General features: G+C 47.8%; 1 protein-coding gene across 1 annotated transcript; it reads right to left on the minus strand.

Annotated features, from left to right (window-relative positions):
* Positions 1-9,685: 9,685 nt before the first annotated feature.
* On the minus strand, positions 9,686-455,043 carry SLC40A1 (solute carrier family 40 member 1). Its single transcript, XM_068244931.1, has 8 exons — positions 454,697-455,043; positions 454,534-454,601; positions 222,017-222,176; positions 163,067-163,182; positions 103,769-103,895; positions 71,122-71,364; positions 67,863-68,498; positions 9,686-11,366 (listed from the first exon to the last, which is right to left on the minus strand). The coding sequence occupies exons 1-8, from the start codon at positions 454,740-454,742 to the stop codon at positions 11,047-11,049; spliced, it is 1,716 nt and encodes a 571-aa protein (XP_068101032.1). The 5' UTR covers positions 454,743-455,043; the 3' UTR covers positions 9,686-11,046.
* Positions 455,044-576,716: the final 121,673 nt, after the last annotated feature.

Consider the following 576,716-nt stretch of genomic DNA (forward strand, 5'->3'; position numbering starts at 1 on the left):
GAGTGTTTGGTGCAACAGTAATGACTTTGAGTAAACCACCTGATGAGCAGGTGGTTCTTGGCAGTATGGGCAATACTGCTCTTTAGAGAGGCACGAGAACCTTCCAGCAGCCTGAGACCTTCTAAGGGGTGGAGTCTCAGGCTGAAGATAGGAAGGGCCAGTGAGTGAGTGACACCTGAATGTGGATGTCACTAGCTGATCTGGAGACTATCTCCTAAAGGGGAGAGATAGCTCTCGAGGTCGGGCAAGCCAGGTCGGCAACACACGGACAGACAAAGTCCAAAGACAAGAAGCTGATTCGGTATCCAAGACAGGCAGGGTTGGCAACAGATAATCAGATATGCGTGGTACCGAATCAGAGAGCGGAGGGATAGTCAGGAAAGCAATAGGTCATAACAGATATCAAACAATTCCTAGTCTTGGGTGTGAGGCCTGTGGTCTCTACACCATGGAACTAGTCTGATGTATAACAGAATGATAACACAAGTTCCCTAATCTTGGGTGTGAGGTCCGTGGTCTCTACACCCTGGAACTAGTCTGAAGTATAACAGAATGATAACACAAGTTCCCTACTCTTGGGTGTGAGGTCCGTGGTCTCGATACCCTGGAACTAGTCTGAATAATAACACAAGTAATGTGGCTCAGTGTGAATTCCCAGGTCCTCCTGGTTCAAGCACACTGTTGGATCTGACTAAGGTCTGAGTGCTTCCACGTAGTGTTTGCAACGGCAGACAACTTGTGACTGGCCAGCAGTAACTATATATAGAGCAGAGCTCTCTGGCGCCACCCCTAAGTGATAGACCAATAGTTACTTGCTCTGAGGTCAGCTGACCAGCCTGGTCAGCTGATCCCCCCTTGGCCGTCATAAAAGTTCTGCCTCTCAGCGCGCGCGCGCGTATTCCTGAATCTGTGTGAACGAACATGCTGCTGCGTGCAACCTGCCGCACTGGACACAGAACCAGCCGCCTTGCTATCAGTACACGCGGCGGCCTTTCCGCGTTCACTCATAGTACCAGACGCATGCTCCTGCGTGCAAACCGCCGCGCTGGACGCGGAATCAGCCGCCTTGCTATCAGCACACGCGGCGGCTTTTCCGCATTTCCTTACAATTTGTTTGTATTTCAGTTTCAGGAGTTTTGGCAATATGGAATCGAAAAAGCTGAGGTGCTGGCAGCAGAGACAAAGACAGACATGTCAGTCGGATAAGCGAAAGTTTCCAGAGGCCAATCCTGGTTTGGAGAACAGCGAGATTTCCGAGATCAGAAAGAGACTAAAAAAACTGACTGAGCAAAGCATAATGCAAATTGCTAATGTTTTTCTTTCCCAAGGAGGTGCTCTCATAATGAAGAGTACCGTGCTGATGGTGATCCTAGGTTGCCATTTCGTCCTAGGAGACCGAGGAGAGGACATTTTCATGAACAATAAGGGGTTAATGAGCAGAGAAAAAGGTACTGATCCTTTTGCACTTCCCTCTGATTGGCCCGACTGGACCGAACAGGGAAGGAGGAAAAGATCACTGCCCCCATCCTGTGGAACTCTCTCCCACTGCCCCATCCTGTGGAACTCTCTCCCACTGCCCATCAGGCTCGCTACCACCTTCAAAAAAGCACTCAAAACTCACTTTTTCAAGGAGGCCTACATCAACTCAACACTGCCCTAATCCTTCTGCCAATAACTTCTTGCTGCACCCCCTCCTTTCATGTAACCAACCCCTACCTCTAGATTGTAAGCCTTTGGCAGGGCCCTCTCCCCTTGTGTATCATACTTGACTGTGTGCACTCTACCCAGAATTTGGAACTTGTAATTTTTACCACTACCACTCCAGTTTATGATCTGGCATTGTACTACTATCTGCATCGTGTTGTGTATCTTATTGCTATTACCTGTATTGTTGTATCTATTGTCTATTACCTGTTTTGTTCTGTCACCCCTGTTATCATTGTCTGTAATCCTATTTATTGTACAGCGCTGCGTAATATGTTGGTGCTATATAAATCTAATAAATAATAATAATAATAATAATAATCACTCTTGCCAGGTGGAAACAAATTTCACGGCACAATGTTGGTGAAAGGTATCAAGGGTCAAGTGTGCTGGAAGTGTGATGTGAACGCCAGCTTAAATCTGCTCTGGAATGTCACACTCCCAGAACCAACGCACCGATCCAAAGTCTTGTTAAAAGCTACATTGCAGTACAACGGGTACATGCAAAAGGTGGTGTGTGTTGTTCAGGATTACATTGTCTTGGTTCTCTGGAGTGAGATGGTTCTAGATTGGAAAGGAACCAGCAGTAAGCTTCACTTCTACTCCAGGAGAGAAGCAGGGAACAATATCACACTCTAGAGCAACCAACAGAGGGTGTCTCTGAGACAACTATACGCACGTAAAGGGTGAAAGCAGAAGGGTTTCGGTTCTTGGAACGAGAAGTAAAAATCGAGATCCAGCCACATTTTCAGGTGACAAAGAGGGTGGGGAGAGCGATTCCAAGGAAGGGAGAGTCAACACAGGTAACACCATCCTCACTACACGGGTCACAATAAGAGACAATTCCACACAATCCATATTTAGCCACTTATCCTCATTCTATATGGGTAAGTGAGGGGGTACTCTTAATTGAAAGATTACAGAGAGTACATTCTTCCCGACCTAAAGTACGCATTTTGCCTCAGGACATAAGGGGGGCAAAGGTCCAATCAGGACAGTTGGGAACATCTTTTGTCACTGAGATGCTAATCAATTTCCCAGAAGAAAGAGTACCAACAGTATTCTTCTGGGGAGGGCCACAAGGGTTAGCATGGGACGTGAGTTTAATGGATCAGGGGACTTTTTGGAGTAGAGAGGTAGAATCCTGGGATACATCAGGTAGCACTCCGGGGACTCTCTATGATGGAAGGGTGATGGGACTAAAATGAGGGAGTTTAAAAATAGCGCCCTTACTCCAGGAGGATGAAGGACCATGGACATACGGTTTTTGCATCCCACAGTCCCTAGAGTTTAAAGGTCCAAATAGATCTTGCATAATGAGAAGGGGAACCGTGAGAGTAAAAGTGGGGGTTCCCACGACTCCTAAAGTTCAGGTAGTCACCCTGCCAGTGACTACCATCATGTGATACACATCAAGTTGTAAAAAGTGGCCCTTTTCAGTTAAATCAATTGAGGGCGACTCCGGTTATCATGGAGGCCCAGCTTCAAGTGATGACTTGGCAGATTAACTTAGAAGAGTGGGTAATATCTAATATCTACCCTAACTGCAGCACTCATGCTGCCACCCTGGTACAGGCTTTTATGTTATGAGCACATTCCACAGTGTAGTCAGAAGAAGGTCCCGGGATTTAGCAGATACAATCTTGGGAGGCATAGGCGCTGGAATAGGGGTAGGAGTACAGTGTAGACATACAGTAGAAGGTATGACAGAGGTCATTCAACAATTAGGCACATTGGGATGGTACCCAACATCATCTGCACTTGGTTTTGGAACAGTTAACGCACAACACATATAAAGTTCAGGGGTACACTCAAAGGCACATTAAAATAATTCTTCAGAATCAGAATCAGAATCACTTTATTTTCGCCAAGTACAGCAGGAGCTGTAATCGGAATTATTTGTGGTGCACATGGCATAGACAGAGTGTGAGACAGGCATACACGTGGCATATACAGAGTGTGGGACAGACGCACAACTCGTACAATAGAAATGCAATAATCAGTTTGTATCTCGTATTGGCCATTTCACTGCTGAGTAACTGGTAATAAGGTGCAGGTAGTGGCCAAGTCCATTTTGGGTATCAGTCAGTCAGTCAGTCAAGGCGGGCATCGGCGGACACCGGTTGACCGACTCGGCTGGAGCACGCTTGTGTGCGGGCCAGACAGGGGGAGGTTGGAGTTCAGTAGCCGAACAGCTTGGGGGAAGAAGTTGTTCCTCCGCCTGGTGGCTTTGGATGGTATAGTCCTGTAGCGACGGCCCAGCGGGAGGAGCTTGAAGTAGTGGCTCCCTGGGTGAGAGGGGTCGCGGGAAATCATGGTGGCCCTCTTCCTCATCCTAGCGGAGTAGAGGAGATCAAGAGGTGGAAGGGGAGATCCAATGATCTTCTCCGCATCCATTATGACTCTCTGTAGTTTGCGTTTGTCGCTGGCCGATGCACCGGCGTACCAGACAATGACTGAGGAGCAGAGGATGGATTCTATGGTGGCGGTATAGAAGCTGGTCAGCAGCTCCCTAGGCATGCCAAATCTCTTCAGTTGGCGCAGGAAGAACAGCCTCTGCTGGGATTTCTTCTGAATTCTGGTGGTGTTTTGTCCCCATTTCAGGTTGTTTGTGAGAGTCGTGCCGAGGAACCGAACAGATGTCACCATAGAGACTTCTGTACCCCCAATGAGGACTGGAGGGAGGGGAGGGTGGTTTCTCCTGAAATCAACGACTAGTTCCACAGTCTTTGCTGCATTGAGGACTAGGTTGTTGTCTTTGCACCAGTCACATATTCTCTCGACTTCGCTGCGGTACTCTTGCTCCCCATTGCTTCCAATTAGACCGATGATAGTGGTGTCGTCTGCAAATTTGATGACTCGCACAGAGTCAGCGGATGAGATGCAGATATTGGTATAGAGGGATAACAGTAGAGGTGACAGAACACAGCCTTGTGGAGCCCCTGTATTGGTGGTTCGAACGCTGGAGTGGTGGTTGCCGACCTTCACGTGTTGCGTTCTGTTTGTCAGGAAGTCTTTGATTCATGTTCAGAGAGTAGGGTCGACTCCGAGCTGTGTCAGATTGGTGATCAGGATGTCTGGGCAGATCGTGTTGAATGCTGAGCTAAAGTCTAGGAACAGGACCCTAGCATAGGAGGCAGGGCTGTCTAGGTGCTCAGTGATGTATGCCACGCTGGCATTGATGGCGTCCTCCACGGATCTGTTGGCCCTACATGCGAATTGAAGCGGGTCTAAAAGGGCGTCCGTGGACCTCTTCAGGTGGGCAAGGACCAGCCGCTCGAGGAGCTTCATGATGTTAGAGGTTAGGGCCACTGGTCGGAAATTATTGTGCTCGGTACTGCCTGTTTTTTTAGGTATTGGTACGATTGTAGACCTCTTAAAACAGGAGGGGACTGTGCCATCCGATAGTGACTGCTTGAATAGGGAGGTGAGCACTGGGGCTAGCTGATCAGCACAGGATCGGAGGCAGATAGACGACACACCGTCCGGGCCAGAGGATTTCCTGGGGTTGAGCTTGCGGAGGTGCCGGAGTACCTCTGATTCCAGAACAGTGACAGGAGCCAGGGCGACGGGTTCAATCGAGGAGGGGGACGCCACAGTCGATGCTGTTTGGCCCCCGGACTGGTTGGAATGTTGCTCGAATCTGCAGTAGAACTTGTTGAGCTCCTCCGCCAGTCGAGGGCTTGGGGTTGCCGTTTGGGGTACTGGTTTAAAGTTCGTGGCTGCTCTCAGGCCCTTCCATACCTCCCGTGTGTTGGTTGACTGAAGGGAAAGCCCCAGCTTTTCAGCGTAGGCCCTCTTTGCAGAACGCAGTTCTTTTTTCAAGGCGTGCCTGGCCTCTTTGAAGTCCTCTGAGGAGCCAGACCTGTGCGCTTCCTCTTTGCGTTTGTTATTGGGATAGACTCTGAAGGTCTTGGATGGGATACACGCTTCTTCGCAGAAGCTAATGTAGGAGGTGATATTCTCAGCCCATTCATCAAGGGTGGGTGCCTCCAGAGTCATCCAGTCGGTGGTTTCAAAGCAAGCTTGGAGCTCCAGTTTGGCTTCTGCAGTCCATTTTTTGGTGGTTCTGACGATGGGCTTTGAGGTCTCCAGGAGCCTCCTATAGGTGGGGATCAGGTGTATAGTGTTGTGGTCGGAGTTCCCCAGGGGGGCTCCTTGGGTGGCCTTGTAAGAATTCTTATGGACCGTGTAGCAGTGGTCCAGGGTGTTATAGTTCCTGGTGGGGCAGGTGATGTGCTGCTTGTAGCGTGGAATCTCGTGCCGAAGGTTCGCCTTGTTGAAGTCGCCCAAGATGATGAACAGGGCCTCCGGGAGGGCAGATTCCCACCGCGAGATACCGTCACTAAGTATATGCAGGGCGGTCCTGGGGCATGCATCGGGAGGAATGTAGACCCCAACGAGGACCACAGAAGAGAACTCCCTCAGGGAGTACCGGGGCCTGCAGTTTATGGCGAGGAACTCAACATCAGGGGTGCAGGCCTTGTGGAGAGTGGTGGTGTCGGAGCACCAGGAGGTGTTTATGTAGAGGCAGATACCACCCCCTCGCGTTTTCCCTGAGAGGGCAGCATCTCGGTCTGCTCTAAGGAGGTTGTAGCCCGGGACATGTAGAGAGTTGTCGGGGATGCGGTCACCCAGCCAGGTCTCGGTGAAACAGAGTACGGGGGTGTTCTTCCTATCGAGTAGGAGGAGCAACTCGTCCAGTTTGTTGGGGAGTGAGCAGACATTTGCAAGTAGGATGGCAGGGACAGGAGAGCGGAGACCCTTCCTTTTGAGTCGGACCTGGGCCCCCGCCCCCCTACCTCTATGGCGGCGTTTGTTTGGTGCTCGCTTGGTGGTGAGGTATTAAATGTGTGTGGTGACGGCATTCCACAGGGGAGAGCCCGGTGTGGGCTGTCCGTTCTGCGCCCATGGCACAGCTACCACGGTGCAGTGTGCGTCCAAGGTAGATGGAGTGTAACAGGCAGCACAGAAAGAGTAAGGGGCAGGCACAACACAGATGTGGTGAAGGTGGAGTGGGGCCGGCAACACAGCACAGGCTGGCCTAGATAGTTGTTATGGGGCAGGCAGCCCGTCTCGGTCTTCAGAAGATGATTGCACATGCTAAGGGTACTGCATGGGAAACAACTCGGTCTGCATAGACAGTCATGATAACAGCAGATTTTAAGATAACGGCTCAAGCCTTATCAGAAGGTAAAACTCCTTTACAACTGAGACTTGACAAGGAGAAATTTATCGATTTACCTGGGGAAGGATCTTTTGTATGGAAGCACTGAGATGTCTGGGTAAACAGGTGGAAAGGGTGCGACAATTTTTATGCACCGCTACTTCCTTAGTTGCTACCAATGGATAAACCCAGGTAGTTTCAGGTATCACTGGGGACACCTGTTTCATCCACACGTCTTACACTATGACCTGAGAGGTCAACATTTTTTGATGCTAGACGGAGAGGTGAAAAAAGTAGATTTGTGGTCATGCTGGCAATTCTCAGAGAACTACCTGTGTTGGCCGGGGCAAGTCAGATTTAGGCCCAGTGCACACCGAGCGGTTTTTGGAGCAATCCGCCGGCCGCATCCGCCTGGAAAAATGCTTGGCTAATGTATTGCAATGGGATGGTGCACACCGGCGGTTTGAGGTTTTTGCCAAGCCGCAAATGCGCCTTCTGCTGCGCGTTTGCAGTTTGCTAAAAAACCTCAAACCGCCGGTGTGCACCACACATTGAAATACAATAGCCAAGCGTTTTCACTGGCTGATGCGGCTGGTGGATCGCATACAAAATCCGCTTGGTGTGCACCCGGCCAAATATCTGCTCTCTGCTCCCAAAACCGCTAGCGTTTTGACGATCTGCTAGCGGTTTTGGTGTGCACTGGGCCTTAGTGAGGAAACATGCTGGCTCAATAACACAGAATGCACAGCTGCCATTCAAAAGATCCATCCTAAAGCCAAACCAATATCTCCAGTGGCTGAAGGAAAAGTTTGTTTTTTAAACATGACACATTCATGGTACATTTTCATAATTGTTCCGACAAGGTGATCTTCCAAGGGGAACTTATTGTGTGAGCGGAGATCCCATATGGATCCAGTAGTCAAGGTTTGACTACATGATTCCTCAAATCGTTAAGAGAACTCTAAAGTTCAAAGCTCCCCAGGAAGTGCCTAACCTGAGAGATAAAACGCCATGGGACAAATGGGTACAGGTTTTGACACAAGACCACAATTTGTTACAATGGTTAAACAAACAGAACACTAAACCATGATCAAGGGGATCTTAAAGAGGTTGAGCACATATATAATCAGGTGAGTTCCAGTCTGACCTGGTGGAGAAGGTTTCTGGCGATGTTCCAGGGACACTCGAACTGGGCCTCTGCAGTGCAAAATTTCTTTCTACACCCACTGGTCGTAATGATGGGGATGACAATCATAGGCATCATTACGCAGGTGAGTTTGTGTGTGAAAATACGCAAACAAATCAACATGGTTAAGAGATTGGTGTCAGATAAACAATCTCATAAGCCAATATTTCCAAGCTAAGCGATATACAAGGTTAGGTGTCTAGCTTTCAGCGGTGCCTATGAGGATGGAGCTGAATGGCGTTCTTTTAGAAGACACCTGGCACTGCTCCGTTGCTTAATAGACAAACAAGTTTCACTTTTCCATGAACATGCAAGTTTGTAAGGGATACGCATGTGACGCAAATGTAGAAAGTTTGGTCAATAGGGACCTATAAGTAGGGCATCCCTAGAGAGTCTGGTTAAAAGGAGGCCAAGAGGTCTTGCTCTCTCTCCCAGGAATAACCACCTAGAGCAGAGAAAGTGTGTGAGCATAAGCATCGAAAAGTGAAACATAAAGAAAAGAATCATGGGTACTGTCTGAACCAGAAGAAGGGATCTGCAGCCTTTTTGGGAGGGCTGTTAGAATTTAAGTATTGTATGCTTGAATTCGTAGGCCTCAGTTACTTTAACTGAGTTTAGTTAAAAGACTTGATTTGCAGAATCTCCCTTTAAAGAGAATCTGTACTCTAAAATTCTTACAATGAAAAGCATACCATTCTATTCATTATGTTCTCCTGGGCCCCTCTGTGCGGTTTCTGCCACTCCCTGCTGCAATCCGGGCTTGTAATTGCCAATTTTAGGCAGTGTTTACAAACAAAAGACATGGCTGTTACCAGAATGTGATAGGCTCAGAGGAGCTCAGTCTGTGACTCACACAGAGCCTGCAGGGGGTGTGGAGAGGGTGTGTATAGCTTCTATCCTATCACAAGCAGAGCTGCACATTCCAGCCTGAGTGCCTGAGCCCGACAAAGCTGTCAGAGGAAAGAAGATTAGATTATATAACAGAGATAATACAGCCACTGTGCAACTAGGAAAGGCTGCAGTAAGACACACCACATTAGAACAGGTATAGGAACTTATAGGATAGGAGAAATAAGGCTGAAAATTTTGTTACAGAGTCTCTTTAAGGAAGATTTCTAGGATCACTGCAGAACAGCGCTTATACAAGGCCAGAGGGTTTATCTGTCCACTGATGTGCAGACAGAGAGGCAGTCTTTTCGGTAAACATCGAGCGTTTTCATATTTTCTAAAGGTAAACAAAAGCGAAGTTCATTAAACAAATGTCCTTCTTAGATTAAGAGACAGGTCACTGGAACATGGAATTTTCCAGTGCATGCACAGTAAAGACTGTGCTTGTCATGATATCACGGGTTCTTATCAGCCAATAGCAGGCGATGAGTTATTGATCCATCCCTGCTCAGATGAGGTCACATTTAACTCTTTAGAAGTCAGTATAAGAGCCAACGTGGGCTCCCGAGGGGGCTACTTCTTTATTCACTCCTTTTCCTACTTTCATTCTACATGATCTTTATGCTGTATACAGGTCCTTCTAAAAAAATTAGCATATTGTGATAAAGTTCATTATTTTCTGTAATGTACTGATAAACATTAGACTTTCATATATTTTAGATTCATTACACACAACTGAAGTAGTTCAAGCCTTTTATTGTTTTAATATTGATGATTTTGGCATACAGCTCATGAAAATCCAAAATTCCTATCTCAAAAAATTAGCATATTTCATCCGACCAATAAAAGAAAAGTGTTTTTAAAACAAAAAAAGTCAACCTTCAAATAATTATGTTCAGTTATGCACTCAATACTTGGTTGGGAATCCTTTTGCAGAAATGACTGCAAAAGGATTCCCGAGCATGTGTGACTGTGACTGACTCTCAGGTCTCAACACAGACAGCAGGACTCAGACAGCACAGAGCACTGCACAGCCAGGCTCTTGAAAAAACTCTTGTATGATAGGACCTAGAAGCTGGACAGTAGGGGTGCCCCAGGTCATCTCAGTGGATTGGTTTTGTCACGATGACTGTGATGTACGTAACTTCACGATATCATTACTTAGTTATCCAGATAAAAATATAACATATGTCTCAAAACAATTACTTGCAATTAAAACTGAGCCCTACAAGGAAAAGTTCACTCTGATGGTACATTGGAGGCATATATCCTCTGTGAGGAGCATTGAAGGCGTACAGACACAGCGGAGCCACTCATTCACATTGGAGGCACCATCCCTACGGCTAAAGTGCAACATAACGGGGGCTCTATGAACGGATGTCAATGAGGAACATCTTCCAAATGCCATTGACCAGTCTAACAGTGGTCCATCTGAATGGGTGAGTGCGGTCCTAGAGGGGACCAACTATCCTTCATCTATCTATTAATGTGGAGCGCTATCTATACAGAACAACTTGCAGAAGGGATTTGCTATATCCTATAAAGAAGCGCATACATAGAGACTTTCTCATTTGAACTTTTTATCGGAACTTTTATGTGAACCTCTATTTTAACTTTGGTTTATAAATATTGCAGCGCTATTTGAGAGATATATATATCCTCATACTACATGGAAGTGGTAAAATTGGTCAGGGATTGGCCAATCATAATTGAAAGTGTGTACCAGGATTTAGATGTCATACGTGGTGGCTAGTTTATGATGACAAGTGGAAAAAGTGAAAATAGTGAAAATATCATAGAGACAATATCACATGAATAATATGGTATTTTTTATTTTTATGTTGATATTGACACTGAGTATTAGATATTAGGTATCAGAAAGTGAAATTATATACGAATTCTAACCAGAAATCCTAATTTTAAAATACAGAATCATGTTTTCACAATTTTTTTTCTGAAAAAATATTAATACTTTATACTATGCTAAAATCGGTGTATTTTTTCTATAGCTTTGAATTCCACAACTGATTACAAGATTTATGTTTGATCAAAATAACAGGTGTCAATTTTTCAAACTTCAATATTTGAAAGTGAAACCTACTCAAACAACAGAGGATTCATTTTGCTGCTGATCACCTGGATCAGTTTTTGGTTTAGCAGATCCACAGAAAAACACCTGTCTTCCTAAATTATTGTAGGCAAATCGAAAATACATCATGTGGCCCATAGCAACAAATGAAACTGAAATTATGACAAGTAAGCCAAAAGCCTCTGGATTCGGTCCTAGGATGACCATAATGAAGTGCAGAAGGTCAAGTAGATAATTCATTGAATTTTGGACACCATTTATAACTCCTCTTTCAGATTCTATGACATTTTCTTGAAGAAGCTGTGTAACGGTCAGATCAAATGCCCAAAGTCCTGAAATAAGAAAAGCATATTGTAAGTAATATTTTGTGTAAAATACATCCTAAAAGGTTATGTTGCTTCTGTTGATCTGTTTTGGGGCAAAAGTAGCTCTGGTCATGAAGAGTACTGTACATACAGTGGTTTGCAAAATTATTCGGCCCCCTTGAAGTTTTCCACATTTTGTCATATTACTGCCACAAACATGAATCAATTTTATTGGAATTCCAGGTGAAAGACCAATACAAAGTGGTGTACACGTGAGAAGTGGAACTGAAAATCATACATAATTCCAAACATTTAAAAAAAATAAATGACTGCAAAGTGGGGTGTGCGTAATTATTCAGCCCCCTGAGTCAATACTTTGTAGAACCACATTTTGCTGCAATTACAGCTGTCAGTCTTTTAGGGTATGTCTCTACCAGCTTTGCACATTTAGAGACTGAAATCCTTGCCCATTCTTCTTTGCAAAACAGCTCCAGCTCAGTCAGATTAGATGGACAGCGTTTGTGAACTGCAGTTTTTAGATCTTGCCACGGATTCTCGATTGGATTTGGATCTGGACTTTGACTGGGCCATTCTAACACATGGATATGTTTTATTTTAAACCATTCCATTGTTGCCCTGGCTTTATGTTTATGGTCATTGTCCTGCTGGAAGGTGAACCTCCGCCCCAGTCTCAAGTCTTTTGCAGACTCCAAGTGGTTTTCTTCCAAGATTGCCCTGTATTTGGCTCCATCCATCTTCCCATCAACTCTGACCAGCTTCCCTGTCCCTGCTGAAGAGAAGCACCCCCAGAGCATGATGCTGCCACCACCATATTTGACAGTGGGGATGGTGTGTTTACAGTTGTGCCCTACTCCTTCCATTTCTGAACAACACATCGATTGAACAACGCTCTGTGGGATGTTCAAGGCTTTGTAAATCTTTTTGTGGCCTAAGCCTGCTTTAAATTTCTCAATAACTTTATCCCAGACCTGTCTGGGGTGTTCTTCGGACTTCATGGTGTTGTTGCTCCCAATATTCTCTTAGACAACCTCTGAGGCCGTCACAGAGCAGCTGTATTTCTACTGACATTAGATTACACACAGGTGCACTCTATTTAGTCATTAGCACTCATCATTCAATGTCTCACCTTTTCACTCTGGCCTACTACCCCACACAAGTGCTCTAAGCCCACAGCTGAACTCTGGTCCCCTACCGTTTGTGTCCTTACCTCTCCCTCTAGATTGTAAGCCTTTGGGCAGGGTCCTCCTCCTTTTGTGTCCTACCTGATCATGTACCTCCATTACTGTCTGTAAACCCATGCTATGCATCTGAGTGAACCTAACTTGCCTAATCTCCATGCTCCATCCAGTGACTGACTAAGCATTACCTGGTACTCATACTGTGCCATGTGATCTGGTTTTCTTGTATTCCTGTATTGTCATATTGCTGTATGTCACCCCTAAATATTGTCTGTAACCTAAATTAATGTTTAGCGCTGCGTAATATGTTGGCGCTTTATAAATACAATAAATAATAATAATAATAATATGAGCAACTGACTGCACTCAGACCAAAGGGGGCTGAATAATTATGCACACCCCACTTTGCAGTTATTTATTTGTAAAAAATGTTTGGAATCATGTATGATTTTCGTTCCACTTCTCACCTGTACACCACTTTGGCTATCATTCAAAAAGCATTCCCGCATGCGGAAATGCTTAAAACTGTTGACTTTACCGACCACTTAGCAAAATGTTTATTCATAAAGGCTGTTTCCGCATGAAAAGCTGACATTCTGGAGCAGAGCGATAAATTACCGCCTTATGCGCTGATTATGTTCACAAATGTCACCATAAATCAATTCATAAAGATTACAGCAAACGGTGTCGGCACTGAGATTACCGCTCCCTTTGAAGTAGCGCAGCAGCTGCAGAGAGAGAAGAGCAGACAAGGCATTCCGGAATACCAAGGCTGTGGTTTTTTTTTAACCCCTTGGGTACCTGTTTTCAGATATATTTCACATTAGAAAGCCTGGCATGTGTAACATTTTTTTGAAGTTCTTCTAAGCAGCCAATTAAATAGATTGTTTAGAAAGTCCAATAGACAGATGCAGCGCAGATTCAGTGCAAACAGAGGCAGTTTTTATAAAATGCACATGTAAAAGGATGCTGGGGCTGCCTCTTCTATAGTAAGCTGTTTCTGGAGGAGAAAATGTATCAACTCGGCAGCTTCTCATGTTCAGGGACGGATATAGGGGAGGGCAAGCGGGTACCTTGCCCCAGGCGCAGTTCGTTGAATTCTTAGAAAGGCGGCAAAATGAATGGCAGTTTAGGCGCCAAAACCTGACCTTTAGGCGCCAAAACCTGACCTTGCCCCAGGCGCAACTTGGTCTTGATCCGTCCCTGCTCATGTTACACAAACATACCGCCAGCCTACCGCCTGCCTAGTCAGGGGAAAATACGGAACTTGTATCGCAACTGTAAACATTTCTATGAATTAGCAAACAGAAGTCTAAATTGAATGAGGTATTTTCTCGCACAGATTTTTTTTAACGTACTGCTTTTATGAATGATAGCCTTTGTATTGGTCTTTCACGTGGAATTCCAATAAAATTGATTCATGTGTGTGGCAGTAATATGACAAAATGTGGAAAACTTCAAGGGGGCCGAATACTTTTGCAAACCACTGTATGGTCTTGGAGCGTCAGAGTCGACTAAATAACTCTGAGCACCTCCTCCTTTGTTCTATCAGGGTGGCCCTATGCCAAGGCTTATATCTATTCATCAAAACCAACCAGGATAAAAAGTAAAATCAAAACGTAAACATTTGGTACCTTTCTGTCCTGCACCCTCACATATCCCAGTTGATTCAGGGGAAGGCAAAAAAAAAAACCCTACAAGGCTTAAGCCAATCAATCTTTAGGCCCTGATCACAGTGGTCTGCATGTCAGCTCACTGCTAATACAATTCTACGGGCCTGTTCACAGTACTGAGTTGTAACTAATCGCTGACTTACTAAAACACTGCATGCAGGTTTTGTATTAAAGTCTATGTCCACTCTCCATTGCATTTCACACTCCGTATAACACATGCATTATGACCACTGTGATCCTAGCCTTAAAGAGAAACTGTAACCAAGAATTGAACTTCACCCAATCAGTAGCTGATACCCCCTTTCCCATGACAAATCTTTTCCTTTTCACAAACGGATCAACAGGGGGCTCTGTATGGGGATATTGTGGTGAAACCCCTCCCACAGTGTGATGTCAGGACCATGGTCCTGACAGTTTCCGGTCTGTGAAAATTGCATTGTGGGAAATAACAGCTATTTACAGCTGTATCCAACTGCCCAAAAAAATCAAGCTGCATCTCCAGCACCTGCCACCTTTTCACCAAGTGAAAAATGCCAGAATGTAAATCAGGGAGAGGAAATATTCACAGTGGGCAAACACTGACTAAATCATTTAAATATAATTATTGTAAAAATGAAGCATTTGTATTACATTATTTTCACTTGAGTTCCTCTTAAAGGGGAAAAAAATATTTCCTGACTCCAGGTGGTCAGATAAACTCTGCTTATCAACTCTGCTGGGCATAACCTAGTAATTATAGTGGTGGATGTCCTTCAATGCAAGGAAAACATCCAAGCCTCATTTAACTGCAGATATAGAATTTGTCATAACTATTTTCTGTGGGAAAATATTCCATATTTTAGTAAAATGTATTTCCACCATTCACTCTCCAAATAATTGAAACATACTTTATTTCATTTTTTAGAAATCACCTAGCTATTACTCTGCCTTACTCGTCACAGAGGGGCTCTCAACCACAAAAGGGTTCTTCTGAAAAATGACCCAGGAGCATAAAAATCAGTATACCTGGAACTTCTAGATCGAGAAAAACAAACTATTCCAGTACTGCCTCTATTCCAATGTTCTGTTCAAGCCACAGTTCAAGTAAATTACAATTAATTCCATCGGACTTGAGCCCAATTAGTCCCAAAAGGAAAAAACTTCCTTCCCGACTCCAGATGGCAATGGCTAATTATAGCCATGGATGTCTTTCAATGCAAGGAAATCATCTAAGCCCCCTTTATATGCTGATATATATGCTGATATAGAATTTGCCATAACTACTTCCTGTGGGAATGCATTCCACATTAATCACTCTAACTGTAAAGAACCCTTTTCTAAATATATGGCTAAAACATTTTTTTCCTCCATGCGCAGATCATGTCTTCTAGTCCTTTGTAAATGCCTAGGGACAAAAGCTCATCTGCCAAGTTTTTAAATTGCCCTCTGATGTATTTATATATGTTAATTAGATAAGATACCTGTGGTCTCTGAGGAAGCGGCAGTTGCCGTGAAAAGGCTGTAAGGCCTGTATCTCTCTCTTGTAACCCTGCTCGAATGCCTGTATGCCTATATGACTGCCATTAAATCCCTATGTGCATGAGTTGGTGCTCCGACTGTTCTTCTTATCCCACTGATTGATTGCTGATTTACGTGAGCACATTCATCATAGGAGCAGCCTTATAGTGACCGTCCTCAGTAAGCCTTTGGTGCCCACCTACAACTTCTTGATCCATGTTAATTAGATCCCCTCTAAGGCCTCTTTTCTCTAGACTAAATAAACCCAGTTTATCTAACCTTTCTTGGTAAGTGAGACCTTCCATCCCTCGTATCAATTTTGTTGCTTGTGTCTGCACCTGCTCTAAAACTGCAATATCTTTCCTGTAATGTGGTGCCCAGAACTGAATTCCATATTCCAGAGACTAGAGAGTTAAACAGGGGATATTAATATTATGCTAGCATCTCAAATTTTTATTTCCCTTTTTAATGCATCCCAAAATTTTATTAGCTTTAGCTGCAGCGGCTTGGCATTGAATACGATTATTTAACTTGTTGTCGATGAGTACTCCTAAGTCCTTCTCCAAGTTTGATGTCACCATATGTATCCCGCTTATTTTGTATGGTGTTAGATCAATGGTATGACCAAAATGCATGACTTTCAACATTGAATTTCATATGCCATTTATGTGCCCATATAGCCATCCTATCCAGATCCTGTTGCAATATGTCACCAGTTGATGATTCTGCACAATATTGTATCATCTGCAAAAAATAGCAACATTGCTTTCTACTGTATCTACTAGAATCATTAATAAATAAATTGAAGAGCACTGGACCCAGTCCCACCCCTGTGGGACACCCCTGCTAGTAGTCACCCATTTTAAATGTGATCCATTGACCACAACTCTTTGTTTTCTGTCATTTAACCAGTTCCTTATCCAGAGCCGGATTATGCGAGCGTGAAAAGGTGAGTCTTGAGAGCTTGTTTGAAGGTATTAAAGGTGGGGGCGAGTCTGACGACTGGTGTGTCCCCCATGATGTGGTGGAATGAGAGATTTGCATGATGGATGTACAGATTATAACTGCAAAAACCTTTTTGTCCCTAGGCCTTCTCAAAGAATTAGAAGACATGATCTGCGCATGGAGGAAAACCGTTTTAGCCATTTATTTAGGAAAGGGTTCTTTACAGTAAGAGTGGTTAAGATGTGGAATGCAGTAGTTATGGCAAATTCTATACCTGCATTTAAAGGGGGCTTAGATGCTTTCCTTGCGTTGAAAGACATCCAGGCTACAATTACTAGGTAATGCCCAGGGATTTTATCTGATTGCCATCTGGAGTTGGGAAGGATTTTTTTCTCTTTTGGGGCTAATTGTACCATGCCTTGTAAGGACTTTCGCCTTCCTCTGCATCAACAGGGATATGTGAGGGAGCAGGCTGGTGTTTTACTTTGTTCTCTGGTTGAACTCGATGGACGTATGTCTTTTTTCAACCCAAATAACTATGTAACTATGTAACTATGAATAGAGGACACTGTCAGAAAAGTAGCAAGCAAATTTTTCACATAGATCCTTTGAGGGATTTATAGTAGGATTTTGACAGGATGGGTTACAGAGGCTATCAACTGTGCAGAATAATTGGGCTGGCCTGTTTGCGGCTTCACATTTTGGTAGCTTCCCAGGTGAGAGACAAGGATGTGTTTATCTTTTGAATTCTGAGATTTTCGCCATTTTCTTTCTAGTCTCCTTTCTTTAGGTCCTTTAGTGAGCTATCAAACCACAGTGCGTGGTGAAGTGGTGTAGACCGTTTAATGCGAACTGGAGCAAGGGTGTCAAAAGCAGATGACACAGCATGGTTGTACATCAGGACCATGGAGTCTGGGTCTGCGCAATGATTGGTTACTCCGTCGAAGTTGAGGATATTCTGAATGTGCTGGGGTGAGACATCTTTCAAATAGCGGTATTTTATGAGTTTTATCGATGGTGCTGTCAGAGAGAAGTGGATGGTGTGGTGGTCTGACCATACCACTGGGTTTATTTCCGTGTGTGATATTAAAAGTCCGGAATGGAATATAAGATCTAGTCTGTGCCCTTTCTTGTGGGTGGGGAAGTTGACAGCCTGAGAGAAACCCAGTTCACTCATTGGGCCATATGCAATTCACTTTTTCACCTGAGTTTTCTCCTAGGTGATATTTTTAAACTTGTCAATAGAATGCATTTTAAGCCTCCAGAAGGCAAGAATATGCTCAAAATAATTTTAATAGTACTTTTTCACCAACTTTTTGGTACTTTTTTAGGTGAAAAGTGCTGCAAAGTTATTTAAAATCAAAGATGAAAAATTATCTCCTGGGAGAAAACTCAGGTGAAAAAGAGAATTGCATATGGCCTTTTGTGAGAAGTAGTTCACTTCCTAGGTGTGAGTCATGATCATCCACCCATGCATTCAAATCTCCCAGGATGATCCACCTAGGGTGTTCCACTGTTAGGCAGGATAAGAGTTCAGAGATTTCCTTAAGGTAGGCTGAGCCATTACCTGGGGGGGGGGGGGGGGGGGGGTGGGGGGAATATGAGCAATATGTTGATGTTTTTCTCAGCTGAGAGTTGGGCCACCAAGCATTCATAGGATTCAGTGGGGCCTATGGCCAGGGACCTTATGTTCAAAGAGGATCTGAAGCATATGGCAACCCCTCCTCCCTGAAAAATTAACCGGTACAGCCACTTCAAGAGTGGGGCCTGCATGTTTCCCAAGCCAGGTCTCCATCATAAAGGTCACACCAGAGAGCTCTATTAGGTCATGTATAGTTGCTGTTTGATTATTTATTGATCTGGCATTGTAAAGTGTGGCTGTGATTGAGCTTTCCTGGGGACAGCTATGTTGTTTAGACTTCATTGTCAAAGCTGTTAACCTTTGCCTGGTGTTGCTTCCCTGGTGTTGTTTGTTTTTAGACCCACTGCCTCTCCGCCCCCTCCTGCTTTTCTTGAGTATCCCAAAGGATTTTAAGAGGAGAGCTAGTAAGGTGTTCATTTGTATTGTTTCTTGGGAGGGCAGGCAGAGAAAAGAGCCTTTGATGAGTATTTGTACAACATTATGTTGGCCTGTATAACCTGCTACCCACTTTCAAATGGTCCAGAGAGTCAACAACAAAGTATAAGGAGGCTCTCAACAGACCAGAGGTAACACAGCTGCTTCTAGACCATCAAACTTATTCCTATAACCCTAACCAACTAGGGGTGCAACAAGCAGCAAAGGACCTTAAATCAAATATTACACACCATTGCAGAAATGGCAAAAATAAGAAGGACCATCCAAAAGAGACCATCAAAGAAAAACACAAATAAATGGTTTGACAGTGATTACAGGTCATTAACCTGCTGAGCGGTCTGGACGAGCTCAGCTCGTCCAACACCGCCAGAGGCTGCCGCTCAGGCCCTGCTGGGCCGATTTTAATGAGATAAAAAGCAGCACACGCAGCCGGCACTTTGCCAGCAGCGTGTGCTGCCTGATCGCCGCTGCAGCGCGGCGTTCCGCCGCGTGCAGCGGCGAAAGAGGGTCCCCCCAGCCGCCCGAGCCCAGCGTAGCCGGAACAAACAGTTCCGGCCAGCGCTAAGGGCTGGATCGGAGGCGGCTGACGTCAGGACGTCGGCTGACGTCCATGACGTCACTCCGCTCGTCGCCATGGCGACGAGGTAAGCGAAACACGGAAGGCCGCTTATTGCGGCCTTCCGTGTTACTTCTGGCCGCCGGAGGCGATCGGAAGAACGCCTCCGGAGCGCCCTCTAGTGGGCTTTCATGCAGCCAACTTTCAGTTGGCTGCATGAAATAGTTTTTTTTTTATTTAAAAAAACCCCTCCCGCAGCCACCCTGGCGATTTAATCAGAACGCCAGGGTGGTTAAGAAACAACTTACGTGCAATATCAAACAAAAAACACAGGTATCCAAATGACTTAGAATTGAGAGCGGCGCATGATACCACCCAACGCCAATATAAGGTGACCCTTAAAAAGAAAAAACAAAACCACATCGAAAGTCGACTCCAACGGTTTGAAGAATCTCTGCAAGACAACTCCTTTTGGGAGACCTGGAAACAAATTGGCAAAAAACCCAAACAAAATAATCAGCACATCCAAAATGGCCAAGCCAATACTTCAAAGACCTATACAGAACAAACACAAATAATCAACAAATTAAAGAACATGAAGCTGAAAGTTTTTCAAAACCCACTCGATACACCTTTCACATTGGAGGAAATAAAAGAGAAGATAAAACTCATGCAAGGCAAAAAAGCTAGCGGCACAGACGGAATCCTATCAGAAATGATCATATCTGTCTCCCCAGAAATCCATGCAGCAATATGGAAACTATTCAATCTGGCCCTGCACTCTGGTCACTTTCCTGAAGTCTGGAATGAAGGACTCATAACTCCTATTTACAAGTGTGAAGATCGCTATGACCCACCCAACTACAGAGGCATCTGTGTGAGCAGCACACTGGGAAAACTGTTCAACAGCATCCTGAATAAGAGACTCCTCACTTTTCTCACCCAGCAAAATGTGCTCAGTAAAAGTCAAGCAGGATTTGTACCGAACCATCACACCACAGACCACATCTACACCCTGCACACCCTTATCAAGCACCATGTACACAGACGAAGGAAGGGAAAAATATTTGCCTGCTTTGTGGACTTTAAAAAGGCTTTTGACTCATTGTGGCACCCAGGTTTGTTCCTGAGACTCCTAGAGAGTGGAATAGGAGGGAGAACATACAATGTCATCAAGAGCTCATACACTGAGAACAAGTGCAGTGTGAAAGTGAATGGGAAAAGAACACCTTTCTTCCCCCAGGGTCAGGGGGTAAGACAGGGCTGCAGCCTGAGTCCAACACTTTTCAACATATATATCAATAAATTGGCCTCTGCCCTAGAGGCCTCACCAGCACCAGGACTCGCACTACATGACACAACAGTGAAGTTCTAACTGTATGCAGATGACCTCCTATTGCTGTCGCCAACTGAAGAAGGTCTACAAGACAGCCTGAAAATCCTGGAGAAATTTAGCACAACATGGGCACTTCCCATTAATCTAAAGAAAACCAAAACCATGGTGTTCCAGAGGAAAAACAAGTCAGCCCAGAGCCCATCCTTTATACTCAATGACTGTGAAATCAGCAGAACTGATAAATACGGGTAGTCCTCGGTTAACGAACGAGATAGGGACTGTCGGCTCGTTCTTTACCTGAATCCATCCTTACGTCGGGACTACCTGATCTGCTGACATTTTTAATCAGAGTTGGCACAGCGGAAGGTAAATAGAGGACATCTCACCTGTTCCATGGCTGTAGAAGGACCCAGCGTGCTGCCTGGAAGCTGCGCGGCCCAGCCTCTCGCTCCATCCACTGTCCTCCCGGCGGCTTCACATGCAACGCATAATGACGGAATCAGGAGAAGCTCCCTAGTGGCGGCGCCTGCTAATGCGTCATTATGCGATGCATGTGAAGCTGCATGGAGGACAGTGGACGGCGCGAGAGGACAGGCCGCGCAGCTTCCAGGCAGCACACTGGGACCTTCTACAGCCATGGAACAGGTGAGATGTCCTCTATTTACCTTCCGCTGCGCCAACTCTGCATTAAAAATAGCAGCAGAACAGGTAGTCCCCGGCGGCGTGACGTTATCACGGCGGGACCGCGGGCGTTCGTATCGGCAGGTTGTTCATAAGTCGGGCGTTTGTAAACCGGGGACTACCTGTATACCTACCTTGGTCTGGAAATCAGGAAACCTTAAAGGGGCACTACAGCGAAAAACTGTAACATTTAAAATATGTGCAAACATTCTGGTTGAACTTGATGGACGTATGTCTTTTTTCAACCAAAATAACTATGTAACTATGTAACATATACAAATAAGAAGTACATTTTTTCCAGAGTAAAATGAGCCATAAATTACTTTTCTCCTATAATGCTGTCACTTACAGTAGGCAGTAGAAATCTGACAGAAGTGACAGGTTTTAGACGAGTCCATCTCTTCATAGGGGATTCTCAGCAAGGCTTTTATTCTTTATAAAGATATTCCCGAAAAAGGATTTAAAGAGTAACTGTCAGGCAAAAACAAGTAATTTTTATCTATGTTCCCCTGTGTTAAACAGTGTGGAAGGAAGACAAATATCAATACTGAAGTAAAAAAACTCTCTTACTTTATTGTGGGCTGAATAGCAGCCTTCCTTATCTCCAGGCTGTTTAGGAGGCCGCTTCAGACTGAAAAGGCTGCAGTCAGCCTGCAAAGTAGTATGGGAAGGTCTTACTTCCTCTCTACTGCCCTCCCTGCACCACCCCTTCATTTCCCTATCCAGCCCTGCTCAGCCTCATTGGCACCCCCCCCCCCCCCGCGAGTGACACCCGCGATCGGCAGCCCCCCCCCCCCCCCGCGAGTGACACCAGCAATCGTCGGCACTCCACCCTAACGAAACCCGACCCCCCCCCACGGGTGACAACTGCGAACGTCGGCGCACACCACCCATCCCCCCTCCCCGGAGAGTGACACCCGCACGAAGCCACCCCGCCACCCCCCCCCCCCCCCCCGCGAGTGACATCCGCTATCGTCGGGAGCCCACTCCCCACCACGAGTGACACCCGACCGACATCGCGATCGTGCGCAAACCGACCAACATCGCAATCGCCCGCAAGACGACCGACTTCGCAATCGCAAGCAAAACGACCGACATTCCAATCGCAAGCAAAACGACCGACATTCCAATCGCAAGCAAAACGTCCGGCAACGCAAGCAAAACGCCCGACATCGCAATCGCAAGCAAAACGACTGACTTTGCAATCGCAAGCAAAACGACTGACTTTTCAATCGCAAACAAAACGTCCAACATTGCAATCGCAAGCAAAACGACCAACATAGCAAGCAAAACGACCAACATCGCAATCACTCGCAAAACGACTGACATCGCAAGCAAAACGACTGACATCGCAATCGCAAGCAAAACGACTGACTTCGCAATCGCTCGCAAAACAACTGACTTCGCAATCGCTCGCAACGACCGACATCGCAAGCAAAACGACTGACATCGCAATCGCAAGCAAAACGACCAACATCGCAATCGCTCGCAAAACGACTGACATCGCAAGCAAAACGACTGACATCGCAATCGCAAGCAAAACGACTGACTTCGCAATCGCTCGCAAAACGACCGATATCGCAAGCAACACGACTGACATCGCAATCGCAAGCAAAACGACCGACATCGCAATCGCCCGCAAAACGACCGACATCGCAAGCAAAACGACCGACATCGCAATCGCAAGCAAAACGACCGACATCGCAATCGCAAGCAAAACAACCGACATCGCAATTGTAAGCAAAACGACTGACTTCGCAATCGCCCGCAAAACGACCGACATCGCAAGCAAAACGACCAACATCGCAATCGCAAGCAAAACGACTGACTTTTCAATCGCAAACAAAACGACCAACATTGCAATCGCAAGCAAAACGACCGACATCGCATGCAAAACGACCGACATCGCAATCGCTCGCAAAACGACTGACATCACAAGCAAAACGACTGACATCGCAATCGCAAGCAAAACGACCAACATCGCAATCGCAAGCAAAATGACCGACATCGCAATCGCAAGCAAAACGACCGACATCGCAATCGTAAGCAAAACGACTGACTTCGCAATCGCCCGCAAAACTACTGACATCGCAAGCAAAACGACCGATATCACGATCGCAAGCAAAGCGACCAACATTGCAATCGCCCGCAAAACGACTGACATCGCAATCGGCCGCAAAACGACCGACATCGCAATTGCAAGCAAAACGACCGACATCGCAAGCAAAACGACCGACATCGCAATTGCAAGCAAAACGACCGACATCGCAATCGCCCGCAAAATGACCGACATCGCAACCGCCCGCAAATAGAATGACATCGCAATCATCCGCAACCCCCCGTGACTGACAACGCAATCGCTCGCACAGGTCCCCCCACCCCAACTGACAGCGAGATCGCACGCAACCCAGACATGATCGCTCCCCGCTGAGTGCCTAATACACACAATGCGTTTTCCCGCTCGATCCGCGGGTCGATTAGATTATTTCCAACATGCTCGATTCGGATTTCGATCGTTCCTGCCGTCGATTTGGCATAATTAACATGTTGGAAATAATCGAATCAATCCCGATTGACCCGCGGATCGAGTGGGAAAACGCATCTTGTGTACCGAGCATAAGACCAGAGACTGGTAGGAGTGTCTGAGGGCTGGGACTTGGGAGGGCTAATGTATAATTAATCAGGAAGCAGGGTAAGGGTGGATATGACATCATAATTGGCTTCAGACAAGACAGACAAATATGGAACCTGCCATGAGCTGTCAGGAGCATCATTCTCTGCATATAGTAAATACAAATTCTGTGAAATCCAAACGTGGACAGTGAAATGCATATGTAATGTAAGTACAGCCAGTATTTAGCTACTGATATATGTGTTTTTTGTCTCTGAGACCCTATACCTAACAGCTCCTCTTTAAACAATGATGCTGGCCAGCTTCCCTGCTCCCTACACAGTTTTTTGGCAGTTGGACAGAGCAACTGCCATTCACTAAGTACTTTTGAAAATAAATATATCCCTGAAAATCCCCTATAAAGAGATGGACTAATCCAAAACCTGTCACTTCAGTCAGATTTCTACTACCTACTTTAAGTGAAAGCAACATAGGAGAAAAGTAATTTATGGCTCATTTTACTCTGGAAAAAATGTACTTCTTATTTGTATATGTTTGCACATATTTAAAATTTTACAGTTTTTCACTGTAGTGCCCCTTTAAGTTAGCCATGGAGGCCCTAAAAGCCAAAGCATGCCGAATGTTCTATGCCATCAGGAAAGAGCTGTACCACCTCAAACCACCAGTAAAGGTCTGGCTGAAAATATTTGACAGTGTCATCACCCCAATCCTACTGTATGGAAGTGAAGTATGGGGCCCCACCACCTACCCGCACCAATCAAAATGGGATTCCAGCCCAACAGAAATATTCCACCTGGCGTTCTGCAAACACCTTCTCCATGTCCATCGGAGTACCTCAAACAATGCCTGCCGAGCTGAGCTTCCCATTACTGCTTGAGATACAGAAGAGAGTGTTGTCCTTCTGGGCCCACCTACAGAGCAGCAGCCCTGATTCACCCCACTACAAAGCCATGCTGCACAATGAAGACCAAGAAAAGCCATGTGCACTGAAAGTAGTGGTCAGCTCTACTGTGTACTCCCTCCAACCCCTTACCCACAGGTCATAACAAAAATCCAGATAAAACACACCACAGCCAAGAGCAAAGAGGACTATGTGGAAAAATGGAGAAGTGAAATAAAACAGTCACAAAAGCTAACCATATACCAGTGTCTACAAAGAGAATATAAAATGGCCCCATACCTGGAAAAGCTCCAAAACTCTCAAGAGAGGAAAATCCTGAGTGTCTACAGATTGAGTGCTCACAACCTCGAAATAGAGTCTGGAAGACACAGACAGACGTACAAACCCAGGGAGGAGAGACTATGCCAACACTGTGAGCAGAAGACCCTTGTGGATGAAAGCCACTTCCTGCTGCACTGCCCCAAACATACTGCAACCATGGACACTTACTTTAAGAAATTGTTGGAACTATTCCCAGATTTTCTCACATTAGAAGATAAGAGAAAAACATATATCCTACTGGGAAAAGAGGAATCCACAGTGACAATCGCTGCGCACTATGTCACAGCATGCCACAGACTGAGAGGAGCATAACGGAACTGTAAACCTAAAAATGTCCACAGACTGTTTAGCCATTGTCCCCCTTACCCCACCCCCCTTCCATGTCACCCTTTCCCCTTGCTTTAGCAATACCTGTAATGAATCTTGGTCATGCCAATAAAGCTATCATTGATTTGATTTGAAATTAGAGACAATAGACTTGTTTAGATAGCTATTACTTTTGGAATCATGCTGAGATCAAAGAGGATCTGTGCAAAATGATTTCTTCCTACACAGAGTTGGATCATAGATTTATTTTAAGTAAAGTTCCTTGTTTTGGAGTTAGTTGATGAATGATAAAATATATATGGAAAATAGTCACTTGGTGCAAATGCCTTGGATAATGGATAAAGGATTACTCACAGGGTGGAGCAAGGGCAATCACAAAGAGGTTGAAGGTCTTTTTTTCAGGTCAGCTATTAGAAGGCTTGGTGTGTGGTCAGCAATGGTAGGCTTCATGGAAGTTTTCAATCCAGTTTAAATCTCTGCCATCCGAAGTAATCCGATCAGCGGCATTTCACAGGGGGGCATGGTGCATCGGGTGACTGACAGCTAGGGGGGTGTTGCAATGACCCCCCACAGCAGCAGAGCAGGAGGGGGAAGCAGCGCTAGAAGGAGGGGCAGTGGGGGCAGCGGCAGGGAGGGGGGCCAGAACCCCCCCTCCCTCACCTGGGACCCCTCCTTCTGCCTCTCTTCCCCTCCATTGATTACCGGCAAGTGCAGGCTCGGTGGGGAGGCATGCAGAGAATTACTCATCTCATTTCCACGTTCCAAGCGCTAGAGCGCAGCGTCCTGTCATCACAGGTCTCCGTCTTCAATGCCGCCCACTGTGCTTCCTGATTAGCGGAAGCACAGTGTGGGGCATTGAAGGCGGAGATCTGTAACGACGTGACGCTTCCAGCGCTTGGAACGCGGAAGTGAGGTGAGTAATTCTCTGCACGCCTCCCGCCGAGCCTACATTTGCCTGTAATCTATGGAGGGGGAGAGAGGCAGAAGGAGGTGTCCCAGGTGAGGGAGGGGGATTCTGCCCCCACTGCCCTTCCTTCTAGCGCTGCTTCCCCCTCCTGGGGCATCTATACAGTGGGGGCAACTGTACTAGCTATACTGGGGGCAACTAAACTAGCTATACTGGGGACATTTAAACTAAGTTTACTGGGGGCAAATATACTAGCTATACTGGGGCAACTATACCAACTTCACTGGGGGCAGCTATACTGGGGGCAACTGTACTAGCTATGCTGGGGCAACTGCACTAGCTATACTGCGGGCAACTAAACTAAGTTTACTGGGGGCAACCATACTAGCTATACTGGGGGCAACTATACTGACTTCACTAGGGGCAACTATACTAGCTATACTGGGGGCAACTATTCTAACTTCACTGGGGGCAACTATTATAACTTCACTGGGGGCAACTAGCTTCACTGGGGGCAACTATACTAGCTTCCCTGGGGGCAGCTATACTGGGGGCAACTGTACCAGCTATACTGGGGGCTACTGTACCAGCTATACTGGGAGCAACTGTACGAGCTATACTGGGAGCAACTGTACGAGCTATACTGGGGGCAACTGTACGAGCTATACTGGGGGCAAATGTACTAGCTATACTAGGGGCAACTAAACTAAGTTTACTGGGGGCAACTATACTAACTATGCTGGGGCAACTATTTTAGTGGCGGTGCCAGGGGGTTCTTTGGGTGCTGCAGCACCCCCTAAAATTCTCCAAGCACCCTTAAAGCACTCCCCAGCGTGAACTGACTTTCTGCGTCTAATAGACGCCGTGTCAGTTCACTGACAGCAGCAGCCCGCAGCTCCGACAGCGGCAGAGCAGGGCTACAGCAAAATGGCATCTGAAGCCCTGCTCTGGAGACTTTGAGTCTGCAGTGCAGGGCTTCGGGCGCCATTTTCCCGTAGCCCTGCTCTCAGCGTGGGAGTTTCAGTTGCTGGCTGGCTGGCTGCAGAGGATCGTGGGAGCTGTGCGCTGGACAGTGGCCGGGACAAGAGGTCTGCTGCTGCTTCAGGTGCATAGATGTTTTTTTTTATTCATATTAGCAGGTGTATCGACTGTTCTGGCCAGGTCTGCTACATGATTAAAGTGTTTTCTGGCCAGGTTGGCCACATGATTGCATGTATTTTCTGGTAAATCTTCCATGATTGCATGTATTTTCTGGTCAGGTCTGCCACATGATTGCATGTATTTTCTGGTCAAATCTTCCACATGATTGCATGTATTTTCTGGTCAAATCTTCCACATGATTGCATGTATTTTCTGGTCAAATCTTCTACTGTATCGACTGTTCTGACCAGGTCCGCTACATGACTGAAGTGTTTTCTGGCCAGGTCGGCCACATGATTGCAGGTATTTTCTGGTCAGGTCTGCCACATGATTGCATGTATTTTCTGGTCAAATCTTCCACATGATTGCATGTATTTTCTGGTCAAATCTTCCACATGATTGCATGTATTTTCTGGTCAAATCTTCCACATGAGTGCATGTATTTTCAGGTCAAATCTGCCGATATGATTGCATGTATTTTCTGGCCAGGTCTGCTACATGATTGCATGTATTTTCTGGTCAAATCTGCCGACATGATTGCATGTATTTTCTGGCCAGGTCTGCTACATGATTGAAGTGTTTTCTGGCCAGGTCTGCCACATGATTGCATGTATTTTCTGGTCAAATCTTCCACATGATTGCATGTATTTTCTGGTTAAATCTTCCACATGATTGCATGTATTTTCTGTTCAAATCTGCTGACATGATTGCATGTATTTTCTGGTCAAATCTGCCGACATGATTGCAGGTATTTTCTGGTCAAATCTGCCGACATGATTGCAGGTATTTTCTGGTCAAATCTGCCGACATGATTGCAGGTATTTTCTGGTCAAATCTGCCGACATGATTGCAGGTATTTTCTGGTCAAATCTGCTACATGATTGCATGCATTTTCTGGTCAAATCTGCCAACATGATTGCATGTATTTTCTGGGCAAATCTGCCGACATGATTGCACGTATTTTCTGGGCAAATCTGCCGACATGATTGCATGTATTTTCTGGGCAAATCTGCCGACATGATTGCATGTATTTTCTGGGCAAATCTGCCGACATGATTTCATGTATTTTCTGGGCAAATCTGCCGACATGATTGCATGTATTTTCTGGGCAAATCTGCCGACATGATTGCACGTATTTTCTGGGCATATCTGCCGACATGATTGCACATATTTTCTGGGCAAATCTGCCGACACGATTGCACGTATTTTCTGGGCAAATCTTCCGACATGATTGCATGTATTTTCTGGACAAATCTGCCGACATGATTGCACATATTTTCTGGGCAAATCTGCCGACATGATTGCATGTATTTTCTGGGCAAATCTGCCGACATGATTGCATGTATTTTCTGGGCAAATCTGCCGACATGATTTCATGTATTTTTTGGGCAAATCTGCCGACTTGATTGCATGTATTTTCTGGGCAAATCTGCCGACATGATTGCATGTATTTTCTGGGGAAATCTGCCGACATGATTGCACATATTTTCTGGGCATATCTGCCGACATGATTGCACATATTTTCTGGGCAAATCTGCCGACACGATTGCACGTATTTTCTGGGCAAATCTTCCGACATGATTGCATGTATTTTCTGGGCAAATCTGCCGACACGATTGCACGTATTTTCTGGGCAGATCTGCAACACGATTGCACGTATTTTCTGGGCAAATCTGCCGACACGATCGCACGTCTTTTCTGGGCAAATCTGCCGACATGATTGAACTATTTTCTGGTCAACTCTGCCATATGATTGCACGTATTTTCTAGTCAAATCTGCCGACATGATTGAATGTGTTTTTTGGTCAAATATGCCGACATGATTGAACATGTTTTCTGGTCAAATATGCCGACATGATTGAACGTAATTTCTGGGCAAATCTGCTCACATTACGTGTATTTTCTTGAGAAAACCTGCACAATTATGTGAATTTTCTGGGGAAAGGGTCACCAAAACTTGGGCCCACTGTCTTTGCGTTGCACTTTTAAAGGGAACCCGAGGTGAGAATAATATTGAGGCTGCCATATTTATCTCCTTTTAAGCAATACCAGTTGCCTGGCTGCCGTGCTGGTCCTCTGCCTCTAATTCTTTCAACCATAGACCCTGAACAAGCATGCAGCAGGTCAGGGGTTTCTGACAATATTGTCAGAACTGACAAGATTAGCTGCATGCTTGTTTCTGATGTAATTCAGTTCACTACTGCAGCCAAATAGATCAGCAGGGCTGTGTCAAGATCGGTGTCAGCACGCAGAGAGAATCTGATTATTGGCGATCTGCAGTATCACCAAGAATGCAGATATATACCCGATTATTGATGATCTGCAGTATCACCGATAATCCGATAAATTGCTAACCTCTGGACACCAGCAAAAGAACACAATAAAGACAGTAATAAATCAGATAGTGTGGAAATGTCCACCACACGGTAATTCCTCAGAGGTGTGATTACCTCTGAATGGGAACCCCGTGAGTGAGATCCTCTAACCAGGCTGAGTGAGGAATCTCGACCCCCAGCAGTAATCGTCTGCTTGGGGCAGGCGTCTCGGAGAGGCAAGCCTCAGAGATAACCCTCCAGTGGGAGACGTTCCACTGAAGGGAGAAAGGTCAGACAGGCAAGGGTTCGGTAACAGAGATGTCGGCGGCAGTACAGGAGCGGAAGGCAGAAGAGTAATCGTTAAACAGGCAGAGGTCGGCAACAAGAATCAGATAGGCAAAGGTACAAGATCAGCAAGAGATAGAGTAGTCAGGGATAGCAAAAGGTCAAAACACAGATCAAAATACAACAATATTCCTAAGCTAAGGTGTGAAATCCTTAGTATCAACACCAGGGAACTGCACTAAGGTCTGAGCGCTAACACAGCATGTGTATTCACGACAGCAGACAACTTGCTACTGACAAGCAAGTCTCATATGTAGCCGCCCCAGAGCCCCAGCCAATCCACAGCCTCACTGGAGTCAGCTGACTGGCCTGGTCAGCTGACTCCCCTCCTTAAAGAATAAAGTTCTTGTCTCCTCGCGCGCGTCAAGCGGAGACTATTGGCCAGCGAGAGGGACCCCACATGGAGTGAGCGTACGGCGGAGTCCGTCGGACATGCGGACCCCGCCGGGCATGCGGACTCCGCCGTCCGCATTGCCCCACTCGGAGATGCGCCACATGAAGGAGGCTGAGAAGCGGAGCCCGCTGTCACGTGCGTGCTGGCAGCGGGTCCGCCAGCCCTTACAGTACCCCCCCCCTTGAGGAGTGGACTCCGGACACCTCCCACCCGGTTTCTCTGGATGTGACTGATGGAACCTCTTCCTTAATTTCTCAGCATGCATGCGATTCTCTGGTACCCAAGATCTGTCCTCGACCCCATACCCTTTCCAATGGACCAGATACTGTACGGAATTCTGTACCAGCTGGGAATCCAAAATTTTCCCAACCTCGTACTCTGTCTGGCCCTCCACCATCACTGGGGGCAGGGATGGATCTAGGGGGGGGGGGCAAGCGGGTATCTTGCCCCAGGCGCAGTTTGTTGAACTCTTAAAAAGGCGGCAAAATGAATGGCAGTTTAGGCGCCAAAACCTGACCTTTAGGCGCCAAAACCTGACCTTGCCCCAGGCGCAACTTGGAACGATCTCCCACCTCTCATGCTGGCCGGGAGATCAATCACATATGAGACTTCATTGATCTTTTTAGCCACCGGATAAGGCCCTATGAACTTGGGCCCCAATTTGGTGGACGGTTGTCTGAGTGCCAAATGTCTTGTTGACACCCACACCATGTCTCCAGGAGAAAAGTGCCATTCAACAGACCGTCTCTTTTAATTCTGGAAGGTTACTCCCAAATTCTCCTTTACTTGTCCCCAAAGTTTCTTTAAGACCCTCTGCCACTCTTCCAGGGCTGGGAAGGGAGAGGAGCACACCGGCAATGGGGAAAATTTAGGAGACCTTCCTGACACAACCTGAAAAGGGGACAAGCCCGTTGAAGCGCTTCTCAGGTTGTTGTGTGCAAATTCAGCAAAGGGCAGGAATTTAACCCAATCTGTTTGTGCATCTGCCACATAGCACCTCAGAAACTGTTCCAGTGCCTGATTCACCCTCTCGGTCTGCCCGTTGGTTTGTGGGTGATACCCAGACGAGAAGGACAGGTTCATACCCAAATTATGGCAAAAAGCCCTCCAAAACTTTGATACAAATTGGACTCCTCTATCCGATACCACATCACCCAGAATCCCATGTAATAGGAAGATGTGCTGTATGAAGAGGTCGGCTAAGTCTTGAGCTGATGGGAATCCTTTAAGAGGAACAAAGTGGGCCATCTTGCTGAACCTGTCCACAATCACCTATATCACAGTCATACCTTCTGACTTGGGAAGCTCGCCAATGAAGTCCGTGGACAGGTGGGTCCATGGTTCATTTGGAACTGGCAAGGGTTGTAAGGTACCGACTGGAGCCTGGCGAGACGGTTTACTCCTGGCACACACCACACACTCTCTGACGAATTCCCTGCAATCCGAGGCCAATGAAGGCCACCAAACACACCTTGTGAGTAGATCTAGAGTGTGGGTGACCCCTGGGTGACCTGTGTTCTTATGGGCATGGAATAACTGCATGACTTGCAAACGGAATGGGAGTGGAACAAAGAGGACCCCTTCCGGTTTCCCTTCTGGGGTATCTAGCTGGTGAGGTGCCAGTGTGACCGCCCAGTCCTCCCAGGTCTCAGTGGCTGCCAGCACCAATGCTCTCGGGGAGTGCGGGCTGAGCTGTCTCTGGTTCAAAACATATGGAGAGAGCGTCTGCCTTAATGTTCTTGGAACCTGGAGTGTACGTGATAACAAATCTAAAACGCGAGAAAAATAGGGACCAGCGGGCCTGATGAGGAGTGAGCCTCTTAGCCCCTTCAATGTACTCCAGGTTCTTATGGTCAGTGTATACAGTAATTGTGTGTTCTGCACCTTCCAGCCAATGGCGCCATTCCTGGAAGGCTAACTTGATGGCCAACAGTTCCCTGTTGCCCACATCGTAGTTCCTCTCAGCAGAAGAGAACCTGCGTGAGAAATAGGCACAAGGATGTGTCTTGCCCTGCAGACCCGAGCGCTGAGACAGCACAGCCCCCACCCCGATCTCTGAGGCATCTACCTCTACTATGAAGGGAAGAGCGATGTTGACATGTCTCAGTATGGGTGCCGAGCAAAACAGTTTCTTCAGGGTATTGAATGCGGCCTGGGCTTCTGATGACCACTGGTAAGGGTCAGCCCCTTTCTTGGTTAGATTAGTCAGAGGGGCTACTACCGAAGAGAATCCCTTAATAAATCTCCGGTAGTAATTAGCAAAACCAAGGAATCTCTGCAGTGCCTTCAAGCCCACCGGTTGCGGCCACTCTAGAACAGCCGAAACCTTTTCTGGGTCCATCGAGAGCCCTGACGTTGAGATGATGTATCCCAGGAAAGGAATTCGAGTGACCTCAAAGAGGCATTTCTCTAGTTTTGCATACAGTAGGTTTTGTCTCAACCTCTTCAACACGTATTTGACATGTTTGCGATGTTCCACGAGGTTTGGGGAGAAAATCAATCTGTCATCGAGATATACCACGACAAACCTCCCCAACACCTCCCTGAAAACCTCGTTAATCAAGTCTTGGAAGACGGCCGGGGCGTTACACAACCCGAAGGGCAAAACTAGATACTCGTAATGCCTGTCGGGTGTATTGAAGGCCGTCTTCCACTCGTCACCAGCCCTAATGCGCACCAGGTTGTATGCCCCACGTAGATCCAATTTTGAAAAAATAGTGGCATTGGTAATCTGGCTAAAGAGATCGTCTATCAGAGGTAATGGATAACGATTCTGTATGGTGATCTTTTTTAGACTTCGGTAGTCAATACAGGGTCTAAGACCACCATCTTTCTTTTTAACAAAAAAAAACCCCGCCCCGGCCGGTGACCGAGAAGGGCGGATGAACCCCAAAAAATGGGCGTGGCAATGACCGGATAAGGGCGGAGCTAACTGTAATTTAAAGTGATCCCGGGGTGAGAGTGATATGGAGGCTGCCATATTTATTTCCTTTTAAACAATACTAGTTGCCTGGCGGCTCTGCTGATCTATTTGGCTGCAGTAATAAACTGAATTACACCAGCAACAAGCATGCAGCTTAATCTTCTCAGTTCTGACAATATTGTCAGAAACCCCTGACCTGCTGCATGCTTGTTCAGGGTCTATGGTTGAAAGAATAAGAGGCAGAGGACCAGCACGGCAACCAGGCAACTGGTATTGCTTAAAAGGAGAGAAATATGGCAGCCTCAATATTATTCTCACCTCAGGTTCCCTTGAAAAGTGCAACGCAAAGACAGTGGGCCCAAGTTTTGGTGACCCTTTCCCCAGAAAATTCACATAATTGTGCAGGTTTTCTCAAGAAAATAGACATAATGTGAGCAGATTTGCCCAGAAAATACATTCAATCATGTCGGCAGATATGCCCAGAAAATACGTGCAATGATGTCGGCAGATATGCCCAGAAAATACATGCAATGATGTCGGCAGATATGCCCAGAAAATACGTGCAATCATGTCGGCAGATATGCCCAGAAAATACGTGCAATCATGTCGGCAGATATGCCCAGAAAATACGTGCAATCATGTCGGCAGATATGCCCAGAAGATACGTGCAATCATGTCGGCAGATATGCCCAGAAAATACGTGCAATGATGTCGGCAGATATGCCCAGAAAATACGTGCAATGATGTCGGCAGATATGACCAGAAAATACGTGCAATGATGTCGGCATATATGCCCAGAAAATACGTGCAATCATGTCGGCAGATATGCCCAGAAAATACGTGCAATCATGTCGGCAGATATGCCCAGAAAATACATGCAATCATGTCGGCAGATATGCCCAGAAAATACGTGCAATCATGTCGGCAGATATGCCCAGAAAATACGTGCAATCAAGTCGGCAGATATGCCCAGAAAATACGTGCAATCATACGTGCGATGACGGGTACATGAACTTAGCAGCAGTTAATTCAGCAGTTGACATCAACAGGGAACTTTGAGTAAAGCCCTGTCTCCTAATAAAAAATGATGCGCTATTTACTATACATATAGAAGATATTAGATAGTGAGCTCCTCTGAGCACAGTCAGTGTCGTGACTATGTACTCTGTAAAACGCTGCAGAAGATGTCAGAGCTATATAAATACATAATAATATGATAAGACATTCAACTATGACTATGGTAGGAGTAGTGTGAGCTCCTCTAAAGGACAGTGAGCGACATAACGATGTACTCTGTAAAGTGCTGCAGGTGGGTGGGTGGGCTAAACGATTACCTGGTGGGGAGGGTGGGTGAGCTAAAAGATTATCTGGTCGGGAGGGTAGGTGGGTGTGTGGGCTAATAAAATTACCTGTGAGGGTGGGTGGGCTAAAATATTACCTGTGAGGGTGGGTGGGCTAAAAGATAACCTGTGATGCAAAAGATTACCCATGAGGGTGGGTGGGCTAAAAGATTACCAGTGAGGGTGGGCTGAAAGATTACCTGGGTCTGGGTGGGTGGGCTGTAGGGTTACCAGGGTCTGGGTGGGTGGACTGTAGGATTATCTGGGTGGGTGGGCTGTAGGATTATCTGAATGGGTGGGTGGGCTGTAGGATTACCTGGGTCTGGGTGGGTGGGCTGTAGGATTACCTGGATCTGGGTGGGTGGGCTGTAGGATTACCTGGATCTGGGTGGGCTGTAGGATTACCTGGGTCTGGGTGGGTGGGCTGTAGGATTATCTGGGTGGGTGGGCTGTAGGATTACCTGGGTCTGGGTGCGTGGGTGGGCTGGAGGAATACCTGGGTCTGGGTGGGTGGGTGGGCTGTAGGAATACCTGGGTCAGGGTGGGTGGGTGGGCTGTGGGATTACCTGGGTCTGGGTGGGCTGTAGGATTACCTGGGGGAGCTGTAGTTTTACCTGGGGGTGAACTGTAGGATTACCAGGGGGGGGGTTTGTAGAATTACCTGGGGGGGCCTGTAGGATTACCTGGGGGGGAGCTGTAGGATTACCTGGGGGTGGGTGGGTGGGCTATAGGATTACCTGGGTCTGGGTGGGCTGTAGGATTACCTGGGGGGGCTGTAGAATTACCTGGGGGTGGGCTGTAGGATTACCGGGGGGGGCTGTAGAATTACCTGGGGGGCGGGCTGTAGGATTACCTGGGGGGCGGGCTGTAGAATTACCTGGGGGGCGGGCTGTAGAATTACCTGGGGGGCCTGTAGGATTACCTGGGGAGGGGAAGCTGTAGGATTACCTGGGGGTGGGCTGTAGGATTACCTGGGGGGGGGGGCTGTAGGATTACCTGGGGGGCGGGCTGTAGGATTACCTGGGGGTGGGCTGTAGGATTACCTGGGGGGGGGGTGCTGTAGGATTACCTGGGGGGGGGCCTGTAGGATTACCTGGGGGGGGAAGCTGTAGGATTACCTGGGGGGCGGGCTGTAGGATTACCTGGGGGGCGGGCTGTAGAATTACCTGGGGGGTGGGCTGGTCGGTCTGGGAGGGTGAAAGATAAGATTACCTGGTCAGGCGGGTGGGTGGACTATTTGCTCAGGCTGGGAGGAGGGCCCGATCACTCCCTCACCTCGGCGGGCCCCCCTCCTGTTATGCGCGGCGCCGAGCGGGAGATACAGCTATTAGTCTCCGGGCTGCAGCAGACACTAGAGCTCCAGCCGCCTGGTCCACTCCTGTCTCCTCCTCAGCAATACCGCTCTGCACTACTTCCTGATTCAGTGCGTGCAGAGCGGTATTGCTGAGGAGGAGACAGGAGTGGACAGGCGGCTGGAGCTCTAGTGTCTGCTGCAGCCCGGAGACTAATAGCTGTATCTCCCGCTCGGCGCCGCGCATAACGGGGGGGGGGGCCCGCTGAGGTGAGGGAATGATAAACGTCGGGCCCCCCGGGGATGAAAAAACTTAAAAAAAAAAACAAACGCGTGCAATGCCTAATGGGCCCCTCAAAAATGGAGCTTGAGGGGCCCCTGTGCGCTTGCACGGCCTGCACGGCCGTATGTCCGCCACTGGTACATGACAACCTTGGGGTCTGAGAGAGAGGTGATCTACACTGTAGAGGAGAGTCATCTACTGCGGTGACGACTATCTGTCGGTCTAAAGGTTGTAAGGGAACCCCCAGTCCCCTCACAAAATCATAATCAATAAAATTGGTTGCGGACCCCGAGTCCACAAAAGCTTCAGTACAAGCTGTGGAATTCCCCCAGGAAATGGAACACGGGAGAAGTAACCGATCATTCTGATTTAGATGTAAGCTCTGTGCGTCTAGGGTATTACCTCTAACTACACCTAGACAGCAGCGTTTCGCGATTTCCTGGGGCAATTCTGAGCAATATGACCCTGCTCTGCACAATATAGACAAAGGTTCTCTGCCCTTCTACGCTCTTTCTCGGCTCGAGTCAACCGAGAATGTCCGATTTGCATCGGTTCGTCGGTAGAAGGAGCTGGCGATGAGGACGCATGAGAAAAAACTCTCACTGCATTCCTGCCTCTCGATTGGTCCGCCCGTATCGCCAAAGAAATGGCGTCGTCCACGGACTTGGGCTCTGGGTGTCCCAACATTAATTCAGAGACTGAGTCTGATAAGCCTGACAGAAAACAGTCTAACAAGGCGTAAGATCCCCACCTAGATGACACAGCCCACTTTCTGAACTCTGCCGCGTAAACCTCAACCGTGTCTCGACCCTGACTGAGAGTCCTGAGCTTCCTCTCGGCAGTGATTGAAGCATCTGAATCATCATAAATTATAGCCATTGATTTGAAAAATTCCTCAACTGACGTGAGGGCTGTATGTTCGGGTGGAAGACCATATGCCCAGGTTTGCGAATCTCCGGACAATAAGGTCTTAATAAAAGTCACCCTTTGCTGCTCAGAACCTGACTGGGTGAGTCGTAACTCAAAATAAGATAACACCCGGTTACGAAAATTCTGGAAGTCAGATCTTTGCCCTGAAAACTTTTTGGGCACTTACATGCGGAGATCTGTGACCGGAGGGGATTGCACTGTGGCCACAGTCGTCTGCAAGACCCTTACAGACCCAGCCAACTGGTTGATCTGAGTCTGTTGTGTATTAACCACCTCGATGAGGTTATTAAGCGAGGTGGTTAGAGTCTCGATCTGACTGCGTAGTGCTTCCATACCAAGGGTCTGCTGTTCTGTCAAGATCGATGTCAGCACGCAGAGAGAATCTGATTATTGGCGATCTGCAGTATCACCAAGAATGCAGATATATACCCGATTATGGATGATCTGCAGTATCACCGATAATCCGATAAATTGCTAACCTCTGGACACCAGCAAAAGAACACAATAAAGACAGTAATAAATCAGACAGTGTGGAAATGCCCACCACATGGTAATTCCTCAGAGGTGTGGTTACCTCTGAATGGGAACCCCGTGAGTGAGATCCTCTAACCAGGCTGAGTGAGGAATCTCGACCCCCAGCAGTAATCGTCTGCTTGGGGCAGGCGTCTCGGAGAGGCAAGCCTCAGAGATAACCCTCCAGTGGGAGACGTTCCACTGAAGGGAGAAAGGTCAGACAGGCAAGGGTTCGGTAACAGAGATGTCGGCGGCAGTACAGGAGCGGAAGGCAGAAGAGTAATCGTTAAACAGGCAGAGGTCGGCAACAAGAATCAGATAGGCAAAGGTACAAGATCAGCAAGAGATAGAGTAGTCAGGGATAGCAAAAGGTCAAAACACAGATCAAAATACAACAATATTCCTAAGCTAAGGTGTGAAATCCTTAGTATCAACACCAGGGAACTGCACTAAGGTCTGAGCGCTAACACAGCATGTGTATTCACGACAGCAGACAACTTGCTACTGACAAGCAAGTCTCATATGTAGCCAGAGGGCTCCCCAGCACCGCCCCAGAGCCCCAGCCAATCCACAGCCTCACTGGAGTCAGCTGACTGGCCTGGTCAGCTGATTCCCCTCCTTAAAGAATAAAGTTCTTGTCTCCTCTCACGCGCGCGTGTCAATCGGAGACTATTGGCCGGCGAGGGGGACTCCACATAGAGTGAGCGTACGGCAGACCCCGCCGGGCATGCGGACCCCGCCGGGCATGCGGACTCCGCCATCCACATTGCCCCGCTCGGAGATGCGGAACATGGAGGAGGCTGAGAAGCGGAGCCTGCTGCCACGTGCGTGCTGGCAGCGGGTCCGCCAGCCCTTACTGGCTGCCTATTGTTTAAAATGAAATAAATATGGCAGCCTCCATATCACTCTCATCCCGGGTTCACTTTAAATTACAGTTAGCTCCGCCCTCATCCAGCCATGGTCACGCCCATTCTTCGCCACGTCGCACTTTGCGCACCACAGGTTATAGCCGCACCCATTTTTTGTTAGCTACCTATACTGAGGCCAACTTTTGGGGGGGGGGGGGGTGGGTTGAGCCTACACCTGGCCTACACAGTCACTTTTTTTATGGCGGGGGGGGGGGGGGGGGGGGTGTGAATCCGATTGTTCTGGTTGGTTGTAGTTGTAGCCTTAGTTGTGGTGGGTGGGATTCCTCTGTATTTTGGGTCCAGTTTCAGCACAAGTAAGTTTTAAGATGTAGAAATCTGAGACAAGGTCCTCCACTTTGAAACATCAATCTGGATTATATCCTTGCCAGCTTGAGGACAATCCATCTTGTTTGGACTTTAATGCTGAGTCCCCTTACTCCTAAATCAAGGACTTAGCCATTTCTTTTCCAAGCGGACATTTTCACCTGACTTAAGTATTTGTTTATTTTCTTCCCTTTTTATTTTTTACACTTGGTTATAATTGTCTATAATTGTTGATTTTAATGATTTTCTGTATATATTAATCATATATATTGCATTTATTAAAAACGACTCTAAAGTCATTTATTGATTTCTCAGCTAAACCTACTATTCAGTCACATAGAACGAATCCTAGCTTTCTAAAGATTCGCTACCAAGAAGTGTTGTTATTAGCCAGAATAGCCTGTTAACCGATTTTATCCCCAGGTCTTAGAGTCCGTCAGTGGGCTTCTCTGTACCATTTAAACAGAGATGGTGGCAGCCTAATATTTTGGTTATATAATTCACATGCCTCCTTCTAGTCTGTCTTTCTCTATGTTTTCCTAATGTCACTTGCAAGAGTTCTAGAAGCCTGTGTGTCCCTTTAGTGCTTTAGTGATCAGCTGTCAGCTCCATAATCATCGCCGGCCCAGCGGCTTCTGCATGTGTGCGACCTCACTCCCGTGTCAAGTTTACTGTGCATGCGCAAACAAAATGCTCCCAGCAACAGAAGTGTGATTGTCAGAGGCACTTGTCCATGCAGAAGTTGCTAACCTGCCGGGTCGGCGATCATTATAGAGTGGATAGCTGATTATTGAGGCACAGCGAAACTGCGACGATGGATGCACAGTCTTTTAGGTACTGGAAGAACCCCCAGGTAAGCAAAGTTTTAATGATCACCTCGGATATCTTTTAAGGGTTAAGAAAGCCTAGAAAAACGAGTGTCAGGAGGAGAGCTGACCACAGGTCACAGCTGGTCTGAAGGATATCTGCATACCACAAGGTTCCATGGGCGTAACAATAGGGGATGCAGCCCATGCGCCCGCGGGGGGGCCTGGTCCCACCCCCCCTGGGGCCCGCTCGTGGCCGTTTTAGGGGGCTGGAGGGGTTGCACCATGAGGGGAAAGCTATGGCCACACTCGGCGGGGAGGGGGGATTGCCCCCCCCCCCTCCCTCACCTCGGGCTTTCCCCTCGCCAGCTTCTAGCTATACAAGTGCAGCAAGCGAAGCGGCGGGCAGTGGCAGGCTAACATACCTTCCGTGCGTTCCAGCGCGGACACTTCTCGCTCTAGTGACTGATGCGACTTCCTGTATAAAACAGTAAGTCGCGTCAGTCACTAGAGCGAGAAGCGTCCGGACGCACGTAAGATATGTTTGCCCGCCGCTGCCCGCCGCTCCGCTTGCTGCACTTGTATAGCTAGAAGCTGGAGGGGAGCACAGAGCGGAAAGCCCGAGGTGAGGGAGGGGGGGACCTTCCCCCCTCCCCGCCGAGTGTGGCCATAGCTTTCCCCTCATGGTGCGACCCCTCCAGCCCTCCAAAACAGCCACAAGCGGGCCCTGGGAGGAGGGGGGCCCACTCACAATTTCTGCAGGGGGGCCCGGGGGCTCTTAGTTACGCGCCTGCAATGTTCCCTTCCCTGTGTGATTCCTGACTCCCAGCAGCCAGGAGTCCCCACCTCCTGCACTTACTGTCTCACTCACGCTGCCTTGTTCCAATCACTGCTTCTTTTTTATCTGCTGGCTGGGGGGACACACACACACACACACACACACACACACACACACACACACACACACACACACACACACACACACACACACACACACACACACACACACACACACACACACACACACACACACACACACACACACACACACACACACACACACACACACACACACACACACACACACACACACACACACACACACACACACACACACACACACACACACACACACGTTGCTGGAGGGATTGTTTGGGGGCAGAGTGAGCCGATTGCTTAATGTAATATTATACTGTCGCTCAGTGACAAGCCTGCTGTGCTGAGCTTGCCCACTTCCTTTGCTCTGATGCAGCCCATGCGCCCGCGGGGGGGCCTGGTCCCACCCCCCCTGGGGCCCGCTCGTGGCCGTTTTAGGGGGCTGGAGGGGTTGCACCATGAGGGGAAAGCTATGGCCACACTCGGCGGGGAGGGGGGATTGCCCCCCCCCCCCCTCCCTCACCTCGGGCTTTCCCCTCGCCAGCTTCTAGCTATACAAGTGCAGCAAGCGAAGCGGCGGGCAGTGGCAGGCTAACATACCTTCCGTGCGTTCCAGCGCGGACACTTCTCGCTCTAGTGACTGATGCGACTTCCTGTATAAAACAGTAAGTCGCGTCAGTCACTAGAGCGAGAAGCGTCCGGACGCACGTAAGATATGTTTGCCCGCCGCTGCCCGCCGCTCCGCTTGCTGCACTTGTATAGCTAGAAGCTGGAGGGGAGCACAGAGCGGAAAGCCCGAGGTGAGGGAGGGGGGGACCTTCCCCCCTCCCCGCCGAGTGTGGCCATAGCTTTCCCCTCATGGTGCGACCCCTCCAGCCCTCCAAAACAGCCACAAGCGGGCCCTGGGAGGAGGGGGGCCCACTCACAATTTCTGCAGGGGGGCCCGGGGGCTCTTAGTTACGCGCCTGCAATGTTCCCTTCCCTGTGTGATTCCTGACTCCCAGCAGCCAGGAGTCCCCACCTCCTGCACTTACTGTCTCACTCACGCTGCCTTGTTCCAATCACTGCTTCTTTTTTATCTGCTGGCTGGGGACACACACACACACACACACACACACACACACACACACACACACACACACACACACACACACACACACACACACACACACACACACACACACACACACACACACACACACACACACACACACACACACACACACACACACACACACACACACACACACACACACACACACACACACACACACACACACACACACACACACACACACACACACACACACGTTGCTGGAGGGATTGTTTGGGGGCAGAGTGAGCCGATTGCTTAATGTAATATTATACTGTCGCTCAGTGACAAGCCTGCTGTGCTGAGCTTGCCCACTTCCTTTGCTCTGCTTCAGAGCAAAGTGCAGAGCTCTTGGGGACAAATCACCTCCCCTGCTGTTTCTCACACCAGCTGGATGTGGGACAGTGGGAGAGCAATAACATAAATGAGGAGGATGAACCACCATGGTGTCCTGGACAGACTCGCACTCTCCTGCAAGCTGCTGTTGCACGTGTAAGTGTAGGGGCGGGTTCGTTCCCCTGCCTCTCTCCTCTCTGGGCAGATGTATCAGTTCTTATGAGCGACAAGCGCCGCCCACAACATGGCATATTCTAGGCACCCACAAAGCATATCTGTGGCACGTGCCACAGATATAACAGCCCAACGACTCTCCTGCTTCAAATTAGAGGTCAACCAATTAAAGGGAATCTGTATCCCCCCAAAAATCATGAAAATAAACATATCACGTTGTTGGGGGACATCTCCTTGTCCCCTCTGTGCTATTTTCGCCACTCCCCGCCGCTATTCTGCCCATAAAAAAACACTTTTAGAAAGTGTTTTGTAAACAAAGAAAATGACCGCCAAAATCTGAATTACGTCGGGCAGAGCGTGTGCCCGCTTCCAGTTAGTGTGCACGAGAGCCATGCACGAGAGGAGTGCAAGTCTGAGCATGCGCTGTAGGTCCTTTCGAAGCTTATCAGCTTATCAGCGCCTCAGAGCCGGTGTAATGTCTGATTGCGCTGCCCGGAAGCTCCCTTCCAAACTGAGTAGCAAGCATGCTCAGTGTGAAGTGAATTATGCTGCTGGGGGTAAAATAATAAATATCTCCGCTTCCACACATCATACACTCACCAAATTTTCAGGTTAGGGAGGGGACCCCCCCGAACGACCTCTGTGCTAAATTGCAGCCCCCGAGCCCCGCTGGTTCAGGAGATAGATTAGAGAAACCTATCTCGGGAACCAGTGGGTCTCGGGGGCTGCAATTTGGCATAGATGTAGTTCAGAGGGTCCCCTTCCTACCCTGAAAATTTGGGGAGTGTAGGATGTGAAGAAGCAGAGAAATGTAGTATTTTACCATCAGCAGCATAATTAAATAGGAACTGTGGCCGCACAGTCTCCTACTGCGCATGCGGGGCAGCGCAAATCCACAGGCAGCGTAATCAGACACAACACCGGCTGCAATACACAGAGCATTCATTCTGTATGCAGCACAAGTATTGCAGCCGGACCAAATGTGACACGCAGCTCCCTCCTCTGCCAGCCCACACAGACAGCCTCACAGAGCAGCTAAATCTGAGAGCACAGAGGCTGTCTGTGATACATAAACAGAGAACACGGAGCTGAAGGGGGCGTGCATAATTTGTCCCCATTACAACAGAGGCAGCCCCTTCCTCCCCAACACTTGACAAAGTAATTTAGATTCAATAGATTTAAAGATATTACAGAGACGGTGAAACTTGAAAAGGCTGCAGTAATCCAGAAAACATTAGAACAGCAATAGGAATTTATAGGATAGGAGAAATAAGGTTGAAAATTTTGTTAGAGTCTCTTTAAGGTGTTTATTTAGGTGACTAGGAGTATCTTGCATATCATAATAGATCGTTATTCTCGTTTTTGATATATGGCTTTTAAAAAAAATGTATACAGTAGTGTTGGGCGAACACCTAGATGTTCAGGTTCGCGAACGTTCGCCGAACATCGCCGTGATGTTCGGGTGTTCGCACCGAACTCCGAACATAATGGAAGTCAATGGGGACCCAAACTTTCGTGCTTTGTAAAGCTTCCTTACGTGCTACATACCCCAAATATTTGAAAAAGAGCTTATAGTTTTTGAGAAAATTGATTGTAAAGTTTCAAAGGAAAAACTGTCTTTTAAATGTGGAAAATGTCATGTTTCTTTGCACAGGTAACATGCTTTTTGTCACCATGCAGTCATAAATGTAATACAGAGAAGAGGTTCCAGGAAAAGGGACCGGTAACGCTAACCCAGCACCAGCAGCAGCACACGTGATGGAACAGGAAGAGGAGGCGCAGGAGGAGAAGGCCACGCTTTGAGACACAACAACCCAGGCCTTGCATGAGGACAAGAAGCGTGCGGATAGCATGCTTTGTACCGCCATGCAGTCATAAATGTAATAAAGATAAGAGGTTCCATAAACAGGGACCGGAAACGCTAACCCAGCAGCAGCACACGTGATGTAACAGGAGGAGGCGCAGGAGGAGAAGGCCACGCTTTGAGACACAACAACCCAGGCCTTGCATGAGGACAAGAAGCGTGCGAATAGCATGCTTTTTACCGCCATGCAGTCATAAATGTAATAAAGATGAGAGGTTCCCTAATCAGGGACCAGCAACGCTAACCCAGCAGCAGCAGACGTGATGGAACAGGAGGAGGCGCAGGAGGAGAAGGCCACGCTTTGAGACACAACAACCCAGGCCTTGCATGAGGACAAGAAGCGTGCGGATAGCATGCTTTGTACCGCCATGCAGTCATAAATGTAATAAAGATAAGAGGTTCCATAAACAGGGACCGGAAACGCTAACCCAGCAGCAGCACACGTGATGTAACAGGAGGAGGCGCAGGAGGAGAAGGCCACGCTTTGAGACACAACAACCCAGGCCTTGCATGAGGACAAGAAGCGTGCGAATAGCATGCTTTTTACCGCCATGCAGTCATAAATGTAATAAAGATGAGAGGTTCCCTAATCAGGGACCAGCAACGCTAACCCAGCAGCAGCAGACGTGATGGAACAGGAGGAGGCGCAGGAGGAGAAGGCCACGCTTTGAGACACAACAACCCAGGCCTTGCATGAGGACAAGAAGCGTGCGGATAGCTTGCTTTTTACTGCCATGCAGTCATAAATGTAATACAGATGAGAGGTTCCATAAACAGGGACCGGCAACGCTAACCCAGCAGCAGCAGCAGCACACGTGATGGAAAAGGAGGAGGCGCAGGAGGAGAGGGCCACGCTTTGAGACACAACAACCCAGGCCTTGCATGAGGACAAGAAGCGTGCGGATAGCATGCTTTGTACCGCCATGCAGTCATAAATGTAATAAAGATAAGAGGTTCCATAAACAGGGACCGGAAACGCTAACCCAGCAGCAGCACACGTGATGTAACAGGAGGAGGCACAGGAGGAGAAGGCCACGCTTTGAGACACAACAACCCAGGCCTTGCATGAGGACAAGAAGCGTGCGAATAGCATGCTTTTTACCGCCATGCAGTCATAAATGTAATAAAGATGAGAGGTTCCATAAACAGGGACCGTCAACGCTAACCCAGCAGCAGCAGACATGATGGAACAGGAGGAGGCGCAGGAGGAGAAGGCCACGCTTTGAGACACAACAACCCAGGCCTTGCAGGAGGACAAGAAGCGTGCGGATAGCATGCTTTGTACCGCCATGCAGTCATAAATGTTATAAAGATAAGAGGTTCAATAAACAGGGACCGGGCGGCAACGCTAACCCAGCAGCAGCAGACGTGATGGAACAGGAGGAGGCGCAGGAGGAGAAGGCCACGCTTTGAGACACAACAACCCAGGCCTTGCATGAGGACAAAAAGCGTGCGGATATAGCAATGCTTTTTGCCGCCATGCAGTCATAAATGTAATAAAGATGAGAGGTTCAATAAACAGGGACCGGCAACGCTAACCCATCACAGATGGTCATTGTTCATGTTACTTGGTTGGGGTCCGGGAGTGCTGCATAGTCGTTTCCAATCCAGGATTGATTCATTTTAATTTGAGTCAGACGGTCTGCATTTTCTGTGGAGAGGCGGATACGCCGATCTGTGACGATGCCTCCGGCAGCACTGAAACAGCGTTCCGACATAACGCTGGCTGCCGGGCAAGCCAGCACCTCTATTGCGTACATTGCCACTTCGTGCCAGGTGTCTAGCTTCGATACCCAATAGTTGAAGGGTGCAGATGGATTGTTCAACACAGCTACGCCATCTGACATGTAGTCCTTGACCATCTTCTCCAGGTGATCGGTGTTGGAGGTGGATCTGCACGCTTGCTGTTCTGTGGGCTGCTGCTGCATGGATGTCAGAAAATTTTCCCACTCCAAGGACACTGCCGATACCATTCCCTTTTGGGCACTAGCTGCGGCTTGTGTTGTTTGCTGCCCTCCTGGTCGTCCTGGGTTTGCGGAAGTCAGTCTGTCGGCGTACAACTGGCTAGAGGAGGGGGAGGACGTCAATCTCCTCTCTAAAGTCTCCACAAGGGCCTGCTGGTATTCTTCCATTTTGACCTGTCTGACTCTTTCTTCAAGCAGTTTTGGAACATTGTGTTTGTACCGTGGATCCAGAAGTGTATAAACCCAGTAATTGGTGTTGTCCAGAATGCGCACAATGCGTGGGTCGCGTTCAATGCAGTCTAGCATGAATTGAGCCATGTGTGCCAGAGTCCTGCCAGAATCCTCATCATCCTCTTGTGAGCGTTGTGATAGTTGTTGTGATGCATCATAGTCGTCACCTTCTTCCTGGTCTGCTTCTGCTGACCATTCGCGCTGAATTGTGGAAGTCCAACGTGCACCGCTCTGGCCCTCGTCAGTGGTGGCAGGAAATTCCTGCTCCAACTCCAGCTGTTCCTTCTCCTCTTCTTCGTCATAGCTGCTGGGGCCAGCGTTTCCTGAGGCGGATGGCCTGATGTTGGTACCATCACGCTGATCGTTTTCTCCTTCAGATTCCCCCAGTTGCATCATGACAGCTGTTTCCTTGATTTTCAACATTGACCTCTTCAGTAAACACAGCAGTGGTATGGTAATGCTGACTGAAGAGTTGTCACTGCTCACAAGCAACGTGGACTGCTCAAAATTTTGGAGGACTTGGCAGAGGTCCAACATGTTGGCCCAATCGGATCCACAGAAGCTTGGCAGCTGTCCGGATGCGCCTCGGTACTGCGCCGTCATGTACTGGACCACTGCACTCTTCTGCTCGCAAAAGCGGGCTAGCATGTGCAGCGTAGAATTCCAGCGCGTAGGGACATCACACAGCAAGCGATGGTGGGGGAGATTGAAGCGCTCCTGCATCTTGGCGAGTGCCCCCGAAGCAGTACTGGAATTTCTACAATGTTTGGCCACTCGTCGCACCTTCAACAGAAGATCGGCCACGCCTGGGTATGTCCTCAGGAACTGCTGAACTACTAGGTTCATCACGTGCGCCAGGCAAGGGATGTGTGTCAGCTTAGCCAACCATAAAGCGCGAATGAGATTACTCCCATTATCACACACAACCATGCCTGGTTTCAGGTCCAGCGGTGCCAGCCCCAAATCCGTCTGTTACTTTATTCCCCTCCAAATTTCCTCCCCTGTGTGCTGCTTATCCCCAAGGCAGATCAGCTTCAGCAACGCTTGCTGACGCATGCCAACAGCTGTGCTGCACTGCTTCCACGATCCTACTGCTGCTGGGTTAGCGTTTCCGGATGAGGTACAGCTTTGAGATGCGTTGGAGGAGAAGGAGTCAGAGAGGTAGGTGCTGCTGTTGTTATCCAGTGGGAGGGACGGCGGTGCAGCTGTTTGCGGCGTGGGCAACACCCGCGCCGTAGCAGGTGAGGAATCGCTGCCAGGCTCCACAAGGTTCACCCAGTGCGCGGTAAGGGAGATGTATCGACCCTGGCCGAACGCACTCGTCCCAGTGTCAGTGGTGAGGTGAACCTTGCAGGCAACGGCATTTTTCAAGCTTCGGGTTATTTTGCTGACCACGTGCTCATGCAACTCAGGCACTGCAGAGCGCGCAAAGTGGTAGCGGCTGGGAACCACGTAACGTGGGATGGCCACTGACATCATGCCCTTGAAGCTGTTTGTCTCCACCACTCGATATGGCAGCATTTCGCAGGCCAGAAGCTTGGCTATGCTGGCTGTTACTGCCACGGCCCGGGGGTCATTTGCTGGCAATTTCCTCTTGCGATCAAACATCTCCGAGACAGACAACTGAATCGTAGGGCTGCACACTGAAGGGCTGTTGGTTGTTGTGTTTGATGAACACTGGGAGACCTCAAGAGCACTACTCCGGAAAGTGACAGTGTCAGCGTCTGATGTTTGTGAATGTTGTGAACCACGCAATGGCTGGGCTACTGCTGCTGCTGAGGCGGGTCTGGTGGTGAGTCTGGTGACCCCAAGGGAGGCAGTGTTGCTGGTACCCTGTCCTGCCGCGTTTGCCCACAGAGTGGGATGTTTGGATAGCATGTGGCGGCTCATGCTGGTGGTGGAGAGGTTGTTAATACTTTTCCCCCTGCTCAGGCGGGTCTTGCACACCTTGCAAATCACCATAGTACCATCCTCAGTGCAGTCTTCAAAGAAAGCCCAGACTTTGGAGCACCTGCCTTGCTGGCGATTTCTGTTTGCGCCTCTTTTGCCTCTCACTTGAACTTCCACGCTTGTGGTGCCTGAAATTGCGCGCCGCCTACTTTGTGGCACAAGGCGAACTCGTGCAGCAGTGGGTTCTTCAACAGACTCATCTGTGCTGCTGCTACGACGGCAATGTTCTCGTTCACAAACAAAATCTGGGTCTATGTCCACATTGTCCATACCCTCCTCTTCCATCTCCTCAAACTCGTCATATGTCATTGTGGGGGGCCGCCGCCGTGGAGTAGAGCTCCCCAGAACAACCTCTGCGCAGCTCACTCCAACGTCGTCTTCCAGATCTTGTCGGCCGACCTCCTGCAATTGCAACCCCTCCTGCCCAACTTGCTCTGGGATTTGGGATTCAAAGTCCTCGGACTCGCCTTGCATTTCAGTGCGCGGTGCATTTCCCACAGTTAATGGTTGTGAATCCGGGCACAACATTTCTGGCTGTTCCTCCATTGACCTTTGAAAGGTGGAAGTTTGTTGGGCTGGGAATAGCTCCTGCGAATACCCCATTGTGTCCTGAGGTAATTCATCGGACTGGTTATCTGGCAGTTGTGTGCGTGGTGTCGCTGCCGGTTGTGTCAGCTTTGTGCCCACTGGCTCCTTGTAACTGGCTGAGGACTCGGACCTCGTGCGTGATGTGCTGGTGCTGCTTAACCCACTGCTGGACGCTTGAGAGGTCATCCAAGTAATTATCTGGTCCTGTTCTTTTGGATTTGTGAGGGTTGTTGTCCTGGACAACATGGGCGGTATTGAGTGGGTTTTCTTGGGTGCTCCCCTGTGGCCTGTACGTGAACCGTCAGGGGAAACACCTCTTCCCTTGCCCCTCCCTCTTTCACCGGATTTCTTCCTCATTTCACTTATCCTTAAAGTACACGCTGACTGGCAGCAGTACAGTGGCAGTACAGAAATGCTATACAGTGGTGGGTGAGCGGTGTACCACTATTCCCAGCAGCGACACAGAGCACAATGCTATACAGTGGTGGGTGAGCGGTGTACCACTATTCCCAGCAGCGACACAGAGCACAATGCTATACAGTGGCGGGTGAGCGGTGTACTACTGTTCCCAGCAGACACAGAGTGGCAGTAAACACAATGCTATATAGTGTGCTGGGTGAGCGGTGTACACAGAGTGGCAGTAAACACAATGCTATATAGTGTGGCTGAGCGAGCGGTGTACTACTGTTCCCAGCAGACACAGAGTGGCAGTAAACACAATGCTATATAGTGTGGCTGAGCGAGGTACACAGAGTGGCAGTAAACACAATGCTATATAGTGTGGCTGAGCGAGTGGTGTACTACTATTCCCAGCAGACACAAAGTGGCAGTAAACACAATGCTATATAGTGTGGCTGAGCGAGCGGTGTACTACTATTCCCAGCAGACACAGAGTGACAGTAAACAGAATGCTATATAGTGTGGCTGAGCGAGCGGTGTAGTACTGTTCCCAGCAGACACAGAGTGGCAGTAAACACAATGCTATATAGTGTGGCTGAGCGAGCGGTGTAGTACTGTTCCCAGCAGACACAGAGTGGCAGTAAACACAATGCTATATAGTGTGGCTGAGCGAGGTACACAGAGTGGCAGTAAACACAATGCTATATAGTGTGGCTGAGCGAGCGGTGTACTACTATTCCCAGCAGACACAGAGTGGCAGTAAACAGAATGCTATATAGTGTGGCTGAGCGAGGTACACAGAGTGGCAGTAAACACAATGCTATATAGTGTGGCTGAGCGAGCGGTGTACTACTATTCCCAGCAGACACAGAGTGGCAGTAAACCGAATGCTATATAGTGTGGCTGAGCGAGGTACACAGAGTGGCAGTAAGCACAATGCTATATAGTGTGGCTGAGCGAGCGGTGTACTACTATTCCCAGCAGCGACACAATGACTGGGGGGACCCTGGCTAGTGTGGCTGGAGCGCGAACTACCCTGCCTGCCTACCCAAAGCTAAACCCACAGACAAATGGCGGAGATATGACGTGGTTCGGCCAATCAGAGCGCGTTCGGGTCCGAACCACGTGACCCGTTCGGCCAATCACAGCGCTAGCCGAACGTTCGGAGAACGTTCGGCCATGCGCTCTTAGTTCGGCCATGTGGCCGAACGGTTTGGCCGAACACCATCAAGTGTTCGGCCAAACTCGAACATCACCCGAACAGGGTGATGTTCTGCAGAACCCGAACAGTGGCGAACACTGTTCGCCCAACACTAGTATACAATGGCACAGCTGTAAATATGTATTGAATTCTGAGTTTTGTAGATGGAATTACTCTTTGATGTCCTCCTGAATGGTTTTTACCCCTGATGAGTCCATAATTTGCCGTATATTTAATATGCCTGCTGTTGTCCAAATCTTGACATTATTATTTTATCTACTATAAACGGAATACACAGTAGTGGTATTTCCAGAACTTTTGTATGCCATGTGGCGTATTTTTAACTACCTCAGCCTGCGGGTTATTTTCACCTAATGGACGAGAGAAACGGTCACAGTTCAGCACTCCTCCCATTCATTCCCCAATAACTTTATCACTACTTATCACACCTACATTATCTAGATCAAATAAGGCTTGGGGGCACATTTTTTTTGTTATGTAATTTTCTATGCATTTTACAGGGAAAGATAAACAAGAAAAAATAAACTATTTCTCCATTTCCATACTTTTAAAATAAACAATGTTACCGTAGATAAAACCCAAACATTTTATTTGTCCCTAGTACAATGTATGGGGATAATATATTATTTTGAAATAATTGTAAAGTCTCATTGTACCCTAGCAATACAGGGAGTGGAGAATTATTAGGCAAATGAGTATTTTGACCACATCATCCTCTTTATGCATGTTGTCTTACTCCAAGCTGTATAGGCTCGAAAGCCTACTACCAATTAAGCATATTAGGTGATGTGCATCTCTGTAATGAGAAGGGGTGTGGTCTAATGATATCAACACCCTATATCAGGTGTGCATAATTATTAGGCAACTTCTTTTCCTTTGGCAAAATGGGTCAAAAGAAGGACTTGACAGGCTCAGAAAAGTCAAAAATAGTGAGATATCTTGCAGAGGGATGCAGCATTCTTAAAATTGCAAAGCTTCTGAAGCGTGATCATCGAACAATCAAGCGTTTCATTCAAAATAGTCAACAGGGTCGCAAGAAGCGTGTGGAAAAACCAAGGCGCAAAATAACTGCCCATGAACTGAGAAAAGTCAAGCGTGCAGCTGCCAAGATGCCACTTGCCACCAGTTTGGCCATATTTCAGAGCTGCAACATTACTGGAGTGCCCAAAAGCACAAGGTGTGCAATACTCAGAGATATGGCCAAGGTAAGAAAGGCTGAAAGACGACCACCACTGAACAAGACACACAAGCTGAAACGTCAAGACTGGGCCAAGAAATATCTCAAGACTGATTTTTCTAAGGTTTTATGGGCTGATGAAATGAGAGTGAGTCTTGATGGGCCAGATGGATGGGCCCGTGGCTGGATTGGTAAAGGGCAGAGAGCCAGCAAGGTGGAGGTGGAGTACTGGTTTGGGCTGGTATCATCAAAGATGAGCTTGTGGGGCCTTTTCGGGTTGAGGATGGAGTCAAGCTCAACTCCCAGTCCTACTGCCAGTTTCTGGAAGACACCTTCTTCAAGCAGTGGTACAGGAAGAAGTCTGCATCCTTCAAGAAAAACATGATTTTCATGCAGGACAATGCTCCATCACACGCATCCAAGTACTCCACAGCATGGCTGGCAAGATAGGGTATAAAAGAAGAAAAACTAATGACATGGCCTCCTTGTTCACCTGATCTGAACCCCATTGAGAACCTGTGGTCCATCATAAAATGTGAGATTTACAAGGAGGGAAAACAGTACACCTCTCTGAACAGTGTCTGGGAGGCTGTGGTTGCTGCTGCACACAATGTTGATGGTGAACAGATCAAAACACTGACAGAATCCAGGGATGGCAGGCGTTTGAGTGTCCTTGCAAAGAAAGTTGGCTATATTGGTCACTGATTTGTTTTTGTTTTGTTTTTGAATGTCAGAAATGTATATTTGTGAATGTTGAGATGTTATATTGGTTTCACTGGTAAAAATAAATAATTGAAAAGAGTATATATTTGTTTTTTGTTAAGTTGCCTAATAATTATGCACAGTAATAGTCACCTGCACACACAGATATCCCCCTAAAATAGCTAAAACTAAAAACAAACTAAAAACTACTTTCAAAAATATTCAGCTTTGATATTAATGAGTTTTTTGGGTTCATTGAGAACATGGTTGTTGTTCAATAATAAAATTATTCCTCAAATATACAACTTGCCTAATAATTCTGCACTCCCTGTAATTGCAAGCCCTTATTTGCAAAAACAAGCATAATATACCCTTATGGCATACATATCTAAAAAGAGTCCCTAAGTCCCTAATTTATGTATTTTATTTTAAATTATGTTACTTTGTTTATTTTCATATATTCTGAACCAAAATGAAAAGCTTGTAAAAAGAAGTTTATTGCTTTTGATTCAGTTTGTCACAGTTTGTCACCAAATAGAATTCACAAGACATAGGCCTCAACACTAAAATACCCTAAAATCTATTGTACAACTTATCATGGTTAAAATAATACCACGTATCTCTCAGTTGATGGCTAGTTGGGAATCTAGCAGGCCATTAACTCCGAAAAGTGTAACTGGCTTTGTGCAGGCCAATTTTCTCCACAAAGTATTTTAGCACTATTCCTTGTTTGCATAGTCCCCGAAGAGACGGGACATCAGATAAAGGTCACAAATGTCACCATTATGGAAAGCTAACAACCAGGGCTATTCAAAAGTGGGTTTTTGTAAGCTACCGACTGTAGTTTTACTGAAACTTTCCCCAGTTTGTTCATAATTTTGAAAATTACTTTTTTTGAATGGATGAATTGAGTTTGTCCCTACCTATTGGACAGGGGTCCAAGATAAAAGACACATCAAAATGTATTATACAGTTCTTTATGATTACAATGAGGTCACATATAAGTCATTTGATGACAAACTGGACACACAACAATCCATTATTCTCAAGGTGTGCTTTTTTGCAGGCCATTTATTTTATTTTATTGCACTAATTGCTGTTAATGCACTAATTCCATTCTTTGTTTGCAAAACCCCAGAAAAGCCAGGACATCTGCCACAAAAGTCTCCGTTATGGAAAGCTAACAACCAGGGCTATTTAAAAATGGGTGTATTGTAAACTACCGCCTCTTCTAGGTTTGCTGAAACTAGGGCAGGGAGAAGGTCCACCACCAACAGAGGCTGAGATGCCCAAGTGCACCCCCCCCCCTTCCTTCCTGTGCCATAGCCGAACAGTATCTATATGATAAAGCAGCAGCAGCATGAACATACATGACTCTTCAACAACAGTGCCTACTCACTGTTTTAAAGTATGGCCACAGGCACCAGTTGAGTCCTGACTACCTCTGGCAGAGCAGCAGACGCTGAGAGGGATGTTCAAGAGAACGTCCAAACATAGGCTAAGCTGATGCTGGCTCTCTCTACACACATGTCCGGCTGCTGGAGAGAGCTGTGCTGCCTGGCAACAGGGTTGTCAACCTAATTTTTGATTTTTTTATGGACAAAAGGCCCAAATAATATGGACACTCAAAATTTTGGACGGATGGGGCGTAGTCATCAGCACACTTTTATGGAGAGAGTTGGGTGGGGCTAAACTGTGGACGTGGTTAAATTTTTAAAGAGAACCCGAGATGGGTTTTAAGAAAGCTATTAGTAAGACAAGGGTGCCCTCTTTCCCCCATCATCTTTGTTAATAATGGAGACACTAGCTTAGAAAATCAAATTAAACCCCCTTGTCAATGGAGTTAGAATAGGCAACACCCATCACATTATAAACCTATTCGCAGATGATGTCGCATTGATCCTGACCGACCCTCTAAAACAAGGGTCCCCAAACGTTTTGGGTCGAGGGCCGGATCAACATACTTCAGAATGCTGGGGGGCCGGAATGTACATAGAAGTTTTTGCGGGCCAGACAGTGATGCATACTAAGGTGACAACCTTCAGTCCAATTGGACAACAGTGTCACCTGATGTGGAATTTGATTGGAAACCAGTGAATTACTGCTTTCTGGCTTCATTCTATATGCAGACCACCAATATTTAAATCAATAATGCCTGAAAGGCAAAAAGGTACTGCGCTCCACAGCACTTAAAAAGTCTATAGCACCAATATCACCAGCATCTGTCGGGGATCCGCAGACTTTACTTGAGTACACACACTTCAATTACAATCCAGTCCAGATAAAAAAGTTGCGATCACAATCCTGATCTCCCAACGTGAGTATAGGATTTCCCTGTAAAGAATCGAAATATAGTGCAGTATTGCTTTTCAGGAACCACCCAGTGATTCACTTCACACGATTGTGTAAGAGATAACCTCCACCCAGATACAGAGGGAACACGGGGGGACACTTTTTCACCCCCTTCGTGAGTGAGTCTCACTCACCAAATAGTTTCTTGTATTCCAGCATAACAGCCCTCCAACCTGGGCAGCAACAGTTAAAACCTTCAAAGTATAAAAAGCGGGACTCGCATAGCGTAAAAACCTTTTACATTTATTGCTAAAACACTGCATAAAATATGCATACCAGATTCCAGTTTCACAAGCGCTTGTCTATGTGTGCCAGCAACGCCGCGGTCGGATCTCCGCTGCACGCCACAGTCCCCGCTTGGATTACTTCCTCCTTCCGTCCCGCGGGACTCCTTAGCTCCGCCCTACGCGTTTCGTCATACGACTCATCAGGGGCATGGAGTCACGCTCGTATGGGACGCTATTTGAATGCCTAAATGTGCCCACCCACCTTATTTCTCCCATCCCCTTGTTACCTCCCCCTCTCATGCATATGCATGCATCCCGCCCCTACCATACGGCCTGCAACGGGATCCCCGCTTAGTGCAAACACACACAAATCACCATTCTGTACATCCCACAGATAACCCACCCGCCGTCCACACCATGCCTTTCCATTACATCTTACCTCTAAATACATAATACATCTCCCCCCTCTTATACTCCATCCCGTGTATAAATCATTATTATACATTACTTGATTGTTATAACCCCCAACCTTAGTGCATTGCTTTAATCAATACCAATACCAATTCCAATTGGACAACAGTGTCACCTGATGTGGAATTTGATTGGAAACCAGCGAATTACTGCTTTCTGGCTTCATTCTATATGCAGACCACCAATATTTAAAGATGTAGCTGACTGCATCTATAATACATTTTGTGTGTGTGTGTGTGTGGGGGGGGGGGTGGTGGTAAAAAAGCCTCAGGGGGCCACATTCGGCCCGCGGGCCTTAGTTTGAGGACCACTGCTCTAAACTCTTTGATCCATGTGATGAAAGACTTGACTTCATTCTCAGAGGCCTCGTATTACAAGCTAAACCAACATAAGTTGGTAATACTAGGCCTTAATATCGCCCCATTTCAAAAAATTGAAATCTCTAACAAATTTAATTTCCCTTGGGCTGACTCTGAGGTTTCCTATTTGGGTATCAAGTTGACAGCCAAAGCGGAGAAATTATTCGCTAGCAATTATGTTCCCCTGCTTGATACTATTAGAAAAGATTGTTCTGAAATGTCTAAGGTCTGGTTAAGCTGGTCTGGGTGTATAGCAACATTCAAAATGTTTATATTGCCAAAGATTTTATATATACTAAGAACTGTTAATATTCCTTTCCTTTGCGTAAATCTTTTCTAGAGGATATAAAGAAATGTATCAATAATTTTATTTGGAAAGGGAAAAAAATACGCATTCCATATAAGGTCATGACACTTTCTAGAAAGATAGGAGGAATGGGTCTACCCTCCTTAGAAGCCTATTATTATGCCGCATCTCTAGACTTAGCTAAACAATGGTGGAATGTCTCCACTCACAAACCTTGGGTCAAATTAGAACAATATCACCTGCAATTTAATTTAAGAGATATCCTTACTGGTGTTCTCTTAGGAGCCAAAATCGCTCCTTCCACGTTCCCGACTATACAATCCATACTTTTAGCATGGGAACGCCTGATCAAATACCTGCCAAACACAAAAGACACCCATACTCTCGTTATTCCCATATCAGCTCTAAAACTTTTCACCCCGCCCTCACCTCAACCTCCTACCCTGGTACAAAGCAAACTTGACGTCGCCCCGAGCTTTTCTGTTCTTCAATTACTTTTTTACAGACTTAACCTCTTTATGTGAAATAGCGGAATTTAATTTAGCTTTTATCAGTTACAGAGAAAGTAGGTATCTGAACAGTATTCGGGAATCTGAGGATGTCAGGGGCAGACATTCAGGATCTATCTGTAGTAATCCCACCATAGAGTTTAGTATAATAATTGAAGAAGAGTGTGACAATATGGAAAGGATCAAAAGATATGTTACCCTGCTGGTCTCTAACCGGGAACAGCCTATTCTGCACCAGAAAGCAGAATCAAGTTTTCGTGCAAGCAGAGTATCAGGCTTATTAAAGTTATCATAACATTTCTGATTAGTAAGCCAAAGAGAACACTCAGCTCTTTTAACCCCCTTGCCGGTCTAATTCCCGCCGGCAAGGGGGCAGCGCAGCACTTTATTTATTTATTTATTTTTAATCATGTAGCGAGCCCAGGGCTCGCTACATGATAGCCGCTGAGCAGCGGCAGCTCTACAGCCACTCTGATCGACTTCGGCGATCAGAGTAAGCAGGAAATCCCGTTCAGAACGGGATTTCCTGCTGGGCTTCCCCGGTCGCCATGGCAACGGGGCGGGATGACGTCACCGACGTCATGGACGTCGGGGCGTCAGAGGGAATCCCGATCCACCCCTCAGCGCTGCCTGGCCCTAATTGGCCAGGCTGCACAAGGGGTCTTTGGGGGGGGGGGGGCGGCGCGACGCGGCAGATAGTGGCGGATCGGCGGCGAGCGGCGGCGATCGGATGTTACAAGCAGCTAGCAAAGTGCTAGCTGCATGTAATAAAAAAAAATTGTGAAAATCGGCCCAGCGGGGCCTGAGAAATCCTCCCGCGCAGGTTACCCCGAGCTGAGCTCGGGATAACCGGCAAGGAGGTTAAACATCAAAGACCTCAATTCCTGATGCAAATTCGAAAGCTGGTGCAGAGAGAATGGGTCCTCTGGAGTTGCATGTGTCATTTCAAGCTCCTTAATCTGCTGCTGGAGGTCTCTAACTCAAGCAATATGCATTTTCTTCCTTTGTGCTGAAATCTTAATTAGGATGCCCCTATTCATAGCCTTCAAGGCTTCCTATCTAATATTACATGAGGTGTCTTCCACAGAGTTAGTAGTAAGGTAGTGATCAATAGTTTCCCAAACCCTCGCCTGGATTCCAGGATCCCTCATCAGGGACTCATTAAGTCTCCATTTAAACTGAGTAGAAGAACCCTGAGCAGAAAGTGTTGCCTGGACTGAAGCATGATCAGACCATGATATCTCAGATAACTCAACACTTTTTACTCCATCCAGGACAGTAGCATCCATGAAAATGAAATCAATCCTTGAATAGGACTTAAAGAGACACTGAAGCGAAAAAAAATATATGATATAATGAATTGGTTGTGTACTATGAATAATTACTAGAAGATTAGCATCAAAGAAAATATTCTCATATTTTTATTTTCAGGTATATAGTGATTTTTCTAACATTGCATCATTCTCTAATATGTGCAGATTACACAACACTCAGCATTCAAAATGATTCTTTCAGAGCAGTCTGTGAACTAATGACCTCTCCTCTGGCAGAGAAAAAGTAAATAGTTAACTAACAGTTGAGATAATAAAAGTCAGAAAACAGCCCTCTCCACGACTTTGAAAGTCGTAGAGATTAATGGCTTTTTTGCATAGAGATAACAACTGGAGTTTCTTAACTCTTCTTGTACTAGAAACAATTAGACTGATGTATCTGATCTTAATGTTTTATTTCTTAGCTGCACTACACATACAAATCATAATATCATAATTTTTTTTTCGCTTCAGTGTCTCTTTAAAAGGAGTGTCCCCTCTCCTCAAGATGCAAAAACCCTCAAAGAGTCACATACGTTACTTTCCGTGAGGAAAGACAAAACCGCTCTATCAGGGTGTCTAATTTGCCCCGGGCTGCAAATGTTTGCAAATGAATGCATTCCCATGCGTAGTCCCCTACACTGTGCAGAAGTACCCAGGTAATCGTAGGTGTCCTAACTCTGTCCCTGTGTAGACATGCAAACATTAATTGCATCAAACCTATCTAGGGATTAGGAGCACATATCCTGACGTCCTCTCCTGGGACAGATAGCGCATCATACCAATCACACAAGGGAGCTAACGTAATGTATCCATGTGCACCATGCACATACACCAGCATAAGGTGCGTGCATGCTGACAAAAAACACAGACAGGAAGGATGGAGTACAGTGGATTAAAACTCTGGCCACCAAGGGTCACTAAAAAGAATAAAAAACACATATATCCAGGCACATCTCCTCTAGTAAAGGTATTTTAATAAGTTAAGGAAAGCCAATGATACAAGTTGCACAAACTGAGAAATGTATCCGAGACCCGACCTCTTGTGGTTAATATAGGCAGAATCAGCAGGAAGATCAAGGAAGGTATAAAAAGCCATCCATCCAGTAGATCCCAACATAGTTGTAACATGCAGCATCAAAAAGCTTCCCTGTCAATCAATAGGAAACAATATAGTCTTTGAAGAAATCAGAAGCATGGGGGAAGGCAAAATGATCAAAAGACATTGAGAACAGGCCATAAAGAGGCCCACCATAAGGGCAAAAAAAAGCACATTCTGGTGAGTATGGGTCATGGGGGGGGGGGGTTCTCCCTCTCTGGAGCTTTCCGGGCCAGTCTGGGGATGTCCTGTTGGTCAAAGACTTGTTATTTGAAGATTTCCCAGGGCCCACCTTGGTCTACGTGACACGTGGTGGTGAAAGACGTGACTGTGAGGTAGAAGGAAGGGCATGCTGATCCTTGCCATTCTCCAGATCCACCCTAGTAAGAATATCGGGGCTCATGTGGGAGCCATACACAACCAACTGTTTTCCATTAAACAGTATTATCAGTTTGAATTGAAGGGGAACTACATATAATATCAATACCAGATATTATGTTTCACAAGCAACGCCATGAGGGGTTTCAGGGTAATAGGTGATAAATCTGGAAAAAGCATCAGATTATCCTCTCTGAAAGAGATGTCAGGCATGTTCCTAACATCCGATAAGATTTCTTCTTTTGTGCTGTAATAATGAAAGCGGAAAATGACATCCCTAGGATGCTCATTGTCACAAGGTTTAGGATTGAGCGCCCTATGTGCCCTATCCATCCTGAGCTCTGTAGCAGGAAGGTCAGGCAGAAAGGTGGAAAAGTCCAGATGGGGAACCAGATCTGTTACTGATTCGGGGATACCCCGCACCCGCAGGTACTCCTCCTATTCCTGTTCTCTTGCTCTGTATGTCAGTTCTAATTTATGCAAAATTCTGCTCTGTGTGCAAAAAGCTTTCACCTCATTTAGACCCTCCTCAAGATCATGTATGCGGTCCCCCAATAAAGATATCTCTGACCTGATCTCCTGGACTGCTGCTGAGTTGGTGGTTTTCACCAGCTTCTCCATATCCTGAAACAACCATTTCAAATCATCTTTGGTAGCAGTGGTGCTTTCTCCAGAGTCTGAGCGGCGTCATCACCATTTTGGGCCCTGTTGTTCTGGTGTGGGGAGTGGAAAGCTCCGGAATTCCCAGGCCTGTGTCCACACCCATCTTTGGGCCCATCGTGAACAAGCGGAGAAGGTCCAATGCCACCGGAAAGTCACTCGGGGAGGTTGGCGGGGAGAAAATGAGCTTTAGAGGCCGATTGGAGCCAGCGCTGCTCCTCCATGCATCTGGTCAGCAGCACGTCCAGGCTCCACCCCATTTTAGAATTATTTTACTACAAAGTTTTTCAAGCATTTTAAATGTCTAGCCTCCTGTGCAATCCCCATACGTACCACTGTATCACTTCACGCAAGAAGCATTTGATGACGTCCAAATAAAAGTGGCATGACTTCATCCAGAGACTTTGGGCCTGATTCACAAAGCGGTGATAACTCAGTTATCACACCTAAAAGACTTTAGGCGTGATAACCTTTGCACCGCTGAGTTAGCACCGCTTTGTGCTCTTTATCGCGCGCAAAGTCCCAAACGCAATCGCGCAATTCCACGCGCAGAGCCCATAGGGTTTAATGGGCGCATCGCGCGCACTGCACCGTGTGCCACGCGATTGCGGTATTTCGCGCGAGTTTCATTTTATCATGCCTAAACTGAGTTTAGGCATGATAAAGGGCTTTTCACAGGCATGCAAACACTTTGCACCGCTTTGTGAATCAGGCCCCTTGAGAGGTTGCTAATTGAAAATACCAGATAGGTATGAAATAACCTGATGCAGCCATTGAAGAGAACCCAAGGTGGGTTTTAAGAATGCTTTTAGGACACAGAGGCTGGTTCTGCATAGAATGACCAGCCTCTGTTACCATAATGTGTCCCCCGCCCAGCCGCGCTCTGCTGTCTCCCAGAAAAAAACACTGTGCTAGCGACATGCAGCTTGTCGCTAGCTGGCTGTTTACATCCAGGCTGTCATTTATTGCCACTCCGCCGCCTCCTCTATAGCGTAGTTCCCCGCCTTTGTCCGTTCCCTCCAGTCAGCTTACGGAGGCGGGGAGGGAAGGGACGCAGGCGGGGAGCGGCGCTATAGAGGAGGCAGGGGCATGGTGGTAAATGACAGCCTGGATGTAAACAGCCGGCTTGTGACAGGCTGCATGTCTCTAGCATGGCAGTTTTTATTCTGGGGGACAGCAAAGCGCAGGGGGTTCCTAGGGGGGCACAGTATAGTAACAGAGGCTGGTCATTGTATGCAGAACCAGCCTCTGTGTCCTAATTTGTAAAGCAGTAACACAGAGGCGCCAAGTAGAGTAAAATCGATTAAAAACGGTTTAAAAGGGGGAAGTTGGTGGCGATTTCCAGATTACATGCTATATATCAAAATTGAATGCAAGGGATCCCCAATCCACCTAACTTCTTGGGAATAATGGTAATCTGTTTTGCCATTCTAGGCTTTTTCCTGGTCCATAAATATGATTTCAATGTTTTATTCCATGTCCAAGAAGAAATGGTATGTGCATTGTCCTAAAGATACAGTATATGTAATTTTAGAGAGAATGAACATTTTAAATGTTGCGAGTCTTCCAGCCCAAGATAATTTGTGGGTTTTCATGTCTTGTAGCTCAAACTGTATTTAACCTCCCTGGCGGTAAGCCCGAGCTGAGCTCGGGCTATGCCGCGCAGGGGGAGATCTCAGCCCCTGGTGGGGCGATTTTTATTCTGTAAATTGCTGTGCGCGCAGCCAGCACTTTGCTAGCCGCGCGCACAGCTTGATCGTCGCCGCTCTGCGGCGATCGGCCGCACGCAGCGGCGAAAGAGGGCCCCCCCTCGCCAGAGCCCTGCGCTGCCCGGACCAATGAGTTCCGGGCAGCGCTATGGGCTGGATCGGAGGTGTCTGACGTCAGGACGTCGGCTGACGTCCATGACGTCATCCCGATCGTCGCCATGGCGACAGGAGAAGCCAAACAGGGGAACGCGTTGTATACGCGTTCCCCTGTTTGCTATAGATGCCGGCGACGATCGCACTAGAGGGACACATGCGCCCTCTAGTGGTGTTTCATGTAGCTACCACTCTGGTAGCTTTACATGAAACAAACAAAAAAAAATTAAAAAAAAAAAGTTTTTTTGCCAATTTGGCAAAAAAAAATTAACCGCCAGGGAGGTTAACAGGGGGAGGTAATTTAGCTTACTGGTAGGTGATCAGAGGCGCCAGCAGAATAAAATTAATAGAAAATTGTTAAGAATTGCCGGGAGGGAAAGTGGTGGACTTCCCCTCAATAATTAGACACCAAGGTCTGTCATCGAATCAAACAAATACATTTATTCAATAGTACCCCAAAATTTGCAACGCGTTTCGTGGGAGCAGACCCACTTCTTCAGGCAATAAAACGGGGACAACAAACACTGTAAACAAAGGACAGAGGGTATTGCTATAAGATTGCCGCAAATAACAAACATACAAAAGGAAAAAAATCACAAAACGATGATATAGCAATGATCATATATCAAAAATCAGGATAATGGTAATGTAACAAAAGTAGGGACTAAATCCATAGGTGGCACATGAGCTAAGTGGAGTATCCAGACGTATACATAGGGGTATCAACATATGTACAGACAGTAAAAGTTGATGAAATTATAATAACAACAATAAGTATAAAAGATAGGGACAATAACTATACATACTAAGTTCATACGTTTGCTAGATCAAAAGCCATAACAATGTAAAACAGGATGGTAATATATCAATAAAAGAACAAAAATCAAAGTTGGCAATTAAATTTGTACAGAAGATAAAAAGGATGAAAAAATAGGGATAATAATTATGTGTTAAATACTTAAAGAGACTCCGTAACAAAAATTGCATCCTGTTTTTTATCATCCTACAAGTTCCAAAAGCTATTCTAAGGGCTGGAACCCACAGGAGCGCTTTTGGCAGCGTTTTGGCAGCACTGCGATACGCTAGCAGTTTGCCAAAACGCTGGGCTAATGTTAATGGATGGGGCAACTTCCACAGGAGCGTTTGCGTTTCCCAGAAACGCAAACGCAGGACCTGCAGCATTTTGGGAGCGTTAGCGCTTCAATGTAAAGTATTGAAACGCTAGCAGAAACGCTCAGCAAAACCTAAACTGAGCGGTTTTGCTAGCGTTTTGCGGTTAAGCACACTGTAACAAAATGAAAAATAATTCACAGGACCAATCAGGATAAAAACGCAAAACGCAAAACGCTAGGCACCCGCTGGGGAAAAAAATACAATGTTGCAAAACACGACCAAAAACGCGCATGAATCCGCTTGCAAACCGCTCAGACAAAACGCTAGCGGTTGCGTTTTGCGTTTGCGGTTTTCAGTGGGTTCCAGGCCTAATGTGTTCTGGCTTACTGCAGCACTTTGTACTATCACAGTCTCTGTAATAAATCAACTTATCTCTCACTTGTCAGACTTGTCAGCCTGTGTCTGGAAGGCTGCCAAGTTCTTCAGTGTTGTGGTTCTGTGATGCATCTCCCCCCTCCTGGCCCCTCTCTACACACTGCTGTGTGTTATTTAGATTAGAGCAGCTTCTCTCTTCTCTCTTATCTTTTACAAGCTGGATAAATCGTCCTCTGAGCTGGCTGGGCTTTCACATACTGAGGAATTACAGACAAGGGCAAAGCTGTTTGCAGGAAGAAAAGAGCAGCCTGAAACTTCAGTGCATGAGAGATGCAGGGGGAAAGAAACACACAAATGATCTCTTGAGATTCAAAAGGAATGCTGTATACAGCCTGCTTGTGTATGGATGTATTTTCTATGTGTGGACATACTGTACATCAACCTACTTCCTGTTTTGGTGGCCATTTTGTTTGTTTATAAACAAACTTTTTAAAACTGTTTTTAACCACTTTAAATGCGGCGGGGAGTGGCGAAATTGTGACAGAGGGTAATAGGAGATGTCCCCTAACGCACTGGTATGTTTACTTTTGTGTGATTTGAACAATACAGATTCTCTTTAAGGGATTAAAAAAAAATTATATATATAAATATATATATAAAAAAGTGTATATTGCTGAAGGAGTGTCCCAATATAGGGTGGAGACATGTGAAGGTCATGATTGACCCTATTTTTCCGTCCTTAAGACATGAAGGGACGGGGAAAAAAAAAAAAAATTGTATTGTAAATTCGTGATCTATTTGATCTCTTGTCCATGCCGACTTCAGTACGTGGGTAGAACCACACAATTAGCACGTAGCAGAATAGGACAGCACAAAAGAAATATTATCAAGAATTTTCCACTGCACAGTGTTTCACGCCACTTCAGCACCCACCACGACAGCAACCCATCACTATTCAATATCACACTGATTGACTCAGTGGATCCAAGCAAGCAAAATGCATTCGAGCACCTCAAAAAACGAGAAATGTTTTGGATTCAAACATTAAAAACTTTAGTTCCGGAGGGCCTCAATGAAATTTTAGAAAAAATACATTAATTATACATTCTGACAGTTTTTCTTTTATCTTAGTCACTCTCTTTTAATGGCTATTTTGTTTTACTATTTTATACCTTACAATCTGTTATTATTTATGTATCGTGTATTTTAACATGGATCTGTTTAACGCATTTTTACGTTTTATTTTCAATTGTCCCTGTCTTTTTTATCTCCTATTGTCCCTGTCTTTTGCATTTATTTGTTGCAGATATATATATGTATATATTTTGGATAACTTGCCACTGGTATTGCATATCAGGATGTTGCATATCATGCACTTTTAGAAATTGTCCCTGTTTTTTTTTATCTCCAATTGTCCCTGTTTTTTGCATTTCTTTGTTATGGGGGGAGGGGAAGGGAGAAGGAGAAAGGATAGAAGGGAAAAAGGAGGGGGGGGAAGGGAGGGGATAAGAAAGAGGGAAGGGGAGAAGAGTAAAAGAGGGGAAACTGTCCAGATAAGTTTTGCTTTTTTTTTTTTTTTTTTTCCCCTCCCTACGCCCATGACAGTACGCATCACTGATGACACTTTCCCACCAAAAAGTGCAGCCCAATCAGACTCAGCGGCTCCCTGCAGTCTGATTCGCTAGATCAATATCACCATGACCATCCACACCTCCCTCCCACATCAAATGAGCCTTCCCATTGGCTAGATGACATTCTGCTTTCACATTTAAACCAGCCAGCATCCTCAGACCAGTACAGAGGTGCTAAATTCACTGCACATTGATTGCTGGTAAGTGTGCATCTGTTATTTATGCTGTTTATGCCCTTTTTTTTGCCTATTTTTAATCCCCCTTTTTTTGCCCCAATATGTTCACCTAAACATGTCACTAATTAATATGACTCTAGCACCATGTAACCGCTGTCCCTGGTGGTGTTATTATTATTTTTATCTTTCCCCATGTGTTCATACTTTCCTGTATCCTTTACTCCTATAGCCTTGTCTTTAATGGTGGTATCTCTAATGCAAAACCTTATACCCCATGGCCATCTCTTACTAGCAAAACCACGGGTTCTTTGACACTAAGCACATACCTAGTCTCTTTTTTTTTTTCTTTTCTTCCTGTCCCTTCATGTCTTAAGGACGGAAAAATAGGGTCAATCATGACCTTCACATGTCTCCACCCTATATTGGGACACTCCTTCAGCAATATACACTTTTTTATATATATATTTATATATATAAATTTTTTTTAATGTCTTAAGTATTTAACACATAATTATTATCCCTATTTTTTCATCCTTTTTATCTTCTGTACAAATTCAATTGCCAACTTTGATTTTTGTTCTTTTATTGATATATTACCATCCTGTTTTACATTGTTATGGCTTTTGATCTAGCAAACGTATGAACTTAGTATGTATAGTTATTGTCCCTATCTTTTATACTTATTGTTGTTATTATAATTTCATCAACTTTTACTGTCTGTACATATGTTGATACCCCTATGTATACGTCTGGATACTCCACTTAGCTCATGTGCCACCTATGGATTTAGTCCCTACTTTTGTTACATTACCATTATCCTGATTTTTGATATATGATCATTGCTATATCATCGTTTTGTGATTTTTTTTCCTTTTGTATGTTTGTTATTTGCGGCAATCTTATAGCAATACCCTCTGTCCTTTGTTTACAGTGTTTGTTGTCCCCGTTTTATTGCCTGAAGAAGTGGGTCTGCTCCCACGAAACGCGTTGCAGATTTTGGGGTACTATTGAATAAATGTATTTGTTTGATTCGTTGACAGACCTTGGTGTCTAATTATTGAGGGGAAGTCCACCACTTTCCCTCCCGGCAATTCTTAACAATTTTATATTAATTTTATTCTGCTGGCGCCTCTGATCACCTACCAGTATACTTGAGTCCACCCCAGGTGGAGGGGTGACCCTACCCCATTTTTTCTGATCTACAGAGAGCGACTTCTTAATCCTGAGTGAGGACAGGTCTAATCTCCTCACCTGCCTATACACAGTGGTTGCCTGAGCGGTAACCCATGTTTGTGAGTTTAACCATCTCACCTATTCATTTCCCTTCGTATCTCTGACATACTACACCATATTGGGCTCTCGATTTCTCTCTTTTTTACAGGTAATTTAGCTTGTTTCATTTATTTGCTTTATCAGATAGCTTTATACCTGAATATTGTACCAATTACCGAAGTGAAGGCAAACTGTTTCTGAATCAGACTTTTAGTGTAATTGGATACAGGGCAGGTTCTAGACTTTTTGCTGCCTGAGGCAAACTTGTGAGGATGCGCCCCTCCCTTCTGCTGTGCAAGTCAAATTAAACACTGCTGCTCTCCTGCATCCTCCCTCCTCACTCACTATCAGACTCCTCACACAGCACAACAAGCTGCTTTCCCCCAGACTCCTTACACAGTGCAACAAAACTGCTTTTCCCCAATGATGACCTCTTCACCTCGCTTACTCTCCTCTTGCTTCTCCTCCTACTCTGACTGCATGCTGTAAGTGTAAACACAGTACAAACATGCTGCCCCTGCAATCTCTGTGCCTGATGCAAATGTTTAACCTTGCTTCGTGAGAGAACCGGCCCTTAGATATGGTAGACCCCAGTATAAATGACTTGGATTGGGTGATCTTGTAGTAAGAAAAATAGTAAAAAAAAGTGATAGCTCTTTAAATGCTGAAGTGATCCTATTGGATTGGTAAAAGCTAGGAAGGTGTCATTTGCAAATACCCAATTTTAAGGACCCTGCCTTGGTTGCTTAATTTTTTATGGAGTTTTGGTGGGTGATGGTAAAACAGACTATGGGGTAGTAGGGTTATTTTGTCTGCATTTGCCATTTGACATTGCAGAGGTCATTGCAGGCAGAAGATAAACATGTAGAAAATGAGGCTCTAGTAGAGTTTCACTGGAGGTGGCATGAACAAAAAAAGTGCTACTAGATTATATTATGTGGGGTGAAAGGCATATCATTTCTGACTGTGAAGATATGCATTCACAGTCATGGGTTTTAGAGACCATCAATTTTGTAAGGAAGCCCAGATAAGGACCTCTGCAAGGATCTAAAGCCTTGTGTTTGGTTTTTTGCCAGTAAAGCGTCTTCCCATGCACACCATTATGTTATGAATTGCTTTACAAGTAAAACGCTAGGTTTTCCTATAGATTTTTTTGTTTGTGTTTTTGCAAACTGATTCATTCATCAGTATTCAGTAATAGCCAGTTACTGAGCCCAGAGATGTGATACTTCTAATTACATTTATAATTCAAAACGTTAAAAAAAAATAGATTTCAGCTTACCAACTCTGGCTGCGATGACTCCAGCAAACAGTAGACTGACTGAAACCAATGGTATAGGAAAATCATCAGGTTCATTGATGGTTGAGTTATACGGTAGATTCGGCATATCAGTTGTAACATAATCACGAGAAGCTCCACTTGAAGGAACTGTAGGGAACACTTTTTTTTCCATATCTTCAAATGGAGAAACAGTGAGGTCTAATGGACTTCCAGGCATAAATACTGATATTACACAAAGAACAAGGCTGCTTAGCTGCACCATTCCTGACACAAATCCAGTACGAATTAGACCACACTGTTCTCTAAGCCAAGTAAATGCTACAGTTCCCATAATTCCAGATAAAGCAGATGCGCCCATGAGAATGCTGAGAACAGAGCCACTTAATCCCTGTGTATAAGCATAACCAGTAGTGATACAGTCAAATCCAAGTACCGTCATGTAGAGGAAAGCAAGACCCATGCCAGCCCAAAATACAGACTGGTTGTAGTATGCAATCCACCCATCTCTGAAGGTGCGGAATGGCTCTCGAATTTTGTCAGTGCAGCTACACTCTTTAGGAGTTTCAGAAGACGGAACAGTTTTTTCTTTCACAAGGCAATCATGTTCAGCCAATTTGTCACTGTTTGTACTTATATCTAGAAGTAGAAAACAAATGAAACATTATATCAATACAAAAAATACTTATAAAATTAAAACAAGCCAACATGAGACAAAATATTCAAACTAAGATACAAGTCAAGGTCCCACACATCAAGATTCCTTGCCATTTATATGGGCCCTGACCCTTATACAATATGTATGGGGGCAAGGATAGCGTTGCTATAAAGTGACCTGACAGCACAGGTAAAAGTCAATAGCACGTTCTCAGGAAGTTTCAGCTAAAAAAATCATGCTCCTCCAGTATGTACAGTATAAGCTGTTATTCTGTGTCTGTTTACTATCAATACAGACACAGAATAACAGCTTATACTGTACATACTGGAGGAGCAGAGATAAGCACACACTTCTGCTAGATTACTATCAGTACAGACACAGAGTCATAGCTTATAATGTTCATACTGCGGGAACAGAGATAAGCACACACTGCAGCTAGTGTACTATCAGTACAGGCACAGAGTAACAGCTTATCCTGGGCATACTGGGGGCAGCAGAGATCAGCACACACTGCATCCACTGACACAGAGTAACAGCTTATCATGGGCATACTGGAGTCAGCAGAGATCAGCACACATTGCAGCCACTGGCACAGAGCAACAGCTTATGCTGGGCATACTAGAGGCAGCAAAGATCGGCACAGTTGCAATTACTTGCTGCTGCTGGCATAGTCCTCTGTGGCTGGCCGCTGTGTGGGGAGTGGAGCGCTGGAGAGAGAGGCTGCCTGGGATTCGGAAGAGAGGTTTCATCTGCAGGTAAGTGAATGTTTTTTTTTTCTTTTACAGGTGCACCGGCCCGGCCACCCACCGCTGCTGCCCACCTACCCCCCACTGCTGCCCACCTACCCACCACTGCTACCCACCTACGCACCACTGCTGCCCACCTACCCACCACTGCTGCCCACCTACCCACCAGGCTACCCAGCAGGCTGCCCACCTACCCACCACTGCTGCCCCCCTACCCACCAGGCTACCCACCTACCCACCACTGCTGCCCACCTACCCACCACTGCTGCCCACCTACCCACCAGGCTTCCCACCTACCCACCAGACTACCCAGCAGGCTGCCCACCTACCCACCACTGCTGCCCCCCTACCCACCACTGCTACCCAGCAGGCTGCCCACCTACCCACTAGGCAATCAGGCTGCTCACCCTTCACTACCTACCCACCAGGCTATCAGCTTGACAACACTCAAATCTGCTTCCGACATTGTGTATTTTGTGGTCAGATTAACTACCGATATTGTGTATTTTGTGGTCAGATCTGCTACCGACATTGTGTATTTTGTGGTCAGTTTAACTACCGATATTGTGTATTTTGTGGTGAAATCTGGTGCTGACATTGTGTATGTTCTGGTCAAATGTGCCGCAAGATTGAATGATTTTTTTCTGGTCAAATCTGCCGACATGATTGAATGTATTTTCTTGTGAAATCTGCTCACGTAACGTGTAATGTCTGGTGAAATTTTCTCGCATTACGTGTATTTTATGTTGAAAGCTTCTGACATTTTGTGTATTTTCTGGAGAAAAGCTGCGCAATGATGTGAATTTTCTGGAGGAAGGTTGACTAAAACTTGGGTGCACTTTTAAATTAGTTCCGCCCCATCCGGTCAGGTGGAGTACCGTGGGTGGGGGTGTCTTTCAATACCTAGCACCGGGTGTCAAATGCCCTAGCTACGCCACTGATGAGGCTGTTAATTAGCCAGGCTTCTCCAAAAGCCTTGATAGCCTGGTGAATGGAAGTCCCACCCGCTCACTTCTATTCACTCCAGGGCCCCTTTTACCGGCTTTTCAAAAAGCCAAATGCAGTGAAATAACACTTCTTCACTGCCAAAATGCTTGCCCTGGAGCTTAATATACAGCACAGACCAAACGTTTGGACACACCTTCTCATTCAAAGAGTTTTCTTTATTTTCATGACTATGAACATTGTAGATTCACACTGAACGCACCCAAACTATGAAGTAACACCAAAAAGTGTGAAACAACTGAAAATGTCATATTCTAGGTTCTTCAAAGTAGCCACCTTTTGAAAATAAAGAAAACTCTTTGAATGAGAAGGTGTGTCCAAACTTTTGGTCTGTACTGTATATAAGAGAGAAATCTGGGAGAAATATAAACACCTTCCACCTCCAACCCAGCATTTCTCTCACAATACACACACACACACACACACACACGCACGCACGCACGCACGCACACGCACACACGCACACACGCACACACGCACACACGCACACACGCACACACGCACACACACACACACACACACACACACACACACATACTAGATCTATTATTGTGTGTGTGGTGGAAGAGTGAGTCCCTTCCATCACAAGGGTGAATGATGTTGATGGAGATGGATAGGGGACTAGTGTTGGGGGCAGCAGTCAGGCTTTCCTACCCTCGGTCTATTTTTGATTCAAGCAGGATTCTTGATTTTACAATATATGACAGTAGGTTTATATTGGAATCTATATAAAAATGATTGAAAATTATCTATAAAAATAATGTGATGTACCTTTGCTGTATGGCTCAAGTACTGAGAAAATTTAGGTTAGCAGTAGGAAAAAACATGTTTAGAACATTTTGATGGGAAATACCTTTTATGATCCGTTCTTTCAGTTCTTGATCTTTATCTTTTCTGCTAACTTTGATAGCCAAGGCTGGTGTCTTCTGGTAGACCTTGAACAGAAGAAGGTATTCTACACACATTGACATCAAGTTCCATGCAGCAATGAATCCACAGCCAATTACAGGAGAACCAAAGGTCATAATTTGTCCAACAGCCATAGGAGCCAATATATTCGTTAGCTGGTCAATTCGTCTCACTGTTGCATTCATATCTGGTATTAAACATAACACATTGAAAATGAATTCATAGGGAGTCATGGGAAACTGCTACCTACAATCAAAGCATATTGTAAAAAATTACACAAACATATAGCATTCATACAGATATAATTCCTGGGTAATTTAAAATTACTCAGGTTAATGATGCCATTATAAGGTGAAAGAAAAGGCAAACTATGTTACATAGTTACATAGTTATTTTGGTTGAAAAAAGACATACGTCCATCGAGTTCAACCAGTACAAATGTTTCTGTATAGTTTTTAAACATTATGGTCAATTCACATGAAGATGAATCGCCAATGGCCAACTGGAGTACACAATGCTGTGTCCACTCCAATGGTGCAACAGGCTTCTGTGGGAAACACATACGCTGTCCGGAATTGTTGCGCAGGTTGGATTTTTGTGTTGCCATTATCGATTGATAAGGGTGAATGGATCGTATTAATAACATAGGATCCTTTAGGCTCAACACACACTATACAATCTTGTTCGTTCAACCTTACCACTCAAAAAGGATTGTTTTGAAAGGCTCTTATACTACATCAAAGTATTTGAAATTTGTTGGCCCTTTTACTACATACACTTGGTAAATATGTAAAACCAAGATTGTATCGTGCATGTTGAGCCTTAGGGCCATTTCACACTATGGTGTTGTGGTAAAGTTGCATTAAGCGATGCAACGTGGTGCAACAGTACTCCAATAGCTGCAATCTCGCCCTGAAGTCAACAGTGCATTACTGCATGACCTGTGCCCCGGGTCAGTGAAAAATGGCGCCAGGCACCGCTGTTAAAAAATGGCGCCCCATAGAGGAAGTCTATTGAACGATATTTATCGTTTTATTATGTTAAAAAATGGCGCCGACCTTGTGAACGTAATTTATCATTTTAAAACCTGTTTTTTTTTGTCCTGCCTGAACGATATTTATCGTTTTAAGCCCTGCTTTGCTGCCGTTTGGAAAATGTCTGCCCGCCGACTTTAACGTTTAATAGCAAAGCCCCCTTAAAAGCTAGAAACACCACATTTTTAAGTTATGTTAAGAAGAAAATTGGGAACAAGAGGAAATTTTTTTTTTCAAAAAGACCTTATAGTTTTTGAGAAAATTGATTTTAAAGTTCTGTTTCTGACCGTGGGATAATTAAACGCCCACCAACTTTAGCGGTTAATAGCAAAGCCCCCTTAAAAGCCCCTTAAAAGTCACTATACTACCTACGCTGGGCACTATACTAGCTATACTGGGGCACGTTACTAGCTATACTGGACACTATACTGGCTATACTGGGGCACGTTACTAGCTATACTGGGCACTATACTAGCTATGCTGGGGCACGTTACTAGCTATATGGGACACGTTACTAGCTATACTGGGCACTATACTAGCTATACTGGGGCACGTTACTAGCTATACTGGGCACTATACTAGCTATACTGGGGCACGTTACTAGCTATACTGGGCACTATACTATCTATACTGGGGCACGTTACTAGCTATACTGGGCACGTTACTAGCTATACTGGGCACGTTACTAGCTATACTGGGGCACTATACTAGCTATGCTGGGCACTATACTAGCTATACTGGGGCACGTTACTAGCTATACTGGGCACTATACTAGCTATACTGGGGCACGTTACTAGCTATACTGGGCACTATACTAGCTATACTGGGGCACGTTACTAGATATACTGGGCACTATACTAGCTATACTGGGGCACGTTACTAGCTATACTGGGCACTATACTAGCTATACTGGGCACCATACTAGCTATACTGGGGCGCTACCTACCCATACTGGGCACTATACTAGCTATACTGGGGCACTACCTACCCATACTGGACACTATACTAGCTATACTGGGGCACTACCTACCCATACTGGGCACTATACTAGCTATACTGGGCACTATACTAGCTATACTGGGGCATTACCTACCCATACTGGGCATGATACTAGCTATACTGGGGCACTACCTACCCATACTGGGCACTTTACTAGCTATACTGGGGCACTACCTACCCATATTGGGCACTATACTAGCTATACTGGGCACTTTACTAGCTATACTGAGGCACCACCTACCCATACTGGGCACTATACTAGCTATACCGGGACACACTGGGGGGATCACACGGACAGCATTTCCTACCCCCGGCTTATATGAGGGTCAATAATTTTTTCCTAGATAGATAGATACTTAGAGGAATGGAAAAGTACTGTATTACTCCAGGTCCAGAAATCCGAACCCCACAATCCGTGAAAAGTTGAGTGACATAGGAACTTTCTAGAAAGAAAGGGTTGTTTGACCTCTGTACTCGACAGTGGGAGCAATCTTGGCAATACTGATGTAAAGTATAGACAATGTATGTTAGTTGGTGCTGCTCCTTTAAAAGCCACTCTGGGTGGTAATACAGGAGTAATACAGGTTTGAAGTAACACTGTATGAATACTCCCGCCACAACCCTCATATTTGATACCTGGGTATTTCTAACGTTGCATTGAATGTGGATATACATTCTATTTCTTGATGGGACCTATGGGTACCGAGAGACCGGGCAAAACAGGTATTGTGCCAATATCTCTCTTTGCAAGGTGAACTGCCTCCTGTTCCAATTATACAAGGCTGGACTTATGTGCTTGTTTCATTGCCACTCCAGGCTACACAGGGGGTTAAAACACAGCGACCCACTCAGGTCCTTGTCCACTGTTGCACGCAGGGGGGGTTACCGATGCCCTGAATTCCCCCCCCCTGGCTGCTCTCCCCGCACATCGCCTAACTCTGCACCAGCCGTAAGTGTAAGTGTAATGCAGAAAGGGGGTGACATCACTCCTCCCTCCCTCTCCATCAAGTACCCCCTCTTGAGTCCCCTTGCAGAGAACGCGCAGCGGGCGTTTAGTTTACTGGTCTGTGTGCTCCGGCTATCTTCATTCTATTTTCTGTTCCCCATGACGCGAAACAGGAAATAGAATGAAGAAGCCGTCCAGAGCGCAGAAACAGATAATCTAAACGCCCGCTGCGCGTTCTCTACAAGGGGACTCGGGAAGGGGGAACTGATGGAGAGGGAGGGTGATGTGATGTCACCCCTCTCCCTGCATTACACTTCGACGGCTGGTGCCGCAATCTTCTTGCTTTCTCCCAACTGGCACCCTTCAGTCCACCCCTACAGAGTGGCACCCTCCTTCCTTCTCTCCCCCAGAGTGGCACCCTTCACCCCACCCAATGTGAGGAGTAATGGCTGAGAGAAACTCCACTCTTGCACAAGCAAGCAGCAGGCACCTGGAGGTAAGTTTGTGAGCTGGTCAGCTCACAAACTTTTGTACAGCAGAAGGAAATGGCAGCGCTTCCAAACAGACGCTGCACCTGAATTGACTACCTGCACAGGTATGCAGAGCTCAAATAACGGGCAGGTTACACACCTTGCATTCAAAACAGGTACAGTAAAGGGGGGCGTTAGCTTCAGCATAAGTTGTGCACAAATTATCCCTAATAGACTCTCCAACGGCGGTGACGTGCCCCATAGGAGAGAAACTAACCACTAATCTAGCAGTGAAACATATAAAAAAGTGAAGCATGTTCAAACAATGAAAATTGTCCAAAAAAAAAAAGGTTAAAACCTCAAACTAATGTAACAGTGAAACATATTCAACAGTGAAACATATCCAACAGTGAGCCCTAGCTAGTCTAAAATTAAAATCATAATCCTTACCTGGTGCAGCTAGCCATAAATGGTATACACATTTGTTCAGAAGACAGCAAGCAATGGGCAGCGCGCACAGGCTGCAAGTGAAGTGAAAGCTCCAGAGATATGCCCAGCCCCTTGGGGCTAAATACACACCTTGAATACAAATCAGATGCAAATTATGTGCTAACACTAATCTAAATTCTAAAATTTGAATGCAAGCTGACACCCCTGGAGGCAGCTAGCCTGAAGTATACTTAAGTTTTGTACAGCAGAAGGAAATGGCAGCGCTTCCAAACAGACGCTGCACCTGAATTGACTACCTGCACAGACTACCTGCACAGAGCTTTCACTTCACTTGCAGCCTGTGCGCGCTGCCCATTGCTTGCTGTCTTCTGAACAAATGTGTATACCATTTATGGCTAGCTGCACCAGGTAAGGATTATGATTTTAATTTTAGACTAGCTAGGGCTCACTGTTGGATATGTTTCACTGTTGAATATGTTTCACTGTTACATTAGTTTGAGGTTTTAACCTTTTTTTTTTTTTGGACAATTTTCATTGTTTGAACATGCTTCACTTTTTTATATGTTTCACTGCTAGATTAGTGGTTAGTTTCTCTCCTATGGGGCACGTCACCGCCGTTGGAGAGTCTATTAGGGATAATTTGTGCACAACTTATGCTGAAGCTAACGCCCCCCTTTACTGTACCTGTTTTGAATGCAAGGTGTGTAACCTGCCCGTTATTTGAGCTCTGCATACCTGTGCAGGTAGTCAATTCAGGTGCAGCGTCTGTTTGGAAGCGCTGCCATTTCCTTCTGCTGTACAAAACTTAAGTATACTTCAGGCTAGCTGCCTCCAGGGGTGTCAGCTTGCATTCAAATTTTAGAATTTAGATTAGTGTTAGCACATAATTTGCATCTGATTTGTATTCAAGGTGTGTATTTAGCCCCAAGGGGCTGGGCATATCTCTGGAGCTTTCACTTAACTTGCAGCCTGTGCGCGCTGCCCATTGCTTGCTGTCTAGCTCACAAACTTACCTCCAGGTGCCTGCTGCTTGCGCAAGACACGCAGAGTGGAGTTTCTCTCAGCCATTACTCCTCACACAAACAGCCAGCTCCTGGCTCCAAGAGCTCCTGCAGCCTGTGGCTTACAAGTGTAAAGCATACAGAGCTGCGTGGAGTAATCTAGGCACAAACTTGATCCCTCCTGCACATCCAAGACACCTCTGTGCAGACACTCCTATGCATAAATGCGGCTGCCTATAGCGGTAGGTAGCATTTGCAAGGAGTGGAAATACATCTGATACAGGACTGAAGTTCAGTGGCCGGAGGAGCATATGTGCCAGTACATCTTGTGGAGGAGAAATGATAAAAGACCGAGAGCCCAATATAGTGTAGTATGCAATGGCAGGATATGGGAAGTATAACAAATAAAAATATTATACTCACAAACCAGGGTTGCCTCGGAAGCAACCACTGTCAAAGCAGGTGGGGAGAACAAGCCTGTCCCCACTCAGGAATAAAACGTCGCTCTCCGCAGGATAGAGGAAACAGTAGGGTAAAACACCCTTCCACCAAGGGTGGACTTCTGGATACGTGATTGGTGTACAGAGGCGCCGATAGTATAAAAGTGGCTAAAACATTAAAAAGGTTTAGGTTGCGGTGGTGGACCAGCTAACCACAAACGGACGACAAGGCTGTCGAGTATCAACATATATAAAATTTATTCCAAAGCTCCCATTAAAATTCGCAACGCGTTTCACGGGCAGCAGCCCGCTTCTTCAGGCAATGAGGGTCAGGAGCAACAACACAGCGTGACGTCTGGAAGACTGCTTGGCACCTCTGTGTCACAGAGGTGCCAAGCAGTCTTCCAGACGTCACGCTGTGTTGTTGCTCCTGACCCTCATTGCCTGAAGAAGCGGGCTGCTGCCCGTGAAACGCGTTGCGAATTTTAATGGGAGCTTTGGAATAAATTTTATATATGTTGATACTCGACAGCCTTGTCGTCCGTTTGTGGTTAGCTGGTCCACCACCGCAACCTAAACCTTTTTAATGTTTTAGCCACTTTTATACTATCGGCGCCTCTGTACACCAATCACGTATCTTGTGGAGGAGGATCGCTGGAAAGACCTGGTCCCCGGTTCTGAGTGGGACAAAAGCTCTTCAGCCGACCAACCCATATGGGTTAATCGGCAAGAATCTCAGGTGAGATTATTCCATGGTTGGCTAACCAGTTTTCTCAAATTGTCTATTGCGTGCGCTCTCTTGGAGAGACCTGCCCCCTCCCAAAACTGCAGACACCATTCTTCACAAAACCCTGTTTTTATGATTAAAGGCTAAATTTATGGCATTTCACAGCAGGGGTGCTGGTTATTTTCCCCCTTTGATGCTGACTACAAGCTGAGCTAATCAGCTGGGCAGAAAAATGGATTTGGCAAGAAATGACCAGGGACTGGTTGCTGAAAGGACACTTCACTTGAAATATGCGTGCTGTGAAATCTGCGCATGAGGATTGCAAAAAGCATTTGCAACTTGGGAAGGCGTCACAGAGGGGATCAGGGGGCACATTTAGCTACTATACTGGGGAGGGAAGTAGGATTAGGGGGCACATCTAACTATACTATACTATACTATACTGGGGAGGGGACTGGGATTTAGGGGCCTATTTAGCTACTATGGGGGTAGGGGGGAATCAGGGGGCACATCTACCTACTTTACTGGGGAGGAAGGGTGGATCGGGGACACATCTTGCTACTATACTGGGTAGCCAGGAAGGGGTGGGTGTGTGGTCACGGGGCACATCTTGCTACTTTGCTGGGGATGGCGCACATCTAGCTACTGTACTGTACTGGGGAGGGAGAAAAGAGGGGGGGGGGGGGGTCAGGGGGCACATCTTGCTACTTTTCTGGGGAGGGAATAAGGGGAGGAGGAATCAGGGGCACGTCTTGCTACTTTACTAGGGAGGGACAAATGAGGGTGGGAGGGGCTACATCTTGCTACTATACTGGTGAGGGAGCACATCTTGCTACTATACTGGGGAGTGAATTGCAGTATTAGCTGTAATAATGCTATGCCTCTACTGATAATAAAATAGATCCTAATTGTTGCTATCAATTTGTGCTAATTGCTGCTATATATATTATGTTCAGTGATCAGTATAGGCGGTTACTCTGTGCCTGTCTATATACTGACAGAAAACTAGCTGCAGTGTGTGCTGATCTCTGCTACTCCCAGTACTTACAGTATAAGCTGTTACTTTGTGCCTGTACCGATAGTAAACTAGCTGCAGTGTGTACTTAGCTCTGCTTCCCCCAGTATGCACTGATACTCTATGCCTGTACTGATAGTAAAATAGCTGAAATGTGTGCTAATCTCTGCTATCTCCATTATGTACAGTATAAGCTGTTACTCTGTTCCTATGCTGGTAGTAAACTAGCTTAACGGTACCACTTCACATTAAATCCAGTATTGTCCTCAAAGAAAAATTAAAGGCAGGCGGCTTACGAGAGACAGGAAGTGCACTAGAGGCTAGGAACATGAGGGATGCCGGCAGGACCCTGGTCAGCCTGGGAGACCAAGTGGGGGAGAGGCTGCGGATAAATAAGACCAAACTCATTGCGCTACTGTAAGTGCAACTATGAATAAAATATTAATGGTTTTAAATTGAGTTGCGCGATGAGGATTTTAAGTTTTTCTTGGAGGACAATACAGGATTTAACTTAAAGTGATTAAAGTGATTTAACGTAAAGTTCATATATGATGACATCTGCTGATGTGGAGTATAAGTGGTGGGTCAGGTTTCCAGGATGTTCCCTCCACGCGGGTGGGTCCTCCTGGGCCTGTGGATTTGAGGAAGGACAGGAGCCTGATGGTCATTTTTATTGAAAAATATATATATACAAATATACAATACAATACAATAAAATAATGTTATTCGTGATCTAACGATCACAAAAAACAAAGCATACATAATTAATTTATACATTGTATATCCATACATAAGTATTGTGAACAATACTATTTACATAAAGAAACTATATGTTATACAGAATTCAAGTTTATCATCAGAGAAAAAAAAGAAACTTGCTCTCTAATCAACCAAATCCAAAAAATATATATATACAGTATATATCTGAGCAGAAGAATACTCATTCAAACCACATTCACAACCAGACAGGACAACAGAAACCATAAATCCATCACCCTAAACCCAACAAAGTGACTATCACCCGGAACAAAAAACTACTCATTCTGCCATCTATACAGGAGGGGTACCACAGAGACTGAAAATATCAAAATCATCACAAGACACACAATAACACCCATAAGTTAGCTGGAGGGATACTCCTCTGCGGCCAATCATTAAAAAATAAGATATGTAAAAAGAATCAAAATCTGAAAAGGGTGATGAGAAACAGGAAGCTCACCCAAGAGAGACGCAGATAGGCTAAGGAACCCTGATGTTCTGCCATGCAAGAACCCAAGCACCTCTGCCCAATCTACGCCTCTCCAAGTCCCGGATCCTAGACACCTCACTCAGAATATTGCCTACCACCACCTGGACAGGAATGGTTTTATGCCTGAGCGATTCCTGACACCGTGCTAACCAAGTGTGCTGCCTAACAACTAAGCTAACTAAGTATAAGGTGCATAAGTCAAAACCCTGGCGATGTCTGAATGCTCCATATGCCCACTCTGCGTAACTTAGCCGCTCCAGAAAGGCAATTCCTAGACTCCCACCCACCTGTTTATACACTTCAATGTTAAAAGGACAATGAAGTAGAAAGTGGTCCATGGATTCCTCAACACCTCCACACTCCTCACGAGGAAATCCACGTGCATCCACCTTCAGACACTTAACATTACCTTTAACGTAGAGCTTGCCATGAAAAGAGAGCCAAGCAATATCCCACAATTTATTTGGAATCCGAGATGAATTAAGAAGCCGCAAACCCACCTCCAATTTCACGCTTGGGCAATCTCTTAAGTACATTGGATCATGAAAGTATGAGTCTACCACCCGGTTCGTAAGGACAAGCCTCTCGACCGATTTGATATCTTCCACAGTCAATCCCCACTGCCTTAATTTTTTCAAGCACATAACAACATAGGCCGGAAGGTAGTCATGACGTGACGTCAGTCTTTTCACTGAACCACCACTTTCACAACTCTCAAGGTAAGTTCCAAACCAGGTCCGGAAGATGCCTACCCAGTCTGGCGTATTCTCTGCAAGCATGTTACCAAGATTGTGTTTAATAAAAAGCAGAGAAAAGAAAATGATTGGGTTGACCATGTCTAAGCCACCCTCCTGCCTGGCCCTGTAGGTGATGCTTCTACGCATTATGTTCATTCTATTTCCCTAGAGCATCTGGAAAAACAGATTGCAAATCCTCACATACAGAGACTGCGGCAAAATTGCAACGTAACTGACATATAAGAGAATTGGAACCAGATGACTCTTGATCAGGTCTACCCTTTCCCTGAAGGTCAATTTCCAACCTTTCCAGTGTGCCACTTTGGTGCGGACATCAGTCAGCCCACAAACCCAATTTTGATGGCCATAATCACCAGGTCCAAATTCGATTCCAAGAATCTTAATTTTTGGCTGAGGCACGGGGAAGGAGCCAGGAAGTGAAAAGTTCTCTCCATCATTCCCCATCCAGAAAATTTCACACTTGTCTGGATTGACTTGTGAGCCTGATGCTTTCGAGTACCTGGCAATCTCAGAGACTACCACCTCCGCTTCCTCTGCCCTAGAGATCACCACAGTGACATCATCAGCATAGGCCACAACCCTGAGGGGTGAGACATCAGGAATGCCCACAGGAACTCCACTGAGCGCACTGCTCTGCAACCTTCTGACAAAAGGGTCGATCGCAAATACGTACAGGAGGGAGCTCAATGGACAACCCTGATGCACACCAGAACTTACTTCAAAAGGTTCACCAACCCAGCCATTGATGAGTATGAAACTCTCTGCCCCTTTGTACAAAGTACGAAGCCAATCGACAAAACCTCCCTGCAGGTCGTACACACAAAGTAATCTCCACAAGTACTTATGGTTGACCCGATCAAAAGCTTTAGACTGATCCAGTGCCAGCAAATACTTTCCCCAACCCTCAGCCCTGCAACGTTCCAGGACTTCCCGGACAGCTAAGAGTGCTGAGAAGGTACCTTTCCCTGAAATCGAGCAGTGCTGGTGGCGTCACTTGGGATAATCGCCTTAGTGATCACTGTATTGTGTGTAGAATAATGTTTTAAATACAGTAAGGGATAAAATATATTACAATTTACATTACGTACTGATCGCTTTGTTTCGTGAATAATAATGTTTTACAAACAGTAAGGGATAAAATTTAAAATAATGTTTCATTGAAATAAGAAACGTAAATCATCACAAGCAGTTATAAAACATGAAAAATCTTCGGGCGCCGTTGGAAAACGTTATTATTCTCGGGCGCCCTTTTTTCCTGTTCGGCGCCCAGTAAACGATAATTATTATGGGAGTCAAATGCGCCCGATTTGTCCACTAGCCTCCTGCGCCCTTTGTTACTGTTACTAGTGTTGGGCGAACAGTGTTCGCCACTGTTCGGGTTCTGCAGAACATCACCCTGTTCGGGTGATGTTCGAGTTCGGCCGAACACCTGACGGTGCTCGGCCAAACCGTTCGGCCACATGGCCGAACTAAGAGCGCATGGCCGAACGTTCCCCGAACGTTCGGCTAGCGCTGTGATTGGCCGAACGGGTCACGTGGTTCGGGCCCGAACGCGCTCTGATTGGCCGAACGGTCACGTGGTTCGGGTAAATAAATACCCGAACCACGTCATATCTCCGCCATTTCTCTGTGGGTTTAGCTTTGGGTAGGCAGGCAGGGTAGTTTGCTCACCAGCCACGCTAGCCAGGGTCCCCCCCAGTCATTGTGTGTCGCTGCTGGGAACAGTAGTACACCGCTCGCTCAGCCACACTATATATAGCATTGTTTACTGCCACTGTGTACCTCGCTCAGCCACGCTATATATAGCATTGTGTTTTCTGACACTCTGTGTACACGGCTTAGCCTGACTAATATAGCATTGTGTGTACTGCCACTGTGCACCTCGCTCAGCCACGCTATATATAGCATTGTGTTTTCTGACACTCTGTGTACACGGCTTAGCCTGACTAATATAGCATTGTGTGTACTGCCACTGTGCACCTTGCTCAGCCACGCTATATATAGCATTGTGTTTTCTGACACTCTGTGTACACGGCTTAGCCTGACTAATATAGCATTGTGTGTACTGCCACTGTGCACCTCGCTCAGCCACGCTATATATAGCATTGTGTTTTCTGACACTCTGTGTACACGGCTTAGCCTGACTAATATAGCATTGTGTGTACTGCCACTGTGCACCTCGCTCAGCCACGCTATATATAGCATTGTGTTTTCTGACACTCTGTGTACACGGCTTAGCCTGACTAATATAGCATTGTGTGTACTGCCACTGTGCACCTCGCTCAGCCACGCTATATATAGCATTGTGTTTTCTGACACTCTGTGTACACGGCTTAGCCTGGCTATATAGCATTGTGTGTACTGCCACTGTGCACCTCGCTCAGCCACGCTATATATAGCATTGTGTTTACTGCCACTCTGTGTACACCGCTCAGCCAGACTATATACCGTTGTTTACTGACACTCTGTGTACACCGCTCAGCCAGACTATATACCATTGTTTACTGACACTCTGTGTACACGGCTCAGCCTGACTATAAAGCATTGTGTGTACTGCCACTGTGCACCAGCCACGCTATATATAGCATTGTGTTTTCTGACACTCTGTGTACACGGCTTAGCCTGACTATATAGCATTGTGTGTACTGCCACTGTGCACCTCGCTCAGCCACGCTATATATAGCATTGTGTTTACTGCCACTCTGTGTACACCGCTCAGCCAGACTATATACCGTTGTTTACTGACACTCTGTGTACACCGCTCAGCCAGACTATATACCATTGTTTACTGACACTCTGTGTACACGGCTCAGCCTGACTATATAGCATTGTGTGTACTGCCACTGTGCACCTCGCTCAGCCACGCTATATATAGCATTGTGTTTTCTGACACTCTGTGTACACGGCTTAGCCTGACTATATAGCATTGTGTGTACTGCCACTGTGCACCTCGCTCAGCCACGCTATATATAGCATTGTGTTTACTGCCACTCTGTGTTCACCGCTCAGCCAGACTATATACCATTGTTTATTGACACTCTGTGTACACGGCTCAGCCTGACTATATAGCATTGTGTGTACTGCCACTCTGTGTACACGGCTCAGCCAGACTATATATCATTGTGTGTACTGCCACTCTGTGTACACCGCTCAGCCAGACTATATAGCATTGTGTGTACTGCCACTCTGTGTACACCGCTCAGCCAGACTATATAGCATTGTGTGTACTGCCACTCTGTGTACACCGCTCAGCCAGACTATATAGCATTGTGTGTACTGCCACTCTGTGTACACCGCTCAGCCAGACTATATACCATTGTTTACTGACACTCTGTGTACACGGCTCAGCCTGACTATATAGCATTGTGTGTACTGCCACTGTGCACCTCGCTCAGCCACGCTATATATAGCATTGTGTTTTCTGACACTCTGTGTACACGGCTTAGCCAGACTATATAGCATTGTGTGTACTGCCACTGTGTACCTCGCTCAGCCACGCTATATATAGCATTGTTTACTGACACTCTGTGTACACGGCTCAGCCAGACTATATAGCATTGTGTGTACTGCCACTCTGTGTACACCGCTCAGCCAGACTTTATAGCATTGTGTGTACTGCCACTCTGTGTACACCGCTCAGCCAGACTATATAGCATTGTGTTTACTTCCACTCTGTGTCTGCTGGGCCTGGGAACAGTAGTACACCGCTCACCTGCCACTGTATAGCATTGTGCTCTGTGTCGCTGCTGGGAATAGTGGTACACCGCTCACCCGCCACTGTATAGCATTGTGCTCTGTGTCGCTGCTGGGAATAGTGGTACTGTATAGCATTTCTGTACTGCCACTGTACTGCTGCCAGTCAGCGTGTACTGTAAGGATAAGTGAAATGAGGAAGAAATCCGGTGAAAGAGGAAGGGGCAAGGGAAGAGGTGTTTCCCCTGACGGTTCACGTACAGGCCACAGGGGAGCACCCAAGAAAACCCACTCAATACTGCCCATGTTGTCCAGGACAACAACCCTCACAGATCCAAAAGAACAGGACCAGATAATTACTTGGATGACCTCTCAAGCGTCCAGCAGTGGGTTAAGCAGCACCAGCACATCACGCACGAGGTCCGAGTCCTCAGCCAGTTACAAGGAGCCAGTGGGCACAAAGCTGACACAACCGGCAGTGACACCACGCACACAACTGCCAGATAACCAGTCCGATGAATTACCTCAGGACACAATGGGGTATTCGCAGGAGCTATTCCCAGCCCAACAAACTTCCACCTTTCAAAGGTCAATGGAGGAACAGCCAGAAATGTTGTGCCCGGATTCACAACCATTAACTGTGGGAAATGCACCGCGCACTGAAATACAAGGCGAGTCCGAGGAGGACTCGGAAACCCAAATCCCAGAGCAAGTTGGGCAGGAGGGGTTGCAATTGCAGGAGGTCGGCCGACAAGATCTGGAAGACGACGTTGGAGTGAGCTGCGCAGAGGTTGTTCTGGGGAGCTCTACTCCACGGCGGCGGCCCCCCACAATGACATATGACGAGTTTGAGGAGATGGAAGAGGAGGGTATGGACAATGTGGACAGAGACCCAGATTTTGTTTGTGAACGAGAACATCGCCGTCGTAGCAGCAGCACAGATGAGTCTGTTGAAGAACCCACTGCTGCACGAGTTCGCCTTGTGCCACAAGGTAGGCGGCGCGCAATTTCAGGCACCACAAGCGTGGAAGTTCAAGTGAGAGGCAAAAGAGGAGCAAACAGAAATCGCCAGCAAGGAGGCAGGTGCTCCAAAGTCTGGGCTTTCTTTGAAGACTGCACTGAGGATGTTACCATGGCGATTTGCAAGGTGTGCAAGACTCGCCTGAGCAGGGGGAAAAGTATTAACAACCTCTCCACCACCAGCATGAGCCGCCACATGCTATCCAAACATCCCACTCTGTGGGCAAACGCGGCAGGACAGGGTACCAGCAACACTGCCTCCCTTGGGTTCACCAGACTCACCACCAGACCCGCCTCAGCAGCAGCAGTAGCCCAGCCATTGCGTGGTTCACAACATTCACAAACATCAGACGACGCTGACACTGTCACTTTCCGGAGTAGTACTCTTGAGGTCTCCCAGTGTTCATCAAACACAACAACCAACAACCCTTCCGTGTGCAGCGCTACGGTTCAGTTGTCTGTGTCGGAGATGTTTGAGCGCAAGAGGAAATTGCCAGCAAATGACCCCCGGGCCGTGGCAGTAACAGCCAGCATAGCCAAGCTTCTGGCCTGCGAAATGCTGCCATATCGAGTGGTGGAGACAAACAGCTTCAAGGGCATGATGTCAGTGGCCATCCCACGTTACGTGGTTCCCAGCCGCTACCACTTTGCGTGCTCTGCAGTGCCTGAGTTGCATGAGCACGTGGTCAGCAAAATAACCCGAAGCTTGAAGAATGCCGTTGCCTGCAAGGTTCACCTCACCACTGACACTTGGACGAGTGCGTTCGGACAGGGTCGATACATCTCCCTTACCGCACACTGGGTGAACCTTGTGGAGCCTGGCAGCGATTCCTCACCTGCTACGGCGCGGGTGTTGCCCACGCCGCAAACAGCTGCACCGCCGTCCCTCCCACTGGATAACAACAGCAGCACCTACCTCTCTGACTCCTTCTCCTCCAACGCATCTCAAAGCTGTACCTCATCCGGAAACGCTAACCCAGCAGCAGTAGGATCGTGGAAGCAGTGCAGCACAGCTGTTGGCATGCGTCAGCAAGCGTTGCTGAAGCTGATCTGCCTTGGGGATAAGCAGCACACAGGGGAGGAAATTTGGAAGGGAATAAAGGAACAGACGGATTTGTGGCTGGCACCGCTGGACTTGAAACCGGGCATGGTTGTGTGTGATAATGGGAGTAATCTCATTTGCGCTTTAAGGTTGGCTAAGCTGACACACATCCCTTGCCTGGCGCACGTGATGAACCTAGTAGTTCAGCGGTTCCTGAGGACATACCCAGGCGTGGCCGATCTTCTGTTGAAGGTGCGTCGAGTGGCCAAACGTTGTAGAAATTCCAGTACTGCTTCGGGGGCACTCGCCAAGATGCAGGAGCGCTTCAATCTCCCCCACCATCGCTTGCTGTGTGATGTCCCTACGCGCTGGAATTCTACGCTGCACATGCTAGCACGCTTTTGTGAGCAGAAGAGTGCAGTGGTCCAGTACATGACGGCGCAGTACCGAGGCGCATCCGGACAGCTGCCAAGCTTCTGTGGATCCGATTGGGCCAACATGTTGGACCTCTGCCAAGTCCTCCAAAATTTTGAGCAATCCACGTTGCTTGTGAGCAGTGACAACTCTTCAGTCAGCATTACCATACCACTGCTGTGTTTACTGAAGAGGTCAATGTTGAAAATCAAGGAAACAGCTGTCATGATGCAACTGGGGGAATCTGAAGGAGAAAACGATCAGCGTGATGGTACCAACATCAGGCCATCCGCCTCAGGGAATGCTGGCCCCAGCAGCTATGACGAAGAAGAGGAGGAGGAACAGCTGGAGTTGGAGCAGGAATTTCATGCCACCACTGACGAGGGCCAGAGCGGTGCATGTTGGACTTCCACAATTCAGCGCGAATGGTCAGCAGAAGCAGACCAGGAGGAAGGTGACGACTATGATGCATCACAACAACTATCACAACGCTCACAAGAGGATGATGAGGATTCTGGTAGGACTCTTGCACACATGGCTCAATTCATGCTAGACTGCATTGAACGCGACCCACGCATTGTGCGCATTCTGGACAACACCAATTACTAGGTTTATACCCTTCTGGATCCACGGTACAAACACAATGTTCCAAAACTGCTTGAAGAAAGAGTCAGACAGGTCAAAATGGAAGAATACCAGCAGGCCCTTGTGGAGACTTTAGAGAGGAGATTGACATCCTCCCCCTCCTCTAGCCAGTTGTACGCCGACAGACTGACTTCCGCAAACCCAGGACGACCAGGAGGGCAGCAAACAACGCAAGCCGCAGCTAGTGCCCAAAAGGGAATGGTATCAGCAGTGTCCTTGGAGTGGGAAAATTTTCTGACACCCATGCAGCAGCAGCCCACTGAACAGGAAGCGTGCAGATCCACCTCCAACACCGATCGCCTGGAGAAGATGGTCAAGGACTACATGTCAGATGACGTAGCTGTGTCGAACAATCCATCTGCACCCTTCAACTATTGGGTATCGAAGCTAGACACCTGGCACGAACTGGCAATGTACGCAATAGAGGTGCTGGCTTGCCCGGCAGCCAGCGTTATGTCGGAACGCTGTTTCAGTGCTGCCGGAGGCATCGTCACAGATCGGCGTATCCGCCTCTCCACAGAAAATGCAGACCGTCTGACTCAAATTAAAATGAATCAATCCTGGATTGGAAACGACTACGCAACACTCCAGGACCCCAACCAAGTAACATGACCAATGAACATCTGGGATGGTGTAGCGTTTCCGGTCCCTGTTTATTGAACCTCTCATCTGTATTACATTTATGACTGCATGGTGGCAAAAAGCATTGCTGCTATATCCGCACGCTTTTTGTCCTCATGCAAGGCCTGGGTTGTTGTGTCTCAAAAAGCATGGCCTTCTCCTCCTGCGCCTGCTCCTGTTCCATCACGTGTGCTGCTGCTGCTGCTGGGTTAGCGTTGCCGGTCCCTGTTTATTGAACCACTTATCTTTGTTACATTTATGACTGCATGGCGGTACAAAGCATGCTATCCGCACGCTTCTTGTCCTCATGCAAGGCCTGGGTTGTTGTGTCTCACAAAGCGTGGCCTTCTCCTCCTGCGCCTCCTCCTGTTCCATCACGTCTGCTGCTGCTGGGTTAGCGTTGCCGCGTGGTCCCTGTTTATTGAACCACTTATCTTTATTACATTTATGACTGCATGGCGGTACAAAGCATGCTATCCGCACGCTTCTTGTCCTCATGCAAGGCCTGGGTTGTTGTGTCTCACAAAGCGTGGCCTTCTCCTCCTGCGCCTCCTCCTGTTCCATCACGTCTGCTGCTGCTGGGTTAGCGTGGCCGCGTGGTCCCTGTTTATTGAACCACTTATCTTTATTACATTTATGACTGCATGGCGGTACAAAGCATGCTATCCGCACGCTTCTTGTCCTCATGCAAGGCCTGGGTTGTTGTGTCTCACAAAGCGTGGCCTTCTCCTCCTGCGCCTCCTCCTGTTCCATCACGTCTGCTGCTGCTGGGTTAGTGTTGCCGCGTGGTCCCTGTTTATTGAACCACTTATCTTTATTACATTTATTACTGCATGGCGGTACAAAGCATGCTATCCGCACGCTTCTTGTCCTCATGCAAGGCCTGGGTTGTTGTGTCTCACAAAGCGTGGCCTTCTCCTCCTGCGCCACCCTCCTCCTGTTCCATCACGTGTGCTGCTGCTGGGTTAGCGTTACCGGTCCCTTTCCCTGGAACCTCTTATATGTATTACATTTATGACTGCATGCCGACAAAAAGCATGTTACCTGTGCAAAGAAAACAGACATTTCCCGCATTTAAAAGACAGTTTTCCCTTTGAAACTTTAAAATTGATTTTCTCAAAAACTATAACCTCTTTTTGCTAAAATTTTTTTCCTCTTGTACCCACTCCCAAGGTGCACATACCCTGTAAATTTGGGGTATGTAGCATGTAAGGAGGCTTTACAAAGCACAAAAGTTCGGGTCCCCATTGACTTCCATTATGTTCGGAGTTCGGGTCGAACACCCGAACATCGCGGCCATGTTCGGCCTGTTCGGCCCGAACCCGAACATCTAGATGTTCGCCCAACACTAACTGTTACCTGTGTCCATACCCTCCTCGGAGGGCATATCTATTTGCTCATCATCATCACTAAGAACAGTGAATCTGTTAGATAAATGAATACCCTGTCTTTTAACTGCGGTTTCATATTGTTTTTGTAAACGTCTTTCCTTTAAAGTTTTTGGTTTGTGTTTTCTAACAGTCTTAAGTCTGTTTTCTAAATATGCCAGTTCATCTGGTGGTACATCTTCCCATTCAACAGACAACAAAGGCTCCCTTTCTGTCAAGGGAGGAACATCCAATTTTTCAGGAGATGACATTGGCTCAGGGGGATCTGACAAAGAATCGGGGATGGAAGGTTCATCAGGAGGAACAGAAGGGAGAACAGGAGGGGGAGGGTTAACAGGAGGGGAAGGGTTAACAGGAGGGGGAGGTAAGGGAGGGGTAACTGGGGAAACAGTTGGAGAGGGGGAATTTTTGGGATGTTGCCCAAGTTTTGGGGTTGATTGGGGCAATGGCCCCTTACCATCTCTATAATACGAAGTAAGTTATTTTAGTTTAGTTTTTCTTTCCTTGGGACCCATTTGAGACCCAGGATGAGGAACAACAGGGGTCTTTCTTTTTGGGTCTTCAGTTTCAGACAACTTTTGGGAGAGAGTGCCGGCTCCCTTAATCACATTCCCAGCACGACTTCTTCCCCTGGCTCTCTTCACCATATGCCATGGTTCTTCAGAGGCCTCACTGGCGGGAGCCATTTCAGAGGGGGGTTAACACAGGGTTCAGACACAGGGTTTGACACATCAGGAGAGATGACAGGGGAAACAGACTTTTTAGAGGTTTGCACAATAGGAAGGTTAAGGGCATATGACTGTACTCCCCCCTCCTCCATCTTTGCCAGTAAGGCCTCCTTCACCGCGGCCAGTAAGTTTTCCCAGGAGTTTGGGCATACACTGTATGGATGGCCAAAGCTGTGGCACAAGTTGCACTTAATATTTTTGCAATCGTTTGCGTCATGCCCAAACTCCTGGCAAAGACCACACTGGGGTTGCTTACAGCAATAGCTGAAGTGTCCCCTCCCCCCACAACGGTTACAGACCCTGGGCTGACCCGGGTAAAAAACTGCAATCTTATCTCTCCCAATCAAGGCGGATCTGGGTACATGAGAATAAACTCCATTTTTATACCTCATCTTAATTGAAATCTCGTAGCCGCCCCACCAGATACCCAGGTCATCCAGGATCTTCTGGGGACGGGACACCACATCCACATAATAAGAGAGCCAGAGGATCACATCCTGTACTGGGATGGACTCATTGTATACTACGACGGTAGCCCTCCTCTCCAGGGGTTGCCGAGATACATTAGATGCAACAAAATTCTTCCACTCTAATCTTTTCTTATCTTTTTCCTCCATAAAAAACTCTTGCCCCCCTGGAGTCAGAAAGCTAACATCGTAGTATTCAGGGGGATCACCAGGAGCAATAATCGCATATATGTCCTGGGCCTTTACACCCGTGTCAAGGAGAAGGCGAATGAAGTCCTGCTTTCCCGGTATACGGGATTGACCAATCCATTTTAAACGAACCACGTTTCTCCTCCCCCCGCACACGGGTGCATCCCCCCTTGTTCCAAGGGAGCAGGCACTCTTCTACCGCCAGTAAAGTTACCCTCTTTCCTACCGTTTGCCCCTGGGCATATGAGGTTGATTTGTTGACCCGTGACTAGGTCGAAACAGCAGGCACCGCCACCTCCCCCCCCCTCCCTCACGATGGAGGTCAAACCCGGGGCAGAAGAGGAAGCTGTCTGTCTTACAGAAGGATGACATTCCCCTACACCTTTAACAATTTCCATAAGGATCTCGTTACCTTTGATATCGTAACAAAAAAGTACTTCATTTCTAATCAGAAATCTAAAGGCAGTTGTTTTAAAATCCAACTGGATGCCCATGCTTGAGTCACCCAGTCCTATTGAAGTAATCCTACTTAGGTCAATGTCTTCCGGTAAAGGTAAGAAATCAATAGTTTTGCATGTTTTTGCATCCAATATATACAACACCTTTAATTCAAACACATATCGCCTATCACCGGCTATGAAATCACTGATTACTTTTTCATATACAAAATCAGTATTTTTTACAACACATTGGGGTGAGACTGTTTGACCAGACAAAACCGGGACCCCAGGAGGAGGATCTAATTCCCCCGGCAATCCCCCCACAGATATTAAAGCATCTTTATTATTAGCAGCAGAGCCAGGGACCAGCGCCGACCCTGAACGACCACTGCTTCCACTTCGCCAAAAATGGTGTCTATCTTTTTAACAGTAGTCGTGGCCAAATCTGCCCCCCGGCTCGTACCAAACATTTCAACACAATCAGTATTTGGAGGCTGTAAATCACCCATAGGATTATCATTAACCATACTATCAGTGGGCTTACCATTAGTAAGAGTCCCATTCACACTTGTGGCTGTGGGTTGCTTAGAAACTTCCACAGCTTCAGAAAAATGCTTACCATTTGTCCCAGTCTCAGCATCAGGGGGAACCACAGTGCTATTGTCCCCAACATTACTTGAATTCCTGTGGCCTACAGCAAGTTCCACCGCTCATCCTCTGCTGCCAGACACACAGGACTCCTTTCTCTGTGCTTTTACAGCGCTACTGCCTGTTCCAGCAGCTTCCCCACTGCTAGGTCCAGCAGCTGCCATCGCGGGGAACCTGCTGACGTCACTTCCGGTTCGGGTGACTTCACTTCCGGTTTGGGTGACGTCCCTTCCGGTTCGCGCCGGCCGCTTCTCAGCCAGTCTAGGCCCTGCATTCTCGTCAGTACACAGGCGTGGAGTGCAGGGCTGGCTGCGGTGGCCATGTTTTTTCCGGACAGTAAGTTTTAGCTTAGTTTTTCTCCTCTTTGCTGCTCTAGGCAGCGATTTCCGCAGGTTTGCCTCTATTTTCTTTTCCACCAGGTCAGCATCACTGGCAGAATCCTGATTCCCAGGGGGCACAGAAGGCACATCAGGGAGGGAAGGTCCATCACTCCCAGCAGGCAAACCAGGCTGACTGCCCACTTCCACCACATCAGCGCTGGCAGGTTCCTGGCACACAGGGGTTGCAGGGGGCACATCAGCAAACACAGGCACTTTGCTCTCCACCACACCAGCACTCTTGGCAGCCTCAGGTACAGGCTTCATAACTTCCGTATGGACAGTGTCAGCGGGTTCCTGAGTAGGGGACACATTAGACACATCACTCCTCACACCGACCGCCATGTTAGACTGTATCTCTGTAGCTTTATCAGCACAGCCTTCCTCTCCAGCAACAGCCACACTCTCGTCTGCAGGTTCTCTGAGCACAGCCGGATCAACAATACCCTCCACACCCTCCAGGGTCACTTCCATCTCTTCTACCTGCCCACACACGGTCTCACTGGGATTACCCTCCACCCTTTCTGCGGGACTTAAGGTTGGGAGTTTTCGGAATGCCTCAGCTCTCAGGTCAGGTGCAGGGGTTGCTCTCTCCAAGGTCTGTTTTGTGGCTTGCTGGCAAAACCGTGCGGCGTTCCGATAGGTCTCTCTGAAGGGTCCACCCTTCTCCTCCAGCTCTGCCACCACTTTTTGCTGTTTAATCACTTTTTCTTGCAGTTCTGCCGTCACCGGGTCTGTTTGGAGGAACTCGGGTCTCCATCTCACTCCAAACCTGCTGATTCTTTCTTTCAACTGCATTTCTAGTTGATCACACAAATGTGAATGGTAACACATTGCTTTGTTCCAGGCAACCACGTCCGCTACAATGTTCCTGGAAGCTGCCTCTCGAACAGACCCCCTTCCCCTAGGTATGACATGTCAGGGGGGGGCATGAGCCGGCTGCTCCATTGCTGGAAGCAGCCGGCTAGTGTAGGGAGGGCCCCTGCAGGCCAAGGCCTGAGCTGGGACCTCAGGAGTCTCTTAAGCCCAAAACCAAGCACAGTACTGGGCTAGGTATAAGCCAGTTATGCTGCTCTCTGGATCTCAAAGGAGCTCCAAAACACACAACCTCTCCCCAACCTGCCCAGCTGCTATTGATGTGTGTGATGCCGGGGAGGTAGGAGACGCATTTCAGCGCCAATGGAGCCTGATGGTGCAGTATCGTTAGTATAGGACAAATTTATTTTAATGCGAGATTATACTCACAGGATTAGGTTGCAAAGTTGCAACCACCTTATGCGCATGCAGGGAACAACCGTCTCTGCTCGGTATCCCGGATCCAACTGGAACTGGGCGGTTGCTCTCTCCACTCCGCACACTCCACTTTGCAGTTATTTATTTGTAAAAAATGTTTGGAATCATGTATGATTTTCGTTACACTTCTCACGTGTACACCACTTTGTATTGGTCTTTCATGTGGAATTCCAATAAAATTGATTCATATTTGTGGTAGTAATGTGACAAAATGTGGAAAACTTCAAGGGGGCCGAATACTTTTGCAAGCCACTGTAAGTGTAGACTTATATACTTATATATAAACTTATATACCAATAAAGAACTTATTTTTAAAATAAACTTCTAGATAGAGGTAAGCTGCCTCTTATGTATATTTTACATAGATAAGACCAACCAAAGCCGCTACTACAATTCTAGGGCGCCTCCCTGACACCATTTACCAGTGATGTGGAGTATGATTGTTAGGCAAGGGAAGCCTGAAAATGTCCCGCATGCGCAAATGGCCATTGTAAATTGGAGAGTCGCTTTCAACTGTGTGCTTGTGAAAATGACAAACTTTTTGTGCCACGCTGGTCAAAATCTTTGTGCAAATTTTCAAAGGAACAATTCCTCCTAGAGACTATAGCGCACCATTAGTGCTTATGTGGATCATTGTTATCTATGTACAATTGTTATCTATGTACAGTTGACATCTGACTCCACTGTATACAAATTTGTTACGCTCGCCCTGTATATATGGGTATAGCGATCTGCAGTTTGTAGTAGATGGTGGCGCTATTGCTTTCATAACTTCAACAGTTATCGGTACTGTATATGTAGCCATCCTGCCAGCATGGCTATTGAGTTCCTGAACAAAATAGCCTCTGTTTATAAACATATTGCCTCGACTTGTGGTTCTATGAATATTCAGCCCTGAAACAGTTAACTGCTAAATACTTTGCTTTGTTTGCAGTTTTCCTCCCACATGAAGGTGAGATATTCCTGTCATCAATAGCAGAGCAGTTTTTATGCTGTGGAGCTTTGTAGCCAATGAGAGAAAGATAGAAAATCCAACATCGTGATTGAAATCCGTGATTGTACAGTGATCACAGTTGTCAATCACGGATTCAGCCAGTGTTAAGCGAAATCTACCCGTGATCACGGCGCCAAATCCGTGACTGGGGGAAAGGAAGTCACTGGCCAATAAGAGGCCCTCAGAGTAGGCCCTAGCAACCAATCACAGGAGGGGAGGCTCTCTTACGGAGCTTCATCCTTGCTAATAGACTGTGGCACTGAGAACATCTCCAGGCCATATTGTTGCAAAGCAAGAGCATTTTTGTAAAAAAAAAAAACAGTGTTTGTTAACTCATTTGATTGCACTCTCACTGTATTTGATACTTGTATTTAGCTAGGCAGCCAGTGATTTAGTCATTGTAGTCGTCGTGTGACAGACAGCGTACAGACTACAGAAAAATGCATTATTATGCTTAGTCACCTATACTCCGCAGAAGTACCCAGGTAAACATAGGTGTCCTAACTCTCTGGCCCTGTAACATGCATAGTGCAGACATGCAAACACATTCATTGCATCAAACCTATCAATGGATTAGGAGCACACATCCTGACGTCCTCTCCTGGGACAGACAGTGCATCTTACCAATCGCACAAGGGAGCTAACGTTATGTGTCCATGTGCACCATGCACATACACCAGCATAAGCTGTGTGCATGCTGACAAATACATACAGGGGAAGGAGGGAGTGCACTGAATTAGACCCTAGCCACAGGGGTCAGTAACAAGAAAAAAATACATATATCCAGGCACATCGCCTCTAGTTAGGACATTAAATAAGTTATTAAGGAAAGGGAGGTGCTGAAGGGGGTGTGGCTAGAAAACAGCAAAAATCTATTAACCCTTTGCACTCTCGCATGCAAATGTTCAAACAAATGCATTCACAGATTCACTCATCCAGGCACAACTGTTATCCCTACAGCTAAGTTAAAAGCCGGGGTTTTCGTTCACAGAAGAATGCATTCTTATGCTTAGTCACCTATACTGCGCAGAAGTACCCAGGTAAACATAGGTGTCCTAACTCTGGCCCTGTAACATGCATAGTGCAGACATGCAAACACATTCATTGCATCAAACCTATCAATGGATTAGGAGCACACATCCTGACGTCCTCTCCTTCCCCTGTATGTGTTTGTCATCATGCACACAGCTTATGCTGGTGTATGTGCATGGTGCACATGGACACATAACGTTAGCTCCCTTGTGCGATTGGTAAGATGCACTGTCTGTTTCAGTGTACAGACTATTGAGTGCTGTGCAGCTAAGTGCAGGGCTGCAGGCAGGCATTCACTGATGTTAGTGCTCTATTACTGTATTTGATACTTGTATATTTAGCTAGCCAGCCAGCGAATTAACTTAAGTTAGTTGTAGTCACTCAGTGTAGTCAGTGTCAGTGACATTACAATACAATACAATAACATTTCTATAGCGCTTTTATCCCATAGGACTCAAAGCTTTGTACTGTGCCAGCATGCAGTTACTTTGCTGTATGTAGTGCAGGCAGGCAGATGTTCACTGATTTTAGTGCTCTATTACTACTGTATTTGATACTTGTATATTTAGCTAACCAGCCAGTAAGTGATCAACTGAAGTTACTTGTAGTCGCTCAGTGAAGTCAGTGAAATTGTACTGTGCCAGCGTGCAGGCCACCACGCGTTCACTTATTTTACTGCTGTATTACTGTATTGAGTATTTGCGCCGTCTGCACATATTTTTTTTCTTGTCTGTCTGTTAAAAAAAAAAAAAAAAAATCAAGAATTAAACCCCCTGTTATATTCTGTCTGTCCCCACACACATATTATTGACAGTAAAAAGCAGCACAGTTTCCATCTTCAAATACTGTGCATAGAGAATGTCTGCCAGGGGCCGTGGCAGGAGAGGAAGTGCCATTGCCACTGCCGCGTCCGGGACTGGTCCACCACCAGGGAGAGGACACTCAGCTGTAGGGGATGCAGCAGAGAGGCGTCCAGCAGCAGCACAGAGGAAGCAGGGATAGGTCCAGCAGTGGGCATGGAACACAGGCAGCTGCTTTAGCTGGCACCGCCATCATCAGCACCACCACCACGCAAACCTCAATCAGAGGGAGAGCTGCCACATCCACTTTGCACCATAGGGGGGGTGTATATGTCCCCAATATGGATCTTTTTCCATGTGTCCACTGTCCACCCTGGATGCAAGCTATGCAGTGTGTAACTCCTGCAAAAAAACCTTGATCCGTGGGCGCAATGCGGCCAAGATAGGTACCTCATCCCTCCAGAGACTCCTGAAGAGCTATTACCAGAAGTATTTTGCAGAGTTTAAGAGGCTGAAGGACCAGGAAGGGGGTGGTCAGAGCAGGAGACCCACCGTGCAGCATTCAGGAGCAGTAGCAGCAGCAACAGCAGCAGAATCATCCCTCCCTCATGATTGTCAAGCCGCCGCAGCAGGACCAAAACGCACTTCTCCCTCTAGTGCGCCCTCGGCAGCTCATGCCGCAGACATTGAGGCTGGTGAGGCCAGCCAGTTCTCATTGACGTCCTCTGCTCCCTTCAGTGCTCCCTCCTCAGCTTCCCCTGCAGGACATCGGCAGACCCTGCTAAGTGACAGCTTTCAAGGTTTGACCAAGCCTCTGCCTCCTGGCCACAGACGCATCTGGAAGCTGAACGGCTTGCTGGCCTGGGCCATGTTTTCACAGTTATTTCCGTACAACCTGGTGCTGGAGGGGAGCGATGTGTGCGTGTTGCTCCAGTTTGGGATCCCAGAGAGGCGGATCCCCAGCCACCACTACTTTACAAGGACCGCGATCCCAGCTCTGCACAAGTTTGTGGTGGCAAACGTGGCCCATTCGCTTGACCACACCATGGGCGAGCTGGTCCATATCACCATGGACTCGTGGAGCAGCCGATTTGGGACAGACCGCTACCTGTCAATTATCGCACATTGGGTGACAGTGGTGGAAGGGGGTGAGAACACAGCAGCAGCAGCTGGCATGGCAGCAGGCCAGCTGGTGGTGCCACCACGTGGGATCAGGGGGGATGCAGCAGGCTCCTCTGATCCCATTCCCTCCACACTCCGCAAGCAAGCCCACCTCAGCAGCACAAAGCCTCGCCACTGCAAAGCGCTGCTGAAAATGGTCAGCCTGGGGAAGGAGAAACTGACGGCCGCCCACATCCTGCCCGCCCTCAGGAAGCAGAAGCAGAGGTCAGAGGCCTCAAAGTCTGTTACGTGGCATCCAATAATGGGTCCAACCAGGTGGCTGCACTGCACAGGGAACAGCTCGAACACATCCCCTGCTTGGCCCATGTCCTCAATTTGGTGGTGCAGCGCTTCTTGCGCACCTTCCCGGAGATGGACCAACTGCTGGAAGCTGCGCGGGAGCTGGTGTGCAATTTCTGCTGCTCCGCCACGGCCCCTGCAACCCTGGCCCACCCGCAGCAGCTCGAGGGCCTGCCATCACACCGCCTGATCATAGATGTCCCAACTTGCTGTAATTCAACCAATGCGATTTTGGAGCGGCTGTGCCAGCACAAGACAGCTCTTAAAAGGTACATCTGTGAGGTGAAAATCTACGGCTTCACCAACCTGCAGCTGATCTCCACAGCTGAGTGGATACACATGCAGCAAGTGTGACTGGTCTTGGCTCCCTTTCTGCAAGGAACCAAGATGGTGAGTAAGGAGCAGGCATCCATCTGTGAGTGGGTGCCCCTGGTTTGCCTGCTGGACAGGGCGATGTGTGATCTGATGGCCAAGGGGGAGGCAGCCCTGACCAAGCTGGATCAGGAGCAGTTGGCAGCACAGTTCACCTCACAGGAGGAGGACGACGACTTTCAGATAGTGGAGGAGGAGTTAGAGGTCCCTAACCTGGATGCTGAGGGGGAGCAGCAGAGTGCCGCTGCCATTGTGCGGGGGTGGCGGTTTCAGGAGGACATGGTGCAGGGAGACGAGGACAGGCATGTCCTCTCGGGCGACGATGATGAAGATGTGTGCCAATGCCTGCCTCTTCCCCATGGCTGCACACATGTTGCACTGTCTTCGCAGGGACCCCCGGGTGATCCAGATGCATGAAAGGGAGGACATCTGGATCACCTTAATCCTGGACCCACGTTTGAAGAGGAAGCTGGGACAGTTTATGTCGCCATCCACCACCAAGCACCGTACAAGGGAGTTGCAGGGGGCCCTTGTGCGCAGACTACAGGAAGCATTCCCCCAGCCTTACACTCCCGCTGTTGCTGTTCTACCAACTCAGCAGCAGGTGCCTGCGGCCATCAGCAGCCACAGCAGCAGCATCCGGCACCCCGGAGACCTGCCGAGCCTAACAAAGAGCCTGTATGCAGTGGAGCTGCCCAGACCAGAGGTGCCAGCCACAGCATCCTCCTCCAACCAGCACCAGCGACTGACTAGCATGGTGTCTGACTACATGGGGTCATTCAGCGGCTTTGACACCGACAGCCCCGTGGACCCCTTGGATTCAAGAGGCTGGAGATCTGGAGGGAGCTTGCCCAGTATGCCCTGGAAGTCCTGTCCTGCCCCCCTTCCAGTGACTTCTCCGAGAGATGCTTCAGTGCGACCGGTGGCATGGTCACCGAGAAGCGCACTCAGCTGTCCGAGGACACTGTGGACAAACTCACCTTCCTCAAAATTAACCAGGCTTGGGTGGAAGGTGAGTTCCTTGCCCCTGGGAATTTGAATAATGCCTGACTTTTCAATGCAAGTTACAACCTACTCTTAAAGTGAATGGGTACCACTTTAAAAATAAAAAAAGTCAGATACTCACCTAAGGAGAGGGAAGGCTCGGTCCTAATGAGCCTTCCCTCTCCTCTCCCGGTGCCCGGTCCCGCGCAGGATCCCCCGTAGCAGTATTCGACCAGTTCGGTCAAATACTGCCACTTCCGCCGCCAAAGGGAGGTTTCGGAAGCCTTCGGGAGCCCGAGTGCTCTCGAAGACGGGCCCTCCATACTACGCATGCGCGAATGCCCTCTATGACGCATTCGCGCGTGCGTAGTATGGAGCGGCCCGTCTTCGGAAGCCCGAGTGCTCCCGAAGACCTCTGAAGTCCCTGCGGCGGCAGACGCGAACGGGGGAGCCAGCGCAGCACCGAGGGCACCGGGAGAGGAGAGGGAAAGCTCATTAGGACCGAGCCTTCACTCTCCTTAGGTGAGTATCTGACTTTTTTATTTTTAAAGTAGTACCCATTGGCTTTAATTGGCCTGGTTTATTTAATTTTTTGCTGTGGTGCTACCCTCTTGTCCCATGGCCTCATATGCTGCTGCTGCTGACATACGCTGCTCCTCCTGCTGCAGCATTTCCCTCCTGCAGTCCGTGTTCCCCCCGCCAGGGTCCACAGATTCTGTAATGTTTGGGTGGCGTTTTTATGCTGTGGTACCAATAGTGAGGTGTCATAGTCTTCTGTGCTGCTGCTGAGTGCTGCTTAGTCCTCCTCCACCTACTGCCGTTGATGTTGTATTTACTAAAGTCTGTGTACCCACGACAGGGTCCACGGATGTTTACATTTTTGGACTGATTTATCATGCTGTGGTGCCACAGTCTTCTGTACTCCAGCATGCGTACGTACAAAAAGGGCGCCTGGACAAAAAGGGCGCGGGGTGTAAACTCTAAATAATAATTAATCATTAATAGGGTTTATAAATATAGTGTGCTATATTTCGTTTACAAATAATGTTTAACAAAATTATAAATCATTAAATAATGTTTATGAAATCGGAAATTGTGAAAACGTTAATCTTCCCTGTTTCAAAAGTTAAACTTATAATTACGTTTATAAAAAAACCAATAATAGATGTTTAATTGTTATAATTGTATATTATTGTGAATAACCGTCATTTATGGTTTGTTCTTATAATAAAATCTGAAAATATTGTTTATAAAGATGATATAAATATAACTACGTTCGTAATAAGTGTTGTAATACATTAGTAATTATTACTAAAATTTTACTAAAACTATACCTAAGCCTACTCTTACACAGAACCCTACCTGTACCTATCCCTAACCCCTAGACTCCCCTGTTGGTGCCTAAACCTAAGACCCCCCTGTTGGTGCCTAAACCTAAGACCCCCCTGTTGGTGCCTAAACCTAAGACCCCCCTGTTGGTGCCTAAACCTAAGACCCCCCTGTTGGTGCCTAAACCTAAGACCCCCCTGTTGGTGCCTAAACCTAAGACCCCCCTGTTGGTGCCTAAACCTAAGACCCCCCTGTTGGTGCCTAAACCTAAGACCCCCCTGTTGGTGCCTAAACCTAAGACCCCCCTGTTGGTGCCTAAACCTAAGACCCCCCCTGTTGGTGCCTAAGTAACCCTCCCTGTACCTACCCCTAACCCCTAGACCCCCCTGTTGGTGCCTAAACCTAAGACCCCCCTGTTGGTGCCTAAACCTAAGACCCCCCTGTTAATGCCTAAACCTAAGACCCCCCTGTTGGTGCCTAAACCTAAGACCCCCCTGTTGGTGCCTAAACCTAAGACCCCCCCTGTTGTTGCCTAAGTACCCCTCCCTGTACCTACCCCTAACCCCTAGACCCCCCTATTGGTGCCTAAACCTAAGACCCCCCTGTTGGTGCCTAAACCTAAGACCCCCCTTTATTATGTGGATAATAATGTTTTACTAATTGTGGATTCAAAAAATATTTTGCAATTTACGTTACGTACTGATTGCTTTATTTTGTGAATAATAATGTTTTACAAACAGTAAGGGATAAAACTTTAAATAATGTTTTAATTATTTAAATAAGATAAATATGTTTAGTATTTTCATAAACGTTATTCGGCACGGGTGCATTTTATAAACGTAAATCACCACAAGTTCAGTTATAAATCATTAAACATCGCTGGGCGCCGTTTGTAAACTTTATTTAGCTCCTGGCGCGTTTATAAACTTTATTTAGCTCCGGCGCCCTTTTTTCCTACTCGGCGCCCATTAAACGCTATTTATTATGGGAGTGAATGGCGGCGCCCTTTTTGTCCACTAGCGGCATGCGCCCTTTTTTCCCAGCTCCCTCCAGCATAGTACTGCTTAGTCCTCCTGCTGCTGCCTCTGATGTTGTATTTGAGAGCAGTCTGTATACCCACCGACAGGGTCCACGGGTGCTTACATTTTACGGGCTGATTTATCATGCTGTGGTGCAACCAGTAAGGTGCCACAGTCTTCTTTGCTGCCGCAGAGTGCTGCTTAGTCCTCCTCCTGCTGCTGCCTCTGATGTCGTATTTGACAGCAGTCTGTGTACCCACTGACAGGGTCCACGGATTCTTACATTTTTGGGCTGATTTATCATGCTGTGGTGCAACCAGTCTTCTGTGCTGCCACAGAGTGCTGCTTAGTCCTCCTGCTGCTGCCTATGATGTTGTATTGCTGCAAAAAAACCAAAAACCTCTCTGGGTGTTTTTGTGGTGTTGTCCACTCATCCTCCTCCAGTGATACCACCGCCAGGTGCCATTGGGACTCATCACCTGCCTGCATGGTTGTAGTTTGCTAGGGACTCTGCTTGGGGACTCTGTGATTGCTTAAATGTATTTCCATGTTTAAAACCAATTATTACCAATTAATAGCCACATTTAAAGTGTTAATTTCACTTTACAATCGATTTTTCAAAAACAAAATTCTTTTTGATTTTTTTTCTTAAGTTGTAGCCACTTCTCACCTTTATAGGTGATTGTATTGTTGATTGTAGCATATATGGGGGCTTTGCTATTAACGTTCATGTCAAATCTGTGATCACGGCTTTTACTGACAATCACAGCATTCATATACCTGTATATCTATCTATCTATCTATCTATCTATCTATCTATCTATCTATCTATCTATCTATCTATCTATCTAATAATCCAGCTTGTGTCATATTCCTGCTGCTGCTCTCTTGAGTGAAGCCTTCCACTTTAGCCTTGTGGACTACGAATACGGTTTTATATAAGAGTTCCAACTGCCGGCCCTGTTGCTTAAACTAACACTGGCTAATGTTCAGGGAAATTAGTTTAAATGTTTATCTGAATTCAGAAAACTGAAGGAGGCCAAGGCTCAAATTGGGCTTTAGCGCCGTTGGCGGAGGAGGTTTATCTGAATTTAAATCACATTTGTGATTTAAAGTGCACTTAATAATTTACTGTAATTTGGGGATTTTACATCTCTGGAGTATCTGGTGCTTCATTGGGCCACAACTCTTCCAGAGGCTTTATATATGTAATATATATAGCGGGTGTGTGACACACACACACACACACACACACACACACACACACACACACACACACACACACACACACACACACACAGACACACACAGACACACACAGACACACACAGACACACACAGACACACACAGACACACAGACACACACACAGACACACACACACACACAGACACACACACACACAGACACACACACACACAGACACACACACAGACACACAGTATATATATAGTATTGGTGAAGTCAGACTATTTGTATTGAGGTGATAAAAATCAATCAACAAGTGTCACTTTTGTACACAATGTAATTAGGCTATCTTAACTGGATGTATTTTTAGTATTTGATTACTGACTTTTAGTAGGATCCTAAAATAGATCTAGAGCTAAGCGTAGTGTGGTAGTTGGCAACTACATGTAATACTAGGCTATAGTTAAAGAGAACTTGAACTGAAAATAAAAAAAGTCAAAATACCCATACAAGGGTCATACTTACCTCCTGTGTAGTCTACTCCTCAATCTTTTTCTTTTCTCCTGCGTTCCGTTTGTCCACTGTGATAAATGGAATTCTCTGTCCTCCATTTTAAGAATGGCCATTACCCCAACCGACAGCTGCTGATATATAACTGACAGCAACTGGTATATTTCAGTTCTGACAAAATATTGTCAGAACTGGAAGGGATCACGGTAAGAAGAAAATGGTGAGATTCTGAGAGGAACTGATGGTGAGGTTAGTATGTAATATTGATTTGCAGGTACATCATGTGTTCATTTTAAATAATTTTACTCGCTTCAGGTTCCCTTTAAGTTTAAAAGCAAAATTCATAAAAAACTTGACTGTTCATGTTTCATTCAGTGGGCTTGATTCACAAAGCGGTGCTAACTGTTAGCACGCTTGTGAAAAGCCCCTCTTCACCCCTAAAGTCAGTTTGGGCATGATAAATAGCACTCGCGTGCAAAGTCCCACGTGCAAAACATTGCGCGCACAGCGTGGTGCACGCGAAAGTTGCATCGCGGTACGATGAAAACGGCGCACCCAATGCGCATATAAGGTCGCATTGGGTGCAACCTTAACATCGCATGGTGTGACATTAAGGTCGCACCCAATGCGACCTTATAGGCGCATCGGGTGCGCCGACTTTGCATGCGATCTGATTTACAAAACGGTGCTAACCTAGCTAACCTAGTTAGCACCCTAGTTATCAAGCCCAAAGTCTTTAGGCGTGCTAACTGGGTTATCACCACTTTGTGAATCAAGCCCAGTATGCTTTACAACACTGTATGACAGAATATGGTAGGGTATCAAGATTAATAGGTAGAAGGATCTTACTTGCAAGTTTGCTCCTATCATCTCCAGCAACAACAACGATCCAATCTCTCTGAATTGTGATGGCCATAGCTGTGCTAGCCAGATTGGCTATATTCGCAATTGTGATAACAAGAATGTAGCACAATGTCTATACAAAAAAACAAAAACAAGTTTATGCAACAATAAGGACATAAAATCATATTAGACTACGTGTAAAAATATCCTCCTAACAATTTCCAAAGTGTAACAAACATAGAAGAGGCAGCTGCGGTAAACAGCGCTACCACTGCAGCTGCCTCTATCTCCCTGCCTAGCGATCTATCCACGTCTAGCACACCAAGGACGGGTCTGTCAGCCGCACATAGGGTCGCATTGTTGCGCGCGCGCGCACAGGACCTTTATGCGGGGAGGAGGCGCGTTAGTTGACCGGCCGGTCGGCTGACGTCAGAGGAGACGCGCGCCGCTCCTCATTGGCTAATGGGAGTGGAGGGCCTGAGGGGTCTCCTCTGCTTCTTAAGCCTTGCTGAATCACTCGCAACTTGTCTGCTGTTGCGAATACTTCGTGTTAGTGCTCAGACCTTTTGATAGCTTAACCAGTTAGCATTGAAAGACTGTATATTATCTGTGTATGACTACTTTTACGCTCTGTGATTCTGTACTTCTGCCCATCTGATATTGCTGCCGACCTCTGCCTGTTTAATCTTCTTGTCTTTGCCTTCTGATTTTGTACTGTATCTGTCTGTCTGTTGCCAACTCGATTAGTCTGACCACTCTACTCTCCCCAGAGGGCCCTTGACTCTGGTGAGGGGCTCTGTACTGTTAGTACCCACCAGCTCCTCTGGTGAGGTATAGCTAAACCTAGCAGTACTACTGTGCACCAATACACCACTGTGCATTAAAGCTATCACGTGTCTGTTAACTATACTTGCATTATTGGTGATTCTGCAGATCACTATATAATCAGGTATAGTATCTGCATTATTGGTGATACTGCAGATCACCACATAATCAGAAATCTGTTATTTGCTGACACCAATCGTTACAAGCAAATTAGGTGGTCTAAAACATCTAACAAGGCATTCATAAACCTTAGGCCTGGTTTACTCAAGGTGCCCATACAATATTTGAATTGTGGCATTGATATCCCGAAGATTTGATTATAATGATCAAACTGAGAGAGACTAATGCCCAAACGTGTCCATCTAATCGTTGTTTGGATCAATTTTCACCCAACTCGATGGAAACAATCAATCTGGCAAGATCTCGCTTTAACCTCTTGAGGACTGCAGGGCTAAACCCCCCTAGTGACCAGGCAATTTTTAGTTTAAAAGGCCACTGCAGCTTTAAGGCCAAGCTGCAGGGCCGCACAACATAGCACACGAGTTATTCCCCCCCCCCCTTTTCTCCCCACCAACAGAGCTCTCTGTTGGTGGGGTCTGATCGCTCCCCCCATGTTTATTTTTTTTTTAATAAATATTTGTGTTGCCGCTTTTTTTTAAAAAAAACCCTCTTCCTTTAAATCCCTTCCCTCCCTCGCTCCCTCCCTCCCCACAGCCGGCCAATTACGGCGATCGGCTGTCATAGGCTTCTGCCTATGAGAGCCGATCGCTCTCTTGTCCCCCAGGGGGACAGCCGTGTCACACGGCTGTCCCCAGTGCAGCACTGCTGCTGATCGCAGCGCTGCACAGAGTAAATAGCAATAGCAATAGCCGCTCGGAGACTGTAGGCGGGGCGGAGCTCCGCCCCCCAAGCAGGAGATGCGCGCGCAGCCTGCGTGCGATCTCCTGCAAAACAGAGCCCCAGGACTTTACGCCAATTGGCGTTAGGCGGTCCTGGGGCTGCCGCCGCGGCCGCGCCTACTGGCGTGACGCGTTCGGCAAGAGGTTAAAGGGCTCAGTCGGGTGCGCAGCTGCAGCAATGTTTAACTTTCCAGTGATCTCCAGACGGTCTCCCTCCATGTGTAATATTTACCCAGAGGCGGGACAAGGTCCTCCAGCACCCAAGGCTGAGACACCAAAGTGCGCCCTTCCATCCCTGCCACCCCAGCCGTCACACACTGATTGCTATTAGACTAAGAGGTGCCACAGAGCCCACAACCTCCCCAACACCTTAATATCTAGTTATCTGGCTTGCAGTCACTGCTATGTATCCCCTTTTCTTATTTCTTTCTGCTTCAAACACAATTAGGAATGACAGCTGAATGAATTGTGCGCCCCCTCCTACACTGCGCCCTGAGGCTGGAGCCTCTCTAGCCTATGCCTCGGCCCGGCCCTGTATTTACCCCCTAGGCCTGTGGTGAATGTTGCAGTGTAGTTAACCATTTTAAGACAAGCAGGCGTATTAAAACGTCCTGCTGTAGCCACTTAATGGCTACAGGACATTTTTATAAGTTAAGCAACGCAGCTGCCGCTGAATGGGTGCACATAAGAAAAGTAAAAAAACAAACAAACACACATTTAACATAGACAAAATACACCTTTATTTCCAAATAATATATTGTCACCAACTCACCATACTTTGTAATAGGAACATAATTCAAATCTTGTAATAACCAGGATAAATAGGCAGATAAAATGTGTGGGTTTTATGTACAGTTGCAGTGTCTATATTAAAACTATACGGGATGAAATTGTAGAAATAGTGTATCTTTTTTCCCCCTGTTTTTTCCCTTTAAAATCCATAGAAAATAAAGTAATTACTGAAAACAAATATCAACCCCAAAAAGCCAGGTATGTAAGTGGCTGACTCAGTCCTGACTCACACAGGAAGTGACTACAGTGTGACCCTCACTGATAAGAAATTCCAACTATAAAACACTTTCCTAGCAGAAAATGGCTTCTGAGAGCAAGAAAGAGATAAAAAGGGAGATTTCTTATCAATGAGGGTCACACTGTAGTCACTTCCTGTCTGAGTCAGGACTGAGTCAGCCACTTACATACCTGATATTTAACTCTTTCAGACAGAGAAAGAAAAAAAAGAACTCAGCATAGTTATTTGTGTGCTAGGCACTGTACATACACATGTCTATCTCATCATGTCATATGTTACTTCGGATATCCTTTAAAAGCTATTACTCCATGTGTGTACTGATATTACAGTAACCTGTTTATTGCTATCTGCTGGTGGGGGGAGGACTGAGTTTACTTATTACTTCTATCTTCATTACGTACAGTATAAGCTGTTACTCTGTGCCTATGATGTGAGTAAGCTAGCTGCAGCATTTGCTGATCTCTGCTCTACTCACACAGTACATTATAAGTTGTTACTCTGTGCTTGTATTGATCGTAAACTAGCTGCACTGTGTGCTTATATCTACTACCTTAATTGTGTGCCTTAAAAGCCATTACTCCATGCCTCTATTGATATTACAAGCAGCTTAAGACAGCCATACACTGGTCGATTGCCACCAGATCGACCAACAGATAGATCCCTCTGTGATTGAATCTGATCAGAAAGGGATCTAATGGCTGCCCATACACTGCACACAGATTTTGAATTGATTTCAGCATGAAATAGATTCACAATCTGTGGAGCTGCCGCTGCAGCCTGCCTCTCCACCCTTGCTCACCTCGACAGCAGCAATACATTACCTGTTTTGCCTACGCGAGTCCCCAGGTCCGTGCTGACATTTTCTCCGGCTGACCTTCTTCATCTTCACTTGCAGATTTGATCACAGTGATCAAATCTGCTGTCTGTCAGTGGGAAATCGAGTAAATGTATGGGCACCTTTATTTACTGCTATCTGTTGGTGGGGGGAGGGCCGAGGCTACTTATTTTTGTCTGAGGGTAGCTGGGGAGAGAAAGGCAACCCAGTGGCGTAGTGTCAGAGGCACTAGAAGGGGATGGGGAACAGTTTGTTAATGATTACTACTATTCACCAAGCTTCCCACCAGCCACATACTGCACTCTGAGTCTAACCCCCACAGAGTAGACTCAAGAGAGCAGTGGAATATTGACCTGCTCCAGAGCTGCATCAGATCTCCTCTTCCTCCTAGCAGTCCCTCGCTTTATGCTGCATACCCGGCTCCCAATCAAGTGACATGCATCGTGACTCCCGACTTGAGCCTGCGTAGTAGAGTGGACTGGTAAATATATTGCCCAGCGCTGTTCGGGGGCTGCCAGCGCTGGATCCAGGAGGCAGAAGAGAACGGGGAATCCTCAATAGGATCCAGAGGCTTCCCCATCACAAAGTACCGCAACTACCACCCCCCACCACCACGACCTCCACCGAGGGGAACTTTTTTCCTTACAGGATCTCTTTAAAAAAAAAAATAATCACAATCATTCTGGTTCCGAAAAAGACAGGGATGACAGATCTCAACTACAGGCGTATTACCCTTACTCTCACCATTATGAAGATCTTTGACAGACTGGTTCTCACCCATCTAACATGCTCCACTGATGCCCTCCTGGACCCACTGCAATTTGCATACAGGGCAAACAGGTCCAGAAGACGCCATCAATATTACATCACGGAACACCTATGCCAGGATCCTCTTCCTAGACTTCAGTTCTGCCTTTAATACCATTTGCCAGAACATTGAGATTTAGCATACTTGTAGATGGTGCAAGGACAACCAGTTTGTACTTTATCGAAGCCAGGGTGTTAAGCGTTCGGTTCCACAACGATCTGAGGTGAAGAGAGAACACCACCAAAGCCCAGAAGAAGGCTCAGCAAAGGTTGTTCTTTCTGAGACAACTGAGGAAGTTTGGAATGCTGCGGGAACTGCTGACCAGCTTCTACAGTGAAACCATCAAATCTATCCTCTGCTCCTCCATTGTCGTCTGGTACCCCAGCACAATCGCAAGTGACAGACTAAAACTTCAAGGAGTAATCAATGCTGCAGAGAGGCTCATCAGGTCACCCCCATCCCCACCAAAACTTTCAGGCACATGAACACCTTCTTCCTCAAAGTTGTCCTTCTCCTGATCCCGAGCCCCTGCAAAATCCCCTAGAACCCCATAACCGGTACATCTATGTACCCTTTATGAATGAATATGCCCAAATGTCTGTCCTTAACATCTGCTGATTGTACTATTACCAATGCCGTGTATACCAAAAATAATTCATTGCAAAAGCTGTCATGCTTGGCAAATAAAGCCGATTCTGATATAGGTATACTGCATTAGTATGAATTAGAAAATACAGGAATAGGTATCAACTCTGAAATGTTGCATCACCTATTTATAATATACATATCCTTCGACTGGAGAAAATTATTAACTCAAACTTCCTGTTTGATTGTATGATTTACTCCAATCGCAGGATAAGTGAGAGCCTGGAGCGGAGCTTGCGACTGCGTAGGGCACGGCATGATAAGGTAGCCGTTGCCCCGGCAGTATTGGGTTAATCTGGTGGGCGGGGGGCGGAGTTTAGGCGCGCGGCAAGAAGGGGTGCTTGGGTAAGGAGAAGGGGGCGGGTCATTCAGCTTCCGTGAGTGCTCAGGGAAAGAAGCTGGAAGCTGAGCGCCCGCACCCCGGAATGGACACCTTAGAGGAGCTAGTGGCACGGATCAGGTCGGAGGCTGCATCTCGCGGCCCGGCCTGGGTCCAACTGCAGCTGTCGGCGATGGGAGCCAGTATGACGGGGGAGGCTGGGGAGCCAGGTGCAGCTGCGGCGACCAGCGCTCAGACCCCGCACGTGGAGGAGAGAAGGACGTCCCGCCCACCGGACCGGCTCAGCCCTGAGCCTCCAGGTAGAGCCCAGCGCCGAGCGGGGAGCCCCAACCGAGACCCTCCGCCTCCCCCTGCTAAGAAGGCGTCAGATGGGACGCGGGGGGCTGCCGAGAGGAACCCTGAACGCCGTCAGGACTTACCAGGAGAAGGGCCGTCGGGCGGGGCAGCCAGCAGTGACGCAGCGGCCAGAAGACAGGAGGCCATCAGCCCCCGCACAGCGCGGCAGACAAAAAGGGCCCAGCGGAAGGACAACCACCCTGCGGGCGCCGCGCCACACACCGCGACGGCCCGGTCGGGTCACAGTGGGAGTAGCGGCTCCACCAGGAAGAGCAAGTCTGGAGGCCGGGCAGCTGTGCCCAAGAAGAAAACCAGGTCCCAGCAAGGAGTGAGGAGGCAACAGCCGGAGCAGCGGCCCAGTGGCCAGGCGGCCAGGGGCAGCTCCGCTTCCGAAGCTGAGTCAGCGGTCGAGGAGGAGGTCGTCGCCAGTGGATCCGGAGTGACGGCTGGCAGGGACTTGCGTCCGGAGCAGCCAGGTGAGGCCAATATAGCTGCTGTTAAGGCTTTAGCCACATTGTTGTTGGGTATGTGCGGGGTAGCCCCTGGGGGAGCGGGAGGCACTGGGGTGGCGGGGTCTCTGCAGCCAGGGCAGGGGCAGGTGGTACCAGATGGAGGTACAGGAGTCTTAAGTGTTGTGGGGGGAGCAGTAGTGGCACCGGGGTCTGCTTGGGCACCCGGGTCGGGGGGTGTGGGGGCTGGGTCGGCAAGTGTCCTGAGCCCGCCGGCATCTCAAGTAGATGTTGCGTCTCAAGCCAGGGTCCCGCTAGCGCAAGGGGTGGTTCAGGTGGCGCCGCCGGCGGCTATGGGTTTAGTGGGGGTACAAGCGGAGACTGTGGTGCGGCAGGAGGGGTCCTCTAGCGAGGTGGCACGTTCAGACGGGGCGGGACAGGTGCGTTTAGCAGACGCGGCTTTTGCAGAGCTATATGTGTGTTTTAACGGTCTCCTGGGTTTCCACCTAAAGCAGGAAGTTAAAGAAAGGATATGGAGAGGGGAGTATGTGGAGATATTTTCATTACTTCCCCTTGAGAAGTTTAACCTCGATAAAGGTAAGCCGGACGAGAAGAAGAGGGAGGAGGAACGGCGGTACAGATTGATTCCGCGCACTTTCCAGAATTGGTTCCAGGTGTTCTCAATTCTGGCGAGCGTGATCGGGGAAAGGCAGCCTGAGCATTGCTCGGCGCTCTTCGGTTACATGGATTCCATAGGGGAGGCTCATCGGTCCTATGGGGGTAACGCATGGTTGCGTTACGATGAGCAGTTTAGGCAAGAGAAAGCAGTTCGCCCTGCGGTGCGCTGGGACCACAAAGATATAACTCTTTGGATGCGTCTCATGATTCCAGCCAGAGGTCCTCAATCCTTTCAGGCAACGGCCAGCGGATCATCTGCAGGTGGTCAGCTGGCCACCAAAGGAAAGGGCGTGTGTTGGCAGTATAACGACGGTTCCTGTCGTTTTGGCCAATCATGCCGGTTCAAGCACGAGTGCTCCAATTGCGGGGGCTCGCACACGGCCGCAAGATGTTACAAACTCAAGAGAGGCAAGCATGCAGATGCTGGGCATAAAAGGGATGACGCCAGTAAGGGTGGCAGAGATGGTGGGGTTTCTAAGCAGGTTTCCTAATCAAGAAATAGCTGAATTTTTACGTTTGGGTTTTGAAGAGGGTTTTGTTATTCCAAGCAGCTGCTCGTTGCAGTGCAGCCCTCCGTTTAAGAATTTAAAATCCGCAAACGAGCGTCCGGAAGTTGTGGACAAGAAGATAGCTAAGGAGGTGGAGGCGGGGCGGTTAGCGGGCCCCTTTCAGACCTGTCCCTTAGTTGGTCTGGTGGTGTCCCCCCTCGGGGTGGTGCCAAAGAAAGAGCCCGGGTCATTTCGCTTGATTCACCATCTGTCTTTCCCACGGGGCGCTTCCGTGAATGATGGCCTGTCAAGTGATGACGCGTCGGTTGTCTATACCTCTTTTGACACAGCAGTTAGTTGGGTAAGACGGTTAGGGCAGGGTGCGTGTTTGGCGAAAACCGACATTGAGTCGGCTTTTCGTCTGTTGCCAGTTCACCCGTCCAGCTTCCGGTTGCTCGGGTGTTTTTGGAAAGGTAAGTATTTCGTGGATAGATGCTTGCCCATGGGTTGTTCGGTGTCGTGTGCGTTTTTTGAGAAGTTTAGCGGGTTTTTGGAATGGGCGGTAAAGGACGTGTCGGGCGTGCAGTCAGTCATCCATTATCTGGATGATTTTCTGTTTATGGGTCCGGCGGATTCGCCGGACTGTGCATATGCCTTGGCAACCATGAAGCATGTTTGCAACCGTTTGGGGGTCCCGCTGGCAGAAGAAAAAACGGAGGGGCCTGCTACGGTATTGAAATTCCTGGGCATCACCATCGATACGGTATCTATGGAATGTAGGTTACCGCAAGATAAGGTGGATGATTTGAAAGGGGCCATTGCGTTGGCAGTTCAGAGTAAGAAAATGACTTTGAGGGAGGTCCAGTCATTGGTGGGAAAACTGAACTTCGCATGCAGAATCATGCCCATGGGGCGTATATTTTGCAGGCGCCTGTCATTGGCGACGGCAGGGGTCGTGGTCCCACATCACAGGATTCGGATGACGGCGGATCTTCGGGCGGATCTCCGGGTTTGGCTGACATTCCTTGAGGAGTTCAACTGCAGGGCGGTTTGGATGCAGGATACGGTAAGTAATGCCGATTTGGAGTTATTTACCGACGCGTCGGGGTCCCAAGGCTTTGGGGTTTTCCTGGGGGGGCAATGGTGTGCGGCCCCCTGGGATGTGTCATGGATTGAGGCTGGTTTCACTACTAACTTGGTGTTACTTGAATTATTCCCCATAGTGGTGGCGCTGCGAATATGGGGAGGGCAGCTGGCGAACAAGCGAGTTAGGATCCATTGCGATAACATGGGGGTGGTTTCAGTGATCAATAATTGCTCGGCGTCATCCCCTCCGGTCATATGTCTGCTACGGCAGTTGGTGTTAGAGTGTTTGCGCCTTAACACATACGTGTTTGCAGTTCATGTGCCTGGGGTTGACAATGTGATTGCTGATGCGCTTTCTCGCTTTCAGTGGGACAGGCGGCTCCCGCGGCGGAAGAACGTGGGGTTCCTTGCCCATCCGCGGTGTGGAAGATTCCCTTCGGGCCGTGTCTGGAATGATCGGGAGATCGTTGTCCGAGCCATCAGCGGCAGCATACACGGCGGTCTGGAACGCGTGGGATGCTTTGATGAGTCAAGCTGGGGGTTGTGAGTCAGACGACGACAGACTGTGCTTATTACTGTATTTTTTGGGTAGGAACTTTGTGGATGGGGTGTCAGTGTCTGCGGTAGCAAAGAAAATGGCGGCGATGGCCTTTTGGTTTAAGGCCAGGGGTCTGCCAGACGCGACCAAAGATTTTAGGGTCCGGCAGGCGTTGAGGGGTTATAAAAAAGGGGCGGTAACAAGGGATTCTAGGCGCCCGGTTACGTATCAGTTGCTTGAACGTTTGTTGAGGGTGCTGCCGGACCTGTGTGTGTCACCCTACGAGAATGTCCTATTCTCTACGGCGTTTGTTTTGGCCTTTTTCGGGGCATTTAGAATAGGTGAGTTGGTGAGCCGCAGCAAGCTGGGAGCGGGAGGCATTCTCGCGCAGCACGTAACAGTGCGCAGCGATTCAGTAGTGATCCATCTGCAGCGATCTAAAACGGACCAGTCAGGCAAGGGGCGGGATATTACACTATTCCCTATTGGAGGACCTATGTGCCCGTATGGCAAGGTCATGGATTTCCAGGCGATTCGCCCCGGCCAGGCACCGGTGTTTTTATCTCATCAGGATGGGATTCCTTTGTCCCGTTTCCAATTCGTGTCGGTGTTCCGAAAATGTTTGGGATCCTTAGGGCTCCCTCAGCAGGAGTTTGCCTCCCACTCGTTCAGAATTGGGGCGGCTACCGAGGCGGCACGTTGGGGTTTAGGTGAGGAAGTCATCAAGAGGATTGGTCGGTGGGACTCCATGCGTTACAGGTCGTACGTTAGGCCCCATTTGGTATAGGTTAGGGGTGTTTGGAGTGTATCAGTTGTTGTTAGTTTGTTTTTTCTTGTTGCAGATGCTCCAGCCATCGTATGGATTGTGGGGCACTCCTATGTTAGTAGGGGCGCAAGGAGAGCGGATGTTCGGCCGGAGGGCCGACAGCTGGGCTTTCCGAGAGCCCAGGTACGTATTCATTGGAGGGGCTTTCCAGGTATGGTGTGGCCTAGTCTTTTGCCGGAATTGCATAGTATGGCCAGATTGGACAGGGCCCCAGATGTTTTGGTGCTTCATTTAGGGGGCAATGATCTTGCCTCAAAATCCACCAGGATAATCATCAAGGAAATCAAATTTGATTTCCTCAGAATACGTGCTCTTTTTCCAACTACGGTCATAGTATGGTCGGACGTAGTTGCCCGTGAATATTGGAGGCTGGCCATCTCCGTGCGCAAGGTGAACAAAGCCAGGATAAAGCTTAACAAGGAGGTGGCAAGATATTTTGTGAGAAATGGGGGGTTGGCCATTAGGCACGTGGAGCTCGAGGAGGACATTGGGCTGTTTCTCAGGAGGGATGGGGTACACCTCACAGATATTGGGATGGATCTCTGGGCCTTGGGGTTAGAGGACGGGATTCAGAGAGCTTTGAGGTTGGGGGCCTCAAGGGCATAAGGTTTCATGCCCTTTCGTGGTGGAGGGGGATAAGGGGGCTCCGGAGGTAGGTTATTGGATTTGTCGCGGGGCAAATCCGGTTTGATGAGATCCTCGACAGGAGGAGAGTAATTTTATGGGGCATGCAGCTGTCCTCGAGCCGAGATGCGCGGCTGTGGGCCGGTTACAAGGCTGCATGTCACTCAAGTGTGAAAACAAAATTTGTTCCAGTGGGTACCTCCGGGCCCCTGTCCCCAGCTCTCTGTTAGGAATTTTACGGGTATGATGGTTGTGTTGTTTTTGCAATTTTGGGTTATTGTTAATTTGGTTAAATAAAGATGGGCTGCTTTGGCCTAAATTAATCCAATGCCATGGTAGTCCGTGTTTCATTTATTAGGTCATGTAAGTGGGGGTCTTTAAAGAAAGGGTTTGAGGGGTAGATAGGTTTACCTTTATCAAGTGAGAGCCTGGAGCGGAGCTTGCGACTGCGTAGGGCACGGCATGATAAGGTAGCCGTTGCCCCGGCAGTATTGGGTTAATCTGGTGGGCGGGGGGCGGAGTTTAGGCGCGCGGCAAGAAGGGGTGCTTGGGTAAGGAGAAGGGGGCGGGTCATTCAGCTTCCGTGAGTGCTCAGGGAAAGAAGCTCCCTCCCTCCCTCCCCTGTTTTGTATGGTTAGGTGGGGTTTTTTTGGTTTAAAGGGGGGGGGGTTAAGGGACGTTTATTAGTCATTGCAGCCGGAGGGGAATAAGGGGGCTCCGGAGGTAGGTTATTGGATTTGTCGCGGGGCAAATCCGGTTTGATGAGATCCTCGACAGGAGGAGAGTAATTTTATGGGGCATGCAGCTGTCCTCGAGCCGAGATGCGCGGCTGTGGGCCGGTTACAAGGCTGCATGTCACTCAAGTGTGAAAACAAAATTTGTTCCAGTGGGTACCTCCGGGCCCCTGTCCCCAGCTCTCTGTTAGGAATTTTACGGGTATGATGGTTGTGTTGTTTTTGCAATTTTGGGTTATTGTTAATTTGGTTAAATAAAGATGGGCTGCTTTGGCCTAAATTAATCCAATGCCATGGTAGTCCGTGTTTCATTTATTAGGTCATGTAAGTGGGGGTCTTTAAAGAAAGGGTTTGAGGGGTAGATAGGTTTACCTTTATCATGCATTTTATAAATAAATGATGTAACATCCCAGGCTTAGCATTGAAGGCTCGATGCATTTTGTGAATAAGCTTTCACTTAATCAGGGAGAACAAACAATCTTATATACACAATCTATCTTACACATCAGTTTTAGTCCATCAGCAACACTCTAGAAATGATGCATGTAGCCTCCAGCCATGTGTGCTCCATACAGAGGTCTGTAAGCAGTGCCATTTCTATTGGCGGGCTAGACGGGTGACTACCCGAGGCACAAGGGGGAGGGGGGAGAAGCAGGGCCAGGAAGAAGAGCAAAGACTCACCTGCGCATTCCTCCTCCCTCCACAGACGCAGATATATAAATACTGATGCCACACTTGCAGGCTGCTTCGAGATCCACTGCCTGCAAGTGCAGCTAGAGCCTACACTGTCCCAGTGTTTGACAGCACAGTGGAGAGAGAAACAGCTTGTGATCAGCCGCCTGAACCTACCCCGCCCCAACAGAGCAGAGAGAGGAGCAGGCAAGAGTTCTAAAATGCTAGGGAACTGGAGGAAATCGGGTCATCCACCTCTACACCACTAACCAGCAGGGACTGCAGGGCAGGGCAGTTTTTAGGCTAAATTGCTCCCATGGCAAGAGTGTAAAAATTGTGCCCCCTCATGGGCCTGATAATGTTATTTACAATGCAATATTTAGCCCCTCCTAGTATAAGTAGCCAGATATAGGTGCCTCCAGGGCCCGATTTGTACTTTTTACCGCCCAAGGCCCATTACCTCCAGCCGCCCCATGACAACAGCGTGGTTAGGATAGGGTTATAGGCCATAGAAAAGGGGGGAGGTTAGAAATACTAATAGATTAGGTTATATTAGGTTTAGGTACTTACAAAAAAAAAAGTGCTTAGGAAAGATTCAAAGCTAGGCCTTTTAGCAATTTAGGTTGAGGTTAGGAATTTGAGAATAGCATTATGGGAAAAGGATTAAAATTAAGTATCAGGTTAGAGTGAAGCTGGCTGGAGTGGAGGCAAGGAAGCGGGGATAAAATATGGATCACGTTGGAATATGAGAGTGTGAATATGAAAGATGTATTGTCATGGGATAAAACAAGAATCAGCCAAGCAGCAAAGAAAACAGACCACCCATTTATTACCCCCGCGCTGAAAGCAATTCTGGATTATATTAAATATGATATTGTAGACCCCCCACCTCTAATGTTAATCGAAAACAACTCAGAATTTGCTCCAGCAAGGGAACTAGGATGGCTAAAAAAGAATAATTTAGAGGAAGACACGAGAATAGTTAATTTAGTGCAAGGAAGAAGGCCTGCCACTGAGTTTGGAAAATCACAAATACAAAGTTTCCTTGGAAGACAAAAATTAAAAGGGGGAGGGATAAGAGACCAATTGAATAAATTGGAAAAACTCTTCATAGAAAAAACGGTCCCACGGAAGATGCTGTCTCGGCTATATGACCATCTGGGAGCAAAGGAGATTGAACGAAATACTATCTGGTACCGTGAAAAATGGGAAAAGGAGTGGGGAGAAAAATTAGATGATACGGAGTGGGAGAAGATCACTGCATATATTTGGTTACCGAAGAATACCAGCATTCAGTTAGTACAATTTAAAATAGTGACTCAATGGTATTTAACGCTGGAGAAACTCTTTCAAAGAAAATTAAAAGAAAATAATCACTGTTGGAAATGTGACGCAGGGATGGGGAACCTATCTCATATGCTATGGCAATGCCCAACAATACGACCTTTTTGGTCAGAAATACAGACATTTATAGGAAAATATGTCCTCCCAGATGGTGATATAAATAAGATAGCAGCTATCTTCGGATTGTGCCAAAAAGGGGGAAACAAGACAGCGGATTTGTTATTTTATATCCTCTCATTGGCAGCCAAAACCATTATAATAAAGAATTGGAAATCCACTGACAAACCCTCAATAAAAGAATGGGTGAACCTATCATCTTATTTGCTACAGATAGAATCAGGGGAGGAAGGAGAGATGGAAGACGAGTCACAGAGAAACTTTCAAAGGGCCAGAAAGTTGTGGGAGGAAGCAAGAGGGAGAGAGGTAGAGGCGGAGGGGACGAGAGAGGATGAGAGATGACGAGAGAGAGGAAGAATGGAGATTAGGGATCAGCAAAGTGGGGAGGAAGGGGAAGGTGTAGAGCCCTGGGAGTGGTTGATGACTTGGTCACCAGTGGGGAATAGGGCATGGAAACAGTCAAAATTGACAGACCGGATATAAGTTAAAATGGGTGGAGAAAGGAAGAGAGAGAATGATTAGAGAGGATGGGTATGGATGTAATTTAAGGAAGAGGAATGCGTATGTTTAGAAGACTGAATGGAACTCGGTGTACATAAACTTAAAAGTTAAAAGGTGAAACATGAATCTGGTGAGAGGGGCTTAGGCCCCGTTCACACTTGCGGTTGTCAGCCAAACGGACCGGATGGCCTGACCGGATCCGGACCGGGTCAGGTTGCATCAGGTGTTCATCCGGATGCGATCCGGATCCGTTTGGCAAAAGTATCGTAAAAAAAAAATGTTGGGGTCTGGGAGGTCAGCAGAAGGGGGACCTGTGGAATCAGGCCCTCTGCTGTTTAGCACTCACCTCCACCTCCAACATGCTGCCAACATCTCCAGCTCGTGCTGCTCCACTTCAAAATGCTTGCCCATGTGTCCCCGATCCAATATCGCCGCAACAATCCTCATAGGAAGTGGGGTAGAACATCCGGATTTTTTGCCAGTGTGTTGTGCGCTCTCCGGTTCTCATTGGTTTCCATTGGCCGGATGGTGCAGTCCGGCTCCGCCCCGGATACGGCTGCCGGAGGAGCCGGACCCAAAAATAGCGCATGTTGGAACGGACACCGGAGTCCGGATCCGGTCCGGCTCCGGTCCGGACGAAACGGACGCATGTGAACCGTGGCATAGACTTACATTGCTATGCCGTGCGTCCGTTTCGTCCGGCCAGCATGCGGTGCGGCTCCGGCGCGGCTATTCCGGATAGCCACCGCTAATGTGAACCGGGCCTAACTAGGCCACTGGCTGCTTTCTATTTTTCACTTATTTCTACTCTCACTTTTCGGTGTGACTCTTCATGGCTAAGTAGATATACATATCTATCTACATATAGATCTACATATTTAAAAAATAATGAATTGTCAAACGATGATGCAAAATAAAACCCAACATAAGAGAGCTCCGGTGAAGCGCAGCTAACTGAGTTGGGCATTGTACAAATTTGTACGCTGAGTTTGAAAAAAATTAGAAAAAAAATTTAAACAAAAAAAAAACAGAAAAAAGCTAGGCCTTTTAGCAATTTAGGTTGAGGTTAGGAATTTGAGAATAGCATTATGGGAAAAGGATTAAAATTAAGTATCAGAGTGAAGCTGGCCATACAATTATAGATTTCTACCCAATGTTCCAAAGCGATCGGCTCCTTCGGCTGAAAGGAATCAGTTTAGAAGGAATTGATTCCTACCACACACAGCACATTCATTTTTAATAGATTCCAGCGGGTTATCTATTGAAAACTGATCGAACCCCAACGCTGCACTGTTTGATATAATGCAATGCTATGGCCTATCAATCATCTGCCACTCCTGCTCCACCCCCAATCGACCCAGGCGTCCTGTTTGATTGATACTTTAGATCTATTTCTGGTCAAATTCAATCAAATATAAAGGAATTGATTTCCATTTGATTTGATCAGAGTGAACAAATCTGCAGGGAATCAAATTAGAAATTCAATGTGTGTGTATGGGGACCACTATCGTGAAAAAAGTAGGCAGTTACAATCTGACAGGTTTTGGGCCAGTCCATCTCCTCGTGGGGGATTCTCAGGGTTTCTTTGTTTTCAACAGCATTTCCTGAACAGCAGTTTAACTGCCAGAATAGTAAGATACCAGCCAGCCTCCCTACTTTCTTGCACACTATTTTGTCAGTTAGACTTTGCAACTGCTGTTCAGGAAATGCTGCTGAAAACAAAGAAAACCATGAGAATCGCCCATGAGGAGATGGACTGGCCCAAAACCTGTCGGTTCAGTCAGATATTAACTGCCTAGTTTTTTCACGATAGTAGTCCTTTAAAGTGCTGCAGAAGATGTTAGCACTATATAAATACATAATAATAATAATAATAATAATAATAATAATAATATAGGACATTAGACTATGACTATGGTAGGATTAGAGTGTGAGCTCCTCTGAGGACAGTCAGTGACATGACTATGTACTCTGTAATGTGCTGCAGAGGATGTCAGTGCTATATAAATACATAATAATAATATGGTAGGACATTAGACTATGACTATGGTAGAATTAGATTGTGAGCTCCTCTAAGGACAGTCAGTGACATGACTATGTACTCTGTAAAGTGCTGCAGGAGATGTCAGTGCTGTATAGATACATAATAATAATAATAATATGGTAGGACATTAGACTATAACTATGGTAGGGAATAGAGTGTGAGCTCCTCTGGGGACAGTCAGTGACATGACTTTGTACTCTGTAGAGTGCTACGGAAGATGTCAGTGCTATATAAATACATAATAATAATAATAATAATAATAATATGGTAGGACATTAGACTATGACAGGATTAGAGTGTGATCTCCTCTGAGGGCAGTCAGTGACATGACTATGTATTCTGTAAAGTGCTGCAGATGTCAGAGCTATATAAATACATAATAATAATATGGTAGGACATTAGACTATGACTATGGTAGGATTAGAGTGTGAGCTCCTCTGGGGACAGTCAGTGACACGACTATGTACTCTGTAATGTGCTGCAGAAGATGTCAGAGCTATATAAATACATAATAATAATATGGAAGGACATTGCACTATGACTATGGCAGGATTAGATTGTGAGCTCCTCTGAGGACAGTCAGTGACATGACTATGTACTCTGTAATGTGCTGCAGGAGATGTCAGAGTTATATAAATACATAATAATATGGTAGGACATTAGACTATGACTATGGTAGGATTAGAGTGTGATCTCCTCTGAGGACAGTCAGTGACATGACTATGTATTCTGTAAAGTGCTGCAGATGTCAGAGCTATATAAATACATAATAATAATATGGTAGGACATTAGGCTATGACTATGGTAGGATTAGATTGTGAGCTCCTCTGAGGACAGTCAGTGACATGACTATGTGCTCTGTAAAGTGCTGCAGAAGATGTTAGCACTATATAAATACATAATAATAATAATAATAATAATAATGTAGGACATTAGACTATGGTAGGATTAGATGCATGCCACTCCCCCGCCTGTCACGTCACTCACGTGCTGCTTTGGTGTCCCCCTACCCCCCTGCATGACAACAGAATGCCTTGTCAGTTACACAGCTGACCCGCATCTGTACAGTCCAGCCCAGCGATGTCGCCCAAGGGGATTGGGTCTTGATTCCGGACAGGTGACATCAGTCACAGGTGTATACGCACCTTAACAAGAACCCATAAGTACTAAAAGCAGTGCAAACTAATCAGGCTGCATCAATTAGATAAAAACAAGTGTAATAAGTTTGTAGTCCATTTTAAAAACTGCTTTTATCCATATAAAGTAGCTGTAGGGAGAAAGTGCCGATGCTGAAACATAGATATAATTAGGTTGATTCATGATATGCTAATGTGCTAAGCCGCATGGGTTACACCGGTGAGCGCACGCTATCAGCGTAGCGAGTGCTCTTGGCTATGCGTGCTCCTTTAAAGTACAGTGCGATGGTATGCAGCACGACCGTCATACTTTACTAGTGCGGCCGCTGCATAAATGTAGCAGCAGCCATGCTAGTAAAGTATCACGGTCATGCTACATACCATCGCACTGTACTTCAAAGAAGCACGCATAGCCAAGAGCACTCGGTACGCTGATAGCATGCGCTCACCGGTGTAACCCATGCGGCTTAGCACATTAGCATTTCATGAATCAACCTCAATATCTTTTAAAAATCAGAGTGAACCAGTGATCTCAGAAGACTAAAGGCCCATACACACGTCGGATTTCCGCGAACGACGGGTCGATTGAACGTCCCGTCGTTCCCCCGCTAAATCCGGCGTGTGTACAGGCTGTCGTTCGCTTGATAAGGGTGAGTTTGAGTGATCAGCCCGGCGGATCGCTCAAACTCGTCCTTATCAAGCGAACAGCCTGTACACACGCCGGATTTAGCTGGCGAACGACGGAACGACGGGACGTTCAAACGACCCGTCGTTCGCGGAAATCCGACGTGTGTATGGGCCTTAAAAGTGCAATAACAAAAAGAACAAGTGGGGATAGCTGTGCTAGGGCAAATGGCTGTGGGGGGAGGAGAAGGGAAACAATTCTACCTGATGAAAATGATGAAAGGAATGACAGGGCAGCATGGAGAGAAGAGATGAAGCCAGGTTACAGGACAGAGGGGACCACCAGGCAGCCCTGTTTTAGTAGCTTCAGGAGTCAGACTCCTGGGAAAGAAGGAGGGGGAGGGGAGAGAGAGGGATCCCAGCTGGTCACTCATTCCCCAGGATCAGGCAGGCACATCGTGATTGATTCTAGTCTAGTGTCCTGCAGACACTTCTACTCCCTCCCTTCCCTCTCACAGCGCTGCCACCATGCACAGATACCTTTGCTGTGCTGAGAGTAGCCGCCCGTCTTCTTCTTGAATCTGAATCTCGCGGCTTGGCTTCTCTGCTCAGCCCCTCCTCCCTCAGTGTCAGAGTGGAGAGGAAAGGAGGGGAGGGGCGCTTTCCTCCGTGCAGTTCGTAGCAGAGACAGGGGACAGCTGATCTGCTGCCTTGTGTACAGTGTGCGACAGCCGCCCCAGCTCTCCTGTCGGCAGGTTTCCACCCTAGGAACCGGCCTAGGTGGCCTGTGCAGAAATCCGGCCCTGGGTGCCTCAGTATAGGCTAGCAGGGTATATTTGCCCAAGTATAGGTTAGCCAGCCACATGTGCCCAAGTATAGGTTCTCAGCTACAGTTGACCCAGTGTAGGTTAGCCAGGTATAGGTCCCCCCCCCCCTGCAGGCTGGGGGATTACAAAGAGGGGGGAGCAGCGGCACAATGGGACTCAGCTGTGGGGAGGGGGAGCCAACTCCTCCCTCCCTTTCTTTGGGTCCCCTTCCGTGCTCCCCCCGCCAATGAAGAATTGTATGGCAGCCGTGGCAGAGTGTTAGCAAAAACGTACCTTCCGGGCTCCAGGCGATGATCACTTGTTGCCAAGCTGCTCTGTAGAGATGGCCCGAATGGCTCGCCGGCGAACGGTCCCGGCGAATTTCGGCAAACTTTATGGCGGTTCGATTCGCCTCCTATACTACATCATTAGGGTCAACTTTAACACTCTACATCACAGTCAGCAGGCACAGGGTAGCCAATCAGGCAACACTCCCTCCTGGCAGTGGTGCTCACCGCCAGGTCGTGATCACGCTTACGCGTGGATTCATGACCATTTTGACGCATTCCGCCTCGGACACGAAAATCCGTGAATAGATTTTCAACCACGAAAATCTACTTCGGCTTCGCGTGAATGCGGACAGAAATCCGCATTCACGCTCGTGAAACCCGGTGCTGAAGTCGTGGTTTGCGGAAATGCGTCAAACTATGCGGAAGTGACACATTGCAGGCCAATCAGAGTGCCCTAGCCAGGCCCTAGCAACCAATCACAGGAGGGGAGCTATGCCCTCCCCTCCCCTCCTGAATATAAAGCGGCGGCCATGATGGAAAAGCTCTGTCCTTGCTAGACTGTGGTGCTGAGAGGATTATCTCCAGGCCATTGTTGTTTGAGCAAGTGCATTTATTGTGTTAAAAACAAAGCGTTTTTTTTTTTGCTAACACTGCTCTTATACTGTACACAGTTAGCTAGTCAGTGAGTGATTGCTGTAATTAGTTGTAGTCAGTGTAGTGTAGTGGGAGTGTGGGAGTCTAGTGATTATTTAACTGTGTGTAGTGCTGTGCAGGCAGGTTCAGTGCTGCAGTGTAGTGGGAGTGGGGATTATCTGTGTGTAGAGTGCAGGCAGGCAGGTTAGTGCAGCTGCAGTGTTCACTTGTATATTCCAGAGGCACAGACTAACCAGCAAGCTCATGGTGACCCAGAACTCATTGGGGTGTGTAAGGGACTACAATGGTCCTAAAAGCCCCCTTACTAAGATGTTAAGAAAAACAAAAGTTTGCTTTCCTAAAACAGAAAGAATTTGCGATAATTCAGGTTAGAGTGAGCTCGAGATGTCTCCCAGGCACCACTGCTGAATATATGCAAATTAACCATTGTACCCTTAGAAGCTAAACACACCTCCAGAACCGCTGGAATGCAATGATGTGTTAGCTTGTTAATGTGCACAGAGCCATAATAATCCAACATGCATACAGGCTGTTTCGGATTGTTTGATCCTCATCAGTGCATGGCATGGATCAATTTGGCTCTATGGAGTATGGCTTGTAAATCCGAGAGGCACAGACTAACCAGCAAGCTCATGGTGACCCAGAACTCATTGGGGTGTGTAAGGGACTACAATGGTCCTAAAAGCCCCCTTACTAAGATGTTAGGACCATTGTAGTCCCTTACACACCCCAATGAGTTCTGGGTCACCATGAGCTTGCTGGTTAGTCTGTGCCTCTCAGATTTACAAGCCCTACTCCATAGAGCCAAATTAATCCATGCCATGCACTGATGAGGATCAAACAATCCGAAACAGCCTGTATGCATGTTGGATTATTATGGCTCTGTACACATTAACAAGCTGACACATCATTGCATTCCAGCGGTTCTGGAGGTGTGTTTAGCTTCTAAGGGTACAATGGTTAATTTGCATATATTCAGCAGTGGTGCCTGGGAGACATCTCGAGCTCACTCTAACCTGAATTATCGCAAATTCTTTCTGTTTTAGGAAAGCAAACTTTTGTTTTTGTATATTCCAGTGACAGTTATACACTTGTACTATTTGCAGGCAGCCAGTCACACCGCCCGCGCCGCCACTCTCTGCCAGCGCTGTTCATTCATTCTGTCAGTGACCTTGTGCCGTGCCCAGTGCCCACTGCTCGCTCGCTGGCATATGAGCATCTCATTACACAGTGTGACATCCTTGTGTGCCCACTGCATCCTTCAGTGACCTAGTTGTATATCCAGTGCCCACTGCTGTGCCCACTGCATCCTTCAGTGACCTTGTACTGTGGCCACTGCATCCTTCAGTGACCTAGTTGTATATCCAGTGCCCACTGCTGTGCCCACTGCATCCTTCAGTGACCTTGTACTGTGCCCACTGCATCCTTCAGTGACCTTGTACTGTGGCCACTGCATCCTTCAGTGACCTAGTTGTATATCCAGTGCCCACTGCTGTGCCCACTGCATCCTTCAGTGACCTTGTACTGTGGCCACTGCATCCTTCAGTGACCTAGTTGTATATCCAGTGCCCACTGCTGTGCCCACTGCATCCTTCAGTGACCTTGTACTGTGCCCACTGCATCCTTCAGTGACCTTGTACTGTGCCCACTGCATCCAGTGATTCATTACTAGCAACATGTCTGGCAGGGTTTCGCGGGGTGAGAGGAAAGGGAGTTCAATTGCCTCTTCTGGGACTGCTCCACGTCCAGGGAGAGGACACCCAGCTGTACGTGGTCGTGATGCAGCAGAAAAGGGGGCAGCAAAGCCTGGGCCGAGTCAGCGGACACCATTGTCCAAATATTTTAAAGTTTCTGGTCCCCGTGTGGTGGTTGAGCAAATGGAACCTGACGTACTCATGGACATCATGACTTCCTCCCAGACCTCTACTGTGAGCACCACTCCAAGCAGTAGCAGCAGCAGCCAACATCTGTGGAAAGAATTTTATAATTAATATGTTAATCTTTATGTATATCCTGTATATCCTCATGTGGCTATAAGGACCACATGCACAAGATTAGATTATTGTGTTAGAGTGACACTTTAAGTAAAAGGATTATTGTTAACCAAGGAGTTATCACGATATCACTGAATATATGTTATATATGTTTTGAACCATTCACTGTGCACAGCTTTCTATATTCCTTCACAGTAAAAGACCAGAACAACCTTCAAACCTCCCCCCAGTGTCATTCTGTGCCAAGCACGGGGCAGCGAGTTGGAAAGAACAGCCTAAAACCAGTTCTCTGAAAGTGTGGGTGATTTTGAAGGACATGAGACAAGGAACTGATGTCAGAGGATTTCTTCTTTCTGTTGACTTTCATTTATTCATGAGGGACACAGAGGAAGAACGACCCCACCTAAAAGGAGGAACTGGACATGATGATTGGACTTTTAACAGAAAGAACTGCCCAAAGGGAGGAATATTTTGTTATATTCATTAGGTTTAAATACCCCTGCGCACAAGAGGAGCTTGCTTTTCTTTGCTCAGCAGGATTTGTGTAGCTACAATCTATATATATGCTGGTGAAGAAACGCCCTTGTACAAGAAATAAAGATTTCTGAGGTTTTGGCAACTAAACGAGGAATGTCTCATGAGTAAGTTTATTTACTTTTAACATCTGGTCCTCCGGAACCGGGAACCTATCGTTACAGAGAGGTGAGGCCTAGGAGCGCGTTTGCGACTGGCGAATCTGATAGCAAGCCGGTGAAAGCCCACCGAGACAACGTTTCCTTCAAAAAGGTGGCCAAACGCAACTAGATCCCGCGTCCTTGTGACATACGGTTTATTTCGAACCGTGAGACTTCTTCAGCCAAGGTCGGTGAAATCGCCTGCTTAGGATTCTAAAACAAACTTCTCGGGTGTCCTGAAAGCTTCTTAATTGTAAGTACTACCTTTATTTCTGTAACTTCTCATATACAGGGCTGCGCTTAGAGTCTAAGTATTGATGTGTTGTTATATTGTTTTGCATGACACAATCTGTGGTCAGTTTCCTAAGCTACCGTGTGCCTCAGCGGAATTGTAAGTCCTTGTGACAGACTACAGCCGCGTAACAGGCAGTAATATCGGAGACGGAGTGGATATACTACCACCGATTGTGTCAGTACCTTAGTCGGAGGTGCCTCTCCTTAGAAGTTTAACGCACGGAAGTTGTGTCAGGTACCCCGTGCCCAAGTAAGAGGGCGGACAGGGGCTCCAGGTGACTACCAATCCTTCCAATAACAGGTGCGTGGACGGGGAGGTAAAGAATGGGTCAAGGTACAGGCAAAATTAAAGCAACTGATGATGAATATGTAATGCGCAGGAGGAACAAAAGCTGGGTAAAATATTGTAGCCTGTGGAGGAGTAAATTTGGTTTTCCGGGACACCTTCACCCTGAGGGGTGTAAAAAACTCATTTCTCAAATTAAATGTGAGGCGCAAGGTGACAGGAAGCTAGAAGGTCGGTTTGGTTTAGCAGAAGCTAAAATATGGCTAGAAGAGGCGCATAAGAGGCAGAAACAGGTGAATACATATTGGTTAGGAAAAAAGAACAAAGACCTGGAAGTGGTAACATGAACTCCACGCCAAGACCCTCAGATCCCTCCCCCAGTCCAGGGCCAAGCCGTACCAGTCTTAGACCAGGCTGCGGCCCTCCCACATGACGCAGATGGGGCCCCACAGGGAGGTGGAACTAAGCAGGAGGAGGAAGGGGGGGCCACGGGAGGTTTGGAGGTAGGAACAGATAGAGGAGTGCTGACGAGGGCCACCAAAAAGAAGATAGAGGGGGAGGCAGGGGTGCACGTTTCACAAATGTATCCACCACTACCCCCACCATATGTGCACCTGCGGGCTACAGCCCCTGCCTGTGAGGCAACTACTATGCCCATGATTCAGATGCCAAACCCTGCGGGGGGTGAGGCTGTGAGGGTTTATAGGCCATGGACAGATAATGATGTGAAGGAAGCTCTACAGGGCATACCCTCACATCGTGAAGACATAGATACATGCATAAGGGATATGAAAAACCTCCGTATCAGCTATGGCCTAGACGGGTTGGAATGTGAGAGGGTCCTTAGAGGGAAGTTCCAAACAGACTGGCACATGGTAGCTGGTACCTGGAACCCTTTTGATGCAGGGGATCCAACAAAAAATCCACCTGCTCCCCCTAAACCCCTGGTCTGGGACAGCGCTGATCTGATTCAAAGATATGATGCTGTACTTGACAGGGCTAAGGAGAAGTATAAGACGTCACCAGATTGGGGCCAGATTTCCATCATCACCCAAAAAGATGGGGAGGGAGTGGATGAGTTAGTAGCCAGGGTGGTGGAGGTTTTCAACAGACATAGCGGCATAGCTCCCCCTGCTGACCGAACAGTAGATTCCCCATACGAACAACAACTTAAGATTGCTGTACACAGAGCTTTGAAAGAAGATGTGGGCAAGTTTGTGACAAAGCACATGGTTAATCATAGAACTTGCAGACTGACTGATTTCCTAGAATATGCCCGGCATGCTGAGCGTGTTATTAAAGAGAAGGGAAAGAAAGGGAAGAAAGCTGCCGCATATGTTTTTGATTGTAGTGATGATGAGAATGGTTGTTATGTGAATAACAGTGGGCGCATCGCACACCCGCAAAAGCGCAGATATAAGGATTACGAAGGTCGCAAAGAACGCAGAGAATGCTTTGAATGTGGCAGGAAGGGTCATCTGGTCCGTCAGTGTCCCGAGAGACACCAAGGTCCACAATGACTAAGCGTGGGTGAAGGTACTGAGGTTGTAGAGATTAACTATGCAGATCGCTACAAGCCTGAGATTACCTTATTGGTGGCAAGTGTGAAAGTTAGATTTTTGGTGGATACAGGAGCTTGCAGATCTGTGCTGATGGCTGAAAGTGGTGTGAAGTGGAAACAGCAAGGATCAGTCCTTGCCAGGAATGCTGGAGGTGGGGCATCCTGGGAACCAGTTAGTGACCCAATAGCAGTGGAAGATCCCTATACAAGGAAAAGGGTGGAATGTCAGTTCATTGTCTCAAAAGCCTGTCCGATTAACTTGTGCGGCAGGGACCTGATAGGTGATCTAGGCATCACCATAGCTCCTGGGGAGGATTCCCTTAGAGTGATAAGGGGGGGCTCCATAGCCAAAGAGGGTTACACCTGGTATGGATTAGTGTTGGATCAGTCCGCACACCAATGGGTTAAGATACAACTGGAAAAGTTCCCTGGAGAGGGGGACTGTACTACCAAGCCCCATGTAACTACCCACTTCCTCAACACATGTGTTCCAGACATTGAATATAAGGAAGAATATCCCCTGGGAAGGAGGGCGAAAGTGAAAGTGACACGTGTGTATGCAGACAGCAAAGGGAATGTTGTGTGTGCGTGTGCAGTACCAGGATACACCAAGAACTCCCCTTTTAACTACATGGGAGATGAAATGTACAGGTTGAATGAGGTGGTACCACATGTGTCTTTGAGAAAACCTCAGTGGGGTGCATGGAAGCGGTGTGGTGAGCTTGTGACTAAGTGGGAAGGTATGAAGAAGGAAGAACTGGAGAAAGAAGGCGTAAGGTGGATGGATGTTGATCATGTTTTTACTGGTGAACTGACCAGGTACCAGGAGGCCCCTCCCAATTCTGCCTGACGATTACTAACAGAACAGGACATCTTAACCGATGTCCCGATTCAACTGTGGGCCAATTTAGAAACTGATGTAGGCCTGATCAGAACAGCAGACCCCGTGGTCATTACGCCAAAAGGAAATTACAGACCTTACCAGAGACAGTATCCTTTGAAACCGGAGGCAGAGGCGGGCATTGCCCCTACCATACAGGGACTATTTGAGCAGGGGGTAATCAGGGAAGAAAAAGACTCTCCATGTAATACTCCTTTGTTCCCGGTACGCAAGAATGATGGGACCTACCGCATGGTCCAGGACCTGCAAGCTGTAAATGCTGCCATCATCCCCAGAGCGCCGGTGGTCCCAGACCCCAGCACCCTGCTTAACTCAATACCACCAGATGTGCAGTTTTTTACGATTGTAGATCTTGCTAATGCGTTTTTTTCTGTAAAATTGCATAAGGATAGTCAATTTTGGTTTGCTTTTACCTTCCGGAACAAAAGGTACACGTACACAAGGTTGCCGCAGGGTTTCTGCGAGAGTCCAGCAATTTATTCAACTGAAATTGCATGCTCCCTGGAACCCTTCCCTGTCCCACCTGGGTGTGTTCTCCTGACCTATGTAGATGACCTTTTGATAGCAGCCCCTGACAAGCACCTGTGTCTGAAGGTGTCCCTTGACCTACTTAAGTTCCTAGCACAAGAAGGTCACAAGGCCTCAAAAGCCAAACTACAGTTCTGCCAACAGGAGGTTAAATACCTTGGTCACATTCTGACTCCGGGGGGCAAGTCCCTAGACCATGACAGAATAACTGCAATCACTGCCATACCCCCACCTGTCACTAAGAAAGACATGATGACCTTTTTGGGTACCCTGAACTACTGCAGAGCCTGGATAGTTGACTGTTCCATCATTACACGTCCATTGTATGATGCCATACATTCACAACCAATGGGTATGCTAGACAAGATACAGTGGGATGACAAGCTGATGGAAAGCTTCCAAAAATGCAAAGACAGACTTAAAGACCCCTTAGTCTTGGCCTATCCCGACTACAACAAGCCATTCCATCTCATGACAGACTGCAGAGAAGGATGCATGACAGCAGTCCTCTGCCAGGAGTGGGGTGACAAAATGAGGCCCCTGGCCTACTACTCAGCACCATTAGACTCAGTCACCAAAGCACTGCCACATTGTGTCCAAGCCGTCATAGCAGCAGCCAAAGCTGTGGACAGCACAGCAGGTATTGTTTTGTATCACAAACTAACAGTGAAAGTGCCACATGCTGTTCATGCCCTGCTCCTGCAGGAAAAGATGGTCTTGCTAACACCTGCTCGTCACCTGTATTGCACAGCCACTTTGCTTGGACAACCCCACATCACTGTTCAACGCTGTACCACCCTGAACCCCGCCACTTTACTACCCTTGCCATCTGACAACCAGTCTCCACATGACTGTATTGAAAATTCCCACCGTAGTTTTCTTCCCCGTCCAGACCTCCAGAGTGAGCCCCTAAAGGGGAGTAAAGTAGTCTTTGTGGACGGCTCTGCAAGCAGAGGAGAGAATGGAGAAAACCTAGTGGGTTATGCAGTAGTGACGCTGGAATCAACCGTGGATGCCGGTAAGCTCCCTTCCACGTTTTCAGCTCAAGCTGCGGAACTTTATGCTCTTACTAGAGCCTGTTTGCTGCACAAAGATCAATCCCTCACTGTCTACACTGACAGCCAGTATGCTTTTTCAACCGTGCATACATTTGCAGCTCAGTGGCACCAGCGGGGTATGGTTACAGCGGCAGGGAAGCCTGTCCGTCACAAAGAGTTGCTTCTCCAACTAATAGAAGCTATCCAAGCACTCTCAAAGTTGGCTATCTGCAAATGTGCTGCCCATAGAAATGATGACTCCCCTGTCACTCGTGGCAATAACCTGGCAGACAAAGCAGCTAAATTAGCCGCAGTTACACCCCCTGCTGACTTGCATTCCAAAGAACCTGAGTCTTTGCATTCCACTGACCTGTTGAGTTTACAAAAACAAGTCCCCCAACAGGAGATAGATAAGTGGCTTAAAGCAGGTGCCACTCAGTCTTCCACAGGCTTGTGGATGGTTGATGGTAAACCTTGTATACCAAGGATTTTGTTCAGACTGCTTGCAATTGTACTACAAGGAACAAGAGGCCGGCACCATCAATATCTTCTGCTCTTTTTTATTGCATTAAAACGTTTCAAGGCTACACGCCTCTTTATCAAGCTTAGCTGGGTATGACAATAACATCACAAACATACCTGACCTTTATACTAAACATGGGTGGTAGCAGCCAATAAATTTGAAATACACTTACACCAATCAGAATAGTCCTAAAATCGCGGACCTGATGGGAAACACCATTGCTGCTAGCCTGATAGGACATAGCGTCCAAGAACCTCCCATCTCGTGTGCCCCTCCTGGCCAATGGCTCGAGACCTCCTTGGTCCGCCTCTTAACGCACGGGCGCCACCTCCTCCGCATATTGCGGACCTAGTGGAAGCCCTGCATGACGACACGCAATAGGCGGCGCCGTCTGGCGCCGTCATAGCGTGCGGAGGCGGAAACAATGGGGACGCTGTCGGCGTGATGCCGGCTGACGTCACCAGCTGGAATCTGGGAGGCCCAAACCGCCGACCAATCAGGGCACCTCTCTACACAAACAGCCAGGGAGCCGCATAAAAAATGTGTAGTAGCGCCGTCTATCTATACCGCATTAAAACACATGGCTAATTTGCATATATATACACACACATGGCTATATTCACATATGGCAAGATAATATCCAAGAAGGAAACAAGATAATATCCAAGAAGGAAACAATAGGGGCAGAGAAGAGGGAAGGAAAAGGCACTTACAAGCAAACATATACAGAGGAAAAAACAGAAAGAAAAGAAAGACAACAAGACACAATAAACATCAGGTAATGCAGCATCAATACAGATACAGACGACCAAAATGTCACATTAGGTAAGGATATCATATATCAGCCACATGTTGAAAGCATGAGCCCAATATTGATCCTCCAATCAGAGAATACGAATATCTTTATTGGACAGGCTGGGCACAATGGAGCTCCAACTCATAAGAAGGGCAACAGATCAAGTTCCCTGTTAAGTCCCCTAGGCTCCATTGTGTCCAGTCTTTTTATCCAATAAGCCTCCCTCCAGAGCAGTTTTCTTAAACGGTCACCCCCTCTCCTCAATGGAGTCACCTGTTCCAAAACCATAAATCTCAATTGGCTGACATGGTGTCCTAAACGTACAAAGTGATATGCCACAGCCTGATCTATTAGTCGTTCTCTAATAGCGTGTTTGTGAGATGATAATCGCTTCTTTATTTTTTGTGTGGTCTGTCCAATGTACAGTAAGCCACAGGGGCATTTTAAAGCATACACTACATAATCCGAGTCACATGTATGCCACCCCTTAATGGCAATTTTTGTACCCTGATGAGGGTGTAATAGAAAGGGGCCCTTAATCACAGAGCTACAGTGAACACAATTTAGACAGGGAAAAGTCCCTCTCCTGTTGGTACGCGCTGGCCCAGCCTCCATGCTGAGGTCAGCGTGCACCAAGCGATCTCTAAGGGTAGGCGCTCTCTTATATGATATGAGTGGGGGGTTCCTAAAATGCTCTATATCGGGAAAGCTATCTGTCAGTAGATGCCAATGTCGTTTTATAATTTTGGTTATGCCCTGACTATGTGTGTTGTATTTGGTAACAAAGGGTATACGATTGTGTATTTGTTGTCTATTTCTATGTCCCTCACGTAATCCTGAAGCTCTAGTACGTGCCTTATGGAGGACATCCATAGGATATCCACGATTCTCAAATTTCCATTGCATCTCATCCAGTCTCCTACCCCACACCTCCTCATCCTCAACAATATGCTGTATCCTTTGGAATTGGCTAATCGGAACTGAACCCCTAGTAGCCCTCGGATGGAAACTCCCGTAATGGAGAAGGGAGTTAACATCCGTGGGCTTAACATAGAGGTCAGTACACAATCTATCCTCACATCGAAACACCAACGTATCCAAAAAGTTCACTTCCTTCTCAGAGAAATGAATGGTAAGTCGAATGTGTGGGCACCTGCCCATCAACTCATCAATAAATTCCGCCCACACGCAAAAAATATCGTCTATGTATCTATGCCATTGCTTGGCGTATTTCTTAAACAATTCACTGGTGTACACAAACATTTCCTCGTACACCCCCATGAAGATATTTGCGTAGGACGGGGCCACATTCGACCCCATAGCTGTACCCCTGACCTGTAAATAAAAAGTCTCATCAAAGCGAAAGTAATTGAACTGCAGTACGATTCTTTCTGTTTTTTCCTCTGTATATGTTTGCTTGTAAGTGCCTTTTCCTTCCCTCTTCTCTGACATACAGCGGAAAGAACTTAAATCTAAACTTCAACAATTGATTCCAGAGGGTGAATATGAGGCCTTTTTGGTGGAATTAACAGACAGTCTGGAGAGATATGAGAAACAAATACAAATCATCAAACGTGATAAATTTCAGAGAGATGAATTTGATTATAGCTCTGGCTATATTTATAACTGGCAGAGACCGGTACCACGACAACGCCCCCCCCCGTAGACCTAGACAAGGGGGCAGACCAGGTGATCGTCCAGCTGGCAATCCACCAGACACATCTGATAATATAACAAGCTCGTCACAGGAATCTTCTTTGGATTTAACCTCAAATCAAGGAGGAGGCGCAGGGGCGGATGTAAGAGACGAAGGAATAAGGGGCAGATTGCGACCACGACGCAATCAACCATACCGGAGACCATGATAGTGGTCAATATTTCGTCCTACTCTCTTACTCCTGCACAGACCTCTGCCCTTAACCTAGGCTTGTCATTTGCTCCAACTAATATCCCTGACCCACTTGAGGTGGACTTGGAACTGCAGAGATTCTTCCGTTCAGTCAAATTGAAATACTTCTTTTCGACACCAAGGACCTTTGATTTAGGCCCGGCTATAGATGTGGACCCTGAAATGCTACAACTGCAAGATACCAATCTCAGACTTAAGAGTCGCTTTCAACCACCATCATGTCAGATAATTGACCTGTTTATTAGGAAAGTACAAAGTGAAGTGGACGCACTCCTTAGGAACCCTAGATTGTTGGGCCTCACGACTCGTAAGAACATCTCGAATGAACAGCAACAAGCCCTGAGGGAACTATCACAAAATCCGCATATAACAATCAAACCAGCGGATAAGGGCGGAGCAGTGGTGGTGATGGACACCACCATGTATCGGGGGGAGGTCATGAGACAGCTCTCCGACACATCTACTTATCAAAAACTGGAGCGTGACCCACTGAATGAAGTCCAGAGACATATAGCTGAGATTGTATCTGGAGCAGTGGAGACCAAAGTGATTGATGAAAAATTGGCCACTTTCCTTATTCAGGGACACCCTATTACTCCGGTATTATATGTATGCCCGAAAATTCACAAACGGCTGGACAATCCCCCTGGGCGTCCGATAGTGGCAGGGGTTGAGTCAGTGTTCTCCCCTGTGGCTAAATATTTGGACCAGATTCTGAGACCCTATGTGGCGGGACTTAAGTCTTATTTACGAGATACTCAAATGTTCTTAAACATCGTTCGCAATATGGAACCCTTACAGGGTACTTATTTGTTGGTAACCTTGGATGTAGAGAGCCTCTACACCTCCATCCCACATGATGGAGGTGTAGAGGCGGTACATCATATGCTTGAGATAGCATCAGATTTCACGGGCCCGCAGATTAAGTTTATATGTGACCTATTAAGAATCGTACTGCAGTTCAATTACTTTCGCTTTGATGAGACTTTTTATTTACAGGTCAGGGGTACAGCTATGGGGTCGAATGTGGCCCCGTCCTACGCAAATATCTTCATGGGGGTGTACGAGGAAATGTTTGTGTACACCAGTGAATTGTTTAAGAAATACGCCAAGCAATGGCATAGATACATAGACGATATTTTTTGCGTGTGGGCGGGGCCACATTTGACCTTAGTGGAATTTATTGATGAGTTGATGGGCAGGTGCCCACACATTCGACTTACCATTCATTTCTCTGAGAAGGAAGTGAACTTTTTGGATACGTTGGTGTTTCGATGTGAGGATAGATTGTGTACTGACCTCTATGTTAAGCCCACGGATGTTAACTCCCTTCTCCATTACGGGAGTTTCCATCCGAGGGCTACTAGGGGTTCAGTTCCGATTAGCCAATTCCAAAGGATACAGCATATTGTTGAGGATGAGGAGGTGCGGGGTAGGAGACTGGATGAGATGCAATGGAAATTTGAGAATCGTGGATATCCTATGGATGTCCTCCATAAGGCACGTACTAGAGCTTCAGGATTACGTGAGGGACATAGAAATAGACAACAAATACACAATCGTATACCCTTTGTTACCAAATACAACACACATAGTCAGGGCATAACCAAAATTATAAAACGACATTGGCATCTACTGACAGATAGCTTTCCCGATATAGAGCATTTTAGGAACCCCCCACTCATATCATATAAGAGAGCGCCTACCCTTAGAGATCGCTTGGTGCACGCTGACCTCAGCATGGAGGCTGGGCCAGCGCGTACCAACAGGAGAGGGACTTTTCCCTGTCTAAATTGTGTTCACTGTAGCTCTGTGATTAAGGGCCCCTTTCTATTACACCCTCATCAGGGTACAAAAATTGCCATTAAGGGGTGGCATACATGTGACTCGGATTATGTAGTGTATGCTTTAAAATGCCCCTGTGGCTTACTGTACATTGGACAGACCACACAAAAAATAAAGAAGTGATTATCATCTCACAAACACGCTATTAGAGAACGACTAATAGATCAGGCTGTGGCATATCACTTTGTACGTTTAGGACACCATGTCAGCCAATTGAGATTTATGGTTTTGGAACAGGTGACTCCATTGAGGAGAGGGGGTGACCGTTTAAGAAAACTGCTCTGGAGGGAGGCTTATTGGATAAAAAGACTGGACACAATGGAGCCTAGGGGACTTAACAGGGAACTTGATCTGTTGCCCTTCTTATGAGTTGGAGCTCCATTGTGCCCAGCCTGTCCAATAAAGATATTCGTATTCTCTGATTGGAGGATCAATATTGGGCTCATGCTTTCAACATGTGGCTGATATATGATATCCTTACCTAATGTGACATTTTGGTCGTCTGTATCTGTATTGATGCTGCATTACCTGATGTTTATTGTGTCTTGTTGTCTTTCTTTTCTTTCTGTTTTTTCCTCTGTATATGTTTGCTTGTAAGTGCCTTTTCCTTCCCTCTTCTCTGCCCCTATTGTTTCCTTCTTGGATATTATCTTGTTTCCTTCTTGGATATTATCTTGCCATATGTGAATATAGCCATGTGTGTGTATATATATGCAAATTAGCCATGTGTTTTAATGCGGTATAGATAGACGGCGCTACTACGCATTTTTTATGCGGCTCCCTGGCTGTTTGTGTAGAGAGGTGCCCTGATTGGTCGGCGGTTTGGGCCTCCCAGATTCCAGCTGGTGACGTCAGCCGGCATCACGCCGACAGCGTCCCCATTGTTTCCGCCTCCGCACGCTATGACGGCGCCAGACGGCGCCGCCTATTGCGTGTCGTCATGCAGGGCTTCCACTAGGTCCGCAATATGCGGAGGAGGTGGCGCCCGTGCGTTAAGAGGCGGACCAAGGAGGTCTCGAGCCGTTGGCCAGGAGGGGCACACGAGATGGGAGGTTCTTGGACACTATGTCCTATCAGGCTAGCAGCAATGGTGTTTCCCATCAGGTCCGCGATTTTAGGACTATTCTGATTGCTGTAAGTGTATTTCAAATTTATTGGCTGCTACCACCCATGTTTAGTATAAAGGTCAGGTATGTTTGTGATGTTATTGTCATACCCAGCTAAGCTTGATAAAGAGGCGTGTAGCCTTGAAACGTTTTAATGCAATAAAAAAGAGCAGAAGATATTGATGGTGCCGGCCTCTTGTTCCTTGTATTGCTGATTGATCCGGAGTGCTGCCGGATCGCTGGCCAGGCACGTCGACTTTGAATTATTAAGGGAGTGTGCAGTCACACAACCACGACTGCTTGCAATTGTGACACACGGGGTTTCACATGTGTCAACAGGAGGGATGGTGGCTATCCTTGAACAAAGATACCATGCCCCAGGTATACAATCCTTCCTTAGAAGTTTCTGTGCCCAGTGCACGATTTGTGCCCAGAACAACACGGCCAAAGGCTTAAAGCCAGTGAAAGGACACACCCCATCAGGTACATACCCTTTTCACACCATTGCACTAGACTATATTGAGCTGACACCTTCTGAAGGGAAGAAATATGCCCTGGTCATACTGGACATATTCTCTGGGTGGGTGGAGGTGTTCCCCACCAACAAAGCAGATGCATTAACAGTTGCCAAGGCCCTCACTAGAGATGTAATACCAAGATGGGGGATCCCAGAGAAGATGATTAGCGACAATGGCAGCCATTTTGTAAATGAGGTTATATCCCACCTGACTATCTCATTGTGTATAGATGTCAGAAACCATTGTGCATACCATCCTCAGTCAGCAGGAAGTGTGGAAAGAGTTAATGGGACAATTAAGAATAAACTCAGTAAAGCCATCAAGGAAACAGGGAGAGGTTGGGTCTGGTGTTTGCCAGCAGTACTACTGAGCATCAGAATAACACCAGCAAAAAAGAGACTGTCACCTTATGAGATATTGTTTGGCAGACAGTACAGACTTCCCGACTTTGACACACAAGAACAACCCCTAGAAGACTGTGAGCTTGCTGACTTCCTGAAGTACACTTGCAGACAAAGACAGAGGGCCAGGTATCCGGGTCCAATACCCAAAGGGGAGGTGGAAGAGGGACAGGAACTGAATCCTGGAGATTGGGTGTGGGTAAAGGTGGTAAAGAGGAAGTGCTGGTCCTCTCCAAGGTGGGAGGGCCCCTACCAAGTCTTGATAAGCACACCAACCGCTGTCAGAATAGCGGAAAGAGCAACATGGGTACATCTGAGCCATTGCAAGAGGGCGCACATGGGCCTCCGGTCTAGATTAATTGAAGATCCAGAGCCACAACTTGCTACAAACACTCACATGAAAACTTTGGTGGTTTTGAAATAAAATAAACTTTTTTTTAGTACCTCGGTCATGAAAAGTGTTTAGATTTCCTTCTAAAATAGTAGCCAGATCCAATCTGTTCTTGATAGTTAGCACCACGGGGTAAAGAGGGGCGGAAATTTGAGATCCTGAGGCGACGGGAACATTTGCTTGAGCCTCAGTGCAACCACGATCTCAAAGGCTGTGGGAAGATATTAGAGGATTCTTCCTAAGGCACAGGTGTAGTTCTTTATCTTGAACCATGGTGAAAGAGGAGATAAAAAGGGGGGGAACAGATACGTGAAAGGCTACATGGAGGAATTACTTTTCTTGAACCAGGTTGGGTCAAAACTATAGTATTTTAAAGAAAGAAGAAGAGCCCTGGAATGACAACGACAGATACTGACAATAACATCACAGACCCTAGAAGTGACTTGTTTAAGAATAATAAATCTATTGACTGATTAACTGACGGAACTAAATTTGTCTGTTGCATGGTGAGGAGAACATGCCCGAAATCTTCCTCACGCCCAATTGAGACCTATACGTGTACATTGATGCTGCAAAGGTTAAATACTGGGATATGTGGGTGTGTAAACTGAAAGGGAAAATGGATTGTATGACGACACTGGTGAAAGCCTAAAAGGAGACCAGTGCCTGAAGCAAATGCCAGACAGTCCCTGAATGAGAATGCTCATTCTTTTGTCCCATGTTCTTACATCAGATATGTATGTAACCTTAATGCAAACATGATGATGATGTGCTGAAAGGAGATGGCCAGGCCAACGTGTAAGGCAATAATTCCAGCTCACGGCCAGAGCCTGATTTTTTTTTGTTTTTGATCATTTCACTTCTATACCCTGACTTGCTGTAGTGCATACCCATTTGCAGCAAAGGGGAATAGAAGGCTGTGTTTGCTTGAACTTCTAATCCCTGTAGTGGAGACACATTTGCAGATACCTGAGGTTTAAGTAAGCATAAGCACAGAAATGTGAATGTAAATATTCTTTTTATACACATATACAATCAAGCCACAACCCACAGTATTAATTATAAACAGGAGGGAAATGTGGAAAGAATTTTATAATTAATATGTTAATCTTTATGTATATCCTGTATATCCTCATGTGGCTATAAGGACCACATGCACAAGATTAGATTATTGTGTTAGAGTGACACTTTAAGTAAAAGGATTATTGTTAACCAAGGAGTTATCACGATATCACTGAATATATGTTATATATGTTTTGAACCATTCACTGTGCACAGCTTTCTATATTCCTTCACAGTAAAAGACCAGAACAACCTTCAAACCTCCCCCCAGTGTCATTCTGTGCCAAGCACGGGGCAGCGAGTTGGAAAGAACAGCCTAAAACCAGTTCTCTGAAAGTGTGGGTGATTTTGAAGGACATGAGACAAGGAACTGATGTCAGAGGATTTCTTCTTCCTGTTGACTTTCATTTATTCATGAGGGACACAGAGGAAGAACGACCCCACCTAAAAGGAGGAACTGGACATGATGATTGGACTTTTAACAGAAAGAACTGCCCAAAGGGAGGAATATTTTGTTATATTCATTAGGCTTAAATACCCCTGCGCACAAGAGGAGCTTGCTTTTCTTTGCTCAGCAGGATTTGTGTAGCTACAATCTATATATATGCTGGTGAAGAAACGCCCTTGTACAAGAAATAAAGATTTCTGAGGTTTTGGCAACTAAACGAGGAATGTCTCATGAGTAAGTTTATTTACTTTTAACACATCCCCCGCTTGTTGTGACATCCACCCCAGCACCCACTGGTCAGCAGCCCTCCCAGGATGACAGCGTTCTGTCCCTCAGTCCGGCATCTGGGAACCTGCTGATGCAAGAAGCTCAGGACTTACTGGGGACTGATGTGGCAGAGATTGAGATCGGGCCACAATCACAAGCGTTGTTGAGTTCTGGTGATGAAGAAGAGGGGTCTGTGTCTGGGGATGTAGGGACAGAAGAGGAGGCGGGGGAGTCAGAGGAAGAGCTGGATTATGATGATGCTGCTGATGATGACGACGTTGTGGACCCTAACTATGTGCAGCCTGCTGAGTCCGTGGAAGAATGGTCAGAGCAGGATGACGAGTCACCTCGGCCTAGGCAAGGATATCGCCATATGTCAGGCAGGGGCATCAGCAGCAGTGGGCGTGGAGGAAGTAGACAGGACACTGCTTCAGCCGGCACCACCACCATGCAACCCCCGGCAACTACTACCACACATTGCTCCGCTGCACCCTCTGCTAGTGGGGGCCGCAGTAAATTAAAGTCACCAGTGTGGGATTGCTTTGAGGAATGTACTGATGACAAAAGGTATGCGGTGTGCAGGTTATGCAGCAAAAGATTGAGCCGTGGGAAAAGTCTGAGCAAGATGGGTACCTCATCCCTCCAGGGCCACATGAGAAGCCGCCACTGCCGCGAGTATGCGGACTTTAAGAGGAAGCAGGCACTGCTGGCAGGGGTTCCTGAGAGCAGAAGGCCCACCAGCGCAGCAGCATCCTCCCTCCCTCAGGGTCGTGAATCCCCCACAGCAGCAGCAGTAGTAGCACGCAAGCGCTCTTCCACCTCGGCTGCTCAGGACACAGACATTGAGGCTGGCAGCCAGTGTTCGTCTCTCTCCTCTGTCTCCCCTGCATCCCAGCGTCGTCAGACCCTGCTGAGCGACACCTTTCAGGGTCTGACCAAGCCTCTGCCTCCAAGCCACAGGCGGATCCGCAAACTAAATGGCTTGCTGGCCCGGGCCATGGCATCACAGCTGCTTCCCTACTCCCTGGTGCAGGAGGGGAGCGCCATGCGGACGCTGCTCCAATTTGGCATCCCCGAGTGGCAAGTCCCCAGTCGCCACTATTTCAGCAGGAGCGCGATCCCAGCACTCCACAAGTTTGCGGTGGAAAACGTGGCCCGTTCCCTGGACTACTCTGTGGGCAAGCGGGTCCACGTGACCATGGACTCGTGGAGTAGCAGATTTGGGACAGGTCGCTACCTGTCCTTTACGGCCCACTGGGTGACACTGATGGAAGGGAGGGAGGACAAGAGCGCATCAGCCCAGCTAGTGGTGCCACCACGCGGGATCAGGGGGGATGCAGAAGGGTCCTGTCACGACACTCCCTCAGCATCCGGAAAGCAAGCCCGCCTCGGCAGCAGCAGCGCCAAGCCTCGGCACTGCCAAGCCCTTTTAAAATTGGTGACCCTGGAGAAGGAGAGGCTTACGGCCAACAACGTCCTGGCCGCCCTCAGGAAGCAGGAGCGGAGGTGGCTGACCCCCAGAGGCCTGGAAGTGGGGTATGTGGCAGCCGATAACGGGGCCAACCTGGTGGCAGCAGTGCAGCAGGGAAACCTCCAGCACATCCCCTGCTTGGCCCACGTGCTCAATCTTGTGGTGCAGCGCTTCTTGCGCACCTACCAGGGGATGAGCGAGCTGCTGCAGGATGCCCGGGCGGTGGTACGCTTTTTCTGCCTGTCAGCCACTGCCTCTGCACTCTTGTCCACCTTACAGCAGCAGTATGGAAGGCCACAACACCGGCTGATCATCGACATGCCAGTTCGCTGGAATTCGACTCTGGCCATGTTGGAGCGGCTGTGTCAGCACAGGCTGGCTCTTAGGGCCTACATGCTAGACCCAAGTGTCCCCAGCAACCAGCAAGTCCCCATGATTACTGCCACTCAGTGGACACTGATGCAGCAAGTATGCCTGGTGCTGAGTCCCTTCCTGGAGTCCAAAATATCGAGTAGTAGGAGCACCAATGTATCCAAGCGGTGTGCCCAGACCCCAACCCCAGTGCCTATTGGGGTCCTCTATAGTCAAAAATGCAATGTGGGTCGGCACCACCTAAGTGGTATAAAGCTCTTTATTCCATGCAAGCAGTGACAGACGCTGTTTCAGGCTATATAGCCCTTTCTCAAACTGCTACAGGTCTGTAGCAGTTTGAGAAAGGGCTATATAGCCTGAAACAGCGTCTGTCACTGCTTGCATGGAATAAAGAGCTTTATACCACTTAGGTGGTGCCGACCCACATTGCATTTTTGAGTCCCTTCCTGGAGGCAACCAAGATGGTCAGTGAGGAGCGGGCCTCTGTGTGCCAGTGGGTGCCCTTGGTTTGTCTACTGGAGCAGGCAATGGACAATTTAATTGAGCGTGGGGATGAAGCCCTGAGGCAGTTGGAAGAACAGGAGCAGATGGCAGCACAGTCCAGCTCAGAGGAGGGCTCACAGCAGGTAGTGGAAGAGTTGGAGGTCCCTAACCATGATGAGGAGGAGCAGAGTGCAGCAGGCGTTGTACGTGGATGGCGGTTTGAGGAGGACAACGACATGGCACAGGAAGAGGACAGGCATGCGTTATGGGACAATGGCGAGGACGAGGAAGATCTTGCTGGCAGGGCCCACTTGTTTCCCATGGCTGTGCACATGTTGCGCTGCCTTCGCAGGGACCCCCGGGTGATCCAGATGCGTTCAAGGGAGGACATCTGGATTACCTTGATGCTTGATCCCCGTCTGAAGGGGAAGCTGGGAGACTTAATGACGCCATCCACCACCGAGCAACACACAAGGGAGTTGAAGGAGGCCCTTGTGCGCAGACTACTGGAAGCATTCCCCCAGCCTTCCACCCCCACTGTAACTGCTCTGCCAAGCCAGCAAGAGGTGCCTGCCATTGCCACTAGCAGCACAACAACAACCACCAGCAGCAGCAGCAGCAACTGGCGCCCCGGAGACCTGAAGAGCCTAAGCAAGAGCCTGTATGCAGTGCAGCAGCCCAGAACAGAGGTGCCCGCCACAGCATCCACCACCAACCAGCACAATCAACGACTGACCACCATGGTGTCTGACTATATGGGGTCATCCAGCGGGCTCAATGACACCGACAGCCCCGTGGACCCCTTGGAGTACTGGGTCAAGAGACTGGACATCTGGAGCGAGCTTTCCCAGTACGCCCTGGAACTCCTATCCTGCCCTCCTTCCAGTGTCCTCTCAGAGAGATGCTTTAGTGCGGCCGGTGGCGTGGTCACAGAGAAGCGCTCTCGGCTCTCCCACGCCTCTGTGGACAAACTCACCTTCCTGAAAATCAACCAGGCTTGGGTGGAAGGTGAGTTCCTGGCCCCTATTGTCGGACACAGGGGGACATGAAGTGGCTGCTGCATGTACTGTTGTTAACTATGCCTGCCTTTATAAAGACAGTTACTACCTGCCTAGTGCCTACCTTGGTTAATTTTTTGGTGTTATGGTACTACTACCAGTAAGTTGCCATGGTCCTCCTTCTGAGCTGCTGAACTGACCGCCCGCTTTGTCCTCCTGACTCAGTCGCTACTACACTCTGCATTCACACTGCCCGGGTCACCGGGTGCATTTAATTTTTTGGCCAGCACTATGACGCTGTGCTACTACTGCTGTGCTGCTGCTGCTGAACTGACCGCCCGCTTTGTCCTCCTGACTCAGTCGCTACTACACTCTGCGTTCACACTGCCCGGGTCACCGGGTGCATTTAATTTTTTGGCCAGCACTATGACGCTGTGCTACTACTGCTGAACTGACCGCCCGCTTTGTCCTCCTGACTCAGTTGCTACTACACTCTGCGTTCACACTGCCCGGGTCACCGGGTGCATTTAATTTTTTGGCCAGCACTATGACGCTGTGCTACTACTACTGTGCTGCTGCTGCTGAACTGACCGCCCGCTTTGTCCTCCTGACTCAGTCGCTACTACACTCTGCGTTCACACTGCCCGGGTCACCGGGTGCATTTAATATTTTGGCCAGCACTATGACGCTGTGCTGCTACTACTACTGTGCTGCTGCTGCTGAACTGACCGCCCGCTTTGTCCTCCTGACTCAGTCGCTACTACACTCTGCGTTCACACTGCCCGGGTCACCGGGTGCATTTAATTTTTTGGCCAGCACTATGACGCTGTGCTACTACTGCTGTGCTGCTGCTGCTGAACTGACCGCCCGCTTTGTCCTCCTGACTCAGTCGCTACTACACTCTGCGTTCACACTGCCCGGGTCACCGGGTGCATTTAATTTTTTGGCCAGCACTATGACGCTGTGCTACTACTGCTGTGCTGCTGCTGCTGAACTGACCGCCCGCTTTGTCCTCCTGACTCAGTCGCTACTACACTCTGCGTTCACACTGCCCGGGTCACCGGGTGCATTTAATTTTTTGGCCAGCACTATGACGCTGTGCTACTACTGCTGTGCTGCTGCTGCTGAACTGACCGCCCGCTTTGTCCTCCTGACTCAGTCGCTACTACACTCTGCGTTCACACTGCCCGGGTCACTGGGTGCATTTAATTTTTTGGCCAGCACTATGACACTGTGCTACTACTACTGTGCTGCTGCTGCTGAACTGACCGCCCGCTTTGTCCTCCTGACTCAGTCGCTACTACACTCTGCGTTCACACTGCCCGGGTCACCGGGTGCATTTAATTTTTTGGCCAGCACTATGACGCTGTGCTACTACTGCTGTGCTGCTGCTGCTGAACTGACCGCCCGCTTTGTCCTCCTGACTCAGTCGCTACTACACTCTGCGTTCACACTGCCCGTGTCACCGGGTGCATTTAATTTTTTGGCCAGCACTATGACGCTGTGCTACTACTGCTGTGCTGCTGCTGCTGAACTGACCGCCCGCTTTGTCCTCCTGACTCAGTCGCTACTACACTCTGCGTTCACACTGCCCGGGTCACTGGGTGCATTTAATTTTTTGGCCAGCACTATGACACTGTGCTACTACTACTGTGCTGCTGCTGCTGAACTGACCGCCCGCTTTGTCCTCCTGACTCAGTCGCTACTACACTCTGCGTTCACACTGCCCGGGTCACCGGGTGCATTTAATTTTTTGGCCAGCACTATGACGCTGTGCTGCTACTACTACCACCAGTATGTTGCCGTGGTCCTTCTGTGATGCTGAACTGACCGCCCGCATAGTCCTTCTCCTGACTCAGTCGCTACCACCACTGCACTCTGCGTTCACACTGCCCGTGTCCACTGACAACTCTCCTGCGATGTCATTGCTAATTGCTGCAAAAAAAACAAAAACAAAAAAATTACAAAAACCTCTCTGGAGCCTTTTTGCCGTCAGCCACTCATCCTCCTCCAGCGGTACCTTCGCCGCCAAGTGCCATTGGAACTCGCCTTCACCTCTTTGACTGCTTAACGTGTATATCCCTTTTTAAAACCACTTATTACCAATTAATAGCCCCATTTAAAGTGTTGATTTCACTTTAAAATCCATTTTCTCTAGAAAAAAAAAAATTTGGAATTTTTTATGTTGAAGTTATGTTGCCCCTTATCACCTCGATAATCCATGCTATTTGGGGGACTGTAGCATGTATGGGGGCTTTGTTATTAATGTTAAAAGAAAATCCGCCTCCGGGCGTGAATCCACGCGTGATTACGCCATTCACGGAAAAAAATCCGCGTGGTTGCGTGGACGCGACCGCAAATCCGCATGCGGCGGGGCCGAATGCGGATTTTTTTTTTCAACCACGCGGATTTCCGAATTCGTGGATGAGGCACATCCGAGCATCACTACCTCCTGGAGCCACTCCCCCCATTATAAAAGGCAGGCAGCGTCAGGCATTGGACTCACTTGTGTGCCTGCAGTAATTAGAGAAGGGAGAGCTGCTGCACACTCTCATAGGGAAAGCTTAGTTAGGCTCTTGTAGGCTTGTTAGCTTGCTCCTTGCTGATTCTTATGTCTAAAAAAGCACCCCTCAACAGCTCTTTTGAGAGCTAATACAATTTCTAATTGAAAGTGGCAAAAGATAGAGGGACATGTGTGTCTGCTAGTTTAAATATATATATATACAAAAGGTATATCAGCTGTTATATGTTCAAAAAGAACTGCTCTAACGTTTTTATGCAGTAAATATAAAATAGATTACGTTATTCAACAAATACAAAAAGAGTGCTTAAAAACAACATGGGATTGCCACCCCGCCACAGACAAACATACTCCGCATAAACCCACACACATGCACACCACGGCCGTGATATTGCACACGTCAGGAACTATTCAAGTATCAAATATAGCGCTTATGAGGTGCAGTCTTCAGACCAATTGCACAAAGAAAGTACTCCTCCACAATGCAAGGGTTAGTCCTGCAAGCTTGGTTAGTGGCTTCAGCACAGCAAGTCAGGGAAGCAAAAAAGCCTTATGCAGTAAGAGCTGGTAGCACAAGAGTGAAAGTCACCACAACAGCTGACATGAAGCATTCCCAAATGCATAATATAGTCACTGAAATCTCACCACACCGGATCTTGATGGCTGGAGCTGATGTAGGAGGCAGCTGGTGCTAGCACACGTGTGGTGCGCTGGAGCAAGGTCCACCGAGAGTGTGGGCAGAGCGGAGCAGCCTGCAGCAATGTATCCTGCCACGGACGCCCAGTTAGCTACGCTGGGCCGGGTGCAAAGCGGATGGAACGCGCTTGCTGGATCCTGCTGCTAGGTGGCTGGGGCGGTGTGGCGTCCCATGTGGGAGAGGGAAAGCGCTCCCAACAGTTTCGCCGGCTTCCGGCTTCCTCAGGGGGGCGTGGCTTCCCTCCGTGCATACACTCATCTTAAAACAACCACCTCAACCAATCACACGCAAGTCCGGGAGGCGCATCCGAGGTAGCCAATGGCAGAGGTACAGGACAGCTGGTAAGCAGTAGCTAGCCAAAAAATAAAAAAAGGAAAGAAAATACATACATTGCGACAGACGCAAGCGCAGAAAAATAACTGGCAACTTCAGATGTTGTCCAGCATGAAAGCACATTGCTAACCTTATCAGAAAATGCGCCTCATCTGTCACAATGGCCTGATCCCTTACCACCAAAGGCAAACCCAGGACGAGCGTCCCAGGACACAGCATAAAGGAGAAGTCAAACTTCATATGCTATAACCATAATCTAAAATACTATGTAAGAAATACTAACCACAGGAGATTGATCCTTAGGTAGGCCACATATTATGCATTGTCTTATTGGGGCGTGTATAACTATGCGAAAACTGATCCTATTGTTCAAAAGGATAGGCAGTGTAATTAAAATCCCCATGACTATGTAAGAATAAGAACCAAAACAAGACCCTATGCCGAAACGCAATGGGTCGTGAGAGCAACTAGTGTTGGGCGAACACCTGGATGTTCGGGTTCGGGAAAGTTCACCGAACATGGCCGCAATGTTCGGCATGTTCGGGCCGAACCCCGAACTCCCCGAACATCCCGCTTTTGGGGGCCCTATGGGGTCGCAGGCATAAGGGGGGAGCATGCCCCGATCGCGGGGGGGGGGGGGGGCGGAAATTCCCCCCACCCCCTCCGCTAGCGCTCCCCCCTCTGCCAGCTTCCCCATACAAAAGTTTCAGGAAGTACCGGTCCGGTGGTAGTGGGTGGCTGGCAGTGGGCGGCACTGTGAAGTGAGTGACTGAGGAGGAGGAGTCCGGAGAGTGACACGTTGAGGGAGGCCGGGCAGCGGGCGGTTCAGCAGTAGTACGGTACTACTGCTGAACCGCCCGCTGCCCGGCCTCCCTCAACGCGTCACTCTCCGGACTCCTCCTCCTCAGTCACTCACTTCACAGTGCCGCCCACTGCCAGCCACCCACTACCACCGGACCGGTACTTCCTGAAACTTTTGTATGGGGAAGCGGGCAGAGGGGGGAGCGCTAGCGGAGGGGGTGGGGGGAATTTCCGACACCCCCCCCGCGATCGGGGCATGCTCCCCCCTTATGCCTGCGACCCCATAGGGGGGCAGTATTCGGCCGAACAGGGCCCTGTTCGGCCGAACAGGGGCCCTGTTCGGCGGCCAATTAGTAGTTCGGGGCGAACCCGAACTTAAAAGGCCGAACACCATCAGGTGTTCGGCCGAACTCGAACATCACCCGAACAGGGTGATGTTCTGCAGAACCCGAACAGTGGCGAACACTGTTCGCCCAACACTAAGAGCAACTACATGATTAGAATGTGCCTAATCTCAATATATTGATAAGCCTCGTCTACGACAATGTGGCCATACCTAAGTAGGAAGAATGTCACGGCTGGGACCCCTGCACACAGCACAGGACAAAGGGCAGCAGCGCACAGAGGCGGAAACACCAAAGATGCAGACATACCAACTATGCCGGCAAAAAGTGGGCATAGCTGAGCTGTTCATTAAGACCTGGACGAGAGCATGCCTTTAAATTGTAAATCCATCTGGATTCACATCGCAGCAGGAGGCGATCCAAATTGCCTCCCCTAATTGTAGGGTGGATGCGATCTAAACCTACAAATTTCACCACCCTAGCATTCCCATTATGGTGGAGTGCAACATGCCTGGCGACAGGAGACTGCGCGTCACCCTTCTCAATATTGACAATGTGTTCAGACATTCGTTCACGAAGTGCTCGTTTTGTCTTACCGATGTAAAACGCACCGCATTGGCATATCAACAAGTAGACAACCAATTTGGTTTTACAATTCACAAAATGGAAAAGCACCAATGTTCTGTCACCAGGCAAACGCACCACCTTGCCCACCTGCATATACCGACAGAAGTCACATCCCCCGCAGGAGAATGTCCCCACCACCGGGCAGTGTCTCTTAGGGGTAGTTCCAACAAAATGGCTGCGGACCAAGGCATCTCGCAAGGATCTAGACTTGCGAAATGTCAAACTAGGCCTAGGCGGAATGTGAGGCCCTATTACTGGATCATTCAAAAGTAAATACCAATGCCTATTTAGAATTCTTTTTAGTGCAGGGTGCTGTGCACAAAAACGCGTACAAAAACGGGACGACGCACTCGTGTCCTCAGCGCGGCGATGGTATCGCTGTCGCAGCAGATCACGTCTATCACTCCGTAATGCTCTATTAAAGGCTCGATGCAGGTGTTTATCACGGTATCCCCGGGCTCTAAATCTATTGCGCAGTTCCCGTGCCTCCTGCAAAAACGTAGCTTCATCCGAACAGTTACGCCGTGCTCTTAAATACTGACCCATCGGGATTCCCCGGATGGTATGTGCGGGGTGAAAGCTCTCCGCATGTAAGAGAGCATTCGTAGCCGTCGCTTTTCTAAACAGTGTGGTACTCAAGTACCCATCACGTTGTATTGTAATGCGTATATCCAAAAATGGTATACTATGGCTGTCAAAATCAAATGTGAATTTCAGATTGCGGCCATTAGAATTGATTTGCTCGACATATTCGGTGACCTGCTGCGACGTACCCGTCCATAACACCAAGATGTCGTCTATGTACCTGTGCCACGCCAACATGTGGCACAGGTACTCCGACAAACCGTCGTCCGAAAAAATGTCACATTCCCAATCCCCCAGGTACAGGTTTGCGTACGACGGGGCACACGTCGTCCCCATCGCCGCACCCTGCACCTGGAGGAACCTTTCACCATCAAATGTGAATACATTACATCTTTTGAGAGCTAATCTTGTTCTTGTGATCTAATTTTTTTTTTGTGTGTCGCCCACCTGCATTATATACAGCCCTGTCAGTCAGTCGCAGCTGGCCTTTGGTGTAATTCCTACTGTGCCACTGCCAGGCCCAGCACTTTCAGTGACTACCTGTGTGTGTGACAAGCAGCTGCAGATTTGTAATCCCATCCCAATCACTGCACCTGTTCACTGTTCAGTGCACCTACCTACCTACCTACGTGAGCACACGCACTGTTTATACCACCAGTCATTGCACCTGTTCACGGCGGTACCTGTGTGTGTGTGTGTGACAGGTGCACATTTGTAATACCCATCACTGCATATACCTACCTGTTCAAGGCAGCCATCGGGGGGTGGGGGGGACAACTGACACTGCAGTGAGGGGCCCAGGGCTTCTGGGGGCCCAGGGCTTCTGGGGGCCCTGCCCCCCCCTAAGCACTGGTAGGGCCGCATGTGCTGGCTGCGGGCCTGTGGCTAAACTAACCAGCACACCGCGTTCCAGACTGAGAGAAGAGTGACATAAGCGCTTGAACGTGGGGAGCAGATGAGTGAACCCGCTACATTAGACTTTCTATACTGGGCCACCACCTATACCTGGCTACCTATACTGAGACTGGAACCTATACCTACCTACCTATACTGGGGCACCACCTATACCTGACTACCTATACTGGGGCACCACCTACTTATACTGGGGCGCCTATAGCTTGCTACCTATACTGGGGGAACCTGTACCTGGCCAACCTATACTGGTGCATCACCCATACCAGGCTACCTATACTGGGGACAACTATACCAGGCTACCTATACCGGGGCAACACCTATAGTTGAATACCTATACTGGGGCACCTGTATCTTTCTGGCCTATACTGGGGCACCAGCTATACCAGGCTACCTATACTGGGGACATCTACACCAGGCTACCTATACTGAGGCACCACCTATAGCTGGCTACTTATACTGGGGGAACCTATACCTGGCTACCTATACTGGTGACACCTATGCCTGGATACCTATACTAGCGGAACCTATACCTGGCTAGGGCAGGGGGACGAGCTGAGACAGAAGAGGACAAGAGGTAACACAGGGGGATAAGAGGCACGGGGGAACAGAGGCGGACAAAAGAGGCACAGGGAGAAAAGAGATGAGAACATGAGGTCAAACAGAGGGACACAAAAGAGGCACAAACTGAGGTGAGACAGAGGGGGAAAAAAGAGGTACAGGAAGAAAAGAGGGGAACAAAAGAGAACGGATAAAGGATAAGAATGGACCTACAAGTCCCTATCTCATTTGTTAACCAGGGTCTACCTGTCTTGTTCTAGTATTTGGCTCCACCCACAACATGCTATAGAGGGGCATGGTGGAGTGGGATACATGCCAAAAGTCCCGGGGAAAAATCCAGATTTGACGCAAAGCAGGGTTTAAGGGCAGAAATCACATTTTATTGGTAAATTGTAGGCCTAAAGTGCTTTAAAACATCTTGCTTGTGTATACATCAATCAGGTAGTGTAATTAGTGTACTGCTTCACACTGACAGACTAAACTCACTGTATAACGCACCGCAAACAGCTGTTTGTGTAGTGACGGCAGTGCTGGACTGGTGCGCACCAAGGTGAGAGTGAAGGCGATGGCAGTTTTCAAGCCCATATGGTCGGGCTGAGGTAGCTGAATGACAGAACAACAGTGACTGAGTGTCCAGCTGATCAAATTTGGTCTGTCCAGAATGAAGCAACGACCTTATTATCTTGGGTGTGCCCCCCAACACACTCATATAGCCGGCGGTCATTGCTTCATTGTGATATGCAAGCCCCTTCACCGCGGCAAGGTAACGATCACGAAGGGGAATTGACACATGTACATGACTTTTGTTTTGTTGTTGCAGACCCAGTGCATCCAGAAAAATTAGGCAGGCATGTACACGCACCAGAAAAATTATTATTCTTTTTGTTCAGGAATCCACCTGGAGTCCTGGACCCTGTTGGTGGTGGCGGAGAAGGCAGTCAAGCGGCCTGCAGGCAGAGATGCTGTGTGGGGACTGACTTAGTCTTGGGGCAGGCAGTCACACTATGTGCAGGCAGAGATGCTGTGTGTGTGGGGACTGACTTAGTCTTCGGGCAGCCAGTTGCCCTCTGGGATCCATGCCTCAATCATTTTAATAAAGGTGAGGTACTGAACACTTTTTTTGACCTAGGCGACTTCTCTTCTCACTGACAATGCCTCCAGCTGTGCTGAAGGTCCTTTCTGGGATGCTTGAGGCAGGGCAAGCTAGAAGTTGGATGGCAAATTGTGACAGCTCTGGCCACAGGGCAAGCCTGCGCACCCAGTAGTCCAGGGGTTCATTGCTGCTCAGACTGTCAATGGTTCTTTCTCTACCATTGTTAAAGAAAGGGTATGGCCGGGGAATCGGAGTTCGTTCCGGTCTGAAGTGGGAGCCTGAGAAACAGCTACCCCCACACATCCAAGGAAGGCAGCAGGCACGGCACGCAAGTCCCGACTCGGGGAGGTAGTGTTGAAAAATAACAATACAGGACACTTTCGAGGCCCTGTATAATGATGAGTACACTTTAAATCCTTTAACGGGAATCTGTTATGGAAGGCAAGTCTGCCATTCATTCAACTGTGTGGTCAACTCTCTTTGGTACGTTCTGTACCATGGTGACCACGGGTAATGGCCGGGGAATCAGGGTTCGATTCCGGTCTGGAGTGGGAGCCTGAGAAATGGCTACCACCACACATCCCAGGAAGGAACCAAATGTGCTGTATAAGTAATGTACCTGCCCTGACCATGCTTTGCAGACCAGGCATCTGTAGTCAGATGGACCCTTGACCCAACGCTGTGTGCCAGAGATGACACCACTTGCCTTTAATGAGAATCTGTTATGGAGGGCAAGTCTGCCATCCATTCAAGTGAAAAGTATGCACTGACTCCCAGGTATTATTATTATTTATTTATTGTACTTATAAAGCGCCAACATATTACGCAGCGCTGAACATTAATTTAGGTTACAGACAATATTTAGGGGTGACATACAGCAATATGACAATACAGGATACAAGAAAACCAGATCACACACCATAGTATGAGTACCAGGTAATGCTTAGTCAGTCACTGGATGGATCATGGAGATTAGGCAAGTTAGATTCACTCAGATGCATATCATGGGTTCACAGTAATGGAGGTGCATGATCAGGTAGGACACAAAAGGAGGAGGACCCTGCCCAAAGGCTTACAATCTAGAGGGAGAGGTAAGGACACGAATGGTAGGGGACCAGAGTTCAGCTGTAGGTTTAGAGCACTTGTGAGGGGTAGTAGGCCAGAGTGAAAAGGTGAGTTTTGAGGGCTTTCTTGAAGATGTTGAAGGAGGGGGCTGCCCTAATGGGTGGAGGTAGGGAGTTCCATAGTGTTGGAGCAGCTCTTGAGAAGTCCTGGAGGCGTGCATGGGACTGGGTGATGCGGGGGGTGGTTAGGCGAAGTTCATTGGAAGAGCGGAGTGAGCTGCTAGGTGTGTACCTCTGAGTAAGATCGGAAATGTAGGTTGGACAGGTTTTGTGGACAGATTTGTAGGTCAGGCACAGTATCTTGAATCTGATTCTGGACTGGATAGGAAGCCAGTGGAGGGATTCTAGGAGGGGATCTGCCGTGGTGGAGCGATGGGAGCAATGGATAATTCTGGCTGCCGCATTCATGATGGACTGCAGTGGGGCTGTTCGGGTCATAGGGAGACGAGAAAGCAGGGCATTGCAGTAGTCAAGGCGGGAAATTATGAGGGCATGGATGAGGAGTTTGGTGGTGGCAGAGGTCAGGAAAGGGCGAATCTTACAGATGTTACGAAGGTGGAAGTTGCAGGACTTTGTGAGGTTTTGGATGTGGGAAGTGAAGGAGAGTGCGGAGTCCAGGGTGACACCCAGACAGCGGGCTTGAGAGGTAGGGCGAATGGTAGTGTGGTTAACAGTGACATGCACATCTGGGAGGTTCGTGGATGGCCGGGGTGGGAAGATCATAAATTCCGTTTTGTCTAGATTTAGTTTCAGGAACCTAGCGGACATCCAGGAGGAGATGGCTGATAGGCAGGAGGAGACCTTGTCCATGGTAGTGGTGGATATGTCAGGGGTGTGGAGGTAGATCTGGGTGTCATCTGCATACAGATGATTGTTGAAACCCATGGAGGAGATAACCTTGCCAATGGAGGATGTGTATAGGGTGAACAGTAGGGGACCAAGGACCGAACCTTGGGGGACTCCCACCGAGAGGTGGTTGGGGGTGGACGAGGACTCGTTGAAGGCGGTCGTGAAGGATCGGTTGGAGAGGTAGGATGAAAGCCAGGACAGGGCGAGATCGTGGATGCCCAAGGACTGGAGGGACTGTAGGAGTAGGGGATGATCTACTGTGTCAAAAGCTGCTGACAGGTCAAGGAGGAGGAGAATGGAGTATTTACCTTCAGCTTTAGCTAAGGCAAGGTCGTTGACCACTTTGGTGAGAGCAGTTTCGGTTGAGTGGGCAGGCCGAAATCCAGATTGGAGTGGGTCTAGCAGTGAGTTGGCATTGAGGTACTGGGTCAGGCCTTTTGTGAACCAGACGCTCAAGGAGTTTTGAGGCAAAGGGGAGGAGGGAGATAGGACGGTAGTTGGAGGGTAGCGAGGGGTCGAGTGAGGGTTTCTTGAGCAGGGGTAGTACAGTGGCCTGCTTGAAGTCTGAGGGGAAGGTGCCTGTGGATAGGGAGAGGTTGAACAGGGTAGTGAGGACTGGGGCCAATTCCGTGAAGTGAGGCAGGAGTAAATCAGAAGGGATGGGGTCAAAGGGGGAAGTAGTGGTATGGGAAGTCTGCAGTAGGTGGTTGACTTCCTCGGTGGTAGTAGGAGTGAAGGATGTGAGGGTAGGATAGGGTGGAGGAGGAGCTGGTTGGGAGGGGGTGGGAGGTGAAGATTGGATATTGGATATTTCCTGGCGGATGGAGACAATTTTGTTGGTGAAGTGGGTGGCTAAATCTGTGGCAGAGAGGGAGGAAACGGAGGGTGGGGGGGTGGGTTTAAGCAGGGAGTTGAAGGTGGCAAAAAGACGACGGGGGTTGGAAGCTTGTGCTCCGATGAGCTTGGTAAAGTATTTCTGCTTCGCATGAGCAAGGGCAGTGTGGAACTGCAGCAGGTTGGTCTTGTACTGTAGGAAATCCTGGTTAAGTCTAGTTTTTCTCCATTTCCGTTCAGTGGCGCGTGTTTTCCTCTGGAGGATGCGAGTATGGGTAGTGCGCCAGGGCTGGGGGTTAGGGGGTCGGTTGCGGCGAAATATTGGTGGAGCAGCTTTCTCTAGGGCTGATGAGAGAGTTTGGCGATACTGAGCTGCAGCAAGATTAGGACAGGTTAGGGTGGGGAGAGTGGAGGAGAGGGCATGGAGGGGGTCAGCAAGGACACTAGGGTTGAGCTTGCGTAGGTCCCGCTGCCATCGACCAGGTGGGTGGGTGGCTAATTTGGAGGTGCCTTCCGTGAGGAGGTTGAAGGTGAGAAGGTGATGGTCTGAGGGTGAAAAGGGTGCTATGTCAAGGTCTGCAATGGTGGTGGATTTAGTGAATATAAGGTCGAGAGTGTGACCTGCAGTGTGAGTGGGGGTGTTGGCGTGTTGTACTAGTCCAAGTGAGTTGGCAATGGTGAGTAGCCGGGTCACAGCGGAGCTCTGGGCTTCATCGATGGGAATATTGAAATCCCCAAGGATGATGGTGGGGAGGTCAGAGGAGAGGATGTGAGGGAGCCAGGAGGCAAGGTCATCGAGAAATTGTGGGGTGGAGCCCGGAGGGCGGTATAAGACCGCAACAGTGGCAGGGAGGGGGTGGTAGAGGCGGATGGTGTGGGCCTCAAATGATGTGAATTGTAGAGAGGTAGGTGGTGTGAGGACACGGAAGGTGCAGGATGGGGAGAGGAGCAGACCCACCCCTCCCCCGGTCCTGTTGTCTGGTCTGGGGGTGTGACTGAGGTGAAGCCCCCCGTAGGAGAGGGCAGCCTCTGCGGCAGAGTCAGAGGGGGTGAGCCATGTCTCAGTGAGTGCGAGGATGGTGAGGGATTTGGAGAGGAAGAGGTCGTGGACTGCTGTAAGTTTGTTGCGGACGGATCTGGCATTCCAGAGACCGCAGGGTAGGGTGAGTATGTGTTTGTGGGTGGGATGGATGGAAATAAGGTTGGAGCGAGGATGGGTGTTGAGGTTATTTGTGGACAGAGGGCTGTGAAGTGTATGAAGCAGGTCAGCAGGGGATGCTTGTCTGGCAGCAGGCTGTGGCCCAGGATTGGGTGATATATCACCAGCTGCAAGTAAGAGTAGGAGGGAGAGAGTAAGCAAATGTGAATGGGATTTAAATGTTTGTGTGGTTTTTGAGCTGCTGGAGGGAGAGAGAGATTTCAGGAGAGCTAACAGCTCATGAGAAGCTGAGTAAGGTGAGGAAAGCAGAGCAGGTGAAATGAATATGGAGTGTGATACATTGGGAGGATGCATATTGCAATGCAACTTGTAGATGTTTGCAGACAAGCAGAACATAAGAAAAAGTGCAGTAAACATGGTAATGGTCTCTGATTATAACCAGGAAGTTTCCAACCACTAAACAGTTTAAATGAGTATGCAGTTAGTGCAAGCAAACCTGTGTAAAGAAGCAGAGTCTACTTGGCCATGCAACATATGTCCAGCAGTGGCATTTTTAGCAACGGCATTGGAGGCAGTTGTGGATGCAGAGTAGTAGTTTCCAGCAGAGTCCTGCGGCTGTTGAATCCTGTTTGAATTCCTGGTAAATTCTTGGTAAGTTGTAAAGCACTTTGTAATAAATGGCACAAGTGACCTAGGCCACGAGTGACCAAGCTCCAGCGCTTAAATAGGTATGGTAGCTGCCATGGCTGAATTGGAAGTGATTCTGAATTAGAAATTGGGAAAACAGTTCAGCTGAGGATGGGAGTGGCTACCAAAAACCAGGCCTGCTGCAATAAATAATTACTGCTCACTGGGCCGGAACACAAAGGATTCACAAATGTAATATGGGAATTTACTAACACTGCTGAACTACTTAAATTTATATTAAACAATCTTAGTAGCAATGTATGCAGCAGCGTACCAATTAAAACGTGCAGAGAACGATTGCAGTCACAGATTGTACAGCAGACTTTGCAAGGGAGTAGCAAGCGTACCAATTAAATCGTGCAGAGAACGATTGCAGTCACAGATTGTACAGCAGACTTTGCAAGTGCAGTGACAGATGTAGTGAAAGGTATTCAGTGACTGCTGGTATAACAATATGCAGTCACACAGGTGCAGTGAACAGGTATGCATGGACTGGTATTACAAATGTGCAGCTGTCACACACACAGGTACAGTGAACAGTTATGCAGTGACTGCTGGTATTTAACACTGCGTGCTGTCACACAGGTGCAGTGAACATGAACAGGTATGCATGGTTGGACTGGTATTACAAATGTGCAGCTATCACACACACACACAGGTGCAGTGAACAGTTATGCAGTGACTGGTATTATATAACACTGCGTGCTGTCACGCAGGTGCAGTGAACATGAACAGGTATGCACTGGTATTATAAATGTGCAGCTGTCACACACAGGTGCAGTGAAAAGGTAGGCACTGAATGTGCTGGGCCCTGCACAGTATTGCAATTAGCAAGGGCCAGCTGCAACACACAGGGCTGTATAATGCAGTGTCAGTGGCACACATAAAAAAAAACTTCACAAGAACATTAGCTCTGAAAAGAGCTCTTTTTGTGCTGCTTTTCAACAACAAATATCAGCTTGGAGCAAGCTACAAGAGCCTAACTAAGCTTTCCCTAATCTCTGCAGCAATGCTTTTTGCCGCCATGCAGTCATAAATGTAATACAGATGAGAGGTTCAATAAACAGGGACTGGAAACGCTAACCCAGCAGCAGCACACGTGATGGAACAGGAGGAGGCGCAGGAGGAGAAGGCCACGCTTTTTGAGACACAACATCCCAGGCCTTGCATGAGGACAAATAGCGTGCGGATATAGCAATGCTTTTTGCCACCATGCAGTCATAAATGTAATACAGATGAAAGGTTCAATAAACAGGGACTGGAAACGCTAACCCAGCAGCAGCACACGTGATGGAACAGGAGGAGGCGCAGGAGGAGAAGGCCACGCTTTTTGAGACACAACATCCCAGGCCTTGCATGAGGACAAATAGCGTGCGGATATAGCAATGCTTTTTGCCGCCATGCAGTCATAAATGTAATACAGATGAGAGGTTCCGTAACAAGGGACCGGCAACGCTAAACCATCACAGATGTTCATTGGTCATGTTACTTGGTTGGGGTCCTGAAGTGTTGCGTAGTCGTTTCCAATCCAGGATTGATTCATTTTAATTTGAGTCAGACGGTCTGCATTTTCTGTGGAGAGGCGGATACGCCGATCTGTGACGATGCCTCCGGCAGCACTGAAACAGCGTTCCGACATAATGCTGGCTGCCGGGCAAGCCAGCACCTCTATTGCGTACATTGCCAGTTCGTGCCAGGTGTCTAGCTTCGATACCCAATAGTTGAAGGGTGCAGATGGATTGTTCAACACAGCTACGCCATCTGACATGTAGTCCTTGACCATCTTCTCCAGGCGATCGGTGTTGGAGGTTAATGCGCACGCTTGCTGTTCTGTGGGCTGCTGCATGGGTGTCAGAAAATTTGCCCACTCCAAGGACACTGCCGATACCATTCCCTTTTGGGCACTAGCTGCGGCTTGTGTTGTTTGCTGCCCTCCTGGTCGTCCTGGGTTTGCGGAAGTCAGTCTGTTGGTGTACAACTGGCTAGAGGAGGGGGAGGATGTCAATCTCCTCTCTAAAGTCTCCACAAGGGCCTGCTGATATTCTTCCATTTTGACCTGTCTGGCTCTTTCTTCAAGCAGTTTTGGAACATTGTGTTTGTACCGTGGATCCAGAAGGGTATAAACCCAGTAATTGGTGTTGTCCAGAATGCGCACAATGCGTGGGTCGCGTTCAAAGCAGTCTAGCATGAATTGAGCCATGTGTGCCAGAGTCCTGCCACAATCCTCATCATCCTCTTGTGAGCATTGTGATAGTTGTTGTGATGCATCATAGTCGTCACCTTCTTCCTGGTCTGCTTCTGCTGACCATTCGCGCTGAATTGTGGAAGTCCAACGTGCACCGCTCTGGCCCTCGTCAGTGGTGGCATGAAATTCCTGCTCCAACTCCAGCTGTTCCTCCTCCTCTTCTTCGTCATAGCTGCTGGGGCCAGCGTTTCCTGAGGTGGATGGCCTGATGTTGGTACCATCACGCTGATCGTTTTCTCCTTCAGATTCCCCCAGTTGCATCATGACAGCTGTTTCCTTGATTTTCAACATTGACCTCTTCAGTAAACACAGCAGTGGTATGGTAATGCTGACTGAAGAGTTGTCACTGCTCACAAGCAACGTGGACTGCTCAAAATTTTGGAGGACTTGGCAGAGGTCCAACATGTTGGCCCAATCGGATCCACAGAAGCTTGGCAGCTGTCCGGATGTGCCTCGGTACTGCGCTGTCATGTACTGGACCACTGCACTCTTCTGCTCGCAAAAGCGGGCTAGCATGTGCAGCGTAGAATTCCAGCGCGTGGCGGTTTTCAAGCCCATATGGTCATCGGGCTGTGGTAGCTCAACGATAGAACAACAGTGACTGTCCACCTGATCGAATTTGGTCTGTCCACAATGAAGCAACGACCTTATTATCTTGGGTGTGCCCCCCCGAGACTCTCATATAGCCAGCGGTCATTGCTTCATTGTGATATGCAAGCCTCTTCACCGCGGCAAGGTAACGATCACGAAGGGGAATTGGCACATGTACATGCCTTTTGTTTTGTTGTTGCAGCTGCAGTGCAGCCAGAAAAATTAAGCAGGCATGTACACGCACCAGAAAAATTATTATAGCGGCCGCGGCTGGCAACAGCCTTAAAAATTCAGGAATCCGCCTGGTGTCCTGGACCCTGTTGGTGGTGGCAGAGAAGGCAGTCAAGCGACCTGCAGGCAGAGATGCTGTGTGGGGAGTAACTTAGTCTTGGGGCAGGCAGCCAGTCACATGGCATGCAGGCAGAGATGCTGTGTGTGGGGACTGACTTACTCTTCAGGCGGGCAGTAGCCCTCCGGGATCCATGCCTCATTAATTTTGATAAAGGTGAGGTACTGAACACTTTTGTGACTTAGGTGACTTCTCTTCTCAGTGACAATGCCTCCAGCTGCGCTGAAGGTCCTTTCTGACAGGACGCTTGAGGCAGGGCAAGACAGAAGTTGGATGGCAAATTGGGACAGCTCTGGCCACAGGTCAAGCCTGCGCACCCAGTAGTCCAAGGGTTCATCGCTGCTCACGGCGTCTACATCCACACTTAAGGCCAGGTAGTTGGCTACCTGCAGGTCCAGGCATTGGTGGAGGGTGGATCCGGAATGGCTAATGCGAGGCATTGGACTCAAGAATGTCCACATGTTCGACATCACCATGAGATCGCTAGAGTGTCCTGTCCTTGCCTGCGTGGACTTGGGAGAAGGATTACTGGCAGTGGCAACTTTATTGCGTTGTGCTGTGACATCACCCTTAAAGAGACTCTGAAGTGAGAATAAAACTCACTTATTCCCTAAAATGCCGCTATCCCGTGGCAGAACGGGGGTCCTTTACCCCCCCCCCCAAATCCCCCCCTGCAAAATCCACAACCAACTTGGTCGTAGATTTTGCTGCTCATGGAGGCAGAGCTATGAGCTGTAGCTCTGCCCCATGTGTGTCTATCAGCGGCGGATCTCCGTCTCCTCCCCGCCCCTCTCAGTGAAGGAAGACTGAAAGGGGTGGGGAGAGGCGGCGATCAGCGCTGATAGACGCGCTGAGAGGCAGGGCTGCGGCCGTTAGCCCTGCCTCAAGCAGGAAGCGCTCCCTGCACAGCACGGAGGGGATTTGGGGGGTAAAGGACCCCCGTTCTGCTGCGGGCTAACGGCGTTTTAGCAGGGGCAAACATGCCCCTGCTGAATATAAGGGAAAAAGTGAGTTTTATTCTCACTTCAGACTCTCTTTAAATGCATTGTAAAGCATAGTTGTCAGCTTGTTCTGCAAGTGCTGCATCCTTTCTGCCTTCTGGTGAATTGGAAACATCTCCACCACTTTGTGCCTATACCGAGGGTCTAGTAGCATGTCCACTCAGTACAGCTCATTCCCCTTGAGTTTTTTTTATGCGGGGGTCCCTCAACAGGCTGGACAGCATGAAAGACGCCATCTGCACAAATTAGGATTCAGACTATCCATCTCCTCTTGCTCTTGCTCAGTGACGTCAGGTAAGTCCTCCTGCTCCGCCCCCCAGCCACTAACAATACCACGGGAACGTTGAGCAGCACAAGCCCCCTGCCACGCCTTCTGCGGTTGTTCTTCTGCCGCCACCTCCAAAGAAACACCTTCCTCATTATCCGAGTCTGACTCCTCTTCCCCACAGGACTCTTCTTCCTTCTCCTCCCCCCTCTGTGCTGCCGCAGGTATTGAGGAAACATCTGGTTCGGATGAGAATTGATCTCACAACGCTTCCTCCTGTAAGTGTTCCTGTTCACGCTCCTCCACAACTTGATACACCACTATATGCATGGCACGCTCCAGGAAGAAAGCGTACGGGATCAAGTCGCTGATGGCGCCTTCACTGCGACTCACCAGGTTGGTCACCTCCTCAAACGCCCGCATGAGCCTGCATGCATTTCACATCAGTGTCTAGTTCTGGGGCCAGAACATCTCCACCTCCCCAGACTGTGTCCTTCTACTGTAGTTGTAGAGGTACTGGGTGACAGCTTTCTCCTGTTCTAGCAGGTGAAAGAACATAAGGAAGGTCGAATTGTAGCGAGTCGGGCTATCGCAAATCAGGCTTCTCACCGCTGAATATCGGCAAAGTGTGCCGTCTGAAATGCCCACACACCTTCCTGGCCTGCTTCAGGACGTCCTCTAAGCCTGGGTACTTTGACACAAATCTTTGAATGACTAGATTCAGCACGTGTGCCATGCAGGGTACATGTGTCAGCTTTCCCAAATTCAAAGCGGAAATGAGATTGCTGCCGTTGTCACACACCACCACAGTGCCTGCACTGTGTGCTGATCTACCTCCAGTGTGTACAGTGTAAGGTGTTACTCTGTGCCTTTACTGATTGTAAACCAGCTGTATTGTATGCTGATCCCTGCTACTTTCAGTATGTACAGTATTAGCTGTAAAGCCTGGTACACACATACAGTTTTGATTAGCCAATTTTAGCTCTGTTCATAAAATTCATTGTCGGCCCACTTACTGCACGGGGGTGGTAAAATTGGTGGTCCGTGATTGACCAATCAAAATTGTATGTGCGTATACATCTTTGATCCATGCCTATACTGATTGTAAATTATCTAAATAAAGGACAGGGGGCTCCATCCAATATTTCGATGGGCAGGCCCGTTATCAGTAGCTTACACCGCTGCTAAGTTCATGTACATTTGGCCCCACCCATGGCCATGCCCACTCACCTCATGGCCACGCCCACAGGTGCCCCCGATCTCCAAGGACCCTAGAAACGCCCCTGGTGGGAGTAAGCAGTTACACCTGCTCCAGATGGCTTCTTCTCTTCCTCCACTGGTTGCTTTGAACTCTTGGCAGGTATTCTGGGTCCCGGTCACCATGTCAGTGGGGCAGCACCACCCGGTGGTAGAAGAGGAATGATGGAAGAGACTCATCCATCACCCCTTTTCCACCACGGGGTGGCACTGTACCGCTGACAGTCTCCTGTCCAAGGGCCGATTCAAGTAACACTTGGGCCCTAGGGCAAAATTAGCCTGGGGGCCCCCCAACAGACACCCCCCGACCAAAGAGCATCATTAGAGGCCCTTTGTTGCAGCTAAATTTCCCTCCTGGGCCCCTGAGCTGGCTGCTGACCCTCCCCCAATCACCTCCCAACTTAACAGACTCTGCAGAGTCCCTGGGGAGCAACAGTTAAGATGGGGGAGGGACAACTTGGGGGCCCCTACAGGCTCTGGGGAAATTGCCCATTTTTTCCTATGGTAGCTCCGGCCCTGCCTGGATCCAGATCACATGTAATGTCATGTGATCGGAATCAAGAATACCTGCTGGGAGTATGTTGCCACCGCAGTGGAGGAAGAAGAAGCCGATCCAGACGTCCGGACAAGTATGTATGCGCTCCCTGCCACCACCTAATCTGCAGCCGCATACCCAGCTAAGCCTGCCAGGCTTGGGAAGGCACACTTCCCCGGTGGCAGGAAAAATTTGGCCCTGCAGCTCAATAAATGTTTACTTTATTTTGCTGCTAAAGGTTTAAAAATCCTGAATTTCTGGAAAAATATACTGTTCTCTTTAATTGTACAACCACTAAATTACTCACCTTTTTACAGTAATTGCTATAATCTAATATGACCCGGAGACTTGAAAAATCCACAAAATAGCACTTAATTTTTAATCAATCCACAGCAATTTTGCTGGGATAAGGGCTCATTTTCCTGCATGCAAATTCAGATTGGGAAACACAGCCTATTAAAATCGCCATCCGATGCACATTTGAAAAATTGAATTTAAACGCATCACGCATGTGAATTCTTATAACTACATACAATACATAAATACAGCTAGAGGGATTCGGAAGAGTCTCTCATAAAACCTGTGCCGCCATCGTATCTCGATAGACGCATGCGGTGCACAGTGGAAAAGGACCCTAATTAGGTTCTCCTATAATATCTAGGCCTGGAGTAAACCAAATTCTTTAGAGTCCAAGATATTAATCTAATAAACTTAATATGTAAGACATACTAAAAACCAACCAAAAGCCATCCTTGATACACCGAGAAAAGATCTTTCTTGTACAAAAAGACCAGCATTAAGATGATGCCACAGATAATAACAGAGATGTTCTGCACAATCAGGGAACTTTGTGCCACTACAAAAGAAAAGGAGAGAGAAAATAACGGTTAGATCAAGTCTAAAATTACACTATTATAGATTTATACAGTGCCAACATCCAGGGGTGTAGCTAGAAATCATAGAGCCCCATAGCAAAGTTTTGATTAGGGCCCCCCACCCCAAAAAAGTCATTAGGCACCTTTGTGTCCCTCCCAAACACACTAATTTACGGTAGCCAGAAAGTGCTGTAAAAGATGGACATTAGACTATGACTACCCCATCACAAAAACATACAGATAAGTTAATTGGCTTCCCCACCATACTGGCCCTAGAGTACAATGGATATATGACTATGGCAGGATAAGATTGTGAGCTCCCCTGAGGACAGTCAGTGACATGACTATGTACTCTGTACAGTGCTGCAGAAGATGTTGGCGCTATATAAATACTAAATAATAATAATAATAATACCTGGTAACAAAAAGGTTAAGGTTAGGCACAGTGGTTAAGATTACTTACCTTCCCTGTTATTTCCATTTCTTTTATTTGACTGCCGGGTATTGGTCTGTAAGTGCCCTCCCATATTCAGCTACATTCACGCATCATAGTCAGAGCTGTGAATGAGCACATCTTTCTGATCCTGCGTGAGTTTATGAACCATGCATGCTCAGTCAAAGGACTACTCATGCAGGAACGAAAGAAGACGAGCCCAAGGGGTTACTTTTACTGAGCATGTGTGGTTCATGAACTTGCACTTGCTCAGTACAAATGCATTCATGGCTGAGACTGTGGCCCAGGGGTGTGCCTGAAGATAGGAGGGCACTTAGAGATAAAAGAATAACAGGTAATGGAATGGATCCTTTGGAAAGCAGTAAGCTCTTCCACGCATGTGTGGTACGGCCACGCGCTTGAATGAATAGGAGTGTAGCAGCGATCTTTTAGAGGTTCCTGGGCAGTGAGGGTGGTTTGGAGGCGGACATGGGAAGCCATAGAGAGTGTCAAGCATCCAGAAGCTTCCCTCTTCTAAGGTAAATAGCTCACTTTTAGGGCTCATTCACACTACAGAGTGCATACACGATCGCGATTTTGTGCATGCGTTGCCATCGTGCGGTCATCGCACAGAATAAACGTTGTGGTGCGCTAGGAGCGCAGACGTCGGCAGCCAACCCATCAGGAGAATTTTCGCGATTAGATGTTCCCAGAAGCATTACATCGTAACGCATGGGAACACCCACCTGTAAAGTGAATGGTAACATGAAAGTCTATGGACTTTCACGTTGCCATGTAGATTGTACACTATGTGCGTTGCATCAAAACTGACAGCGCAGCACATAGTGTGAATGAGCCCTTAATTTTTTTTTACATCTCAGGTTCTCTTTAACTTACACTGTTTCAGGAACTTCCACAGGCCCACAGTGAATATGTCCTCCTTCACAGCTGTAGTGGGTGATGGCCCAAACTGATCGCTAGTGAACAATTCGGGAGCGCTCTGCGCATATGTACTACTGCCATAGCTTGTTGGCAAAGAAGTAGGTAGATGAACAGGCCTGAACCAGACAATATTCAAATATTTGCTAAGTTAGCACAGCACACTCTTTATCACCGAGATTTTTTCCTTTTTTTAATTACAAACAGTGAAGATGCATTGTGTCTCCCAGGCTCCAGACCCTGCACTTTTACACACTGTGTCTCCCGACTCCCACCTCCCCCTCACATATACAAGTATGTTGCTACCATAGGAGTCTCTGTCTCCCACCCCCCTCTCTCCCCCAGATGACCCCCGCAGCTGGCCGGTCAGTGCTGTACACAGCAAGTTACAAACTCACTGGTAAGCTTCCTGCTGTCCCGGCTGCTGCTTCTCTCTCCCCGCTGCTCGGACACTGACTTGACAAGTTCAAACAGCCACAGCTCTGCCTCCTTTACTGAAGCCTGGTTGGCAGAACATCCGTGCATGATGGCTGAATGAACACAGACGGGAGGAAGGGGGGCGGAGTCTGCCTTTAGCTGAAACTGCCGCTGTTGCAGCAGATAATTTGCACATGGGGGGACCCGCTGCAGACCCTCAAATTGCTGTCGGGCACCCTTGTGGCTGTGGGCCCCATAGCAGCTGCTACCGTTGCTATAGCGACCCCTACGCCACTGCCAACATCTGCTGTGGTTATGTACATTTGCAGTGGTGCAAAAAATATATAGGCAGTACCTATTTTCTAACTGCTCTGCGTGTTATAAGCGCTTTTGTAAGCGCTTTAGCAGAGCAATGACGTTTGTCAGGAAGTGATTACTTTGCCCCTGGAAATGAATAAATACAATATATTTATTCATTAAAGCGCTGGGGAAATCGCTATACAAAGCGCTTTTTCAAGCTCTTTGCGATTTCCCTATACCTTCCATTGAGGGCAAATGACCCTGAAAATGGTACATGCATCGCTTTTGTCAGCGGCAAGCAAACGGAACGCCCCAGTGAAAACTATCTCATTGGAAAGCATAGCGTAAGCACTTTTAGAGCTATTTGTACAAATCGCCTGTGCTTAAAAATTCCAAAAAATGCCTCTAGTGTGAACGAGCCCTTACTGAAGCAAAAAAGCCACTGCTAGTAAACATCCTTCTGACATCTGATTGATTTGATGCAGAACCTTTGTTTCTGTCCAGGTAATAGTGCGCCTGCATTCCACTATACTATATATTTCATCATGAAATCTATTGAAAACCTGTGGGCACCCAGGTCTCCCCATCTATGTACCATCCCCGGACATGCAGAGTGTAGGCAGGGGCGTAACTAGACATCAATGGGCCCCCCTGCGAAACCTTGGATGGGCCCCCCCCGTGAAACTTTGGATGGGGCCCCCCGCCCCCCTCGCTTTCTGCACAGGAAAACTGAGGACCAATGTGTTTTCCCCATGCAGATAAAAACACTTAGACTTAAAGGAAACGTCAGGCAATCTATGCTACCCCCAGATCTACTTACCCGAGGCCATAAAGTCATTAGCACGTGTGATAAGAATCTAGGAATCCTTTTGCTGAAAAGGGAAAGTCTACAACTTTTTTTCAAACTGTGACTCCTTTGTTTGTAAGGTTGAACATCTAGTCATCAGAACTTTGCAGCAGTGAGAGACAGATGTTTTTACGAACCCTAGGGAGCAGGGACAGTGTACAAATTCCAAAGTGTGTGTGATTCCTTATCTGTGTGCTGGACACATGCAGTCAATATAACAATAGTGCGAGAGCAGAATAAGTTTTTTTTCTCCATGCCCTTAGCTGTCAGTCTCTCAAACTTTTCCCCCCACGAGCCCCCTGTGGCTTCTGGGCCCCCTGCGGAGGTATCCCTTGCAGGGTCTATTGTTACACCCCTGAGTGTAGGCAGTGGAGCCTACACTCACTTGTCTGCTGGCACATATCTTCTCTCCACCGACGGACATTCCTCACAGTCTCTTCTCTCCCAGGGCGCCGGTGTCCTGTGACTAAATGCTAGAGGCCGCCATGGCTACCTTATGTGACCACTAGAGGCCTCTAGGATTTGGCACATGACACAGGCACCCTAGTAGAGAAGAGGAGAGCGGAGGAGCGCCGGCGAGGGAGAGAACACATAAGAGAAAATGACAATGGACAGGTGAAAGTAAGCTCTGCTGTTGCATCTGTCTTCCTGAAATCTAATGCTTCTAGTGACACTCTCCTGACCAGACGTCGATCAAGAAATCTCTTCTGTTTGTTGCAACAGACCAAATAGATTGATTTTGGCTAAAAATCGATCACTTAGAAATAATTTTCAGCATTGTTTTCTAGTATATTCCATAAAATGATCGAAGTGGACGGATATCGATGGAAAATATCGACCAGTGTATGGCCACCCTTGCACACTGCAAACGATTCCGATTCAGATTCCGCTTTTTAATCAGTTTTTACATCCGATTCCGATTCCGATTTGCAGTTTGCTCCTTGCACACTGTAAATCGGAATCTGAATCAGATGTAAAAAACAGTTAAAAAGCTGAATCGGAATCGCTTGCAGTGTGCAAGAGGCCTTAGAGTTCCACCTGGATGGTTCATCTTGCAGCAAACAATGAGATTTAAGACTTAGCTTGAAAGGCTTGTAAGACTGGTGACATCATTTCTTTCATTTCATTCTTGTTCAGTAAACAATCTTTTATAACCAATTAAAATGTATGAGCCAGTGGTGAAAGTGACTGCAATCACATTAGAACCATTGTCTCATGAAATGCACAACTTTTTCTGAGAGAACCAGAGATTCAGCGATCAAAGAAAAGATTCCATTCTGTAAAATAATTTAAAAAAAAAAATCCAAATACGTCTTCTTGCCACCAGCAGACAAAATAGTCTTCTTAGCATTTCAAAAAGCACTTCAACATTGTACAGTGATTTTTTTACTCTGGGATATAAAAAAAAGACTCAATTTATTTAAAAATAACAAAAATATTTGTTAAAAAAATAAACACTGGGGGATCGAACAGACTCCACCAACAGAAAGCTCTGTTGGTGTGGAGAAAGGGGGGGGGGGGGGGGGGAATCACTTGTGTGCTGAGTTGTGCGGCCCTGCAGCGAGGCCTTAAAGCTGCGGACCAGAAGAAGCAGCACCTTCCTAGTGTACACTGCTCCCCTTCCCACTGCTTGACCTCACACACTTTACTCCTCTCCACCCCCACTGCAAAAAGCGCCTTGTCAGCTATCCAGCTGACTTCGTTTCTGTACAGCCTGGCCCAATGATGTTGCCCAGGGACAGGGTGTCGATTCCCAACGAGCAACTTCAGTCAAAGGTGTGTACGCACCTTTAGAAATGTTGCTATGAGCTAATCTAAGGCAGTGGCGGCTCCAGGAATTTTTTTTTTTTAGGGGTGCTATGCAGGTGCTGGACCAATTTCCGGGGTAGCTGATGACCTGCGCCGCGGCAAAAAAATGGGTGTGGCTAAAAACCGAAGCGCGCTGCGGCAAAAATGGGCGTGGTCATGACCGTATGAGGGTGGGGCTAACTGTAATTTAAAGTGAACCCGGGGTGAGAGTGATATGGAGGCTGCCATATTTATTTCCTTTTAAACAGTTCTAGTTGCCTGGCAGTCCTGCTGATCTATTTGTCTGTAGTAGTGAACTGAATTACACCAGAAACAAGCATGCAGATAATCTTGTCAGTTCTGACAATATTGTCAGAAACCCCTGACCTGCTGCATGCTTGTTCAGGGTCTATGGTTGAAAGAATTAGAGGCAGAGGACCAACACGGCAGCCAGGCAGCTGGTATTACTTAAAAGGAGATAAATATGGCAGCCTCAATATTATTCTCACCTCGGGTTCCCTTTAACCACTTGCCGACCGCGCACTCATACCGCGCGTCGGCAAAGTGGCAGCTGCAGGACCAGCGACGCAGTATTGCGTCGCCAGCTGCAGGCTGATTAATCAGGAAGCAGCCGCTCGGGCGAGCGGCTGCTTCCTGTCAATTCACGGCGGGGGGCTCCGTGAATAGCCTGCGGGCCGCCGATGGCGGCTCGCAGGCTAAATGTAAACACAAGCGGAAATAATCCGCTTTGTGTACATTTGTACGGCGCTGCTGCGCAGCAGCGCCGTAAGGCAGATCGGCGATCCCCGGCCAATCAGCGGCCGGGGATCGCCGCCATGTGACAGGGGACGTCCCGTCACTGGCTGCACAGGACGGATAGCGTCCTGTGCAGCCCTGATCTCCGGGGGTGAGCAGGTAGGAGAGGGAGGGGGGAATTTCGCCGCGGAGGGGGGCTTTGAGCTGCCCCCCCCGCCAGCCACATGCAGGCATGAGAGATCGGACCCCCCCAGCACATCATCCCCCTAGTGGGGAAAAAAGGGGGGTGATCTGATCTCTCTGCCTGCTACATGATCTGTGCTGGGGGCTGCAGAGCCCACCCAGCACAGATCACTCAGCACAGCGCTGGTCCTTAAGGGGGGGTAAAGGGTGGGTCCTCAAATGGTTAAAAGTGCAATGCAAAGACAGAGGGCCCAGATTTTGGTGACCCTTTCCCCAGAAAATTCACATAATTGTGCAGGTTTTCTCAAGAAAATACACGTAATGTGAGCAGATTTGAACAAAAAACACGTTCAATAACCCCAATATGCACAATCGTTAGCAGATATGGCCCCAATATGCACAATCGGTAGCAGATATGGCCGCAATATGCACAATCGGTAGCAGATATGACCCCAATATGCACAATCGGTAGCAGATATGACCCCAATATGCACAATCAGTTGCAGATATGACCCCAATATGCACAATCGTTAGCAGATATGACCCCAATATGCACAATCGTTAGCAGATATGACCCCAATATGCACAATCGTTAGCAGATATGACCCCGATATGCACAATCGGTAGCAGATATAACCCCAATATGCACAATCGGTAGCAGATTTGACCCCAATATGAAACAATCGGTAGCAGATATGACCCCAATATGCACAATCGTTAGCAGATATGACCCCAATATGCACAATTGTTAGCAGATATGACCCCAATATGCACAATCCTTCCTCAGCAGTTCTGACCACAATCAGCAGTACCACCTGGAAAAGAAAAGAAAAACCCATTTACTCACCTACAGCCAGAAGACCTTCTTTCCCGACCTGTCCCGACCTCCTTGTGGCGCGCAGCTCCCACGATCCTCTTCTTTCCGGACGTCAGGTTACTTCCTGCCTCCATGCTGAGAGCGCATGCTGAGAGCAGGGCTATGGGAAAATGGCCGCCTGAAGCCCTGCACTGCAGACTCGAAGTCTGCAGAGCAGGGCTTCGGGCGGCCATCTTACCGTAGCCCTGCCTGCTGCTCCGGGCTGCCGCTGTGAACTGACTCGGCGTCCTGAAGTCAGTTCACGCCAGGGGGTGCTTTGGGGGTGCTTGGACAATTCTAGGGGGTGCTTGAGCACCCCCTTGCACCCCCTGGCGCCGCCCCTGATCTAAGGTATATTAGTTAATTATTTGATAAGTAAGGGATCTATGTATTAAGATAAATAAGTTGTGATATTTTACATATAAAATATAAAAGCAAAGTGTACCTGAAGGAAAAAGAAGTGCCCCTAGGGAGTACTTACCTCACGAGGGGGAAGCCTCTGGATCCTAGAGAGGCTTCTCCCTTCCTCCTCACTAGAGGGAATCCAGCTCTGGCTCTTCCAAGAATTCTCTTGTCACCGCTTGTCAGGGGCATTTCTGGCCTGGATGTCACTTCAAGCAAGACATTTCTTTGCCTTAAAGTGAACCGAGCACCTTTTTAGCACTCAGGACATTTCTATAGCACATGAAAAATGCATGCCAACGTTCTGTTTCATTATTAAAATAAACTTTTATTTTACCTTGTATTTTACAATCAAAGTCGTTTTAATAGCCTGTTTCAGCAGCCTGACCATCCGCAGAAATCTCAGGAAGCTAATTGTTTTATTGAGCTAATTACCCAGAAGAAAACAATCTCTTTTCAACAACAAAGGGGGTGGGTAATTAGGACTGTTAGACACACACAATGTTTTGAAGAAACAGTCCTAATCACCCACCCCCTTTGTTGATGAAAAGAGATTGTTTTCTTCTGGGTAATTAGCTCAATAAAACAATTAGCTTCCTGAGATTTCTGCGGACGGTAAGGCTGCTGAAACAGGCTATTAAAACGACTTTGATTGTAAAATACAAGGTAAAATAAAAGTTTATTTTAATAATGAAACAGAATGTTGGCATGCATTTTTCATGTACTATAGAAATGTCCTGAGTGCCAAAAAGGTGCTCGGTTCACTTTAACTACTTCCTGTGGCAATGCATTCCACATCTTAATCACTCTTACTGTAAAGAACACTTTCCTAAATAAATGGCTAAAATGCTTTTCCATGCACAGATCATGTCCTCCAGTCCTTTGTGAAGGCCTAGGGACAAAAAGCTCCCCCGCCAAGCTTTTATATTGACCTCTGATGTATTTATATATGTTAATTAGATCCCCTCTTATGCTGGGAATACACCATAAGTTTTTTCAGCAGATAGATGGTTCGATAAATAATTTCCGTCATGTCCGATCTTATTTCCAAACATTTTTCGGATCGATTTCTCATAGAAGTAAATGGAAATTGATAAGAAAAGATAAGAAAATCTATCGGACAGTAAATCGACTGAAAAATCTCATCGTGTATTCCCAGCATAAGGCGTCTTTTCTCTAGACTAAATAAACCCAGTTTATCTAAACTTTTTTTGTTAAGTGAGACCTACCATCCCTCATTAGAGATGTCCCGAACAGTTCGCATGCAAACTTATTTGCGCGAACAACGCAGATTCGCGTTCACGGCTGAACACAAACTTTATGCGAGTCCGACCCACCCCCTATACTACATCATTGGGCTAAACTTTGACCCTCTACATCACAGTCAGGCTGCACTCCCTCCTGGAGCCCCCCCCCCCCCCCCCTTATATAAGGCAACAGCGTCGGCTGTGTTCTCACTCTGTGTGCTGCAGTATTAGTGAGCGAAGGGAGAGACATTGGAGAGATAGGGAAAGCGATAGTTAGGAGGTCGGTTAGCTTGCTCCTTGCTGATATTTGTTGCTGAAAAGCACCACCAAAACAGCTCTTTTGAGAGCTAATGTTCTTGTGATGTTTTTTTTTTTTTTTGTGTGGCCCACTGACACTGCATATACAGCCCTGTCTGTCGCAGCTGGTTCTTGCTAATTGCTATACTGTGCCTAGTGTGACTGCTGCAAATTGTATTTAACACCAGCATACTTTTTACTGCACCTGTGTGACCGCACGCTGTTTCATATACCAGCAGTCAGTGCATCCATTTTCACTGCACCTGTGTGACCGCATGCTGCTTTATATAGCAGTCACTGCATCCATTTTCACTGCATCTGTGTGACCGCATGCTGCTTTATATAGCAGTCACTGCATACATTTCACTGCATCTGTGTGACCGCACACTGTTTTATATACCAGCAGTCAGTGCATCCATTTTCACTGCACCTGTGTGACTGCACATTGTAATATACCAGCAGTCAGTGCATACCTTTCACTGCACCTGTGTGACTGCACATTGTTATACCAGCAGTCACTGCAACCTTTTCACTGCACCTGTGTGACTTCACATTGTTATACCAGCAGTCACTGCATACCTTTCACTGCATCTGTGTGACCGCACGCTGTTTTATATACCAGCAGTCAGTGCATCCATTTTTACTGCACCTGTGTGACTGCACATTGTATTAGTCAAGTCAGTGCATACCTTTCACTTCATCCCCCCCAATATGGACAAAACAAAGGCAGAGGCAGGCCACCCGACAGGTCTGTTCAAGGTTGTGCTGACGTGATTTCGTGCAGCCCTGGAACAAAGTACAGTGTTCAGAACACCTTATCTTCCTCAGCTTCTGCACGGAACCGTGACATATCTTCCTCCGCAGCCACCACTGCTACTACTAGCACCACATCAGCTCCATTTCACACTTCGTAGGAGTTATTTGGGGGGGAACTAACTGATTTACAGCTATTGTTACAAGATGATGGCGCTAAGCATGTTACACCACCACCTCATATGTCTGAGTTAGACGCCAGTATGGACCTAAGGTGTAAGGATGATAGAGTACCTGTTGTTGGTGCAGTTTTGGAGGTGTCTGATACAAGCGAAGCTGTGGAGGATAATGATGATGATGATGATGATACTGCCATGGATGTCAAGTGGGTTCCCAATAGAAAAGATGAACAGGGGGACAGTTCAGAGGGGGAGTCAGACAGGAGTAGGATGAGACTAGTTGCTGAAAGAAGCAAGGGGAGCTCATCATCAGAAACAGCTCATGGCAGTGTCCGGCAGCATGTATCGCAACCTATGGACAGCCAGCCAACATGTTCTTCAAGGTCAGCTGCTGACGTCACCACCAAAGTGCCATCATTTCAGGGCTCAGTGGTGTGGAATTTTTTGTGTGTGGAAAAGCAGCACACAAACGCAATGCCACCCTCCGCCTCCTCTTCCTCCTTCAGGTGCAGCATCTTCAGCTGCTTTATCCCTTGCACCTTCACAGCCACCCTCCTCCACTCTGCCTCTCACCTTGAGCGGTTCCTGCTCCTCTGCCCACAGCAGCAGCCAGGTGTACATGAAGGAAATCTTTGAGTGGAAGAAGCCAATGTCTGCCAGTCACCCCCTTGCCCGGCGTCTGAAAGCTGGCTTGGCGGAACTGTTAGCCCGCCAGCTGTTACCATACCAGCTGGTGGACTCTGAGGCCTTCCGAAAATTTGTGGCGATTGGGACACCGCAGTGGAAGATACCAGGCCGCAATTTTTCTCAAAAGGCAAAACCCAAACTGTACCGTGATGTTGAAAGGCAATCTCTGGCACACAGCGTTGGGTCTAGGGTCCATCTGACCACAGATGCCTGGTCTGCAAAGCACGGTCAGGGTAGGTACATTACTTATACAGCACATTGTGTCAACCTGGTGACCGCTGGCAAGCAAGGAGTACGTGGCTGTGCAGCAGACATAGTTGTGACACCTCCACGGCTTGCAGGCAGGCCTGCTGCCACCTCCTCTCCTTCTCCTCCTACTCATCCTGCTGTATCCTCTTCACTGTCGTCGTCCTCCTCGGCTGAGTGGCAGTGCCAATCTACTGGTGCTGCAATCTCCTCTTAAACTACACACCCCCAGCTCCCCAGGGCCTATGCTGCATGCCAGGTACGACGGTGTCATGCCATCTTGGATATGTCTTGCCTCAAAGCCGAGAGTCACATTGGAGAAGCCCTCCTGGCTGCTCTGAACAAACAGGTGGATCAATGGCTGACCCCGCACCAACTGGAGATTGGCAACGTGGTGTGTGACAACGGCAGCAATCTCAATTCCGCTTTGAATTTGGGAAAGCTGACACATGTACCATGCATGGCACATGTGCTGAATCTAGTCATTCAAAGATTGGTGTCAAAGTACCCAGCCTTAGAGGACATCCTGAAGCAGGCCAGGAAGTTGTGTGGGCATTTCAGGTGGTCTTACACGGCCATGGTGCGCTTGGCCGATATTCATCAGAGAAACAACTTGCCGGGGAGGCACTTGATTTGCGATAGCACGACTTGTTGGAATTCAACAATCCTCATGTTTGACCGCCTGCTACAACAGGAGAAAGCCATCAAGTATCTGTATAACTACAGTGAAAGGTCATGCTCTGGGGAGCTGGGCATTTTCTGGCCAAAGTACTGGACACTCATGCGTAATGCATGCAGGCTCATGCATCCATTTTAGGAGGTGACAAACCTGGTGAGTCACAGTGAAGGTGCCATCAGCGACTTCATCCCATATGCTTTCTTCCTGGAGCGTGCCATGCGTAGAGTGGTAGATCAAGCTGTAGGGGAGCGAAATCAGGAAGAGGAGGAAGAGTTGTGGGAAACATCACCTGCGGCATCACAGAGGAGGAGGGGGGAGGAGGAGGAGGAGTCGTCGTCTGGGGAAGAGGAGTCAGATGAGGAAGGTTATTTTTTTGAGGAAGAGGCAGAAGAACAACCGCAGCAGGCATCGCAGGGGGCTTGTGCTGCTCACCTTTCCCGTGGTATTGTTTGTTGCTGGGGGAGGAGGAGAACTTACCTGGCATCACTGAGGAAGAGCAAGATGAGATGGCTAGTACGTCGGCATCCGACTTTGTGCAGATGGTGTCTTTCATGCTGTCCTGCCTGTTGAGGGACCCCCGTATAAATAAACTTAAGGGGAATGACCTGTACTGGGTGGCAATGCTACTAGACCCTCGGTATAAGTACAAAGTGGCAGAGATGTTACCAAATAACCACAAGGCCGAAAGGATGCAGCACTTGCAACACAATTTGGGAAGTATGCTTTACAGTGCGTTTAAGGGTGATGTCACAGCACAACGGAATAAAGGTGCCACTGCCAGTAATCATCCTCCTCCTCCCATGTCCATGCAGGCAAGGACAGGACGCTCTAGCGATCTCATGGTGATGTCGGACATGCGGACATTCTTTTCTCCAATGCCTCGCCTCAGCCCTTCCGGATCCACCCTCCACCAACGCCTCGACCGGCAGGTAGCTGACTACCTGGCCTTAAGTGCAGATATAGACACTCTGAGCAGCGATGAACCCTTGGACTACTGGGTGCGCAGGCTTGACCTGTGGCCAGAGCTGTCACAATTTGCCATCCAACTTCTGGCTTGCCTTGCCTCAAGCATCCTGTCAGAAAAGACCTTCAGTGCAGCTGGAGGCATTGTTAGTGAGAAGAGAAGTCGCCTAGGTCAAAAAAGTGTTCAGTACCTCACCTTTATGAATGAGGCATGGATCCCGGAGGGCTACTGCCTGACCGAAGACTAAGTCAGTCTCCACACACCATAGGGGCTTGAAAACCGCCATCGCCTGCACTCTCACCATGGTGTGCACCAGTCCAGCATGGCCCTCACTACACAAACAGCTGTTTGCGGTGTGTTACACAGTGAGTTTGGTCGGTCAGTGTGAAGCAGTACACGAATTACACTACCTGATCCATGTATAGTACACATGCAAGATGTTTTATAAGCACTTTAGGCCTCTAATTTAGGAATGCAATGTGATTTCTGCCCTTTTGGGATTATAACCCTGCTGTGCAGGGTCGGACTGGGACACTGGGGGCCCACCAAAGAAATTTAAACCTGGGGCCCACACATCCCATGATTGCGGTGAAAAAAGGGCGTGACCATGCACTGGAAGGTGGGCGTGGTCATGATGTATTTTGGACAGGGCCAAATGTACATGATCTTAGCAGCATTGTAATTCAGAGACACTGCTGCCCAGCAAAACTTTGCATAGAGTCCCCTTCTTCAATATAAAGTAATGTCCTTCTTTGCAGAGGTTGCGACCGCATCGGGGCCCTTGGGCCAAAGGGGCCCTGAAGGGCCCTCCCTCAACTACAGTATTACCTCTCTATTGGTCCTGTGCTCATAATAATCACTTCTATAGATACTTTGAACAGTGGTAATCATTAACAAGCTATTTCCCATCCCCTTCTTGCACCTCTGACACTGTAGTTGCCATTGGCAGGTTTTGGTGCGTCATATCAATAGTTCTTTATAGAGTGCTTGGGGGGCCCCATTGTAAAATTTGCTTACAGCTCCTTAGCTACGCCACTGCTCTCAGCATGAGTGATTACAGCACTGAGAAGATAATTTTTGTGCTGCAGGCAGAAATTCGAGCACTTTCAGACAAGGAGGGGGGGCCCACCAGAGACCAGGAGGCAGGGCCCAGCGAGGGAAAAAACTGTACTACTGTGACCCAGTCCGACCCTGCTGCTGTGCGTCAAATCCGTAATTTTCCCTTAGCGTGTATCCCACTCCGCCATGCCCCCCTCCAGGTGTTAGACCCCTTGAAACATCTTTTCCATCACTTTTGTGGCCAGAATTAGTGTTTGTAGTTTTGAAAGTTCGCCTGCCCATTGAAGTCTATTGTGGTTTGCGATGATTCGCGGGTTCGTGAACTTTTGCAGAAGTTCGTGTTTGCGGGTTCGCGACATCTCTATCCCTCGTATCAATTTTGTTGCTCGTCTCTGCACCTGTTCTAAAACTGCAATATCTTTCCTGGAATGTGGTGCCCAGAACTGAATTCCATACCCCAGATCTGGCCATACTAGAGAATAAACAGGGGCAATATTATGCTAGCATCTCAAGTTTTTTTTTCCCTTTTAATGCATCCCAAAATTTTATTAACTTTAGCTGCAGCGGCTTGGCATTGAATACGATTATTTAACTTGTTGTCGATGAGTACTTCTAAGTCCTTCTTCAAGTTTGATGTCTCCATCTGCATCCAGTTTATTTTGAATGGTGCTAGACCATTGGTACTTTCCAAACCTTCCCAAACCTATACAGGTAGATGCTCCACCAACCCACCATACCATTTAGTGATGAATTACTATTTAATCAACCTCCTATTTATGGGTCTGTTCATCCTACAAGAGCCTCCCACCCTCACCCAAGCTCCAGCAGCCCCGAAAAGCCCTGCCAATGCAGCATCACAGGGGAACGTCCATGAAATCATAGTGCTCCAGTGTGCACACTTACACAGGACAGCACCAGCAAGGTCAGGTATCATGACCCACATATAAAGCAATACATATGTCCCTCATTTCAGAATACATATTCACAAACACTAAGGGATATGTAGTACACATAGGTGATTGTCTGTTAGCATCACGCCGGACCTGTTACAGATGACAGGCATTCTCAGCACAGACACTGGAATCTTATGCCTGCTTTCACTGCACCTTATGCTCCTCTACACACGGACTTGAGTTTGGCACTGACATTTGGATATATTTCTACATAGAGATACACCCAGTTATGGGGGGAGAAGACTGGGATTTCATCACTCAATGTATACAATTTTGGACTACATTGGGTAACTCCATATCAGTTTAACTCGATATCTGAGGTGGATGGTTTATTATACAAATACTCAAGAGCCTGTATACAGTGGGATGCGATCGTCATGATTTTCCTGTATAAATCATTGGTTGTTAGGATAAAAAAGTCAGTTAAATATATCATATAGGAGGCACACACAGTGATATTTGAGAAGTGAAATTAAGTTTATTGGATTTACAGAAAGTGTGCAATAATTGTTTAAATTTGGGCTCTGTTGTCATTGTATTGATTCCAAAACCTTTTGAAAGTAATTATTGGAACTTAAATTGGCTTGGTAAGCTCAGTGACCCCTGACCTACATACACAGGTGAATCCAATTATGAGAGCGTATTTAAGGGGGTCAATTGTAAGTTTCTCTCCTCTTAATTTTATCTGAAGAGTAGCAACATGGGGGTCTCAAAACAACACTCAAATCACCTGAAGACAAAGATTGCTCACCATCATGGTTTAGGGGAAGGATACAGAAAGCTGTCTCAGAGATTTCAGCTGTCTGTTTCCACAGTTAGGAACATATTGAGGAAATGGAAGACCACAGGCTCAGTTCAAGTTAAGGCTCGAAGTGGAAGACCAAGAAAAATCTCAGATAAACAGAAGAGACAAATGGTGAGAACAGTCAGAGTCAACCCACAGACCAGCACCAAACACCTACAACATTATCTTGCTGCAGATGGAGTCACTGTGCATCGTTCAACCATTTGGCGCACTTTAAACAAGGAGATGCTGTATGCGAGAGTGATGCAGAGAAAGCCTTTTCTCTGCCCACAGCACAAACAGAGCCGCTTGAGGTTGAACACGCTGAAACCAGCGCAGGAGATTTGGACGCAGCGCAGGAGATTTAGGCGCAGCCGGCACCACCATAGGCAGTAATAGGAATTACGGCTATAGCAGGCACCAGGGCCGGGCCGAGGCAGAGGCTGAAGAGGCTCCAGCCTTAGGGCGCAGTGTAGGAGGGGGCGCACAATTCATTCAGCTGTCATTCCCAATTGTGTTTGAAACAGAGATAAATAAGAAAAGGGCATACATAGCAGTGACTGCAAGCCAGATAACTAGAGATTAAGGTGTTGGGGATGTTGGGGGCCCTGGGGCGCCTCTTAGTCTAATAGCAATTAGTGTGTGACGGCTGGGGTGGGAGGGATGGAGGGGCGCACTTTGCTTTCTCAGCCTTGGGTGCTGAAGGACCTTGTCCCGGCTCTGACAGGGAGTAACTTCAGCGCCATCAGAAGATGGAGCTGCAGTCAGTTTTAAAACATAATAATTTGGATCAAGTCTAGAAGCAAAGGATTACCGGCACTCCGGGATTCGTAGCCGTATCACTGGGAGTGAGGATTGACAGATTTTCAAACGCCACCTTGACAATATTACAGATACTGCGTGCTCATGATAAGTTGGTGAAATTTTACATAAAGGATCAGCATCAAAAAGAAAAAGTTGTTGAATCAGGCACTGCAGTTGATTTTCTTTTAATGGTGTTTTCAATATGGATAAGATCACCATTTGTGTAAAAAATTCTTACATTCAAAGAGGTAGGTACAAAAAGTCATCATGTGCAAACATCTTGTGCATTCAAACAATTGCATGAGGAAGATGTCCTACCATATCAGAGGGTGGAAGTGGTGGGTGCAGGGCAAAAACGATAGCCTAACGGTCGTTTTGCACGGCGGTGCTTCTTCCGAGGCTCATCCACGCCATTACACTAACATGCACAGGTTTTTATTTCCTGTTCCATCTATGGGGGGCGGGTACGCAATGACGTACGCATTTCCATCCGTAGGCGTAAAGACGTAAGCGTCAACCAGACATTCACGAGTCCAAAAAAGGAGTCGTGTTCCCATATGCGTAATAAGTTATGCGTCAGCGTAGACCATGCGTACCACTATGGGACGCACGCAAACGCGTAACTATGTACGCTTGCAATCTAAAAAAAGGCGTATTCACCATCTTAAAGGAGTACATTACTCGTAATTGCAAAGATGATCACAAAAAGGGCCGTTTGAAATTGGCTGTAAAATACAGTGACTCAAACGTGCATGTGGACGTGAAGATTGCATAAAAACGATAATCAAGAGCGACTCTTTTCTCAGTAAGAGGCGAGAGCAATCTCCCCCCCCCCCCTGTTTGGGAATCATGACTTGTGCTAACCCACAAAATTTTAACACATCTGGGTTGCTTTCATGTGCTTGTCGGACATGCTCTATCATTCTTGTAGCGCCTTTTCCATTTTCAATAGAGCGCCAGTGTTCCTGTATTCTCTCTTTTAGAGGGCGAGTGGTTTTACCAATATAGAATTGGCCGCAAGGGCACCACAGAGCATATACTACAAATTTGGTGTTGCAAGTTATTAAATCACGCACTGTCCACTGCAAAGCGCCAACACAATAAAACGTGCCGGTCCGCATAAATTGGCAGTAGGAGCAAAATTGACATCTGTGGTTGCCCTTCGGCCGACATCTTTGTAACCAATTTTCCATAAAACTAGGTGTACTCTCACTCCTGGTAACATGGTCTCCAATTGTGGGTGCGCGCCTAAACGCCACTAATGGGGATGGGGACAGCAAAGATTTGAAATCTTTGCTGCCCCCATCCCCACTAGTGGCGTTTAGGCGTTTAGTCAGTGACATGACTATGTACTCTGTAATGTGCTGCAGAAGAGGTCAATGCTATATAATAATAATATGGTAAGACACTAGACTATGACTATATTGGGATTATATTGTGAGCTTCTCTAAGGACAGTCAGTGGCATGACTATGTATTCTGTAAAGTGCTGCAGAAGATGTCATTGTAATTTTTGGGACTATAAGACGCACCTGACCATAAGACGCACCTAGATTTAGAGGACATAAACCAGGGGAAAATATATATATACTAAACCTGATGTGTCCATGGTGCAGAGGTGTCTTGTGAATCTTCTCCCCCTACCCCCCCCCCCCCCCCCCCGAATTATGTCCCCCATGTACTTCTTGAGGTGTTCTTGTGCCTTATGTCCCCCTTATATCTGCCTTGTAACGCTTGTGTCCTCCTCTGTCCACTTGTATCCCTCCCTGTCTCCCTTGTGTCATCCTTGTGTCCTCCAATGTCGTCCTCTTCCCCCCTTGTGTCATCCTCTGTCATCCATGTGTTCTCCTCTCTCCTTCTTGTGTCCCCCCCTTGTGTCATCTTCTGTCCATCGTGTCATCTTGTGTCCCTCTTGTGTCCCCCTCTGTCCTCATTGTAATTTCTGCAAAAGGAGGATCTACTATAGATAATGTGTATTTAAGCAAAATTGGTTGGTATTTTTGCAGTCTTAATGTCTATGAAATATGTGACAAGCCCTCATTAGTTTGGAACCTAGTGTTCCATTTTCATTATATGTGTGTGTGTGTACATTGTCTACATGTTCTAAATGTTGAAATAACACTGGTTTTATATGCTGAACAATGACATGCAACTATCCGCTTATTCGATATATATGTTACGGCCAAAACCAGAAATTGGCCAATTCTAGAATTGGCCGGCCGTTTCTAGAACTGGCCGATTTGACGTCGGCCAAAGTCCAAAATGCTGGGAATTTCTGACATTGGCCGGCCAGTTCTAGAAACGGCCAAAGTCAGTCGGCCAAAGTCCAAAAGGCAGAAATCTGCACCATGTCCAGCACCATGAATGGCACTCGGAACGTCCTCTCTGCTCCGAAATACACACAACAGCATAATAATCTTTTTAAAGAAAATCATTTCTTAGTTACAGCTGATGCAAATCCTGCAATAAATCTGCAGTGTGTCTACATCCTGCTTTCTTGGGAGCAGACATATTGTTAACATCCTGTGCTTCTAAATTAGCTGCTCTGCTGTGGCAGTCAGGTGACAGGGGAGAGATCAAATTACAGTGGCGATTAGTCACAGATGAGGGGGGATGCTTTGCATGGTGGGGGGGGGTCTTTTCTGGGGGGCTGTGCATGGCTGCGGGTGCTTTGGTGTGCACTTTGCATGGTCGGGGGGGGGGGCTTTGCATGGCTGGGGGGGTCTTAGCTGTGCACTTTGCATGGTGGGGGGGGGAGGCTTTGCATGGCTGGAGGGTCTTTGCAGGGTGCTTTGCATGGCTGGGGGTGCTTTGCTGTGCACTTTGCATGGTCTGGGGGGGGGGGGCTTTGTTGCTGTGCACTTTGCATGGTGGGTGGGAGGCAGCTTTGCATGGCTGGGGGGGGTCTTTGCTGGGTGATTTGCATGGTGGGGGGCAGCTTTGCATGGCTGGGGGGTCTTTTCTGGGTGCTTTCCATGGTGGGGGGAGGCGGCTTTGCAGGGCTGGGGGTGGGCTTTGCTGGGTGCCTTTTAGGCTGGGGTGCTTTGCTGGGCTGAGGCAGGGCTTTCCTGGAGGCTGCCAGTGCCAGCACTAGTACTCAGACCTCCGATCAGGGCGACCAGAGAGGTGGAGAGAGGCAGAGCAGCGCGCGCGCGCTACCCGTCCGGACCTGTACATTTCAATGTGGAAGTGTTCAATGATGTCACTTCTGCATTGAAGTGTATGCGTCCTGCGGGTGACGGGTCACGTGAGCTGCTCTGTCTCTCTCTGCTTCCCCAGCCGGTCGCCCTGATCTGAGGTCTAGAACGGCAGCGGGGGAGGAGCGGGGCTTCCTGGCTGGCGGTGGGGAGGGGAGAGGAGAGCAGCTGGCGGGGGAGCGGTGCAGGGAACTTCGGGACTTGGCCGGCCAAGGTAAGTCACAACGCGTTCTGGCCAGCCGAAGTCCGAAATTCCCAGGCATTTCGTATATTGGCCGGATCAGCCGGCCACTTCGCGTTGTGACCGGCCAGAACCCGAAGTGGCCAGACTTCGGGTTCTGGCCGTAACATATACACTAAACCTGATGCGTCCAGGGTGCAGAGGTGACTTGTGAATCTTCTCCCCCTATCCCCCCCTCCCAATTATTATGTCCCCCATGTACTTCTTGAGGTGTTCTTGTGCCTTATGTCCCCCTTATATCTGCCTTGTAACGCTTGTGTCCTCCTCTGTCCACTTGTATCCCTCCCTGTCCCCCTTGTGTCATCCTTGTGTCCCCCAAGGTCATCCTCTTCCCCCCTTGTGTCATCCTCTGTCATCCATGTGTTCTCCTCTCTCCTTCTTGTGTCCCCCTTGTGTCATCTTTTGTCCCTCTTGTGTCATCTTGTTTCCCTCGTGTCATCCTCTGTCCCTCTTGTGTCCCCCTCTGTCCTCATTGTGTCATATTTATTATCCTTGTGCCCTCCTGTCCCCCTTTATTCCCATGTCCTCCTTTGCCCTACCTTATGACCTCCTTTGTCCTCATTTGTCCCAATTGTGGCCTCCTAGGAGACTGGCATTATCACCCTTTGGGATCCTCTAATGATTAATGTGCTGATCTCAGCTCCTTCCTCCCCAAAACTTGCCAGAGAGCGGCTGAACACTGTGGCTGGCTGTCTCTGCATCCACTGCCTACCAGCCACCATCCCCCTGCCTAATTCTGCTGCTAACCCACATACCGATCCGGACCGATGCTGCAGCTGTTAATTGGACCCTCTGGCACTGCAGGCGCGACCGTCGGATACAGCAGCCTGTATCCTCCAAGGAATGGCTTCTGACCACCGGGTACATCGGGAAAGACGTCAAAGCAAGAGTGGGTACGCACTTCCTCCTTCATCCTCCTTCTCCATCCTATGTTCTCCAGTGTCCATACGCATAAGCAGCCGCAGCGTCCATCATTAGAAAGTCGCCGCCGAGACATGCACCAATCAGGCGGGGGGTGCTGGCCCCAACAGCCAATCACAACGCTCACTGCTCCTTAGCTAATAGGAAACACTGGTCTGGCAGGACGAAGACTTCATCATTGTGACCAACCACTGCACTCCGGGAGCAAAATGCTGTGAGCGTTATTATTTGCGGTTGGGGCCAGCACCCCCCTGCCTGATTGGTGCATGTCTCGGCAGTGACTTCCTAATGACAGCCGCTGCGGCTGCTTATGCGTATGGACACTGGAGAACATGGGATGGAGGAGGAAGACATGGAGGCTTTCTCAATCTTGCTTTGCTGACCTTCCTCATGTGCATGTGCACTCTTGCTCTGCCGCCTAATTAGTGCTTGTCACAGCGAGTCGGCGGTGACTTGCATCAGGTGCGGTATGTATGGACACAGGATGGAACAGGGGGACACAGAATAAAGAACAGGGGGTAGGGGCACAGGTCATAATATTCGTAATACTCTCTTTTCCTCGTAGGTATTGAGCAAGTCTTACTTTCTCATCCTGATCTGCATTAGGGAATGTCTGCACTGTTTCTAGGTGGTGAGTTTCTCCATACACAAACAAATGTATGCGTTTTGTAACGTATTCTGCCCCCCTCCAGAGTTTTCCATGTGCCTTTAAACGGCGCAACTACAGGGAGTGAGACTTTGTTCTACTCAGAGGCATGTTAGCCAGCTTAATTCAAGAGCTGGTTGCCAGGGACGCCACGTGCCCTAATTATATTTGGAGGCGCATGTTGCGGGGGATGTATTACATCCCAGCGACATGCGTCACAATGGGGTTGCCCGGGTTGCTATGGACGCATGGTGCGTCGTTAGCACGGAGTCCACCAGCTTGTATGGTAACAGCTGGCGAGCTAAAAAGGTGGAGGGGTTTGTCTCTTTGTTAAGTATTCTTTTACAGCTGTCCTCAACGATGAGATGGAGGAAGATTGCGAAGATGTGGAGTCCGTTTGGGTAAATATTCATGGTGGAAATAAAAGTTGCCAATTGCTTATTGGGGTATGCTACAGACCATCTCATATTAATGAAGCTGCAGAACTGCGATTACTACAGCAAATTGAAAAAGCTGCAAGTAAAAATGAGGTCATAGTTATGGGCGACTTCAACTTTCCAGACATTGACTGGGGTATTGAGGCTACCCATTCTGGTAAAAGCAGCAGATTTCTGGCAGCACTACAGGACAGTTACTTGACTCAAATGGTAACGGAACCAACTAGGGGGAATGCGTTACTGGATCTGATCATTTCTAATAGACCAGATAATGTATCAAATGTGCAGGTTCAAGAACATTTGGGAAATAGTGATCACAACATGATAACGTTTGATCTGGTGACTGATAGGCCACAGGGCAGCGGGACCACTAAAACTATGAATTTTAGAAAAGCAAAGTTCAACCAAATTAGGCAGGCACTACGTTTGGTGAACTGGGATAATGTACTACAAGGGGAGGACACTGAAGGGAAATGGCAAGCTTTTAAACTTATTCTCAATCAATATTGTAGTATGTATATCCCATATGGAAACAAAATGTCTAGGAATAAAAAAAGGCCTCTATGGATGAATAGAAAGGTTAGGGATAAAATGAAGAGGAAAAAGAATGCCTATAAGGTCCTAAAACAGGAGGGGGCTGAGGCTGCACTAAGCAATTATAAGGAGTGCAATAAAAATTGTAAAAAAGAAATTAGGCTGGCAAAGATCGAAGCTGAAAATCAAATCGCTAGGGATATCAAATCTAACCCAAAAAAGTTTTACAAGTACATCAACTCTAAAAAAAGAAAGGTTGACTGTATAGGACTCCTAAAGGATGAGGGTGGGAACTCAATGGCGGATGACCAAGGTAAGGCAGAGTTATTAAATGCTTTCTTTGCTTCTGTCTTCACAAAGGAAACAGCACTGTTGCAAATTACAGAGGCAGAAGAGTCTCAATCTTCTAACTGTAATATTAAATACTTAACGCAGGAAGAAGTGAAGGTAAGATTAAATAAATAAAAAATAGACAAGGCACCTGGCCCGGATGGCATGCATCCTCGGGTCCTAAGGGAATTAAGTTCAGTTATAGATAAACTCCTTTAGCTTATCCTTTGTGACTCTCTTTCAACTGGCAGAGTCCCAGTGGATTGGCGTACAGCCCACGTTTTCCCATTATTTAAGAAGGGCAAAAAATCAGATCCAGGAAATTATAGACCTGTAAGCTTAACATCAGTTGTATGCAAACTATTTGAGGGGTTACTAAGAGATACTATACATGACTTCATAGTAGAAAATAATCTTATTTCTCAGCATCAACATGTGTTTACTAAAGACAGGTCCTGTTTGACTAACATGCTCAGCTTTTATGAGGTAGTGAATGCTAATATGGATATTGGGAATGCTGTAGATGTGATATACTTGGACTTTGCAAAGGCCTTTGACACTGTTCCCCACAAAAGTCTGGTGCAAAAGTTGAGGGTGCAAGGACTGGGGAAGAGTCTGTGTGCATGGATAGGGAACTGGCTAATGAACAGAAAACAAAGAGTTGTGGTCAATGGATCATACTCAAAATGGGAGACTGTTAGCAGTGGGTTCCCACAGGGGTCTGTACTGGGCCCAGTGCTCTTACATTTATTTATTAATGACCTAGTAGATGCAGTAGTGAGCAATGTTGCTATTTTTGCAGATGATAAAAAATTGTGCAGAATCATCAACTCTCAGGAAGATAGTGTCATATTGCAACAGGATCTGGATAGGATGGCTATATGGGCACATAAATGGCAGATGAAATTCAATGTTGAAAAATGTAAAGTCATGCATTTTGGTCGTACCAATGGTCTAGCACCATACAAAATAAATGGGATACAGTTGGGGACATCAAACTTGGAGAAGGACTTATGAGTACTCATCGACAACAAGTTAAATAATCATACTCAATGCCAAGCCGCTGCAGCTAAAGCTAACAAAATTTTGGGATGCATTAAAAGGGAAATAAAAACTCGAGATGCTAGCATAATATTGCCCCTGTTTAACTCTCTAGTAAGGCCACATCTGGAATATGGAATTCAGTTCTGGGCACCACATTACAAAAAGATATTGCAGTTTTAGAGCAGGTGCAGAGACGAGCAACAAAATTGATACGTGGAATGGAAGGTCTCGCTTACCAAGAAAGGTTAGATAAAATGGGTTTATTTAGTCTAGAGAAAAGACGCCTTAGAGGAGATCTAATTAACATGTATAAATACATCAGAGGGCAATATAATAGCTTGGCGGATGAGCTTTTTGTCCCTAGGCCTTCTCAAAGGACTAGAGAACATGATCTGCGCATGGAGGAAAACGTTTTAGCCATTTATTTAGGAAAGGGTTCTTTACAGTAAGAGTGATTAAGATGTGAAATGCATTGCCACAGGAAGTCGTTATGGCAAACTCTATACCTGCATTTAAAGGGGGCTCAGATGCTTTCCTTGCGTTGAAAGACATCCATGGCTACAATTACTAGGTAATGCCTAATGATGTTGATCCAGGGATTTTATCTGATTGCCATCTGGAGTCGGGAAGGAATTTTTCCCTTTTGGGGCTAATTGGACCATGCTTTGTAAGGGTTTTTTCGCCTTCCTCTGGATCAACAGGGATATGTGAGGGAGCAGGCTGGAGTTGTACTTTGTACTGGTTGAACTCGATGGACGTATGTCTTTTTTCAACCAAAATAACTATGTAACTATGTAACTATGTAACAGTTCCGCCAGCTATCAGACGCCAGGCAAGGGGGTGACTGGCAGAAATTGGCTTCTTCCGCTCAAAAATTACCTTCACGGACACCTGGCTGCTGTGGGCAGAGGAGCAGGAAGGTCAGAGGCGGAGTGGAGGAGGGTGGCTGTGAAGGTGAAAGGGAGAAAGCGGCTGAAGACGCTGCACCTGGAGGAAGAGGAGAAGGAGGGTGGCTTTTCTTTTGTGTGCTGCTTTTCCTTAGGTGCTCTTCCTATTGCAGTTTGTGCCTTTTCTCCAGGTGCCAACCCCTACGTGGGTGTTGGCCTTTCCACGGCTCAATTTTTGCTGGCAGAGAGTACAGATGGCTTTGCTCCGATCTGAGGCACACGCACTTAAACATTTCCAAACCGCTGAGCCCCCCCCTGGGGTGATGGCACTATGGTTGCCTCAGCAGCTGACATTGAAGGGCATGTTGGCTGGCTGTCCATAGGTGGCGATACATGGCGCCGGACGCTGCCACCAGCTGTTTCTGATGTCGAGCTCCCCCGCTTCTTTCAGCAACTTTTCTCCTCCTACTCCTCTCTGACTCCCCCTCTGAACTGTCCCCCTGTTCATCTCCTCTATTGGAAACATACGTGGGATCCGTATCATCGTCATCATCATAATCATCCTGCCCAGCTTTGCTTGCCTCAGACACCTCCAAAACTGCACCAACAGCAGGTACTTCATCATCCTCATCCTCACACGTCCATAGTGTCGCCTAACTCACACATATGAGGTGGTGTAACTTGCTTAGCGCCTTCATCTTGTAGCAGAAGTGTGTAACGAAAAATCCGCAACGCTGGATGGATTGCGGAAATATGGTCGCATCCAATCCGGCAAGCGGACTTTCCAACGCGGGATGCGGAAATTCATCCGCATCTGCTGCGCAAACCCGTCCGAGCACTCTGCTTCAAACTCTCCAGCATGCTGCTCACCAGGACTCTGCCATCTTGCCTCTAGGGGGCGGGCGCGCCCAACAGACACGCGGAAGCGTGTCAGCTGACCTGGAGATCAGCTGACATTTTAGCCTGCTCTGATTCGTTGCTGCCTGGGGTGAAGACTTCTCTCCCAGGCAGTATATAAGGAAGTGCTTTTCAGTCACACTTCGTCTGTGTTTGCGATACCCTGTGTCAGCACTCAGACCTAGTCAGCCTTGTCTCTGATATTGTGTTGTATATTGGTTTATCGCCAATATATACACATATTATTACTGTTTTATTTATCGTGTATGATTCTGTGCCTGTCTTGACTACTCCTCTGCTTCCTGATTTTGTACTTCGCCAGCCCGTACCGTTATCGACTATTGGCTTGGTTTCCGACTATTCTCTTGTCTCACGTTTCTGTACTGCTGCCGCCTGATCTGTTGCCGAACCTCATTTTGTCTGACCTTTCTCCCTTCAGTGGAACGTCTCCCACTGTAGGGTTCTATCAGAGGCTTGCCTCTTTGAGATGACCGACAATAGCAAACCCTTGCTGCTAGAGACCGAGACTCCTCCACTCCGTCCTTTGGAGGATCTCACACACAGGGTTCCCATTCAGAGGTAACCACACCTCTGAGGAATTACGGTGTGGTGGATATTTCCACAGACTTGAATTTACATTGTATATTATTATTGTTGTCTGCAGTTCCAGCTTGCTGGAGGTTGTATCTCTGTGCCCTATAGAGATACTCTATTGTACCCAGCACCCTCTTGCATATGATTGTATCATGTCACGCTATACTTGCATTATTGGTGATTCTGCAGATCACCACATAATCAGGTATAGCATCTGTATTATTGGTGATACTGCAGGTCACCAATAATCAGAATAGTGGTGCTTGCTGACACCAATCGTTACATAATTACAAACCAGAAAGAAGAAAGATGGAGGAGGTGGTAAATCAGCTTCAGACTGTAAGGGCAGAAGTAGAACAGCTGAAGATTACTGTGACTGCACAGCAGGCTCAGATTACTCAGCTGACTGAGACTATCCAGAGGCTGCAACCGCCACTTAACGTTCTACCTCCCCCGGCTCCTAGTGAGCCTAAAATGAATATTCCTGAGAGATTTTCAGGCACTAGGGCAGATTTCCAGAACTTTCGCCACAGAGTGTTATCTTATTTTCAGATGAGACCTGTGTCCTCGGGAACCGAGGCGCAGAAGGTTACTCTCATCAAGACCCTATTGCATGCCGACTCCCAGACCTGGGCTTACGGCTTACCTGATGAGCAGCCTGCTCTTTCTTCTGTCCACGAGTTTTTTAAGGCCATGGTGGTCATCTACGATGATCCAGATAGTGCCTCCACGGCCGAACGCAAACTCAAAAACCTTAAACAGGGACGCAGTACCGCAGAGGAGTATGCGTCGGAGTTTAGGAAGTGGGCAGTCTCCTCTAGATGGGAAAAATATGCACTCCTGGACAGATATCTAGATGGGTTGTCAGAGGCAGTTACTGATGTGATGATTAGTCACCCAGAACCCAAAGATTTAGATGAGGCTATAACACTATTAAAATAGATAGACGTCTGAGGTACAATAAAAAAGGCAAGTACCCTATGTACTCTAGGGCTTCAGGTGCTTGTAGTTCGGCAGCAGTAGAGACTGAAGAACCTATGCAGCTAGGTCACAGGCGCCTCACGGAGGCTGAAAGGTCAAGGAGACGCGAAGAGGGTCTCTGCATGTACTGCGGGGAAAAGGGCCACATTGCACAAAACTGTGGTAGGAAGTCGGGAAACTCCTTAGCTTAGGTGTGGCTGGAGGTACCAGCCTCACCTCCTAAACAAGAGAAAATATTATTGCCCTGCTCCTTAAACTGGGAAGGGCAGAACTTTCCTACCACAGCATTTGTGGACTCTGGGTCGACTGCTAACTTTTTAGATTTAAATTTTGCTTTAAGGTTGAATATCCCTGTACTTCCGGTAGAAAAACATTTGTATGTTAGAGCAATCGACGACACCCCTTTGCAAGGAAAGTCCCCACTGTGCCAGACACCTCCTCTCTCGCTGCAAGTAGGAGCTCTGCACAAGGAGATCATCCAGTTTTTTGTGTTAAAGATGTCTACCTCTACAGTAATATTAGGGTTACCTTGGTTACGGTTACATTCGCCTCAGTTTGATTGGGGGAATGGGCAGTTGACTACCTGGTCACCTTATTGTTCACAGCATTGTTTACAGAAGATAGCCGTGTGTTCTACTAAGGTTGAAGTGGAAGGAGTACCTCCACAATATCAGGAATATTCTGATGTCTTTTGTCCTAGGGCAGCAGATCAACTACCCCCGCATAGACCATTTGACTGCCGTATAGATTTGAAGCCAGGAACCATGCCTCCCAGGGACCACCTATACAACCTCTCGTCCCCAGAAAAATTGGCCATGGATGAGTACATCCAAGAAAATTTACAGAAGGGTTTCATGCGCCCTTTGAGACCTCCTGCGGGGGCGGGATTCTTCTTTGTTCAGAAAAAAGATGGAGGTTTGCGCCCCTGTATCGATTACAGGGGTCTAAATAAGATCACGATTAAGAATCGGTATCCACTACCGCTAATCGATGATTTATTTACACAGGTTTCCGAGGCTTCAGTTTTTACTAAGTTAGATTTGAGAGGAGCTTACAATTTGATCCATATCAGGGAAAAGATGAATGGAAGACGGCATTCAACACTCCCAAGGGGCATTACAAGTACTTGGTGATGCCCTTTGGGTTGTGTAACACTCCTGCAGTCTTCCAGGAGTTCGTTAACGAAATCTTCAGGGAGGTACTGGGTCACTTTGTAATAGTATATTTGGATGACATCCTAATATTTTCCAAAAATCTCACTGAACATCGCCAACATGTTAAGTATGTGTTGCAAAAACTTAGAGAAAATCAATTATTCGCCAAGCTAGAAAAGTGTGTTTTTGAGGTAAAGGAGATTGCCTTTCTGGGATACGTCATCTCCACTACAGGGTTGTCCATGGATCCCAAGAAGGTCTCTGCTGTAAGGGAATGGCCACAACCATCTGGGCTTAAAGCACTACAGAGATTCTTGGGATTCGCAAACTACTACAGAAAGTTTATCAAGGGGTTCTCTTCTGTGGTGTCTCCACTTACTAACTTGACTAAGAAGGGGGCTGATGTCTCTCATTGGTCAAAAGAGGCATGCGCAGCATTTTCCTCTCTAAAAGAAGCTTTCTGTTCTGCTCCCATATTACGTCATGTAGATGTTGCTTATCCATTCTTAGTGGAAGTGGATGCCTCAGAGGTTGGAGTGGGAGCAGTATTGTCTCAGCGTTCAGGAATTCAGGACAAACTTCATCCCTGTGCTTTCTTTTCTAGAAAATTCTCTCCTGCCCTGAGAAATTATGATGTTGGGAACAGGGAATTGTTGGCCATTAAGCTTGCTTTTGAGGAATGGCGCCATTGGTTAGACGGGGCAGAGCATGTAATAACTGTATACACGGATCATAAAAACCTACAGTACATTGAAAAGGCTAAAAGACTCACCCCCAGACAGGCTAGATGGGCTCTTTTTTTCTCCCATTTTAATTTCATAATTACATTTACACCAGGGAGTAAGAACGTCAAAGCAGACGCCATTTCTCGTTGTTTTGAACCCGAAACTGCTCCAACCCCTTCCCCAGAAAGTATCTTGTCAAAAGAGATCATCCTGGCAGCCACTGAAATAGTTGAAGACCTCAGGGCCGGGCCGAGGCATAGGCTGGAGAGGCTCCAGCCTCAGGGCGCAGTGTAGGAGGGGGCGCAGAATTCATTCAGCTGTCATTTCTAATTGTGTTTGAAGCAGAAAGAACTAAGAAAAGGGGATACATGGCAGTGACTGCAAGCCATATAACTAGATATTAAGGTGTTGGGGAGGTTGTAAGCCCTGTGATGCCTCTTAGTCTAATAGCAATCAGTGTGTGATGGCTGGGGTGGCAGGGATGGGGGTTCACACTTTGGTGTCTCAGCCTTGGGTGCTGGAGGACCTTGTCCCGGCTCTGGAAGACCTTACCAGCCTTCTAAGTCCTTTCCAATTGGAAGTCCCAGAAGGGAAACCAGAAGGGGTTCTATACGTTCCTTGTGTCTTGCGCCCCAAGGTGTTGCAGTTGTTTCATGGACACAAGAATGCTGGACATCCTGGCATCACCAGAACCCAAGAGTTGTCTGGTGGCCATCATTACAATCAGATTGCAGAGAATTTGTCAAGACCTGTACCTTCTGTGCCAGGAGCAAACCCTCCCGACTAGCTCCAGTCGGAACTTTACAGTCTCTGCCCTCCCCTCAGGAGCCATGGATGCACATTTCCATGGACTTTGTGGGAGAACTTCCAGTTTCCAATGGAAAGACGGTCATTTGGGTAGTCACTGACAGATTCAGTAAGGTGGCTCACTTTGTGTCCCTGAGTGGTTTCCCCTCTGCTAAAAAATTAGCAGATCTTTTTATTTAAAATATATTTAAGTTACACGGTATTCCGGAAAATATTGTCTCGGACAGAGGGGTCCAGTTTGTCTCCAGGTTCTGGCGGGCCTTCTGTAAAGGGATGGGTATGTCGTTGTCTTTTTCATCAGGTTACCATCCGCAGACCAACGGTCAGACAGAAAGGATCAATCAGTCCTTGGAACAGTTCCTGAGATATTATGTGGCGGACGCCCAACATCAGCGTGCGGACTTTCTGCCATTTGCTGAATTCGCACATAACAATCTCAGGAATGAGTCTTCTGGTTATGCGCCTTTCCAGATAGTCAATGGGAAGTTCCACAAAGTTTCTCCCTTGCCAGTGACGGTCTCTCCGTTCCCTGTTCTGGAGGAGTGGCAGGAATCTTTTAAGAGGATTTGGGCTAAGGTCAGAGAAAATCTAAAAAAGGCTTTTTGCATGCAGAAGAGGCAGGCAGATAAGAGAAGATCTGCGGAGTGGGAGTTTAAACCAGGGGACAAAGTTTGGGTATCAACTCGTCATATAGCTCTGAGACAGCCATCCGCGAAACTAGGGCCCAGGTATATTGGACCATATCCAATTTCCGAAAGGGTTAACCGTGTTACTTACAGAGTCAATTTACTGCATTCTCTAAGGGTGGGGAAAGCCTTTCATGTGTCGCTCCTGAAGCCGGCTGTTCAGGTGGATTCCCCCCCTCCTCACCCTGTCATGGTTGATGGTGAGCCCGAGTGGGAGGTCGAGGAGATTTTGGACTCCAGGCGAGTTCAGGGCTCAGTGCATTGGAGAGGATCCGGTTTTGAGGAAAGATCTTGGGTCAAAGCAGGTGATTTACATGCAGATAACCTTAGGAGACGGTTTCATGAGCTTCATCCTGACAGGCCAGGTGGGACGTGTCCTAGAGGGAGGGGTACTGTAACGAAAAATCCGCAACGCCGGATGGATTGCGGAAATATGGTCGCATCCAATCCGGCAAGCGGACTTTCCAACGAAATTCGTCCGCATCTGCTGCGCAAACCCGTCCGAGCACTCTGCTCCAAACTCACCAGCATGCTGCTCACCAGTAGTGTTGGGCGAACACCTGGATGTTCCGGTTCGCGAACGTTCGCCGAACATGGCAACGATGTTCGGGTGTTCGCGCCGAACTCCGAACATAATGGAAGTCAATGGGGACCCGAACTTTCGTGCTTTGTAAAGCTTCCTTACATGCTACATACCCCAAATTTACAGGGTATGTGCACCTTGGGAGTGGGTACAAGAGGGAAAAAATATTTGAAAAAGAGCTTATAGTTTTTGAGAAAATTGATTGTAAAGTTTCAAAGGAAAAAATGTCTTTTAAATGCGGAAAATGTCATTTTTCTTTGCACAGGTAACATGCTTTTTGTCGCCATCTGTATTAAATGTAATACAGATAAGAGGTTCCAGGAAAAGGGACCGGTAACGCTAACCCAGCAGCAGCACACGTGATGGAACAGGAGGAGGGCGGCGCAGGAGGAGAAGGCCACGCTTTGAGACACAACAACCCAGGCCTTGCATGAGGACAAGAAGCGTGCGGATAGCAATGCATTTTGTCGCCATGCAGTCATAAATGTAATACAGATAAGAGGTTCCGTAAAAAGGGACCGGAAACGCTAACCCAGCAGCAGCACACATGATGGAACAGGAGGAGGCGCAGGAGGAGAAGGCCACGCTTTGAGGCGCAACCCAGGCCTTGCATGAGGACAAGAAGCATGCGGATAGCAATGCATTTTGTCGCCATGCAGTCATAAATGTAATACAGATAAGAGGTTCCGTAAAAAGGGACCGGCAACGCTAACCCAGCAGCAGCACATGTGATGGAACAGGAGGAGGCGCAGGAGGAGAAGGCCACGCTTTGAGGCGCAACCCAGGCCTTGCATGAGGACAAGAAGCGTGTGGATAGCAATGCATTTTGTCGCCATGCAGTCATAAATGTAATACAGATAAGAGGTTCCGTAAAAAGGGACCGGCAACGCTAACCCAGCAGCAGCACACGTGATGGAACAGGAGGAGGCGCAGGAGAAGAAGGCCACGCTTTCAGGCGCAACCCAGGCCTTGCATGAGGACAAGAAGCGTGCGGATAGCAATGCATTTTGTCGCCATGCAGTCATAAATGTAATACAGATGAGAGGTTCCAGGAGAAGGGACCGGTAACGCTAACCCAGCAGCAGCACACAGGATGGAACAGGAGGAGGCGCAGGAGAAGAAGGCCACGCTTTCAGGCGCAACCCAGGCCTTGCATGAGGACAAGAAGCGTGCGGATAGCAATGCATTTTGTCGCCATGCAGTCATAAATGTAATACAGATAAGAGGCTCCGTAAAAAGGGACCGGCAACGCTAACCCAGCAGCAGCACACGTGATGGAACAGGAGGAGGCGCAGGAGAAGAAGGCCACGCTTTCAGGCGCAACCCAGGCCTTGCATGAGGACAAGAAGCGTGCGGATAGCAATGCATTTTGTCGCCATGCAGTCATAAATGTAATACAGATGAGAGGTTCAATAAACAGGGACCGGAAACGCTAACCCATCACAGATGTTCATTGTTCATGTTACTTGGTTGGGGTCCGGGAGTGTTACGTAGTCGTAATAATTTGAGTCAGACGGTCTGCATTTTCTGTGGAGAGGCGGATATGCCGATCTGTGACGATGCCTCCGGCAGCACTGAAACAGCGTTCCGACATAACGCTGGCTGCCGGGCAAGCCAGCACCTCTATTGCGTACATTGCCAGTTAGTGCCAGGTGTCTAGCTTCGATACCCAATAGTTGAAGGGTGCAGATGGATTGTTCAACACAGCTACGCCATCTGACATGTAGTCCTTGACCATCTTCTTCAGGCGATCGGTGTTGGAGGTGGATCTGCACGCTTGCTGTTCTGTGGGCTGCTGCATGGGCGTCATAAAATTTTCCCACTCCAAGGACACTGCCGATACCATTCCCTTTTGGGCACTAGCTGCGGCTTGTGTTGTTTGCTGCCCTCCTGGTCGTCCTGGGTTTGCGGAAGTCAGTCTGTCGGCGTACAACTGGCTACAGGAGGGGGAGGATGTCAATCTCCTCTCTAAAGTCTCCACAAGGGCCTGCTGGTATTCTTCCATTTTGACCTGTCTGACTCTTTCTTCAAGCAGTTTTGTAACATTGTGTTTGTACCGTGGACCCAGAAGGGTATAAACCCAGTAATTGGTGTTGTCCAGAATGCGCACAATGCGTGGGTCGCGTTCAATGCAGTCTAGCATGAATTGAGCCATGTGTGCCAGAGTCCTGCCAGAATCCTCATCATCCTCTTGTGAGCGTTGTGATAGTTGTGATGCATCATAGTCGTCACCTTCTTCTTGGTCTGCTTCTGCTGACCATTCGCGCTGAATTGTGGAAGTCCAACGTGCACCGCTCTGGCCCTCGTCAGTGGTGGCATGAAATTCCTGCTCCAACTCCAGCTGTTCCTCCTCCTCTTCTTCGTCATAGCTGCTGGGGCCAGCATTTCCTGAGGCAGATGGCCTGATGTTGGTATCATCACGCTGATCGTTTTCTCCTTCAGATTCCCCCAGTTGCATCATGACAGCTGTTTCCTTGATTTTCAACATTGACTTCTTCAGTAAACACAGCAGTGGTATGGTAATGCTGACTGAAGAGTTGTCACTGCTCACAAGCAACGTGGATTGCTCAAAATTTTGGAGGACTTGGCAGAGGTCCAACATGTTGGCCCAATCGGATCCACAGAAGCTTGGCAGCTGTCCGGATGCGCCTCGGTACTGCGCCGTCATGTACTGGACCACTGCACTCTTCTTCTCGCAAAAGCGGGCTAGCATGTGCAGCATAGAATTCCAGCGCGTAGGGACATCACACAGCAAGCGATGGTGGGGGAGATTGAAGCGCTCCTGCATTTTGGCGAGTGCCCCCGAAGCAGTACTGGAATTTCTACAATGTTTGGCCACTCGTCGCACCTTCAACAGAAGATCGGCCACGCCTGGGTATGTCCTCAGGAACCGCTGAACTACTAGGTTCATCACGTGCGCCAGGCAAGGGATGTGTGTCAGCTTAGCCAACCTTAAAGCGCGAATGAGATTACTCCCATTATCACACACAACCATGCCCGGTTTCAGGTCCAGCGGTGCCAGCCACAAATCCGTCTGTTCCTTTATTCCCCTCCAAATTTCCTCCCCTGTGTGCTGCTTATCCCCAAGGCAGATCAGCTTCAGCAACGCTTGCTGACGCATGCCAACAGCTGTGCTGCACTGCTTCCACGATCCTACTGCTGCTGGGTTAGCGTTTCCGGATGAGGTACAGCTTTGAGATGCGTTGGAGGAGAAGGAGTCAGAGAGGTAGGTGCTGCTGTTGTTATCCAGTGGTAGGGACGGCGGTGCAGCTGTTTGCGGCATGGGCAACACCCGCGCCGTAGCAGGTGAGGAATCGCTGCCAGGCTCCACAAGGTTCACCCAGTGTGCGGTAAGGGAGATGTATCGACCCTGGCCGAACGCACTCGTCCAGGTGTCAGTGGTGAGGTGAACCTTGCAGGCAACGGCATTCTTCAAGCTTCGGGTTATTTTGCTGACCACGTGCTCATGCAACTCAGGCACTGCAGAGCGCGCAAAGTGGTAGCGGCTGGGAGCCATGTAACGTGGGATGGCCACTGACATCATGCCCTTGAAGCTGTTTGTCTCCACCACTCGATATGGCAGCATTTCGCAGGCCAGAAGCTTGGCTATGCTGGCTGTTAGTGCCACGGCCCGGGGGTCATTTGCTGGCAATTTCCTCTTGCGCTCAAACATCTCCGAGACAGACAACTGAACCGTAGGGCTGCACACTGAAGGGCTGTTGGTTGTTGTGTTTGATGAAGACTGGGAGACCTCAAGAGCACTATTTCGGAAAGTGACAGTGTCAGCATCGTCTGATGTTTGTGAATGTTGTTGTGAACCACGCAATGGCTGGGCTACTGCTGCTGCTGAGGATGGTCTGGTGGTGAGTCTGGTGACCCCAAGGGAGGCAGTGTTGCTGGTAACCTGTCCTGCCGCGTTTGCCCACAGAGTGGGATGTTTGGATACCATGTGGCGGGTCATGCTGGTGGTGGAGAGGTTGTTAATATTTTTCCCCCTGCTCAGGCGGGTCTTGCACACCTTGCAAATCACCATGGTACCATTCTCACTGCAGTCTTCAAAGAAAGGCCAGACTTTGGAGCACCTGCCTTGCTGGCGATTTCTGTTTGCGCCTCTTTTGCGTCTCACTTGAACTTCCACGCTTGTGGTGCCTGAAATTTCGCGCTGCCTACCTTGTGGCACAAGGCGAACTCGTGCAGCAGTGGGTTCTTCAACAGACTCATCTGTGCTGCTACGACGGCGATGTTCTCCTTCACATACAAAATCTGGGTTAACATGTATAAATCTAAATCTAATTAACATGTATAAATACATCAGAGGGCAATATAATACCTTGGCAGATGAGCTTTTTGTCCCTAGGCCTTCTCAAAGGACTAGAGGACATGATCTGCGCATGGAGGAAAAACGTTTTAGCCATTTATTTAGGAAAGGGTTCTTTACAGTAAGAGTGATTAAGATGTGGAATGCATTGCCACAGGAAGTCGTTATGGCAAACTCTATACCTGCATTTAAAGGGGGCTTAGATGCTTTCCTTGCGTTGAAAGACATCCATGGCTACAATTACTAGGAAATGCCTAATGATGTTGATCCAGGGATTTTATCTGATTGCCATCTGGAGTCGGGAAGGAATTTTTCCCTTTAGGGGCTAATTGGACCATGCCTTGTAAGGGTTTTTTCGCCTTCCTCTGGATCAACAGGGATATGTGAGGGAGCAGGCTGGTGTTGTACTATATACTGGTTGAACTCGATGGACGTATGTCTTTTTTCAACCAAAATAACTATGTAACTATGTAACTATGGGTCTGTGTCCACATTGTCCAAACCCTCCTCTTCCATCTCCTCAAACTCGTCATATGTGATTGTGGGCCGCCGCCGTGGAGTAGAGCTCCCCAGAACAACCTCTGCGCAGCTCACTCCAACGTCGTCTTCCAGATCTTCTCGGCTGACCTCCTGCAATTGAAACCCCTCCTGCCCAACTTGCTCTGGGATTTGGGTTTCAAAGTCCTCGGACTCGCCTTGCATTTCAGTGCATTTCCCACAGTAAATGGTTGTGAATCCGGGCACAACATTTCTGGCTGTTCCATTGACCTTTGAAAGGTGGAAGTTTGTTGGGCTGGGAATAGCTCCTGCGAATACCCCATTGTGTCCTGAGGAAATTCTTCGGACTGGTTATTTGGCAGTTGTGTGCGTGGTGTCGCTGCCGGTTGTGTCAGCTTTGTACCCACTGGCTCCTTGTAACTGGCTGAGGACTCGGACCTCGTGCGTGATGTGCTGGTGCTGCTTAACCCACTGCTGGACGCTTGAGAGGTCATCCAATTAATTATCTGGTCCTGTTCTTTTGGATTTGTGAGGGTTGATTTCCTGGACAACATGGGCGGTATTGAGCGGGTTTTCTTCGGTGCTCCACTGTGGCCTGTACGTGAACCGTCAGGGGAAACACCTCTTCCCTTGCCCCTCCCTCTTTCACAGAATTTCTTCTTCATTTCACTTATCCTTAAAGTACACGCTGACTGGCAGCAGTACAGTGGCAGTACAGAAATGCTATATAGCGGTGCGTGAGCGGTGTACTACTGTTCCCAACAGCGACACAGAGCACAATGCTATACAGTGGTGGGTGAGTGGTGTACTACTATTCCCAGCAGCGACACAGAGCACAATGCTATACAGTGGTGGGTGAGCGGTGTACTACTATTCCCAGCAGCGACACAGAGCACAATGCTATACAGTGGTGGGTGAGCGGTGTACTACTATTCCCAGCAGCGACACAGAGCACAATGCTATACAGTGGTGGGTGAGCGGTGTACTACTATTCCCAGCAGCGACACAGAGCACAATGCTATACAGTGGTGGGTGAGCGGTGTACTACTATTCCCAGCAGCGACACAGAGCACAATGCTATACAGTGGTGGGTGAGCGGTGTACTACTATTCCCAGCAGCGACACAGAGCACAATGCTATACAGTGGTGGGTGAGCGGTGTACTACTTTTCCCAGCAGCGACACAGAGCACAATGCTATACAGTGGTGGGTGAGCGGTGTACTACTATTCCCCAGCAGCGACACAGAGCACAATGCTATACAGTGGTGGGTGAGCGGTGTACTACAATTCCCAGCAGCGACACAGAGCACAATGCTATACAGTGGTGGGTGAGCGGTGTACTACTATTCCCACAGCGACACAGAGCACAATGCTATACAGTGGTGGGTGAGCGGTGTACTACTATTCCCAGCAGCGACACAGAGCACAATGCTATACAGTGGTGGGTGAGCGGTGTACTACTGTTCCCAGCAGCGACACAGAGCACAATGCTATACAGTGGTGGGTGAGCGGTGTACTACTGTTCCCAGCAGCGACACAGAGCACAATGCTATACAGTGGTGGGTGAGCGGTGTACTACTGTTTCCAGCAGCGACACAGAGTGGCAGTAAACACAATGCTATACAGTGGTGGGTGAGCGGTGTACTACTATTCCCAGCAGCGACACAGAGCACAATGCTATACAGTGGTGGGTGAGCGGTGTACTACTATTCCCAGAAGCGACACAGAGGCAGAGCACAATGCTATACAGTGGTGGGTGAGCGGTGTACTACTATTCCCAGCAGCGACACAGAGCACAATGCTATACAGTGGTGGGTGAGCGGTGTACTACTATTCCCAGCAGCGACACAGAGCACAATGCTATACAGTGGTGGGTGAGCGGTGTACTACTGTTCCCAGCAGCGACACAGAGCACAATGCTATACAGTGGTGGGTGAGCGGTGTACTACTGTTCCCAGCAGCGACACAGAGTGGCAGTAAACACAATGTTATACAGTGGTGGGTGAGCGGTGTACACAGAGTGGCAGTAAACACAATGCTATATAGTGTGGGTGAGCGGTGTACTACTGTTCCCAGCAGCGACACAATGACTGGGGGGATCCTGGCTAGCCTGGCTGGAGAGAGAACTACACTGCCTGCCTACCCAAAGCTAAACCCACAGACAAATGGCGGAGAAATGACGTGGATCGGGTATTTATTTACCCGAACCACGTGACCCGTTCGGCCAATCAGAGCGCGTTCGGGTCCGAACCACGTGACCCGTTCGGCCAATCACAGCGCTAGCCAAACGTTCGGGGAACGATCGGCCATGCGCTCTTAGTTCGGCCGAACTCGAACATCACCCGAACAGGGTGATGTTCTGCAGAACCCGAACAGTGGCGAACACTGTTCGCCCAACACTACTCACCAGGACTCTGCCATCTTGCCTCTAGGGGGCAGGCGCGCCCGACAGACACGCCTTTATACTCTTAGGAAGCGTGTCAGCTGACCTGGAGATCAGCTGACATTTTAGCCTGCTCTGATTGGTTGCTGCCTGGGGTGGAGACTTCTCTCCCAGGCAGTATATAAGGAAGTGCTTTTCAGTCACACTTCGTCTGTGTTTGCGATACCCTGTGTCAGCACTCAGACCTAGTCAGCCTTGTCTCTGATATTGTGTTATATATTGGTTTATCGCCAATATATACACATATTATTACTGTTTGATTTATCGTGTATGATTCTGTGCCTGTCTTGACTACTCCTCTGCTTCCTGATTTTGTACTTCGCCAGCCCGTACCATTATCGACTATTGGCTTGGTTTCCGACTATTCTCTTGTCTCACGTTTCTGTACTGCTGCCGCCTGATCTGTTGCCGAACCTCATTTTGTCTGACCTTTCTCCCTTCAGTGGAACGTCTCCCACTGTAGGGTTCTATCAGAGGCTTGCCTCTTTGAGACGACCGCCACTAGCAAACCCTTGCTGCTAGAGGCCGAGACTCCTCCACTCCGTCCTTTGGAGGATCTCACACACAGGGTTCCCATTCAGAGGTAACCACACCTCTGAGGAATTACATTGTATATTATTATTGTTGTCTGCTGTTTCAGCTTGCTGGAGGTTGTATCTCTGTGCCCTATAGAGATACTCTATTGTACCCAGCACCCTCTTGCGTATGATTGTATCGTGTCACGCTATACTTGCATTATTGGTGATTCTGCAGATCACCATATAATCAGGTATAGCATCTGTATTATTGGTGATACTGCAGATCACCAATAATCAGAATAGTGGTGCTTGCTGACACCAATCGTTACATAGTGGCTGGGAATCAGTGATTTCACCACCAAATAAGTCCTGCGAAGTGTCAAATGCAGTGGATGTGGTGCTTGTAGTAGCGCTGGTGGCTGCGGAAGATGAGGTGTTCTGTGTTAAATAGTCAACCACGTCCTGACAATCTTGGGAGTTGATGGCATGTGCCTTCTTCTGAACACTGTACTTTGGGCCAGGGCCGCATGAAATCACATCAACACAACCTCATAGAGACCTGCCGGTGCCGGGTGGCCTTCTTTTGGGTCTGCCTCTACCTCCTCCTGGTTTGTCTGTCTTGTCCATCTCGGGGGGGATTCTAGGTATATGCTGTGATGAGGTGGGTTCACTGAACACAACAGCTAGGTATATGCTGTGATGAGGTGGGTTCACTGAACACAACAGCTAGGTATATGCTGTGATGAGGTGGGTTCACTGAACACAACAGCTAGGTATATGCAAGTGAGGTGGGCTCACTGAACACAAAAGGTAGGTATATGCAATGAGGTGGGTTCACTAAACACAACAGCTAGGTATATTCTGTGATGAGGTGGGTTCACTGAACACAACAGCTAGGTATATGCTGTGATGAGGTGGGTTCACTGAACACAACAGCTAGGTATATGCAGTGAGGTGGGTTCACTGAACACAACAGCTAGGTATATGCAGTGAGGTGGGTTCACTGAACACAAAAGGTAGGTATATGCAGTGAGGTGGATTCACTCAACACAAAAGGTAGGTATATGCAGTGAGGTGGGTTCACTGAACACAAAAGGTAGGTATATGCAGTGAGGTGGGTTCACTCAACACAAAAGGTAGGTATATGCAGTGATGAGGTGGGTTCACTCAACACAACAGGTACTAGGTATATGCAGTACTGGGTATTAAAATGTGCACCTGTCACACAGGTAGTCACTGAATGTGCTGGGCCTGGCTGGCAGTGGCACACACACAGTATGAATTAGCAAGGCTGTCTATGCAACACAAGTGTCAGTGCGACACACAGAAAAAAAAAATAGATCACAAGAACTGCTCTCAAAAGAGCTGTTGTGGGGTGCTATTTTAGCAATAAGAATCAGCCAGGAGCAAGCTAATAAGCTTACAAGAGCCTAACTAATCTTTCCCTATGAGAGTCTGCTAGCAACTTTCCCTAATTACTGTCTGCAAGGACACGAGTGACTGTAATGGCCGGCGCTGCCTGCCTTATATAAGGGGGGGAGTGGCTCCAGGAGATAGTGTAGCCTGATTGGCTACAATGGGCCTGCTGACTGTGATGTAGAGGGTCAAAGTTGACCCTATTGGTGCACTATGGGGGCGAATCGAACTTCCGCAAAAGTTCACATGAACCACCGGAAGTTCGCCTGGAACCGTTCGCCGGTGAACCGTTCAGGCCAACTCTATTCTGCTAACTTGTGACAAAAAGTTAGTGGAAATTGATTTTTATTTTTACAAAGTGTCATTTTCCACTAACTTGTGCCTAAAAAATAAAATTTTCTATGAACTCACCATACACCTAACGGAATACCTTGGGGTGTCTTCTTTCTGAAATGCGGTCACTTGTAGGGTTCCTATACTGCCCTGGCATTTTAGGGGTCCTAAACCGTGAGTAGTAGTCTAGAAACCAAATGCCTCAAAATGACATGTACAATCCTAAAGGTACTCATAGGACGTTGGGCCCCTTAGCACACCTAGGCTGCAAAAAAGTGTCACACATGTGGTATCGCCGTACTCAGGAGAAGTAGTACCATGCGTTTTGGGGTGTATTTTTACGCATACCCCTGCTGGGTGGGAGAAATATCTCTGTAAATGACTATTTTTTGATTATTATTTTTTTACACACAATTGTCCAGTTATAGAGATATTTCTCCCACCCAGCATGGGTATGTGTAAAAATACACCCCAAAACACATTATACTACTTCTCCTGAGTACGGCGATAACACGTGTGACACTTTTTTGCAGCCTAGGTGCGCTAAGGGGCCCAAAGTCCAATGAGTACCTTCAGGATTTCACAGGACATTTTGATGCATTTGGTTTCCAGACTACTCCTTACGGTTTAGGGCCCCTAAAATGCCAGGGCAGTTTAGGAACCTCACAAGTGACCCCATTTTAGAAAGACAACACCCCATGGTATCCAGTTAGGAGTATGGTGAGTTCACAGAAGATTTTATTTTTTTTGTCACAAGTTAGCGGAAATTGATTTTGATTGTTTTTTGTCACAAAGTGTCATTTTCCACTAACTTGTGACAAAAAATAAAATCATCTATGAACTCATCATACACCTAACGGAATACCTTGGGGTGTCTTCTTTCTGAAATGGGGTCACTTGTGGGATTCCTATACTGCCCTGGCATTTTAGAGGCTCTAAACCGTGAGGAGTAGTCTGGAAACCAAATGCCTCAAAATAACTGTTCAGGGGTATAAGCATCTGCAAATTTTAATGACAGGTGGTCTATGAGGGGCCGAATTTTGTAGAACCGGTCATAAGCAGGGTGGCCTCTTAGATGACAGGTTGTATTGGCAATAAAGTGCAGGATGTTCTCAAATCGTGACCTGGACATGGCAGCAGAGAACATGGGCATGGGATGTATTGGGTGTGTAGACCAATAAGACCGAAATACATTCTTTTTGACTAGACCCATGTTAAGGAGAAGGCCCCAAAAAATGTTAAGTTCGGAAACTTGGAGTGGTTTCCACCGAAAAGGATGGGCATGGTAGCTTCTTGGCTTGGCGGTTGTGTATTGTGTGGCATAACAGTTGGTCTCAGCCACAATTAAGTCGTAGACACCAGCAGTGATCAGAAGAAAGAAAATTCTGTCACTGCGGTGGAGCGGGTGAGGGTTTGCCCGGGTGATCAGAAGCCCGCAGGGGGCAGATTAGGGCCTGATCTTATGGAAAGGAGTGCTAGGGGGTGACAGGTGGTGACAGGAGGTGATTGATGGGTGTCTCAGAGGGTGATTAGAGAGGAGAATAAATGCAATCAATGAACTGGGGAGGTGATCGGAAGGGGGTCTGAGGGCGATCTGAGGGTGTGGGCGGGTAATTGGGTACCCACAAGGGGCAGATTAGGGTCTGATCTGATGGGTAGCAGTGACGGTGATGGGGGTGATTGATGGGTGATTAGAGGGGAGAACAGATGTAAATAATGCACTGGGGAGGTGATCAGGGGGGGGGGGGGGTCTGAGGGTGTGGGCAGGTGTTTGGGTGCCCGCAAGGGGCAGATTAGGGTCTGATCTGATGGGTAGCAGTGACAGGTGGTGACAGGGGGCGACGGGGTGAATTATAGGTGATCAGTGGGTGATTAGAGGGGAGAACAGATGTAAACAATGCACTTGGGAGGTGATCTGAGGGCGGGTCTGCGGGCGGGTGATCAGGTGCCCGCAAAGGGCAGGTTAGGGAGGGTCTGATCTGATGGGTGGCAGTGACAGGTGGTGACAGGGGGTGATTGAAGGGTGATTGACAGGTGATCAGTGGGTGATTACAGGGGAGAATAGATGTATACAGTACAGTCCTGGCCAAAAGTTTTGAAACTGTCAAAAATAATAGTTTTCACAAAGTTTGCTGCTAAACTGCTTTTAGATCTTTGTTTCAGTTGTTTATGTGATGTACTGAAATATAATTATAAGCACTTCATACCTTTCAAAGGCTTTTATTGACAATTACATGAGATTTATGCAAAGAGTCAGTATTTGCAGTTTGGCCCTTCTTTTTCAGGACCTCTGCAATTCGACTGGGCATGCTCCCAATCAACTTCTGGGCCAAATCCTGACTGATAGCAATCCATTGTTTCATAATCAGTTCTTTGAGTTTCTCAGAATTAGTTGGTTTTTGTTTGTCCACCCACCTCTTGAGGAATGACCACAAGTCATGGGATTAAAATCTGGTGAGTTTTCAGGCCATGGACCCAACATTTCAACGTTTTGGTCTCCGAGCCACTTAGTTATCACTTTTGCCTTATGACACGGTGCTCCATCGTGCTGGAAGATGCATTGTTCTTCACCAAACTGGTGTTGGATTGTTGGGAGAAGTTTCTGTTGGAGGTTTTTTTTATTCATGGCTGTGTTTTTTGGCAAAATTGTGAGTGAGCTCACTCCCTTGGATGAGAAGCAACCCCACACATGAATGGTCTCAGGATGCTTTACTGTTGTTGGCATGACACAGGACTGATGCACGCCTCCAGGACTTCTCAAGAGCTGCTCCAACACTATGGAACTCCCTACCTCCACCCATTAGGGCAGCCCCCTCCTTCAACATCTTCAAGAAAGCCCTCAAAACTCACCTTTTCACTCTGGCCTACTACCCCTCACAAGTGCTCTAAACTCACAGCTGAACTCTGGTCCCTTACCTCTCCCTCTAGATTGTAAGCCTTTGAGCAGGGTCCTCCTCCTTTTGTGTCCTACCTGATCATGCACCTCCATTACTGTGAACCCATGCTATGCATCTGAATGAACCTAACTTGCCTCCATGCTCCCCTCCAGTGACTGACTAAGCATTACCTTGTACTCATACTGTGCTGCATGATCTGGTCTTTCTTGTATTCATGTATTGTCATTTTGCTGTATGTCACCCCTATATATTGTCTGTAACCTAAACTAATGTCCAGCGCTGCGTAATTTGTTGGCGCTTTATAAATACAATAAATAAATAAATAATGGTAGCGCTCACCTTTTCTTCACCTGACAAACCTATTTCCAGATGCCCCAAACAATCAGAAAGGGGCTTTATTGGAGAATATGACTTTGTCCCAGTCCTAAGCAGTCCATTCACCATACTTTCTGCAGAAGATCAATCCCTGGTGTTTTTTTGGGAAAGAAGTGGCTTCTTTGCCGCCCTTCTTGACACCAGGCCATCTTCCTAAGGTCTTCGCCTTACTATGCGTACTGATTCGCTCACACCTGCCTGCTGCCATTCCTGAGCAACCTCTGCACTGGTTGCACTCCGATCGTGCAGCTGAATCCTTTTTAGGAGACGATCCTGGCACTTGCTGAACTTTCTTGGATGATCCTGAAGCCCTCTTAACAAGAATTGAACCTCTCTCCTTGAAGTTCTTGATGATCCTATAAAAATTGTTGATTTAGGTACAATCTTAGTAGCCACAATATCCTTGCCTGTGAAGCCATTTTTATGCAACGCAATGATGGCTGCATGCGTTTCTTTGCTGTTCACCATAGTTAACAATGGAAGATCAAGGATTTTGAAGCAACACCCTCCTTTTAGCATGTCAAGTTTGCCATTCTAACTCAATCAGCCTGATATAATGATCTCCACCTGGTGCTCGTCAACATTTTTACCTGAGTTAACACTCGCTCTGGGGAGGATCTGAGGGTGTGTGGGGGGGATGGGGGGGGTGATCAGGAGCCCCCAGGGGGGGAGTTTAGGACCTAATCTAAAATATAGCATTGACAGATAGTGACAAGGAGTGATTGATGGGTGATTGGGGGGGTGATTGGGTGCTAACAGTGGTCTGAGGGGGTGATCAGGGGGGTCTGAGGGGTGCTGTGGGCGATCAGGGGGCAGGATCAGTGTGCTTGTGTGTTTACTACATGGGCTGCCACCTCCCCTGGTGGTCCCTCGATCACAGGGACCACCAGGGGAGGAGGCAGCCTGTATAATACACTTTGTATGTGGCAGATCGGGGGTTAACAACCCGCCGGCGCTGCTAATTGGCTGGCGGGTTGACATCGCGGGTGGGCGGAGCCTAATGCTGGCAGATGCGCGCTCATCCCTGCTTGCGATCCCCAGCTGTTCAGTCCCCCAGGTGCCCCCGCCGATCGGCGTTAGGGCCTTTTTCCACTACCCTGCGATTTGCTATTTGATTCTGATCGCAAATTCGCAAGGTACATTAAACTAAACTAATGGAAACTGCAGCAGCAATTTCCATTAGTGCGTTCCGATTGCGATGCGATTTTAGTCAAAACGTGATCGTCATTCTGCCGCGTTTTGGATGCAATTGAGCTTTACTATAGTGAGTATAGTAGCTCAATCGCAATCGCCTGGTGGAGGGTGCCACTTTGCCGCTGCCCATTGGTAGTGGGCGGTAGGCAAGTGGTTAAGCAAAGACATTCCAGCGCCATCGTTCGGGGGGGGGGGGGGGGGATGTTGGTGCCTCCTTTTGTGTCTCTTTCTGTCCCCTTTTGCCTCCTCCAGTCCCCTGTGCCACCTCTGCCCCATGTGTCTTACTGTCCCCTGTGCCTCCTTCAAACACCTTGTGTTACCTTCAGTCCTCTGGTGCATTCCTATGTCCCCATGTGCCTTCTTATGTCCCCCTTTGGGACTCCTTCTGGCCCCTGTGCCTCTGTCTGTTTCCTTGTGCTACCTCTGCCCCCTGTGCATCCCTCTGTCCCACTTTGTGCCTCCTGTCTCCTTCTACCACCAGGGAGACCGGAGGCACATACAGGGAAACAAAGGTGGCACAGAGGGATTCCCTGTACCACCTCTGCTCCCCTTTATGTCGTTTTGTGCCGGCTTCTGTCCCCCCTTCTGTCTTCCATTATGCCTCCTTCTGTCCCATGTTGTGCCTCCTTCCCCTTCTGTCCCCCTGTGCACCCTTTGCAACTCCTTCTGGCCCCTGTGCCTACTTTTGCCTCCCAGTGCCTCTTCCTCTCCCCTTGCGCTGCCTCTTCCCCCCATGCATCCTTCTGTCCCCCTTTGTGCCTCCTTCTGACCCCTGTGCCTCCTACTCACCCTCTGTGCCTCCTTCTGTCCCTTGTACCTCCTTTGTCCCCTTGTGCTACCTCTGCCCTCTGTGCATCCCTCCGTCTCACTGTGCCTTCTTTTGTCCCCCTTCATGCATCCTCCTGTCCCCTTGTGCCACTATCTGTTCCCATCCCACTCCTGTGCTCCCCCAGCCGGTGTGTAAAGGCAGAGTATAGTGCAACAGAAGTTGTGCTCTTAGCCCTCTGGAGTCCAGTGCTGTGTGACTATCATCTCTGTCTCCTGCTTCCTCTAGTACTGGCACTTCACTCTCCTCATGTCATGTGTAATCAAGCTACATGCGGTAGGAGATTCTGGGCACTAGGACTTCAGTGGAGAGGCGAGAGCACAGCTTCCGCTGCGCTATGCTCTGCATTTACACACTGGGCTGGAGGAGTGCAGGAAGAGGTGTACAATGAAATGCGACAGGATCAGTGGGTTGTTTGCAGCTCAGGGATTCCATGTATTAACCACTTTAGGATCCCTGTTACACATATCTACGCCCCTGTATACGTCACGTGCAGATCGGGGGGGGGAGGAAGGGGGGTAGATATGTGTACTGTTACCTTACAGCCGCGTGCACGTTCCCCATGATGTTTTCGTTAGATCCACCGTCGCAGCCCCACCATCTGTGATAAGGATATGAGAATCTTCTATTCTCAATCTTGATCACCGTTCCCGTGTCTTCCGAAAGCTTGATAACATGACAAGCTCTCAGACCAGACGCTTCCGTGTTCTATTAACCATTTCTGGCGCCCGGACGTGAAGCTCACGTCCAGGCGGCTGCTCTGCTGCGGTGCTGCGCTTCTGTGCACTCCCGCGCGCGATTGCAAGGGCGTGCCCCCGTGCTGGCCCCCGGTAGCCCTGGGATCAGTGAACGGGAACATGGTTCCCGATCACCGATCAGTGTCCCCAGCAGAAAAACCGAAGCGCTCTTACAAGAGGCTTCAGCCTTTCTGCACGTAAAATTTTCCACGTCCCCCTTGTGCTTCCGGTTAGCGAGAAGCACAAGCAGGAAAAAAAAACTCAAGGTGGCCATCTTGTGGCCAAATAGTAAAACTACATCTACATATTTTTTACATTACAATTTACACATATAATAACATTAAAAATTAACTGTTTATTTCCCACACCAAAATATTACCCAAATAAAATTTTTAATGGAAAAAAAAAGACAAATAGTTACCTAAGGGTCTGAACCTTTTAAATATGCATTTGAAGGGGATATACTACGAACATTTTTTAAATTATAAGCTTGTAAATAGTGATGGACGCAAAACGTAAAAAATGCACCTTTATTTCCAAATAAAATATTGGCGCCATACATTGTGATAGGGACAACATTTAAATGGTGTCATAACCAAGACAAACGGGCAAATAAAATACATAGGTTTTAATTATGGTAGCGTGGATTATTTTAAAGCTATAATGGCCGAAATCTGAGAAATAATTATTTTTTTTCCATTTGTTTCTTATTAATCCTGTTAAAATGCATTTATAAAAAAATAATTCTTAGCAAAATGTACCACCCAAAAAAAGCCTAATTAGTGGCGGAAAAAAACAAGATATAGATCAATAAATTGTGATAAGTAATGATAAAGTTATTAGCGAATGAATGGGAAGTGAAAATTGCTCTGATGCATAAGGTGAAAAATCCCCGCGGGCTGAAATGGTTAATAGAAACATGGTCTCAGTAGCATGGTCAAAAAGTAAAAATACACCTAATTATACCGCTATACTGTTTTACATAGAACATTTATTAGTTTTATTTTATTATTTTTAACCCCTTCCAACCCTGCCCCACAGTTACAGAAATAAAACACTTGTTAAAAAAAAATGAAAAAAAATTACATTATTCAATTTTTTTTACATAAATAGTAATTCCTTAGGGACTTTTCTAATATGTATGTCATGAGAGTATAGTACTGTTAAAAAAAAAGTCTAATAAGTGAAATAGTATTAAAGATCCCTAAGTTATCATACATTGTACTAGGGACACAACTTAAACGTTGTAATAACCGGGACAAATGGGCAAATAAAACGTGTGTGTTTTATGTATCGAAACAAGTTTTATTTTAAAACTATAATGGCTGAAAACTGAGAAATAATAATTTTTTTCTTATTATTCCCTTTACAGTGCATATAAAATAAAATAAATAAAATAATTCATAGAAAAAATTACCACCCAAAGAAAGCCTAATTTGTGGCAACCCCCCCCCCCCCCCCCCAATATATAGATCATTTCAGTGTGATAAGTAACAATAAAGGTATCGCTGAATGAATGGGAGGAGAGCTGAAATGTGAAAATTATTTTGTTTAAGGGAAAAAAAACCTGTGATCCTGAAGTGTTTATACACCACCCTATACAGCACTTGGTTTATATTCTCTAGTGTGTGCTTATGGTTATATTCTCGTGTGTGTGTGTGTGTGTGTGTGTGTGTGTGTGTGTGTGTGTGTGTTTTGGGAGGGGGGGGCAGGTGGGTGACACAGGGCATCTTGTGTGCCCTGCCTATAATTAGGCTCTGCACATCTATACTGCTAGTCATTCAGATGCAGTCTGTCTTAGGAAGCACTGCCAACTCTCTCTGGTGTATAAAAGATGTAAGTTTACTTTATGGCTAGCTGCATCCATTTCAATTTTCATTCTGAGTTTAGGGATTTAGTGCATAATTTTAGCAGCTGCATGCCTCTGTTCGTCGTCATTTCTGATGCTGCCTGATTTAGGAGCGCTGGCAATTCTTCACTGTTGTCTAAAAACGTGTAACCCATTATACAGGTTCAGGGGCGTAGCAATAGGGGGTGCAGCGGTAGCGACCGCATCGGGGCCCTTGGGCTAGAGGGGCCCCGAAGGGCCCTCCCTCAACTACAGTATTAGCTCTCTATTGGTCCTGTGCTCATAATAATCACTTCTATAGATAGCTTTGAATAGTGGTAATCATTAACAAGCTGTTCCCCATCCCCTTCTTGCTCCTCTGACATTGTAGTTACCATTGGCAGGTTTTGGTGCGCCGTATCAATGGTTATGTATAGAGTGCTTGAGGGGCCCCATTGTAAGACTTGCATCGGGGCCCACAGCTCCTTAGCTACGCCACTGTACAGGTTCATACAATGGGCTTCATTCACAAGCCTTAATGCGTGAGTTATATATATCCCCTTGTGTGTGCTAATACACTAACACGACTTAAAGACATCGCTGTGCACGTTACACTAAGCAACATCCGATGCTTACAATAGTCATGTGGTAGCGAAAGGAGACAAAGGTGGCACAAAGGGTAGTGTATCAGAGGTTATTTTACCTTCCGTGTAGGAGGACCTCATCACGGTGGAAGGGTCTAGTATGGTACACTCTGCATGCAAACTGTTTTTGGAAGGTTGGCCAAGATGGCGAGCTAGCTAGATGCATCTATCAGAGCTCCGCTGCCCAGCTTAATCTTACCGACAGATATTCTGAAAACTGTGACAATCCATGGAAAATGCCGGGCACGCTGGAGACTTGGTGCAACCCGCCGCTAGAGGAAAATACAGCGGAGCCCGCTCCCTCATCCTCGTGCTGGAAGTCCTGTAGTGGGCTGGAGCAGCACCGGAGATCTCCGCATCGCCTTACACCATACCCCGAGATGTCTCAGAAGGGCATCAAAGGAGGTAAGGAAAATGGGGAGAAAAGGCAATCTCCTCCATGCACTCCTCTGCAGCAACGATCATCCTCGCGCAGGAAGAAAAACAAAACTGCTGATGGTGATACTCCTGATGAACATGTGGGGCCTCTGGACTGAGCTCTGCAGAACTTCTGGAGGCTATCCAAACATGCCAAGTCAACCTCACCATTAAGATTGATCATCTTGAGGCCGGTCTGAGTCTGCTTCGGCAGGATGTTGGCAAGCTAAGAGATTGCACCGGGGAACTGGAGCACAATACTTCTGACGCGCAACACACCATACAGACACACAGAGTAGCCATGCTCAGTATCTAGCAGAGGCTTATGCAACTGGAATAGAGGGCAGTAGTTGCCGAAAACAAAAATCGCAGGCACCTGCGATTCCTTGGATTACCGAAGAGATCAGAGGGAAGTAATATGGCACCCTTCCTAGAAACCCTACTCAAGCAGCTCCTTCCAGAGGATACTTTTTCACACTTCTTTGTGATAGAAATGGCGCACCGCATACCTGCATGGAAGGGCCCCCCAGGTACTCCGCCTAGACCTGTAATACTGAAACTACTTAATTTCAAAGGACCGAGACTCTATACTAGCTGCTGCAAGAAAGGTGGGTGATTTACAATATAATAATGCTAGGCTGATGATCTTCCCAGATTACACTGCAGAGACTCAGCCCCAAAGGAGATCTTTTCAGCAAGTTAAAATTTAAACTACGAGAAAGGCGCATTGTGTACTCGATGATATTCCCTGCTAAACTTAGGGTGCAGGACGGAGAGACCGTCAGATACTTTGACAAGCCTAATGATTCCATGAGCTGGCTGGAAACCCTCCCGGCTGTTTAATTAAGCTAACGAGTTCTTTAATATCTGCCCTATTAACCACCCTGGCGGTATTGACGAGCTCAGCTCGTCCAGGAAAAACTTGCTGAAAGCGGTATTGACGAGCTGAGCTCGTCAATACCGCCAGGGAGATTTCTTGTTTCTCTTCCCCGCCGGCTGCACTTTTCCCTCATCAGAGGGATTCCCCAGGATGGCTGGATGCCTGCCAGCACGCTGTGGGTAGCGATCTGTGCTACCCACAGCATACAGAACTAGCATCCAGCCACCCTGGGAATCCCTGTGCAGCCGGCGGGGCAGAGAATGTGTGGGGCTGTGCAGGGATTCCCCTTCTTTGCCGGCGGGTGGCTGGTGCGGGGATCCTCTCTGTGGGGGGGCCGGGGATCCCCGTACTGTGCATGCGGGGTGACCCTTTTGTGTGTGCGGGGGGGCGGGTATCCCCTTCTATGGGGCTGGTCTTGGCCGGTCGGGGACACCCCCTTCTGTGGTGGGGGGAAGGTGGGTGTCCCCATCTATGTGGGCTGTGGGTGGCCTCTCCCTCCTCTTCCCCATCCCTCCCTCTCTGTCCCCCGTGTCCCCCCCCCCGATCCCGTGTCTCCCCCCTGTAAGAAGCCCTGATCTACTCACCTGAGGGCTTTCTCCTGCGGCGGCCACGATGGACACCCTCCTCCTCCATCGCCGAAGTCCCGGTCTGTGTAATTACAGTACGCGGCTTGGTGACGTCACTGTAATTACAGAGAACACGAGACTTCGCGATGGAGGAGGAGGGTGTCCATCGTGGCCGCCGCAGGAGAAAGCCCTCAGGTGAGTAGATCAGGGCTTCTTACAGGGGGGAGACACGGGATCGGGGGGGGGGGGGGACACGGGGGACAGAGAGGGAGGGATGGGGAAGAGGAGGGAGAGGCCACCCACAGCCCACATAGATGGGGACACCCACCTTCCCCCCACCACAGAAGGGGGTGTCCCCGACCGGCCAAGACCAGCCCCATAGAAGGGGATACCCGCCCCCCCGCACACACAAAAGGGTCACCCCGCATGCACAGTACGGGGATCCCCGGCCCCCCCACAGAGAGGATCCCCGCACCAGCCACCCGCCGGCAAAGAAGGGGAATCCCTGCACAGCCCCACACATTCTCTGCCCCGCCGGCTGCACAGGGATTCCCAGGGTGGCTGGATGCTAGTTCTGTATGCTGTGTGTAGTGGGGGGGACACAGGATCAGGGGTGAGAGGGGGGGCATGGAGGACAGAGAGGGAGGGATGGGGGAAGAGGAGGGAGAGGCCACCCACAGCCCGCATAGATGGGGACCCCCACCTCCCACCCACCACAGAAGGGGGTGTCCCCGACCCACCACGACTAGCCCCCATAGAAGGATGATACCTGCCCCCCCCCAATGCACACACAGAAGGGCCACCCACACGCACAGTATGGGGATTCCCCCCCCCCCCCACAGAGGGGATCCCCGCCGGCCACTACCAGCCAGCACAGAAGGGGAGCCCCCCCCCACAGAAGGGACACCCGGCCACAGTTAGGGGGCATCGGGGGCAATGGGGTTGGGGGGGGGCAGAGGCACCCGCAAACCTAGCTCCCTATACATATGACTCCCTAGACCTGGCTGCACATCTGTCTCCTATACACCTGGCTGCACATCTGTCTCCTATACACCAGCAAACATCTTGCTCCCTATATACCTGGCAAAACATCTAGCTAACTACACCTGGCTGCACATCTGGCTAATACATCTGGCTATACATCTGGGTCTTATACTCACCATTGGCATGCTGATCCCTCGCCGCGTACCTCTGATAGCTTCTCCAGTGCCTTCTTCCATGTCCCTTGGCGGATTTTGCTTCTCCCTTGGCGATCACATGTCCCCCGTCGATCGGCGTTGATGGCACCAATGTCACACAGCATCATCAAAATCTCGCAGCAAACACTTTTTTTTTATTGAATTCAATACAATAACCTGTATTGAATTCAATATAAAAAAAATGATTGCAAAAAAAATTGGTTGAAAATTATTGGAAATTAATTGAACCACTTTTTGCACGGAAATCCTGGGGAAATAGAACGCCAGGGTGGCTACTCTATATGCATAATTTGAAAATGAGTGCTGAGTTGGGGAAAACTAAACGCATACTATTATCTTTTGTACGCTCTATATGCTTTAATACATGAGGAACTATGGGGAAATACCCTGCCTAGTCTTCCCGCCCGTGGAAGCCCGTGATCACTCTCTTAGGAATGGTTGTCTGGTCTACGAGCTGGTGACATGGGAGTGTATGTTGCCTACATATGGCACTATCCTGCTAAAATGTGTTAGCCGATGAGAGAGATGTCACAGACCAGAAAACCTCCTGTTTATTTCCTACAAGATATATATGACAGTATCCACATGGAAGCATGCCTGTCACTGTGTGATATGTGGCTTGTTACCCGAGGAAAGGCTCAGACTGGGCATAATTGGAAATCCCCTCTTTTCTTTCATGTGCATTTCTCACTGGAACGTTATGCTCACGACACGAGCAATCTATTTAATCACCCTTGTGATGTATTATCTCTTATACTGGGATAATCGTTATATATGCTTAATTGCAGACTCAACTTCCACACTGCTGAACGGATAACAGAACCCACATTTTCTACCTGAACTCTTTACTGATAAGTCCCATTTCTTGCTGTTTCTCATTCTCTGAAACGACCCTATCTATTCCAATATGCCTCAATCATAACCTTCTACCTGCAATCACCTAAGTTTTAAAAAGGTATTGTTATGCAACTCTAATTGTTCCTTACCGATGATATGTGACATGTCTTAGGTTATACTGTTGTAGAATTCACAGATTAGTAATTACTTTTACTGATGGGGGACGACATTACCTTCCTGCAGATGAACTCCATGGGGACTGGGGTATATTATTTGTTTTGCTGAATAACCCTGAGACATAACTACTTTTTGATGGGAGGGGAGAGTTCGGGTTCTCGGAGGACAGGCACCAGCATTGGATGCTTATGGACCCACAAAGCTGATTATACAAGATGACTACCTACTAACCTTTGCCTCCTAATTTACTAAATTTATGAGGTTCATTTTCATGACAATAATTCAGGGGTATAAGGCAAATTTCCTCTTACACAGATGGCTTAGGGCTGCTGTACTGTATAATGCTTATAAACTAATATTTGCTCATTATTCCCCACCAGATGTCAGCATTACTCTGTGGCTTTATGCCGATATATGTGATGATGGGAATGCTGTCTGTTCTATGCCGATGCCCTAAACTCTAATTTTTTCCATCCTATGTTTTATATTAAAACTGTGTACCTTGGTCAAAATACCCCCATGGCAGAACTCTATGATATGACGCTGCAGTCATAACGGTCACCTGATAATCCATTCCTTTGTATGATAGACTTACAGATCGATGTGAGAAATACTAGAGATTTACATTACAAAGCAGATAGAACTAAGTTCCGCTGAGTTTTAATGCAGGCATTCCCAAACATCAGTGTTTCTTCACCTCTTTTACAGCTTTGACACTGACCCCAGCAGTTGTTAATTGATCTAATCCTAATTTATGATTTCTTTTTTTTCCCTAGTAGCAGTGGTCGCTTCTCTTCCTTAGTTAACTCTTTCCTGACTCATTTTCTGTCCTCCAGCTCCTACCATCTATGAGACTGCAGGATAAAAAATGCTGTTTTCTTCCCTTTCATTGCTAAACTGTCATTTTAAATGACACCTGAGCAGTGGTGCTCATCCAATATTTGGGTATCCAAACTTTGAATAGCAATTCGGATATTTTTTAAAATCTGAATAGCACTATCCGAGCAAACTCGGATTTCCCATCTGAGAGAGAGAGAGAGAGAGGGATTTTACATCAGCGTCATTTCTCAAGTATGCATGCCCAGAACACTATCGGCTGCTGTGCACATTCGGGCAGGAGCGCAAATTACAGGAATTATTTGTTGAATGGGGGGCAGAGCAGCACAACTGAGATGAGCCCATTCAAACCAATGATCGCTAGTCAGAGTGTTGGACAATTTTTTTTTTTTGGGGGGGGGGGGGGGGGGCGCTTGGTGACAGCAGGCCTAGGGCACTGGAAAGTACAAATCCGGCCCTGGGAATATCCATGATGCTATGTTCTCTGAGGCCGATCACCTCATGTATCGCGCATAAAGTTTCTCTGACATGCTGAAGGTCGCTGGGTTACCAGTGGCGCATGTACCCTGGCCTGTGGCAGCATGCCCAGTCACTGAGCTTAAAGGATACCCGAAGCGACATGAGACATGATGAGCTAGACATGTGTATGTACAGTGCCTAGCACACAAATAACTATGCTGTGTTCCTTTTTTTCTTTCTCTGCCTGAAAGAGTTAAATATCAGATATGTAAGTGGCTGACTCAGTCCAGAAAGGAAGTGACTACTGTGTAACCCTCACTGATAAGAAAGTCCAACTATAAAACACTTTCCTAGCAGAAAATGGCTTCTGAGAGCAAGAGATAAAAAGGGGAATTTCTTATCAGTGAGGGTCACACTGTAGTCACTTCCTAGATTTAGTTTCAGGAACCTAGCGGACATCCAGGAGGAGATGGCTGATAGGCAGGAGGAGACCTTGTCCATGGTAGTGGTGGATATGTCAGGGGTGTGGAGGTAGATCTGGGTGTCATCTGCATACAGATGATAGTTAAAACCCATGGAGGAGATAACCTAGCCAATGGAGGATGTGTATAGGGTGAACAGTAGGGGGCCAAGGACTGAACCTTGGGGGACTCCCACCGAGAGGTGGTTGGGGTTGGAAGAGGACTCATTGAAGACGGTCGTGAAGGAGCGGTTGGAGAGGTAGGATGAAAGCCAGGACAGGGCGAGATCGTGAATGCCCAAGGACTGGAGGGACTGGATGAGTAGGGGATGATCTACTGTGTCAAAAGCTGCTGACAGGTCAAGGAGGAGGAGAATGGAGTATTTACCTTCAGCTTTAGCTAAGGCAAGGTCGTTGACCACTTTGGTGAGAGCAGTTTCGGTTGAGTGGGCAGGCCGAAATCCAGATTGGAGTGGGTCTAGCAGTGAGTTGGCATTGAGGTACTGGGTCAGGCGTTTGTGAACCAGGCGCTCAAGGAGTTTTGAGGCAAAGGGGAGGAGGGAGATAGGACGGTAGTTGGAGGGTAGCGAAGGGTCGAGGGAGGGTTTCTTGAGCAGGGGTAGTACAGTGGCCTGCTTGAAGTCTGAGGGGAAGGTGCCTGTGGATAGGGAGAGGTTGAACAGGGTAGTGAGGACTGGGGCCAATTCCGTGAAGTGAGGCTGGAGTAAATCGGAAGGGATGGGGTCAAGGGGGGAAGTAGTGGTATGGGAAGTCTGCAGTAGGTGGTTGACTTCCTCGGTCGTAGTAGGAGGAAAGGATGTAAGGGGAGGGAGCTTTGTCAAAAATGTGTGAGGACCTCGGCCCTCGAAGGACCGGTTTGACATCCCTGTCTAAACCTTTCTATTTTACCAATCTAGTTGTACCCATTTAAGAAATGTTCCTCCCAGCGTTGGCTGGGTGTTGCTGGGCAGCGGACCCAGCTTGTTCGTCTGCCACCCCTCACACACAGGTGTGTGCACACTCTTGAGTCAATCAATAGCCTCTCTCTCAACGGATAGTTGAGGGAAGGTAGGGGTTCTGGGATTTAAGCTACACTAAACTTATTAGACGTAGCAGGGAGGGTGTTGTGGGTTAGGTTTGTGATAAGGTTATAATGTTTTGGTTAATGCTTTATGCTGTGATATGTGAAGATGCACGGTTATCTCTGTCTGGCCTCATGCCCAGTGATTTACACACCACCATGCCTGATGCAAGTGTATATACACCTGTCCATCAGAAGCTTTATTTAATCTCTTGGAGCTGGATTCAAATAGCATGCCTTATCAGAGTTAACATGCCTTATCACAGTATAGCATAGTGAGTGCTACAAACTTATGCCTGCTAATTGGCAATGACGAGAGCTCCACAATGACGAGAGCTGCCCTGAACCCCTGCGGGTCCAATCACTTTAAAGGACATTATCCCCGCACTTTGATTGGCCCAATAGGCTGCCTGTCAAGTGACAAGCAGCCAATTGGGCCGATCAAAGTGCGAGGCTAATGTCCTTTAAAGTGATTGGACCCGCAGTGGCTCAGGGCAGGACAAGTGGAGCTCTCGTCATTGCCAATTAGCAGGCATACGTTTGTAGCACTCACTATGCTACTCTGATAAGGCATGTTAACTCTAATAATGTATGTCAACCCTGATAAGCCATGCTATTTGTCTTAGTGAATAAAGCCCTAACTCCTTAATCTCTTTACTCTTTACGCAATGACAAATGTACAATATTGTGGAGTGTATGAATAAATATTAGTGATACATTAAAGACGTGCCTGTTGTTGTGTTCTTTGGAGTGGCTAAGAGTCCACCTCTTCCACGTCCATGTTTTACATAGTTACTTGGGTTGAAAAAAAGACATACGTCCATTGAGTTCAACCAGAGAACAATAATACAATCCCTAGATCAGCATCACTGGGCATTACACAGTAATTGTAGCCATGGACGTCTTTCAACGCAAGGAAAGCATCTAAGCCCCCTTTAAATGCAGGTATAGAATTTGCCATAACTACTTCCTGTGGCAATGCATTACACATCTTAATCACTCTTACTGTAAAGAACCCTTTCCTAAATAAATGGCTAAAACGTTTTTCCTCCATGCGCAGATCATGTCCTCTAGTCCTTTGAGAATGTTTTAAACCTTTTATACTATTTTCTCCTGTTGGCACCTCTGTTCACCTGCATCAATGACAAATGTAGTGTTTTGGAATGTAAGAGGTCTTAACTCCAAAATTAAAAGGTCCCAGTATTCAACTATCTTAAAAGCTATAACCCCCCACATCTACATTCTGTCCGAAACCCACCTGCATGGCAGCAGGATATTAGCTTTAAAAAAAAAACAAAACAAAAAAAAAACATTGGGTGGGACATTATTACAATGCTACCTATTCTACCTACTCAGCCCTTTCAATTGTGCAGCACAATCAGAGATGACATGGGGAGATATGTTTTATTACATGCACGCATTCATGGACAGGAATTACTCCTGGTCGGTCTATATGTGCCCCTGCCTGCTGATCTTTGTTTACTTAATGATATTATGAGAAGGGCGGCTCAAGTTCCGACTGCTAAAATTATGCTATGTGGAGACTTCAATCAGGCGTTATCTCCAATGGTGGATAGGCCAAAACCCAATCCTAGGGACACATTACAATTTCAAACATGGGTGTCATCATATAATCTTTTAGATATGTGGCATATGTGGAACCCTGATCAACCAGGCTTTACATGCCATTTCTCCTCGTACCAATCTTTATCCAGGATAGACTACATTCTTGCAAACCCTGAAATAGTTTGGAGCATCTCTGCTCTAAAAGATAAACAGCATAATAACCTTTAAACAAAAAACATTTCTTTGTTACAGCTGATACAAATCCTAAAATAAATCTGCACAGTTTCTACTTCTTGATTTATGGAAGCAAACGTATGGTTTACAGCCTGTACTTTCAAATGGGCTTATCTGCCATAGGCAGTCATGTGACACCAGGGGATATCAAATTACAACATAGGCCTCAATTCATAAAAATGAGTGTGGTAGTTCAGAGACGGGCGGGAAATTACCGCTAGGGGTAAATGAGGGTTTTTGCAGTGAATCCATAAAAAAAAATTCCGAGTGCGATAGCAATCGGTAAGTGTGCGGTGTGGTGCGGAAAGCTGTCTGTAAAATTTGCTGAGTGCGGTAGTTTGCCGCTGACTTCCCAATGACAAGGTGCATGCTGGGTAGAAGTGGGCAGTTTTAGACACATGTGACTTATTTTTTATAAATTATTTTATTTTTTATAAATTATCATATTTTATATAAATTATTATATTTTTTATCAATTATTATATTTTTTATATATATATATATATATATATATATATATATATATATATATATATATATATATATATTTCTTATAAAATTATATAACTCTGTACGATTTCTAACCCTTTCTCCTCTGTATCCTTTAAAATTCCATAACATTAAGCTGCAAGGGCTCCATTTGTCACCTAAAATGCTACTGTGTAGAGCAAACTCGCCAGGTCTTTGCTGGCGATAACAAGCTGTTATTTATCGCTTCCTTACTCCCCCTTTTTTTTCCATGAATACACTTCATTTACTTTACCGACACGAACAACGTTTACATTACCGCACCATTACCGCACTAATACCGGTAAACATGCGTTCAATTTTATGAATCCACTAACAAAAACATACCATGCAGTAATTTACAGCTTGGGCGATAACGCATGCGGTAATGCTTTATGAATTGAGGCCATAGACGTTTTTCTTGTTGCTAGAGTCTCAGCTTATTGTTAATGTTTTGATTGCAGAGATTTAATGACTATCTTAATGCTCAGGTCTGGACATGCATTGCCCTCTTTGGCTATCATTCATAAAGCATTCCCACATACGGAATTGCTAAAAACAGCCGACTTTACCGAACCCTGAGCAAAATGTGTATTCATAAAGGCTGTTTCCGCACGTGAAGCTGACTTTTCCGAGCAGAGCGATAAATCACCGCATTCTGCAGTGATTCTATGCGGAAATGTAACAAAATGTCAATACATAAAAACTAACGCAGGCGGTATGCGGACGGGGATTACCGCTCCCCTGGATGTAGCGATAGGCATGCGGAGTACATGTAAGTGAATGGGACAGACCTCCCAAGCAGCAGCAGAGAGAACACCGCATAGAGGGACTCGGCCAGCTTCTCCTGATCCGCATGCCTACCGACAGCCTACCGACAGCCTACAGCGGAATATCTCCGCACTCCTACCGCAACAGGCAACATTTTTATGAATGACCACCCAGAAGGCAGAAATACCGACGGCGGTATTTTCCCGCACAGATTTTAGTTACCGACAACACTTTTATGAATGATAGCCTTTGTGTATGTGCCTAAGCTCCTTTACTTTGCAAGTAAAAAAACAAAAAAACAAACTTATATTGTGACTCCTCCATGATGGAGAAGCAATGTTGTTAAGATGTCTAGTCAGCATCTTTCAATAAGCGATGTGCACTTGTGGTCCTTGAGTACAATCACTTTTCCACAATGCTCCTTCTAGGCAATCTTTGAATTTTCTGCTACTTTCATATTGGTTTGTATATGTATAATTAATGTATAAATGTAAAATTCAAACTTTATTTTCAATCTTAGGAATGTCATTGAGAGCACTTGTTAATGTATCTTAAAAATACCTTTCAGTCTTGGGGTTTTGTCAACCCAGTCTCCAATTATGGCACCAAGGAGCAGCACAGAGCCTGCCACAACCAGACCGTAGACTGCAGTCAGGAGTAAGTTATTTCCATAGAGTTCTACCAAGAAGAGAGAGACAGCAAAATGCCACATACGGTCTCCCTGTAAGAAGCATTTAAGAAAAATGTACTTTATAATTATAAAATGTACTTACAGCATGCAGTGAACATTTTAAACAAATAGTACAAGTATAAACTTGTAGCACTCAATCTTACTAGATATAGCGTTACGGAGAATTAAAAGACAACTCTTGACAAATAAAAACCTCAAAATAAAAATGTATAACTCCTGTGCGTCAGTAAATACACATAACACTGACAGTAAAAATCACTAAAAAAAAAACAAACCCAAACAAAAGAAAAACAAAAACATTAAAACAGTTTAGATTAAATAAATAATCGTCAAGAGTAACTATGATCACCAACGCAGATCATAAAATGTTGACACATTACACACACACACACCGAGATCTCATCAATTACTGCGGATTGTCAAAGCCATATTGCTCTCAATGGCCCAAAGTATCTTACGTGCACAGACACATCATTGGTTTAAATTGTAATTAATTTTCAGGTTTCCCTTAAAGGCAATCCATTGACTGAACTATATAATACTTGCAGTGTGATTCAATGCACATTAGCTACTCACCAGGCAAAGTTAAATAACCCCTTATCCTTTGGAATTTGCTCCACTAACAAGAATCAGCATTGAAGAATGCTGCAAGTATTCTATGAATCAATCAATAGATTGACTTTAAGAGAAAAGGAATCAAGTTTCTCGTAGTGTGTGTATGGAGAAAGTGGTGCAATTCCATTTTATGATCTTTGGTGGAAATCAGAGTTGCTGTTGATGACTTACAGCATTTTTCTTGATAAATGAATGTGGTAGTCTTATTTATTGGATTTATATAGTGCCAACATATTACACAGTGCTAGACAATAAATAAGGTTATGGACAATAATAATAGGGGTGACAGACAACACAATACAGGAAAGACCCTCGTAGACCCTCAATGCCAGATCATGCACTGAAGTAGCAGTCCCAATAATACAAGTTCACACTATTCTGTGGGCCAAGTGGACGATCAAGTAGGATACACAAGGAGACCCATAAAGGCATACAATCTAAAGGGAGGGTTGGTGACACGATAGGAGGGCTAAATCAAGAGGTTCTTGGCAGAGAGAGTAAGGGCATTGGCAAGGTAGGCTGCCTTGAAAAGGTGAGTTTTAAGGGCTTGTTTAAAGGGGTTGAAGGAGGGGGCAAGCCTGAAGGGCAGTGGGAGAGAGTTCCACAGGGCGGCATGGAAGTGCGAGAAGCATGGGGTAATAAGGAGGAGGTCGTTGGAGGAGTGATGTGTATCTGCTGACCAGCTAAGGGATGTAGGTCAAGCAGGACTTGTGTATAGACTTGTTGGCCAAAAATAAGATCTTAAAGCAGATTGGGAGCCAGTGGGTGAGTCTGCCTAGGGGAGTAGTGGAGACAGAATAGAGGGAGGAGTAGATTAGTTTGGCTACAGTGTTCATGATGGATTGTGGGGGGGGGGGGGACAAGGTGGTTCAGAGGGAGGCCTTATAGGAAGGAGTTGCAGTAGTCCAGGTGGGAGAGGAGGGCATGTATGAACAGCTTGGCAGTGTCCGGGTTCTGGAAGAGGTACTTGGAGATATTGTGTAAATGGAAATTGTAGGCCCTAGTAATGGTTTGAGTGTGGGGGGTGGGGGAGAGGGTTGAGCTCATGGTGACACCCAGGCAGCGGACCTGTGTGGTTGGGCCGATGATTGCACCATTTATAGTGACTCGCTGGGGAAGAAAGGGTAGGAGGGCTCTGAGGCTCCCTATGCTGGATGATTTATTTTATTTGGCACTGCTGTTGGCCTGATGAAGCGGGCTGAGACCCGCGAAGCGCATTGCCTGTGCTAATAAAAATCTTTTGTAATTATTACTGAGATTTTCGTCATTTATGGTAAGCCACCTCATATTTTCTATTGTTTTTAGCTGATTTTAGATGCTTTTATTATACCAGGGCGCCTCTTTCTCTCCTTGTTGATAATCCATGATGGCAAGTCGATGGTTTTCAAATCTCCCGAAGATCTATAAAAGGTACGATCCCTATTTGACCTCCCACCTATTGTGATCTCGGATTGGCCAATAACCTTACAACCTCCTGAACAACCAAAGCGGGACCGATGGGTACCTATATCCAGACGGAATGGTAACCGCTGCTTGAGACAGGATGTGGTTATGCTTTCTTGCTTTCTTGTAATCCTCTTTGAGACGGATGCTTATCCCTTTTCATATTTGCATCAAATACCAGTGATATGGTTGATCTGCTTTTACACCTGAGATATTCCCTGATGGAGAGCCTCCCGCTCTCGATCTACATTGGATTGGCAAAATCATCGTCAGCTATCTCTCTAATCTATGTATACCATATGACTGCCTTAGTTTTCCTTATTATGGCACAAGACTTCACATACCTCCTCTGTTTGAGGCGCAAGATTGCACACCACTTATACGCTTTTGTCGCAAGATTGCACACCAATCACCTGCTTTTGGCACAAGATTGCACACCAATTACCACGGTTGAATTTTCTTTATACATTATATTGGCCCATAGTTAAATTGCTCTTACTCCTATTTTCAATGCTTTACTTTAGAGCTGAGAGACAATCTCACTTTAGCTATGTCTCCATATACCTCCCATCATTCTATTTTATTTTTTTTTACATTAAAGTTTTTTTTTTCTATTGATTTTTTTTCAGAAAATATAACAAAGCATTTGTGTAGCCAGCAATTTTGATATAAAGTGGCAATAGTCATGAGACACAAATCTGAATGAGAACATTACATAAAGACAAAGAACAGTTATACTATCAAGACAGGCCATTTCAGAAATTGGGAATTAGCCAAAAACCATTCTGGTGAATGCATCTTGAAATGAGACAATTCTGTATAACAAATCCTATCAGAAAAAGGCATAACCATATATATCAGTAAGGAGGAGGAAAGAGAGAAGAAGAATAGGAAAAAGAAAAGAATAAGGAGAGTCCAGGAAAGAGTAAAAGGAACAATAGTAATAGAGGTAGTGGTAGAGATAGATATCCATCCTAGGTTTCAGCCACCTGCTTGTAATCATCTGAGTCTTTAAATAGGAACCAGCAAGCCCAGGTATGTACATATTGGTCAGCTTTGTCTTGAGAAGACAGAATAATGTCTTCCATTTGGGCAATGCCGTCCACTCTTGCCCACCATTGTATGACTGAGGGAGCTTCTGTTTTTTTCCAAAGTAGCGGGATTAAAGCTCTGGCCGCATTGAGTAAGTGGACTAGAACATTTTTCTTGTAAGACTTCTGTGAGATTGAGCAACAGTGGAGCAGCATGGCCTCAGGGGAGAAGGGGACCTCAACTGAAGAGATTGCCACCGTCCACTTATGGACCTCTTTCCAATAAGAAGTCAAGTGGGGGCAAGCCCAAAAGATATGAAGTAGGTTTGCTTTGGGTGCGGCACATCTCCAGCAGGAGTCCGAAATCTCCGGAGAGAATTTGCTAAGGAGGGCTGGGGTTCTGTACCAAAAGGTAAGAATTTTGAAACCTTGTTCTTGAGTTGAGACATTCAAAGTAGACTTGTGAGTCAATGAAATGATAGATTGCCATTGTTTGTCCGACAGAGTTTTCCCCAAAGCCCTCTCCCATTTTGCCTGGTAGGGAAGAGTATGTGGCATACCCATGGTGGTTAAAAGATCATAAAGTAGGGAGATGGTGTGTCTATGAGGGACAGATTGTACCAGAGATTGCTCAAAGGGAGTCAGCTGTCTGCTACCCCAGTTATATGATTCAGGTCTTTGAGGAAGCTACAAAGTTGGAAGTATGCCCAGAGGGGAAACCCACCCGAGGCCATTACTTGGTGGAGGGTAGTGATGTCTTTAATCCCGTTGTTTTGGACAAAGTCTCTCAATCTTGGAATTGTGGGTAGGGTCCAGCCATGGGCAAAGGAGGAAAATTGCCCTGGTGGAAAAGCTGGGTTATCTCTAACTGGAGTTAAAGGACCTATAAGTGATGAGCCCTCTTCTTTAGAAAACAAAATTCTAAAGGCCCTCATGGAGGACAGAATAAGAGGGTGTGCTTGCTCACACTTTTTAACCCTTGGATCGTTGATCCATGGTAAAGCCTGTAGGGACACTGGTGAAAAAGTCCTTTCGATAACGACCCAGTGTTTAGTCGAGTTAGGGTTACACTATTCAAAGAGTCTGCTGAGAACAGCTGCCTGGTGGTATGCCATCAGGTCTGGGAGACCTGTTCCACCATGAGCTTTAGGGAGCTTGAGTATATTATGTTTTAATCTTGGGGTTTTGTTGCCCCAGATAAATGCTGAGATCTTTGACTAAAGAGTTTTCAAAAAAGATTTGAGTAGAGCAATAGGAAGGACTTGGCATACATATAAAAATTCGGGAGCAGAGTCATTTTGATTGACGCTATCCGTCCAAACCAAGACAGATATGGCTTGTTCCCCCAAGCAGCAATCTCAGCACACAGCTTAGAGTGTAGAGGTTCAAAATTAAGTTGGAAGATAAGGTTAAGATCTCTAGGAATGTAAATCCCCAGATATTTAATAGCCTGGTTAGCCCATTTGAAAGGGAAGGCATTTTTACATTGGGTGCTGGAGCTCAGGGACAAAGAGATGTTCATTGCCTCTGATTTCTGGAAGTTTATTTTGAAATTAGAGAGGATTTGGAATTCTTTGAATCTGTTCATGAGGGTGGGTAGGGAGATAGTTGGGTTGGTTATAAAAAATAAGAGATCATCTGCGAAGGCGGCAACTTTGAACTCCCTCCGAGCAATGTTCACTCCCCCAATGTCAGGGTCGTCCCTAATCATGTTTAAGAAAGGTTCAAGGGTGATTATAAAAAGAAGAGGGGAAAGGGGACACCCCTGCCTCGTACCATTAGTGATTTCAAATGGGTCTGAAAGAAAACCATTCACTTTCACTCGAGCTGATGGTTTAAAGTAAAGAGAATGAAGCCAATGAAGAAACTGCGGACGAATCCCCATACCTCTGAGTACGGAAAACATGTAATCCCAGGCAATTCGATCAAAGGCTTTTTCCGCGTCTGTTGAAAGAAGCATGCCTGGGATTCCATGTTTCTGCAGATAGGCTATAAGCCCAACCGTCTTCATTGTGTTATCTTTCCCCTCCCTATCAGGGACGAATCCTGATTGATCCGTATGTATTAGATCTGGAATAAATTCAATGAGCCGATTGGCTAGAATTTTTGCAAAAAGCTTTGCGTCGACATTAAGTAGAGATATTGGGCGGTAGCTTGCGCATTGTCCAGGGTCTTTCCCTTCTTTAGGAAGGACAGCTATATGGGCGCTCAAAAAGTGGATGGAGGGGTTGTTGTCCTGCTCCAGGTTATTAAACGCGTCAACAAAACGTCTAGCTAAGATTTTTTTAAATAATTTGTAGTAAGCAACTGTGAACCCGTCCGGGCCTGGGGATTTGCCTGGTTGCATGGTTTTCAGGGCCTCCCAGAATTCATCTTTAGTGATTGGAGTGTCTAAATTGGCTGCATCCTCCTCAGAAAATTTCTTCAAACCATATTTGGTAACAAAGTCTGATAGGATGGCTTCTCTATTGTGTTTTTTGAGAGAAGGATTATACCCTGGGGGAAGATTGTATAGTCCCTCAAAATATTTGCGGAACTCTTCAGCAATTTTATCAGTTGAGTGGAGTTTAACCTGAGATGAAGGGCATATAACTTTAACCCTAGTCTGGGCTGACTGCTTGCGGAGAGCCCTCGCAAACATTCTCCCACATTTGTTACCTGCCTCATAAAATACCTTTCTTCTCATCAAAAGCTTACGCTTGGCAATGACATTTAATTCAGAGAGAAGTGTGGCCCTAGCTTGGGTGAGCTCTTGGAGAGTCTGAGCTGCCAGCGTCTGTTTGTGTGCACCCTCCAACCTCTTAATTTGGGCCATAATACCTTCTATTTTAGCATTTCTTTCTTTTTTTAGTCTAGAACCCAAACTAATCAGGTAGCCCCTCAGGACCGGTTTATGCGCCCATAGTAGCATTTTGTTAGAGACAGAGTCCTCATTTAAATTAAAGTAAGATTTAATCTCCTGTGCTATGCCTGGTTGAATTTCAAGATTTGTGAGTAGGAATGGGTTGAGGCGCCAATTCCAGGAAGTATGGATTGTTTCTGGTAGTTTCAAAATAAGGAAAATTGGATTGTGATCAGCGAAAGTTTTAATTCCTATCTCAGCAGACTTCAGGAGGGGAAGATCCCTTTGTTGTAAGAAAAAATAATCAATGCGGGTATGCTTATTATGTAAGCCAGAGTAAAACGTAAAATCTTTTACTGTGGGGTGGGTTAACCTCCATACATCCAACAAAGCCAAATCATCTAGCTTATTTTTCATAAAGCGAAGGTTTTTGTACGGAATTGATGTGGCCCCATTAGAGGTATCAAGTAGTGGTTCGAGCAGGGCCGGATTTCTGGCAAGGCCACATAGGCCATGGCCTAGGGCACCAGAAGTTTAGGGGCGGCTCAGTGAGTGGCAGTAGAGCTGTTCTATGCAGCCATCTTTATCTACAAGGACAGCTTTAACCTTTGAACTCACTGTCCTGTACTTGTGATGTCCCTGCAAGATATGTAAGCTCTATCCTGCAGGTACACTTCAGCCTAACTCTCATGGTGACACATTGGGTCCATCATTAAGGAGATGGCAAGCATACCATAAAAGTTCAAAACATAACATATAATCTATACGCATATTACTAAAATAGCGTATATTAGCGTATATTGTCTGTGACACCAATGATAGAAAGTAAGGAGAATTCTCATTGGGGGACACAGAGATAACAACCATACAGACGATACAGTTGGCCTTGGGCGGTAAAAAGTACAAATCCGGCCCTGGGTTCGAGGGAGACGTTTAAGTCACCCCCCACAACTAAAATGCCATCTTGAAACTGCTGTAATTCACCGAGTACTTTTGCTAAAAAGGAAGATTGTTTCTGGTTAGGCGCATATAAGTTGGCCAAAGTGACCGATTTATTTCCAGCCTTACCTTTAAGGAAAAGGAATCTTCCCTCCGGGTCTGCCTTAGATTCACTGACCACAAATTCCAAGGATTTGTGAATGATGATAGCCACTCCTTTTTTTTACCTTCAGAAGCTGTTGCATGGAAAATTTGTGTATAGTTATGATTTTTAAATACCGGTATATAGGTTTTCTTAAAGAGAACCCGAGGTGTGTTAAAAGAATGTTATCTGCATACAGAGGCTGGATCTGCCTATACAGCCTAGCCTCTGTTGCTATCCCAAACCCCACAAAGGTCCCCCTGCACTCTGCAATCCCTCATAAATCACAGCCTTGCTGTGAGGCTGTGTTTACATCTGTAGTGTCAGTCTCAGCTACCCCCCCCCCCCCCCCGCCTCCTGCATAGCTCCGGTCCCTGCCCCCATCCCTTCCCTCCAATCAGCAGGGAGGGAAGGGATGCAGGCGGGGACTGGAGTTCTGCAGGAGGCGGGGAGAGCAGCAGACTGACACTATAGAGATAAACACAGCCAGCTCTGACAAGCTGTTTGTCAGCAGCGTGGCTGTGATTTATGAGGGATTGCAGAGTGCAGGGGGATCTTAGGGGGGTTTGGGATAGCAACAGAGGCTGGGCTGTATAGGCAGATCCAGCCTCTGTATGCAGATAATATTCTTCAAACCTACCTCGGGTTCTCTTTAAGGTGGGTTTCCTGAATAAAACCTATCTGAACTTTTTCTTTTTGGAGAAACTCCAGCAGGTGGGTTCTCTTTTCAGGGGTGTTTAACCCGTTTACATTAACAGATACCAATTTCCACTCCAGAAAGGTTTGGCGTGTGTTGACTGTGTGCGTTTGCATAGAGTTAGACATGTCAGGTAGCTTTTCAGGAACCTAGGACTCCTAAAAGAGGAGGAAAGGAAAAAGAAGAATGGAATCAAGAAGTAAAGTGAGAGATTAAAGGGTAGAAGGAAGACAAGAAGAAGAGAAAAGAAGAGAGAACCTCACCACACAGGAGATCCTAGAAGGATATTCCTGTACAGGATTTGTGGAGGCTTACAATAGTGTTGGCCGATGCTAACTTGGGGGAAGGTGAAATCAGCGAAAGAGAGTTTATAGGTCACACCTACTTTACACTCCCTCCCCCCCCCCCCCAGCCACCTAAGTCACATATTGTAACGGAGCTTTAACAAACCCGGTCCCCCGCCCCAGCCCGCTCCCAGAAACACAACAACCCCACCCATAGGTCAAATATAAAAACAACAAACTGATAACCCTGACCTGCCCCTTGTACCCAAAGAGAACCGAAACCTAAGTGCAAATATTACATCAACCAAGGCAAGATCCATCCCAGAGGAACCGCTGAAAGGCGGTGTCCCGCCATGTCCGACCCGTAAAACTGGGCCTTGGACAATTGGCGCGACATCGCCCCAGGCGGCAGCCCCCCCGCTTCCCATCTCACCCTCAGACCACCTAACAAGGTACAATTTAGCCTTGAGGATCAGTGACTGTTCACTGAGCTCAACCCCAAGGGGGAGAAGTGTACATCGTGTCAAACATACAAAAGGAACAATAACATGCGTATGGGGTAAGCCCGATCTTAGCAGTTGGTAAATAGCAGGTTGGCTCCCTCAGAGACCCCCTGAATCTTAGATCTTTGGCAAGGTATTCTCCCCGCTAACCCGTTAACAAAGATGTTGTATTCCGTAATCTGTGCATGTAAACAAACAACACCCCGGATGGAAAGGGACAGAGATGCACATTAAGACCCGAGGGATCCTCTGTAGAGCCTCATACACAGCATATAAATCTCAATTACATTAATATTTCAAAAGGCAGGAGTAACGAATGCATGATATATATTGCTATAATGGGAAGGCCATTGAAGCAAATGGGACTCCTGGTATTCACAGGTAGCATATTTGTGAGTTTGGAGGGGGAAAAAATTTCCGACAATCAGGGAAGCAAATGTGTTAGCGTTTAAGTCAGGTCCCTCTGTTGCCTGCGAAATGCGTATGGACAGTCAGTGCAAGAATAAAAACAAAAATGCAACCAAGAAGAGAAAATGCCAAACTTAATAAAGTTCACTCATCCGTCCCGTGTCTTCTTCGGGTGCGGCGACGCTGGGAGTCCTCAGATGAGGTGGAAGAATTAGATTTAGATCTCTTGGATGTCTGCGGACTATCCTCTGTGTCAGCATAAAACGAGTCTCTTTCTTTGTAGATTTCCTCTGGGAGGATAAAATCCACGTACCATTCCGGGAGATCAGGGCACTGTAATCCAAGGGCCTGGCAAAAAGCATACCGTTCATCTGGGAACCTGAGAGTCGCCATTTTGTTGCCTTCTAAAGCCACGAGCGCAAAGGGGAACTTCCATCTGTACTGGATTTTTTTATCCTGAAGTATTTGCAACAGTGGTTTTAGTGCTCGTCTATTAGCTAAAGTGATCGGAGAAAGGTCCTGATATATTCCAATGGAAGTTTCATTAAAAATTATATCTTCTTGATTTCTCGCTGCCCGCATTATAGATTCCTTCAGTGGAAAAGACTGTAAGCAGCAAATAACGTCTCTTGGGGCCTCATTGTCGCTCCCTCTTGGTTTCAAAGCTCTGTGCGCTCTCACAAACTCTATGTGATCTTCTTTAGGTTTCTCTAGGACCCCATTAAAAATGGCTGTTAAGGCTGGAATAATGTCACTAGATAGTACCGTTTCAGGCAGGCCTTTCACCCTTATACTGCACCTCCTTCCCCTATTGTCCAGATCTTCAATCTGACGGTTGGCTTCTATTAATTTGGCATTGTGCATTCAGATGGCTCTGGCTGCAGCATTAGTTGTGCGGGCCTGGTGCCTGTGCTCACTTTCCAGCCCGTCCACACGCCCCGCTATGGCCGCCATTTCCTCTCTGATCTGCGTGGTAGCGGCTGTCAGTGCTAGTTTAATTTCTGCCGCTAGATCTCTCATATCTCTTACCGTAGGTGAGCGATCGAGATGATCTTCTGATGCGGCTGTTTGCAGTGGGACCTCTTGCCGGGGATCGGAGTCAGGGCTGGATCCCTTGGTGGGCGCCATCTTGGGTATAGGCCGCACAACACAGCAGGGCGTCGGGTAAGTACAAATAGGGCGTTTGGAAGACCCCGTGCAGGTAGGTTTAGGTTCAGGGGCCCTGAGGCATGGATGGGACCAGGAATCTCCAGTCTAGCTGAGCTGTAAAAGCAGCAAAGGTGGCTGTTTGGGGAGAGTCAGAGCGGAGCTCTAGCAATGTGCGTCCATTCCTAAGCCACGCCCCCCTCCCATCATTCTATTAACCCCCTGAAAATGATAGTTTATGCTAGACTGTCTTTTTTGATGCAAAGTTTAAAGTTTAATAATATGGTCATGTCACGATTTTTACTTGTATAATGCCTGTGCCTTGACGATTCTCATATCAATATACTGTATGAGACACATGCAGACACAAATCCTGTTCCTTCTATGCTATTCATGTTTTTGTAGTGTATTCTGGGTTCTATCGGGTCTATGACTTCTTTACCTTTATCTTTAAATAGCCTAGATTATGGCTTGTTGGATCGCAGAATCTATTTTCTAAAGGAAGTTTCATTATGTCCCCTGTTATGATTATTTGACCAGTTTGCATACTTGCACTTAATTGGTGTTCTGAAGCAGGGAGGGAGGATGGGGGGAGGAGGTTATCACTATTTCTGAAATATTTCTGTGCCTTTAGATACAAAAGGAGAATGGTGTAAGTGATTGTAAGAGAAGAGCTTTCTTGAAAAGTATTTTTTTCTCTATCTTTTTGAAAGTCTATATTGTTCTTTAATTCTGAATTCTGTTTCAGTTGGTAAAGTTTATAACCACTGGGGGGCAACAGCGGTCAACTTCCTATGCGTCTCCACCTCCCATTGGTCAGACCCACGTTTCCGGATGCTAACGTTAGCACCCGGATGGTGGTTGAATTATTATCTGACCGCCGACAAGGAGATAGGTGGATAGGTAAGTTTATGCCCGATTCAATTTTATATGCGTTTACTTGTCTTTTTTTTTCTTATTTTCTGTCCCTTTCTTCCAGCACTACTTATTCTAATCAGGGGTACCCCTAACCATGGCTGACTGTACTGTGGTATCTTATAATGTTAACGGTTTCAACACACCCCAGAAGAGATCCCAGGTTCTGTACCACTTTCATAAAAAGAAAGTGTCAATTTTGACTTTACAAGAAACATTTCCGCTCAGACAAGTTGCCTTATATTAGTTCAAACTGGTACAATAAATGGTTTCATAGCATGAACCCGGAAGGGAAATCAAGAGCAGTCTCCATATCCATAGGCCTTCATAAGAATCTAAATGCATCTTTTATTGAAGGAACTCTTTCTTCCAGAGGCGGGACAAGGTCCTCCAGCACCCAAGGCTGAGACACCAAAGTGCGCCCCTCCATCCCTGCCACCCCAGCCGTCACACACTGATTGCTATTAGACTAAGAGGTGCCACAGGGCCCACAACCTTCCCAACACCTTAATATCTAGTTATCTGGCATGCAGTCACTGCTATGTATCCCCTTTTCTTATTTCTTTCTGCATCAAACACAATTAGGAATGACAGCTGAATGAATTGTGCGCCCCCTCCTACACTGCACCCTGAGGCTGGAGCCTCTCCAGCCTATGCCTCGGCCCGGCCCTGCTTTCTTCCCCCAGGCAGTTCTACTACTCAACAACACCGACCCCTGACTCCTCTCTCCTAGTCTATAATAAACAAGCGTGCCACAGGAGCTGCCCTTCTACTCTCTCTTCTGGACCTTTTGCACACACTATTACATAGACGTTATCGTAACGTGAATGCTGTGCAAGTGTACCTGCAGATGTAAATGTATTGTTAATGTTGTGAACATGTGTAATTTTGCTGTATATGTAATATGTGTGTATGTACAAATGTTGTTGTGTACTTGCCAAGCCATGTGTACCACAAGCAATTCCGAGTACGGCACCACCGTACTTGGCGAATAAATCTATCTTGTATCTTGTATGAACTAAGTGAAACACAGGGTAGATTTATATTTATTAATATTCAGATAGGAGCAGTCAAATATACGATCGCTAATATTTACCTCCCTAATCAAAATCAAACACAGACACTCAACATTTATCAATAAACTACAGGCTTTTGCTAAAGGTCACATTATTTTATGTGGCGACTAACTTTTGCCTTTGCCCCTCTAGGAACTCTTACTCTCGGAAAGCATGTGTTTCTACGGCTGCTTTAAAACAAGCCCATCTTAAACTTCAATCTCTAGGTCTCGTTGATTCCTGGAGAATGCTCCATCCCAAAAAGAATAATTATTGTAACGATTGGTGTTAGCAAGAACAAAGTTTCTGATTATCAGGTGATCTGCAGTATCACCTATAATACAGATATATACCTGATTATATGATGATCTGCAGAATCACCAATAATACAGATATATAGATACTGATGTGTTAGCTGAACAATGCTAATATGCCACAAAGAAGTGACGTAACCTAATCACACTTTAATGCACTAAGTGTAGTGATTGGTGTAACAGTAGTACTGGCAGTATTTGCACTACCTCACCAGAGGAGCTGGTGGGCACTACCCGGGTTGGCAACAGAATCAGATGGGCAGAGGTACAAAATCAGGAGACAGAGACAGAACGGTAATCAGGCTAGGTTTGGCAACAGGATCAGATAGGCACAGGTACAGAATCACTGAGAGTAAGATTGGTCAGAACTAGCCAGAGTCATACACAGATAATCAGGCAATAATAACAGTAGTAATAATAATTCCTAGTCTTGTGTGAAATCCCTGGTTTCCTCCCAGATCAAAGCACACCGGAACTATCTAAGGTCTGAGCGCTAACACGAAGTATTCACGACAGCAGACAACTTGCAAGTGAAACCGAGAGGCTTAAGAAGCGGAGGAGACCCCCAAGGCACGCCCACCAACCTCGGCCAATCAGGAGCGGCGAGCGTGCCCTCTGACGTCAGACGACCAGCTGGTCAGCTGACGCGCCTCCTCCTGGCATAAAGATCCTGACGGTGAGCGCGCGCACGCGCTAATGTACCCCTGAGCCCAGCAGAGACACGCGTCCTCGGCGTACTAGATGCCTGGGACGCGGAAAAATCAGCAGGCAGGGACCCAACAATGACCGCGGTGGACCCACCGTCCACCGCAGCCGACATGCGATTACTCCCCACACCCGTCCTCGGCATGCTAGACGCCCGAGGCGCAGGGAGACTGGCAGGCAGAGAACCAGAAGCAGCTGCGGTGGTACTGCTATCCACCGCAGCTGGTATGTCACTATTCATTACAATTATACTTTTTATTCTCACATACACAAAACACACAGCCGTATTGACTATGTCCTTGTGCAGCAGTCACTGCTCGGTCATAATATCCGAGCGTTTATTGGGAACAGACTTTGGTCTGATCATGCCCCAGTGCTGTTCATTCTCTATAGATGCTTTGCAACACTCACATATCCCTTGGAGACTAAATGATGCTTTACTCAAAGATCCTACTTGTATACTTGATATTAATCAGACCATAGATATATTCAATTTTGATCATGCAGAAGATAATACTGCTCCCAGCATTAAATGGGAAACCCTTAAATGCATTCTGAGGGGGGGTCTTGATCTAAAAAAAAAAAAAAAAAAGGTATACAGATTTCAATGTTACTACAAAAAATTAATACTTTGTAAAGGGATCTTAAACGCCAACCCTTAGTCCAGACCGAATTGGACCTTTCAAATACACGTCATAATTTACTTTCTCTTCTAGATGAAAAGACACTTGCGGACAGGATGAGACTAAAGGGTGCGTTATATGAGAAAAGCGGGAAATGTGGGCACATGCTAGCCAGATATCTTCATCCAAAGCTTGTCACGTCTAATATTTTCTCCATAGCAAGTCAAGATGGCACAAAGCTTTTTAAAACTTCAGACATAGCCAAGGTGTTTAACCACTTCCCATCTGCGGGGACGAGTAACTACACCCCTGCAAAATGCCACAACTCTGCGCAGGGGCGTAGCTGCTACATCCCTCCCACCGTGCCTCCCCCTCCCCCACGCTCAGTACCACCGCTCATTACCGCCGATCAATAGCCGCTTGATCAATGAATGGGAAAACAAATCCCATTCATTGATCTAAGTCCCCCTGTGAATGGCCACAGCTGTCTATTCATAAATCCCATCCACATAGTGCTTCCGTTTCCGTACTAATAGTATGGTAAGCTGAAGTCACCACTGAGGACATCTGGTGGGCAAATTGTAATATTACATCCCCCTTTTTTTTCAGTTAATGATCCCTAGCTACCTTTTTTTTTCTTATTAATTTAACCCCTGACCTCCCACACTCCCCTAAGGTTACCATTTTTTTTTTTTGGTTAATTAAAAAAAATTACAAATAAAAAAATAGATAAATAGTTACCTTAGGGACTGTACTTTTTTAATATGTATAAAAAACTGTATACTACAATTACTTTATAAATTATGGGCTTGTAATTAGGGATAGACGCAAAACTGAAAAAATGCACCTTTATTTCCAAATAAAATATTGGCGCCATACATTGTACTAGGGAAACATTTTAAACGTTGCAATAACCGACACAAATGGGCAGATAAAATGTGTGGGTTTTAATTACGGTAACATGTTTTATTTTGAAACTATAATGGCTGAAAACTGAGAAATAATGAATTTTTTCAATTTGTTTCTTATTATTCCCATTAAAACTGAGTTAGAATAAAATTACCCCCCAAAGAAAGCCTAATCAGTGGCGAAAAAAACAAGATATAGTTTTGTTGTGATAAGTAGTAATAAAGTTATAGGTGAATAAATGGAAGGAGTGCTGACGGGTGAAAATTGCTCTGGTTTTTTAAAGGGGAAAAACCTTTCAAGGTGAAGTGGTTAAAACTTAATATGAATCCCTATATAATCTAAAAGGGAAATATGCAGATATGCCCGCCACAACTCTAAAAGATAAAATCAAAGCCTACCTTGACAAAACTGGTCTGCCCTGTGTGTCACAAGAATTAGTTACAGAACTTGATCAAGACTTTACCCGACAGGAGCTTATAAAAAAGCATCAAGTCAGCCAAACCTGGTAAGAGCCCTGGCCCGGATGGTTTCACTGGGGCTTTTTATAAGAAGTTTGGGGCTGAATTAACTCCAATAATGTTATCTGCATTTAATTCTATCTCTTCGGAGAGGGCATTTCCCCCAAAGCACTCACTACACACATCACAGTCATCCCTAAACCGGATAAAGAGGTTACTCAATGCGCTAAATATAGGCTTATATCCCTTATCATCTTAGACCTCAAATTTTACTCTAAAATGCTTGCTGAGAGATTAAAACCTATTACATAGTTACATAGTTATTTGGGTTGAAAAAAATACATACGTCCATCGAGTTCAACCAGAGAACAAAGTACAACACCAGCCTGCTCCCTCACATACAGTGATGTGAAAAACTATTTGCCCCTTCCTGATTTCTTATTCTTTTGCATGTTTGTCACACTTAAATGTTTCTGCTCATCAAAAACCGTTAACTATTAGTCAAAGATCACATAATTGAACACAAAATGCAGTTTGTTTTTTTTTAAACAAATTTTATTAGATTTGTGAAGAAGATATAACAAACATCCTCACGCAGGAGGTAAACAGGATTATACTATTGACAGGAATAGTGGTTATATTAATACTCACATATAATTATTTACTCGTTTATCTTCTGTATCTTCACAAAAATTCTTTATGATTTTAAACCCCTCCCTCCCCTCACCCTCCCCACCCCCCTCCCCTTGTCACCATCTCACCTCTTGTCTGAAAAAAATTCAGATAAAATGAAGTAATAAGGATTCATGCGTGTATCTATCCTGACACTGTATTAAGGACCATGTTCCTATAAACGAAGTTTACCTAGCTCTCCCAGCAAGTCTCTTTTGGCATACCATGAAGTATATTTGTAGGGTGTCATGATGTTACGGATCTCTTCTGTTGTAAAAGATTGTGTAATAAAACACTTCCACGTTTGAAAAAATCGCTTTGTCAATTTTTCCTTGTGGATTTGAGTCTCCACGTTGTCTAAATAGAACATATGTAGAAGTTCTTGATTGACATCCCATATTGTGGGTGCACTAGAGTATATCCATTTATTATATAGTACTTTTCGTGAGGCAAACAGTACAATATGAGCTAAAGAGGATAAACCCTGTTTTTCTTTAGAGGATGAACCCAAGCCTTCCACCTTAGGATCATAAAAGTTAAATAAACATAACTGTGGTGTTAGTTCTATCTTGCATTTACATATGTTTGAAATATATCTCTGAACCTTTTCCCAGTAGAGCTTTACTATATTACAACACCACAGACAGTGAAACATGTTAGCTCCTGGAGATCGACACTTGGGGCAACATGGCCGGTAGTTGGGAGGCGGTGTTTTATATTTGATGTTGAAGGCATATTTGGCATGGTGTATCATTTTGCGTGATTCTCTGGCTGATTCATCAAGTATTAATGAGCGAACTAAGTTGTTGCCCTCTATAATATGTGCACTTAAATTTTCGAGCTGTATTTCTTTTGCGCATGGGGAAAAATTGTGTAAAGCTCGCTTTTCTAGGGATATATTTGTTATACGCTCCTGGATTTCTGAGAGGGATAATTTGGGTCTTTGAGGGTTGAGGAAATGATCAAAAGGATTGACATTCATAATCTCAGCCATGCTGCTTCCAAGGCTAGACACATATGACTTCAACTGAGCTAAATACAAAAAATGTGATTTGGGAATACCGTAGAGAGCTCTCAATTCTAAAAAGTTGTACCACCTGTTTTTTTTGAAAAACCACAGGTTCCCCAATTTAGATATCCCCTTTGATTCCCATGACAGAAAGCCTCCATGTGAGATACTGGGTGGGAAGCCTGGATGCCCCCATAATGGCATAAACTTTGATATTCTGGCTGGCTGGCTTCGTATTTCCTTCCATGTGGCCCAGGTGTCCCTGACCATCCTGCTATATTTTAATCTGGTAGGTAGATCTTTATATGCAGTATGCAGGACCGCCATGGGCTGCCAGGGCTCCATGAAAGCACTCTCCAGTTCATAATTAGAGTAAAAGTTGGATTGCCTTTTCCAATCCCTGATGTGTCTGGACAGACAGGCCAGGTTATAAAATCTAATGTTGGGTAACCCCAATCCTCCCCAGTCTTTAGGTAGTTTTAATTTTGAATATGCTATCCTAACTTTCCGCCCCCCCCCCCCCCCCCCCCCCCATAAGAACTTATTGAAGGCTCTCTCCATAATAATATCCTTGTGTTTTATTAACAGAGGGATCGTTTGTAGGGGGTAAAGGATTTTGCCGAAGCACATAGATTTCAACACTACCGCTCTGCCCATCAGGTTTAATGGAAGATTCTGCCAGTGTTCTAGTTTTTGTTTAATATGTTGGAAGAGCGGTTGATAATTTAAATCGTAAAGGGATTCAGGGTCTCTTGTGAAGTTGATCCCCAAGTATTTGACTTGTTTCTTGATTGGTATTAGGGAACCTGCCATAATTTTTGGAAGCTCCGACCGAGATGAGAGGCATAGTAGTTCGCTTTTATTTATATTGATTATGAACCCGCTCAAAGAACCAATAGTTTGGGTAATCTCTAGTACTTTTTGCAGTTCCTCATGGGGTTTGGCCATAAATAAAAGCACGTCATCTGCGAATGCAGCTTGTGTTACAGATGATTTTCCAATGGGAATCCCTGTGATTTGGTCATTTAATGTTCTGATGAAGGGTTCAAGGGCGAGGTTGAAAACTAAGGGCGAAAGGGGGCACCCTTGTTGTGTGCCTTTTTCTAAGATAAAACGAGGGGAGAGAAAACCAGGGGTATAAATTTGTGCGCTCGGGTTGTCTTGTAGGGCAGATAGGAGATTCCAGAAAGATCCCTGAAAATTCATTCTGGAAAGGACAGCTTTTAACCAATTCCATTTGACATTGTCAAATGCCTTTTCGGCATCTAACAACAACAAGGCATAATATTTACTTGTACTTGGGTAGGCTTTTGTGTGGTCCAACACTGTCAAGACCTTTCTTATATTCATTACCGCTGATCTGTTGCGAATAAAGCCTGCCTGTGATGGGCTTACTAGTTTATGCATAAGACCCGCCAGCCTATCGGCCATGATCTTCGTCAGGATTTTAATATCTTGATTTATTAGAGATATGGGCCGATACGCTGCCGGGTCAGAAGGATCTTTGCCCTGTTTAGGGAGTAACTTGATATGGGCTAGTTTGGCTGAGGAGGGCATTTGACCAGATTATAGGACAGTGTTAAACAAATTTTGAAGATATGGTACTATCTCTATTTTTAAAAGCTTATAAAATTCCGGGGGTAACCCGTCTGGGCCTGGGGATTTGTGGTTCACCAAATTTTTAATGGTTAATAGGATCTCATCTTGTGTGATATCTGCATTTAGAGAAAGAAGGTCATCAGGCGTCAATGAGGGTAGTGAGATAGATTGGAGTATGCTCTCTATACGACTTGTTTGATCATTTGAAGTTTCATCACTATATAAAGCACTATAAAATTTTTTGAATTGATCATTGATTTGCTTGGGGTCAGAAATGAATTGTCCTAGGTTGTTTTTAATCATCATCATTTTAATCATTGTTTTTAACCTCTTGACGACCAGCTAACGCCGATTGGCGTAAACTGGTCGTCTGCGGGTTACCATGGAAACGGCCGCTCGATCGAGCGGCCTTTCCATGTCAGTTCACGGAGGGTGTCTCCGTGAACAGCCGGAGAGCCGCCGATAGCGGCTCGCCGGCAAAATGTAAACAGGCGGGGAAGAAATCCCCGCTGTTTACATGATACGGCGCTGCTGCGCAGCAGCGCCGTAAGTCAGATCGGCGATCCCCGGCCTCTGATTGGCCGGGGATCGCCGGCATATGATAGGCTGAAGCCTATCCCACAATGCGCAGGACGGATATCCGTCCTGCGCAGCCCAGGAAGGGAGAGGGAGGTAAGGGGAGGGAGGCAGCGCACAAAACGCTGCGGAGGGGGGCTTTGAGGAGCCCCCCCCCGCTACCCACTAATGGCCGGCGGCGATCAGACCCCCCCAGCAGGACATCCCCCTAGTGGGGAAAAAAGGGGGTAGTCTGATCGCCCTGCTGCACTGCTGATCGGTGCTGCGGGCTGTAGAGCCCACGCAGCACCGATCAATGAAAATTCCCCTGGTCGGCAAGTGGTTAATCAAAGCTGGTATGAACATAGAGTTTGATCTTAATTGCTTTATATCAAATGACTGAGTCTGGTTAGATTAGATGTGTGGGGTACAGGGTGATCAGGTCAGCAGGAATATATTTAAGGTAAGTATATGAGTGAGGGGCAGTATGCATATAAATCATTAATTATTAATTCTGTTAATTTTGTAATTCCCAATTTAGTAATATTAGGTGGTTGAAACAGTAAGTTTGTAGGGCTGGTGCACTGGGTGGGCAAGCTGCACATGATTTATACTGATGGGCAAGGTGGGTTTAAATGTGCAGCTGGGTGGGCAAGCTGGGTGCATTTAGAACATCAGTATAATAGTTGAATATAATTGAGTGTTGCAATCATTAATTTAGTCACTAGATGGCAGCTCCCGAATGGAATAGCGCTGCCGGTGAATCATAATTATGGATTAAAATAAATCATCAAGGAGTGTGTGGCTTGATGTTATAGGTAGTTGATCTCAATATTTCCACTTAATTTTAATAAAGGAAACTGTACAGTTTATCACAGCGGTGTCTCACAAGGCAGCGCCATAGGCTGTATGAAGGGTGGCAGGTGACGTCATGTGGGGGGGGGGAGTTAAAAAGCGGCTTGCGTACTGGCCACGCTGATGAGTCTGTATTGATGACGAAACACGTAGGGCGGAGCCAGTACGCCTGACGCAGACACGCCCACAATCTAGCGGTGTGTGGAGAGAGGAAGCACGGAGTGGCGTGGGGACTGCGGATAGCGGGACGCCGCACGGCAGATACCTTTCCGCCTACAAGGGCCTTAGGAGCACCGGTCTGATATGCTCATCTCTATCTTGGAGCTTGTGAGTTTTTAATTGGTGCGAGAAGCGCGGTTATGTATCAAATGTTTGAACATACTGCGCAATGAGTTTTTTACTTGTATTTTAGCGGCTTTTTATGAAGAAATTAAATATCTTAATCTTACGAATGGGTGTGCCTTACTGATGTGCTGGGGTGAGGCATAAATACAAGGCGAGAGATCCACCTGAAAAACGAGGTGGCAGGAATCTGGTGAGTCTCTCTGATTACGGGTGGTGGTAACACGAGTGGATACACTGGTTGCTCACACTGCACAGGTTTTGAAGAGTGGACTTGTGAAATCAGTATTACGCTATGTATAGTGTGCTTGTCTTTCTATGGTGTATCATTCTGGAACGGGAGCGCAGTGGACTTATTCTGTTTGATACTTCCCACATTTGGACAATCCCACAGCAAACCCATTGGATTTAGGACTGAGTAATTGATGCAATTAGACTAAATATTGGCGCTGCTGATTGATATACAAAAACAAATTATACTACTTCTTCTGAGCACGGCAGTACCACATGTGTGGCACTTTTTTGCAGCCTAACTGCGCTAAGGGGCCCAAAGTCCAATGAGTACCTTTAGGATTTCACTCCTCACGGTTTAGGGCCCCTAAAATGCCAGGGCAGTATAGGAACCCCACAAGTGACCCCATTTTAGAAAGAAGACACCCCTAGGTATTCTGTTAGGTGTATGACGAGTTCATAGAAGATATAATTGTTTGTCACAAGTTAGCGGAAATCAGTGGCGGCTCCAGGAATTTTTTTTAGGGGGTGCTATGCAGGTGCTGGACCAATTTCCGGGTGAGCTGACGACCTGCGGCGAAAAAATGGGCGTGGTCATGACCGGATGAGGGCGGGGCTAACTGTAATTTAAAGTGAACCCAGGGTGAGAGTGATATGGTGGCTGCCATATTTATTTCCTTTTAATCAATTTTAGTTGCCTGGCAGCCCTGCTGATCTATTTGGCTGTAGTAGTGAACTGAATTACACCAGAAACAAGCATGCAGCTAATCTTGTCAGTTCTGACAATATTGTCAGAAAACCCTGACCTGCTGCATACTTGTTTAGGGTCTATGGTTGAAAGAATTAGAGGCAGAGGACCAACACGGCAGCCAGGCAGCTGGTATTACTTAAAAGGAGATAAATATGGCAGCCTCAATATTATTCTCACCTCGGGTTCCCTTTAAAAGTGCAACGCAAAGACAGAGGGCCCAAGTTTTGGTGACCCTTTTCCCAGAAAATTCACATAATTGTGCAGGTGTTCTCAAGAAAATACACATAATGTGAGCAGATTTTAACAAAAAACACGTCCAATGACCCCAATATGCACAATTGTTATCAGATATGGCTCCAATATGCACAATCAGTAGCAGATATGACCCCAATATGCACAATCGTTATCAGATATGGCCCCAATATGCACAATCGTTATCAGATATGGCCCCAATATGCACAATCGTTATCAGATATGGCCCCAATATGCACAATCGTTATAAGATATGGCCCCAATATGCACAATCGTTATCAGATATGGCCCCAATATGCACAATCATTATCAGATATGGCCCCAATATGCACAATCGTTATCAGATATGGCCCCAATATGCACAATCGTTATCAGATATGGCCCCAATATGCACAATCATTATCAGATATGGCCCCAATATGCACAATCGTTATCAGATATGGCCCCAATATGCACAATCGTTATCAGATATGACCCCAATATGCACAATCGGTAGCAGATATGACTCCAATATGCACAATCGGTAGCAGATATGACTCCAATATGCACAATCGGTAGCAGATATGACTCCAATATGCACAATCCGTAGCAGATATGACCCCAATATGCACAATCGGTAGCAGAAATGACCCCAATATGCACAATCGGTAGCAGAAATGACCCCAATATGCACAATCGGTAGCAGAAATGACCCCAATATGCACAATCGGTAGCAGATATGACCCCAATATGCACAATCCGTAGCAGAAATGACCCCAATATGCACAATCCATAGCAGATATGACCCCAATATGCACAATCCGTAGCAGATATGACCCCAATATGCACAATCCGTAGCAGAAATGACCCCAATATGCACAATCAGCATCACCTGAAAAAGAAAAGAAAAACCTATTTACTCACCTACAGCCAAAAGACCTTCTTTCCCGACCTCCTGTCCCGACCTCCTTGTGGCGCGCAGCGCCCGCGCGCCCACTATCCTCTTCCTACCCGACGTCACGACGAGACTTCCTGCCTGCATGCAGAGAGCAGGGCTACGGGAAAATGGCCGCCCGAAGCCATGCACTGCAGACTCGAAGTCTGCAGAACAGGGCTCCGGGCGGCCAACTTACCGTAGCCCTGCCTGCTGCTCCGTGCTGCCGCTGTGTGAACTGACTTGGCGTCTTTTAGACGCCTGAAGTCAGTTCACTCCAGGGGGTGCTTTGGGGGTGCTTGGACAATTCTAGGGGGTGCTCGAGCACCCCCAAGCACCCCCCTGGCGCCGCCCCTGGCGGAAATTGATTTGTATTGTTTTTTTTTCCACAAAGTGTCAATTTCTGCTAACTTGTGACAAAAAAAATCTTCTATGAACTCACCAAACCCTAACAGAATACCTTGGGGTGTCTTCTTTCTAAAATGGGGTCACTTGTGGGGTTCCTATACTGCCCTGGCATTTTAGGGGCCCTAAACCGTGAGGAGTAGTCTAGAATCCAAATGCCTCAAAATGACCTGTGAATAGGACGTTAGGCCCCTTAGCACACCTAGGTTGCAAAAAAGTGTCACACATGTGGTATCGCCGTACTCAGAAGAAGTAGTATAATGTGTTTTGGGGTGTATTTTTACACATACCCATGCTGAGTGGGAGAAATCTCTCTGTAAATGGACAATTGTGTGTAAAAAAAAATCAAAAAATTGTCATTTACAGAGATATTTCTCCCACCCAGCATGGTTATGTGTAAAAATACACCCCAAAACACATTATACTACTTCTCCTGAGTATGGCGATACCACGTGTGGCACTTTTTTGCAGCCAAACTGCGCTAAGGGGCCCAAAGTCCAATGAGCACCTTTAGGCTTTACAGGGGTGCTTACAATTTAGCACCCCCCAAAATGCCAGGACAGTAAACACACCCCACAAATGACCCCATTTTGGAAAGTAGACACTTCAAGGTATTCAGAGAGGAGCATAGTGAGTCCGTGGCAGATTTCATTTTTTTTTGTCGCAAGTTAGAAGAAATGGAAACTTTTTTTTAATTTTTTTGTCACAAAGTGTAATTTTCAGCTAACTTGTGACAAAAAATAAAATCTTCTATGAACTCACCATGCCTCTCAGTGAATACTTTGGGATGTCTTCTTTCCAAAATGGGGTCATTTGGGGGTATTTATACTATCCTGGAATTTTAGCACCTCATGAAACATGACAGGTGGTCAGAAAAGTCAGAGATGCTTCAAAATGGGAAAATACCATAGTTTGTAAATGCTATAACTTTTACCCAAACCAATAAATATACACTGAATGGATTTTTTTTTTTTATCAAAGACATGTAGCACAATAAATTTGGACAAAAATGTATACAGAAATTTTACTTTATTTTAAAAATGTCAGCACAGAAAGTAAAACAAATATTTTTTTTGACAACATTTTTTTGATGAATATAATAAAAAGTAAAACTCGCAGCAGCAATCAAATAGCACCAAAAGAAAGCTGTATTAGTGACAAGAAAAAGAGGTAAAATTCATTTAGGTGGTAGGTTGTATGACCGAGCAATAAACCGTGAAAGCTGCAGTGGTCTGAATGGAGAAAAAGGCTCTGGTCCTTAACGGGTAGAAAGACTGTGGTCCTCAAGTGGTTAAACTATCCATCTTTGCGGATGATCTCCTAATCTATATTTCCAATCCACACATAGCCTTCCCTCATGTTCTCTCGGAAATTAGTAGATTTGGCGAAGTTAGTAACTTCAAAATCAATATTAGCAAGACCGAAGTTCTTAATATTACCATACCCCATCCCACTGTAATTACCTTACAAAATTATTTTTCTTTTCGTTGGCAGTTCAACCATATTAAGTATCTAGGGGTACTAATTCCTAACGACCTTAGTAAGCTCTTTCAAATTAACTATCCCCCGTTTCTTAACAAAATCCAAAGGGATTTAGATAACTGGGTTAATCTTAGGCTCTCATGGTCTGGCCGCATAAACGTAACAAAAATGGATATCCTACCCAAAATCCTTTACATAATGCAAGCTCTTCCCATAGACCTACCCAGTGTTTACCTTAAAAAACTGCAATCTGCAATTCTTAACTTTATCTGAAAACACAAGGCCCATAGAACCAAATTTAGGCTTCTCACCAGACCAAAACTAGAAGGAGGCATGGGCCTTCCAGATATAAAAGCGTACAACTACACTGCGGTACTAACACACATATAGAGTTGGGCCGAACGGTTCGCCGGCGAACGTGGTTCGCGCGAACTTAGGTGGTTCGCGTGCGGGTGCCGCACGCGAACGTTTTGCGGAAGTTCGGTTCGTCCCATAATGCACCTGAGGGTCAACTTTGACCCTCTACATCACAGTCAGCAGGCCCAGTGTAGCCAATTAGGCTACACTAGCCCCTGGAGCCCCACCCCCCCTTATATAAGGCAGGCAGCGGCGGCCATTACGGCCACTCGTGTGCCTGCATTAGAGAGAGTAGGGTGAGCTGCTGTCTGTCTCTAGGGAAAGATTAGTTAGGCTTAGCTTTTCCTGGCTGCATACATGTTCTGTTCAGTGAGCCCTCAGCCCACTGCATACCTGTACTGTGATCCTGCCACTGCATACCTGTTCAGTGATCCTGCCAGTGCATACCTGTTCAGTGATCCTGCCACTGCATACCTGTTCAGTGATCCTGCCAGTGCATACCTGTTCAGTGATCCTGCCACTACATACCTGTTCAGTGATCCTGCCAGTGCATACCTGTTCAGTGATCCTGCCAGTGCATACCTGTTCAGTGATCCTGCCACTGCATACCTGTTCAGTGATCCTGCCACTGCATACCTGTTCAGTGATCCTGCCACTGCATACCTGTTCAGTGATCCTGCCACTGTATACCTGTTCTGTGAACCCGCCACTGTATACCTGTTCTGTTCAGTGGACCCGCCACTGTATACCTGTTCTGTGAACCCGCCACTGTATACCTGTTCTGTTCAGTGGACCCGCCACTGTATACCTGTTCAGTGATCCTGCCACTGCATACCTGTTCAGTGATCCTGCCACTGTATACCTGTTCTGTGAACCCGCCACTGTATACCTGTTCTGTTCAGTGGACCCGCCACTGTATACCTGTTTAGTGAACACGCCACTGCATACCTGTTGTGTTCAGTGAACCTGCCACTGCATACCTGTTCTGTGAACCCGCCACTGTATACCTGTTCTGTTCAGTGGACCCGCCACTGTATACCTGTTCTGTGAACCCGCCACTGTATACCTGTTCTGTTCAGTGAACCCGCCACTGTATACCTGTTCTGTTCAGTGAACAGTTTGGTGTGTCAGTGTGAAGCAGTACCTTAATTACACTACCTGATTGATGTATACACATGCAAGATGTTTTAAAGCACTTTAGGCCTGTCATTTAGCATTCAATGTGATTTCTGCCCTTAAAACGCTGCTTTGCGTCAAATCCAGATTTTTCCCGGGGACTTTTGGCATCTATCCCACTCCGCCATGCTCCCCTCCAGGTGTTAGACCCCTTGAAACATCTTTTCCATCACTTTTGTGGCCAGCATAATTATTTTTTTTTTCAAAGTTCGCATCCCCATTGAAGTCTATTGCGGTTCGCGAACTTTAACGCGAACCGAACGTTCCGCGAAAGTTCGCGAACCCGGTTCGCGAACCTAAAATCAGAGGTTCGGCCCAACTCTACACACATACTAAATTGGTTCCAAGACAGGAAAAGTAAACAGTGGGTCATTGTGGAATCTGCTTTATCCTACTTTGATCCAAGAGCCCTATTATGGATACATCTGACCCTGGGTCCGGGCCCTGGCTCCATTGCATTTTGGACACAGATAGAGATAATGGAGGATTATCAGAGAAAAGTTCAAACTTTCCACTTTATATAGCCCTCTCACTCCTCTCCTAGACAACCCCAATCTTGCATCAGGTATCCAGCAACGCTCTATTCTGGGCTGGGAGCGTGAGTTCTGGCCCCAGGTTAGACATATTATAGCTAACGGAGGACTTCAGAGGAGAGAGATCTTGGGTAACCCAGACAATCCCCCAAAGATTGACTGGCGTCTCTGGACCCAGCTCAACTGGTTTTACAAAGCTCTTCTAAATAAAGCAAATATCCATAGGAATCTCACTCCCTTTGAACGCCTCTGTGCCACATCCCTTTCCTTGGAACACAAGGTCTCCCTGATATACTCACACTTAAGGGTCCGTACACACGCCGGACTTTAGGCAACGACGGGTCCGTCGTTGCCTCCCGCTGGGTGGGCGTGCCAGCGACAGTCCGGCGTGTGTACGCTCTGTCGTCAGACTGATACGGCTGTTTCTGAGCGATCCGCCGGGCGGATCGCTCAGAAACAGCCGTATCAGTCTGACGACAGAGCGTACACACGCCGGACTGTCGCTGGCACGCCCACCCAGCGGGAGGCAACGACGGACCCGTCGTTGCCTAAAGTCCGGCGTGTGTACGGACCTTTAGTTTGCGTCACCAGCGAAAAAGATCTCCTTAACTTAACTGATAAATGGGACAAAGACCTAGGTGAACTTCTTCCCTCAGAGCACTGGGAAAAAATCTACGAATTGACCCATAAATCCTCGATCTACCTAAACTTCCAAGAGAGGAATTTTAAAATTTACTCCAGGTGGTACCGCACACCAACTCAGGTAGCTAAATTTAATAAAGATACTTCAAACCTATGCTGGAGATGCTCCCAGTCATCTGAAACCTACATGTATATATGGTAGGACTGTCCCCTGATACAGTCCTTCTGGAGCTGGGATTTTGAAATACATCGACATCTGTATTGTAGACCTCTACCCCTTAAAGGAATACTTAAAAAAAAAGGCTGATTATCCATGTCCCCGGCCGCAATAGCATTACAGAGGGCGCTATTGCGGCCGGGAACGCGGCTAATCAGCCGCGTTCCCAGCCTGTCGGCCGGTGACGGCCAAACCGGAAGTGTCCGCCGGCGAGTCCAGGCGCATCGGAGGGACACGGCGAGGGCACGGTTCAGCTGCAGGGGGCTGAGGAGAGCCCCGGGTGAGTAAAAGTCATTTTTTTTATATGACTTAAGTATTCCTTTTTATATGACTTAAGTATTCCTTACGCTTCTCCCCGGCAGGTCCACCACAATCAAAAAATCAATCACTCCTCAAATATTAGTTTCAGCTAGACTGTTACTAGCACGTTATTGGAAATCGAATACAATTCCTAGCTTGACGGAATTATTCAAAGAAATTAACCTCATTATGCTTATGGAGGATTTACATACTCCAACCCAGGATAATACAGAAGCGTTTGTCGCAAAATGGGCTGTGTGGGTGGATCTCAGGGACTCGGATGAAGCTGTGGCTCTAATATCACCAACATAAAACTCCCTGCAAGATTTTCTTTAATGCAAATTTTCACCACCTGGCCTGGGTCAGGTTTTGGAGTCGGATACGCTTCCTCTCCACCCCCTCTCCCTCCTCCCCTTTCCTAAGCACCCCAGATCCTTTCTTTCTTACTCCTGCTCTACGCTATGCTATTCCTTCCTTTCCTTTCTAATTTCTCCAGTACACATTATGCTACCTTTGAGTGGGCCTGTGTACAGAAAATTTCCTTAGGAAGGTCGCATTGCTCTCTCACAAACAAGTCTCTTGGACTGATATGCCCTTCTAAAGACTCTTGGTCCGTTGCCATAAAGTCTCGCAGGAACACTCTAGGCCCACGCGGGCCCCTCGCATTGGACTTACCACTCATTAATGAACTTTGTCCCCATTCACTTATCCTATTGGAAGTTTCCTTTGGCCACAATGATAGGTGTACGACCTTCAATCTTGTTACTTATGCTGTTTTTGACTGTTCTGACTGTTATTCTTTAAAAAATCAATAAAAACCTATTTTGGAAAAAAAAAGAACTTGTTTACAGATGTAAAGGCTTCATGCTCGGGAGGTAACCCATACGCCCAAGTTTGCGAATCACCTTGTAACAGAGTCTTAATAAGCGATATTTTCTGGGATTCAGAACCAGATGATCTCGGTCTAACCTCAAAATATGTTAAACATTGGTTCATAAAGTTACTAAAATCAGATCTGGAACCAGAGAATTTTTCAGGCAGTGGCATCTTAGGCTCAATAATAGGAGGAACTACAAACTGCTCTCTACAACCTGCTGAGTGCACAGATTGAGGTGCGTTTAGCAACTGTGTCAACTGATCTTGCTGAGCAGCGACTGTTGTACTGAGATGATATAAACAAGTGAGAAAAGCAGCAATGGCCTCAAGAAACCGCACCAGATTAGCACAATTCATATTGTACAAAAATCATCCTTTATTGAAATTACACACAAATGCTAAAAACATTAAAACAAGGTAGGGAAATGTGTGTAACCCCCAAATATCGGAGAACCAGAGGAAAAATAAAGTGCTAATGATAATAATGACATACCGCTAAGGGTATGAAAAAGCAAGTGGAAGTGCACAATCATGAATGATGACTCATACAAGGGCCATACTACAAAAATCAATGTGCATAATACAACAATGAGAGAGAGACATTACTATACCCCAAAAGGAAAAGGACGGATCAATGTGTACGATTGTGCACACCCTTCAAGAGTAGTTAGAGCAATTTAAAGGGGATTATTCAGAAACACTGGCCAATATTAACCACTAACTCAATAATTGCACAATACTGCACAATACTGTCAGACCCTCAATCACAGCGAAAAGAGCTCCCAACCTGAAGGATCTGCTTACTAGGAGTCATTTTCAGAGGAAAAATACCAACAGAAGCCAAACAGGGGGTAGCTACCCATGTGGGAGATGCAATGTTTGCCCTTTATGATTACCACAAAAACGGTTACCAGCCCAAAAACAGGGAATTTCGGTTGAGACAGCATATCAATTGTCAATCTTGTGGTGTTATCTACAGGTTATGCTGTCCATGTGGTAAACTGTATGTTGGCTAAACCAAAAACATGCTAAAGGTGCGAATTCAGAAACATTGGTAAACAATTCGTTTGGTTGAGTGGGATTGGATAGAGGGCAAAACACTTACCTCTGTGGCTGAGCATGCCTTAAAAATACATGGGAACAATACTAAAGGTTCGACTGTGATTGGTTTACAAAAAATCTTTTTATCTCCCAGGGGCGGCGATATTACCCAAACCCTTCTGAGAAACGAGACCAGATGGATCTATGATATGGGATCTATGCAACAGGTAGGTATGAATGAAGATTTCACATTTGTGGGATATTTGAAATGATACCACACTAATTTTCTGGTCCCTGGGAGCGTTTCACACATGTTATTGTGCAATATAGTATATCGGCACATTATGCCTGATGTTTCTGGTGTTGAATCCTGCACTCCTATGTGGTTTTCTATTTATCTTTATTTATGAGTTGATTATAAATTTATTCCAGCTTTTCATCTACTTTGGTAAGTAGTAGACTATTATCTGTGGGTAGTCTGGCACCTGTATATGGCACCTTGGGACTTTGGTGAGCAGTCCCGTGACATGCCAACACATTTGACTTGATGTTGACACACTTTTTTACGTGTTCTGTACTTTAGGGTGATAAGGGATACGAGACATCCCTAAATATACTGATGTACATGTACTTACTGTGCTATTTCCTGTTGCAGATTCAACATGGTTCTTTTGGTAGGGATAACTACCCCCTACATCTAACTACTGTAAGAATCTATACGTTGGTTGCTATTGGCAACAGCACAACACACCTTTTACTCCGGCACCAACAACTCATTAGAGCTGCAACTCACAGCGACAGCATACAGGAAATAGAGCGGAGACAGCCACCTTCACCTTTAAGGGGTTTATTCAGCAATCAGGCATCTTTTGTTACAGGCTTATTTCTTCAGGGTATAAACAGTCTTTCCTATGTACATCACATGTATTTACAGCATACAGACATGAAGCTATTATTCTCACTAGGAAGCGCAGAGAGCAGGATAGCATGCAGAAGACGAAGTAAAGTAGCCTGTCTGCCATCCCGTCCCTTACTTTTATATGAACATCAAAGAGTTAAATTCTGACATCACCCGAGTCATACCCCCAAACCTACAATTGCCAGGCATGGGCATGTGACCCATCTCATCATCTAGTGCACCAGTGCTTTCTGCCCTAGAATCACGGAATGCAAGGTTTTCCAAATATCGGCTTTGTTTACCGTTTCGTAGTCTCAGTGTCGGGACATTCAGACCTGAAAACATTATGTGTCCTTCTAGAGGAACATGCTTCTTGTAAATGCCTGCATAATTTCTCCCCGAGAAACTATGCTTAAAGAGACCCAGCATCATTCTCAAGTCTTTACTAGACTTTAGTACCTGAGGCCTAGAATTCAAGTATACTTACATTCTAACAACTACTGTTAGTGGATTTCTGAGGGAACGCCTGTGATGTTCGTTGGAAGATTTGGAACAACTTGTAGTCAACTTTTAGTCAACCCCATATTGAGTCCATTTGGTTTGTCTTATATTACCAGAGTTTGTCATAGAGTATTTTTCATGCCATACTCCTTCACTAACCTCAGATAAGGCACACTAACCTCAGATAAGGCACACTAACTCAAATAAGGCACACCAACTCAGATAAGGCACACTAACCTCAGATAAGGTTGGTGCTGTAGTTTGTGCCCACTAAGTGATAAGGCACTTAGCTTAGCGCTGGTTAGTGAATCAAGCCCATTGTAGTTAATACCTGTACATATGCTTATTGCATCTTGTTTGATTGTTAGCTCTGTATTGATGACGGTTCCATGTATGTTTTGTTTGCAGTTTTCACGGTGCACAACTACTGTATGGAAAGGATTAAAAAAAATAAACTTAAAGCACCAGTCTAGAGACTCTCTGCATAATTACAGAAGCCAAGGGCTGTTACAACTTGTGATTTCAAATAAATGTCACCCATTTCCTTCCCAAATAATTTTGAAGTAGAAATCTTAGTAGCATATATACAATAACATAGGTTCTGCTAATCAAAATAGCCAGAATTGCCAGCACAGCTGGTGTAAATACCAAGGTGAAGAGAGCCAAAGACTTTGAAAATACAAAGAATCCAAAACCTCAGACATACAGTATATATGTAATTACTGGCTGCCAAGTATTTCAAAACTGCTTCCGCAGCAGGTACACATATGGTAGTTAAGCCTTTAAATACACCACAAAAAAATTACACTGTAAGACATAAGACGGTAGTGGGAAATGAATAATGAATAATGACCTCTCAAAGCAAAATTTAAAAGAAATGTATTCAATGTTTTTAATTCTACCATGCTCAGGTCTGCTTAAAGGGAAGGTTCAAGCAAAATAAAAAAATGAGTTTCACTTACCTGGGGCTTCTAACAGCCCCATGCAGCCATCCTGTGCCCTCGTAGTCACTCACTGCTGCTCCAGTCCCCTGCTGGCAGCTTGCCGACCTCGGAGGTCGGCGGGCCGCATTGCATACATTTTTACGCATTACCGCTAGTGCAGGGACATTAACACAAAAAATTTTACACAGTACTGGTTCAATGCGTAAAAATTTACGTATTGAACCAGTAATGCGTAAAAATGTATGTGTTAATGTTCCTGCACTAGCGGGAATGCGTAAAAATGTACGCAATGCGGCCCGCCGACCTCCGAGGTCGGCAAGCTGCCAGCGGGGGACTGGAGCAGCAGTGAGTGACTACGAGGGCACAGGATGGCTGCATGGGGCTGGTAGAACCCCCAGGTAAGTGAAACTCATTTTTCTATTTTGCTTGGACCTTCCCTTTAAATGGGAAGTGCGGGGTGCTATGTTGCAGTAAATTACATTGTTACTAGGTACTAAGTAAATCTGCACACCTCAGCAATGGTCATTGGATTGGCAAAAGGTAAAAAAAAAAAGCAAACAGTACTTTCTGCGTGACAAATATTTTTCGAAATAGAATATGCACTTTTTCTCCTCATGGGGAGAAAAAAAGTCACTGCATCTTATATTATATTACAGGGAGTCCCCACTTATGAGAACCAGTCGATACGAACTGCTGACTCTTCGCAATGTCGGGAACATCAAGTATTGTCCCTTCTCCTCAGCTACCCATTTCCTCCTCCGCTATCCCTGAATCAATGAAAGTAGCGGCAGTGCGTCTCTCACCAAATCCATCAAAGCCCGTGGCAATTAGAGACCTCTCCTCTCCCTCACTGCTACCCTAGTGCTGGCTTTAGAGTTGTCCTGAACATTTCGTCCGCGACCTTATTCGCGCGAACATACGTGGTTCGCGTCGAAACGCAAACTTATGGTGAGTTCGACCCGCCCCTATACAACATCATTGGGCTAAACTTTGACCCCCTACATCACAGTCAGACACATGACTGCCAATACGGCTACACTCCCTCCTGGAGCCCCCCCCCCCCTCCTCCTCTATATAAGGCAGCTGCATCGGCCATTATATCACTCGGTGTGGCTGCAGTAATTAGAGAAGGGAGAGGAACCTGCTGTAAACATAAGAAAAGCTTAGTTAGGCTCGTTAGGCTTGTTAGCTTGTTCCTTGCTGATACCTATTGATAAAAAGCACCCCAAAATAGCTCTTTTGAGAGCTAATGTTGTTCTTGTGATCTGTTTTTTTTTTTTGTTTTTTTTTGTGTGGCCCACTGACACTTGCATATACAGGCCTGTCAGTCAGGTGCAGCTGGCCCTTGCTAGTTGCTAATTCCTACTGTGCCACTGCCAGGCCCAGCACATTTAGTGCCTACCTTTTCACTGCATGTGTGTGACAGCTGCTCATTTGTAATACCAGTCCGACCGTGCATACCTGTTTACGGTACCTGTGTGTGACAGCCGCACATTGGGCCTGATTCACAAAGCGGTGCACGCGAGTGAAAACCCCTTTATCACGCCTAAACTCAGTTTAGGCATGATAAGAAACTCGCGCAAATTTTCCGCGCGCAAAGTCTTGCGCGTGCAACCGCGCACGCGCAGCGCCCCCGCTTCGCACGAAGCTCCCATTAAGCCCTATGGGACTTTGCACGCGCAAAACTTTGCACGCGGGAGCTTCGCGCGAAGAGCAGCACAAATCGGTGATAACTCAGTGGTGCAAAGGTAATAACGCCTAAAGTCTTTTAGGCATGATAACTGAGTTATCACCGCTTTGTGAATCAGGCCCATTGTATTGATACCAGTCACTGCATACCTGATCAGTGCACCTGCGTGACAACACGCAGTGTTATATTATATACTAGCCAATGCTTACCTGTTCACGGGAACCTGTGTGTGTGAGATAGCTGCACATTTGAAATACTAGTCACTGCATACCTGTTCACAGTACCTGTGTGTGTGTGACAGCTGCACATTGTATTGATACCAGTCACTGCATACCTGTTCAGTGCACCGGTGTGTGTGACACTGCACCTGTGTAACCGCACATTGCTGTACCAGCAGTCACTGCAACCGTTCCACTGCACCTGTGTAACCGCACATTGTTGTACCAGCAGTCACTGCAACCTTTTCACTGCACCTGTGTAACCAAACACTGTTGTACTGGCAGTCACTGTGATGAATGATACAGAAATTGAGAAGATTAGTGATTCTGTATCGTTCCGCAAAGCAGAGCGGAATGACATTTTTTCTTTTTAAACATACAACAGATGTCTTTTCCTTCTCTCTGAGTGAAAGCAAACCCATCACCCACACTAACTTAACTTGTTCAAAAGAATTCCTTGCTGGCCAGGGACACAGAGGTGTGAAACCTAGCCAGAATCTGGGTGTAATACATCAAAGGGTGTTGTAGCTGGTCACACTCAGCTGCTAATTGAGCACCAACAGGTCATTTCATCCAGGGGAAGCTAGCTCCACAGGGGTCCACTGAAGGGCTCAGACACAGTGGCTCCGATTAGGAACAGATTGAAATGCATGTAGTTTTGATTTCGGTCTGTTAAATGGGCAGAGGAACCCCCAGCAGCCATCTTGGAACTGCAACATCTGCTTGGATTACAAAATATACCTAAAGGCCTAGGATGCTGAAACTTTGCATTTATTTTCCCAGAAGGAAATATCCCCACACAGACTGCATTTTGGCTAAGTAAACCTTTCACAAATATTCCCTTTTATTTTAAGCTATGTGTGTATATGTTAATTAGTGTATGTAAATGTGTGTAATGCATTTTTGTTATTAAACGTTTAAAAATCGTTTAGCTGTTATAACCTGTTGCTGAACATACACAATCGTACTTACTCCTCCGAAAACGTTACCTTGTGTTCTAGAGTATCTTGTATTTATAACTCGTATGCTTGAATCGGGCACAGATAAACAGATATGGCGCCGATTCCTGCATACAGCTAAGGGTTAACTTACAGTGTTCGCAGTGTGCTAATATATTTACAGTCCTGTGCTGACTCACAGGTGGTTGTAAGCTTTTGAATTGTACGTGTGTGGTGAATCCTTTGGAGTCAGGACCCTCCTCTCGGCTAGTCGGTTCATAGACTGCGAATCCACATATGGGCATCTATGTGCAAAGCGACAGAGAAACAGAGTTTCTGACTCTGAGTGATTGACCTGATCAACGACCTAGTGGACAGTGTCGTGCGCAGCGGGTTACGGGGGGAGGGGGGAGCTTGGGTGCGGCGGCATAGCTAGCATAGTTACCCCAGTATAGGGAGTTTAGTTGCCCCAGTATGGCTAGTATAGTTACCCCAGTATAGCTAGTATAGTGCCCTAGTATATCTAGTATAGTGACTAGTATAGCTAGTATAGTCCCAGTATGGGAAGGTAGTGCCCCAGTATAGTGCCCAGTATAGCTAATATAGTGTCCAGTATGGGTAGGTAGTGCCCCAGTATTGCTAGTAAAGTGCCCAGTATAGCTAGTATAGTGCCCCAGTATAGCTAGTATAGTGCCCCAGTATGGCTAGTATAGTGCCCCAGTATGGCTAGTATAGTGCCCCAGTATGGCTAGTATAGTGCCCAGTATGGCTAGTATAGTGCCCCAGTATGGCTAGTATAGCGCCCCAGTATGGCTAGTATAGTTACCCCAGTATAGCTAGTATAGTGCCCTAGTATAGCTAGTATATTGACCAGTATAGCTAGTATAGTCCCAGTATGGGTAGGTAGTGCCCCAGTATAGTGCCCAGTATAGCTAATATAGTGTCCAGTATGGGTAGGTAGTGCCCCAGTATTGCTAGTAAAGTGCCCAGTATAGCTAGTATAGTGCCCCAGTATAGCTAGTATAGTGCCCCAGTATGGCTAGTATAGTGCCCCAGTATGGCTAGTATAGTGCCCCAGTATGGCTAGTATAGTGCCCAGTATGGCTAGTATAGTGCCCCAGTATGGCTAGTATAGCGCCCCAGTATGGCTAGTATAGTGCCCAGCATGGCTAGTATAGTACCCAGCATGGCTAGTATAGTGCCCCAGCGTGGCTAGTATAGTGCCCAGTATGGCTAGTATAGTGCCCCAGCGTGGCTAGTATAGTGCCCAGCATGGCTAGTATAGTGCCCAGCATGGCTAGTATAGCGCCCCAGTATGGCTAGTATAGCGCCCCAGTATGGCTAGTATAGTGCCCCAGTATGCCTAGTATAGTGCCCAGCATGGCTAGTATAGTGCCCAGCATGGCTAGTATAGTGCCTAGCATGGCTAGTATAGTGCCCCAGTATGGCTAGTATAGTGCCCAGCATGGCTAGTATAGTGCCCAATATGGCTAGTATAGTGCCCAGTATGGCTAGTCAAGTGCCCAATATGGGTAGGTGGTGCCCCCGCGGCCGCCGCTCTTGTTACCTTATGAGCGGGTGGCCGCTTCCGGATTCCCCCAGGCGCCGCTCTCCTTCATGCATCATCTCCGATAACAGCAGCGCGTCTTGCGGAGGAGGGAAGGAGGCGGGGCAGCGGCTTCCTGTAGCGGCAATATGCATTGCCGCTACCATGGCAACCGCTGCCCGCTTCCTTCCCTCCATACAACAGCTGCAAGATGCGCCGCTCTTATCGGAGATGCTGCATGAAGGAGAGCGGCGCCTGGGGGAATCCGGAAGTGGCCGCCCGCTCATAAGGTAACAGGAGTGGTGGCCGCGGGGGGGAGGGGCGAGAGGACAGACCCGCCGCGGCCCAGCTGGAAACTGCCAACGGACCAGCAGTGGGCCGCGGCCCGGTGGCTGGGGACCCCTTCTCTACCTCAACTCACACTGATGGCCATACGCTTGACCTCGTATTCACTCATCTATGTTCTGTCACTGACTTTACTAATGATCCACTACCACTCTCTGACCATAACCTACTTAGCTTCCCTCTCTCCTCCTCTTTTCCTACCACCCTGGCACAAGCACGCTCACATACTCGAAGAAACTATCGCAATCTAGACATTCAAACTGTCTCTGATGCCCTGGCACCTCTCCTCACACAATCCTTCACTGACCCAGACTCAGCTGCTATACACTACAACAGCTCCATTACAAAAGTCATGGATGACTTCACCCCCCTTGTCAATGCCCGCCCTCACCGTGTCAGTCGCCAACCCTGGATGACCAAAAGCACTAAACAGTTAAAAAGATGCTCTAGAGCAGCTGAACGGCACTAGAGGAAAAGTAACACAAGTGAGGACTTCATCTCATATAAATTGCCTTGAACAACTTCAGAAACGCACTCTCTGTGGCAAAAAAGTCCTATTTTTCTTCCCTAATATCCGCCCATTTACACAATTCTAAACGCTTGTTCAGCACCTTCAACTCCGTTCTCCATCCCCCTCCTCCTCCTCCTTCATGTTGCTTATCAGCTGAAGAATTTGCAACATACTTCACTGATAAAATTGACAAAATCCGAAGTTAATTCTCCTTGCAGTCCTCAAATCCCACCTCCACACCTCTCATTGGCTGTTCTCTAACTGCCTTCTCTCCACTCTCTGAACACTCTCTCTCCTCTGTAATTGCCAAAACTAATCTAACCACCTGTTCTTTGGATCCTATTCCCTCCAATTTCATTCCGCAACAATCCTCATCTCTCTTGCCTGCACTAACAACGCTATTTAACCTGTCCCTAACTACTGGCAACTTTCCGTCCCCACTCAAAAAAGCTGTTGTGACGCCACTACTTAAAAAACCTTCTCTAGATCCTACCACACTTGCCAACTACCGCCCAGTCTCACTTCTCCCATTTGCATCCAAACTACTTGAACGCCATATACATGCAGAATTAAGCCATTATTTATCTGCTAACACCCTACTTGATCAGTTCCAGTCTGGCTTTCGCTCTAACCACTCCACGGAAACAGCCCTCACCAAAGTGGCCAATGACCTTCTCACAGCCAAATTTAAAGGTCAATTTTCCATACTCATCCTTCTTGACCTGTCATCAGCATTTGATACTGTCCACCACACCTTACTCCTACAAATACTTTCAAATGTAGGAATAAAGGGCCTTGCTCTCACAAGGTTATCTTCCTACCTCTCTGGAAGGTCCTTCCCAGTCTCCTACTCAGATCAGATCTCTTCTCCTCATGCTTTGTCTGTCGGGGTTCCCCAAGGCTCTGTCCTTGGTCCCCTCCTCTTTTCCATCTACATGCACGGTCTTGGTGATTTAATCAACTCATTCGGGTTTCAATACCACCTCTATGCAGACGATACACAACTGTACCTCTCTGCCCCAGACCTTAACTCCCTCAAACGTGTTCCTGACTGCTTGTCTGCTATATCCTCCTTCATGTCCTCTCGCTTCCTAAAACTTGATATGAGTAAAACAGAACTAATAATTTTTCCACCGTCTCTGTCCACCTCCCTGCCTGTAGTAACAATAAACGTTAGTTAATAACACTCCCATAACTTCAGTTCCCAAAGCTCGATGCTTGGGGGTAATACTCGACTCATATCTCTCTTTTATTCCTCATGTTCACTCCATAACCAGCTCCTGCCATCTCCAACTCAAAAACATATCTCGCATCCGTCCTTTTCTCACTCAAGACACAACTAAAATGGTAATACATGCTCTTATAATTTCTTGTCTGGACTACTGCAACATACTACTCTGTGGACTACCTTCTAACAGACTGGCCCCGCTCCAGTCGGTACTGAACTCAGCTGCTCGTCTCATTCATCTTTCTTCTCAATCTTCCTCTGCCGACCCTCTTTGTCAAGCTCTTCACTGGCTGCAAATTAACCAGAGGATTCAGTTCAAACTCCTAACCCTAACCTACAAAGCTCTACCAATCGCAATCTCAGATCGGCACATGATCTTCTGTTGTCCTCTAGAATCAACTCCTCACATTCACGTTTACAAGACTTCGCACTAGCTTCACCCCTCCTCTGGAATGCCCTCCCACAACACATCCGTCACTCGCCAGCCTTTGTTACCTTTAAACGCTCTCTAAAACCCCACTTGTTCCGACAAGCATATGCGCTACCTTAGGCCACTTCCCTTTGTCCTAAGGCCAAATTGCACTCCTACTGGGTATCCTAAAACACACAGCCTCTATATATTTGCTGCATACTACCCCTCCTCCTGTCCCCCCCCCCCCCACATTCCCTTTAGATTGTAAGCTTGCAAGGGCAGGGCTCTCTCCCCCTTTTGTGTCTTGGTAACCATTATACATTTTATTCATCATGTTAATTTTATCACTGTCATTACCAATTCTATAATTTGTATTTTATCACTAATTATGTATCTTGTATTTTGGTGTGCACCATTGTCTGTATTATGTACCCATATTTGTTTCTTACTTTGTACAGCGCCACGGCATATGTTGACGCTTTATAAATCAATAATAATAATCTGATAACTACAGTTGTGTTCAAAATGATTCAACCCCCAATGCTGCAAAGGGTTTTACGGAATTTAGTGTACATTTGTAATTGTGTTCAGAATGAAATCTTACAAGGACTTTTTAAAGAACCAAATGCAACTAAAATGACATCAATTGTTTTTGTAATACAGTATTAAATGTTTTTTTGTGATTTCTTCATTGACAAAATTATTCAACCCCTTAAAGACTACCACTCTTAAAGAGAACCCGAGGTGTGTCCACTGATTGGAGGGAAGGGACGTGGGCAGGGACCGAAGCTATGGAAGAGTCGAGGGAGCGGCGGAGATTGATAGGCAATTGTAAACAGTCGGCTGGTGACACGCTGTGTGTCGACAGCGCGGCTGTGATTTATGGGGGGCAGAGCAGAGCGCAGGGGGGCCCTGGAGGGATGATATATAGCAACAAAGGCTGGTGATTATATGCACAGCCAGCCTCTGTCTGCTATTAGGATTCTTAGAACCCACCTCGGGTTCTCTTTAAGACCAGAGGTTCAGTCAAGTGTTTTCGATCAGGTATTGAAATCACCTGTGGATGTTAACAAGCAGCAATCAAGCATAATAAGCACCAAATTAGGCAGATTTAAAATGACTGATACTCATCTCCTTCTAGACATTTACTGGTGTGTTTACAAACATGGTGAAGTCAAGAAAATGGTCCAGGAAGACAAGAGCAGAGGTGACTTCTCTTCACAGGAAGGGCAATGGCTATAAGAAGATTGCAAAGATGTTAAACATACCAAGACACACCATAGGAAGCATTCGCAAATTCAAGGCAAAGGGCACTGTTGAAACGCTACCTGGTCATGGCAGAAAGAAGATGCTGACTTCAACTGCTGTGCGCTACCTGAAGAGCAAAGTGGAGAAAAGTCCCTGTGTGACTGCTGAGTAACTGAAAAAAAGATTTATCAGATGCGGGTACTGAAGTTTCAGCTCAGACAGTAAGGCGCACACTGCGTAATGAAGGCCTCCATGCCAGAACTCCCAGGCACACCCCCTTGCTGTCTCCAAAGAATAAGAAGAGTCGACTGCAGTATGCCAAAAGTCATGTGGATAAACCACAAAAGTTTGGGGATAGTGCTCTGTGGAGGAGGAAGAATAAGGCCTATGAAGAAAAAAACACCTTGCCTACTGTGAAGCATGGCGGGGGGTCAATCATGCTTTGGGGCTGTTTTGCTTCTGCAGGTACAGGGAAGCTTCAGCGTGTGCAAGGTACCATGAATTCTCTTCATTACCAGGAGATATTGGATGAAAATGTGATGCAGTCCGTCACAAACCTGAGGCTTGATTGGTGGTTAGGGCTAGGAGTAATTGAAGGGTGGTTAGGGTAAGGCATAGTTAGCGGAGGGTTCAGGTGAGAGTTGGGGTACAGTGGGTGATAGCAGAATATTGGTTAAATTACCGATAATCTACTATAGTGGGAATATCTGTAAAATTAAATTAAACCGATATTCTATTACCATTATTTCATGCCCATTACCGTTATATTTGCACCAATTTTTCCTCACGGTTCAGTTATAGATAAGCCCTGTTTATGCTTAACATTAACTTTTCCCTATCTATGCCTAACCTCAGCCACCCCACACAGACTCGTAACAGTGATCCTCCCCAATCTATACCTAACACTAATGGGTGCCAACATAGGCGCACATGTAAATTGCCACTAATCGCAACTATAACAGTAAATTTTCGCACCGAGACCACCCACTATAGAAACTTCAGCTATAAATAGCGGATGTTGTGGCGCCCGCTATTTTTAGTTTTATAGCAGCTTTATTTATAGCAGCAGTTTCTATCGTGGATCAGGCGATTTTTGGCTCAAATTTACTGTTATAGCCCAAATTTATCAACGCTCACTGCGTCCCTCACAGCTGCTCCTGTCACCTCTAAACACTGATGTGAGGCAACAGTGAACTGCTGTGAAAGAGACACACAGAGAAAGGCCACACTTGTGTCTACTGAAAACACTGGCATTTTCCCTCAGTCAATTTTTTTTGCGTAATTTTCGTGTTGGGCATGCGTCATCCACCACAGCAGTCTATGGGAATTGTATGCGTATTTGCATCCAAATCACTTGAACTCCATATACACGCTGATCTAAGCCATTATTTATCTAACTCTCTGCTTGATCAGTTCCAATCTGGCTTTCACTCACCACTCCACAGAAACCGCTCTTTCTAAAGTGACCATACTCATCCTTCTTGACCTCTCATCAGCATTTGACCACACCTTACTCCTACAAATACTTTCATCCTTAGGCATAAAGGGCCTCGCTTTCTCCTGGTTATCTTCCTTTCTCTCTGGAAGGTCCTACTCAAAACAGATCCCTTTTCCTCATCCTTTGTCTGTGGTGGTACCTCAAGGCTCTGTCCTTGGCCCCCTCCTCTTTATCATCTACATGCACAGTCTTGGCAACTTAATCAACTCATTTGGGTTTCAATACCATTTATATGCAGATGATACAAAACTGTACCTCTTAGCCCCAGACCTTAATTCGTTCCTCACACATGTTCCTGATTGCTTGTCTGCTATATCCTCCTTCATGTCCTGTCGCTTCTTAAAACTCAATATGAGTAAAAAAGAACTAATCATTTTTTCACCGCCTCTATCCACCACTCTACCTGAAATAACAAATATTAATAACACTCCCATAACTTCAGTTCCCAACGCACGGTGCTTAGGGGTAATATTTGACTCTCCTCTCTCTTTTTTATTGCTCACATTCATTCCCTAACCAGCTCCTGTCATCTCCAACTCAAAACCATATATCGCATATCCAACTTTTTCTCACTCAAGACACAACTAAAATGTTAATACATGCTCTTATAATATCTCGCCTGGACTATTGTAACATACTACTTTGTGGACTACCAACTGACAGACTGGCACTGCTCCATTCTGTACTGTACTCAGCTGCTCATCTCATCATCTTTCTTCTCGTTCTTCCTCTGCTGCCCCTCTCTGTCAAGCTCTTCATTGGCTACCAATTAACCATAGGATTCAGTTCAAACTCTTAGGCCCCATTCACACTAGAGCGTTTTGCCGCAATTTCGGCAAAACGCTCAAACGCTAGCACTTTTTAAAAGCGCTAGCGTAATGAAACCCTACGGGCCCGTTCTTACTTGGGTGATTTGCGCTAATCTCTGCAAATCGCCCAAAAACGGCAAAAATCGCCGGCGTTTTGCATTTTGTAAGTGTGAATGGGGCCTTAACCCTAACCTACAAAGCTCTCCACAAGCTTTCTCCCCCGTACATCTCACAAGTTTCCAGATACCAACCCAGTCATATTCTCAGATCTGCACATGACCTGCTGTTGTCCTCCTCTAGAATTACCTCCTCACTTTCACGTATACAAGATTTTGCACGTGCTTCACCCCTCCACTGAAATGACCTCCCACAACACATAGGGCTTGATTCACAATAGAGTGCTAACTGATAGCAAGGCCGTTTTCGCGTGAATTTTCACATTTTTGCATGTTTTCTTGCGCAAACGCGAATTTTCACGCAAAACCATGCAATTGCGAGCAAAAAAACACGATCGCACGAAAATGCAAAAATTCGCATGAATACAGCCGTGCTATCAGTTAGCACTCTTTTGTGAATCAAGCCCATAGTCTCTCTCCAACCCGATTCCCTTGCTCCCATTTTGGTTATTAATTGGTGGTTCCAGCGGACTTTTTCTCCACTGAATAATAATAATAATAATAATAATGTTGCATATACAAAGCCTAGTGGCCCGATGGTCCTGGTGTGCAATTTTAGCTTTAGTGTTCCCCCACTGAGTCCCCTATTTTTTTAGAAATAAGTGGACACTACTAGATTGCCCCAAACAGGAAGCGGTCGTTTGTCTATGGGGTTTCCTGTTGGGTTCCCTAAACTAGACCATGCTCTTTATTTTCTCACTTTTCCACAGGACCCTGAAATCAGCCCTTACTTTTACCCCCAGACTCTTTATAAAGGTGCGCACACACACGCATAGTAACGCTTTCCTTCAATAATAGTGCATTGATTGTTATGGCAACAGTTTTGGGTACGAGTGCTGTACAAACAGGCTTGTGTATATCAGAGCAGCCTATATTGGGGGGGGGGGGGGGGAGAGAATGGACAACAGCACAGAAGCGAGTAGTTTCCAGAAAGGTAAGTAAGCAAAAACAGCAGGGCATATTCACTAAATGGTATTATTGGCATGCTCAGGCAGTGTTACTTATGCTAGCTGTTTAAGAGGTCAGCACGTATTACCAGGGGTGCTCAATCGGATTCCGGATATCGAGGTAACCCAGATATCCGACCTTTTTTCAGCTATCCGACCTCTGATCCGGATTCCGGATACCTGGGCAAATCCGGATAGCTATCTGCGGATAGTTGGCTGGGCTATGCGGATATCCATTGAAATACTATAAGAGGTCCAGGACATCATGGGAGCCAATCAGAGGGCTCCCAGCAGAAGCTCCAGCAACCAATCACAGAGGGGAACCCTGGCCAGCCCCACCAGGACTCATTGAGTCAATGAGAGGGCTCCCAGCCTAAACCCTGGCACCCGAGGCTGGGACTACAAAGGGCTGCTGGCCTACAAAGGGCTGTACACAGTGATAAACCTAAGCTGTTCAGTGATTAACCCCTTCACTATCACTACACTATTGTTAAATCGTTAATTAGCTTGATTTCATTATGTTGCAGACAGTCAGAGAGTGTGCTGTGCTCCAGTGCTGCAGGCAGCTGCTATGTGTCTGTGTGTGTACTGTGCATAGACCAGGCCAGCTGCTGCCTGCTGGCCAGCTATTAGCCTTAGCTAGCTACAGTTTAGGTTAGGTTAGGGATTAGAGAATAACACGTGCCAAGTGCCACGTGCAAACACGTGCAAAGTGCCACGTGCCAAGTGCCACGTGCAAAGTGCCACGTTCAAACACGTGCAAAGTGCCACGTGCAAACACGTGCAAAGTGCCACGTGCAAACACGTGCAAAGTGCCACGTGCAAACACGTGCAAAGTACCACGTGCAAACACATGCAAAGTGCCACGTGCAAAGTGTCACGTGCAAACACGTGCAAAGTGCAAAGTTCCACGTGCAAAGTGCCATATGCCACGTGCAAAGTGCCACGTGCAAACACATGCAAAGTGCCACGTGCAAGGTGCCACATGCAAATACCTGCAAAGTGCCACGTGCAAAGTGCCACGTGCAAACACGTGCAAAGTGCCACGTGCAAACACGTGCAAAGTGCCACATGCAAACACGTGCAAAGTGCCACATGCAAAGTGCCTAGTGCAAAGTGCCACGTGCAAACACCTGCAAAGTGCAAAGTGCCACGTGCAAAGTGCCACATACAAAGTGCAAACAAATGCAAAGTGCAAAGTGCCACGTGGCACTTTGCACGTGTTTGTACGTGGCACTTTGCACTTTGCATGTGGCACTTTGCACATGTTTGCATGGGGCAATTTGCACGTGTTTGCACGGGGCACTTTGCACGTGTTTGCACGGGGCACTTTGCACGTGTTTGCACGGGGCACTTTGCATGTGTTTGCACGGGGTACTTTGAACTTTGGACACAAGGGGCTTGATTCACAAAGCTGTGCAAACTGTTTAGCACGGGTGTGCTAAACAGTTAGCACGTGAAGTGCCGTTTGCGGACTTTTGCACGTGCAAAGTGCCGCGATTCACGCGAGTGCAGACTTTTGGCAAATTGCGCACGCAAAAGTCCGCGATCACGCGAATCGCGGCACTTTGCGCACGCAAAAGTCCGTGAACGGCACTTCACGTGCTAACTGTTTAGCACACCCGTGCTAAACAGTTTGCACAGCTTTGTGAATCAAGCCCCTTGTGTCCAAAGTCCAAAGTGCCCCGTGCAAACACATGCAAAGTGCCCCATGCAAACGGGCTGCACGACCGCTGTCTGGAACCTAGGCCTGATGTTAATTGACAGCCATTTTTTTAGGGGGGGGGGGGGATGTAAACTACTTGAGGACCAGGGGATTTTTCGCTGATCTGTGCTGCGTGGGCTCTCCAGCCCACAGCACAGATCAGCAGGCAGCCAGGGCGACCAGACTTCCCCCCTTTTTCCCCACTAGGGGGATGTCCTGCTGGGGGGTTTGATCGCCGCAAAGTGCCACGTTCAAACACGTGCAAAGTGCCACGTGCAAAGTGCCACGTGCAAAGTGCCACGTGCAAAGTGCCATGTGCAAACACATGCAAAGTGCCACGTGCAAAGTGCCACATGCAAAGTTCTACGTGCAAAATGCCACGTGCAAACACGTGCAAAGTGCCACGTGCAAACACGTGCAAAGTGCCACGAGCAAACACGTGCAAAGTGCCACGAGCAAAGTGCAACATGCAAACATGTGCAAAGTGCCACGTGCAAACACCTGCAAAGTGCAAAGTGCCACGTGCCAAGTGCAAACAAATGCAAAGTGCCACGTGCAAAGTGCCACGTGCAAAGTGCAACGTGCAAACACGTGCAAAGTGCCACGTGCAAACATGTGCAAAGTGCCACGTGCAAATACCTGCAAAGTGCAAAGTGCCACGTGCAAAGTGCCACGTGTCAAGTGCAAACAAATGCAAAGTGCCACGTGCAAAGTGCCACGTGGCACTTCGCACCTGGCACGTGTTTGCACGTGGCACTTTGCACTTTGCATGTGGCACTTTGCACGTGTTTGCACGGGGCACTTTGCACGTGTTAGCACGGGGCATGTAATGGTCGGTGGTACTCTGCTGAACAGAGTGAGCTCAACAGACAGATTGTGATACCTCAGTAGCAGATACAAAATATAAATCAGTGTATATTTTAATAAAAGGTGTGATCACACGTGTTTGTGCACAGTAACTCAGGAGTACTCCTAAGTGATAGCCCCTGGCTGTGGGAACTATCACTGTAGCTAGCGTGGTCGTACAGGCAAGGTCGGTAACAATCGGTCAAGTCGCAGTACAAAATCGGGAGGCAATATCGTAGTCAGAGGTATAGCCGAGGTCGGCAGCAATCAGATATGCGGAAGTACAGAATCAGAAGGCAGAGACAGATAGGCAGAGTACAGAACCGTGAGGCAAAGGATAGCCAGTAGTTCAGGCAAGGTTCATACACAATAGGCAATAATAATAGTTATAATTATAGCTATCAAACAATTCCTAGCTATGTGTGAAATCCCCGGGGTCCTGCCAGATCAAAGCACACCAGGATCTATCTAAGGTCTGAAAGCTTAACCGCAAAGTATCAGCAACAGCAGACAATGTAGAACTGACAGCCCGGAACTTAAATGCAAAGGTAATCCCCGCGGTTCCGCCCACTCCTCTCAACCAATCAGGTGGCAGATGTCAGTTCTCAGGTGTCAGCTGACCGGCCGGTCAGCTGACCTTCCTCCTTAGCGCATAAAGTGTCTCTGTGTGCGCGCGTGCGCTCTTCTGCAGAGATGCGCCCTGGAGAGACCTGACCTGGTGGGAAGCGATGCCGAGGAGGCGGCGTCAGGAACCACCGTGATGTCAAACGCGGAAGTGGCGGACGCGCCGCTCTCCGCTACAGAGGTAACTTTGCTCTTTCTGACATTACCCCCCTTCCCCCCTGAGGCGTGGCCTCCGGACATGCCCCTGAAGCACATTCAGGATGCAACAAATTAAACTGTCGTTTTCATTCTTTAGCATGGAGATGACGATCTGGGACCCATGACCTCTCCTCAGGACCATATCCCTTCCAGTGGACCAAATACTGTAATGAGTTCTGCACCCTACGAGAATCCAAAATCTCCTCCACTTCATACTCAGGTTCTCCATCGATAATTATTGGGGAGACATGAAAATACTTAACACCTTTCATGGTAGCTGGGAGAGCAACCCTGTATGCTACTTCATTGATTTTTTCTGTAACGGGGTACGGTCCAATATACTTAGGCCCCTGTTGCCGATGTCGTAATTTCTCTCTGCTGGAGAGAACTTACGGAAGAAGAAAGCACAGGGGTGTCATCGCCCCTGAGACCCCGAATATTGGGAGAGTACAGCCCCCACTCCAACCTCAGAGACATCTACTTCCACAATAAAGGGGCGTGAGACATCCACGTGATGCAAAATAGGGGCAGCACAGAACAGAGACTTGAGCTGATTAGAGGCCTCACAGGCTTCCTGAGACCAGTTGTAAGTATTAAAAAAAACAGGAAAAATTTGCGCTGCCTCACAATCCACTAAATAGCAACAGGTAACCCAAAAGACAGTTCTTGGCCTCGTAGCCACCACCGGCGTAGTTGATCGTCCTCAGTCAACCTCAGACAGAAGAAAAACAAAAAAAACCAATTCATCGCATAACCTATCAGTTCAAAAACACTTGATCCTCCACCAGCTAGGGCCCGTGTGGTATTTAGAGGGTAACACCTTCTTCCTGTGCTCCACCACCCGCAGGAATTGCCCTCACCTTTGGCCGTAGCTGCCCAGACCTCACAGACAGCAATCAGCACATATAGGTAACCACCAAGTCCTGGCTTCTCCTCGCTTCAGACCAGTAGGATAACTCACGATTCCAGTTGTTTATAAAACAATAACAAACATATCATTACGTAGGCTGCTAATGCAATTTTTTCAAATAAAGCCAGACCCAATAGCCACTATATCACCGTGCCTATGGATCTACGGGGGCCACCTCTACAACACACACGTGTGCTACCACCCAGCAGGACCGTGCTCACCTTTGCCAAATGCTGCCCCAGTCATAGACAGCCACACAGCACTTTATGGTGAGCGGTCCTACATAGACTTGCAGACTAGTATAAGTTCCCTCCACGCATGCAGCTCACTGCAACTAGAACAATCTTGACATGGTGTAAAACCGTTTATTAAGAACAGCATAAAAAAGAGTACTACTCACATGCATAAAAAAGATTCAGGCATATCATAAAAGATCACGAGGACGTCTCCTCCGTGCACTGCGTGGCTAAACGGACAGGAGGTCGCAGTGCACGGAGGAGACGTCCTCATGATCTTTTATGATATGCCTGAATCTTTTTTATGCTTGTGAGTAGTACTCTTTTTTATGCTGTTCTTAATAAACGGTTTTACACCATGTCAAGATTGTTCTAGTTGCAGTGAGCTGCATGCGTGGAGGGAACTTATACTAGTCTGCAAGTCTATGGAGGACCACTCACCATAAAGTGCTGTGTGGCTGTCTATGACTGGGGCAGCATTTGGCAAAGGTGAGCACGGTCCTGCTGGGTGGTAACACACGTGTGTGTTGTAGAGGTGGCCCCCGTAGATCCATAGGCACGGTGATATAGTGGCTATTGGGTCTGGCTTTATTTGAAAAAATTGCATTAGCAGCCTACGCAATGATATGTTTGTTATTGTTTTATAAACAACTGGAATCGTGAGTTATCCTACTGGTCTGAAGCGAGGAGAAGCCAGGACTTGGTGGTTACCTATATGTGCTGATTGCTGTCTGTGAGGTCTGGGCAGCTACGGCCAAAGGTGAGGGCAATTCCTGCGGGTGGTGGAGCACAGGAAGAAGGTGTTACCCTCTAAATACCACACGGGCCCTAGCTGGTGGAGGATCAAGTGTTTTTGAACTGATAGGTTATGCGATGAATTGTTTTTTTTGTTTTTCTTCTGTCTGAGGTTGACTGAGGACGATTAACTACGCCGGTGGTGGCTACGAGGCCAAGAACTGTCTTTTGGGTTACCTGTTGCTATTTAGTGGACTGTGAGGCAGCGCAAATTTTTCCTGTTTTTTATAATTTATATGTTGGTGTGACATTTGAATTTGCAGCATACCCACTGTTCTGGGAGGAGGGTACAATAGGGGTGGAGCTCGCTAAAATACTCAGTTGTAAGTATTAGCCCCCTTTTTAGTTAAATTGGTGAGGGGAGCCACCACAGAAGAAAATCCCTTGATGAACTTCCTGTAATAGTTTGCAAAACCTAAAAAGCGTTGGAGTGCCTTCAAACCAGCAGGCTGAGGCCACTCCAGAACTGCGGAAACCTTCTTGGGGTCCATGGATAAACCATGTGAGGAGATGATGTACCCCAAGAAGGCGATCTCGGACACCTCAAACAGACATTTTTCTAGTTTTGCATAAAGTTGATTTTCCTGGAGTTTACACAATACATATTTCACATGATCCCTGTGTTCCTTGAGGTTGCGGGAGAAAATCAGTATGTCATTGTAACAAATATGGACGGGGCAGCGGCGGCGAACAGCGCTGCCACTGTCACTGCCTCCATCCCCCTGCCTGACCAGTTACCCGTGCCTCGGGCGTCTAGCACGCCAAGGACGGGTTTGTCAGTTGCCCATAGGGTTGTGTTGACGCGTGTGCGCGCACCGTCACAACCTTTATGCGGCAAAGAGGCGGCTCAGCTGACCTGCGGGTCGGCTGACGTCACCCCATGCTCCTGCCGCCGCTGATTGGCCGGGCGCAGGGGGGCGTGCTTCAAGGTCTCCTCAGGCTCTTAAAGAGAGTCTGAAGCGAGAATAGATCTCGCTTCAGACCTCATATATAGCAGGGGCACGTGTGCCCCTGCTAAAACGCCGCTATCCGGCGGCTTAACGGGGTCCCTTACCCCCCGAAATCCCCTCCGTAATGCGGGGGAGCGCTTCCTGGTTGGGGCAGGGCTAACCGCCGCAGCCCTGCCCCATGCGCGTCTGTCAGACGCGTACCTCCGCCTCTCCCCCGCCCCTCTCAGTCTTCCTTCACTGAGAGGGGCGGGGGAGAGGCGGCGATGCGCGTCTGATAGACGCGCATGGAGGCAGGGCTGCAGCCGTTAGCTCTGCCTCCAGGAAGAGCAAAATCTACGACCAAGTTGGTCGTAGATTTTGCGGGGGGTGGGTTGGGGGGTCAGGGACCCCCGTTTAGCCGCCGGATAGCGGCGTTTTAGCAGGGGCACATGTGCCCCTGCTATATATAAGAGCTGAAGCGAGATTTTGTCTCGCTTCAGTCTCTCTTTAAGCCCGGAGGATTCAGTGGATCCTTGTCTGCTGTTGTGATCACTTCGTGTTAGCGCTCAGACCTTAGTTAGGTTTGGTGTGCTTTGACCCGGGAGGAAACCGGGGATTTCACACAGTGATAGGCAGGGTTGCTCGAATGTACCAAAATTCGATTCGGGTACATTCGAATGCGGGCCCGTGGAAAATTCGGATTCGGATGCGATCGCCGAATTCGGTTCGGATTCGAATTCGGTTCGGGTTGCGAAAAAAAATTCGGGAAAAATTTGTGTTCGTGAATTCAGATGGGTTTTTTTTTAAAGGGAAATCACATGTAAATAGGTCTAATATAAAAAAAAAAAAGAAAAATGTGATGGAAAACTTTTTTTTCAGCATTTCTTGTTTATTTATCGTCACCGTCTTCTTTTTTTTTTCTCTCCATCTTTTTTCTTCACCATCTTCTTTTCCGTTTTACCCTCTTTTTATTTCTCGTCATCAATCATTCATTACTATCATCTTCATCATCTTCTTCTTCACTGGCATCTGGTTCTTTAAGTTCTTCTTCTTCTTCATCTGGTTCATCTTCAATTGTTTTTTTTTCATCCTCTTCTTCACCTGGTTCTTCTTCGTCTTCTTATTCTCCTTCTTCATCATCATCATCTGGTTCTTCTTCACCTGGTTCTTCTCTTCTTCTTCTTCACCTGGTTCTTCTCTTCTTCATCTTCACCTGGTTCTTCTCTTCTTCATCTTCACCGGGTTCTTCTCTTCTTCATCTTCATCTCGTTCTTCTCTTCTTCTTCTTCACCTGGTTCTTCTATTCTTCTTCTTCACCTGGTTTTTCTCTTCTTCTTCTTCACCTGGTTCTTCTCTTCTTCTTGTTCACCTGGTTCTTCTTCATCTTCTTATTCTTCGTCAGCATCATCTGGTTCTTTTTCACCTGGTTCTTTTCTTCGTCACCTGGTTTCTCTTCTTCACCTGGTTCTTCTTCTTCACCTGGTTCTTCTTCTTCTTCTTCACATGGTTATTCTTCTTCTTCTTCACCGTCCACCACCAACATTCTTTGTTTTTCCCTTACAGAACTGTACTGTTGTAAAATGTTATCTTCAACACCAGCATAGCTATTGTAGTGGCGTAATAGCTAGTGGCGCATGGCAGCAGCGCAGAATTCTGTGGACCCTGGTGGTGGAAACACAGACAGGCAGGTAGATAACTGTCGTAGCAGCAGCAGGAGGAGAAGGAGGAGTGACGAGGGTTTGCTCGAATGTACCAAAATTCGATTCGGGTACATTCGAATTCGGGCCAGCGGAAAATTCAGATTCGGATGCGATCGCCGAATTCGGTTCGGATTCAAATTCGGTTCGGGTTGCGAAAAAAAATTCGGGAAAAATTTGTGTTCGTGAATTCAGATGGGTTTTTTTTTTAAAGGGAAATCACATGTAAATAGGTCTAATATATAAAAAAAAGAAAAATGTGATGGAAACCTTTTTTTTCAGCATTTCTTGTTTATTCATCGTCACCGTCTTCTTTTTTTTTCTCTCCATCTTTTTTCTTCACCATCTTCTTTTCTGTTTTACCCTCTTTTTATTTCTCGTCATCAATCATTCATTGCTATCATCTTCATCATCTTCTTCTTCACTGGCATCTGGTTCTTTAAGTTCTTCTTCTTCTTCATCTGGTTCATCTTCAATTGTTTTTTTTCATCTTCTTCTTCACCTGGTTCTTCTTCGTCTTCTTATTCTCCTTCTTCATCATCATCATCTGGTTCTTCTTCACCTGGTTCTTCTCTTCTTCTTCTTCACCTGGTTCTTCTCTTCTTCATCTTCACCTGGTTCTTCTCTTCTTCATCTTCACCGGGTTCTTCTCTTCTTCATCTTCACCTCGTTCTTCTCTTCTTCTTCTTCACCTCGTTCTTCTCTTCTTCTTCTTCTTCACCTGGTTCTTCTATTCTTCTTCTTCACCTGGTTTTTCTCTTCTTCTTCTTCTTCACCTGGTTCTTCTCTTCTTCTTGTTCACCTGGTTCTTCTTCATCTTCTTATTCTTCGTCAGCATCATCTGGTTCTTTTTCACCTGGTTCTTTTCTTCGTCACCTGGTTCTTCTTCTTCACCTGGTTCTTCTTCTTCACCTGGTTCTTCTTCTTCACATGGTTATTCTTCTTCTTCTTCACCGTCCACCACCAACATTCTTTGTTTTTCCCTTACAGAACTGTACTGTTGTAAAATGTTATCTTCAACACCAGCATAGCTATTGTAGTGGCGTAATAGCTAGTGGCGCATGGCAGCAGCGCAGAATTCTGTGGACCCTGGTGGTGGGAACACAGACAGGCAGGAAGATAACTGTAGTAGCAGCAGCAGCAGGAGGAGGAGGAGTGACGAGGGTTGCTCGAATGTACCAAAATTTGATTCGGGTACATTCGAATTCGGGCCAGCGGAAAATTCGGATTCGGATGCGATCACCGAATTCGGTTCGGATTTGAATTCGGTTCGGGTTGCGAAAAAAAATTCGGGGAAAATTTGTGTTCGCTAATTCAGATGTTTTTTTTTTTAAAGGGAAATCACATGTAAATAGGTCCAATATAAAAAAAAAAAAAAGAATAATGAGATGGAAAACTTTTTTTTTCAGCATTTCTTGTTTATTCATCGTCACCATCTTCTTTTTTTTTCTCTCCATCTTTTTTCTTCATCATCTTCTTTTCTGTTTTACCCTCTTTTTATTTCTCGTCATCAATCATTCATTACTATCATCTTCATCATCTTCTTCTTCACTGGCATCTGGTTCTTTAAGTTCTTCTTCTTCACCTGGTTCTTCTTCGTCTTCTTATTCTCCTTCTTCATGTGAAGAAATGCGGAAAAGCCGCCGTCTCTCAAGGTGAGGCGGCTGTTTCCGCGTCCAGCATGGCGTCACAACGCGGAAAAACCGCCGCATGCCGCATAGGCAGAGCGGCGGAATCCGCATTGGGAACGGCGGAATCCGCATTGGGAACGGCGGAATCCGCATTGGAACTGGATACATTGCAAGACAGTACTGGTGTGGCTGGGACTGATAGTCCACCTGGATTCAGAGTGACACGCGCGCGCGCACAGAGGCAGAGCTTAAATAACAGCCAGAAGGGAGTCAGCTGACCAGGCGGGTCAGCTGACATTTTCCACCACTCTCATTGGTCCAGCAATTAGGGAGGTCCTGGAAACGTCCTTGTGTATATATACCACTGGCTGTTCACTTGCTCTTTGTCTGGCGTGCGATCACATACGTAGGAGCACCCAGATCCGTAGTCAGATCCGCAAGTGTGCCGGGACCAGCTGGAGCTGTAATCCTACACTTAGCTAGATTCTGTTGATAGCTAAAGTACTAGTTTGATTGTGACACCCTTGGCGTCCGACTTTTACCCCTAGAAGAAAAACGATTGCTTCTTCCCTGTACCGTTACGTGGGAAGATAAGACTGAGGTCACGGAAGCCTTTATCGATTCAGGCTCCGCGGCAAATTTTATAGATTTTGAGTTTGCTAAGAGATTGTGTATTCCGCTCACACCAGTACAACCACCCATCCAGGTTACGGCAGTGGATGACTCCCCTCTGCAAGGGAATCACCCACTGTCTCAGACACCAGAGGTGGGGGTCACCATAGGGGTACTGCACTGGGAAAAGTTACAGTTCTTTGTGTTGCATACGACAACCTCCACCATTATACTCGGCATGCCATGGTTGCACCTTCATTCTCCACACATTGATTGGGCCACCGGCCAACTAATTTCTTGGTCAGCACACTGCTTTCAGCGATGTTTAGGGAAGGTGACATTGGGCCAAACCAGGGTTCATGTACTGGGGGTACCTGAGCAATATGTGGAATATTCTGATGTATTCTGTGCCAAGGCTGCAGACAAGTTACCCCCACATCGCTCTTTCGATTGCCCCATTGATATCCGTTCAGGTTGTATGCCCCCTCGGCACCGGCGTACCTACCGGGGATGCGACCCCCTCAGCCGCAGGGGGGCCCGGGGCTGCTCTGGGGCCCGCTCACTGTGCGTGGGGGGAGCGCTGCTCTGGACCCCCCAGCAAGGTGCTCAACTGGCCGCAGCCTCTAATAGACGCTGCGCCAGTTCATTCCCCGCAGCCCCGCTCCAGAAGCCTGCATAGTCTCCGGCAGGCAGAGCAGGGCTACGGCAAGATGGCCGCCGAAGAAGCCCTACACTGGAGACTATTTGTGTCTCTAGTACAGGGCTTCGGCAGCCATCTTGCCGTAGCCCTGCACTCTGCCTGTCAGCGCGGGAGATGTGCTGCAGGAGGACTCGGGGAGCTGCGAGCCAGATGACGGGAGAGGAGAAGACTTCTGTCAGGTAAGTGAATTGTTTTTTTTTCACAGGTGCATTTTTTTTTCTAGTGTCTGCTGCCTACATTGTGATTTTCAGGTGTCTGCTGCCCACATTACGATCTTCAGGTGTCTGCTGCCCACATTGCGATTTTCAGGTGTCTGCTGCCCACATTGCGATTTTCTGGTGTCTGCTGCCCACATTGCGATTTTCTGGTGTCTGCTGCCCACATTACGATTTTCAGGTGTCTGCTGCCCACATTACGATTTTCTGGTGTCTGCTGCCCACATTACGATTTTCAGGTGTCTGCTGCCCATATTGCGATTTTCAGGTGTCTGCTGCCCACATTGCGATTTTCTGGTGTCTGCTGCCCACATTACGATTTTCAGGTGTCTGCTGCTCACATTACGATTTTCTGGTCACTGCTGCCCTCATTGCGATTTTCTGGTCACTGCTGCCCACATTGCGATTTTCAGGTGTCTGCTGCCCACATTGCGATTTTCTGGTGTCTGCTGCCCACATTACGATTTTCTGGTCACTGCTGCCCTCATTGCGATTTTCTGGTCACTGCTGCCCACATTGCGATTTTCTGGTGTCTGCTGCCCACATTACGATTTTCAGGTGTCTGCTGCCCATATTATGATTTTCTGGTGTCTGCTGCCCACATTACGATTTTCAGGTGTCTGGTGCCCACATTATGATTTTCTGGTGTCTGCTGCCCACATTGCGATTTTCTGGTGTCTGCTGCCCACATTACGATTTTCTGGTGTCTGCTGCCCACATTGCGATTTTCAGGTGTCTGCTGCCCACATTACGATTTTCTGGTCACTGCTGCCCACATTGCGGTTTTCTGGTCACTGCTGCCCACATTGCGATTTTCAGGTGTCTGCTGCCCACATTACGATTTTCAGGTGTCTGCTGCCCACATTACGATTTTCAGGTGTCTGCTGCCCACATTACGATTTTCAGGTGTCTGCTGCCCACATTACGATTTTCAGGTGTCTGCTGCCCACATTGCGATTTTCAGGTGTCTGCTGCCCACATTACGATTTTCAGGTGTCTGCTGCCCACATTGCGATTTTCTGGTGTCTGCTGCCCACATTACGATTTTCTGGTGTATGCTGCCCACATTAGGATTTTCTGGTGACTGCTGCCCACATTGCGATTTTCTGGTGACTGCTGCCCACATTGCGATTTTCTGGTGACTGCTGCCCACATTGCGATTTTCTGGTGACTGCTGCCCACATAAGGATTTTCTGGTGACTGCTGCCCACATTATGATATTCTGGTGACTGACTGCTGCCCACATTAGGATTTTCTGGTGACTGCTGCCCACATTACGATATTCTGGTGACTGCTGCCCACATTAGGATTTTCTGGTGACTGATGCCCACATTGCGATTTTCTGGTGACTGCTGCCCACATGGCCATTTTCTGGTGACTGCTGCCCACATTGCGATTTTCTGGTGAACTCTGCCCACATTACGATTTTCTGGCCCACATTACGATTTTCTGGTGAACACTGCCCACGTTACGATTGTCTGGTGAATGCTGTCCACGTTACGATTTTCTGGTGAACGCTGCCCACATTACGATTTTCTGGCCCACATTACGATTTTCTGGTGAACACTGCCCACGTTACGATTGTCTGGTGAATGCTGTCCATGTTACAATTTTCTGCTGAACGCTGCCCACATTACGATTTTCTGGTGAACTCTGCCCACATTACGATTTTCTGTCCCACATTACGATATTCTGGTGAACGCTGCCCACATTACGATTGTCTGGTGAATGCTGTCCACGTTACAATTTTCTGGTGACTGCTGCTCACGTTACGATTTTCTGGTGACTGGTGCCCACATTACGATTTTCTGGTGAACTCTGCCCACATTACGATTTTCTGGTGAACTCTGCCCACATTATGATTTTCTAAAGGCCCACATTACGATTTTCTGGTGAACTCTGCCCACATTACGATTTTCTGGCCCACATTACGATTGTCTGGTAAAATGCTGCCCACTTTACAATTAATTTACAGTGAAACGCTGCCCCATTACGATTATTTGGCACCTATGGGGGGGGCCCCATCCAAATATTCGCAGGGGGGCCCAGTGATTTCTAGTTACGTCCCTGCCCCTCGGGGTCATTTGTACAATTTATCTGGGCCAGAAAAATTGGCTATGCAAGAATATATCCGTGAGAATTTAGCCAAAGGCTTCATCCGGCCGTCCCGATCGCCTGCTGGAGCAGGTTTCTTTTTCGTTAAAAAGAAAGACGGGGGCCTGCGGCCCTATATTGATTACCGGGGACTAAATAAGATCACGGTAAAGAATCGCTATCCGTTACCCCTGATAGACGATTTATTTACGCAGGTCACCGATGCTAAGATCTTCTCAAAGCTGGATTTGCGGGGCGCGTACAACCTGGTGCGCATAAGAAAGGGCGATGAGTGGAAAACGGCCTTTAACACGCCAGACGGGCATTACAAGTACCTGGTGATGCCCTTTGGGTTATGTAATGCCCCGGCCGTTTTCCAGGAACTCATCAACGAGGTTTTCAGAGAGGTGTTGGGGAGATTTGTTCTGGTCTATCTAGACGATATACTTGTTTTCTCCAACAACCTCTCTGAGCACAGAATGCATGTGAAATTTGTACTCAACAAATTAAGACAAAACTCACTTTACGCTAAAATTGAGAAGTGTATTTTTGAAGTCACATCTGTCGCCTTTCTGGGGTACATAATTTCCACCACGGGCCTGTCTATGGACCCCGCCAAAGTCTCCGCTGTTTTGGAATGGCCTCAGCCGGTTGGGTTGAAGTCTTTACAGCGGTTTTTAGGCTTTGCAAATTATTATAGAAGGTTCATAAAGGGGTATTCCACGGTTATCGCACCCCTCACCTGTCTTACAAAAAAAGGGGCAGATACCACCCACTGGTCTCCTCATGCATTAAGTGCTTTCTCCACTTTAAAAGATTTGTTTTGTTCCGCACCCATCCTGAGACATGTAGACACCTCTTATCCTTTTATTGTTGAGGTAGACGCCTCGGAGGTTGGGGTAGGGGCTGTGCTGTCTCAGCGGTCTGGGTTGCAGGGAAGGCTACACCCTTGTGCGTATTTCTCTTGTAGGTTCTCTCCGGCAGAGGGAAACTACGATATAGGCAACAGAGAGCTCTTAGCCATTAAACTTGCTTTTGAGGAGTGGCGTCACTGGCTGGAAGGAGCAGAACATACAATTACTGTATACACGGATCACAAGAATCTAGAATACATCGAGGGGGCTAAGAGATTAAGTCCCCGTCAGGCTCGATGGTCTTTGTTTTTTTCGAGGTTCAGGTTCGTAATTACGTATACCCCGGGTAGCAAGAACATTAAGGCAGATGCCCTGTCCAGATGCTTTGAGTTGGAGACAGCACAGCTTCTGCCCCAGAGACCATTGTCCCACAAAATTTGGTGCTGGCCGTAACAGAGACTTGGGAAGACTGGACAGAGACCTTGAGTCCTTTTCAGCAGGATGTCCCTGAGGGGAAGCCTGAGGGGGTTTTATTTGTGCCTCTGCCATTCCGTCTCCGGGTGCTACAGATATTCCATTCACACAAGAATGCGGGACATCCTGGGGCATCTAGAATGCAGGATCTTGTGGCTAGGTGTGCTTGGTGGCCGTCTCTGGCAGCCGACTGCAAAGAATTTGTTAAGGATTGTGCGGTATGTGCTAAAAGCAAACCCTCCCGGCTGGCACCTGTAGGGACGTTGCAGCCTTTACCCACCCCGAGTGAACCATGGACCCACTTGTCCATGGATTTTGTGGGTGAGCTTCCCAGATCAGAGGGCATGTCGGTCATTTGGGTGGTAGTCGACCGCTTCAGCAAGATGGCCCATTTTGTGCCCTTGAAAGGACTCCCCTCGGCCCAGGAATTGGCCGACTTGTTTATCAAACACGTGTTCCGGCTGCACGGCATTCCGGAAAACATAGTGTCCGATCAGGGAGTCCAATTCGTATCTAAATTCTGGAGGGCATTCTGTCATCAAATGGGCATGAAGCTGTCGTTTTCATCGGGCTACCACCCACAGACCAACGGTCAGACGGAGAGGGTCAACCAGTCATTAGAGCAGTTTTTGAGATGCTACGTTGCAGAGGCGCAGAATGACTGGGTCAAATTTCTGCCCTTTGCAGAATTTGCACAAAACAATTTGAAAAGTTCTTCCACTGGATTTTCTCCGTTCCAGGTTGTGTCTGGAAGATTGGCCAAATTTTCACCGTTACCAGTGGCCTCCACTCCGTTTCCAGCTCTGGAGGCTTGGCAAAGGTCTTTTAAAGACATTTGGCGGACGGTGAGAGACAGTTTGGAAAAGGCGTTTCTGAGTCAGAAGGGTCAAGCTGACAAGAAGCGGTCTTTGGAGTGGAGATTCCAACCAGGAGACTTGGTTTGGGTATCCACACGTCACTTGGCCCTGAAACAGCCCTCAGACAAGTTGGGTCCCAGGTTTGTCGGGCCTTTCCCGATAGCCAGGATCAACAACGTCACTTACGCCGTTGATCTTCCCGCCAGCATGCGTGCTCCACGTATCCCTGCTTAAGCCAGCAGTCCATGTGGGTCCCACTCCTCCTCCTCCTGTGTTGGTGGATGACCAGCCTGAGTACGAGGTAGAAAAGATTTTAGATTCACGCGTTGTACAAAACTCGGTACAATATCTCGTACATTGGAAAGGGTACGGCATTGAGGAGAGACAATGGGTACCAGGGAGTCGCATGCATGCGGACGAATTAAGGAGGGAATTTCACGCCTTACATCCCGAGAAACCTGGTAGGAGTTGTCCGGAGTCCACTCCTCGGGAGGGCGGTACTGTGAAGAAACGCGGAAAAGCCACCATCTCTCAAGGTGAGGCGGCTGTTTCCGCGTCCAGCATGGCGTCACAACGCGGAAAAAACGCCGCATGCCGCATAGGCAGAGCGGCGGAATCCGCATTGGGAGCGGCGGAATCCGCATTGGGAGCGGCGGAATCCGCATTGGAACTGGATACATTGCAAGACAGTACTGGTGTGGCTGGGACTGATAGTCCACCTGGATTCAGAGTGACACGCGCGCGCGCACAGAGGCAGAGCTTAAATAACAGCCAGAAGGGAGTCAGCTGACCAGGCGGGTCAGCTGACATTTTCCACCACTCTCATTGGTCCAGCAATTAGGGAGGTCCTGGAAACGTCCTTGTGTATATATACCACTGGCTGTTCACTTGCTCTTTGTCTGGCGTGCGATCACATACGTGGGAGCACCCAGATCCGTAGTCAGATCCGCAAGTGTGCCGGGACCAGCTGGAGCTGTAATCCTACACTTAGCTAGATTCTGTTGATAGCTAAAGTACTAGTTTGATTGTGATTATCTGTAATGACCCTTTGCCTGCCTGACTATCCTCCTGAACTCTGATCTTGTACCTCGATATTTCTGATACTCTGTTGCCGAACCCCGGCTCATCCTAAGACCCTGCTTCTGTCTCCTGATCTTGTACTTCGATATATCTGATACCCTGTTGCCGAACCCTGCCTGTACTTAGACTCCGCCTTTGCCTCCTGATCTTGTACTTTATCTGTCCGTATGTGTACGACCTGGCTTGTCCGACCTCGAGAACCGACCTTACTATTGGAGGCGGTTCCTCGTCCTGTTAGTGACACTTCCTCCTGAGTGTCACTTGCAGAACAGTCCTTCCTACTCTCAGCCTGACTCCTCCCGTCTAGGAGAGTCCAGGTCTTCGGAAGGAATCCGTGCAGTACTCCTCTCTGCACTGAGGCCTAGTCCTCGAAGTGTTACTGTTACACCAAACACTACACTCTACTCAGGTGAACAGAGGTTAGCTGGTATATCGGATTATCGGTGATAGTGCAGATCACTTATAATCTGGTATACATCTGTATTCCCAGTGATACTGCAGATCACCGGTAATCGGATCCTCTCTGTGCTTCACCGATCGTTACACTTCATCATCATCATCTGGTTCTTCTTCACCTGGTTCTTCTCTTCTTCTTCTTCTTCACCTGGTTCTTCTCTTCTTCTTCTTCACCGGGTTCTTCTCTTCTTCATCTTCACCTGGTTCTTCTCTTCTTCTTCTTCTTCACCTGGTTCTTCTATTCTTCTTCTTCACCTGTTTTTTCTCTTCTACTTCACCCGGTTCTTCTCTTCTTCTTGTTCACCTGGTTCTTCTTTATCTTCTTATTCTTCGTCAACATCATCTGGTTCTTCTTCACCTGGTTCTTTTCTTCGTCACCTGGTTCTTCTTCTTCACCTGGTTCTTCTTCTTCACCTGGTTCTTCTTCTTCTTCAAATGGTTATTCTTCTTCTTCTTCACCGTCCACCACCAACATTCTTTGTTTTTCCCTTACAGAACTGTACTGTTGTAAAATGTTATCTTCAACACCAGCATAGCTATTGTAGTGGCGTAATAGCTAGTGGCGCATGGCAGCAGCACATAATTCTGTGGACCCTGGCGGTGGGAACACAGACAGGCAGGAGGATAACTGTAGTAGCAGCAGCAGGAGGAGGAGGAGGAGGAGGAGGAGTGACGTATGGCAGCAGGCAATGTCACAGGCCAATGGTACCTAGCGTTGGTACCATGGCTGAAAATAAACAGCAAAGGGCAGGAGGAGGTTCCGGACAGCAGTCGTGCAGCCCACATTGTGCCCAATGCACAACTGGGACAGCACAGTTTTCAACCCAGACACCTCAGAATTTTTTTTTTATACAACAGTATAGCTATTGTAGTGGCGTAATAGCTAGTGGCGCATGGCAGCAGTGCATAATTCTGTGGACCCTGGCGGTGGGAACACAGACAGGCAGGAGGATAAACTCAGCAGGAGGAGGAGGAGAGGTGAATGGCAGCAGGCAATGTCACAGGCCAATGGTACCTAGCGTTGGTGGTACCATGGCTGAAAATAAACAGCAAAGAGCAGGAGGAGGTTCCGGACAGCAGTCGTGCAGCCCACATTGTGCCCAATGCACAACTGGGACAGCACAGTTTTCAACCCAGACACCTCAGAATTATTTTTTTTTTACAACAGTATAGCTATTGTAGTGGCGTAATAGCTAGTGGCGCATGGCAGCAGTGCATAATTCTGTGGACCCTGGCGGTGGGAACACAGACAGGCAGGAGGATAAACTCAGCAGGAGGAGGAGGAGTGGCGAATGGCAGCAGGCAATGTATTCTGTGGACCCTGGCGGTGGGAGCACAGACAGCAGGATAACTACAGCAGCAGGAAGAGGAGTGACGTGTGGCAGCAGCAGGCATGCATTGTGTGGTGAACAGCAGGAGGATGAAAATCAGCGCTTCGTAATTAGAGATGTAGCGAACGGTTCGCCGGCGAACGGTTCCAGGCGAACTTTGGGGGTTCACGTTCGCCTGGACCAAGCAAACTTTTGCGGAAGTTCGATTCGGCCCATAATGCACTATGAGGGTCACCGGTAATCGGATCCTCTCTGTGCTTCACCGATCGTTACACTTCATCATCATCATCATCAGCAGGCACATTGTAGCCATTCAGTCTACACTAAGCCCTGGAGCCCCGACCCCCCTTATATAAGGCAGGCTCCGGCGGCCATTAGCCTCACTCGTGTGCCTGCTAGAGACAGAGTAGGGACAGCTGCTGCAGACTTGTTCTTCTAGGGACAGATTAGTTAGGCTGCTTATCTTGCTCCTGGCTGATTGTTATTGCTCTTATAACACCCCTCAATAGCTCTTTTCAGAGCTCATCCTGTTCTTTTTTTTTTTTTTCTGTGTGTCAAACTGACACTTTTGTTGCATGCACAGCCTTGCAATTGATAGTGTGTGTGCCACTGCCAGCAGCCCAGCACATTCAGTGACTACCTGTGTGTGTGACAGGGAGCTGCACATTGTACTATCCAGTACTGCATATACTGCAGTACCTGTTGTGTTTACTTAGCCCACCTCATCACTGCATCTTACTACCTGTTGTGTTGAGTGAACCCACCTCACTGCATCTAAGTACCTTTAATGTTCAGTGAACCCAGTTCACTGCATCTTACTACCTGTTGTGTTGAGTGAACCCACCTCACTGCATCTAAGTACCTTTACTGTTCAGTGAACCCAGCTCACTGCATCCTACTACCTGTTGTGTTGAGTGAACCCACCTCACTGCATCTAAGTACCTTTACTGTTCAGTGAACCCAGCTCACTGCATCTAAGTACCCTTACTGTTCAGTGAACCCAGCTCACTGCATCTAAGTACCTTTACTGGTCAGTGAACCCAGCTCACTGCATCTTACTACCTGTTGTATTCAGTGAACCCACCTCACTGCATCTAAGTACCTTTACTGTTCAGTGAACCCAGCTCACTGCATCCTACTACCTGTTGTGTTGAGTGAACCCACCTCACTGCATCTAAGTACCTTTACTGTTCAGTGAACCCAGCTCACTGCATCCTACTACCTGTTGTGTTGAGTGAACCCACCTCACTGCATCTAAGTACCTTTACTGTTCAGTGAACCCAGCTCACTGCATCTAAGTACCTTTACTGTTCATTGAACCCAGCTCACTGCATCTTACTACCTGTTGTATTCAGTGAACCCACCTCACTGCATCTAAGTACCTTTACAGTTCAGTGAACCCAGCTCACTGCATCTTACTACCTGTTGTATTCAGTGAACCCAGCTCACTGCATCTAAGTACCTTTATTGTTCAGTGAAAACAGCTCACTGCATCTTACTACCTGTTGTGTTCAGTGAACCCAGCTCACTGCATCTAAGTACCTTTGCTGTTCAGTGAACCCAGCTCACTGCATCTAAGTACCTTTATTGTTCAGTGAACCCAGCTGACTGCATCTAACTACCTGTTGTGTTGAGTGAACCCACCTCACTGCATCTAAGTACCTTTATTGTTCAGTGAACCCATCTCACTGCATCTAACTACCTGTTGTGTTGAGTGAACCCAGCTCACTGCATATACCTAGCATCCCCCCGAGATGGACAAAATGGACAAACCAGGTAGAGGAAGAGGTAGAGGCAGACCCAGAGGAAGGCCACCAGGCACCGGCAGGTCTGTGCGAGGTGGTGTTGCTGTGATTTCGTGCGGACCTGGCCCAAAATACAGTGCTCAGAAGAAGGCACGTGCGATCACTTCCCAAGATCAGGACGTGCTTGACTATTTAACACAGAACACCTCATCTACTGCAGCCACCAGCGCTACAACAAGCACCACATCTGCTGCATTTGACACTTCGCAGGAGTTATTTTGTGGTGGTGGTGAAATCACTGATTCACAGCCACTACTGCAACAACAAAAAGAAGGCACAGGTACACCACCTCATACGTCTGAGTTAGGTGGCGATAGTATGGACGTAATGTGTGAGGAGGAGGATGATGAACCACCTGAAGTTGGTGCGGTTGAGGAGGTGTCTGAGGAAAGTGAAGCTGGCCAGGAGGATTATGACGACGATTATATGGATACCACATATGTTCCCGGTAGAGGAGATGACCATGGGGACAGTTCAGAGGAGGAGTCAGAGAGGAGTAGGCGGAGACGACTCCATGATGGAAGCAGAGGGAGCTCGTCCTCAGAAACAGCTGGGGGCAGTGTCCGGCGCCATGTATTGCCAGCTATGGCCAGCCAGCCAACATGCCCTTCAACGTCAGCTGCTGATGCCACCGTAGCGCCATCACCCCAGGGGGGCTCAGCAGTTTGGAAATTTTTTCACGTGTGTGTCTCAGATCGGAGCAAAGCCATCTGTTGTCTCTGCCAGCAAAAATTGAGCCGTGGAAAGGCCAACTCTCACGTAGGGACAAGTGCCTTACGAAGGCACCTGGAGAGAAGGCACAAACAGCTATGGGAAGAACACCTGAGGAAAAGCAGCACCCCTCAAAAGACAAGCCACCCTCCTTCTGCTCTTCCTCCTTCAGGTGCATCGTCTTCATCCACTTTCTCCCTTGCACCTTCACAGCCACCCTCCTCCACACCGCCTCTTCCCTTCAGCGGTTCCTTCTCCTCTGCCCACAGCAGTACCCAGCTGTCCGTGAAGGAAGTATTTGAGCGTAAGAAGCAAATGTCTGCCAGTCGCGCTCTTGCCCGGCGTCTGACAGCTGGCGTGGTGGAACTATTAGCTCGCCAGCTATTACCATACAAGCTGGTGGAGTCGGAGGCTTTCTGTAAGTTTGTGGCCATTGGTACACCGCAGTGGAAGATACCAGGCCGCAATTATTTTTCACAAAAGGCCATACCCAAACTGTACCGTGCAGTTGAGAGGCAAGTGGTGTCATCTCTGGCACACAGCGTTGGGTCAAGGGTCCACCTGACCACAGATGCCTGGTCTGCCAAGCACGGGCAGGGCCACTACATTACATACACAGCCTATTGGGTCAACCTGGTGACCGATGGCAGCAAGCAGGGAGTACGTGGCTGCGCAGCGGACCGACTTGTCACACCTCCACGGCTTGCAGGTAGGCCTCCAGCCACCTCCTCTCCACCTGCTACCACCGCTTCGCTGTCGTCATCCTCCTCCTCCTCCTTGGCTGGTGCCGCGATCTCCTCTCCAGCTGCACAGCCCCAGCACCCCAGGGCCTATGCTGCATGCCAGGTACGACGGTGTCACGCAGTGTTAGACATGTCTTGCCTGAAAGCGGAGAGTCACACTGGACCAGCTCTCCTGGCTGCTCTTAATAAACAGGTGGAGCAATGGCTGACCCCGCACAAGCTTGAGATCGGCAACGTGTTGTGTGACAACGGCAGCAATCTCATTGCTGCGTTGAATTTGGGAAAGCTGACTCACATACCCTGCATGGCACATGTGCTGAATCTGGCCGTGCAAAGATTTGTGTCCAAGTACCCAGGCTTAGAAGACGTCCTGAAGCAGGCCAGGAAGTTGTGTGGGCATTTCAGGCGCTCTTACAAGGCCATGGCACGCTTTGCGGACTTTCAGCGTAGAAACAACTTGCCGGTGAGACGCCTGATTTGCGATAGCCCGACTCGCTGATGATGATGTTTTCTTGCCTGCTAGACCAGGAGAAAGCCGTCACCCAGTACCTGTATCATTACAGTACAAGGACACAATCTGGGAGGATGGGGATGTTGTGGCCCAACAACTGGACACTGATGCGAAATGCATGCAGGGTCATGGAGCCCTTTGAGGAGGTGACCAAATTGGTGAGTCGCGATGAGGGCACCATCAGCGACTTGATCCCCTACGCCTACTTCCTGGAGCGTGCCGTGCGTAGAGTGGTGGATACAGCTGTGGAGGAGCGTGAACGAGAAGAGCTGCGGCAGCAGGAGTCGTGGGAGCACCCGACCCCGATGTTCCCACAACACCTGCGGCAGCACAGAGGGGGGAGGAGGAGGAGGAGGAAGAAGAGGAGTCGTGTGGGGAAGGAGAGGAGTCAGACTCTGATGATGGTGATGATGAGGAAGGTGTTTCTGTGGAGGAAGAAGAGGCGGCGGAAGAAGAACAACCGCGGCAGCCGTCACAGGGGGCTTCTGCTGCTCCACGTTCCCGTGGTATTGTTCGTGGCTGGGGGGAGGAAGAGGAGTTGCATCCCGCCACTGAGGAAGAGCAAGATGAGATGGAGAGTACATCGGCATCCAGCTTTGTGCAGATGTCCTCTTTCATGTTGTCCAGCCTATTGAGGGACCCCCGTATCAAAAAACTCAAGGCGAATGACCTGTACTGGGTGGCCATGCTACTAGACCCTCGGTACAAGCACAAAGTGGCGGACCTGTTACCAACTCAACACAAGGCGAAAAGGATGCAGCACTTGCAGAACAAGCTGTCGATGATGCTTTACAATGCGTTTAAGGGTGATGTGGCTGCACAACGCAATCAAGGTACCACTGGCAGTAACCCTCCTCCTCCCAAGTCCACGCAGGCAAGGACAGGACGCTCCAGCAATCTCAGGGTGATGTCGGACATGCGGACGTTCTTTAGTCCAACTCCTCGCCATAGTCCTTCCAGATCCACCCTCCACCAACGCCTGGACCGGCAGGTAGCCGACAACCTGGCCTTGAGTGTGGATGTAGACACTGCGAAAAGCGACGATGAACCCTTGGACTACTGGTTGCGCAGGCTTGACCTGTGGCCAGAGCTGTCCCAATTTACCATACAACTTCTCTCTTGCCCTGCCGCAAGCGTCCTGTCAGAAAGGACCTTCAGTGCAGCTGGAGGCATAGTTACTGAGAAGAGAAGTCGCCTAAGTCACGACAGTGTTCAGTACCTGACCTTTATCAAAATGATTGAGGAATGGATCACGGAGGGCTACTGCACGACCGAAGACTAAGTCAGTCCCCACACACAGCATCTCTGCCTGCAGGCCGCTTGCCTTCTTCGCCACCACCAACAGGGTCCAGGACTCTAGGCGGATTCCTGAATTTTTAAGGCCGCTGCTAGCAGCGGCCGCTACACTAATTTTTCTGGTGCGTGTACATGCCTGGCTAATTTTTCTGGCTGCACTGCGGGCGGCTGCAACAAAAAAACCAAAGGCATGTACATGTGCCCATCCCCCTTCGTGATCATTACCTTGCCGCGGTGAAGGGGCTTGCGTATCACAATGAAGCAATGACCGACGGCTATTTAAGTGTCTCGGGTGGGGGTGGCACACAAAAGATAATAAGGTCGTTGCTTCACTGTGGTCAGACCAAATTTGATCAGCTGGACAGTCACTGTTGTTCTATCATTGAGCTACCACAGCCCGGCGACCATATGGGCTTGAAAACCGCCACGGCCTACACTCTGACCACGGTGCGCACCAGTCCAGCACGGCCGTCACTACGCAAACAGCTGTTTGCGGTGCATTACACAGTGAGTTTGGTGTGTCAGTGTGAAGCAGAACTCTAATTACACTCCCTGATTGATGTATACTCATGCAAGATGTTTGAAAGCACTTTAGGCCTGCAATTTAGCATTCAATGTGATTTCTGCCCTTAAAACGCTGCTTTGCGTCAAATCCAGATTTTTCCCCGGGACTTTGGGCATGTATCCCACTCCGCCATGCCCCCCTCCAGGTGTTAGACCCCTTGAAACATCTTTTCCATCACTTTTGTGGCCAGCATAATTTTTTCTATTTTTCAAAGTTTGCCTCCGCATTGAAGTCTATTGCGGTTCGCGAACTTTTACGCGAACCGAACCTTCCGCGAAGGTTCGCAAACGGGGTTCGCGAACCGAAAATCGGAGGTTCGCGACATCTCTATTCGTAATATGTTGGCGCTGTATAAATACAATAAATAAATACACAAATAAATAAATTCATAAATAAATCAATAAATTCATAAATATATAATTACAGCAGCAACAGCAGCAGGAAGAGGAGCGACGTGTGGCAGCAGCAGGCATGTCACGGGCCATGGTAGCTAGCGTTACTACCACAGCAAGTGAAGAAACACCAGGCCAAATTATCAGGACCCCGGGAATGAAGGTTTATGTTGTCAAAGAATGATTCCCAGGCACCTCATGTCCTCCTCTCGCCAACAGTAAGTGCCAGGAACGTGCCTTCAATCCAGGCCTGGTTGATCTTCAAAAATGTCAGTCTGTCCACTCCCTCTGTGGACAGACAAGAGCGCTTCTTGGTGACCACGCCACCGGCCGCACTGAAGCACCTCTCGGACAGCACGCTGGAAGGGGGGCAAGACAGGACTTCCAGGGCGTACTGCGCCAGCTCACTCCAGATGTGCAACAGCTCCACCCAGTACTCCATGGGGTCCACGCTGCCGGTGTCAAGCCCACTGACGGACCCCATGTACTCAGCCACCATCTGGGTCATGCGCTGGCTGTGGCTTTCAGAGGAGGTGGCTGCTGCACGCACCTCCTCTCTCGGCAGCTCTACTGTCATGTAGAGCGCCTGCGTCAATGACAGCAGGTCTCCTGGGCGCCTGACGCTGCTGCTGGCCGCAGGCACCGGCTGCTGTGCTGGCTGGACAGGGACAGAGGGGGTGGAAGCCTGGGGGGAAGGCTTCCTCCAGTCGCCAAACAAGGAGCTGCTGCAACTCGCTTGTGCGCTGCTCATGTCCTGTAGCAGGCAGAAACTGAGCCCACTTCCCCCTCAGCCGTGGATCCAGGATCATGCTGATGCAGGCGTCCTCCCTCGCTTGCATCTGCTTCACCCTGGGGTCTGTGCGCAGGCAACGCAGCATGTGCGCTGCCATGGGGAACAGGGTGGTCTGTGACACAGAGACATCAGGGTTAGCGTCCTCCTCTGGCTCCTGAGCCTCTTCCTCCTCTCTCCACCCTCGCACCACTGCTGCGTTCCGCTGTTCCCCCTCAGCAGCGACGTCCAGCATCTCCAACTCCTCCTCACCCTCCTCCAGGGATTCAAATTCATGCACAGCAGTGGACTGTGCAGGCGGCTGCTGTTCCAGCTGGTTCCGGGGCTCCTCCCCCAAATCCACCAAATCGCCAAGTGCCCTGTCCAGCAGACAAACAAAGGGCACCCACTGGCAGAGGGATGCCTGCTGCTGGCTCACCAGGTTGGTTCCCTGCAGAAAGGGAGCCAACACCAAGCAGACCTGCTGCATCTGCCCCCACTGTGCGTTGATGAGGAGCTGGAGTTTGGTGGTGCCTTCGAGAGTCCCCTCCACGATGTACCGGTTGACAGCCCTCCTCTGCTCAACCAGCCGCTCCAACATCACCAGTAGAGTTGGGCCGAACGGTTCGCCTGCGAACGGTTCCATGCGAACTTCAGTGGTTCGCGTCCCGCAGGCGAACTTTTGCGGAAGTTCGGTTCGCCCCATAATGCACCATGAGGGTCAACTTTGACCCTCTACATCACAGTCAGCAGGCCCAGTGTAGCCAATTAGGCTACACTAGCCCCTGGAGCCACTCCCCCCCTAATAAAAGGCAGGCAGCGGCGGCCATTACGCTCACTCGTGTGCCTGCGTTAGTGAGAGTAGGGCGAGCTGCTGCAGACTGTCTCTCATAGGGAAAGATTAGTTAGGCTTAGCTTGTTCCTGGCTGCATACCTGTTCTGTTCAGTGAGCCCACTGGATACCTGCATACCTGTTCAGTGAACCTGCCACTGCATACCTTTTCTGTGAACCCACCACTGCATACCTGTTCAGTGAACCCACCACTGCATACCTGTTCAGTGAACCCACCACTGCATACCTGTTCAGTGAACCCACCACTGCATACCTGTTCAGTGAACCCGCCACTGCATACCTGTTCAGTGAACCTGCCACTGCATACCTGTTCAGTGAACCCACCACTGCATACCTGTTCAGTGAACCCACCACTGCATACCTGTTCAGTGAACCCACCACTGCATACCTGTTCAGTGAACCCACCACTGCATACCTGTTCAGTGAACCCACCACTGCATACCTGTTCAGTGAACCCGCCACTGCATACCTGTTCTGTTCAGTGAACCTGCCACTGCATACCTGTTCTGTTCAGTGAACCCGCCACTGTATACCTGTTCTGTTCAGTGAACCCGCCACTGTATACCTGTTCAGTGAACCTGCCACTGCATACCTGTTCTGTGAACCCGCCACTGTATACCTGTTCTGTTCAGTGAACCCGCCACTGTATACCTGTTCTGTTCAGTGAACCCGCCACTGTATACCTGTTCAGTGAACCTGCCACTGCATACCTGTTCTGTTCAGTGAACCCGCCACTGCATACCTGTACTGTTCAGTGAACCCGCCACTGCATACCTGTTCTGTGAACCCGCCATTGCATACCTGTTCTGTTCAGTGAACCCGCCACTGCATACCTGTACTGTTCAGTGAACCCGCCACTGCATACCTGTTCTGTGAACCCGCCACTGCATACCTGTTATGTTCAGTGAACCCGCCACTGTGACCATATGGGCTGTAAAGTCACCAAAACCTGCACTCTCGCCATGGTGCGCACCAGTCCAGCACGGCCGTCACTACACAAACAGCTGTTTGCGGTGCGTTACACTGTGAGTTTGGTGTGTCAGTGTGAAGCAGTACCTTAATTCCACTACTTGATTGATGTATACACATGCAAGATGTTTGAAAGCACTTTAGGCCTGTCATTTAGCATTCAATGTGATTTCTGCCCTTAAAACGCTGCTTTGCGTCAAATCCAGATTTTTCCCAGGGACTTTTGGCATGTATCCCACTCCTCCACCTGGGGTCCAGGTGTTAGACCCCTTGAAACATCTTTTCCATCACTTTTGTGGCCAGCATAATTTTTTTTTTCAAAGTTCGCATCCCCATTGAAGTCTATTGCGGTTCCCGAACTTTTCCGCGAACCGAATGTTCCGCGGAAGTTCGCGAACCCGGTTCGCGAACCTAAAATCGGAGGTTCGGCCCCACTCTAATCACCAGGGTTGAGTTCCAGCGAGTCGGCACATCAATGACAAGGCGGTGTGGTGGCAGGCCCTCGCGTTGCTGGATCTCTGCCAGCTTTGATGCAGCAGCAGCTGAGCGGCGGAAAGTGCGCACAATTTTCTGCCCCGCTTCCAACAGCTCCTCCATCCCCTGGTAGGTGCGTAGGAACTTCTGCACCACCAGGTTCAGGACGTGGGCCAAGCAGGGGATGTGGGATAAGTGTCCCCTGCTGATGGCAGCCAGCAGGTTGGCCGCATTGTCGGACACCACCAATCTGACTCGGAGGCCTCTGGGGGTCAGCCACATCTTCTCCTGCTCCCTCAGGTAGCGGAGCACGTTGGCTGCTGTCAGACTGTTCCTCCCCAGGCTGACCATCTTCAGCAGCGCTTGGCAGTGGCGGGCCTTCACGCTGCTGTTGCGTTGTCGCTTGGCGGCAGGAGCTGCTGCTTCTCCCCTGACCCTGCGTGGTGGCACCACATAGTGGGCGACTGGTGCCGCTGCTGCTGCTGATGCGCCCGAGGGTGGACCTGCTGCTTCTCCCCTGACCCTGCGTGGTGGCACCACATAGTGGGCGACTGGTGCCGCTGCTGCTGCTGATGCGCCCGAGGGTGGACCTGCTGCTTCCTCACTCGGGCTTTCCACCAGGCTGACCCAGTGTGCCGTAAAGGACAGATAGCGTTCTGTCCCAAAACGGCTGCTCCATGAATCCATGGTTATGTGGATCCGCGCACTCACAGCGTGATCGAGGGCGCGGCCCACGTTCGCCATGGCAAACCGGTGCAGTGCTGGGATCGCCGTGCGGGAGAAGTAGTGGCGGCTGGGGACTTGCCACTCCGGGATCCCAAAATGCAGCAGCGCTCTCATGTCACTCCCCTCCTGCACAAAGTAATATGGCAGGAGCTGGGAGCACATGGCCCGGGCAAGCAACCCGTTCAGCACCCGGATGCGCCTGTGAGCGGGAGGCAACACCTTGGTCACACCGGGAAAGGACTCGCTGAGTCTGGTGGCGTTTGCCTGCGCGGGAGGATGAGGAGGCCACTGTAAAGGGAGCTGATGAGGCCACTGTGGAGGGAGCTGATGAGGCAACTGAGGACTGGCTGCCCGGGGGGGGGGGGGGGGGGCACTGCCTGAGCCACTTTGCATCAGCTTCTCATACTCACAAAAGTCCTCAAAATGCCTGGTCTGTAAGTGGGTCGATAGGCACGAGGTACTCAGCTTGAGGGGATCGCGACCTCTGCTGAGACTGACCTTGCAACTGTTGCACGGGTCGGGTACTCTGTGCACTTAGTGAAGAACCGCCAGACTGGGGACTTCAACCTGCCCTTTGAGCTTGAGGGCTGGGGTTTTTTGGTGCCCTTGGAGGCTTGTGCCTTTTTTGGTTTGGTTGGAGGTTTGCTGCGGGTGGTGGTAGCGGCTGAAGCAGCAGGCTGTGGCTCCTGCCTTCCACGACCTGTGCTTGCCGCCTTGCTGCTGCCATGCCTCAGAGACACCTCCTCCTCCAATGACGAGCTGCCTTCAAGCAAGTGTGCTGGTGGTACTGGTGGTGGCACATAGGAAGGATCCAGCACGTCATCATCATCCCCAAACATGTCCTCTGAGTCCGCCTCAACCACATCCGTTGGCCCAAAATCCCCTGCATCACGCCCCTCCTCATCAGCGCCAACAATAAACTGCTACACCTCCAACTCCTCCTCCTCCTACTTGCATGATGATGTCCCCATTATCTCCTGCTCAAAATTCTCCAGAACATCCCTGTACACGGCTGCAGTCACTGGGGTGAAGACTGAGCTCAGTGAGGGCAGGCTGGTCGGTGGGGTCACCGTGACCATGACCTCAAGCAGTGGTGGAGGCCTACTGCGGACTGGAGTGCTTGTGATGGTGGCACTGGTCTCGCTGGTGCTGGAGGCCTGGCTGGAAACGGTGGCTTCCTGCGCCGCCATCATTTCCACCACAAAAAAAAAATACATATATCCAGGCATATCGCCTCTAGTTAGGACATTAAATAAGTAATTAAGGAAAGGGAGGCGCTGAAGGGGGTGTGGCTAGAAAACAGCAAAAATCTATTAACCCTTCGCACTCTCGCATGCAAATGTTCAAACAAATGCATTCACAGAACCACTCATCCAGGCACAACTGTTATCCCTACAGCTAAGTTAAAAGCCAGGGTTTTAGTTCACAGAAGAATGCATTCTTATGCTTAGTCACCTATACTTTTTTTTTCTTTCTTGTTACTGACCCCTGTGGCTAGGGTCTAATTCAGTGCACTCCCTCCTTCCCCTGTATGTGTTTGTCAGCATGCACACAGCTTATGCTGGTGTATGTGCATGGTGCACATGGACACATAACGTTAGCTCCCTTGTGCGATTGGTAAGATGCACTGTCTGTCCCAGGAGAGGACGTCAGAATGTGTGCTCCTAATCCATTGATAGGTTTGATGCAATGAATGTGTTTGCATGTCTGCACTATGCATGTTACAGGGCCAGAGTTAGGACACCTATGTTTACCTGGGTACTTCTGCACAGTACAGGTGACTAAGCATAAGAATGAATTCTTCTGTGAACTAAAACCCTGGCTTTTAACTTAGCTGTAGGGGTAACAGTTGTGCCTGGATGAGTGAATCTGTGAATGCATTTGTTTGAACATTTGCATGCAAGAGTGCGAAGGGTTAATAGATTTTTGCTATTTTATCATTTCCACCACAGAATGCGCTTGACTCTAGAATGGGCCGGGGGCGACGACCCGTCTCAAAGATGGGCGCAACGCGCTGCTGTTGCGCCTCTGCTCCCTCCTCCACAACTCTGCGGTCAGTGGCTGGCGGCGGACCAGTCACTGACCTGCTGCTGCTCCTGTTGGCAGTGGCTGCTGCAATGGCGCTGCCTCTCCTGGTGGTGCCTCGTCCTCTACCTCTGCCAGTCATTTTGCACTTATATACGAATACAGTAAAAAAAAAAAACAAATGTGTAGAAAACGGCATGAAAAGGTGTAAACTTTAATTAAGTCTGGTGGTGGTGGTGACTGACTGGTGGTAAGTGTCAACAAAAAATGAATTTTTTTTTTAAGTAATAGTAGAAGTAGTTGTAGTGGTAGTACTACTACTAACAGTGAGTCTCTACAGTACTATCTCGTGTGAAAGTGGGTGACAATTACGGTCGGTCACACACAGTCAGACGCAATCAATAGGGTGCACCGGCAAATGACAGTCACAGCAGGTGACAACAAGGGATGCTGGCCTGCGAATGTCACAATTTACTACAGAAAGGTAATAAATCACACAGTAAAAAATGGAAAAAATTAAATGAAGGGGTGGGTGGTGGTGGTAGTAGTGGAAGACTACCACCTACCTAGTAGTAGTACGGTTGTACGCGCAGGTAGTAAGTAACTATGAAACGCCTGCTGTACTAAACAGTAAACAATATAACTAACGGCCAGACAGTGGGTGACCAAGTACAGTCGGTCAGTCACACGCGGTCAGACGCAATCAATAGGGTGCGCCGGCAAATGACAGTCACAGCAGGTGGCAACAAGGGATGCTGGCCTGCAAATGTCACAATTTACTACAGAAAGGTATTCAATCACAGTAAAAAATGGAAAAAATTAAATGAAGGGGTGGGTGGTGGTGGTAGTAGTGGAAGACTACCACCTACCTAGTAGTAGTACGGTTGTACGCGCAGGTAGTAAGTAACTATGAAACGCCTGCTGTACTAAACAGTAAACAATATAACTAACGGCCAGACAGTGGGTGACCAGTTACAGTCGTTCGGTCACACACGGTCAGATGCAATCAATAGGGTGCGCCGGCAAATGACCGTCACAGCAGGTGACAACAAGGGATGCTGGCCTGTACACAGTCAATCAGTCACAGTCAAAGTAAACAGGCAGCATGCAAAGCCAACAGAACATAGATGCAGTTGTACATAACTAAACTATAATTCCAAGGCAGATTACATCCCAAAATATAGTGGACTTGTCAAAAGATATCAAAAGGAGGGTAACACACGACAAAGCTTTAACAATTTTGTTAGAGTGTTCAAGTCCTGGGTATTATCACATATAATGGAGTGCAAATGGATAAACATTAGCAAATTTAGCTTAAAAGTTTTGCATCACAGACTTATAATCAGACGAGTCACGAAAATCATACCACAATGCCCATGTTTTAGTGTAGGTGTCTACCCTGTCTTGGGCTGTAAGAACTATCTCCTCCATATCAGCTGTACGATTGACTCTATCCCACCATTGGGCGATGGATGGGGGATTCTCCGATTTCCACAATCCAGGGATTGTAGCTTTGGCTGCATTAATTAGATGTCACAATTTACTACAGAAAGGTAATAAATCACACAGTAAAAAATGGCTGCATTAATTAGATGTATAAGTACACATTTTTTGTAGGATTTAAAGAGAGTCTGAAGCGAGAATAGATCTCGCTTCAGACCTCATATATAGCAGGGGCACGTGTGCCCCTGCTAAAACGCCGCTATCCCGCGGCTTAACGGGGGGCCCTGTCCCCCCAAACCCCCTCCGTAATGCGGGGGAGCGCTTCCTGGTTGGGGCAGGGCTAACCGCCGCAGCCCTGCCCCACGCGCGTCTGTCAGCGCGTATCTCCGCCTCTCCCCCGCCCCTCTCAGTCTTCCTTCACTGAGGGGGGCGGGGGAGAGGAGGCGATGCGCGTCTGATAGACGCGACTGGAGGCAGGGCTGCAGCCGTTAGCCCTGCCTCCAGGAAGGGAATTTCAGCGACCAACTTTCCGACCAACTTTTGCGGGGGGTGGGTTGGGGGTGAAGGGACCCCCGTTTAGACGCGGGATAGCGGCGTTTTAGCAGGGGCACACGTGCCCCTGCTATATATGAGAGCTGAAGCGAGATTTAGTCTCGCTTCAGTGTCTCTTTAAAGGAAAAGGGGATTTCGTGAAGTAGGTAAGTCTCTGGCGTAAAAGGAATATCAATGGAGGAGATTTTCTTTGCCCAGAAGTGGACCTGTTGCCAGTAGTTGCGAAGTTTGGGGCATGTACAAAAAATGTGGATAAGGTCCCCTCCCACATTCCCGCACCTCCAACACTTGTCATTATCAGATAAACCCATGTTTTTGAGTTTGGCAGGGGTGTTGTACCAGTGGGATATGAGCAGTGGTGCTCAAATACCCCTTTTTAAAATTCGAGTTTGGTCGAATTCGAATAGTAAATTATTCGAGGTCAGTCGAATATTCGAGTCGAATAATTTTTACTATTTGATTCGACCTCGGACTTCGAGCTCACTATTCGAGTCGGTATTCGAGCTCATTATTCGAGCTGACTATTCGAATTGGCCTTAAATAGCTTCCAACACTTGTTTTGAGGGTGAATGATGCAAGAAACATCTTTTTTTCCAAGTAACAACAGCAAGTGATTATGTGGGGATGTTCCTTTAAAAAAAAAAAGGTGAAAAGAGAAGTTGTGTCCAGAATTTTGTTCAGTACTGTATATACTTCTTCTTCTTCTTCTTCTTCTTCTTCTTCTTTATCTTCTATCTTCTTCTTCTTCTATATCTTCTTCTTCTATATCTTCTTCTTCTTCTATATTGTCTTCTTCTTCTTCTTCATCTTCTTCTTCTTCATCTTCTTCATCATCATCTTCTTCATCATCATCTTCTTCTTCTTCTTCTTCATCTTCTTCTTCTTCATCTTCTTCATCTTCTTCATCTTCTTCTTCTTCATCTTCTTCTTCTTCATCTTCTTCTTCTTCTTCTTCATCTTCTTCTTCTTCATCTTCTTCATCTTCTTCTTCATCTTCTTCATCTTCTTCATCTTCTTCTTCATCTTCTTCTTCTTCTCCTTCTTCTTCTTCTTCTTCATCTTCTTCTTCTTCTCCTTCTTCTTATTCTTCTTCTTCTTCTCCTTCTTCTTCTTCTTCTTCTTCTTCATCTTCTTCTTCTTCATCTTCTTCTTCATTTTCTTCTTCTTCTTCATCTTCTTCCTCTTCTCCTTCTTCTTCTTCTTCTTCTTCATCTTCTTCTTCTTCATCTTCTTCTTCTTCATCTTCTTCATCTTCTTCTATATCGTCTTCTTCTTCACTTATTTCTCTTTTCAATTTTTTTTTTTACAGAAATGCAGCTATTTTTGAGCGTAACAAATAGCTGGTGGCGCACGCATGTTGGAAGCGCCATTGTATGTGCTCCCTGGCAGTGGAAACACACAGACAGCAGGAGGTAAATTCAGCAGCAGGAGGAGGAGGATGAGTGTGTGGCAGCAGGCAGTCAATGAGGCAGGCAGCGTGACATAATAGCCCTGGTACCTAGCGGTGATACCAGGGCTGTAAATAAACACAACAGGAGGTCCCAGACAGCGGTCGTGCAGCCCACATCGTGTCCAATACACAACTGGGACAACACAGTTTTCAACCCGGGCACCTCAGAAAAATTAAACCTTTTTTTTTTTTAATGGTTTTTTGGTTTTGTTTGTACAACCAATTACACAGATATATAGCTATTGTTTGACGTAATAGCTGGTGGCAGAGTGGCAGCAGAATGTAATTCTGTGTACCCTGGCAGTGGGAAACACAGACAGACAGCAGAAGGGCAGTACACAGCAGCCCACTGTAGGTGTAAAATGTGTGGCTGCAGGCGACGTAATAGTCAAACTGAACCAGGCTGGCTTAGTGAGCAGGAGCCAGGAGGTGGTAAAGGGTGGTAAGGCACATTAACGATGGTTCTTAGCCAGTTCATGTCCCCCTCTCGCCGACAACAGGGGCCAGGAACTCGCCTTCCACCCACGCCTGGTTCATCTTGAGAAACGTCAGTCTGTCCACAGACTTGTGAGACAGACGTGAGCGTTTCTCGGTGACCACGCCACCAGCTGCACTGAAGCAGCGCTCGGACAGCACGCTGGAAGGGGGGCAGGACAGCACTTCCAGGGCGTACTGCGCCAGCTCGCTCCAGATCTCCAGGCGCTTGACCCAATACTCCATGGGATCAACAGGGGCATCGCTGTCAAGCCCGCTGTAGGACCCCATGTAGTCAGCCACCATGCAGGTCAGGCGCTGGCTGTGACCGGAGGAGGATGCTGCTGCATCATGCACCTCCTCTCTAGTCACTGCTGCCGGAGCCTCTACAGTCCTGTAGAGCTCGTGGCTGAGAGACAGCAGGTCTGTGGGGCGCTTGCTGCTGCATGCAGGCACCTGCTGCTGCCTCTGTGCTGGCTGCTGGACAGTGGGGGTGGAAGGCTGGGGGAAGGCTTCCTCCAAGCGCTCAACAAGGGCCTGCTGCAAGCTCCTTATTTGTTGCGCTGGGTCTCCTCCTGCAGGCGGCAGGAACTGGCTCAACTTCCCCTTGAGGCGTGGGTCCAACATCATGCTGATCCAGATGTCCTCCCTCTGCTTCATCTGGATCACCCTGGGGTCCTTGCGCAGGCACGCCAGCATGTGCGCTGCCATTGGGAAGAGGCGGGCCACGTGTGCTGGCACATCGACGGCAGTGCTGTCCTCCTCATCCTCCTCCTCTGCCGCCTCATCCTCTCTCCACCCCCGCACCAACTCAGCTGCGCTGTGCTGATCCCCCTCATCAGCAGCAAGGTCAGGGACCTCCACCAAGTCCTCCTCCTCCTCCTCCCCCTCAGAGGTGGACTGTGCAGCTGCTTGCCGCTCCTGCTGGTCCAAGGCTGCCGCTCCCTGTTCCAGCAAAGCATCGAGGGCCCTGTTCAGCAGACAAACCAGGGGCACCCACTCGCACACCATAGCATGGTCCCTGCTCACCATGTTAGTGGCCTGCAGAAAGGGAGCCAGCACTAAGCACACCTGCTGCATGTGCCTCCAGTCATCATCGGGGACGATGGACGGGATGTTGCTGGTCTTGTCCCTTCTCCGAGCGGCGGAAACAGTGGCCAGGGCAAGGTACTGGTTGACAGCGTGCTTCTGTTCAACCAGACGCTCCAACATCGCCAGGGTGGAGTTCCAGCGAGTCGGAACGTCAAGGATCAGCCGATGGCGTGGCAGCTCCAGCTCCTTTTGCACGTCTTCCAGGCTCGCACAGGCTGCAGCCGAGCGCCGGAAGTGACGCACAACGTTCCTTGCCATTTCCAGCAGTTCGCCCATCCCCTGGTAGGTGCGCAAGAACTTTTGCACCACCAGGTTCAGCACGTGGGCAAGACAGGGGATGTGGGTCAGGTTTCCCCTGTCTATTGCGGCAACCAGATTGGCCCCATTGTCGGCCACCACCTCTCCGACTCTGAGGCCTCTGGGGGTCAGCCAAATCCTCTCCTGCTCCTGGAGTTTGGCCAACACATGGGTTGCCGTCAGCTTGGTCTTCCCAAGGCTGACCAAGTGCAGCAGCGCTTGGCAGTGGCGGGCCTTCACGCTGCTGCTGAGGCGGGGGGTTTGGCCAGGTGTGCCGGAGGATGGCAGAGGATCGGAGGAACCTGCTGCAGTTCCCCTGACCCTGCGGGGGGGCACCACCCACTGTGTTGCTGCTGCTGTGGCCGCTGCTGCTCTCCCATCCTCACCCCCTTCCACCAAGCTGACCCAGTGGACAGTGAAAGACAGGTAGCGGCCTGTCCCGAAGCGGCTGCTCCAGGAGTCCATGGTGACGTGGACCCTTTCACCAACCGCGTGCTCCAGCCCTCGCTCCACATTGGCCATCACAAAGCGGTGCAGTGCAGGAATGGCCTTGCGGGCGAAGAAGTGTCTGCTGGGGAGCTGCCAGTCTGGGGCTGCACAAGCAAGCAGCGCACGCATGTCGCTCCCCTCCTGCACAAGCGTGTACGGCAGGAGTTGGGAGCACATGGCCTGTGCCAGCAAGCCGTTCAGCTGCCGCACGCGACGGCTGCTGGGAGGCAGAGCCCTAACCACCCCCTCTGGCGTGGCCTTTTGCTGGCACGGGAATCAGCAGACACAGCAGAGGAGGCCACTGAGGACTGGCTGCCAGAACAGGCCTCAGTGTCGGCGGCAGGAGTTGCAGAGAGGGGGAGGAGCAGTGCGTTTCCGCACTCCTGCTGGTGCTGCTGGAGGAGCCGGAGGGCGGGTGGCTGCTGTTGCTGCTGCTGCTGAAGGCTGTGCAGTGATGGGTGTGGTGCCACTGCCAGCACCAGATACCTTCAGCCTCTGGAACTCCTCATGCTGGTGGAAATGTTTCGCAGCAAGGTGGTTGATGAGCGAGCTGGTGCTGAACTTTAAGGGGTCTGCACCTCTGCTCAACTTCCGCTGACAGTGGTTGCAAGTGGCGTACTTGCTGTACACTGTGGGCATGGTGAAAAAACGCCAGATTGGTGACAAAAACGACCCCCTACGGCATGGAACCGCTGCTGCCTGTCTCCCTGTGGTGGTTGGGGGGGGGGGGGGGGGCTTGGGTGCGGCTGGTGGTGGTACTGGCAGATGCTGCTGCTGCTGCTGCTGCTGCTGAGCCTGAGACACCAGCAGGCTGTGGGACCTGCCTACTGCTGCCAATGCTTGCAATGATGCGCCTCCTTGCAAGGCCCACAAGCGCATCCTCCTCCTCCTCCTCAGAGCTGCTGAGGACGACATCCCCTGGAGGTGGTGGCACCCAGTCTCTGTCTGTCACCGTGTCATCATCAGCCTCCCCCTCCTGAAACATGTCCTGCTGGGATGATGACCCCCCAAACTCCTCTCCTGATGCATGGATGGGCTGCTTGACTGTCGCCACAGTCTTGCTGTCCAATCGCTCATCCCCCAAAGTGCCCATCAGCATCTCCTCCTCCAAATCGCCAACAACAGCAGACAATTGACGCATCATGCCTGGGCTCAAAAGAGTGCTGAGTGACAGGTCGGCGACTGACGGTGAACTGGCCTCCTCCCCAGGCCCTGCTGGGCGGCTGCTGCGAACAGGGGTGGTGGTGGTGGTGGTGAGGGTGGAGGCCTCGGATGCAGAGCTGATGGCGGGCTGCTCATCCTCCGTCATCATTTGCACCACAGTGTCTGCATCCTTTTCCTCAATGGGACGTTTCCGACCCGGCTGGAGGAAAATCGGAGCAGGTGCTACACGCTGCTGCTGCTGCTGTGTCTCTGCAGCGTGAGTTGCAGATGCTCCTGCTGGGCGGCGCCCAAGGCGTCCACGGCCAGTGGCTATGGGAGGAATGTTAGCCACTGACGCTGCTGCTGCGGAACTGTGCATGGTGGCGCGGCCGCGCCCGCGGCTTGCCACAATGCTGCTCCCTCTCCTCCTGATTCCCTTGCTGCCCTTCCCCTTGCCCAAACCGCGCTGGCTGCCACTTCCAGACATCTTCGATGTTTTGGGCGTAAACACAAAAGTTTTTGAAAGGGGCGGGTGAAAAGTGGGGTACTTTAATGGAGTGGGTTGGTGGGTGAGGTGACTGAGTGAGTGTCCCGACTCCCTAGTACAGTAAGTAAGTAGTAACAGTCAGGAAGTACAACTAGCAGTTACAATAATCAGTAGTAATCACAAGGAAATAGAGTGTGTGTACACTACAGACAGTGAGTGCACGCACGCGCAAACACGCGCAGGAGCTGGCCTATGAACAGAGAGTGAGTGAGTGCCCCTAGTACAGTAAGTAAGTAGTAACAGTCAGGAAGTACAACTAGCAGCAGTTACAATAATCACTATCAGTAGTAATCACAAGGAAATAGAGTGTGTGTACACTACAGACAGTGAGTGCACGCACGCGCAAACACGCGCAGGAGCTGGCCTATGAACAGAGAGTGAGTGAGTGTCCCTAGTACAGTAAGTAAGTAGTAACAGTCAGGAAGTACAACTAGAAGTTACAATAATCAGTAGTAATCACAAGGAAATAGAGTGTGTGTACACTACAGACAGTGAGTGCATGCACGCGCACACACGTGCAGGAGCTAGCCTATGAACAGTGACTGAGTGAGTGTCCCTACTACAGTAAGTAAGTAGTAACTGTCAGGAAGTAGAATTTACAATAATCAATCAGTAATCAGAAGGAAATAGAGTGTGTGTACAGTACACAGACAGTGAGTGCACACACACGCACGCAGGAGCTAGTAGCCTATGAACAGTGACAGTGAGTGTCCTAGTACAGTTACAGTATATAACTATTCAGAAGGAAATAGAGTGTGTGTACACAGACAGTGAGTGCAAGCACACGCAGGAGCTAGCCTATGAACAGTGACAGTCAGTGAGTGTCCTAGTACAGTTACAGTATATAACTATTCAGAAGGAAATAGAGTGTGTGTACAGTACACAGACAGTGAGTGCACACACACACGCAGGAGCTAGTAGCCTATGAACAGTGACAGTGAGTGTCCTAGTACAGTTACAGTATATAACTATTCAGAAGGAAATAGAGTGTGTGTACACAGACAGTGAGTGCAAGCACACGCAGGAGCTAGCCTATGAACAGTGACAGTCAGTGAGTGTCCTAGTACAGTTACAGTATATAACTATTCAGAAGGAAATAGAGTGTGTGTACACAGACAGTGAGTGCAAGCACACGCAGGAGCTAGCCTATGAACAGTAACAGTCAGTGAGTGTCCTAGTACAGTTACAGTATATAACTACAATACAAAATACAATCACTAAGTAGTAAAGGACAGCAGAAATACTGTCTAATACTATCTAATACTGTCTAATACTGTCTAAATACTAATGAGAAATAAACTAACAGAGGACAGGAGGACAGCTGCCCACACAGGCAAGGCCCTGAGGCCTAAAGCTGTAAGCCTGCAGCAGCTGTCTGAGTCTCTCTCTATGTAACACAAAAGCTACTAACTAAAATACAATGTCTATCTAACTAACAACAATATAGGTGTGTATAGGAGGTGTATGTGAGCAAAAACGCTAGGTAAATGACCACAATAGAGCTCTTGCTAAGCCAAAGCACAAAGGAGCAACTCTCTCTCTATGCAAGTCTCAGGCAAGGACGGAGAAACGGAACATGGCGGCCGCTATTTATAGGGTAGGGGCTGGCCAGGGTCCCCCTCTGTGATTGGCTGCCGTCAGAGGGCCTGGGAGCCCTCTGATTGGCTCTAGCGTCTGGGCTATGACGCTATTCGAGCTCGGTATTCGAGCTCGAATAGCGCCGTTTGCTCGAATAGCTCGAATAGTGAATGGGCTATTCGCGTTTACTCGAATAGCCCATTCGAATAGCTGCAGCTATTCGGAGCTCGAATACCGAGCTCGAATAGCTGGAAAAGAGCTCGAATATTCGAGCTACTCGAATATTCGAGCTCTGCTGAGCACCACTGGATATGAGTTTAAAATTTAGTTCTTGGGTACTAACATTGATTGAACCTTTGTGGGAGTTTGTCAGGATGTGGTCCCACTGCTCCTCTGTGAGTTTCTTCCCTAGAATTTGGTCCCATTTTTCTTGGTAAGGGAGTCTTTCAGGGGTTTTTAAGTATAGAAGTGCTTTGTACATCCATGACACAGAGTGACGATGAGGGAGGTTGGAAGAAGCTTTAATTTCAAAATCGGTCAGTTTCCTTGAAAGGTTGCATTTTTTGAGGAAGAGTTGATGAAGCTTTTTGAGTTGTAGGTAGGCCCATTGGGGACATGTCTTTCCCTCGTCAAAAATTGTCAGGTTTTGGATAGGGGTAGGAATGCTCCTCCCGGACACGTCTCTGAGCCTAATATCTCTTGATTTCAGTCCTTTTAAAAAGGACCTCTCGAGGCCTGGTGGGAATTCAGGGTTATCAATTATTGGCGTTAGAGGGCCTGGGACAGTAGATAGGCTACCTTTGATGGTAAGCTGATGAAAAGTTTTTAGGGTGGCTAGGATCAGTGGGTTTGTTTTTATAAGGTCAGGCAGGCATGTTTGAGGGAGCCAAGGAATCTTGTTTAGCGGTATATCAGAAAAAGCCTGTTCTGCCTGGACCCATCTTTTAGGGGATTCAGAGTAGCACCAATCTAGTAGCCTGCTTAGAACAGCTGCCTGGTGGTATTTGTGGATATTTGGGAGACCCAAGCCTCCTTCCATTTTGTCTAACGCAAGTAGCAGTGGCGTAGCATTGGGGATAGCCGCCATAGCGTTGCTATGGGGCCCGCGGTATCCCTACGCCACAGGGGCCCGTGCAGAGTCAGTGGACTTTTTTATTTTTTTCAGTGATGCCCCCCCCCCCAGGCCCACCTGGGCCCCCCCCATAAGTTTAAAACAACGGCGCGCCGCCCTCCCCCGGCCCCCCTCCTCTGATAAGGTGGCTGGTGAGGAGGGGGGCCACGTGGCGGCGCATTGATTCTCCCTGGCTGCCGGGCCGACACTTACTCTATAGTTTCGGCCAGCCAGGGAGGCAGAAGGAGTAGACAGCAGGAGGAGTCAGAGAGTGACTCAGTCTCTCCGACAGTCAGACCTCGGCTCAAGGTGACTGGCTGCGACCAGGAGCAGGAGGGAGCGGAGCACACCGACCTGACCCGACCCGACCCCACCGTCGCACGCAAGCTGGCGGCAAGGCAGCTGCAGCCATTTGTAAGTACTTGTGCGCACTGCGGTGGACGGAGGTGGGTGATGGGGCCGGCCCGGGGGACTTGCCTGCTGCTGCCACCCATACCTGGCCAGCGGGCGGCCATGATGCAACCTGGTGCTGGTAGGGGATAGGGCAGGGGAGAGAGCGAGTTGCCGTCTGCTGGGGGGGGGGAGAGTTGCTGGCAGGGGGGGGGGGGGGTGGAGACAGTTTCTGGCTGCTGTGGGGGGGGGGGAATGGGAGAGAGAGTTGCCGCCTGTGTTGAGGGGGATGGAATGGGGGAGAGAGTTGGTGGCTGCTGTGGGGTGGGGGGATGGGGGAGAGGTGCTAGCTGCTGTGGGGTGGGGGGATGGGGGAGAGGTGCTGGCGGCTGTGGGGTGGGGGGATGGGGGAGAGGTGCTGGCTGCTGTGGGGTGGGGGGATGGGGGAGAGGTGCTGTGGGGTGAGGGGATGGGGGAGAGGTGCTGGCTGCTGTGGGGTGGGGGGATGGGGGAGAGGTGCTGGCTGCTGTGGGGTGGGGAGATGGGGGAGAGGTGCTGGCTGCTGTGGGGGGATGGGGGAGAGGTGCTGGCTGCTGTGGGGGGATGGGGGAGAGGTGCTGGCTACTGTGGGGTGGGGGGATGGGGGAGAGGTGCTGGCTGCTGTGGGGTGGGGGGATGGGGGAGAGGTGCTGGCTGCTGTGGGGTGGGGGGATGGGGGAGAGGTGCTGGCTGCTGTGGGGGTGGGGGGATGGGGGAGAGGTGCTGGCTGCTGTGGGGGGATGGGGGAGAGGTGCTGGCTGCTGTGGGGGGATGGGGGAGTGGTGCTGGCTGCTGTGGGGGGATGGGGGAGAGGTGCTGGCTGCTGTGGGGTGGGGGGATGGGGGAGAGATGCTGGCTGCTGTGGGGTGGGGGGATGGGGGAGAGGTGCTGGCTGCTGTGGGGTGGGGGGATGGGGAGAGGTGCTGTGGGGTGGGGGGATAAGGGGAGAGGTGCTGGCTGCTGTGGGGTGGGGGGATGGGGGAGAGGTGCTGGCTGCTGTGGGGTGGGGTGATGGGGGAGAGGTGCTGGCTGCTGTGGGGGGATGGGGGAGAGGTGCTGGCTTCTGTGGGGGGATGGGGAAGAGGTGCTGGCTGCTGTGGGGTGGGGGGATGGGGGAGAGGTGCTGGCTGCTGTGGGGTGGGGGGGATGGGGGAGAGGTGCTGGCTGCTGTGGGGGTGGGGGGATGGGGAAGAGGTGCTGGCTGCTGTGGGGGGATGGGGGAGAGTTGCTGGCTGCTGTGGGGTGGGGGGATGGGGGAGAGGTGCTGGCTGCTGTGGGGTGGGGGGATGGGGGAGAGGTGCTGGCTGCTGTGGGGTGGGGGGATGGGGGAGAGGTGCTGACTGCTGTGGGGTGGGGGGATGGGGAGAGAAAGGTGCTGGCTGCTGTGTGGGGGGATGGGGGAGAGAGAGTTGCTGGCTGCTGCCAACCGCCACCCATACCTGGCCGGCGGCCATGATGCTACATGTGCCTGGCTGCTGTGGGGGGGGGATGGTTTATTTTCTGCGCACTTAACAATTATGTGAATGCTCCCCACATAGCGATTCTTTTTTGGTGACTGCTCCCCACATAACGATTATTATCTGGTGACTGCTCCCCACATAGCGATTATTATCTGGTGACTGCTCCCCACATAACGATTATTGTCTGGTGACTGCTCCCCACATAACGATTATTATCTGGTGACTGCTCCCCACATAGAGATTACTGTCTGGTGACTGCTCCCCACATAACGATTATTTTCTGGTGACTGCTCCCCACATAACGATTATTGTCTGGTGACTGCTCCCCACATAACGATTATTATCTGGTTACTGCTCCCCACATAGCGATTATTGTCTGGTGAATGCTCCCCCACATAGCGATTATTGTCTGGGGAATGCCCGCCTGTGTTGAGGGGGATGGAATGGGGGAGAGAGTTGGTGGCTGCTGTGGGGTGGGGGGATGGGGGAGAGGTGCTAGCTGCTGTGGGGTGGGGGGATGGGGGAGAGGTGCTGGCGGCTGTGGGGTGGGGGGATGGGGGAGAGGTGCTGGCTGCTGTGGGGTGGGGGGATGGGGGAGAGGTGCTGTGGGGTGAGGGGATGGGGGAGAGGTGCTGGCTGCTGTGGGGTGGGGGGATGGGGGAGAGGTGCTGGCTGCTGTGGGGTGGGGAGATGGGGGAGAGGTGCTGGCTGCTGTGGGGGGATGGGGGAGAGGTGCTGGCTGCTGTGGGGGGATGGGGGAGAGGTGCTGGCTACTGTGGGGTGGGGGGATGGGGGAGAGGTGCTGGCTGCTGTGGGGTGGGGGGATGGGGGAGAGGTGCTGGCTGCTGTGGGGTGGGGGGATGGGGGAGAGGTGCTGGCTGCTGTGGGGGTGGGGGGATGGGGGAGAGGTGCTGGCTGCTGTGGGGGGATGGGGGAGAGGTGCTGGCTGCTGTGGGGGGATGGGGGAGTGGTGCTGGCTGCTGTGGGGGGATGGGGGAGAGGTGCTGGCTGCTGTGGGGTGGGGGGATGGGGGAGAGATGCTGGCTGCTGTGGGGTGGGGGGATGGGGGAGAGGTGCTGGCTGCTGTGGGGTGGGGGGATGGGGAGAGGTGCTGTGGGGTGGGGGGATAAGGGGAGAGGTGCTGGCTGCTGTGGGGTGGGGGGATGGGGGAGAGGTGCTGGCTGCTGTGGGGTGGGGTGATGGGGGAGAGGTGCTGGCTGCTGTGGGGGGATGGGGGAGAGGTGCTGGCTTCTGTGGGGGGATGGGGAAGAGGTGCTGGCTGCTGTGGGGTGGGGGGATGGGGGAGAGGTGCTGGCTGCTGTGGGGTGGGGGGGATGGGGGAGAGGTGCTGGCTGCTGTGGGGGTGGGGGGATGGGGAAGAGGTGCTGGCTGCTGTGGGGGGATGGGGGAGAGTTGCTGGCTGCTGTGGGGTGGGGGGATGGGGGAGAGGTGCTGGCTGCTGTGGGGTGGGGGGATGGGGGAGAGGTGCTGGCTGCTGTGGGGTGGGGGGATGGGGGAGAGGTGCTGACTGCTGTGGGGTGGGGGGATGGGGAGAGAAAGGTGCTGGCTGCTGTGTGGGGGGATGGGGGAGAGAGAGTTGCTGGCTGCTGCCAACCGCCACCCATACCTGGCCGGCGGCCATGATGCTACATGTGCCTGGCTGCTGTGGGGGGGGGATGGTTTATTTTCTGCGCACTTAACAATTATGTGAATGCTCCCCACATAGCGATTCTTTTTTGGTGACTGCTCCCCACATAACGATTATTATCTGGTGACTGCTCCCCACATAGCGATTATTATCTGGTGACTGCTCCCCACATAACGATTATTGTCTGGTGACTGCTCCCCACATAACGATTATTATCTGGTGACTGCTCCCCACATAGAGATTACTGTCTGGTGACTGCTCCCCACATAACGATTATTTTCTGGTGACTGCTCCCCACATAACGATTATTGTCTGGTGACTGCTCCCCACATAACGATTATTATCTGGTTACTGCTCCCCACATAGCGATTATTGTCTGGTGAATGCTCCCCCACATAGCGATTATTGTCTGGGGAATGCCCCCACATAGCGATTATTGTCTGGTGAATGCCCCCACATTGCGATTATTTTCTGGTGAAAGCTCCCCCCACATAGCGATTACTGTCTGGTGACTGCTCCCCACATAACGATTATTTTCTGGTGACTGCTCCCCACATAACGATTATTGTCTGGTGACTGCTCCCCACATAACGATTATTATCTGGTGACTGCTCCCCACATAATGATTATTATCTGGTGACTGCTCCCCACATAGCGATTATTGTCTGGTGAATGCTCCCCCCCCCACATAGCGATTATTGTCTGGTGGATGCTCCCCCACATAGCGATTATTGTCTGGTGGATGCTCCCCCACATAGCGATTATTGTCTGGTGAATGCCCCCACATAGCGATTGTCTGGTGAATGCCCCCACATTGTGATTATTTTCTGGTGAAAGCTCCCCCCACATAGCGATTATTGTCTGGTGAATGCTCCCCCCCATAGCGATTATTGTCTGGTTAATGCTCCCCCCCACATAGAAATTATTGTCTGGTTAATGCTCCCCCCCACGTAGCAATTATTGTCTGGTGAATGCTCCCCCCCCACATAGCGATTATTGTCTGGTGAATGCTCCCACCACATAGCGATTATTGTCTGGTGGATGCTCCCACCCCCACGCATAGAGATTATTGTCTGGTTAATGCTCCCCCCACATAGCGATTATTTTCTGGTGAAATGCTCCCCCCCCCACATAGCGATTGTCTGGTTAATGCTCCCCCCACATAGCGATTATTTTCTGGTGAATGCTCCCCCCACATAGCGATTATTTTCTGGTTAATGCTCCCCCCACATAGCGATTGTCTGGTGAAATGCTGCCCACTTTACGATTTCTGGTGAAATGCTGCCCGCATAACGCTTATTTTCTGGTAAAATGCAGCTCTCTTTTCGATTAATTTATTGTGAAATACTGCTCTCTTTACGATTAATTCAGGGCTGAGGAGTCGGAGTCGGGGCAATGTTGGGCACCCGGAGTCGGAGTCGTTGATTTCATAAACGTCGGAGTCGGGAGTCGGATGATTTCTGTACAAAATCCACAGCCCTGTTAAGTATTAGACTGAGAAGTCGGAGCCATTTTGGGTACCTGGAGTTGGAGGTTTCATAAACTGAGGAGTTGGAGTCGGAAGATTTTTGTACCGACTCCACAGCCCTGGATTAATTAATGATGAAATGCTGCCCACTTTACGATTAATTTCTGGTGAAATGCTGCTCTCTTTATGATTATTTTATGGTGAAATGCTGCCCATTTTACGGTTATTTTCTGGTGAAATGGGGGGTGGGGGTGGCGGCGCAGGGAGGGGGGGGGGCCCATACAAAAAATTTGCTATGGGGCCCAGTCATTTCTAGCTACGCCCCTGGCAAGTAGGGAATGTTTAATTCTGGCTGGGCGCTTATCCCAGACAAATTTGTTAATGGAAGTTTGTAGGGAAGCAAAGTATTTAGGAGAGAGATAGACCGCCTGACTCAGATATAGAATGCGAGGCAATGCATTCATTTTTATGGATGCAATGCAGCCGAACCAGGACAAGCGAGGAAGAGAGCCCCATTTTTAGATGTCAGCTGTTATGTTTTTGATAATTGGGAGAAAGTTCAGATCTATCAGCTGTGAAAGCTTAGCAGGTATCTGGATGCCTAGGTAACGAAGAGATGTTTTAGCCCATTGGAAGGGGAAAACTATCTTCAGATGTTCGCATGTCGAGGAGGGAAGTGAAATATTTAGGGCTGAAGATTTAGCTAGGTTGATTTTATAGTTGGATAAAATTCCAAAATAGCTCATTTTTTCTAAAAGAATGGGTAGTGTAGTGTTGGGAGAGGATAGGAAAAATAGGAGGTCGTCAGCAAATGCAGACACCTTGTGCTCATGCCCTCCCATTTGGATGCCCCTAATATTTGTGTCCTCCCTAATCCAGTTTAGGAATGGTTCTAGGACTGTAATGAAAATTAAGGGTGATAAGGGGCACCCTTGACGGGTGCCATTTGCCAGTTGGAAAGAGTCTGATAGAAAGCCATTCACTTTAACTTTTGCGGTGGGGTTGGCGTAAAGTAAGGAGATCCAATTGAGCATCTGGCTTCCCAGGGACATGTGTTTTAAAGAGGCTTTGAGAAAGTCCCAAGTCACTCTATCAAAAGCCTTCTCGGCATCCGTCGAGAGGAAGAATCCCCCCGACGAATGCCGAGTTAGCCAGGCATGGACGCCTATAGCTCGCATCGTCCTATCTCTTGCCTCCCTCCCAGGCAGGAAACCAACCTGGTCAGGGTGGATCCTGGTCTCCAGAATAGGAAGTAGTCTGGCAGCCAGGATTTTGGCAAAAAGCTTCAAATCTGTGTTTAAGAGAGAGATGGGACGATAGCTGCCACATGACTGTGGGTCCTTTTCTGGTTTCTGCAGTACCGTTATGTGTGCTTCTAAGAGTTGCTTCGATGGAGTAGTTGATTCTGATATCTTGTTGAAAGCATCTAAAAAATGGGAGCACAAGGTGTCTGCATAAATCTTGTAGTCAGTGGCGTAGCTACAAACGACAGGGCCCCGATGCGGAATTTGATCCTGGGCCCCCCCCCTACATTTAATAGCCAGGTATAGGTACCTAGGGTATAGGTAGCCAGGTGTCGGTGTTCCAGTATAGGTAACCCCGGAATAGGTGCTCCCAGTATAGGTAGCCAGGTAGGGATTAGATTGTGAGTTCCTCTGAGGGTCAGTTAGTGACAAGACAATATACTCTGTACAGTGCTGAGGAAGATGTTGGTGTTATATAAATACTAAATAATAATTAATAGGTGCTGCCAGGAATAGGTGCCCCAGTATAGGTAGTCAGGAATAGGTGCCTCAGTATAGGTAGCCAAGAGTAGGTGCCTCAGTTTAGATAGCCAGGGAGAGAGACAGGGACTTGGAGAGAGCCCGGGACACAGGAGAGACACAGGGAAAGAGACAGGGACACAGAGAGAGACGAGGACAGGGAGAGACAGGGACAGAGGGAGAGAGACAGGGACTCAGGAAGAGAGACATCCACAGGGAGAGACACAGGGAAATCGTGAGAGAGACCAGGACACAGGGAGAGACACAGGGACACAAGGAGAGAGACAGCCACAGGGAGAGACATAGGGACACTGGGAGAGAGACAGCTAAGGAGAGAGACAGGGACACAGGGAGAGACAGAGAGACCCGGGACACAGGGAGAGAGACGAGGACACAAGGAGAGAGACAGCCACAGGGAGAGACAGAGGAACACAGGTAGGGTGACAGCCACAGGGAGAGAGAAAGGGACACAGGGGGGGAGACAGCCATAGGGATAGACAGGGTCACGGGGGGAATACAGCCATAGGGAGAGACAGGGACACAGGGGGGGGGGAGCCAGCCATAGGGAGAGACAGGGACACAGGGGGGGAAGACAGCCATAGGGAGAGACAGGAACACAGGGGGGGAAGACAGCCATAGGGAGAGACAGGGACACAGGGGGGAAGACAGCCATAGGGAGAGACAGGACACGGGGGGGGGGGGGGGGGAGAGACAGCCATAGGGAGAGAGACAGGGACAGGGGGGGGGGGAGACAGCCATAGGGAGAGATAGGGACACAGGGGGGGGGGGGGAGACAGCCATAGGGAGAGACAGGGACAAGGGGGGGGGGACAGCCATAGGGAGAGACAGGGACAAGGGGGGGGGACAGCCATAGGGAGAGACAAGGACACAGGGGGGGGGGGAGACAGCCATAGGGAGAGACAGGGACACGGGGGGGGGGGAGACAGCCATAGGGAGAGAGACAGGGACACAGGGGGGGGGGGGAGACAGCCATAGGGAGAGAGACAGGGACACGGGGGGGGGGGGGAGACAGCCATAGGGAGAGACAGGGACACGGGGGGGAGACAGCCATAAGGAGAGAGACAGGGACAAGGGGGGGGGGGGAAGACAGCCATAGGGAGAGACAGGGACACAGGGGGGGGGGGGACAGCCATAAGGAGAGAGACAGGGACAAGGGGGGGGGGGAGACAGCCATATGGACTAGGGAGAGAGACAGGGACACAGTAGGAGAGGTAATGCAGCCTGGACTTACAAAGCTCCGGACTCCTCGACCTCCCCACTGACTGTCTATGGCAGCAGATTGCAGGCGACAAACACGACTTTCCCACACTGACTCTGGCTGAACCTGCAGCTCACTCGAGGGATGTGGGAGGAGCCAGGCCAGCCAGAGATCAGTGAAAGGCCAACTGGAGCGTGGAGGGGGCGGTCCGGAAGGTCAGGATGGAGTGAGTGACAGCAGCTGCAGAGAGGAGATGACGAGTAATCTCCTCAGAGATCAGAGCGAGCCAGCCCAGACAGCGTGACTTTGTTGTGTGTGTGTGTGTGACGTATAACAGTCACACACACTGAAGTGGCTGCTGCTGTCTGAGGAGACTGAGAGCGAGGGTGGGGAGACCAGGCAGGCAGACAGTGCGTGGATGTGTCTGCACGCACTGTGTGTCCTTGAGCCGCAAATGGAGCCCGCCGGAGCCGCTGCCAGTATAAACACATGCACAGACGGGGCCCCCGGGCCCCTCCCCTCAGGCTGCAGGAGCCGGGCCCAGTCGCGGGTGCGACCGCTGCGACCTCGGGCCCTACGCCCGTGCTTGTAGTATTGGGCCGTGAGGCCATCTGGGCCTGGGCTTTTGTTTGGTTTTAAACCCTTTACGGCCAGATGAAACTCTTCCTCGGTAATGGGGTCATTAAGGTTTTCTCTTTCCTTAAAGTCAAGAGGTGACAGACCATATTTTCCCAAAAATTGGGAAATTGCTTGCTTTCTTGTGAGAGTGGAGTTTTTACCTAATGTGGGAGTCTGCAGGTTGTATAGAGAATGGTAAAATTTGCGGAATTCTTCTGCTATGTCAGGAGTGGTACGTTTTTTTTCCCCTTTTACGTTGATAATGGATTTCACATACGTTTTAGCCATTTTTTCTCTAAGGGCCTTGGCCAGTAATGTGCCGCTTTTGTTGGCATGTTGATAAAAGGTTCCATTAGCAAGAAGGAACTTGCGTCTAACCCCATAGGATAGGGAAGCGGATAGCTAAGATCTGAGAGTGGCTAATTCCTCTAGAGTCTTGTCCTGTAAAGATTTTTTATGTTGGTTCTCTAGGTTGCGGATACGCAAATATAATTGGTCAATTGCAGCCTGTCTCTCCCTCTTGGCCTCTGCTCCCATGCGTATTAGATATCCCCTAATATAGGGTTTATGTGCTTCCCAGATGAGCAGGTCTGATTGCTCCTTGTTTTTGTTTAGCTGGAAATATTCAGACAGATGCCTCTTCAGCAGCTCTGCATTGTTTTTATCAGCTAGTAGAAACGGGTTCAGTTTCCAGCAGAAAGAAGTAGGGGCTACCCAGGGGGGGAATGATTGATAGAGAAATTGGGGCATGATCTGCCAGAGACTGGACCCCTATAGATGCTTGAGTAGCCAAAGAAGCATCCCTCTGTTGGAGGAACAGGTAGTCCAATCTGGAGTACTTTTTGTGGGCAGCCGAAAAAAATGAGTAGTCCCTGTCTTTAGGATGTAGCATCCTCCAGACGTCTATCAGAGACAGTCTGTCCAGCTGCTCTTTAATTTTCTTAAGGTCTTTATATCTCATGGAAGAGGATCCATTTGACGTGTCCAGGAGGGGGTTTAGTGGCAGATTGAGGTCTCCTCCTAGGATCAGCATCCCTTTGGTGAACGGGAGGAGTGCTTCTACCACTTCTTTGAAGAAACAGACCTGGTTGGTGTTTGGACTATAGATGGATACCAACGTCACATCTCTGTCATCTCTGTCATGGATCTTGCCTTGTTGGAAGAGATACCTCCCCTCTGGGTCACTTAGTTGGGATATCACCTGGAATTGAATAGATCTGTGAATAAGGATTGATACTCCTTTCGCTTTCTTTAAGGGGGGGGGGCGTGTGGAAATGAGCCGGGTAAAATCTGTCATTGAATTTAGGGACCGCATCCTGACGAAAATGGGTCTCTTGAAAAAAGGAGAAAGTGGCATGTTCCCGTCTTATTAAAGACAAGAATTTTGATCTTTTCTCGGGGACATTGAGGCCATTAGCATTACATGACACAATTTTCCAAGGAGGGGGGTGGGGAGGTTGGGTCTGGGACATATTGCGAATTATAAAGACAGAGGACCAGATGATTAAGATAGTGATGGTGACAAACATACTATGTAGGTTGAGCAGGTCTGGTAGGGTTCGTGACACGGGTCTGCTATACTAAGTCTATCCTGAGATCTGAAAGTGAGCGACTATAAGCCTCGTTATGCTAACGAGTGCAGGGGTTAGGAATACTCACGTGGCACACCTGTCTGTAAGCGGTGTGTCACTTAACACGTGAGAAAGAGACAGAGAGACAGAGCTCTCTGTTGGGGGGGGTAGAAGAAAAGACCGGTGAGGATAGGATATCTTATCAACTAGAGAAGTAGACACAAGGCCAAATTCACTGTTTGACAAAATATAGAACACAATATTAAAAGTAGAACTCTACAACGACCCAGACTTAGTGAAGTTGGGTAGTTTCTGCTCCCGCGTGCCACTCCATCCGGCCCGCGGGCCGGCAGTGTCGCACCAGGAGCACAGGCCCCACCTGTAACAAATATAAACATTTTAGAGCATATAAACATTAAGAGTATTAGAACGAACAGCCAATATTGAAATGAGAAGTTAATAACTTTAACTCCCATGAAATTTAGCAAAATATTTGAATGACAGGCTTCCAAAAGAAAGCCGGCTATATAACACAAACATGGACTGGCATCTTTTGAAGAGGTTTAAGGATATAAGAGGTAATGTCCATGCAGTTCACCTATGATTGAGGGATAAAACAAAAGCATAGGATTTATCACATATTGGAAGGTAAGAAGATAAGATCACTCAGCTTGAGAGGCTTGGTCAGAGTCAAATAGGTCCCTTTGAGATCCTTGCTTGCTGTCTGCATACCATAGTGGCAATTTAGGGACCGAGATGTTCAAAGTGGCGCAGAAATCTTCCAATTCAGAGGGCATTTTCAGTGAGTGAGTGCGCTCACCCACTGTGACTGAGAGCGCAAAAGGAAAGCACCATCTATAGCGAATGTTCTTTTCCGAAAGAAGTTGGAGCAGAGGCTTCAGAGCCCTGCGTTGATCTAAAGTTATTGGGGATAGGTCCTGGTAAAGCGCTATCTGGGCTTCATTAAACATCACTGCGGCTTGGCTCCTTGCAGCTTTCATAATCTCCTCTTTTAAGGGGAAGGATTGCAAGCAACATATATCGGGGGGGAGGGTCCCTATCCCCTCTCTGGGGACGTAGGGCTCTGTGGGCCCGCACCAACTCAATCTCTTGCTCCTTCGAGCGTCCCAGCAGCTCATTGAAGATGGTGGTCAGGGCTGAAGGGATCTGTTCCGCAGTCACGGATTCCGGAACACCACAAACTCAGATAATAGAGGCAGGAGATCAAATATCAGTGATTGGCTGAGTGGGGCTGGGTGGCGCTGAGGAGCGCTGCACTATATATACTTCTTGTTAGTTGCTGGTGGTCTGCCGTTGCGAATACTTACGTGTGAGCACTCAGACCAGTCAGATCCCACAGTTTGTTAGAACCAGGAGGACCTGGGAATTCACACTGAGCCAGATTACTATTGTGTTATATGTTAGAACAGTTCCAGGGTGTTGAGACCACGGACCTCACACCCAAGCTTAGGAATATTGTGACATTACTGTGTTATACTTTAGACCAGTTCCAGGGTGTCGATACCACGGACCTCACGCCCCATAATGCACTATGAGGGTCAACTTTGACCCTCTGCATCACAGTCAGCAGGCACATTGTAGCCATTTAGTCTACACTAAGCCCTGGAGCCCCACCCCCCCTTATATAAGGCAGGCTCCGGCGGTCATTAGCCTCACTCGTGTGCCTGCTAGAGTCACTGAGTCTACCAAGGCCTGAGCCTTGTCTGGGTCCTTGGGGGTCCCTGTCACAAGTCTGCTGGGGGGAGGTTGGGACCGAAACTCCAGTCTGTATCTGTTCTTTATCAAGTCTAGTATTAACTGACGGGTTATAATTCTTTCCCATGCTGGAAAAAAGGAAAGGAGCCTTCCCCCAACCTGAGGCCTCTGGTCATTTTTCAGGCTTGGGAGTACTGGGGTTTCTGGTCTTGTTGAACAAGAAGGCCAATTTCCCCTTACTGGAATTGTAAGTAGAGATGGCCCGAACTGTTTGCCGGTGAACGGTTCCCGGCGAATTTCGGTGATTCGTGTTCGCGGTGAACCGCAAACTTTTCTGGAAGTTTGGATTGCCCCCATAGTGCATCATTAGGGTCAACTTTGACCCTATACATCACAGTCAGTAGGCACATTGTAGCCAATCAGGCTACATTCCCTCCTGGAGACCGCCCCCCCTTATAAAAGGCAGGCATCGTTAGGCATTGGACTCACTCGTGTGCCTGCATTAATTAGAGAAGGGAAAGCTGCTGCAGACTCGCATAGGAAAAGCTTAGTTAGGCTCTTGTAGGCTTGTTAGCTTGCTCCTTGCTGATTCTTATTGCTAAAAAAGCACCCCTCAACAGCGCTTTTGAGAGCTAATCTTGTTTTCGTGATCCAATTCGTGTGTGTGTGTGTGTGTGTGTGTGTGTGTGTGTGTGTGTGTGTGTGTGTGTGTGTGTGTGTGTGCGTGTGTGTATCCCACTGACAGTTGCGTTGCATAGACAGCCTTGGTAATTCCTATTGTGTGTGCCACTGCCAGGCCCAGCACATTCAGTGACTACCTTTGTGTGTGACAGGTGCACATTGCAATACCCATCACTGCATATACCTACCTACCTGTTGTTCACAGTGCACCCACCTACCTACGTGAGCGCACGCAGTGTCACTATGCCTGTCCGGTACCTGTCTGTGTGTGACAGGTGCACATTGTAATACCCATCACTGCATATACCTACCTGTTGCGTTCAGTGCACCCACCTACCTACGAGAGTGCACGCAGTGTGATATATCACTCCGTGCATACCTGTTAACTGCACCTGTGTGACTGCACATTGTATTAGTCAAGTCAGTGCATACCTTTCACTTCATTCCCCCCAATATGGACAAAACAAAAGGCAAAGGCAGGCCACCTGGCAGGTCTGTTCGAGGTCGCGCTGTCGTGATTTCATACGGCCCTCGACCAAAGTACAGTGTCCAGAAGAAGGCACGTGCCATCAACCCCAATATTGTCAGGACGTAGTTGACTATTTAAAACAGAACACCTTATGTTTCTCAGCTTCCGCATGGAAGCGTGACATATCTTCCTCCTCCTGCTCTGATTCTGGCACCCCACTTAAAGGAGAACTGTAGTGAGAGCTATATGGAGGCTGCCATATTTATTTCCTTTTTAGCAATACCAGTTGCCTGGCAGCCCTGCTGGTCTATTTGGCTGAAGAAGTGTCTGAATCACACCAGAAACAGGCATGCAACTAATCTTGTCATATCTGTCAAAATTGTCAGAAACACCTGATCTACTGTATGTTTGTTCAGGGCCTATGGCTAAAAGTATTAGAGGCAGAAGATCAGCAGGGTTGCCAGGCAACTGGTATTGCTTAAATGGAAACAAATATGGCAGCTTCCATATACCTCTCATTACAGTTCCCCTTTAACACTCAGTCAGCCACCACCAAAGTGCCATCACCCCAGGGCTCAGCGGTGTGGAAATTTTTTTGTGTGTCTGCCTCAGATGAGAGCAATGCCATCTGTACTCTCTGCTGCCGAAAATTGAGCCGTGAAAAGACCAAGACCCGCATAGGGACAACTACCTTACGAAGGCATATGATTACAAAGCAGTGGCGTAGCTAAAGAGCTGTGGGCCCCGATGCAAGTTTTACATGGGGCCCCCCCAAGCACTCTATACATAACAATTGATATGGCGCACCAAAACCTGCCAATGGCAACTACAGTGTCAGAGGTGCAAGAAGGGGATGGGGAACAGTGTGTTAAGGATTACTACTATTCAAAGCATCTATAGAAGTGATTATTACCAGCACAGGACCAATAGAGAGCTAATACTGTGATAGAGGGTGGACCCTTCGGGGCCCCTCTGGCCCAAGGGCCCCGATGCGGTCGCTACCTCTGCACCCCCTATTGCTACGCCCCTGTTACAAAGCACAAACTGCAATGGTATGACCACCTTAGGAAAAGCAGCACACAAAAGCAAAGCCACACACCGCAATGGAAGATACCAGGCCGCAATTTTTTCTCAAAAAAGGAGATACCTAAACTGTACCGTGATGTTGAAAGGCCTGGTCTGCAAAGTGTGCTCAGGCCTGCCCAAAGACTAAGTCAGTCCCCACACACAGCATCTCTGCCTGCACGCCGTGTAACTAACTGCCTGCCCCAAGACTAAGTCGCTCCCACACAGCACCTCTGCCCGCAGGCCGCTGGACTGCCTTCTCCGTCACCACCAACAAGGTCGAGGACTCCAGGTGGATTCTTGAATTTTTAAAGGCCACTGCCAGCAGCGGCCGCAATACTAATTTTTCTGGTGCGTGTACATGCCTGCCTAATTTTTCTGCCTGCACTGCAGCTGCAACAACAAAACAAAAGGCATGTACATGTGCCAATTCCCCTTCGTGATCATTACCTTGCCACGGTGAAGGGGCTTGCATATCACAATGAAGCAATGACCGCCGGCTATATGAGTGTGTCGGGGGGGGGGGGGGGGGGGAAGCACACCCAAGATAATAAGGTCGTTGCTTCATTGTGGACAGACCAAATTTGATTAGCTGGACAGTCACTTTGGTTCTATCATTGAGCTACCACAGCCCGACAACCATATGGGCTTGAAAACCACCACGGCCTGCACTCTCACCATGGTGCGCACCAGCCCAGCACGGCCGTCACTACACAAACAGCTGTTTGCTGTGCGTTACACAGCGAGTTTGGTGTGTCAGTGTGAAGCAGTACTCTAATTACACTCCCTGATTGATTTATACACATGCAAGATGTTTTAAAGCACTTTAGGCCTGCAATTTAGCATTCAATGTGATTTCTGCCCTTAAAACGCTGCTTTGCCTCAAATCCAGATTTTTCCCCGGGACTTTTGGCGTGTATCCGCCATGCCCCCCTCCAGGTGTTAGACCCCTCAAAACATCTTTTCCATCACTTTTCTGGCCAGCATAAGTGTTTCTAGTTTTCAAAGTTCGCCTCCCCATTGAAGTCTATTGCGGTTCGCGAAAGTTCGGTTCGTGCGAACTTTCGCGGAAGTTTGCGTACCCGGTTCACGAACCGAAAATCGGAGGTTCGGGCCATCTCTAATTGTAAGTACATCTTCTGGACCGATTTTGGTTCCCTGCCCCCCCCCCCCCCCCCCAGATCTTTTGTGCTGGTAAGAACCCTTGTTCTGAAAGGGCTTACTAGTTACTCTTTTCTTTTTATCATGGCACTTTTTGGCCTGGTCAGAGGATCTCTCTACTACTGCCTCCAGATCCTTCCCAAATAGAATTTCCCCTCGGAATTCCACTGCACAATGTTTATGCTTGGAACCCAAGTCCCCTTCCCACGTATTGAGCCAAATAGCTCTGTGGGCTGAATTACTCAATGTTGCTGTCTTGGTTGCAGATACAGTGGCTTGCAAAGGTATTCGGCCCCCTTGAAGTTTTCCACATTTTGTCACATTACTGCCACAAACATGAATCAATTTTATTGGAATTCCATGTGAACGACCAATACAAAGTGGTGTACACGTGAGGAGTGGAACAACAATTATACATGATTCAAACAAACAAACACAGAACATTTATATTGCGCTTTTCTCCTTACGGACTCAAACGCCAGAGCTGCAGCCACTAGGACGCGCTCTATAGGCAGTAGCAGTGTTAGGGAGTCTTGCCCAAGGTCTCCTACTGAATAGGTGCTGATTCCAAATTTTTTTTACAAATGATTAACTGCAAAGTGGGGTGTGCGTAATTATTCAGCCCCCTTTGGTGGGGCTGTCAGTTGCCCATAGACATTGCCTGATTATTATTATTATTTTTATTATTATTGATTTATAAAGCACCAACCTATTCCGTGGCGCTGTACAAAGTAAGAAACAAACATGGGGTACGTAATAATACAGACAATGGTGTACACCAATATACAAGATACATAATTAGTTACAAAATGCAAAGAATGATACAAAATACAAATTATAGAATAGGTAATGACAGTGATAAAATTAACATGATGAATAAAATGTATAATGGTTACCAAGACACAAAAGGGGGAGAGAGCCCTGCCCTTGCGAGCTTACAATCTAAAGGGAATGGGGGGGGGGGGGGGAACAGGAGGAGGGGTAGTATGCAGCAAATATATAGAGACGTTTTAGGATACCTAGTAGGAGTGCAATTTGGTCTTAGTACAAAGGGAAGTGGCCTAAGGTAGCGCATATGCTTGTCGGAACAAGTGTGTTTTTAGAGAGCGTTTTAAAGGTAACAAAAGGCTGGCGGGTGATGGATGTGTTGTGGGAGGGCATTTTAGAGGAGGGGTGAAGCGCGTGCGAAGTCTTGTAAACGTGAATGTGAGGAGTTGATTCTAGAGGAGGACAACAGAAGATCATGTGCCGATCTGAGATTGCGATTGGGTTTGTATCTGGAGATTAGTGAGGATATGTACCGGGGAGAGAGATTGTGGAGAGCTTTGCACTGATGAGTGCTAATGACTAAATAGAGTGCACCTGTGTGTAATCTAATGTCAGTACAAATACAGCTGCTCTGTGATGGCCTCAGAGGTTGTTTAAGAGAATATTGGGAGCAACAACACCATGAAGTCCAAAGAACACACCAGAAAGCTCAGGGATCAAGTTATTGAGAAATTTAAAGCAGGCTTAGACTACAAAAAGATTTCCAAAGCTTTGAACATCCGACGGAGCACTGTTCAAGTGATCATTCAGAAATGGAAGGAGTATGGCACAACTGTAAACCTACCAAGACAAGGCCGTCCACCTAAACTCACAGGCCGAACAAAGAGAGCACTGATCAGAAATTCAGTCAAGTGGCCCATGGTGACTCTGGATGAGCTGCAGAGATCTACAGCTCAAGTGGGGGAATCTGTCCATAGGACAACTATTAGTCGTGCACTGCTTAAAGTTGGCCTTTATGGGAGAGTGGCAAGAAGAAAGCCATTGTTAACAGAAAAGCATAAGAAGTCTCATTTGCAGTTTGCCACAAGCCATGTGGGGGACAAAGCAAACAAGTGGAAGAAGGTGCTCTGGTCAGATGAGACCAAAATGGAACTTTTTGGCCAAAATGCAAAACGCTATGTGTGGCGGAAAACTAACACTGCACATCACTCTGAACACACCATCCCCACTATCAAATATGGTGGTGGCAGCATCATGCTCTGGGGGTGCTTCCTTTCAGCAGGGACAAGGAAGCTGGTCAGAGTTTGTGGGAAGATGGATGGAGTCAAATACAGGGCAATCTTGGAAGAAAACCTCTTGGAGTCTGCAAAAGGCTTGAGACTGGGGCGGAGGTTCACCTTCCAGCAGGACGACAACCCTAAACATAAAGCCAGGGCCACAATGGAATGGTTTAAAACAAAACTTATCCATGTGTTAGAATGGCCCAGTCAAAATCCAGATCTAAATTCAATCGAAAATCTGTGGCAAGATCTGAAAACTGCTGTTCACAAACACTATCCATCTAATCTGGAGCTGTTTTGCAAAGAAGAATGGGCAAGAATTTCAGTCTATAGATGTGCAAAGCTGGTAGAGACACACCCTAAACGACTGGCAGCTGTAATTGCAGCAAAAGGTGGTTCTACAAAGTATTGACTCAGGGGGCTGAATAATTACGCACACCCCACTTTGCAGTTATTTATTTGTAAAAAATGTTTGGAATCATGTATGATTTTTGTTCCACTTCTCACGTGTATACCACTTTGTATTGGTCTTTCACGTGGAATTACAATAAAATTGATTCATGATTGTGGCACTAATGTGACAAAATGTGGAAAACTTCAAGGGGGCCGAATACTTTTGCAAACCACTGTATGAGACTTTCTGAAGCTGCATCTGCCAAGAAAGTAACAGCTTTAAAGAAAACCTGTAACTTCAAAAAGTTACCTTGGGGGGGTACTCACCTCGGTAGGGGGAAGCCTCCGGATCCGATCGAGGCTTCCCCCGTCGTCCTGTGTTCTACGCCGGTCTCGCGGTGCCCCTCCGAACAGCGGGCATGTAAATATTTACCTTCCTGGCTCCAGCGCAGGCGCAGTATCCGCTCGGAGATAGGCGGAAATACCTGATCGCTGTCGGCCCGCTCTACTGCGCAGGCGCGTCTCCTGTGCCTGCGTAGTAGAGCGGACCCGACAGAGATCGGGTATTTCCGCCTATCTCTGTACGGTTTGCCGCAACAGCGCCCCCGCTGGAGCCAGGAAAGGTAAAAAAATCAGCGCTTGTCAGCCTAGTCGAGGGAGGATTCCAGGACACTTCGGGGGAGCCAGCGCTGGACTGGCTGCAGCTACAGCGGAGGGAGAAGCCTCATTGGGGCGTATAACAAAAAAGGGCGCCTGGAAAAAAAGGCGCGGGGTATAGTCGAAATTATAAGTTGCAATGTAAAACAATATTTTTCGTTTATAGCTTATAAACGAAAATAGTGCTAAATCGGTTGAATAAATGGAAATGAAATGGCAAAATACCGTCTATAACAACAACGAATTCGGAAATGAAACGTCAAATAGCGTCTATACCAAAAACGATATTTACACTTGTATGAAGCATAGTAATACAATGGTAGATTTTACAGATATTTTACTGCAATTATACCTAACTGTAGGCTTACACAGATCTCTCCCTATCCCCTACACCCCCACCCCCTTTTGTGTAAATATACATAATTTAAGTAATTGTATATATTACAAATATTGTACTGTAACTATACCTAATCCTACTCTCACACAGAACCCTCTCTGTACATATCCCTAACCCCTAGACCCCCCTGGTGGTGCCTAATCCTAACCACCCACCCTGGTGGTGTCTAACCCTAACCACCCCCCTGGTGGTGCCTAACCCTAGCCACCCCCTGATGGTGCCTAATACCTCCCTGGTGGTGCCTAACCCCAAGACCCCCCCTGGTGGTGCCTAACCCTAAGACCCCCCTGGTGGTGCCTAACCCTAACCATCCCCACTGCACAAAAACCCTTACACACATATAAACAATAATATATTTAATCCTTAAAATACTTCACTATAAATAAAATGAATAGAATAATTTATATATTTGTAATAGAATAAATAGCCTTAAAATACACATGAATAAGAATATAAATAGAAAAATTTTATATATATATATATGTATATATATATATATATATATATATATATATATATATATATATATATATATATATATATATATGAATGAATGAATGAGAGAGAGAGAGAGAGAGACAGACAGACAGAGCGAGACAGAGAGACAGAGAGAGACAGAGAGAGAGACAGAGAGACAGACAGAGAGAGACAGAGACAGAGAGAGAGAGACAGAGAGAGAGACAGAGAGAGAGACAGAGCAAGAGAGAGAGAGAGACCGACAGAGACAGACAGACAGAGACCGACAAAGACCAACAGAGACCGACACAGAGAGAGAGAGAATGAATGGGCGAACTAGGGGTGACTCTCTTGGGAGATTTACTATGAACTGCCACGTAGGCAGCAGTGTGGTAGATTATGCTGTCACAGACAGACCCCATAAGCATTAATGCCCTCATAGTCACCCCTGAAATACACCTGTCAGACCACAACCAAATATTGCTGTACCTGAAATCCACCGATTAACCAACCACACAGCAGCCTCACCAGACCGGTCTCTACAAGCTGCCACCATCCTTCAAATGGCCCAAAGAGTCTGCCATCAAATTCACCAACATGACCAACACTGCCAAAATCCAAGAACTGCTGACAAACTTTCATACCAACCTATATGAACCAAACCAACAAGGTGTCAACCATGCAGTGAAGGACTTCAGCAACATCTTATATAACATGGCAGTACTCGCTGGCCTCCAGCAGACCAACTTTAAGAGATCCACAACCGTCCCAAAAATGGTTCGACAGTGAGTGCAAGGCTCTACATAATTCTCTAAGGGCAGCCTCTAACCAAAAGCACAGAGACCCCAACAACCGGGACCTAAGGGAAGCCCGTGACCACCTACAGAGGCAATACAAAGACACCCTCAGGCGGAAAAAACAAAACAATATCTCCCACAAACTCCAACAGCTGGAGGACTCCCTCCAAGACAACTCATTCTGGGAGACTTGGAACTATATTGGGACGAAGCCCAAGAAAAGCCCTCTTCACATCCAAAATGGCCACATCTGGCTCCACTACTTCAGGGACCTCTACAAAGACATCCCTGAAAATGCCCAAACCCCGGAACCGAAACAAATAGCCGCAAAACTGAAGGACATGGAGGAGACAATCAAGGACTTTCAAAAACCTCTGGATACACCAATCACAGTGCAGGAAATAAGAGAAAGAACAAAGCTGATAAAATGTAAGAAGGCTAGTGGTACCGATGGCATCCTGCCAGAGATGATCAAATACAGCCCACCGGACATACATGAGGCACTCGCAAGACTATTCAACCTTATCCTGAGTGCGGGCTCCTTTCCTCAGGCCTGGAGTGAAGGCCTCATAACACCCATCTACAAGAATGGGGACAGATAAGATCCAGCAAACTACAGAGGAATCTGTGTCAGCAGTACACTGGGGAAACGGTTTAACAGCATCATCAATAAAAGGATCCTCTCCTTCCTCACACAGCAGGACGTACTCAGCAAAAGCCAAGCTGGGTTCATGCCAAACCACGGCACAACCGACCACATCTACACTCTGCACAGCCTTATCAAGACCGATGTCCACAGTTCACGCGGCAAAATACACACTTGCTTTGTGGTTTTTAAGAAGGCGTTTGACTCGGTATGGCACCCAGGCCTTTTCCTAAAACTCCTAGAGAGCGGAATAGGAGGTAGAACCTATGATGTCATCAAGAGTTCATATGCTGTAGCCCTGGAATCCTCCCCAGCACCAGGTCTCCTCCTGCATGACCACGAGGTGAAGTTCCTGCTGCTCTCCCCAACAGAAAGGGGCCTACAGGACAGCTTGGCAGTACTGGAGAGTTTCTGCACCACATGGGCACTGCCCATCAACCCAAAGAAGACAAAAGTGATGGTGTTCCAGAGGAAAAATCTAAAAACGCCCACCTCCTCATTTATATTAAATGGCTGCCCACTGGTGACCACAAACAGTTACACCTACCTGGGGCTAGAAATTAACCAAACAGGGAGCTTTAAACCAACAGTAGAGGCCCTGAAGGAAAAAGCCTGCAGAACGTTTTATGCCCTCAGAAGGCAACTTTACCACCTAAAACCACCGGTGAGAGTCTGGGTAAAGATATTCAACAGCATCATCACCCCAATCCTGCTCTATAGCAGTGAGGTATGGGGCCGGGTCCCCTTCCCTGACCAAACAAAATGGGACTCCAGCCCAACAGAAATCTATCTAGAGTTCTGCAAGTATCTTCTCCAAGTCCATCGCAGCACTTCTAACTCAGCTTGCCGGGCAGAGCTAGGCAGATTCCCACTATGGCTGACTATCCAGCAGAGGGTGCTCTCATACTGGGCGCATATAAAGAGCAGCAACCCCAGCACTTACCACTGAGCCAGGGTGGCGAGGCCATACCACGCGCTTTGAAACAAAGCGTCAACAGCCAGCCCAGCCAAGACCACCAACACAGGCTGACAAAAGCCCAAATAGAAGGAATAATAGAAAGCTGCAAGGACCAATACCTAGAGGAATGGAGAAGTGACATAAAGAACTCCCAAAAACTCACTGTCTACCAATCACTACAGAGGGAGTACACAATGGCTCCATATCTGGAGAGGCTACATCACCACAAAGACAGACAGGCCTTGAGCCTGTACCATCTGAGTGCCCACAACCTGGAGATAGAGACAGGGTGACACAGACAGACATGGAAGCCCCGGGAGGAGAGACTGTGCAGGCAATGTGACCAGGGGGTCCTAGAGGATGAGGCCCACTTCCTGCTACACTGCAGCAAATATACACCGTTAAGGACCGCCCACTTCCAGAGACTCTCCGCACACATCCCAGATTTCACCTCCACAGATGAGGAGAGGAAACTCTATATCCTACTGGGGGGAAGAGGAAAAAACTGTGGAAATAGCAGCCTGATATATCACTGCCTGCCACCAACTGAGAGGAACAGGATACCACATGGACTGTATAACCCCATACTCCCCTCCCCTATGGACTGCATAACTAACCCCCCCCCCTCCCCTATGGACTATATATCTCATCTCCCCATACCATCCATTACATCCTCCACACCCCTATGGACTGGAGAAAGAGAGAGAGAGAGAGAGAGAGAGAGGTCCTTCTAAAAAAAAATTAGCATATTGTGATAAAGTTCATTATTTTCTGTAGTGTACTAATAAACATTAGACTTTCATATATTTTATATTCATTACACGCAACTGAAGTAGTTCAAGCTTTTTACTGTTATAATATTGATGATTTTGGCATACAGCTCATGGAAACCCAAAATTCCTATCTCAAAAAATTAGCATATCATGAAAAGGTTCTCTGAACGAGCTATTAACCTAATCATCTGAATCAACTAATTAACTCTAAACACCTGCAAAAGATTCCTGAGGCTTTTAAAAACTCCCAGCCTGGTTCGTTACTCAAAACTGCAATCATGGGTAAGACTGCCGACCTGACTGCTGTCCAGAAGGCCATTATTGACACCCTCAAGCAAGAGGGTAAGACAGAGAAAGAAATTTCTGAATGAATAGGCTGTTCACAGAGTGGTTTATCAAGGCACCTCAGTGGGAAGGAAAAAGTGTGGCGGAAAACACTGCACAACGAGAAGAGGTGACCGGACCCTGAGGAAGATTGTGAAGAAGGACCGATTCCAGACCTTGGGGGACATGTGGAAGCAGTGGACTGAGTCTGGAGTAGAAACATCCAGAGCCACCGTGTACAGGCGTGTGCAGGAAATGGGCTACAGGTGCCGCATTCCCCGGTTCAAGCCATTTTTGAACCAGAAACAGCGGCAGAAGCGCCTGACCTGGGCTACAGAGAAGCAGCACTGGAGCTCAGTGGTCCAAAGTACTTTTTTTGGATGAAAGCAACTTTTGCATATCATTTGGAAATCAAGGTGCCAGAGTCTGGAGGAAGACTGGGGAGAGGGAAATGCCAAAATGCCTGAAGTCCAGTGTCAAGTACCCACAGTCAGTGATGGTCTGGGGTGCCATGTCAGCTGCTGGTGTTGGTCCACTGTGTTTTATCAAGGGCAGGGTCAATGCAGCTAGCCATCAGGAGATTTTGGAGCACTTCATGCTTCCATCTGCTGAAAAGCTTTATGGAGATGAAGATTTCATTTTTCAGCATGACCTGGCACCTGCTCACAATGCCAAAACCACTGGTAAATGGTTTACTGACCATGGTATTACTTTGCTCAATTGGCATGCCAACTCTACTGACTTGAACCCCATAGAGAAACTGTGGGATATTGTGAAGAGAAAGTTGAGAGACGCAAGACCCAACACTCTGGATGAGCTTAGGGCCGCTATCGAAGCATCCTGGGCCTCCATAACACCTGAGCAGTGTCACAGGCTGATTGCCTCCATGGCACGCCGCATCGAAGCAGTCATTTCTGCAAAAGAATTCCCGACCAAGTATTGAGTGCATAACTGAACATATTTGAAGGTTGACTTTCTTTGTTTTAAAAACACTTTTCTCTTATTGGTCGGTTGAAATATGCAAATTTTTTGAGATAGGAATTTTGGGTTTTCATGAGCTGTATGCCAAAATCATCAATACTAAAACAATAAAAGGCTTGAACTACTTCAGTTGTGTGTAATGAATCTAAAATATATGAAAGTTTAATGTTTATCAGTACATTACAGAAAATAATGAACTTTATCACAATATGCTAATTTTTTGAGAAGGACAACATGTATATAATATATATATATATATATATATATTTATATAGAGAATAGATAGCCTTACAATTACGTACGCATTAAAAATATTAAAACGGTAATATTAAAAGCTATATATTAGAAAACTATAATCGACGCATTACAAGTGTAAAAAACAAAGTTAATACCAAAAGCGATGTATTTCTATTAGAATAAGGTTGAAAACAATATTTAGGCATTATACGTATGAAAACGAATGTTAAATGATAAAATAAGTCTACAGGTCCTTCTCAAAAAATTAGCATATTGTGATAAAGTTCATTATTTTCTGTAATGTACTGATAAACATTAGACTTTCATATATTTTAGATTCATTACACACAACTTAAGTAGTTCAAGCCTTTTATTGTTTTAATATTAATGATTTTGGCATAAAGCTCATGAAAACCCAAAATTCCTATCTCAAAAAATTAGCATATTTCATCCGACCAATAAAAGAAAAGTGTTTTTAAAACAAAGAAAGTCAACCTTCAAATAATTATGTGCAGTTATGCACTCAATACTTGGCCGGTAATCCTTTTGCAAAAATTACTGCTTCAATGAGGCGTGGCATGGAGGCAATCAGCCTGTGGAACTGCTCAGGTGTTATGGAGGCCTAGGATGCTTCGATAGCGGCATTAAGCTCATCCAGAGTGTTGGGTCTTGCATCTCTCAACCTTCTCTTCACAATATCCCACAGATTCTCTATGGGGTTCAGGTCAGGAGAGTTGGCAGGCCAATTGAGCACAGTAATACCATGGTCAGTAAACCATTTACCAGTGGTTTTGGCACTGTGAGCAGGTGCCAGGTCGTGCTGAAAAATGAAATCTTCATCTCCATAAAGCTTTTCAGCAGATGGCAGCATGAAGTGCTCTAAAATCTCCTGATAGCTAGCTGCATTGAACCTGCCCTTGATAAAACACAGTGGACCAACACCAGCAGCTGACATGGCATCCCAGGCCATCACTGACTGTGGGTACTTGACACTGGACTTCAGGCATTTTGGCATTTCCCTCTCCCCAGTCTTCCTCCAGACTCTAGCACCTTGATTTCCGAATGACGTGAAAAAGTTGCTTTCATCCGAAAAAAGTACTTAGGACCACTGAGCAATAGTCCAGTGCTGCTTCTCTGTAGCCCAGGTCAGGCGCTTCTGCCCCACTTTTTCCTTCCCACAGACTTGCCACTGAGGTGCCTTGATACAGCACTCTGGGAACAGCCTATTCGTTCAGAAATTTCTTTCTGTGTCTTACACTCTTGCTTGAGGGTGTCAATGATGGCCTTCTGGACAGAAGTCAGGTCGGCAGTCTTACCCATGATTGCGGTTTTGAGTAATGAACCAGGCTGGGAGTTTTTAAAAGCCTCAGGAATCTTTTGCAGGTGTTTAGAGTTAATTAGTTGATTCAGATGATTAGGTTAATAGCTTGTTTAGAGAACCTTTTCATGATATGCTAATTTTTTGAGATAGGAATTTTGGGTTTTCATGAGCTGTATGCCAAAATCATCAATATTAAAACAATAAAAGGCTTGAACTACTTCAGTTGTGTGTAATGAATCTAAAATATATGAAAGTTAATGTTTATCAGTACATTACAGAAAATAATGAACTTTATCACAATATGCTAATTTTTTGAGAAGGACCTGTAAATGAAAGGTTACTTGTTACAGTACTGAAAGCAAAATTTAAAAATGAAAAAAAATAAGTAGAAGCTCCTATAAGCGAAATTTAAAAACTTAAAAATAAGTAAACCACAAAGTCAAAACGAAGAGAATTCTGTTCCTGGTGGGAACCATGTCTTTTGCCCACAGTTTAGGCTAAATCCCTGATGTCATTTCTGGCCTTTACTTTTTTTCTTTTCTCCTCCAATCACTGAGTCACCTCAGCCTTGCTTGTAAACACAAGTGAGCAGGGGATTGTGTTTCAGATAAGAAGCTAAGCAGGGAAACAAAGGGAAGAGGAGGAATATATATTAGATAGAAAGAACCCCCAGTATGCGACTGTTTGGCACTGACTACTAAAGGACCAGTGCTCCTTGAGTATGTGATAACTCCAAATCATAACAGCAGAAAAAGTCATGAAAGTTTTGAATGCAGGATTAGCATCTCACACTTAGACCAGTTTCTGTTGAAATTTGATTTTTATGGTGACACTCCCGCTTTACTTATCACAGGGAGAGAGGTTAGCATCTTCTCATGAGATGTACCTTCAACTAAATGCTTTTTCAGACCAGATATCATCCATTTATCAGTCGCTTGACAAAGGCGTGGATGTGCCGAAACGCGTCGCAAAGTTACTGCTCATACTGACCAGAGGAGAGGCACCGATTGTCCACCACCATCTGAGACATCCCCCCACTGCCGGCCACAGAGGAGGAACAGGTTGCCACCCAGGGTCTTGTTTGGGTTTCACCCAAGATATGCCTCTTTTTTTAATTTGTCTAGTAAGTGTTTTTAATCTTTTGCGTATTTTTATTAAAAAGCTTTAATACACTACGGAGCGCTCCTCCTTTTTCCCTATCATCCATTTATCCAGGTTTCTGGCCAAACAGATAGAGGATATAGCTGGCTTGAATGAGGAGACTGAGTCCCAAGCCCCTTTTAACAGAGTCTCAGCCTTCTTATCCATTGGATTTTTAAGATTGCCAATATCCTCAATTGAAAGGTCAGTTCCTCTGGAATACTGAGCCAGAGGGGCGTCAAGCTTTGGACACTTGGCCCATGTAGCCTGATCTTCCTCCTTAAAGGGAACCTAAACTGAGAAGGATATGGATTTTTCCTTTTAAAATAAATACCAGTTGCCTGACTCTCCTGCTGATCCTGTGTTTCTAATGCTGGGCATACACGGTGCAATTCTGCGCCGGAATCGAGCAACTGGCTCGATGCCGGCGCGTCCCCGCTCGTCCACGTGGATCGATTCCCGCTCATCGCTGCGGGCAGTTCCTTATCAGTCGCTCTTTTCTTCCATTGTCCGCCCGCGGTGGTCGAGCACGGAATCGATCCGCCGCGGTGATCGGACAGGTTGAATATTATCAATCGAGCCATCTACGGCTCGATTGATAACAACTATCGCGCCGTGTATGCCCAGCATAATACTTTTAGCCACAGCCCCTAAACAAGCATGCAGATCAAGTGCTCTGACTGAAATCAGACTGGATAAGCTGCATGCTTGTTTCAGGTGTATGATTCAGCCACTACTACAGCCAAAGAGATCAGCAGGATTGACAAGCAACTGGTATTGTTTAAAAGGAAACATCCATATCCCTCTCAGTTAAAGTTCCCTTTAAAAAGGGAAGCCGTCTCTTGAAAGATCTAGTTCTAGGAATAAACAATTTCTTTTCAGGATCGTTCCACTAAGAAGTTATAATGTGCTTAATAGCAGAATGTACAGGAAAGCATTTAGTTGGTTGACTTTCCAAACCTCTATAAATATCGTCTTGCGCAGAGGACATTGGTGTCATCTCAGGAATTTGTTCAGAGTCATAGACCGCCTTAAACTATTCCAATGTATCATCAGCACTATACAAATAATGTGAGAATTTGGAGGGACCAGGCTTAGGTGATGCATCAGAATCTCTAGCTTCTCCCTCCTCCATAGACTCCTCATACTCCTCCTCAGATACTAGATTCTCTATCTGAGTAACATGACCTGTTGGACTGGTAGACCTTGTGTTTTTAACTGAAGACAAAGCGGTATCATGTTATCAAGTGATTGAGCTTGGCCCTGCCTTCTTTGGGAAGCAGGAATCACAGACATGTCAGGAATCTGGTTGAAGACAACAAAAAAACACAGGGACACCAGGAGCCCAGTATCGTGTGATAACGTCAATCAATATGGCCAATATTAGAATAAGTTATACTCACAATTGTGAGTTGCTAAGGCCCGGTTCACATTAGCGGTTGTTTGCCAAACGGACCGGATGACCTGACCGGATCCGGACCGGATCCGGATCGGAACCGTACGGTTCTGATCCGGATCCGATCCGGATCCGGTCAGGTTGCATCAGGTGGCAATCAGGATGCGATCCGGATCCGTTTGGCAAAATATACGTAAAAAAAAAAAAAAATGTTGGGGTCTGGGAGGTCAGCAGAAGGGGGACCTGTGGAATCAGGCCCTCTGCTGTTTAGCACTCACCTCCACCTGCGACATGCTGCCAACATCTCCGGATCCGGATCCAGCTGTGCTGCTCCACTCCAAAATGCTTGCCCATGTGTCCCCAGCCAATATCGCCGCAAAAATCCGCATAGGAAGTGGGGTAGAACATCCGGATTTCTCAGCCAGTGTGTTGTGCGGCCTCCGGTTCCCATTTGTTTGTATTGGCCGGATGGTGCAGTCCGGCTCCGCCCCGGATACGGCTGCCGGAGGGGCCGGATGAAAAAATAGCGCATGTTGGAACGGAGGCCGGAGTCCGGATCCGGCCCGGATCCGGTCCGGCTCCGGTTCTGCAGAACGGACCCATGTGAACGGACGCATAGGCTTTAATTGCTATGCCGTGCGTCCGTTCCGTCCGTTCTGCAGGCGGTGCGGCTCCGGCACGGCGATTCCGGAGGGCCACCGCAAGTGTGAACCGGGCCTAATAAAGAGCAACCACCTCCAGTGCATGTGGAGAAATACCGTCTCCACTCGGCCTTTATGGTCGCTGCTCCTGAAAGAAAGCGTTCTACAAGTCCCTAGAGTCGCTGCCCCTAGTTGGTACACTAGGGTCATAGGTTATCCAGTAAAGCAATAGGAGGCGCCCATATGATGTATATAGATCCAATATGTTTATGTATTCAATATATACTATATAGACAGGTAGGAGATAAACGTTCTTACCTGCTAAGGAGACTGAAGACAATATAAAATATAATAATTTATTTTGCACCTCGACAACGCGTTTCATGACAAAAGTCGCTTCCTCAGGTCGTATAAAGTGCTTATAAAAAAAGAACAAAAGATGGCACTCAGACTAGCAGATACACAAACATACTATAAATATACAAATAAATATGAAAGAGGGAACATTTGCATAACTAAAAATGATAAAAACACATATCTCTGTAGCTTAATGGCCACTTCAAGTTCTGTAATGGCTGACACGTATTGATTATTTTTTTAGATTCGTTACTATACTAATACTGTTATGGCTTGTGTATTAATTGCATTTATATATGATGTTCACGTGTATGTAACAGATCTAAGTATTCATAATCATATGGATATACAGGTCCTTCTAAAAAAATAAGCATATTGTGATAAAGTTCATTATTTTCTGTAATGTACTGATAAACAGACTTTCATATATTTTAGATTCATTACGCACAACTGAAGTAGTTCAAGCCTTTTATTGTTTTAATATTGATGATTTTGGCATACAGCTCATGGAAACCCAAAATTCCTATCTCAAAAAATTAGCATATCATGAAAAGGTTCTCTGAACGAGCTATTAACCTAATCATCTGAATCAACTAATTAACTCTAAACACCTGCAAAACATTCCTGAGGCTTTTAAAAACTCCCAGCTTGGTTCATTACTCAAAACCGCAATCATGGGTAAGACTGCCGACCTGACTGCTGTCCAGAAGGCCATCATTGACACCCTCAAGCAAGAGTGTAAGACACAGAAAGAAATTTCTGAACGAATAGGCTGTTTCCAGAGTGCTGTATCAAGGCACCTCAGTGGGAAGTCTGTGGGAAGGAAAAAGTGTGGCAGAAAACGCTGCACCACGAGAAGAGGTGACCGGACCCTGAGGAAGATTGTGGAGAAGGACCGATTCCAGACCTTGGGGGACCTGTGGAAGCAATGGACTGAGTCTGGAGTAGAAACATCCAGAGCCACCGTGTACAGGCGTGTGCAGGAAATGGGCTACAGGTGCCGCATTCCCCAGGTCAAGCCACTTTTGAACCAGAAACAGCGGCAGAAGTGCCTGACCTGGGCTACAGAGAAGCAGCACTGGACTGTTGCTCAGTGGTTCAAAGTACTTTTTTCAGATGAAAGCAACTTTTGCATATCATTCGGAAATCAAGGTGCCAGAGTCTGGAGGAAGACTGGGGAGAGGGAAAGTCCAGTGTCAAGTACCCATAGTCAGTGATGGTCTGGGGTGCAATGTCAGCTGCTGGTGTTGGTCCACTGTGTTTTATCAATGGCAGGGTCAATGCAGCTAGCTATCAGGAGATTTTGGAGCACTTCATGCTTCCATCTGCTGAAAAGCTTTATGGAGATGAAGAATTCAATTTTTAGCACGACCTGGCACCTGCTCACAGTGCCAAAACCACTGGTAAATGGTTTACTGACCATGGTATTACTGTGCTCAATTGGCCTGCCAACTCTCCTGACCTGAACCCCATAGAAAATCTGTGGGATATTGTGAAGAGAAAGTTGAGAGACGCAAGACCCAACACTCTGGATGAGCTTAAGGCCGCTATCGAAGCATCCGGGGCCTCCATAACACCTGAGCAGTGCCACAGGCTGATTGCCTCCATGGCACGCCGCATTTAAAGTGGATCCGAGATGAACTTTTACTCCTTGCATAATTGTGTTCCTTACATATAGTTTGTAGGGCATTCCTCAAGCCAAATACTTGTTTTGTTTTGTTTTAATACTCTAATTTCCTATAAACTAATCAAGCCACACCCACAGCTTCTCCAGAGTGCCTTGGCACTTGCAAGGGATTGTGGGATTTCAGTCTGGGCAGGTGAAAAAGGTGTTACTAGCTATAGATTTCAGAGGCAGAGTTTTCACAATCTGTGAGCTGCAGTGCAGATACAGATCAGTTGCCTGTGTGATGGAGGAGATAAGAGTGGGGTTTTCACAGAATATGCAGATTAGCATGCCTAGATACAGATAAGCTTGCCTGTGTGTGTAATTGTGTAATAGTGACAAGCAGAAAACATGTCTGCTCCCATTGTATCACAGGAAAAAATATTAATATACTGTTAAAGCGGTTTGAAGATAGATTTGCCGTGTAAACTATCTAAACTTTAGATAAGATATATAGACAAGTCACTTGTTATATTTAGTTTTTCATCTCGGATCCGCTTTAAGCAGTCATTTCTGCAAAAGGATTCCTGACCAAGTATTGAGTGCATAACAGAACATAATTATTTGAAGGTTGACTTTTTGTTTTAAAAACACTTTTCTTTTATTGGTCGGATGAAATATGCTAATTTTTTTGAGATAGCAATTTTGGGTTTTCATGAGCTGTATGCCAAAATCATCAATATTAAAACAATAAAAGGCTTGAACTACTTCAGTTGTGTGTAATGAATCTAAAATATATGAAAGTCTAATGTTTATCAGTACATTACAGAAAATAATGAACTTTATCACAATATGCTAATTTTCTGAGAAGGACCTGTATTTGACCTCTATTCATGTGTTTTTATCATCATTTTTAGTTATGCAAATTTTCCCTCTTTCATATTTATATGTATATTTATAGTATGTTTGTGTATCGTTTAGTCTGAGTTCCATCTTTTTTTTTTTTTTTCTTAAAGCACTTTATACGACCTGAGGAAGCGACTTGTCGTGAAACGCGTTGTCAAGGTGCAAAATAAATTATTATATTTTATATTGTCTTCAGTCTCCTTAGCAGGTAAGAACGTTTCTCTCCTACCTGTCTATATAGTATATATTGCATACAAAAACATATTGGATCTACATACATCATATGGGCGCCTCCTATGGCTTTACTGGATGTCAGGAATCTGACTGTCCTGAATAGGGGGCAGCTGCTGCAAAACCTGGGGTTCAGACACAAGCAGATCTTAAAGCAGAAAAAGTGGTAGATAATTCAGATTTCATAGCACTCATAAGGTCTAACATAGCTCTATTAGTAGCATTTGCAACAACAGGTGGAGGTGAGGGAGGGGCTTGTTTAGCTAAACATTCTACACAATGAGATCTCTTATACCATGCTGGTAATTTAACATCACATCTACATTTGTTAGATTTTTCAGTATGCTTGGCAGCCTGGAAAAACATAAACAAACAAGCCTAATAAGATAGGGTGACCATATTTTGATTTCCAAAAAAAGAGGATGATCACAACAGCATGTGGGCGTGGTCATGGGTGGGGCCAAATATACAAGACCTTAGCAGTGTGCTGTCCAACTTCGTGGGCATGTAGGGCCATTTTTTTTTCCAGACCACATGGTGGAGGGCCGGCCGACCACAAAATTCAGAGTCGCAGATTTCCCCACAAAATGCAATGAGATTGGCAACATTTTTCCCCACAAATGGAATCAGATTGGCAACATATTTCCCCACAAATGCAATGAGATTGGCATCAGATTTCCCCACAAAAACTATGAGATTGGCAGCACCCCCCCCCCCCCCCCCTCCCCAACTACAGGGATTTCTTTAATTTAGGATTAGATAGCATACTTTAAGTTCACCTTTATATATGTATCCCCCCCCCTTGCCCCGCATCCTGCCTGACTCACCACCACAGATGTCTTGAGTCAGGCACATCCGTCCAGGCTAGCCAGCCACAGCCAGTGCACAGTTCAGTTCACCCTGACCAAGCGGCATCACAGCACGTCCGTCTAAGCCAGCCAGCCCCGAAGCTGCTCCTGAGTCCATCCCAAGCATCAAGAGGGCGCCTTCTTTCATCCTCGCAGGCATGTATGTACTGACGTGATGTCCATGCCTGCATTGTGACGTCGGGGGAGAGCACCGCTGCGGATGGCAGCATGTGATGCAGTACCAACATCACACACTGGGAGCCATGGAAACCGGGAAGCCACCACTGAGAGAGAGCCGTTTGGGAGCTGAACACGAGCCGGCTTTTTGGGAGCCGAGCGGCCAGAAGAGCCGATGCTTAAAGAGACGGAATTCCCATCACTAGACCGAGACTCAGTCTAGTGATGAGAATTCCGGCTCTTTAGAAAGCATCGGCCCTTCTGGCTTGCGCTTGGCCGCTCGGCTCCCAAAGAGCCGGTTCTTGTTTAGCTCCCAAACAGCTCTTCATACCGAAATACCCGGACATTTAAAAAAGCCGGCCAGACGCCCCGGACAGGTCTGAAAAAGAGGACGCCTGGTCACCCTATAATAAGACACCATTAACAATCTATACTGAACCCGCTATGAGGGAAGGGGAGAGGAGTCATAGTACCTGTGGAAAAACAATCCACAAACTGCCACTGAGTCTTCAAATCACACTAAACTTTATTATAGTAGCAATACAAAACCCCCACATCCCCCATAAAACCGTGAGCCTGCATGTTCCTCAGCCTAAACATACACAGCCGGCTGTGTCACCCATGCTTCTCATACATCCGATATCCACACACACCAAAGTCTTTCAACTCCCGGGAGTGACTAATGGTAAATCAATGTGTCCATATCGGGTTACTTTGATCCAGAATGCTTAGCTGCCACAATAAGTCCTTATCCTGAGATTCACAGCTCCACAGAATTACTCCACTTCTACTGTATGGCGAATCAGGAAGTACTTAAGTTGTTGCAAAACACTGTACTGCGGGGGGAGCTATTGACTAGCATGCGGTATAAATAACGGCGCCCGGAGGGCTCTCACCACCTCCTATGGACAGTCTTCCGCTCTAGGGTCCTCCTGTGATCAGGTACTCCTGCCGCCCGCTGTCTCCTCTCAACCCCCGCAAACTGCGTTGCCACTGGCGCTCCACGCCATTCAGTTCAAAGATCTAAGATGCCGGTGACGTCACATGCGGCTCACTTCCGTTATCAGTATCGCCCGCCCCTCGGGCTTCGTCAGACGGTCATGTGGGCAGCTCAGTCTCAGTTACATTTAAAAGCCCTCCTCATCCAGCCATTTGCGTATCTCCGCCCACTGCTGCATCCGATAGGCTGTACAGCACAAAGTCCAAAGTGACACTTAGATGTTATTTACTCATTTCAAAATCCTGCAATTCGTATAGAGTCTGTGTGGGGATATATGTCATCTCTTATCCACTTGCCACCCCAGCGGTTTCTCTGCAGATTACCATCACATTTCAGGGGAACCCAGCATAACCGTGCATGTTACTCATCTCTGACAAAGAAAATTATATTTACACATGTCTATGTATATACATACACGGATGACTACAATGCCTTCACAAATGGAATAAACACATATATGGGAAAACTAACACTTTCAACCCACACAATCACTTCAAACATAGTAATCTCACATCCCCCCTTAAACTCCCCTTTAATTAGGTAAAAAGGGCCACAATGGCAGATCAGAGTTCAATCCCTTAGGGATAACTGTGGCTAATCTGAAGATCCAGCTTGATTCAATCTGACAGAGTGTCCTGTCTAAATCACCCCCCCTAGTTGGAAGACGCATCATAATGATGCCCTTGAACCTTAAAGAGTCAGGGTTCTTGTCATGAAACAATTTAAAATGTAATCCCAAAGGACTGGTTTCATCACCCACTTTTATGTTGCCTATATGCTGCTGGACTCTTTTCTTTAACTTCTGTGTTGTCTTTCCAACATACTTTAGTCCGCATGGACATTCAATCATATATACGACAAATTCACTGTCACAATTAATGAATGACCTTATGTTATAAGATTTTCTCTGACCTGAATCTAAAAAAAGATTTTTTAGATTCAGGTCAGAGAAAATCTTATAACATAAGGTCATTCATTAATTGTGACAGTGAATTTGTCGTATATATGATTGAATGTCCATGCGGACTAAAGTATGTTGGAAAGACAACACAGAAGTTAAAGAAAAGAGTCCAGCAGCATATAGGCAACATAAAAGTGGGTGATGAAACCAGTCCTTTGGGATTACATTTTAAATTGTTTCATGACAAGAACCCTGACTCTTTAAGGTTCAAGGGCATCATTATGATGCGTCTTCCATCTAGGGGGGGTGATTTAGACAGGACACTCTGTCAGATTGAATCAAGCTGGATCTTCAGATTAGCCACAGTTATCCCTAAGGAACTGAACTCTGATCTGCCATTGTGGCCCTTTTTACCTAATTAAAGGGAAGTTTAAGGGGGGATGTGAGATTACTATGTTTGAAGTGATTGTGTGGGTTGAAAGTGTTAGTTTTCCCATATATGTGTTTATTCCATTTGTGAAGGCATTGTAGTCATCCGTGTATGTATATACATAGACATGTGTAAATATAATTTTCTTTGTCAGAGATGAGTAACATGCACGGTTATGCTGGGTTCCCCTGAAATGTGATGGTAATCTGCAGAGAAACCGCTGGGGTGGCAAGTGGATAAGAGATGACATATATCCCCACACAGACTCTATACGAATTGCAGGATTTTGAAATGAGTAAATAACATCTAAGTGTCACTTTGGACTTTGTGCTGTACAGCCTATCGGATGCAGCAGTGGGCGGAGATACGCAAATGGCTGGATGAGGAGGGCTTTTAAACGTAACTGAGACTGAGCTGCCCACATGACCGTCTGACGAAGCCCGAGGGGCGGGCGATACTGGTAACGGAAGTGAGCCGCATGTGACGTCACCGGCATCTTAGATCTTTGAACTGAATGGCGTGGAGCGCCAGTGGCAACGCAGTTTGCGGGGGTTGAGAGGAGACAGCGGGCGGCAGGAGTACCTGATCACAGGAGGACCCTAGAGCGGAAGACTGTCCATAGGAGGTGGTGAGAGCCCTCCGGGCGCCGTTATTTATACCGCATGCTAGTCAATAGCTCCCCCCGCAGTACAGTGTTTTGCAACAACTTAAGTACTTCCTGATTCGCCATACAGTAGAAGTGGAGTAATTCTGTGGAGCTGTGAATCTCAGGATAAGGACTTATTGTGGCAGCTAAGCATTCTGGATCAAAGTAACCCGATATGGACACATTGATTTACCATTAGTCACTCCCGGGAGTTGAAAGACTTTGGTGTGTGTGGATATCGGATGTATGAGAAGCATGGGTGACACAGCCGGCTGTGTATGTTTAGGCTGAGGAACATGCAGGCTCACGGTTTTATGGGGGATGTGGGGGTTTTGTATTGCTACTATAATAAAGTTTAGTGTGATTTGAAGACTCAGTGGCAGTTTGTGGATTGTTGGAGAATAGTTTGACCACATGAGGCTCCCCCAAGTGGGTACACACTGTTGAAAATAGATTGGAGCGCTTAATACCAATTGTTGTACCTTGTATAGTACCTGTGGAGCATTCACAGCCTGCTCAGATGCATCCACGGTCTGTTTAGCAGTTTCAGGCACAGCTTCAGTTTGTGCCTTGCTGTCCAGTCAGCGTGTGTGTGTGTGTGTGTAACACTGAGGCTTTTTTAAACGAGCCTCTGGGCCAGCACCGCCTCCATTACTGACATCAGTCAGCTCAGTTACCATCTGCCGCCCAATCCACCTGAAGTGGATTTCCATAATTGATTCTGGCCAGCTGGGACGGTCAGCTCACACTTAAAGTGAATGGGAACCGCATTTAAAAAAAAAAATGAAGCAAATACTTACCTAAGGAGAGAGAAGGCTCTGGGTAGTATAGAGCCTTCTGACTCCTCTCTCGGTGTTCTCTATCCTGTGCTGGCTCCCCCCCCCCCCCGTTTCAATCCCCACCAAAAGGGTATTTGGAAATCTTCGGGAGCCGTGTCCTCTCGAAGATGTGCGGCTCCATACTGCACACACGTGAGCATGCAAGAGAGCGTGCTTGCGCAGTACAGGGCTGCCCTTCTACAGTAGCACTCGGGCTCCCTGAAGAGTTCTGAAGCGTCCTTCGGCCGGGTAAAGCAGTATTTGACTAATTTAGTCAAATACTGCTACCGGGCGAGCCAGCACTGGATTGAGGGGACCAGGAGAGGAGCCGGAAGGCTCTATAGGACCCAGAGCCTTGCCTCTTCTTGGGTAAGTATCTGTCTCATTTTTTTAAATGCGGTTCTCATTCACTTTAACTGGCAGGCGGAAAATACCAGAGTTGCAGCAAAAACACACTCCCTAGGCAGAAGCTCTGCCAAGAAATTCAACAGGGCCTCCCCAAGAACACAGTAAGTCCCCAGTTGAAAAAGTGTTTTTAAGCAAGCTCAGTCCCATGCAATGCCTTGCCTTGACGCCAGCATTCTTCCTAGGAGTATAGCTTGATAATATCTCGAGAGATCTAGGCCAGATAGTACCCCTTGTTTTTAATCCCTAACAATTTTTTATATGATCTTGCCGCTTTATTTCTCCAAATTAATTTATGAAATATTCTATGCAAAGCAGAAAACCAGCTTTGTGGAATTTCTACTGAAATATTTTGCAATTTAAAAATTAGTTTTGGTAGCAGATTTATTTTTGTCATGTCTATTTTTCCTAGGGTATTAAAACAGGTTAGGCCAAGAGGAAAGCAGGAGGTTGGCTCTACAGCAACATAACATACATTATGGAACATGCAATACGTGGGTGTATATTTCAAACGTGCCTCTTCTTAACAGTATCCTGTACCCTGCACCCACCACCACCTCGTGCCTCCTCTCACTCTGGTATGTGCACAATTTTTGCAATTTTGTATTTTGCACTTTATACCTGAAACAATAAATTCATACCTGCAACAGTGCCAGCCTTTCTCTCCACTTTTTTTTGACAGGGCAAGTCCCAATGTTTTAAGGTGCAGCTTCAAGTATCTAATTTCTTTGCCAAATTTCTGTCAAAAAGTTGCTGTGCATCACTACATATATTTAACCCCAAGTTCTTGACATAGTCGTTATGCTATTATATTTTATGCTTCCCTATCACTTTGCTACCTTATCTCTCTGTTACAGCCCCGGTCTTCTCTATATTTTATAGTGCAAATAGCCCCCAAAACTTTTGCCAGACTGAGGGTTTTTTTTATTGGAGTTCCTGGATTTGTTAGGTCAGCATTACATCATCCGCATAAGCACATATCTTTAGCTCTTCCTTGCCTATCCTTAAGCCTTTAATATCTTCTTCTGCCTGTATAATCTGAGTAAAGGTTTCAAGTGCTAAATTAAATAACCCTGACGAGAGAGAGAAAAGCCCTGTCTAACCCCGTTTCAGTCCAAAGTCCCTCGAGTGAACAGGGAGTCCCCGACATCGCAGCGGGTCGTATCGGTGTATGTTCATAAGTCGGGGACTCCCTGTATTTGGAATGTAAGACCCAGTAACCTTTTCTCCCCATTTTTGGGGGGAGAAAGAGTGCATCTTGTATTCCAAAAAATATGATATGCTATGTACTGTATGTTTCTTGCTAAATGTATTTCTTTTCCTTATGGTTTGTTTGCTAGACCTCACAGCACCTAAAGGAGGTAAAGCCTCCTACACATTTGAGGCACGTCGGACGGCAGAGATCAGAATGACCAATGGGTGAGACCTTCCCTTCCATATGCTTTTGAGTCTGTTAGACTTGATGTTGAGAGATTGATCCAACAGACTGCAGTATATCCAACTCTGTGTATTGTGTGTGCCCTTGTGATAGACTCATGTGGGCTATGTTAAACTGTTGAACCTCTGAAACCTCTGGATTTTGCTCCAACCTCTATTTGAATACTGGACTAATTGCCCGGAGTTAATCTGTGATGTTCTTGGACTGTGGCAAATTCTCCATCCAGTGGCGTATCTAGAGGGGTGCAGGCATGACTCATGCTATAAGCGCACAGCACCATGGGCAGCATGCCTGCCCCTGTGCTGCTATGCCTGCCCCTATCCTGCACAGCCATACCTGCCCCCCGGCCCTGTATGGTCTTAATCCATATCCAGGGCTCAAATGAATTAGCTGTAATGGTGAGGGGAAAGGTTAGTTTTAGGATGTGAAGAGGGGTGAGGTTAGTGTTAGGGGTAGAGAGGGGGAAGGTTAGTATTAGGAGTAGAGGGGGGAAGGTTAGGAGTGAAATAGGAGTTTAGTATTAGGTGTTAAAATAGGAAAGGTTAGGGTTAGGTGTGGAGAGGGTTGGGGTTAGTGTTAGGAGTAGAAAGGGGGAGGTGTTAGGAGTGGAGGGGGGGGGGGTTAGTGTCAGGAGACAAGAGGGGAAGGTTAGGACTGGAATAGGAGTTTAGTATTAGGTGTTAAGAGAAAAAGGTTAGTGTTAGAATAGAGTACAGAGAGGGAATAAGAAGAGATATTTCCAGAAAGTAACTTTGGCAATACCCCAAGCAAAAAAACAAAAAACAAACAAACTTGCAACCATAACCAATGTATGTGAGAAAGGATGCTGTTTTTAGGCAGCGCACTGTATAAATATGCTGTTGGTAGGGGGGGATAGTTGCATGCTTGTTTCAGGCATGTGATTCAGACACTAATTATGACAGAATGATCAGCAGTACTGCTGGGCAACTGGTATTGTTAAAAAAAGAAATACATATGGCAGCTTCCATATACTTCTCACTTCAAGGCCAGTTTTTTTTTTTGCCACTCGACCAACTTTCTAGTGGCTCCTGTACAGCCCCCTCTACCATATGTGCCATCTATGTACAGTGGCCCCTCCCAAACTTTTCGCAGCTCAGGCCGCATGCTGTGAACCGTGGGCCTCATTCTTTAAATATCTCCCCTCCTTCCCCCCTCCCTGCAGAGTCGCGAGCGGGCAGCAAGCGCGACACTTAACTCACCAGCTCAGATTTCAACATCGTCAACAGGGCCACAGTTTGCCCAGCGCTGGCCTAGGCCCTTTCCAGAAATCTGTCTCAGTTTCTGAGCAGTCCATCTGTAAAATACTGTTCCTTGAACAAAACTTTCTTTGTAACAATTGAAAGGGTTTACTTCCCTTTAGAGATGAAAACACCAATAGATATTAATCATTATACCAACACAACTAAGTGTTAAAAAATTAAAAGGCGATCTAAAAACATTGCCAGGATAGTCACAGCAATATAACTGGTCATAGCTGCTAATTTATCTCCTCTCTTTGCCAATTTCTATTTACCAAAGACCTAATGCAGCCTCCCAGATTTCCCATTGTTAGTAATAGGAGACCGTTCCATTACTAATTACAGTTTTTATGTTTGTTGCTGTTCCAGAAAAATTTCCCTTTTGAAAGGTCAGTCATATGACCCAGAATCCATTCAGAAATGCTTACAGCTGCGAAGTGAATGGGTGTTCACAGCAACAAGAACTTCTGCTTAGCTAGGGAACACTTCCACCTTTACCCTTTGTTGCTTAGGCTCCGTTTACATTTAATCAGTTGGTACGCGTTTTTCTTCTTCTCCATAGCAGTGCATTGTGAAAAAGATTTCAGTTAATCAGCTGCGGCTCCCGCTTCAGATTTTTGGGGGGGCTCAAAAGGGGCACAATGGCTGGCTGGCTGGCGGGGGGAATTTGCGGCGTGGCGAAAGGAGTGGGCGTAGTCATGACATCATGTGGGCAGGGCTAACTGTTAAGGAGTTGTACCAGCTAATGTAGTTACATAAAAAAAAATGAAGTAAATGCATGTAATGAGAGACTGCCTTTCAGTAGTAAATGCACGTAATGAGAGACAGCGTTTCCCCAGTAAATGCACATAATGAGAGACAGTGTTTCCCCACTAAATGCACATAAGAGACAGCCTTTCACCAGTAAATGCATGTAACGAGAGACAGCCTTTCAGTAGTAAATGCACGTAATGAAAGAGACAGCGTTTCCCCACTAAATGCACATAAGAGACAGCCTTTCACCAGTAAATGCATGTAATGACAGACAGCCTTTCACCAGTAAATGCACATAATGAGAGACAGTGTTTCCCCACTAAATGCACATAAGAGACAGCCTTTCACCAGTAAATGCATGTAACGAGAGACAGCCTTTCAGTAGTAAATTCACGTAATGAGAGACAGCGTTACCCCACTAAATGCACATAAGAGACAGCCTTTCACCAGTAAATGCATGTAATGAGACAGCGTTTCACCAGTTAATGCACATAATGGCAGACAGCGTTTCCCCAGTACATGCATGTAATGCTATAGATGTCCCCAGTATATGTAGCCAGGGGTGTGTGCCCAGTTTATGTAGTCAGGTGTATAGCTATCCCCTGTATATGTAGCCAGGGGTATATGTTCCAGTATATGTAGCCAGGGGTATATGTCCCAGTATATGTAGCCAGGTGTATAGCTGTCCCCTGTATATGTAGCCAGGTGTATATGTCCCAGTACATGTAGCCAGGTGTATATGTCCCATTATATGTAGCCAGGGGTATATGTCCCAGTATATGTAGTCAGGGGTACACGTCCCAGTATATGTAGCCAGAGGTATATGTCCCAGTATATGTAGCCAGAGTTATATGTCCCAGTATATGTAGCCAGAGGTATATGTCCCAGTATATGTAGCCAGAGGTATATGTCCCAGTATATGTAGCCAAAGGAATATGTCCCAGTATATGTAGCCAGAGGTATATGTCCCAGTATATGTAGCCAGGGGTATAGTTGTCCCCAGTATATGTAGGTAGGACTTACCATGTCTCCAGTATAGCCAGGTGTAAAGATGTCCCCAGGAGGGGTGGAAGCTGAGAGAAGAGGAAGCGTGTGGACAGCAGCGGAGAAGGGGGGGGCGTCTCCCCCCCCCCCCCCCTTCCCTCACCTTGGGGCTCCCACTCTCTGCCTCGCTCCCCCCTCCAGATATCAGCGTCTGGCAGCGGCTTGCGGCAGAAGACTCCCTCTCTTCCCAGCGCGGCTGATCTGAGCGCCTCTACTCTGGTCTAGTCTAGACCAGAGTGCTGCGCACAGATCGATCGCTCTCTCCCGTGCTGGGAAGAGAGGGAGTCTTCTGCCGCAAGCCTCTGATATCTGGAGGGGGGAGTGAGACAGAGAGTGGGAGCCCCAAGGTGAGGGAAGGGAGATGGCCCCACTTCTCCGCCGCTGTCCCCACGGCTTCCTCTTCTCTCCGCTTCCACCCATCCTGCTGCTTGGCAAACCTGGGGGGGGGGAGGGGGGCTTTTGGGGGGCTGGCAGGTTGTCAGCTGGGGCTTAAGCCTGGGTAAGCCCCAGTGTAACGCCACCACCACAGTTAATACGCATCAAGTGTGAAAGGTGCCATAGGAAAACACAGGACTTACTTTGAAAATTAGTTGACCTTTCAGCAACTGATTAAGTGTAAACGGGGCCTCAGGGTAAATTCGCACTTTTACTGCATTAGTTTCTGACAGTGCTGCAATGCTGTCAGTTGTCTTTCTACATGTGAAAAACACATCAAAGTGTGAACTAGCATGATGATTAACCTCAGTGCTCAGTTTTTCTATGCAGGCAATGCACAGAAAAACAGACCAGTGTGAATCTAGCCAATCGTCTGAAAGGTTAAGTAATACTGAGTCCTATGAAAATTTCTGCTCATTACAAGGTAAACCGACTCAAAATTACATCCCTTATCAGTAGCTGAAACAGCCACATCTGGATCAAAATAAACAGCTCCTAACCTCTCAGTCCGACATGTACCTGTGTGCAGCATACATCCCCCCAACAGAGTCCCCTTACTACAAACCTGACATCTATGAGGTCCTACAAAGAGAAGCCAGTCACTTCCAGTCTCAGGGCAGAGTGCTCATCTATGGAGACCTCAACGCCAGAACAGGCACAGAGAAGGATTATCTGACCTCTGAGGGAAACACATACATACTTGGAGGGGAGAGCTATTACCAGGAACCAATACAGACAGCAAGAAATAGTTACGATAAGACAGTAAACAAAAGTGGGAAAGCCCTATTGAACCTTTGCCGGAGCCTCGGCCTACATATAATGAATGGGTGAACTAGGGGTGACTCTCTTGGGAGATTTACTATGAACTCCCACGTAGGCAGCAGTGTGGTAGATTATGCTGTCACAGACACAGACCCCATAAACATCAATGCCCTCATAAGTCACTACTGAAACACACCTGTCAGACCACAACCAAATATTGCTGTACCTGAAATCCACCGATAAACCAACCACACAGCAGCCTCACCAGACCGGTCTCTACAAGCTGCCACAATCCTTCAAATGGCCCAAAGAGTCTGCCATCAAATTCACCAACATGATCAACACTGCAAAAATCCAAGAACTGCTGACAAACTTTCATACCAACCTATATGAACCAAACCAACAAGGTGTCAACCATGCAGTGAAGGACTTCAGCAACATCTTATATAACATGGCAGTACTCACTGGCCTCAAGCAGACCAACTTTAAGAGATCCACAACCGTACCAAAAATGGTTCGACAGTGAGTGCAAGGCTCTACATAATTCTCTAAGGGCAGCCTCTAACCAAAAGCACAGAGACCCCAACAACCGGGACCTAAGGGAAGCCCATGACCACCTACAGAGGCAATACAAAGACACCCTCAGGCGGAAAAAACAAAACCATATCTCCCACAAACTCTAACAGCTGGAGGACTCCCTCCAAGACAACTCATTCTGGGAGACTTGGAACTATATTGGGACAAAGCCCAAGAAAAGCCCTCTTCACATCCAAAATGGCCACATCTGGCTCCACTACTTCAGGGACCTCTACAAAGACATCCCAGAAAATGCCCAAACGCTGGAACTGAAACAATTAGCCACAAAACTGAAGGACATGGAGGAGACAATCAAGGACTTTCAAAACCCACTGGATACACCAATTACGGTGCAGGAAATAAGAGAAAGAACAAAGCTGATAAAATGTAAGAAGGCTAGCGGTACCGATGGCATCCTGCCAGAGATGATCAAATACAGCCCCCCGGGCATACATGAGGCACTCGCAAGACTATTCAACCTTATCCTGAGGGCGGGCTCCTTTCCCTTAGGCCTGGAGTGAAGGCCTCACAACACCCACCTACAAGAATGGGGACAGATACGATCCAGCAAACTACAGAGGAATCTGGGTCAGCAGCACACTGGGGAAACGGTTTAACAGTATCATCAATAAAAGGATCCTCTCCTTCCTCACACAGCAGGACGTACTCAGCAAAAGCCAAGCTGGGTTCATGCCAAACCACGACACAACCGACCACATCTACACACTGCACAGCCTTATCAAGACCCATGTCCACAGCTCACGCGGCAAAATAAACGCTTGCTTTGTGGATTTTAAGAAGGCGTTTGACTTGGTGTGGCACCCAGGCCTTTTCCTAAAATTCCTAGGGAGCGGAACAGGAGGTAGAACCTATGATGTCATCAAGACTTCATATACTGGGAACCAATGCAGTGTGAAAGTGGACGGGAAGAGAAGAGTGTTCTTCAAGCAGGGTCGAGGAGTCAGGCAGGGCTGCAGTCTGAGCCCAACACTCTTTAACATGTTCATTAACCAACTGGCTGTAGCCCTGGAATCCTCCCCAGCACCAGGCCTCCTCCTGCATGACCACGAGGTGAAGTTCCTGATGTATGCAGATGATCTCCTGCTGCTCTCCCCAACAGAAAGGGGCCTACAGGACAGCTTGGCAGTACTGGAGAGTTTCTGCACCACATGGGCACTGCCCAGCAACCCAAAGAAGACAAAAGTGATGGTGTTCCAGAGGAAAAGTCTAAAAACGCCCACCTCCTCATTTATATTAAATGGCTGCCCACTGGTGACCACAAACAGTTACACCTACCTGGGGCTGGAAATTAACCAAACAGGTAGCTTTAAACCAGCAGTAGAGGCCAGGGGCGTAGCAATAGGGGTTGCAGAGGTTGCGACCGCATTGGGGCCCTTGGGCCAGAGGGGCCCCAAAAGGCCCTCCCTCAACTGCAGTATTAGCTCTCTATTGGTCCTGTGCTCATAATAATCACTTCTATAGATACTTTGAATAGTGGTAATCATTAACAAACTGCTCCCCATCACCTTCTTGCACCTCTGACACTGTAGTTGCCATTGGCAGGTTTTGATGCGCCATATCAATTGTTATGTATAGAGTGCTTGGGGGGCCCCACTGTAAAACTTGCATCGGGGCCCACAACTCCTTAGCTACGCCACTGGTAGAGGCCCTGAAGGAAAAAGCCTGCAGAACATTTTATGCCCTCAGAAGGCAACTTTACCACCTAAAACCACCAGTGAGAGTCTGGGTAAAGATATTCAACAGCATCATCACCCCAATCCTGCTCTATAGCAGTGAGGTATGGGGCCGGGTCCCCTACCCTGACCAAACAAAATGGGACTCCAGCCCAACAGAAATCTTCCATCTAGAGTTCTGCAAGTATCTTCTCCAAGTCCATCGCAGCACTTCGAACTCAGCTTGCGGGGCAGAGCTAGGCAGATTTCCACTATGGCTGACTATACAGCAGAGGGCGCTCGCACACTGGGCACATATACAGAGCAGCATCCCCAGCACTTACCACCATACAGGGGCGTCGCTAGCCCTATTTTGGGGGGGCCCGTGCCCCCAATCTGTCCTGGGGTGCCACAGATCTCCCGGCCGCCGCTGCCCCACTCTGCCCTGCTGTCCCCGCTGCGCTGCCATTCAGACCTCGATCAGCGCCGGGCGACCAGATAGAGCAGGCGCTAGGACCTAGCGGACACCGCTGATATGCGGAAGTGACATCGCTTCCGCATATTTGTGCCCGGCGCCCGCTGTATCTGGTCGGGTCGCCCACTGATCCTGAGGTCTGAAGCGGCAAGGTAGGTGGGGTGGGGAGCGCGCCTGCCACTCACTACCTAACGGGGGTCCCTGTCACTCACTCACTCACTACATAATGGGGGTCCCTGCTGTCACTCACTAACGGGGGTCCCTGCTGTCACTCACTACCTAACGGGGGTCCCTGCTGTCACTCACTACCTAACGGGGGTCCCTGCTGTCACTCACTACCTAACGGGGGTCCCTGCTGTCACTCACTACCTAACGGGGGTCCCTGCTGTCACTCACTACCTAATGGGGGTCCCTGCTGTCACTCACTATCTAATGGGGGTCCCTGCTGTCACTCACTATCTAAACGGGGGTCTTTGCTGTCACTCACTACCTAACGGGGGTCACTGCTGTCACTCACTCCCTAACGGGGGTCCCTGCTGTCACTCACTATTTAACTGGGGGTCCCTGCTGTCACTCACTATTTAACTGGGGGTCCCTGCTGTCACTCACTAACGGGGGTCCCTGCTGTCACTCACTAACGGGGGTCCCTGCTGTCACTAACGGGGGTCCCTGCTGTCACTCACTCCCTAACGGGGGTCCCTGCTGTCACTCACTATTTAACTGGGGGTCCCTGCTGTCACTCACTATTTAACTGGGGTCCCTGCTGTCACTCACTAACGGGGGTCCCTGCTGTCACTCACTAACGGGGGTCCCTGCTGTCACTCACTACCTAACGGGGGTCCCTGCTGTCACTCACTATTTAACTGGCGGTCCCTGCTGTCACTCACTATTTAACTGGGGGTCCCTGCTGTCACTCACTATTTAACTGGGGGTCCCTGCTGTCACTCACCATCTAACTGGGGTCCCTGCTGTCACTCACTACCTAACTGGGGGTCCCTGCTGTCACTCACTATCTAAACGGGGGTCCCTGCTGTCACTCACTATGTAACCGGGGTCCCTGCTGTCACTCACTACCCAACTGGGGGTCCCTGCTGTCACTCACTACCCAACTGGGGGTCCCTGCTGTCACTCACTACCCAACTGGGGGTCCCTGCTGTCACTCACTACCCAACTGGGGGTCCCTGCTGTCACTCACTACCCAACGGGGGTCCCTGCTGTCACTCACTACGAAACTGGGGGTCCCTGCTGTCACTCACTACCCAACTGGGGGTCCCTGTCACTCACTACCTAACTGGGGGGTCCCTGTCACTACCTAACTGGGGGGTGCCTGTCACTGCCTACACTGGGGGGCACCTGTAACTACCTGAACTGGGGGGCTCCTGGCGCTACCTTAACTAGGGGACACCTGTCGCTACCTAAACTATCCAGGCCAGCCAGCCCAGCATCACCACCAGCCAGCCAGCCCAGAATCACTATCAAAAAGGCCACAGCATCACCACCAGTCAGGCCAGCATTTACTTCAACCAGCCAAGCACAGCCCAGCATCACTGCCAGCCAGCCCAGCCACAACATCGGCCACAGCATCACCGCCAGCCAGGCCACAGCATCACTGCCAGGCCTTTCAGCTCACACATCATCCCCAATCCAGCCAAAAACAGTATTGCCAGGTACAGCAGCCAGTAGAGGAGAATTCAGAAGGCAGGTGAGAGGTGTCTACCATATTAAGGGGGCATTCTGCCTATTTATGTGAAATGCTGTCTATTTATGTGCCTCATGACTGCTGAATTTGTTTTGTTGGGGGCCTCATGTTTGCTGAATTTGTCTTGTTGAGGGCCTCAAGATTGCTGAATTTGTCTTGTTGGGTGCCTCATGATTTGTTGGGGGCCTCATGATTGCTGAATTTGTCTTGTTGGGGGCCTCATGATTTCTGAATTTGTCTTGATAGGGGCCTCATGATTGCTGAATTTGTCTTGTTGAGGGTCACATGATTGCTAACTGCGAGACTATGGGAAAAGCTGATTCATCATCATATGAGACAATAGCATTAAACCTACTTTTTTAGCTTTTTAAAACAGAAAATAAAACTGGGAGGTTCTACAAAAATGAATATGTTTTTTCAGGAGTAGGATGGATGAAATTGTTTATCTTTTCAGTTTTTCAACTTGGATTTTCCATAATGTTCATGTATGTGTTAAAACGTTTGTATAGTATTTAGTTTAAATTGCTGTTGCAACCCACAAGTGACTTGTGGGTTGCAGTTTGGGCCTCCAAAAAGTTCGCCACCACTGTCCTAATCTAATGTACGATTGGCCCCACCCATGGCCACGCCCACTCACTACATGACCACACCCATTTTTTTGCCACATAGCCCCCACCTAGTGCCCCCAGGTGCCACTGATCTCCAAGGACCCTAGGAACGCCCCTGCCACCATAAAGCCTCACTGAGCCAGGGTGGCGAGGCCATACCACACGCTTTGAAACAAAGCGTCAACAGCCAGCCCAGCCAAGACCACCAACATAGGCTGACAAAAGCCCAAATAAAAGGAACGATAGAAAGCTGCAAGGACCGATACCTAGGGGAATGGAGAAGTGACAGAGAACTCCCAAAAACTCACTGTCTACCAATTACTACAGAGGGAGTACACAATGGCTCCATATCTGGAGAGGCTACACCACCACAAAGACAGACAGGCCTTGAACCTGTACCGTCTGAGCACCCACAACCTGGAGATAGAGACAGGGCGACAAAGACAGACATGGAAGCCCCGGGAGGAGAGACTGTGCAGGCAATGTGACCAGGGGGTCCTGGAGGATGAGGCCCACTTCCTGCTACACAGCAGCAAATATACACCGTTGAGGACTGCCCACTTCCAGAGACTCTCTGCCCACATCCCAGATTTCACCTCCACAGATGAGGAGAGAAAACTCTAGATCCTACTGGGGGAAGAGGAAAAAAAACCGTGCAAATAGCAGCCCGATATATCACTCCCTGCCACCAACCAGGGGTGCAGCTAAGGTTTTTGTGGCCAAGCGGACTGTAGTAAGTGGTCCTATGGGTGTGGCTATCCTGCATAAGTGGGCGTGGCCATGACATGTGGGTGGAGCAGGAGGGCGGATTGGGGCGGGGCTGTTTGCAGGGAAAAATAAATGTGGGGGTGATTGAGGCGCGCATAAAAAAATGGGCGTGGCCATGACATTCTATGGGCGGAGCTTAACCGTAGCACAGCAAATATAGCCAACTATGACCATTAAATAATAAATGCAGCAACAGTTACCCCAGACACCAGAAAATAAAAAACACAATTTGGGCACATTTTCAGCAGAAATCAAACGCAATTTGGGCACAGTTGAGCAGAAATCAAACGCAATTTGGGCACAGTTGAGCAAAAATCAAACGCAATTAGGGCACAGTTGAGCAGAAATCAAACGCAATTAGGGCACAGTTAAGCAGATATCAAACACAATTAGGGCACATTTTCAGCAGATATCAAACGCAATTAGGGCACATTTTCAGCAGATATCAAACGCATTATATAAGAGAGAACAGAGGTGCCAAAAGGATAAAAGGGGTTTTAAAGGAGCTTAAAAGCCAAAACTTGGTATTTAGAGGAGGCAGTGGTGGACTTACCCCCTCCAAGCAGACACAACACGACTGTACATTCAGTCTATATAATATTGTATCCACCCTGGGTGGAGGGTTGCGACCCTTTCTACTATCTACAGAGAGCGACTTCTTATTCCTGAGTGGGGTCAGGATAATCTCCCCACCTGCCTTTACAGTGGTTGCCTATTGGTGACCCATGTTTGTGAGTATAACAACTATTACTCTTTGTCATTACCCCCTTTGTCAATACATACTACACTATTGGGGCTCTTGGTGTTCCTCTGTTTATCTCGTTTGCAAGATATCAAACGCAATTAGGGCACATTTTCAGCAGATATCAAACGCAATTAGGGCACATTTTCAGCAGATATCAAACGCAATTAGGGCACATTTTCAGCAGATATCAAACGCATTATATAAGAGAGAACAGAGGCGCAATTAGGGCACAGTTGAGCAGAAATCAAACGCAATTAGGGCACATTTTGAGCAGATATCAAACGCAATTAGGGCGCATTTTCAACAGAAATCAAAACGCAATTAGGGCACATTTTCAGCAGAAATCAAACGCAGTTAGGGCACATTTTCAGCAGAAATCAAACGTAATTAGGACACATTTTCAGCAGAAATCAAACGCAATTAGGGCACATTTTCAGCAGATAAACGCAATTAGGGCACATTTTCAGCAGATAAACGTAATTAGGGCACATTTTCAGCAGATAAACGCAATTAGGGCTGCAAAAAGAAAATAATTTACTCACCTGGCACTGGCAGAAGTCTTCTCTCCCCGTCTCCTGGCCGGCTCCTCAGGTGTGCAGTTCCCACGGAGCTCCCTCCCTCCTCCAATCTCCCGCGCTGATTGAATGCAGAGCTACGGGAAGATGGCCACCCGAAGCCCTGTACTGGAGACATAAATAGTCTCCAAAGCAGGGCTTCGGCGGCGGCAATCTTCCCGTAGCCCTTCTCTGTTCTGACAGCCCCGCGGGCTGCGGGAAAACAGTGACGTCACAGAGCCGCTGAGGCCCCTAAGACCTTGAGGCCCCAAGCGGCCGCGTGGTCTGCTTGGTGCCTCGCGGCGCCCCTGCCACCAACTGAGAGGAACATGATACCACATGGACTGTATAACCCCATACTCCCCTCCCCTGTGGACTGTATACCTACACCCCCCTCCCCTATGGACTATATGCCTCATCCCCCCATACCATCCATTACATCCTCCACACTGGGCTGTATACCTATATCCTTCCTTTATTCCCACAATCCCCCCCCCCCCCCCTCCATGTTAATGCTTTGTTTTGTTTTTGGCAATGCTAAATGTATTTGGTCCTGCCAATAAAGTTTTTTTGGATTTGGTAATCTTTGCTGACAAATTGAGACTGGCTTGTGTCTTATCCTGTTTACTTCATTCAGTGATGACGATGATGGGTAGGAGTCTGAACAGCTTTCTGTCCACTAGTACTTCAGTGTCTTCAACAGGAAGTGAAACTACAGGAGCCAGCCAACTTGTTAATTTTAATGTTTTTTTTTCTGCAAAACTTGAACATAACATTTACTCCATATTGTGCAATAATGCAAATTTACTATCATATGTATTAACCCTTAAAGAGAATCTGTACTCTAAAATTCTTACAATAAAAAGTATACCATTCTATTCATTAGGTTCTCCTGGGCCCCTCTGTGCTGTTTCTGCCTCTCCCTGTTACAATCCTGGCTTGTAATTTCCAATTTTTTCCAGTGTTTACAAACAAAAGACATAGCAAGTGATACGCTGAGAAGAGCCGAGTGTGTGAGTCATACAGAGTGTGCAGGGGGGCCTGGAGAGGGTGTGTATAGCTTCTAGCCAATCACAAGCAGCACAGCACATTCCACACATTCCAGCCTCAGCCCGACAGAGCCGACAGAGGAGAGAAGATTAGATCATATAACAGAGATAATACAGCCACTGTGCAAATAGAAAAGGCTGCAGAGCACATTAGAACAGGTATAGGAACTTATAGGATAGAAGAAATAAGGATGAAAATTTTGTTACAGAGTCTCTTTAAAGTGGCCATACATCACTTGGCGGCCAATCGACCATCCAATTCGATTATTATAAATCGAATTGGATGAAAATCTGCGCCACCAAGTGCATACCCGACTGACAAAGCGACCAATTCTGGGATGAAAATAGTGTTGTTGATCACGCATGCTGCAAGATGTCGGGCCGAAGTTAGTCAGGTGTGTGGCAGGTACGGCGGCAGATTTCAGAATGAGCGACGAAACCCCTGCCACAATGTATAAATGTGTCCCCAGTGTGTGCATTTATACATTACCTGTGTTGTAGTAGCAGCCTCCACGCGGTGTCCGTCCATCTCACCGGGTTCTAACAACCGCTTACACTAATACACTCTAGCGGCGCATAGCATCTGACGGACGCTAGTGGCTCATAGCGTCTGACAGACGGACACCACGCAGAGGCTGATACAGGACAGGTAACGTATAAATTTATGCACCGGGGGGGGAATGGGGGGCATATTTTATACATTGGGGTAGGTCTGAACGATTTTAGTAAAAGATTGAATTGCACGAATTCTTTCAGAAATTGCGATTTCAATTTGATTTGCGAATTTCTTTCTCAAGCTTTATCACTAAGTTCACAATGAACACAGTAACATTTGCAAACATCGCAGTATGAACGTGTGATGTCATTTTCTGTCAGTGGATGATAGTATGATATTTTCTGTCATGTATGTAAAGATTACAGCATTATGCAAATTTAGGTCCCCACAGTCAGTAACACCACAGCACAGTCATCAGCATTATCATCCTGACACGCTGCGCAAAGGAGGTGGAGGCAATACAACAATTGATTGACAGGCATCCAGCTAATTATTATTATTATTATTATTAAGTATTTATATAGCGCCAACATATTACGCAGCGCTGCACAGTGTATATATATATCTTGTCACTAACTGTCCCTCAAAGGAGCTCACAATCTAATCCCTACCATTGCCATATGTCTATATTATGTATTGTAAGTACTGTAGTCTAGGGCCAATTTTTTATGGGGAGCCAATTAACTTATCCGTATGTTTTTGGAATGTGGGAGGAAACCGGAGTGCCCGGAGGAAACACACGCAGACAAGGAGAGAACATACAAACTCTTTGCAGACAGTGCCCTGGCTGGGATTCGAACCAGGGACCCAGCGCTGCAAGGCGAGAGTGCTAACCACTACGCCACCGTGCTGCCCATGGACTAGTGAAGGCGCTGGGAAGAGTGAGCCGCACGGGAGTGTGAGCCTGCGGGCGATGTCACCTGCCTGACCAGCCAATGACGTGGAGGTACTGGGAGGACTGAGCCATGTGAGAGTGTGACCCTTTGGGCAGAGTCTGCCACCCGCCCAGCCAATGACGTGAGGAGCCAGGAGGAGTAAGCCGCCACAAAAGTGATCCTACAGGCAGAGTCTGCGGCCCGCTCAGCTGATAGGCTAAATTACAGGAGTCGGGGGAGAGAGTGAGCTGCCCCCATGCCACAAGTTAGACCCACTGAGCTGCAGTGATGAGCTCCTACTGAGCCACCACTGCACGGAGCGACGACTGTGCACAGCGGGAGAGGGGACTGTTACACTGCCTGCAGAGGGGGATGAAATCACCGCTCTGACAATCATGGAATCATTGTTTCCGTAATTTCGATCCCCAGACGGTTTATTGTTCAGGCCTACATTGGGGCAGCGGTGGTGCGGACATGGCGGACTCAGCCAATTCCCTGAAGATTTCATGCTGAAATCGGACAGGAATCAGCCTGTAGTATATGGGCAGCTTCGACAGATTCGATTAGTGATAAATTTTGCCTTTGTCGAATCTGCCCATAACATACAAAACAGTCCCCTAACAACATCATCCTATGTCAGGCATGTACGTTTTTTTTTATTATAATTTTAAACAAAAAACAAAACTACCAACTGACAGTGCAAAATACACAGCATCAAAATACAATCACAGAATAAGCAATCGCTTACATAAAAATAGAGAAAAACCTTTATTGTCCAATGTTGAAGATTGTGAAAACATAATAAAAAAAGGAAGATTACTGCAGGGAATCCATCACTAAGTTCCAACATACCAGAGAAGCTAGAATACATACAGGAGCAACTTTCATAGAGAATCAATAATACCATGCATTATATCCAGGTTATCAATGGCCAGAGACCCCACACTTTTGAAAATTTAGAACCCGCACCCATCGCCAACCAGGTCAGCTGGTATAGAGGAAAAAGTGGAATTAACCAATTGCTTCCACAGAGTCAGAGGTGGTTTAGAGGTCTTTTTCCATTCCAACGAGATAGTCTTCGTAGGATAAAACAACAATTGCCTAACCAATAGTTTATTATTCCCAAACGGTAAAGGCTTGTACACACGTCGGTTTTTCTCAAACGACCCGTCGTTTGGACGTCAAATCGGACGTGTGTACGGTCCATCGTTCAGCTGATAAGACTGGATTTGAACAATCCGCCAAGCGATCAGCTGAACGACGGACTGTACACACGCCCGATTTGACATCCAACGACCGGACGTTCCAACATCCAAACGACGGGTCGTTTGCAAAAATCTGATGTGTGTAATAAAGGACACTTAAGCAAAAAAAAAAAAAAAAAAGTTTTACTCACCTGGCAAGAGGTTTTAAATCAGGATGATACCATTTATTGGCTAACTAAAAATGAATAAGACTAAGCAAGCTTTCGGCCTTGCAGCCTTCGTCGGGGGCTTACATCCTGTTAGTTTGCAGGCTGGTGGTACAGACAGCTATATCCATGCAACATCAAAAGGGAAAACAGATTTTTTTCAAGCATAAATACATGTCATTAAGATGCCTTAACAGTGCTGGTCGTAATGGAAAAATCTACGCTTACGGGTAATTACGCGTAATTCTACGCGGCTATTACGCATTACGCAATTACGGTTACGGTGCACTAAATTATCTACGGTTCATCGCTGTAATTACGTGTAAACGTACGCGGTTACGCGTAAGGGTACCGTAATGTAAGCGCTTACGATACGATGTTACGCGTAGTACGGTAATAACCACCAACGCGTACGTTTTGACGCATGCGGGCGAGCAGGTATGCAATAGCCGTCACTGTGACAGCCATTGCGTACAAGTGCGTCCTCATGCGTCAATACGTACGCGTACATATGCGTTCCGGGCACGCTCAGCTTCATAGGCTGTGATTGGCTAATGCGTAAAAATCAACAGGAGGCTCAAGAAAACAGACAGAGACTCATGGGAAAGACCTGGAGACACCACAGACTTTCATTGCAGCCTGCAGGGAGTCCAGGGCACATCCAGAATGCCTCCAAAAAACCCACCCAACTTGAAAAGGATGGTGATTGAGGTAAGCGATGTATTTTGAACAAAATGCATATATGTTTGGTATTGTTTCTGTGCATTTATTTATATTTTACATTAAAAAGTGTATCATAGGTGTTGCAGAGGGTTTTTTATTTTATTTGTCACTGTAACTTTGCTTGTACCACTACTGTTTAAGGGACGTGGCAGTCCTGCGCATACGTGGGTTTACTGCGCATGCGCAGGACTGTCACGCCGGCCGCCGTCATGACGCGTATCGGCTGACGTAATGACGTGCCTCTTCCTATACCAGGAAGTGTCGGGGCGACACTTGGCTGAGTGTCACGGCTGTGTGCTCGGAGTCCCTTTAATAGTAGAGACACGTTCACACTGTATTTTGCTAAATGTTAGTGATATTATATTGTAATAGTACAGTAAACTTACGTTACACTCATTGCACGCCTGAACAGTAAGTCTAGGAACCCACTAAAAATCGCAAAACGCTTCCGCAGACGCTAGCGTCTTGTTTTTTTTTTGGAGCATTTTGCAAGAGGTTGTTTAGCGGTTTACGTTAGCGTTTTTTGCACGGTTTGCGTTTTTTGTATGGGAGTTCCTAACGTCTACAGCGTTTTGTGATTTTTGATTAGTGTTCTGAATTTTGTTTTTTTTTTGTTTTTTTTTCTGGACAAAAAATGCATTGTGGGAATCATAAATGCGTTTTTTGTCCAGCGCTTTAAAAACGGTAAACGGTTTAAGCAGCACTCCAATATTTTCTATTGGAAGCAGTAACGCACCCGAAATCGAACATTGAAAACTGCAACCGCTGTAGTGGAATTTGGGCCACCCATTAAAATTAGCAGAGCATTTTGCGGGATCGCTAGCGGTGCGCAAAACACTCAAAACGCGCATGAAAGCGCTCCAGTGGTTTTGAGCCCTAAGATATTTTGATGTAAATGTTTTTGTGTGTTTGCTTTGCTTTTTTACTCTGGCTGAAAAGTGTTATATTGATTGAAAAAGAAAAAACACAAAACGCATCGTAATTGCGCAGACATGCGCCTGCACTATTGAATTTGGAAAAACGCATACGTTTTGCATTTTTCCCAAAAACGCAGCTAGTGGAAAAAAGGGCCTTATATCATACTTTGTGGAATGCAACTTGACAAAGCATCTTGTTGGACATGAAGCTGCCATCGCCAGCTTCGTTCAGTTCACAGTCGGCCACCTACACTTAGAGATGTGACAGTTCCCCCTGGATTTCCTCTCGAAACACTGGCCGAGTCACACTTCATGGTGCATGCATGCTCCCGCGGCTGGGAGACTTTCTGCGGTTTGGCACAACGCTCCCAGGCTTATTTCCACACTTAGGCCCCATTCACATCTAAAAAAGCAAAACGGGAGCACATAGTGCTTCTTATTTGCGTGGGTGGTCTTACCACGATTAGGATGGTAAAACCACTGCTCACACTTCTGCGATTCAGAGTGATCGCGGTCAGCGCTTTATATAGCACTGTACCGCGATCGCTCCAAAACGCTGCATGTCACGAGTTTTGCAATTAATGCTAATCTGAAATTGCCTGCGATCGGTGCCAATCACGGCAGTGAGAACACTGCCATACAGTAGCATAGCACTAGTGCTGTAAAAAGCAGTAGCACTTTGGCAATTAGCGGCAAATGGTCGCTAATCACCCCAGTGTAAATGGGCCCTTTAAGTTTAATAAGTTCATCTGCTCATGAACGGACAGTTTGTTAACATGTTCACGAACACAAATTCACAATATTTACCAATCACATTGGCTATCATTCATAAAGCATTCCCGCATGCGCAAATGCTGAAAACAGCTGACTTTACCGAGCACTTAGCAAAATGTGCATTCATATAAAGGCTGTTTCCGCATGAAAAGCTGTCATTCCCGAGCAGAGCGATAAATTACCGCCTTGTGCGGTGATTATCTTAAAAAAAGTAACAAAATGTCAATTCATAAAGATTAGAGCAAGCATTATGCGGACAGGGATTACCGCTCCCTAGGAAGTAGCGATAAGCATGTGGAGTACATGTAACTGAATGGGACACAGACGTCCCAAGCAGCAGCAGAGAGAGCAGTGCACGGAGGGACTCGGGCAGCTTCTCTGTTTCCGCAAGCCTACCGCCAGGCTTTTTCGGGGAATCACTGCACTTGTATCGCAACTGGCAACATTTGTATGAATGACCACCAGAAGTCTAAAACACCGAAAGCGGTACTTTCCCGCACTGATTTTTGTTACCGACCACACTTTTATGAATGATAGCCTATGTGTGGAAATGACATTTGGCCAAAGGATGGGGGACCAGATAAAGTAGGGTGATACTTATATAATTTTTATATTGTTGAAACATTATGATTTAAGTAAAGTTAATCCTAATTAATAAATGTATATTCCATACACTGCTCATGAATACTGTCAATTTTTTTTTCAGGAATACAAAGGGCCTAAGCCATAAATTAGGCCCTGCATGGGTCTGTGGCAATCCTAGTTAAGTTAAATTTCAGCCTGTCATAAGGTGAATTCATATTTCCCTCACTGTGAGGTAAAGTCTGTGCTGATTGGCTGAGCTTTGCTGCAGTATGTGTGTGTGGCAGATGTGTGGCACACAGGTTTGTCATCCCTGATTGGTCAGAAAGCAGGTAGGCTATTTCTGCAGGTGTCACTAGGGCCCAGGGCAGAGTTTAGCGACCAATCAGGGCTGACCTAGGTGTATATAAGTAAGGTCAGGACAGCACTAGCTGTCTGTCACCTCAGTGGCCATAGGTGAGCTCTTGAGCTGTAGTACGAGCTGTAATACTCTGCTCACCTGGCCACAATGGAGGTACTCAGGCAGTTGGCAGCAAGAGCCGAAGAGCCGGGAGGTCTGGAGGTCCTGGAGAGATGTCTTCGGCTGGCTGAAGCGGAGCAGGGAGGTCGGATGGAAGAGGCCGGCAGAAGCGGAGGAACAGGAGGATCCGGCCGGCAGTCGCTGAGGAAGAAGTCGGCGAAGCGTCCTTACTCGCCGGGAGGGTCCAGCAGTGTCGCCCAGCGGAGTTCTCCGTCAGAGAATCGGCAGGCCAGAAGCGGCGCACCCCCCGAGTTGGCCGGCGGCAGCGGTAGCAGAAGCGGTAATCGTTCCGCTAAGAAGAATAAGAAGGGCGAAGGATCGGGCGGTCCGGGTGCAGCAGCGAGACCTGTGTCGGCCATTCGGGCCGCAGAAGAGGAGGCGGGACTGTGCGCGGCCACTCGGGCTGTGAGAGAGGCGGAATCAGCGGGCACATCCAACCGTTCTGCAGGGGAGCCAGCGGGTGCGTGCGCGGCCAGTCCGGCCGCCGAAGAAGCGGTTGGCTCAGTCCGGGCCAATCGTGCAGCGGCAGAGTACCCGGGATTCAATTCAGCCAGTCCGGCTGCTCGGGAGGCGTTCCGGGGCGGATCCTTCGGCGCGCCGACCAGTCGGGTCGCGGCGCTGGAAAATGGGCGGAGCGGAGTTTCTGATCCTGCGATGGTAGCTCAGCCGGGGCTACAAGAAGATGGCGCCGGTCCCGCCCATCCGGCGGCGACCTATGGAGGATCGAGGAGTGGGCCTGATGGGCGGAGCTTCCCCCTGTCTGCAGCCGGAGCCGATCGGGTCGCAGTACGCGACCATAGCACTGAGCCTGGCGGTGGAGGCGGGTGTATGCACGCTGGGCAGGCTGCGGAGGCGTTTCCTAGGCAACTGGGAGCGTTTCATGCGGCGCCCAGTGGTGTACCACCGCCTCATGCTGGAGCGCAGGCTAGCAACGTCACACTTCTGGGACAGCCTTCCGGATCGTCGCTGCAGCAGCCTTCAGGAGCCGGTGAGTATAATGCTATATCACCTTTAATACAAGCTCTTTTACAGGCGCTACAGCGGCAGCAAGGTCCCAGTGCTGGAAGCACTTCTGTAAGTGATGCTAGTGCAGTGTGGAGCGGGCATACAGGGGGGCAGAGGGATTTAAATGTTAGTACTCCTGTGTTTTTTCCCCCTCCTCCTATTTCTCATTCTGAGCCTGCACTCACTGTAGCTAACCCTACATCTAGCACCAATGACATGATTGTCCCATTGAATAGACCAGGGGTTCCTGAGAATATTTATAAAGAGAACCTGTCGTGTGACCTCTCACCATTAGGCTTCCATTTACCTATGTCTATAAAAGAAAAAATTTGGAATGGAGATTACATTGAACTATTATCTCTATTGCCAGGATCTAAAGAAATTTTGAAAAAAGATAAGAATGATAATAAAAGCGATGATGATCACAGAAGGCCAGTTTCAAGATCTTTTAACAACTGGCTCCAATCATTTTGCATTTATGCAAGTGTCCTTGGTGAGAAGTTTCCAGACAGGTGTCCGCACATGTTCAGATATATTGATACAATATTGGTGGCTTACAAATCCTTTGGCGGATTAGCGTGGTATCATTATGATGAAGCATTCCGCCAAAGGATGGCAGTATATCCTCAAGTCAAATGGGGTTCAAAAGATGTGGGCCTTTGGTTAGAGTTGATGATGCCGCAGCGAGTGTCTACATTTAAACAAACTAGCCAACCTGCCACGTCCAGCTATAAGAAAGGTGTATGCTACGCGTACAATGACACACAGTGTAAATGGCCGGGATCATGCAAGTATAGGCATGAATGTGGATTTTGTGGAGGCTCACACCCTATAGCGAGATGCTTTAAGAAGACTAATTCAGTAACCAATAGCTCAAAAGAGCTTTTTCTCAAAAGCAGCCACACCGGTGAGGCTTCAAAACATGCTGCCATGGCTGCAGCTGTATCCAGACAGGGAGAAGGCGGAGCTGCTAATTAATGGTTTCAGGAATGGTTTTCCATTGCCTGCATTTAAAGGCCCAGGTTGTAACTGGGTGAATAATTTAAAATCCGTAAATTCATTGGAAGATTTAGTGCAACAAAAAATAGATAAAGAATTACAGGAAGGGAGAATATCTGGCCCCTTCCCGCATCCACCATTTTCAAATTTCAGGTTGTCACCACTGGGAATAGTCCCCAAAAAAGAGCCTGGTACTTACAGATTGATCCATCATTTGTCATTCCCATCAGGTCAGTCATTAAATGATGAAATCTCAGGTGATTTAGCATCAGTGTGCTATGCTACTTTTGATGATGCTTTAGAGATCCTTCGCCCTTTAGGTAAAGGGGCTTTGCTTTCAAAGACTGATATCAAGTCGGCCTTTCGGTTGCTCCCAATTCACCCTGACGCTTTTAATTCGCTCGGTTTCCATTTCCGCAATGTTTTCTATTTCGATCGCTGCCTGCCCATGGGCTGTTCCTTGTCTTGTAATTATTTCGAAAGCTTTTCAACTTTTCTAGAGTGGGTACTGTATGCTATATCCAAAAGAGAGTCATTCATACATTATTTAGATGATTTTCTTTTTATGGGTTCAAAGAATTCTGATACTTGCAACAACTTGTTACTTATCTTTTCAGCTATATGTGAACATTTTGGTGTCCCACTGGCTGATGAGAAAACAGTTGGTGCTTGTACGTGCCTGGAGTTTCTTGGTATTACTATTGATACCGTTCAGATGGAATTCAGGTTGCCTGATATAAAAATTCAAAAAATGGAGCGTTTGATAGCCATGTTTCTGCGTAGAAAGAAAATCCTGTTGAAGGAAATGCAAGCGCTGCTAGGAAATTTAGTTTTTGCAACAAGGATTATGCCCATGGGCAGGGTTTTTTCTCGGCGTTTATTTTCAGCAATGAAAGGTTTAAAATCCCCTTATGCTCATATTAGATTAACGTCAGAATTAAAGGCTGACCTAATGGTGTGGGCAGAATTTCTGCAATCATATAATGGTAGATCAATCTGGCAGGATGGATTTGTATCAAGTGCAGAACTTGAATTCTTCACAGATGCATCCGGCAGTGTGGGCTGCGGTGCATTCTGGTCAGGAAAATGGTTTTGTTCCCCATGGCCAGCTGAGTGGCAACAACCAGAGGTAACAAAGAATATTGTGTTATTAGAGTTATTTCCGGTAACAGCAGCATTGTACATTTGGGGTGAGTATTTCACAGGTAGACGCATAGTAGTTCACTCTGACAACAAGGGAGTTGTTTTTTCTATAAACTGTCTTTCTTCCAAATCCCCTTTGGTTGTTAAGTTATTAAGAATTCTGGTCTTATATTCCTTAAAATTTAATGTATGGATTAAAGCAAAACATGTGCCAGGTCAAAAGAATGACATTGCCGACGCTTTGTCCCGCTTGCAGATGCGCAGATTCTGGCAGTTGGCTCCAACCGCTCAACCCCGTGGGGAAGAAATTCCATCCTTTCTATGGAATCTGATATGGAACTGATCAGTTTAGGAATTCAGCAGTCAGTTTCCATGGCGACCTGGCAGGCATACTCTGTCGCATGGAGGGAATGGAAAATATTTGTTAACAGCCTGGGTATTTCTGAATGGAATACGTCAGAGGAAGCGGTATTAAAGTTTGTTGCAGCAGATATTCGAAAAGGTTGCTCTCATTCTCACATCTCAAAACGGTTGTCGGGAATTTCATTTTTTCTTAAATTACATAACATCCCTTCTTGCACTTCTTGTTTTTCAGTTCGTCAGCTATTGAAAGGTTATAAACGTGCGACTAATCAACCAGATGCTAGGCAACCAATAACGATTGATATCCTCTCGTTACTTTGGGATAAAGCAGAAGCAGTTTGTGATTCTAATTTTGAGTTATTGCTTTTTAGATGTACTTTTTCATTGCTATTTTTTGCGGCATTACGCATTTCAGAACTTGTTTCTCAAAGTTCAAGCAAGGACAATGGTTTGAGATATGAGGATGTGAGCAGATCAAATGGGAAGGTAGGCTTATGGATCAGGAAGTCAAAGACAGACCAGGCGGGTAAAGGTGCTTTAGTAGAACTGAATTCCTGGCCGGGCAACAAGCTTTGCCCTTTAGTGAATTTAAATCAATTTTTGGCAGTTAGAGGGTCATCCCCGGGTTCATTGCTGAGACACCAATCAGGTCTCCCTTTAACACTCTTTCAGTGTAGAGCAGTATTAAAGCTAGTTGCGCTGCAAGCAGGTTTAGGTCATTACAAAATAACCTCGCATTCATTTAGGATAGGCGCAGCTACAGAAGCGGACAGATTGGGTTTGGATGATAGTGTCATCAAAAGGCTAGGGCGCTGGAAGTCGGCAGCATTCAAGTTGTATATCCGGCCTTGACCTTGTGTAACTATATTTTACAGGAAAGAAAACTATAGTTTGGATCGTGGGACACTCTTTCGTCTATTGGGCATATGAAAGAGCCTGCAAGAGGTCTTATACATCCAACTTGAACCTGGACCCTCGCTTCTTTGCGGTATACTGGTATGGTGTGCGGGGAATGTTGTGGGATCAGTTGAAAGTTGAGCTGTTTCGTTTGACTGAATTTTTTCCTGTGCCTGATGTTTTGATAGTACACTTAGGTGGTAATGACATCGGTAAGAAAAAGACACTTGAATTATTTTTCAATATTAGGGATGATCTCAACAGCTTTCAACTATTTTCCAAAGGAACAACTATCATCTTCTCTGAAATTGTTCCCAGGTTAATGTGGTTATCGTCGCCGGGTCTGGTTCCTTGCGAAAAGATCCGGAGGCGCCTTAATCACCAATTGTCAAAGTGTCTGCCTAAAATTGGGATTCTTACTTATAGGCACATTGATTTGGAGGGTGGTATTGCAGGGCTTTATAGGCAGGACGAAGTCCACCTTAGCGAAATTGGATTGGACATTTTTAACTTAGACCTCCAGTACTGTGTTGAAATGGTCGTGGGTGGGGTGCCAGCCTAGGAGTCTGGCTGGTGGGGTCTTATTACTGATCAACCGTATCTGGGCTGTGGTAGTCAGATACGCAACTGTTGTTGCTTATGATGCAATATAACAATTGTTTGACAATAAAGTTTGATGTTGACCTCAGTTTTTATTATTTATTCACTATTATCTTTAAAGTTACAACGTTCCTTAATAAAGATGGCCACGGCCAATTTTCGCCAGTCTGGAGTGTCTTAGTATTTATTTTAGTGTTAAGTATAGTTTGGTTAAGAGGTATTGTCTACAGTCCCATACAAAGGGCCTAAGCCATAAATTAGGCCCTGCATGGGTCTGTGGCAATCCTAGTTAAGTTAAATTTCAGCCTGTCATAAGGTGAATTCATATTTCCCTCACTGTGAGGTAAAGTCTGTGCTGATTGGCTGAGCTTTGCTGCAGTATGTGTGTGTGGCAGATGTGTGGCACACAGGTTTGTCATCCCTGATTGGTCAGAAAGCAGGTAGGCTATTTCTGCAGGTGTCACTAGGGCCCAGGGCAGAGTTTAGCGACCAATCAGGGCTGACCTAGGTGTATATAAGTAAGGTCAGGACAGCACTAGCTGTCTGTCACCTCAGTGGCCATAGGTGAGCTCTTCCCAACCCCCCCCCCCCTTTTCTTCAAGACGTCGTGGTCAAATAAATCTTTATTGGAACGTTGGGGTCTTATTACTGATCAACCGTATCTGGGCTGTGGTAGTCAGATACGCAACTGTTGTTGCTTATGATGCAATATAACAATTGTTTGACAATAAAGTTTGATGTTGACCTCAGTTTTTATTATTTATTCACTATTATCTTTAAAGTTACAACGTTCCTTAATAAAGATGGCCACGGCCAATTTTCGCCAGTCTGGAGTGTCTTAGTATTTATTTTAGTGTTAAGTATAGTTTGGTTAAGAGGTATTGTCTACAGTCCCATTTACAAGAGGCCGATATGACATTGTCATCGGGGAGTCCAAAAAGCGGGTGGTGAGAGGGGTCCAGTTACTGCTGAGGACCCAATTCAGCAGGAACATGAGGGTGAAGCTGGTCCAGATGATGTGGAGCGACCTGAAGAGGTGGGACAAAGAGCTCGTCAAGAGCATTCAGGAAGCCCTGTCATGTAAGTCAGCAAACTACTAGTTTATGTATGTGTATCTTGGGTTTTTTATACTGTATCTAATTATACTATAAAATACCTTGTGCAGTGAATATTATAATAGAGTTGTGTAGTACTATATACAGTAAAAGTATCCGTTTAATATTCACAGCTGAGCTCATCACTTTTTCCACATTTTGTTTTTGTTATGGACTAATTCCAAAATGGGTTACCTAAATTATTTTTTGTGCTCCTGCCTCCTGTGTGGGCATAGTGATGATATTTGTGCAGTATTTACTGAGCGTTTTGTTTTTTGGAGCATTTTGCAAGCGGTTGTTTAGCGGTTTGCGTTAGTGTTTTTTGCACGGTTTGTGGTTTTTTGTATGGGAGTTCCAAGCGTCTACAGGCGTTTTGCGATTATTGGGTGGGTTTTTGGGTTTTTCTTTTTTTTTATTATTATTTTCTGGACAAAAAAAGCATTGTGGGAATCATAAATGCATTTTTTGTCCAGCGCTTTAAAAACGGTAAACGGTTTCAGCAGCACTCCAATATTTTCTATTGGAAGCGGTAACGCACCCGAAATCGAACATTGAAAACTGCAACCGCTGTAGTGGAATTTGGGCCACCCATTAACATTAGCAGAGCATTTTGCGGGATCGCTAGCGATGCACAAAACACTCAAAACGCGCATAAAAGCGCTCTAGTGGGTTTGAGCCCTAAGAGTATGGGCCCTTTCCACTGCAAAACACAAACGTAAACACGTTATTTGTGCAATGCATCTAGATATTTTGATGTAAATGTTTTTGTGAGTTTTTTATGTGTTTGCTTTGCTTTTTTACTCTGGCTGAAAAGTGTTGTATTGATTAACAAAAGAAAAAACACAAAACGCATCGTAATTGTGCAGACATGCGCCTGCACTATTGAATTTGGAAAAACGCATGCGTTTTGCACTTTTCCCAAAAACGCAGCTAGTGGAAAAAAGGGCCTTATATCATACTTTGTGGAATGCAACTTGATAACCACTGATGATCACCTGGTATTTTTACAAGGATTTGATAGGTGCTATCGTCCATCAGGCTCCTTGGTCCTCTCCCTGACCTTGGCAACTGCCAAGGTTTGCCTTGTGGATGATCCGGCTGTGGTGCATAGCCATTTTAAGATCTCTCCAGAGTTATTAAATTTTATTGATGCCTATGCTCTTGCTTGGCCTCTCAACTCAAGGGCAAACATACACAGAGTTGTCTCAAAGCCACTCCTTTGATATATTTGCTCTGTGCTGAGGGGCTTATGCCTACTAAAGATGAACCATTGCCCCAGTCTACGTTCAAGAGCGCTCTTTATATCCTATCCTATTTATATTTTACTGTATTTAAAGCGTATGGGTACCAGTTTTACAATAAAAAAGTCAGATACTCACCTAAGGAGAGGGAAGGCTCAGTCCTAATGAGCCTTCCCTCTCCTCTCCTGGTGCCCTCGGTGCTGCGCTGGCTCTCCCGTTCGCATCCGCCGCCGCAGGGACTTCGGAGGTCTTCGGGAGTACTCGGGCTCCCAAAGACGGGCCGCTCCATACTACGCACGTGCGAATGCGTCCTAGAGGGCGCATGCGTAGTATGGATTGCCCCGTCTTCAGGAGCCCGAGTGCTCCCGAAGGCTTCCGAAACCTCCCTTCGGCGGCGGAATTGGCAGTATTTGACCGAACTGGTCGAATACTGCTACAGGGGATCCTGCGCGGGACCGGGCACTGTGAGAGGAGAGGGAAGGCTCATTAGGACCGAGCCTTCCCTCTCCTTAGGTGAGTATCATACTTTTTTATTTGAGTCATATTCTTTCATGTCCAATAAAGAAATAAACGGTATTAGAATATAACGTTTTTCTGTGTTTAACCACTTCGCATCCAGACCTTGTTTCCCCCTTATGGACCAGTGCAATTATAGCCAGATGTGCCCTCTGGATTAGTGTGTGCACCCAGGATTAGGTCCCCCCATTATAGCCGAACTGCCCCCGGTATATTTTTTTTCAATCAAAATGGGTATATGTATCCACATTATTTTATTAGTCACCCCAGCTGCACATTTTAACACCCCACCCCTCACCAGGGGTCCTCAATCCCCCAGTATGGATAGTCAGATATGCCCCCCCATTCAGGCAGCCCCCTTCGTGGGTAGTTCGCAAGCAGTCTCTCTCACCTCACCTCGTTCCTGCGATCAGGCTGCAGCCTGAGCCTCCGTTCCCCGCTCTACACGCAACCCGGTTATGCCCTTAAAGGACTTCCGAGGCCAAAATCCGGGCCCAAAACATAAAAAAAGTTAGCTACCTTCATGGCTTTGTAAGGCACGGAGGACGCCGTCCGCGCCGTTCTGCCTGGTCCCCTCTGCTGAATAGCCCCCCGAAAGGCTGCGACCCCACGGTCCGGGTCAGCATCTTCTGCCTCCATAAAGATGGCCGCCGGAGCTGGCCACGGCTGCGCAGTCCGCATAGCCGCTACTGCGGCTGCGCAGCTCCAGGGCCAACCCCCCGAACACGTAACAGGCAGCGTGGATCGGAGGGTTGGCCCTAGAGCTGCGCAGCCGCAGTAGCGGCTATGCGGACTGCGCAGCCGTGGCCAGCTCCGGCGGCCATCTTTATAGGGGCAGAAGATGCCGACCCGGACCGAGGGGTCGCAGCCTTTCAGGGGGCTATTCAGCAGAGGGGACCAGGCGGAACGGCACGGAGGGCGCGGACGGCGTCCTCCGTGCCTTACAAAGCCATGAAGGTAGCTAACTTTTTTTATGTTTTGGGCCCGGATTTTGGCCTCGGAAGTCCTTTAACTGGGCCTGGGCTTGATGACATCATCAAGCCGGGATTCGGATATTCTGCATCACGGGGCTGACTGCAGAGCGGGGAACGGAGGCTCGGGCTGCAGGCTGATCGCAGGGTCGAGGTGGGGTGAGAGAGACTGCTAGCAGTTGGATACACCAGTGATTAAAAAAAAACAATTAGTTTGAGTAAATACTTTTTACCTATTTCATGACATATTTCATTCTCATTATATTATTTATTATTCTTTATTACAGCTGGATCTGCTTCTCATCCCCCACCTGCACAGCATGGCCCAGGACGCGCCCCCAGACAGGGCAGGACCCCCCCCCCCCCCCCCGTCTGTGCAGCCCCAGGACCTGCAGGAAGGAGATGCCCCTGGATCCAGCACCTCCCGGTCTTCCTCCCCAGGCCCCTCGTATCGCTGCCAGCGAGTGGCCAGGCGATTTGCCGGAAGCCTCCAAACTGGTAAAAATCTTGCACTGTATAATTAATAGGTTTTGGATCAGGATGATACCATTTATTGGCTAACTTAAAAGAATAAGAGCATGCAAGCTTTAGACTGTAGAGACTTTGTCGAGGTCCATTTCCATTACATGCGGTACGATGTGGCACACCGCGGATGTCCTGAAACCATTGCACGGCAATGGTATAGTTTCAATTGCGTTCAAGTTATGTGGAGCGGTGTAGACTGATCCAAGAATCTGCAGTATGCTGCAGATTCTTGCAGGATCGCATCGGCGTCCCATCTCCTCTAATCACTTCTGCATTGAGGGATGCGGAAGTGATGCGGCGAAGTGGCCGCCTTCGCATCACTTCTATGGTGGAACAGGGCCCTAAATGTTATTGTATAAGCTTTACATTACAGGTTACTTTTTTGTTGTTGTTGTTTACATGTTAAATGTATAATCGTATTAATCAGGTTAACCTATTTTCCCTATTCTTTCCACAGTTCCACTATCCACTCACTTGCTAGTGAGGAAGGAAGTTAGGAGGCTGAAGGCAAGGGTGAGGAGGCATGAGAGAGGAGTGCCGGTCCGGGAGTTCAATCTCCTACAGCAGCAGGTCCTGGAGCTGCGCGAAAAAAACGGCCAAGCAGGACGAACTGATCGCCCAATTAATGGGCACCGGGGGCAGGCATGATGCCTAAATGTTTTTTTTTTGTTTGTTTGTTTGTTTGTTTTTTTGTAAATAGTTTTGTTTTTATATTTTTATATATAGATAAAAACAGCCCCGTTTCTATGGGCGTGCGATGCGTGCAATTGCCCGGGGCGCTGGATTGTTGCGGCCGGAGGGGGCTACCTAACATAAACACAACACTGGAGGGTTGGCATTTGCTTTCAATTCACTTGTATTCTTTTGTAATTCAGTTACATATAACATATACAAGAAGGCACCCCCCCCCCCCCGCCCCCAATTTATTGCACACCCCTATAAAACCAGAGCACCCATAACCATGTAACCTATAACACTATTCTCTCCTGTGCTACAAGACCTAAACCTAAATGTAAGTCCCTTTTATTGGGGTTTCTTCGCATGCATATAGTCCAGTCCATTCCCTACACAGCCTTTATATAATCTCCTTTGGATACCATCTGGGAAGGTCTTGACATTTATTGCACAATCCTCATTAGGAACTCTTGGCCATAAAGCACCATGTGTACAAGGCAGTGGTCATACAGGTCTCCGCATAGAATAAAACCACACTGAACCTCCAGTTATCCGTTAGGCCGCACCCCAGTGCACTTGGGGGGGTCCTTTAAACAATGCCCGCTATTTGCTGCTCACACTCTGTGGCCCAATTGCAGCCACATTAGTCACTCACGTGTACCATCTCAATCGTGGGCGTCCCCGCTTTCATGGCTGTTCTTTTCCAGCTTGGGCAGTGTCCCTCTGGGCTGCGTGTCCTCGTCCCCGGCTCCACGCCCCACGCCAAGCCGACAGCACGGCTAGTGAGCAGCAAGCTCTTCCGCGGACTTTTTCCTGCAACGGTGGCCTGGATGGTCCAAAAACAACTGCCAACGCGTTTCATCAAGTTTACTTGACTTTTTCAAGGCAAGACTGGTAGATACACTCTTTACTCCCTCCTGTGGCCTCTTTTATAGTTGCAGGCTTTTTAAGGGACTATTTTTCCTCTCTCCATCCTGTTATTACTCAACATTGACATCTTGTGGGCACTTAAATTATTACATGCTTAATATTCAAAGTATGTTACAAAAACAAAAACGAACTTTCCTATCTATCACATTGTGCCTTACATTTTTCATCGATCATAACAGTTTTAAAGAGTTTTTCTCCCTCTTAACACCTTTTCCAGCCTATCTCTATTATAGAGCATAGTTATTCCTCCAGTTAAACTTTCAATCCTAATTGTGTGGCTTTTGGCGACAGGAGGGGACCCAGCAAGGACCAACCAATGAGACAGCCATCACTCTACTCCTATACCCCATATCTAGGGACGGTTCAGGACCTGGAGACCCCTCTAGAGAAATACCCCTAAATTAAAGTCTACATTGATTCCATAAGGGACTCGAGTGTTGCATTTATATATCCACATACACTCTTTTTGTAACAACACCTTATCAAAATCCCCTCTCCTGGGGCTAATATTTAATTTGTATATCCCTCTAAATCTTACATATTAAAAACATTAAGGGCAAGAATGCTGATAGTGCAGTAGCACAACATTTTTTAGAATATCACAATAGTGACCCTAGAGGTCTAAGATTTAGAGGGATATACAAATTAAATATTAGCCCCAGGAGAGGTAGAGATAGACTGGAAAAGGTGTTAAGAGGGAGAAAAACTCTTTAAAACTGTTATGATCGACGAAAAATGTAAGGCACAATGTGATAGATAGGAAAGTTCGTTTTTGTTTTTGTAACATACTTTGAATATTAAGCATGTAATAATTTAAGTGCCCACAAGATGTCAATGTTGAGTAATAACAGGATGGAGAGAGGAAAAATAGTCCCTTAAAAAGCCTGCAACTATAAAAGAGGCCACAGGAGGAAGTAAAGAGTGTATCTACCAGTCTTGCCTTGAAAAAGTCAAGTAAACTTGATGAAACGCGTTGGCAGTTGTTTTTGGACCATCCAGGCCACCGTTGCAGGAAAAAGTCCGCGGAAGAGCTTGCTGCTCACTAGCCGTGCTGTCGGCTTGGCGTGGGGCGTGGAGCCGGGGACGAGGACACGCAGCACAGAGGGACACTGCCCAAGCTGGAAAAGAACAGCCATGAAAGCGGGGACGCCCGCGATTGAGATGGTACACGTGAGTGACTAATGTGGCTGCAATTGGGCCACAGAGTGTGAGCAGCAAATAGCGGGCATTGTTTAAAGGACCCCCCCAAGTGCACTGGGGTGCGGCCTAACGGATAACTGGAGGTTCAGTGTGGTTTTATTCTATGCGGAGACCTGTATGACCACTGCCTTGTACACATGGTGCTTTATGGCCAAGAGTTCCTAATGAGGATTGTGCAATAAATGTCAAGACCTTCCCAGATGGTATCCAAAGGAGATTATATAAAGGCTGTGTAGGGAATGGACTGGACTATATGCATGCGAAGAAACCCCAATAAAAGGGACTTACATTTAGGTTTAGGTCTTGTAGCACAGGAGAGAATAGTGTTATAGGTTACATGGTTATGGGTGCTCTGGTTTTATAGGGGTGTGCAATAAATTGGGGGGGGGGGTGCCTTCTTGTATATGTTATATGTAACTGAATTACAAAACAATACAAGTGAATTGAAAGCAAATGCCAACCCTCCAGTGTTGTGTTTATGTTATGTTGTAATATGTGCTAAGCACAGTAAATAGGATGTTATAGGAGGGGGCTACCTACCTACTCTATACTGCAGCACCTACCTAATCTATACTGCAGCACCTACCTACCTACCTAATCTATACTGCAGCAACTACCTAACATATACTGCAGTCACCTACCTATCTATCCTATACTGCAGTCACCTACCTATCTAACCTATACTGGCACCTACTTATTGAAGCTATACTGCAGTCACCTACCTATCTATCCTATACTGCAGCACCTACCTAATCTATACTGCAGCACCTACCTACCTACTCTATACTGCAGCACCTACCTACCTAATCTATACTGCAGCACCTACCTAATCTATACTGCAGTACCTACCTACCTACCTAATTTATACTGCAGCACCTACCTACCTAACTAATCTATACTGCAGGCACCTACCTAATCTATACTGCAGCACCTACCTAATCTATACTGCAGCACCTACCTACCTACCTAACCTATACTGCAGGCACCTACCTACCAAACCTATACTGCAGGCACCTACCTATCTAATTCATACTGGTGGCACCTACATAGCTTACCTAAACTGTGGGCACCTACACCTGGCTCCACGGCAGGGGGGTCGGGGGGGCGATTTTTACACCCTCGCCCTGGGTGAAATTTAGCCTAGAAACTGCCCTGGATAAAAATAACTCCCAGCATTCAACTTTTTGGCACTATGGCCAGTGCTCCTAAAGTATGTGATAACTCCAAAGCATAACAGCAGAAAAAGTTTTGAATGCAGGATTAGCATCTTTATCACTTAATATACTCAGACCAGTTGCTGTTGAAATTTGATGTGTATGGTGACAATACAGCTTTAAAAAAAGTAATTTAAAAAAAAAAAAATTTGCACGTTGCAAAACAAAAAAAAAATTATTTTTTTTTATTTAAAAAAAACTATTCGTTTCTGTTTTTTGTTTATATGATCTCTCATACACATTGCATTGGAGTGGACTAAATAATTGCAACAGAAATGCAGTGTCATTGTTAGAACATTGCATTTCTGAAATATATTTTATTGTTTGCTTAGTTGTATGTGTTACATTGCTTGTGATGCAATCCCTTCATTTTTTTAGATCCTCAATGTCCGACACAAAGCACCAGTGTAAAAAAAAAAAATTACTGTATTCACAGTATATGTATCAATAATTCATTGCTCCCCGAGTAATTCATAGGTAGCCAGACCTCTTCCATTCCCCCCAGTAATTCATAGGTCTTCAGACCTGAATCCCTTCCATCCTCCCCCCAGAAATTCCTAGGTAACCAGACCGGAACCCCTTCCACCCTCCCCCCAGAAATTCATAGGTAACCAGACCTGAACCCCTTCCACCCTCCCCCCAGAAATTCATAGGTAACCAGACCGGAACCCCTTCCACCCTCCCCCCAGAAATTCATAGGTAACCAGACCTGAACCCCTTCCACCCTCCCTCCAGAAATTCATAGGTAACCAGACCGGAACCCCTTCCACCCTCCCCCCAGAAATTCATAGGTAACCAGACCTCTTCCATTCCCCCCAGTAATTCATAGGTCTTCAGACCTGAATCCCTTCCATCCTCCCCCCAGAAATTCATAGGTAACCAGACCGGAACCCCTTCCACCCTACCCCCAGAAATTCATAGGTAACCAGACCTGAACCACTTCCACCCTCCCCCCAGAAATTCATAGGTAACCAGACCTGAATCCCTTCCATCCTCCCCCCAGAAATTCATAGGTAACCAGACCGGAACCCCTTCCACCCTACCCCCAGAAATTCATAGGTAACCAGACCTGAACCACTTCCACCCTACCCCCAGAAATTCATAGGTAACCAGACCGGAACCCCTTCCACCCTCCCCCCAGAAATTCATAGGTAACCAGACCTGAACCCCTTCCACCCTCCCCCCAGAAATTCATAGGTAACCAGACCGGAACCCCTTCCACCCTCCCCCCAGAAATTCATAGGTAACCAGACCTGAACCCCTTCCACCCTCCTCCCAGAAATTCATAGCTAACCAGACCTGAACCCCTTCCACCCTCCCCCCAGAAATTCATAGGTAACCAGACCGGAACCCCTTCCACCCTCCCTCCAGAAATTCATAGGTAACCAGACCTGAACCCCTTCCACTCTCCCCCCAGAAATTCATAGGTAACCAGACCGGAACCCCTTCCACCCTCCCCCCAGGATTTCATAGGTAACCAGACCTGAACCCCTTCCACCCTCCCCCCAGAAATTCATAGGTAACCAGACCGGAACCCCTTCCACCCTCCCCCCAGAAATTCATAGCTAACCAGACCTGAACCCCTTCCACCCTCCCCCCAGAAATTCATAGGTAACCAGACCGGAACCCCTTCCACCCTCCCCCCAGAAATTCATAGGTAACCAGACCTGAACCCCTTCCACCCTTCCCCCAGAAATTCATAGGTAACCAGACCGGAACCCCTTCCACCCTCCCCCCAGAAATTCATAGGTAACCAGACCGGAACCCCTTCCACCCTCCCTCCAGAAATTCATAGGTAACCAGACCTGAACCCCTTCCACCCTCCCCCCAGAAATTCATAGGTAACCAGACCGGAACCCCTTCCACCCTCCCCCCAGAAATTCATAGCTAACCAGACCTAAACCCCTTCCACCCTCCCCCCAGAAATTCATAGGTAACCAGACCGGAACCCCTTCCACCCTCCCCCCAGAAATTCATCGGTAACCAGACCTGAACCCCTTCCACCCTCCCCCCAGAAATTCTTAGCTAACCAGACCGGAACCCCTTCCACCCTCCCCCCAGAAATTCATAGGTAACCAGACCGGAACTCCTTCCACTCTCCCCCTCAGAAATTCATCGGTAACCAGACCTGAACCCCTTCCACCCTCCCCCCAACAATTCAGGTTCAGTGTTTTTTTTTTTTGGTGGAGTGCTCCCTGACAGTGGGAACACTACTATCTATAATAAAAACAAGGATGTAAATTATAACAAAAAGTGCGGTGCACCCTAACGGTGGGGACACCCAAAAAACTGAACAGGAACAGGTGAGTAGTAATTTTTTTTTTTTTTGGTGCAGTGCTCCCTGACAGTGGGAACACTGCTATCTATAATCAAAACAAGGATGTAAATTATAACAAAAAGTGTGGTGCACCCTAACGGTGGGGACACCCAAAAAACTGAACAGGAACAGGTGAGTAGTAATTTATTTATTTATTTATTTATTTGGTGCAGTGCTCCCTGACAGTGGGAACACTGCTATCTATAATCAAAACAAGGATGTAAATTATAATAAAAAGTGCGGTGCACCCGAACGGTGGGGACACCAAGAAACTGAACAGGAAAAGGTGAGTCCTTTTTTTTTTTAAGTCAGCACAAACCATTTTGGTGGCAGGTAGTAGGCAAAGTCCTAGCTTGTGGCCTTGAGAGGAGCAGCGGCTCAGTCATACAGTAAGTTGACCATCACCCTCAGTCAGCACAAGCCATTTTGGTGGCAGGTAGTAGGCAAAGTCCTAGCTTGTGGCCTTGAGAGGAGCAGCAGCTCAGTTATACAGTAAGTTGACCATCACCCTCAGTCAGCACAAGCCATTTTGGTGGCAGGTAGTAGGCAAAGTCCTAGCTTGTGGCCTTGAGAGGAGCAGCGGCTCAGTCATACAGTAAGTTGACCATCACCCTCAGTCAGCACAAGCCATTTTGGCGGCAGGTAGTAGGCAAAGTCCTAGCTTGTGGCCTTGAGAGGAGCAGCGGCTCAGTCATACAGTAAGTTGACCATCACCCTCAGTCAGCACAAGCCATTTTGGTGGCAGGTAGTAGGCAAAGTCCTAGACTGTGGCCTTGAGAGGAGCAGCGGCTCAGTCATACAGTAAGTTGACCATCACCCTCAGTCAGCACAAGCCATTTTGGTGGCAGGTAGTAGGCAAAGTCCTAGCTTGTGGCCTTGAGAGGAGCAGCGGCTCAGTCATACAGTAAGTTGACCATCACCCTCAGTCAGCACAAGCCATTTTGGTGGCAGGTAGTGGGCAAAGTCACCCGAAAGGTGGAAAGACCAATAAACAAAACAGCAGCAACTTTAGGGACACCAGTAAACATAGCAGGTTTTTTTTTTCAAGTGCTCCATGAGGGTAGGAACACTGAAATTCAGCAGTGTTCAGCAGAATGGAGCTGTTGACTTTGGCAATTTCAATCGCGAAAATAGCGAAAAACTAAAAGGCGTAGGGCGGCGATTTATATATCATTGGAAAGAGGAGAAAGAGAGCTTTAAAATGATATGCATCTTTACATAGTTTCTGCACTGCTCGGAGTCCCTTTAAATATTTAATGTTATCTTATAGACATATAGGTATATGAGAGGGAGTTGAAAGCGATCTCATTCAGTTCCTGTCTCTGAGAGCAGGGGCTGAGTATTCACCATCAATCCAGGACTGATTCATTTTTAAGAAGGTCAGTCTGTTCACTGAATCTGTAGACAAACAGGATCGCTTTTCAGTAACCACCCCACCTGCCGCACTGAATGCACGCTCAGAAATGACGCTGGAAGCAGGGCATGCCAAAAGTTGAAGCGCATACTGTGCGAGCTCGGGACAGGTTTCCAGTCTGGCGGACCAAAATTCCATGGGGTCCTCAGTGCGCATGCTATCAGATGCACCAAGTGACCACATGTAATCACTGACCATGCGGCTCAGCCGCTGGTGATAACTTCCTTCTTCTACTGTTGTTGTTGGACGTTCAGAGGTAAAAGTTTCTCAGTGCTCCAAAAAGGTCTCCTTGAACACTGGGTCTGCTAGGCTCAGCTACTTTCTGGGTGCAATGAGTGGGGATAGCTGTGATCTCAGACTGTGGAAAGGACTCCTGCAGATGACTTATTAGGGCCTGCTGCAGCTCACGCATCCTCTCCTTCTGCCGGCTTGCTGGAATGAACTGACCCAGTTTCCCCTTGCATCGAGGGTCTAAATGGGTGGCCAACCAGTAGTCATCCCTCTCCCTAATGTTTTTGATCCGGGGACCTCTGCGGAAGCATTTCAACATATGAACAGCCATGGGAAAGAGCTGAGCCTGCGCCTCCAGATCATCCTGTCTGCTCAACACATCAAAATCCTCTGACTGCTGCTGCTGCTCGTCCTGCCTTCCAATGTCTCCCCACCCATCAACCACAGATGCCGCACTGGCCTGCTCTCCCTCCTCACAATGGTCAGGCACCTCAAGTAAAGGCTTATACACACGGGGTACGGCCGTCGCCGCAACCACGTGGCACGCGCGTGTTGCGGCGACGGTTCGCCCGTGTGTATGACGCGCGCGCCCCGAACCGTCGCCTGTCGGAGCTGTCGCCAGGCGATTGACATGTTCAATCGCCGGCTACAGCCGTCGCTGCAACCTCGCCGGAACTGTCGCTAGCCCCGCATGTGTATGCGGGCTAGCGACAGCTACCCACACACAGTACACGGAGCATCCGGCGGGGGGGAGGAACCTCGGCGACAGCTTCCGCCGCATCGCTAATCCCTCTGCTGCTGTGTGTATGCAGAGGGACTTGGCGACGAGCTGTCGCCGAACTGTCTCCGAACTGTCGCGCACACGCTCCCGTGTGCAGCGACAGCTACAATTGTCCCCCCGTGAGTACTTAGCTTAAGTCTGGCATGAAAGTAAGCTCCTCCTCCTCCTCCTCATGTGCCTGAGTCTGGGTGGCTTGGAGCAAGCTTTGTTGTTCAAGCTCATCAAGCGCATCCTCCCCAGCTGTCATCAGGCTACTCAGAGTCTCGTCCAGCATGTACACGAGAGGGATCACTTCGCTGATATAGACTTGTGCCCCACTTACGAATGTTGTAGCCTGATCGAATGGGGACAAGATACGGCAGACTTGATACATCAGCTGCCACTCTTCCTGGGTGAATCGGGCAGGTGCGCCCTGGATGCCATGTCCTCCTCTGAGGTACTCTGCAACCGCCTTTTTCTGCTCACACAACCTATTCAGCATGCGAGGTGTGGAGTTCCACCGTGTTGCACTGTCTGCAATGAGCCTATGGGGGGGGGGGGCAGGCCATGTTTCTCCTGCAATTTAAACAGGGAATCTTTGGCATTTGAAGAGTAACGCAGCTTCGATACAACTTTTCTTGCATGCTGCACCACATCACTCAAACCTGGGTAGGTGCGTAAAAAGCGCTGCACCACCAGGTTGAGTATGTGGGCAAAACATGGCACATGAGGGATGTTGCCCTGATTCAGGGCGGCAATCAGATTTGCTGCGTTGTCACATACAACATGACCAGCCTGGAGTCTTCTTGGGGTCAGCCACTTCTGCACCTGTCCATTGAGAATGGCCAGGACATTTGCTGCAGTAAGTCTCTGCTGCTCAACGCTGACTAAACCCAGAACCGCCTGACAGCGTCGATGTACCACTCTGCTGTGGCCAGTCCCATGGGCATGCTTACAGGGGGGCTCAGCTCTAGCAGTTGCGACATGAGTAGAGGCAAGTGTGGAACTGTTCCCCTTGACCCCACGGGGTGGCGCCACCAGCTCACTGGCCGCCCCAGGACTGGAACCCTCCTGTTGACATTGGAGGGTGACCCAATGTGCCGTAAAGGACATATAACGTCCCTGGCCATGACAGCTGGTCCAGCAATCCATACTGTCCAACAGTCCCGATTTGGGCGGGACTTACCTGGTTCCCGCCCCCTTGTCCCGGGTCCCGCCCACTCATTAACAAGTCCCGTTTTTACAAACCTTTCATATGGTGACACATACCAGGCGTCTATGAAGTCTGTCTTTTTAAGACAGAGGTCTGTCTAAATGTCTTAATAACAAGCAGCTATGTCCTGCGTAACATAGACAAAACCCCGAGACCTCTCTCCTTCCCTCCCCTCTGTACGTAGCTCTTACCAGCTTCCTCCTCCCTTCAGCCAATAGAAACACAGAGGTAGCCCTGCCCCCCCCCCCCCCCCCCCCACAAGCTCGTTCAGGCACGGAGGAGAAAAGTCAGCCTGCATCTGGGAGCAGAGATCAGCATGGCTCCCTGCACTGATGGTTTATGGTAGGCAGATAACACAGGTCTCAGTCACACCACAGATCACAGCAGCCTGTCCTGTACAGCGGATGCTGCTTGTGAGTGTGACTGGGACAGATGGTGACAGACCAGGGAGTTTAACCCTTTCCTCCTGTGCTGCTGCAGACACAGAGGAGAGAACACTCAGGTCTCAGTCACACAGATCACTGCAGCCTGTCCCATACAGTGGAGGCTGTGAGTGTGACTGGGACAGACAGTGATAGACCTGGGAATGTAACTCTTCCCTCCTGTGCTGCTGCAGACACAGAAAGAGAGAGAACTCTGCTGTCTTTTATGTAACCAGTATTATTATTTATTTATAGTATTCCCTTTCCCCTCAGTAGCATTCATGGGAGGAAGGCATAGCTCCCAACTGTCCCTCTTTCCCCCTCATTTGTCCCTCTTTCAGGACTTTGTCTCTCTTTCTATGTAAATGTATATATTTCTATACTAAAAAATGTGTTTGACTCTAAACTTTATTCCCATCCTTTAAATTGATATATTTACTCATTTTAAAATGTTACTATGAAGGAAAATGAACTAGGATAGAAAGGACCTGTGTGGTTTGAATTATAAAACAACATATTTTTCTTATGAAATCTTTATGGTATTGCGTGACTAGGGCGTGGCGGGGCGTGGTCAGTGGGTGTGACAGGGGCGTGGCTTAAGTGTCCCTTTTTCTCATCTCAAAAAGTTGGGAAGTATGCAGCAATCCGTTGTGAGATGTACCCTGTTGCCTACAGAATAATCAAGGGACAGGGTCACATTATCCACAGTGTTGCGATACAGGTCAGGTATTGCTGTCCTAGCAAAAAAATGGCGGCTGGGGATCCACCATTCTGGTATGCCAAACCTCAGCAGCTCGCGAATGGCTGTACCCTCCTCTACAAGACTGTAGGGCAATAACTGCTGGACCATAGCCTGTGACAGCAGCCCATTCAGCCTCCGGATCCTGCTGTGATGGGAAAGCAGTGGCTTTGTCGACCTTATCGACTCAGTAATTAAGGGCTGGGTGCTGTGATCCACTGACAAGGACCGTGCAATTGTGGTAGCTTACATGTGGCCTCTACTGCCAGACTCTGTTGCGGAGTGAAGGCTGGGGGAAGGGGTGCCGATGTCAGAACCTGAATGGGAAGAAGGATGGGGCACTGTGCGGGGTCTTTTACCCATTGCTTCCTCAAGCTGATGCTCTCTCTTATGCTTTTTTATGTGGGAGAGTTGTCCACCTGTGCCCGCTCTTGACAAGTCCTTCCCTCTGCGCACCTTATGACCACAAATGTTGCATATGACAATGTGGGGATCAGATTCATCAACGGTAAAGTACTTCCTAACTGGGGCTTTCTTAGATGATTTTTTAACTGGTTTTTCAGTCTCAGGCCCACACGTTTGGGAGAGGGTGCTTTCAGCTGCAGGCTCGGGCTGTGGCTGCTGCCTCTTTTCAAAAAGCCTACCAGAGGAGCCTCTGCTTCCACTAGGTCTCACGGTATGCTGATGCAGCCTCTGCGGCTCTGAATCATCTGAGCTGGCGTCATCATGATGTTCAGACGGGTCATAGTTCCTATCCATATCATCGCCACTATATCCCTCATAACAACCCAGCTCATCATCATCAGGATAATTGGGAGAAAGAAGGTGCAGAGAGCCCTCCTCCTGGATGTTATGTTCTCCCATTGAGAACTGAGACTGATTGCGGGCATGGTACAAGTAGTCATCATGATCATCACCCGCCAATCCCTCATCGATAACATTCTGACCATCATTAAAAAAAAATCTGGGCATCAGACTCTAGGTTTATGTCTGACTGCGAAAGAGCTTCGTCCACAAGGTCTGAAATATGTGCAGTATATGGAAGTAAAGGCTCATTATGGATGTTGGGGGCAGATCTTAGAGCAGGCGTGGGTGTGCTGCTGGTACTGCTGCTACTCTCCGGTGCCAGAACATTGGGGGACTGAGAACCGCTATCTCTCATCACAAAGTCCACAATATCATCAGCCTGGCTCTCCATAATGGGGCGCCGTGGGCCCTTCATCATCAAAGAATCGCGCGTAAGGTTGTAGGTTTTTTTGGAGTTACATCTTCACTCCTTACTGTGCCTGTTGAGGATTGGCCACTACCTCGCACTGATTGTCCCCTACCAACTGACTGTCCCCTGCCAGTTGTGGACTGACCCCTGCCTGGTACAGAGGATTCCCTGCTTGGTGCAGAGCGTCCCCTTCCTGCTGTGAAATAGGGATGTAGTTTTTGGGCTGCTGGTTCTTGATCACTGCCTGACGAGGTGCCATACAAACATCTTTTTGCAGTGGTTTCAATTCCTCGACCACGGCCACGGGCACGGCCTGCTCCACCTCTGCCAGACATTGTAGGGAATATGTTCAGCAAGTGCCAAACGTTATTGTTTTATTGAAATGTAAGGGAAAGTGACAAATGATAAACTTATAAAAAAATAAAAACAAATCAAAAGAATTTGTCTGCATCCGTTGCGAAAAACCTTCTGAGCGCACAGCGCCAAACTCACCAGCGTGCTGCTCACTAGGGCTCTGCCATCGTGGCTCTAGGGGGTGAGCGCGCACGCCAGGCACGCCTTTATGCTCCTAGAAAGCGGGTCAGCTGACCTGGAGGTCAGCTGACATTTTTAGCCTGCTCTGATTGGTTGCTGCTTGGGCTGGAGACTCCTTTCCCAGGCAGTATTTAAGGAAGTGCTTTTCAGTAGCACTTCGTCTGTGTTTGTGATACCCAAGAGTTGTTATGTAGATCTGTCTGGTGGCCATCATTACGATCTGATTGCAAAGAATTTGTTAAAGCTTGTTCTGTCTGTGCTAGGAGCAAACCCTCCCGACAGGCTCCAGCCAGAACTTTACAGTCTCTGCCCTCCCCTCAAGAGCCATGGACGCATATTTCCATGGACTTTGTGGGAGAACTTCCTGTTTCCAATGGAAAGACTGTTATATGGGTGGTCACATATAGATTCAGTAAGATGGCCCATTTTGTGCCTTTGAGGGGTCTCCCTACTGCCCAAGAATTGGCTGATTTTTTCGTGCAAAACATTTTCAAATTGCACGGCATTCTGGAGAATATCGTCTCAGACAGAGTGGTGATGGGAATTCCGGCTCTTCTCGGAGAATCGGCTCCCATTAAAGAGCCGGCTCTTACGGCTCTGAATTGGCTCTTTATTAAATATCACCAGACACCACTCAGAATCGGAGTAAAAGCCCCGCCCCACGTCTCCATGACAACTCCAGACTGCTTCTCTGACTGGGGCAATCCCTCCTGCTACTGCTCTGCTCTGCCATACAACTCCTACAAGCTGCAAGAGGAGGACTACATCTCCCAGCATGCCTCAGCGCCCTTTATTACACAGCAAATCAGAGCTGTGTGGGGCGGCTGAGGCATCGGCTCTTTCAAAACTGAGAACCGGCTCTTGTCGTTCGCAGCAAAGAGCCGGCTCTTAGAGCCGGCTCGTTCACGAACGACACATCACTAAGACAGAGGGGTCCAGTTTGTCTCAAGATTCTGGCGGGCCTTCTGTAAAAGGATGGCTATGTCATTATCCTTTTCGTCGGGTTACCACCCGCAGACCAACGGTCAGACGGAAAGGATCAATCAGTCCTTGGAACAGTTCCTGAGATGTTATGTGGCGGACGCCCAACACCAGTGGGTAGAGTTTCTACCATTTGCAGAGTTCGCACATAATCTCAGGAATGAGTCCTCTGGGTATGCGCCTTTTCAGGTGGTTAATGGGAAGTTTCCCAAATTTTCCCCCTTACCCGTGAGGGCCTCTCCGTTCCCGGTTCTAGAGGAGTGGCAGAAATCTTTTAAAAGGATTTGGGCTAATGTCAGAGAAAATTTGAAAAAGGCTTTTTGCATACAGAAGAGGCAGGCAGATAAGAGACGATCTGCGGAGTGGGAGTTCAAACCAGGAAACAAAGTTTGGGTATCAACTCGACATATAGCTCTGAGACAGCCGTCCGCAAAACTGGGGCCCAGGTATATTGGACCATATCCAATTTCCGAAAGGGTTAATCGTGTCACTTACAAGGTCAATTTACCCCTTTCTCTAAAGGTGGGAAAAGCCTTTCATGTGTCGCTCTTGAAGCCGGCTGTGCAGATGGATTCCTCCTCACCCTGTCATGGTTGATGGTGAACCTGAATGGGAGGTTGAGGAGATTTTGGACTCCAGACGAGTTCGTGGTTCACTGCAGTATTTGGTGCATTGGAAAGGGTACGGTCTTGAGGAAAGATCCTGGGTTACAGCAGGTAATTTACATGCAGATAATATTAGAAAACGATTCCATGAGCTTCATCCTGACAGGCCAGGTGGGACGTGTCCGGAATCCACGTCTAAAGGGAGGGGTACTGTAACGAAAATTCCGCAACGCCGGATGGATTGCGGAAATACGGTCGCATCCCTTCCGGCAGGCGGACTTTCCAACGCGGGTTGCGGTAATTTGTCCGCATCCGTTGCGCAAAACCTTCCCGAGCGCACAGCGCCAAACTCACCAGCGCGCTGCTCACCAGGGCTCTGCCATCGTGCCTCTAGGGGGTGCGCGCGCACGCCAGGCACGCCTTTATGCTCCTAGAAAGCGAGTCAGCTGACCTGGAGGTCAGCTGACGTTTTTAGCCTGCTCTGATTGGTTGCTGCTTGGGGTGGAGACTCCTTTCCCAGGCAGTATTTAAAGAGACACTGAAGCGAGACTAAATCTCGCTTCAGCTCTCATATATAGCAGGGGCACGTGTGCCCCTGCTAAAACGCCGCTATCCCGCGGCTAAACGGGGGTCCCTTCACCCCCAACCCACCCCCTGCAAAAGTTGGTCGGAAAATGGTCGCTGGTAATATTCTTCCTGGAGGCAGGGCTAACGGCTGCAGCCCTGCCTCCAGTCGCGTCTATCAGACGCGCATCGCCGCCTCTCCCCCGCCCCTCTCAGTGAAGGAAGACTGAGAGGGGCGGGGGAGAGGCGGAGATACGCGCTGACAGACGCGCGTGGGGCAGGGCTGCGGCGGTTAGCCCTGCCCCAACCAGGAAGCGCTCCCCCGCATTACGAAGGGGGTTTGGGGGGACAGGGACCCTCGTTAAGCCACGGGATAGCGGCGTTTTAGCAGGGGCACACGTGCCCCTGCTATATATGAGGTCTGAAGCGAGATCTATTCTCGCTTCAGACTCTCTTTAAGGAAGTGCTTTTCAGTAGCACTTCGTCTGTGTTTGCGATACCCTGTGTCAGCACTCAGACCTAGTCAGTTCCCGTGTGATAATCCGGCAGGGCCCCGGCTCTTGACACACCTAGTCAGCCTTGTTTTGATATTGCGTTATATATTGGTTTATCGCCAATATATATGCATATTATACTGTCTTGATTTATTGTGTATGATTCTGTGCCTGTCTTGACAATCCTTCTGATTCCTGATTCTGTAGTTTGCCAGCCCGTACTGTTATCAACTATTGGCTTGGTTTCCGACTATTCTCTTGTCTCACGTTTCTGTACTGTTGCCGCCTGATCTGTTGCCGAACCTCATTTTGTCTGACCTTTCTCCCTTCAGTGGAACGTCTGCCGCTGTAGGGTTTCTATCAGAGGCTTGCCTCTTTGAGACGACCGCCACTAGCAAACCATTACTCCTAGAGGCCGAGACTCCTCCACTGCGTCCCTTGGACGATCTCACGCACGGGGTTCCCATTCAGAGGTAACCATACCTCTGAGGAATTACTGTGTGGTGGACTTTTCCACAGACTTGTGTATTTACACTGTATATCATTGTTGTCTACTGTTCCAGCTTGCTGGAGGTTGTATTTCTGTGCCCCATAGGGATACTTTCTTATACCAGCTCCTCTAAGTAGTGAGTGTCTCTACACTTTGCTATTGCACCAAGCACCTTCCTGCATCCGATTGTTCCGTGTCTCGCTATACTTGCATTATTGGTGATTCTGCAGATCACCATATAATCAGGTATAGCATCTGTATTATTGGTGATACTGCAGATCCGTGCTTGCTGACACCATTCGTTACACATACATAACATTGGGGCATTTAGCACACATGATCAGATATACCAGATTGGTGGAACCACAGGAAAATGTGCCTTGTACTCTGTACTCCTGTTGTGAATCTGGTATCGTTAAAGTGGATCGGAGATGAACTTTTATTCATTGCATAATTGTGTTCCTTTCATATGGTTTATAGGGCATTCCTCAAGCCAAATACTTTTTTTGTTTTTTGTTTTAATACTTTAATTCCCTATAAACTAAACAAGCCCCGCCCACAGTTTTCAGAGAGCCTTGGCAGTAGCAAGGGCTCATGGGAGCTCAGTCTGGGCAGGAGGAGGGGGAGGTATTACTAGCCAGAGATTTCAGAGGCAGAGGGAAGGAGGGAGGAGGGGGATTAGGTTTTTTTCACAGTCTGAGTGCTGATGGTGCAGATAAGCTTGGCTGTGTGTAATGTTTACAAACAACATGGCTGCTGTCATTGTATCACAGGAAGAAATAATCATTTTCTATTAAAGCTGTTTGCAGACAGATTTTTATTATTATTATTTTTTAAAGCGCCAACATATTCAGTGGCGCTGTACAAAGTAAGAAACAAACATGGGGTACATAATACAGACAATGGTGTACACTAATATACAAGATACATAACTAGTGACAAAATACAAAAAATGATACAGCATACAAAATACAGTGGTAATGACAGTGATAAAAGTAACATGATAAATAAAATGTATAATGATTTCCAAGACGCAAAAGGGGGAGAGAGCCCTGCCCTTGCGAGCTTACAATCTAAAGGGAATGGGGGGAAACAAGAGGAGGGGTAGTATACGATAAAATATATAAAGGCAGTGTGTTTTAGGATACCTAGTAGGACTGCAATTTGGTCTTAGGACAAAGGGAAGTGGCTTAAGGTAGTGCATATGCTTGTCGGAACGAATGAGTTTTTAGAGAGCGTTTAAAAGTAACAAAGGTTGGCGAGTGACGGATGTGTTGTGGGAGGGGATTCCAGAGAAGGGGTGAAGCACGTGCAAAATCTTGTAAGCGTGAATGTGAGGAGGTGACTCTAGAGGAGGACAACAGAAGATCGTGTGCGGATCTGACATTGCGATTGGGTTTGTATCTGGATATTAGTGAGGATATGTACCGGGGAGAGAGATTGTGGAGAGCTTTGTAGGATAGGGTTAGGAGTTTGAACTGGATCCTCTGGTTAATTGGCAGCCAGTGAAGAGCTTGACAGAGAGGGTCAGCAGAGGAAGATCGAGAAGAGAGATGAATTAGACGAGCAGCTGAGTTCAGTACCGACTGGAGCGGGGCCAGTTTGTTAGAAGGTAGTCCACAAAGTAGTACGTTGCAGTAGTCCGGGCGAGAAGTTATAGGAGCATGTATTAACATTTTGGTTGTGTCTTGAGTGAGAAAGGGACAGATATATTTTTGAGTTGGAGATGGCAGGACTCGGTTATGGAGTTAAGATGAGGAATAAAAGAGAGAGAAGAGTCGATTATTACCCCCAAGCACCGTGCTTTGGGAACTGAAGTTATGGGAGTGTTATTAACATTTATAGTTACTTCAGGCAGAGAGGTGGCCAGAGACGGTGGAAAAATTATTAGTTCTGTTTTACTCATATTAAGTTTTAGGAAGCGAGAGGACATGAAGGAGGATATAGCAGACAAGCAGTCAGGGACACGTTTGAGGAGGGAGTTAAGGTCTGGGTCCGAGAGGTACAGTTGTGTATCGTCTGCATACAGGTGGTATTGAAACCCGAATGAGTTGATTAAGTCACCAAGACCGTGCATGTAGATGGAAAAGAGGAGGGGACCAAGGACAGAGCCTTGAGGAACCCCGACAGACAAAGCATGAGGAGAAAAGATCCGATCTGTGTAGGAGACTGTGAAGGACCTTCCAGAGAGGTAGGAAGATAACCATGTGAGAGCGAGGCCCTTTATTCCTGCATTTGAAAGTATTTGTAAGAGTAAGGTGTGGTCGACCGAATCGAATGCTGATGACAGATCAAGAAGGATGAGTATGGAAAATTGATGGAATTTGAATTTAGCTGTAAAAATTTGGATTTAGCTGTAAGAAGGTCATTGGCCAATTTGGTAAGGGCCGTTTCCGTGGAGTGGTTGGAGCGAAAGCCAGACTGGAACTGATCAAGTAGGGAGTTAGCTGATAAATAATGGCTTAATTCTGCATGTATGTGGCGTTCAATCAGATTTGCTGTTTAAACCATCTAAACTGTACATAAGATATATAGACAAGTTACTTGTTATAGTTAGTTTTTCATCTCGGATCTGCTTTAACCTGTCAGTGGAGTAAATGTGTCTGCAGGTCCCACATCTATTTTGTCGGCAAGGGGATATTCCGTTTTGTTGAGGCCTATTCAAAGAACTCCTGACAATCATCTGTTTTAGATTGTGTGGTTGCCGATATGACAAGAGGGGAGGTTTAGGAAATATCTTTCTCAGTCTGTGATCCATGTGTAAAATGGGATGAATTTCCTTAGCAATCCTCCTTAAGATTTCCAAGTGTGGGTTGTAGGTGACAACCAAAGGGACACAGTCCTCTTTCTGGTTTTGCTTATATTTCAGGAGTTCAGTCCTGGGGATGATGCTGGCTTTCCTGATTTGGGCCTCAGCCATAGGAGGACTGTAACCTTGTTTAGTGAAAGTGTTCTTAAGGCGATCCAGGTGCTTGTCTCTGTCCAGCCTGTCAGAACAAAGCCGGTTGTACCTTATAGCTTGGCGGTAAATCATAGAGTTCTTAATGTGCATGGTATGAAAAGTGTCATAGCTTAGGTATGTGGGACGGTCTGTAGGTTTGCGATACACAGAAGTTTGTAGGTTGTTACCCCTGATGTATATGGTGGTGTCCAGAAAGTTAATCTCTGTGTGAGAGTAGGTAAGTTGGCATGGAAGGATGGAAGGCATTTAAGTTCCTGTGGAACTGAAGAAGATCATCCTCACTTGCGGACCAGATGGTTAAAATATCATCAATGAAGCAGAAGTAGGCCATGGGTTTTATGCCACATGCATTGAGGTATTCCTCTTTGATTTTGGCCATAAAGAGATTTGCATACTGTGGTGCGAATCGTGAACCCATTGCCACGCCCATCTGCTGTAAATAGAGGTCCTATCCAAAAGTGAAATAATTATGAGTGAGAATGAATTTGATCAGTCCAGCAATAGGTTTTACAGGTATGCCCTGACCCTGAAGATATTTACGGCAGGCCGCAGTACCATTATCATGGGGGAGGATGTTCGTGTACAGGGACTCCAGTCCATCGTGGCCAGTATAGTTCCCTCAGGTACTGGGCCGATGGCTGTCAGTTTGTTCAGGAGGTGGGTGGTATCCTGTATGTAGCTGGGTCTTTTACAGACAAGAGGTTTCAAGAGGTTTTCCAGCCACCCTGAGATGTTCTCTGTAAGAGTTCCGCTCCCTGAGATTATGGGCCTGCCTGGGTTTCCCTCTTTGTGGATCTTGGGAAGCATGTAAAAGCAGGCTGTTCTAGGCTCTTCAGAGATAAGTGTCCTTACATGTTGTCTGATGTTTGCAGGCAATCTGTTAACCATTCTGTAGCCTTTTGTGGGGTCCCCCTGTAATTTGGCATAGTGAGTGGTGTTGGATAGCTGTCTTTGTGCCTCCTGGATGTAGTCACTGGTGTTCATTATGACTATGGCACCAACTTTATCCGCTGGCTTAATGATAATGTCCTTACTCTCCTTAAGGGATCTGATGGCCTGTCACTCCTGTGGTGTTACATTCTGGGCCAGTGTCTCTTTTATTCAGGATCCTGTAAGAGATTCTGCATCTGAATTTGTTGATGTATTTATCCAGGGCCGGGTTTTTTCCTTCTTTGGGGGTCCATCTTTTTAGATCTTTGCATACTGTGGTGCGAATCGTGAACCCATTGCCACGCCCATCTGCTGTTCCTTGAGTCGCAGCTTTCTGAAAAATTACTCCATATCTCCACGGAGTGCAATCCGGTCTATGGGTCTTGCAGGGCAGAATGACAGGCCTTTGGAGAGTACTGACATTTCAGCTTCAGTAGCCTGATAAGAGGAAAGATTCATTATACCTGTGGGTTGCTCTTTTTCTGCTGCTTGTGCATCCAGGCGTCCACTCTTAATTCTAAGTCTCTGAAGTTTTTTCTTTTTGTTAATTAGGAATCTCTGTAGTTTCCTATAGAAGGTTTGTAGTTTATCCCATGCTCCAGTGGGGTCATTATTCAGAGAGACAGTTTCAGGCTCTGTATCTCATCCTTTGTAATCCTCTTACGATTATAGCAGACTCTTATAAGGTTATTCCGTATTCTCTCCGATCTCCTCCTGCAGATTTATTCTGCAAACCTGCTATTGTATATGTATGCAGGGTGGGATTCTGTATCCTTAGTCCTTGAGGTATAAGTTTTTTCTTTTTGCATGTAGTCAAGAAAAAGAGGTCGCTGTCCAGTTGTGCAAGTTTCTTCAGGTCTTTCTTTAGTTCCAGGGGCTTCTACCAGCCTCCTGCAGCCATCCTGTGCTCTCGCAGCCACTCACTAATCCGCTACCAGCCAGTTTCGTTTTTGCCGACAGGACTGGCCATGCGTAGCTTTCTCCGCATTCCCGACTGCAATTAGCGCTATTGCGGGCCGCAACGCGTACAAAAATACGTGTTGCCAATGCATAGATATGCGGCAATGCGTATTTTTGTACGCGTTGCGGCCCGCAATAGTGCTAATTGCAGTCGGGAATGCAGAGGAAGCTATGCGTGGCCAGTCCTGTTGGGCCTGTCGGCAAAAACGAAACTAGCTGGCAGCGGAGGACCAGAGGATTAGTGAGTGGCTGCAAGGGCACAGGACTGCTGCAGGGGGCTGGTAGAAGCCCCAGGTGAGTAAAACTTTTTTTTCTGGCTTAAGTGTCTCTTTAAGTCCTCCATCAACCCTAGCAGGCAGGCCTAAATTATCCATAAATTGGAGAACTTTATCCCAGAATAATTGAGTAACGGGGCACTCCCATGCCATGTGTTTAAACCTATCAGGACTATGCCCACACTTCCAACAGGCATCGATAACATTCCTAATAAATATAGAAATTTTAAGAGTTGTGTAATGTATCTGGTTTTTAATCAGGAGGATACCATTTATTGGCCAACTTAGACATGAATAAACAGTATTTTCGGCTTATAAAAAGCCTTCGTCGGACTTGGTTCCTGACCAGGGCAGTTTCTAGCTTAAATTTCACCCAGTTCGAGAGTCAAAAAATATGCCCCCCCCCCCCCCAACCCTTCCCCAAAATCAGAGCTGCTAAGTGAAATCATGTCAAAAGGCTTCTTAAAACCAACTCACCATTTTTTTTAATTTGCTGGGCTGCATGCTGGGGGCTGTGCAGGGTGCTATGCTGGGGGCTGTGCAGGGTGCTATGCTGGGCTGCATGCTGGGGGCTGTGCAGGGTGCTATGCTGGGCTGGGTGCTGGGGCTCTGCAGGGATCTATGCTGGGCTGGGTGCTGGGCCTCTGCAGGGTGCTATGCTGGGCTGCATGCTGGGGCTCTGCAGGGTGCTATGCTGGGCTGCATGCTGGGGGATGTGCAGGGTGCTGTGCTGGGCTGCATGCTGGGGGCTGTGCAGGGTGCTATGCTGGGCTGCATGCTGGGGGCTGTGCAGGGTGCTATGCTGGGCTGGGTGCTGGGGCTCTGCAGGGATCTATGCTGGGCTGGGTGCTGGGGCTCTGCAGGGTGCTATGCTGGGCTGCATGTTGGGGCTCTGCAGGGTGCTATGCTGGGCTGCATGCTGGGGGATGTGCAGGGTGCTGTGCTGGGCTGCATGCTGGGGGCTGTGCAGGGTGCTATGCTGGGCTGCATGCTGGGGGCTGTGCAGGGTGCTATGCTGGGCTGCATGCTGGGGGCTGTGCAGGGTGCTATGCTGGGCTGGGTGCTGGGGCTGTGCAGGGTGCTTTGCTGGGCTGGGTGCTCTGCAGGGTGCTATGTTGGGCTGCATGCTGGGGGCTGTGCAGGGTGCTTTGCTGGGCTGCATGCTGGGGGCTGTGCATGGTGCTATGTTGGGCTGCATGCTGGAGGCTGTGCAGGGTGCTTTGCTGGGCTGCATGCTGGGGGCTGTGCAGGGTGCTTTGCTGGGCTGCATGCTGGGGGCTGTGCAGAGTGCTATGCTGGGCTGGGTGCTCTGCAGGGTGCTATGTTGGGCTGCATGCTGGGGGCTGTGTAGGGTGCTTTGCTGGGCTGCATGCTGGGGGCTGTGCAGGGTGCTTTGCTGGGCTGCGTGCTTGGGGCTGTGCAGGGTGCTATGCTGGGCTGGGTGCTCGGCAGGGTGCAATGTTGGGCTGCATGCTGGGGGCTGTGCAGGGTGCTTTGCTGGGCTGGGTGCTCGGCAGGGTGCTATGTTGGGCTGCATGCTGGGGGCTGTGCAGGGTGCTTTGCTGGGCTGGGTGCTCTGCAGGGTGCTATGTTGGGCTGCATGCTGGGGGCTGTGCAGGGTGCTTTGCTGGGCTGGATGCTGGGGGCTCTGCAGGGTGCTTTGCTGGGCTGCATGCTGGGGGCTGTGCAGGGCTGGGTGCTCTGCAGGGTGCTATGTTGGGCTGCATGCTGGAGGCTGTGCAGGGTGCTTTGCTGGGCTGCATGCTGGGGGCTGTGCAGGGTGCTTTGCTGGGCTGCATGCTGGGGGCTGTGCAGGGTGCTATGCTGGGCTGGGTGCTCTGCAGGGTGCTATGTTGGGCTGCATGCTGGGGGCTGTGTAGGGTGCTTTGCTGGGCTGCATGCTGGTCGCTGTGCAGGGTGCTTTGCTGGGCTGCATGCTGGGGGCTGTGCAGGGTGCTATGCTGGGCTGGGTGCTCGGCAGGGTGCTATGTTGGGCTGCATGCTGGGGGCTGTGCAGGGTGCTTTGCTGGGCTGGGTGCTCTGCAGGGTGCTATGCTGGGCTGGGTGCTGGGGCTGTGCAGGGTGCTTTGCTGGGCTGGGTGCTCTGCAGGGTGGTATGTTGGGCTGCATGCAGGGGGCTGTGCAGGGTGCTTTGCTGGGCTGGATGCTGGGGGCTGTGTAGGGTGCTATGCTGGGCTGGATGCTGGGGGCTGTGCAGGGTGCTTTGCTGGGCTGGGTGCTGGGGGCTGTGCAGGGTGCTTTGCTGGGCTGGGGGCTCTGCAGGGTGCTATGTTGGGCTGCATGCTGGGGGCTGTGCAGGGTGCTTTGCTGTGCTGGATGCTGGGGGCTGTGCAGGGTGCTATGCTGGGCTGGATGCTGGGGGCTGTGCAGGGTGCTTTGCTGGGCTGGGTGCTGGGGGCTGTGCAGGGTGCTTTGCTGGGCTGGGGGCTCTGCAGGGTGCTATGCTGGGCTGGATGCTGGGGGCTGTGCAGGGTGCTTTGGTGGGCTGGGTGCTGTGCAGGGTGCTATGCAGGGCTTACACAGACCTTAGAGCTGGCGCCGACCCAACCAGAGCACGGCACAGAACTCAGAGCTGGCGGCGACCCGACCAGAGAACGGCAGAGCAGAGCGCACACTACCGCCAGCATCACTTCATGGCATCCAGGAAGTGGTCATGGTCAATGACATCACTTCCGCATGTGCATTGTCTGCGGTAGTGTGCGCTCTGCTCTGACGCTCTCCGGTCGGGTCGCCGCCAGCGCTGAGGTCTGCAAGAGAGGTAGGCAGCAACGGGAGGCACACTGGGGGGGGGGGTGTACGCGAACTGAAGCCGGTGATCGCGCTGGTGCGCACGGCTCCTCCTGCCTCTCGCTGCACCGCATCCGCGCGTCACCGGCTCCTAGCAGTCACATCCTTTTGCCTGGCGCCCCCCCCAATCTGTCTCTCATCGGCGCCCTGTTCAGCAGAACCGGCTGAACGGGGCAAGAAACGGCCCTGTTCCTGACAAAAACTGAAGAACACAGATTATATATACACACTGACATACAGAGGAGAAACATTCTTTAGCAAACAATGTAATTAGATACCTTAACTGTTACTTCCGGAGGCTTTCCCCAGGCATCCTGGCTAGAATTTATAAGATCATCAACAGTTTTCTCAACATAACATAAAGCAAACGCTGGTGATGTGGGAGATATTGTAAATTCAGAGTTCAAATTGTAACTGAGCTGGTTGCATGCACCATTAATTCTAAGCTAAAGAGAATTGTGGCATGTAAAACCATCTTCCCAGCACATGAAAGCAAATAAAATGAATAGTGACCGTAAACACCATCTTACCAGCATATGACACAAAAAAAAAAAAAAAAGTTGGAGGGAAAAAAAAAATAAAAAAATTGTGGCATTTCAAACCCATTGTACCAGCACAAGAAGTCCTTATTTAACCACTTCAGGACCACAGTCTTTTCGCCCCTTAAGGACCAGAGCCTTTTTCTCCATTCAGACCACTGCAGCTTTCACGGTTTATTGCTCGCTCATACAACCTACCACCTAAATGAATTTTACCTCCTTTTCTTGTCACTAATACAGCTTTCTTTTGGTGCTATTTGATTGCTCCTGCGATTTTTACTTTTTATTATATTCAGCAAAAAAGACATGAATTTTGGCAAAAAAATGATTTTTTTAACTTTCTGTGCTGACATTTTTCAAATAAAGTAAAATTTCCTATACATTTGAGCGCGAAAGTTATTCTGCTACATGTCTTTGATAAAAAAAAACCCATTCAGTGTATATTTATTGGATTGGGTAAAAGTTATAGCGTTTACAAACTATGGTGCCAAAAGTGAATTTTCCCATTTTCAAGCATCTCTGACTTTTCTGCGCACCTGTCAGGTTTCATGAGGGGCTAAAATTCCAGGAAAGTACAAATACCCCCCAAATGACCCCATTTTGAAAAGAAGACATCCCAAAGTATTCAGTGAGAGGCATGGTGCGTTCATAGAAGATTTTATTTTTTGTCACAAGTTAGCGGAAAATGACACTTTCTGACAAAAAAGAAAAAAAAAAAAGTTTCCATTTCTTCTAACTTGCGACAAAAAAAAATGAAATCTGCCACGGACTCACTATGCTCCTCTCTGAATACCTTGAAGTGTCTACTTTCCAAAATGGGGTCATTTGTGGGGTGTGTTCACTGTCCTGGCATTTTGGGGGGTGCCTAATTGTAAGCACCCCTGTAAAGCCTAAAGATGCTCATTGGACTTTGGGCCCCTTAGCGCAGTTAGGCTTCAAAAAAGTGCCACACATGTGGTATTGCCGTACTCAGGAGAAGTAGTATAATGTGTTTTGGGGTGTATTTTTACACATACCCATGCTGGGTGGGAGAAATATCTCCGTAAATGACAATTTTTTATTTTTTTTTACACACAATTGTCTATTTATAGAGATATTTCTCCCACTCAGCATGGGTATGTGGAAAAATACACCCCAAAACACATTATACTACTTCTCCTGAGTACGGCGATACCACATGTGTGGCACTTTTTTGCACCCTAACTGCGCTAAGGGGCCCAAAGTCCAATGAGTACCTTTAGGATTTCACAGGTCATTTTGAGAAATTTGGTTTCAAGACTACTCCTCACGGTTTAGGGCCCCTAAAATGCCAGGACAGTATAGGAACCCCACAAATTACCCCATTTTAGAAAGAAGACACCCCAAGGTATTACGTTAGGAGTATGGTGAGTTCATAGAAGATTTTTTTTTTGTCACAAGTTAGCAGAAATTGATTTTAATTTTTTTTTTCACAAAGTGTCATTTTCCGCTAACTTGTGACAAAAAATAAAATCTTCTATGAACTCACCGTACTCCTAACGGAATACCTTGGGGTGTCTTCTTTCTAAAATGGGGTCATTTGTGGGATTCCTATACTGCCCTGGCATTTTAGGGGCCCTAAACCGTGAGGAGTAGTCTTGAAACCAAATGTCGCAAAATGACCTGTGAAATCCTAAAGGTACTCATTGGACTTTGGGCCCCTTAGCGCAGTTAGGGTGCAAAAAAGTGACACACATGTGGTACCGCCGTACTCGGGAGAAGTATTATAATGTGTTTTGGGGTGTATTTTTACACATACCCATGCTGGGTGGGAGAAATATCTCTGTAAATGACAATTATTTGATTTTTTTTACACACAATTGTCCATTTACAGAGAGATTTCTCCCACCCAGCATGGGTATGTATAAAAATACACCCCAAAACACATTATACTACTTCTTCTGAGTACGGCGATACCACATGTGTGACACTTTTTTGCAGCCTAGGTGCGCTAAGGGGCCCAACGTCCTATTCACAGGTCATTTTGAGGCATTTGTTTTCTAGACTACTTCTCACGGTTTAGGGCCCCTAAAATGCCAGGGCAGTATAGGAACTCCACAAGTGACCCCATTTTAGAAAGAAGACACCCCAAGGTATTCCGTTAGGGGTATGGTGAGTTCGTAGAAGATTTTATTTTTTGTCACAAGTTAGTGAAAAATGACACTTTGTGAAAAAAACAATAAAAATCCAATTTCCGCTAACTTTTGACAAAAAATAAAATCTTCTATGAACTCATCATACACCTAACAGAATACCTTGGGGTGTCTTCTTTCTAAAATGGGGTCACTTGTGGGGTTCCTATACTGCCCTGGCATTTTAGGGGCCCTAAACCGCGAGGAGTAGTCTAGAAAACAAATGCCTCAAAATGACTGTTCAGGGGTATAAGCATCTGCAAATTTTGATGACAGGTGGTCTATGAGGGGGCAAATTTTGTGGAACCGGTCATAAGCAGGGTGGCCTCTTAGATGACAGGATGTATTGGGCCTGTTCTGATGGATAGGAGTGCTAGGGGGGTGACAGGAGGTGATTGATGGGTGTCTCAGGGGGCGGTTAGAGGGGAAAATAGATGCAATCAATGCACTGGGGAGGTGATCGGAAGGGGGTCTGAGGGGGATCTGAGGGTTTGGCCGAGTGATCAGGAGCCCACACGGGGCAAATTAGGGCCTGATCTGATGGGTAGGTGTGCTAAGGGGTGACAGGAGGTGATTGATGGGTGTCTCAAGGTGTGATTAGAGGGGGGAAATAGATGCAAGCAATGCACTGGCGAGGTGATCAGGGCTGGGGTCTGAGGGCGTTCTGAGGTGTGGGCGGGTGATTGGGTGCCCTAGGGGCAGATTAGGGTCTAATCTGATGGGTAACAGTGACAGGTGGTGATAGGGGGTGATTGATGGGTGATTAGTGGGTGTTTAGAGGAGAGAAGAGATGTAAACACTGCACTTGGGAGGTGATCTGATGTCGGACCTGCGGGCGATCTATTGGTGTGGGTGGGTGATCAGATTGCCCGCAAGGGGCAGGTTAGGGGCTGATTGATGGGTGGCAGTGCCAGGGGGTGATTGATGGGTGGCAGTGACAGGGGGTGATTGATGGGTGATTGACAGGTGATCAGTGGGTTATTACAGGGAATAACAGATGTAAATATTGCACTGGCGAATTGATAAGGGGGGGTCTGAGGGCAATCTGAGCGTGTGGGCGGGTGATTGGGTGCCCGCAAGGGGCAGATTAGGGTCTAATCTGATGGGTAACAGTGACAGGTGGTGATAGGGGGTGATTGATGGGTGATTGATGGGTAATTAGTGGGTGTTTAGAGGAGAGAAGAGATGTAAACACTGCATTTGGGAGGTGATCTGATGTCGGATCTGCGGGCGATCTATTGGTGTGGGTGGGTGATCAGATTGCCCGCAAGGGGCAGGTTAGGGGCTGATTGATGGGTGGCAGTGACAGGGGGTGATTGATGGGTGGCAGTGACAGGGGGTGATTGATGGGTGATTGACAGGTGATCAGTGGGTTATTACAGGGAATAACAGATGTAAATATTGCACTGGCGAATTGATAAGGGGGGGTCTGAGGGCAATCTGAGCATGTGGGCGGGTGATTGGGTGCCCGCAAGGGGCAGATTAGGGTCTAATCTGATGGGTAACAGTGACAGGTGGTGATAGGGGGTGATTGATGGGTGATTGATGGGTAATTAGTGGGTGTTTAGAGGAGAGAAGAGATGTAAACACTGCATTTGGGAGGTGATCTGATGTCGGATCTGCGGGCGATCTATTGGTGTGGGTGGGTGATCAGATTGCCCGCAAGGGGCAGGTTAGGGGCTGATTGATGGGTGGCAGTGACAGGGGGTGATTGATTGGTGATTGACGGGTGATTGACAGGTGATTGACAGGTGATCAGGGGGGATAGATGCATACAGTACACGGGGGGGGGGGGGGTCTGGGGGGGGTCTGGGGAGAGTCTGAGGGGTGGGGGGGTGATCAGGAGGGAGTAGGGGGCAGATTAGGGACTAAAAAAAAAAATAGCGTTGACAGATAGTGACAGGGAGTGATTGATGGGTGATTAGGGGGGTGATTGGGTGCAAACAGTGGTCTGGGGGGTGGGCAGGGGGGGGTCTGAGGGGTGCTGTGGGCGATCAGGGGGCAGGGGGGGGGGGATCAGTGTGCTTGGGTGCAGACTAGGGTGGCTGCAGCCTGCCCTGGTGGTCCCTCGGACACTGGGACCACCAGGGCAGTAGGCTTTGTATACATTACAAACTCTATTATAAACTTTCCGTGCGGCGATCGGGCAGCTAGTAACCCGCCGGCGCTTCTGAACGGCCGGCGGGTTACAGCGAGCGGTGGGCGGAGCCAGTCCCCGGCGGCTGATCGCGTCACAAATGACGCGATCGCCGCATAGCCACTCCCGCAGCTGCCCCCGCCGATGGGCGTATTGCGGTCGTTTGGGCCCGGACTTTGCCGCCGCCCATCGGCTGGGGGCGGTCCTTAAGTGGTTAAACCATCTTCTACAGTGTTGAACCAATGTATAAACTTTGTTTCTTGTGTTAGTCTCATATTTTCCTATTTACAGTGATGCTGTAATTTCCTAGATACAGTGATGATGATGATGATGATGATGATGATGATTTCCTAGATACAGTGATGCGAAAATCGCTTAAACGGTGTCCAGGTAAACAAAAGTGTGTTGGTACTGGGAGATCAGCATATTTTGTAATATTCTCTTTTCTGCTGTTAATAGTGAACCTGTGGTGTTTCATGCGATCACATAGAGGTTGTCTTGTTTCTCCCAAAAATTCCTTTGGGGCATTTTGCACACATGATCAGGTATAACAGATTAGATGAGTCGCAGGAAAAGGTGCCTTGTACTTTGTATTCCTGTTGTTTACCTGGTACTAGTATCCTGTCGGTGGAATGTATGAGTTTACAGGTCCCACACCTTTTCCCTCGGCAGGGGAATGTTCCATTCTGTTCTGGCCTATTTAAGTCACTCCTGACTATCATCTGCTTAAGATTGGGTGGCTGTCGGAATGCTAGGGGGGGGGGTGGTCAGGTAATATCTTTCGCAGTCTCTGATGCTTGTGTAGAACAGGATAAAGTTATTTTGCAATCTTCAAAATTTCCAGGCGTGGGTTGTAGGTGAGCACCAGTGGGACACGGCTCTCCTTCTGGTTCTGCTTGCACTCCAGGAGCTGAGTCCTAGGCATGTTAGCGTTCTTGATTTGGGTCTCAGCCTTCTACAGGAAACCCAGGTGTTTGTCTCGGTCATCCCTGTCAGAACAGATCCGATTGCATTTTATGGCCTGGCTGTAAATTATGGAATTCTTTATATGTTTGGGGTGGAAACAGTCATACCTGAGGTATGTGGGACGATCTGTCGATTTGTAGTACATGAACGTTTGTAGGATGTTCTCTCCCTGTGAGTAGCTCAGTTTAAGTTTGATTGCGGGATGGAAGGCATTGAAGTTCCTGTGAAATTGAATAAGATCCTCCTCACTTGCAGACCAGAGGATCAAGATATAGTCTTCCAACCACCCCGAGATAGTCTCCATAAGAGTTCCATTCCCTGAAATTATGGGCCTGCCTGGGTTTTCCTCTTTGCGGATTTGGGGAAGCATGTAAAAGTAGGCTGTTCTAGGCTTTTCAGGGATAAGGGTCTGTACATGAAGCCTGGTGTTTACAGGCAATTTCTTTATCATCCTATTGAATGCCAGCTGTCTTTGTGCCTCCTGGATTTAGTTGCCGCTTTTCATGATGACTATGGCACCCCCTTTATCCGCTGGTTTGATGATAAGGTCTCTATTCTCCTTAAAGGGAACCAGAGATGAACGTTTCACACAAAATAAACATATCAGTCGATAGCGTGTAAAGAATAAATGCTCTACCTGATAATTTCGCCGCTCTGGTGTGCCTTTTTTAGTGTTTTTTATCCATTATTGCTCCAGGAAAAATCAAATATGGCCGCCGGCTCATATCCTAACTGCTTTACTGCTTCTGCTGGTTGCTGGTGCTGGTTATGAGTTGTTCTGGATGTGCTGTCTAGGCTATATGAGACTATGCTGCTATCTAGGCTATATGAGAAAAGCTGCTGCAGCCGGTATGATGTGCAGCTGCCTGTAGGAAGTGTCTTTCATTGGAATGAAACTGCAGTCATCATCAGTATCTACAGTATGCAGACAGAGTGCACACAGAGCACACAGATCATATTGCATATTGCTCTGAAAACTTGTCTGTTTCAGAGCTTCTCTCTCAGCAGCAGCAGCCCCTCCCATGTCATCACAGCTCTTAGTATGCAAAGCAGGAAATATGAGTCAGGAGGTGGCAGGCTTGGGCTTGAAAAGATTCCACAGAAGAGTGACTCAGCTATAATGATTCCAGGTCAAACCTAGACTGAGCCAGCCAGGGATTCTTATCACAGCTGCTAATAGACTAATTAAACAGATAAGAATGAAACTAAAAGCAGGGTAGGTGTTTACTGTCATGTTCCTACTGATAAATGTAATAAAATGCATGAGGGTGCTTCGTCTCTGGTTCTCTTTAAGGGATCTGATAGCCTGTTGCTCTTGCAATGTTAGGAAGATTAGCTTGGTATATCTAGTGTGGTATTTTTTGCAGTGTTGATCTTTACATTTGAAGCTTGTCAATTTCACAATAAAGCAAAAGGAAAAAGTTATTTAACAAGGCTTTATTCTCAGTGTTCCTAGCCTTGAGACAGTCAAAAAGTTTCAAAGTCCAACTTTCTACTGACTGCATACGTGTAAAGGCACTCCTGTTTATGTAGGCACAGAAATTAGCTGGCATCACTACAATGCATGACTTATTGCAGACACTATCCAGGGGTGTAGCAATAGCCATGCTATGGGGCCCTGCAGCATAGGGGGCCCAGGTGGTACGCAACCTCCCTGGCATTCAATTTCTCAGGGATTTCTGTGCAATAAGTGGCTCAATTAATTTTCTTGACATTTTTTCCTGCAACTTACCAAAATGTGTTAATCAGAGGTCTGGTATACATTTTGAGTAATAAAAAAAAAAAGTGTGTGCGTGTGTCTAAATGATGGTAAATAAATTCAGTTTATTAAAAACAGAAAAATCCATCTCCAATACGATGCAGAAATATGATAAAAATATAATGTGGAAAGAAAAAAATACTTAAGGCCTCTTGCACACTACATGAGAATCTGATTTTTAATTGTTACTGCATGCTGCATTTTTTCAGCATTTTTCTTTTGATAGCATTTAGAGAAAAATCGGAATCGCAAATTGGATTTGCAGTGTGCAGGTGGCCTTACATTGTTTATAACACCTCTCGTGTGCTACTCTTTGAAGCATGGCACCACATCACAGTCCGGGCAATAGTACCGGGTCTCTCTATGGACCTTTTTACCCTCCCCACCAGTCTGTAGAGCACACCACTTACCTAGCAGGATGTTGCTTCTGTGCAGTTGATGGCAGCAGCTCCGCAAAATGGCACCCAGTGAGTCGTGCCGGGTTCACGACATAGGGAGTCATCCCACTCTACTTGCCTGTGGGGGGGGGGGGGTAATTCAGGCATATTGCCTCACAGATTTGACACAAGAAGTCATGGTGTGGCACAGTTCTGCCACACTGTTTTTTTTATACAGAGAACAAAGACACTGTTCAAGAAGGTGGCAGAATTTTTTTTTATACTTTTTCTGCTGCTTATGGATCGCAGGATAGAATGTCAAGTCCTGATCAGCTCAGTCCACCCCCAACCCCCCACTGTGTGGTTATAGTCCAGTACTACTTTGGGTTTTTGGACCCCCTTCCCACCTCTGGTTGTTGTGAGGACTGTGGCAGCATTGTGTACTGTGCTTAAAAGGCACATGTCCTTTTTAACGTACCACCACAGCGCCATGACCTTGACCTTCTTCCAAGCCACAATTCCCCCAGTTTTCAATTTTTTGCTAGAAAATGTGGGTGGCATTTTGTGGCGGCAAGCCCTCACAGTGCCATAAGCGTCTGTTTTATGCAACAACAGGTACGCATACAGTTCTGGCGAGATGTAAAAGTTGTCCGTTGTCAAACAGTATCCCTTATCCAGCAACAGATCAATGAGGGTGAGCACCAATGAAGTTGCCAGGCCATAGGCACTATACTTGGGGTCAAACTTGGTGCCTTTCCCTGTATAGATGACTGAGTTACACATGTAGTCTAAGTTTAGTTTAAGCCTGTGCACACCTACCTCAGACAGAAGGATCCCGGTCCCCCGATGCATGTCCCGATCACCCTGAAGGACACAAGAGACCCTTATACTTCTCCACTGCTGCAGTACTCCCATGCTCACCAACACGGGAGGCTTCTCCTGCCTCGTTCCAGTACGCCGTTGCCTGAGCCTGTCAGAAGCCGCTTCCCTCCAGCCACACCGCTGCTCTCCCGCACGGACACTCCGTCACCAGCTGCTCTCCTGCTCGGACCGTCCACCACCAGCGTGACCCACTGCCGTCCGGCCCTCCGGTGCCTAGGCTAACGGGACGGCCCTTCTGCCATCAGGTGCGTGTTGCTGCCTTCCGCCCACTAGCGCAGCCAGCGTGGCCCCGTTCTGAATCCGGAATCCCAGCCCTCCTCTTCAGCCAGACCCCAGCCGCCATGTGCTCACCACTTGGGAGGCCTCTGCCTTCCGGGGTCGGCATCCCATCTCCGACACTGCTGCTGCTGCCAGGATCCGGATAACGGAATGATGGCGACCTGCTGGTGACCTCCCAGCCTGCCAACTGCAGCCCTCTCCGGCAACGCATCCTCGCCCTGCTGCCCAATCTGCACTGCCCGGCCCAACCGACTTTCCACACAGAGGACCGCTCGCTGCTGCAGTTGCTGCGCCCCTCCCTGTTCCAGCAAGCCCCACTACCGCACCTTGTAAGGTACTCCTGCCAGATGTAGGGGTCTCAAGGGAGGGTGTCGCTGCCTGTCTGCCACTTCCGGGTCCTCCATCTCAACAACCACTACCACAGCGGGACCCAAATTTCATGTGACCCAGGTCTGCACCCAGCCTACTCCTGCACCACGTGGATCCTAGGACTACCTTGCTTGATGTGCTGCCTGGCTGCTGCCCTCTCTCCAGGATCAGGTACTCTCTGTCACTGCCCTCTCTGCCATTACTAGGATAACTGCTTGCCTTCCTCTCTGCCATACTTAATGCCCTTATTGCCCTCACCTGCTCCCTCACCACCTGCTATAAATGGGGTCACTGCAGCATCCTGCCAGTTTATGGGTACAATGGGTGCAAGCACAATTTGTGGTCCTGTGCTGTGACGCCCCACTCTGTTGCCAAGGCCCCTGCTGCAAGAATTGCGCGTACTTCATCCCCTAGCACACTAGGGCACTTTGAACTCTCTGCATCCAGGTATGCCCCAACCAGAATGGCTGCTCATTCCCCCTCTCTGGCACCCCATACTCACCGGACTGTCTACACTAGATCGCAGCTTACCCCCTGGGAATCATGCGGTACCTCCCACCCTGAGGGCAGGCTCCTCTATAACTCCATCTGGAGCCATGTAAAAAAAAAAAAAAAAAAAAAAAAAAAACCTACTCTTTCCCATCAGTTCGATCAGGACAGCGGCGAAGGGGCAGTCATGCAGGGGCCCTTGTGAGGTTGAGGAAAAAGGGTCTTTGTTCAGCCATTCCCTCGGTCCTCCTGGCAAATGTCCGCTCCCTCCCTAACAAGTTGGATTAACTTCGCCTGCTCAGTAATAAGAGGGAGCTCGGTAACACCCCGGTCCTCTGCTTCACGGAAACGTGGCTGCACGAGGATATCCCAGACAATGCCCTTCTCCCTGGCTTCAACATTATACGAGCAGACCGCAAACCCATCCTCTCGGGGAAGAGGAAAGGTGGGGGCATCTGCTTCTATGTCAGCTCCGCTTGGAGCCCTAGCACATCGCTACTAGCCAAGAAGTGCACGCCGGACCTCGAACTACTACTCAAACTGCAGGCCCGCATACTCGCCCAGAGAGTTCACCTCCTAAGTCCTTGCAGGCGTGTACATCCCCCCTGATGCCGACGTTAAAGTTGCCCAGCGGGACCTTAGCGACACCATCACGCAGTGAAATCCAAAGGGTCCGCACACTCGCAGGATAAACTTCCAAGTTTTTATTCAGACAATGTGACAATATTCCATTCAAACGACCAACGATTCGTTTCGGGTCCCCGTGGGGTCCCCTTTGTCAAGGCAACACGAACAGAATGGTGACCATCACGCAGTGGGAGATGTCCCTCCCTGACTCCCTGTTCATTGTAATGGCCGACTTTAACAAAGCAAACCTCCCCAAGAGCTGCCACGGTACCACCAGCACGTGACCTGCCCCACCAGGAATGCAAGCACTCTTGACCACTGTTCCACGCCCCTAAAGGATGCCTACAAGGCCGTCTCCTGGGCAGCACTGAGTTCCTCCAATCACTGTCTCATCCACCTGGTTCCCACCTACAGGAGAAGCTGGGAATCAGCGAAACCAGTCCTGAGGTCCACTAAGGTGTGGTCAAATGAGGTCAAGCTCCAGCTCCAGGCCTATTTTGACTGCACAGACTGGAAGGCCCTGGAAGCATCTGACTTGGATGAGTGGGCTGATGTTGTCTCATCCTATATAAGCTTCTGGACTCCTGCATACCCACAAAGTCCTTTAAGATCTATCCCAATGACAAACCGTGGTTCACCAGAAAGCTGAGTCAACTGCGAAAGTGCAAGGAAGCCGCACACTGGAGGACTTCTGGATGGCAAGAGACTCCCTCAATCATGAACTGCGTGCGGCAAAACGGTCGTACACTGAAGGGATGCAGCACAACCTCAGCTCAAATGACCCTCGGGCTGTCTGGAAGGGTCTTAAGTCCGCCACCAACTACAAGCCCCCCCCCCCCCCCCAACATGCTACGCCTAGCCCTGAGCTAGCAGAGGAACTCAGTGACTTTTACTGCAGGTTTGAGGAAGCCTTGGGAGGGCACTCAACATCTTCCGCCCCACCTTCAGCTGCCCCTGTGAGTGCTGAACTTAGCTCAACCACATGCCCCCCGGCAGTAAGCAAGGCCAATGTTTGGCACCTCCTGTCTACTCTTAATGCAAGGAAAGCCTCTAGCCCTGATGGCGTGTCACCAGCATGTTTGAAGACCTGCTCACCTCAGCTAGCCCCAGTCCTCACCTCTGTCTTTGCCAAACCCCTTAGTGAAGGGAAGGTCCCTGCATGCAACAAAGAAAAAAAAAACACAACCATCATCCCTGTTCCAAAACAGCAAGGGATCCCTGACCTAAACAACTTGAGGCTAGTGGCCCTAACGTTTGTGGTCATGAAGACCCTTGAAAAAGTGGTCCTGTCCCACCTCAAGCGCACCACAATGGACCAACTGGATCCGCTCCAGTTTGCATACAGAGCAAACAGGTCCACTGACGATGCCATTAACATCTGCCTGGAGTCTATCACTGATCACCTGGACGGGCCGGACTCGTATGCCAGAATCCTTCTCCTGGACTTCAGTTCAGCCTTTAACACCATCTGCCCCCGCATTCTTCAGGACAATCTCACGGAGCTCAATGTCCACCCAACTCTCCGTCTCTGGATCTCGGACTTTCTCTTGAACAGGTCCCAGGTTGTCAAGCTGGGGGACATCTCCTCCAGACCTAGAGTGACCAACACTGGAGCCCCTCAGAGCTGTGTCTTGTCACCGTTACTGTTCTCTCTGTACACGAACAACTGCACATCTGCAGCAGACTGTCAAAATTATCACATTTGCAGATGATACCACAATTGTTGGCCTTGTCAGGAAGAGCGACGAGCAGGCTTACTACCAGGAGGTGGACAGAGTCTGCAATTGGTTCAGAGAGAACAAGTTAATCCTAACTGTAGAAAAAGTCACAGGAGACAAAAAACGGGAGCCCAGTAGTGCAATATGTCAATGACCACAATAAAAGAAAATAAATAAAAAGCACTACTCACAAAGGGAGGTTGCTGGGGGCAACCAACCACAGGAAGCAGGTGGAGACAATAAACCCGACTCCACTCGGGGTGGTCCTAGCCAGAACCGGAAGGATGGTCGCTCTCTTAGTGAGGCTCCCTATGCTAGATGATCTTTTCTATTTGGCACTTTTACTGGCCTGATGAAGCGGGCTGAGACCCGCGAAACGCGTTGCCTGTGCTAATAAAAATCCCTTGTATTAACTACAGAGGTTTCATCATTGAGGTAAGCTACCTCATATCACTTTTCGATTTTAAGCTGATTTTAGATGCTTTTATTACATCAGGGCGCCTCTTTCCCTTTTATGTGCTAAGTTAATCCTAAACCCAACCAAAACCGTCGATATGGTCATGGATTTCAGAAAGAATGCCACTAACCCACCCCCAATCTATATTGATGTCACCAAAGTCGCAAGGGTACCCAGTGTCCGCCTCCTGGGTACAACCATTTTGGATGACCTGTCCTGGAGGACAAACACCAGCTCAACTCAGAAGAAGGCACAGCAAAGACTCTTCTTCCTTCGCCAACTAAAGAAGTTTGGCATGTCGCAGGAACTTCTGAAGTCCTTCTACTCCGCCACCATTGAGTCAGTTCTGTACTCCGCCACCATTGACAGTCTGCTGCAGATGTGCAGTTGTTCGTGTACAGAGTGAACAGTAACGGTGACAAGACACAGCCCTGAGGGGCTCCAGTGTTGGTCACTCTAGGTCTGGAGGATATGTCCCCCAGCTTGACAACCATCCTGGTCTGGTATGCGGGCTCATCCGCCAGTGACAAATACAAAAACACAGAGCGTCATCAATTCAGCGGAGAGAATTATTGGAAGACCCCTTCCCCCTCTAGACCTCATCTACAACACCAGATTGCACTCTAGAGCAGTGAAAATTGCTGGCAACCACTCCCACTCAAGCCATAGCTTCTTCAGACAGCTCAAATCGGGCCGGAGGTTCCGGGCCATCTCAGCCAGGACCACAAGGCGCTTGAACACATTTTTCCCTGCAGCTGTAAGACTCTTGATCTATGTTTGATCCAGTTTGATCCATTCTCCCCCTCCTGCGGTCAAGTCACCCAACTGCTAGGCCACAGTCATTTGCTGTCTGCCACCTGTTTCACTGTTACTGTCTGCTATTGGCTGTACCACTACCACTGTCTCATCTCTGCAATACTTTTTGTTGTTTCTGTATATTGATGTTTTATTCTTGTTTCTGTATATCGTTTTTTTTGTTGTTGTTTTTTGTCTCAAATGTTAGATTACTTTCACTGTGCCCAATCATTGTGCCAAATTCCGAGCATGGCCTGCTGTGCTTGGCGAAATAAACCAATTTTTATTCTTCTGATTGTGAGATAATGTTGATTGCATGGGAATCTAAATTGCCCAATTAATTCATATGCATAGGGTAGGGTATGGTAGGGCAGATGGCATTGCTTAACCTTCCTGGCGGTAACCCCAAACGTAGTTCGGGGTAAGCCGCGCAGGAGGTTTTCTCAGGCCCTGCTGGGCCGATTTGCGGAAAAAATTTTTTGCTGCACGCAGCTAGCACTTTGAGCGAATCGCCGCCGCCCCGCGCCGATTCGCTGCTATCCGCGTCGCTGCAGACCCCTGTGCTGCCTGGCCTATCAGCGCCAGGCAGCACTGAGGGGTGGATCGGGACTCCCTTAGACGTCACGACGTCCATGACGTCGGTGACGTCATCCCGCCCCGTCGCCATGGCGATCGAAGAGGGTAGGGGGATGCTGCTGCACAGCGGCTATCATGTAGCGAGCCCTAGGCTTGCTACATGATTTTTTAAAAAAAATCAAAAAACGGCTGCGCTGACCCCTGGCGGTTTTTAATAGACCGCCAGGAGGGTTAAGAGTGCCATCTTAACCCTGGATGGCAGGAGATCATGGGACCCCATAGCAAAAATTAAAGTTGAGCTATGGGGCCCCATGATCTCTAGCTACGCCACTGACACCACCGTAACAATACTGAACAGATGTAGGCCAAAAGTGGCCCTCGTGATCTGCCATATTTATGTGCAGATCAGCTACCAAAAAAAGAACCTTTCATTAGAAACTTATTTTGATAATTTGATACCCCAGATTAGTGAGGATTTACCGACATTTGCTCAATGAGTCAAGCAAGTCAATAATTATCTTAAACTAGAGAAATTAGTACATGTGTCTGGTAGCTGATCCAGAGAGGGTGGGGGGGACTTTTAGGGGGAATACTAGGGTAATACTGTCTCTATAGGGTTGCTTGTTAACATTTTTACTGTGTTATTAAAGCAGAGATTTCTCTGACATTCAGAAACTGTTATAAATTCCTGGTTTTAGTATGCTAAGAGTAAATATTTCTGTGATATGTTTACCTGTATTTATAGGCATATTACTACATTTAAAATGGTAATGTTTGCAGTGTCTGCAGTAATTGTCACTTGCCTGTTTTTCACTTTTATGTCATTGTTTGTTTTCGACCTAAGCCCGTTGTGGATTTGATCAGCTCCCTACAGTTCTGGTACTAAGCTTGGCTCAATAACAACTTTGGAAACTCCTGGTCCCTTTTTTTTTTTTTTTAATCAAACCATTTTATTAATAAACATAAAACGGGTACAGCAAAACACTGCCCAAACATTAGGCCACAGATAGAAGTAAGACGTGAGCATTAAGTTATTATGGAGACAGAGGTGGGAGTGGTTGGAAGGCTGGTGCTCATAAGCTGGAGGAATAGCAGGCTCTGAAGAAGAGGGGCGGACCCCTTGAAACGTCAGCCATTCATTACATTGTGCAAAGTGACGTCACTCTGAATAGCACGATCTTGCACCCTATCAGTGGGCACTTCCGGTATCTGCGTGACATCTGAGGCTGCATGAACTCTGATTTCTCTCCGCTTGTTGGAATGGCCGTCCTTTAGCGGAGGATTGAGATGAAGAGATGTTACCTAACAAGCCACCCACTCTGGACTGGTAACGAATGAACAGTTACCCAGTTTATTGCTGGTCTGCAACTTGATTGTGAAAGATTAAAGAGAATCTGTATTGTTAAAAATCACACAAAAGTAAACATACCAGTGTGTTAGGGGACAGCTCCTGTTACCCTCTGTCACAATTTCGCCGCTCCCCGCCGCATTAAAAGTAGTCAAAAACCGTTTTAAAAAGTTTGTTTGTAAACAAACAAAATGGCCACCAAAACAGGAAGTAGGTTGATGTACAGTTTGTCCACACATAGAAAATACATCCATACATAAGCAGGCTGTATACAGCCTTCCTTTTGAATCTCAAGAGATCATTTGTGTGTTTCTTTCCCCCTTCAGCTCACTGAAGAGTTACAAGCTGATTGTTTGTTTACTCTTGCAGACAGCTCTGCCTGGTTGTCTGTAATTCTGCAGTATGTGACTCAGTGGCGTAGCTAAGGAGCTGCAGGCCCCGATGCAAGTTTTACATTGGGGCCCCCCAAGCACTCTATACATAACAATTGATACGGCGCACCAAAACCTGCCAATGGCAACTACAGTGTCTGAGGTGCAAGAAGGGGGATGGGGAGAAGGTGATTTATGATTACCACTATTCAACGTATCTATAGAAGTAATTATTATGATCACAGGACCAAAAGAGAGCTAATACTGTAATTGAGGGAGGGCCCTTCGGGGCCCCTTTGGCCCAAGGGCCCCGATGCGGTCGCTACCTCTGCTCCCCTATTGCTATGCCCCTGATGTGACTCATCAGTATGTGAACAGAGGATTTATCCAGCTTGTAAAAGATAAGAGAGCAGAGAAAAGCTGGCTAATGTAAATAACACACACACACAGGGGAGTGTGCATAGAGGGGGCATGCATAGCAGATCACACTTAGGAGTTGGCAGCCTTCCAGACACAGGACCACAAGTCCGACAGGGGAAAGATAAGCTGATTTATTACAGAGATGGTGATAGTATAAAGTGCTGCAGTAAGCCAGACCACATTATAATCGGTTTAGGAACCTGTAGGATGGTAGAAAACACAATGACATTTTTGTTACAGAGTCCCTTTAAGCAGCTGCCTCTGTACTGTACACATGTCACAGGACTTACTCCAACGGCTCTATCATTTGGATTTAAAGAGACTATGTACACATGTAACTATATATCAGCATATCTATATGGGATTAATATATCTGCCTCTACAATTGTTGGAACAGTTGCTTTTAGCTTTTTGACAGGAGATTGTTTTAATAGTTGTGCACACCACATTTTTTGTTTTGAGAAGATTTGATTCAGGGCATGTTTTTGCTTTGGGCCCATTTTTTTCCTCTTTCCATCTAAAGTCCATTCACTGCAGTGAATTGTGTGTGTGGGTAATGCATGCTTGTTGATTATTGATGGTTTAAAAAGGGTTATGGACCCAGGAGATACATGCTGCTTGCTGTTTTAATTAAGAACGAGGTTTTACTACTTCACAATAGCGCTGTGGATTTAATTTTACTATAGGCTTTATTCAGTAACACAAGGATACTGTTATCCATTCAGCAGCTGCCAGGCCTTATTGGCGCAGGTGTTTGACAAACGCCATTATGTAATATTGACCAAAACATTATGCAATATATGACCCACCAATCTGTCCTGAAGCAGATACTCAAAGACAAGAACAGAGAGAAGAGACAATCTAGTGTAGTATGGTAGAGCTCCAACAGGTTTAAACCAACAGTTAAGAGGGTATTCCCTATCCACAGATAAAGGCTGTCTAAAGGACATACACCCATAAAGCAATAGGTTTGCCCCTAAGATCTGTGATTATTCCACACTAATCGCACTCCAGGATAGAACTGAGTTAAACACCACAACCTTTGCATTAATAGGTGGGCAAACAATGATGCAAAATTAAAAACCATGACTTAAAGGGGTTCTGTGGGGGTTGTGCAAGAGAAAAACGGACACTTACCTTGGGCTTCTATCAGCCCCGTGCAGCGGTAATGTCCCACGCCGTCCTCCTCCCATCTGCCGTTCTCCGCCGCCGGCCCCGGTCTAAGCGGCATGGGATCCAACTGCGGCTGCGCTAGAGTGGCCGCGCACCCGCTCGCTTCCGCCTGCGTCATCGGAAGCTTACTGCGCAAGCGCAGTACAAGGCTCCGTTGTACTGTGCCTGCGCAGTAAGCCTCAGATGACGCGAGCGGAGGCACGGCAACGCGCATTATCACTACAGGCATTGCCGGGGGAATATAGCCACATTTTGAAGGCCAGAAATCACGTGAATTTCTAAACGTACATTTGAAAAGGGTGCCTGGAAAAACGGCGCCTGGTATAAACGAAAAAGCCAGATTCAGCTACAAATGGCGCCTGGTGTAGGCGAAATGCCAAATTCTGTTAAAAAGAGCGCCTGGTGTAGGCGAAAAGCTAGTTTCAGTATAATATATAGAATGCTGTTATAGTCAAAATTTGTTGGGCTATAAAAGGGCTCTGGGTATAGCCTAGAAAAGTGATTACTATGACCTATTACTATGAATAGAAAGGTTAGGGATAAAATGAAGAGGAAAAAGAATGCCTATAAGGTCCTAAAACAGGAGGGGACCGAGGCTGCACTAAGCAATTATAAAGGAGTGCAATAAAAATTTTAAAAAAGAAATTAGGCTGGCAAAGATCGAAGCTGAAAATCAAATCGCTAGGGATATCAAATCTAACCCAAAAAAGTTTTACAAGTACATCAACTCTAAAAAAAGAAAGGTTGACTGTATAGGACTCCTAAAGGATGAGGGTGGGAACTCAATGGTGGATGACCAAGGTAAGGCAGAGTTATTAAATGCTTTCTTTGCTTCTGTCTTCACAAAGGAAACAGCACTGTTGCAAAATACAGAGGCAGAAGAGTCTCAATCTTCTAACTGTAATATTAAATACTTAACGCAGGAAGAAGTGAAGGCAAGACTAAATAAATTAAAAATAAATTAAATAAATTAAAAAGGCACCTGGCCCGGATGGCATGCATCCTCGGGTCCTAAGGGAATTAAGTTCAGTTATAGATAAACCCCTTTATCTTATCTTTTGTGACTCTCTTTCAACTGGCAGAGCCCCAGTGGATTGGCGTACAGCCCATGTTTTCCCATTATTTAAGAAGGGCTAAAAATCAGATCCAGGAAATTATAGACCTGTAAGCTTAACATCAGTTGTATGCAAACTATTTGAGGGGTTACTAAGAGATACTATACATGACTTCATAGTAGAAAATAATCTTATTTCTCAGCATCAACATGGGTTTACTAAAGACAGGTCCTGTTTGACTAACATGCTCAGCTTTTATGAGGTAGTGAATGCTAATATGGATATTGGGAATGCTGTAGATGTGATATACTTGGACTTTGCAAAGGCCTTCGACACTGTTCCCCACAAAAGTCTGGTGCAAAAGTTGAGGATGCAAGGACTGGGGAAGAGTCTGTGTGCATGGATAGGGAACTGGCTAATGGACAGAAAACAAAGAGTTGTGGTCAATGGATCGTACTCAAAATGGGAGACTGTTAGCAGTGGGGTCCCACTGGGGTCTGTACTGGGTCCAGTGCTCTTCAATTTATTTATTAATGACCTAGTAGATGCAGTAGTGAGCAATGTTGCTATTTTTGCAGATGATACAAAATTGTGCAGAATCATCAATTCTCAGGAAGATAGTGTCATATTGCAACAGGATCTGGATAGGATGGCTATATGGGCACATAAATGGCAGATGAAATTCAATGTTAAAAAAATGTAAAGTCATGCATTTTGGTCGTACCAATGGTCTAGCACCATACAAAATAAATGGGATACAGTTGGGGACATCAAACTTGGAGAAGGACTTAGGAGTACTCATCGACAACAAGTTAAATAATCGTACTCAATGCCATGCCGCTACAGCTAAAGCTAACAAAATTTTGGGATGCATTAAAAGGGAAATAAAAACTCGAGATGCTAGCATAATATTGCCCCTGTTTAACTCTCTAGTAAGGCCACATCTTGAATATGGAATTCAGTTCTGGGCACCACATTACAAAAAAGATATTGCAGTTTTAGAGCAGGTGCAGAGACGAGCAACAAAATTGATACGTGGGATGGAAGGTCTCGCTTACCAAGAAAGGTTAGATAAACTGAGTTTATTTAGTCTAGAGCAGGGGTAGGGAACCTTGGCTCTCCAGCTGCTAAGGAACTACAAGTCCCACAATGCATTGCAGGAGTCTGACAGCCACAGTCATGATTAATTAAGGCAAATGTATGCTGGGATTTGTAGTTTTATCACGGCTGGAGAGCCAAGGTTCCCTACCCCTGGTCTAGAGAAAAGACGCCTTAGAGGAGATCTAATTAACATGTATAAATACATCAGAGGGCAATATAATAGCTTGGCGGATGAGCTTTTTGTCCCTAGGCCTTCTCAAAGGACTAGAGGACATGATCTGCGCATGGAGGAAAAACGTTTTAGCCATTTATTTAGGAAAGGGTTCTTTACAGTAAGAGTGATTAAGATGTGGAATGCATTGCCACAGGAAGTCGTTATGGCAAACTCTATACCTGCATTTAAAGGGGGCTTAGATGCTTTCCTTGCGTTGAAAGACATCCATGGCTACAATTACTAGGTAATGCCCAGTGGTGTTGATCGAGGGATTTTATCTGATTGCCATCTGGAGTCGGGAAGGAATTTTTTCCCTTTTGGGGCTAATTGGACCATGCCTTGTAAGGGTTTTTTCGCCTTCCTCTGGATCAACAGGGATATGTGAGGGAGCAGGCTGGAGTTGTACTTTGTACTGTTTGAACTCGATGGACGTATGTCTTTTCTCAACCAAAATAACTATGTAACTATGACCTAATTTCTCCCTACTCTCTCACACAAAACCCTCCACTGGTGATGTCTAACCTTTAAAAAAACCCACTTCTGAAGCCTAATCCTAACCCCCCCCCCCCCCCACCCCAAATAGAAAATCTTGGCTATAAAAGGGCACCCTTTTGTAGCCAACTCAAAACTATGGGCTACAAAAGGGCGCCCTTTTCACCACATTGGGCTCTATTCACAAAACCATGTGCGGCAACTCTTTTTTGGGTAAAAAATTACCTCCAGTGATAATTCACTAAAAATAGTGAAAATAGTGAGTATTCACTAAAAATGTACCAAGTGTGATAAATGTTTGATAAAAGTGCGGTAAAGCAGGTGATAAAACATGTGATAAAACTGTCAGTAATATGTACGGAAATAAAACTTTTTTGACCACTGTAGGGCAGCCCATATGCTTGCCACTCATTACACAGAGATGACCCAGCCTGTCACATTTAAAGTGGGACCTCAACTCTTGCACAGGACAGAATGAAAACATATATAAATGCACCCCGTATGTATATAATTTAGCCTGTCTAATTCCCCCTCATCTGTGAATAATCACAACTGTAATGTGAGCTCTCAGCTGTGCCAGCTGGCTGCCTCAGCAGAGCAGCTAATGTGTAAACACAGAATGTTAACCTTATGTCTTCTTCCATGAAAGCAGGAAGTACATACACTTGAGATTTGTTGTTAGATTTGTATCAGCTGTAACAAAAAAATTTTTTTCTATAAAGGTTATTATGCTGCTGCTTATCTTTTAGAGCAGAGATGAATTTCCTCCTCAGCATCTATCTAAAAGACTGTACGAGGTCTGAAAGTGCGCCTTGAGATTAGACACACTAGTTTTTTCTGCCTTCTATGTAAAATTGACATAAACTCGAGCAAAGAAAGCTCAAAAGGCTCCATCCTGAAGGCCAAAAGCAGAGAACTGATAATTATCACCTACCATTTGTAGGTGATAAAAAAATCCTTAATTAACACCAACTTTTCAATTGAGAATCTCAAATTGGAGATACATTTTGAGGTAATTACCACACTATTACCTCACTTTTACCGCATGAGGTAATTTAGGGAGAAAAACCTTTTTTTAAATTTCAAAATGGAGATATTTTGGTCGGTGTTTATCACTACCTAATTTAACTCATGCGGTAACTCATTGAGAATAGAGCCCATTGTAGCCAAAATTTGCAGAACGAACATTGAAGTCAAAGGATGCACCAAGGATGTCAATTTCAGGCTGGTTTCACAGTGGGACGTTACAGGCGCACGTTAGAGCAGCCTGTAATGCAGCCCACCACACAGTAATGAAAAATCAATGGGGCTGTTCACAGTGCGGACGTTGCGTTACATTGTAACGCTGCGTCACAAGACAACGTACTGCATGCAGTACTTTGGACGCGGCTGAGCCGCGTTAGACTGCTTGCACATGCTCAGTAATGTTGGGGAGGAGTGGAGAGCGGCCAGGCACATGGCTAATTAATATGCACTGCACGTTATGACGTGCAGTGTTTACTTCCTGGAGCAGCCGCTCTGTGCGGCGATTGGCCGGCGGGACCACGTGATGCCGCATGCGCACAAGAGTGCGCATCACGGCATCACTGACGCCAGAGAGAGCTGCACAACGCGGCTCACTCTGACGTCCAGATCTAGCACCACCAGGCGTTCCGTTAGGGGGACGTTATGCGACCTTAACGCCCCCTCTAACGCAACGTCCTGGTGTGAAATTAGCCTCAATGTTGAGTGTTTATACTAAACAGTAGGGGGCATTGTGTTGGCGTGTGGAGTATACATAAAGAGCAAAGGGTGCTAGGTTAATGCAGTGCCAATCAAGGATCCAACTTTGGGACAGGTTAAGAGAGATTAAAGAGGAACTCCAGTGAAAATAATGTAGTAAAAAAAGTGCTTCATTTTTTACCATAATTATGTATAAATGATTTAGTCAGTGTTTGCTCATTGTAAAATCTTTCCTCTCCCAGATTAACATTCTGACATTTATTACATGGTGACATTGTTACTGTGGGCAGGTTATTTAGCTGTTTCTAGCTGCTCTGTCTGTTACAGACAGCTAATAACAGCTATTTCCTGTCTCTGAACATTGTTACATTGTGGCAGTTTGCCAGCAGTACCGTGGTATTCAGAGCCTCTTGTGGGAGGGGTTTCAGCACAAAATCAGTCACACAGCGCCCCCTGATGGTCTGTTTGTGAAAATCATTGTCTTTCTCATGTAAAATGGGGTATCAGCTACTGATTGGGAAAAAGTTCAATTCTTGGTTGGAGTTTCTCTTTAATATATGGTTGGCATAATAATTGAGGGTTGATATGCTGAATAAACAAGCATGTAAGGCTATGTAACTGAAAAAGAGAAAAAAAAATTGAACAAATTGTGGAACCATGGTAATGCATTACACATTGGCCTCACTTCACTAAGCAGTTTAGACTAGTCTACAGATGGTTTTTAGTCTACTAATGGTTTGGTCAGTTGCCTCAAAGGGGAATTCACTACTACCAAATGTTTTAGACCTGTTTTTAGACCTGGTCTAAAACATTTGATAATTAGGTGGGTAAAGCAGAGGAAATGATCAAAAGGTGCAATTCATAAACGAGTAGCTATGACTGACATCCTTCTCCTTTAATGATGAGCTCTCCTCTGCATACAATTAAACCCCTGCATAATTAATTCAAAAGGTTCCATCCTCAGGTCTAATGCTACGTACACACATGCGACAACGATCGTTCGTTGAGGACAACGAACGAACTTTTAATTGACGAAAGAACGACCGAAGTAAAGTTAGTTGTAAAAAGTGTGTAACGATCACATCGTTAGAACGAACGTTACATCACGTAAAAGCACTTAATGCGCCTGCGCATAAAATTGTAAAGTTCCTTGGAGAAAAAGTGAAATACGCATGTCCAGCCTGGTACGAACGATCGTTTCCAACGATGTACCACTTTTGCTAACGATCGTCGGTGGTAAAAATCCGCCAAGACAGAACTTTGTTTTGTAGCGATTTGCCTCGTTCGTCGTTTGCCTTAATAGTCGTTGGTTCGTTTTTTGTAACGATCGTCGTTGGTAAAGATCGGGGAACGATCGTTACAAACGACTATAGTCGCATGTGTGTACGCACCTTTAAATACCTCACAGAATTACTTTACCAACAGAAATCAGCTAGTCTAATCTCTGACAGAAAAAGTGGGCGTAGTTACTTCTTGTTTGCCTTTGTGAATTGTGTAATTACTGAATGTTAGACAAGGTCTAAAACATTACACCAAACCATCAGTACACTAAAAACCATCTGTAGACTAGTCTAAACTGCTTAGTGAATTGAGGCCATTGCCTAAACTATGAGGAAGGAACAACGCTTTTTTTTTATCATGTGCAGTGTTGTGTTGTAATGCAATCCGTTCATTCCTGCAATTCATCTAAGGACAACCGAAGTGAGTAGAATATGGAGGCTGCCATATTTATTTCCTTTTAAACAATACCTATTGCCTGGCAGCCTTGCTGATCTATTTGGCTGCAGTAGTGTCTGAAAAATAGAAAAAAAAAACATGCAGCTAATCTTGTTAGGTTTGACAATATCAGAAACATCTGATCTGCACATGCTTGTTCAGGGTCTATGGCTAAAAGTATTAGAGGCAGAGGATCAGCAGGACTGCCATTTTGACTTTCAGCCACTGCTCGGCCAAAATTCAGAATTGTTCGCTAAAATCTGATTTGGGGATGGTGGTGGTGGTGTGTGTGTGTGTGTGTGTATGGGGGGGGGGGGGGGGGGGTTAGGGGTCACTGATCACGGTGGGGGAAAAAAAAAACCACACACACACACCACACCTTGTGCAAAATTGGACAGGTCAAGTGCAGTACTATGTTGAACAGCCATGGAATTACCCATACCACACAAGTAACTAAAGGTTTCCATATTTTTATTGAAAACAAAAGTTTGCTTTCTTAAAACAGAAAGAATCTGCGATAATGCACGTTGGAGTGAGCGCCGAGATGTCTCCCAGTGCATCACTGCTTAATATATGCAAATTAACCATTGTTGCCCTTAGAAGCTAAAGACACCTCCAGATCCATGTTTTTATTGAACACACCATGAAAACATTCACAGTGCAGGTGGAAAAAGTATGTGAACCCTTGGATTTAAGAACAGGTTGAACCTCCTTTGGCAGCAGTAACTTCAACCACATGTTTTCTGTAGTAACAGATCAGATAAGAACAATGGTCAGGAGTGACTCTTGACCATTCCTCTTTACAGAACTGTTTTAGTTAAGCAATATTCTTGGGATGTCCCGTGTGAATCGCTTTCTTGAGGTCATGCCACAGCATCTCAATCGGGTGGAGGTCAGGACTGGGTCACTCCAGAAGGCGTATTTTTTTCCGTTTAAGTCATTCTGTTTATTTACTTTTATGCTTTGGGTCGTTGTCCTGTTGCAAAACCCATCTTCTGCTGAGCTTCAGCTCATGGACAGATGAGCTTAAGTTCTCCTGCACAATGTCTTGATACATGCGACCATACTCTACCCAGTAGTCTTTTGTGATTGATCGGTAAATCATGATTGACGCAATGGGCGCCCCTTCTCTAACACATGGCACTGATGCCATCATAAGTAAAACATTGTTCAATTATCATTCAAGTGGCAGTACTCTGAAAATAAATAAAAATTAATAAAGGGGACACGCAGCGGGAGCCCACGATAGTGTAGCAACTTTAGTTAAATACTGTATAAGCAGGTGGGGAATTTGTCCTGTTCCCACACAGGTATAAGAAGTCGCTCTTTGTAGATAGGAAATAGGGTAAGGGAACCCTTCCACAAGGGTGGATCACCAAGTTTTGTAGGAAACAGACGTCAGCAAGAGTAAAATGATTTGATTTAAAATGCACAAATTAGGGGAAGATGCGCATTTCACGTGACCACAGCCCACTTAACCACTTGCCGACCGCCCACAGCCAATGGGCAGCGGCAAGGCCTGGGCCCAAACGACCGCAATACGCCCATCGGCGGCGGCGGGCGTGGTTATGCGCCGATCGTGTCACGAGATCAGGCGCCGGCGACAGGCTCCGCCCCCCTTGCGCAGTAACTCGCCGGCCGTTCGGAAGCACCGGCGGGTCACTAGCTTCCGGATCGCTGCATACAAAGCGTATAATACGCTTTGTAATGTATACAAAGCGTATTATACAGGCTGCCTCCTTCCCTGGTGGTCCCAGTGATCGAGGGACCACCAGGGCAGGCTGCAGCCCCCCAGGTAAGCACCCAAGCACACTGATCTGCCCCCCCCTTCCCTCTGATCGCCCACAGCACCCCTCAGACCCCCCCGCCCACCCCTCAGACCCATGTTTACACCCAATCACCCATCAATCACTCCCTGTCACTATCTGTCAACACTATTTTTTAAATTAGGTCCTAAACTGCCCCCTGGGGGCTCCTGATCACACCCCCCACACTCTCAGATCCTCTCCAACCCCCCCCCCGACCCCTCCCTGTGTACTGTATACATCTGTCCTCCCCTGTAATCACCCGTCAATCACCCCCTGTCACTGCCACCCATCAGATCAGACCCTAACCTGCCTCTTACGGGCATCTGATCACCCGCCCGTACCCTCAGATCGCCCACAGACCCACCCTCAGATCACCTCCAAAGTGCATTGTTTACATCTGTTCTGCCATCTAATCACCCACTGATCACCCATCAATCACCCCCTGTCACTGCTACCCATCAGATCAGACCCCTATCTGCCCCTAGGGCACCCAATCACCCGCCCACAACCTCAGGACGCCCTCAGACCCCATCCCTGATCACCTCGCCAGTGCATTGCTTGCATCTATGCACCCCTCTAATCACACCTTGAGACACCCATCAATCACCTCTTGTCACCCCCTAGCACACCTACCCATCAGATCAGGCCCTAATTTGCCCCATGTGGGCTCCTGATCACTCGGCCAAACCCTCAGATCCCCCTCAGACCCCCTTCCAATCACCTCCTCAGTGCATTGCTTGCATCTATGCACCCCTCTAATCACCCCCTGAGACACCCATCAATCACCTCCTGTCACCCCCCTAGCACTCCTATCCATCAGATCAGGCCCAATTCAACCTGTCATCTAAGAGGCCACCCTGCTTATGACCGGTTCCACAAAATTCGCCCCCTCGTAGACCACCTCTCATCAAAATTTGCAGATGCTTATACCCTGAACAGTCATTCTGAGACTACTCCTCACGGTTTTGGGCCCCTACAATGCCAGGGCAGTACAAGTGAACCCATTTTAGAAAAAAAAAAAAGACACCCCAAGGTATTCCGTTAGGTGTATGACGAGTTCATAGAAGATTTTATTTTTTGTCAAAAGTTAGCGGAAATTGATTTTTATTGTTTTTTTCACAAATTGTCATTTTACAGTAACTTGTGACAAAAAATAAAATCTTCTATGAACTCACTATACTACTAACGGAATACCTTGGGGTGTCTTCTTTCTAAAATGGGGTCACTTGTGGGGTTCCTATACTGCCCTGGCATTTTAGGGGCCCTAAACCGTGAGGAGTAGTCTAGAAACCAAATGCCTCAAAATGACTGCAAAAAAAGTGTCACACATGTGGTATCACCGTACTCAGGAGAAGGAGTATAATGTGTTTTGGAGTGTATTTTTACACATACCCATGCTGGGTGGGAGAAATATCTCTGTAAATGACAATGTTTTTTTTTTTTTTTTTTTTTTTTTTTTTTTACACACAATTGTCCATTTACAGAGATATTTCTCCCACCCAGCATGGGTATGTGTAAAAATACACCCCAAAACACATTATACTATATCTCCTGAGTACGACGATACCACATGTGACACTTTTTTGCAGCCTAGGTGCACTAAGGGGCCCCAACGTCCTATTCACAGGTCATTTTGAGGCATTTGGTTTCTAGACTACTCCTCACGGTTTAGGGCCCCTAAAATGCCAGTGCAGTATAGGAACCCCACAAGTGACCCCATTTTAGAAAGAAGACACCCCAAGGTATTCCGTTAGTAATATGGTGAGTTCATAGAAGTTTTTATTTTTTTTGTCACAAGTTAGTGGAAAATGACACTTTTGTGAAAAAAAATAAAAATCAATTTCCGTTAACTTGAGACAAAAAAATAAACTCTTCTATGAACTCACCATGCCTCTCAGTGAATACTTTGGGATGTCTTCTTTCCAAAATGGGGTCATTTGTGGGGTATTTATACTATCCTGGATTTTAGCACCTCATGAAACATGGCAGGTGCTCAGAAAAGTTAGGGATGCTTCAAAATGGGAAAATTCACTTTTTGCACCATAGTTTGTAAAAGCTATAACTTTTACCCAAACCAATAAATATACACTGATTTTTTTTTTTATCAAAGACATGTAGCACAATAAATATGGACAAAAATGTATACAGAAATTTTACTTATCACAGAAAGTTAAAAAAAATCATTTTTTTTGACAAAATTTTTTGATGAATATAATAAAAACTAAAAATCGCAGCAGCAATCAAATAGCACCAAAAGAAAGCTGTATTAGTGACAAGAAAAGGAGCGAAAATTCATTTAGATAGTAGGTTGTATGACCGTTAAAGCTGCAGTGGTCTGAATGGAAAAAAAGGCTCTGATCCTTAAAGGACCACTATCGCGAAAAAAGTAGGCAGTTAAAATGTGACAGATGACAGGTTTTGGGCCAGTCCATCTTTTTAAGGGGGATTCTCAGGGCTTTCTTTGTTTTCAACAGCATTTCCTGAACAACAGTCAACAGGCAAAATCTAACTGACATAATAGTGTGCAAGTGATTAGGGAGGCCGGCTGGTATCTTGCTATTTTGGCAGTTAAACTGCTGTTCAGGAAATGCTGTTGAAAACAAAGCAAACCCTTGAAATACCCTATGAGGAGATGGATTGTCCCAAAACCTGTTGGTTCTGTCAGATTTTAAATGCCTACTTTTTTTTCGCGATAGTGGTCCTTTAAAGAGGAACTCCAGTGAACATTTTACTGTTGGCAGGTGATGTAGCTGTTGCATGGTTTTTGGCAGTTGGAAATGCCTGTAAACAGCTATTTCCCACAAAAGTTCGAACTTTTCTTGTGGGAGAGGTTACTTGTGGGGGGGGGGGGGGGGTTCACCACAATATCAGTCATACAGCGCCCCCTGATGGTCTGTTTGTGAAAAGGAATAGATTTCTCATGTAAAAGGGGGTATCAGCTACTGATTGGGATAAAGTTCAATTTTTGGTCAGAGTTTCTCTTTAAGGGGCGAAAAAGACTATGGTCCTTATGTGGTTAATCAAGCAACAATATTGAGGAGCAAGCTAATCCTGCCAGATATAGGCCACAGAGGTGTTGTGGCTTATGAAGAAATAAAACGAATATTGTTGTTTATCGATAATTATCTGTTGAGTCGTCTGTGGGGTGGTAAGTAAACCATTACCTCCCCCCATATTTTTAATTGTAATTTGTGCATCGTAAATCAAATTTTACTCTTGCTGGTGCCTCTGTTTCCTACAATATTCTAAATATATGTTCTGCCTCTTCCCCTTCTTCTATAGCTAGAAAACTCCTTCACATAGTTTTTATTTTCTTCCATGTGATCACAGAGTCATGTTGGAGATCACAGAGTCATGTTGGAGTGCACAATTTTTCTGAATACCTACTTATCTTTAAAACCCGATACATTTTTCAAGTATTTACAGCTTCTGATGCTCTTCCCGTGTGCTTGTTCCATGCTCTGCAAGTTTCATTTATAATTCAAATTAAGACAAGAATAACCTTTGTACTCCACCAACAATGCCAATTGTGTGACTACTTATAATTTAGCAAGTTCTCTACTATTGCAGTAGCTCAGTGTCATACTACTGATCACAAGCTATCCCCCTATGTATGTTGAAATGTTAAAAGCGAAAATGGTCAAATGGAAACTCCATACTCCAGTCTTAGCAAAACTAATGGTGAACATAATTAAAGAGCTACTAGAATGTAAGACTTTATCTAACATTGAGGAAGAAGACGGGTGGTTGTGTCTGAAGACTTGGGGCCTGAGCCCACTAACACAGTTGTGCGCAGTTGTGTCCTCATTTCAGAAAGACGTCAATGTTACAGATACTGAAAAGCGGACACAACTGCGTTAGTGGGCTCAGGCCCTAACAACCTCTTTGTGTAATGTTTTGTGCCTTCTAGTTGGTCCCCTATAGCCCAAGGATGTGGGCTTGACTCACAAAAAGTAAAATCCAATAAATTGTGTTCTATACTGAAAGGCTCATTGTGTCATCTGTTGGGATGAACTGTTGAGGCAGTGCACCACGGTTTTTAATGCATTTTATTATTTCTAGCACCTCTGTTTATCATATATCAGTCTAGTTGTCCACCCTTTCTTGGTACTAAAGAGAGCGACTTCTAATCACCCTGCCTGCATTTAAAGTGGTTGCCTAAGTGATAACGCAGACTTGATGTGAGTATTATTTCAACTGTTGAAGTTTGTCTCCAGCAACAATCCTTTACATACTACACCACAGTGGGCTTGTCTCCCCTAGTGGTGCTCAAATACCCCTTTTCAAAATTCGAGTTAGGTCGAATTCGAATAGTAAATTATTCGAGGTCAGTCGAATATTCGAGTCGAATAATTTTTACTATTCGATTCGACCTCGGAATTCGAGCTCACTATTCGAGTCGGTATTCGAGCTCATTATTCGAGCTGACTATTCGAAATGGCCTTAAATAGCTTCCAACACTTGTTTTGAGGGTGAATGATGCAAGAAACCTCTTTTTTTCCAAGTAACAACAGCAAGTGATTATGTGGGGATGTTCCTTTAAAAAAAAAAAGTTGAAAAGAGAAGTTGTGTCCAGAAATTTGTTCAGTACTGTATATACTTCTTCTTCTTCTTCTTTATCTTCTATATCTTCTTCTTCTTCTATATCTTCTTCTTCTATATCTTCTTCTTCTATATCTTCTTCTATTTCTTCTTTTATATTGTCTTCTTCTTCTTCTTCATCTTCTTCATCTTCTTCTTCATCATCTTCTTCTTCATCTTCTTTTTCTTCATCTTCTTCATCTTCTTCATCTTCTTCTTCATCTTCTTCATCTTCTTCTTCTTCATCTTCTTCATCTTCATCTTCTTCATCTTCTTCATCTTCTTCTTCATCTTCTTCATCTTCTTCTTCATCTTCTTCATCTTCTTCATCTTCTTCTTCATCTTCTTCTTCTTCATCTTCTTCATCTTCTTCATCTTCTTCTTCATCTTCTTCATCTTCTTCTTCATCTTCTTCATCTTCTTCATCTTCATTATCTTCTTCTTCTTCATCTTCATCTTCTTCATCTTCTTCTTCTTCATCTTCATCTTCTTCTTCATCTTCATCTTCTTCATCTTCTTCATCTTCATCATCTTCTTCTTCTTCATCTTCTTCTTCTTCATCTTCTTCATCTTCATCTTCTTCATCTTCATCATCTTCTTCATCTTCTTCTTCTTCTCCTTCTTCTTCTTCTTCATCTTCATCTTCTTCATCTTCTTCATCTTCTTCTATATCGTCTTCTTCTTCACTTATTTCTCTTTTCAAATTTTTTTTTTAAAGAAATGCAGCTATTTTTGAGCGTAACAAATAGCTGGTGGCGCGCGCATGTTGGAAGCGCCATTGTATGTGCTCCCTGGCAGTGGAAACACACAGACAGCAGGAGGTAAATTCAGCAGCAGCAGGAGGAGGATGAGTGTGTGGCAGCAGGCAGTCAATGAGGCAGGCAGCGTGACATAATAACCCTGGTACCTAGCGGTGATACCAGGGCTGTAAATAAACACAGCAGGCAGGAGGTCCCAGACAGCGGTCGTGCAGCCCACATTGTGTCCAATACACAACTGGGACAACACAGTTTTCAACCCGGGCACCTCAGAAAAATTAAACCTTTTTTTTGGGGGGTTTTTTTTGTTTTGTTTTTACAACAAATTACACAGATATAGCTATTTTTTGACGTAATAGCTGGTGGCAGAGTGGCAGCAGAAGGTAAATCTGTGTACCCTGGCGTTGGGAAACACAGACAGACAGCAGCAGCAGCAGGAGGAATGGAGGAGTAATTATGTGTGCAGCTATTGTTTGACGTAATAGCTGGTGGCAGACTGGCAGCAGAAGGTAATTCTGTGTACCCTGGCAGTGGGAAACACAGACAGACAGCAGCATCAACAGGAGGAATGGAGGAGTAGTGTGAGTGTGGCAGCAGGTAGGCAGCGTGACATAATAGCCCTGGTACCTAGCGGTGATACCAGGCCGTAAATGAACACAACAGGAGGTCCCAGACAGCGGTCGTGCAGCCCACATCGTGTCCAATACACAACTGGGACAACACAGTTTTCAACCCGGGCACCTCAGAAAAATTAAACCTTTTTTTTTGTAATGGTTTTGTAGTTTTGGTTTTACAACCAATTACACAGATATAGCTATTTTTTGACGTAATAGCTGGTGGCAGAGTGGCAGCAGAAGGTAAATCTGTGTACCCTGGCGTTGGGAAACACAGACAGACAGCAGCAGCAGCAGGAGGAATGGAGGAGTAATTATGTGTGCAGCTATTGTTTGACGTAATAGCTGGTGGCAGACTGGCAGCAGAAGGTAATTCTGGCAGTGGGAAACACAGACAGACAGCAGCAGCAGGAGGAATGGAGGAGTAGTGTGAGTGTGGCAGCAGGCAGGCAGCGTGACATAATAGCCCTGGTACCTAGTGGTGATACCAGGCCGTAAATGAACACAACAGGAGGTCCCAGACAGCGGTCGTGCAGCCCAAATCGTGTCCAATACACAACTGGGACAACACAGTTTTCAACCCGGGCACCTCAGAAAAATTAAACCTTTTTTTTTTTTAATGGTTTTTTGATTTTGTTTGTAAAACAAATTACACAGATATATAGCTATTGTTTGACGTAATAGCTGGTGGCAGAGTGGCAGCAGAAGGTAAATCTGTGTACCCTGGCAGTGGGAAACACAGACAGACAGCAGAAGGGCAGTACACAGCAGCCCACTGTAGGTGTAAAATGTGTGGCTGCAGGCGACGTAATAGTCAAAGTGAACCAGGCTGGCTTAGTGAGCAGGAGCCAGGAGGTGGTAAAGGGTGGTAAGGCACATTAACGATGGTTCTTAGCCAGTTCATGTCCCCCTCTCGCCGACAACAGGGGCCAGGAACTCGCCTTCCACCCACGCCTGGTTCATCTTGAGAAACGTCAGTCTGTCCACAGACTTGTGAGACAGACGTGAGCGTTTCTCGGTGACCACACCACTAGCTGCACTGAAGCAGCGCTCGGACAGCACGCTGGAAGGGGGGCAGGACAGCACTTCCAGGGCGTACTGCGCCAGCTCGCTCCAGATCTCCAGGCGCTTGACCCAATACTCCATGGGATCAACAGGGGCATCGCTGTTAAGCCCGCTGTAGGACCCCATGTAGTCAGCCACCATGCGGGTCAGGCGCTGGCTGTGACCGGTGGAGGATGCTGCTGCATGCACCTCCTCTCTAGTCACTGCTGCCGGAGCCTCTACAGTCCTGTAGAGCTCGTGGCTGAGAGACAGCAGGTCTGTGGGGCGCTTGCTGCTGGATGCAGGCACCTGCTGCTGCCTCTGTGCTGGCTGCTGGACAGTGGGGGTGGAAGGCTGGGGGAAGGCTTCCTCCAAGCGCTCAACAAGGGCCTGCTGCAAGCTCCTTATTTGTTGCGCTGGGTCTCCTCCTGCAGGCGGCAGGAACTGGCTCAACTTCCCCTTGAGGCGTGGGTCCAACATCATGCGATCCAGATGTCCTCCCTCTGCTTCATCTGGATCACCCTGGGGTCTCTGCGCAGGCACGTCAGCATGTGCGCTGCCATTGGGAAGAGGCGGGCCACGTCTGCTGGCACATCGACGGCAGTGCTGCTGTCCTCATCCTCCTCCTCTGCCTCGTCAGCCTCATCCTCTCTCCACCCCCGCACCAACTCAGCTGCATTGTGCTGCTCCCCCTCATCAGCAGCAAGGTCAGGGACCTCCACCAAGTCCTCCTCCTCCTCCCCCTCAGAGGTGGACTGTGCAGCTGCTTGCCGCTCCTGCTGGTCCAAGGCTGCCGCTCCCTGTTCCAGCAAAGCATCGAGGGCCCTGTTCAGCAGACAAACCAGGGGCACCCACTCGCAGACCATAGCATGGTCCCTGCTCACCATGTTAGTGGCCTGCAGAAAGGGAGCCAGCACTAAGCACACCTGCTGCATGTGCCTCCAGTCATCATCGGGGAACGATGGACGGGATGTTGCTGGTCTTGTCCCTTCTCTGAGCGGCGGAAACAGTGGCCAGGGCAAGGTACTGTTTGACAGCACGCTTCTGTTCAACCAGACGCTCCAACATCGCCAGGGTGGAGTTCCAGCGAGTCGGAACGTCAAGGATCAGCCGATGGCGTGGCAGATCCAGCTCCTTTTGCAAGTCTTCCAGGCTCGCACAGGCTGCAGCCGAGTGCCGGAAGTGACGCACAACGTTCCTTGCCGTTTCCAGCAGTTCGCCCATCCCCTGGTAGGTGCGCAAGAACTTCTGCACCACCAGGTTCAGCACGTGGGCAAGACAGGGGATGTGGGTCAGGTTTCCCCTGTCTATTGCGGCAACCAGATTGGCCCCATTGTCGGCCACCACCTCTCCGACTCTGAGGCCTCTGGGGGTCAGCCAAATCCTCTCCTGCTCCTGGAGTTTGGCCAACACATGGGTTGCCGTCAGCTTGGTCTTCCCAAGGCTGACCAAGTGCAGCAGCGCTTGGCAGTGGCGGGCCTTCACGCTGCTGCTGAGGCGGGGGGTTTGGCCAGGTGTGCCGGAGGATGGCAGAGGATCGGAGGAACCTGCTGCAGTTCCCCTGACCCTGCGGGGGGGCACCACCCACTGTGTTGCTGCTGCTGCTGTGCCCGCTGCTGCTCTCCCATCCTCACCCCCTTCCACCAAGCTGACCCAGTGGACAGTGAAGGACAGGTAGCGGCCTGTCCCGAAGCGGCTGCTCCAGGAGTCCATGGTGACGTGGACCCTTTCACCAACCGCGTGCTCCAGCCCTCGCTCCACATTGGCCATCACAAAGCGGTGCAGTGCAGGAATGGCCTTGCGGGCAAAGAAGTGTCTGCTGGGGAGCTGCCAGTCTGGGGCTGCGCAAGCAAGCAGCGCACGAATGTCGCTCCCCTCCTGCACGAGCGTGTACGGCAGGAGTTGGGAGCACATGGCCCGTGCCAGCAAGCCGTTCAGCTGCCGCACGCGACGGCTGCTGGGAGGCAGAGCCCTAACCACCCCCTGGAAGGACTCACTCAAAAGGCTCTGGCGTGGCCTTTTGCTGGCACGGGAATCAGCAGACACAGCGGAGGAGGCCACTGAGGACTGGCTGCCAGAACAGGCCTCAGTGTCGGCGGCAGGAGTTGCAGAGGGGGGAGGAGCAGTGCGTTTCCGCACTCCTGCTGGTGCTGCTGGAGGAGCAGGAGGGCGGGTGGCTGCTGTTGCTGCTGCTGCTGAAGGCTGTGCAGTGATGGGTGTGGTGCCACTGCCAGCACCAGATGCCTTCAGCCTCTGGAACTCCTCATGCTGGTGGAAATGTTTCGCAGCAAGGTGGTTGATGAGCGAGCTGGTGCTGAACTTTAAGGGGTCTGCACCTCTGCTCAACTTCCGCTGACAGTGGTTGCAAGTGGCGTACTTGCTGTACCCAGTGGGCATGGTGAAATATCGCCAGATTGGTGACAGAAACATCCCCCTACGGCATGGAAGCGCTGCTGCCTGTCTCCCTGTGGTGGTTGGGGGGGGGGGGCTTGGGTGCGGCTGGTGGTGGTACTGGCAGATGCTGCTGCTGCTGCTGCTGAGCCTGAGACACCAGCAGGCTGTGGGACCTGCCTACTGCTGCCAATGCTTGCAATGATGCGCCTCCTTGCAAGACCCACAAGCGCATCCTCCTCCTCCTCCTCAGAGCTGCTGAGGACGACATCCCCTGGAGGTGGTGGCACCCAGTCTCTGTCTGTCACCGGGTCATCATCATCCTCCCCCTCCTGAAACATGTCCTGCTGGGATGATGACCCCCCAAACTCCTCTCCTGATGCATGGATGGGCTGCTTGACTGTCGCCACAGTCTTGCTGTCCAATCCCTCATCCCCCAAAGTGCCCATCAGCATCTCCTCCTCCAAATCGCCAACAACAGCAGACAATACCCTGATGGTGCCTGGGGTAAAAATACTGCTGAGTGACAGGTCGCCAACTTGTGACGGTGAACTGGCCTCCTCCCCAGACCCTGCTGGGCGGCTGCTGCGAACAGGGGTGGTGGTGGTGGTGAGGGTGGAGGCCTCGGATGCAGAGCTGATGGCGGGCTGCTCATCCTCCGTCATCAGTTGCACCACAGTGGATGCATCCTTTTCCTCAATGGGACGTTTCCGACCCGGCTGGAGGAAAATAGGAGCAGGTGCTACACACTGCTGCTGCTGTGTCTCTGCAGCGTGAGTTGCAGATGCTCCTGCTGGGCGGCGCCCAAGGCGTCCACGGCCAGTGGCTATGGGAGGAATGTTAGCCACTGACGCTGCTGCTGCTGCTGCGGAACTGTGCATGGTGGCGCGGCCGCGGCCTGCCACAATGCTGCTCCCTCTCCTCCTGATTCCCTTGCTGCCCTTCCCCTTGCCCAAACCGCGCTGGCTGCCACTTCCAGACATCTTCGATGTTTTGGGCGTAAAGACAAAAGTTTTTGAAAAGGGCGGGAGAAAAGTGGGGTACTTTAATGGAGTGGGTTGGTGGGTGAGGTGACTGAGTGAGTGTCCCGACTCGCTAGTACAGTAAGTAAGTAGTAACAGTCAGGAAGTACAACTAGCAGCAGTTACAATAATCACTATCAGTAGTAATCACAAGGAAATAGAGTGTGTGTACACTACAGACAGTGAGTGCACGCACGCGCAAACACGCGCAGGAGCTGGCCTATGAACAGAGAGTGAGTGATTGTCCCTAGTACAGTAAGTAAGTAGTAACAGTCAGGAAGTACAACTAGCAGCAGTTACAATAATCACTATCAGTAGTAATCACAAGGAAATAGAGTGTGTGTACACTACAGACAGTGAGTGCACGCACGCGCAAACACGCGCAGGAGCTGGCTTATGAACAGTGACTGAGTGAGTGTCCCTAGTACAGTAAGTAAGTAGTAACAGTCAGGAAGTACAACTAGCAGCAGTTACAATAATCACTATCAGTAGTAATCACAAGGAAATAGAGTGTGTGTACACTACAGACAGTGAGTGCACGCACGCGCAAACACGCGCAGGAGCTGGCCTATGAACAGAGAGTGAGTGAGTGTCCCTAGTACAGTAAGTAAGTAGTAACAGTCAGGAAGTACAACTAGCAGCAGTTACAATAATCACTATCAGTAGTAATCACAAGGAAATAGAGTGTGTGTACACTACAGACAGTGAGTGCATGCACGCGCAAACACGCGCAGGAGCTGGCCTATGAACAGTGACTGAGTGAGTGTCCCTACTACAGTAAGTAAGTAGTAACTGTCAGGAAGTAGAATTTACAATAATCAATCAGTAATCAGAAGGAAATAGAGTGTGTGTACAGTACACAGACAGTGAGTGCACACACACACACGCAGGAGTCCGAGCTAGTAGCCTAGTATGAACAGTGACAGTGAGTGTCCTAGTACAGTTACAGTAGTATATAACAATCACTAAGTAGTAAAGGGACAGCAGAAATACTGTCTAATACTATCTAATACTAATACTGTCTAATACTGTCTAATACTAATGAGAAATAAACTAACAGAGGACAGGAGGACAGCTGCCCACACAGGCAGGCCCTGAGGCCTAAAGCTGTAAGCCTGCAGCAGCTGGCCTGTCTCTATGTAACACAAAAGCTACTAACTAAAATACAATGTCTATCTAACTAACAACAATATAGGTGTGTATAGGAGGTGTATGTGAGCAAAAACGCTAGGTAAATGACCACAATAAAGCTCTTGCTAAGCCAAAGCACAAAGGAGCAACTCTCTCTCTATGCAAGTCTCAGGCAAGGACGGAGAAACGGAACATGGCGGCCGCTATTTATAGGGTAGGGGCTGGCCAGGGTCCCCCTCTGTGATTGGCTGCCGTCAGAGGGCCTGGGAGCCCTCTGATTGGCTCTAAGGACATCAATCTGGGCTATGACGCTATTCGAGCTCGGTATTCGAGCTCGAATAGCGCCGTTTGCTCGAATAGCTCGAATAGTGAATGGGCTATTCGCGTTTACTCGAATAGCCCATTCGAATAGCCGCAGCTATTCGGAGCTCGAATACCGAGCTCGAATAGCTGGAAAAGAGCTCGAATATTCGAGCTACTCGAATATTCGAGCTCTGCTGAGCACCACTGGTCTCCCCTCCCCCTCTCCTTTTTGTATTCAAGCCATTTCTAAAAAAAAAAAAAAAAAAAAAAATCTATTGTGTGTGTGTGGCAATCACTCAAAAACACCTTGGTATGCAGATTCCTTACTATCTGGGATGATATGTTCTGGGGGTCTCGCGTCCCCCCACACATATGGGCAGAGCTACAAACAGCTAATCAGATTTTACCTATTCATGTCAATAGAAAAAAATGTAAAAGGTTGCTGTTCTCCGTAATCAAGCCAAGTGCCCCACACTTGGCACAGTTACTCCCTGTGCCTGCTATAGCCGTAGTTCCTATTATGGCCTATGGTGGCGCCGGCTGCTCCGAAGTCTCCAGCGCTGGATTTATCGTGTTCACTCATAGTATAGCTAGGGCAGTAGTAGTAGTGCTAGGCAACCCCCACCCCTCATCCCCATCCCCCCCCCCCCACCCAGGCACTTACAGGAATGTGGATTACTCACCATCCATTTATCCAGCGGCAGCCGCACACCCTCCTCCGCCAAGTACTGCTAAGGTCTGTGTACACTACCGGGACACCGCTTGATGACGTCATCAATCCACGTCCCGGTACTGGATCACAGACCGGAGCTGAGCTCGGTGGAGGAAGGTGCGTGGCTGCCAATGGATAGATGGATGGTGAGTAATCCACATTCCTGTTAGCGCTGGGAACTGGAGGAGCGGGGGGGTGTTGTCGATCGCTGTGGTGGGGGATCAGGGGGTTATCATAGCAGGGAGGGTGAGAAACAACTACTCTGCTCCACCAGTTTCTATTAGGGCTTCCCGAGGATGACTGGATGCGTGGTTTGCACATTGTGGGTAGCACAGTTTGCTACCAGTGATGAGCGAAAATGCAAAAATTATTTCGCCGAAAAAATCACTAATTTCTTTTCGACAGGCGAATTTTTGATCGAATATTTCCACGTTAATTTTCGCCTGTCCGTTATTTTCGCATTACATTGCAAAGCCCCCTTACAAACTAGAATCACCAAATTAGCAGAGTATGTTAAAGGGGAACTGAAGTAAGAGGTTTACGGAGGCTGCCATATTTATTTCCTTTTAATCAATACCAGTTGCCTGGCAGCCCTGCTGGTCTATTTCTCTGCAGTAGTATCTGAATAACACCAGAAACAAGCATGCAGCTAGTCTTCTCAGATCTGACTTTAACCACCTGAGCGGTCTGGACGAGCTCAGCTCGTCCAACACCGCCGGAGGTCGCCGCTCAGGCCCTGCTGGGCCGATTTTCATCAAATAAAAAGCAGCACACGCAGCCGGCACTTTGCCAGCCGCGTGTGCTGCCTGATCGCCGCCGCTCTGCGGCGATCCGCCGCGAGCAGCGGCGAAAGAGGGTCCCCCCAGCCGCCTGAGCCCAGCGTAGCCGGAACAAAAAGTTCCGGCCAGCGCTAAGGGCTGGATCGGAGGCGGCTGACGTCAGGACGTCGGCTGACGTCGATGACGTCACTCCGCTCGTCGCTATGGCGACGATATAAGCAAAACAAGGAAGGCCGCTCATTGCGGCCTTCCTTGTTTATTCTGGGCGCCGGAGGCGATCGGAAGATCGCCTCCGGAGCGCCCTCTAGTGGGCTTTCATGCAGCCAACTTTCAGTTGGCTGCATGAAATAGTTTTTTTTTTATTTAAAAAAAACCCTCCCGCAGCCACCCTGGCGATTTAATCAGAACGCCAGGGTGGTTAAAGTCTGAAACACCTGATCTGCGGCATGCTTGTTCAGGAGCTATGGCTAATAGTACTAGAGGCAGAGAGAGGATCAGCAGGGCTGCCAGGCAACTGGTATTGCTTAAAAGGAAATAAACATGGCAGCCTCCATATACCTCTCTCTTCAGTTCCCCTTTAAGGAGAACAGTGGGTATAAGGGGGAAAATAATTTTTCAAAAAGACCTTATAGTTTTGGAGAAAATAAATTTTAAAATTACGCCTCAATATACATAGTAATTTTAATAAAAAAAAATATTTTATCAAGTGCACATGTCAGTATTATTTATTACAGAGGCCGAGGGAAACAGCAGCTCGGTCAGAGTGACCATCACCCCCATAAGGCAAGAGAAGCAGGCAGTGGTACGTATCCCATAAAATGACAGTGGGGGGGGGGAGCAGCGGCTCGGTCAGTGACCATCACCCCCATAAGTCAGGTCCAGGAGAAGCAGGCAGTGAACATATCCCATAAAATGACAGTGGTGGCACGAGTAGCGGGTCAGTCAGAGTGACCATCACCCCCATAAGGCAAGAGAAGCAGGCAGTGGTACATATCCCATAAAATGACAGTGGCGGGTGGAGCAGCGGCTCGGTCAGAGTGACCATCACCCACATAAGTCAGGTCCAGGAGAAGCAGCCAATGTACATATTCCATAAATTGACAGTGGTGGTGGTGGTGGTGGTGGTGGGGGGGGGGGGGGGGGTCAGCCTCCATATACCTCTCAATACAGTTGTCCTTTAAAGGACAACTGTAGCCAGAAGAATATGGAGGCTGTCATAATTATTTCCTTTGAAACAATACCAGTTGCCTGGCTGTCTTGTTAATCCTCTGCCTCTAATACTTTTAGCCATAGACACAAAACAAGCATGCAGCAGAGCAGGTCTTTCTGACGTTTTCAGATCTGACAAGATTAGCTGCATGCATGTTTCTGGTGTGATTCAGACACTACTGCAGCCAAACAGACCAGCAAGGCTGCCAAGCAACTGGTTTTGTTTTAAAAGAAATACATTTGACAGCCTCTATATACCTCTCACTACAGTTCTCTTAAAAAAAAAAAAAGACTTTTGTTTTAGGCCCGGTTCACACTTGCGGTGGCCCTCCGGACGCATGTGAACGGACGCATAGGCTTTCATTGCTATGCCGTGCGTCCGTTCCGTCCGTTCTGCAAGCGGTGCGGCTCCGGCACGGAGCCGCACCGCTTGCAGAACGGACGGAACGGACGCACGGCATAGCAATGAAAGCCTATGCGTCCGTTCACATGCGTCCGGAGCCGGACCGGATCCGGGCCGGATCCGGACTCCGGCCTCCGTTCCAACATGCGCTATTTTTTCATCCGGCTCCTCCGGCAGCCGTATCCGGGGCGGAGCCGGACTGCACCATCCGGCCAATACAAACCAATGGGAACCGGAGAGCGCACAACACACAGGCTGAGAAATCCGGATGTTCTACCCCACTTCCTATGGGGATTGTTGCGGCGATATTGGATGGGGACACATGGGCAAGCATTTTGGAGTGGAGCAGCACAGCTGGATCCGGATCCGGAGATGTTGGCAGCATGTCGCAGGTGGAGGTGAGTGCTAAACAGCAGAGGGCCTGATTCCACAGGTCCCCCTTCTGCTGACCTCCCAGACCCCCAACTTTTTTTTTGTTTTTAACGTTTTTTTGCCAAACTGATCCGGATCGCATCCTGATGGACACCTGATGCAACCTGACCGGATCCGGATCGGATCCGGATCAGAACCGTACGGTTCCGATCCGGATCCGGTCCGGATCCGGTCAGGTCATCCGGTCCGTTTGGCAAACAACCGCAAGTGTGAACCGGGCCTTAGAATACAACTACAATCCAGCCTGCTGTAGCTTGTATTTGTGGAGATTTTCAAACCACAAACACAATAGGTTTCAAATAAATGAGCAGTAGCTAGCTATCTACAGCTAGCTATCTACAGTAGCTAGCTACACCTATCACATCCACTAACTTTTCCCAACAGAGGCTGTGTGTGTCAGAGACAGAGCTAGTATTATACTCAGGGGGCTGTCTGTTGTCTGATCGGTTGTAGTTATATGGTTCCTGGGTCAATTGTGCTGCTAAGAATCATGGGAGGCCTAATATGGGGAGAGAAGACATTACTTTCTATCAATTTTCAATTTTTCATGCTAAGCACATGTCGAATATAACAATTATTTTCAAAATTTCGCATGTCCCCTTTACTTTTCGCTACTGGTCGAAAACGCTAATATTTCTGAAGATTTGTGTGAAAATTCAGCGAATTCGAAAACCGGATTTTCGATGCGAAAATGACTTAGGCGAAAATTCGCAAGCAGCACTGATCGCTACCCACAGTGTGCAGACATGCATCCGGTCATCCTAGGAAAGCCCACAGAAGTGACAAGGCGGAGGGGCAGTGCAGCTAGAAATCTCCCTGGCGGCATTGACGAGCCTGACTCATCAATACCGCTTTCAGGATCTTTTATACCGCTAGGGGGGGTTAAACATTCTGCACCATTACATCACACTCGCTGGTTTGACAACTCTGTAAAAGGAACTAAAGAATGAGGGGTGCAGACATCAGCCCCCTGAAAAATATCCAACGCTGATAAAAAAAAAAAAAAAAGTCCTTATTCCTGTCTCAGGGGATTGCAAATGCAGCCAATAGACCTCCCCAACTTTTCTGCATAGTTGCCAATCTCTGCAATCCATCTTGCTGGAAATCCAGCATCAGATCTTCACAGGACCTGTGTGAGAAATTTGTCCACTTCTTCTCAGACAAAGGACTCGATTCATCATTGTCTTTGAGATAACTTTTTCGAGTTTGTTAAATTACCGAATTCGAGTTTATCGATTTCTAGTTGTATTCATCAAGGTTTTTCTGCATTCGGTGTGAATTCGATAAAATTTCGATAACAATTCGGTAACCATTCGGTAACGTGTCGATATTTCCATTTTACAGTGGTAATTTAACACAAGGCCATAAGATTCCCATGGAATTGTGGGTAAAAGGCAGTCCTTTGAACACTACGTAGCAACATTCTAAATAGGGCTTAACACCTGGACCAGGATTCTGGAAGTGGCTTGGGACAATTCCACAATTTCGCCAGCTGCGGCTTGATAGGAGCCTTTTCTAAAATAAATAAATAAATAAATAAAATATAGTGCAGCTAGCAAATTAGTTAACCCTGGCACCAGAGCTGGGACAAGGTCCTCCAGCACCCAAGGCTGAGACACTAAAGTGCGCCCCTCCATCCCTGCCACCCCAGCCATCACACACTGATTGCTATTAGACTAAGAGGGCCACAGGGCCCACAACCTCCCCAACACCTTAATATCTAGTTATCTGGCATGCAGTCACCGCCATGTATCCCCTTTTCTTATTTATTTCTGCTTCAAACACAATTAGGAATGACAGCTGAATGAATTGTGTGCCCCCTCCTACACTGCGCCCTGAGGCTGGAGCCTCTCCAGCCTATGCCTCAGCCCGGCCCTGCCTGGCACTGCCTGTGTTCTCTTACAGGATGATTCAAGAGAAATGCAGATGTCCCGTTATAGCAAATAAATCTATTCTCTTGCAAATTGATATGGTTCTACACCTTATTCTTGCCCTTCTGCACCTTTGAATCACTCTCAGCTGATACATAACCCCTTCAAATGGCTCCATCTTCTCTGTCAGCAATGATGTGACAGGAATAACGACAGAGCAGTGAAGGAGATAACTTATCCTAAATTTAACGCTAAACCACGCCCACTTTCATTTTCATGAATTGCACTTTCTTCCGTTTTAATGCATCACTAACGAATGATTACCGAATTATTACCGAATGCTCGCTAACAGCTGTAGATAAATTTGATGAATCCTGAAATCAACTTAACGAATTCGGTATTTTACCGAGCTGTCGTTAAAAAATTCGATAAGTCTTGATGAATCGAGGCCAAAGTCTCCTCCATACCATTCAATTCACAGCACTTGAAGTCAGGTATATGTCAGACTGACCATACACCTGCACAGGGGCCACATTTATACTAGACTGGACAGCACCAGGGGTTCCGTCGCGTTCATTGCTCATCCAGATATGGTGAGCCAATACCGCCATGCACCCAATCAGCACGAGATTTACAATGTACAATCAATACATGCAACCAATTTCCACCTGAAATTGGTTGAATAATCGGTCGGGCATGCTATTGGCAGCACAGATTTTCATCCAATTCCATAATTATCAAATTGAATAGCTGATCAGCTGCCAAGTCTAGGGATGTCTCTATATGTCTACACAGAAGACCATCTAAGGCCAAATACCTACTCCATGTTCTGCAAGTGATACTAGATCTGGAACCCATGAGCAACACTTTTGTAAGCCTTTTTGTAAGGGTTTGTGATTTGCTAATGTAATGCTATGTGTGTGATCCGATTTGTAAACAAAACAAGAACACCCATACCATTACTTTAGCTTTTCAAATCACAAGCGAAAACTGCAGCTAGTGAGTCCCAGGCCTTAGGCTGCTTTCACAGTGGGACGTTACAGGCGCACGTTAGAGAAGCCTGTAACGCAGCCCAACTCACAGCAATGAAAAAAATGGGCTGTTCAGTGCCCACGTTGCGTTACAGTGTAACACTGCACGTTCAATGAAAGTGCAGCATGCTGTGCGTTATACGCGGTTTGCACATGCTCAGTAATGTTTGTTTTTTAGTTTTTTTGGGTAATTAATATTCACTGCACTGCAGTGTTTTTTTTCCTGGAGCGGCCGCTTATTGGCTGGTGGGACCACGTGATGCGGAGTGTTCCGATCACGTGGTCTCCAGTCTTTTGTCGCATGCGCCCTTTTCGTTCTATCACTATCGAACGAAAACGGTGCAACAAGAGACGCATAACGCCTCTCTTGGTAACGTCCAAAATTTAACCCCACCATGCGTTGCGTTAGGCGGATGTTACGGGATCATAACGTCGCCTCTAACGCAACGTCCCTGTGTGAAAGAGCCCTTAGGGCTAGTTTACAGCACTTTTCTAAGTGCCAGTGATTCAAAAAAAGGAGCTCTTGCTAGTGTGATGTTGAGTGTGCTCTCTTGAGCTAAGCGATAAAAAAAATAATAATTTACAAATAGCATTACATTAACAAGCGCTTTTCAGATCACTGGCACTTAGAAAAGCACTGGTAGTGTGAACCAGCCCTAAGGGTCCTTCTATAGTATGCACGCTGCCTTAACCTCCTTAGCGGTAACCCCGTGCTGGACACGGGGTAAGCCGCCGGAGGGTGCCGCTCAGGTCCTGCTGGGCTGATTTTCATAATTTTTTTTTTTGCTGGACGCAGCTAGCACTTTGCTAGCTGCGCCAGCACTCTGATCGCCGCCGGCCCCCGCCCGATCGCCGCTATTTGCTGCGGCGCGCGCCCCCCCCCAGACCCCAGCGCTGCCTGGCCAATCAGTGCCAGGCAGCGCCGAGGGGTGGCCCGGGACTCCCAATGACGTCCCGACGTCAGTGACGTCGGTGACGTCATCCCGCCCCGTCGCCATGGCGACGGGGGAAGCCCTCCAGGAAATCCCGTTCTATGAACGGGATTTCCTGATCGGAGATCGCCGAAGGCGATCGAAGCGGGCGGGGGGATGCCGCTCAGCAGCGGCTATCATGTAGCGAGCCCTCGGCTCGCTACATGATTACAAAAAAAAATATTTTTTTTAAAACTGCTGCGCTCCCTCCTGGCGGTATTTTTCATACCGCCAAGGAGGTTAAAGGGAAGGTTCAGGGAGGCGTTTAAAAAAATAAAAAATACTAATCCACTTACCTGGGGCTTCCTTCAGCCCGTGGCAGGCAGGATGTGCCCTCGACGCCGATCCGGAGGCTCCCGGTCTTCTCCGGTGGCTCACCCAACCTGGCCAGCCGGCTTCCTCATCGGGCTTCTCCTTGCGCTCCAACGTGCGTCTCACTGACGTCATCGGCCGTCCTGCGCAGGCGCAGAACTACTGCGCAGTACAGCCTGGAGGACTTCTGATGACGCGAGCGCGACTGCGTGAGACACACGGAGCGCACAAGAGGCCAGCCTGGCCAGGTCGGGTGGGCCACCGGAGGAGACCGGGAGCCTCCGGAGCGGCGTCGAGAGCACGTCCTGCCTGCCACGGGCTGGAGGAAGCCCCAGGTAAGTGGATTAGTATTTTTATTTTTTTTAAAACACCTCCCTGAACCTTCCCTACCCTTCACTTAATGACAAGCTGGTGCTCTACAACGTACCCACAAATTTACCAAGAATTCATCCAGGAATTCAAACAGGATTCAACAGCCACAGGACACTGCTGGAAACTACTACTCTGCATCCACAACTGCCTCCAATGCTGTAGCTAAAAATGCCACTGCTGGACATATGTTGCAAGGACAAGTAGACTCTGCTTCTTTATTTACACAGGTTTGCTTGCACTAACTGCATACTCATATAAACTGTTTAGTGGTTGGAAACTTCCTGGTTATAATCAGAGACCATTACCATGTTTACTGCACTTTTTCTTATGTTCTGCCTGTGCAAACATCTACAAGTTGCATTGCAATATGCATCCTCCCAATGTACCACACTCCATATTCATTTCACCTGCTCTGCTTTCCTCACCTTACTCAGCTTCTCATGAACTGTTAGCTCTCCTGAAATCTCTCCCCCCCAGCAGGCCTAGTGCACACCAGAGCGTTTCCGCTAGGGTGGCCATCCGTCCGGATTTAGGCCGGACAGTCCGGTTTTTGGACTGCTTGTCCTCCGTCCGGCGCAAGGCAAGGTAGGACAGCCAGATGTCCTCCTTTTTGGGCTGTGTGGAGGGAGAGAGCGCAGAGAAGAGGGAGCGGTGGGCACAGTGGGAAAGGGGGGACATATCCCCCCCCTCTCCTCACCTTTGGGCTCCCCCTTCCTCGCTCTACCCTCTAGAACTAAAGTTTTGGGGTGACTGGCAGCGGGCGGGACTTACCTCTGCCTCGCTCCAAGCGCTGCGTTGTGACCTCCGGTTCATGAGTTATTTGAGCCTGTTCTTTCCTGTGAGTGTAATGATCTGACTCATCCGCTGAGCCGAATCAGTTCAGTGGATGAAACAGGAACTGCAACTAAACACTGTGTGCAGCTGCAGTTCTTGTCTCATCCACTGAACTGATTCGGTTCAGTGGATGAGTCCGTCACAGGAAAGAACAGGCTCAAATGACTCATGAGCCGGACATCACTACTGCTTCGCCGTGGAAGGAGGCAGGTAAGTCTCACCCGCTGCCAGCCACCCCAAAACTTTAGTTCTAGATGGGAGAGCAAGGAAGGGGGAGCCCAAAGGTGAGGAAAGGGGGGGGGAGATGTCCTCCCTTTCACACTGCTGTACCTACCGCTCTCACTTCACTGAGCTCGCCCCTCCTGCCGGGGGACACCTGGCTAACTATTCTGGGGACACCTATAGACCTGGCTACATATACTTGGGATACCCATAGCCCTGGCTAAATATACTGGGGACACTATACACCTGGCTATCTGTACTGGAGACACCTATACACTTGGCTAACTATTCTGGGGGAACCTAAAGACCTAGCTACATATACTGGGGACACCTATAGACCTGCCTAACTATTCTGGGGACACCTAAAAACCTGGCCATCTGTACCGGAGACATCTATAGACCTGGCTAACTACTCTGGGGACACCCAAAGACCTGGTTACCTATTCTGGGGACATTATACACCTGGCTACCTATTCTGGGTACAACTATACTCATGACTACTTATACTGGGGACACCTATAGACCTGGCTACCTATGCTGGGGGTACCTATTTTGGGGTAACTGCTGTCAGATTATCTGTATTTATGGGGAACCGCTGCCATATGTTAGGGGCACGGCTGCTGCCAGATTTTGCGTATTTTGGGGAACTGCTGCCAGATTGTGTATGTTTGGGGGGGACCACTGCTGCCAGATTACATGTATTTTGGGTGTTATGTGTATTTTGGGTGATCTGCTGCCAGGTTTCGCGTATTTTGGGGAACTGGTTCCAGATTATGTGTATGTTGGGGGAACTGCTGCTGCCACATTCTATTTTGGGGGAACCACTGCCATATTATTTGTATTTTGCAGGAACTTCTACTAGATTACGCGTATTTTTGGTGAAATGCTGTCAGATTACATCTATTTTTGGGGGCTACTCTACGGCAGAGCTCAAACTTCCCCGGCAGACAATTTACACCACTGCTAAGGTCATGTATATTTGGCCCCACCCATGACTACGCCCACGTTATGCTTGACCACACCCACTTTTGACACGCTCAGTACGATGTCCTCCTTTTCAGGGTGTGATGTCCTCCTTTTTGGGGTACTGCAAGTGGCCACCCTAGTTTCCGCTGCGGTTTGCGATCCGCTTGCGGGTGCGGATCCGCTGGGGTAATGTATTTCAATGGGCTGGTGCACACCAGAGCGGGAGGCGTTTTGCAGAAACGCATACTCCCGGGCTGCTGCAGATTTTGGATTGCGGATGCGTTTCTGCCTCAATGTTAAGTATGGCCGGTTACACACTGAAAGCGTGCAGGAGAACGGCTCCTGCACGCGTTGCGGCGTGTCGTCGGGAAACTCCGGTGCAACGCTGAGTAGCGGTGGTAGTAGTTAATTAACCCGAAGGGGAAACGGCGAATCCCGACGATAAAATGCGCCGGGATGCGTCGTACCGCAACGTATCGAAACACAGCGCCGGGTGTGAAAGGTAAAAGTAAAGTCTATGGACTTTCCTTTTACCTTGGTTAACGCAAAGTATAGACTTTGCGGTAAAACGTGGAAAAAGGGCTCTGGTGTGAAAGAGCCCTATAAAAAAAACGCAAACCGCTCTGAAAAACGGCACTTCAGAGCGGTTTGCCAGGCGTTTTTTGTTACAGTAGCTGTTCAGTAACAGCTTTACTGTAACAATACATGAAATCTACTACACCAAGAACGCTTCCCAAAACCGCAAAATGCTAGCTGAAACGCTACAGAAAAATAAGAAAAAGCGTTTCAAAATCTGCTAGCGGTTTTTGGTGTGCACCAGGCCAGAAATCCCATTACATTTAAATCCCATTCACATTTGCTTACTCTCTCCCTCCTACTCTTACTTGCAGCTGGTGATATATCACCCAATCCTGGGCCAAAGCCTGCTGCCAGACAAGCATCCCCCGCTGACCGCATCCAGTGAAAAATGGCGCCGGTTAAATAATGGCGCCCCCTTCTGCCCGATATTAGTCTAAAACGATATTTATCATTTTAAAGGTTAAAATAGTGCAGACCTTTTGAACGAAATTTATCGTTTTAAAACTTGTTTTTCTTTTGTCCTGCCTGAACGATATTTATCGTTTTAAGCCCTGCTTTGCTGCCCTTTGGAAAATGTCTGCCCGCCGACTTTAATGTTTAATAGCAAAGCCCCCTTAAACGCTAAAAACACCAAATTTGCAGGGAATGTTAAGAAAAAATGTGTGAACAAGAGGAAAAAATGTTTTTTCAAAAAGACCTTATAGTTTTTGAGAAAATCGATTTTGAATATTCTCCTTCTGACCGTGGGAAAATTAAACGCCCGCCGACTTTAGCGGTTAATAGCAAAGCCCCTTTAAATGCCAGAAACACCAAATGTGTAGGAAATGTTAAAAAGAACAGTGAGAAGAAGAAGAACATTTTTTTTTAAAAAGACCTTATAGTTTTTGAGAAAATCGATTTTAAATGTTCAAAGAGAAAAACTATTTATTTAAATCGCGTAATGACATTTCTGCGGGGAAACAATTCCCGCCGACTTTAGCAGTTAATAGCAAAGTCCCCTTAAATCCTAGCAACACCAAATTTGCAGGATATGTTAAAAAGATACGGGGAAACAATATTTAAAAAAAAATTGTATTTATTTTTTTTTAAATTTAAATTTTTGTGTTATGTTCTGAGTGTGGGAGATTTTTTGAAAAAAATGACGTGGGGTCCCCCCTCCCGAGCCTCTGTAACCCCTTGTCTCCCATGCAGGCTGGGATAGCCAGAATGCGGAGCCCCGACCGACTGGGGCTTCGCACCCTGAGCTATACCAGCCCGCATGGTCCATGGTATGGGGGGGGCTTCGGGGGGGAGGGGCGGCCAAGCCTTCCCCTCCCTCTCGGAGCCCTTGTCCAATCCATGGACAAGAGGCTCTTCCCCACCTCCGGTGCCCCAGGAGGAGGTGGGGGCGATGACTCCCTGGGGGGGGGGTTCAAGGTGGCGTCTGGGAGTCCCCTTTAAGAATGCCTGCCCCGCTCCCAGGAGAAATGAGTATAGGGGTGCAAAGTACCCCTTACCCATTTCTATAAAGGGTTAAATGAAATAAAAACGCAACAACGAGAAAAGTCCTTTAATGTTCTAAATTAACTAGAAATACTTACCTGTACCTTTAAGAAAAAATTCCCACGCCATTATCCTCAGAAAAGGTCCCGCGCTATAATATGTTATGTCCCACGACGACAGTATCCTCTGTCTTGCGATCTTCAGAAATACTTACCTGTACCTTTAAGAAAAAAATCCCACGTCAATTAGGTCCCATGACAGTATCCTCCATCTTGCGACCTTCTGTTGCATGTTGATTGAAGATCTCCGCCGCTCCGCCGCCACACACGCCGCACTGCTCTCAGCTATACTTAGTATAGCTTAGAGCAAAAAGCATCTTTAAAATGTGGCTCCAATGGCCCCCATTGGTTCCTTATCAGACCAATGGGGATCAGGAGTATCCTCATTGGTCGATGAGGAACCAATGGGGAGCCTTGGAGCCAAATTTTAAAGATGCTTTTTGCTTAGCTATACTTAGTATAGCTGAGAGTGCGTCTATACAGACGCATTACCGCTAACTCCCGCTGCCCTCCCTGCCTCTCTCAAACCTGTCACCCTCACCCATGCTGGCACCCAATGCACCCATGGGTGCCAGCATGGGTGAGGGTGACAGGTGGGGGGGAGGCAGGGAGGGCAGTGGCAGCCAGCGGTAATGCGTCTGTATAGACGCACTCTCAGCTATACTAAGTATAGCTAAGCAAAAAGCATCTTTAAAATTTGGCTCCAAGGCTCCCCATTGGTTCCTCATCGACCAATGAGGATCCTCCTGATCCCCATTGGTCTGATAAGGAACCAATGGGGGCCATTGGAGCCACATTTTAAAGATGCTTTTTGCTCTAAGCTATACTAAGTATAGCTGAGAGCAGTGCGGCGTGTGTGGCGTCGGGACAGCGGAGATCTTCAATCAACATGCAACAGAAGGTCGCAAGATGGAGGATACTGTCGTGGGACCTAATTGACGTGGGATTTTTTTCTTAAAGGTACAGGTAAGTATTTCTGGTTAATTTAGAACATTAAAGGACTTTTCTCATTGTTGCGTTTTTATTTCATTTAACCCTTTGTGGAAATGGGTAAGGGGTACTTTGTACCCCTATACTCATTTCTCCTGGGAGGGGGGTGGGCATCTGGGGGTCCCCTTCTTAAAGGGGACTCCCAGATGCAACCATGAACCCCCCCCCAGGGAGTCGTCGCCCCCGCCTCCACCTGGGGCAAGGGAGGCGGTGAAGAGCCCCTTGTCCATACATTGGACAAGGGCTCCGGGTGGGGAGGGGGGGTAGGGGGAGGCTTGGCCGCCCCTCCCCCCCCCAGGAGCTCCCCCATACCATGGACCATGCGGGCTGGTATAGCTCAGGGTGCGAAGCCCCAGTCGGCCGGGGCTCCGCATTCTGTCTATCCCAGACTGCATGGGGGACAAGGGGTTACAGAGGCTCGGGAGGGGGGACCCCACGTCGTTTTTTTTTTTATAAATTGCTATCAACTTTTTTCTTTATGTTCTGAGTGTGGGAAATACATTTAAAAAAAAAACTACGTGGGGTCCCCCTCCCGAGCCTCTGTAACCCCTTGTCCCCCATGCAGGCTGGGAAAGCCAGAATGCAGAGCCCCGGCCGACTGGGGCTTCGCACCCTGAGCTATACCAGCCCGCATGGTCCATGGTATGGGGGGCTCTGGAGGGGAGGGGCGACCAAGCCTCCCCCTCCCCGCCGGAGCCCTTGTCCAATCCATGGACAAGGGGCTCTTCCCCGCCTCCCTTGCCCCAGGTGGAGGCGGGGGCGACGACTCCCTGGAGGGGGGGGGGGTTCATGGTGGCATCTGGGAGTCCCCTTTAGAAATGAGTATAGGGGTACAAAGCACCCCTTACCCATTTCCACAAAGGGTTAAATGAAATAAAAACGCAACCACGAGAAAAGTCCTTTAATGTTCTAAATTAACCACAAATACTTACCTGTACCTTTAAAAAAATGTTCCCACGCCATATCCTCGGTAAACGATCCATCGTATAAAGTATCCTCTTTCTTGCGATCTTCAATTACCTTGATTGAAGATCTCCCACGCCAATTAGCAATACTATACCTTACAATGCGTCCTGCGTACCGACGCATAGCACCGGCTACCGCTGTCCCCCCGCCTTCTCACCTGTCACCCTCACCTAGCCTGGCACCTGGTGCACCAGGTGCCACCCTAGGTGAGGGTGACGGGTGCAGGCAGGTGGGGAGAGATCGCGGGAGCTGATGCTATGCGTCCGCACAGGACGCATCCTAAGGTATAATAACCGGCTCATCAATGAGCCGGTTCTTTTTGTATTGAATTGAATGAGCCGGCTATAGACACACTCTCAGCTATACTAAGTATAGCTAAGCAAAAAGCATCTTTAAAATTTGGCTCCAAGGCCAAATGGGGATCCTCCTGATCCCCATTGGTCTGATAAGGAACCAATGGGGGCCATTGGAGCCACATTTTAAAGATGCTTTTTGCTCTAAGCTATACTAAGTATAGCTGAGAGCAGTGCGGCGGGGGCGGCGTGTGTGGCGTCGGGACAGCGGAGATCTTCAATCAACATGTAACAGAAGGTCGCAAGATGGAGGATACTGTCGTGGGACCTAATTGACGTGGGATTTTTTTTCTTAAAGGTACAGGTAAGTATTTCTGAAGATCGCAAGATGGAGGATACTGTGGTGGGACCTAATTGGCGTGGGAATTTTTTCTTAAAGGTACAGGTAAGTTTTTCTGCTTAATTTAGAACATTAAAGGACTTTTCTCGTTGTTGCGGTTTTATTTCATTTAACCCTTTATGGAAATGGGTAAGGGGTACTTTGCACCCCTATACTCATTTCTCCTGGGAGGGGGGCAGGCATCTGGGTTCCCCTTCTTAAAGGACTTACGATGCCAACTACGTAAAAAAAAGTTAATTACCTGCCTCTAAGTTTCAGGCACGGAGGACGCCGTCAGCGCCCTCCGTGCAGCGCCGCCGGGTCCCCCGCTCATTATCCCCCCCGGACCGGCTCCCGACCCCACGGCCCGGGTCGGGCTCTCCTTCCCCTCCAAAGATGGCCGCTTCCTATGGCCACGACTGCGCAGTCCGCCTGGCCGCGAATGCGGCTGCGCAGCTCTAGGGCCAACCCCTCCGTTCCACGCTACGTAGCGTGGATCGGAGGGGTTGGCCCTAGAGCTGCGCAGCCGCATTCGCGGCCAGGCGGACTGCGCAGCCGTGGCCATAGGAAGCGGCCATCTTTGGAGGGGAAGGAGAGCCCGACCCGGGCCGTGGGGTCGGGAGCCGGCCCGGGGGGGATAATGAGCGGGGGACCCGGCGGAGCTGCACGGAGGGCGCGGACGGCGTCCTCCGTGCCTGAAACTTAGAGGCAGGTAATTAACTTTTTTTACGTAGTTGGCCTCGTAAGTCCTTTAAAGGGGACTCCCAGATGCCACCATGAACCCCCCCCCCCCCAGGGAGTCGTCGCCCCACCTCCTCCTGGGGCACCGGAGGTGGGGAAGAGCCCCTTGTCCATGGATTGGACAAGGGCTCCGGGGGGGGGGAGGGGAAGGCTTGGCCGCCCTCCCCCCCGAAGCCCCCCCATACCATGGACCATGCGGGCTGGTATAGCTCAGGGTGCGAAGCCCCAGTCGGCCGGGGATCCACATTCTGGCTATACCAGCCTGCATGGGGGACAAGGGGTTACAGAGGCTCGGGAGGGGGGACCCCACGTCATTTTTTTCCAAAAATTTCCCACACTCAGAACATGACACAAACATTTTAATTTAAAAAAATAAATAAATAACATTTTTCTAATTTTTTTTTAAATATTGTTTCCCTGTATCTTTTTAACATATTCTGCAAATTTAGTATTGCTAGGATTTAAGGGAACTTTGCTATTAACTGCTAAACTGCTAAAGTCGGCGGGAATTGTTTCTGCAAAAATTTCATTAGCAATTTAAATAGATACATTTTCCTCTTTGAACATTTAAAATCGATTTTCTCAAAAACTATAAGGTCTTTTTGAACAATTTTTCTTTCTTCATGTTCCCACTGTCCTTCTTAACATTCCCTACACATTTGGTGTTTGTGGCATTTAAAGGGGCTTTGCTATTAACCGCTAAAGTCGGCGGGCGTTTAATTTTCCCATGGTCAGAAGAAGAATATCCAAAATCGATTTTCTCAAAAACTATAAGGTCTTTTTGAAAAAAAAAAAATGTTCCTCTTGTTCACAATTTTCTTCCTAACATTCCCCAAATTTGGTGTTTTTAGCTTTTAAGGGGGCTGTGCTATTAAACGTTAAAGTCGACGGGCAGACATTTTCCAAAGGGCAGCAAAGCAGGGCTTAAAACGATAAATTTCGTTCAAAAGGTCGGCGCCATTTTTTATCCTTTTAAAACGATAAATATCGTTTGATAATGTAAGTGAATGGGGTGCCATTTTTATGAAACGGTGCTGGGCGCCATTTTTCACTGACCCGCCGCTGACCTGCTTCACACACTTTACATCCCTCTGCCCACAAATAACCTCAACATCCATCCTCGCTCCAACCTTATTTCCATCCATCCCACCCACAAACACATGCTCCCCATACCCTGCGGTCTCTGGAATGCCAGATCCGTCCGCAATAAACTTACAGCAGTCCACTTCCTCTTCCTCTCCAAATCCCTCACCATCCTCGCACTCACTGAGACATGGCTCACCCCCTCTGACTCTGCCGCAGAGGCTGCCCTCTCCAAGGAGGGGCTTCACCTCAGTCACACCCCCAGACCAGACAACAGGACTGGGGGAGGGGTGGGTCTGCTCCTCTCCCCATCCTGCACCTTCCGTGTCCTCACCCCACCTACAATTCACATCATTCGAGGCCCACACCATCCACCTCTACCACCCCCTCCCTGCCATTGTTGCGGTCTTATACCGCCCTCCGGGCTCCACCCCACAATTTCAATGACCTGGCCTCCTGGCTCCCTCACATCCTCTCCTCTGACCTCCCCATCATCCTTGGGGATTTCAATATTCCCATCGATGAAGCCAAGAACTCCGCTGTGACTCGGCTACTCACCATTGCCAACTCACTTAGACTAGTACAACACACCAACACCCCCACTCACACTGCAGGTCACATTCTCGACCTTATATTCACTAAATCCACCACCATTGCAGACCTTGACATCGCACCCTTTCCACCCTCAGACCATCACCTTCTCACCTTCAACCACCTCACGGAAGGCACCTCCAAACTAGCCGCCCACCCACCTGGTCGATGGCAGCGAGACCTACGCAAGCTCAACCCTAGCGTCCTTGCTGACCCCCTCCATGCCCTCTCCTCACCCTAACCTGTTCTAATCTTGCTGCAGCTCAGTATCGCCAAACTCTCTCATCAGCCCTAGAGAAAGCTGCTCCACCAATATTTCGTCGCAACCGACCCCCAGCCCTGGCGCACTACCCATACTCGCAACCTCCAGAGGAAAACACACGCAACTGAACGGAAATGGAGGAAAACTAGACTTAACCAGTATTTCCTACAGTACAAGACCAACCTGCTGCAGTTCCGCACTGCCCTTGCTCATGCGAATACTTTACCAAGCTCATCGGAGCACAAGCTTCCAACCCCCGGCTTCTTTTTGCCACGTTCAGCTCCCTACTTAAACTCCATCTGCCAGGAAATATCCAATCTTCACCTCCCACCCCCTCCCAACCAGCTCCTCCTCCACCCTATCCTCCCCTCACATCCTTCACTCCTACTACCACTGAGGAAGTCAACCACCTACTGCAGACTTCCCATACCACTACTTCCCCCCCCTTGACCCCATCCCTTCTGATTTACTCCAGCCTCACTTCACAGAATTGGCCCCAGTCCTCACTACCCTGTTCAACCTCTCCCTATCCACAGGCACCTTCCCCTCAGACTTCAAGCAGGCCACTGTAATACCCCCTGTTCAAGAAACCTTCCCACGACCCCTCGCTACCTTCCAATTACCGTCCTATCTCCTTCCTCCCCTTTGCCTCAAAACTCCTTGAGCGTCTGGTTCACAAACGCCTGACCCAGTACCTCAATGCCAACTCACTGCTACACCCACTGCAATCTGGATTTCGGCCTGCCCACTCAACCGAAACTACTCTCACCAAAGTGGTCAATGACCTTGCCTTAGCTAAAGCTGAAGGTAAATACTCCATTCTCCTCCTCCTTGACCTTTCAGCAGCTTTTGACACAGTAGATCATCCCCTACTCCTCCAGCCCCTCCAGTCCATGGGCATTCATGATCTCGCCCTGTATTGGCTTTCAACCTACCTCTCCAACCGCTCCTTCACGACTGACTTTAATAAGTCCTCGTCCACCCCCAACCACCTCTCAGTGGGAGTCCCCCAAGGTTCGGTCCTTGTCCCCCCTACTGTTCACCCTATACACATCCTCCATCAGCAAAGTTATCTCCTCCATGGCTTTTAACTATCATCTGTATGCAGATGACACCCAGATCTACCTCCACACCCCTGACATATCCACCACTACCATGGACAAGGTCTCCTCCTGCCTATCAGCCATCTCGTCCTGGATGTCCGCTAGGTTTCTGAAACTAAATCTAGACAAAACAGAATTTATGATCTTCCCACCCCGGCCATCCATGAACCTCCCAGATGTGCATGTCACTGTTAACCACACTACCATTCGCCCTACCTCTCAAGCCCGCTGTCTGGGGGTCACCCTGGACTCCGTACTCTCCTTCACTCCCCACATCCAAAACCTCACAAAGTCCTGCAACTTCCACCTTCGTAACATCTGTAAGATTCACCCTTTCCTGACCTCTGCCACCACCAAACTCCTGATCCATGCCCTCATAATTTCCCGCCTTGACTACTGCAATGCCCTGCTGTCTGGTCTCCCTATGACCCGAACAGCCCCACTGCAGTCCATCATGAATGCAGCAGCCAGAATTATCCACTGCTCCCATCGCTCCACTACGGCGGATCCCCTCCTTGAATCCCTTCACTGGCTTCCTATCCAGTCCTGAATCAGATTCAAGAGACTGTGTCTGTCCTACAAATCTGTCCACAAAACCTGTCCAACCTACATTTCCGATATTACTCAGATGTAGACACCTAGCCGCTCACCCCGCTCTTCCAATGAACTTCGCCTAACCCACCCCCGCATCACCAGTCCCATGCACACCTCCAGGACTTCTCAAGAGCTGCTCCAAAACTATGGAACTCCCTACCTCCACCCGTTAGGGCAGCCCCCTCCTTCAACATCTTCAAAAAGGCCCTCAAAACTCACCTTTTCACTCTGGCCTACCACCCCTCACAAGTGCTCTAAACCTACAGCTGAACTCTGGTCGCCTACCTTTCGTGTCCTTACCTCTCCCTCTAGATTGTAAGCCTTTGGGCAGGGTCCTCCTTTTGTGTCCTACCTGATCATGCACCTCCATTACTGTGAACCCATGCTATGCATCTGAGTGAACCTAACTTGCCTAATCTCCATGCTCCCATGCAGTGACTGACTAAGCATTACCTTGTACTCATACTGTGCTGCATGATCTGGTCTTTCTTGTATTCCTGTATTGTCATATTGCTGTATGTCACCCCTAAATATTGTCTGTAACCTAAACTAATGTCCAGCGCTGCGTAATATGTTGGCGCTTTATAAGTACAATAAATAAATAATAATTTATAAGCTGACTTATAAAAATGTCCTGCTAGACTAGAGCCTCTTAATGGCTCCAGAATGTTTTTATAAGTCAGACAGTGCTGCTGTCGCTGTGCGCGTGCATTCCCGTGCACATGAAAATAGTGGGGGGGGGGGGGGGGACCATAAAATAAAAAAAAAAAAAAACCACCACAAAAAAAAATTAAAATAATACACCTTTATTTCAAAATACTCTATTGTCACCATACTTTGTACTAGGGACCCAATTAAAATCTTGTGATAACCAGAACAAATAGGCAGATAAAATGTGTGGATTTTATGCACAGTAGAAGTGTTTATATTAAAACTATAGGGGATGAAATAGCAGAAAGTGTATTTTTCATTTTTTCCTTGTCTTTCTCTTTAAAATGCATAGAAAATACAGTAATTATTGAAAACAAATATCAACCCCAAAAAGCCCAATTGGTGGTGAAAAAAACAAGATATAGATCATTTCATTGTAATTAAGGTATTGGCAAATGAAAAGGATGACCACTGAAAGGTGAAAAATCGCTCTTGTCCGTTCGGGTAAAAACACCTTTAGGGTGAAGTGGTTAAAATTGCATTGCCATGGTGACAGAAAGTAGCATAGCGGACGTGCAATGCCACCATTCAGTGCAACAAAAGTATCCTTCACTGCGACCGTAAATGTGCATTACTCGGAGGGGACGTGCTCCACTACTCCCGATATGAATGTATCATAATTATCATTGCATCACATTGGGATACAATAATATAGTCTGTTGCAACAGGACGCAATGGATTCAGCGAAATCCACTAGAAGTATTACAAGACTCAGCATTGTTTCAAGTTAGTTACAGAAGTGCTGCAAACAGAGCAGGTTTAAAACAAACAAACAAAAAAAAAAAACCCCACAGTAAACTGACATACAAGCCGTGCAAAATGCATGCAGATCAGGTGCTCTGCCAAAGAGATCATCAGGACTGCCAGTCAACTGGTATTGTTTAAAAGGAAACATCCGGTGGCTGGGAAATACTGTGCCTGGAAGGAATGCTAGTCTAGACCATGTGAGCGCAATCACGAGCGCTGCAGCCACGGGCTTGCGCAAGTGAAGCCAACCTGCTGAGGTCAGCATCTCCAACGGAAGGGACCCCGAGCCACTGGCTGGGAGCGGAGCTGCGGCGTGGGACATATCGGCCACCAGGTGATAGAGGAAGCCCCAGGGAAGTATAATTTTTTTTTCTTTTAACCGCGGATCTTCCCTTTAAGGTTAGGGATTCAGAGGGTACTGGCATTGCAGAAAAGCCCCAAGGTACGCAAACCAAAGAGTCCCACAAAAACATAGAGAACTGAAAAATGTAATATTAGTTTGTGTGAGCAAGTCAAAACAATACTACCAAAGAAAAGCAACCATCTCATCAGCCTTATTAGAAATAGACCCCAGGGTCTCTGCTCCATCTTTGGTCATTTTTAAAAGGACATAAAAGAACCTGCATCTGTGCCTAAAAACACTTCTAAAATAGTGTACTCACCCAGGTGGACAAAGCGTGTCCAAGATACATGAGAAACTTTGCAGAGGTAAGATAGACGACACAGGATCCTACAAATAAATTACACAAAATACTCCCTTATGGTGTGGTCTGAAGTGTATTAACAATTTAATTTGTAATTTATCAACAATAAGCAGTAACTCACCTAAACATCCTGAGTGTTTCTCATCCGCTTTTGCTGTTTTTGACATGGTGATATACTAGTATTTAGTCCCCGTCCTTTAACTTCGTGTCAGCAAAGATTCCAGTCGTCAAAGCAAAGCATTAAAATAAATCTTGCTCTTGTTTTTCTTTCCAAACTTAGCTATCACTGTAGCTGAAGTTGGAAAGCGATAATCTTATTTAAAAAAAAATCAAATTAAGATCAGAGTGATCTAAAAGCACCCCTGAACCCCCGTTATCATCTCTTACTCGTTTAATGTGATCCTCAGTACTATGGTTTTTCCCGATAACTCTTTTATACCCTACCAGGCTACAGTAGTGCTTGCACACGGCAACAGCAAAAGCCAGTCTGAATTTAGATATCTGCATACACACGCCCACTTGACCCTTCCCTGCATTCCAGGGCACTAACATTGTTTGCTATGTCTAGGGATCATGTGATAAAATTGTGTGTGCTACGAAGTAACGAACATGCTTTAACCACTTAAGGACTGCAGTCATAAAACTCCTTAAGGACCAGAGCCTTTTTTTCCATTCAGACCAGGGGTCGAGTCCTGCGTGAACGCGGGGGGACGACGTCCACTCACTTTTTTTGGAGAGTGGACGCTGTCCACCCTAGCACCCTGGAGGGGAGCTCATAAAGAAAAAATAGTTCCTGGAACTCACAGGTATTTTAACAATGAATACCACACAATTGTGGGAGCATGGGACTGGCAATGGCAAAACCAGAAAAAGAACAATGAGGACAGCCCCTGCTTCACATTCAATAGAAAAAGTTTATTACAAAGCATAAAAAACACCACTGCACTTATGGACAGTTCCTTACTATTTAGCGGATGTATGATGGGATCCCTGGTGTGACTGATGTGGTACAAGTGCACGGAGTATGTGTGAGCCCAGCCGGCTGCGCTTGTTACATCGGCAGTGAGATATGATTTTAAAGTAACATTTGGTGTTTATGCAGTGGTGTATTTTATGCTTTGTAAAAAACTTTTTCTATTGAATGTGAAGCAGGAGCTGTCCTCATTGTTCTTTCCCTGGAGGGGAGCAGCGCAGTGGAGAGGAGCAATGTGCACAGCGTGGGGAAGGGCGGACGTCTCCCCCCCCCTTCCCTCACCTTGGGGCTCCTGATCCTGGCTCTCCCCTCCATAACAATTGCGGCGGTGGCTAGCGGCGGTGGCTGGCGGCGGTGACTGGCAGCGAGCATCAGTGGGCGGGACTTACCTCCTCCAGTGTTCCGGCGAGTTGACGCTGTGCGTGCCGCTGCTCTGGTCTTCACTAGACCAGACTAGCTGCACGCACGCCGTCAACTCGCCGGAACACTGGAGGAGGTAAGTCCCGCCCACTGATGCCCGCTGCCACTGCCAGCCACCGCCGCAATCGTTATGGAGGGGAGAGCCAGGAAGAGGAGCCACAACGTGAGGGAAGGGAGGGGGGGAGACGTCCGCCCTTCCCCACGCTGTGTACAATAGTCCTCTCCACTGCGCTGCTCCCCTCCATCTGGGGGGACACCTGGCTACCGATTCTGGGGACGCCTATGGACTGGCTATACTGGGGACACCTATACACCTGGCTACATATACTGAGCACATATAATGGGGACACCTATACACCTGGCTATACTGGGGACACCTATTCACCTGGCTACATATACTGGGGACACCTATACACCTGGCTACATACACTGCGGACACCTATACACCTGGCTACATATACTAGGGCCACTATACATCTGGCTACATATACTGGGGACGCCTGGCTATACTGGGGACACCTATACAGCTGGCTACATATACTGGGGAGAACTATACACCTGGCTACATATACTGGGGACACCTATACACCTGGCTACATATACTGGGGACACCTATACACCTGGCTACATATACTGGGGCCACTATACACCTGGCTACATATACTGGGGACACCTGGCTACATATACTGGGGACACCTATACACCTAGCTACATATACTGGGGACACCGATACACCTGGCTAAACTGGGGACACCTATACACCTGGCTACATATACTGGGGACACCTATACACCTGGCTACATATACTGGGGACACCTATACACCTGGCTACATACTGGGGACACCTATACACCTGGCTACATATACTGGGGCCACTATACACCTGGCTACATATACTGGGGACACCTGGCTATACTGGGGTTATAGACCTGGCTACCTATTCTGGGGACATCTATACACCTGGCCACCTATTCTGGGAATATCTATACACCTGACCACCTATTCTGCGGACATCTATACACCTTGCTACCTATTCTGGTGACATATCTCCATCTGGCCACCTATTCTGGGGACAACTACACACATGGCTACTTATACTGGGGACACCTATAGACCTGGCTAGCTATACTGGGGGTACCTATTTTGGGGGAACTGCTGTCAGATCTGTATTTTTGGTGAACTGCTGATGCCAGATTACGTGTATTTTGGGGAACCGCTGCCAGATTGTGTATGTTGGGGGACCACTGCTGCCAGATTACATGTGTTTTGGGTGTTACGTGTATTTCGGGTGATCCACTACCAGGTTTCACGTATTTTGGGGAACTGCTTCCAGATTATGTGTATGTTGGGGGAACTGCTGCTGCCAGATTGTCTATTTTGGGGGAACCACTGCCATATTATCTGTATTTTGGAGGAACCTCTGCCAGATTATGTGTATTTTTGGTGAAATGCTGTCAGATTACATCTACTTTTTGGGGAGACACTACGACAGAGCTCAAACTTCCCCTGGCAGACCTTTTATACCACTGCTAAGGCCATACATATTTGGCCCCACCCATGACCACGCCCACGCTATGCTTAACCACGCCCATTTTTTGGTGCAGAGGTTTTTAGGGTGAGTCCACTCACTTCTTTTTCCAGGATTAGACCCCTGATTCAGACCACTGCAGCTTTAACGGTTTATTGCTCGGTCATACAACCTACCACCTAAATGAATTTTACCTCCTTTTCTTGTCACTAATACAGCTTTCTTTTGGTGCCATTTTATTGCTGCTGCAATTTTTAGTTTTTATTATATTCATCAAAAAAAAAGATGAGTTTTGTCAAAAAAATGATTTTTTAAACTTTCTGTGATAAAATTTGTCAAATAAAGTAAAATTTCTGTATACATTTTTGTCCAAATTTATTGTGCTACGTGTCTTTGATAAAAAAAAAAAACATTCAGTGTATATTTATTGGTTTGGGTAAAAGTTATAATGTTTACAAACTATGTTGCAAAAAGTGAATTTTCCCATTTTCAAGCATCTATGACTTTTCTGACCCCCTGTCATGTTTCATAAGGTGCTAAGATTCCAGGATAGTATAAATACCCCCCAAATGACCCCATTTTAGAAAGAAGACATCCCAAAGTATTCACTGAGAGGCATGGTGAGTTCATAGAAGATTTTATTTTTTGTCACAAGTTAGCGGAAAATGACACTATGTGACAGAAAAAAAAAAAGTTTCCACTTCTGCTAACTTGTGACAAAAAAAAAAATGAAATCTGCCACGGACTCACCATGGCCCTCTCTGAATACCTTGAAGTGTCTACTTTCCAAAATGGGGTCATTTGTGGGGTGTGTTTACTGTCACCTAAAGGTGCTCATTGGACTTTGGGCCCCTTAGCGCAGTTAGGCTGCAAAAAAGTGCCACACATGTGGTATTGCCGTACTCAGGAGAAGTAATATAATGTGTTTTGGGGTGTATTTTTACACATACCCATGCTGGGTGGGAGAAATATCTCTGTAAATGACAATGTTTTGATTTTTTTAAAACAATTGTCCTTTACAGAGAGATTTCTCCCACCCAGCATGGTTATGTGTAAAAATACACCCCAAAACATATTATACTATTTCTCCTGAGTACAGCGATACCACATGTGTGGCTCTTTTTTGCACCCTAACTGCGCTAAGGGGCTCAAAGTCCAATGAGTACCTTTAGGATTTCACAGGTCGTTTTGAGACATTAGGTTTCAAGACTACGCCTCACGGTTTAGGGCCCCTAAAATGCCAGGGCATTTAGGAACCCCACAAGTGACCCCATTTTAGAAAGACAACACCACAAGGTATTCTGTTAGGAGTATGGTGAGTCCATAGAAGATTTTTTTTTGTCACAAGTTAGCGGAAATTGACACTTTGTGAAAAAAACCCAATAAAAATCAATTTCCGCTAACTTCTGACAAAAAATAAAATCTTCTATGAACTCACCATACCCCCAACGGAATACCTTGGGGTGTCTTCTTTCTAAAATGGGGTCACTTGTGGGGTTCCTATACTGCCCTGGCATTTTAAGGGCCCTAAACCGTGAGGAGTAGTCTTGAAACCAAATTTCTCAAAATGACCTGTGAAATCCTAAAGGTACTCATTGGACTTTGGGCCCCTTAGCGCAGTTAGGGTGCAAAAAAGTGCCACACATAAGGTATCACCATACTCAGCAGAAGTAGTATAATGTGTTTTGTGGTGTACTTTTACATATACCCATGCTGGGTGGGAGAAATATATCTGTAAAGGACAATTGTTTGATTTTTTTTTTTTACACACAATTGTCTATTTACACAGATATTTCTCCCACCCAGCATGGGTATGTGTAAAAATACACCAAAAAACACATTATACTACTTCTCCGGAGTATGGCGATACCACATGTGTGGCACTTTTTTGCACCCTAACTGCGTTAAGGGGCCCAACATCCTATGAGTACCTTTAGGATTTCACAGGTCATTTTGAGGCATTTGGTTTCTAGACTACTCCTCACGGTTTAGGGCCCCTAAAATGCCAGGGCAGTATAGGAAGCCCACAAGTGACCTCATTTTAGAAAGAAGACACCCCAAGGTATTCCATTAGTAGTATGGTAAGTTTATAGAAGATTTTATTTTTTGTCACAAGTTAGCGGAAATTGATTTTTTTTTCCACAAAGTGTCATTTTCCACTAACTTGTGACAAAAAAAATAAAAACTTCTATGAACTCACCATACTACTAACAGAATACCTTGGGGTGTCTTCTTTTTAAAATGGGGTCACTTGTGGGGTTCCTATATTGCCCTGGCATTTTAGGGGCCCAAAACCGTGAGGAGTAGTCTGGAAAGCAAATGCCTCAAAATGACCTGTGAATAGGACGTTAGGCCCCTTAGCGCACCTAGACTGCAAAAAAGTGTCACATGTGGTATCGCCATACTCAGGAGAAGTAGTATAATGTGTTTTGGGGTGTATTTTTACACATACCCATGCTGGGTGGGAGAAATATCTCTGTAAATGGACAATTGTGTGTACAAAAATCAAAAAATTGTCATTTACAGAGATATTTCTCCCACCCAGCATGGGTATATGTAAAAATACACCCCAAAACACATTATACTACTTCTCCTGAGTACGGTGATACCACATGTGTGACACTTTTTTGCAGCCTAGGTGCGCTAAGGGGCCCATTCACGGGTCATTTTGAGGCATTTGGTTTCTAGACTGCTCACGGTTTAGGGCCCCTAAAATGCCAGGGCAGTATAGGAACCCCACAAGTGAACCCATTTTAGAAAGAAGACACCCCAAGGTATTCCGTTACGTGTATGGTGAGTTCATAGAAGATTTTATTTTTTGTCACAAGTTAGTGGAAAATGACACTTTGTGGAAAAAACAATAAAAATCAATTTTCCGCGAACTTTTGACAAAAAATAAAATCTTCTATGAACTCGTCATACACCTAACGGAATACCTTGGGGTGTCTTTTTTTTATACAATGGGGTCACTTGTGGGGTTCCTTTACTGCCCTGGCATTTTAGGGGCACAAAACCGTGAGGAGTAGTCTGGAAACCAAATGCCTCAAAATGACTGTTCAGGGGTATAAGCATCTGCAAATTTTGATGACAGGTGGTCTGTGGGGGGGCGAATTTTGTGGAACCGGTCATAAGCAGGGTGGCCTCTTAGATGGCAGGTTGTATTGGGCCTGATCTGATGGATAGGAGTGCTAGGGGGGTGACAGGAGGTGATTGATGAGTGCCTCAGGGGGTGATTAGAGGGGAAAATAGATGCAATCAGTGCACTGGGGAGGTGATCGGAAGGGGGTCTGAGGGGGATCTGAGAGTTTGGCCAAGTGATCAGGAGCCCACACGGGGCAAATTAGGGCCTGATGGGTAGGGGGGGTGCTAGGGGGTGACAGGTGGTGACAGGAGGTGATTGATGGGTGTCTCAAGGTGTGATTAGAGGGGAGAATAGATGCAAGCAATGCACTGGCTAGGCTGGGGCCTGAGAGCGTTCTGAGGGTGTGGGCGGGTGATTGGGTGCCCTAGGGGCAGATAGGGGGTCTGATCTGATGGGTAGCAGTGACAGGTGGTGACAGGGGGTGATTGATGGGTAATTAGTGGGTGTTTAGAGGAGAGAACAGATGTAAACAATGCACTTGGGAGGTGATCTGATGGCGGGTTTGCGGGCAATCTGATGGTGTGGGTGGGTGATCGGATTGCCCGCAAGGGGCAGGTTAGGGGCTGATTGATGGGTAGCAGTGACAGGGGGTGATTGATGGGTGATTGACAGGTGATCAGTGGGTTATTACAGGGAAGAACAGATGTAAATAATGCACTGGCGAATTGATAAAGGGGGGTCTGAGGGCAATCTGAGCGTGTGGGCGGTTGATTGGGTGCCCGCAAGGGGCAGATTATGGTCTAATCTGATGGGTAACAGTGACAGGTGGTGATAGGGGGTGATTGATGGGTAATTAGTGGGTGTTTAGAGGAGAGAACAGATGTAAACAATGCACTTGGGAGGTGATCTGAAGGCGGTTTTGCGGGCGATCTGATGGTGTAGGTGGGTGATCAGATTGCCCGCAAGGGGCAGGTTAGGGGCTGATTGATGGGTGGCAGTGACAGGGGGTGATTGATGGGTGATTGACAGGTGATCAGTGGGTTATTACAGGGGGATAGATGCATACAGTACACAGGGAGGGGGTCTGGGGGGGGGGGGGTCTGGGGAGAATCTGAGGGGTGGGAGAGTGGGAGGGTGATCAGGAGCCCCCAGGGTGCAGTTAGGGACCTAATAAAAAAAATAGCGTTGACAGATAGTGACAGGGAGTGATTAATGGGTGATTAGGGTAGTGATTGGGTGCAAACAGTGGTCTGAGGGGTGCTGTAGGCGATCAAAGGGAAGGGGGGGCAGGATCAGTGTGTTTAATGCAAACTAGGGTGGCTGCAGCCTGCCCTGGTGGTCCCTCGGACACTGGGACCACCAGGGCAGGAGGCAGCCTGTATAATACACTTTGTATACATTACAAAGTGTATTATACACTTTGTATGCGGCGATCCTGGGGTTAACATCCCGCCGGCGCTTCCGAACGGCCGGCGGGTTGTCGTCACGGGTGGGCGAAGCCTATTGCTGGCGGATGCGCGCCCAGGCCCGAAAGAGACCCAGGACCCGACGCCAATCTGCGTTACGTGGTCCTGGGGCTGCCACTTTGCCGCCGCCAATCTACAGTGGGCAGTCGGCAAGTGGTTAAATATAAAACGAGAGTAATTTGGATTTTTGGGGTACAACGTAAGTACATTTCCAGACAGCCTGTACATAAAGTGATTATTTAGTAGAAGCTTATCCTTAAAGAAAACCTGAACTGAAAATTAAAAGTCAAAATAAGCATACACAAGTCATACTTACCTTCCATCAGGGCCGGCCCTAGACTTTTTGCCGCCTGAGGAAAAAATGATTGCTGCCGCCGTCCCCCCCCCCCCCCGTGGGGGGGACCACCGCCGCCGAGCTGGAGGGGTAGCGGGCAGGGCGGGGATATTGGGCCTAGCGGCGGGGAGGGGGGTCGGACCCCCCCCTCCCTCGCCTGGGTCCCCCGTCCTCCGCTCCCCTCCAGCTTTAAATAGATAAGAAGCGCAACTCGTAAGAGGCAGTGGGCGGGGAGGACTCACCTCTTCCTCGCTCGATCCAGCGTGCGCTCCACTGACGTCCCTTCCCGCAGCGCCGTCTACTTACAATACAGTGCGCGGCGTTGCAGGAAGTGACGCTTCTTATCTATTTAAAGCTGGAGGGGAGCGGAGGACGGGGGACCCAGGCGAGGGAGGGGGGGTCCGACCCCCCTCCCCGCTGCTAGGCCCAATACCCCCGTCCTGCCCGCTACCCCTCCAGCTGGGCGGCCGGCTCCCCGCACCCACCGATGGGCGGATGCCGCCCCTAGAAATTTGCCGCCTGAGGCAAAAGTTTCACCCCGCCTCATGAGCGGGCCGGCCCTGCCTTCCATGTAGTCTACTCCTCAGTGTCTTTCTCCTGTCCCGTGTCCGGTTTGTTCACTGTGATCAAGGGAATTTTCCGTCCTCCATTTTGAAAATGGCCATTACCCATAACCGCTTTCTGGTCAGCACACAGTTAAACTGTAACATCGCCCACTTGAGCCATAGGGAAACATAGACATTACCTGGTACATCAGTTTTCCTCTCAGCTATAACTGACAGCAACTGATATTTTACTGACAGCAACTGATATATTTCAGATCTGACAAAATATTGTCAGAACTGGAAGGGATTATTGTCAGAAGAAAATGGTGAGCTTCTGAGAGGAACTGATGGCAATTTAACTATGTAATGTTCATTTGAAGTTACCTCATGTGTTTATTTTAAATATTTGTACTCAGTACAGGTTCTCTTTAAGTTACAGAGTGACCAACAAGCTCATAGTGAACCAGAACTCCTTGTTCACATTGGGCTCTGTTCTCAATGATTTACCGCATGCGGAAATGCACTTGCGATAAATTGCCGACTGAAAAAAAAAACCATCTTGACATTCACAAATGTTTACGCATGAACATTTATCGTATACGTAAAATTTTACGCATTAATTACCCGCATGCGTAAAAAATGCGGTAAAAGTCCGCAAAAGTCGGTAGTTTCCTCAAAAAAAAATCAAAATTCACAAAAAAAAAAAAAAAAGAGGCACCTTATTTCTGACTTAACTACCAAATTTTTATCACCTACTAGTACTTGGTGATATATTTTGCTTCCCATTGACGTAAATGGAGTCTGGAGCCTTTAGTGCTGTGTTTGGAGGACTTTAATTTTTTTTGGGGACAAGTTCTTTTATGCAACTTTTTTTCCGCATGGTTTCCGCATGTTTACTATGTAAATACGCATGTTTCCCAAAATTTTTTACGCATTGTTCCCGCATGCGGGAAACATGCGTAACATTTTTAGTGAATGTGGAAAAAATGCGGAAATTATCACTGGCGGTAATATAGCGGTAAAAAATCTCTTACCGCATGTGTTATTGAGAATAGAGCCCACTGTGTTCGGCTCGCGAGTTCGTCCGCGGTGGGCTTTTTTCCTGCGTTTTCTGTGTGTTCGCTCGTTTTTGTGGGCGTTTTTGTAAGCGGTTTTGCAGAGCGCTTCCGTCTTTTGATCCAGAAAAAGATTCGGAAAAAATAAATACAATTTTTGAAAAAACGCTCATGCAATCACTTGCCAAAGCTATTTTGTGAGCTTTTTGCGTTTTTCCTATACCCTCCATTGAGGCAAATCGCCTCGAAAATGGCCCAAGCACCGCTTTTCAAAGTGGATTGCAAACAAACCACTCTGATATGAACTCTCTCATAGATAATCATTGCACAAGCGCTTTCAGGGTGATTTTGAAAATCGCCCGCGCTTAAAATTTTACAAAAACGCCTATAATGTGAACAAGGCCTGTGTAAGGGGCTGAAAAGGACAAAAACGCTCTCTTGCTAAAATGCTATGCCAATCCTATCCCAAGAAATACACACACTCCTAAGGGCTCGTTCACACTGGAGGCGTTTTTGAATTTATTTAAGTGCCTGCGATTTTTCAAAATCGCCCTGAAAGCGCCAACACTATGCTATCCTATGTGCTAGTTCAGATTAGGGCAATCCGTCCGCTTTCCACTCAGAGAAGCGCTGCATGGGCCATTTTTGGGGTGATTTTGCTACAACTGAAGGTATTGGAAAAACTTAAACGCTCACAAAATCGCTTTGTGCAGTGATTGCGTTCGCGGTTTTTAAGAATAAATACGTTGTATTTATTCTTTTCCTGATCAAAGAGTTCACTTCCTGATGTTAGTCAGAAAACGGAATTGCTCTGCAAAAACGCCTACCAAAACGCTTACCAAAAACGTCCAATGAACAGAAATCGCCAGGAAGCGAAAAGAAAAATTGCTTCAAAAAACGTCCAACGTTAACGCGATTGGAACGCAATGTGAACGAGGCCTAAGAGTGTGTATTAATTAATATGTAATTGAATGCAGATTTATTTAGTTTCGTATTAGTCAAAACACAATAGGGTCTGATTTTAGTAGATATTTTTAGTAGTTTTGCTGCCTTCCAGTGTGCCGCTAGACCCTCTGAGGGTAGGAACACACAAGGCAGAATCGCATATGCATTTTCCATAGCACGTAATGGAAAACGCATATGTGATTCTGCCTAGTGTGTTCCTACCCTGAGGGCTTGTTCACATTGCGTTCTGCTCGCGTTAGCATTCACATTGGGGTTTTTTAGTTGCAATTTTTTTTCCGATTCCATGCGCTTGGGAAGACGTTCCGTTTTTGTGAAAAGTCCTTTTCTAAGCGCTTTTCCCGGACGTTTTTTTAATTCACTCCCTGACACAAGTCAGGAAGTGAACTCTTTGACCCAGAAAATAATAAATACCATGTATTTATTCTTTAAAACGCGAACGCAATCACCCCACAAAGCGATTTTGTGATCATTTAGCGCTCTTCCTATACCTCCCATTATACCAAAATCGCCCCAAAAATGGCCCAGGCACCGCTTTGCTGAACGCACAGCGCATGGACAGCTCTGATTTGAACCTTCTCATAGACATTCATTGCACAAGCATTTTGGGGGAGATTTTAAAAATCGCCTGCGCTTGTAAAAAGGCCAAAAACGCCTCTAGTGTGAACAAGCCCTGAGAGTTTGCTGACCACAGCTGTGATCAAAGGATATTGCATAGGCAAAGTCACATACTCAGAGGCGTAGCTAAGGAGCTTGGGTCCTGGTGCGAGTTTTCCATGGAGCCCCATGCACTATATTGAAATGGAGCCCCAAAACCTATCAAGGACAGCTGCAGTGTCAGAGAGATGTAATCAGAGTGATGGCCAGTGCACACCAAAAAGCGCTAGCGCAATTGCAAACGCTCAGCGCTTTTTGAAGTGATTTTTCGAGGCGTGTGCTTAGTGATTTTCTAAGCATGCCTAGCGATTATTGGAGTGTTGTTGTGTATCGTTTTTTATTTTTTGTTACAGTACAGCTGTAACTGAACAGCTTCTGTAACAAAACGCTTGGAAAATCGCTCTGATCTAGTGCTTCTCAAAATGATTTTACACTTTCCTATACTTAACATTAAGGGTGAATCGCCTCAGAAATCAGCAAAAATGCTGCAGGACCCATGTTTGCGTTTGGGAAAAAAGCACATCCCTCTGGTGTGTAGAGATGGCCCGAACCTCCGATTTTTGGTTCGCGAACTTCCGCAAAAATTTGTTAGAGATGGCCCGAACGGTTCGCCTGCGAACGGTTCCAGGCGAACTTTCGGTGGTTCGCGTTCACCAGTGAAGGCGAATTTTGCGGAAGTTCGGTTCGCCCCCATAGTGCGCCATTAGGGTCAACTTTGACCCTCTACATCACAGTCAGCAGGCACATTGTAGCCAATTAGGCTACATTCTCTCCTGGAGCCACTCCCCCCCTTATAAAAGGCAGGCAGCGCTGGCTTTTAAGCCTCATACACACGAGGCACCGTTGTAGCTGTTGCTAGCACACAGGAGACCTGTGCGCAAAAGCTCGGCGACAGCTCCGCCTGAGTGACAGCTGTCTACACGACAGACAGAGACGCAGCGGAAGCTGTCGCCGAAGGTTCGGCCCCCCGCCGGAAGCTCCCTTCTAGCTGTGGGTAGCTGTCGCTAGTCGTGCGGACTAGCGACAGCTACCCACAGCTAAAAGGGAGCTTCACACGCAGTACACGTGGCGGACTAGCGACGGTTGCTGTGACAGCTGTTGCCGACGATTGGCCAAGTCAATCGCCTGGCGACAGCTCTGAGTAGCGACAGTTCGTGGCACGCGCCTCATACACATGGAGGACCTGTCGCCGCAACATGCGCGTGCCACGTGTTTGTGGCGACAGTTGTGCCCCGTGTGTATGAGCCTTTACACTCACTCGTGTGCCTGCAGTAATTAGTGAAGGGACAGCTGCTGGCAGACTCTCATAGGAAAATATTAGTTAGGTGCTTGTAGGCTTCTTAGCTTGCTCCTGGCTGATTGTTATTGCTAAAATAGCACCCCTCAACAGCTCTTTTGAGAGCTAATGTTCTCCTGATGTGTTTTTTTTGTGTGTTGCCCACTGACACTGCATTATACAGCCCTATTTGTTGCAGCTGGACCTTGGTAATTGTTATTACTGTGCCAGCCAGGCCCTGCCTAACTATCTATAATGGGACACCTACCTATGCCTACCTAACTACTGGGGCATCTACTTACCTATACAGGGACACCAACCTATGCCTACCTACCTACCTATACTAGGGCACCTACCTATGCCTACCTAACTACTGGGGCATCTACTTACCTATACGGGGACACCAACCTATGCCTACCTACCTACCTATACTAGGGCACCTACCTATGCCTACCTACCTATACTAGGACACACACACACACACACACACATGCACACACACTATACACACACACACACACACACACTATGCACAGCACACTATACACAGCACACACACACACACTATACACTCGCACTATATATATACACACACACACACACTATACACAGCACACTATACACACGCACACACTATATACACACACACACATACACACTACACTATACACACACACTATACACAGCACACAGTAGACATACACTACATACACACACACACTATGCTGCTACCAGGGGAGGATTGGGACCTTTTGGCCTGGGGAAAACACAGACTAGAGGCCCGTTATCATGGCAGCCTCAGCCCAAATTATGTCACACATTCACCCCATGTATACCAGTAATCACGTGGAGTGCCAATGCGGAAATACAGCAAGGACACTCTGTGAACAGTGTGACAGGTAAAGCACAGGCATCAGGGGGGCACAATACATTTTGAGGGACAACGGGCGGGGTTTCCGTATTGTCTATAATTCGTGGTTATCGCACGCCATGATATCGCACCTGACAACCACATTGGCCCCAGATTTCCCAACATCTCAGATTGATACATTCAACCAATTTCCACCCAAAATTTTTTATCCGATTCACTAATCTCAAAACGGTTGGTCGATCAGCTGTCATGTCAACAGAAGTATGGCCACTGTAATTCCCTCAAGGCCAATCCCCCCCCCCCCACACACACACACACACATATATACACCTACCTATGTCCTCCCCTTCACCACCATCTCTACTAATCCCTGTTTTCGCTACCTTATAGTGTGTCTGAGCCCTTATGCAGAGAAATAATAAAGGAGAGAAAAGCTGAAAGAGAGGGAAGAAGATATTTGCCTCACCAGGATTTCACTTTTATTTAGCTTTCCTGTATGACACAAGAAGACACAGGCCTCAATTCACGGAGCTTTATCAAACACTTTATCAAACGTTTGATAATTTTCCTCATGGGTGAAATCTAATTTTGAATTCACTAAGGTGTTATAGATTTATCGAATGTTTTATCGATGAAATGATCAATAAATCTATAACACATTAGTGAATTCAAAATTAGATTTCACCCATGAGGAAAATTATCAAACGTTTGATAAAGTGTTTGATAAAGCTCCGTGAATTGAGGCCACAGACACCCAGCACTAGGGAAAGAGGGAAACAAAGGTGAACGAAGGAGGCTGGTGCACACCAAGAGTGCTTCTGAGCGCTTTTCAAATCGACAGCGATTTGAAAAGTGCTGGGCTAATGATACCCTATGACGGTGTTCACACAACAGTGTTGTGATTTTTTTCTAATTTTTTGGAGCGATTCTTTCAAAAATCGCTTCACAAAGTCGCATTCGCAAATTGCTAGCGATTGCTTTTGCGATTTTGTCGTGCACTAGCCCAGAGAGAGGAGGAGTGGAGTGAGACTGAGAATAGCCTGAGATAGAGCAGAGAGCTTATCTGTATTGCAGTCCCACATCGCACAGAGGCTACTTGCCTGTAATAGGACTCCTGTCCCTGCCAGTCTCTCACACAAGTCAGAAAGCAGCTGACCTTGAGTCTAGGGACTGTCAAAACTTTTCAACTTGTTTAACACCTTATCTGCACATGCAGTCATTTTAACAATGGGGAGAGACCAGACAGGTTTTTTCCCACAGAACCTCCAGGCAAGCTCTGCATCATGCTGTGTATATTTACCAGCTTGCCTGCCCTCTAATTGCACTTTTATCAGCTAGCCTAGTGTTTGACATTGCCTTACAACAACAAACCTGAATACACCAGGCACTGGACCGGCCCTAAATCACTGAATGAAAGGCGGCCTGGGGGGCAGTCCATGCCTGGCTGCTACACTCTACATCCAAGTAGTTACCAGTAGCAGAGAGAGAGAGGAACTGAATGAATCAGTGAAGAGTCAGGACTCAGGAGCTGATGCTGTACTTGGATGGATCCCTGAGTGAGCTGGAACTGAGTGAGCTAGGAGAGTGCCTTCTCTCACTGACTCATTCATTATTGTGGTTCTTTGAATCATTGAGCTGAAGAAATTGAATGAATCAGTGAATCAGTTATGAGTGGAGTCAGGCGCTGCTGCTGTTGTAATCTGACCCCTGACTGAGCTGAGAGGCATTTCTTCTCTCACTACTCAGTGCAGCAGTGCCTTTCCCTCCTCCTGCCGCTCTAGGCAAAAATGTCTACCTGCCTGGTGGCTGAGACGGCTGTGCCTATCTACCTATACTGGGACACCTACCTATGCCTACCTACCTATACTGGGACTCCTACCTATGCCTAGCTAACTACTGGGGCACCTACCTATGCCTATCTACCTATACTGGGACACCTACCCAGAGCCGAATCTTCAACCAGGCACAACAAGCTCCTGCTTAGGGCCCCATTCAGGGTCTAAAGGGCCCCTTCAGCATGTAATTTGTTGTACGTTAATGCCTGCTGCTGCGGCTAAGGGGCCCCAGTATGTAATCATCGGGCAGCGGAGACTGCCTGCCACAGCAGTGATCAGTTTCCAAAAGGCTGAGTGTCGTCGTTACCGTGGTAACAAGACGCTCTCTGCTCTCTAGTCGGCATGCTCAGCTCACTGTGTGACAGTGCAGGCCAGGCGCCATAATAGTACAGGACTCTGGTTATGTTGTGGACCAGTCATTGGCTGATGCAGCGATCACTCTGCATCATCCCCCTCCTGAGAGCAGCTATATTGCTGCTATTGGCTTCTCTCAATCTCAGTGCATGTCAGAAGGAAAGCCCGAGCAGTGTCATAGATGCCAGCTGCAGAAAGATTACAGATGTATTTACATTTCAAGAGCCAATCAGCAGCCAGAGAGGATCAGTCTGTGCCTGGCATGTCGGCAGGATGGATGTTTCCAGTGTTGCCAACTCGTCAGTAAGGAAAGTAGCTATTGGCTGTCCTAGAAGTCGCTAGAAGTCACTGGATGACGTCATCACGTAATTTGCATAACGGCTCCACCCCCGACCCCACCTCCCACACATCATCCAGCGACCTGTCACCTGACGTCACCCCCCCAAGCGATCAGCACCTCTGCGGCCATCGTACGGCTCCACCCCCACACATCATGCTCCAGCAACCGGCCCACACCTGACGTCACCGCCCCTGCTCACCAGCAACTTGCAAGAGTGCCTGCGAGGCTGCGATGGAAGCAGGGAGGGACTAGTGTGAGTGACGTCCCCTAACTGGTCTGGAAGGTTCCTGGCTGTGCGGTGATTGGTTGCCCTGTACTAGGCGGCTACCCTGCGAGAGGACGGGTCAGGCTGTCTGTGTGTGAGTGGCGTGCTTTGGGATGGGGGAGGGGCCGGGAGCCAGCGGCAGCTCTGTGGCAACTTAGAGTCTCCCAAATTCTAAAGTCTCCAATAACACAAAACAAAGTCGCCAGATTTGTCGCTAGTAGCTTTTTTAAAAAACTGTCGCTAGAGCGATTTCAAAAGCCGCTAAATATAGCGACAAAGTCGCTAAGTTGGCAACACTGGATGTTTCCTTATTAGTGGCAGCACTGTGCACACGTTCTCCTGCTAGTACTGTGTGTGCTAGTGTTGTCCGCATCATGAACGATTCGGATCTTTGATCCGAATCTATTTTGTGAGTCGAATCATCCGAATCATCAAAATGAGTGATTCGGATCGCAAAAGGGGCGGGGCCGGGAGCGACACGCCCCCTCTCAGCGGGCAGCGGGGTCCTGGAAGCAGAGCAGAGATGGATCGCTCTGTTGGAGGGGACTCAGGGGAGCCAGCCTTGCAGGGACAGGTAGAGGGGACATGGGTGCCACTGCCAGATATGTGTAGAGCACGCATACTGGCTGCAATGGGCTGCACATTATAGGCTGTCTGTTCCGTAGTTGTGCACAGTGAGCACATTGGAAACTTTTGGCTCAGCTCAGCACAGCTCAGTAACTTTGCAGGCACTGTGATTGCAGGGCAATATGATCCTCCTGCACTCGCTCTAAACAGCTGCACTTATCTTCTGGGAATGCTTTCTTTCACTGTGCGACGTTTCCATTCAAGGTATACAGATGAACATGTAGGTGAAATATATGTAAAGTATATGATTGCTGCATGTGGGTATTGTGTGCAAACATTTCTGCTCTCTGCTCGTCCCTCCTCCCTTCTCTGGCCACTCATCATTGCCCTCTGTCCATCTTCTCCCCTTCTCTGTGTGTCCACCCCCCTCTCCTTCTCCTGCCCTGCTAGTCATTTCACCCCTGGAATGCTTCCCTTGTAAAATGATCCGAGATTCGGATCAAAGATCCGGATCTTTTCAATGATCCGATTCGAATCATCCGGATCATTGAAAAGATCCGAACTGCAGCGTGTGAGGGGGGAGGGAATACAGGAGAGCTGCTGTCTGCACAGCGGGGAGCTGGAATGTCAGTGTAATGTCTGATCCTGCTTCCGGCCAGTGGACACCTCGCTTCAACAGTCTAGGGTCAAAGATCACAAGGTGCTGGAAACATGAATCAGTGCAGAGGAATGGCTAAGCTGCAGCTGCTGGAGAGCACTACAGGACAATTTATCCTAGCATCTCGGCCGGGTAATGTGTGTGTTTTGTCCAGTACTGAGATGCTGACAGTCCCACCTGCTATACCTCCAGCTATAGGTTACTACATCATTTCTCATGATTACAATGAATAGCCCTGTTCCACTGTGTTTGAAACTGTGCCTAGGTAAATTTGGTGTGAGAAGAGGCATTACACTATTTCCATCTTTGTAACATGATAGCACAGAGCAAAATGAAGTAGTAGAATAGAACAGCAATATTGTTTTGGAGAAAACGTGGATCCAGGAGCACCCACAAAAAGTCGCAAGTCAAAAAAGTGTGGGCCCAGGTCCTCATCCCTGTACCAAGGGGTCCCTATTAGCAAAAAGTGACCAAGTGACTGGCACCACTCAGAGTAATTATAGCCATACAAAAGTGACAGCAGTGCTGTCACTTTTGTATGGCCAAATAAAGTATTTGAGCTATAATTAGTCTGCGTGGTGCTGGTCCTTTGGGGACCTTTTTTCAGAACTATTGTTTTTCTGTTAATATCACTTTAAATAGACGTCCCGGATTGCCCGGGACGCGTCCCGGATTCGGGGTCCGCTGTCCCAGGCTGCACGAGGTCCCGGGAAACGTCCCGCTTTCAGCAGCGGGACGTCCCGGCCGCGGGACTCTGGCCACTCTATCCTCATGAACTGGCAGCAGCGTCTATAGACGCTGTGCCAGTTCATTGCCCGCAGCCCCGCTCCAGCCTCCTTCTTCCGGTGTCTGTTCCGACACCGGCAGGCGAGCAGGGCTACGGCAAGATGACTATTTGTGTCTCCAGTACAGGGCTTCGGGCGCCATCTTGCCGTAGCCCTGTCAGCGCCGGAGACGAGCAGGAGGAAGGTGGTCCCGGGAGCAGCGCGCCAGAGGCTGGAGACTTCTGCCAGGTGAGTAAATGCTTTCTTTTCCAGGTGAAATTTGCTCCTATTACGTTTCTTTTCTGGTGAAATGTTTGCCCGCATTGCGTTTCTTTTCTGGTGAAATGTTTGCCCGCATTGCGTTTACTTTCTAGTGAAATGTTTGCCCGCATTGCGTTTACTTTCTAGTGAATGTTTGCCCGCATTGCGTTTATGTTCTGGTGAAATGTTTGCCCGCATTGCGTTTCTTTTCTGGGGAAATGTTTGCCCGCATTGCGTTTCTTTTCTGGGGAAATATTTGCCCGCATTGCGTTTATTTTCTGGTGAAATGTTTGCCCGCATTGCGTTAATTTTCTGGTGTCCGGGGTAACTGTTACTGCATTTATTATTTAATGGTCAGAGATGGCTATGTTTTCTGCTTTGTGGTTACGGTATACTATTAGCATCACACAGTTTCTGCACACCCATGATGCAAAGTCTCGTTTGTCCACATCATGGCGTAAACACTACTTTCTTATGCCTCGCTGTTACATCATTATGTTATGTTCCGCCCATACAATGTCATGGCCACACCCATTTTCGACGCGGCGTGCTGCCCCCCCCCCCATTCCCCGCGCCCCCCCTCCCTGTCCCAGGTTGGACCCACAAAAATCTGGTCACTCTACTTTAAATTATGTTTTCCATTTATTATTAGTGTTTTTAAACACTAGGTTAGGCACAGTATCATTTAGGTATTGCAACTTCTTTTAAATATCACTTTTTCTTTTACTTCTAGGCTTTTTAGATACTATGTTGAAACTCAAGTTTAGGTGAATTTTAAGGAGACATTTCTTCACCTGCTGCCTATTTAATAAAAAAATAACTATTTCTACCAGGGATAATCCCATTTTATGGTCAACCTTATTATCTCTGGAGCAAGTAAAGGACACTTGAAGTGAGAAGGATATGGAGGCTGCCATTTTATTTGCCTTTTACACAACACCAGTTGCTCCCCAGTCTTGCTGGTCCCATTGGCTGCAGTAGTGTCTGAATCACTCACCTGAAACAAGCATTCAGCTAATCTTGTCAGACTTCCGTCAGAGAGCTTGATCTGCATGCCTGTTTAGGGTATATGGCTAAAAGTATTGGAGGCAGAGGATAGGCAGGACAGCCAGGCAATCTGCATTTTTTAAAAGGAAATATATGACAGCTTCAATATCCCTCTCGGTTTAGATGTGCTTTAACCAAGCAATCTGTTTGTCTGCTTATTTCTCATACACACTAGTTGTAAAGCTGGCCACACAAGTAGTTAGAGGACATATAAACCTTGCAGAAGGTAACATTTTTAGACTTAAAAACTAACTAACTTTAACAGGAATAAATTACAAATTTATATTTGGCTGGCTATTTGGTTTATTTCCCATTTTTCCTTAGTTTAACCCTAACATTTTCCCGTAATAAAAATTCCTAATCCACACCTAATCTTACCACCCTGCCTAAATAATCCCCTTCCTAACGGCTGACCTTCCCGTCTAATGTAATTCTCTTTGTCTCTCTTCCTATAAATCCATGTAAAGAGGTTAGTATTCGGTCTATGAAGATATCTCTTCTCATCTACAAATGACTCTTCTTGGGTGGAACTCAGTCAGTCATAGTGGTTTTATGTGATTGCTATTGTATTCTACAACAAGATGCCTTCTGCTCCTCTTCTCTTTATAATACATGTTACTTAGCACAGAGCCAAACAAGCATGTATATGTAGAATACAATAACAATCATCCAAATAAATCCACTATGGCTGACTACACCGAATGCTTTCCACCGAAGCAGGGTCAGTTGTAGATGATAACGCCACCTGAAGCAATCATGAAACACTGTTTTGAGTGACAGAACTTTAATGTCTATATCTGTATTTGTTTGAGAAACAAAAAAGGTATGTAGGGTTGGGGGGGGGGGGGGGGCAAGATGGTTACCCTGCCTAGGGCCCCGTTTGGCTTTAATCCGGCTCTGCACCTACCTATGCCTACCTACCTATACTGGGACTCCTACCTATGCCTAGCTAACTACTGGGGCACCTACCTATGCCTACCTACCTATACTGGGACTCCCACCTATGCCTAGCTAACTACTGGGGCACCTACCTATGCCTACCTACCTATACTGGGACTCCTACCTATGCCTAGCTAACTACCAGGGGCACCTACCTATGCCTACCTACCTATACTGGGACTCCTACTTATGCCTAGCTAACTACTGGGGCACCTACCTATGCCTACCTACCTATACTGGGACTCCCACCTATGCCTAGCTAACTACTGGGGCACCTACCTATGCCTATCTACCTATACTGAGACACCTACCTATGCCTAGCTAACTACTGGAACACCTACCTATGCCTGCCTACCTACCTATACTGGGGCACCTACCTACATACAAGAAGATAATAAGGTCATTGCTTCATTGTGGACAGAGCAAATTTGATCAGCTGGACAGTCACTGTTGTTCTATCATTGAGCTACCACAGCTCGGCGACCATATGGGCTTGAACACCGCCACGGCCTGCGTTGGACTGGTGCGCACCAGTCCAGCACGGCCGTCACTACGCAAACAGCTGTTTGCGGTGCGTTACACAATGAGCTTGGTGTGCCAGTGTGAAGCAGTACTCTAATTACACTCCCTGATTGATGTATACACATGCAAGATGTTTGAAAGCACTTTAGGCCTGCAATTTAGCATTCGTTCGGCTTGATTCACAAAGCGGTGCTAACTGTTTAGCACGGGTGTGTTCGCGGACTTTTGCGTGCGATCGCGCGAATCTTCGCACTTTGCGTGCGCAAAAGTCCGCGAACGGCACTTTGCGCGCTAACTGTTTAGCACACCCGTGCTAAACAGTTAGCACCGCTTTGTGAATCAAGCCCAATGTGATTTCTGCCCTTAAAAACGCTGCTTTACGTCAAATCCAGATTTTTCCCCGGGGCTTTTGGCGTCTATCCCACTCATCCATGCCCCCCTCCAGGTGTTAGACCCCTTGAAACATCTTTTCCATCACTTTTGTGGCCAGCATAAATGTTTCTAGTTTTCAAAATTCGCATATTGCGATTCGCGAAAGTTCGGGCGAACCGAACCTTTTGCAGAAGTTCACGAACCTAAAATCGGAGGTTCGCCCCATCTCTAAAGTTCGTTTCGCGCGAACCGCAATAGGGCTTGATTCACAAAGCGGTGCTAACTGTTAGCACACCTGTGAAAACCCCCTTAGCACGTCTAAACAAGCTTTTCGCGCATAAAACTTTACGCACGCAAAACTTTATGCGCATAAAACTTTACGCGCGTACTGCACAGAGCGCAGGGCGCTCCGCGCGAAGTGCCCATTAAAGCCTATGGGACTTAGCGCGCATAAAACTTTGCGCGCGTAAAACTTTGCGCGCGCAAAGTTAGCGCGCGATCTGATTGAGAAGTCCGGTGCTAACCTACTTAGCACCCTGGTTAGCGCGTCTAAAGACTTTAGACGTGCTAAGTAGGTTAGCACCGCTTTGTGAATCAAGCCCATAGACTTCAATGGGGATGCGATCTTTGAAAACTAGAAACATTTATGCTGGCCACAAAAGTGATGGAAAAGATGTTTCAAGGGGTCTAACACCTGGAGGGGGGCATGGCAGAGTGAGATAAACGCCAAAAGTCCCGCCAAAAGTCCCGGGGAAAAATCTGGATTTGACGCAAAGCAGCGTTTTAAGGGCACAAATCACATTGAATGCTAAATTGCAGGACTAAAGTGCTTTCAAACATCTTGCATGTGTATACATCAATCAAGGAGTGTAATTAGAGTACTGCTTCACACTGACACACCAAACTCACTGTGTAATGCACCGCAAACATCTGTTTGTGTTGTGACGGCTGTGCTGGACTGCAGGGGTGTATTTAGGGTTTGGGCTCCCCTAGGCACCCCAAACCTATGGCGCCCCCCCCCCCCCCCTTCGAGGAGGGCGTTGGCGGCGTGCGCAGCGCGCCGCGGCAAAAAATGGGCGTGGTCATGGTCTGCAGTGGGCGTGTCCATAACATACAGTGGGTGTGGCCAATTAAAATTTCCTAGTAAGAGTGCAGCCCAAAGTCGGTGGGGCAGTAAAGTGACCCTCAAAAAAGCAAGTAGGAAATGTTCCCCCCCCCCAAAAAAAAAAAAAAAAAAAAAAAAAAAAAAAAAACACACATTAGCCAGTGTTCTCTCACACAAAATAGTGGTAGGTATTAGATTGTGAGCTCCCCTGAGAAAAGTCAGTAACAGGACTATGTTCTCTGCAAAGTGCTGCAGAAGATGCCAGTGCTATATAAATACACAATAATATGGTAGGACATTAGACTATGGTAGGATTAGATTGTAAGCTCCTCAGAGGATAGTCAGTGACATGACTATGTACTCTGAAGTACTGCTGAAGATGGCAGTACAATATAGTACAGTAGTATGGCAGCACAGTGGCGTAGTGGGTAACGCTCTCGCCTTGCAGCGCTGGGTTACCGGTTCAGATCCCAGCCAGGTCAACATCTGCAAAGAGTTTGTATGTTCTCCCTGTGTCTGTGTGGGTTTCCTTCAGACACTCTGGTTTCCTCCTACATCCCAATACCATATGATACAGATAAGTTAATTGACTTCCCACTAAAAATTGGCCCTAGACTACGATACATACATAGACGTATGCCTATGGTAGGGATCAGATTGTGAGCCCCTCTGAGGGACAGTTAGTGACAAGACAATACATACTCTGTACAGCGCTGCGTTATATGTTGGCGCTATATAAATTAGTATAAGTACAGTATAAAGTAGCCAGGTCTATAGGTGTCCCCAATATAGACATATAGGTGTCCCCAGTATAGATAGCCAGGTCTATAGGTATCTTCAGTTTAGGTAATAGTCATGGGCATAACTAGAAATCACTGGGCCCCCTTGCAAAAATTTGGATGCCCCCCCCCCTATAGGTGCCAAATAATCGTAATGGGGCAGTGTTTTACTATAAAATAATTGTAATGGGGCAGCATTTCACCATAAAATAATCGTACAGCAGCAATGTTTCACCAGAGAATAATCGCAATGAGGGCCACATTTCACCAGAGAATAAGCACAATGAGGGCCACATTTCACCAGAGAATAAGCACAATGAGGGCCACATTTCACCAGAGAATAAGCACAATGAGGGCCACATTTCACCAGAGAATAATCGCTATCAGAGCAACATTTCAGCAGAGAATGACCGCAATGAGAGCTACATTTCACCAGAGAATAAGCACAATGAAGGCCACATTTCAGCAGAGAATAATCGCAATCAGTGCAACATTTCACCATAGAATAATCGCTATCAGAGCAACATTTCAGCAGAGAATAATCGCAATCAGTGCAACATTTCAGCAGAGAATAATCGCAATGAGTGCAACATTTCACCAGAGAATAATCGCAATGAGTGCAACATTTCACAAGAAAATAAACGCAATGAGTGCAACGTTTCACCAGAGAATAATTGCAATGAGTGCAAATTTCATCAGAAAATAATCGTATAGTGGGCAGCATTTCGGTGAGAGTTGGAAGGAGGGTTAGAGAGGGTGGGCAGAGAGAGAGACATAGGGTAAGCAGATAGACAGGTACAGAAAGTGTTAGGGCTGGTTCAAACGGACACTTGCGGAACGCTTACCTCAAGCGTTCGGAACGTCTTGTTAAACGTTTGCACCGAGCTTTTACACGCGTTTACACAAACGCAGCGTTCGGGTCTCGATTTTCGCTTGCGTTCGTGGCCGCCCTGGAAGCTACATGTAGCTTCCAGGGGCTGCCAAACGCGACGGGTAATGTCTCCCTTGGGAGATAAAAACGCTGACCGCATCCGGACGCGACGGCTGCTGAAAGCCTGACCGCGCAGCAGCCACCGCACGTCATCAAACGTGACGCCGCGCAGACATCCGTGTGAACCAGCCTTGACAATATTCAAGAGAGGAGTATGGGCAAAAGGAACACACCAGAGCATTGTACATTACCTCCTCCCCTTCTGTCATGTGTCTGGCTGGCAGGCTGTCTCTGTGCACTCTGCTGGGCTGGCTATGGCAGCTATGTCCCTCTGGGTGTCTGTGAGGCAGGCTAGAGGCTGTCACTGGCAGGCTCGGGCTGCAGCTCCTCTCTCTGCTGTCATGGCTGGCTGCTCAATCATTTACTCGCTCTGTCTCCTCGTCTCTGTCCAGCTCTGGTATTTCCCGCCACATGGTGAAGATGCAGAGACGTCAGGCCAGCGTGAGTACGCCTGATGTCTCTCTCAGCATCAGGGAGCTGTAGGGGGAGCGGGGGAGGAGGCCAAAGCCTCACAAATTCGGCTGCTCTTTGAGCCTCAGGGTCCTTCTCAGTTATGTGGTTGGCAGCGAGTGGAGTTCTAGGAGCCTCTGTGACCTGGGCTGGGTAGCTGGTGGCCTGCTGCCTAGGCTGGGGCCTGCTGCCTGTGACCTGGTGGCCTGCTGCCTGGGCTGGGCGGCTGGGGCCTGCTGCCTGTGACCTGGTGGCCTGCTGCCTGGGCTGGGAGACTGGGGCCTGCTGCCTGTGACCTGGCGGCCTGCTGCCTGGGCGGCTGGGGCCTGCTGCCTGTGACCTGGAGGCCTGCTGCCTGGGCTGGGCGGCTGGGGCCTGCTGCCTGTGACCTGGAGGCCTGCTGCCTGGGCTGGGCGGCTGGGGCCTGCTGCCTGTGACCTGGAGGCCTGCTGCCTGGACTGGGCGGCTGGGGCCTGCTATCTGTGACCCTGGGGTAGCTGGTGGCCTGCTGCCTGTGACCCTGGGCTGGGATAGCTGGTCGTGGCCTGCTGGCTGCTGCCTGGGGCCTGCTGCCTGTGACCCTGGGCTGGGATAGCTGGTGGTGGCCTGCTGGCTGCTGCCTGGGGCCTGCTGCCTGTGACCCTGGGCTGGGGTAGCTGGTGGTGGCCTGCTGCCTGGGCAGCTGGGGCCTGCTGCCTGTGACCCTGGGCTGGGGTAGATAGTAGGTAGCTGGTGGCCTGCTGCCTGGGCGGCTGGGGCCTGCTTCCTGTGACTCTGGGCTGGGGTAGCTGGTGGTGGCCTGCTGCCTGCGACCCTGGGCTGGGGTAGCTAGTAGGTAGCTGGTGGCCTGCTGCCTGGGCAGCTGGGGCCTGCTGCCTGTGACGCTGGGCTGGGTAGCTGCTGGTGGTCTGCTGCCTGAGCGGCTGGGGCCTGCGACCCTGGGCTGGGGTAGCTGGTGGCCTGCTGTTCTGCCTGTGACCCTGGGCTGGGGTAGCTGGTGGCCTGCTGTTCTGCCTGTGACCCTGGGCTAGGGTAGCTGGTGGTTGCCTGCTGTGCTGCCTGGGCGGCTGGGGCCTGCTGCCTGTGACCCTGGGCTGGGGTAGCTGGTGGTGGCCTGCTGTGGTGCCTGGGGTCTGTGACCCTGGGCTAGGGTAGCTGGTGGTGGCCTGCTGCCTGGGCCTGCGAGTGACCCTGGGCTGGGGTAGCTGTTGGTGGCCTGCTGGGGTCTGTGACCCTGGGCTGGGGTAGCTGTTGGTGGCCTGGGCGGCTGGGGTCTGTGACCCTGGGCTGGGGTAGCTGTTGGTGGCCTGCTGTGCTGCCTGGGCGGCTGGGGTCTGTGACCCTGGGCTGGGGTAGCTGGTGGTGGCCTGCTGCCTGGGCTGGGCGGCTGGGGCCTGCGAGTGACCCTGGGCTGGGGACTGGAGTAGCTGTTGGTGGCCTGCTGTGGTGCCTGGGCGGCTGGGGTCTGTGACCCTGGGCTGGGGTAGCTGGTGGTGGCCTGCTGCCTGGGCTGGGCGGCTGGGGCCTGCGAGTGACCCTGGGCTGGGGACTGGAGTAGCTGTTGGTGGCCTGCTGTGGTGCCTGGGCGGCTGGGGTCTGTGACCCTGGGCTGGGGTAGCTGGTGGTGGCCTGCTGCCTGGGCTGGGCGGCTGGGGCCTGCGAGTGACCCTGGGCTGGGGACTGGGGTAGCTGTTGGTGGCCTGCTGTGGTGCCTGGGCGGCTGGGGTCTGTGACCCTGGGCTGGGGTAGCTGGTGGTGGCCTGCTGCCTGGGCTGGGCGGCTGGGGCCTGCGAGTGACCCTGGGCTGGGGACTGGGGTAGCTGTTGGTGGCCTGCTGTGGTGCCTGGGCGGCTGGGGTCTGTGACCCTGGGCTGGGGTAGCTGGTGGTGGCCTGCTGCCTGGGCTGGGCGGCTGGGGCCTGCGAGTGACCCTGGGCTGGGGACTGGGGTAGCTGTTGGTGGCCTGCTGTGGTGCCTGGGCGGCTGGGGTCTGTGACCCTGGGCTGGGGTAGCTGGTGGTGGCCTGCTGCCTGGGCTGGGCGGCTGGGGCCTGCGAGTGACCCTGGGCTGGGGACTGGGGTAGCTGTTGGTGGCCTGCTGTGGTGCCTGGGCGGCTGGGGCCTGCTGCCTGTGAGTGACCCTGGGCTAGGCGAGGCGAGGGTGCTTGCTGGGTACCTCTGGCTGCCTGGCTCCTGGCTGGGTAGCTGTGGCGGCTGGGCTGGGTAGGGTAGCTGTGGCGGCTGCTGGGCTGGGTTGGTAGCTGTGTCTGGGCTGCGGCGGCGGCTGCTTCACGTGGCTCCAGACTCCAGTCCCGACCCGACCACCTCGTTGCTGCTGTCCTCCAGTCCTCCTGCCGCCTGCGTGATCTAAAATGGCGGCGAGGGAGGAGGAGGAGGAGTCACTTTTTCCGGGCTCGGCTATGGGGGGGGGCGGAGCATATGACGGAGGCCAATGTATCCATGCTGGCTGGCTGCCTGCCTCTCTCAGAGTCTCTCAGACTCAATGTCAAGCCACGCCCCCCCTCCCCGTACGTGTGCAAGTGGCTGCCTCCCTCCTCTCTGCTCTGGGCTGGCTGGCACACAGACAAAACCATGGTGGCGGCGGCGGGGGGGAGCGCCGAGCGCTTGCAAAATAACTGTAAGTGGTGATGCAGCGGCGCTCCCCCCCCCCCCCCCCTCCAAAAAAAAATAATAATAAAAAAAAAAATATATGTCACAAGGGGAAAAAATTTTAAAATTTTTTTTTTTATTTAAACCCAGTCGCCACCCGCCCCCCCCCCGAGGACCCGCCCATGGCACCGGCCCACGGGTGCCTCTTAATAGATACGTCCCTGCTGGACTGGTGAGCATCATGGTGAGATTGCTCTTCCTCAATCAGTGATGTCAGGTAATGTCTGACTGCCTTATCAACTTTCGATGGTTCTTTCTCTACCATTATTAAAGCTTACATCTATTTTTTTAAATACTTGTTCTGCTTGCTGTTCAGTACCTGCAATGAGAATCTGTTATGGAGGGCAAGTCTGTCATTGTGTACCATTTAATGACCACGGGTAATGGCCGGGGAATCAGGGTTCGATTCCGGTCTGGAGTGGGAGCCTAAGAAAGGGCTACCACCATCACACATCCAAGGGAGGCAGCAGGCACGCTGTGAGCAAAGGAGCAGGAACGGCTACCACACATCCAGCAGGCATGGCATGCACATCCCGAGGTAGTGACCAAAATAACAATACAGGAGGACTTTCGAGGCCCTGCTGTATATGACACTGATCAACTTTACTACCTGTAACGAGAATCTGTTATGGAGGGCAAGTCTGCCATCCATTCAAGTGAAAAGCCTCATCTACACGGGTAGATGAGGCGGCGATGTGGCTTATCAATCGAGCCGCTAATGCGGCTCGATTGATAAGATCCGTCAGGTCGGATCTTGCTACCGCCGATTCCCTGCTCGTTCCCCGCGAGGGGACAATGGCAGGGAATCGAGCGGAAGATAAGCGGCGCCGGCGGGGACGAGTGGGGAATCGAATTTGCCGCGGCGAGCGGGGACAAAGCGGGTATGCGCGAGGATGCGGAAGAGGCGATCCGGCGGCTAAGCGAGCCGCCGGATCGCCTCCACATCTCCCCGTGTAGACGGGGCTAAAGGTATGCACTGACTGCCAGGTATAATACAATGTGCAGTCACAGATGCAGTGAAAGCAAGAAAAATTAGGCAGGCATGTGTACACGCACCAGAAAAAATATTATAGCGGCCGCTGCTAGCAGCGGCCTTAAAAATTCAGGAATCCTCCTAGAGTCCTGGACCATGTTGGTGGTGGCAGAGAAGGCAGTCAAGCGGCCTGCGGGCAGAGATGCTGTGTGGGGAGCGACTTAGTCTTGGGGCAGGCAGTCACACAGCGTGCAGGCAGAGATGCTGTGTGTGGGGACGGACTTAGTCTTGGGGCGGTCAGTAGGCCTCCGGGATCCATGCCTCATTCATTTTGATAAAGGTGAGGTACTGAACACTTTTGTGACTTAGGCGACTTCTCTTCTCAGTGACAATGCCTCCAGCTGCGCTGAAGGTCCTTTCTGACAGGACGCTTGAGGCTGGGCAAGACAGAAGTTGGATAGCAAATCGGGACAGCTCTGGCCACAGTTCAAGCCTGCGCACTCAGTAGTCCAAGGGTTCATCGCTGCTCACAGTGTCTACATCCACACTTAAGGCCAGGTAGTTGGCTACCTGCCGGTCCAGGCATTGGTGGAGGGTGGATCCGGAAGCGCTAAGGCTGAGGCGTTGGACTAAAGAATGTGTGCATGTCCGACATCACCATGAGATTGCTGGAGCGTCCTGTCCTTGCCTGCGTGGACATGGGAGAAGGATTACTGGCAGTGGTACCTTTATTGCGTTGTGCTGTGACATCACCCTTAACCAGTTCACCCCCAAGGGTTTTTATCCTAACGGACCAGAGCAATTTTCAGTTGTCAGCGCTCCTCCCTTTTATTCCCTAATAACTTTATTACTACTTATCACAAGAAAATGATCTATAGCTCGTTTTTTTCGCCACCAATTAGGCTTTCTGTGGATAGTACATTTTGCTAAGAATTTTTTTATTCTAAATGCATTTTAATAAGAAAAAAAGAAAAAAAAGAAAAAAAATCATTATTTCTCAGTGTTCAGCCTTTATAGTTTTAAAATTAAACATTCTCCTGTGGATAAAACAAACACGTTTTATTTGCCCAGTGGTCCCGATAATTAAACCGTTTAGATTATGTCCCTACCACAATGTATGGCGACAGTATATTATTTTGAAATATAAGTGGTTATTTTTCTGTTTGTTCTGGCCATAATTACAAGCCCCTATGTAATAAATTAAAATTAATTTTCCCCCATAAAATATAGAATAAAAAAAGCTGAGTCCCTAAGGCAACTATTTATTTATTTTTTTTAAGCTGATTTTTTTTTTTTACAAGTGTTTTTTTTGGGGGGGAGGGTTGGAAGTGTAATTTTATTAATGATGTGTATATACTTGAAAATGTATATTTTGTAGGTGTAATATACTTTTTGGCCACAAGATGGCGCTAGTGAACACTCATAGGACGTGTTCACTTTTTTTTTTTTTTTTTTTTTTACACTTTATTAAACTGTTACATTTCCTGTTTATGTGAATGGACGTAGCCGCTGTTCGCGGTCACGTCCATTCACTCCAGGCACTGCGATTGGGTAGAGGACTGTTCGGTCCTCTTCCCCAATCACCCAGCACGGGATCCCGACGGTAATGGCGGCGGTAGCGGCGGACACACGGCGGTAGCAGCGGCGGGAATGCGCGACGTATTAAAACGTCATGTTGCTGTTAATAGCGGTAAGCATGACGTTTTAATACGTTAGGATGGCGGCAAATGGTTAAACGCATTGTAAAGCATAGTTGCCAGCTTGTTCTGCAAGTGCTGCATCCTTTCTGCCTTTAGGTGAGTTGGTAACATGTCCGCCACTTTGTGCCTATACCGAGGGTCTAGTAGCGTGGCCACCCAGTACAGGTCATTCCCCTTGAGTTTTTTTAAACGGGGGTCCCTCAACAGGCTGGACAGCATGAAAGACGCCATCTGCACAAAGTTTGATCCAGACGTACTGTCCATCTCCTCTTGCTTTTCCTCAGTGATGTCAGGTAAGTCCTCCTCCTCCCTCCAGCCACGAACTATACCATGGGAATGTTTAGCAGCACAAGCCCCCTGCGACACCTGCTGCGGTTGTTCTTCTGCCGCCACCTCCTCCAAAGAAACACTTTCCTCATCATCCGAGTCTGACACCTCTTCCCCACACGAATCTTCCTCCTCCTCCCCCCTCTGTGCTGCCGCAGGTGTTGAGGAAACATCTGGTTCTGATGAGAATTTATCCCACAACGCTTCTTCCCGTAACTGTTCCTCTTCACGCTTCTCCACAGCTTGATCCACCACTCTACGCACAGCATTCACCAGGTTGGTCACCTCCTCAAACGGCCGCATGAGCCTGCATGCATTTCGCATCAGTGTCCAGTTGTTGGGCCAGAAAATCCCCATCTCCCCAGATTGTGTCCTTCTACTGAAATTGTAGAGGTACTGGGTGACGGCTTTCTCCTGTTCTTACAGGCGAGAGAACATAAGGAGGGTCGAATTCCAGCGAGTCGGGCTATCGCAAATGAGGCGTCTCACCGGCAACTTGTTTCTCCGCTGAATCTCGGCAAAGTGTGCCATGGCCGTGTAAGACCGCCTGAAATGCCCACACAACTTCCTGGCCTGCTTCAGGACGTCCTCTAAGCCTGGGTACTTTGACACAAATCTTTGAATGACTAGATTCAGCCCATGTGCCATGCAGGGTAAATGTGTCAGCTTTCCCAAATTCAACAAGGAAATGAGATTGCTGCCATTGTCACACACCACGTTGCCGATCACCAGCTGGTGCGGGGTCAGCCACTGATCCACCTGTTTGTTAAGAGCAGCCAGGAGAGCTGGTCCAGTGTGACTCTACGCTTTGAGGCAAGACATGTCTAAGATGGAGTGACACCGTCGTACCTGGCATGCAGCATAGGCCCTGGGGGGCTGGGGCAGTGTAGCTGGAGAGGAGATCACAGCACCAGTAGAGTTGAACTGCCACTCAGCCAAGGAGGAGGAGGATGACGACAGCGAAGAGGATGTAGCAGGAGGAGAGGAGGTGGCAGGAGGCCTGCCTGCAAGCCGTGGAGGTGTCACAAGTTGATCTGCTGCACAGCCACGTACTCCCTGCCTGCCATCTGTCACCAGGTTGACCCAATGGGCTGTGTAAGTAATGTACATGCCCTGACCGTGCTTGGCAGACCAGGCATCCGTGGTCAGGTGGACCCTTGACCCAACGCTTTGTGCCAGAGATGACACCACTTGCCTCTCAACTTCATGGTACAGTTTGGGTATCGCCTTTTTAGAGAAATAATTGCGGCCTGGCATCTTCCATTGCGGTGTCCCAATGGACACAAATTTACGGAAGGCCTCAGAGTCCACCAGCTGGTATGGTAACAGCTGGCGAGCTAACAGTTCCACCAAGCCAGCTGTCAGATGCCAGGCAAGGGGGTGACTGGCAGAAATTTGCTTCTCCCGCTTAAAGATTTCCTTCACAGACACCTGGCTGCTGTGGGCAGAGGAGCAGGAACCGCTCAAGGTCAGAGGCGGAGTGGAGGAGGGTGGCTGTGAAGGTGCAAGGGAGAAAGCAGCTGAAGATGATGCACCTGAAGGAGGAAGAGTAGAAGGAGGGTGGCTTTTCTTGTGTGCTGCTTTTGCTCAGGTGCTCTTCCCATTGCAGTTTGTGCCTTTTCTCCATGTGCATTTGTAAGGCACTTGTCCCTACGTGAGTGTTGGCCTTTCCACGGCTCAATTTTTGGAGGCATAGAGAACATATGGCATTGCGCCGATCTGAGGCAGACACACTAAAAAATGTCCAAACCGCTGAGCCCCCCTGGGGTGATGGCACTATGGTGGCATCAGTAGCAGACGTTGAAGGGCATGTTGGCTGGCTGTACATAGGTGGCGATACATGCCGCCGGACACTACCACCAGCTGTTTCTGATGATGAGCTCCCCCTGCTTCTTTTAGGAACTCGTATCCTCCTACTCCTCTCTGACTCCCCCTCTGAACTGTCCAACTCCTCTATTGGGAACATACGTGGGATCCATATTATCGTCATCCTAATCATCCTGCCCAGCTTTGTTTACCTCAGACACCTCCAAAACTGCACCAACAGCAGGTACTTCATCATCCCCTCCGCACACGCTACATCCATAGTGTCGCCTAACTCAGACATATGAGGTGGTGTAACTTGCTTAGCGCCTTCATCTGGTTGTAACAATAATGGCTGTGCTTCAGTGATTTCCCTACCGAATAACTCCTGTGAACTGTCAAATGTAGCAGATGTGGTACTTGGAATAGCGCTGGTGGCTGCGGAAGATGAGGTGTTCTGTGTTAAATAGTCAACCACGTCCTGACAATCTTGGGAGTTAATGGGACGTGCCTTCTTCTGAGCACTGTACTTTGGTCCAGGGCCGCACGAAATCACATCACCACGACCTCGCACAGACCTGCCGGGTGGCCTTCCTCTGGGTCTGCCTCTTCCTCTGCCTCTACCTGTTTTGTCTATATCGGAGGGGATGAAGTGAAAGGTATGCACTGACTTGAGTAATACAATGAGCAGTCACACAGGTGCAGTTAACAGGTAGGCACGGAGTGGTATATCACACTGCGTGCGCTCACGTAGGTAGGTGGGTGCACTGAAGTGAATAACAGGTAGGTATATGCAGTGATGGGTATTACAATGTGCACCTGTCACACACAGACAGGTACCGGACAGGCACAGTAACACTGCGTGCACTCACGTAGGTGAGTGGGTGCACAGTGAACAACAAGTAGGCATATGCAGTGGGCATTACAATGTGCACCTGTCACACACAGACAGGTACCGGACAGGCACAGTGACACTGCGTGCGCTCACGTAGGTGGGTGGGTGCACAGTGAACAACAGGTAGGTATATGCAGTGGGTATTACAATGTGCACCTGTCACACACAGACCAGTACCGGACAGGCACAGTGACACTGCGTGCGCTCACGTAGGTGGGTGGGTGCAAAGTGAACAACAGGTAGGTATATGTGCACCTGTCACACACACAGGTAGTAGTCACTGAATGTGCTGGGCCTGGCAGTGGCACACACAGTAGGAATTACCAAGGCTGTCTATGAAACACAAGTGTCAGTGGGACACACACACGAAAAAAAATGTATCACAAGAACAAGATTAGCTCTCAAAAGAGCTGTTGTGGGGTGGTTTTTTTTTTTTAGCAATAAGAATCAGCAAGGAGCAAGCTAAGCAACCTACAAGAGCCTAACTAAGCTTTCCCTATGAGAGTCTGCAGCAGCTATCCCTTCACTAATTACTGCAGGCGCACGAGTGAGTGAAAAGCCTGACGCTGCCTGCCTTTTATAAGGGGGGTGGGGCTCCAGGAGGGAGTGTAGCCTAATTGGCTACAATGTGCCTGCTGACTGTAATGTAGAGGGTCAACGTTGACCCTCATGATGCACTATGGGGGCGAACCGAACTTCCGGAAAAGTTTGCGGCTCTCCGCGATCACGAACCCCGGAAGTTCACCGGGAACCGTTTGCTGGCAAACCGTTCGTGCCATGTCTACTGGTGTGCTCCATCCCATTCAAATACATTAGCCAAGCTCTTTTTAAAAGCGCTCAGTATCGCTCTTGGTGTGCACGAGCCCTAAGTAGAGATGGCCCGAACCTCCAATTTTCGGTTTGTGAACCGCTAACGTGAACTTCCGCAAAAGTTCGGTTCGCGCGAACTTTCGCGAACCACAATAGACTTCAATTGGGAGGCAAATTTTGAAAACTATAAACACTTATGCTGGCCAGAAAAGTGATGGAAAAGATGTTTCAAGGGGTCTAACATCTGAATTTTGCATGGATGAGTGGGATAGACGCCAAAAGTCTCGGGGAAAAATCTGGATTTGACGCAAAGCAGCGTTTTAAGGGCACAAATCACATTGAATGCTAAATTGCAGGCCTAAAGTGCTTTAAAACATCTTGCATGTGTATACATAAATTAGGGAGTGTAATTAGAGTACTGCTTCACACTGACACACCAAACTCACTGTGTAACGCATAGAGATGGCCCGAACGGTTCGCCAGCGAACGGTTCCCGGCAAATTTCGGAACATTATGGAGGTTTGATTCTCCTCCCATAGTGTAGCATTAGGGTCAACTTTGACCCTCTACATCACAGTCAGCAGGCACATTGTAGCCAATCAGGCTACACTCCCTCCTGGAGCCCCACCCACCTTATAAAAGCCAGGCAGCGTCAGGCATTGGACTCACTCGTGTGCCTGCAGTAATTAGAGAAGGGAGAGCTGCTGCACACTCTCATAGGGAAAGCTTAGTTAGGCTCTTGTAGGCCTGTTAGCTTGCTCCTTGCTGATTCTTATTGCTAAAGAAGCACCCCTCAACAGCTCTTTTGAGAGCTAACCTTGTTCTTGTGATCTAATTTTTTTTTCTTTTTGTGTGGCCCACTTGCATTATATACAGCCCTGTCAGTCAGTCAGTCACAGCTGGCCTTTGGTGCCACTGCCAGGCCCAGCACATTCAGTGACTACCTGTGTGTGTGACAGGCAGCTGCAGATTTGTAATCCCATCCCAATCACTGCACCTGTTCACTGTTCAGTGCACCTACCTACTTATCTACGTGAGCGCACGCATTGTTAATACCACCAGTCAGTGCACCTATTCACGGTGGTACGTGTGTGTGTGTGTGTGTGTGTGTGTGTGTGTGTGTGTGTGTGTGTGACAGGTGCACATTTGTAATACCCATCACAGCATATACCTACCTGTTGTGTTCAGTGCACCCACCTACCTACGTGAGCGCATGCATTGTTAATACCACCAGTCATTGCACCTATTCACGGTGGTATGTGTGTGTGTGTGTGTGTGTGTGTGTGTGTGTGTGTGTGTGTGAGACAGGTGCACATTTGTAATACCCATCACTGCATATACCTACCTGTTGTTCACAGTGCACCCACCTACCTACGTGAGCGCATGTTCCTCATCTTCCTCAGCTTCTGCACGGAAGCGTGACATAACTTCCTCCTCCTGCTCTGATTCTGGTACCCCACTTAACACGCAGTTGGCCGCCACCACCAAAGTGCCATCACCCCAGGGCTTAGCGGTGTGGACATTTTTTTGTGTGTCTGCCTCAGATGAGAGCAATGCCATCTGTACTCTCTGCCACCAAAAATTAAGCCGTGGAAAGACCAAGACCTGTGTAGGGTCAACTTCCTTCCGAAGGCACATGATAAAGTACAAACTGCAATGGGATGACCACCTGAGGGAAAGCAGCACACAAAAGCAAATCCACACACCGCAGAGTGAGAGCCTGGAGCGGAGCTTGCGACTGCGTAGGGCACGGCATGATATGGTAGCCGTTGCCCCGGCAGTAATGGGTTAATCTGGTGGGCGGGGGGCGGAGTTTAGGCGCGCGGCAAGAAGGGGTGCTTGGATAAGGAGAAGGGGGCGGGTCATTCAGCTTCCGTGAGTGCTCAGGGAAAGAAGCTGGAAGCTGAGCGCCCGCACCCCGGAATGGACACCTTAGACGAGCTAGTGGCACGGATCAGGTCGGAGGCTGTATCTCGCGGCCCGGCCTGGGTCCAACTGCAGCTGTCGGCGATGGGAGCCAGTATGACGGGGGAGGCTGGGGAGCCAGGTGCAGCTGCGGCGACCAGCGCTCCGACCCCGCACGTGGAGGAGAGAAGGACGTCCCGCCCACTGGACCGGCTCAGCCCTGAGCCTCCAGGTAGAGCCCAGCGCCGAGCGGGGAGCCCCAACCGAGACCCTCCGCCTCCCCCTGCTAAGAAGGCGTCAGATGGGACGCGGGGGGCTGCCGAGAGGAACCCTCTGGCCGTCAGGACTCACCAGGAGAAGGGCCGTCGGGCGGGGCAGCCAGCAGTGACGCAGCGGCCAGAAGACAGGAGGCCATCAGCCCCCGCACAGCGCGGCAGACAAAAAGGGCCCAGCGGAAGGACAACCACCCTGCGGGCGCCGCGCCACACACCGCGGCGGCCCGGTCGGGTCACAGTGGGAGCAGCGGCTCCACCAGGAAGAGCAAGTCTGGAGGCCGGGCAGCTGTGCCCAAGAAGAAAACCAGGTCCCAGCAAGGAGTGAGGAGGCAACAGCCGGAGCAGCGGCCCAGTGGCCAGGCGGCCAGGGGCAGCTCCGCTTCCGAAGCTGAGTCAGCGGTCGAGGAGGAGGAGGTCGTCGCCAGTGGATCCGGAGTGACGGCTGGCAGGGACTTGCGTCCGGAGCAGCCAGGTGAGGCCAATATAGCTGCTGTTAAGGCTTTAGCCACATTGTTGTTGGGTATGTGCGGGGTAGCCCCTGGGGGAGCGGGAGGCACTGGGGTGGCGGGGTCTCTGCAGCCAGGGCAGGGGCAGGTGGTACCAGATGGAGGTACAGGAGTCTCAAGTGTTGTGGGGGGAGCGGTAGTGGCACCGGGGTCTGCTTGGGCACCCGGGTCGGGGGGTGTGGGGGCTGGGTCGGCAAGTGTCCTGAGCCCGCCGGCATCTCAAGTAGATGTTGCGTCTCAAGCCAGGGTCCCGCTAGCGCAAGGGGTGGTTCAGGTGGCGCCGCCGGCGGCTATGGGTTTAGTGGGGGTACAAGCGGAGACTGTGGTGCGGCAGGAGGAGTCCTCTAGCGAGGTGGCACGTTCAGACGGGGCGGGACAGGTGCGTTTAGCAGACGCGGCTTTTGCAGAGCTATATGTGTGTTTTAACGGTCTCCTGGGTTTCCACCTAAAGCAGGAAGTTAAAGAAAGGATATGGAGAGGGGAGTATGTGGAGATATTTTCATTACTTCCCCTTGAGAAGTTTAACCTGGATAAAGGTAAGCCGGACGAGAAGAAGAGGGAGGAGGAACGGCGGTACAGATTGATTCCGCGCACTTTCCAGAATTGGTTCCAGGCGTTCTCAATTCTGGCGAGCGTGATCGGGGAAAGGCAGCCTGAGCATTGCTCGGCGCTCTTCGGTTACATGGATTTCATAGGGGAGGCTCATCGGTCCTATGGGGGTAACGCATGGTTGCGTTACGATGAGCAGTTTAGGCAAGAGAAAGCAGTTCGCCCTGCGGTGCGCTGGGACCACAAAGATATAACTCTTTGGATGCGTCTCATGATTCCAGCCAGAGGTCCTCAATCCTTTCAGGCAACGGCCAGCGGATCATCTGCAGGTGGTCAGCTGGCCACCAAAGGAAAGGGCGTGTGTTGGCAGTATAACGACGGTTCCTGTCGTTTTGGCCAATCATGCCGGTTCAAGCACGAGTGCTCCAATTGCGGGGGCTCGCACACGGCCGCAAGATGTTACAAACTCGAGAGGCAAGCATGCAGATGCTGGGCATAAAAGGGATGACGCCAGTGAGGGTGGCAGAGATGGTGGGGTTTCTAAGCAGGTTTCCTAATCAAGAAATAGCTGAATTTTTACGTTTGGGTTTTGAAGAGGGTTTTGTTATTCCAAGCAGCTGCTCGTTGCAGTGCAGCCCTCCGTTTAAGAATTTAAAATCCGCAAACGAGCGTCCGGAAGTTGTGGACAAGAAGATAGCTAAGGAGGTGGAGGCGGGGCGGTTAGCGGGCCCCTTTCAGACCTGTCCCTTAGTTGGTCTGGTGGTGTCCCCCCTCGGGGTGGTGCCAAAGAAAGAGCCCGGGTCATTTCGCTTGATTCACCATCTGTCTTTCCCACGGGGCGCTTCTGTGAATGATGGCCTGTCAAGTGATGACGCGTCGGTTGTCTATACCTCTTTTGACACAGCAGTTAGTTGGGTAAGACGGTTAGGGCAGGGTGCGTGTTTGGCGAAAACCGACATTGAGTCGGCTTTTCGTCTGTTGCCAGTTCACCCGTCCAGCTTCCGGTTGCTCGGGTGTTTTTGGAAAGGTAAGTATTTCGTGGATAGATGCTTGCCCATGGGTTGTTCGGTGTCGTGTGCGTTTTTTGAGAAGTTTAGCGGGTTTTTGGAATGGGCGGTAAAGGACGTGTCGGGCGTGCAGTCAGTCATCCATTATCTGGATGATTTTCTGTTTATGGGTCCGGCGGATTCGCCGGACTGTGCATATGCCTTGGCAACCATGAAGCATGTTTGCAACCGTTTGGGGGTCCCGCTGGCAGAAGAAAAAACGGAGGGGCCTGCTACGGTACTGAAATTCCTGGGCATCACCATCGATACGGTATCTATGGAATGTAGGTTACCGCAAGATAAGGTGGATGATTTGAAAGGGGCCATTGCGTTGGCAGTTCAGAGTAAGAAAATGACTTTGAGGGAGGTCCAGTCATTGGTGGGAAAACTGAACTTCGCATGCAGAATCATGCCCATGGGGCGTATATTTTGCAGGCGCCTGTCATTGGCGACGGCAGGGGTCGTGGTCCCACATCACAGGATTCGGATGACGGCGGATCTTCGTGCGGATCTCCGGGTTTGGCTGACATTCCTTGAGGAGTTCAACTGCAGGGCTGTTTGGATGCAGGATACGGTAAGTAATGCCGATTTGGAGTTATTTACCGACGCGTCGGGGTCCCAAGGCTTTGGGGTTTTCCTGGGGGGGCAATGGTGTGCGGCCCCCTGGGATGCGTCATGGATTGAGGCTGGTTTCACTACTAACCTGGTGTTACTTGAATTATTCCCCATAGTGGTGGCGCTGCGAATATGGGGAGGGCAGCTGGCGAACAAGCGAGTTAGGATCTATTGCGATAACATGGGGGTGGTTTCAGAGATCAATAATTGCTCGGCGTCATCCCCTCCGGTCATATGTCTGCTACGGCAGTTGGTGTTAGAGTGTTTGCGCCTTAACACATACGTGTTTGCAGTTCATGTGCCTGGGGTTGACAATGTGATTGCTGATGCGCTTTCTCGCTTTCAGTGGGACAGGTTCCGGGCGGCGGCTCCCGCGGCAGAAGAGCGTGGGGTTCCTTGCCCATCCGCGGTGTGGAAGATTCCCTTCGGGCCGTGTCTGGAATGATCGGGAGATCGTTGTCCGAGCCATCAGCGGCAGCATACACGGCGGTCTGGAACGCGTGGGATGCTTTGATGAGTCAAGCTGGGGGTTGTGAGTCAGACGACGACAGACTGTGCTTATTACTGTATTTTTTGGGTAGGAACTTTGTGGATGGGGTGTCAGTGTCTGCGGTAGCAAAGAAAATGGCGGTGATGGCCTTTTGGTTTAAGGCCAGGGGTCTGCCAGACGCGACCAAAGATTTTAGGGTCCGGCAGGCGTTGAGGGGTTATAAAAAAGGGGCGGTAACAAGGGATTCTAGGCGCCCGGTTACGTATCAGTTGCTTGAACGTTTGTTGAGGGTGCTGCCGGACCTGTGTGTGTCACCCTACGAGAATGTCTTATTCTCTACGGCGTTTGTTTTGGCCTTTTTCGGGGCATTTAGAATAGGTGAGTTGGTGAGCCGCAGCAAGCTGGGAGTGGGAGGCATTCTCGCGCAGCACGTAACAGTGCGCAGCGATTCAGTAGTGATCCATCTGCAGCGATCTAAAACGGACCAGTCAGGCAAGGGGCGGGATATTACACTATTCCCTATTGGAGGACCTATGTGCCCGTATGGCAAGGTCATGGATTTCCAGGCGATTCGCCCCGGCCAGGCACCAGTGTTTTTATCTCATCAGGATGGGATTCCTTTGTCCCGTTTCCAATTCGTGTCGGTGTTCCGAAAATGTTTGGGATCCTTAGGGCTCCCTCAGCAGGAGTTTGCCTCCCACTCGTTTAGAATTGGGGCGGCTACCGAGGCGGCACGTTGGGGTTTAGGTGAGGAAGTCATCAAGAGGATTGGTCGGTGGGACTCCATGCGTTACAGGTCGTACGTTAGGCCCCATTTGGTATAGGTTAGGGGTGTTTGGAGTGTATCAGTTGTTGTTAGTTTGTTTTTTCTTGTTGCAGATGCTCCAGCCATCGTGTGGATTGTGGGGCACTCCTATGTTAGTAGGGGCGCAAGGAGAGCGGATGTTCGGCCGGAGGGCCGACAGCTGGGCTTTCCGAGAGCCCAGGTACGTATTCATTGGAGGGGCTTTCCAGGTATGGTGTGGCCTAGTCTTTTGCCAGAATTGCATAGTATGGCCAGATTGGACAGGGCCCCAGATGTTTTGGTGCTTCATTTAGGGGGCAATGATCTTGCCTCAAAATCCACCAGGATAATCATCAAGGAAATCAAATTTGATTTCCTCAGAATACGTGCTCTTTTTCCAGCTACGGTCATAGTATGGTCGGACGTAGTTGCCCGTGAATATTGGAGGCTGGCCATCTCCGTGCGCAAGGTGAACAAAGCCAGGATAAAGCTTAACAAGGAGGTGGCAAGATATTTTGTGAGAAATGGGGGGTTGGCCATTAGGCACGTGGAGCTCGAGGAGGACATTGGACTGTTTCTCAGGAGGGATGGGGTACACCTCACAGATATTGGGATGGATCTCTGGGCCTTGGGGTTAGAGGACGGGATTCAGAGAGCTTTGAGGTTGGGGGCCTCAAGGGCATAAGGTTTCATGCCCTTTCGTGGTGGAGGGGGATAAGGGGGCTCCGGAGGTAGGTTATTGGATTTGTCGCGGGGCAAATCCGGTTTGATGAGATCCTCGACAGGAGGAGAGTAATTTTATGGGGCATGCAGCTGTCCTCGAGCCGAGATGCGCGGCTGTGGGCCGGTTACAAGGCTGCATGTCACTCAAGTGTGAAAACAAAATTTGTTCCAGTGGGTACCTCCGGGCCCCTGTCCCCAGCTCTCTGTTAGGAATTTTACGGGTATGATGGTTGTGTTGTTTTGCAATTTTGGGTTATTGTTAATTTGGTTAAATAAAGATGGGCTGCTTTGGCCTAAATTAATCCAATGCCATGGTAGTCCGTGTTTCATTTATTAGGTCATGTAAGTGGGGGTCTTTAAAGAAATGGTTTGAGGGGTAGATAGGTTTACCTTTATCAAGTGAGAGCCTGGAGCGGAGCTTGCGACTGCGTAGGGCACGGCATGATAAGGTAGCCGTTGCCCCGGCAGTATTGGGTTAATCTGGTGGGCGGGGGGCGGAGTTTAGGCGCGCGGCAAGAAGGGGTGCTTGGGTAAGGAGAAGGGGGCGGGTCATTCAGCTTCCGTGAGTGCTCAGGGAAAGAAGCTCCCTCCCTCCCTCCCCTGTTTTGTATGGTTAGGTGGGGTTTTTGGTTTAAAGGGGGGGGGGGGGTTTAAGGGACGTTTATTAGTCATTGCAGCCGGAGGGGGATAAGGGGGCTCCGGAGGTAGGTTATTGGATTTGTCGCGGGGCAAATCCGGTTTGATGACATCCTCGACAGGAGGAGAGTAATTTTATGGGGCATGCAGCTGTCCTCGAGCCGAGATGCGCGGCTGTGGGCCGGTTACAAGGCTGCATGTCACTCAAGTGTGAAAACAAAATTTGTTCCAGTGGGTACCTCCGGGCCCCTGTCCCCAGCTCTCTGTTAGGAATTTTACGGGTATGATGGTTGTGTTGTTTTGCAATTTTGGGTTATTGTTAATTTGGTTAAATAAAGATGGGCTGCTTTGGCCTAAGTTAATCCAATGCCATGGTAGTCCGTGTTTCATTTATTAGGTCATGTAAGTGGGGGTCTTTAAAGAAATGGTTTGAGGGGTAGATAGGTTTACCTTTATCATGGAAGATATGCAATTATTTCTCAAAAAAGGCGATACCCAAACTGTACCTTGATGTTGAAAGGCAAGTGGTGTCATCTCTAGCACACAACGTTGGGTCAAGGGTCCATCTCACCATGTGGTCTGCAAAGCACAGTCAGGCCTGCCCGAAGACTAAGTCAGTCCCCACACACAGCATCTCTGCCTTCACGCCGTGTGACTGCCTGCCCCAAGACTAAGTCACTCCCAGTCCCCACACAGTATCTCTGCCTGCAGGCCGCTTGACTGCCTTCTCTGCCACCAGTGGGGTCCAGGACTCCAGGTAAATTCCGGAATTTTTAAGGTCGCTGCTAGCTATAATAATTTTTTCTCGTGCGTGTACATGCCTGCCTAATTTTTCTGGCTGCACTGCAGCTGCAACAACAAAACAAAAGGCATGTACATGTGCCAATTCCCCTTCGTGAGCGTTACCTTGCCACGGCGAAGGGGCTTGCATATCACAATTAGTGTTGATCGAACACCCAGATATTCGGGCTCAGGTCGGCTCGGCCAAACATGGTACGGATGTTCGGGATATTCGGCCGAACACGAGCCTAATTGAAGTCAATGGGGACCAGAGCATGCCTGCAAAGACTGAAAAAACTTGCAAAATGAGGTAAACTTCTGCAAAATGGGTTGAAAATAGTGGGGGGGGGGCATTTACACATAGATCTTAGGCTCAGAATAAAAGCAGGGCCTCATGTTTGCAGAGCAGTGTGCCAATTATAGTTGACTGCCAGTAAAACAAATAATTGTATGCAGAACTGAAGCGCCAGCAGAATAAAAGTCAATAAAATTTTTAAAAATTGCTTGGAGGAAGTGGTGGGCTTGCCTCCCAAAAGCAGACACGAGATCCTGTCTTCATATAAATCAATACATTTATTATACGGTACCCCAAAAACAGTGCAACGCATTTCGCAGGCCCAGCCCGCTTCATCAGGCAATAAACGTGGGGACAAAACTGTAGACAAGAGACAGTACATTATGCTATAGTAAATTCTGCAGTTACAAATTTGCATATCAATATATTGCATATCATAAAGCATACCATATGAAAAATTGCTTCGTGGAGATGGCATAAAAGAGTTGGGTGTGCAAGTAAACAATAGGGGGTAGAGGCTATGGTGCTCGTGAAAGTAATGGGCTATGGGGTGTTTTTTACACAGATTTGCAATGAGTGGTATTGGTAAAGGAAAAGGGTATACGTCAGCAAGAGTAATGGGTAATAGAGCATTGAGAAGAGAACAAGGGGCCAAAAATACAGGGTAAAGTGTACAAATAAAATAACATAAAGAACTCACCAGAATTTCGGCAATAGCAGGTGTAGCGCCTCAGTGAAGTGGTGAGGACACTCAACTCCTTATATATACAGGTTCTTGCTAAAAGGGCCAATTAGATGTGTGGGAGGTGTTAGGTGGGCGGGGTTAGGGCGAGTGTGCGAGCAGCCAATGGGCTCTCGCCACCTGTGTTCAGTGAGTTGGGTTTTTGGGAAGGGTGGGCGGGGTTAGGCCGGGCTTGTGAGTAGCCAATGGGCTCTCGCCACCTGTGTTCAGTGTGTTGGGTAGTTGGGGGGCGGATACAGGTATCATGGTAACCAAATGTGCAGCTGAATAGCGTACTGGCTGAAAAGAGTACTGGTTAAGGGCACTGCCCTCGACATTCATACAGGTTCTTGCTAAAAGGGCCAATTAGATGTGTGGGAGGTGTTAGGTGGGCGGGGTTAGGGAGAGTGTGCGAGCAGCCAATGGGCTCACGCGACCTGTGTTCAGTGAGTTGGGTTTTTGAGAAGGGTGGGCGGGGTTAGGCCGGGCTTGTGAGTAGCCAATGGGCTCTCGACACCTGTGTTCAGTGTATTGGGTAGTTGGGGGGCGGATACAGGTATCATGGTAACCAAATGTGCAGCTGAATAGTGTACTGGCTGAATAGAGTACTGGTTAAGGGCACCGCCCTCGACATGGGAGACCAGGGTTTAAATCCCGGCCAGGGCCAGTACCTACTCAGTGGTGTTTGGATGCTGTAAATGGGCAAAAGAATAAATTAAGTAAAAAAGAATATGTAAAGGTCTTTTTCAAGATTTAAATAAATAAAACGACTCCATCCAGTGGGGATAATTAGTATATGTGACAGAGGGATTGATGTGTAAAAGTATTTAGCTGCCAAACATAACTGAGAACACTACCTATATCTAGATATAAGCATAAACATAAGAAAGCTATAAAAACGTATTGGGCTGGTTAAAGCGGAATATAACCCTGCATTTCAACTTTGCTCTAAAACATTATTTACAGTATATTATATGCAACCAGCATTTTTTTTTTTACTAGACCAGCATTGGAAGGGTTACACAGGGCTTTAAAGTCCCTAGAGATTTCTGCAGACGAATCCGAACTTGAGTTAGATACTTTTTGTTTACAAATATGTGTTTATTGTGACTCATCTCTCTCACTGAGAAGGAGCTTGGAGGACATCCAAAGAGATGTATCTATTGATAAACAGTTACACACTAACTAAATAGAATGTAACTATCTGAATGTCTGCACGGAACTTAAAACCTCTGTGTTTAACCCTTCCAATGCTGGTCTAGTAAAAAAAAAAATGCTTTTTGCATATAATATGCTGTAAATAATGTTTTAGAGCAAAGTTGAAATGCAGGGTTCTATTCCGCTTTAATATGACTTAGGCCCCGTTCACACTTGCGGTTTTGTCAAAACCGCACCGGATGTCCGGACCGCACCGTATCCGGACCGGACCTGATCCGTACGGTTCCTATCCGGATCCGGTCCGGATCCGGTCCGTTTGCATCCGGTTTCCGTACGGTGTGAACACGGTTGCGGTCCGGATCCGGTTTCTTAAGGAGATAACAACCTGTAAATACCTGGGGTCTGGGAGGTCAGCAGAAGGGTCTGGGGTCATTGTTGGAGACAGGTGGACGTGTGGAGACCATCCGTGGATACAGAGACTGCAGTTGGGACCATGGATCCAGGCATTTTTCGTATACCTGGGAATTCTCTGTTGTTCGCCTCCTCGTTATCAGACTTATATCAGACATGTTGCTGCCTAGAGCTCCAGCATGAAATCGCTGCTGCCCCACTCTGTGAACTCCATGTGGTCCCCATCCAAAATGCATAGGAAGTGGGGTAGAACGTCCGGTTTTTGTAGCCAGTGTGTTGTGCGCTCTCCGGTTCTCATTACTTTGTATTGGCCGGATGGTGCAGTCCGGCTCCGCCCCGGATACGGTTGCCGGAGGAGCCGGACCAAAAAATAGCGCATGTTGGAACGGACGCCGGAGTCCGGATCCGGTCCGGCTCCGGTCCGGCAGAACGGACGCATGTGAACGGACGCATAGGCTTTCATTGCTATTGCCGTGCGTCCGTTCCGTCCGTTCTGCAAGCGGTCCGGCTCCGGCACGGCGATTCCGGACGGCCACCGCTAATGTGAACCGGGCCTAATGCTAAGCTGCTATCTAGTGGCTAAAAATTATATGGCATGATGTAAATATGCTTGGGGGAATTTTGACATATTTTAATACAGATCTGTATCAGAAGAAGACTTCTAGAATAGGACAATAAAAATACCACATGACAGATATGATAAATAAAAACAACATAAACATAAAAGTAATGACATAACTGGACATATAACTATATCTGAATATAGATACAAAAATCTATTGGGCTGATTAATATGACTTGTGCTATGCTGCCATCTAGTGGCTGAAAATTATATGGCAAGATGTGGATATGCTTGGGGGAATTACGATATATTTTAATACAATTTGTATCATAAAAAAATCTAAAGGAATGGTCAATAAAAAAATACCACATGACAGATGTAATAAAACCAGCATTGTGGATAAAGACAATTGCTTGGATATCCTAAATTATAAGTGGTATATTAGATACAACTAGACTATACATAAAAAAAAGTTCAGAAAAAGGGACGGTTCAGAAGCATATACAGATGACAATATTTCTAATTCGATATACATATTATGATAACATAAAAGAATAAAACATTGTTTATAAAACAGGGATAAAAGAGAGCGAACTGGTTAAAAGAAAAATGGTATTGGGGTGTTTAATAGATTTTCTCTAATACTTCATTTAGGCCCTCTGGAAAGAGGGTTTTGAGGGTTTGGATCCAAAACATTTCGTACTTTTACAGCTGTTCAAACGCATTTGGTACTCTGGCATCCACTGAGTCAATCAGTGTGATATTGAAAAATTGTGGACTGTTATCGTGATGAGTGCTAAAGTGCCGTGATACGCTGTGAAGGGGGAACTTATTAATGATATTACGTTTGTGTTGTCCGATTCTGCTCCGGGCCAGTTGTGTGGTCCTCCCCACGTACTGGAGGCGGCAAGGACATGAGATCAAGTAGATGACATATTTAGATTCATAGGTAAAACGTTTTTTTTATAGGAAATTGGATGCCCGTACTGGAAGACGTGAATGATGTGCCCGAAAGTATGAATTGGCATGCTAAACAACGATTTTTCATACAGGGGAAACAGCCAGGCTCCTGTGACAATTGGGTTGGATGATTAGTAGTATTGGGTATACGTAATTTGCTGGGTGCTAAAATGTTACAGAGATTGGGAGCTCTCCTAAAGGTGATTGAGGGTGTTTTAGGTAACAGAGGTCGTAGAAAAGGATCCTGCATGAGAACTAGTGATAGGCCGAACCTCCGATTTTAGGTTCGCGAACTTCCGCGGAAGGTTTGGTTCGCGGAAAAGTTCGCGAACCGCAATAGACTTCAATGGGGAGGCGAACTTTGAAAAATAAAAAAAATTATGCTGGCCCCAAAAGTGATGGAAAAGATGTTTCAAGGGGTCTAACACCTGGAGGGGGGCATGGCGGAGTGGGATACACGCCAAAAGTCCTGGGGAAAAATCTGGATGTGAAGCAAAACAGCGTTTTAAGGGCAGAAATCACATTGAATGCTAAATTGCAGGCCTAACGTGCTTTACAACATCTTGCATGTGTTTACATCAATCAGGTAGTGTAATTAGAGTACTGCTTCACACTGACGCACCAAACTAACTGTGTAACGCACCGCAAGTTACCAGCTGTTTGTGTAGTGACGGCCATGCTGGACTACTGCGCAACATGGTGAGATTGCTCTTCCTCACTCAGTGATGTCAGGTAATGTGTGACTGCCTTCTCAACTTTCCATGGCATTGTTAAAAAGCTTACGTTTTGTTTTTAAATTACATTTTCTACTTGCTGTGTACTTGTTCAGTACCGCTACAATGAGAATCCTATGGAGGCGGGCAAGTCTGGCATTGTGACCCCGGGTAATGGCCGGGGAATGAGGGATGGAATCCGGTGTGGAGCCTGAGCAACGGCTACCACCACACATCCAAGGAGGGCAGCAGTCAGGCATGCACGCCTGCCCCGAGGTAGTGACCAAAAATAACAATGCAGGAGGACTATCGAGGGCTTGCTGTATTTGAAATGAATGTACTTTAAATCCTTTAACGAGAACCAGTTATGGCGGGCAAAGATGACACCACATTCCTTTCACGAGAATCATATGGAGGCGGGCAAGTCTGCCATTTGTGACCCCGGGTAATGGCCGGGGAATGAGGGATGGAATCCGGTGTGGAGCCTGAGCAACGGTTACCACTACACACCCAAGGAGGGCAGCAGGCAGGCATGCACGCCCGCCCCGAGGTAGTGACCAAAAATAACAATACAGGAGGACTATCGAGGGCTTGCTGTATTTGAAATGAATGTACTTTAAATCCTTTAACGAGAACCAGTTATGGCGGGCAAAGATGACACCACATTCCTTTCACAAGAATCATATGGAGGCGGGCAAGTCTGCCATTTGTGACCCCGGGTAATGGCCGGGGAATGAGGGATGGAGCAACAGCTACCACTACACAGGCAAGGAGGGCAGCAGGCAGGCATGCCCGCCCGCCCCGAGGTAGTGACCAAAAATAACAATACAGGACTCAGGAGGACCTTTTGAGGCCCTAATTGTAATGAATCAACTTTAAATCCTTTGACGGAAATCCGTTATGGAGGGCAAGTCTGCCATTGTTTGTCACCACGGGTAATGGGCGGGGAATGAAGGTTGGATTCCGGCCCGAAGTGGGAGCCTGCTGAGACCCATGCTGTAGCTGCCCTGACCGTGCTTTGCAGACCAGGCATCTGTGATCAGATGGACCCTTGACCCAGCGGAAGACAAACCAAGTCGAAAGCATTTGCCAAGAATGTTTTACGGAGGGCAAGTTTTTTTGCCTTTTTTTAAATAGTTTGAAACTGTAGATGGTTGTATTTTTAAATTGTTTGAAAATGTAGATGGTTGTACTTTAAAATTGTTTGAAAATGTAGATGGTTGTATTGCGTTTCGGAGTTGGAGCCTGAGAAACGGCCACCACCACACATCCAGTCAAGGAGGGCAGCAGGCAGGCATGCACGCCCGCCCCGAGGTAGTGACCAAAAATAACAATACAGGACTCAGGAGGACCTTTTGAGGGAAACAGTAAATTCGGGCGCCTGAGGCTAGTGGACAAATCAGGCGCCGCCATTCACTCCTATAATAAATATCGTTTAATGGGCGCCCGATAGGAAAAAAGGGCGCCGGTGAAAAATAACGTTTTAAAAGCGGCGCCCGGAGACTTAATGTTTTATTACTGCTTCTCATGATTACACATTATTTAATGATTTATACATTTTTAAATATTATTTTTAAACGAAAAACAGTACAATATTTTTTTTTAAACATTACTTTTAAACGAAAAACAGTACATTTTTTTTTTTTTTTTTACATTATTTTTAAACGAAAAAACCAACAGGGGGGTCTTAGGTTTAGGCACCAACAGGGGGGTCTTAGGTTTAGGCATCAACAGGGGGGTTCTTAGGTTTAGGCACCAACAGGGGGTCTTAGGTTTAGGCATCAAAAGGGGGGTCTTAGGTTTAGGCACCAACAGGGGGGTCTTAGGTTTAGGCACCAACAGGGGGGTCTTAGGTTTAGGCACCAACAGGGGGGTCTTAGGTTTAGGCACCAACAGGGGGGTCTTAGGTTTAGGCACCAACAGGGGGGTCTTAGGTTTAGGCACTAACAGGGGGGTCTAGGGGTTAGGGGTAGGTACAGGGAGGGTTACTTAGGCACCAACAGGGGGGGTCTTAGGTTTAGGCATCAACAGGGGGGTCTAGGGGTTAGGGGTAGGTACAGGGAGGGTTACTTAGTAATTTTTATTTTTTAACGTTATTATACGTTTCAGTATTTAAACGAAAGATTAACGTTTTTACAATTGCAGATTTAATGCACATTATTTAATGATTTATAACTTTAAAAAACATTACTTTTAAACGAAATATAGTACAATACATTTTTAAACGTTATCCATGCTTATCGTTAAAAACCCGGCGCCCTTTTTTCCCAGCGCCCCTTTTTAACGTACGCCCTTTTGAGGCCCTAATTGTAATGAATCAACTTTAAATCCTTTAACGGGAATCCGTTATGGAGGGCAAGTCTGATGGTGCCTTCACTGCGATTCACCAGGTTGGTCTCCGGCGAGAATCTGTTATGGAGGTCAAGTCTGCCATCGTGACCACTGACCATGGCTAATGGCGGGGGAACCCTTCCTGGTGTGATTCCGGTCCGGAGTTGTAGCCTAACAAACGGCTCCCACCACAAGGAGGGCAGCAGGCAGGCATGCCCGCCCCGAGGTAGTGACCAAAAATAACAATACAGGAGGACTATCGAGGGCTTGCTGTATTTGAAATGAATGTACTTTAAATCCTTTAACGAGAACCAGTTATGGTGGGCAAAGATAACACCACATTCCTTTCACGAGAATCATGTGGAGGCGGGCAAGTCACCACGGGTAATGGGCGGGGAATGAAGGTTGGATTCCGGCACGAAGTGGGAGCCTGCTGAGACCCATGCTGTAGCTGCCCTGACAAACCAGGGATCTGTGGTCAGATGGACCCTTGACCCAGCGGAAGACAAACCAAGTCGAAAGCATTTGCCAAGAATGTTTTACGGAGGGCAAGTTTTTTTTTGCCTTTTTTTAAATAGTTTGAAACTGTAGATGGTTGTATTTTTAAATTGTTTGAAAATGTAGATGGTTGTATTTTTAAATTGTTTTAAAATGTAGATGGTTGTATTTTTAAATTGTTTGAAAATGTAGATGGTTGTACTTTTAAATTGTTTGAAAATGTAGATGGTTGTACTTTAAAATTGTTTGAAAATGTAGATGGCTGTATTGCGTTTCGGAGTTGGAGCCTGAGAAACGGCTACCACCACACATCCAGGCAAGGAGGGCAGCAGGCAGGCATGCACGCCCGCCCCGAGGTAGTGACCAAAAATAACAATACAGGACTCAGGAGGACCTTTTGAGGGAAACAGTAAATTCGGGCGCCTGAGGCTAGTGGACAAATCGGGCGCCGCCATTCACTCCTATAATAAATATCGTTTAATGGGCGCCCGATAGGAAAAAAGGGCGCCGGTGAAAAATAACGTTTTAAAAGCGGCGCCCGGAGACTTAATGTTTTATTACTGCTTCTCATGATTACACATTATTTAATGATTTATACATTTTTAAATATTATTTTTAAACGAAAAACAGTACATTTTTTTTTTTTACATTATTTTTAAACGAAAAAACCAACAGGGGGGTCTTAGGTTTAGGCACCAACAGGGGGGTCTTAGGTTTAGGCATCAACAGGGGGGTTCTTAGGTTTAGGCACCAACAGGGGGTCTTAGGTTTAGGCATCAAAAGGGGGGTCTTAGGTTTAGGCACCAACAGGGGGGTCTTAGGTTTAGGCACCAACAGGGGGGTCTTAGGTTTAGGCACCAACAGGGGGGTCTTAGGTTTAGGCACCAACAGGGGGGTCTTAGGTTTAGGCACCAACAGGGGGGTCTTAGGTTTAGGCACTAACAGGGGGGTCTAGGGGTTAGGGGTAGGTACAGGGAGGGTTACTTAGGCACCAACAGGGGGGGTCTTAGGTTTAGGCATCAACAGGGGGGTCTAGGGGTTAGGGGTAGGTACAGGGAGGGTTACTTAGTAATTTTTATTTTTTAACGTTATTATACGTTTCAGTATTAAAACATTACTTTTAAACGAAATATAGTACAATACATTTTTAAACGTTATCCATGCTTATCGTTAAAAACCCGGCGCCCTTTTTTCCCAGCGCCCCTTTTTAACGTACGCCCTTTTGAGGCCCTAATTGTAATGAATCAACTTTAAATCCTTTAACGGGAATCCGTTATGGAGGGCAAGTCTGATGGTGCCTTCACTGCGATTCACCAGGTTGGTCTCCGGCGAGAATCTGTTATGGAGGTCAAGTCTGCCATCGTGACCACTGACCATGGCTAATGGCGGGGGAACCCTTCCTGGTGTGATTCCGGTCCGGAGTTGTAGCCTAACAAACGGCTCCCACCACAAGGAGGGCAGCAGGCAGGCATGCCCGCCCCGAGGTAGTGACCAAAAATAACAATACAGGAGGACTATCGAGGGCTTGCTGTATTTGAAATGAATGTACTTTAAATCCTTTAACGAGAACCAGTTATGGTGGGCAAAGATAACACCACATTCCTTTCACGAGAATCATGTGGAGGCGGGCAAGTCACCACGGGTAATGGGCGGGGAATGAAGGTTGGATTCCGGCACGAAGTGGGAGCCTGCTGAGACCCATGCTGTAGCTGCCCTGACAAACCAGGGATCTGTGGTCAGATGGACCCTTGACCCAGCGGAAGACAAACCAAGTCGAAAGCATTTGCCAAGAATGTTTTACGGAGGGCAAGTTTTTTTGCCTTTTTTTTCAATTGTTTGAAACTGTAGATGGTTGTATTTTCAAATTGTTTGAAAATGTAGATGGTTGTATTTGTAAATTGTTTTAAAATGTAAATGGTTGTATTTTTAAATTGTTTTAAAATGTAGATGATTGTATTTTTAAATTGTTTAAAACTGTATCCATTCAAGTGCAAGTTATGCACTGACTGCCAGGTATAATGTGCAGTCACAGATGCAGTGAAAGGTATGCAGTGACTGCAAACAGCCGTTTGTGTAGTGACGGGCGTGCTGGACTGGTGCGCACCATGACGAGAGTGCAGGTGATGGTGGCTTTTCAGCCCATATGGTCGCCCGGCTGATGTAGCTGAATGACAGAACAGTGACTGTCCAGCGGATCAAATTTGGTCTGACCACAATGAAACAACGACCTTATTATCTTTGGTGTGCCACCCCCACCCGAGACACTCATATAGCCGGCGGTCATTGCTTCATTGTGATACGCAAGCCCCTTCACCGCGGCAAGGTAATTAATCACGAAGGGGGATGGGCACATGTACATGCCTTTTGTTTTTTTGTTGCAGCCGCCTGCAGTTCAGCCAGAAAAATTAGGCAGGCATGTGCACGCCCCAGAAAAATTAGTATAGCGGCCGCTGCTAGCTAACTCTGGAATCCACCTAGAGTCCTGGACCCTGGTGGTGGTGGCGGAGAAGGCAGTCAAGCGACCTGCAGGCAGAGATGCTGTGTGTGGGGACTGACTTAGTCTTGGTCGTGCAATAGCACTCAGGGATCCATGCCTAGTTCATTTTGATAAAGGTCAGGTACTGAACACTGTCATGACTTAGGCGACTTCTCTTCTCAGTGACAATGCCTCCAGCTGCACTGAAGGTCCTTTCTGACAGGATGCTTGCGGCAGGGCAAGAGAGAAGTTGTATGGCAAATTGGGACAGCTCTGACCACAGGTCAAGCATGCGCAACCAGTAGAGCAAGGGTTCATCGTCGCTGCTCGCAGTCGCAGTGTGTATATCCACACTTAAGGCCAGGTAGTCGGCTACCTGCCGGTCCAGGTGTTGGTGGAGGGTGGATCCCGAAGGGCTACTGCGAGGCGTTGGACTAAAGAATGTCCGCATGTCCGACATCACCCAAGATCGCTGGAGCATCCTGTCCTTGCCTGGGTGGACTGGTGAGGAGGAGGAGGAATACTGCCAGTGGTACATTTATTGCGTTGTACTGTCACATCACCCTTAAATGCATTGTAAAGCATCATTGACAGCTTGTTCTGCAAGTGCTGCAACCTGAGTTGGTAACAGGTCTGCCACTTTGTGCCTGTACCGAGGGTCTAGTAGCGTGGCCACCCAGTACAGGTCATTCCCCTTGAGTTTTTTGATACGAGGGTCCCTCAACAGGCTGGACAACATGAAAGAGGCCATCTGCACAAAGTCGGATCCAGACGTACTCTCCATCTCCTCTTGCTCTTCCACAGTGACGTCACGCAACTCCTCCTCCTCCCCCAGCCACGAACAATACCACGGGAACGTGGAGCAGCAGAAGCCCCCTGTGACGGCTGCTGCGGTTGTTCTTCTGCCGCTGCCGCCTCTTCCTCCTCCACAGAAACACCTTCCTCATAATCATCCGAGTCTGACTCCTCTCCTTCCACACACGACTCCTCTTCTTCCTTCTCCTCCCCCCTCTGTGGTGCCGCAGGTGTTGAGGAAACCTGTGGTTCGGCTGAAAATTGGTCCCATGACTCCTCCTGCCGTAGCTGTTCCTGTTCCCACTCCTCCACAGCTTCATCCACCACTCTACGCACGGCACGCTCCAGGAAGTAAGCGTAGGGGATCAAGTCGCTGATGGTGCCTTCAGCGCGACTCACCAGGTTGGTCACCTCCTCAAACGGCCGCATGGTCCTGCATGCATTTCGCATCAGTGTCCAGCTGTTGGGCCACAACATCCCCATCTTCCCAGATTGTGTCCTTCTACTGTAGTTGTACAGGTACTGGGTGACGGCTTTCTCCTGGTCTAGCAGGCGAGAGAACATGAGCAGGGTGGAATTCCAGCGAGTCGGGCTATCGCATATCAAGCGTCTCACCGGCAAGTTTTTTTTTCCGCTGAATGTCCGCAAAGCGTGCCATGGCCGTATAAAACCGCCTGAAATGCCCACACAACTTCCTGGTCTGCTTCAGGACGTCCTCTAAGCCTGGGTACTTTGAGACAAATCTTTGCACGACCAGATTTAGCACATGTGCCATGCAGGGTACATGTGTCAGCTTTCCCAAATTCAAAGCGGAAAGGAGATTGCTGCCGTTGTCACACACCACGTTGCCGATCTCCAGCTGGTGCGGGGTCAGCCATTGCACCACCTGTTTGTTAAGAGCAGCCAGGAGAGCTGCTCCAGTGTGACTTTCCGCTTTGAGGCAAGACATGTCTAAAATTGCGTGACACCGTCGTACCTGGCATGCAGCGTAGGCTCTGGGGAGATGGGGCTGTGTAGCTGGAGAGGAAGAGGAGATGGCAGCACCACTAGAGTTCAACTGACACTCAGCTGAGGAGGAGGAGGTTGACAGCGAAGAGGATGTAGCTGGAGGAGAAGGAGAGGAGGTGGCAGGAGGCCTGCCTGCAAGCCGTGGAGGTGTGACAAGTCAGTCTGCTGAACAGCCACGTACTCCCTGCTTGCTGCCATCGGTCACCAGGTTGACCAAATGGGCTGTGTACGTAATGTAGCGGCCCTGCCCGTGCTTGGCAGACCAGGCATCCGTGGTCAGGTGGACCCTTGACCCAACGCTCTTCGCAATAGATGACACCACTTGCCTCTGAACTGCACGGTACAGTTTGGGTATGGCCTTTCGTGAAAAATAAGTGCGGCCTGGTATCTTCCACTGCGGTGTCCCAATGGCCAAAAATTTACGGAAAGCCTCTGACTCCACCAGCTTGTATGGTAATAGCTGGCGAGCTAATAGTTCCGCCACACCAGCTGTCAGACGCCGGGCAAGAGGGTGACTGGCCGAAATTGGCTTCTTCCGCTCAAAGACTTCCTTCACGGACACCTGGCTACTGCTGTCGGCAGAGGAGCAGGAACCGCTCAAGGGCAGAGGGTGGCTGTGAAGGTTCAAGGGAGAAAGCGGATGAAGACGATGCACCTGAAGGAGGAAGAGGAGAAGGAGGGTGGCTTGTCTTTTGAGGGGTGCTGCTTTTCCTCAGGTGTTCTTCCCATAGCTGTTTGTGCCTTCTCTCCAGGTGCCTACGTAAGGCACTTGTCCCTACGTGAGAGTTGGCCTTTCCACGGCTCAATTTTTGCTGGCAGGGACAACAGATGGCTTTGCTCCGATCTGAGACACATGTTAAAAAATTTCCAAACCGCTGAGCCCCCCTGGGGTGATGGCGCTACGGTGGCATCAGCAGCTGACGTTGAAGGGCATGTTGGCTGGCTGGCCATAGCTGGCGATACATGGCGCCGGACACTGCCCCAGCTGTTTCTGAGGACGAGCTCCCTCTGCTTCTATCATGGAGTTGTCTCCTCCTACTCCTCTCTGGCTCCCCCTCTGAACTGTCCCCTTGTCATCTCCTCTATTGGGAACATACGTGGCATCCGTATAATCGTCATCATAATCCTCCTGCCCAGCTTCGCTTTCCTCAGACAACTGCACCAACTTCAGGTGGTTCATCATGCCCCTCCTCACACATTACGTCCGTACTATCGCCACCTAACTCAGACATATGAGGTGGTGTACCTGCGCCTTCTTCTTGTTGCAGTAGTGGCTGTGAATCAGTGATTTCACCACCACCACCACCAAATAACTCCTGCGAAGTGTCAAATGCAGCGGATGTGGTGCTTGTACTAGCGCTGGTAGCACTGGCTGCGGGAGATGAGGTCTTCTGTGTTAAATACTCAAGCACGTCCTCACAATTTTGGGAAGTGATGGCACGTGCCTTTTTCTGAGCACTGTACTTTGGTCCAGGTCCGCACGAAATCACAGCAACACCACCTCGCACAAACCTGCCAGTGCCAGGTGGCCTTCCTCTGGGTCTTCCTCTACCTCTTCCTCTACCTGGTTTGTCTATTTTGTCCATCTCGGGGGTAAGCTAGGTATATGCAGTGAGGTGAGTTCACTCAACAGAAAAGGTAGATATGCAGTGAGGTGAGTTCACTCAACCCAAAGGTAGCTATATATGCAGTGAGGTGAGTTCACTCAACCCAAAGGTAGTTATATATGCAGTGAGGTGAGTTCACTGAACACAACAGGTAGTTAGATGCAGTCAGCTGAGTTCACTCAACACAAACGTAGTTATATGCAGTGAGGTGAGTTCACTCAAAAGAAAAGGTAGATATGCAGTGAGGTGAGTTCACTCAACCCAAAGGTAGTTATATATGCAGTGAGGTGAGTTCACTGAACACAACAGGTAGCTATGTGCAGTGAGGTGAGTTCACTCAACCCAAAGGTAGTTATATATGCAGTGAGGTGAGTTCACTGAACACAAAAGGTAGCTATGTGCAGTGAGGTGAGTTCACTCAACAGCAAAGGTAGATATGCAGTGAGGTGAGTTCACTCAACCCAAAGGTAGTTATATATGCAGTGAGGTGCGTTCACTGAACACAAAAGGTAGCTATGTGCAGTGAGGTGAGTTCACTCAACCCAAAGGTAGTTATATATGCAGTGAGGTGAGTTCACTGAACACAACAGGTAGTTAGATGCAGTCAGCTGAGTTCACTCAACACAAACGTAGTTATATGCAGTGAGGTGAGTTCACTCAAAAGAAAAGGTAGATATGCAGTGAGGTGAGTTCACTCAACCCAAAGGTAGTTATATATGCAGTGAGGTGAGTTCACTGAACACAACAGGTAGCTATGTGCAGTGAGGTGAGTTCACTCAACCCAAAGGTAGTTATATATGCAGTGAGGTGCGTTCACTGAACACAAAAGGTAGCTATGTGCAGTGAGGTGAGTTCAATCAACCCAAAGGTAGTTATATATGCAGTGAGGTGAGTTCACTGAACACAACAGGTAGTTAGATGCAGTCAGCTGAGTTCACTCAACCCAAAGGTAGTTATATATGCAGTGAGGTGAGTTCACTGAACACAACAGGTAGCTATGTGCAGTGAGGTGAGTTAACTCAACCCAAAGGTAGTTATAGATGCAGTGGGGTGAGTTCACTGAACACAACAGGTAGTTAGATGCAGTCAGCTGAGTTCACTCAACACAAACATAGTTATATGCAGTGAGGTGAGTTCACTCAACAGCAAAGGTAGATATGCAGTGCGGTGAGTTCACTCAACCCAAAGGTAGTTATATATGCAGTGAGGTGAGTTCACTGAACACAAAAGGTAGCTATGTGCAGTGAGGTGAGTTCACTCAACCCAAAAGTAGTTATATATGCAGTGGGGTGAGTTCACTGAACACAGCAGGTAGTTAGATGCAGTCAGCTGAGTTCACTCAACACAAACGTAGTTATATATGCAGTGAGGTGAGTTCACTGAACACAACAGGTAGCTATGTGCAGTGAGGTGAGTTCACTCAACCCAAAGGTAGTTATATATGCAGTGAGGTGAGTTCACTGAACACAAAAGGTAGCTATGTGCAGTGAGGTGAGTTCACTCAACCCAAAGGTAGTTATATATGCAGTGGGGTGAGTTCACTGAACACAACAGGTAGTTAGATGCAGTCAGCTGAGTTCACTCAACACAAACGTAGTTATATGCAGTGAGGTGAGTTCACTCAACAGAAAAGGTAGATATGCAGTGAGGTGAGTTCACTCAACCCAAAGGTAGTTACAGTGGTGTGAAAAACTATTTGCCCCGTTCCTGATTTCTTATTCTTTTGCATGTTTGTCACACTTAAATGTTTCTGCTCATTAAAAACCGTTAACTAGTAGTCAAAGATAACATAATTGAACACAAAATGCAGTTTTAAATGACGGTTTTTATTATTTAGTGAGAAAAAAACTCCAAATCTACATGGCCCTGTGTGAAAAAGTGATTGCCCCCCTTGTTAAAAAACAACTTAACTGTGGTTTATCACACCTGAGTTCAATTTCTGTAGTCACCCCCAGGCCTGATTACTGCCACACCTGTTTCAATCAATAAATCACTTAAATAGGAGCTATCTGACACAGAGAAGTAGGCCAAAAGAACCTCAAAAGCTAGACATAATGCCAAGATCCAAAGAAACTCAGGAACAAATGAGAACAAAAGTAATTGAGATCTATCAGTCTGGTAAAGGTTATAAAGCCATTTCTAAAGCTTTGGGACTCTAGCGAACCACAGTGAGAGCCATTATCCACAAATGGCAAAACATGGAACAGTGATGAACCTTCCCAGAAGTGGCCGGCCGACCAAAATTACCCCAAGAGCGCAGAGAAAACTCATCCGAGAGGCCACAAAAGACCCCAGGACAACATCTAAAGAACTGCAGGCCTCACTTGCCTCAATTAAGGTCAGTGTTCACGACTCCACCATAAGAAAGAGACTGGGCAAAAACGGTCTGCATAGCAGATATCCAAGGCGCAAACCACTTTTAAGCAAAAAGAACATTAAGGCTCATCTCAATTTTGCTAAAAAAACATCTCAATGATTGCCAAGACTTTTGGGAAAATACCTTGTGGACCGACGAGACAAAAGTTGAACTTTTTGGAAGGTGCGTGTCCCGTTACATCTGGCGTAGAAGTAACACAGCATTTCAGCAAAAGAACATCATACCAACAGTAAAGTATGGTGGTGGTAGTGTGGCAGTTGGCTGAAGGTGTAATGGTTAAGGGCTCTGCCTCTGACACAGGAGACCAGGGTTCGAATCTCGGCTCTGCCTGTTCAGTAAGCCAGCACTAATTCAGTAGGAGACCTTTGGCAAGTCTCCCTTACACTGCTACTGCCAATAGAGCGCGCCCTAGTGGCTGCTGCTCTGCTCTGGCGCTTTGAGTCCGCAAGGAGAAAAGCGCAATATAAATGTTATTTGTCTTGTCTTGTCTTGTCTTGATTGTCTGGGGTTATTTTGCTGCTTCAGGACCTGGAAGGCTTGCTGTAATAGATGGAACCATGAATTCTACTGTCTACCAAAAAATCCTGAAGGAGAATGTCCGGCCATCTGTTCGTCAACTCAAGCTGAAGCGATCTTGGGTGCTCCAGCAGAACAATGACCCAAAACACACCAGCAAATCCACCTCTGAATGGCTGAAGAAAAACAAAATGAAGACTTTGGAGTGGCCTAGTCAAAGTCCTGACCTGAATCCTATTGAGATGTTGTGGCATGACCTTAAAAAGGCGGTTCATGCTAGAAAACCCTCAAATAAAGCTGAATTACAACAATTCTGCAAAGATGAGTGGACCAAAATTCCTCCAGAGCGCTGTAAAAGACTTGTTGCAAGTTATCGCAAACACTTGATTGCAGTTATTGCTGCTAAGGGTGGCCCAACCAGTTATTAGGTTCAGGGGGCAATTTCTTTTTCACACAGGGCCATGTAGGTTTTGAGTTTTTTTCTCACTAAATAATAAAAACCATCATTTAATTTTTTCTCACTAAATAATAAAAACCATCATTTAAAACTGCATTTTGTATTCAATTATGTTATCTTTGACTAATAGTTAATGGTTTTTGATGAGCAGAAACATTTAAGTGTGACAAACATGCAAAAGAATAAGAAATCAGGAAGGGGGCAAATAGTTTTTTACACCACTGTATATATGCAGTGAGGTGAGTTCACTGAACACAACAGGTAGTTATGTGCAGTGAGGTGAGTTCACTCAACCCGAAGGTAGTTATCCACTTCGCATCCAGACCTTGTTTTCCCCTTATTGACCAGAGCAGTTCTTACGCTTTAGCGGTGTCCCTGTTTAATCACCAATAACTTCACCTGTACTCGTGCCACTTAAATGATCTATATATCGTTTTTTTCAAGACAAACTAAGCTTTCATTGGGGGGTATTTGGTCCCAAATAAAATGTTCCCCTCTATGCATTTTAATGGGAAAAAGGGGGGGAAAATAAAAAAATTCATTATTTCTCAATTTTGATCAATTTCTGTTTAAAAATAAAAATTGCGATTGACATAAAAACGGTGCCACCAGTTAAAGTCGCCCCAGTATAGATATCCAGATGTGTCCCCAGTATCACCCCCCCGTACAGCCAGATGTGCCCCTAATATCAGCCCCCCCAGCATAGCCAGATGAGTCCCCTGTGTTTGCCACCCCTAGAATAGATTGACAGATGCACCCCCAGGAATAGTGCCCTTCTTTATAGCCAGATGTTTCCCCGGGATCAGGATTACCCCATTATAGCCAGATGTACCCCCAGGATTAGTGCTGCCCCCCATTATAGCCAAATGTGCCCCCATTATTACGTTATGGGCCCCCCCCCCAGGTGCCCAGATGTGCAAAATTTGTAACCCCCCTCCCCTTTGTTAATAAGATGTCCCCCAGTAACTTTGTATACCCCCCTTTGCATATCCCCCCCTCCCCCCAAGAATCCATAGCCAGATCCCCCCCCCCCCCACCACCAGGCAGCCCCCTCCATGCAGAAATAGTTAATAAAAATGCACAAGCAAGCAGCCACACTCACCTACCTCGGTCCTGCGACGATCCTGAAGCCCGATCCTCCGATCACCGCTCTGCAGCCAGCCGCATATTGCCGACCCGGGTCCCGGCTTGATGACGTCATCAAGCCGGGACCCGGGTTTCCGGCAATATGCGGCTGACTTCAGAGCGGTGATCGGAGGATCAGGCTTCAGGATCGTCGCAGGACCGAGGTAGGTGAGTGTGGCTGCTTGCTTGTGCATTTTTATTAACTATTTCTGCGCCGAGAGGGACAGATGAAGGATCGCTGCAGTTCACTACTGCAGCGATCGTTCATGGGAGGGGGGTGGACTAATTGGCCAAAAGGGAACATGTTCCGTTCCACCAATTAGTAATGCAGCTGACAGTGCCGGAGGGTGCACTCTGCAGCGCACCCGACCGTGCACAGCAGGGCTGCAAGAAGGTCAGTATATCTACGTCGCTGTGGCTTGGAGGGTGCCACAGCTGACGTAGATATACTGTAGCAGTGGGGAAAGTGGTTAAATATGCAGTGGGGTGAGTTCACTGAACACAACAGGTAGTTAGATGCAGTCAGCTGAGTTCACTCAACACAAACGTAGTTATATGCAGTGAGGTGAGTTCACTCAACAGAAAAGGTAGATATGCAGTGAGGTGAGTTCACTCAACCCAAAGGTAGTTATATATGCAGTGAGGTGAGTTCACTGAACACAACAGGTAGCTATGTGAAGTGAGGTGAGTTCACTCAACCCAAATGTAGTTATATATGCAGTGAGGTGAGTTCACTGAACACAACAGGTAGCTATGTGCAGTGAGGTGAGTTCAATCAACCCAAAGGTAGTTATATATGCAGTGAGGTGAGTTCACTGAACACAACAGGTAGTTAGATGCGGTCAGCTGAGTTCACTCAACACAAACGTAGTTATATGCAGTGAGGTGAGTTCACTCAACAGAAAAGGTAGATATGCAGTGAGGTGAGTTCACTCAACTTAAAAGGTAGTTATATGCAGTGAGGCAAGTTCACTCAACACCAAAGGTAGTTATGTGCAGCGAGGTGGGTTCACTCAACACAAACGTAGGTGTATGCAGTGATGAGGTGGGTTAACTAAACACAGCAGGTACTAGTAGTAGGTAAATGCAGTACTGGGTAGGTAGTACAATGTGCAGCTCCCTGTCACACACACAGGTGTCACTGAATGTGCTGCTGAATGCTGGTGGGCTGCTGGCAGTGGGACACACACATTATGAATTAGCAATGCTGTCTAAGCATGATAATGGTAGAGCCTATTTCCCCTTACCCCAAAAACCCAACATTCCCCCCTCAACTTAACACCTCTTAAAATAATAGACACGGACTACCTGGCATTGGATTAATTTAAGGCCATAGCAGCCCCTTCTTTATTCAGCCAATTAACAATGTTCCAAACAAAATAGAAACCACAACGTAACAAAACGATCTCCATCAAGAACTGGGGTAAAAGGGTCCGGAGGCACCGAAATTCGTACTCCATGTGACATGCAGCCTTGTACCGGCCCCCAGCCGCGTAGCTCGGCTCGGGGACAGCTGCATGCCCCAAAGTCATCTCTCTCTTGATTCCCTCTTTCAAAACAGCGGATTCGTCCCAGGACAAATCTCCTTCCCAAGGCACTAACCTCCGGAGCCCCTTTTTACCCCTCCGGCTGCAATGACAAACATGGACAAGATACACACGGAAAACATAAAGGGAGGGAGGGAGGGAGCTTCTTCCATCGCTGCTCGAACCGGAAGTGCCCGCCCCCTTACTTCCGCCGCCTTGCCCGGGAAAACTATCACTCCCCTCTCCACCAAACACCCGCCCCCTCCTCCTCCAAGTGCTGCCTCCTAGCCTGCACCGCCCACCAACCCACGCTAACCCCTGCACTACCGGGGAGACTGCTACCCCATCATGCCCGGGCCTTCCGCATTCCGCTGGGCTACAGCTACGTGCCCTATCTTGATAATGGTAGAGCCTATTTCCCCTTACCCCAAAAACCCAACATTCCCCCCTCAACTTAACACCTCTTAAAATAATAGACACGGACTACCTGGCATTGGATTAATTTAAGGCCATAGCAGCCCCTTCTTTATTCAGCCAATTAACAATGTTCCAAACAAAATAGAAACCACAACGTAACAAAACGATCTCCATCAAGAACTGGGGTAAAAGGGTCCGGAGGCACCGAAATTCGTACTCCATGTGACATGCAGCCTTGTACCGGCCCCCAGCCGCGTAGCTCGGCTCGGGGACAGCTGCATGCCCCAAAGTCGTCTCTCTCTTGATTCCCTCTTTCAAAACAGCGGATTCGTCCCAGGACAAATCTCCTTCCCAAGGCACTAACCTCCGGAGCCCCTTTTTACCCCTCCACCACGACAAGGGCGTGACCCCTTATGCCCTTGAGGCCCCCAACCTCAGAGCTCGCTGAATCCCATCTTCGATGCCCAGGGCCCATAAGTCCATCCCAATGTCATTAAGATGCACCCCGTCTTTCTTTAGGAACAGTCCAATCTCCTCCTCCAATTCGAAATGCCGTATGGCCAACCCTCCGTTCCTAATGAAGAACCTCGCAACCTCCTTGTTTAATTTAATTCTAGCCTTGTTAACTTTTAGAACAGAATTAGCTAACCTCCAGTAACCCCGTGCCACAATGTCTGACCACACCACAATGGTCTCTGGAAACCGGGACCGGATCCTCAAGAAGTCAAACTTGACCTCCTTTATGACCACCCTGGTGGACCTAGCGGCCAGATCGTTCCCCCCCACATGCAATACAAGGATATCTGGGGCCCTGTCTATACGTGCTAACTTATGCAGCTCCGGCAAAAGGCTGGGCCACACCATACCAGGGAAACCTATCCACCGGATACATACCTGATCCCTGGGAAAGCCGAGCTGCCGGCCCTCAGGCCTAACATTGGCCCTTCTTGCCCCCCTGCTGACGTAGGAGTGCCCTACGATCCAGACCACAACCTGCGGACCTGCAACGAAAGAAACAAAACTGACAGCATTTTGCCCAATCCTCCAAGGCAAAAAAAGAAGCCCCCACCCTAGACTAAATGGGGTCTAATATACGTCCTGTACCGGGCTGACTCCCAGCGCCCAATCTGCTTTATGACCCCCTCGCTCAAACCCCACCGTGACGCTTCAGTGGCTGCCCCAATGCGAAAAGAGTGGGAGGCAAACTCTAGGAAAGGGAGGCCGAGCTGGGCCAAGCATTTTCTAAATATCGCGACGAACTGAAAACGGGACATAGCTGTGCCATTAGCATGGACCAGAAACACTAGCGATTGTGCAGGGCGAACCAACATCAAGCTCTGAACGATGTACAGAGGCGCCAGAAGAATAAAAGATATCTAAAAAGTTTAAAACATTCGGGTGGCGGCGGTGGACCGGCCACTCAAAAATGGACTTGATGCGTCAATTAAGGAACATAAAATTTATTCACATACTCCAAAAACAGTATCGCAACGCGTTTCACGGGCACAATCCCGCTTCATCAGGCATTCAAAAGTAGGAGTATAACACTTGAACAGGTCCAGTATACGTTTGGCACCTCTGTGTGAACACAGAGGTGCCAAACGTATACTGGACCTGTTCAAGTGTTATACTCCTACTTTTGAATGCCTGATGAAGCGGGATTGTGCCCGTGAAACGCGTTGCGATACTGTTTTTGGAGTATGTGAATAAATTTTATGTTCCTTAATTGACGCATCAAGTCCATTTTTGAGTGGCCGGTCCACCGCCGCCACCCGAATGTTTTAAACTTTTTAGATATCTTTTATTCTTCTGGCGCCTCTGTACATCGTTCAGTCAAGATTCCCACCCTGGGTGGAAGGGTGACATACCCTCTTTCTTTCTTCAGAGAGCGACTTCTTAATCCTGAGTGGGGACAGGTTTGTCCTCCCCACCTGCCTATACAGTGGTTGCCTGAGCGGTAACCCATTTTTGTGAGTATAATACTTACTTGTCACATTTCATTTCCGTTGAATCATAACATACTGCACCATATTGGGCTCTCGGTTTCTCTCCTTTCAACATCAAGCTCTGCACGTTTAAAAGAGGGCATAGCGGTCCACCGATCTGGAAAAGAGTAATGGACCGGCCCCTGCCCCGTTGGTCGGTCTTTGAGCGCGGTAAATAAATGACCACCGAATCAGCGAGGACGGTGACATGTTCCGCAAGGATGCCTCCCACTCCTGACTTATTCCTACTCACTAATTCCCCAATTCTAAATGCCCCAAAAAAGGCTAGTATGAATGCGGTCCGAAAAAGTCCGCACTCATAGCTTGAAGAACACATGCCTGGCAGCGACTCCGCCAGCCTACCCAGCAATTCAAACGTCACCGGGCGTCTAGCTTCCCTGCGAATTGCTCCCGCCCGGTACCCTTTTAGCGCCTGTCTCACCCGAAAATCTTTAGTAACGTCCAAGAACCCCCTAACTTTAAACCAAAAGGCCAGAGCCGATAGTTTTTTGAGCACTGCCGACGCCGAAATGCCTTCCACGAAATTAGTACCCAGGAAATATAGTAGCAAAGCCAGCCGCTGCTCGTCTGAAGCACAGCCGCCCACTTGTATCAGCAAAGCATCCCACTCGTTCCATACCAACGTGTATGCTGCTGCCGACGACTCAGACAAGGATCTCCCAATCATGAAGGATACCGCTCGAAAGGAATCCTCCATGCCGTGGACGGGCAAGGAACCCCACGTTCTTCCGCCGTGGGAACCGCCGCCCGGAATCTGTCCCACTGAAATCGAGAAAGTGCATCAGCGACAACGTTATCAACCCCTGGCAGATGTACCGCAAACAAATATTAAAACGCAAGCAGTCCAAGACCAATTGCCGCATCAGACTTATCACCGGGGGAGAGGATGCCGAACACCTGTTGATCGCCAAGACCACCCCCATGTTGTCGCAGTTGATCTTGACTCGCCTATTGGCCAGCTGCTGTCCCCAAATCTGAACCGCCACCACTATGGGTAAAAGCTCCAACAACACCAGATTGGAAGTATAACCCGCCTCCACCCAGGACCCGTCCCAAGGAACTGCACACCATCGGCCCGCGAAAAAGGCACCAAAACCATGGGCGCCCGACGCATCTGTGAACAGCTCTAACTCTGAGTTACTCACCGTTTCCTGCATCCACAGAGACTTACAATTGAAGTCTGCCAAGAAAATCAACCACACCTGCAGGTCCACCTTGAGATCCGCCGTTAACCGAATGCGGTGGTGTGGCGCTGATACCCCTGCAGTTGCCATAGCCAGACGCCTGCAGAAGATCCGCCCCATGGGCATTATTCTGCAGGCGAAATTTAACTTACCTAGCATAGACTGAATCTCCCTCAAAGTCATTTTCTTGTTACGGATCGCGGCCGAAATGGTATCCCTTAGGTTCTCCACCTTGTCAGTCGGCAAACTACATTCCATAGCAACGGTGTCTATGGTAATGCCTAAGAATTTTAACGACGTGGCCGGGCCCTCCGTCTTTTCCTCCGCAAGTGGGACCCCGAAGCGTTCGCAGACGTGCCGCATGTTGGCCAACGCATATGCACAATCAGGGGAACCTGCTGCTCCCATAAACAAAAAATCGTCGAGATAATGGATAATCGATGACACGCTCGACATATCCTTTACGACCCACTCCAAAAACGTGCTAAAACGCTCAAAATACGCGCAAGAAATGGAGCACCCCATGGGTAGGCACCGGTCCACAAAATACCTTTCCAAAAACAACCCAACAAACGAAAACTGGAAGGATGAACGGGCAGCAGTCGAAAAGCCGATTCGATATCGGTTTTTGCTAACCACGCCCCCTGCCCCAAGCGCCTGACCCAGCATAGAGCCGCGTCGAATGAAGTGTACACCACTGACGTATCATCGCCTAACAAACCATCGTTAACCGACGAACCCCGAGGAAACGACAAATGATGTATTAGTCAAAAAGACCCCGGTTCTTTTTTAGGAACCACGCCTAACGGGGACACAATTAAATCAGCTAAGGGCCGAGAAGTGAACGGACCCCCCAAACGACCCGCCGCCACTTCCTTCGCAATCTTCTTATCCACGACCCCTGGGAACTCATAGGCAGACTTCAAATTCCGAAAGGGGGGCTCCGACCGCCACAAACAACTGCTTGGGATCCGGAAACCCTCCTTGAAACCTGCCCTCAAAAATTCGGCCACCTCCCGCTCCGGATACCTGTTTAGGAAGCGCGCCATCTCTACCCCCTTCACCGGCGTCGTCCCTCTTACGTGTAGAATCCCCAGACTTTGCCCTTCGCTGCTTGTAGCACCTGGAAGCCGCATGTGAGCCTCCGCAATTGGAGCACTCGTGCTTAAAGCGGCAGGACTGACCGAAACGACAGGATCCGTCGTTGTACTGCCAGCAGATGCCCTTTCCCCGGGTGGCCAGCTGGCCAGCAGGGGCCGACCCGCCGGCAACCGCAGGAAAGGACTGAGTGGTTCTGGCCGGGATCATCAGCCGCATCCACAAGGTAATATCCTTGTGATCCCAGCGGATCACAGGCCTTACCGCCTTCTCCTGCCTGAACTGCTCGTCATACCGCAGCCAAGCATTCCCGCCGTACGACCGATGAGCCTCCCCGATAGAGTCCATGTAACCAAACAGCGCCGAGCAATGCTCGGGCTGTTTTTCCCCAATCACGCTAGCCATGATTGAAAAGGCCTGAAACCAGTTCTGGAATGTGCGGGGAATCAATCTATAACGCCTTTCCTCCTCCCTCTTTTTCTCATCCGGCTTGCCCTTATCTAAATTAAATTTTTCCAGCTGAAGGAGCGAAAATATCTCGATATATTCGCCCTTCCAGATTCGTTCCTTCACCTCTTGCTTCAGGTGGGAACCAAGAAGGCCGTTAAAACAAACATAAAGCTCCACGTGCGATGCGTCTGCTAAGCGCACCTGGCCCGCCCCGCTAGATAAAGTAGAATCGCACCCCGCACCCTCTGTCTGCACCGCCACTTCGGACTGAACACTATACAAGCCCGGCACAACAGGTTGTGCCACCTGAACCACCCCCTGCGTGACCGCACCTGCTGCCTGGGGTAAGGGGGCACTCAAAGGTACTAAACCCGCGTGTGACGCTACTACTGGGGGTGCGGGCGCCCAAGCTCCCACCGGTGACAAGGGTGACCCGATTGGCGGCACGACTAGCGCCGCTGAAGGTGAAGGCTGCGCCTGCCCTGGCTGCGACCCTGCCTCTACTGACAAGCCCCCAGCCCCCCCTTGACGTCCCCCACAAATCCCCAACAATAACGTGGCTAAGGCATTTACTGCGGCTAAATTGTCCTCACCTGGCTGCTCCGGACGCAAGTCCCTGCCAGCCGTCATGCCGGATCCACCCGCTGCGCTGTAATCATCCTCTGCTGCAGAGTCGACTTCGGAAGCAGAGCCACCCCCATGTGCTAGGCTCCTGCTGTGCTGGTCTTGCCGTGTCTGCTGCGTGCCACCGTCTGACTTGCGCTTCTTCTTGGCAGATCCCCCCGACTTGCCTCTGCTCGCGGAGCTCCTATTCCCGCCCTGAGTCCTGTGGGCTGCCGCCGCGGGAGAGAGGGCGGCACCCGTGTGGTGGGAATCCTTGTGCTGGGCCCGCTTAGTCTGCCGCGCCGCGCGGGGACTAATGGCCGCATCCTCTCTGGCTGCCTGCTGGTGGGAGGAGCTGGCCACGCTGGATGGCCCTGCTCCTGGCGAATCACGGCGTTGGCTGGGATTCCTCCCGCCGGACCCCCGGGTTTTTTGAGTCCGCTTTGCTGGGGGGGGGTGGAGGGTCCCGGATGGGGCTCCCTGAGCGACGCCGCGCTCCGGCATGGGGGTCTGGGCTTAGCCTCTCTGGAGGCCTGGACTGTCTCCTCTCCTCTTCTCTCCGCTCACCTGCCTGCTCGCCTGCTTCCGCTGGGGGAGCGCTGGGCTCCGCCGCCGCCACTGGCGCGCTGTCTGCCGCAGCCTCCGCTGAAGTGCCCGCTCCCATGGCCGCCAGTTGAACGGTGACCCATGAGGGGCCCCTCGATTCCGCCTCTGCCCGGATCTGGGCAACCAATAGCTCCAAGTCCCTCCATGTCCACGGGAGCAGCGGGCGTCCGGCAAGCAGCTTCTTCCATCGCTGCTCGAACCGGAAGTGCCCGCCCCCTTACTTCCGCCGCCTTGCCCGGGAAAACTATCACTCCCCTCTCCTCCAAACACCCGCCCCCTCCTCCTCCAAGTGCTGCCTCCTAGCCTGCACCGCCCACCAACCCACGCTAACCCCTGCACTACCGGGGAGACGGCTACCCCATCATGCCCGGGCCTTCCGCATTCCGCTGGGCTACAGCTACGGGCCCTATCTACACAAGTGTCTCCCACACACAGGTAGTAGTCACTGAATGTGCTGCTGCTGCTGGCAGTGGGACACACAGTATGAATTAGCAATGCTGTCTAAAAAACACAAGTGTCTCACACACACAGGTAGTCACTGAATGTGCTGCTACTGGCAGTGGGACACACAGTATGAATTAGCAATGCTGTCTAAAAAACACAAGTGTCAGTTTCAAACACAGAAAAAAAAAATTGATCACACGAGCAGGATGAGCTCTGAAAAGAGCTTTTCTGGGGCGCTATTATAGCAATAAGATTCAGCTAAGCAAGCTAAGAAGGCAAGAGCCTGACTAATCTGTCCCTAGGAGAACAAGTCTGCAGCAGCTGTCCCTATTCTGTCTCTAGCAGGCACACGAGTGAGGCTAATGGCCACCGGAGCCTGCCTTAAAGAAGGGGGGGTGGGGCTCCAGGGCTTAGTATAGCCGGATTGGCTACAATGCGCCTGCTGACTGTGATGCAGAGGGTCAAAGTTGACCCTCATAGAGCATTATGGGGTGAATCGAACTTCCGGGAAAGTTCGCCGGCGAAGGCGAACCACCCGAAGTTCGCATGGAACCGTTCGCCGGCGAACCGTTCGGCCCATCTCTATTCAGGACTTTCAAAGGTTCTTGTCAACTGCTGTTTGCTCTCCAGCCAATAAATTATGCCGGGGGGGGGGTTCAGTTTACCTCAAGATTTTGGAAGGAACTTTGCAACCAACTCCATATCACTCTCTCTTTATCCTCTGGTTATCACCCGCAATCTAATGGTCAAACTGAAAGAACAAACCAGACGCTTGAACAATATCTGCATTGTTTTTCTTCTGCTTCCCAAGAAGATTGGTCCTCTCTGCTTGCCACTGCTGAATTTGCCTATAACAACTGTGTTCATACCTCCACTATTCAAACTACATTGTACGCTAATTATGCCTTTCATCCAGCATTACTACCCACTCTAAGGTCTGAGTCTACAGTTCCAAACAGTGGTGCTCACCGACAGGTCGTGATCACGAGTTGCCGTAATTTCACGACCATTTTTAAGCTATCTGCCATGGCTATTTGTCGCCGTGGACCAATTTTCATTCACTAAAATCCGGCTCGGCAGACCGTGAATGCGTAAATTCGATCGCATTCACGCTCGTAAAAGTCGTGGTTAGGTCGTGAATAGCGGAAGTAGGCGGAAGTGACTTACCTGGCGCCAATCAGAGGCTCCCAGCCAGGCCCTAGCAACCAATCATAGGAGGGGAGGCTATGCCCTCCTCTCCTGTATATAAAGCGGCGGCCATGATGGAAAAGCTACGTCATTGCTATACTGTGGCACTGAGAGGATTATCCCCAGGCCATTGTATCTAAAGCAAGAGCATTTTGTGTGTGAGCCCCCCCCCCCCCCAAAAAAAAAAAAAAATTAGATTAGAATTAGCACATAATTTGCATCTGTTTTGTATTCAAGACATGTATTTAGTTCCAGAGGGGCTCTGCATTGCCTCTGTAGGCTTGCAATTCAAGTGCATCCTTGAGCGCTGTCACTTTTTTGTCTGTGTGTTTTCTGAAATGTGTATACCATTTATTTGATAAGCCGCTCAAGGATTATTATGTTTTTATTATTAGATTAGTGTTAGTTCTTCCCCAAGGGGGTACGTCACCGCCGTGGGGAAGTCTATTAGGTCATAATTTGTGCACACATTATCACTGAAGCTAACACTAGGAGCTAGCACCCCCCTTTGCCTGTAGTGAGTGCTAGTTGTGTAATATAGTCCAGTTATTGGAGCTCTGCACATCAATGCAGATAAATCATTCAGATATAAGTTTTGTTTGAAAGCACTGCCATGTCTCCCACTGTGCAAATGTTGTATCTTGTGTTTAGGTACTAAAGTCTACCTTCACACTGCCCGGGTCCACGGATGCATATCATTTTTTGGGCAGCACTATCAAACTGTGGTACTATCAGAGTTGCCATGGTCCTTCTGTGCTGCCGCTCTAACCGTCTGCTTTGTCCTGCTAAAGTCTGCCTTCACACTGCCCGGGTCATTGCAATCGCTGTAAAAAAAATAAATAAATATATATATATATATATATATATATATATATATATATATATATATATATATATACCTGTCTGGGTCTTTTTGGCGTCAGCTACTCATCCTGGTGGCTGCAGTGCAGCAGGGAAACCTCCAGCAAATCCCCTGCTTGGCCCACGTGCTGAATCTTGTGGTGCAGCGCTTCCTGCGCACCCACCAGGGGATGAACGACCAGCTGCAAGATGCCCGGGAGGTGGTACAGTTTTTCCGCCGCTCAGACACTGCCTCTGCACTCCTGTCCACCTTACAGCAGCAATATGGCAAGCCACACCTCCTAATAATAGATATGCCAACTCGCTGGAATTGTAACATTTCAAAAATCTGACCAATGTACCACACACGTACGTTACATTTTTCCTCAATTATGATAAAAATTATTGGAAACTCTGAGAAAGTAGCTTGGGAGTATATATTAATAAACTGACAATCTACCACACAACATTCAATTTTCATACAAATTGATCAGAAAAATCCAGCACTCGTAATCAACTTTTATCGAATAAAAATGGGAAATCCAATCGGATTTCTTGCTCAAATGAAAAAAAAGCTTTCGATTTCTCTGGAAAGCCGATGTTATTTATCAAATTACTCTAAAATCGGATCATTTTATTGTATCGTGCGTGGCCAACCTTTAGGTGGCCACTAATGATCCGATCTTTTTCATCCAATCTTACCATTTCTATCTAATATAAGGGAACTGCCTATAGTATCCAATTAATATATTCCATCAATTTACTCTTCTACTACATAGATTTGGTAAGATTGGATGAAAAAGATTGGATCATTAGTGGCCACCCTTAGACCCAAGTGTCCCCAGCAAACAGCAAGTCCCCATCCTGCAAGTCAGTGGACCAGGGGCGTCGCTAGCCCTGTTTTGGGGTGGCACGTGCCCCCAATCTGTTCTGGGGTGCCACGGATCTCAGCGGCTCCCTCCAGCCGCCGCCGCCGCCGCGTCACTCAGACCTCAGGATCAGGCGGCGAGCCGGCGACCAATCGTGCGGGCGCTAGGACCCAGCGCCCGCACTGATATGCGGAAGTGACATCACTTCCGCATATAGAGCGGGTCCGTCCAGCGCCCGCTCGTACAACTGGTCGGGTCGCCGCTGATCCTGAGGTCTGCTGAGAGGTAGGGGGGAGCGGCGGCGGCTAGAGGGGGGGCCTCCCTGTCAACTCACTCACTTCCTAAAGGGGCTCCCTGGCACTCACTCCCTAAAGGGGCTCCCTGGCACTCACTCACTGCCTAAAGGGGCTCCCTGGCACTCACTCACTGCCTAAAGGGGCTCCCTGGCACTCACTCACTGCCTAAAGGGGCTCCCTGGCACTCACTCACTCACTCCCTAAAGGGGCTCCCTGGCACTCACTCACTGCCTAAAGGGGCTCCCTGGCACTCACTCACTCCCTAAAGGGGCTCCCTGGCACTCACTCACTTCCTAAAGGGGCTCCCTGTCACTCACTCACTTCCTAAAGGGGCTCCCTGTCACTCACTCACTGCCTAAAGGGGCTCCCTGGCACTCACTCACTACCTAAAGGGGCTCTCTGGCACTCACTCACTTCCTAAAGGGGCTCCCTGTCACTCACTCACTTCCTAAAGGGGCTCCCTGTCACTCACTCACTCCCCAAAGGGGCTCCCTGTCACCCACTTCCTAAAGGGGCTTCCTGTCACTCACTTCCTAAAGGGGCTCCCTGGCACTCACTCACTGCCTAAAGGGGCTCCCTGGCACTCACTCACTTCCTAAAGGGGCTCCCTGTCACTCACTCACTTCCTAAAGGGGCTCCCTGTCACTCACTCACTGCCTAAAGGGGCTCCCTGGCACTCACTCACTACCTAAAGGGGCTCCCTGGCACTCACTCACTTCCTAAAGGGGCTCCCTGTCACTCACTCACTTCCTAAAGGGGCTCCCTGTCACTCACTCACTCCCCAAAGGGGCTCCCTGTCACCCACTTCCTAAAGGGGCTTCCTGTCACTCACTTCCTAAAGGGGCTCCCTGGCACTCACTCACTACCTAAAGGGGCTCCCTGTCACTCGCTATCGGGGTCCCTGTCACTCACTACCTAACTGGAGGTGCCTGTCACTCACTAGCTAACCTGGGGGTCCCTGTCACTCACTACCTAACTTGGGGGGCTACCATATTAAGGGGGCATTCTGCCTATTTATGTGAAATGCTGTCTATTTATGTGCCTCATGACTGCTGTATTTGTCTTGTTGGGAGCCTTATGATTTGTTGGGGGCCTCAAGATTGCTGAATTTGTCTTGTTGGGGGCCTCATGATTGCTGAATTTGTCTTGTTGGGGGCCTCATGATTGCTGAATTTGTCTTGTTGGGGGCCTCATGATTTGTTGGGGGCCTCATGATTGCTGAATTTGTCTTGTTGGGGGTCACATGATTGCTAACTGCGAGACTATGGGAAAAGCTGAATCCTTATCATATGAGACAATAGCATTAAACCTACTTTTTTAGCTTTTTAAAACAGAAAATAAAACTGGGAGGTTCTAAAAAAATTGAATACATTTTTCAGGAGTAGGATGGATGAAATTGTTTATCTTCACAGTTTATTTTCAAGTTGGATTTTCCATAATGTTCATGTATGAGTTAAAACGTTTGTACAGTATTTAGTTTAAATTGCTGTTGCCACTTTGCAATAGATAAGTGACATTTGGGTTGAAGTTTGGGCACTCGGCCTCCAAAAGGTTCGCCACCACTGTCATAATCTAATGTCCCACCATTGCTAGGTTCATGTAAATTTGTCTCCACCCATTACCACACCTATATTCTGGTCCATGGCCCACCCATTTTTCGGTGCGACACGATAAGCACGCCGCACAACGTGATCCTCATATTTTTGGCACGCTAGCTGCAGTGTGCTGAATTCTGCTGCCTACAGTATGTACAGTATACGCTGTTCTCTAGTGCTGATTTACCTCCAGTGTGTACAGTGTAAGGTGTTACTCTGTGCCTTTACTGATTGTAAACCAGCTATATTGTATGCTGATCCCTGCTACTTTCAGTATGTACAGTATTAGCTGTAAAGCCTGGTACACACATACAATTTTGATTAGCCAATTTTAGCTCTGTTCATAAAATTCATTGTCTGTTGGCCCACTTACTGCACGGGGGTGGTAAAATTGGGGGTCAGTGATTGACCAATCAAAATTGTATGTGCGTATACATCTTTGATCTATGCCTATACTGATTGTAAATTATCTAAAGGACAGGGGGCTCCATCCAATATTTCGATGGGCAGGCCCGTTATCTGTAGCTTACACCGCTGCTAAATTCATGTACATTTGGCCCCACCCATGACCACGCCCACTCACCTCATGGCCACGCCCATTTTTGCAGCATACCTCCCCGCCTGGTGCCCACAGGTGCCCCCGATCTCCCCGGACCCTAGAAACGCCCCTGAGTGGACACTGATGCAGCAAGTATGCCTGGTGCTGAGTTCCTTCCTGGAGGCAAGCAAGATGGTCAGCGAGGAGCGGGCCTCCGTGTGTCAGTGGGTGGCCATGGTTTGCCTGCTGGAGCACGCAATGTGCAATTTAATTGATCATGGGGAGGAAGCCCTGAGGCAGCTGGAAAAGGACCAGATGGCAGCACAGGAGGGCTCACGGGTAGTGGAGGAGGTGGAGGAGTTGGAGGTCCCTAACCTGAATGGTGAGGAGGAGGAGCAGAGCGCCACAGGCGTTGTACGGGGATGGCAGCTTGGGGAGGACGACACAGCACAGGAAGAGGGCAGGCATGTGATATGGGACGACGAGGACGATGAAGATCTTGCTGCCAAGGCCCACTTGTTTCCCATGGGTGTGCACATGTTGCGCTGCCTTTGCAGGGACCCCTGGGTGATCCAGATGCGTTCAAGGGAGGACATCTGGATCACCTTGATGCTGGACCCACGTCTGAAGGGGAAGCTGGGAGAGTTCATGATGATGCCATCCACCACCGAGCAACGCACAAGGGAGTTGCAGGAGGCCCTTGTGCGCAGACTACTGGAAGCATTCCCCCAGCCTTCCACCCCCACTGTAACTATTCTGCCAACCCAGCAACAGGTGCCTGACATTGCCACTATTACACTGTGGTACTACCAGTAAGTTGCCATGGTCCTTCTGTGCTGCCGAACTGACCGTCTGCTTTGCCCTCCTGACTCAGTCGCTACTACACTCTGCGTTCCCACTGCCCGGGTCCACTGGCGCGTGCAATTTTTTGGGCAGCACTATTACACTGTGCTACTACCAGTGAGTTGCCATGGTCCTTCTGTGCTGCTGAACTGAATGGCCGCTTTGTCCTCCTGACTCAGTCCCTACAAAAGTCTGCGTTCACACTGCCCAGGTCCACTGACAACTCTGCTGTTATGTCATTGCTAATCGCTGCAAAAAAAAAAACCCCAACAAATTACAAAAACCTCTCTGGGCCTTTATGGTGTCAGTCAGCCACTCATCCTCCTCCAGTGGTACCATCACCGCCAAGTGCCATTGGAACTCACCTTCTCCTCTGTGATTGCTTAACGTGTATTTCCCTGTTTAAAACCACTTATTACCAATTAATAGCCCCATTTCAAGTGTTGATTTCACTTTAAAATCCATTTTCTCAACAACAAAAAATATATTTTTTTTGAATGTTTTATGTTAAATTTGTAGCCCCTTATCACCTTGATAATCCATGCAATTTGGGGGATTGTTGCATGTATGGGGGCTTTGCTATTAACGTTAAAAGAAAATCCGGATCCGGCCGTGATCACGTCATTCGCGACCGAAAATCCGTGTCGTTCCGTGGACGCGTATCGAAATCCGGATCCAATAACGCCGAATGCGGATTTTTTTGGGCAACGACCGTGGTTGCCGGATTCGTGGATCGGGAAATCCGAGCACCAATGGTTCCAAAGGTTCAACAACGGTTAGCCTATCTTACAGAGAATTTCAAGAAATTACAAACTAATCTGAATCAAGCACAGTCCAGAGCGAAGGTTTAAGCAGATAAAAAGAGGTCTGCTACTCCTAATTTTCAAATTGGTGCTCTAGTCTGGCTTTCTATTACCAACCTTAAGTTAAGGGTTCCCGGGGGCGTGGCTTGACGCCGATGAAGATGGCTGCCTGAACTTAGAGCTCCCGTGCCTGATCCACCAGAAGCTCCAGATAGCAGTACACCCGTTGCCCCATAACGGCTATGAGGAGTTCCCGCAAAGCCCAAGGCACAACAGAGAACCCCAAGCCCCCGCAGACCACAGCAGGGAAAACCGTCCCGGAGATCTTCAGAGCGCTGCACAGCTCAGCTCAAACAGCCAAGATGGCGCAGACAAAAGAGGCGCCTCGGCCCAGATCACCCACAGCCTCAGTCTCGCAGACACCCGGCTCACAGGCGGACAAACCCTCGACACTAGCAGACCTCAGAGCTATGGCGGAAGATATCAAACTATCCTTCCACTCCGCCATAGCGGAAGTCCGTAATGACATGGCGGCCTTCAACACGAGGCTGAGCGCGCTCGAATCAGCGGATGCTCAGAAGACCACACAGCTCTCCAAACTTAAAGGGGACCCAAACCAAACATTTATTTAATTAAAAGTATTTAGTTGCACCACTCTAACACATACAAAGATAAATAAACACTCCTTCAAACCTATGAGCATTTCAGTGCATGCTTTTCACCCTTCTCTTTTCATAACTAGGATTATACTGGGGGCAGCCATTAGCAATTCCTCCATTGCCGGACACCTTCTACTCCACCAGTTTGCCGGAAAAATCCCGGCAATTTGAAAGGAAGGGAGGGGTTCCTCCAATAAATGTAAAATATTTTATATTTGTCATCATGCAGCTGAAAAAAGGCTGCTATTTATTATTATACTTTAGAAAATTGATTTTATTTCTGAACTCTTGTATTTTTAATTTGGGTCCACTTTAAGTGTACCTCGGAGAGACATTCCGCACGGCTTCTAGACCACTCCAACCATCTAGAGGACCTAGACAACCGAGGAAGACGGTGCAATATCCGACTCAAAGGTATGCCAGAATCTGTACCACAAGACCAGATTACACAGGCCTTAGCAGCAGTTTTCAATGACTTGCTTAACAAACCTAAAGACTCCCCGATAGATTTTGTGAGAGCTCATAGAGCGCTGAAACCACGCACAGCAGACCCCAACCAACCCAGAGACATAATCTGTTGCTTAGCCTCATTTCAGCTGAAGGAGGACATAATGCGTGCCGCAAGATTACTAGACGCAATTTTATTCAGTGAGCAGCCTGTGCAACTGTACCAGGACCTATCCATTATTACACTTACCAAGCGCAGAGCCTTAAAACCCCTGCTTCAAGCTTTGAGAAATAAAGGTCTGAACTACAGATGGCGTTTTCCGTTCGCGCTATCAGTACTGCACGGGGGGAAAATGTATGTATTACGTGATGCTGCAGGACTATCTGGTTTTTGTTGGGATTTGGACCTACCAACGATTGATTTACAGAACTGGGAGGACCCGCCTTTTGGACAACATTTTAAGCCTCCGGGTAGTCGAAAGGCACTGAAAGATCTGCCTGACACTGAAAATTATCGCCTCCGATCTCCTCACAAGAGCCCTGCTTCCCAGAAAGATCTGGTAACTCCTGAGTATAATTCTGATGCCTCTGACGGCGAGTGTGGCTGAACTTTGCAATACAGTTTATCCGCCTAGATTGGGTTGTTTCCTGATGTCCTCACTTGCTAGCACTCTAATTATAGGATGTGAGCAACGCAGCTATTATTACGTGATGAATACATATATATATTCCCTTCTTACACGAACTCTAGGGGGGAAAATAACAGTCCTGTTGATATGTTTATCTTTAGTGTTTTGATCAACCCATTCAGCTGTAACCTAGTTAATAGATCGGTGATAGTTCGTTAGAGGTATTATGAACATTGACACGTAATTGAGTAATGAGTATGCTTAATGCCCTTTACACTAAGGAGATCATAAATGAGTAAGACTTTAGTCTATAAGGTACAGGCCGGGATGGACTGGGGGGGGGGGGGGGGGGTACACATCAAACGTTAAGGGTTCTCTTTATCATTTAAAAGTTTAATAAGGTATATATGGGGCAGGGGGTATTATAAGTTAAGGTATAGGTGGTGGCAATAACGGGTTGCTTATAGTGTATTAGACGGTTAACCCCAGAGGGAAAACAAACCCCGGTGTGTTTTTTTTATTCGCATACATCTATCTCTGTGAAATCCTCAATACCCCACAACAGTGAGATATATTTCACTGAACTTGTTGACCACACATAGTTGGTGAATGCGACCCTCCTTGTCGCATTCACGTGGTACTGTTTTTAGGATAGACTCCCGCAGCATCTGGATCTGGCTTGACCTGCGCCAGACATTAATCTCCTTTCTTTTTCTCTTCTTTCTTCTTCCTCAGTGATTGGCAACCGGTTGCTGGACCAGGTACAAAGGCAACCCTATCTTGCCTACTAATTCCAGCTGTGAACTGTACTGTAACCATGTCTAACCTGTATTCCTACCCGAAAAGGTGGAAGGTGACCTCCTTGAATGTGAATGGTATTAGTACACCTGAAAAAAGGTCCAAGGTTTTTGATTTCTTGCGAAGGGAAAAAACTCAAATTGCCTTTCTCCAGGAGACCCACCTCAGAACGCTCCATGTCCCAAACAAATTTGACTCTAACTTCCCATCAGCTTTTCATGCCACGTCACCTACAACCAAAACGAAGGGAGTATCGATTTTTATACATAAATCGATTCCCCTTGAAATTACTGAAATTGAGCGTGATATAGAGGGTAGATTTCTCTTTGTGAAGGGCAAGATGGGTGAACAGAAAATTACACTGGCAGCTATTTATGCACCAAACAAATCCCAGCCCTCCTTCTTTGTGTCCACACTATCCAAACTGTTGGGATTCACAGAAGGCATGCTGATATTTGGGGGAGACTTCAATGTGCCGCTCAACCCCTTATTAGATTGCTCGAACGGCTCATCCGCCCTATCATACAGAGCATTAAAACGTATAAAATCCCACCTACAAAGACTGACACTCATGGACCCATGGCGGGTTCTCCACCCCACTGAAAAGGACTTTACCTATTTCTCTCCTATTCACAACAAATATACAAGAATAGACTACCTACTAGTAGCACAGCGAGACCTGACTGCAGTTGTGGATGCGACAATAGGTATCAAATCCCTTTCAGACCATGCGCCAGTATCCATAACCATCCAACTGCCAGAAAGAAATGCCAAATCATGGTGCTGGAGACTAAACCCACACATATTGTCCGACAAATCCAGGCTCTCTGAGACCTCGGATGTTATCAAAGACTATTTCCACAGAAACAATCAGTCTGACACATCTAAATTAACAGTATGGGAAGCACACAAACCTGTCCTCAGGGGTCACTTCATTCGCTTGGGGGCAAAATTGAAGAGGGAAAGGGAAGAAAGCATTAAACACCTATCCTCAACCATCCTTCTCCTGGAGAGACAACATAAACAATCCTTGGCCACACACACCCTTGCAGACCTAACATCAGCAAGGATAGCACTAAATAACATACTCAATGTCGAAGCTAAAAGGAAAATTATGGCGGGGAAACGCATATTCTACGAGCTGGGAAATAAAAGCGGAAAATATTTGGCGAGGGCGTTGCGTATACAATCAAACCATTCCCACATTGCATCAGTACTTAATAAGAAACAAGAGAAAATATCCAAATCTAATGAGATTGCAGAGGAATTTAAACAGTATTATAGCTCCTTGTACAACCTCCCTCCCCAGTCATCGGACACCCCAGACCAAGACACACAATTCCTTCTAGATTACTGTAAACTCCTAGCCTTGTCCCAATCCGACATGGAAGAGCTAGAAACTCCAATCTCAGAAGACGAATTCATCCTAGCAGTAAAATCCTTGAAGACGGGCAAGGCGCCTGGGCCTGACGGGCTGACGGCTCAATACTATAAATCTTTTGGTCACTTACTAGCCCCAGCGTTTGTCACAGCATTTAATGGTATTTCTCCTGAGACTGTCCCATCACCCCAGCTACTAGAAGCACACATTTCCGTGATCCCGAAATCAGGCAAGGATCCACAACCCACAATCAGCATAATATTGCCCCTGTTTAACTCTCTAGTAAGGCCACATCTGGAATATGGAATTCAGTTCTGGGCACCACATTACAAAAAATATATTGCAGTTTTAGAGCAGGTACAGAGACGAGCTACAAAATTTATACGTGGGATGGAAGGTCTCGCTTACCAAGAAAGGTTAGATAAACTGGGTTTATTTAGTCTAGAGAAAAGACGCCTTAGAGGAGATCTAATTAACATGTATAAATACATCAGAGGGCAAATAATAGCTTGGCGGATGAGCTTTTTGTCCCTAGGCCTTCTCAAAGGACTAGAGGACATGAGATGCGCATGGAGGAAAAACGTTTTAGCCATTTATTTAGGAAAGGGTTCTTTACAGTAAGAGTGATTAAGATGTGGAATGCATTGCCACAGGAAGTCGTTATGGCAAACTCTATACCTGCATTTAAAGGGGGCTTAGATGCTTTCCTTGCGTTGAAAGACATCCATGGCTACAATTACTAGGTTATGCCTAATGATGTTGATCCAGGGATTTTATCTGATTGCCATCTGGAGTCAGGAAGGAATTTTTCCCTTTTGGGGCTAATTGGACCATGCCTTGTGGGTTTTTTTTCGCCTTCCTCTGGATCAACAGGGGTATGTGGGGGACGGGCTGGAGATGTACTTTGTACTGGTTGAACTCGATGGACGTATGTCTTTTTTCAACCAAAATAACTATGTAACTATGTAACTTTGTACAAACTACAGACCAATTTCGCTCTTGAATCTAGATGCTAAACTATTAGCCAAAATTATAGCCAACAGACTTCTCCCCCACATACCGGGACATATTAACTTGGATCAGACAGGATTTGTACCTGGTAGAGAAGCTAAGGACAGTGTCATGAGAACCATTGGAATGATGTCCTACGCAAGGAAACACTCTATTCAAGCATTTATACTGTCTACCGACGCCGAGAAGGCGTTTGACAGGGTGGCGTGGGATTATATCCACGCCACCCTGTCGCGCCTCGGCCTGGGTGCCTTTATGAGATTGTGGATAGGCCTGTTATACACTAACCCCTCAGCTAGAGTAAAAGCCAATGGAGTTTTATCAAATGCCTTCCAAATTACAAACGGGACTAGGCAGGGGTGTCCTCTATCCCCGCTGATATACATTCTAACCCTAGAACCCTTCCTAAATGCAGTAAGAGCGGACCCAAACATCAAAGGTATAAGGACAGGCTCTCAATACCAGGTAGTTGCAGCATTTGCTGACGAACCTGCTCTTTTATTTGCAGGATCCCACCACTTCAATTCCTTCTCTCATGCATAAATTCAAAGAGTTTGGTCACTTGTCTAATTTAAAAATCAATTTTAACAAGTCACAAGCCCTTAACGTTTCTCTGGATCCAACGACGGTCCAATTCTGTAAGGCCTCTTTTCCATTCTCCTGGCCCAATGCCTCCTTAAAATACCTGGGAATTAATGTCACTACTAACCTGTCCAACCTATTTACAGCCAACTTCGAACAGATTGCACATACGCTTAAGGCGGATTTATTAAGATGGGGTCAACAAAAAAGCTTGACATGGTTTGGCAGAATGGCCTCGATCAAAATGAACCTTCTACCTAGGTTCCTGTATATCAGTCAATGTTTGCCGATCGAACTACCGGCCCGATTTCTGAAAACATGCCAAGCACAGATTAATGCTTTTATTTGGGGACACAAACCCCCCCGAATCAAACACGCTACTCTTTCTATACCCAAAGAGCTAGGAGGTGTGGGACTTCCGGACTTAACTAAATATCACCTGGCATCTCAATTGTGCAGAGTGGTAGAGTGGGCAAACATGATTTCCCCTAAACAATGGGTCACGATTGAACAAGAAACTGCCAACTGCGAGGCATGTACTTTAGGCTGGACTGACACGACTCTTAGTAGTAGACGATTATGGCAGAACCCAATCATGATGGCTACAGTGCGGTCCATGAGACGCCTTCTCCCTAGCACTGGACTGTCCACCTATCCAGGCAAATGAACACCCCTGAGGGACAACCCCTCCTTTACACCATACAATGACATTCCATTCTTGAAAGAATGGGCTCCTGAAAGGTGCCCCAGAGTGATAGATTTTATTTCCAGGGGAAACATCAAATACTACTCGGATATGGCACAATTAAACCCAGACATCCCATTATTAAGGTGGCAATACTTCCAAATCCGTCATTTTCTTTCCACCCTAAAAAACAAAAACACATGGAGCAAACCTCTCTCCTCTTTCGAAAGCCTAGTACTAAGCACGGGCCCTCACAGACACCTAGTTTCACAACTCTATCAAATGCTCATTCTAGAGACGGTACCAGACAAAATTAAATATCAGCTTGAATGGGAGAGGGACTTAGGTGTTTCAGTGGAGGAGGAGCAGTGGCAAAAAATCCTGACCATTAACCATAAGGGCTCACTGAATGTGAATACACAAGAATCAGGCTTTAAAATAATTTCTCGGTGGTACAGAACTCCAATTATACTGCACAAAATATTTCCAGCTGCTCCAGACACTTGCTGGAGATGCAATTCCAGCGCAGGTTCACTGCTTCACCTCTACTGGGACTGCCCCCCAGTCACACATTACTGGAAATCAGTGCACACCTGGGTGGAAAAAATTTCATGCTCCAAAGCACACTTCTCTCCTAGCACGTTCCTGTTACACGATACCAAGGAGTCTCTGAAATCCTATAAGGGCTCTCTGGTCATGCACATGATTAATGCAGCAAGAATGCTGGTGGCGGCACATTGGAAGTCGACCACGCCACCTTCCGTCTCTGAGTGGGTCAGGAAGATGGACTCAATAGCCAAAATGGAAGGATTAATCCTTATGTCTCAAGATCGCTCTGAAAAATACTTTATTACCTGGTCTGTCTGGGTTGAGTTCCAGTGTTCAGATGAGTACAAATATATACTGTCATCATAAGTACAACCTAATGCGAGTACCTTTCTTCTCCCAATCACTCACTTTTTCTTTTTCTCCCCTCTTCCTCTTCTCCTTTTCTTCTCTCTTCCCTCTACTTACTTATTCTCCTTCTTCCTAATTGGCGCAGGTGGGACCGGTCATCCCCTTACAGGTTAGCTGAAGAGATTAGCTATTCTACTCTCAATCTGTTTCCTTTTTAGTATACGATATGAGGCTACAATATAAGGAATCTGAGTATTACATGTTTATCTTGTTTATGGTTATTTGAAGTCATCTCTCTCATGTTATTTCACATAGTGATGAAGCATTTATCTATGTCACTCTACTTGTCGTTACCAGGTTTAAACGATGGCTTCTGCGTAAGCTATGTTGCAGATAATCTGTATGTTACTTTTCTTTAAATAAACGCTTAAACAGTGAAAAAAAAAAAGTTAAGGGTTCCCTCTAAAAAGTTGGGGCCAAATTCATCGGTCCTTTCCCTATCGACAAACAAATTAATTCTGTAGCCTTTAGACTGAAACTCCCTGATTCCATGAAGATCCATCCAGTCTTCCATGCTGTAACGATTGCGGAACTTTCCCCGTGATCAGCGCACAACGCGCGCGCTGACACGGCGGAAATCCTCCACAAGCGTATAATTTGCAGGAACCCAGCAAAAGGTGCTACACACCTGTAGAGGGAAATTCCTGTCGGCAGATGGCGCTGGGGAGTGCAGAGGAACCAATCCTCTATACCTCCACAAATGCCAGACAGGAATTGTACGAAACGCAGAACGCAATCACAAGAGAGGCGATTGCGAATGAGAATGAGCAAAGGGACAGGTTGTATGTGTGTGCGCCAATCCAGTCGCCACCCCGCGACCGCACACACACAACAGCAGATATGAAATAGGAACGCGATCGCGAGAGGTGCGATCGCCAGACGAGACACAAGGCAGATCAGGACAGAATACGAGGTTAGCAAAGGCACAGCAAATAATACAATGAGGAGATACGGAAAACAACAAACGCTAGCTAACCGCGAACACCGCACTCATTCGCAACAGTGCACGCGGTTATGCGCGGTCTCCACGTGATAAGCACAATAGAGACAAGCACGCCTAACTAACCATCGACAGACAAACATGAAACAGAGGACGCGAACGCTTGCTTAACGGTTACCTCACCGAGCCTCCAGCAAGCGGTCGTAGCAGATAAGACAGACACACGAAAACAGGGACAAGCGAGAGATAGGATCCACAGCACTAGCGAAAAGTGGCTAGCGCGATCCAGGTACAGAGTAGCAGAACAGAAGGATCCCCAGCGCTAGCGAAAAGTGGCCAGCGCTATCCCAGAAGACAGAACAGAAGGATCCCCAGCGCTAGCGAAAAGTAGCTAGCGCGATCCCAGGAGACAGAACAGAAGGATCCCCAGCGCTAGCGAAAAGTAGCTAGCGCGATCCCAGGAGACAGAACAGAAGAGATAGCTGGTAGCAACCACTGCACCAGCTATACTCCAAGAACAGAGATCAGAACCATTTCCTGTCGACCACCGTAGGGACTGGACAATGGCAACAGGCAAGACAAGACAGAACAGGCAATACAGATAATACAATCCTAACTGCACTAGGGAAATCTGCCTAGCGCAGATTCAGGAATTACTCTAAGCTGATGTTCAAACAGAGAGCAAGGCTGACACCCCACCAGGAGTGTTACATAGGACGAAATCCTTATGAACAGCCAAGCATTGTGGGAAAGACATAGTACTTATAGTACACGCCTCCAATGAATGTGGCCAGGCAATTTACATGACAACGTATGCAAATTCCTCTGCAAGCACAAGCTGCAAAACTGACAGAAGCTCTTCTTTCCAGAGTCCTGCAGCATGCAAACCTACACAATGGTCAAAAGGCTGGCTGCCTGCACAGGCAGCTGAGCAAATCATCACAGTACCCCCCCCTCCAGGGTCGAATTCCAGACGACCCTCAAAACTGCTATTAGCAACAGACTCAAACTGAAGACTTATGAAGGTCGGGGTAGCCCGACAAGGTCCAATTCCAGAGTCAGTCCACCTGAAACCGACCTCAGCGGAAACAGAAGCCACCGAAACATGCCCATCAGTACTACCAGTCTCAGTATAACACCCATCAGGACTGTGACTGCCAGAGAAGAAGCCATCGACACCCTCCAGACAATACCCACCACCTTCCAAGGAGCGTCCGAAAATACCAAACCTGCCACAATACCTGTTCGAAGTGTCCCTTACAACACAAAAGTCACCGTTGATCTTATCCAGGGGACCAAGCAAAATTTCTCCCGGAATCTCCCAGAACCTTTTGAAGCTCCACAGAGATCCCAAGAGAGCAGAACAATCACCAGGCTCACATGGAGAATTACCAAGAACCCCCATGGAACCAATGACATTTCCGGATTCAGAATTACGAGGACACCCATCAAGATCAAGACTTTCAGGGACCACTTCTGGGCATGCAAGCAGGCAGGCTAAATCAGAGCATGTCTCCACCGAGGAAGCATCTGAGTACGCTGGTAACCGAGGCACACTTGGGCCTTCTGGGTCACAGAGCACACTGGGGTACACCAGCACAGGAGAAACCTCAGGACATGTCGGGGAACTGCCAACCTCAGAGTCCGGCACGAGGAAACCAAAACCAGGACTGGGCAGAGAATCATCACGAGCAATGGTCTCAAGCACTAGACTTTCAAAAGAAGACTCGGATTCAAATTCGGAAATTTCTGTGACTGCAATATCATCATTGACTACACATGACTGAAGCTCCACCAGAGCTGAAAAGGTAGCCAGCAAGGCAGCAATGCCTACGGAAGAGGGCAACACCTCAGAAGGACTTGGGGGACAGGAGACATCTCCTACAAGTTCTGCACCCTTTGGGAGGAACTCGGAGACCTCCAGAACATCAAACAAGACCTCAGGAACATCATTTTTCAAGTTTTCTAGGAAGGATTCTGAACTATCCATGTTACAGGGCAAAACTGGAACTTTATTTTGTGGACAGGGCAGATGTCCCAGGAATGGTTCCACCATAACCTGAGACTGGATCTCATCATCATGAGGGGAATGTACAGGTATATTTACTGGAACACATACTGACTCCCTAACTTCATTCTCACTGTACCCAGAATTCTGTGTGGCAGTCAAACTAGCTTGTAACTCCAAAACTGCAGAAAAACAAGTAAAAATAGCAGCAATACCTAGACGAGCCTCTAGGGGCAGGGCAGGAGATATTGTACAAGGCAATGTTGACTCATCCAGAGTACAGGGTGGAGAGTCAAAACTTCCCTCAGAGCAAGAAAGGGACTCACAAATGTCAGTGTGATTGGACATCATATTGTTATTTATGGCACAGGGCAGGTTCAGAGAAAGCGTCTCTGAATAAGGCAAAGAGAGTTCAGCATCAGATTCGCAAAACCGAAGCGCTGTCTCACTCTTAGATTCGGCTAACAATGTCGAATCCGAGGAATCAGAACGCAAAACCTGCGAATCAAAATTCACTTTAGGTTGTGAAACTGACGCTTCTATAGCGCAAACCTCCGCGATCTGCGGAGCAGACTGCAAGGCATCTAGGACCGAAACGCTGGAGCAACTGTCCCCAGGCAACGGTCCCTTACAGGTGTGAACAGGGTGAGACAGAGACTCATCTGCAGAAGAAATAGTGACATCAACAGGACAAACTTTATTAGGCATATTAAATTTACTTTTGACGCTGCATAGTCGAGAACTTTTCCCCATAGCAGGGTCACAGACGGAAGATCTCAAAGATCTGTTTCTAAATGACAAAGGATCCCACACATCCTTGAGGAAACCGGCAGACTCATGCCGATCACAATCTGCAGGAACATCCGAGAAACAGGCATCAGATCGCACAGATTCAAACTGCACACTGTCAGGAGCGAATCCTTCAGGATTCGCACAGGAATCAACCACAGCGGCACACTCATTCATTTCAGATTGCACAAAGTCAAGACTCACATGCTTTACCCCAGAAAAGCAGGAACAATCATCCGACAACAATGTCTCTTTATTGGAATCAATTGGTTGGTGTGTGTGCAACTCATCCAAAATCGTTTGCCATACATAGATCACCAGATCCACATCATCCTTGTCACATATATCGGAATCAATCAGAAGGTACATAGAGTCAAGACAAGCATTCAAGACATCTTCGCTTTTTGCGATGTAAAAATCGCAAAAGGCTTTCCAATCAAAATCTAATTCCTCCAGCAAGGCCCCAACATCCCAGGAAGCAAATGGGGGTTCAAACAGGCCAGTATCCAGATAATCTCCATAGGGTTGGAGTTCAGGAACAAGAACAGATTTTTTAACTGCTTTAATGTAGTGTGCGATCCTACCTATAGCAGGATCCACATAAGCTTTGGATTGGGGCAAAAAAGCCGGAGACGGAACAACATCATTACAAACATCAATAGGAAGTGTTTTATTCCGATGCTTGCGTTTTTTAGTTTTTCTCTTTTTCGCCACTTTGCATGTCTGCTGTTTAAAACCTGAAGTGGCAACAGACACATTGAACTGATTGTCATACTGAAAAGTTTTGCATGGAAGGGAAAGATCATCTGACTTATCAGCAGCTACACACTCAATCAGAGCAGGTGGTAAGCCAGGCAGTTTAAACCAGTGAGAGAATATCTCTGCAAGCAACTGATACAGATTACCATTCCAAAAATTGATTTTTAACAGATTATATGCCCAGGTGAACAAATCGTCTTTTAAGAGCACATAGGCAAACAGAAGAGCCGACGTGGACGGATCAGAAATCTGAAAGGTGGGATTCAGACAAAACCTCACACATTCAGAAAGAAATTCCGCCTTGGTCTCTGAATTAAGCCTTTTAAAGCTCTTAAAGACACAGGACCCAAACTCGACAAAATTGTACAAATCGGAATTTCCGTCTACACTAGGGTTTTGGGTTGGGCTGTTCATACTGTAACGATTGCGGAACTTTCCCTGTGATCAGCGCACAACGCGTGCGCTGACACGGCGGAAATCCTCCACAAGCGTATAATTTGCAGGAACCCAGCAAAAGGTGCTACGCACCTGTAGAGGGAAAATTCCTGTCGGCAGATGGCGCTGGGGAGTGCAGAGGAACCAATCCTCTATACCTTCACAAATGCCAGACAGGAATTGTACGAAACGCAGAACGCAATCGCAAGAGAGGCGATTGCGAATGTGAATGAGCAAAGGGACAGGTTGTATGTGTGTGCGCCAATCCAGTCGCCACCCCGCGACCGCACACACACAACAGCAGATATGAAATAGGAACGCGATCGTGAGAGGTGCGATCGCCAGACGAGACACAAGGCAGATCAGGACAGAATACGAGGTTAGCAAAGGCACAGCAAATAATACAATGAGGAGATACGGAAAACAACAAACGCTAGCTAACCGCGAACACCGCACTCATTCGCAACAGTGCACGCGGTTATGCGCGGTCTCCACGTGATAAGCACAATAGAGACAAGCACGCCTAACTAACCATCGACAGACAAACATGAAACAGAGGACGCGAACGCTTGCTTAACGGTTACCTCACCGAGCCTCCAGCAAGCGGTCGTAGCAGATAAGACAGACACACGAAAACAGGGACAAGCGAGAGATAGGATCCACAGCACTAGCGAAAAGTGGCCAGCGCGATCCCAGAAGACAGAACAGAAGGATCCCCAGCGCTAGCGAAAAGTAGCTAGCGCGATCCCAGGAGACAGAACAGAAGGATCCCCAGCGCTAGCGAAAAGTAGCTAGCGCGATCCCAGTAGACAGAACAGAAGAGATAGCTGGTAGCAACCGCTGCACCAGCTATACTCCAAGAACAGAGATCAGAACCATTTCCTGTCGACCACCGTAGGGACTGGACAATGGCAACAGGCAAGACAAGACAGAACAGGCAATACAGATAATACAATCCTAACTGTACTAGGGAAATCTGCCTAGCGCAGATTCAGGAATTACTCTAAGCTGATGTTCAAACAGAGAGCAAGGCTGACACCCCACCAGGAGTGTTACATAGGACGAAATCCTTATGAACAGCCAAGCATTGTGGGAAAGACATAGTACTTATAGTACACGCCTCCAATGAATGTGGCCAGGCAATTTGCATGACAACGTATGCAAATTCCTCTGCAAGCACAAGCTGCAAAACTGACAGAAGCTCTTCTTTCCAGAGTCCTGCAGCATGCAAACCTACACAATGGTCAAAAGGCTGGCTGCCTGCACAGCAGCTGAGCAAATCATCACACATGTATCATGTTTCAAACAGGTGGTTCTTGACTCCTTCCGAAATAGATCTATACCACCACTTTCGCCTGTGTTGATCGATGGCTCTGAAGTATTCGAAGTCCAAAGTAAATAAAAGAACACTTTATTATCTCTTTAAATAGGAAGGGGGTTGGGGTTGAGGAAAATTCCTGGGAGCCAGCTGTTAATATTGATGCGCCTAGATTGGTTAAGTTATTTCATCAAAAGCATCCTGACAAGCCTGGTCCTAGAAGCATCCAGAGGATGCCATGTCCTGTTCGCGCACATGAGAGGCCGACATGTCATTTGCTTGTTCTGTGGTGTCACGCCCTTTGGCGTGATGCGTTCAAGTTTACACGTACGCGCGTACATGCACAATTGTCTCTATGCGGATGTTTGTGCACCTGCGTGTCTCAATACGGATGGTTGTATGTGTGCGCACTACAATGTGGACATCTATACGCATGTGCAGCATTTTAGTTTGGCACCAACGCTGTCTATTTAAACTCACTGGTCCAGCACCTCAGTGCTGCCTGTTGGTGCACCTTGCCAGCAGTTGTTGCTGTGACTCTGCCCGCCTTTCTTCTAATTGATTCCTGTTATTGACCTCGGCCTGTTTCCTGATTATGACATCACGGGGAGCATGCTGGTCTGGCAGGGAGGCGTGGCGATGAATGCCATCTGACGTCACTACCGGTTTCGGCGCTAAGCCACGCCTTCTTTTGGTGACGAATGCGGCAGGAGGGCCGCTAGAAATAGAGGAGCGCTCTTAACAACCGGGTTGCCTAGGGGCTTCGTTAAAATATAAAAAATATCTCTAGTTAAATACTATACTTAATATACTTAAATATTTAAAAACATCATTCTTATTGTTAAAATCATAATACAGTACATATAACATTGGTAATCATAAAGCGATAGTGATCATACAGGGGAACCTATAGCGTCCCCAATGAAGCCGCTTCAACGTAGATAAACATTATAGGTACAAAATATGACACTACTGCAGGCGAGTGCAACAGAGCCCAACAATTAACAAAGTCACCAAATAAATAAAACCATTAAAACGGTACAACCCATTGGGTGAAGTGTGATCCCCCAAGATGACACTTAGATAGAGATATGACCAATAAGACACTACTGCAGCCGAGCACAGCAGTAATTCAGTTAAAAGTGAAAATGAGTACTGCTGCCTGTCTGCATAATTCATAGCAGTGTGATAGATACCTATTCAGACATTATCAGCGTAATATGCAATAGTAATTGTAAAATTGATAATGATTGCAAATGCCATGCACGTTCCTGCGGTCATTGAATATACACCATCATTGCAACAATCATCTATTGCAACCACACTTATTTTTGATCTCCTACGTGGTTAATTCATATATCATCTCACAAACTATTAACTGAAAAGGTCCCATAAAGGCGACCTGTAGTAAGACTCTACTGCAGGAGTGTCTACAATAAATTAAAAAACCCATGTAAAAAACCCAATAAAAAGAATAAAAACAAAAAAATAAAAATAAATAATACTAAAATAATGATAATACTCTAACCGACAATACGGTATATAGTCAGAGGTAAAACATAAGACAAGGACCTCTCTGGACATGCTATAAAAGCGTGAGGTTTTAGATATAGGGATCTATCATGTAAAAAGGGATCTATACCTAGTTTCAGCTTGCTAAGTTATAAAGCTCTGTACTTCTAGATCCTCATTTAGGCCCCCAGGGGACAATGTATTGAGCCGGAATATCCAATAGACTTCTCATTCGCATAACCTCCTATATCTTTGGCCCATGGGGAGGGAATCTGGTATGCTTTCTAACCCCACTATTGGCAAGCTATCTGGATCCGTCCCATGACATTGTGCAAAATGTCGGGGTACACTGTGTTTGTCAGATTTGGCCAGTATATTGCATTTGTGTTCTCCCAGTCTGGCTCTTAGCTCTCTCGTAGTTCTCCTGACATGACGAATTTTGTGGCACAGTTGATGAACTGTTTAAGGGGTATATTGTGGCCTTCTGAGTATTCAATAGCTTTTATTCTGTGTCTCATAAATTTGCAACATCCACATCTGCTCGATCCACACCTATAGTTACCCACTATATTACTTTCTAACTAAGTAGTTCGTTCTTTTTTATCTATTTTACTATGTGCTATATCGTTTTTCAGTGATTTGGCTTTTTTGAAAATAATGTGTGGCTTTTCGGGCATTAGCTCTTTGAGCACTGAGTCTTGCAATATGATGGGCCAGTTTTTCCTTATACTCCCCTGTATTTTGCGTGAACCTTCTGAGTATTTGGTGATGAAAGTGGGCCCACTTTCATCGTTCCTAGCAGCCTTTTTTGAGGTTATTTCATTATTTTTATTTGCATATTCCATTTTCACTGCATTGATGTTCTCTGTTTTATAGCCCTTTTCTTTAAATTTGGATGTCAATATGTCTGCTTGCATATTATATGTAACGATAGGGTGCTGCAACTCAGATGTCTGATTATTTGTGATCTGCAGAATCACCAATAATACAGACGCTATACCTGATTATGTGGTGATCTGCAGTATCACCAATAATACTAGTATAGCTAGCTGAGAGTAAGGTGTGGTGTTTGGTGCAACAGTATAGACTTCTCCAGAGGAGCTGGAGGGTCTACCAACACAAATACCAATACCTTTACCAGAGGAGCTGGCAAAGTACTAATAATGAAAGAATTAAAGGGATACTGTAGGGGGGTCGGGGGAAAATGAGCTGAACTTACCCGGGGCTTCTAATGGTCCCCCGCAGACATCCTGTGCCCGCGCAGCCGCTCACCGATGCTCCGGCCCCGCCTCCGGTTCACTTCTGGAATTTCTGACTTTAAAGTCAGAAATTCCAGAAGTGAACCGGAGGCGGGGCCGGAGCATTGGGGAGTGGCTGCGCCAACACAGGATGTCTGCGGCGGACCATTAGAAGCCCCGGGTAAGTTCAGCTCATTTTCCCCCGACCCCCTTACAGTATCCCTTTAACGAAGTTTGGCTAAACCTTACCAGAGGAGCTTGTAAGGTACTAACAGCAAAAATGAGTGAATAGTTTAACTAGACCTTGCCAGAGGAGCTGGTAAAGTACTAGCAGCACAAATGACTGAATAGTTTAACTAGACCTCGCCAGAGGAGCTGTTAAGGTACTAGTAGCACAAATGACTGAATAGTTTAACTAGACCTTGCCAGAGGAGCTGGTAAGGCACTAGCAGCACAAATGACGGAATCGTTTAACTAGACCTTGCCAGTGGAGCTGGCAAGATACTATCAGTCACTGGAGCTATGCAAGTAAGTCTGAACCTCACCAGAGGGGCTGGTAGGTTCTAACAGCTAGAGCACCTCACCAGTGGCAAGTGCCCACTGGTGAGTAGAGTAGTCAGACAGGCAAGGTTCGATAACAGGCAGGTAGAGATAGTACAAAATCGGCAGGCGAGAGCGTAGTTAATATCAGGCAGAGGTTCAGCAACTTAAGTCAGAAAGGCAGAGGTACAGAATCGTTTTAGCAATAGCAAGGTCAGAGAGTATCTGTAACGATCGGTGAAGCACAGAGAGGATCTGATTACCGGTGATCTGCAGTATCACTGGGAATACAGATGTATACTAGATTATAAGTGATCTGCAGTATCACCGATAATCCGATATACCAGCTAACCTCTGTTCACCTGACTAGAGTGTAGTGTTTGGTGTAACAGTAACACTTTGAGGACTAAGCCTTAGCGCAGTAAGGAGTACTGCACGGATTAGTTCCGAAGACCTGGACTCTCCAAGACGGGAGGAGTCAGGCTGAGAGTAGGAAGGAATGTCTGAAAGTAACACTCTGGAGGAAGTGTCACTAACAGAACGGGGAACCGCCTCTAACAGTAAGGTCGGTTCTCGAGGTCGGACAAGCCAGGTCGTACACACACGGACAGATAAAGTACAGTATCAGGAGGCAAAGGCGGAGTCTAGGTACAGGCAGGGTTCGGCAACAGGGTATCAGATATATCGAGGTAGAAGATCAGGAGGCAGAAGCGGAGTCTAAGGACGAGCCGGGGTTCGGCAACAGAGTATCAGAAATATCGAGGTACAAGATCAGAGTTCAGGAGGATAGTCAGGCAGGCAAAAGGTCATAACAGATAATCACAATCAAACTAGTACTTTGGCTATCAACAGAAACTAGCTAAGTGTAGGATTACAGCTCCAGCTGGTCCCGGCACACTTGAGGATCTGACTAAGGGTCTGAGTGCTCCCACGTATGTGATCGCAACGCCAGACACCAGAGAAATGACCAGCTAGCAGTATATATACACAAGCATCTTTCCAGCACCTCCCTAAGTGCTGGACCAATGAGGAGTGGAGCCAGAGTCAGCTGACCAGCCTGGTCAGCTGACTCACTTCTGGTTGCTATATTTTCCCTGCCTGCGTCACTCTAAACCTGGAGGGACTATGTGTCCCAGCCACACCAGCACCGCTCTGCGGTGCCTCTGCACGGGGGACCTGCGCGCTAACCGCCGCGTCCAATGCGGCGGTTTTTCCGCGCTCCGCCATGCCTTGCATGGGGACAGCCGCCTCAGACTGAGTGGAGGCGGCTGCCTCCCCGTGCCCTGCCACGCTGTGCGCGGAAAGAGCCGCCTCCGCCTGCCTCATGGCGGCGGCTCTTCCGCGCATCTTCACAGTAGCCAGAATCATACACAGGTAATCAGAGTACAATGTAATAATAACTAACTATAGATAGATGTATATCGCAACACTGCATACACATCTATCATCAACAGGAACCTCACTAGGTCTGAGCGCTAACACGAGTGTATTCGCAACAGCAGACAAGTTGCCAATGATCTGTGAAGGCTTAAGAAGCCGAGGAGAGCCCAGCGCCACGCCCCCTAGCAATCAGCCAATCCGAGCGGTGCGAGTCACTCCTGACGTCAGCCGACTGGCATGTCAGCTGACGCGCCTTCTTCCAGCACAAAGGTCCTGTCTCCGCCCGTGCCTGCGCGATACAGAGACCCTATGAGCAAGAGACAATGCCATTCCCAGCGTGCTGGACGTCGCCGGGACAGATAAGACCTGTGAACAGGGAACAAAGGCGGCTGCGGGCATAGCCTGCGTATCCGCAGCCGCCATAGTTTCAGACGTTACAGTACCCCCCCCCCTCTAGACGTTGACTCCGGACACGAACCACCTGGTCTATCAGGGTGCAATCTATGAAACTCCTCCCTGAGTTCTTCTGCATGCATGCGAGAAAGTGGTATCTCTCCTCTGCACCATACCCTCTCCAGTGGACTAGGTACTCTATGGAGTTACGCACCACCCGAGAATCCAAGATCTGCTCTATCTCATACTCTGCTTCTCCATCAATCACCACAGGGGGGAGGGGAGAGGAAACCACATGCACAGCAGGTTTCAAGAGAGATACATGAAATGTTCTACCACCCCTGAAGCTGGGTGGGAGTGAGACAACATAGGTAACATTGTTGACCCTTTTGGTCACAGGGTATGTGTAACAGGCGGCGGGGAGGCCGCCGCGGCGGAGAGCGGCATGAACGCTGTCTCCGCATGTCAGCCGGCGGCGGTCCCCGCCTCGCTGTCTTACACAGGTCCTTCGGCCGCAGACAGGGTACGGGCTACGCATGCGCGCGCCCGGTGGCAGGACCTTTATGCAGCTAGACGGAGAGTCAGCTGACTCGCCGGTAAGCTGACTCCAGCTAGCTGTCGGATTGGCTGGGCGGCGCTGCAGAAGCGCTTCCAGCATATAAGGAGCTGTGTGTCAATTGCTCCTCATCTGCTGTCATGAATACCTTGTGTGCTAGCGCTCAGACCTTAGACTAGATCCCTGGTGTTGATGCTAGGGATTTCACACCAAGACTAGGATATTGCTCATATTGTATTTGATTCCTTGTGTATGACTTTTGGCTAAACTCTGATTCTGATCCTGCCTTCTGACTCTGTACTTCTGCTTTTATGCCTTATCTGTTGCTGAACCTTTTGCCTGATTACCGATTACTCTTTGCCTTACGATTTTGTACCTATACTTACCTCTCTGTTGCCGAACCTTTGCCTGCTTACCGACCACTCTCTCGTCTCACGTTTCTGTACTGTCGCTGCCTGTACTGTTGCCGAACCTCTATTAGCCTGACTTTTCTTACTTCAGTGGAACGTCTCCCACTGTAGGGTTATCTCTGAGGCTTGCCTCTCCGAGACGACTGCCCTAGCAGACTGTTACTGCTAGAGGCTGAGACTCCCCCTTTGCCCTTTTGGGGGATCTCACACACGGGGTTCCCATTCAGAGGTAACCACACCTCTGAGGAATTGCCGTGTGGTGGACATTTCCACTACATTGTGAATCTTGATTACTGTTATTTGCACACTTACATTCCAGTGCCCTGTGTGACTTGCTATACTTGTATTATTGGTGATTCTGCAGGTCACCACATAATCAGGTATAACATCTGTATTATTGGCGATACTGCAGATCGCCAATAATCAGAAAATCTGTTTTGGCTGACACCGATCGTCACAGAACAGCAGACCACATTACCACATTATGGACGCATTACGCAGCCAGGTGGAGGCCTTAGTAACTTCGGTAAATAATCTCATTGGGGTGGTTAATACGCAACAAACCCAGATCACTCAATTGTCTGGGTCTGTACAGGCCCTCCAAACGTCCGTCAACACAATGCGATCCCCCTCAGTCGTAGACCTTCACATGTCAGTACCTGAGAAGTTTTCAGGGCACAGATCTGATTTTCAAAACTTTCAAAATCGGTTACTTTCATATTTCGAGTTAAGGCCAAATCTGTCAGGTTCAGAGCAACAAAGGGTGACTTTTATTAAAACCTTGTTGTCAGGAGACTCACAAACCTGGGCATATAATCTTCCTCCTGGAGATGAGGCCCTGTCCTCAGTTGAGGAATTATTTAAAGCAATGGCCATCATATATGATGATCCGAACGTTTCGATCACTGCTGAGAGGAAACTCAAGGCTCTCAAGCAGGGACGTAATTCTGTAGAGTCTTATGCAGCTGAATTTAGAAGGTGGGCTGTGTCGGCTAGGTGGGGGTCTTACGCTTTATTAGATTGCTTTCTTTCTGGCCTGTCAGATGCAGTCTCGGAACTAATGTTGGGATACACTGAACCCAAATCCATCGATGATGCTATTTCGCTGGCTGTGCGAGTTGACCGCCGGCTACGTTATCAGCGACAAACTCGTGGGAAGAGTGCAGTAAGATCTGGTTCTTACGCTGCCTCCTCTCCCCCCACATCAACAGATGAGCCGATGCAGATCGGACATTCCCGCTTGACACAAGCGGAGAAGGATAGCAGAATGTCTGAGAGGTTTTGTCTGTATTGTGCAGAGGAGGGTCACATTGTAGTCACATTGTACAAAATTGCCCCAAGAAGTCGGGAAACTCTGCCGCCTAGGAGTAGTTGGAGGTAGTACCCTAGGCGAGCAGGCGTTACCTCTAAGCAATAATCGTTTACTCTTACCTTGTTCTATTTCTTGGGAAGACCGGGTCGCCTGCTCTTAGGCCTTTGTGGACTCTGGCTCGGCGGCCAATTTTATTGACTACGAGTTTGTAAAAAGATTGGGAGTTCCATTACATTTGTTAGACCGTCAAGTAGTAGTCACTGCAGTTGATGACTCTCCCTTGCAATCCAGACAGCCCCTCTCACAGACCCCGGTGTTGTTATGTACTATAGGGGTTTTACATAAAGAAAAGTTACAAGTTACAGTTCCTCGTGCTGCGTATGGCAACTTCTACCATCATCCTCGGGATGCCTTGGTTGCAACTCCATTCACCTCAGATAGACTGGGGCTCAGGTCAGCTCCTGAGCTGGTCAACCCACTGTCGTCATCATTGTTTAGAGAGGGTTGCCATCCATGCCACCAAGGTAGAGGTTAAAGGAGTACCTAGGCAATACGCAGAATTCGCTGACGTGTTCTGTCCTAAGTCCGCAGATAAACTCCCACCTCATCGGAGTTTTGATTGCCCCATAGACTTGAGATCTGGTTGTATGCCCCCCAGAGGTCATCTTTATAATTTATCAGGTCCTGAAAAGCTGGCTATGCAGGAGTACATAAAGGAAAACCTGGCCAAAGGTTTTATCCGTCCTTCCCGGTCACCGGCCGGGGCCGGGTTCTTTTTTGTGCAAAAGAAGGACGGTGGCCTTAGGCCTTGTATTGATTATCGAGGTCTGAACAAGATCACTATAAAGAATCGCTATCCTTTGCCTTTGATAGACGATCTGTTCTCTCAAATAACCAATTCCAGTATTTTTTCCAAGTTAGACTTACGTGGGGCATACAACCTAGTACGCATCAGGGACGGTGATGAATGGAAGACGGCCTTCAACACGCCCGACAAGCATTACGAATATTTGGTTATGCCCTTCGGGCTGTGTAACGCCCCTGCTGTCTTCCAAGAATTGATTAACGAGGTTTTTAGGGAGGTATTGGGAAAATTCATCTTGGTTTATCTTGACGACATATTGATCTATTCCCCAAACCATTCCGAGCATCGTAAACATGTCAAGTTCGTATTAAGGAGACTGAGACAGAATTCGCTATATGCGAAACTGGAGAAGTGCCTCTTCGAGGTCACTAAGGTTCCTTTTCTGGGTTACATCATTTACACTGCGGGTCTCTCGATGGATCCAGAAAACGTTTCAGCCGTCTTGGAGTGGCCTCAACCTGTAGGATTGAAGGCACTCTAAAGATTTCTTGGTTTTGCCAACTACTATAGGAAAGTTATCAAAGGATTTTCCTCGATAGTAGCCTCCCTTACCAGCCTTACCAAAAAAGGGGCTGATCCACATTGTTGGACCTCAGAGGTGCAGGTAGCGTTTGCCACTCTGAAAAAGTTATTTTGTTCCGCAGCAATCCTGAGACATGTAAACGTCACCCTTCCTTTCATATTGGAAGTGGATGCTTCAGAGGTTGGGGTTGGAGCGGTATTGTCGCAGCGTTCAGGTTCACAGGGCAAGCTGCACCCCTGTGCCTTTTTCTCCCGTAGATTCTCTCCTGCGGAGAGAAACTATGATATTGGCAATCGGGAACTGCTGGCTATTAAGTTGGCCTTCGAAGAGTGGTGTCACTGGTTGGAAGGGGCAAAGCATACTATTACGGTTTATACAGACCACAAGAACTTGGAGTACATTGAAGGGGCCAAGAGGCTCAGTCCCCGACAGGCCTGCTGGTCTTTATTTTACTGTAGGTTTAAATTTATTATTACATATACCCCAGGCAGTAAGAATGTCAAGGCTGATGCCTTATCTCGATGCTTTGAACCTGAGACAGTGCAACATTCAACCCCAGAGAACATATTACCTCAAAGGGTGGTTTTAGCAGTTACTGATACCTGGGAAGACTGGGTCACGATTCTGGGTGATTATCAACAAGATATCCCGGAAGGGAAACCTGCAGGGGTTATGTTCGTACCGCTTCCTTTTCGCCTACAAATCCTTCAGCTCTTTCACTCCCATAAGAATGCTGGGCATCCTGGGGCTGCCCGAACCCAGGATTTGCTAACCAGATATGTGTGGTGGCCTTCCCTGGCACTGGATTGTAAGGAGTTTGTGAGGGAGTGTGCTGTATGTGCTAAAAGTAAGCCCTCTCGTCAGGCATCAGTAGGTACATTACAACCTCTGCCAGTTCCAGATGAACCTTGGACCCACTTGTCCATGCATTTTGTGGGGGAACTCCCTAGGTCTGAGGGGAGAACAGTCATTTGGGTGGTAGTCGATAGGTTGAGTAAAATGGCTCATTTTATCCCGTTAAAAGGACTCCCCTCAGCTCAAGAGTTGGCCGATCTCTTTGTTCGGCACGTATTCTGGCAGCATGGTATTCCAGAGAATGTGGTGTCAGATAGGGGAGTCCAGTTTGTCTCAAAGTTCTGGAGGGCTTTTTGTCACCAGTTGGGCATGAACCTTTCGTTCTCATCGGGCTACCACCCACAAACCAATGGGCAGACAGAGAATCAACCAGTCCTTGGAGCAATTCCTCAGGTGTTATGTGGCCGACGCTCAGTCAGATTGGATCAAATTCTTGCCGTTTGCAGAATTTGCACACAATAACCTGAGAAGCTCTTCCACTGGGTTTTCGCCGTTCCAGGTAGTGTCAGGATAATTTCCTAAATTTGCGCCACTGCCCGTGGTTTCAACTCCTTTCCCGGCTTTGGAAGATTGGCAAAAGGCCTTAAAGGAGATTTGGAGGTTGGTTAAAGACAACCTGGTTAGGGCATTTCAGACACAAAAGAAACAGGCAGACAAGAGGCGATCTATAGAGTGGAACTTTTCACCAGGGGACATGGTTTGGGTGTTCACTCGGTATTTGGCCTTGAAGCAACCGTCACCGAAGTTGGGTCCTCGATTTATTGGCCCGTACCCGGTGTCCAGAAAGATCAATGCAGTCACATATGTAATTGACCTCCCTGCTAGTATGAGAGGGGTAAGGTCGTTTCATGTTTCTTTACTGAAACCTGCGGTGCATGTGAGTTCCTCTCCTCCCCCCCCCCCCCCCCCCGGTGATGGTCGATGACCAACCAGAATATGAGATCGAAAGGATTTTGGATTCTCGTTTTGTACAGAATTCTGTGCAATACCTGGTTCATTGGAAGGGTTATGGGCCAGAGGAAAGATCTTGGGTGGCGAGTCATGGTCTCCACGCTGAGGAGTTAATACAAGACTTTCATAAGGCACATCCCAAGAAGCCTTGTAGGAAGTGTCCGGAGTCCACTCCTCAAGGGGGGGTACTGTAACAGGCGGCGGGGATGCCGCCGCGACGGAGAGCGGCATGAACGCCGTCTCCGCATGTCAGCCAGCGGCAGCCCCCGCCTCGCTGTCTCACACAGGTCCTTCGGCCGCACACAGGGTACGGGCTACACGTGCGCGCGCCCGGCGGCAGGACCTTTATGCAGCTGGAAGGAGAGTCAGCTGACTCGCCGGTCAGCTGACTCCAGCTAGCTGTCGGATTGGCTGGGTGGCGCTGCAGAAGCGCTCCCAGCATATAAGGAGCTGTGTGTCAATTGCTCCTCGTCTGCTGTCGTGAATACCTCGTGTGCTCAGACCTTAGACTAGATCCCTGGTGTTGATGCTACGGATTTCACACCAAGACTAGGATATTGCTCATATTGTATTTGATTCCTTGTGTATGACTTTTGGCTAAACTCTGATTCTGATCCTGCCTTCTGACTCTGTACCTCTGCTTTTCTGCCTTATCTGTTGCTGAACCTTTTGCCTGATTACCGATTACTCTTTGCCTTACGATGTACCTATACTTATCTCTCTGTTGCCGAACCTTTGCCTGCTTACCGACCACTCTCTCGTCTCACGTTTCTGTACTGTCACTGCCTGTACTGTTGCCGAACCTCTATTAGAGATGTCGCAAACCTCCAATTTTCGGTTCGCGAACCGGGTTCGCGAACTTCGGCGGAAGGTTCGGTTCGCGGAAAAGTTCGCGAACCGCAATAGACTTAAATGGGGAGGCGAACTTTGAAAAATAGAAAAAATTATGCTGGCCACAAAAGTGATGGAAAAGATGTTTCAAGGGGTCTAACACCTGGACGGGGGCAAGGCGGAGTGGGATACATGCCAAAAGTCCCGGGGAAAAATCTGGATGTGACGCAAAACAGCGTTTTAAGGGCAGAAATCACATTGAATGCTAAATTGCAGGCCTAACATGCTTTCAAACATCTTGCATGTGTATACATCAATCAGGGAGTGTAATTAGAGTTCTGCTTCACACACTGACACACCAAACTCACTGTGTAACGCACCGCAAACAGCTGTTTGTGTAGTGATGGCCATGCTGGACTACTGCGCAACATGGCGAGATTGCTCTTCCTCACTCAGTGATGTCAGGTAATGTGTGACTTCCTTCTCAACTTTCCATGGCATTGTTAAAAAGCTTACGTTTTGTTTTTAAATTACATTTTCTACTTGCTGTGTACTTGTTCAGTACCGCTACAATGAGAATCCTGTGGAGGCGGGCAAGTCTGCCATTGTGACCCCGGGTAATGGCCGGGGAATGAGGGGTTTGAATCCAGTGTGGAGCCTGAGCAATGGCTACCACTACACATCCAAGGAGGGCAGCGGGCAGGCATGCACGCCCGCCCGCCCCGAGGTAGTGACCCAAAATAACAATACAGGAGAAGGACTTTCGAGGCCCTGCTGTGTATTTGAAATGAAGGTACTTTAAATCCTTGAACGAGAACCAGTTATGGCGGGCAAAGATGACACCACATTCCTTTCACGAGAATCATATGGAGGCGGGCAAGTCTGCCATTTGTGACCCCGGGTAATGGCCGGGGAATGAGGGATGGAATCCGGTGTGGAGCCTGAGAAACGGCTACCACTACACATCCAAGGAGGGCAGCAGGCAGGCATGCACGCCCGCCCCAAGGTAGTGACCAAAAATAACAATACAGGAGGCGGACTTTCGAGGCCCTGCTGTGTATTTGAAATGAATTAACTTTAAATCCTTTAACGGGAATCCGTTATGGAGGGCAAGTCTGCCATTGTCACCGCGGGGAATGAAGGTTGGATTCCGGACCGAAGTGGGAGCCTGCTGAGACCCATGCTGTAGCTGCCCTGACCGTGCTTTGCAGACCAGGCATCTGTGGTCAGATAGACCCATGAGCCAGCGGAAGACAAACCAAGTCGAAAGCATTTGCCAAGAATGTTTTACGGAGGGCAAGTTTTTTTGCCCTTTTTTTTAATTTTTTGAAAATGATAGATGGTTGTATTTTTAAATTGTTTGAAGGTTTAGATGGTTGTATTTTTAAATTGTTTGAAAGTTTAGATGGTTGTATTTTTAAATTGTTTGAAAGTTTAGATGGTTGTATTTTTAAATTGTTTGAAAGTATAGATGGTTGTTTTTTTAAATTGTTTAAAAGTGTAGCCATTCTTCCTCCCCCCAGCCACGAACAATACCATGGGAACGTGGAGCAGCAGAAGCCCCCTGTGACGGCTGCCGCGGTTGTTCTCCGCGGCGTGTCTTTTGAGGGGTGCTGCTTTTCCTCAGGTGTTCTTGCCATAGCTGTTTGTGCCTTCTCTCCAGGTGCCTTCGTAAAGCACTTGTCCCTACGTGACAGTTGACCTTTCCACGGCTCAATTTTTGCTGGCAGAGACACTGCTCCGATCTGAGACACACACGTTAAAAAATTTCTAAACCGCTGAGCTCCCCTGGGCTGATGGCGCTACGGTGGCATCAGCAGCTGACGTTGAAGGGCATGTTGGCTGTCTGGCCATAGCGGGCGATACATGGCGCCGGACACTGCCCCCAGCTGTTTCTGAGGACGAGCTCCCTCTTGTATTGCGTTCCGGAGTTGGAGCCTGATCAACGGCTACCACCACACATCCAGGCAAGGAGGGAGGCAGGCAGGCATGCACGCCCGCCCCAAGGTAGTGACCAAAAATAACAATACAGGACTCAGGAGGACCTTTTGCGGCCCTAATTGAAATGAATTAACTTTAAATCCTTTAACGGGAATCCGTTATGGAGGGCAAGTCTGCCATTGTCACCGCGGGGAATGAAGGTTGGATTGCGGCCCGAAGTGGGAGCCTGCTGAGACCCATGCTGTAGCTGCCCTGACCGTGCTTTGCAGACCAGGCATCTGTGGTCAGATAGACCCTTGAGCTAGCGGAAGACAAACCAAGTCGAAAGCATTTGCCAAGAATGTTTGACGGAGGGCAAGTTTTTTTGCCCTTTTTTTTACATTGTTTGAAAATGATAGATGGTTATATTTTTAAATTGTTTGAAAGTTTAGATGGTGGTATTTTTAAATTGTTTGAAAGTTTAGATAGTTGTATTTTTAAATTGTTTAAAAGTGTATCCATTCAAGTGCAAGTTATGCACTGACTGCCAGGTATAATGTGCAATCACAGATGCAGTGAAAGGTATGCAGTGACTGCAAACAGCCGTTTGTGTAGTGACGGCCGTGCTGGACTGGTGCGCACCATGACGAGAATGCAGGTGATGGTGGCTTTTCAGCCCATATGGTCACCCGGCTGATGTAGCTGAATGACAGAACAGTGACTGTCCAGCTGATCAAATTTGGTCTGACCACAATGAAGCAACGACCTTATTATCTTTTGTGTGCCACCCCCACCCGAGACACTCAAATAGCCGGCAGTCATTGCTTCATTGTGATGTGCAAGCCCCTTCACCGCGGCAAGGTAGTGATCACGAAGGGGGATGGGCACATGTACACGCACCAGAAAAATTAGTATAGCGGCCGCTGCTAGCAGCGGCCTTAAAAATTCAGGAATCCGCCTAGAGTCCTGGACCCTGTTGGTGGTGGCGGAGAAGGCAGTCAAGCGGCCTGCAGGCAGAGATGCTGTGTGTGGGGACTGACTTAGTCTTTGGTCGTGCAGTAGCCCTCCATGATCCATTCCTCATTCATTTTGATAAAGGTCAGGTACTGAACACTGTCGTGACGTGGTAATAGCTGGCGAGCTAATAGTTCCGCCACGCCAGCTGTCAGACGCCGGGCAAGAGGGTGACTGGCAGACATTTGCTTCTTCCGCTCAAATACTTCCTTCACGGTCAGCTGGGTACTGCTGTGGGCAGAGGAGAAGGAACCGCTGAAGGGAAGAGGCGGTGTGGAGGAGGGTGGCTGTGAAAGTGCAAGGGAGAATGTGGATGAAGACGATGCACCAGAAGAAGGAAGAGGAGAAGGAGGGTGGCTTGTCTTTTGAGGGGTGCTGCTTTTCCTCAGGTGTTCTTGCCATAGCTGTTTGTGCCTTCTCTCCAGGTGCCTTCGTAAGGCACTTGTCCCTACGTGAGAGTTGGCCTTTCCACGGCTCAATTTTTGCTGGCAGAGACAACAGATGTCTTTGCTCCGATCTGAGACACACACGTTAAAAAATTTCCAAACCGCTGAGCCCCCCCAGGGTGATGGCGCTACGGTGGCATCAGCAGCTGACGTTGAAGGGCATGTTGGCTGTCTGGCCATAGCTGGCGATACATGGCGCCGGACACTGCCCCCAGCTGTTTCTGAGGACGAGCTCCCTCTGCTTCTATCATGGAGTCGTCTCCTCCTAGTCCTCTCTGACTCCTCCTCTGAACTGTCCCCCTGGTCATCTCCTCTACCGGGAACATATGTGGTATCCGTATAATCGTCATCATAATCCTCCTGGCCAGCTGCACTTTCCTCAGACACCTCCTCACGATTTTGGGAAGTGATGGCACGTGCCTTCTTCTGAGCACTGTATTTTGGGCCAGGTCCACACTAAATCACAGCAACACCACCTCGCACAGACCTGCCGGTGCCTGGTGGCCTTTCTCTGGGTCTGCCTCTACCTCTTCCTCTACCTGGTTTGTCCATTTTGTCCATCTCGGGGGGATGCTAGGTATATGCAGTGAGCTGGGTTCACTGAACAGTAAAGGTACTAGGATGCAGTGAGGTGGCTTCACTCAACACAACAGGTAGTAGGTATATGCAGTGAGCTGGGTTCACTCAACACTACAGGTAGTTGTGTGCAGTGATGAGGTGGGTTAAGTAAACACAACAGGTAGTAGGTGTATGCAGTGAGCTGGGTTCACTCAACACAACAGGTAGTAGGTATATGCAGTGAGCTGGGTTCACTCAACACTACAGGTAGTTGTGTGCAGTGATGAGGTAGGTTAAGTAAACACAACAGGTAGTAGGTGTATGCAGTGAGCTGGGTTCACTCAACACAACAGGTAGTAGGTATATGCAGTGAGCTGGGTTCACTCAACACTAAAGGTAGTTATGTGCAGTGATGAGGTGGGTTAAATAAACACAACAGGTAGTAGGTGTATGCAGTGAGCTGGGTTCACTCAACACAACAGGTAGTAGGTATATGCAGTGAGCTGGGTTCACTCAACACTACAGGTAGTAGTGCAGTGCAGTGCAGTGATGAGGTGGGTTAAGTAAACACAACAGGTAGTAGTAGGAAGCAGTGAGCTGGGTTCACTCAACACAACAGGTAGTAGGTATATGCAGTGAGCTGGGTTCACTCAACACTACAGGTAGTTATGTGCAGTGATGAGGTGGGTTAAGTAAACACAACAGGTAGTAGGTGTATGCAGTGAGCTGGGTTCACTCAACACAACAGGTAGTAGGTATATGCAGTGAGCTGGGTTCACTCAACACTACAGGTAGTGCAGTGCAGTGATGAGGTGGGTTAAGTAAACACAACAGGTAGTAGGTGTATGCAGTGAGCTGGGTTCACTCAACACTACAGGTAGTTATGTGCAGTGATGAGGTGGGTTAAGTAAACACAACAGGTAGTAGTAGGATGCAGTGAGCTGGGTTCACTCAACACAAAGCTAGGTATATGCAGTGATGAGGTGGGTTAAGTAAACAAAACAGGTACTGGGTATATGCAGTACTGGGTAGTACAATGTGCAGCTCCCTGTCACACACACAGGCAGTCAGTCACTGAATGTGCTGGGCTGCTGGCAGTGGCACACACACACTATCAATTAGCAAGGCTGTGCATGCAACAAAAGTGTCAGTTTGACACACAGTAAAAAAAAAAAAAGTACAGGATGAGCTCTGACAAGAGCTAGGGTGCTATAAAAGCAATAACAATCAGCCAGGAGCAAACTAAGCAGCCAAGAACCTAACTAATCTGTCCGTAGAAGAACAAGTCTGCAGCAGCTGTCCTTTTCCTCTCACTAGCAGGCACACGAGTGAGTGTAATGGCCGCCGGAGCCTGCCTTATATAAGGGGCTTACTGTAGCCTGAATGGCTACAATGTGCCTGCTGACTGTGATGCAGAGGGTCAAAGTTGACCCTCATAGTGCATTATGGGGCGAATCGAACTTCCGGAAAAGTTCGCCTGGCGCATGCGAACGCGAACCCCCAATGTTCGCCTGGAACCGTTCGCCGGCGAACCGTTCGCTACACCTCTAACCTCTATTAGCCTGACCTTTCTCCTTTCAGTGGAATGTCTCCCACTGTAGGGTTATCTCTGAGGCTTGCCTCTCCGAGACGACTGCCCTAGCAGACTGTTACTGCTAGAGGCCGAGACTCCCCCTTTGCCCTTTTAGGGGATCTCACACACGGGGTTCCCATTTAGCGGTAACCACACCTCTGAGGAATTGTCGTGTGGTGGACATTTCCACTACGTTGTGAATCTTGATTACTGTTATTTGCACACTTACATTCCAGTGCCCTGTGTGACTTGCTATACTTGTATTATTGGTGATTCTGCAGGTCACCACATAATCAGGTATAACATCTGTATTATTGGGGATACTGCAGATCGCCAATAATCAGAAAATCTGTTTTGGCTGACACCGATCGTCACAGTATGGCCCTAGGAATTTGGGACCCAATTTAGCAGAGGATTGCTTTAGGGCAGAGCTGGGACAAGGTCCTCCAGCACCCAAGGCTGAGACACCAAAGTGTGCCCCTACATCCCTCCCACCCCAGCTGTCACACACTGATTGCTATTAGACTAAGAGGGCCACAGGGCCCACAACCTCCCCAACACCTTAATATCTAGTTATCTGGCTTGCAGTCACTGCTATGTATCCCCTTTTCTTATTTCTTTCTGCTTCATACACAATTAAGAATAACAGCTGAATGAATTGTGAGCCCCCTCTTACACTGCGCCCTGAGGCTGAAGCCTCTCCAGCCTATGCCTCGGCCTGGCCCTGCTTTAGGGCCAAGTGTCGAGTAGAAACCCACACTAAATCTCCTGTGAGAAAATTCCACTCCACGGAACGTTTCCTATCCGCCTGTTTTTTCTGGGTACAAAAGCCTTTTTCAAATTCTCTTTGACTTTTCCCCAGATCTCTTTTAATGTCCCTTGCCGCTCCTCCAAGGCTGGGAAAGGTGATGACACCACCGGCAGCGGAGAGAACTTCGGTGATCTCCCCGTTACTACTTGAAAAGGGGAGAATCCCGAGGAGGCCCATTTCAAATTATTATGGGCAAATTCTGCAAAAGGCAAGAATTTGACCCAATCCATCTGAGCATCAGCCACGTAATATCTAAGGAAGTGCTCTAAAGATTGGTTTACCCTTTCGGTCTGCCTGTTAGTCTGTGGGTGGTAGCCGGAGGAAAACGATAGGTTCATTCCCATATGACGACAGAAGGCCTTCCAAAATCTGGACACAAACTGGACTCCCCTATCTGAAACCACATTTTCCGGAATTCCATGCAGTTTGAAAATGTGACAGATGAAGAGCCCTGCCAACTCTTGAGCAGTGGGGAGTCCGTCCAAGGGAATAAAGTGGGCCATCTTACTGAACCTATCGACTACCACCCATATGACTGTTTTACCTTCTGATCTAGGCAGTTCGCACACAAAGTCCATGGACACATGGGTCCAGGGCTGCTCAGGCACTGGAAGTGACTGTAAGGTACCCACAGGAGCCCGTCTCGATGACTTACTCCTAGCACAAACGGAGCAATTATTGACAAATTCCTTACAATATGACACTAGCGAAGGCCACCAGACACAACGGTCCAGCAACTCCTGTGTGCGAGCAATCCCTGGATGACCAGCATTTTTATGGGTATGTGTAAGGATCGGTGTCAGCAAACAGAGAGAATCTGATTATTGGTGATCTGCAGTATCGCCAATAATACAGATGTCACCTGATTATTGATGATCTGCAGAATCACCAATAATACAAGTGTAACTAACCTCCGGACACCTAATACAGTAAATGACAATAACGACAGAAATAATTCACAAGATCGTGGAAATATCCACCACACGGCAATTCCTCAGAGGTGTTGTTACCTCTGAATGGGAACCCCGTGTGTGAGATCCTCAAACCAGGCAAAGAGAGGAATCTCGGCCCCTGGCAGTAATCGCCTGCTAGGGCAGGCGTCTCGGAGAGGCAAGCCTCAGAGATAACCCTACAGTGGGAGTCGTTCCACTGAAGGGAGAAAGGTCAGACAAGCAGAGGTTCGGCAACAGAGAAGGCGGCAGCAGTACAGAAACGGAAGGCTGATTCAGAGTCAATAAACAGGCAGGGTCGGCAACTTGAATCAGATAGGCAGAAGTACAAGAGCGATTAGAGTAAAGAGTAGTCAGGGATAGCCAGAGTCAAAACACAGGTAAATATACAAATACAATCCTAATCTAAGGTGTGACGTCCTTGGTATCAACACCTAGGAAACTGAACTAAGGTCTGAGCGCTAACACGAATGTATTCACGACAGCAGACAAGGAGCAACTGACATCCAGCTCCTTATATGCTGAGAGTCACTCAGCCAGCCTGCCCAGAAGCCCAGCCAATCCGGAGACCTCCTGAGGTCAGCTGACTGGAGAGTCAGCTGACCTTCCTACGTAGGAGGTAAAAGTCCTGCCGCCTCGCGCGCGCGCGCACGTGACCCTCTGCCTCTGTGTACCAGAGAGGCCAGGCCCCAGGTCAGCGCACGAACGTGCACTGAAGTCCGCCGGCTGGGTTGCGGGACCCGCCGCCATGTCGCCAGCCGCGGCGGCGGTGTCCCCCTTACAGTACCCCCCCCCCTTGAGGAGTGGACTCCGGACACTTCCTACACGGCTTCTCAGGATGTAACTGATAAAACCTCTTCTTTAATTTCTCAGCATGCATGCGATCCCCTGGTACCCAAGATCTGTCTTCCACACCATACCCCTTCCAGTGGACTAGATACTGCACAGAATTCTGTACCAGACGAGAATCCAAAATTTTTTCAACCTCATACTCCGTCTGGCCCTCCACTACCACTGGGGGGGGGGGGGGGGAGGGGGAGAGGAATCCACATATGCTGCTGGCTTTAACAGAGAGACATGGAATGACCTCCCACTTCTCATGCTGGCTGGGAGATCAATCACATAAGAGACATCATTGATCTTCCTGGCCACCGGATAAGGCCCTATGAACCTGGGGCCCAACTTGGTGGATGGTTGTCTGAGAGCCAGATGTCTGGTTGACACCCAAACCATGTCTCCTGGGGTGAAGTGCCACTCAACAGACCGTCTCTTGTCGGCCTGTTTCTTCTGATTCCAAAAAGCTACTCCGAAATTTTTCTTCACCTGTCCCCAAAGCTCCTTCAAAGCCTTCTGCCAATCCTCCAGGGCAGGGAAAGGAGAAGAACACACCGGTAATGGGGAAAATTTAGGAGACCTTCCCGATACAACCTGAAAAGGGGACAACCCCGTAGAAGAGCTTTTCAGGTTGTTGTGCGCAAATTCTGCAAAGGGCAAAAACCTAACCCATTCAGTTTGCGCATCTGCCACATAGCATCTAAGGAATTGTTCCAATGCCTTATTAACTCTTTCGGTCTGCCCGTTGGTCTGCGGGTGATACCCAGAAGAAAAGGACAGGTTCATACCCAACGTATGGCAAAAGGCCCTCCAAAACTTCGATACAAATTGGACTCCTCTATCAGATACCACATCATCCGGGATTCCGTGTAACCGGAAGATGTGTTGTACAAAGAGATCAGCTAACTCTTGAGCTGAGGGAAATCCTCTAAGAGGAACAAAATGGGCCATTTTGCTGAACCTATCTACGATCACGCATATGACAGTCATGCCTTCGGACCTGGGGAGTTCGCCGATGAAGTCCATGGACAGATGGGTCCACGGTTCACTTGGCACTGGCAAGGATTGTAAGGTACCCCCTGGAGCTAGCCGAGAAGGTTTGTGTGATGAATAGCGGAAAAGCCGCCGCGTGTTCTGACAGTAAGGCGGCTTATTCCGCGTCTGATGCGGCGGTTTGTCCGCGTCAGCATGCGTCTGGGTTATCTGGAACTAATGGTGCACATGGGAAGAATGGTGTGGGGGCCGCCGCATGTTCTGACGCTAAGGCGGCGGATTCCGCGTCCAGTGCGGCGGTCTCCCCGCAGCAACATGTGTCTGGGTTGTCTGGACCTAGTAGTGCACACAGATGGAGAACTACGCACACGCTGCAAGACAGGCTCTTTATGCCAATAGGAGGAAGATCAGCTGATCAGGGGGCGGTCAGCTGATTCCTGCTCAGTCAGTGATTGGTTGATGAGAGCTGGGCGGCGCTTTGGGGCGCTTTACAATATATATCTCCTGCTGTTCAGTTGCTGGTTGTCTGGCGTTGCGAATGCTTATGTGTTAGCACTCAGACCTTAGTCAGATCTTTCAGTGTGGTGGAACCAGGAGGACCTGGGAATCCACACTTAGCCAGTTACTGTATATCATCTGTGTTATTCTCTAGCATAGTTCCAGGGTGTTGAGATCACGGCCCTCACACCCCAGACTAGGAATACTATATATCATCTGTGTGTTTCTCTTGCATAGCTCCAGGGTGTTGAGATCACGGACCTCACACCTCAGACTAGGCCTTGTTCTGATATCTGTTTTGACCTGTAGCTTTCCTGACTATTCTTCTGATCTCTGATTTGGTACTTTGCATATCTGATACATTGTTGCCGACCCGGCCTGTCTGACCTTCTGGCTGTCACCCCCCCCTCAGGGTGTCCAGCCTTCCCGCAGGGGTCCCCTGCTCTACAGAGGGGACACTGCTCCTTATCAGTCAGGGACTCCCTCTCCAGGTGTCCTTGACTGCAGTAGAGTCTTCTCTACTTATTGGACCACCTGCTACCCCGGTGGTCCAAAAATTACTTTTGCACCAAAACACTCACACACTCAGGTGTCTAGAGGTTAGACATATTTGATTATTGACGATTCTGCAGATCCTCAATAATCAGGTATATCTGTATTCTTGGGGATACTGCAGATCGCCAAGAATGAGATTCTCTCTCTGGTTGCTGACACCAATCGTTACAGAACGCCAGACCAAAACAATATGGACGCACTTAACACTCGTCTGGACACACTCAGCACCTCGGTGGAAAATCTCATCAGAGTGATGGACGGTCAGCAGGCCCAGATCTCTGCCTTATCTGGGTCACTACAAGTCCTACAGACGACTGTTAATTCAGTGCGATCCCCTCCAGTCACAGACTTGAGAATGTCTGTACCTGAAAAGTTTTCTGGCCATAGATCTGACTTTCAGAATTTTAAGAATCGTGTGATGTCATATTTTGAATTGAGGCCTAATCTGTCAGGAACAGAGGCACAGAGAATTACCTTTATCAAGACTTTACTCTCAGGCGATGCTCAAACCTGGGCGTATAATTTACCAACAGGGCATAAAGCACTTAGGTCAGTTGAAGAATTCTTCAAGTCCATGGCCATAATTTATGATGACCCAGACATTGCGTCTACCTCTGAGCGGAAGCTAAAAACCTTGCGTCAAGGCAAGGATCCAGTGGAGGTCTATGCGGCTGAGTTCAGGAAGTGCTCAGTGTCGGCTAGGTGGGGGGCTTTTGCACTACTAGATTGTTTTTTATCGGGGTTATCAGACGCAGTTTCTGGACTGATGTTGGGATACCCTGAACCTAAAACACTTGAGGAAGCAATCTCTCTGGCAGTACGTGTGGATCGTCTGTTACGATACCAAAAGCAAACCCGTGGTAAAGACAGGGTTAGATATGTCTCTTATGCCACTTCTCCACCTGCCTCACCGCCACCTGAGCCAATGCAAATTGGTCACTCCAATTTAACTCGTTCGGAGAGGAATCGTAGGAAAACTGAGCAGCTTTGTCTATACTGTGCAGAGGAGGGTCATATAGTGCGGAATTGTCCCAATAAGTCGGGAAATGCTGCCGCCTAGGTGTAGTCAGAGGTAATACCCTAGGCGCGCAGTCTTTACCTCTACATAATGATCGTCTGTTACTCCCTTGTTCGGTCACATGGGAGGGTCAGACTGCTTCTACGGAAGCCTTTATCGATTCTGGTTCAGCAGCTAATTTTATCGATTACGAGTTTGCAAAAAGATTGGGTATACCCATGCTTCCCTTGAATCAACCAATCTTGGTCACTGCGGTAGATGACTCTCCTCTGCAGAGTAATCGCCCCTTGTCCCAGACTCCTAATGTGCATCTCAAGGTGGGGGTCTTACATGGGGAGAGTCTGCAATTTCTGGTCTTGCATATGGCAACCTCTACCGTCATCCTTGGCATGCCCTGGTTACAAATCCACTCACCTCAGATAGACTGGGTTACGGGTCAGCTAACGAGCTGGTCGTCCCACTGTGATCATCATTGTTTAGCGAAAGTAACCCTGGGTAATACCAACGTTCAGGTTGAAGGCGTACCAAGACAATACGCAGAATTTGCTGATGTCTTTTGCCCAAATTCAACACACACAAGCAATAGAACACAGCAGTACATGCATCCAGCTACATTTAAAGTGGTCAGCAGGTGCTCGTCAGCCAATCAGGATGCACTGTCATACACCCTTTACCTGCCATACCACATCTAGCAGCCATTAGCATTCAGGTGGGAGGCTTCAGTTGGACGCTATCGCAAGATTGCGTCGCTAGCAGGACCGCCCCGTGCAGGCATCCCTCCCACAGGGGTCCCTCCCTAACCGCTCACCTGTCCGCCATGTCCTAGAGCTGAAAGAAAACGTTTAAAAACACATGATTGGTTCACACGATGGCCAGGGGCCCTGGACCTCTCTCACTGGCTGGGGCCCCAATGCCAACATGTGATACCTGGAGGGGAGTGCAGGTGGGCCCGGACCTCTCACACCCAGGCTCTGGACCTCTCACATCCAGAAAACCCACCAATACTGCCTCCATACTGAATGCTAAATTCAACACACACAAGCAATAGAACACAGCAGTACATGCATCCAGCTACATTTAAAGTGGTCAGCAGGTGCTCGTCAGCCAATCAGGATGCACTGTCATACACCCTTTACCTGCCATACCACATCTAGCAGCCATTAGCATTCAGGTGGGAGGCTTCAGTTGGACGCCATCGCAAGATTGCGTCGCTAGCAGGACCGCCCCGTGCAGGTATCCCTCCCACAGGGGTCCCTCCCTAACCACTCACCTGTCCGCCATGTCCTAGAGCTGAAACCAATCATGTGTTTTTAAACGTTTTCTTTCAGCTCTAGGACATGGCGGACAGGTGAGCGGTTAGGGAGGGACCCCTGTGGGAGGGATGCCTGCACGGGGTGGTCCTGCTAGCGACGCAATCTTGCGATGGCGTCCAACTGAAGCCTCCCACCTGAATGTGGTATGGCAGGTAAAGGGTGTATGACAGTGCATCCTGATTGGCTGACGAGCACCTGCTGACCACTTTAAATGTAGCTGGATGCATGTACTGCTGTGTTCTATTGCTTGTGTGTGTTGAATTTAGCATTCAGTATGGAGGCAGTGTTGGTGGGTTTTCTGGATGTGAGAGGTCCAGAGCCTGGGTGTGAGAGGTCCGGGCCCACCTGCACTCCCCTCCAGGTATCACATGTTGGCATTGGGGCCCCGGCCAGTGAGAGAGGTCCGGGGCCCCTGGCCATCGTGTGAACCAATCATGTGTTTTTAAGTCTTTTGCCCAAAGTCAGCAGACAAACTTCCCCCTCATCGTGCCTTTGATTGTCCTATCGATCTGAGATCTGGTTGTATGCCGCCCAGAGGTCATCTTTATAACTTATCTGGGCCAGAGAAACTAGCTATGCAGGAATACATCAGGGAAAACTTGGCGAAAGGGTTCATACGTCCCTCTCGGTCACCAGCAGGGGCAGGGTTTTATTTTGTGAAGAAAAAAGACGAAGGTCTCCGCCCCTGTATTGATTACAGAGGACTGAATAAGATCACTGTGAAAAATCGCTACCCTTTACCATTGATTGACGATTTATTCACACAGGTGACCAATGCCAAGATTTTTTCTAAGCTAGATCTCAGGTGTGCATACAATCTGGTTCGCATCAGAGATGGTGACGAATGGAAGACGGCCTTTAACACACCCGAAGGCCATTACGAATACCTGGTGATGCCCTTCAGGTTGTGCAATGCGCCAGCCGTCTTCCAGGAGTTAATTAATGAGGTGTTCAGGGGAAGTTTGTTCTGGTTTACTTGGACGATATACTAATCTTTTTGTCCAACCTCTCTGAACATCGCAAGCATGTCAGATGGGTATTAGAGAGGTTATGACAGAATCAGCTGTATGCCAAACTAGAGAAATGCCTCTTTGAGGTAGAGTCAGTAACCTTTTTAGGTTACATCATCTCCACTTCTGGTCTCTCGATGGACCCAGGGAAGGTTTCTGCTGTCCTGGACTGGCCTCAGCCCGTGGGGCTGAAGGCACTCCAGAGGTTCCTGGGGTTTGCCAATTACTACAGAAGATTTATTAAGGGGTACTCTACCATCATCTCTCCCCTCACCAGTCTCACCAAGAAAGGGGCTGATACTCATCATTGGTCACCTGAGGCTCATACGGCCTTCTCGACTTTAAAGAAGCTGTTCTGTTCTGCCCCAATACTGAGGCATGTTGACGTCGCCTTTCCCTTCATTGTGGAGGTTAATGCCTCAGAGGTGGGGGTAGAAGCGGTATTGTCACAGAGGTCAGGATTGCAGGGAAAGCTGCATCCATGCGCTTACTTTTCTCGCAGATTTTCACCTGCCGAGAAAAATGATGACATCGGCAACCGGGAGCTCCTAGCCATCAAATTAGCTTTTGAGGAATGGCGACACTGGCTGGAGGGTGCAGAACATGTTATCACGGTTTACACAGACCACAAGAATTTGGAGTATATCGAGGTCCGGTGGTCCCTGTTTTTTGCTAGATTTAGATTTATATTCACGTATACTCCCGGAAGTAAGAATATCAAGGCCGATGCGCTCTCTAGGTGTTTTGAACCCGAGTCAGTGCAGCCTGCTGCTCCTGAGACTATCCTGCCTCCAAAGGTAGTCCTGGCAGCCACTGAGACTTGGAGAGATTGGTCAGCCACTTTGAGTTCCTATCAACAGGATGTTCCAGAGGGGAAGCCAGAGGGGGTCATGTTTGTGCCACTGCCCTTTCAATTACAAATTCTGCAGTTTTTTCACTCTCACAACAATGCCGGTCATCCGGGAGCCACCAGAACTCAGGATCTACTGGCTAGATGTGCCTGGTGGCCTAGTTTAGCGTCTGATTGTAAAGAATTTGTAAGGGAGTGCACGATCTGTGCGAGGAGTAAGCCCTCTCGTCAGGCCCCCTGTGGGCACGTTACAGTCCTTGCCAGTCCCCAATGAACCTTGGACTCATATTTCCATGGATTTTGTGGGTGAACTCCCTCGGTCTGAAGGCAAGTGGTAGTAGATCGTTTCAGTAAGATGGCGCACTTTGTCCCTCTGAAAGGACTTCCCTCGGCCCAGGAATTGGCTGATCTCTTCATCCAGCACATCTTCCAACTGCATGGCATTCTGGAAAATGTTGTGTCAGATCGGGGAGTCCAATTTGTTTTAAAATTTTGGAGGGCCTTTTGCCATCAATTAGACATGGAACTCACATTCTCATCAGGCTACCACCCTCAGACCAACGGCCAGACCGAGAGAGTTAACCAATCTCTGGAACAATTTCTCAGGTGCTATGTTGCTGATGCGCAAACTGATTGGGTAAAGTTTTTGCCGTTTGCAGAGTTTGCGCACAACAATCTGAAAAGCTCTTCTTCTGGGTATTCCCCTTTTCAAGTGGTGTCAGGTAGATCACCTAAGTTTGCTCCTTTGCCAGTCGCATCAACTCCTTTTCCAGCTCTGGAGGACTGGCAGAGGGCCTTGAAAGAGATTTGGGGAATGGTTAAGAGGAACCTAGGGAAAGCCTTCCAAACCCAGAAGAAGCAGGCAGATAAACATCGGTCTGTAGAGTGGAGATTCTCCCCAGGAGATCTGGTGTGGGTGTCCACTCGTCATTTGGCCTTGAAACAATTGTCGCCCAAGCTAGGACCTAAATTTATAGGACCATTTCCAGTGGCTAAGAAGATTAATAATGTCACATATGCTGTTGATCTCCCAGCCAGCATGAAAGGTGTGAGATCGTTCCATGTGTCCCTGTTTAAACCAGCTGTACAGGTGGACTCCTCCCCCCCCCCCCCCCTGTGTTGGTGGATGACCAACCAGAGTATGAGATTGAAAAGATTCTGGATTCTCGCCTAGTGCAGAATTCCGTACAGTATCTGGTCCACTGGAAAGGATATGGCATAGAGGAGAGATCTTGGGTGCCAGATTGCCGCATGCATGCGGAGGATTTGAAGAAAGAGTTCCATGATTTACATCCTGGAAAGCCTGGTGGAAAGTGTCCGGAGTCCACTCCCTGTGATGAATAGCGGAAAAGCCGCCGCATGTTCTGACAGTAAGGCGGCTGATTCCGCGTCTGATGCGGCGGTTTGTCCGCATCAGCATGCGTTTGGGTTATCTGGAACTAATGGTGCACATGGGAAGAATAGTGTGGGGGCTGCCGCATGTTCTGACGCTAAGGCAGCGGATTCCGCGTCCAGTGCGGTGGTTTCCCCGCAGCAACATGTGTCTGGGTTGTCTGGACCTAGTAGTGCACACAGATGGAGAACTACGCGCGCGCTGCAAGACAGGCTCTTTATGCCAATAGGAAGAAGATCAGCTGATCAGGGCGGTCAGCTGATTCCTGCTCAGTCAGTGATTGGTTGATGGGAGCTGGGCGGCGCTGTGGGGCACTTTACTATATATATCTCCTGCTGTTCAGTTGCTGGTTGTCTGGCGTTGCGAATGCTTATGTGTTAGCACTCAGACCTTAGTCAGATCTTTCAGTGTGGTAGAACCAGGAGGACCTGGGAATCCACACTTAGCCAGTTACTGTATATCATCTGTGTTATTCTCTAGCATAGTTCCAGGGTATTGAGATCACGGCCCTCACACCCCAGACTAGGAATACTGTATATCATCTGTGTTATTCTCTAGCATAGTTCCAGGGTGTTGAGATCACGGCCCTCACACCCCAGACTAGGAATACTATATATCATCAGTGTGTTTCTCTTGCATAGCTCCAGGGTGTTGAGATCACGGACCTCACACCTCAGACTAGGCCTTGTTCTGATATCTGTTATGACCTGTAGCTTTCCTGACTATTCTTCTGATCTCTGATTTGGTACCTTGCATATCTGATACACTGTTGCCGACCCGGCCTGTCTGACCTTCTGGCTGTCACCCCCCCCCCCCCCTCAGGGTGTCCAGCCTTCCCGCAGGGGTCCCCTGCTCTACAGAGGGGACACTGCTCCTTATCAGTCAGGGATTCCCTCTCCAGGTGTCCTTAACTGCAGTAGAGTCTTCTCTACTTATTGGACCACCTGCTACCCCGGTGGTCCAAAGATTACTGTTGCACCAAAACACTCAGGTGTCTAGAGGTTAGACATATTTGATTATTGACGATTCTGCAGATCCTCAATAATCAGGTATATCTGTATTCTTGGGGATACTGCAGATCGCCAAGAATCAAATTCTCTCTCTGGTTGCTGACACCAATCGTTACAGTTTGCTCCTGGCTCACACAACACACTCTCTGATAAATTCCTTACAATCCGAGGCCAATGAAGGCCACCAAACCCACCTCGTGAGCAGATCCAGAGTGCGAGTGACCCCAGGGTGACCTGTGTTCTTATGGGCATGGAACAACTGCATGATCTGTAATCGTAAGGGAAGTGGTACAAAGAAAACCCCTTCCGGTTTTCCTTCCGGGGTATCTAACTGGTAGGTAGCTAATGTGGCTGCCCAATCCTCCCAGGTCTCGATGGCAGCTAGCACCACCTTTCGGGATAGAATGCCCTCAGGAAGTGTAGACTGAGCTGTCTCAGGCTCGAAACATCTGGAGAGAGCATCTGCTTTGACGTTTTTAGAACCTGGAGTGTACGTGATGACAAATCTGAAGCGTGAAAAGAATAAAGACCAGCGGGCCTGTCTGGGAGTAAGCCTTTTGGCCCCCTCAATGTACTCCAAGTTCTTATGGTCAGTATATACAACAATAGTGTGTTCTGCACCCTCAAGCCAATGACGCCATTCTTGGAAAGCTAGCTTGATGGCAAGGAGTTCCCTGTTGCCCACATCGTAGTTTCTTTAGCAGGGGAGAACCTACGTGAGAAATAGGCACAAGGATGTGTCTTGCCCTGCAGACCCGAGCGTTGAGACAGGACAGCCCCCACCCCAATCTCCGAGGCATCCACCTCCACCATGAAGGGAAGAGTGACATCAACATGTCTCAGTATGGGTGCAGAGCAAAATAATTTCTTCAGGGTATCGAAGGCTGACTGAGCCTCCGATGACCAATGGTATGGGTCAGCCCCCTTCTTGGTAAGACTAGTCAGAGGGGCTACTACCGAAGAAAATCCCTTGATGAATCTCCGGTAGTAGTTAGCAAAACCAAGGAATCTGTGAAGTGCCTTCAAGCCCACCGGTTGTGGCCACTCCAAGACAGCAGAGACCTTTTCTGGATCCATAAAGAGACCTGAAGTCGAAATAATATAACCCAGAAAAGGAATTTGAGTGACCTCAAAGAGACACTTCTCTAGTTTTGCGCACAGAGAATTCTGTCTCAATTTCTTCAATACGAACTTGACATGTTTACGATGCTCTCTAAGGTTTGGAGAAAAAAATCAATATGCCATCAAGGTAAACCAACACAAACTTCTCCAAAACCTCCCTGAAGACCTCGTTTATTAACTCTTGGAAGATGGCCGGGGCGTTACACAACCCGAAGAGCATAACTAGGTACTCGTAATGCCCGTTGGGCGTATTGAAGGCCGTCTTCCACTCGTCACCATCCCTGATGCGCACCAGGTTGTATGCCCCACGTAAGTCCAATTTTGAGAAAATACTGGCATTGGTTATCTGAGCAAAAAGATCATCTATCAGAGGCAAAGGGTAACGATTATTTACGGTGAACTTGTTTAGACCTCTGTAATCAATACACGGTCTAAGACCACCGTCTTTCTTTTGTACGAAAAAGAATCCGGCCCCGGCCGGTGACCGGGACGGATAGATAAAACCCTTTGCCAGATTTTCCTTTATGTACTCCCGCATGGCCAATTTCTCTGGCCCCGACAAATTATAGAGATGTCCTCTAGGGCAGGGGTCCCCAACCTTTTTGAGCCCGGGGCCCCCTATACCGACCAAACTTTTCTCTGGGGCCCGGGGGAGGGGGGCGGGGATTTGGGGGTCGTGGTTAGTGGCGGCGGCAGTCCCCCTCCTGCCTTTTTTCCCCCGATTGTGAGTGTAGTATATACACTCGGCCCCTCAGAAAAACTGCCCAGGGACCACCAAGGGGGCCGCGGCCCCCAGGTTGGGGACCCCTGCTCTAGGGGGCATACAACCAGATCTTAAGTCTATGGGACAGTCAAAACTCCGATGAGGTGGAAGTTTATCTGCGGACCTAGGACAGAACACATCAGTAAACTCAGTGTATTGTATCGGGACTCCCTTTACCTCTAACTTGGTGGTACAAATAGCAATTTTCTCCAGACAATGGCTATGACAATGAGGTGACCAACTGAGCAACTGAACTGAGGCCCAGTCTATCTGCGGGGAATGGAGTTGTAACCATGGCATACCGAGGACAATAGTAGAGGTTGCCATGCGCAGTACAAGAAACTGTAAATTTTCCTTGTGTAGAACGCCTATAGTGCAAGACAACATCAGAGTCTGAGAGAGAGGCCGTCTGTACTGTAATGGGGAGTCATCAATTGCGGTAACTACTACTTGTCGATCCAAAGGGTGTAGTGGAATTCCCAAACCCTTCACAAACTCGTAGTCTATAAAGTTGGCCGCGGACCCTGAGTCTATGAAGGCCTCGGTGCAAGTAGTCAAATTCCCCCAAGAAATGGAACAAGGGAGGAGTAAATGATTATTCTTATTTAGAGGTAGACTCTGCTCGCCTAGGGTATTACCTCTGACCTCACCTAGACGGCAGCGTTTCCCGACTTCTTGGGGCAATTTTGAGCAATGTGACCCTCCTCAGCACAATACAAACAAAGCCTCTCAGCCCTTCTGCGTTCTTTCTCAGTGTCAATTGGGAATGTCCGATTTGCATCGGTTCATCAGTAGGCGGGGTAGGTGAGGAGGACGCATAAGAGAGTGCCCTTACTGCATTCCTTCCTCTGGATTGACGCTGATAACGTAACCGGCCGTCCGCTCGCACCGCCAATGAAATAGCGTCATCAATTGACTTAGGTTCAGGATGACCTAACATTAATTCAGAAACTGCGTCTGATAGGCCTGAAAGAAAGCAGTCTAACAAGGTGTAGGACCCCCACCTAGATGACACAGCCCACCTTCTAAATTCTGCCGCATAAACCTCAATTGTATCTCGACCCTGCTTGAGAGTTTTGAGCTTCCTCTCAGCAGTGATCGAAGCATCCGGATCGTCATAAATGATGGCCATTGCTTTAAAAAATTCCTGGACTGAAGTTAATGCCACATCTTCAGGCGGGAGACCATATGCCCAGGTTTGTGAGTCCCCGTACAATAAGGTCTTTATAAACGTCACCCTCTGAGGCTCGGTACCCGACAAGTTAGGTCTCAACTCAAAATAAGACAACACTCGGTTGCGAAAGTTCTGGAAGTCAGACCTGTGTCCTGAAAATTTCTCAGGTATTGACAAACACAGATCTGTGACTGGAGGGGATTGCATAGTAGCAACAGCCGTCTGGAGGACCTGCACAGATCCAGACAGTTGAGTGATCTGGGTCTGTTGCGTATTAACCACCGCGATGAGGTTATTTTGGGAGGTGGTTAAAGCCTCAACCTGGCTGCGTAATGCATCCATAATATCTGGTCTGCTGTTCTGTAAGGATCGGTGTCAGCAAACAGAGAGAATCTGATTATTGGTGATCTGCAGTATCGCCAATAATACAGATGTCACCTGATTATTGATGATCTGCAGAATCACCAATAATACAAGTGTAACTAACCTCCGGACACCTAATACAGTAAATGACAATAACGACAGAAATAATTCACAAGATCGTGGAAATATCCACCACACGGCAATTCCTCAGAGGTGTGGTTACCTCTGAATGGGAACCCCGTGTGTGAGACCCTCAAACCAGGCAAAGAGAGAAATCTCGGCCCCTGACAGTAATCGTCTGCTAGGGCAGGCGTCTCGGAGAGGCAAGCCTCAGAGATAACCCTACAGTGGAAGACGTTCCACTGAAGGGAGAAAGGTCAGACAAGCAGAGGTTCGGCAACAGAGAAAGCAGCAGCAGTACAGAAACAGAAGGCTGATTCAGAGTCGATAAACAGGCAGGGTTGGCAACTTGAATCAGATAGGCAGAAGTACAAGAGCGATTAGAGTAAAGAGTAGTCAGGGATAGCCAGAGTCAAAACACAGGTAAATATACAAATACAATCCTAATCTAAGGTGTGACGTCCTTGGTATCAACACCTAGGAAACTGGACTAAGGTCTGAGCGCTAACACGAATGTATTCACGACAGCAGACAAGGAGCAACTGACATCCAGCTCCTTATATGCTGAGAGTCACTCAGCCAGCCCGCCCAGAAGCCCAGCCAATCCGGAGACCTCCTGAGGTCAGCTGACTGGAGAGTCAGCTGACCTTCCTACATAGGAGGTAAAAGTCCTGCCGCCTCGCGCGCTCGTGACCCTCTGCCTCTGTGTACCAGAGAGGCCAGGCCCCAGGTCAGCGCACGAACGCGCACTGAAGTCCGCCGGCTGGGTTACGGGACCCGCCGCCATGTCGCCAGCCGCAGCGGCGATGTCCCCACTGCTCTGTGCCACTAGCTCCGCATGTGTGGCGGAAACCGCCGGCTGGGAAGCGGAGACCACCGCCATGCTGCCCAGTGTGGCGGCGGTGCCTCCGATAAACCTTACAGTATGGAATGCGTGAAGAATTTTAAATCTGAACTGCAATGGAACAAATAGAACCCCATCTGGTTTCCCTTCAGGGACATCCTGTTGGAATGGGCTTAACATAGGTACCCAATCCACCCAGGAATCCATCTCAAGGGTTTCAAAGGACGACTCAGAAGTCCCCTCCACTTGAATTTCAGTAGCGGCTAAGGTAACATTCTCCAGACAATGATGATGACAATAAGGAGACCAGCTAAACAACTGTCTGGAACTCCAGTCGATCTGAGGAGAATGTTTTTTAAGCCAGGGCATACCCAGAATGACGGTGGAGGTGGACATTTTGAGTACCAGAAACTGTATTCGTTCCTTATGCAAGACTCCTAACTGACCTAACACAGGAGTCTGGGTGATGGACTGTTTAATTGGTAATGGGGAGTCATCCACTGCGGTAATCTGAACCTGACGTCCCACAGGAGTTAAAGGAAAACCAAATTTGACAGCAAAATCATAAGCCATGACATTCACAGCCGAACCCGAGTCTATAAACGCCTGCGTGGAGTGAACCTGCTCCCCCCAGGTGATAGAGCACAAGAGTAATAAACGTTTATTGCTTAGAAGTAAGACTGGATCGCCTAGGGTAGTACCTCCAGCTACTCCTAGGCGATAGAGTTTTCTGCCTTCCTGGGACAAGCAGCCACTATATGCCCTTTCTCAGCACAATAAAGACATAACTTTTCATTGCGTCTCCTGTTTTTCTCGACCTCTGTGAGCTTGGTTTGCCAAATCTGCATTGGCTCATCACGAGGTGGAGAGGAAGACACTGAAGCAGAAAAGGTACCAGAAACATATCTCCCTGGAACTTAACTTCGAGCTTGCTTCTGATAGCGAACTCGCCGATCAATTTTGACAGCCAGTGAGATGGCTTCGTCCAATGATTTAAATTCGGGGTGCCCCAACATCAAGTCGGC

This window comes from Hyperolius riggenbachi, chromosome 7 (assembly GCF_040937935.1).
Source record: "Hyperolius riggenbachi isolate aHypRig1 chromosome 7, aHypRig1.pri, whole genome shotgun sequence".
NCBI lineage: Eukaryota > Metazoa > Chordata > Amphibia > Anura > Hyperoliidae > Hyperolius > Hyperolius riggenbachi.

Coding starts and splice junctions, on each gene's coding strand:
- SLC40A1 (XM_068244931.1), bottom strand. CDS start 454,742: ATGTCAAAAACAGCAAAAGCGGATGAGAAACACTCAGGATGTTTAG. Junction 222,177..454,533: donor GACACGCTTTGTCCACCTGG/GTGAGTACACTA, acceptor TGCTTCTTACAG/GGAGACCGTATGTGGCATTT. Junction 163,183..222,016: donor CAAAACCCCAAGACTGAAAG/GTATTTTTAAGA, acceptor TTTCTTTTGTAG/TGGCACAAAGTTCCCTGATT.